Genomic DNA, 510,974 nt, shown 5'->3' with positions numbered 1-510,974 from the left:
CGTAGGTCTAGAAGGACTTCAGAAATCACCTAATCCAGCATCTTCATTTTCCAGATCAGAAAACAGAGGCCCAGTTAGATCCAGTAACTTGATAAAGGTTAGCACAACCTCTCCGTGTGCTCTGCCAACCTCTAGTGTGTGTATTGGAGAAAAGGGGGGTGGGTAGGGTAGGGCAGACAGCCTTTCAACAGGTCTGTCAATCTTTCAAAATGCAAGCCATACAAAAAATGTATACAGAGCATTTTCCTGGAAGATTTCGATCTACATGAATTTAACTTGCAGATTTAAATGAAGATTTTAAAACATTACAATTATAATAATTATCCAGCCCTCCAAAGTGTTCATTCAGAGTAGGAAGCGGGTGTGAGCACTTCAGAGATGGGCCTTCTGTCCTCTTGGAGGTGCTCAGGCCTATGCAGACCACTGCTAGCAACATGGAGTGGGGAGATTAGAGCCAAACACTGAGAGGGACACACTGTTGCATCTACGGTGTTTTCATTAACTTGCTGAGACTCAGCATCCTTGTTGCTTTCACGGGGTGACCCCTGAGAGCTGGAGTACAGACTTTTCAGCAGTTGTCCAGTCTGACGACAACTGTACACAAAACCAAGTCTGGCCAGCACCGAACACCTTTGGTTCCCCCAAAGCACTCCAAACCTCAAAGCCCAAAAGATAGTTTGATGAATGAGCCCATAGCCTTGGAGCACAAACAGGATGCTGTTACCATTCCAGAATGACGGCTCATTTAATGAGCACTTATTATGTATGGTGCTCATGACCTGTTATCTTGTTTTTTTCTCAATAAGAGCGATGAGCAGTAAGGGTAACTGCTCTCTTCTTCAGAGATAGGAAAAAAAGGTCAGCCATGGCCCAGTAACTTGGCCAAAGACACCTGGCCAGTTAGTGGCAGATCAGATTAAACTCCACTGTCTGACTCTAACTCCCTGCCTCCTGGGTTAGGACCCCAGCAGGAGGAGCTGCACTCACGCACCAGCATTCCAGATTTTAAGTTATTGTCAAAAGCAGCCCCCCACCCCCTGCACCCTTAATTCCAGTATTTGTTTGGAGGCCTGTTTTCCGAAACTTCACGTTTATTTGCCATGCATGCATAGGACTTCCTTCAATTTCCCTGCAAATTTCCACCAAATAAAACCATATGCACTTCCATAGCAACACTGCAACACAAACATGGTGTAATCTTTGTCTACTGCAGTACACAGCTCGGAAGGTTTAAAAAAAAGAAAACCCCAAAACCCAAACCCCCACCCCAAAACAAAAAACCGACATTGTATACAGTTGAACCGAGTCCCATGGTAACAAATACAAACATACACTTGGTTCTTCTCTTTAAAATTTTTCTGCTCTTTCCTCTTTAATAGTTTTAGAACAAACTGGGTTGGAACACTTGTGACTAAGCAGAGACCCCATCCAGGGATCCAGGAGCCTTCCGACTGGCGCGTGCCTCCTGCAGGACTAAGGCTACTGCTCTCCACGCCAGCGCCCGTCCCCGCCCGGGAGCTCCCGCCGGGGGCGCTGGAGACCCCGGGGCCGCGCTCCCGGCCTTGTGCAACATAGAGCGGCTAAGGCGACCGCGCCGGGGCGGGTCCCCGCGGGAGGTCGGTCGCGATCCGCTCCGCAGGACCGCAGGACCGCAGGACCGCAGGACCGCAGGACCGCAGGACCGCAGGACCGCAGGACCGCAGGACCGCAGGACCGCAGGACCGCAGGACCGCAGGACCGCAGGACCGCAGGACCGCGCGTGGCTGTGGGGGAAGAGGGGCTGCTGGCCCCTCCCGGCCCGCCTGCTACCGCGCGGGACTCGGGGTCGCGGGGCCGGCGCGCTCCCTCCGCACGCCCAGGCGCCGTGCCCGCCGCAGCCCCTCTCATTTTCCGCACCCGCCTAGCGGAGGGATTAGCCCCATTTTACCAACGAAGGCCTCCACCTTGCCTGAAGACAGCCACGGGCCCAAGTGACACGGCTGGAAAGGAAGAGTGGAGGGACTTGAATCCAGAACTGGTGTTTCTCCTACTCTACTTCGCGTGGCCCCTGGCTGCTAGGGTGCTGGGGAACCAATCTGTGGCCCCGTGCGACATGTGCGGTGACTCTGTCTCCTGGGTGCGCCCCCAGGGGACCGGCTGGGTTTGGAGGCATCGGCTGCCACGATGCAGGTAAAGGTGGGTTGGTCTGTCTGAGGTCCCTCTTTCCCTTTGGCTTCTCTCTCCTCCCCGGAGCCCAGGATTTTTAAGGGCTTCCTCTGTCCTGACACAGGCAGATGATGCCTCAGAAACGAAGACATTTCAATCAACTAGTAAGCTGGGGTTGTGCTGTGATTGATTGATGGCTCCTGTTCCTATAGGAAAGTCCAGCACTCACTAGTTGAAGGGGGAAGGAATTCACCGGGTAAAACGCCAATCTCAATGGACTTGTGCTGAGCTACCAGATGATCTACTGAGGTGGCAGCTAGGAGGCTGTGGGCCAACCCAAGTGGTGATAACAAGAAAACCTGCCACTTCTGGAATACTTTGTAGGTGGCCAGGTGCTCTGAGGAGCTCTTTGTAAGATTTCATACTCACAAATCCCAGGAGGCAGTATGATTATTCTGCTTTAAGCCATGACAGATCCAAGGTTTTCAGAGGCATCTGTCCTATCCAAGATTGTGCAGTGGACAGAGCGGGGTTCTGCCGAAGCTGCAGCCTCCAGGGCCTGTGACTTCCCCATAGAAGGGGGTGGGGACCACTCACGGGACACACGCAAATAAGAGGGCCCAGGGAGACCACATTATTCCTCAGACTCTCAGGAGACCTTGAACCAGCTTTAGGATATTGGAGAGTGGGAACTTCCCTGCTTCTTGTCCAGGTCCAAAGAGGGGATCCAAGGTTTCATTCAGGAAGGCTTTTTTAAAAAATCAATTGTTTTTTGTTTTCAGAACTAAGGTGGAAATGACCCTGCGAGGAAGGAAGAAGAGCACGGCCTGCCATGGCCACACAAATAGAACATATATGCTGGCCAAAGGTACATCAGTCCCCTACCCCTCCCTTCGGTGAGAGAAAGGCCCTTTCTGAACCGGAGGCCTATTAAAGCATTCCACTGGGGAATTCTCTGACCCTTCTGAAGGGACACTGTGAGAACCTTGTTCCTTAGAATGCAGTCACACAAAGGGTTTTGTGCAAATACCGAGCCGTGATTCTATAAATGCAAAGGAGCATTAGGGATGGTATGTGAACAAAAGCTGGACAGAGGATGCACGCCCAGATGCTGTCTTGGCCAGGTTGCAGTTTGAATGATCTAATGTTTTCTGGCTCCTTCTTGCTTTGCTTTTCCAATTTGGTTCGAATATTTGCATTACTGTATTATTTTCCCTGTACAATTGCTGTTGTCTGTACACAATTAGGTCATTTTCATAGTTGGGTGAGGAGACGCTTCAGACATGAGATGAGCTACAGCTGAGCTGGTTCTCTCGTGGGATGTGCGTTCAGACCCCCATCTTGCTGACTGCAAAGTCTCTACCTGCACCCAGGATCCGAAAGTTTTAATGTAGGTCATTCAACCGAGTGGAAAGAACCACAGCATCCCTGCGTAATGGTGGGTAAGCACATCTTGTTTCTATAACTTTTGGGTTGATTTGCTGATCTAATCATGCTGTTCCTTGGACCAAATCTAACCCTGGATCATAATGCTCCAGACAAAAGAAAGGGCTGTTTCCTGGCAGCCTGTGGCTTCTCTGGTCTGTGGAAGGTCTGCTGAAGTAGACCCTGAGCAAGGCAGAAGGAAAGGGAAGTACCAGGGTGAGAGGAAGGGCAAGCTGCCCCCAGAGGCAAACCCAGAAAAGCATGTGGATGTTCAAGCCAGTACAAGAGGCTGAACTTTGACCAAGGACTTTGAAGAGGGAGAGAAAGGGGATCCCAAAAGGATGGAGGCTTATTTTGCAGATGAAAGCTGACTTGGGCCATGTTCACAAAGGGCTCTGCAATCCCTCACCGGGTGAAATCTCACAGATACTCATGCCACTAATCCAGCTTTCTCAGCTCTCCGGAATTTGTGGCCCTTTGGGCAAAGCCAGTGCTACATTTTTTGTTTGTGCTGCCTTTAAAATCAGGTGGGGCCAAATAAATGGAAAGGACAGGCTGTGATTAAAGTCAGGGGGGAAGCCCCGTGACTCGTAAAGCGCTTTGTAATCAGACATGACCACACCTGGCTCATCGAGTGTTGCTCTGGCAGGCCCATCTCTCTGGCTCAACCTTCTCAGGGCTCCTGCTTCCTTCCTCTCCCCGTCCCTTAGATCGGAATCTACGACACCGACCTTTTTATCCAAATAATTCATTCATCATTTGTTTACTTGATATTTGATCACCTTCTGTGTCACATATGTTGTAGAAGCTGGGGTTACAAGCGACTAAGTGACTAAGGAGTCACTGCTCTCACAGAGTTCAGTCGAAAGAGGAGCGCCGACCACAAAGTGTGGTGGGCTCCACGTGAAGGGAAGCCCACTTCCGGCATTTAGCAGTGACTGAATCAGGAGGCAGCTAAGACTCAAAGAGATGGCTCTCATAGATGGCTGACGACAAGACTGGAACTAGAGAGACCATTCAGGACTCGAAGCCTGGCCTCCTGCCACCCCTTCTTTCCTGAGGCTATCTAGAGCCCCACAGTGGGTCTTTTTGGGTCTTTTTCATCCAGTTGCACAGAGTTCACACTTACCCTTCTCCCAAGACAACGCCATTCCCACCTCACTAAAACTCACATTTGTCACTATAGCCAGATAATGTGCCCTACCTCCGAGAGCTGATGTGCTGATAAACTGAGCTGATAGATACAAAAGGGCTTCGAGAAATGTCCTGCAATACGATTCTAAGCGCTAAAGCTACTATCAGAATAGCATTTAGTTCCACAGACAAATCAGCCAAGGATTAGCCACTAGTCAATACCAGCTTCTGTGGGAGTGAAGCCATTGAAGCTATCTTCAAGGAGATAGTATGGCTCCCTCCCTAAAGGAATTTATGACAAGCTGATGGTACAAAGGCAAAGAGAAAACAAAGTAGGTATTTATGGAGTTCTTGTCATATGGTTTTGCTTACGGTATCTCAAATAATCCTCACTATCTAGGATATCGGCATTATTTTCTTCCTGGACGGAACACCCTCCCCCAACCCCTGTCTGTTCAAGCACAATATAGCATAGTGGCTGAAAGCCCTGCATCAGGACTCAAACTGCTTGAATTCATATTCAGGCATAGCCAATTGCTTTCTGTATGATGGGGAACATTACTCAAATTCTCAATGTTTCAGTTGGCAAATTGAGATGCTAAGAAGAGTACCTATTTTATGCTTTCTTGGAAGGAGAATGTGACCATACATGTTAATACCTGCCACAGTGCTTGGTCCAGAGGAAGCATGAGATAAAAGTTAAGTATTATTATTATTATCCAGCTCCAACACCTTTTTATCTACAAAGCCTTCCCAGACCCCCCGTTAAAATTGGTCTCTTTTACACCTACATCCTCGCATCACTGTGGGCATGCCTCTCAGCATATTTTTATGTGTACCTGGTTATTAGTGTCTGATACAGAAAAACCAATAAAAATGTTGATGGTTGGATGAATGGATGTTAATGTCTCCCAGAACTGTATCACATATTCACAGAAGGCAGAATATTGTGTTTCTAGCTATATAGACAGAACATCTGGATATCCTAAATAAGATATAACAAATATACTTTTAAATGCATAACCAAACTCTCATGCAAATTAGGGAAATCCTCTTCACACACATGCATGTATGTGCACGGACTGGATTCAAAATGATAGACTGCCACTGGAGCCCTACTGCTTTGGAAAGTCTGTCTAACCCCCCAGCGACTTTGAGGCTTGGTTTTAGGGGCATTATGGGAGACAAGAGACTAGGCTTAGTGCCCTCAAAAGATGGAGAGTTGGAACAGAGAATTCTGCATAAAAGTGAGACTCACAAAAGGATACTTACTAAAGGAAAGAACAGACTAGGGAGGAAAAAAGCCTGCCTATCTACAATGAAGAGAAATGAAAAACTTTGTCTGTTTTAGCCTGGACTCATAAGATGTTAAAACACAGTCTTTCCTGGGGCACCTAGGTGGCTCAGTGGCTTAAGCCTCTGCCTTCGGCTCGGGTCATGGTCTCAGGGTCCTGGGATCGAGCCCCACATGGGGCTCTCTGCTTGGTGGGGAGCCTGCTTCCCCCTCTCTTTCTGTCTGCCTCTCTGCCTACTTGTGATCTCTCTCTGTCAAATAAGTAAATAAAATCTTTAAAAACAAAACAAAACACAGTTTTTCCCTCATACAAGTGTAGGATTTGAAATTTATACTATCTACATGGTCTGGGAAACTTCAGCTGTAAATTAGTTTAAATTGACCCCAGGGTGGTAGCACATGAGGGCACCTGGCAGAAGCAGATCTTTTGTGGAAGGGCATTCCACAGCTTCATAGGAATCTAACAGATAAAGTCCTACTGAACATAAGATCACAATTAAAATTATAACTGTGCTAAGAAACACACAAGCTACCCTGAGTAAAAGCCAGCAGAAACCACAATGAAGAGAATTAGACATTATACAACTGTTATCGTATACAAAATATTAACTGTTTAAAATGTCTAAAGCAATAGAAAGGGGGGGGAAAACACACGAAAAAAGAATAAACAGAATCTAAAAAGACCAGGCAGAATTGAGAAAAAAGCCAACTACTACTTCTGAAACTAAAAAGTATAATCATTAAAATTAGAAACAGGAAGTGGGTACAAGTAGAATAGATACAGATAAAGAGAGAATTAGAGAACTGAAAGATAAATCTGAAGACATTACTCAGGACACAGCAAAAAAGGGGAAGGCAAAGAAATGGGAAGCAAGATGTTAAAGAGGCCCCAAAGAAAAAAATAGAAATGTGATAAAGGCAGTATTTAGAGAAAAGGGCTAAAATATTTCCAGAATTAAGGGAAAGAAGTAGGCTTATTTAATCTTTGAATCTAAAGCATCTGGTAAGTGCCTGGTACATAGTCAATGCCTAATAAATGTTTGTTAAGTTGAACTGACACAGTGTTACAGTATTTGCTCACCGATTACTTCATATACCTATTTATTTAAAAAATTCACCAGAGACACAGTTGTGAACAAAATAGACAAAATCCCTGTCTTTACTGACCTTGTGTTCTGTATGAAGAAGGCAAATAATAAGCAAATGAACAAACTAATACTCAAGATCTTTTTGATTATAAGAAGTGATATGAAGGAGTCAAAGGGTTATTTAGTAGATATATTCCGACAAGGATTTCATCAAAGAAGTGAGACCTCAATGATAGGAAGTCAAGTGAAAGAACACATCCTAAGCAAAGTATATAGCAGGTACAAGGGCACTGAATGAGAAATAATGTGTTATTTTCAAGGAAGATGAAGAAGCCAGTGTGTCCAGAGTTCCATGAGTGACAAGGAGAGTGATATGAAAGTGATCTGAGAGATGGGCAGGAGAAATGAGATTTTTTTTTTCCGCTGAGAGCAGCAGGAAGTCACTGAAAGGTTTTAAGTGTAGGAAGCAGTGTGCTCTGTCACCTTGGCCACTGTGTGGTGTGGGAATGGATTGTAGTGGGGACAAGAATGGAAGCAAGGAGTCTCGCTGGTGGATTTCAGTTGTCCAAGCATAAGACAACAGAAACTCAGACAGGATGATGGCTGTGCTTATGGAGAAAAATGTTTGGATTTAACTTTTTTTTTCCCCCCCATGTAAAAGGTGAAGGAAAGAAAAGGAGGAATTGAGCATGATTCCTGTTTTTGGACTGAGCAACTAGGTGAAGGGTGGTGCCATTTTCCAAGATGGAGAAGAGCAGATGAATAACAGTTGAGTGGGGGTCGGGTAGGAACATGAAACAGGAGTTCTGTTTTGGGCATGTTAAACTTGAGAAGCTTATCACACATCTAAGTAGACAGCTGTATATAAGAATATGGAGGAGCTTAGGGAAATGAGCCCCAAGTGAAGGAAAGGTCCTATTTTGAGAAGTACGTTTCCTTTAAGATCTTCTTCGTGTAGGCTTGGATAGGAGTACACATAGGAGACTGACCACTTCCAGCTCCAGACCCTGTGGGAATAGTCAGTGTAGCTCTAGAGTTCAGGAGACTCTGCCTGTGCTGTGCCCAACCCTGCAGTGGAGTCTTACATGGAGTCTTCTAGCTCCATCTAAGCTCACTGCTTTTGGTAGTAGCTGTAGTTTTAAGCCAGTTTGCATTCTGAAAGATGCCAAAAGACTGAGTACAAAAACAGCATGGTGACAAACCTAAGCCGCTCTTGTGTGAGGAAGGGTGGAGAAGTCATCCTATAATCTGGCTCCCACCCACTCCCACCCACCAGCTCAGAGCATTGTATCTGAGAGATCCAAGGGAGTAAAGTCAAGAATATGACGCATCAGGAGGTACAAAGAAAAAGGAGATCCCAGCATGAGGTAATGACTGTAAAATGCCATAGCCCATTACATAAGCGAAAGTGAAACCTCTGAGGAACAAATAAACAAAGGGTATCATATTGATATAAAAATACAAGAAGCTCACTCTGTGGTTGCTGACACACATCACTGTGGAAACAAAACCATGTCCAAAGTGGCTATGGTTAAACTTGGAACCACATGACAGGAGCTTTAGGAAGTTCCAAAATCATCAAGAATAATTTGAACAAAGTAGCATTCTTCTCCAGGCTTATGATTTTGAGAGAAGGGACAAGCATTCCTTTGGAGAGGAGGGACAACAATTCAAGGTGTTAGAGTGACTCAAGGTTCACTTGAAGAAGGAAACTACTGCAGTCTTGGACAAGGGCCATCAGTTGACTGACATTAGTCAGGATTCACTCTCAAGGCCACGAGACTATAGAAGAATACATTCCTTCTCAGCAACCCCCCCCCCCCCGTATATGTGCATGTATGTATATGTATATATCCATCCTCACTGAGAAATCTTTTTTCATTGTTCAGGAAAACAAAGACTATCACTTTAATTCTGTACCTGATCATGTCCACTTTACCTTGGCCACTAGGAAACTCAGAACCAGATTAAGTACATAACACTGTAGGTAAGCATGTAGCCTGTGTGGCAACTTCACTGTTGGCTTCATCTTGCTTTTATACCCTTATTTTTCTTTCATTCACCATTTTCTGATTTAAAAACAAAAACAGTGTATTTGACCTACAATGTGTTTTGGAATAAAGTAGAATACAAATAAATAAACTTTCTGCCCAAACAAGGCAGCACAAAAAGCAGGCACCTGGTGGTATTATGCCATCTCCATGAGCCAAAGAGGTTCTAATTACTGTCTGTTAGACACTCACGTCAGAATCATTAACTTCATTAGATAGACAGGAATCTTGCTTCAGCCATAAACAAGATGACAAATTAATGTTCATGAACAAAAGAAGGAGGTATTCAAGGTAAGAAGGGTCAGAGCCAATAAAAACAACCAAAAGTGCAATTCTAATTCCTGTAGGGAGTGATTTCCACCCGGTCCAGGGTAAAGCTTCCAGGAGGAGCTCCTCGGGCCTGGCTGGGTGGTTCTCTTACAGAAACTTGGCTGTGTCCTGGGTATAGCTGGTCCCTCAGCTTCCACCTACTGGGCTCGATCACACTCTTGTCTAGACAAGTGGGTCAAAACCTTTGGAAAGGTTACTTTGGTTTCTGATGATTTCTTTGCATTTTATAGTTTTTATTCATTTTTTTGTTCTTTTTTAAATTGACAAAGTTATTCAACTTTTTTAAATTATAAAAGTAACACAAAGGCAATAAAAAAGTAATACCGAAGATATAAAATATAAAACCAAACTTCCTCTTTTTTACCTCCCATTCCATTGCTTCTCCCCATTCATCAAGAGTCAGTAACTGTTCAGTATGGATACTTCTCAATCTTTTCTATGCATACTGAGACATATATACATATACTCACAAAGTTTATGTATAGCTTTCTGTGTTTTCAAAGAATTTTTATTTACTTTTTTGTAACTTGCTTTTTGCACTTACTAAAATATTAAGGATTCTATTTCTATTACCTACATACAACCACATTTTTTATAATGGCTCCTGAAAGAATCATGAGTTAGCAGAACTATACCATAATATATTCAGCCTATTAAGGAACATTTAAGTTGTTTCTAATATTTTGATAGTACAAAGTAATGTCACAATGAACATTCTCATACTTGTATCCTTTTGCTGTTTTTCTTTCTAAAGAGAACTGCTGGATCAAGGTATGTATGGGTTAAATTTTGATAGGCCCTGCCAAATTGCCTTCCAGGAAGATTGACCAATTTGCACTTCTACCAACTATGAAAAAGTACCCTTTGTTCACTTTCTCATCAACAATGGAGAGTGCCAGTTTTTAAAATTTTGGCAGAACTGACAACAGCATGATACTTATTTTAATTTGTCTTTGGCCAGTAGTAAGGCTGACTGATCATCATTTTTAGTCCTTCCTTTTACTATGGCTACAATGAAAGACAAAATGGGAGGTGGGGTTTTGGTTTATTTCTTTTTAATAGAGATGACCATCAAAACAGTGATATTTTGAGCTACTGACCCTTATAAAGATGCACATGTGAATGTTACACATTTCCATGTTAGGAAAGTCAGTCATAATTGAACTCCTAAGGTCAAATTGTACCTGGATTCACTTAATGGCTTTGGTCCAAAGCATTAAAAGATGTCAGAACTGTATTCTGATAATGTTCCCTTGTACCACCATTATTATACTAACAGTTGTATGTAACAGAAACAACTCTGACCAAATTATGGAAAAAGAAACTTATCAGATAATTACCAGAAGTCCACTATTGAGTTAATTAATGGATGACTGGGCCCCCAGGAACAGCATGGTGGTCTCACAGCAGGCATGGTATGGCTGGAAGGTCACTTCCACACAGCAATTTTTTTTTAAGTTTCTTGACCTCTATGCTTAAAAGCTAATTCTCTCTCTCTCTCTCTTTTTTTTTTTTTTTTTTTTTTTTTTTTGAAAGATAGAGCACATGTGAGCAGGGGAAGGGGCAGAGGGAGAGAATCTCAAGCAGGGCTCAATGCTCAGCATGAAGCCTGACATGGGGCTTGATCTTATGACCCCAAGATCATGACCTGAGCAGACACCAAGAGTCAGATGCTTAACCAACTGAAGCACTCAGGCACCCCCAAGAGTCTAATTCTAGGGATAAAGCATTTTATTGGCTTAATTTGGGCCTCAAGGGAGGGCAGGTTCTTAATTACAAACCTAACTGAATCCAACAGGAAAGAGATCCTTCTTCAAAAGGAAACTGAAGGGGCGCCTGGGTGGCTCAGTGGGCTAAAGCCTCTGCCTTTGGCTTAGGTCATGATCCCAGAGTCCTGGGATTGAGCCCCACATTGGGCTCTCTGCTCCGAGGAAAGCCTGCTTCCCCCTCTCTCTCTCTGTCTGCCTCTGCCTACTTGTGATCTCTGTCAAATAAATAAATAAAATCTTAAAAAAAAAAAAAGACTCTCTCCCTCTGCCCCTTCCCTTCTCTCAAAAAAAAAAAAAAAAAAAAAAAAGGAAACTGAAGTCCAGTTAGGAAGTGAAGTGGATGCTCATTAGCTAAAAACCAAATAAACAAAACCATCCCCCACACTCAACTTTTCAATCATCATTTCTTCCCTTCACCTTGTAAACTTGCCCAGTCCCCACAGTCATACAGATAATCTTGACAGACAGCATGCTCCTCACATCCAAAAGGGGAGCCTATGGAGCAGAAAAATGGAGACTATCCTATTCATTACATTTTGTGCAATGCTTGTTCACGATCTTTCCACTTTCCCAGGCCTGGGATTAAAATATTTAGGTCTTAGAATAAGAACAATAATCCTGAGAGGTTTTTTTTTTCTTTTTTTCAGATTTTATTTGTCAGAAAGAGCAAACGAGCGAGGACAAGCAGGGCGAGCAGCAGGCAGAGGAAGAAGCAGGCTCCCCACTGAGCAAGGAGCCTGATGCAGAACTCAATCCCAGGACCCTGGGATCATGACCTGAGCCGAAGGCAGACACTTAACTGACTGAGCCATTCAGGCATCCCCCGAGAGGTTTTAATATTGGTCTTCACTTTCTTCCTTCTCCTTGGTTATCCTTAAATGCGCAGGAATTCTCTTTATTCATTTATTCATCCATACAATGACTATTTATAGAGAGCAAACTTCTGCTAGACATTGTTCTAGGTGCTGAGGGAGCAGCAATGAAATGTTAAGACAGGGTCTCTATCCTGGTAACAGATGAGGCTGCAAAGAGTAAGCAAGGTTGGAATTTGGATTTTGGACTTTATCTGAAAAGCAACAGAAAGTTACTCAAAGGTTTTGGGCAGGCAAGAAATATGATCAGATTATACTTTGGGTACACCATTCTAAATGCTGTGTAGACAGAGTGGATTCCAAGGGTCAAGAACAGAAGCCAAGACACCAGATAGAGGACCAATGAGGTAGTTAGAAAAGACAAGACAGTAGCCTAAACTGGTTTGGTGGTCACAGAGATACAGAGATACGCACAGAATAAAGAGATATTTAGGAGGTAGAACGAAGAGGATTAGGTGATTAAAGTATTATAGGAAAGAGACAAAGATAACTCTGTTTCTGGTATGCACAACTGGATGACTAGAGGTGACAGTGGGTGGCCCAGGAGGAGCTGGTTAGAGGCAGGTGGAGAAAAGGATAAATTAGCTGTGGGTCACACTGAGTACATGTGTGATTCTCATCTCAGGTTAGGTGCCTGGTCTCAAGTTCAACAGAGAGATTCAGAATATGGAGTTACCAGTGGGCATGAAGCCGAGGAGTTAGAAGACGCTGCCCAAGGAGAAGGTGTAAGTTGAACAGAGAGGGTCATCAACACTGAACTCATCGTTTAAATAAGAGACCATGGAATATTCTACCTCAAGAACTGTAACTTCTGTATTCTGTGGAGCCCCACATCAAGTCTTCTCTGTCGCAGTTCATTCTATAGACTGTAACAATGGCCAGCTCCCTCATTTGAGATTAATAAATGAGGCAACGGTCCTGGTAGATCCGCCATTTGCTTCAGCTTATAGAAAGATTCTCAATTAGTTCTGCTCTGTCCATCTTGTCTGGAGAAAGAGGTGTTCCTCAGTCATGCCAATATTCTCACACAAATTGTCCAGGTAGGTGCCCCACCTTAGTTCAAGGGCTTACAGATTTCCAGGTCCATTGGACCCCAGGCTCTACAGGCTATGGACTGGTGGTGGTGGGATGGTGGGGTCAACCCTGAGGAGAGCACAGCCCTGACTGAGCCCCTGCCTTCTACTCTATTCTTTGTCCTCATGGCAGATTTGAGGACGACATTCCCTCCACACAGTGTGGTCGCAGTTGCCCCTCTCCTGCCTTTCTCCCTCACTTCAGTGCTAGGTTATCCAGTCACTGGATATGAAAAACTGCACTTGCCACATCCTTTGGATCTTTGTTTCTGCTTCTATCTGAGGTATCAGAAAGAGAGAAAGAAAAGAAATACACAGGAAGCACATTAGCAGGCTGGGCTAGGATTGTGCTGCTCTTTCAGACGATGGTTCACCTACAGCTGATTCAGGGATCAAGCTGGAGTTCTCAATATTGCCAGAAGAGACCCAGAAGGCTGGGAATATGGGCGAAAGATGAGACACCTAAGCTGCTGAAAGCCACACAGAGGCTTGGTAAATACATGCACAATTTAAAAAATGTTTTAGCGAAAATATAGGTGTCTCCAGTTTAGCCCTCCCTGTTAATCTAAGGAATCGCTTGAGCCTTGTGGCCTAGTGCATGATCCCTGCTCTGACCGCGGCTGCCCACGAAGGGCCTCAGTGAATTCCTCTTGGAGCCTCCAGACCTCCTTGGCTGGCAACTTGTTCCTCTTGGGACAGTTTCGCCTGAGTTGAGCAGCCTGGACCCCAGCTGTGTGCCGGCCCTCTCTCCGGTAAGAGGAAACGCTTTCAGTTTAGTCCATTAACACAAACATTCAAAAGCAAACATTCAAAAGCCACAGATCATGTTCACATAAATAAAACAGGATTGAGGAAAGCTTCACCCCAAGAAACCAAAGGGGTATTTAAAAAACTGTCCCTGCCTTCCAAGTAGGCAGGCAGGCAGCAAAAGCCACAGCAATTCCACAGGCTTGTGTGCCTGGTAGAGCTGGGTGGCGGAGGCCACAGACCTTTGAAGAGGAAATGCCATCCCCGGGACAGGCAGGCAGCCAGGCCCTGAGTCCTGAAAGTACCAGAGAGAAGCAGAAAGCAGTGAAGAGGGGGAGTGCAGTGAGGCAGTGCAAAAGGGGAGGAGGAAACAGAGCAAATAAATGGGGAGATTCTTCCCAACTAGGGTCTCCACACCCAGACCAAAGAGTCACTAGACAGAGCAATCCACTGTGCCCCTTAGATGAAGCCCGGGCATGGAGAGTCCTGGGCGGCGGGCACAACCCAGGGTGACTAAGGCTTTGAGGAGGGGAGTGTGTCGTCGCTGAGGGGTGGAGAGGGGTGGTGGTGTCTGGGCTGAGAGATGCCTTTGCTTTGAATGCTTCAGAGGAAATTAACTTTACAAGGTGCCTCCCTGTCTCCCAGAGTTATTAAAAGAAAGGAGGGAGCAAAGAAGAAATGGAAAAACGGTAATATCTCAGGAAGGGCTATGTGAGCCTAACAGAAGGAAATGAGAAGAAGGTTAAGTGATGAATGTGCAACCTCCCCTCAGGGAGGAAAAACTCTGAATGTGACCTTGAGCAAATGGAAAAGAAACACAACAACCAACGTGGCAAAGGGCACAATGCACCTGTGCACATGCACATACACACATGCACACCCCAGCTTTGAATGACTAGAGATAAATGACTAATTAAATACCATAAAACCTTCAAGAGTCTGTTCCTACTCCTGTCACAAGAAGGGAACACTGAATCCTCAAGGAATGGCAGTTGGGGGAGGTGGTGTAAATCATGGGGTCACCAGAAGGGATAAATCTGGAAGGCTCTGCAAGTCTTAAGAGTGGGGCCAGTAGATGGATAGCTAGGCACTGATTACTCTTTTGTTGATGAAGAAGAAAACTTACTACATCGAAAAACTCTTAAAAAAACCCTGTAACAGGCGTGCCCTGTGGGTGGATCAGTGGGTTAAGGCCTCTGACTTTGGCTTGGGTCATGATCCCAGGGTCCTGGGATCAAGCCCCTCATCGGGCTCTCTGCTCAGCGGGGCGTCTGCTTCCTTCTCTCTCTGCCTACTTGTGATCTCTCTGTCAAATAAATAAATAAAATCTTAAAACAAAACCAAAACAAAACCCCGAAACAAGAAGGAAGCCAACTGAAGCCATCTATTTCACGGGGTAGGAAGCCAGGTGTTTTCCTGCATGTGAAAAAACTGGGACTTAAATTTTAAACCCCTCCTGCCTGACAGTAATCCTCAGATCAGATGAGGCTACCTTTGCCCAACTCTGGTAAGCCCTGCCAGTGTTTGAAAGCACAATCCTTAGAAGCCTGTGCCTGCTCAGACACATGCATCCAGTAACTTCTTAGATTTAAAAGTGTATTCAGGTAGAATGGCAAATCCCAGGTTGACAAAAAAAAAACAATACACTGGGAGAGAAACAACCCATCTATTGCTATTCTGTCTCTGCACTCCTAAGTCTTTTAGTCCCTCAAAGCCACTAGGATGGCAAGTCTAGAAGGACTTTGATGCCTCTAGAGGTGACACTCAAGGTGAATGGCCTCCTCATGACAGAGACACCCCATGGCTTCCAAAGAGCACTGTGTTTAGCCCACTGGTAAAGGAAACAGCTCTAGATGGTTTCTGCTGGCTCCTTCATCCAAGCTGATCCCTGAACCCTCAAAGTGCCACTCCTTCCAACATGGAAGCCGTAAGAGGGTTAGGAATTTTCTTCACCAAATTAACAGAGTATCCCGACTGCCATACTTCAGGATAGAAACTGACGAAAGTATACAAGGTCATGATGGGTAGCTGCATTCTTCATGGGCTAATTTTTATTTTCCAATTTTTCTTATTATTTTGTGTATCAATAGATTTAGGAACAATCATAGCCCCAGTATACTGAAAGTCTGTCGTGTGCCAGATGCTACATATGTATCTTATATAATTCTTACAACTCTGAAATGGGTACCATAATGTTTCCTTGGTTAATTGAGGCTCAAAGAGGCCATATAGCTTGTGAGAGGCTATACAACTAGTAAATCATAGAGTCATGGTTTGAACTCAGCTCTGTTTAACTCTCAAACCTGTTCCTTTTATCAGTATACTAGATAGGCTTCAGGGGCAAAGATAGTTTTGTTTCTGTAGCAGGCAGAAACTAGTAAGAAATTCCATCTTGAAATCTTTGACTAGTGTAACTCAATGTTCTGCCTCTGATATTGACCAGCAGGGACATTAGGTGACAAGGCTAGGACACTGTATTAAGAAAGTCAAATAATCCCCTACCTTTTTTTTTAAGATTTTTTTTTTTTAATTTGACAGAGAGAGAGAGATCACAAGTAGGCAGAGAGACAGGCAGAGAGAGAGGGGGAAGCAGGCTCCCCAATAAGCAGAGAGCCCGATGCGGGGCTCGATCCCAGGACCCTGAGACCATGACCTGAGCTGAAGGCAGAGGCTTAATCCACTGAGCCACCCAGGCGCTCCTCCTAAATACCTTTTTATCATTCATTAATCTATGTTAAATCCATTAATATTTTCAGTCTACATAAATCTCTTGGATCCTAGGTTCTATAAGTTTATCATTTTATTCATTTACTACATTTATATGTCTCCCGAAACTACTTTTGTTGTTTCAAGGGAAGCCCTCATACTCTAGTATTCCCAGATTTATTTGTTTATGCATTTATTTATTTTAAATATTTTGTTTATTTGAGAGAGAGAGGGAATGAGTGGGGAAAGGAGCAGAGAGAGAGAGAGCACAAGCAGGGGTGAGGAGCAAAGGGAGGAAGAAGCAGACTCCCCGCTGAGCAGGGAGTCACACATGGGACTCGATCAAGACCTGAGCTGAAGGCAGACACTTAACAAAAGCCACCCAGGCACCCTAGTATTCCCAGATTTAATAAAATTGCTGATAGAATCAAGATTAAAAAAAAAAAATCTCAACAGACCGGAATGAAAAGGAGTAGGAATAAATTACAAATCACTGAGGTTCCACCAGTCAGGCTATTGATTAAGGAATGATAGTTAAAAAAGAAGATGGACACTGTCATTCAGTGGTCTGCCATGGGATGTGGTAATCTCAGGCAGCCTGAAGAGAAACATGAAGTCCAGGACAAAGGGTGGGATAACTCTGGTTTAGTCTTTGCTGCCTATATAGTAAGTAATGTTCTAGACACACAGGTTTAATAACAATAAAGATGTTTGAGTATTAAATTAAAAAAGAATGAGAAAATGTCAGCATGATTCAAAACCACATTCCATGAAATTTAAGTGCATGTGTGCGCATGTGTATGTGTTGAGGGAGAAGCGGAGGGGGGCAGAGTAACTGACTTGAACATTCAAAGGTGGGGAGTGGATTCAGATGGAAGAATTGGAACCAAATGGAAAGAAACTGCAAGGGGCTGATTTTGTGCAGTGTAAGGAGAGTTTTCTTAAGGGAGAATTTTCTAACTCTCAGAACTGCCAAAATGGAATGTGCTACCTCAAATGGAGATAAGCTTCCCATCTGTGGGGGTAATCAGAGACTGAATGACCCTTTGTGAGAGATGCTGTGGAGGGAATTCTGACATTGGAGGTGGGTGAGGGTGTGGAAGTGGCTTCATGATCTTCAGGATCCCTCCCAGTTATCAGATTCCACACTTAAATATCTCTTCTCAACCTTCCTTCACCGTCTGAGCAATCCCTACATAAGCCATTAATCTCTCAAAGCTTCAATTTCCCCTTCAGTAAAAGCATTACATAAAACCTGTGAAATCACAGTTTGATGTGAAAGTACTGGTTATATTTTACTAGGATTCATCATAATAATTATATTTATGAAAATAAAAAATATTCATGAATCACCTAAAAATCACTTTGCTTACCTCCTCAGGCACCTTGGGAGGCCCTGGACTAACTGATCTCTATGATCCGTTTAGGCGTCGGATGCCACGATTCTATGGTTCTGGAGACTTGAACCACACATGTTGGAGGTGACCGTAGAGGAGAGCTGTTTGGAAAAGATGACAAAACCACTAACAGGTGGTGCTCATTTGAACTTTCTCACATTCTATCACTTGGGAAATTGTTACTGCTGCAGTTGGAATGAGGAAAGTAAGCATGCCAGAAGGACTGCAGAACGATAGGAAAATGTTACTAGGATCATCTCTCATCTCCACTTCCAGTTTGATTCTCAGGCTGCCTTCCCCTGTGGCACCATATATGGGTACGTATTCCCATGTAAGTTAGCCCAATGAGGAAGAGAGATGGAGTTCTAGCATTCCTAGTGAAAAGCCAGAGGCCCACCCTCGAATGGACTGACATGCCCATTCCTGAACCAATTACTTTGGCTGAGAGGGTGGAATGGGGAGAGGGGTATCAATCCCAGCCAAACCATACAGCTCTGAATGAGGACAAGTAGCTCTCAAAGGAAATGTGGAGCCTTAGATACAAGAACTAAGCAATGTTGGATAGTCCAAACTCTGGCCACCTAACATCATCCCACAGCTTCCAAACATCCAGGCCACATTCCTTTCCCAAAGGGAGATAATATAAGAGCTCATCCAGTTACTAAAGCTAGATCCAAGTCCAATATTTATGTCAATGTGCAAATCATGTCAAGTAACTCTTCATGGTTCAGTGATCTGTGGGCAAAGAGTGAGCTTAACCACACCCTATATATAATAGGAGAGAGAAAACAGAACTGCAATAAAAATTCCAAATTGCAGAGGGGAGAATGTGAAACATCCAGTGGCCATCAGTCCTCACACATATTACAATCTTTTTGGACAGAAATGGCAAAGACTCCCTCTCTTGCAGTGAAGTGAAGGTCTGGGGTTGTCTCAATTTCACTCTCCAAGTGGATCTCCCTTGTCCAACCTCTTTAGAGGACCATACAGCTTTAGAAGCCACTGCTGGTTGCTGTAACACTAGAATGTATGGCTGGTGGGGGATGGGCCTGGGTTAGGGGTTGGGCAACCATTTTTTTTTTTTAAAGAGACTTTTATTTTAGTTTGTTTTAAAGATTTTATTTATTTGTTTGACAGACAGCGATCACAAATCGCTGCGATCACAAATCCAGCGATCACAAGAGAGAGGAGGAAGCAGGCTCCCCACGGAGCAGAGAACCCGATGTGGGGCTCGATCCCAGGACCCTGGGATCATGACCTGAGCCAAAGGCAGAGGCTTTTACCCACTAAGCCACCCAGGCGCCCCTCAGTAACCGTTTTTGTCACTGAGGATTTCTCTGTGATATGAATCTCTCATGACTTTTTTTTTTTTTAAGATTTTATTTATTTAAGAGAGAGCAAGAGAGAGAGAATGAGTAGGGGAAGGAACAGAGGGAGAAGCAGACTCCCTATAGGGTAGGAAGCCCGATGTGGGCTTGATCCCAGGATCCTGGGATTGTGACCTGAGCTGAAAGCAGACGCTTAACCTACTGAGCCACCCAGGTGCCACCCTCATGACTTTAGTTGGCTCCCATCTGTGTGTTTTGGTTGAGATGTTTAATTTTATGTGTCAATTTGACTGGGCCCGGTAGTGTTCAGATATTTGGGCAAACATTATTCTAGATGTTTCTGTGAGGGTATTTTGGATGAGATTAACATTTAAATTAGAAGACTGAGTAAAGCAGATTGCTCTCCCAACATAGGTGGGTGACAGCCAATTAACAAGGCCTTAAAAGAACAAAAAGGCTGACCCTCCCTAGAGTAAGAATTTGTCTTCCTTGACCACCTTTGAACTAGGACATTCCTTCAGACTTGAACTGAAACATCACTCCCCTGCGTTTCTAGCTTGCTGTCTCACCTTGCATGCACATCTAGAATTGTCAGACTCCATAATCACATGAGCCAATTCCATATAATAAATCTATTTTGAACTGGAGGGTATTATGCGGAGTGAAATAAGTCAATCAGAGAAAGACAATTATCAGATGGTTTCACTCATACATGGAATATAAGAAACAGGGCAGAGGACTGTAGGGAAGGGAGGGGGAAACAGAATGGGAAGTCATCAGAGAGGGAGAAAAACCATGAGAGACTCTTAACTATGAAAACTGAGGGTTGCTGGAGGGGAGGTAGGTGGGGTAATTATGTGATGGGCATAAAGGACAGTACATGATGTGATGACCACTGGGCGTTATATGCAACTGATAAATTACTGAACACCACACCTGAAACTAATAATGTGCTATAAGTTGGCTAATGGAATTTAAATAAAAATATTTTTTAAAAGACAAGAAAAAAACAGAAATCTATTTCTCTTTCTATATGTACACCCTTTTAGTTCAGTTTAGAGAACCCTGATTAATACATTGGTCAATTCCATGGGTTAGTAGTAGAGATCTAGCTAATTACATTTAGAGTACAGGTTTGGGATGGTTATAATTAAGGGCTTCTCCTTCCATACTGGCTTCTGTCTGCAGGGGAATACAAAACAATGACCCAGAGAGGAGAGGAACAGCTACTATGCCAGAGGACTGCACACCAGCTGCATCTTTTTGAAAGGCATGGATGTCCCTTTGGACAGGTTGGGAGGGTATAATGAGAAGATTCTAGAAGAGGCTTGGGAGATCATACTTATTCCAGGTCCTAATCTTTCCCATCTTCCTTATTTTGCTTGAACTAACTTAGCTGTAGGAAGAAATGTGGCTTTTACATTCAGTCGAGGATCCAGACTATTGCCCTCAGTCTGCTTGGAACTACACAAGCAGAAAGCATTTCTATTTTATGTTTGCTTAGTTTTTAGAGGTGTTAGTTTCAAAGTAAATCTCTTTCTGGTGAGACTTACAAAGGCTTCAACTTATAATCAATCCATCTTACAGCCTGAATTTTTTGTCCAAGTCCTTTAATTTTGCAGCCCAGGGAGACATGAACTACAGGTCCCAATATACATTAGACAATGGAAAAACCAACTATTCCAGTATCACAAAGCAAAAACTGCTAATGGTCAACTATAGTAAAGACTCTCCCTTGTCCTCCAATACCCATTTAATTCTCCTCCTTAGAGGAGATCCACAACTTTTGGTCAATTGCATTGCCACCCAGCATCAAGACTTTCTTTGATTTCCTTGTAAGTAGGTGCGGCCATGTGGCCAAGTTCTATAAATGGAACGTCACAAAAGAGCTGTGCACAACTGCCATAAAATGCCCTTATAGGGAAAGTTAAGATTATTTTTCCTTTAGGGACGAATGTCATCCCTACGATCACTCTAGTCCAAGACATAGGCTCTCCTCACGATCCTGATTCAGCCAATTCCATAATCAAGGGTCTACAATTTGCCACACTTCACTTCCTGGCTTCAAATTCTGATATAGTTGACAGAAAATCCAACTTAAAATACTTGAATAAGGAAAAAGAAAAGGAATGTATTGGCTAGTACAACTGAACACTCCACAGGGGTAGATGGCTTGGCGTCGGGCTGGCTCTCCTTATAGTAGCAAAACAGGCTAGCCCACTTCCAGCCTTACATTTTTATAGCACAGTAGAGTCCATGCCTTCCCTGTTTTGTAGCTCCCTCAGATTGCACCAGCTCCGGCCACCTGCACAGTTGGAACCAAACGTGGTCACAGGAGTGGGATACTCTGATCTATTTAGGCTGCTGAAAACTTACCCAGGAGCTAGGGTTGGGCTTAATCCCATCCAAACCAGATGGCTGAGAACAAAGGCGAGCTGGCAGTTTCCCAGAGGAACTCAAGGTATGGTTACCAGAAAGAAGGGGGATGCATGTCAGAGAGCAAACAACAGATTTTTACTACACCTTTTACTATAACCTATACTTGCACCATCACTTGGCCTCAGCTTTCTAGACTCCTTACTACTCTCTGGAGAAAGACAAAATGGGACTGTAGGAGATTACAGATGATAATGAAGTACTTCTGGGTGGGCTACATTATAAGACTTTTTGATGTGTGATATACACTGAAATATATGCTTGCCCTCTCACTCCAAAGGGGCACCCAAGTTTGGGAGGAAAAAGAGAATCTGACTGCTCAGAAAGAAAACCAAGTCAAGCCTCACAACTGCTCCCCTTGCCACTTAGGAAGTGAGAAAAGAACCTCTGGATCGTGTTCTTCCTTTGACTGTCCACACACAGGTCAGCCATGGACAGTGGCTTCCTTCTTAAAGAGTCCCATGAATTCAGTCCTGGGGAGACCGGATGCCCGCTCTCAGCTGGCAATCTTCACCTCAAGTTTTCCATTTCCAATGCTTAGAAGTTTTGTTTGTGAGGGTCCAAATGTGGCAGAAACTATTTACAGGCTTCTAAGCTGCTCTAGCTGCAGAGGCCAAAGACATTGGCTGAACAACTGACCAACCTTTCCAGGGAGAGATCTGAAGCAGAGAAGGTGAAAAAAAAAACACCTTCCAATATGTCAGGAACATGGAAAAAGCTACTGTCTCTTCTATGTTGGTGGGGGCCTGAAAGCACAGCATCCTGGCATCTGGTTAACCAGCCACCGAAAACTTCAAAACACAGAGGCTGGACCCTATTGTTTTTCTTTAGGACCACAGGGCTCTGGGAAAACTAAGAAGTTATTGGGCTTTTGGGACTGTCTTCGTACTACAGACTTATACCATATGGACTTAAACTAGAATCAACTGTTCAAGGAGCCAAAAGAAATCATGATACCAAGATGTGGTTGTGTGACAGTCTCTTCTCAAAGTAAAAATAATGTTGAGTGTTTAGCAGAAACCTGGGAGGAGGGAAGTCTTTCTGAAGTTAAAAGCTAAACGACCATTTGATAGTCCCTGCATGACCCACCCCAGGGAGATAGAAAATTCCCCCTTTAAAAATCAAGTGGTTTGGGAGCCTGGGTGGCTCAGTGGGTTAAGCCGCTGCCTTCAGCTCAGGTCATGATCTCAGGGTCCTGGGATCGAGTCCCGCATCGGGCTCTCTGCTCAGCAGGGAGCCTGCTTCCCTCTCTCTCTTTCTCTGCCTGCCTGTCTACTTGTGATCTCTGTCAAAAAAAAAAAAAAAATCTTTAAAAATCAAGTGGTTTAATGCACTCCTCTCCTTGGTTATATAGTTTAGAGCATGAGAAATGGCTTTAGTTCTATGGAATTAAGAATGAAAACATCTCACATTTCCCTGTTTTTAAGGCCTTTCATTTGTCTGCTCTGGTCTTTTCATGGGTTTCCTCCCAGCGTCCCATTTCCGCTTCTGAAGCCATTCCCGATTCCCAGCAGGTCTGAAATGGTACCTCCTCCCATGGGGTTGTCCCAACTCCCCCCAGCCTGACCCCCCAAGTCTGTCTTGTCCAGAGGCAATGCTCAATAGCTCTCAGCTGGAGTCACCAGCATGTCCAGCACATGTCCCTCCTGCAACGTGACAATCACTAACCAGTTGTCTTTGCGCCCTTATGTCCTTTCCCAGTGGGCCCCTTCCCCAGGGAGTCCTGGAGAGCCAGGTGGCTGGAGATCTGCTGCAAGTGCTTCAAGCAGCGCTCAGACAGGCAATACACAATTAGTAATCACCAGTAAAACAGACCTGAGGCTAATACCCTGGAATCCACTGAAAGAAACTGGCATTAGCATTAACAGCTGCTTTCAAACAAACTGAAGTGATTGAAGTTTTTATGCCCAAACCAGCGAAATATGTGAGTATCATGGATGAAATACCAGAGAGGAACAAAACATACCAGGAGAAACCAGCCTGCTGTCCATCATCAAAGAGAAAAAGCTCCAAGCAAAGCAGTTTCACAAACTATAAAGAAGCTGGCCTTCTCCAAAAAATGTTAAAGTTGCTGGATGACCCAGACCAAGCCCACTTGGGAGGTTATATAGCCTAAGGTTAAGAATGTGACTTCTGAATCCCCCAATGGCCTGGGTCTGATTCCAGGCTCACCTCTTTATTTTGCATGTGACTGGCCTGTGGCTCAGTTTCTCTGCCCATATCCTACAAAAAGGCGACGATGGTACTGTACTCCATGGACTTCCGAACCCACATGTTAACATCTCTTGAGATCTTTAGTTGTGAAATAGCCTTTGGCCAGCCACAGCCATAATATAGCTGTCACTTCCTGTGCATATGTGGACTTGGTGGCTGTTCCTGGTGGCACGAGTGGACAACTGTAGCCTTTCAGTGTTTGGGTCTATTAATCACTGTCCTGATTGCAAGGAAGCTTTCGGAATGCCTTACCCAGTAATTTCACTTAGGTTTTTCTTTTTCTATGAGCACAGAGGGCTATAAAAACTTGTCTCAATCTCTATTACATCAAACTCCATGCTATTATTTCATATTTACCATCTCAAGTCAGGATGTGTCACACAATGAAGCTCTATTTTTTGTTCCTGGTGGTATACGAAATGACGTGTCTTACAAATTGATGGAGTGTTAGATTTGTTGAAATGAAATGACTAAGAGAGCGCTCTCTCTCTAAGTATAAACAGTCTAAACTGAGTTTCTGAAAAGCATTACGTCATTGATTTAACTGGCAGCAATTTTTTCTTTCTTAGTGTTACATAAAAGGCACATCTTATCATTAACGGTGTTTTAGGTTCAAAGAAACACAGGAGTACCTAGCTCACAGGAGTGTGAGGATTCAATGACTGATAGTTTTACTTACAGTGGTACCCAGATCAGGCTAAGTTCTAGGTTTTTTGCTGTCAATATTATCCTATCAGTCAGGGGTTTTGCTGTAGATCCAAAGAGATCAATCTATAAAAATTAAAACTTTTTTATAAAGTCTTTCAACCTAGAGAGGTTTCCTACTCCTCCCACCTCCTCTTAATGCCCAATCTTTGACGGATTACTTCAGGCCAGTAACTGTGCTTCTGCTCTCATGCAAGTGCCAACCACAGATTTGGCCTTCAAGGCTAGAATTTCACCAATGATTATTAGACAGGAAGAAAGATAATGCCAGGTATAAAGAGAAATCAAGAGAAGGAAAATATTCAAGCTCCAACATTTAGCATTTAGCAATTTGACCTAAGAACAACTTTAGCCTCTAGGCTTAGCTTTTTCATGATTTAAGGTAAATCCTGACAGTAAAGCTGCCAACATGATCATTTCCATTCCCCATCTAGCCACTGTTCGCAAGTGGCAGGTGGGCTCAAATTCTTAACTCTTGGTGAAGGTGAGGAATAGGAGAGGGGAAGTGAAGCTGGGGAAAGAAACACAGGCTGTCTCAGGAAGTGGGGAGGCGGGGGTGGGTTGGTTCCTCTCAGATAAGGAAGATGAAACAGGCATCAACTACCTAGGAGATTGCTGGACTCGCTCTGTTAGCCTAGAAGTACGAGTCGGATGTAGGACTGACTCAGAACTGTCCCATCAACATTTCAGCCTGGGTGGCCATCTGCCACCATGTGGTGCCAAAATACAGTTAGATGCTAGGAATTCCTGGACAGTTAGTTGTACCAACTCAGCCTGTCCTATCTTTCAGCCTGCAACAATGCAAACCCGTTTCATGTTACTGAATTTTTGTTTTGTACCCCAGTTACTGCCAGGCTTTACTGTCATGTCTACTTCACTGGACCACTGTGAGAAATCTTAACTGTTGCTTCAAGTACATAAAGTGCTTGGAATAGTGCTTGGTATTTTATAAGCTATTACTACATATTAGCTATTTACTCTTATTATTAGTATGACAGTAAACATATTTAATAACCAGTACGGCATTAGCATTAGACAATCAGGAGACACATCCAGTGTGAACATAACTACGACTTCTACATGCGGGGATCACAACTACTACCACTCAAGCCAAGTCTCACAGAATAGGTAGGGTACATTCATGGAGAGACAGTGAATGAAAAGGAAGGCACGGAAGGGGGAAGAAACCTAGAATGTCCCTGTAATAACTTTTATGTTGTTTCATGACTGAGGCAAAGGGTGAAAAAGGAAGAAAGGAGAGGAAGGTGGCGGGGGGGTTGGGGAGAGGGAAGGGAGAGCAAGACACAGAGAGAGACAAAGGGAGGGAGGTGGCCAAGTCATAATGGGTAAGGGTTTCAGTACTTTATTCAGCAAGAAAAGAAAACCGGCAATAGATTTGTGTGGTAGCTCATCAAAGGTTAAAGGATGCATTCGGTTATGAAGTTCAAGATGAGCGCAGTTGGCCACACTCCAGTATGGGAAACGTTTATGTTATAGTTCATTTTAAAGAACATACGTACACATATTTTAGATAGCTTTCACTGACCAAAGTTGAAAGAAAACACTTCGTAGCAAAGTAAGATCCACCCAAATTTATTTAAGGGCCAACTTTTATTTAAGCAGTACTCATTTTTGGGGAAAGATTTTACTAATTAATTTGCCAGAGAGAGAAAGAGAGGCAGACAGATGGACAGCACGCACAAGCAGGGGAGGTAGAGGGAGGGGGAGAAGCAGGCTCCCCACTGAGCAGGGAGTCCGATGTGGGGCTCAAACCCAGGACCCCAAGATCACAACGATTGAGCCACCTAGGTCCCCAGTAGTGTTTTTGTTTTGTTTTGTTTTGTTTTGTTTTAAAGAGAGAGCAGAGGAAAGGTAGAGAGAGAATTTTTTTTTTTTTAAAGATTTTATTTATTTATTTGATAGACAGAGATCACAAGCAGGCAGAGAGGGAGGAGGAAGCAGGCTTCCTGCTAAGCAGAGAGCCCGATGCGGGGCTCGATCCCAGGACCCTGGGATCATGACCTGAGCTGAAGGAAGAGGCTTTAACCCACAGAGCCACCCAGGTGCCCCTAGTGTTTGTTTTTTTAAAGTATTTTCCTCTAGTACAAATCTCATTTCAATATCAAAATTTCCAAAGTATTGATGAAACTAGAAGTTTCCAAATCTGTGATGGCAATGGACTGGTGCTATGTGCATGTGACAAAACCAGCAGCGACAAAATGTCAAACACAACGGAAAGTATTTTTTTAAAAAAGTCTATAATGGCAACTCAAATCAGCAATGGCATCAAGTAGGAATTAAAACCTCTAGTTAAAGCCAATGAGGATTTACAGGTTAGTTTTGAATTTTACTCCTTATTTTAAATCAGAAAAGTCTTACTACCCAAACTCAAAGAGGGTGCAATGAACATCTGTTAGTTTTGTATTCTCAGTAACGTCTTGCCTCTCCTGTTCCCTACCCTCTTCCTTTTTCTGATCATTTCCCCTTCCTGATCAGCTCAGGGACGGAATGTGATTGAATGGGCAAAATCAAGGTTCTTTCCCAAATTTTACATAACTTGCTGCCCTGCTTTGGTTATGATGACATAAGCTGACACTGTCAATGGCTGCCATCTACCATTCTCTCCTCACTGCCTCCTTCCCCAAAGAGAAAGTTGGCCTGAAAGAGAAAACCAACAAAGGGAAAACACTGATCAGAGCTAAGTATGAGAGATGGAAAGATGGCTTCCTAGGGTGTTTGGACCAAATCATGCCTGGACTTCCCTGTATATAAGCCCGAGTTGAGTTGCTGTTACTTGCAATAAAAGAACAACTGGTTAATAATAAAAATGTGTAATATCTACTTGAAAATAAATTTTAACCCAATAGTATAAATTAAATAAAAGCAAAGTAGGTATCTTTACTTAAACTTAACGACTAATATGAAATCAGGTATAACGCACTGTGTATGTCAACCATTTTAAACCAAATGTATAAAAGAAAATTGTTGGCATTAGAGTTATGTGTTTAACATTTCATTATACACTGTGAAACCTGAAACGCACTACTTGCTACAGGGAAACAAATTGGCTCAAGTAAACTTTGGAATCTTAAATATCTATTATGCTAACTCTCTTTAACTCCTATTTATAATATGAACAGGTGCAAGCTTTGTTTACTGTAATTTATGGCTATTAATCCCATATATAATAATTAGCAATTATGAAAGGCCTACCTTGCCTTTGAAATCATTGTTTGAAAAATAAAGAAGGCCAGGTGAAGCTTTCCTCCTTTTAAAATGTGATTCGTGAACAAAATGCAGGATGTTGAACTTAACATGGGTCAGGGAGCTTGTTTATTCATCCGAATTTGTCAAGAATCCAAATGGAAAGGGGCCTCAAAAAAAAGAAATTAAGTCTTACTACTACAGACTTCTAGGGCTCAGTGAATTATACCAACTTCACCCGCTCCAAGCCGTTATCATAGTTATTTACTAAAAACATGTTTATTATAAATCCCATGGGAATAAATACGTATATTAATCAGCTGAGCTGAGAGTTATATTTAAGGGAACTATGCTAAATTTCTTTCCTAAGAACAGTCCATAATTGAAAAATCTAATAGAATTCTAGACTACAGGGATGGCAAAGATGCACTGCATCACGCAGATGTCTTCCCCCTTTTGTTTTCCTCCTGGGCAGGGGGAAGCACAGGATAAATCCTTTGGTTGTCCAATTTTCAATTTAAATGCTAGAAGACATGGAACTCAATACTTTTCTTGGAAATGAGACTATGTCATAACAGATTTCACTATCAGGAAATTGCTCTCCATCCTGATATCCAGGTCATATGCCCCTGGCGTGTACTTTATCCCACTTTCCCACTAACAATTCTGTGACACATTTGATTCGATTCATTCAATTTCTTGCCTGTTTCAAGAAAACAAATTTTACTTTTAGATTAAAGAGGAATCCTTTGAAGTCCCATTTAGTTGTCTCCCCAGAAATACTGAAAAACCTAATTCTACACAAACCTTTCAATGTATGAGGAAGATTACTGAAGTTGTTTTAGAAGTGTAACTATTTCTCAAATTGCAAGACCTCGTTTTCTATGAATCACAGTTCCACTATTACTTTTATACTAAGGGTCTTTGTGGCATTATTGTCTTTGGATTTGCTTCTCCAGTTCTGACCCCCAAATTACAGGTATTTGTGCTCTACAAGTTTCTCTCATTATTAGTTCATATTTCTATTTTCTCCCAAGCCTCTTTAATTAATGCCTCTGGCTTCCTTTTGGTCTAAAACTTATTCCAATTATAAACTAAAAATGAATTCACCAATGTCCCATTTTATCATTGTTTTCTTAACCATTAAGTACACAGATGCAACACAGATGTAATAATCTTTTACTCTTTTATAGCCATATTGCAATTTCATAACTGTATAAATTCCAATAAAACTAGGAAACTTTAATTTCAGTATGTGAGATCATAATGTATACAGAGCGCCCATAAGGTATAAATTAAGCCATGTATATATATAAATGCACATATACATTCCAGTAACACTTTGAAGAGTTCCAATTGTTTCTTTCTTTAGTTACTGCTGGATGTTTCAAAACAGCATAAAACTGCTCATCATAACACTCCTGTGTGGTAATGAGGAGAGTGAAATGGGAATGGGATGAAAGGCACAGAATTCATAATAAGACAGCTCGTTGTGCAAACAAGGAGAGCCAAATTTGTGAGCACTGAGGGTTCAAACAATGAGAAGCCACTGATTTTGTGAACTGATTATAAGAATTAGCAGTTAATAGTATTTATTTATCCTTTACATGTGACACTATACTAGATGCTACCCAAGTTAAAAAGACCCACTCAGTCTCTCAAGAGGGTGAGTTACAAGTAAATCCCAAAGACAAGAATTGGCAACGATGGGTCAGTCCTCCTGTGGCTACATGGTGGGTCACATGGCTTCTATGTTTAGTGAGGTTCTACCAACGAGACTGCCAACTTTGTTGGCTGACACAGGTGATCCTTGGGTTTGGTCCTGCATCAAACTAACATACAAAAGAAGTTTTCAGCCTATGGACTCAAGCATATTAAAACCCTGGGCCAAACTAAAATAAGCACTATGCTGGTCAGGTGCTAGGAATAAGGGAGGGCCTTACAAGTCAATCCACCAGGCTAGAATATACACCTTTTTTGAAAAAAAAAAAAAAAAAAATTTTTTTTTTTTTTTAAAGATTTTATTTATTTATTTGACAGAGAGAGATCACAAGTAGACGGAGAGGAAGGCAGAGAGAGAGAGAGAGGGAAGCAGGCTTCTTGCTGAGCAGAGAGCCCGATGTGGGACTCGATCCCAGGACCCTGAGATCATGACCTGAGCCGAAGGCAGTGGCTTAACCCACTGAGCCACCCAGGCGCCCCTGAAAAAATTTTTAGATTGTTTAATTACTCTCAGAGAAAAAAAAAATCTCAACCACCCACTGACAGTATCCCAGCCATCCGAGCTAGTCAATGCATAGTCAGTCCTCTGCAACGGTCTGGGAATTTTCGCCTTCTTCCTCCAGAAGAAGTGCTCAATTTTGATTGCCAATGTTCTTGGGAGATTCACTTTTCACTGAAAAAAATAAGTAAACATACAGTCAAGTGTTTATACTGTTTCTGTTTAGCTTGTTCTGTTTTTCCTTCTTCTCTCCTCCCTTCTGATGCATACCAACAGCACTGCTCATGGGGACAGACAAACCATGTCATGTTCCAGGCAGCAGGAATATACAGATCTGGCCACAATAAAGAAAGGATGTCTGAGAGTAGCAATTATATTTTGTGAGGCAACATCCTTCCTGACTCTGTGGAAGACTTGGGAATGGTCACTTCACAGTGTGGTTATGATCCCATAATCGTACCACTGAAAAGATCACTATTATCACATAGGCTGGCCAAGTGTGCTTGGAATAAATTTTTCCATCATTTTTTTTAAAACTTAAAATTGAGGGTCAGTGTATGTTGAGTGAATGTGGGCTGAGAGAGGACTAGCTAATCGCCATCTCCTTCCTTTCATAGGAAAGATAACTTAGAGCAGAAATGGAGCTCCTTTAAAGGAGCTGTCCTGACTGGAGCAAGCAAGACTATGATTCACTTACTAAACTGAGAACTCCTTAAGAAGAGAGACTAGATCCTTCTTCCTTAAATCTAACTTCCCAGTGCTTGCTGAATCAAGACGAATGCAAGTCAACCAGAGTAACAGCTCTATCTCATTCCATAGAGCAGCTAAAAGGAAATAATATATTAAAACACTGAAAATTAACGTTAAAATACAGATTATTTTGCTATAAGCTTATAGCCATTTATTTCCATTTTGTAGATGAGGGAAACAAAGCTCTGAGGCAGAGAAAATGTTCAAGGGGCCACAGCTTAGTAAGAGCTGATGCTGGAATCATAAACCTAGATCTTGCCTCATATTCAACTGTCAAGTTCCTTGGGGGTTGTCGATGGTACCTAGATTTAAGATCATCCCAGCAACCGAAATGTCTACTAAATCCCTTTTTATGAGTAAAGCAGTGAACAGGTTCAATCCAAGATATAGTCCTGATCCTTATGAAATTTCAAACTCCAGTACAATCCTTCAAGTATCTCCATGATAATACAAGTCAGTTGTTTCTCCTCTAGCTTTCTTTGCAATTAATACACATTTTATTAGAGCACCTACTGCACTGTAAAGTTTACATGTGTGTTCTTGTGCCTGAGATCCATCCCCATCTCCCCACCCCAATATGCCACACACATTGAAAAAGAGGAAAAGAAAGGGGGTAAGGAAGAATGAGGGGAGGAGGGGGAGGTAGAACGGATGAAAGGATACACTGGCCCAACAAGAGATTGATGAGTAGCTCCTACATTATGTATTTTCACTAACTAAAGTCCTCAGTTTAGGGTTGGATTCCTTGTCAAAAGGCAGAGACATTTTCTATCCGAGTTATTTTAGAACAAGAGAGAAATACATTTTGCTGATATTTTTAAATCAGTGGAGCTTTGTACTACTGCAATTCGGGGGAAACCACTTCTCTTTCTTTCCTTCCTGAAGTGGCCTGTTTTCTTCTTTTATTGTATTCCATTCTTTGTTTCTTAAGACTGAAAAAGCAGCATGCTCTTATTTTTTGTTTTTAAGATTTTATTTATTATTTGACAGAGAGAGCACAAGTAGGCAGAGCAGCAGGCAGAGGGAGAAGGCGGCTCCCTGCTCAGGGAGCCAGATGTGGGGCTTGATCCCAGCACCCCAGGATCATGACCTGAGCTGAAGGCAGCCACCTAACTGACTGAACCACCCAGGCCCCCCCAGCATGCTCTTATTAAATCATTTAAACTCCTAGCTAACTTTGGCAAATAGGGAACTGCCAAGCAGGTAACGCCATTCTAAGCACTTCCCACTGGACTAACAGATGGGTGATCAGCACTCCACATTTCTAATCTAGTGGGCTACCTTCACTGCTCAATCTTTTACAGTCAACCTTTTATATTCCTTAAAAAGCGAAGAAACAACACCTGCCTATTGCCCATCAATACCGGCAGACTTTTGAAAAGCAATTACGGCAATCTACAACCATACCAAACATTGTAACAATGATCAAGTGTGAAAACTACTGAATGCCGGCCCAGAAACACATTTTTCCCAAACTAGAAGAGAGACACCTTGTGCTATGAACTCAAGATCAAAATCCCAACATTTTTGCCTCCGGAGAGAGAAGGAATTTCAAGGCTTTCCAAAGAAAATGCCTTGTTCTTATATAAGCCTCCTCCTGCATTAAGGGACCACCCTGCAGGATATCCAAAGTTATGAAAATGTTCAAAGAAACAGATAACTTGAAGTGCATTTCACACAAAGAAATGCACAGACAAAATTGTGTGCATTTCACATAAAGAAATGCATGTACAAAAGACCCGGCATTATTTTTAAAGTGTGTGTATTTATGATGTAACAACACTGGTATGGTCCTTAAGATCCTGTCAGACTGTCTAAGTTTTTGCCACAGCAGCTCTAAATGATCCTCTATCCTGAAAGAACTAGTCACTTGTCTTCCTGTAAATAAGTCAAATATCAGATACCCACCAAAAAATAGCAAATTTTACTTAATCAGGTTCCAAGTACACTACAAAAGTAGCCTTTTCATTCTGCTTCGTTACAGGAAGCCTTCCCTCAGTGTGCATTCCTAAACAAGGTGAAAGAGTCACTGTGTGTGCTCTGTTTACTTACACAGACATGTTCGCCCTGGCTAGTAATCCACATTACTAAACAACTTTCCCTGAAACCAACGTTTAGAGAGCTATGTGAATTATATGAAGGAAAAAGGAAGGTTTTACACAGCTTAAAAAAAGAAAAAAAAAGTGAAATTGGTCACTTATAACACATTTGGAATTGGAGAAAAAATCACATATTCTCAAATTGTGAAAAATATAAAGTCAAGAATTAATCTAAGGATTAAGAGGCCCATAACTGATTATTAGAAACTTCAACATTTGCTATCTAAAATTCTAGTTTCAAATTGTGATGCTGACAAAATTTTGGCTGCCTTGAAAAAAAAATTTCTCCTATTCACTTTTGCCAAGAAAAAACCCCATTATACACATGTGTAAGAGAACACCTTAAAACAAAGGTTACTGCTTAGTTCAGCCTATACTGCTGGTGTAACAATAAAACCTAAACCGTATGTTTTAAGTAATATCATTTAAAAAATAGATTCAAGCCAATCCAAGAATTCACTGGTCATCTGGAGACTGTTTTACAATGAAACTTGGCCTGTAACTATTATTCTTAGCTGCATAGTGGTATCTAATGGTTTTGAGTTGAGTCACCTCGCTGTCTTTTAAAAAGTAAATTCTGAATTTTATTAATCCTCTAGATTTTGCATTTAGAAACACAAGTAGCTCACTCTAACCAGCGGTGGCAAAGACGGATAAGTCATTTTAGATACTAAGCTTTTACATATACCATTTCCAGCTTTTTTTTTTTTTTAAGACTTTTATTTATTTATTTGACAGACAGAGATCATAAGTAGGCAGAGAGGCAGGCAGAGAGAGAGGAGGAAGCAGGATCCTCGCTGAGCAGAGAGCCCAATGGGGGCTCGATCCCTGGACCCTGGGATCATGACCTGAGCCGAAGGCAGAGGCTTTAACCCACTGAGCCACCCAGGCGCCCCACCATTTCTAGTTTTAATACTTCCAATTCCATTACTCGCCAAAGAGGGACAAGTATCTACTTTTAAAGAATCACTAAAATGATAAGAAATATAGCCAAAGAAACAAACATCAAGGAAAATAAAATCACTGCGTTTAAATAAGGAAAATAAAGGTCAAGTCAATGGCACTAGCTTATTCTAAACATAGTTCAAACTTTAAACCTGATGTTCTTTCAAAGATTATCTCTTTCTATAAGGTAAGATACTAAAAAATGTTTTATAACCCCTCATTTTAGGAATTTTAACTAGAGAGTAAATTTATCTGATATTGGACAGACTGTTACTTAAAGGTTATTAGCTTTAAAAAAAGACAAAAACCTGTAGTACTCCAAAAAGGCAAATAATGTCATTTTAGAGACAAACTTATTCATTTTAAACTGATATTATAAGCTATGTGCTCCCATCATTACAGAATCAGTAGCTCATTCATTTGGTTCTTTACATTAGCTATAGCTAGGTATAGAGCAAATTCAGGTAAGTGTGTAAATACAGTGGGAAAACAAATATATAAAGAAATAAAGACAGTCATGTAAGTGCTCAGGTTCACTAGAGTTACTCTAAGCATTATAGGAACAAATTTACATTTACCTTGGTGAAGAACTTCCATGTCATGACTGGATTCTTTTAATACCACATGTAATGTTGGATATTCAATAATCACTTTGTTCCTCAAATTGTCACGGAGACTTTTGTAAGGATCCAGTTCATAATACCTTACAATAAAAAGCAAAACAAAAATAAAAAACTTCCTTAATATTCAAAGTTACTAATAATGAAGATATATATATTTTATTAAAAATAAAAAATTTTTAAATGTTGGGGTGCCTGGGTGGCTCAGTGGGTTAAAGCCTCTGCCTTCGGCTCAGGTCATGATCCCAGGGTCCTGGGATTGAGCCCCACATCGGGCTCTCTGCTCAGCCGAGAGCCTGCTTCCTCCTCTCTCTCTCTCTCTGCCTGCCTCTCTGCCTACTTGTGATCTCTGTCTGTCAAATAATAAATAAAATCTTTAAAAATTTTTTTTTAAATGTTAATAACATTAATTTGTTATTTCCTTATAATATAGTAAGTTTAATACCTTTAAAAAAAATCAGATGCTATTACTATACAGGTTCTAAAGCTAAATCAAGAGCACATCAAATAATTTGATATTAGAAAAGCTTGAAAACAAGTCATTTTCAGATCAAGGAATAAAGTCTAACTTTTATACAATATCTATGGTTTAATGTGTCATGAATTCTTCTTGGATCAGGGAATGACGAGTTCAAAATTCAAATTCCTCAAATATATTTAGTTTGAGCCTTTGAAGAAAAACAAAAAACTATCTCATGATAATTTCCAGGAACATATGGTGTTAAAATAACTGGCTAGGAATACTTTTGTAAAAAGTTCATTCTAATTATAAATAAGAAATTTACATTGCCATACAATTAATTAGGCCTTCCTTTATTTTGAAATTAAAAAAAAAAAAAACAGGTTTGAGTTTCTGGATGAAGCTAAAGCACAAAATTTAAGGAATATGGAGTTTACCACTCAAGGTATCATGACATAGCTGTCAAATGTGTCATAGGTAATTAGATGCTAATGTTCCTTAAGGTATAAAACTCTCAAGTCACACCTTAAAAAAAAAAAAAAAAGAAATTTTTTGAGTTGATTAAAAATGCATTCCTCTAACATTCTCCCCCTTGCTTGCTTTTCTGGGGCCAGCAGAGAAAGGGGTGGAATTTCACTCACTAGGAGTTTCACTCACTAGCTCACTAGGAGTTGCACGTAGGAATATGTTGGCATATGAATATCATGTCACGTTAAAGAGGAAAAAGATGAGAACATTTCACCAATGTAGTCATAATTTTCCAACTTTTTTCTTCCATCTCCACCAATGACAGATGATATTCACATGCAGAACACAGATCCTAAGGGATACCCACCCTGACAGCTGTAATTCCATCCTTTTCCCTCCTGCTCAAGAAAGCATACTGGATACAAGTGATCAAGAATGAAGTTTTCACTGGAATACATGTGAATCTGCTGTAATTTTGTTAAGAGTAAATCATTTACAAACTTTGGTACTTCCTAATGAGTAATAGATTATTTGCAAGATTAACTTGCAGCTGACTGAGACATGCAATGCACTTATGAAGAACTCCTGGTGTAGATGTACAGAGATGTAAGTTTGTTCCGTGGAATACTTTTCAAATAAGGGCGGGGGTGGGGGGTGGGAAGTGCTTAACAAAATGCAAAGACAAAACCCGCTATGGAAACTGATTTTTTTTTCAGAAGTACAAGTAGGTGAAAAGAGAGGGAACTGTACTTGACTTACGTTTGCCTGACTAAATTCCCTACCCCTGGAATTCAATTCTTCATTTTAGAATCACAGAAAAATTTTTATGTTGAAAAAAACATGAAATGCAAAATACTCAGTTTTCCTAAACCAGCCACCCTAGTGCCCATAGGCCATGGAATGCATACATTTTTTTCCCTGTGTAATGTAACACAGATGTGCTTACAATACTTTAAAAGTGGTTCCAGCATTCAAGGATTAAATGCTTCACATCTTTTAAACATTATTTCCCTTTGAAATAAGCAGGGTCTTTTTTTAAAGTTAGCAGCAATTATACATAAGAGAAAAATGAGACTGAATTAGATATCAAAGTGTAAGATTAACTTTTAAAGTAGAATACAAAATGGATATAACCAAATTTTTCTTAAGAGAAAATAAGACTTGAATTCTCAGATAGGAAATTTTTAAGTAGTATATCTTATAAACACTTGCAGCAACTTATCTTCTGTGAATTTAAACTGAATCACAAGACTTCTATTAAGAAACATTTCACAAATAAGGGGATGTTTTCCACTTATTTCAGTTTTTGGTAATTTTCAGTGTAGACTTAACATTTTAGGTATTTCTTTTCATAATATTCAATCTTCATTAGGTTTCTCTGTACTTCCAAAGCTGCATTAAAAAAAAAAAAATTCTTCAAATGCCACATAACTGGAAGCCTAATATTCTTGCTGATACAGTATAAAATATGTTCCCAGCAGAGAAACATCTAGAGATACTTAAAAAGTAACATGTAGTTAAGTTATACATTACTTCAACCTCAAAGCTACAATGATTACTTATTTAGTTCCAAAAAATTTTGGACCCTGTTTTATGTCTGTAGCAGGTCCTTTTACTTTTCTTTCTACTTTAACAAAGCACTTAGGATGCAAACATTTATAAGAACTTACAATGAATTATTTTTAAAATACTTTATTCAAATACAATGAAAATCTGGTATGTTGTATGGTTTTCATTAGAACTGCTGAATTTTATTTAGTGTTTCCCCTAAAACGTTGCAAACTTCTAATCACAGTAATATTGGTATTGAGTGTGAGTAAGCTTCTAGACTTTGGCTTTCAAGTCTGTTAAAGAGGTTTGACTTCACTAGATAATCTTTTAGTTGAAATCCTGAATTTCTTCGCTTTTCCACTACTAGTGGTACTCTCAGTCTACCATTAAAATTTGCCCATAAATTTAAAAAGAAAATTATGTAAACTGTTTATAAAGAAAAGTTATCAAAACATATGGGTAACATTTTGTGACCTGTAGTTAAATAAAGCATCAACTTTTAGTGGCTGCTTGGGTTTGGGGCCTAATACCATGAGTTAAAGTCCTGGTGCCATCACTCATTGGTCTGTGATTCTGGACAAGTTACTTTACTTCTTTGATCCCTAGTTTCCACACATGAAACTGGAGAGAATGACAGTATCACTTCAGAGTTATTGCGGGGGTTAAATGATAAAACAGAGAAACTGTCAGCTCATTTACTTAAGCCATGAACAAAGTTTTACATTTGTATTTACCTAAAACAAAACACGTTCGGATAGAAACTTTAGTTCAGGTCATTGGACTTCTTCAGCGTAACAAAGAATGATACTTACTACGTAAGCACGGAAACACACATTTGCTTTTTTATGCATTTTACATTTTAAATAAAGAATTAAAACTTTCAAACTATTGTTTTAGATCACACTTACTTCCAGGAAGCTAAAAGAACTTTCAATGTTTCTATTTCTATTATCTTTAGGCAAGCTGTAGAGTCCAGCTTGCCACTGCCTAAAACATTTAAAGACCTTAGCTCTTTTTCAAGCCATTAAGTTACTGAATCCTAAGGGTCAGTTTTATCTGTTTGAAATTTTCTCAACTCTGGAGTTCCCATTAGTAGAATGGCTCTGCTACCATAAGACAAACTACTTCGGTTTGGAAGAATTAAGACACCAACATTTGTTTTTTGTTTTTTTTTTTTTTTTTTTACCCTAGGGATCCTCTCAGACATTTCCTCTTGTTATTTCACTTGTTCACCCTCACAGGCTGACTAGCTGACCTGCTCTAGGCAGCTTCACAGGGGCATTAGAAGGGCAGCATGGCTCAGTAGTCTAAACAGGTGTTACAGTGATTGACATTACATAAATAAAAGTTGTCTTGATAGTCAAGGGTATGTTTTTAATCTTGGCTCTGTTACTAACTTTCAAAGAAACTGCCCAAGTTCTCAACTTCTTCCTCTATTTTATTTGCAAATTAGGATTTTAAAAAAGTTTCTCCTAACTCAAAAGAGGACTGAATTTTAAAAGTCACAAACTACTTTATTTCCCATTACTGACACTCCTTAGATGATCTCGCTCTCCCCTCCTATAAAATATTGAAACTAAATATAAATATTCTCCAAATTTAATAATCTAATGTTAGTCCCTAGGCCACAGAACTTTTTCCACTAAAAAATAGTCACCGGATAAGGTGATCACCAAATTGACTCCAGGTTTAAAATTCTACAAGTTTTGATATATTTTTTAAAGATTTCATTTATGTGACTGAGAGAGAGAGGGAGAGCGCACATGTGTGCACAAGCAGGAAGAATGGCAGGCAGAGGGAGTGGGAGAAACAGGCTCCCTGCTGAGTAGTGGGGGTTGATCCAGGGACTCCAGGATCATGACCTGAGCCAAAGGCACACGATTAACTGACTGAGCCACCCAGGCACCCACCCTTGTAAGTTTTGATATTTATGTGATGTTTATAGCACTTAACTTACATCCTTAATCGTTGCATTTATTTCTCAATCTAGATTTCCGAGTTAAAAGTGCAACTAACTGATTCCAAATGTACAAGGTTGAATCTTTGGCTATTAAAAAAATTAAAATCTATCTATCCATATATATATGTATGTATATAAGCAAGCTCTATGCCCAGCACGGGGCTTGAACTCACAAACCCAAGATCAAGAGTCACATGTTCTACTGACTGAGCCAGCCAGGAGCCCCAAATTAACCTTAATATAAATCAGTTATTTGATAGTTAACTGTTTTTAAGGTATGGCTCCTCCAGGCCATACCAGTGAATTATGGTTTTTGAATCAACTGCAAACTCTTTTAGATCCACATTAATCAAATTCCTTGAAAATAATACAAACTTTAAAGTACTAAACTTATTTTAATAGAGCAGAAAGTGTACGGATTAAGGAAACAAACTGGTTTTCAAAATCCAAATGAAAAGGAAGAAAGAAACCAGATTGTTACAAAGACCCAGAATAGGAGAAGATACATAAATTAAAACTAAGTACAGGGGTCAGAGAGTTTGAATTCTTCTGTTTAAAAGAAAAAGGTATTATTTAAAATTTCTCCAAATAATACTCCTATGTCACAACTTTTGCAATTCACACAGTCCACGTCATATAGAAATGGATCCTGCCAAAGTTGAATTTTCTTCTTACCTAATTTTTCTTAGTTTTCATATATTTTTAAAAAATATTTTATTTACTTTTTCGACAGAGAGAGATCACAAGTAGGCAGAGAGGCAGGCAGAGAGACAGAGAGGAGGAAGCAGGCTCCCTGCCAAGGAGAGAGCCCGATGTGGGGCTCGATCCCAGGACCCTGGGATCATGACCTGAGCCGAAGGTAGAGGCTTTAACCCTCTGAGCCATCCAGCGGCCCCTTAGTTTTCATATTTGGAAAAAAAAAAAAAAAAGCCGACAGTAATTTGCTGCACTTTGTTTTGGGACTTCAATATATCTATGTAAATGAGGGCTACAAGTGTTTGATATGGGGCACTAGTCACGAGCTGGGTAGTGCAGACACATGTCTCCTCCTTCAGAAGGCTCAACAGTTCATACTGCAGCAACAAATGATTCTAGTCTATCCATGGTATGAAAGCTATGGGATGGGGTAAAAGAGTGGCCAATTACTTATTTTAAAATTTTAAAGAGGGACTTAAAAAGCTCTTATTTGTTCTAGATGCCATTTGTTCAGTCTTTTCTGATCCTTACTTGAAGCTTAATTACTTTTAAATCCAGGGACTTGGGCTCCAATCTTAAGATCCTTAGACCTTAAGGTCCTCTGTGACTCCTCAACGTTTGGTACTCCACTTTCTTCATTGGTATGATGATGGAAAAGTTATCTATTCAACAGCTAGCTTATAAAGATTACATAAGAGAATTTAACAGATGAAATGTTTCTAAAGCAGAAGTTGTCCAACTAGTATCGGTAGTAAGATTTTATACTCTGAAGATTTTTTTTATAATAAAGCACCTCTAGCAGAGAAATGACATACTAGAAAGGAATTATGTTCATGATCTATGACAAGATTAGTCAGTAGAAAAAGCATGATCTTATAGACAGACCCAAGTCCAAAACCTGACTTTGTAACTATAAATTGGTTTCTTCTGGGTAGGTCAATTTCTCAGATCTTAACCTTCCTATCTTGTGGAGATAGAGTACATACTTCATTATACTTAATGCATGTGGAAATGTAAACACTTATTCATTGATTAATTCCTCAAATATTTATTTAGTATCTACCACATAGAGGTGGTCTACTAGGTAATAAGTTCAGAGAAATAAATCCCACAGTTTACTGATGGTACTAGTCAAAGAAATAATTAATAAATTTCATTGGGACAAATGTCATGATAGAAATTCTAAAGCTAAGCAGACATTCAAAAAATATTCTCTTGTTCCTTACCAACCTGCACATATTCTTTCAGGCTGTGCTAAAAAAATGGGAGGTAGGTAGGGTTAGCAAACGAAGTACCTAGATAACTAGTACCTACTAACCCAGCTGTGCCAACTGGCTGAGCTTCAGCTTCTCTGCAGCTAAATTTATAGTTCTTATCATAAAACTGCTGTAAGCAGAATGTCATGCATAAAACCCACTGGATATGTCCCTCTCTGATAAAAATATTTAGTACCTCACTCTACGTATTTCCTTTATATGTATGGACACTCTTCAGATTGATTCTACATTTTCTAGTCTTCAAATGTTCTCTTGCTTCCTTTGTTCTAAGGTCTAGATCCAAAATATGGCCATAGTTTAACAGCATTTTGAGCACGTACTCATCTTGACCGTGGCTCTCTGAAAAACAATCAACAATCCCAAAAAGATATAACAAAGAACTGGGGTTGGGTTTCACATAATCGAAGAACATACATTATGTCCATTTGAGAACACATACCAGTGTACTGGGAGACAGGCAGGCCTAGGTTTGGATCTAGGTACCACCATGTGGTGGTTACGAACCTATAGGTAGGGCTCTCTATCACTTACAATGTGTAAAACTTATAAAGCCTGTATAATCTAACATAATCATAATGTACCCAAAATGCTTGCTGAAGCACCTAAAAAACAGTGGAGGCACTCAATATGAGATTGTTATTAATATTTATTATGTTGCATAAAGATACCCATGTGCCTCTCTTGGGGCGCCTGGGTGGCTCAGTGGGTTAAGCTTCTGCCTTCAGCCCAGGTCATGATCTCAGGGTCCAGGGATTGAGCCCCACACTGGGCTCTCTGCTTAGCAGGGAGCCTGCTTCCCCTTCTCTCTCTGCCTGCTGCTCTGCCTACTTGTGATCTCTCTCCCTTTGTCAAATAAATAAATAAAATCTTAAAAAAAAAAAAAAAAGAAAAAGATACCCATTTGCCTCTCAATTTAACCTTGATCTTAATTCACCCTTGCAGCAAACATTTTTTGGTGTGTTTGCGAAAACTTATTCAGGATCTTCATACTTTTTTGGTTATATATACCTTAAAATAGTTTTGGAAAATGATGATACTTTTGCACATATATATTTTAAAGATTTTATTTATTTATTTGAGGGAGAGAGAGAGTGCACATGCTAGTGAGGGGAGGAGTAGAAGAGGAGGGGAGGGAGAGGGAGAGGAAAAGAATCTCAAGCAGACCCTGCACTGGGCATGGAGCCCATCATGGGCCTTGATCTCACAACCCTGAGATCATGACCTGAGATAAAACCAAAGTCAGAGGCTTAATAGACTGGGCCACCCAGGTGCCCCATTTTTGTATATTTTTAAATAGGTTATATAAAATTTCATTTAAAAACTTTACTCACAAATTTAAATAGATGAAAAGAACACAATTTATCGTGGAGTGTAAATACTAATGATTTAAAATGAAAATGTTAATTCACTCTTAAATAAATTTACTCAAATCTAAATACCATAGTAATTCGATACCATATCATCCATTTAAAAGACAGATGGGAAAATTGGACAGCTGTGTATAGAAGAATGAAACTCGACCATTCTCTTACACTATACACAAAGATAAACTCGAAATGAATAAAAGACCTCAATGAGAGCCAGGAATCTATCAAAATCCTAGAGGAGAACATAGGCAGTAATCTCCTTGACATCGGCTACAGCAACTTCAAGACATGTCTCCAAAGGCAAAGTTTGGAAACAAAAGCAAAAATGAACTTTTGGGGCTTCATCAAGATCAAAAGCTTCTGCAGAGCAAAGGAAACAGTCAACAAAACAAAGAGGCAACCCAGGGAATGGGAGAAGATATTCGCAAATGATACTACAGACAAAGGGCCGATATCCAAGATCTATAAAGAACTCCTCAAACTCAACACACACAAAACAGATAATCACGTCAAAAAATGGGCAGAAGACATGAACAGACACTTCTCCAAAGAAGATATACAAATGGCTAACAGACACATGAAAAAATGTTCATCATCATAAGCCATCAGGAGATTCGAATCAAAACCACATTGAGATACCACCTTATACCAGTTAAAATGGCTAAAATCAACAAGACAGTAAACAACAAATGTTGGAGAGGATGTGGAGAAAGGGAAACCCTCTTACACTGATGGTGGGAATGCAAGTTGGTGCAGCCACTTTGGAACACAGCGTGGTGATTCCTCAAAAAATTAAAAATAGAGTTACTCTATGACCCTGCAATTGCACTACTGGGTATTTACCTCAAAGATACAGATGTAGTGAAAAGAAGGGCCATCTGTACCTGTGTTCACAGCAGCAATGGCCACAGTCACCAAACTGTGGAAAGAACCAAGATGCCCTTCAACAGATGAATGGATAAAGAAGATATGGTCCATATACACAATGGAGTATTATGTCTCCATCAGAAAGGATGAATACCCAACTTTTGCATCAACATGGGTGGGACTGGAAGAGTGAATAAGTCATTGAGTGAAATAAGTCAAGCAGAGAGAGTCAATTATCATGTGGTTTCACTTACTTGTGGCATAAGGAATAACGCGGAAGATAGGGGGAGATGCAGAGGAGAAGTGAGTTGGGGGAAATCGGAGGGGGAGACAAACCACGAGAGACTGTGGACTCTGAGAAATAAACTGAGGGTTTTGGTGGGGAGGAGGGTGGCCGGTTGGGTGAGCCTGGTGATGGGTATTATGGAGGGCATGTATTGCATAGAGCACTGGGTGTGGTGCATAAACAAAGAACTTTGGAACACTGGAAAAAATAAAATTTAAAAAATTAAAAAAAAAAAAAAAAAAAGATGAACATGCTCTTCTCTTTTTTTCCCCCAAGCTCTTCCTTAATAGTTAGAAAGTTTATATGGTTCCCTTTTCTCCTTGAACTTGTATTTCCACTCTAATTCTCCACAAAGAAATTTTACCCTGAATAATGTCTTTATGTTTGAAAATCTTTTACTGATTACCCATTTATACTTTTCTGTAACAAAAATGTGTATGTAAACTAAAAATTTAATTTTATTACCTATGACCTTAATACTTTAAATGTTAAAAATACTTCTGAATTGAATAATTTTAATTATTAGTATAAAATTGATTAAAACACAAACATACTACATTTTAAGTAATATTTTTACTGGAAATTATCTTATAGATGGGCAATTTTGGATGATGGCATCTTCTATTACTTGCAAGTTTGCTTACTATTGTTAAGTTCTCATTTATAGAACCAAATTCCAAAAAGAAAATAAGGAAATTAAATAATCCCACCTAGAGAGTATACTGCTGTCTTTACTAACCCTTCCTTCAGCACATTTACTTTCAAGGCATGTAACTAAAAGGCAACAACGGAGTCTGCAATTTTCCTAAGACAAGACATCTGAAAGTAATTAATGCTGTCCTTAGACATTCTGGAATCCCCTTAATGTTCTCTGATAATATATTTTATTCTGTACCAATATTCTCAAAATAATGTTAACTTCCAACACCTTGTTTTTTAATGGCATGAAGTTTGTTTTTTTTTTTAAGATTTTTTTTAATTTATTTGTTTGACAAAGATCACAAGTAGGCAGAGAGGCAGGCAGAGAGAGAGGAGGAAGCAGGCTCCCTGCCAAGCAGAGAGCCTGATGCGGGGCTCGATCCCAGGACCCCGGGATCCTGACCTGAGCCGAAGGCAGAGGCTTTAACCCACTGAATGGCAGGAAGTTTTAAAAAATCCTAACTTTTAACTGCATACTAAAAATTTCTTTTTTTTTTTTTTTAAAGCATGGGGGCAATTTGATTTTTTTTAATTTTTAAGTTTTTTTATAAACATATAATGCATTTTTAGCCCCAGGGGTACAGGTCTGTGAATTGCCAGGTTTACACACTTCACAGCACTCACCACAGCACACACACACCCACAATGTCCATAACCCCACCACGCTCTCCCGACCCCCCTCCCCCCAGCAACCCTCAGTTTGTTCTGCGAGATTAAGAGTCTCTTATGGTTTGTCTCCCTCCCGATCCCATCTTGTTTCATTTATTCATTTCCTGCCCCCCAAGCCCCCCACCTTGCATCTCCACTTCCTCATATCAGGGAGATCATATAGGATAGTTGTCTTTCTCCGACTGACTTATTTCGCTCAGCACAATACCCTCTAGTTCCATCCACGTCATCGCAAATGGCAAGATTTCATTTCTTTTGATGGCTGCATAGTGTATACTATAAATTTCTTACTTAGAATACTTCAAAGTATATTTTTCAATTATTTTCTGTAAGCCTGAAATAAGATAATTTTCCAGTTCCAATTCAATTAGGCAAAGCTTACAGACTAAGACGTAAAAATCTGATTTCAAAAAATCCACCTTAATATCAAACTACATATTTCTTTTCACATCTTCAAAAATTCAACTGAATAAATATCTGCCAAATACTTATACAGAAAACATGTCAGACACTGTATGGGAATCAAATGTCCTCAAGGAGTTTACCACCCTGGCCAGTGTTTCTCAAAGTTTGATCACACAGATAACTTAGAAAGCAGAGACTGTAAAAAATGCACGTTTCTGGGTCCTATGTGAAAATGATAAAACAGAGCCTCTAAGGGTAAGCTAGAAATCTATATTTCCAACAACCGTCCTAAATGATTATGATGGACACTGAAATCTGAGAAGCACTTTGTGAGAAAAGAATACAGGTTAAATGTTCAGTTGTAGAGATGTTTATGGTCAGGAGGAATAATTGGCCAGTGGGGTATGGGTTAGGTAAAAAGCAAGGAGGGATATGGCAGGGCTATGTGGAAAGGCAGGCAAGAGACCAGGCTCTTAGAATTAACTGAGGCTGGGAGGTGGTATCTTGAAGGCAGAGCTGAGAGTCAGGGAAATCAGAATCTGAACAAGTTATATGAACTGGAGGTCAGCTCCGCTCTAAGGTAGAAAGGTTGCTTGCTGGGCAGGGGATGGGAGTGTTATTGAAAACCAAAAGGAGGTCAGGTGGGTCTCACTTGAGGCCATTTCATAAACAAAATCAATTTCTCTAAAACAACATAGGAAAAAGCATCTTACTTCTTTAATTTCACTGTAAATGCTTTTTAAAATATTTCATGCTACAGATCCAAAGAAAGTAAAGTAACCTTAGTTTTTATTTAAAAAACATCCTCTCAGCATGGAAATAAAATCATCCAGGAGAAAGAGCTCATACTTTTGCTGGCTGATTTTCCCAAAAAAAAAAAAAAAAAAAAAAAAAAAAAAAAAAAGTGTTCCAAAAATTATTAACTACAACCAGAACAGTAGGAAACAGCTAATAAAATCTGTGCAACTACAACAGGGTAGTATCCCCAAGAAGAGTAATAATCTTCTGCATTGCTCATTAAGTCAAAGCCTATTAAACAATATTTTAATTTGGCTTGGGTTTAAAGTCCAAACACTTGACTTTATATGCCAATCTTTGCAAGCAGAGTGAAGGCAACTGGTGCGTGCTTCCATCAAAAAATGACAAGTCTGGAAGATCTATGCGAAATGCCCATGCCTTCCCTTGGGCACTTATTATGCCTTATATATAAAATACATAGCTATTGTGGCATTTATCATACATTTGCCTTCTCTCCTAGATTGTGAGCTCCTTGAGGGCTGGTCTTTTAGATGCCTGTGCAGGGCTTAACACTGAGCTGACACATGGAAGGGGCTCACTGACACTTTGGGTCACGTTCATTTATCAGAAAGCCCGTCTTTTGAGCAGGAACTGCTTTTTCTGAAGTAACTTGAAATTATACTGGGCAGTTGTTGTAATCTCTTTCTATTTTTCTCTCTCATTTTCCATATTGAGAATTGAAGCCCTTCACTGATTAAATGATATAGTCAAATAACCAATAAAAAATGCTTTAGAGGCGCCTGGGTGTCTCAGCTGGTTAAGCATCCAATTCTTGATTCTGCTCAGGTCTTGATCTCAGGGTTCTGAGTTCAACCCCCATGCTGGGTGTAGAGCCTACTTAAAAAAAAATCCTTTAGAGCAGAGATTGGCAAACAAAATCAGCAGGCCAAATTCAACCCACTGTCTGTCCGTTTTGTAAATAAAGTTGTACTGAAACGTTGTAAGTCATACCCATTCATTTATGTATTATCTATAGTTGCGTATGCGCTATAATAGCAGAGTTGACAATTGTGACTATATGGCCCACCATGCCATAGACATTTACTCTCTGGCCATTATAGAAAAAGTTGTCCCAATCCTGCTTTTGGGTATTAAAGTGGTATCAACATCTAGCAAATAGCAAGCATACATACATTTAAGTGAATCAGTATACTACTTGTTAAGAAATTCCTACTATGGGGAAGTCATTGACTTAGTACTGCAGGAAATATAACAATGAAGATGCCTAATGTAGTCACTGTTTTTCAAAAGGGAGTTTATTATTGAATAGCATAAATCTTATTGGGAGAAAAATAAGACATGATTGCAGGAAACTATGAGAAATACAACAGATTTTTTATGGCTCAAACGATAGGAAATCACATGCAGTTGGAGAGAAGGGACAGGCTCCACTACAAATACTAATAAACAATAGCCTACTCAGAAAAATGGAGAGGGAAGCAACCATGTAAGCCAGAGTAGTAAGGGAAAAGTGAAAGATGGCTCTAAGGTCTTATGTCTCACTACAAGAATGACAGTGCCAATAACAAGGAGTAAGTATCAGTATTTGCTGACTGCTTACTAGATGCCAGGAACATAATCAACCCATTTAATCTATATTTGTAACACACACACACACACACAATCAGGAAGAAACAGATGTGGTGTGATGAGCTCTAACTGGTTTAAGATCTAATGAGATGTGTTAATAAGATAGCTACAAACCAGGATTTGGAGTTTGGGAGAAAGGTTGAAAATACATCTGAGAGTCACTGTACAGAAATAATACTTGATAACACCCTAAATACACAAACTCCTCAAACCTCATATTCTCCCAATATCCAATTTATATCAAAAGAAAAAGAAACTAAACATGATTGGGTATCTGCCCCCACATGGTTAATGGTAAACGTGTTCAGAGTATAGCTAATATTGAACTTAGGGTACTTCTCACAAGTATAAGAAAGACAAAATGGCTGAAACAAGTTGTTATTTTAAAAAAAGTAATGTGTGGGGCACCTGGGTGGCTCAGTGGTTAAGCCTCTGCCTTCAGCTCAGGTCATGATCTCAGGGTCCTGGGATCGAGCCCCACATCGGGCTCTCTGCTCGGCAGGGAGCCTGCTTCCTCCTCTCTCTCTGCCTGCCTCTCTGCCTACTTGTGATCTCTCTCTATCAAATAAATAAAATCTTAAAAAAAAAAAAAAAGTAATGTGTAACATAGTCCACTGCTGATTACACGGAATTTTTTGTTTGAAACCGATTTCCTCCTTTTCGTAAGGAAGTAATCTTCAGGATTTAAACAATAATAAAAACCCTTATATTGAGTCAATTCTGCAAGATTTTGTCTGAATATTGCAACTCTTATTTTTAATAATTTTTAAAGTAAGATTTTATTTATTTGAGAAAGAGAGAGTGACCACAAGCAGGCTCCCTTATGAGCAGAGAGCCCAACGTGGGGCTGGATCCCAGGACCCTAAGATCATGACCTGAGCCAAAGGCAGACGCTTAAAAAAAATGAGCTACCCTGGTGCCCCTATCACAACTCTTAATACATGAGTAATAGGTATTTACTAAGAGTGATTTGCTATGTCCCAAGCACTGTACTAGCAGCTAACATCACAAAGTATTCTTCACAACAAGGCACTATTGCTTCTGTTTTGATCTCCACTTTCAGGTGGGGAAACAGGCTTAGTAACTTTTCAAGGTTTGTACCAAATTTATAACATTATTTTGACTTTACAGAAAATCCACTCTGATGTAGGCTCTTGCATAAAGACAAAAAAGTTATTTTGGAACATCTCATAATGTGGGCTAGGTTTGAGAAACAGTGATCTAATAAGCTTAGTATTTACAATGGTGAGGCTTTTGGTCTACAAAGTCTAGTCTGGAACCTCTCAAAGTAAAATCAGGTCTACTTCTATTCCGAAAGTATAATATTACTATTTCTTACTAGAATATGATATCATCTCACTCTGAAGGGATCCTAATAACAAATTAGTATAAAAAGGCCATTGCTTTTAAAAATAATGTTCCAGAAAACGATGCCTCTTCTACTTAAAACTCGATGTGCCCAGAAGACTCTCCAGGCTCACTGGCATCTCTCAAAAAACAAATCCATGCCAGGAACCTCAGTCAGTCACTACTGCTTCAGGTTTGTTTTGCCCCACTATAGGAGAACTATACCCCATTCATTCTTGAATAAACCCCAGTTTTTATTTATATGCCTCAAAGATAAAAGTGCTTAATTAATGGTTTTTGAGTAAATTTGGAAAGAACTATCCCATAATAGTTTAAACCATATCTTTATCAAAACTATGCCCTTACAGGGCACCTGGGTGATGCAGTCAGTTAAGTGACCAACTCTTGGTTTCAGCTCAGGTCTTGGATCTTGGGGTTGTGAGATCAAGCCCCACTCTGGATTCCGCACTCAGAGTGAAGTCTGCTTGGAATTCTCTCTCCCTCCGCCCCTCTCTCCCGTTCTTTCTCTCAAATAAATAAATCTTTAAAAAATAAATAAATAAATAAAAAGGACCTTACATAAACATCAAAGCAGCAAAGTAAACATGACAAGAAAATGTATCTCAACTTCTTTATGGGAAATAAATGATTCCATTAAAATACAGAAAACAGATTTTGAAAATTACAACTGAATGAACAGTATCAAACTTTGGAGTATTCTAAATTCTTCAGTCAGTAACAACTTAAGTGAGCAGCAACACAATGACTATCTCTTACAGGACCTGGCATTACCAACATAGGTTTTTCTGTTTCAAAACCACTCATTTACTACCTGAGAAGAGAGAGCTGGTTAGAAATGCTGTGGCAAAAGATAAAGGGTGGCCTGCGAACAAAAGCACCTCTCATGAATTCTCCTTCACTGAGAATGTAAGCTCTACAGAGGCAGGATGGTTCCCTTACTGCCATTACCCTAATGTCTAAAATGATAACCTGAACCAAAGTGGGTATCACTGTTTGCAAGTGAATGAATACATGAATTTATTTACGAAGCCATATTAGCTTTTATAAGAAAACACAAATTCAAACCCTGTGTATTCTGGAAAGAAAACTCCCAAACAGATCAGCAGCAAATTCCTTAGGGTTAGACATGCACTCTATAATCCCCTAAGCCTAAAAATAAAAGTCATGTATGGCAAAGCTAAAAACTGGGAAATATTTAAGACTGCTCTAGCGGATCAGGTACATCATGAAACAACTGTCATAAACCCTCCAAAAATGGAAAACACAACCAGTGGAAACTGGCAACATTAAATATTTGGTAAAAAGACTTTGCTCTGGAGTCACTGGAATGCTGTAAATCATAGGATACATTTAAAATCAACAGCCACAAGGAAACTACATGTTTCTGCCTTGTAAGTACTTTTTAGGAAATAATAAAATCCTTCCATTTTAGCATGCTTATCTTATATTAGAAGCCTAATATTTTAAAACCTATAATAATATTACTTAGATGTTCTCTGAATGTTTAATGATACATGTAATCAAGTTACAATCAAATATAAGTGCTCATCTTATCCTATCTATGAATGCATTATCTGAAAAACAGTGATTTAAACATCTTTAATTTAAAAAATCATTAAAAAAATCAAATGAAAATCTATTTCTAAAAGGATTCTCAGGTATCTAATTTCATTATTCATGATTAGAAAATACTTGAAAACTGGAAGTTTTATAGCAATTAGGATCACGGTATCATGAAGCGGACTTAACAATTCAAAAATAAATGATGCACCTTATCCCAATGTAGAATAAAAACTCCTTCACTGGATTTTCTTTGCCTTCTTCCTAATGACTTCCAATAGACTACTGAGTTCAAATAAACAACTCAAATGGGGAAATTTGGATAACAAGTTTTTGATATAGATAAGAGAAAGTCAAAATACTTTTCATGTTATTCAGATTGGCTCAGGTTTAGTATCAGAACAGCCTATTCTAGGTATTCCTTGAACAATATCACCTTTTACTTTATTAATCTATCATGCCTTTCCCGTTGGGAATTAAGGTTAACCCAAGGCCCAACTTTGGTCCCTTTTGTGACCTAAAGAAGGTATAAAAGAGAAAATTTTTGGGTTCCTAAAGAAGGTATAAAAGAGAAAATTAAGGATCTTAATGGAAAACAAAGCACAGAGAAACTGAGTGCCTACAATTAGGTCACTGGACCTCCAATTCAGTGCACTTTTTGACCTGGTTTCAGGTTCAGGTTTACACTCTCTGTTAAAAGAAACCTTTCCAATCTGACTGGTATCTTCCTGTGCTCTGGTCTCTCTGTATCCTAATTTCTAATGCAATTGTGTGAAATGATTTTCCCAACTGCTTCCCTCTGGATCATGTCATGCTGTAGGCATTTCTGTCAGCCACTCTCCTGGAAAACACTCGTCTGCTAGGAAATGCTGAAATCTCCATCTCAAAATCTCTAACCTCTTTGCCTCTTCAAACATTTATAGCACACATTTCCAAGTTAAAAGTGAAGGCTATCTGAGCCCAAACAGCCTGTCCTGTATTATAAACTTTAAAATACTAAGCATCCACCTTTTAACATGTATAGTTTTGGTTTCCTAGAATTTTGGAAAAAGAGAATACTATGTCAAAGAGTCATGGTTAGCTGTCTCAGTGAGCAGCGGATATCTTCACTGGCCACGTCCCAGTTTGCCTAGACTTAAAATGAAAATATAGCAAACTTTCTCTTTCTGGTAATGGAGGAAATAAAAATGGTAACAACAAAGAAAGAAAATTAAAAAAAAAAAAAAACCAAAAAACTATAATAAACTAAAACAAAACAAAAAAAGGAAAAAAGAAAAAAAAAAAAAAAACAAACCCAAACCTTTTGTTCTTACCAGTTGTACCAAAATGATAATGGGCTGTTTTCCTTAGTTTTGGTAAAGAAATTTAATTATTTGCCTAACAGATTAGGAAAACAAGGTGACCGTGGTCAAGATGATGCCCAACCTCATCAAAATATTTTTATTAAGTCTAGAAAGGCATGGACATTAGGGAGGGCATGTGCTATGGTGAGTGCTATGAATTGTGTAAGACTGATGAATCACAGACCTATACTCCTGAAACAAATAATACATATATGTTAATAATAAAAAAAGCAATATATTTCAAACACATACTTATTAAGAAAACCACTGCATTCATGCAGCATTAAAATAGTAGCCAATGTCTGCTATCTGTAATTATACACAACAAAGGAAATGATGAAGCTAATCAGCCACATGGGTAGCACTTTCACTGTCTCCCTTCCAACCATTCTGGAGCCATTTACCTGTTATCCCCCACACTGGCAGTCTAGGACAAGGAGCTGGCAAACACTCAGAGTGGTGCAGAAGTGTTAGAAGGTTGGACACATCAGCAGGTTGTCAGGAGAAGACTTGAGAGAAGATGAGATGAGACAACTATCCGAAAGTGATTTCATTTTTCATAAAAACTCTCACAGGTGTTCTCTTAACAGGCTTATGAGACTGAAGCCACAATATATTCATCAAGAGCGTACAACATAAATGCGAGTAACATTTACAAGAATTAACTAAATAAAATATAGCAAATGTTAAGAAAGGAACTGAATTTGAATGAGGTAACAGATAATAAAAGAAGGAAAAATTATTTAATGATTGATAGGAGGTAAATTCCAAGGGAGTGATGCAAATTGTTTTGTTTAAACATGAATTGTATGAAATTTACTTTAAGATTTTGCTAGGGAAAACTGAAAAAAATGTACCTTTTACATCAGTATTTCTCACTAATTACATAAATGTTTGATTGCCAATTTCAGAAATACTGATTTTGGTTAACATGGATATTATAAGTGGATAAACTATCTGTGCAGAACCCATAAAATTTTCCACCCCTCACTTAAGACCCCAAATATTTTGGGGGAAGGAGTAGAGTTAAAGCATGAATTGTATATAAATATACTGAATTAACAAGTCTAGGGAAAAAACTATGTGATAGAAAACTTGAACTTTTTTTTATCACTGAACCATGATCAATGATATGAAGTTGAGAGTATCTGAGATATATTGGTAAAAGTTGGTTAAGACTTGGTGTTTAAATCTGTTCTTAACTACAGGTCTTATCTTATGTGTAAACATTTTGTAAGAATCCATTTATCTGTAGTAGTAGTAATAAAAGCATGCACTTACCATGTGCGGAATGAAATACCTTAACCTCTCATGACAATCTTTTTTTTTTTTTTAAGACTTTATTTATCTGAGTGAGAAAGAGAGGGAACGAAGGAGTGCACAAGCAGGGGGAATGGCAGAGGGAGAAGGAGAAGCAGGCTCCCCGCTGAGAAAGGAGTCGGACTAGGGGCTCCCTCCTAGGACCCTGGGATCATGACCTGAGCCAAAGGCAGACGCTAATCAACTGAGCACCCAGGTGCTCCTCACGACAATCTTTTTTATTAAGATTTTATTTATTTATTTGACAGAGAGAGAGATCACAAGTAGGCAGAGAAGCAGGCAGAGAGAGAGGGGGAAGCAGGCTCCCCAATGAGCAGAGAACCTCATGCGGCGATCGATTCCAGGACCCCGAGATCATGACCTGAGCCAAAGGCAGAGGCATTACCCACTGAGCCACCCAGGCAACCCTCCTCACGACAATCTTATAATAATTATCATCCCCATTTTATTTTATTTATTTATTTATTTATTTTTAAAAAGATTTTATTTATTTATTTGACAGACAGAGATCACAAGTAGGCAGAGAGAGAGGGGAGGAAGCAGGCTCCCTGCTGAACAGAGAGCCCGATGTGGGGCTCGATCCCAGGACCCTGGGACCATGACCTGAGCAGAAGGCAGAGGCTTTAACCCACTGAGCCACCCAGGCGCCCCCATCCCCAGTTTAAAGGTGAGGAAACTAAGGTAAGTGAGGTTGTAAAATTTACTCAAGTTAACATAACTGGAGAAATCCCAGCTTTCCTTTCACAGCTTGGACTCTAAAACCTCTAAGCTAACTAACAAATCAAGTCATAGGTGAGACTAACCAGATACAGTCTGAACTGATTCTAGTAGTTTTGTTAAATGAACAATGAAAGAGCATCAAAGGTCATAAAAGATCAGTGTTTTGTAATTCAGTACAATGACAATGTTCCTGGCACTTAAGAAGACTTTGCAGAGACTCCCAGAGATCTTTGGTGTAGTCTATTTCACCACACCATTAATGCAGGAACAGCCCAGTCAAGTTAAGTTTCTCAAGTAATAGAGTTTGTTAGATCCCAGCTCTCTTTACATTTCTCGGCAGAGAATGCAATGTACGCTATGCTCAGTTAATCACGTGAAGTTTTGTATTTCCAAAGGCAACAACATGAACTCTGTTGTAGAGAATATTTCTTGAAGTAAGTTAAAATGGGTTTTAGGAATCTTTTACTTGTACATAATGCTATTTAAAAAGCGGGGGAGGCGCCTGGGTGGCTCAGTGGGTTAAAGCCTCTGCCTTTGGCACATGATCCCAGGGTTCTGGGATCGAGCCCCACATCAGGCTCTCTGCTCGGCAGGGAGCCTGCTTCCCTTCCTCTCTCTCTGCCTGCCTCTCTGCCTACTGTCTGTCAAATAAATAAATAAAATCTTAAAAAAAAAAAAAAAGACTTCATTTATTTATTTGACAGAAAGACAGTGAGAGGGAACACAAGCAGGGGGAGTGGGTAAGGGAGAAGCAGGCTTCCTGCTGAGCAGCGAGCCCAGTGGGGCTTGATCCCAGGACCATGACCTGAGCCAAAGGCAGACGCTTAACAACTGAGCCACCCAGGTGCCCTGTGCATAATGCTATTTTAAGATATTTTAACCAGAGTAATTTTTCAATTGAATTTATCCTATAAGTGTGATTATTTTAAAATTTTAATTTGAAAATCATAGTAGTAAAATAACCAGCTACTTAAGCTAATCAAGCTACTTAATTATATTACAGAATTAGAAAATATTTAAAGAAACAGGGAGGGAAGCAATTTTACCTTACTAAATTTTGCTGTGTATATTCAACCTTCATTAAAATTTGGACCCCAGTTTGAGAGCGAATGTAGGCTTTCAACCTGAAATAAAAATGTCATATTGAAGGAAGCAAAACTGATTTTTAATATATTTCAAGATAATATCTATGGAAGACCAAACATTTAATTAAGAGTAGCTAATAATACTTAAGATTCAACTATCCAACGCAGAAAAAAAGGTTAAAAATATTTTCTAACCAAGGATTTGAATTTTTAAAAAATTACCTTTCTTCTCTCTTAAATTAAAAAATATTTATTTCAGTAAATTAAGTTAAACTTGGTATTTATTTTTAAAAAATGCATCCAATTTAGTGACAGGTACTTTGTCTTACTGCCAAACACATGACCAATGATTATAGTTGGATTATCAGTATTAAGAAGAAAAGAAATTCAACCATTATACGTGTACCAAAGACACTACTTGATATGGGGCGTGGATTTGGTTCAGTCTGAGCACAACCTTTTATTAGAAGTAGAAGATGAGATTTAATTAGAATTGGATCAGACATTTTAGAATCCACCCGATCTAAAAGTTAAACACCAGGTTACTCTGGAACCAAACCAAGCATTCCTGTCCTAAGCAGGTACCATCTGGAGAAAAAAAAAGTTAAATGGGTTCCTGCTCAGGAAAACTAATTCACACTCTAATAATAGATTTGCTTTTTGAGTGCTGCCTACTGTGTGCTAGGCCCTGTACTAGAAACTTTATAATTCCGGGGTTTTTTTTTTTAAGCTTCAAATAACCTTATCTAGTGAATATTATCATTCTCATTTTACTGATGAAAAAAATTGAGGTCCAAAAGTTAAGTAACTTACTCCTTGATCACATAGTAAAAAAGAGACAGAGTGAGCTACTATAGCCCAGATATATAACTGAATCTTTCTACTGTTCTATGTTAACCATTTTTATCCATGCTATATTTCTGGACAGGAGGCAGAATGTATCTTAATTAGTTTTACGAAGACTTGGTTGAAACAGAACTCCCTGGTCTTTAACAATTATTCAGAAACTCTTAATTTTCCAAGTTTCTGATTCAACTTTAAATAAGTTTGATTCGAGAGTTAACAGTGCAGACTCTGATTCCAGAACACCTGGGTTTAAATCCCAGCTTCACTGCTTACTTGCTATATGAAGTCATTTAACCACTTTAAGGCTTAGTTTCCCCACCTGCAAAATGGGCATAATAGTAGTAATCTACCTTAAAGGGTTACTGTGAGGATTAAATTACTTAGTACATATTTATTATCTACTCCAATGAGTGTCTGGAAAACAGTAGATACTAAGTATTATGTACTGTTTTTATTGCTATCCAAAAACATCATCCATGACTGACAAAACCTTGAGTAAACACCAAGGAAATGGCACAGAAAGTAAACTGTACTGACATATCATATTCTAATAAAGTCACAGCTCTACATAATAAATGTGTACATAACCAGTACCTCAGCATTTTTAATAATTTCAGAAAATTACAAGACTTTTGAAGCATACCTTTGACGAATTACAGGATCAGATTTTTCAGGATCAATATAAGGTCTTAGGATTTCGTTAATAGTTTTATCATCTGGTACTCTTCCCAACAAAAACAAAAACAACAAAAAGAAAACATTATGTATAAGCTTCTACTAATGGTGTTAACTTGGAATTACTAAATCTTGTGGTGTTTTGTTTAAATGACTAAACACAGACCTTTTATTTTACTCTTGGCAAAATATAACATCCTTTTAAGCAAAAACTGCTTAGGAAAAAGGCTCAAAAAAACTTCTTGGACACACTTAAAAAGTCCTAAAAAGCAATATTTTGAGAAGCTCCCTATAAATCAATTATAAAAATATGAAGCCTCTTTTAACACACACCTGTGCTCACAGATGAGAAGAAAGAACTAAGGATGAAATATGTTTGAAAGATGTAGAAATATAAAATCCGAAAAAAGGTTGCAAATTTCAGTGCATGTTCAATTTCAAGTTTATTCATTCTAAATCATAAGACCAGGGTAAAAAATTGATACTACTTTTTCTGGAAACAAAGTATTTCAAGTTTTTCAACTTTTCAGTAAATATGCACATTGTTTAGAATTATAAATCTGTAGAAACAAAATTAAGACACTGCTTTGAATGAGTAACTTTTTCCTCAATTATTCATATTCATATATACTACTGTGCTATAATATCTCCATCCATAATATTTAAGTCCTTTCCCTGACTTTAGTCTGGTATAAACTTCAAAGGTAACAACTTAGTTATCCATTTTACTCCTGATATACATTTAAGTTAACAATTTATTGTAAATATAAAACCACAATAAGAACAAAGTTCTTAATAGTTGTAATACTATACCTTTTTTCTATGTACACAGCTTGACTCTGAGGAAACTGGAGCTTCACATGCCAACAAAACTGCTGTTTTCTAAATTAGAAGATAATCTTATGAGGATCAAGGTAGACAATAAATTTTCTTTTTCAGATAGTAATTCAAAAAGTATTCCTAACACTTAATGTATCTTTCAACTATTTTCTAAGGTTTTAGAGGCTGTTTTCAAACAATATACCTGTAAGGATTCTGAAGAGGAAAACAAAATTAAGTGCAGCAGTTTTGAATTACAAGGACTTTACACTCCTGAATTAGAAGGCAATTTCACACAGATCAGGGGATTTTGAGATCAGTGTGTTACTATTTTAAGTTTACAAATAAATTCCTCCCGACTAAAAACAACGAGCTGATGTCTTTGCCTAACTAGTTTGGAAATTAAGTGAATGAAGTGTTGTCTGGTTGCAACCAGCTGGCTGAAGATACACTTCCAAGCCATGAGTGCGTGCATTTAGTAGCAAAACAGTAGACAACAAGTTGGTTGCTAAGCAGAATGCACTCTCAGCTAGAGTCCTTTTGCTTTCAGGTCTAAACTTTGGTTTGATACACGATCAACAGTAATAATTCGCCAAATGACTAATTTTAGCATAATGACCATATGTTCTATTTAACACACCTAAATTTGGTGACACTATATACTATTCCTTCTTTAAAAATTTTAATGCTTCAAATATTCAATCCAACAGAGAAATTTAAATGTTTTCACCATATGATGGTTTTACATGTTTTCCTTACTTAGAGGAAATTTCTAACAACCCACTGGCAAGTTAATGGCCAACAGCGTGTCCAAGCAAATGACCAGCATCACTATAAATCTGTCCCTTAGCAGGATGGCTCCAAAATCTCAAAAAGTTTTCTTTTAATACAATCTAGTAGAGTATCTCTCACTAAACATTTATATGATTTAGTCAAATTTTTATCAGATACAGTAAGAATAAAAGCAAGTAAAAATCCTTCTTTTAGGGTAAGTCTATCACAGATCTGCTTATGGAAGTTTTCGTTAATAACAAGACAGTTTTTAGCATGAGCTAGAAAAAAAATATGCTTGATTATACTTATGTTGAAAGTGCCACTTATCATATAAGAAATAATCATGTTAAGTTTAGCATTTCTTTTTTTTCTGATAGAACAGAGTCATAAAGCACCCTTTATTAACTTAAAGACCAGATGTCTAAAATCTCAGAGGAAAAACCTCTAAAAGAAATCTGAATGCAAATATAACAGTTCCTGGTTTTAAATAAACAATTCTTCCAAAACAAAACACTCTGCAATGTTCGTTATCTGTGAAACAGGCATTGTATCATATCACCATCAAAAAGGCTCAGAGATTCCATATTTCCTTTCTCCCCCTATTTATTTATTCATCTGAGAGAGAGAGCGCACACATGTAGGGTGGGGGACCAGAGTGGTAGGGAAGAAGAAAGAACCTCAAGCAGATTCCGTGCTGACTGGAGTGTATGGAGCCCAACATAGGGTTCAATCTCACAACCCTGAGATCATGACCTGAGCCCAAACCAAGAGTCAGATACTCGACTGAGTCACCTAGGGCCCAATTTCACATTTCTTAGTTAAGATATAAACCAATTTTTAATCTAAATGTATAATATGGCTTCTTTCTAAATATATTTGTTTTTCCCATGTTATAGAGGAGAAATAAGATTATGAATTCATCATCTTATGGAATTGTAAATCATATTTAATTACTCCAATCATTGCTTGAGTAATTTCAAGAACCATTCCTCTTTCTTAACACTCAGTAGACACTAAATACCTTCAGAAAGTACTTAGCATTCCAAAAACAATGGAAGAAAAGCCCCTGGAAATCATTTTATTTGCTATAGTTAACTAGTTGTGATTGTAAAGAAGTCATTCACTACTATTTTATTATATATACATTGCTAAATTATGACTATTATAAAAATATTTCTATATATGGTCTCAGTTCAAACATGAACAAATTTGAGAAGTATGTATACTTTTAACAAATGACCTTGCAATTTTTTCATAAACAAGGAAAAAGTATATAAAGAACACTCAATGCACCCATACTCAAGATTAAACCAACTTGCATGTTGCCATATTTGTTTGAAATATTTTTTTCTTCTAAGGAATAAAAAGTTAATTGAACTGTTCCTTGATCAAATTCCCTTCCCATCCACCATCAGAGGTAGCTAATTTCCTGAGGTTGGGTGTATATTCTTGCCATTCATGGTTTTGTACTTTATGTATATACCCGTACACATATGTATAAACAATATAGATTTTGTGTAATATTAACATTTACTTCAAAGTTATCATATTCTAAATATCCTATGCCTTGCTTTTCATTTATATTATCCTTTAGATTTTAATACATACAGATTAGTTCATTAACTTAAACTGTTCTATAGTATTTCATTTTGTGAAAAATGCCAAAATCTATTTATCTATTCTCTACTGACAGATATTATGATTGCTTCCACTTTTTTATCATTTGATTTACCATATTAAATTACAGTAAAGAAAAAATAAAAGATTATCCCTAGGGATGAGTCTATCATTTACCTCTTCTGGTACACAAAATTAAATATTAGCTTCATTGAAAAACTGCCTTTATTTTTTAACTCTATGGTAGTGTAAAAATCATTTGCAAACAGTAGTTCAGAATACAAAATTTAAGTGAAAGAATGGACATAGGAGGTTGAAGGGTACTGTATAAAGATTCCTGAAATGGCTGAGTTAATTTATTTCTGAAGTAGTTGCCAGTTCTTTAGTGTTCCTGAAACTGATGTAGTTCTGCCATGGGCAATGAAATCTAAATCTCAAAAGAATTAGGGTTTTTTTAAGTTAAATTTTTAATTTTAATTCTAGTGTAGTTAACATACAGTGTTCTATCAGTGCTCATCATGATAAGCACTATCATCTGTTTCACCCTCCCCTACCTCCCCTCTGATGAGCATCAGTTTGTTCTTCAAAGAATTAAGTTCATTTCCCACTTTTCATAATTATATATAGTGATACATGTCCCAATTATAAAAATACATATACACCAAAATCACATTATTTTTGAGGGGGACTGTAATTTTATGTTTTATGTTTGCATTAGTAAAATCTCTAGAACACTGTAAAGGGCAATGGAACACTTTAGTGAGTATCTTTTATGCATGCACACACACACACATACATTTTTGTATTTTGGACTATTCTGTAAAGATGGATTCCAAGGAGCAGAATCACTGGACTAGAACAGGGTTTCTTAACCTAGGCAGTGCTGACATTTTGGACCACATACCCCTTTGTTATGGTGGTGGTGGTGGTGGTGGAGGTGGGAAAAGACAGGGGAGACAATTCCCCCTGCAGGATGTTTAGCAGCATCCCTCAAGATGCCACTAGCAACACCCACTGCTCCCGTATGACAACCAAAGATGCCTCCAATTCTTGCAGATGTCCTTTGGGAGGCAGAATCACCACTTACTGAGAACCACCAGGATAGAGCTTAAAACATTCACTATTACTCCTACTATATCAAGACTACTATCCCCTAATTTCAACAAAATGCCTTCAACTATAATCATGTCACTGTGTCCTTGCCATAATTACCAAATTCTCACGAATGGAAATACTGTAAACAAATATTCTAGGTAACTTATGTACCTCAAGGCACTATGTCTAGAGTTTGATAACAGACTAATGAAGAACAGTGGCAATTGTTAAACCTAATGTCCCCTTCTGGACCACCTGACAAGTAAGAGAACAGTGACCTCTCTCTGAGTCCCATGAAACTAAAACTACTCATGCATAGCAAAGCTTTTTCTCCTGCCCCCTCAATCATGCATTCTTAATGAGGGCAGCATCACCCCAAAGGGGGATAAAGTTTGTTCTTGTGAGTGCTAAAAAAAAATCTCAAATATTACCATGGCGTGTGGGCTTCCAAAGGGCCACTGTACATAAACAAGATTAATAAGAACACAGTATATCTATGGTATCAAATATCATGGAGGAACAATTAGACGGAAAACGTCTAAAAGGGCTCCTTGGGAGGCAATAATAATAATAATAAAGGCTGAGAAACATTTATAAGTATTAAAAGAGGAAAATAAATATTATACTTGATTTTAATAAGGTAATACAGGGCACTTACTTAACAGTTAATGCTTACTAGAAACTGTTAAGGCTCATTCTCTCCCACAGTTTAAAGAAAATAGTATGTGCGCAATGACACAAATTTACAGGGGATGCAAATTCTATACCCGTGCCTGTAATTATTCTTCTGACTCCATGACTTAAAATTGCTAATTTTCATATCTGGAGTGCTACCACAATTCCAAGGAAGAAGGGCAGAAAACAAAGGCACCAGATCCTTTTAAATGGCACTGATCTCTTGATACAGAAAGATTTTCAAGTTCATTTGTAACCAAAGAAATGGAAATGGAAATGAAATAGTTTTACCTGTCAGATTTACAAAGAGGTCGTTAAAATTAGAAATACTAGGGAAGAGTGGTGAAATGGACACTTTTCATTGTTGATAGAAATATAAATTGGTGTAAGCTTCCGGCAGTTTAGTTTCATAAAAGCTATAAATAAATATTCACAATAAAAAATACACATATTTTTGCCTCAACAGTTTTAGTACCAGGAATTTATTCCAAGGAAATAATTGGACAAGTAATGACATATGTTCATGCCTGCTGTTTCACTCTAGAAAAAAATAAAAAACAACCTAAATGGGTATCATCAGGGAACTGATTAAATAAATTATAGCAGATCTACATAATGAATGAAAAGATGAGGCAGAACTATATGCACTGAGGTAGAAAAATGTATGTGTTGAATGAGGACATATATGTTTAAAATACATATCCATAAATGTGTTTACAAGTATGAAGGACAGGCCCAAACTTTTAACTACGGTTATTTCTTGCCATAATGAAAGGACTTAATTCTTACTTTATACATCTCTATTTAATCTCTGACATAATGATTTGCTAATTTTTATAATCAGCAAAATAAAATGTTTCCACGGGAAAGTAGAGGATGATAGTCCTAGAAAGGACAGGACTAATTTGACCATTCTTTTTAAACCTAAAAATATTCCTTAGTGGAAGTGTTCTTTTAAGAGGTTTCCTTTTGGGCGCCTGGGTGGCTCAGTGGGTTAAGCCGCTGCCTTCGGCTCGGGTCGTGATCTCAGGGTCCTGGGATCGAGTCCCGCATCGGGCTCTCTGCTCAGCAGGGAGCCTGCTTCCTCCTCTCTCTCTCTGCCTGCCTCTCTGTCTACTTGTGATCTCTCTCTGTCAAATAAATAAATAAAAAAATCTTTGGAAAAAAAAAAAAAAGGTTTCCTTTTTATCTTAGAGATTATTACCCTACCAGAACTAGGGTTACTCATCTAATCATTTTGACAGCTTCAAAGCTATCTTCCTCAAGAAATAGTCCACAGGGGCGCCTGGGTGGCTCAGTGGGTTAAAGCCTCTGCCTTTGGCTCAGGTCATGATCCCAGGGTCCTGGGATCGAGCCCCACATCGGGCTCTCTGCTCAGCAGGGAGCCTGCTATCCCTCCTCTCTCTGCCTGCCTCTCTGCCTACTTGTGATCTTTGTCTGTCAAATAAAAATTTAAAAAAAAAAAAATTAAAAAAAAAAAAGAGAAGAAATATTCCACAGCTAAGAGTTACATACGAAGGCTGAATTCTTAGTACTAAGATTTCTAATAAAAAATTTAAATGAGCTTGAATATTTTTGTTTTTAAAAAAAAAAATTACCAATTTTCATTCCACTCTCTCACTGACTAACCAGTATTTACTCAAAGGCTCCCTAAGCATTAAGCATGCGAACAAAGGGGACGAGGCCATGGAAAGCTTCTGTTTAGGGCTTAAATCCACCACCAATCCTGGGCACCGTGTTTCCCTTCCATATGGCTATGAGAGAAATACAGTTTCCATATGAAAGCACCTTGTTCTTCATGGATGCTGTACAGAGGAAGAATACTCAACATACTGTATGGACCAGAGGTAGGAGAAGGCAAAGGTTAAGTGGACTCTGGGCTTAAGTCCTACTCTTAACAATTTGTAACTTGATGTGATCTTGAGCAAGAGATAAATTTCTGTGACTCAGGTTTCTCAGAATAAAGTGGGGGATAACAATAGTATTTATATCATAGGATTAAATGAGTAAATATATGTTGAGAGCTCAGAATATATAAAAAATGTTAGTTACTCTTTTTACCATTGTTGTAATTCCACATTCAATTCAGTGTTCTGAGTTACGAAGCTTAGCACAGAAATATTCACAGGTCCTTTGAGAATATTTTGCAACGAGTTCCTGACCAAATTCCACTTACCTTGAATTTAGTGTTTAGTGGCTAGAGATGAAACTGAACATTTGGATTCATATTAGATTGTTAAAAGCCCTGAATGTTCTGCTAAACCCTATGGATTTTATTTTGTGGTTAATGCACCAACAACAAAGCTTTTAAAAAAATGAAATGAAGGGGGGCGCCTGGGTGGCTCAGTGGGTTAAGCCTCTGCCTTTGGCTCAGGTCATGATCTCAGGGTCCTGGGATCGAGCCCCGCATGGGGATCACTGCTCAGCAGGGAGCCTGCTTCCTCCTCTCTCTCTGCCTGCCTCTCTGCCTACTTGTGATCTCTGTCAAATAAATTTAAATAAATAAATAAATAATGAAATGAAGGGCTTGGCGGGAGAATCATCATCCTACTACTTAACTCTCCTAGTAAATACTTCTATAGTATATTCAAGACATTAACTTTTCAGCCCTTATTTGTAATTATTAAGGGAAATGTTTCTCACTACTTTTGAGAAGCACAATAATAGGTCATGTCAGTTCAAACGTCTAAAATTTTTACTTCTGATTTTTAAATACAGGTGACTCCATGGGAGTAAGCTAAAGCTAGAATTTCCACATGTCTAATCTTCAGAATACTATATCACTAATTAAGTTAGTAAAGTCCATAGCTGATCAAACCTACCAGCAGAACCTTTTACCAGAGTACTAGCAAGGAGCAATAGTAATAACAATAGTTTATTAAGTGCTTTTAATATGTCCGACATTGTTCTAAAGGTTTTACCTGTATTACTTCATTTAATTCTTTTAACTCTGAGATGAATGCCATTATTTCATTTTACAGATGAGAACCCTAAGACAGAGAAAAGTCTCTCAAGGTCATTATTCAGTTGGAAAGTTGCAGATTTGAACCCAGACAGTACAATTATTCCAGAGTCTATGCTCTAATCAACTATACCATTATGAACTTATCAGAAGTGCAAGTTCAATAACAAACCATGTATCTTTACGTACTGTTAAATGCAGCTGAGTTATTTTTTATATATTTGCCTTCATATTTTGAAATCATTTATAACAGTTATAGTTTAACTGCCTCCTTGGCAGTCTCTTACCACCACCCTCGTTCCTAATCTATAACCATACTTTGAGGAATGGAACCCATTCCCTACCTCTAGGGATATGCACTTAATTGGTTGGCTTAAGAAAATCACTACCCATTTTCCTTGACACAGTGGCTCAGGATCAGGACTGGGCAGATGACCGAGGTGGCCTTATTGTGGTGAATTTCAGGCTTCCTGTTCAATAATGCTGGGAGAGAAGCACTCCTGGATCTTTACTACAACTCAAACTGTTACCAGGGCACCCTATGAGCATGAGGATTGAGCTTACACCACAGAAGATACAATGGAGAACCAGCAAAAAACTGAGTTATTGATGATGTAATTGAGTCATTTTATCTATTAACTCTGAAGTCCATTCTACCTCTGGACATTCGGTTATGATGGCCAATAATATACCCTTTAAAACTCAAACCGGTTTGAATTGGGTATTTTATTTCAAGCAACATCAAGCATCCTGATATAAGGAATTGAAGTTTTCTTCTTTCTAGGTTTCATCTTTCATTTTTCATTTTGAAGCAGTAGAAAAGGGATAGACTAAACTGTAAATTGTCAACTCTTATGAAATTTGGAAGCAGCACATTCTACCTGAAGGAATTTCAGGAAAAAACCATTTTGTTCCACCATCAGTTATAAAACTTTATCTGAATTTAAAGCAGAAAGAAAATCTACCAAATTTTGAAACCCTTCGAGGGAAAAACAAATGTGTAAAATATCTACATAATCCTTCACTCACAGACATTTTATCTTTTAGAATACATTTCAAGAGCAAATTTTAAAGTCTCAAGAATAAATATAACTATTCTTCATAAAAATAATCCATCTATTTTATTAGGATTGGTACTATAATAAGTGTTTTTGGAAGAGTGAATACAAAGGATCTGTGTAGTTACTTAGCATGGATTAAAATTACTGGAATTGGGGAGAATAAAAACCATAATTTTATATGTCTCACATCATTATGAAAATACTTTGAAAAGTTCCAGTTATATATTACATTTTGCTCTTTTAAAAATTAGTTTCACCACTACACAATAATAATAGGAAACAGGTTAAGTATGTGGTACTGGCTTTAGTAGACAGTATATTAAGAAAATGGATATAGCAGGTGAAGACTGAAATGAAAAAGTACATCTTGCTTCAAATAACTGATAAATACTTGAGCACTTAATAAAGTAGTTCTCAACTGGGAGTTGTACCAACCTGGGCGGTGGGGACATTTGGAAATGGCTGGGCAGTTCTGACTGTTCCAAGACTAGGAAGCACTTCAGGCATTTTAGTGGGGAGAGAACAGAAATGCTAACCTTCCTGTAATGCATGGGAAAGTCCCACACAACAAAAAAACAGTCCTGTTCAAAATGCCAATAGAGCCCTTACTAAGAAACACTAGAATGCAGAAAGGAGAGCACAAGTATACGCATACCAAAAACTGAATGCCAGCACTAAATGCAGCATGTGTTTCGTATTAACTGTGGAGAAAATATGTACTATAGGAACTGCAGCAAAAAGAAGTAACAGAGAAGATGAGCTATTGTGTCTTCACAGATGGTTAGAAAATAATGGATGAGGAAAACATTCTAGGATTAAGCATGGTGACCAGCCTGGGTATACTTGCTTGACTATATTAGGAAATATAGACTATTCAGTATGGATCCCTCATACCAAAAGGAACATTTTCTGCTCAAAGTATGACTATCTAAACTCCCTAACATGGCATATAAAGTCCTGCAAAGCCCAGGCCAAGTGGGACTCTCTCCAACCTCATCTCCTACCACTTGCCAACTCCCAACCTAGTTTCTAGATACACCAAACCACATACAGTGTCTTACCTTTACTACTTTATCCTGTTGCATCTGATAGTCTCCCACAAGACCAGCCTCAAACCTAGACTTAACTTCTTGATTTTGAGCAGGTGACTGTCACAATAAAAACACATTTTATAAAGACGAGTCAGACAGCCATGTGTCGAGTGACTGAGGTAAGGAGACACTGAGGTAGGGTGGGCACTCAGAAGCTCTTCAGTAATCCAGGGTGAGACAAGGTGGGCCCGCATGGGAGAATACAGCTGATAAATGCTATGGTGAAGGAAGGGGAAAGAACAGATGCCAGAGGCATATCATGAAGTAGTAGACCTGGGGACTGCGGAAGGACTTCCTTAACTGAACCTGGGTGGGGACTCCAAGAAGACCAAGGGTGTTTTCCATTTCCATGAATGCTGGCTAATTGCTGTTATGGAAAAGTACCACCTCTGTGATGCTATGTCAAAGAAACTTCCTCACCATTGCCTACACCGCCCCGTTAAGGAAATGCCTGTTTGGGGAACCATTAAGCTTCTACTTTTTCATACTGTTTTTTTCTAATTCCCTGCTGTTGCTCTGAAATCTTTCCACCAAACTAGATCACTGCAAAATCCACTTGTCCCTCTATTACCACAACTGTTAAACCCATCATTTCCTTTTCCTTTGCTCTTTTCTAAAGTCAATTTGCAGTAAAGTATACTATTCATAGGTCATCATGCAAGTAAAATACTGTGTTTTATGAAGGGTATCATCACATAACTGGTTAAGGAAAAAATGCTACTGACATTAATAAAGTGGTAGATGGGTATATTACTGCAATATAATTAGAATGCTGTAATTTTATCTGAAGGAAACAAAGTAATTTTGCGAATCTGTAAAAAAAAAAAAAAGGTTACTTCTTTACAAGAGAGACATCTAGTGGCTAGCTTCTAAAACAGGACAGGGGCTCAATTATTAATTCACACTGTTGTTAAATAACGGGCATACTTCTACCATCTTCACAGACTTAAAGACTCTCTTAGACATTCCGTATTAGTACATTCAGACCTGTTCCATTCTTCTTCCACTGTAAAAACATGCCATGATTTATGTTGTCCACTCCTGGCAAATTATTTAGATTCATACTACTCTTTTGCTATTACAAATAACACTGCACTCAATATCCTTGTACATATTCCATTTAAATGGTTGTATCTATCAAATAAATTTCTAGAAGTGGAATTGCTAAGTGAACAAGTAATTATCATGTCTTCCTGATCCATCTCTTTTCCCCTACTGCCTTATCTTTGTACTGGGGCCACTGTTTATTTTAAGTAAGACATTTCAGAAGAGATCATCTGAAAACCTTCTCAGTAGCATACATTAAGAAATCCTGGAGAAATAAACAGACTGAGCTCATAGGCAAGTAAGAGATATCTTCCGGAACCAAAAGGAAGCAGGAACTAAAGACCCTGAGGGAATGCTGAAATGACACCTGCTCTGGAAACCTTTGCCAATTTTGGTACCGAGAGGCTTGTACACAACTATGGGGTGACAGGAGACATGATCTTGGACCCACATATTTTGGAGACCTCAAACTGGGATCACACCATAAAACCAGTGAAAATGTAAAGCAGAAAAATCCTGACCACTAGCAAAGGAAACAACTAGGAAATATGTGGACCTTAGCCCGGGCTCTAGGAGAAAGGTAGAAATGGTAGAGGGAAAGACCTCAATTGAAAATGTGGAACTGCAGCTTCCTCAAATTGGTTGGGATTCAAATTATTCCTACTAATATAGTCTGAGAAACTTAAGACTAAGAAATTAAAAAGGATCCTGAATTGGAGCCATAGAGTATCTTGGCATAAGCAAATGCATGCCACCTTCTATGTCAACTTGCGTTCAAAGCTCTTTTTTAGAAGAAAAAAAACAAGAAAGCCAGCCACCATAACCAAAAGTCAGCAGAAACAGCACACAGCAGTAACAGACTTCTAATACTGGAATTATTTAAACAGATAATAAATGTTCTAAATTATTAAAGGGGAACTTAAACATGAGAAAAGAATACAGTTCGATCTAGAAGAGCAGAGAGATTTGGGAAACACACAGAACTTCTAGAAATGAAAAACAAAACTAAAACAAAAAACACTACATGAGCTAAAGATAAGATTAATTAGACACAGCTGAAGAGATAGTGACTTGAATGATGTAACTGAATAAATTACCCTGAAAGTAGCAAAAACCAACAAATGAGATATTAAAATAATGCCTTAGAATTCCCAGAACTGTAATACGCAGAAAGCACAAATGCCAAGGAAGATAAATAAATTAAAAAAAAAAAAAATCACATGAAGACCCATATCATACTGAAACTGCAGAACTCCAAAGACAAAAGTGAAGATCTGAAAAGCAACTGCAAGGGACAAAAAACAGAGTGTTCTTACGAGTGGCAAAAAAAAGTAAGAAGGGGGCGCCTGGGTGGCTCAGTGGGTTAGGCCGCTGCCTTCGGCTCAGGTCATGATCTCAGGGTCCTGGGATCAAGGCCCGCATCGGGCTCTCTGCTCAGCAGGGAGCCTGCTTCCCTCTCTCTCTCTCTGCCTGCCTCTCTGTCTACTTGTGATCTCTGTCAAATAAATAAATAAAATCTTAAAAAAAAAAAAAGTAAGAAGGGAATAAGTAACTGAACGGAAGTATTAAAATAAAATATCAAGATATTCAATATTCAGCTAAACTATCATTCAAAGGTAAGGGTAAGCTATATGATCTCATATATGGAATTTTAAATCAGGCAAAACTCATCACCAGGACATCACAGGATGTCCCTGGTGAGGAGAGGAACTAACAAGGAAAGACCTTTCCGGGGTGAAGGTAATATTCTATATATACTTATAGGAACAGTGTTACATAGATATAGGCATACCTCGGAGATAATCATGGGTTCAGTTTCAGACCACTGTAATGAAAGTAAATACTGCAACAAAGCCAGTGAAATGAATTTTTTGGTTTCCTAGTGCATAGTTATTTTTACATCATACTCAGTCTGTTAAGTGTACAGTATTATGTCTAAAAAAAAAAGGTACATATCTTAAATTTAAAAATACCTTATTGCTAAAAAAAAAAAAAAAAAGCGAACCATCATCTGAGATTTCAGTGAGTCGTCATCTTTTTGCTGGGGGAGGGCCTTGTCTCAGTATTGATGGCTGCTGACTGATCAGGGTGGCAACTTTAAAAAACAAGACAACAATCAAGTTTGCTGCATTGACTGACTCTTCCTTTCATAAATGATTTCTCTGTAGCAGATGATGCTGTTTGATAGCACTTTACCCACAGAACTTTCAATACTGAGGTCAGTCCTCTCAAATTCTACCACTGTTTTATCAACTAAGTTCAACATTCTAAATCCTCTGTTGTCATTTCAACAATCTTGAGAGCGCCTTCACCAGGAGTAGACTCTATCTCAAGATACCACTTTCTCCATTCATAAGAAGCATCTCCTTACGTGTGAAAGTTGTATTGACATCACAGCCATTAAGCCACCTCTTTAGGCTCCACTTCTACTTCTATCTAGTGCTCCTGCTGCTTCTACCACATCTGCAGTTACTGCCTCCACGAATGTCTTAAACCCATCAACGTCCTCCATGAGGGTTGGAATTACTTCTTCTAAACATACCTGTCAATGCTGATATATGGACTTTTTCTCATGAATCACAAATGTTCTTCATAGCAACTAGAATGGTGGGCTCCCTTCTGGAAGGTTTTCAATGGATTCTGCCCGGGTCCATCAGAGGAACCACACTATCTATGGAGGCTATAGACTTATGAATTGCATTTCTTAAATAGTGAGACTTGAAGGCCTAAGTGACCCCTGACCCATGAACTACAGAATGGACGCTGTGTTAGCAGAAATGAAAACAACATTCAACTTATTGTCAATGAGCAGCAATATTTTGAAAGTAATCTTTTTGTCTGAATAGTAGTTCTCAACAGTGGGCTTAATTCAGTAAACCATGTTATGAACAGATGTGCTGCTATCCAGGTTTTGTTGTTCCATTTATAGAGCATAAGCAGAGCATATTTAGCATGCTAGGATTTTGGAATGGTAAAGGAGCCTTGGCTTCAACTTAAACTCACTGGCTGCATTAGTCCCTAGTAAGAGAAGAGAGTCAGCCTCTCCCTGAAGCTTTGAAGCCAGGCATTGACCTCCTCCCTAGCTAGGAAAAGTCTAGACCGCATTTTCTTCCAATATAAGGCTGTTTTGTCTACACTGAAAATGTGTTGTGTAGTGAAATCACCTCTAATTATATTGGCTAGATCATCTGGATAACTTGCTGCAGCTTCTACATCAGCACTTGCTACTTTACCTTGCACTTTTATGTTACGGGGAGGGCCTTCTTCCTTAAACCTCACACACCAATCTCTGCTAGCTTCAGACTTTTCTTCTGCAGCATCCTCACCTCTCTCAGCCTTCATAGAACTGAAAAGATTCAGAGCCTTGATCTGGATGAGACTTTGGTTTACAGAAAGGTTGTCACTGGTCTGTCTTCTATCCAGACCATTTAAACTTTCTTCGTATTAGCAACAGGCTGTTTTGCTTTCTTACCATTCCTGTGTTCACTGGAGTAGAGTTCTAATTTCCTTTAAGAACTTTTCCTTTACATTCAGAACTTGGCTAAGTGTTTGGTACAACAGGCCTAGTTTTAGGCCTACCTTGGCTTTGACGTGCCTTCTTCACTAAGCTTAATCATTTCTAGCTTTTGCTTTAAAGTGAGAGACATGAGATTCTTTCTTACACTTGAACACTTAGGAGGTCACTATAGCATTATTAATTGGCCTAATTTCAATATTGTTGTACTTGGAATAAGAGGCATGAAGAGAGGGAGAAAGATGGGGAATGGCCAGTTGGTGGAACAGTCAGAATCCACACATTTATCAATTAAGTTCACTGTCTCAAATGGCTGCACTTCATGGCACCCTAAAACAATTACAATAGTGACATCAAAGATCACTGATCACAGATCACCATGATAAATAATAACAAAAAAGTTTGAAACACTGCGACAATTACCAAAATGTGACAGAGACATGAAGCAAGCAAAATGTTGGAAAAATGGCACCAAAAGACTTGCTTGATGGGACTGTCATAAACCTTCAACTTATAAAAAAACATAGTATCTGCAAAGCACAATAAAGTGAAGTGCAACAAAAAAAGGTATGTCTGTATATGCATTTGTCAAAACTCAACAAGGGTACTCTTAAGATTTGTGTATTTCACTGCATGCAAATTTTACAATAGGAAAAGTGAGCCTCCTATCTTTCAGATAAATGTTTAAAAACTCTCTTTTTCTTTCATTGAACATATCATGATGTCATTTCACAACAATTCTTCCACATCTAGTTTGTCTCTGGGTACCTAGAATTCCACCTTGGGAAGATACAATCAATTTAACTCAGTCCCATAGTACTGAACACTTGAGTTGTTGCATTTTTTACATTATTAAAAACAATGCCGGCATAGATATGTGTAATTCTGTAAAGTGTATGAATACATCTGTAGGCTAAATTATTTAAGTATGTGTATATAACATTTTGAAAAATATTATTAAACTGCCTTCTAAAATCACCACTAATGTATATTCTCAACAGTGGAAGAGCAAATTGGCCTGGCTAACCCATACCTTCATTAGATATTATCAACATACACCTACAGGCCATGTATTTATATGTACATATCGTTCTATGATATGTCAGGACCATCTATTCACTGAGATTTAAGAGATTCACAGTCATACTAGTCAAAAACTCCCGCCATAAAGGATGCCTGATTTACAATAAACCTCACGCTTCTAAGGTATGTATTGCACCTGCTATGTAACTATACTGATAGTTCTACAGAGGTAACCCAGACACAATGGAGCAGAGTCACATTTCATATGTATTTATGTGTGGTAATACCACACAAAGAATTCCTCACTCTGTTCAAAAATTACCATTGGAACATTTAATTTTAAACAAGTTCGATTTGAGTTTTTGACTATATTGTAACTCAAGCTGCTTAAACAAGCAAATGACCAATTTAATATTGAGGGAGTTACAGCAATCATCTTTGTACACAGGACCAAAATCTCATGTGAACAATAACAGTAAAATCCCCAAATATCAGAAATTGAAAGTTTTCTCAGTAACTTCTTTGCCAGCAAAACCTGCCTGAGCCAGTTCACAATCATTATTTACCCATCATAATGTAAACATTTACAGGTTTCACTGTAGACATAGTATCCTTTGATTATGTAATGCTGCTTCAGAACTCTTAGAGGTGAACATAATATAGTAAATTTACCATATCCCCAAGGATTTCAGATAAGAAAAGCAGACCTTGAATTATCATTGTATATTATTTACTAAGTGCCAGGTACTACTTTAGGTATAACTTCATTTAACCCTCTCAACATACTAAATTCAATCTTGCCCAAGGTCACCTAGTATGTACTTAATGGTAGAGGCAATATTCAAATTCAGGTTTATCTGAGTAAAAGCATTAATTGCTTTTGAAAGTTGAAAAAAAGTACTGAAAATGAACCTCTTAAAAATAGAATACTGGGGCATGGAAAGTGAAAATAATCCTTTGAAAAGATTTATTATCCCCCTCCTCCCCCCTTCTAGCGATCATCTTAAATAACACATTATCTAATAACACTAAATCATAAAATAACACTTAAAATCATTAAAACTTAGTCATTTTCATATGAATGGCTAAGAAAACAAAGGTATCCTAAAGAAGATACCTCTAAAGTTTTAAAGATTTTATTTATTTGACAGACTGAGATCATAAGTAGGCAGAGAGGCAGGCAGAGAGAGAGGAGGAAGCAGGCTCCCCTGCTGAGCAGAGAGCCCGATGCGGGGCTCAATCTCAGGACCCTGAGATCATGACCTGAGCTGAAGGCAGAGTCTTAACCCACTGAGCCACCCAGGCGCCCCAATACTTCTAAATTTTTAAAATTTTGTTCCATTTTTTCCCCTACAAGTGAAGACAGGATCTTATATATTTATCTGGCTACTTATACACCACCTTTGAGCAACAGAAATTTTTTGCAATCCTGATTCTACTATACATTAAGTTCAAGAAGTAGGTCTTTTGTATTAATCTAAATCACTGATTCTCAAGTAGGGGTGATTCTGTCTCTCCCCTCTGCCCCAAACTCCAGGAAACATCTGGTAATCTCTGGAGACATTTCCTGTTGCCACAAGAGAGGTGGCTGGGTAGAGGGTGTGTGTGTGTGTGTGTGTATGCGTGTGTGTGTTACCAACATCTAGTGGGCAGAGGACAGGAATGCTACTAAACACCCTAAAATGCACAAAATAGCTCCTCAAAACAAAGAATTCTCTGGGTCAAAAGGTCAGGAGGGCCAAGATGAGAAATCATGACCTAAATCACTAATGAAAATGCTGAACAAGAATGAACAAAATATTGGGACACACTAAGGAAATTTCCAAGCTGATTATCAATTAACTAACCAGCAATATTCTCAATATTCAGTATGGCTTTCACCCAACTGGGACCTCACCTTAATGTTTTATTCATCTAACATCTAAATACAGACATTTTAAATTCAGTTAATAGCAAAACCATTTTCATTTAAAAATAATAATGGGCAATTTCACAACAAACAAATGGAAAATTTAGTTACACAGATTTTGAATTATTTTTATTATTATTATTATTATTTTTTTTTTCACTGAACTGACCCCCAAAATGGTCCTACAAATGAAGGATCATCTTACCATAATGGATTGGATTAAGTCAAACTTTATACTCTGAAACATGTATTCAAATATTCCATATCTCAGTAGCAATTAAATAAAAAGCAAATAAAAAAATGTCATTTCAACCTTCCAAGTTAGCAACATTTTTTTTTTAAGATTTTATTTATTTATTTGACAGAGAGAGAGATCACAAGTAGGCAGAGAAGCAGGCAGAAGAAGAGAGAGGAGGAAGCAGGCTCCCTGCCGAGCAGAGAGCCCAATGTGGGACTCGATCCCAGGACCCCGAGATCATGACCTGAGCCAAAGGCAGAGGCTTTAACCCACTGAGCCACCCAAGCGCCCGCAACATTTTTTTAAAAGAGAAAACTCAGTGGTATTGAGACATTTAAATGGATATTCTCATACACTACAAATGGAAATGAAAACCAGTTTAGTCCCAGTTTATTATTATAAATCACAGTTTACAGATGAGGAAACTGAGGCAAAAAGAAGTTAGGTGGTTTAGCTTAGTATCGCGTAGCTAGGAGGAGGCTGATTACAAATTTGAATAAAAGTAGCCTGGCTACAGTTTCTGCTCTTAACTATTCCATCTTACTATCTCTAGGTTGTAGACACTTTTTACAACTATTTAAAATGCATCAAAAATGAATGTAAGACCAAATAAAGATAGGATAAAGGATAAAGAAACTAGTGAAAATATTCCCTATGTATGGAACAGAGTAAGATGAGCTATAAACAGGTACATCTTAAAAAAATATTCAAGAGCTCACCCTTTCCAATAATCAGATGTAGTCTCTATCGTCTCTGATCCAGTAAGTCTACTTTCTAGGGACTGATGGTACAGAAAAAGCCATGTAAACACACAAAACAATTCTTTAAGGAAGAATAATTTAATGTAATGTTTATCGTGGCATTATTGCTAACAATTAGAAACCAGAAAAAAGCTAAATGTTCACGAATATGGAAATAATTAAATAAATTTAAACATAGTAGCTATTGCTGGAATACACTACTTAGAAATAAGGCAGATCTGCATTAACAAGAAAAGAGCTCCTAGCTGTAGAAAAAAGTAATTCTTTAGTCATAAAAAATTAGCAATGTCTAACTTGAAAAGTCATGCAACTTTATATATTCTTATGCATTTAATACCATATTAATGGAAAAGTAGAAGAAAACATGGTTAGAAGGAAACATCAAGTAGTTATCAGTGGTCATCTCTACATAATGGAATTATAGGTGCTCTTTTTCCTTTAAACTTTTTAATGATGAGTATATATTATTTTTACAGTTGCTACATACACTGATTCCTTCCTACATTCCATTTAATGGTTAGGTAAATTATTACAATAAAGGTCACAACTTGGGGCGCTTCAGTGGCTCAGTCAGTTAAGCATCTGCCTCTGGCTCAGGTCATGATCCCCCGGTCCTGGGATTGAGCCCCACATTGGGCTCCCTGCTCAGTGGGGAGTCTGTTTCTCCTTCTCCCATTGCCCCTCCCCCTGCTTGTGTACTTTCTCTATCTCAAATACATAGCTTAAAAAAGTCACAACTCTATATAATAGCTATCATCATCTCCATTTTACAGATGTGAAAAAAGCAAAGAAACTGACTCTAAATCCTATTTTGAATTATGTTGCTAATCCCCTCATGTGAAAACACTAAAAAATTTTAAGAATACCAATTCCAAATAACTATAAATTCATGAGCAAAAGAGTCCCATTTGCTACTTTCAGAGATCTGAAAATAACCAACTATAAATTTGGGTTCTAAACTCAAGAAATACACTTAATATTTATTTTTGAAAAAAAAAAAAAAACAAAAAAAAAAAACAAAAACAGAAACAAAAACTTCCCACATACATTCATGTTTCTAGAGACCCCATAATTTTACATTTGAGGGTATACGCTTTTAAATACTAAGAACTGGGGCGCCTGGGTGGCTCAGTGGGCTAAAGCCTCTGTCTTCGGCTCAGGTCATGATTCCAGGGTCCTGGGATCGAGCCCCACATCGGGCTCTCTGCTCAACAGGGAGCCTGCTTCCTCCTCTCTCTCTGTCTGCTGCCTGCTGCTCTGCCTACTTGTGATCTTTGTCTGTCAAACAAATAAAATCTTTAAAAAAAAATTAAAAAATAAAAAAAAAATAAATACTAAGAACTAAGCTCTGATGACAATCTGAATGGCTTCCTTCATAACATAAGAATACATTTTGTATTTGAGAAGACATGAACTAGTTACCTTAAATTTCAAATACAGTATGTCAATTTCTAAATATGTTGGTTTGAAAATGCACACTGGAATTACCTCATATTTGATAAATGAAAAACATTATTTCTGGAAGCTACCCAGAAAAAAGGAAAACCACTTTTACAAATATTTGTCTTGAAACATATAAAATAAATGGATCTACAACTTCTAATATAACTTCTTTTGAAAAGGTGGAAAATTTATCAGAATAATGGTATTTCTGATGGTTTTGCCTTTTCAGTTTATGAAGCAATACAACTGGGAGGGAATCTTAGTTTACCTATTACAACCCCCACATCATACAGATGAGGCCCAGAGAAAGTAATCTGCTCAAGACCTTGCAGTTAGGGGCGCCTGGGTGGCTCAGTGTGTTAAGCCGCTGCCTTCAGCTCAGGTCATGATCTTAGGGTCCTGGGATCGAGTCCCACATCGGGCTCTCTGCTCAGCAGGGAGCCTGCTTCCCTCCCTCTTTCTGCCTGCCTCTCTGTCTACTTGTGATCTCTCTCTGTCAAATAAATAAAATCTTTAAAAAAAAAAAAAAAAAAAAAAAAAAGACCTTGCAGTTACTAAGAGGCTGAAGAAGGTAGAACCCACTCAGGATCTTTTACTTCTAAGTCCAGAATACTGATATTTCAAAGTATTACCTAGGGATGCCTAGGTGGCCCAGTGGGTTAAACCTCTGCCTTCTGCTCATGATCTCAGGGTCTTTGGATTAAGCCCCGCCTCAGACTCTTTGCTCTGTGGGGAGCCTGCTTCCCCTTCTCTCTCTGCCTGCCTCTCTGCCTACTGGTGATCTGTCAAATAAATTAAAGAAAAAAAAAACTTTAAAAAAAAGAAAAAAGAAAGTATTACCTAATAATTTAGCAGGCTACTTACAGTATTTTGGGATCCTGTCTCCTCTGTACTAATGGGACCTTTTAGATCCAGCACTTACAGAAAGCAGCAGGCTAATCTCTATTGTATTTATCTGTACTCACAGATTTACTATAGAGTAAATGTTTTCCAAGTCCCTCTTTCCCAACATTGGCTTTCAAATAAATCTTACTGGAATCCCAAAGGAGTTTGATAGAAAACGATAAAAAAACTAAACTCCTCCAGTCAAAATTGTACAGGGGTCCTGCCTTATTATTTTGTCCCTGTAACCTCTAAAATACTTCCATGGTATCTTAGGTCTCGGATATATACACATACAGTTACACATATATACACACACATACCATAGGCCCAAATTTTTATTAGTCACATGACATAAATTGGTGTAAGTTTTTAAATGCTTATTTTCAATTTGTGCAATTATCTTGGCATAGACCAATAACAAAAAGTTTACAGACTACATGTTAGGTAACAATGCTCTATAGGAAACCAAACCTTAAAAGATGTTCCTGATCAAATCCGAATACTCATATACTAAGAATGAAATTAGAAACTTACTTCTTATCAAAAAATGTTGAATTTTCTTTTCTCTTGGTGAATCCATTGGGTAGAAGCTTTAAGTTAATACCTTGTCTTCTGGCACGATTTTTCATAAAGTACATCTAATAACAAAAAATAAATAAATGGACAAATTAATTTTAAAATGCCTTAAATTTCAGAAGTGAGTAAAACAATGTTCAAAATATAATAGTGAAGATTCATTGGGTATGTATGTTTCACAAATTGTACTAAACAGCAATAACTCATTTAATCCTCACAGCATTATCAGACAGGTACTATTACTACCCCCAATCTAGTAACGAAAATTAATGAGATGCCAACATTATATAGCTATTCCTGAGAGAGAGAGCCTGTATTCAAACTCAGGTAAATCTAATTCTAGAGCCTCTGTTTTCAACCATACATTCTATGAGCCAGAAGGATTTAATGGGATTTTTAAAAATATTGGTCATTTGGCAATTCATAGGGGCTACCTTACAGTTCCTTTTCTTTTACTGAAGGGTTTATACCATCCATACTTGGCTCTATACATGCCTGCTTTGATTACCAGACAGGCAGTTTACTCAGGGGAGGAACCATGACATTGCTAGTACAAGGCCCAACTTAAAGTAGCCACCACCGTAGACTATACAAAACGGGGTATATGAATAATCTGGCTCTGACATGTGTTACTCCACTGACTGTCTGGGTTGGTTAAGCTGAACTAGTCAACTCCAGAGAGTAGTGAAGGAAGTAATATCATCAAGACTTCTTCCTTGACACTCAAAAGGCAAAGTATAAATGCAAGTTTTTGGTTAAGTGAATGGGAATCTAGAATTTGCAATGCAAAGAGCCAACTAAATCATAAGCCCAGGGAAAAGAAGAGTCAGTTATCATTTGTTAAGAAGAGAAATAATTTAAGAAATTACATCCAATTTTATAACTCATGTGACTTTGGTATCAGTAGTGGCAATGATTATAAGGATCAACCCTGCTACTGAAAACATGGAAGAATTACAGACAATGGGGGAAATAAATACATGTAATAAGATACATTTAAAAATCACCTTAGAAGCACTGAAAAGCTGAAAAAAAAAAAAGAAAAATACAAATATACAGGCCAATATTTAGTGAGAAGTGAAAGCTCAGAGAGGTAAGCAAAGCAATGAAGCCACCTTTTTAAAAAATTAATTATTTTTATTAACATATAATGTATTATTTGCCCCAGGGGTATAGGTTTGTGAATTATCAGGCTTATACACTTCACAGCACTCACCATATCACATACCCTCCCCAATGTCCATAACCCAACCATCCTCTCTACACACACCCCTCCCCGCAGCAACCCTCAGTTTGTTTTGTAAGATTAAGAGTCTCTTATGGTTTGTCTCCCTCCTAATCCCATCTTGTTTCATTTTTTTCCTTCCCTACACCCCAAATCCCCACTCTGCCTCGCGAATTCCTCATATCAGGGAGATCATATGATAATTGTCTTTCTCTGATTGACTACTTCGCTCAGCATAATACCCTCTAGTTCCATTCATGTCGTTGCAAATGGCAAGATTTCATTTCTTTTGATGGCTGCATAGTATTCCAGTGTGTGTGTGTGTGTGTACACACACACACCACATCTTCTTTATCCATTCATCTGTTGATGAACATCTAGGTTGTTTCCACAGTTTGGCTATTGTGAACATTGCTGCTATAAACATTCGGGTGCACGTGCCCCTTTGAATCACTATTTTGTATCTTAAGGGTAAATACCCAGTAGTGCAACTGCCGGGTTGTAGGGTAGTTCCATTTTCAACTTTTTAAGGAAACTTCATGCTGTTTTCCAGAGTGGCTGCACCAGCTTGCATTCCCACCAACCTTGTAGGAGCGTTCCCCTTTCTCCACATCCTCTCCAACATCTTTCATTTCCTGACTTAATTTTAGCTCTAAGGAACTTACCAAACTCAACACCCAAAGACATCCAATCAAGAAATGGGCAGAGGACATGAACAGACATTTCTGCAAAGAAGACATCCAGATGGCCAACAGACACATGAAAAAGTGCTCCACATCACTCAGCATCAGGGAAATACAAATCCAAACTACAATGAGATACTACCTCACACCAGTCAGAATGGTAATGAAGCCACTTTTGCAAATTCTAGCAAATACAGGCTTTCCCTTTCAACAGCCTTCTCCCCAAAAAGGTCAGAGTTAAGACCCTGTAATCTTCAACCCTCCTCAAATGAATCTCAGTAACAGAATATGCCTAATAATATTAAGTTAAGGGCGAACCAGAAATAAACCCTATCCCCAGAGCATGTGAGGAAACTTACATTGGAATGACTGGAATAGAGGGGAAAAAGGAAAAATAATCCATTAGAAGCTGTGGCCATGGGCCAGTTCTTGCTAACATTTGAAATGATTGGCCTTGCTTATGTAGTCAAGGGAATCTTAAACTTTCAACTTAGTTTAAGACAGATGCAGATTTGCAATATTCCTAGGTACCTGGCAGAATACAAGAAGGCCTGCGTTCTACTCTTCAAAAAGTTCTCACAATTTAAGAAAAAAAAGCAGTACTCAATAAATAAAAAATAAAGAAGCATGAATAATGCAAAGGTCAGTGAGCAAGAACCAAAGGAGAAAAGAGGTAGCTGATAATTCCCCATATATTCAGATACTAAAAGGATCATACACAGACTGTAGAATATCTCTGCAAAATTTAAAAACATTAGCAGTTTAAAATATGCGCAGTGAAGAGAAACTATAAAAATGGACTCAGCAGATTTTTCAAAGAACCAAATAAAACTAAAATGTTTGCAGAATACATTACAGAGACAAAAAAGATTTAAAAAAATCAAAGACATTAAAGGGTAGGTAAGATATGGGGAGAGGACTTAAGTCACATTTAATGGTAGTTATAGAAAAGATAAGGAATAAGGCAGACGTAATCTTTTAATAGAAATGTGCTAAAAATTTCCCAGAACTGACGGAAGATATGCCACAGATTCAAGAAATCTAACAATTATCAAGTTAAGATGAAAAGAAATTTGCATTTTTTGTATTATAGCACAAATACAGAATACCAAAGAGAAAAAAATGCAGCCAGATTAAAAGATTTCCAAGGCAGTTAAAAACTCTAGGTGACTGCAACAATAACAGAAGCCGTAAGACAATGGAACACTAATCCTAAACCAGAATTCCAGAGAAAAATCATTTCAAAAAAATGGCAAATAAATAGAAATTTAAAAAAACAACAAACAACAAAAATCCCAAAAACCCGACAAAGGAACCCAAGAAGGGCAAACCCTCTAATTTTCTTCTCTAAGGAATTCTAAAGGATGTACTTGAAGCAGGAAAAAAGTTGTCTCTCAGATGTAAGATCTAAGATGATGAGAGAAGGAATAAAGAGCAAAGAAAGTGGGATATATAAACTCAAGGGGTGCCTGGGTGGCCCAGTGCGTTAAGTGTCTAACTCTGGCTCAGGTCATGATCTTGGGGTCCTGGGATGGAGCCCAGTGTCGGCTCTACACTCAATAGGGAGTCAGCTTCTTCCTCTCTCTCTGCTCATCTCCCTGCTTGTGCTCTCTCTCTCTCTCTCAAACAAGGTCAAGAGGAATTTAAGGTAATTGCTAGTAAAATCTGCCTGCTACTTATCTTTACAGATAAATTTTGTTGGGATGTCGCTACACCCATTCGTTTATATACTGCTTGTGACGGCTTTCTCGATACAATAGCAGAGCTGGAGTAACAGAAACAATATGGCCTGGAAAAAATATTAACTATTTGACCCTTTACAGAAAAGTTTGCCAACTCCTATTATAAAGTCTTCTGAGTTGTTTAGGCACAGGGTTCAGGTACTACTTAACTTCAGATACTGGCAAATTAAGCATGCACGTTGTAGAGTCTAGCTTAACTAATGAAAGGATAGGAAAAGGGCCCATAAGTTCTAAACTGATAAAGAGAAAAATTTAAATGACTGAAAACAACAGCAACAACAATAGTCCAAAAGACAAGAAGAAGAAAAAAAACTGATACAAATAGCAAAAATAATGTGACACATTTAAAGTCAATTATACAGGTGATTTTATTAAAATGTAAATGAACTTAATGATTTAGTTAAAAGTTACAGACTATCAAATGGAAGAAGAACTGGAAAACAACTATAACCAGAACATAAGGACACAGAAAGGCCTTAAGGAAAAAAACAGACCATACAAATACCAAGCAAAGAACTTTATAAGTATTAGTCAAAGTACACAAAAATCTAGAGACAAAGAGGGTTACCTATAATGCCAAAGGATAATACACCAGGGAAAAGTACTTCCTGAGATATGCATTTAATAATTTAGCCTTAAAACATAGATAGCAAAACAACTGAACCATAAGGGGAAACAAATCAAACAGGCCTGTTTGAGTTTATCTACTGGGAAATGTTAACATACTTTTTTTTGGAAACTTATAGACAAAACAAACAAAAAAATCAGTAATTATAAAGAATTTGAACAACATAATTAATAAACCTGACCTATAAGGGGCATATAGAGTACTATATTCAGCAACTGCAGAATATTCTTTCTTTCAAGCAAATAAGGAACATTATAAAACTTGACCATAAACTGGACCACAAACACAAGCACTAATGTATTTTAAAGAAATGACCGTAAAGAGTATGCTGTCTTAAAAAAAAAAAAGAAGAAAAAAAAAAAAGAGTATGTTCTCTGACCATAGTGTAAGTAAGCTAAACATAAAAAAGATGTAACAAGTCAAGAGGACACATTAACAAAATAGAAAAAACATATAACAGCAACTGATCTAAGAAAAAAAGACACAAATAACCAATATCACAGATGAAATTACTACAACTCCTACAGAACTGTAAAGGAGAGGTTTATGAAGAACTTTATGCCAATGAAGGTGAATACTTAGGTCAAATGGACAAATTCCTAGAAAAATGTAATAGCTAGTAACACTAAATCAAGACACAGTAAACCCACAGAATCCCACAAATAGTAAAAACTATACCTCAGTGGCCCAAACTCTAGGTCCATACTGGTTCCTTAATAATTTTACCAAACTCCCAAGAAGGAAGTAATTCCAACATTAGTGAATGCGTCCAAGAATAAAATGGGAACACTGCCAAATAATTTTATGAAATTAGAATCATTTTGATATGGAAATCTGAGAACACTAAAAAGGAAATCTCACTCATGAAGAGAAATACAAAACGAGAGCATGGATAAGGTGAACACACACAAATAATTCAAAGGAATTCTGCAGAGTATAAAAAGCATATGATATGATAATAGCACACCATGCAAGTTTAGCTTAAATAGAAAATGATTAAGATTACTCATATATGGCACCTGGGTGGCTCAGTGGGTTAAGGCTCTGCCTTCGGCTCGGGTCATGATCTGAGGGTCCTGAGATCGAGTCCTGCATCAGGCTCTCTGGTCAGCAGGTAGCCTGCTTCCCTCCTCCTCTCTCTGCCTGCCTCTCTGCCTACGTGTGAGCTCTCTCTGTCAAATAAATAAATATATTTTTTTAAAAGATTACTCATACAGATTATAGATTAAGAGAACAAAAATAAAATAATCAAATACAGAAGAAGCATTTGATAAAATACAACCATCATTCATGTTAAAATCTGATAGCAAACTAGGACTAAAACCTCCATAATCTAGATGTCAAATTACACCTAGAAAAAATTTAAGAGCAAACATCATGGTGCAATCTTGGAAACTTTCCTTCTATAATCAGGAGTTATAAAACAAAGATGTACAGAGGCGTTAAGATAGCAGGCCTGAGGGGCGCTTGGGTGGCTCAAGTGGGTTAAAGCCTCTGCCTTTGGCTTAGGTCATGATCCCAGGGTCCTGGGATTGAGCCCCACATCGGGCTCTCTGCTCAGCAGGGAGCCTGTTTCCTCCTCTCTCTCTCTGCCTGCCTCTCTGCCTATTTGATCTCTGTCTGTCAAATAAATAAATAAAATTTAAATAAAATTTAAGAAAAAGATAGCAGGCCTGAGACTGTTAACATTAGGTGGTTTTGCTTGCAAGGTTGTTCCCTGGCTGGTGCAAGGAAATCTGAATGATTGGTAAATGGTTCCCTACACTAACTTTTTATAAAACAGTAAGTGTGGTTCACTGTGCCTGAATTGTTTATATAAACAACATGGTTTTATTTGCTTTCCTTCTGGGAGTCTGGAATTTGGCACCTGCTAGGCAGAGGGAAGGTGCTTCTGTGACCAGCCCCCAATAAAAACCTTGTGCAGTGAATTTCTAATGAGCTTGCCTAGCAGACTATACTTCACAAACTTTATCACAACTCACTGATGGAGGAATTAACTGCATACTGTGTGACTCCAAACGGAGAGGATTCTTGGAAGCTTACAACTGGATTCCTTCAGACTTCAGACTCTGTTCCTTTTCTTTTCTCTAACTTTGCTCTACATTCTTTCACTGTAATTAGTTTTAGCCATGAGTACAACTGTATATTGAATCATGTGAATCCATCTACCAAATCAAATCCAGGGAAGGACTTGGGACTTACAACATCAATATTTACTATCATCATTAGTATCTGACAATAAATGGGAAGTCCTAGCTATTCCAATAAGAAAAAGAGAACAGGACAGAAAGATAAAACAAACTGGGACAAATTGTTTATAGAGAAAATCTCAAGGAATCTATAGAAAAGGCACAAGTATAGATTTTAATTCTATAAAATGCAAATTATAATCCCATAAAATAACAACAAAAATATCATTCCTAAACACCAGCAAAGAGATTAAAAATAGAAAATACCACTTTAAAAAGCATGAAAAAATAAAGTGCCTAATAACAAATCTTTTTTTTTTAAATTTATCTATTAAATTTATTTATTTGAGAGAGGCAGGGAAAAGACAGCAGAGGGAGAAGGAGAAGCAGATTCCCTGCTGAGCACAGAGCCTGATGTGGGGCTAGATCCCAGGACCCCGAGATCATGACCTAAGCCAAAATCAAGAGTCAGACACTTAACCAACTGAGCCACCCAGGTGCCTCTAAAATGCCCAGGAATAAATCTTAACAAAAAATGTATAAGAGCTCTACAGAGAAAATTAGAAAGATATTAAATATATTAAATAAATGCAGAGATTTCAAGATTTAATGCTGTAAAGAAGTCCAATCACCCAAGTTACTCTGTAAAATAAATGCAACCCCAATTAAAATTCTCAGGTGGGGAAAGAGGAATGTAGAATCAATAGGTGATTCATCATATCTGTATAGAATTACAAAGAATCATACTCATAGCTAGAGTATAGCAATACTCCAGAAAATGAACAAAGTCAGAGGAACTATTCTGTGAGATAGAGAGTTGCAGTAAAAAACTACAGTTGAGAGTGTAGTATTGGCATGGACAGACAAGTAGGCCAACAGAATAGAAAAGATAGGCCAAATACTGACCCAAGCATATATGGATGGCAGTCCTGCAGAGCAGTAGGAAAGGATGAACTTTTCAATAAATGGTACTAAGAAACTGGATCATCCATACAGAAAATTAAATGGGATCTCCACTTCACATGACACACAAAAGTGGACTCCAGGTACTTTACAGACATATATCTGAGATGCAACAATATAAAACTTTTAGAAAATAACTATCAGAGAACAGCTTCATAACTTCAAAATGGGAAAGAGTTTCTTTATAAACATATAAAACTACTAACTATAAAGGGAACATGATAAATTTGACTACATTAAGGTTAAGAACCTCTGTTCATCAAAGATATTATAGAGTGAAAAACAAGCCACAGAATGGAAGAAGGTATCTATAACACCAACTACCGACAGGCATTCAAGAAATTACTTACAAACCAGTAAGAAAAAGAAAGCTGACCAATAAAAAACGATCAAGAGACTTGACCAGGCATTCTACAAAATGAAATCCAAATGGCCAATAATATGTTTGAAAGATGCTCAATCTCATTAGAAATTAGAGAACTGCAAATTAAAAATCCTGATAAAATTACAAAGCCATCAAATTGACAAAAACTTTAAAACTCTGGTCAAATCAAGTATTGGAGAGGACGTGACAGCAAGTACACACAATATTGTAAGTCTAAACTGGTATAACCACTTCAGAAAATGTTTTGGTTACATCTAGTAAAATTGAAGATGTGCATACCCCACAACAGAGTAATTCCATTCCCAGGTATAAACCCTAGGAAAAAACGTGTACATACACAAATCACAATTCATAAACAGAAGTGCTCATTGCAATACCTTTAAGATTTGTGTTGTTGTCATTATTACAGAATACCTGGAGTCCATGTTATAATAGAAAATTCAGAGTCCATCAACAGAATGGATAAATTAATGATGATATAGTCCTAAACTAGAAAACTATTCAGAAGACTGGATTAAGGAACAGCACAAGGCAGTGGCAGATAATTTTTGAGAAGTTGGTAATGTTCTAATTCTGGGTGGTAGTTACATGATGTTCACTTTATAATTACTCATTAAAAGTATATTTGTATTTTATGCTTTTTAAATATGTATGCAATTCTTTATGATAAAAACAAAAAATTTAAAAATTTATCTTTTAAGCAGAATTTTAATTATGCTTAATTAAACTTGAGAAAAACATGCTGATGCATGGTAATTTTTCTTTTAGATATGTGAAATGTCAAGTCTGTACCAGTAACAACAATAAAATAAGGTGTTTTAAAAGTGCTAAAATGCTGCAACTCCAAAATTAAAATGGTCTTTGAAAAAGGAACATAATTCTATGGCATGATTTAATAACACTATTAAAGAATTTTTAGAATAGCAGTTGCAAAGTATTTCAAATACATAAGCTTTAATTTGCATACTTAGCTTAAGGAATGCAAAAGGGATGAAAGAATATGAAAATGAGGTGTGTTAGAAGAGCAAGCCCTGTTAGTTCTTCCTTCAAAATCAGAATCTAAACACTTCCCAATAATTTAGCAGCATTATCCAAGCCACCATCAATTTTCACCTGAACAGCAAAAGCTTTGTAACTAGACTCCCTGCTTTCATTCTTCCACTCTTGCCCACTGAAGCTCATTTTTCAGACAGCAGCAAGCGTGACCTTTCAAAAGGCAAGTGTGCTCAAAAGTTTCCCATGGCTTCTATTTTCTACTTAGGATATATCAGGAGCCCTCAACAGTTTTTCTAACCCCATGTTCAACCTTCTCCTCCTTACTCACCTATGTTTCATGTCCTATGTCACCCTGTCCCCATTTTTAATCCTCAAACACACCAACCTCATTCCTAACTCAGTCTTACTTATGCTTTTGTCACTATCTGGAACAGTCTTCCTCCAAAGGTTCATATGGCTGCCTCTTTCTCATCATTCAGATCACTGCTTATATGTCATCTCTCAGAAAAGCTTCTCTGAACTACAGTATTGAAAATACTCATGATCTCCTCCCAATAAACACCATTTTCATAATCTTTTATCTCCTGTGCTTTATTTTCTACATGCAATTAACTCTATCTGAAATTATATTTGTTCCTCTACTCATCTCCTGTCTCTCCCCACCCAATACAAGCTCCATGAGGGTAAGAACTTTGTTTTGGTCACTGATGTAGTATCCCTAGTAACTGGAATAGCTCTGGATCACAACGCCACTTAACTACATTCATTAGGTGAAAAAAACGAAATCTAACTGATTAAGAGAATTCTAACTGGAAGAGATGAAAAGAAATACTTACATGTTTATTGCTTATTGGTCTTTTCAAGAAAGCATCTCTAGAAATGTGGTCTGCTGTTCTTGCCACATCTTCCAAAAACCGATAATCTATAAATTTTAAAATAGGAAAATAAACAAATGACATATGCCAATGGCCAGGAAACATCAATCTGCTATGCATAAGATGACTTACCACTTAGGAGATTCATTTCAGTAAACTGTTGTATGGAAATATATGCAGTCTTATCTCGAACTCCATTACAGGTCAGTTCCGCTTTGTGTTTCTTTACACAGGGCAAACTGAAGAGAAAATGAGGTGGTACTATTATACTCTGAGGTAGGAAGGGTACAAACAAAGGTAGTAAGGCAGGAAATTACACATATACCTGCAGGAATATCGCATACAACGTGGACACTTGTACTTCGCTTCTTCTGTACCACAAGTTTCACACCTACAAGAGTCCACAAGAAATTTAGTAAGTTATCAAATATTAATACTATTTATTGATTTATAAATTTTTAATGCTAATTCAATTACTCATCACAATTTATAGACATGTAGTCAGTGAATGAAGTATATGCAAGTTACTCTGATAAAAGTACTTGATAGCTGTCAAACACCCTTGGAACATTCTCCTCTTAGGAAACTGTCTCCTCCAAACGACCACTACATTTACAATGTTGTTAGCACTACATAATTCAAGAAAACATGTATTAAATTTAAAAAAAAATCTCACTTTTGACTTCTTTTTTCTACTGCGATCAGAGAATGGGATTATTCATTAATATTTTAATTTGTAATTCCTGGCAGTCTGCTAAAGATTGTGTGTGTGTGTGTGTGTGTGTGTGTGCACATGTATATAGTCCAATCCATGAATTTACATATCCTTAAACGCACACATACCACAAAAAGAATAGGAGACCAAGTCAAATTTACAAAGTATCAGCTGTACCTTTTTTTAAAAGATTTTATTTATTTATTTATTTGACAGGGAGAGAGAGAGAGAGAGACAGCGAGAGAGGGAAACACAAGGGGGGGAGTGAGTGAGGGAGAAGTAGGCCTTCCACAGAGCAGGGAGCTACCCAGGCGCCCCTCAGCTGTATCCTTTCTCCTCATCTCCATACCCAACCTAAAATGAGCATTAAAATAATCTAGAGGGGCGCCTGGGTGGCTCAGTGTGTTAAGCCTCTGCCTTCGGCTCAGGTCATGATCCCATGGTCCTGGGATCAAGCCCCCGCATCGGGCTCTCCGCTCAGCAGGGAGCCTGCTTCCCACCCCCACCTCCCGCCTGCCTTTCTGCCTACTAGTGATCTCTGTCAAATACATAAATAAAATCTTTAAAAATAATAATAATAATCTAGAATTGCAATTACCCATCATCTTTCTCCAATTACTCTTCTAGGATCTTGGGATACTGACAGCCAAACTACAGTCATTTCTATTTGGCCCATTGTGTCTAGTCAGTAATAGTCCCAAGAATCTGACCACTTTTATTTCCTATGCTGTCACATGGTCATACACTATAAGGAAATTATAAAGCAATAAATATTCATATTCATAACTACCCATTGAGAAAGTGGGCAGTTGGGTGAGTGCAAGTGCATTTTTCTTCCTAATTTTAACTTAATCCATGTTGTCATTGTTAGTTTTTCCTGTTTATCCTTTTTTAAAGAATATTGAGTCAAGACCATATTAAGTCAAACCAGAATCTGGTCCAAGGGTTTTCTGGTCTCCAGAATTTACACTTTCTTACTTGGCCATTGCCCACTGACCACTAACAGCCTGACATATTTTTACTGAATCTGTTGTCCTTTGACAAAACCCTGTCTTCCCAATTACCCCCTCCTTGCACTACCAACACGCAGGCTCCAGAGACCCATGTTTGCATTTATTTTTCATTAGTCCACACCTGCCTGCTAGATTTCCTTCAATCCAGACAATAGAGGACTCCACAGCTTTATTCCCCCAATGAATTTCTCCCTGTCCTACCTTGACATGGCCAGTTTCCGTTTTAAACCCACTGGGGGATTTATCTGAGGCTCTTCTTTCACCTTTGTATCATCCATCCCTTCTTCCTTTGGGAAATACTTCTCTTCTTCTATACAAACTTCATCCATCACTTCCTCCTTTTTAATGTTCTGAGCAACAAACACCTCTTCTTTTATCTCCAAGTTATCTTTCTTCTCTTCCTTCACATCTAGCCAGTCCATAACCTCCTCCTTCACCTTCACTTTCTCTTCTTTTACCTCTGCTTCATCCACTTTCTCTTCTTTTACCACAAAACTACTACCCATCTCCTGCTTCACCTCCAAAGTGCCTGGTTTCTCCTCTTTCACCTCAGGCCCATCCTCCAGCTCCTGCTTTACCCACGGGCCATCCAGCACCCCGTCTTCCATTTCCGACCAGTCCATAACTTCTTGTTTCACAACCGTTAGGTCCACACGCATCTCCTCTGTTTTTTGTCCACTTCCTTCTCTACCCTCTGTCTTCTCCATTCCTGCCAGTCCATTCCTCGCTTCTACACTGCCAGCATCCGGCCCTGCTGTGCCCCCGACTCCCTCCCTACCAGACTCGAGACTTAGCCGCGCCCCCTCAGCTCTACCAGGCAGACCTCCACTCAATGTCCCTTCATTTGCAACAGCAATATCCATCAGCTCACGACCAGTGGCCTCCGCTCGCACTGTGTCCTTCAGTGGCTTATAGACGCCAAAAGGGACGAATTCTACGCCGGTCCACCGACAGTCTCCCACGTGGGCAGCCGAAAATCGCAAGCAGCAAACGCCGGCCTGCAGCTTTCCTCCAAATCGTCGTAAAGCTACACTTCCGCCCCTTGCCACTTTACGACTGGTAGAGCCCTTTACGGCTCCGCGGCAATCCCGCCCAGAGACTCAGAGAACCGGCGTGAAGCCGCGCCCATTTGAGCCCACTTCCGGGGCGGGGATTCGTCAAACCCTTCCCCCCGGGGAGGCAGCTTCCGCCGGCTTTCCCCGCCCCCCCACCTGTGGTCCGCCACGCTCTTCTGTAGAATGGGGATGCGGGACGGAGTAAAGAGAAGCAAATCTCTGACAGTTTGGGAACGGTTGAGACCCACCCCGGGCTGTGTTAACGATCAATCTTGTATGAAAATGGAAGAAACCCTTGATGCCACGCTTCTGCAAACTTCATTCTTCACCCATGCACTAGAGACGATGGTGTTCGGTGTTGTGAAGATTAAATGGAGTCATGCATGGAAATAAGCCAGTAGTTACTGAAATAAAAATATATGGTGGCTATTACAGGGAATCCTGAGAGTTTTCAGATAAGAAAGAAGGAATTAACTTTTATTCTTTCAGTTCTGTCAGTAATATCCCACAACAGCCAGTTTCCCATTCCCAGCATCCTACAGGATTCTCTTAAGAGAGTATGTGTTTGTGTGTATATCCCTAAAGACTGGGGCAAAAGTTCAATCCCCAGGAATAGAAGATCTAAAAAAAAAAATACAAAAAAATGCAAAAAACAAAAACCACACTTTTATCTATTTCAGTCACTTTTCAAAATTATTATTATTACATACTGGGCATTAGGCCCTTTCACCTAATCTTCACATAATGTCTGCAAGGTATTTTTCTCACTGTTTAAGGAGAATTCATAGGAGATATATTTTTCTTGCTGCATAAAGGAGACTTCAATGAAATGGTGTCTCAGCTGTATGCTGCTTTGTATTATCTCCTCAGTGCAGGGCATTTAACTATTATCTCTTATTTGCAAGTTGGTCAAGGAATGGGAATTTTCAATGGATGAGCAGAGTGAGGAAGGAAGAAAATTTTGAAACCTAATTGGGGCACCAAGGATTAAGCAGAAAGGAGCACTGAAGTAAATTGGGAGAGTTTAGTACAATCTTCTTGTGGGGTATGAGAAAGAAGCTTTCAGAGGAATCATATAGATAGTCTCTTTTGGAGATACTTAGAAGTGCTAGCTGCCCATGGAGTCAAAGAAAGCCTGATTGAATATTCAGGCCAGATCACTTATTTACACTGGGGAATGGGCTAAATGATAGAAAGGATTCATGTGGTTTTTGCTAAAGACAAGATTTGTGAGATGGGAGCAACAAGAAGGAGTGTTGATCCCCAAGAGAATAAGACCATCTGTATTTCCATTTAAGAAAGGGAAAAGTTCTGGAACTACAGATCAGACACCAGAAGCATAAAGACTCTGTAAGATTTTAAAACTTTTGTCAATTCCCTACGTTTGTTCTTGTAATCTGTGTGTGGGTTTTTTTTTTTTTTTTTAAACAGTCACTGGAGGAAAAATCGTTAAACCACTAAGGCTCCTTGACGGCATCACAGCTAATCATTTACCTAAGTTAAATAATCCATCTGTGTGACTGTAGTTTTAATGGAGATACTAAAGGTTGTGGTGATATTGTTGAATGGTAGCTTTGAATTTAAAAAGAAGGCTCAGATGGTCCTGAAGGAGGGAACTTTGGGTTGTTGGCATGTAGAGCACAGCATTGTATGCAAGGATGGAGATAGGACAAGGACAATGAAAGGATGGCAGAAGTTATGTGGAGCTGTCACTGAATTCCTATCCAGTTCCTCAAACTCCTTTCTTCCCCTTTTCCTCATCAGTGGAGGAGAGAGACAACCCCGGCTCCTTCACTATAGGATTGTGCCTATCATTTCTGTCTCCTGCCTCTGCATCAGGCATCACCCTGCCACTCTCCTAACCACTTTGGGAACTGGCCCTTTGCCAAAATCATAGTTGAGTTCATTTTAATAGCCAGAAGCCTAGGAGTACTTTCTAGGAAAGCATTTTAGCTGTGACTGAAATGCCATGAAAAAGTATATCTTGGGGATGGTTAAATCATTTCAGCAGCTCAGCAGGTACTTTCTGTAGTCAACTGTCTGCTTGACTAGAGAATGACGATTAGAAGGGCCTTTCCTGACCCTCCATTAGGTAAGAAAACAAAGACCCAGAGAAAGAAAATGATTTGTTCAAGATTGAATGGCTCTTCAGTGGCAGCACTGAAACAGAAATTTAACATTCTGATCAAAGCCCTTTGTTTGCACTTGAGCTAGCTTAAGATAAAGGCCAGGATGTGGAATTTCAGCTGTGTCCGCAAAAGAAGCAGGAGCTAGGAACCAGAAAGCCTGGAAGTCTGAGTCTTATTGTATATGGCTATGTGCTGTGATGTGTTGCAGGTTTGGGCTATTCAGAAACAGATGCTGATAGGAGTTGTTAGGGATTAACACCTGTGAAGAGAAAGGGGAGGAAGCAGGATTGGCCAGAGAAAGCATTTAAATTGTGATGCAGGTCTGACAAACTTTGGCCAAGCTGACAGGTGACTCAGAGAAAGCATTTGTCTTTAGAGAGTCTCACTTCAGGCAGAACTGCCTCATACTTTTTATCTGGCCCCACTGGGTCATCTGATACAGAAAGGGCATGATCTTGGGCAAGAGAGCCTCTCTGCAGCTGGAGCTGAAAGATGAACTGTGCTCTTTGAGGCTAGGTAGCAAATCCTTCTTTGAAGATCTGGGTGGCACATCTCTATGGCGACCACGGTGTAAATGTGTGCCTCTGTACCCACATGGCCTCTTGTCACTGAATTGGCTTCATTCTACTTTCTCTGTAGGCAAGCTGTCTCTCTTTTCCAATGTACTTTGTTAAAAAAATACTGCCATTCCACAACTCTGAGGTTTCTGTATCCTCAGTGCTTATATAATCATGGAGACTCACTATTGTCTATTTCCAAATGTCTGGGGAAAAGAATCTGATTGGATCAGCCAAGTAAGGGAGGTAGGGAAAAGCACTGGGTTTAAATCTCCTTTGCCTATAGCTAGGTGACCACTTTGAGTCTCAGTGAATCTATCTGTAAAATGGAGGTAGTTATACCTATTTCACAGAGCTATTTTGATAATTAAGTGAGAAAATGTATGTGAAAGAGTTTTGCAAACAATAAAGCATTCCACAAATATAAGTATTATTTTCCTTATCCTACCAGTAATTTTGAGAGTCCTGCTCATGACACCTTGCCTAATTGTTTTCTCTTTCGGATCATGGAGGACAAAGTTGAGATAATCACATTTCTCAGTTCTTGGCACATTCTTCTCATGTGTGACAACCTTCTCCTTAATAGTTTTGCTATTTGTACATCTCAACTATCATTACCCTCTCCCTCACTCTTATACGTTTAATATGCCTCCCTTAAAAGGGGCACCTGGATGGCACAGTGGGTTAAAGCCTCTGCCTTGGCTCAGGTCATGATCCCAGGGTCCTTGGTTCGAGCCCTGCATTGGGCTCTCTGCTCAGCGGGAAGCCTGGTTCCCCCTCTCTCTCTGCCTGCTTGTGACCTCTCTGTCAAATAAATAAATAAAATCTTTTAAAAAAGTATATATATGTTTCTGTGAAATATGTAGAATTTTTATTGTGTGTATCATTTAACAGCTTCATTGAAGTATAATTCACATAAAATACACCTATAATAAACATGCAATTCAATAATTTAAATTTGAAATTTTATACAGTTGTGCAGCCATCACCAGAATCCAGTTTTAGAACATTTCCATCTACCCCCACCCGATACCCTTGTTCCCATTCACAGTCAATCCTTGTTCCTAACCCTAGTCCCAGGCAACCACTGATCTACTTTCCATTCTTATACATTTGCTCTTCCTGGAAATTTCATATGAAATAATACAATATGTGGTCTTTTGAGTCTGGCTTTTTTCGTTCAGCATAGTTTTTGAGGTTCATCCATGTTGTAGCATGTCTCAGTAGTTTATTCCTTTTTATTAGTGAATAATAATCTGTTGTATGGATATATCGCATTTTGGTCATTCATCAGTTGATGGCCATTTGGATTGTTTCCGGGTTTGGTATTATGCAAAATTCTGCTTCCACATTCCCATACAAGTCTTTGTGTGTATGTGTGTGTGTGTGTATATATATATGCACATACATATATATATACACTGTATATGTATGTGTGTGTATATATATATATGTGTATATTTTTTTTTCTCATTTCTCTTGTGTAGATACCTACGAGTGGAATTTCTAGATCACAAGGTAAGTTTACATTTAATTTTTAAGAAACAGTCAAACTGTTTTCCAAGTAGCTAAATCATTTTACATGCTCACTGGCCATGTATGAGGGTTCCAATTTTTCTACGTCCTTGCCAACAGTTGGTATTTATTGTCAGTCTTTTTGATTATGGGTGAGTAGTGGTATCTCACTATAAATTTAATTTGCATTTCTTTAATGACTAACCATGTTGAACATTTTTTCATGTGCTACTAGCCAGTTCTCTATCTGGATTAGTGAAATATTCAAGTCTTTTGCTTACTTTTAATTGAGTTGATTTTTATTATCACATTGTAGTTCTTCATATACTATGGATAGAAATCTTTTGTAGATAGCCATCAGGAAGTTCCTTAATGATCCCCACCTCCTGCTCTTCATGCCAGTGTATAAAACTTCCCCAAATTATCCAAGATTGGCCTCTGTTACTCCTAGTGTACAGTAAAAGTATACTATGTTACTCCTGAGATTAGGTTTGAAAAATGGCTGTGGTTTCGGTTTCAGGCAATTGCTCTCTTACTCTCTCTCCCAGATCACTTACTCTGAGGGAAGGAAGCTGCCATGTTCTGAGTTGCCCTACTGGTAGGGGTCATGTAACAGGGAGCTGAACTATTATAAGGCTGAACTGTGTTCCTCCAGAATTCATATGTTGAAATCCTAATCCCTGGTACCTCAAAATGTGGCTGTATTTGGAGATAGGGCCTTTAAAAGGTGATTAAGTTAAAATGGGCCATTCAGGTGGACCCTAATTCCGCCTGTCCAGTGTACCTCTAGAAGGGGAAATTTGGACACAAATAGAGATCAGGGATGTGTGCACACAGAAAAAAGACCATCTGAAGACATAGCAAGAAGGAGGCCATCTGCAAGTCAGAGAGAGAGGCCTCAGAAGAAACCAAACCTGCCAACACTTGATTTTGGACTTCTGGCCTGCAGAACTGTCAGAAAATAAGTTTCTGTTATTCAAGCCACACATTTGACCTATTTTCTTATAGCAGCCCTAGCAAACTAATACACTGGGCAAAAACCAGCAAGGAACTGAGGTCTGTCAACAGCCATGTGAGTGACCTTGGAAACAGATTCTCTAGTCCTAGTCAAGTCTTGACATGGCTGCAGCGCTGTCCAACAATTGCACTCAAATTCCTCGTATTCAAAAGTTGGGTAATATAAGAAATATTTATTGTATTAAACTGCTAAGTTTCAGGGTAGTTGTTACACAGCAATAGATAATTAATACCAAATCCTTGTATGGTTGGCATATACATTCTCCCATTATGTGGCTTGTTTTTAATTTTCCTAATTATGTCTTTTAAAGAGAAAAAGTTTTATATTTCAGTGAAGTCCAGTTCATGAATTTTTAAAATGAATTCTGCTTTTTTGTGTCACACTAATACATTTTTGGCTAGCCCAATGTCCCAAAGATTTTCTACTATATTTTCTAGAAGTTTTGTAATTTTAGCTCTTACATTTAGATCTATGATTCATGTTGAGTGTTTTTTAATTAGTTTAATTTATTTATTTGACAGAGAGAGAGAGAGAGATCACAACTAGGCAGAGAGGGAAGTGGGCTCCCTGCTGAGCAGAGAGGCCCATGGGGCTTGATCCTCCCTGCTGAGCAGAGAGGCCCATGAGCAGATCAAGCCCATGGGGCTTGATCCCAGGAGACCATGAGACCTGAGACCATGACCTGAGCTGAAGGCAGGGGCTTAACCCACTGAACCACCCAGGCACCCCCATGTTGAGTTTTTTCATAGTGCAAATTGATGATTTATTTTTCACATATGGATCTCTTCTTATCCAAGCACCATTGGTGGAAAAGATCATCCTTTCCCCTTGAATTGCCTTAATATGTTGTAAAAAATGAGGGGATCACAAATATAAGGGTTTATTTCTGGACATTCTGTTTCATTGATTTGTATGTCTGGCTTTGCACCAATACCACACTTTCTTGATGACTATAATTTTATAGTAAGTTCTCAAACTGGGTAATTAAGTCCTCCTCCTTTGGTCCTTTTTCAAAATTATGTTGGTCATCATAGCATAACAGACAGAGATGTTGAATCACTATGTTGTACACCTGAATCATATGTAACATTGTGTGTCAACTACACTCAAAATTCTTTTTTGAAAAATTGTGTTGGCTGTTCTAGGTCTTTTGCATGTCCATATAAATTTTAGGTTTAGTTTATCAATTTTTACGTAAGAGCTTGCTGAGATTTCAACAGGGATAAGGTGGAATATATAGATCAGTTGAAGAGAATTATCATCTTAATAATACTGTATCTTACAATCCATGGAAATGGAATGTCACTCATTTATTTAGATTGTCTTTAATTTCACTTAACAATTCTGTGTAATTTTCAGTGTATGAGTTTTGCATGTCTTTTGCCTAATGAATTCCTAGGTATTTTATTCTTTTTTTTATTTAGTTAAGTAAGCTCTACACCCAATGTTGGGCTTGAACCCATGACCCCAAGATCAAGAGTCCCATGCTCTACTGGGTATGGTGCAAAAACAATGAATACTGTTACACTGAAAAGAAATAAATAAAATAAAATAAAATCTTTATGGGGCGCCTGTGTGGCTCAGTGGGTTAAAGCCTCTGCCTTCAGCTCAGGTCATGATCCCAGGGTCCTGGGATCAAGCCCCACATTGGGCTCTCCGCTTGGCAGGGAGCCTGCTTCCTTCTCTCTCTGCCTGCCTTTCTGCCTATTTGTGATCTCTGTCTGTCAAATAAATAAATAAAATCTTAAAAAAAATATTTTAAAAAATAAGTAAAATAAAATAAAGGAAAAAAAAAAGAGTCCCATGCTCTACTGCCTGAGCTAGCCAAACACTCGAGTATTTTATTCTTTCTGATGAGATTTTGAAAAGAATTATTTAACTTAATTTTTGGATTTTCCATCACTAGCCTATAACCATGCAATTGATTTTTAAAATTGATTTTGTATCTTTCAACCTTACTAAATTCATTTTTATTATATATGTTATATATAGCTGGATTCAAATAGCTCATATTTTGTTTAGTAGATTTTATATTATGTTTATGAAGGATGTATGTCTACAGCTCTCTTTTCTTGTAATGTCAACAGGTTTTGTTATTAGGGTTCTTTATGCCTTTTAGAGGAGTTCCCTAACTAATTTCTACTTTGCTCATTTGTTGATAGTATCAAATGTTAGTCAACTCATCTACTAAGTTCATTTCAATCACTCTACTTTTCATAATCAGTTTCCCCAGCTTCTTTTTGTTTCATATTGCTAATATTCTCCCTTATCTCTTCGGAGATATTTCTTTACTCATTTGACATTTCTCGCTTTTTAAAAAAATCCATTAATTTTGTTCCACTAGTACAAATTGTCCAGTTTTCTAAGAAAGTTCTTTTAAAGAATTACACTTTTCAGATTGTAATTTTTTCCCCTGTGATCTCACATTCACTTGGGAGTATCAGCAACTTCAGCTACAATTCATACTTGAAAGGGAGGATCAAAGGCCTGAGACTTGGCTTACGATTCTTCTGATATTTTTTCTGAGGTGGCTGGTAAGGAAGAGAGTGGATGAGTCTTAGGGTAGAAAGCTTCTGATGTTCTAGTCGGGGCTCCACTAGAACCACTTGGACTTTTCATGAGGAGAATATGCCCCCTATGCCTGTACTTGCCATCCCTTTCAATAACTACTATATTCTGTGTTATCACCCAGACCCCAGGGTAGAAGCAAGAGAAGAGAACTGTTGCAAGCCAACCTGTATGTACAGTTATCAGCTTCCCTGATGTTATTCCACCTACATGGGCAGGGGTTGGGCTAGCCCTGCTGTTGGCCCTCGAGTTGGGGTAGGCTGTGATCCACCCAGGGTAATATGGGTAGACAAGGAGACAACTAGAGATACTATCCCTCCATTTTACCCCTTATTTCCATCAGGGTCCATCTACGACTCTAGGTCTTTCCTTTCCCCACCACAATGGGCCCCAACTCCCTTTCATCTTCTACAGTCTTCTCCAAATTTCTGAGGAGGCTCTAAGATCCATTAGCACCCTCTCATTTATATGACATCTTCAAGATTAGACTTGGAGACTCCAGGAAGTACTAGTGTTATTCATTGGCTATCTTTTTCAGGAATTGGATTCTCCAGATTTATTTTAAAAATAGGGATGATAGTAACTTTCTGAAATAATTTTGGAGGTGTCCTAAACATCCTTCCTACTAGGCTTCCCATGCTATCGCTCAAATTTTTCCAGGATGCAAGATGTTTTATTATATCTGCAAAGGTTTCATTATATTTGCAACTTTGAGGCAATGCAACAATTGACATATACTTGTCCATGAACTGTTGTATCAGCATCACCTGGTGTGCTCAATAAGATTTCTGGGTCTTTCTGTAGAGGTACTTAATCAAAATAGAGAAAGCTACTGGAACATCTTTTAACAAGTGTCTCTATGTGTACTTAAGATGTAAACGCAGGTTCACTGGGTGAAGGCATTACAATTACACAGCCCTAGATGGTAGCCACGATGGCTACTGAGCCCTTGGAATGTGGTTATCCAAATTGAGATGTGCTGTAAATATAAAATGTACACTGACTTTCAAAGATTCAGTATTTAGGGGCGCCTGGGTGGCTCAGTGGGTTAAGCCGCTGCCTTCGGCTCAGGTCATGATCCCAGGTCCTGGGTTCGAGCCCCACATCGGGCTTTCTGCTCAGCAGGGAGCCTGCTTCCTCCTCTCTCTCTGCCTGCCTCTCTGCCTACTTGTGATTTCTCTCTGTCAAATAAATAAATAAAATCTTTAAAAAAAAAAAGATTCAGTATTTAAAAAAAGAATAAAGTATCTCATTAATAACATTTTTATATTAATCACATGATGAAATGAAAATATTGTAGGTATATTATTTTATGTATAATACAGTATTAAAATTAATTTCACCTGTTTTGTTTTGTTTTATTTCTTTAAATGTGGCTACTGGAAAATCTTAAATTACGTGTGTGGCTTATATATTTATATTGGGCAGTGCTGCCCTAGGAGAGATTATTAGAATTCAAATGCCAATTGCTGAGATTTAGATAAGAGAAATATTCAAGAATCAGCTAAGTGTGGTAGTTCATTTGTTAATTTGGTCAATAAATACCTGTCTCCTCATTCTTCAATTTGTAGCCTGAGCATCTTTGCAAATCACAAGTCTGATAATGTCAACCAACTCCTTAAAACCCTTCAATGTCTAATTGTTGCTCTTAGGATAAAGAACTAAATCCTTATCATGGCCTTGCAAAGATCCCTCATAATGGCCCATATCTTCTCTTCAGCCTCATGTCTAATTATTCATCCTTCAGAAGGAAGTAGGCCCTGCTTTCCTACAGAAGCATTCCTTAGGCACTCCTCCTCTCCTCTACTCCAGCCTCGGTCAGAGTTTATGTCTATGTGTGTATTTCTTAAAAAGCACTGGTTTCAAGTTGTAATGATAAATTCACGATTACTATCTTTTGATTAACATCAGTTTCTCTCCTAGATAGAAAGCTCATTGAGCACAGGGACCTTGCCTTTTTTGCTCAATTTGAGTTGCCAACTCACAGCACAGTCTCTAGTCCACAATATGCAATAAAACATGAAGACATGGAGGCCTTGAGCACCTATTTACATCATACACTGTGCCATTCTGTGTAATTATAAGCATTAAAATCCATACTTTGCCTTCAGGGAGGTCACAGTGAGTGAAGGGAGACAGGCGTGTGAAGGACAATAACAACCTACTGAAGCAAGTGTAGAAGACAGAACGTGGGGGTGCCTGGGTAGCTCAGTCGTTGGGCATCTGCATTCAGCTCAGGTCATGATCCCAGTGTCCTGGGATCAAGCCCCACGTTGGGCTCCCTGCTTGGCGGGAAATCTGGTTCTCCCTCTCCTGCTCCTTCTGTTTTTGTTCCCTCTCACGCTGTGTCTCTCTCTATCAAATAAACAAATAAAATCTTTAAGAAAAAAAAGAAAAAAGAAAAACAGCAGAATATGCCCCCAAAGAGGAAGCAGCATGTATTCCTTTGTGGGAAAAGTTAGGGAAGTTTTCCTAAGGAGCTAACTTGAAGAAAGAGTAGGAGTTGGCCAGGAGAACAAGGCAGGAGAACTTTCCAGGCAAAGGAATGAAAACATACAGCATGTTCAGAGAACATGAGCTAAGTTAGGTATGGCTAGAGTATATGGACTCAGATGAGAAAAGGAGGTGAGCACGTTGACAAGGAATCAGAGGCCCGGCCACCAAGGCCTTATAGGCTTCACAGAAAAACTTGCATTTCTTTATCCTATAGGTGATCAGGAACCAGCTTCATTTCCTCAACTTGGTTCTGAGGTTGGGATACAGAGAAGAGACCATAGATTGGTTCTGGGTATGATAATTCTTTACCAGAGGAACATGACATAGTGTGATTTGGATGGGCCTATTATTACAACACAAGTAACTTGTTTCCAAAGAATGGGCTAGATCTATTATTGGCAAAAGCATTAATTGGATCAAACAAACAAATCATGATTCAGGAGGTTCAATCATAACTGATGAGCCTTTAGAAGGATCCAACAATTGGGTCATTACTATTAGAGGAATCCAGGACCTAATACAGAAGGCCCAACTATTTGCAGTAGGGAGGTATAAGAAATAAATTTCTGAAAAGATTTTAGAAGAAAAATTTCTGAAAACTATTCTAAAATATTTATTATCTTTTAACATCTGAGCCCTGAAGGCAGCAATAATATTGGTTATAAACTCAAACTAAATAAAGTCTGATTGTTTTGATTTCTCACTTCCAACTATTAAACTAAAAACTTGCTGGTATCTAGTAATTAATTTTTGTCCCAAGTTTTAAATTTTTTCATTATAGGAAGACTTGGAAAAAGATATATAGTATTTTTCTATGATATACTGAATTATGTAGGAAATATTTAGGAACAACTAAAAATTATGTTAACTGAATGTTTTATATAGTATCTCAGCATTTGTTTTGGTAGTTAACTGGCTTAACTCCTTTTATAAATTGAAACATTCAAGTGAGAAAAATTGAATGTACTATCAATGAAGTTCAAATAAAGTTTTTATATTCTAACAGCTGAGGGAGATCTTTATCCCTTCATGAAGAATGTCCATTTCACGAAACTGGATTTCCAGCGTTTCCTTCAAGAAATGAGAAGTTTTCTTGAATTTCAGCTCTAAATTTGTCCTAAACTAGATACCTTGTGAAATTAAATTATTATTTTTTAAAGATTTTATTTATTTATTTGACAGAGAGCGATCACAAGTAGACAGAGAGGCAGACAGAGAGAGAGAGAGAGAGAGAGGGAAGCAGGCTCCCTGCTGAGCAGAGAGCCCGATGTGGGACTCGATCCCAGGACTATTTTTAATGGACTGTTACTGAGATTACTTTGTCCTTGTGTACAGTCCTGAAATTCCACTGCTAGCTAGGCACAGCCAAGATGATAGCTCGATACCCCACTGGTTGCCCTTCTCTACAAAGGTGCCATTTTTCTAAATTAGCTTTGAGTTATACCAGGACTCTGAATCCAAAGCACACAGATTGCATAATTGTGTACCCGGGCTGAGGTGATAACGACTTAATCATGCCTTCAGAGCCAATTACTATGTAGGTCATGGTAGAAAAGTTGTGTTGGAATAGGGCAGAGCACATTACATTGAAGGCTTAGCTTACACTTATTTCTGAAACTATAAAAGCTGCTAGTCTTGTATGGGAGAACCAAACTTAACATTTTGGCCAGAAAATGAGGTCTGTCACAGTGCTTACTGCTGAACACCATGTTTCTACTGCTCAGGTCATTCCTGTGCCACTAGCAACAGTCCCTCTTTTTGTTTACTATAGTCATCAAACAAACAAAAACTGTTGTTTCCTACAGAAAGAATGACATTTATATTTCATTCCAGGTAAAGGGCAGGGATAGACTTAGGTTTCATGAAGCCCGACGCTCATACAAGTTAGGGTCCTCTTTATGGAAAATAACTAAAAATTACTTTTGCAAACTCTACAAACATAAATGCCCCCGTGAAGACATTTTGAAGGCCACTTCAGGGCCCTAAAGCTTAAATTTATTATCTCCAGTGGTAACTCTGCCTCTGTATAAAGCATATGTCATCTCTTCATGCTTCTTTCAAGTTCACCTAAAATATGAAGGATGGAAGGAAGGAAAGAAAAGTATAGGAAAGTATAAATAGGTGGATAAAACCAAAAAAATATTGCCAGTTTAAAATAATAGCAAATAGTAATATCCCGTAGAAGTCTAAATATGTGCTGAATTAAAATACTTGACAATAACATTCCAAAATGTCAGAGAGAGATGAGTGGGGTTGAAGTTTTGTAATATCCTTGAGTTGTCTGGAAGGTAGAAAAGTACTAATTTATGTGACCTCTACAAAGTCAAGGATACATATTATTGACTTTAAAGTAGCCACTAAAAGAAAATAAAAGTAATGTTTAACAAGCTAAAAGAGGGAAAATGGAATAAAAAGTATTTTACCAATCCAAAGGAAGAAAAAAGAAAAAGAGATGAGACAAATACAAAATGATAGTAAAATATCAGGTTTAAATGCAAATATAACAGTAACTACATTAACTAAACAGACTACATATTCTGAGTCTAAAATTGTCAAAGTAGGTTAAAAATAAACACATCTACAAGCATATGCCGAGTATAATAAATATGCCTAAACAGAAGGATGTAGAAAGGTTAAAAATAAAAAGACGAACAAAGGTGTACTATCTTGACACTAACAAGTTACAATACAAAATTGGTATGGTCCAAGTGTTTATGCCATGAAAACTGTTTCTCTTTTTACCCTGGAGGGCTAGTTATTAAACATGTAGTGGAACACCTCTGAAAAAAGCTGTGGTAAATTTGAATGCAACTGATTACAAGTATAAAGCAAAAATGTGAGATGTAAAAGAAACGGGAATGTCCGTAATCACAGTTCGAGATTTTTTAACACACCTACCTCATATAATTATAAGAAGCAGACCAAAAACACAAAAAATTTTGCCCAGTATAGATAAGGAAACAGAGAATTAGTGACTTAACCAAGTACCCCAAACCGATGATTGAGAGGGGAACTCAGTTCAAGTTTTACGCATATATTTAAAAAAAAATATAATTCATCCATCCATCCATCCATTCATTCATTCATTTGAGAGAAAGAGAGCACAAGCAGGGGGAGCAGCAGAGGCAGAGGGAGAAGCAGGCTCCCTGCTAAGCAGGGAGCCAGATTTGAGACTCCTTCCCAGGACCCCAAGATCATGATCTCGCCGAAGGCAGACGTTTAACCAACCGAGTCACACAGATATCCCAAGTTTTATGTATCTAAATCCAGTATTACTTCTGCAATGGTTTTATATTACAAAAAAACCTGGTGTTATTTACTTTTAATGACAACTATAATCCCCACATTAATATAAAAAATGGGGAGAAGAGGGAGGCACATTATCTAATTATATACTGTTACAGTTGTACCTTATTTCTAGAAAGCCTTTATATTTAATCTATGTTCTAAAAATATAAAATCTATTGTTACAAAACAAATTATGGGGCTGGCATTGCTATAAAACAGATGAGTAATTTTATTAAGGGATTTGCTACCACCTCCTTGGTGATAACTAGCATGGAGCTTATCTATTAAATCTTCAATGATGTTGTTGTTACTTCAACAAGAGCAGCAGGGAATGCTTACAAAGTGATTGATGGCTTTGTGCCAGGCAGTTTTATACTTCTCCAGGGTAATTTATTGAATCCATTCAACCACCAACTGAGATAATGTGATAGTTAATTTTATGTGTCAGTTTAACTGGCCATAGGTGTCCACATTAAAAATTATTTCTGGGTGTTTCTGTAATAGCATTTCTGGAGGAGATTAGTCTTTGAACCAGTGGACTCAGTAAAGTAAATTATCCCTCTCCCACAATGTACATGGGCATCACCCAATCCACTGAGGGCCTAAATCAAACAAAAGGCAAAGTAAGGAAGAATGTGCCTTTTTTGCTCTGTCTGCCTGCTTGAGTTGAGACCTCCCATCTTCACCGGCCCAGAGACTGGATTTTAATCCATTGGCTCCCCTGGTTCTCAGGTCTTTGGACTTACTTACATCACTGGCCTTTCTGGGTCTCTAGTTTACAGGTGGCAAATTGTGGCTATTCTCGGCTTCCATAATTGTGCAAGCCAATTCATCATAACGCTTCCATATAAAAACATAAAATAAAAAATGTATTTATATATCATGCATATATATCATAACAATATTATATGTGTATTATATATAAAATCTGTATTTCTACTTCTATCTATCTATATCTCCTACTGGTTCTGTTTCTCTAAGAGCCCTAACTCATAAAGATTTTTACTTTTATTATCCTCATTTTGCAGTGAAGAAACTGAGACAGTGAAGAATAATATACCCAAAGTCACACAGCTCATCTCCAGAGTACTCTTAATCACTATATATGCTATATTGTCTATGATTATGTTGATTAAAACTGTGCTTTAAATTTAATATTTCAAAAACAAAAAAAATAAAGTGAGATATTTCTATTATATATATGTATATACATACATATATATGTGTATATATATATTTAATTCTTAAATGATACCTAGAAAAACCATTTATGTCTCTGAAATAAATTTTTCTGGGGGGGTTGAAATAAAAGGTATGGCACATTCTGCTCCTTTTAAAAAGCATTTCTATGGTTCTCAAGCAGGAAATCAGACATATTTGTTATCACCCCATTAAAAAAATTGTGGTAAAATGTACAACATAACATTGGTCATTTAAATCCTTTTAAGTCTTAGTTCAGTTGTACTGAGTGCATTCACGTGTCGTGCAACCATTATTACCATCCATCTCTAGAACTCTGTCATCATCCCAAACAGAAACTCTGCACTCATTACAAAATTGTTCACCATTCCCATCTCTCCCAGCCTCTGATAACCTCTGTTCTATATCCTGTCTTTGAATTTGTCTATTCTTGGTACTTCAGATAAGTGGTAGGTACTTCAGATAACTTGCCCTTTTTCGTCTGCCTTATTTCACATAGCGTAATATTTTCAAGGTGATCAGTGTTGTAGCACATATCAGAATTTCATTCCTTTTTATGACCCAATAATTTTCCATTGTATGTACATACCACATTTTGTTAATCAATTCATCTGTGGATGCACATTTGGGTTGTTTCCAGTTTTGGGTTATTCTGAATAATATCTCCATGAACACTTGCATACAAACATCTCTTTGAGTCCCTTCTTTCAATTCTTTTGGGCATATACACAAGTTAGAATTACTGGGTCATATGATAATTCTATGTTTAACTTTTGAGAAACTGACAAACTATTTTCCACAATGACTACACCATTTTACATTCCCACCAGCAACATACAAAGGTTTCACTTTATCCACATCCTTACCAATGCTTGTTACTTTCATTTTGTTTTGTTTTGTTTTTCTTTTGGATAATGTCATCACAGTGAATGTCAAGTGGTATCTACCTATGGCATTGATTTGCATTTTCCAAATAACTAGAGATGTTGAGCATCTTTTCTTTTGTTGGCTATTTGTATATCTTCTTTGGAGAAATATCTGTTAAGTCCTTTGCCCATTTTTCAGTTGGATTTTTATTTTGAGTTATAGAAATTTAATTAATTGATTAATTAATTAAATTATGGTGCAAAATGGTGGTTTCTTAAAGCATGGGGACAGGATCTGTGGGCAGAAAGAGCTACGGAGGTGTTGGAGTTTAAAAAAATACATCCTGGGGTATTAATTCTTTATCAGATATATGATTTGCAAATATGTCCTCCCATTCTGTGGGATGTCTTTTCACTTTCTTGATAGTGTCCTTTGATGTACAGAAGTTCTTAATTTTGATGTAGTCCAATTTATCTTTTTCTTTTTTTGAACATGCTTTTAGTGTCATCTTCAAGAAATTATTGCTAAATCCAATGTCATGGAGACTTTCCTCTATGTTTTCTTCTAAGAGTTTTATCAGCTTAGCTCTTATATTTAGCACTTTGATCCATTTTGAGTTAAGTTTTATATGAGATACCAGATAAAGGTCCAACTTCATTATTTTGCTTGTGGATATCCATTTTTCCCAGCACCATTTGTTGAAAAAACTGTCCATTTCCTGTTAAATGGTATTGGCACCTTTTTTGAAAGTCAGTTGACCATATATGAGAGTTTATTCTGACCTCATTTTGTACAAGTAGGAAATAGACCCTATAATCCTCTTGTAGGTGTATAATAGATACTTTGTAATAATGTATATGTACAGAGGACAGAAGGACTATGCCAGAAAGCTACCCCATTGGTAATACAAGGATATGATAACAAAAGAAGAAAAATGAATACCACCAAAAAAGTTTTCAAGCATATTTTTATTATGGATAGGTAAGTGTGGTTTGCTGTGGCTAAAGATATGTTTATAATGGATGTACAAGCTTTTCTATATACCAAAAGGTATAATATTTTTCTTTTAATACTGAATAACATTTCTCTGACAAGGGAAGTCTGAGTGGGCTGAGCCTATTTTAAATGGCTAAAGACTTTTTCTTCCTGAATGTTGCTTTTAAGACTGGTAAATTGAAGTCTTTTAGGTCCAAACACAGTAAATTTAAGAAGAGTGAGATAAAAATCAATGAATACTACAAAACATGTAATTCCTATGAAGCAGAAATAATGGTTTTTATAATTTAAAACAGCAGCAATTTCAAAAGATTTGCTGAATTAAAACTTTACAAAATATATATATACATAGTATCATTCCAGATGATCATGGATTTTTTAAAAATAGTATATCACAACCCCAAACTCTATCCCAAACCTACTACGGGAAGTAGCTGGCCTGTAATATTTTTTACAACACTTTAAAAAATAAAAACGAAAGAAACCTCCTAATTCTCTTGTGCATAAGCACAGGTTACTGTGTGCTGGCTTTGATTCCATATCACAAAGAGAATTTTAAAATAGAACAAGGACTTCACATAAATAACGTTTTACTTGTTATTAAGCATGTAACCGAACAAATTAAAATAAAGTACTAACAACCAAAACATATCTTGATGTAACCAGTACATACACTCTTAAAGAATGACAAAGACGAAAAAAGAAATAAAATAGTCTATGAAAGCCACAAGCACCTTGTTTTAGGAAGAGCACCAAGCAACATAAAAAGGCAACACGTAAGAGGTAGTGTACCACTGGCTAAGATGTATATGCCCATTGGGGACCTGAATACAGCTTAGTGTTTGGGAAAATAAGACATGTTGGACTGTGGCTTGTGATTTTTAGACAGAAGCATCACACATGTGGAAGCATTAGCCAGTATTGCTCCATAGTGCTCTGCATCTCCAGCTGTCTAATGGGTACTTTGCTCTCAGTCAAAAAAATAGAGGCTACCCTGAAGAATTCCATGTTTATAAATTTTCAGTTCTAGGGAATTCTCTAAGAAAGCTCAGATCAATATAATTTTTTAAAGAATTAAATACTTTATCAATTATAGTCCTTTAAAAATGCCTTTTCTCCTTCTTCGGAGGAAATCTTTTCTTCCTGAGATTCTTTAAGATTTAGCCAATGCTTTATTCCATGCATTTCACAATGATAATATCTCTCTGTCTATATTTTTCCCTCTGCAACAATTACCTGGCCAACAGCACGAATTCTGAACTAATTCAGAAACCTTAGAGAAAGCATACAGAACTGCTTTCAATGTAGTACTTCCTTTCGGTTTTGAGACGAGGAAGTTTTTGTACTTCAATGACTGGAAGCTGATTAGGGTCCTGGGTGTGAAAAAGGAATTTTGCCTTATGCCAGCTGCCATCTTGAATCTGTAAAACAAGAACAAAATGCTTTGATATATAATCGTGTCATCAGAAGTCGTTCTCAGCAGACAATGCCCTTCACTCTCAGACAATGAAGATTTAGTTTAAGGATTAGAGATAATGAATAGGAAGTCCCTAGAACAAAGTAAATGCTGGCATAGAGTAAGTGTTTAATGCTAACACTCACTATGAATAATTGAAAACATGGGTTCATTCTTTTCTCCAAATGGCAATGTGTGTTCTGATTTTTCAGTCCCAGGGACTAAGGCTAGGCTTCTGCTTCTGTTGTCTGTAGATCACTGGACCAGGTATGAATTAAAAGGCTGTACTATTCCTAATATGAGTAAGACCCATCTGTTCTCTGTTCCTTTATTTGGGGCTGATTCTTTAGGATGGGCATTCTTGGAGGAAAAGCAATGAGCTGTCTTAACCTCTCTGTAATTTAGGCAAGAAATAACCAAAATTGCTTCAGTAGGAAATAAACTATAATTCTGTTGCATCACCTTTAAGGTTTCTTTTTTTCCAGTCTATGGTTACTGTTTATATAGTTTCTTTCCTCTCTTCTTTCTAGGTCTTTCTGTTTTTCTTATCACTCTATGTTCTTTTGTTTCTGACAAATTCTACTATGGAACAAAAACATACCATAAAATCTCTTATGATTAAGATTCAACAAGATAAAATAGAGAAACACAATTGGCTAGTTTTGTGAAGCTTTTTATTAAGGAGTTGATTCACTTACTTGTTTATAGAATTATCATGATATAAATTTTAAAATGTGAAGAAAACTCAGTGATTATTTAAGTTATAAATTTCATTTACTAGTCATCAGCTTGGTGTGTGTGTGTGTGTGTGTGTGTGTGTGTGTGTGTATGTAAGACACCATTAGATTAACTTATTAAGTCTTTTAAGCAATATTTATTGAATACTAAATACAAGTGGCACAGCTGAGTAAGATGTAATCCTCTATTTTCTAACAGTCCTTGGGAAATATGAAGATGAATAAATCAGCTCTGGCTTTTGAATACTAGCAGCTTACAAATCTAGTTGGAGAGGGGAAACATGAACATAGACATAACACAAGACAACATATGGTGAGTACAGTATAAATAATGTAGACAGTGAACGCTAAATTCCTCATTTCCAACTGAAGTACTCAGGGAAAGCCTCATGAATTCAGATTTCAGAATTTAAAATGGGCCTTCAAGTATGCCTAGTACTTCCACTTAGTTAGAGAGGTAGAGAAGGCATTTCAGAGAAAGATAATGACACGAGTAAAAACAAACATAACAAAAAACTGTTGGAAAAGTAGATGATTGCAAAAGTAAGCCTAGCATGGGGATGAAGAACAGATTTTGATAGAAATCCAGGTACCACCATTCTCTTTATATATAAAATTTGAAAAATAAACACTTACCTCACACAGTTGTGAGGATTAAATGAGATTTCAGTTAAGCAGTATAGTGTGGCATGGACTTTGGAGTTATACCCACCTAGGGTTTATTTCTTGCTCTCCACTAATTAGCTACATGACCTTGAGCAAGTTATTTAACCTTTCTGTTTCTTCATTTTCTTACCTATAAAATGAAACTTCTTTATAAAGTTGTTATAATTAAATAAAATAATGTATGTAATACAGGGTAACTGCTATATAATAAGGTCCCAGTGACTAATAGTAGGGATTATTGTTGATATTATTATTGTTATTATTATTAATAGATCAGTTTCACCATACTTTAGGGCTAACAGCCACTGAAAGCCCAAGCTAGAAAGGTTGGGGCCGGACTATTTTAAGCGCTAAACAAAGAGCGGATAAGTTTAGATTGTATCTCAGAGATAGTAGTGAGTCACTGAAAGTTTCCGGAAAAAATTATAAAATTCAAATGAGTTTGTTGATAATATTGATCTCTTTGCTTTTAGAGAATGAGCCGTATATCTCTGTTTGCCTCTCATTTCGAATACTCAAGCACTATTTGTCTGAAATTAAAATGTTGTGAAAAAATAGAGTTCCCTGGAAATGGTAAGAGATGTTAAATCATGGGCTTCATGGTGCACAAGAGCAGGAAACCAAGCTACTTGAAGTTATTAATGAAATGCATGTGATGTGGATGTTCTTTATAACAGGGTTGGGAAACTCTTCTGTAAAGTGCTAGATAATAAATGTCTTAGGTTTTGTGAGCCAAAGTCTCACATTTATTTAACTCTGTCATCCCTGTGTGACAACAGGGATAGATAGCCATAGATACTAAGTAAACAAATGAGTGTGCTATGTTCTAATAACATTTATTAACAAAAACAAGTGGTGGGCGGGGCACCTAGGTGGCTCTGTTGGTTAAAAGCCTCTGCCTTCGGCTCAGGTCATGATCCCAGGGTCCTGGGATCGAGCCCCACATCCAGCTATCTGCTAAGCAGGGAGCCTGCTTCGCCCTCTCTCTCTGCCTGCCTCTCTGCCTCCTTGTCATCTCTGTCAAATAAATAAATAAAATCTTAAAAAAAAAAAAAGTGGTGGGCTGGATTTGGTCTGTGAAATGTAGTTTGCTGACACCTGCTTTATACCAAAACATTTTAAAATTATAGATTTTTTAATAATATTAGTTGTTTAATTTTAAAAGAAAAATGGGCTATGATTAAAAAATGGATTGGTAGGGCCAGTCAATCTGCAATTCTGCCCGTATTTGGTTTCAGGTATAGGGACTGACAAAATGAAATACAACAGACTTGCCTCTATAACCTGTCTTCCATATATAATGAGAGGTAGAATTATAGTAGGGAAATATACGAAAAAAATCTATTTATTTATATGCTCTTTCTACCCGTGCAGGGGTAATATAGATATTTCATACGAGCAATAAGAATTAGGTTTATGTATTAACATCTGTTTTGCATATAAAAATCTATGGATGACCAGTGGGTGTGACAGAAGTAGACAAGATACGATACAAGCAAACGACTGATTCTGAAAAATGTAATGTTATTACAAAAAGGGCACCTTAAAACTCATTACCCTCTGGATCTTCAGTTTGCAATTAAAGTTTTATCCCCATTATTTTAATTTTATGGCTTTTTCAGTTTTATGTTAGCTATATTGAACAATTCTAAAAGTTGCCATCCCTTACCTTGCAGTCATCAGAAAGCACCTTAGGTTCAAGTAGAGTGTTTTCTTCAAAAACCTGGCCATTCCATCCCTTGAAGCCAATAGACAATCCCGAGCCATTTGGCTGAGCACTTGTCCACACTGGTGTGTTTAGACAGTGAATGGTGATGATATGGGTGGCTTCTGAGCTCAGTAAGTGAAGGAAGTTCATCTGGACTTTTCCAACTCCAAACTCCAACTAATGTCATAGAAATAATATACAAGTTATAAGATGTGGCAATTGAACAACTTATAATTTGGGGGAACCTGAGGAAAGTCCTTGAAATGAAGACCTGAGAAAGCCCTTTTCCTTGGCATTTAAGTGCCAGTCAACAGTATGCTGATAAATGCTTAACCACTGGCTCTTGCTGGGTGGTGTGGGGTGGGGGCGGTAATTGCTGATTTACAGCATTTTCCAGTTTCTATGGTGTAACCACTCCTACCATGGCTGACTTCAGGCAATCATGGTGGTATCACTGAACATGGAGTTGGAAAGGGGTGTTAACAATAGGGTCTCCTGAGTCTGTATGAGCTGGCTTCAGCATACCACGAGGCTACTAGACATGACCAAAAAAAGCGAGGTAATTTTCATGTTATCTAAAATGCATTAGTTATTTGTTGTTGATTAATTCTTTAATAATTTCTTCCACAAAAATCTGAAATTGCCTATAATTTACTTTGAAGATCTTTTTTTGAGTTTCCAAAGATAGGTTACAAGTTGTAATAATACCTTGTTGAGAAATTTTAATTATGAGAGCCTTTAAAGACAAGGATAGAATCTTATTCTTTGTGTTACCAGCCCCTAATGTAGTTCCAGCCATAGAATGGAGTCATCAATAAATGTTTATTGAAATGAATGAAGGCATGAACAAGTACTGATAATAAAGTCAACAATACAGGGCAAAATTGGAGCAAGGAGGTCTGATTAAAGATTTCCTAGGCTTGGAAAAGGAAGTAGATTTTTCTATAGCTTTTGACATTTCTATTATTTTATTTATTCTTCAAGCAGGTGTATAGTTATAACATAAGTGAATGAAAGTGATTTCAACAAGGAATTTATATTGATTCCAAACATAAAATTAGAAAAATATCAGTTATGAGGTATCAGAGGGGAAAAAAAAAAAAAGACAGGCACCAAAAAAGTAAAAGGAAAAGAGAAGAAAGGCAAAAGAAGGTCAATGAAGATGAAAACATGGAAGGATCATCATAAAGAACATTAGAATTTAAGTAGTTCAGGTTCCTTTATTTTACAGCTGAGAATCACAAACTTGTAAACTAATCTTTCTGAGCCTTAGTGTCTTTGTTGGTGAAGTGGAGTATGACACTGACATGGCAGGATTGTTGTAAGGGTTTAAGGGGCCAAATGTCACTTACCCAACACAGTGCCTGGCACAGAGTAGGATATTTGGTGGTTCAGAGCATCATTTGCCAGATTAGTAGAGGGGTAGAGGCTAGAACCCAGGTCCCTGATTCCAAGTCTACCATTCTTTCCACTACCTGCCCGGTCTTTCTTAGGTTGAGTTTATGGATAAGAGAGATGGGAGAGTTGATTCAGTGAAGGAAGGAATTGGAGTGCAACAACTTCACTGTTATTATCTCCTTTGTACACGCCTCCTGGTCCTCATCTGTCTTCTATGATAATCTGAATAAAAATCCTGGGCCAAATCCAGGGGAATGAGGATTTCATACAGATATTTTGGAAGTAAGACTATCATGCTGATCTTCATGAGAAGAACACTCATTCCCTAGGGATGGAAGACTCTTTCCTGCCTGTGGTTTGAGAATAATAATGGTGAATGCTACTGTGATGAACTCATGAAACACCCTTAATGAAGAGGGATATTTTATAAAAGGCCAGTGAAACAATAAACAGCTAGAGAGATTAATAGACTGCACATTTTAGCTGCTGCCTCTTTATGATGGACCAAATATATAAGGGGCAGGTCTATCAGTTCTTTGTTGATGAGAAGTAAGTCCTTGGTAATAATACCAAACTGGTTTAGCCAGAAAAAGAAAGAAATGCACTTTTGATTTCTTCAGGATTTTATAGGTAGAGCTAAGCTATAGGTTTCATAAATGCTTGTTATAATTCCAGTATCATACCAAACTAACTTTCATTCATGTTATTATACTTCAAAGGAGTTTTAAAAAATATTCAATGGATGTTTAAACATCCATTGAAGGGAGGTTCTTTGTGCCAAATCATCAAAAATAGCAAGCTTTGTGGCAAAATTCCTCTTCTAATGATGTGATTTTCAGAAAACCTTTAGGTAACTGGTTACTAATTACAAACATTGCAGCTGTTTGGGGGATTTTCTAAGGTATGTATATGCATAAGAACATATGTTGCACATTTTTTGTTTTAGAGAGAGCATGAATTGGGAGGGGCTGGGGGGGCAGGGAGGGGAAGAGGGAGAGAGAATCTCACGCAGACTCCTTGATATCACAACCTGGGCCCAAACCAAGAGTCAGCTGCTCAACTGACTGAGCCACCCAGGCGTGCCCTCCCACAATGTTTTTAAAAGGAAATAAAAAAAGCATAATCAGTAGAATAAGCCTTGACATGGCAATCATAAAATACACAACCAAAATATCAAGATTCTCCTAGAATTATTTTTTATTTTTATTTTATTTTAATTTTAAAAAAAATTTATTTATTCATTTATCTATCTATCTATCTAACAGAGAGAGAGAGAGAGATCATAAGTAGGCAGAGAGGGAGGCAGAGAGGAGAAAGCAGGCTCCCTGCTGAGCAGAGAGCCCGATGTGGGGCTCGATCCCAGGACCCTGAGATCATGACCTGAGCTTTAACCCAGTGAGCCACCCAGGTGCCCCTCTTAGAATTTTTTTTTAAAAACAAACAAAAAAATTTCTTTCTTATATATGGTAGAGAAGGATATCTTACTTCCATGATTTTATTTTATTATTTTATCTATTATTATGATTTCATAAAAATCATAATTATTTAAAGTGACATTTAAAAAAATCTTGCTCACTGATACTAGGCAAGTATAGGCATATATTCTATAATTCAATACATACCTTTGCTACAGAAACAGGAGATAAACATGTCTGACCACCAGCACTGAAATTGCAGAAAACCTCAATGGCATCTGAAGGGCATCCGAGATTTGGATCAATCCAATATTTTCCTATTAATTTATTATAAAACATAAAAATATTTAAATTACATACTAAAACATATTTGAACCATCATTACAAATTATCATACTTTAAACATATATTTTTACAGTTTTAACTGTAAAAAAACTTAGAAGATTATAAAGATATTTACATTCAGTCCATGAATGAAAGCAGCAAATGTTATGTAAAATTGATACCAAAAATAGTGTATTTTTCGTATACCTATCAATTTAAGGATTTCAACAAAAAAATGATATAATGGTTGAATTTATTGCTTCTTTCCACAGATGAGCTCATCATCTTAAAGGGAACTGTCTAAAGTTACATAGTTAATAGAAAAGTTGCAGTTGATGTATACTTGTACACTTCTGTTCTATGTCATTATAGAGTTTAAAAATAAATATACAGAAACAACATCAATCTCCCTGAGGTAAATAATATCTTCACAATAATTGGAATAAAAATAATAAAACATTCTTTGTTTCCACAGAAAGAAAATGTACAATTAAATGGTTATCACTTTTGGGCTTTCTTCATCAGATTTCTAAGCAAGAAAAACTGAAATCCCTACAGCCAGTGTAAGCCTACCAAACTTTGTCTTCACCAAATGCCCAGCAGAATCAAATGGAGTCTTAGTCAGCCTACAGGAAATACTCAGGCTGAAAAAGTGTTGATCTAGTATCTTAATTCTGGAATAACAAGCCCAGAATATTGAAGTAGCACCTTATTCTAAAAGCAAAGACTAAGAGTTTTTTAATGAGATAGAACTGCTTTTTTGCATTAAAAAGGCAAGACAGTCAAACAGTAGTTGGCAAATGTCATTTCTATCCTTGTCCATTCCATCCTTACCCTTAGAAATCCTTACTAATTAGAAAGATTCTTCTACCTCATGCTGGGCTTCCTCTCTGGCCCATTATTTTAGACTTCCAAAACATCCTCAACTCTTCTTTCCTCCAGTATTCTACTAATCCTTCAAAACGAATACTTGTTGAGTTGGTGGCTCCAAAAGTAGGGACTGTCCTCTCCTGCAGTGTTTTCAAATTTTGGTGGCATTAGAACCATCTGTTAAAACACAGATAGCTGGGCCTCATCCCCAGAGTTGCTGATTCATTAAGTTGGGGCTTGAAATACAGATTTGTATTTCAACAGAATCTCATTCTGCTCCAGGGACACTTGAAGAACCACTGATCTCTTGTGATATGGAAGAAAGGGGCAAAAGAAATCCGATCCTCTGGTCCCTTTTTGTCCCCTTCCCTTAGAATTTTGGACAATTTGTGAAGTTTATAGAAATGAGTACCAGATTTTTTTACCAGGATCTAATGTAGTCTTCCAATATTATCTAGTGGGTGTAAAAACATTATCTTCACTACTACCTCTTCTCTTCCAAGATAGTTTCCCCTTCTATTATAATAAATAATAAATTTATTTTATTAATAAAATAAGCTAATAAATTCCTTATAAAAAGTTTTCTATCAAGCATACTCCCGTTGTTTTATTGGGTAGAATTCTTTGAATTCAAGCATTATGTTGTACAATGGTGACCTGGTAGGGACTTTGTAATTGTTTTCAGGATATACTAAGCTATTAATAACGCACTATACCATAATATATCTTTTGCAGGCCTAATGTGCTAACCTAAAACTAGGTCTCCCCTGAGGACAGTGCTTCCCTTGCAGTCCTTTCAAGCTCTGCCCACAGCCTTATTAGCATCGTACTTGTAGTACAGAAGGTGTCTTTCTTGCTCTTCATTGCCACCCGTCCATTCTCTATTTTTTCCCTAAAACAACTCTTTGGTAAAATTAGTGTCATTACATTATGTCCTCCATTACCCTTCCCATTGCAGTCATTCCGCTTTCTTTCTTTTTTTTTTTTTTAGATTTTTATTTATTTATTTGCCACAGAGAGAGAGATCACAAATAGGCAGAGAGGCAGGCAGAGGGAGAGAGGAAGCAGACTCCCAGCTGAGCAGAGAGCCTGATGTGGGCTCGAATCCCAGGACCCTGAGACCAGGACCTGAGCCAAAGGCAGAGGTTTAACCTACTGAGCCACCCAGGTGCCCCAAGTCAGTCCACTTTCTTTGAAGATTTTAGGCATGGATGCCTATGACTTCAGAAAATCTATGTATAGCCAATTCTTGATGATTTTAAATTCTATGGCTAGCACTTCCCATACTCTGGCCTCTCAGTTCCCTGAACTCTTCTGCCAAAGTTCTCATATCCTTCCCCTGCTCTCCCGACTGCCCCATTCACTTCCCAGGCCATATCATGGCCTTTTTATCTATCACCTACAACTAGAGTTATGTCATATCTCACTCCTTCTCTTTTAAGCTCATTCACTCTGTGTCCTGAGTCTATCTAATAAACTCTTCCTTCCCATCAGAGGATATCCATTGATCTACCACTTTTTTCATCATCCCTCATTGTATTAATATCATATGTTCAATTCCCTTCCTACTCAAGTAAAAACCCCTGAGTCCTTTACTATAATTACTTCTTTGAAGACTTAATATCCCTGCCCTGCCTCACTTCAATGAACTTGTCTTATAAAGTCTAACCTTATAGAAGTCCAATTTGTGCCTGAGGCTGTGCCTGAATTTATACAGCTAAATGTGGCTGAAGAAAAAATCACTTTAAATTCAAATGTTCCAAAAGGTTTCCAGAAAATGCAGTAGTTTTCCCTCTGTCACGTCCCCCAGTTGATTATTTCAAAACCTTTTATTCTTCCCTCAACTTTATTATACCTATTCCTTCATTTTATTCTTGACCGATAACCTTTTCAATTTCACTGACCATCCAAAGCCATCTGAAAGGAACTTCTATAACTTCCCACTATTACATCTATTTACCTATTTGAACTTGCGCCCATATATTCTGCCTTCCTTGTTACAATTGTGAATACGCTGTGCTCCTATATAGGGCTTACCTTGTCTATTATACCTTCAGTTTCAAATTCTTCCTCTCTTATTTTTCTTTTAAGTCTAATTTCTGTTACTGTTTCTGTCAGTTCTCATTTTTGGTGTTTATCAAACCAGTATGCCTCATTACCATTGATTGTGTGCTGGGCACTGTGTTTGAGAAATAATTTGTAGAAGTATTTTGAGCCCTAGGATGATGATATATTTTATAGAAGACTTTTGTTTCCGTCAAAATGGGTGTGGTTCTATCCATCTGGAACCATCTTAGTCAAGTTCAAGCTTTAGATTCTGAGCTATCTTCATGATGTGAAGCTAGGCTACAATCTATATGAATGTCCTCTTTTCTTCCAGTTTATGTTTGCTCTTAGAATGGAGCCCTTTGAAAGCCTAAATCCACACACTCGGTGGACCACAGATGCTAACTTTTGACTCTTAGCCCCATAAAGCCACCAAAAGCCGTATTTAGTTTGTGAACACAAGTAGGGCAAGAGCAGCTCTAAGTGTGTTCATCTCTCCACTGTCTTCTTTGAAATGTTGACTTGAAATGTTCTCAGTATTCTGTTACCTATTTGATGCTTGTAACTTAAAAAAACAATTTAGCCAGCAACTTGAATTACCTGCTTCATCACTGGAAGTGGACACCCCTCTGGCTCTACAATTTTTCTTTTAAAATCTGATACCTACCATTCTTCTTTTTTATTTTTAAGATTTTATTTATTTATTTGGCAGACAGATCATAAGTAGGCAGAGAGGCAGGCGGGGGTAGAGGGGAAGGGTAGCAGGCTCCCTGCTGAGCAAAGAGCCCAATGCGGGACTCGATCCCAGGACTTGGGATCATGACCTCAGCTGAAGACAGAGCTCTAACCCACTGAGCCACCCAGGTGTCCCCCATTACCATTCCTCCTAAACTGCTCTTGTGAAGGTCATCATAAAACTTAATGCTACTAAATCCAGTAGCTTCTCTAAGTCTTAACTTTATCCAACAGGACCCCATCGAACTCTTCCCCCTCAGGCAAATATTTTCTTCACTCCACATGCATCTAGTTTTCTTCCTATCATGTATAGCTTCTTCTTAGCTTTCTTTGCTAGTTCCTCCTCATTTCCCTGATCTCTAAACATTGAAGAGCCCTAAGACATGCTGTTTAGACTTCTTCACTTTTCTTTTTCCACCTACTCTTTAGGGAGTCTTAAGCAGTCATAAGGCATTGGATGCTATTTATATGCAAGTGAATTCATAATTCTTACCCCTAGCCAGGATCTCTCTCTTAACAGCCTCCTACCTCCTGCATTCTTACTTGATACTTAACAGACATCTCAAATGAATTGTATCTGAAACTGAACTCCTGATCTTTTCTCTAAAACTTGCTTCTCCATCTCTACACAGGAACTCACACTTCCATCTGTTAGTCAAAATCCTTGTTAGAGTCATCCTCTATCCATCTATTTCTCTCTTAACCTATATCCAATTATCATCAAAAACTGCTGGCTCTTTGCAGTATAGACATTTTAATAATGTTTATTCTTCCAATTCATGAGCATGGAATGGTCTTCCATCTTTTTGTGTCTTCTTCGATTTCTTTCATTAATGTTCTGTAGTTTCTCAAGTACAGATCCTTTACCTCTTTGGTTAGGTTTATTCCTAGGTATCATATGATTCTTGGTGTTATAGTAAATGGAATCGATTCTCTAATTTCCCTTTCTGTGTTTTCATTGTTAGTGTATAAGAAAGCAACTGATTTCTATACATTGACTTTGTATCCTGCCACATTACTGAATTGCTGTATGAGTTCTAATAGTTTGGGGGTAGAGTCTTTGGGTTTTCCAAAGAAAGTATCATGTCATCTGCGAAGAGATAGAGTTTGACTTCTTCATTGCAATTTGGATACATTTTATTTCTCTTTGTTGTCTGATTGCTGTTGCTAGGACTTCTAATACTATGTTGAAAAAGAGTGGTGAGAGTGGGCATCCTTATCGTGTTCCTGATCTCAATGGGAAGGCTGTGAGCTTTTTCCCATTAAGGATGATATTTGCTGTGGGTTTTTCATAGATATATTTTATGAAGTTCAAGAATGTTCCCTCTATCCCTATACTTTGAAGCATTTTAATCAGGAACGGATGCTGGATTTTGTCAAATGCTTTTTCTGCATCAGTTGAGAGGACCATGTGGTTCTTCTCTCTTCTCTTACTGATTTGTTCTATCACGTTGATTTGCGAATGTTGAACCATCCTTGAAACCCAGGGATGAATCCCACCTGGTCATAGTGGATAATCTTTTTAATGTGCTGTTGGATCCTATTTGCTAGGATTCTGTTGAGAAACTTAGCATCCATATTCATCAGGGATATTGGTCTGAAATTCTCATTTTTGGTGGGGTCTTTGTCTGGTTTGGGAATCAGGGTAAGGTTGGCTTCATAAAAAGAGTCTGGAAGTTTTCCTTCTGCTCCAATATTTTGAAACAGCTTCAGGAGAATAGGTACTTTAAAATATAGCCAAAGACTTGCTCATTTCTTATAACTTCCTCTGCTACCAACTGTAGTTCAACCCATCATCATCTCTTACCTGGATTTTTTCAATGGCCTTCTCAGTGGCTTCTTTTACTCTTGTTTCCATCATTATTTGTACTATATTAGCCAGAGTAATATTTTAAAAATGTAAGTCGAATCATATCATTTCTTTGCCTGAAAAACTTCTAATGGCTTCCCACCTTATTCAAAACAAAAGCTGGAGTCTTCTGTGTAGTTCAGAAGATCCTATATAATCTGTGTTTGGGGTATCTTTCTGGCTTCATTTTCTACCACTTTCCCCTTATGCACTCTTTTTTAGTCACACTGGCCTTCTTGCGACTCCTAGAACACACTAAAGATACTCACTCTCAGGGCATTTGTTGGTGTTTTTTCTGCCCTGAAAGCTCTTTCCCTAGATTTCCTGTTGCTTGTCCTCTTTCCTGCTTTTGACATTTCTCAAATGTCATGTTCTCAGACATGCCTTATCTAACTGCTATATTTAAAATTACTCTCACTCTACTCTCTATCGTATCCCCCTTCCCTGCTGTTTTGTGTTTTTCTATAACATTTCCTGTCTCTTAGTGATGAAAATACTTTTGGGCATTAAAACCTTTCTGATACCTTGCAATCCATACCACTTAGCTATTTTTCTTACAAGGAAGGGAGACCTTGAATTAGATTTCAGTCATTTGTATGTCTTAAAATGTCTTTGTTCCTTTCAATTCTATAGAATCTGTTTTATGCCTTCAAATATGGGAAAGAATCAAACTTAGAATTACTATAGCCAACTGTAACTATAAATATTAGTTTAGTTTTTGTGGTAATCTAGAGCAATAAATATCTATAGAGGTTAAGCATTTTATTAATATAAATATTTTCTTTGCACTTCTAGTAGAAGTATGTGTTCTTGGGCAAGAACATATGAGAGAGTGTGTGTGTGTTATGTGGTATATATGTATGTAAGTTAAAGAAAATACGGACTACTATTCACCCTACAGAAGGATATAACATGATTTTTTTCCCCCAAATCAGCATATATGTTACTCTGTTGGGAACAGAATTTTTAGCAAAAAACTGTAACTACTAATATTGAATGTGCAGCTGACCTCAGACCCAATAGAAATTAAAATTAAATGATGTATTGTAGCAGACAGGGTTCCCTTACTTATCATTAGATAATTATAGCTGTTCTACTTGCTTTAAAACTTTTCCTTGATGCTTCTACTCTAAATTCATTTTTGCACCTCTGGTTAATGGATTTTGGGCTATCTGTGTAGGGACAAAAAAAATCCAAGAAAACCAAACCATCTTCCTACTCAGTGACTCTGCAATGATGCATTTAATTTCCGTTTTGTGTAAAAACCATAAATTCAGGAGGTGTGGTGGCAGGGGTTCTACCATATTTTTTTTCATGTTACCACTTCTGGTAGACCTCACATGTACTCCTGTTAACCCCAAAGGTCAGTCCTTCCTATTTTAATTTTTAAGATGAGTATGATATGTTCCAAGCACAAAGGGTAAGCAAGTGATATAGTTATTGTGGAGTAGGAAACATTGGGGATCAATAAGGCTGTGTAGAAGACATTGTTAATGAGCCCTCAGAAAAGGATACTCTGACTTCAGAATTATGTCCCTCTAAGAGTATTTGTTTTTTGAAAACACTAAAATGCGTTCTACAAGGTTTTTATCAAAATGATTATGATTCTAAATGAATACACTCTAAATCTCAAACGCACTGAAATGATGAAATAGGACATCAGAGTTTGAAAAAAAAAAAAAAAAGCCAAGAACTTACCATCTGATACTTTGTGTTCACAGTTAAGCAAATCTTTACAGATTCGTGCTGGGTTATCTCGGGTGCCAAGAGGGTTCTTGATGCTGTGCAGTAAATTGCTAAGGTAGTTCAGGGTTTTGAATATCTCTGCACTGTAGTCAATTAAAGTCACTTCGGTATTCTGGTAGCTCTGCCAAGTCATCAAAGGAATCAATCAGCAAAAAAGCATAGGGAAGCCATCACCAGTACGTATGTAACCCTCATGATCAACATGGACTAAGGCAGAAGAAAAATGTATCCTTGTTGTATGCAATGAGTTGGAAGAGGGGTGTAAAGAACGGTTTATATGTAAATACAGGCCTATGTGTATATTTTATTAATCTTGACCCTAAATAAGAGATTAAATTTACTCTAATGGCCTAGTTTGCAAGCTAACATAAAACTAAACAATTACTATGCCTGGTATAGTATAATGTTTTAAAGAAAATTATACACTGAATAGAGTTTAAATGAGAAAAATGAGTAACAATGATAGATCCTATTTTAAGAGGTGGCTAGGTTTCATTTAACTATTTTCTCCTACAGTATCTAATTCCTTATTAAAAAATTCCTTAAATGTATTACATTTTTGTTTTAAATGGTTTCCTTAAAAAACATCCCATGCATATATTTCTGTTTATTAAAAAAATGCCTACTTTGTTCAATCTGTTTTAAGTACAATCTTTGAGATAAAGCCACATTTTGGACTCAGAAAAAACTTTCTGTTTAATTTGTATATTGAGAGTGCCAATGTAAATAAAGCCAGATATATTACCTCCATCTGTAGGGCAGTATGTGATTCAATCAAGGCTTGAATAGCAGCATTGATATCCATTTGTTTCTGTGTAAAACAAAACCATTTGAGATTAGCAGTAACATCAACACTGAGTACTCTACAGTAAGGGCTGTAAATTCTGAAAGCAGTGCTATTAAAGTATACTAGACTTATTATCTGAAGGCCATTTGTAACTCTTACGGTTAGACAGATCTTGCAAATTTTGCCTGGATAGCTGAAAGGACAATATGCTGCCTTCATCCAAATCTCAAAAGTCTCCTAATTAAAACAGGACCAAAGTCTAGAGCCCTCAAATGAAAAACTATTTGTCACTGCTACATAAAAACACACACAAAAGTTACTCAAATGGCAGAAGAATAAAATATGACCCCCTCAGTTAATAAATTGTAAAGTGAAGAATAAATAACTGTAGTAATTTATAACAGTTACATTCTTGGAAGAAAAATATAATAAAATACTACTGTCCTGAGGTAGTCACCACATTCGTTTAATCTGATACTTTTGCGGTCTTAAAAACAATTTCTGAAGTTGGAAAATGCACCATTAGTCCCAAAAGAAATAATACAGCATGAAACCAATCTCCTCCTGTATTTAATAAAAGATATTTTTAGAGAAAGCCTCACCATAACCATTAGTAAAAGTCCTTTTTGTATTTTATTTTTTAAAAAGCTTGGAAACTAAGAAGCATGAGTTGGGAGAAAGTTCTGTGAGATGGCATTTTTGTCAACGAATCAAGCAATCTAATTTCTTTCAGAATAATTGTGTTGCTAAGATATCTTTTTACTTGGAGGGCAATACAATAAAAACTGTTTTCAACAGATCTCTCCTAACTCATGACTTGTAATTTGAAAAACTATTTAAAATGATGGGACAATCAGTAAAATGCACTCTTCCTTGCCTCAACATGTGGTTTTCATATTGGAAAATAATTGAATCATTCTGTATATATATATACTGGCAAACACCGTGATACATATTGAGGACAAAACAGTAAGCTCAAAGAAAACTGCCCTTGTGAAGCTGAAGTTTAAGAGAGACAAAGGCACTAGTCAAATCCTAAAACTACATAATTAACAAATTGTGATATGTGCTAATGAAAGAAAAAATGTGCTTGGACTCATTAAAGAGACTGGGGGTTTTAGTGAAATCTGAAGAAGAGTTTTGGAAGGAATAGGTCAGGAAGTTTTCTCTGAGATAGTGACATTTGATTTGAGATCTGAAGACTAAGAAAGAACTGTGAAGAGAGTGGGTGCAAGAGCTTTCCAGGCAGAGTAATAGCCTTGCACAAAAGCTATCAGATGGAGAAGCGTGGTCTATTCACAAAACAGAAAGGATCAGCCTTTCTGGTTCTGTGCAAAGTAATTCCAACCATCATGCCTGCGTGGATGAGCAGATTTGGGGCATGGGTCACATAAAAATATTGGCACTAAACATGGGCAACTGAATTAAATACTGAATAGTAGCCACCTTTATATTTTCCAGTTGGTTTGTGATTAAGACTTTGATCTTAGAAAAACTAGCGTAAGCAATTCTCAAACTCTTCAGTTCAAGACTTTTTGACCTTTTAAATATTATTAAGGGCCTTAAAGAACTTTTATTCAAATGAGTTATAACTTTTGGTTTTTATCACAGTAGAAATTCAAACACAAATTTTATTTTATTTTTAAAGATTTTATTTATTTATTTGACAGAGAGAGAGATCACAAGTAGGCAGAGAGGCAGACATAGAGAGAGAGGAGGAAGCAGGCTCCCCACTGAGGGGAGAGCCCAATGCGGGGCTCGATCCCAGGACTCTGGGATCATGACCTGAGCCGAAGGCAGAGGCTTTAACCCACTGAGCCACCCAGGCGCCCCGAAACACAAATTTTAAAACTATTTGTGTTAACTGCTTTATATGTTAATGTAAATATTTTAATGAAACATAACTGTATTTTCCAAAAACAAAAAAGTGTGAGAAGAATGGCACTGTTTTACACATTTGTACGTATCTTTAATGTCTGGATTGATAGAAGATAGCTAAACTGTCATATTTCTTTCAGTATTCGGTCTGTTATGATATGTTATTTTAGTTGAAATGTGTGAAGAAAATCTGGCCTTAAAGAGATACACAGTTGGAAATAGAATTCTTTTATTTTATTTTATGAAAATATTTTATTTTTTTTTTATTTGAGAGAGAGCATGCCCTGGCGAATAGGGGGAGGGGTCGAAGACGAGAGAGAGGAACTAGCAGATACCCAAGATGGCACATTCCACCACCCTGAGAAGAAATAGGATTCTTTTAGTAGCCTTTTCAGATAATTGTGGATATTCTTCTTTCATAGCAAAACTTGATAAATGATAGTTTCTTAAGGGTTAATTGAAATGTGAAATGTGAAATCAAATCTATGAACTTTTTGTGCTTTTTATATTAAAATCTATTGGTCTATCTTAAACTGTGGAAGAATCTTCTATGCATCCATGATTTTGTTAGCAACATGCATTGTTTATCTAAAAAATATTGATTTATGGAGTTATGCAGCTCTTCTAAATTTGGGCACATTTCATTTTTAATACCACACAACTGTATTTATTAACATCATCGCCAATCTCATAAGAGAAATATAAGTACTGGACAGCTATCGAACAGAGTTGTAGATACAAGTTTTCCCAAATTTTTATTTTATTTTTATTTTTATTTATTTATTTATTTTTTAAAGATTTTATTTATTTATTTGACAGACGGTGATCACAGAGAAGCAGGCAGAGAGAGAGGAGGAAGCAGGCTCCCTGCTGAGCAGAGAGCCCTATGCGGGGCTCGATCCCAGGAACCTGGGATCATGACCTGAGCTGAAGGCAGAGGCTTTAACCCACTGAGCCACCCAGGCGCCCCCCCAAATTTTTATTTTTGCTTGAAAGTTTAAGACTTATCATTGGGATCAACTTCTGTCAGTAGTTTTGTTGACATGACAGGTTCACTTAATTCATGTTTAAGGAAATATCTGCGAAATACTCATGTCTGTATAACACTGTTAGTCTGTCACATAAATATGGTGTTCTATGAAAAGAGCAGCTAGTTCAGTTTCTAACTGAAACAATTGCACAAATGCTTTTATTTCAGGCAAACACTATACTTCAGTATGCAGCAGAAGTGTTCTATATGTTCTTCTATTTCATCACACAGATTATTAAAATCTATATACTCAACACTAGAGTATTTAGGAGACAGAAAAAAAACAGCAGAGTAATGACCTCCCAGAATTTTCTCTCCTATAAAAGCAATGAGAAAACTGGAAAAAATGTCAGGATGAAGTTTTTCAGGATTATGGAAATTAACAAAATGCTTGCAGCAATGTGAGGAGCATTTATTTAAGAAAAATAGCTGAATCTTGGGAAGGGCAGTGAGCTTCATGTAATTTAGTTTGCCCTACTCCCATGTCTTCCTTTCTTTTTTCCTTTTTTCCCCATGTCCTCTTTTTCATTTCTGTAGTAGCTAAAAAACAACAGCACATAATTACAGGAAAAATAAGAAGTCACAGCCACAGGGGGAACAGGATGGAGTCGGGAGTTGCTTCAGAGTCATTTCCAGTGAATTACCATTATCTGACTTGTTTGGTGGTTCCCTGGAAGACACTACTTGCAAAGCTGTCTTTATTTTATCTGACTCACAGCTCATCCAATACAAAACACCTTTTCCCTGGGAGCATTTTTCAAAAACATTTAGAGGGAATTAACTTTGTGGCTGTCTGGAGTATTGGAAAACAGTTGGGCAAACAATAAGCTAACAAAAAGCTTACAAGAAAAAGGTAGGGAATAAGATGTCCACAGAGACTCTGAAAAGCTTTGACATATTTCTGGAAATCTAGAAGTCCATGTGCATATGTAGGGTTCTACACATGCTTAGAGTATATCTAGAAGGCCCTAAGTTCTCTCCTCTGGCTTTCAGTCTCTGAAATCAAGAAGTTAAAGCTAAGTTATAGTGTTCAATTGGCTGAACAATGAAGAGGTGCTCCAACATATACAGAGACATTTGGTAAAAACTGGGAGATTTACTGATTCTGCCATTTAAGGAAATCTCATTCCAATTGTTAGTTGGCCACTAAGGTAGTTGAGTAGACTTTAATGGTCACACATGTTGAAGAATACAGACGTTATAATATTCAGAAAAGTCACTAAACAAATAGCAACAAAAATAAACCTATTTTATTTCTAGAAATGCTACATTACATTATTTACAATGCACAATTTTCAACCACCACCACAACAAAGACATGCAAATAAACATTAAAGTATGGACCATAAGCAAGCAAAAATGCAGTCAATAGACAGAAACTGCTCCTGAGGGAGCCCAAATGTTGTATTTAGTAGACAAAGATGTTTACTACTTATTTTAGATATGTTCAAAAAACTAAAGGAAACTACTTCTATAGAACTAAAGGAAAATATGAAAAAAGACCTCTCACAAATAAAGAATATCAATTGAAAAAAAAAATAGAAATTATGGAAAAGAACCAAATAGAAATTCTGCAGTTGGAAGGTACAAACAATGAAATGAAAATTTACTAGAGAGGCTCAACAGTAGATTTCAGTAACAGAAGAATCAATGAACCTGAAGACAGGTATATTGAGATTTTCAAGTCAGAAAAGTATAAAGATAAAAGATGAAAAAAATAAACAGAGGCTCTGAAACTTAAGGAACACAAACAAGAATACTAACACACACATAATGAGAATCTCAGAAATGGAGAAGAGAGAAAAGGGGGCAGAAGGAACGTTTCAAGAAACAATGGCTGTAAGACAGTGATGAAAGAAATTAAACAAGAAGATACAAATAAAAGGAAAGATATTCCATCCTTGGATTAAAAGAATTAATATTGTTAAAATGTCCATACTACTCAACATAATCAACAGAGTCATGCAATCCCTTATCAAAATTCTAATGACACTTTTCACAGAAATTGAACAAACAATTCAAAAATTTTCATGGAATCACAAAAGACCTTGGCTAGCCAAAGCAATCTTGAGAAAGAAGAGCTGGAGGTATCAGGCTCCCTAATTTCAAACTTATTAAAATCTATAGTAATCAAAACAGTATAATATTGCCATTAAAGCTGCACAAAGAACAATGGAACAGAATAGAGAATCCAGAAATAAATCCATACATATGTGACCAATTGATTTACAACACAGGAGCCAAAAATATACAATGGGGAAGGGACAGTCTCTTCAATAAATGGTATTGGGAAAACAGGACAGCTGCACACAATAGGATGAAACTGGACAACTACCTTACCCATACGCAAACATTAACTCAAAATGGATAAAGACTTGAAGAAAACACAGGTGGTAAGCTTCTTGGTATCAGTTTCGGTGATAATTTCTTTTTGGATTTGACAACAAAAGCAAAGGTAATGAAGGCCAATATAAACAAGTGAGACTACATCAAACTGAAAAGCTTCTGCACAGCAAAAGAAACAATCAGCAAAATGAAAAGGTAACCTACTGAATGGGAGAAAATATTTGCAAATCATATAATCTGGAAAGGGGTTAATATCCAAAATATATAGAGAATTCATACAACTCAATGGTAAAAACAAAAAATAAAACAAAACAATTAAAAATTGGGCAGAAGATCTGAATTGACATTTTTTCCAAAGAAGACATACAAATGGCCAACAGGTTTATGAAAAGGTGCTTAACATCACTACTCATCAGGGAAATGCAAATCAAAACCACAATGAGCTATTACTTCACAACTGTTAGAATGGCTATTATCAAAAGAAGAAATAACAAGTGTTGGAGAAGATGTAGAGAAAAGGATGCTCTTGTACAGTGTTGTTGGAAATGTAAATTGGTATAGCCATTGTGAAAAACAACATAGAGATTCCTCAAAAAATTAATAGAATTACTAAATGACCCAGCTAGTCCAATTCTGGGTATGTATCTGAAGAATAAAAAAATGCTAATTTGAAGACATATGTGATTCCTATATTCACTGCAGCATTATTTACAATAGACAAGAAATGGAAGGAACCTAAACCACCTGAAACTAATACAGTGTTATCAATTATACCTCAATTAAAAAAAAAAAGGAATAGCTGAACATTTGATGAGAAACATTAACCTACAAATCCAAGAAGGTCAGTGAACTCCCCAGACACATCATAATCAAACTGTTGAAAGCAAAGGAAAACAGAGAATCTTGAGAGCAGAAAGAGAGAAGACTCATTAGACCTAAGAGATCTTCAATGAGATTCACAGCTAAATTTCCATAAAAAATCATAAAGGCAAGAAGGCAGTAGGATGACACAGAGTGCTGAAAGTAAAAGACTGTCAACCAAGAATTCTATATCCAACAAAACTATCCTTTGAAAATGAAGGAAAAATTAAGACATTCCTAGATAAACAAAAACTAAGAGAATTTATCATTAGCAAACCTTCCCTAGAAAGATAAAAAAGGGAATCCTGGCTCTTCCCACAGTTTGGCGATTGTGGCCTTTGCTGCTCTGAACACTGAGGTACATAAGAGCCAAGATGCCCTACATAGACGAATGGATAAAGAAGATACGGTCCATACATACAATGGAATATTACACCTCCATCAGAAAGGATGAATACCCAACTTTTGTATCAACATGGATGGGACTGGAGGAGATTATGCTGAGTGAAATAAGTCAAGCAGAGAAAGTCAATTATCATATGGTTTCACTTACTTGTGAAGCATAAGGAATAACATGGAGGACATTAGGAGAAAGAAAGGAAAAGTGAGTTGGGGAAAATTGGAGGGGGAGACGAAGCATGAGAAAATGTGGACTCTGAGAAACAAAATGAGGGTTTTGGAGGGGAAGGGGAATGGGTGAGCCTGGTGGTGGGTATTAAGGAGGGCATGTATTGCATGGAGCACTGTGTGTGGTGCATTAACAATGAATCCTGGAACACTGAAAAAATAAAATTAAATTAAAAAAAGAAAGATAATAAAGGGAATCCTTTAAACTGAAATTAAAGTCTATTAGGTAGAAACTTGAAACCAGATGAAGAAATAAAAAGCACTGCTAACCATAGCTATAAAGACAAATATAAAAGAGAATATAGATTCCAAATAGCCAAAATAATTCTTAAAAAAGAACAGAATTGAAGGCTCATACTTCAATTTCAAAATTTACTACATAGCTACAGTAATCAAAACAGTGTGGTACTATAATAAAAGTAGACATAGACCAATTGAGTAGAATATAGTCCAGAAGTAGACTCTCACACATATAGTCAAATGAGTTTTGACCAAGGTGTCAAACCCTTCAATTGGGGAAGAACAGTCTTCAACAAATAGTGCTGGGAAAATCTGATATCCACATGCAAAAAAACAAATGTAGACAGTTACCTCACATTACACACCAAAATAAACTCAAATAAATCACAGACTTAAATATAAGGACTAAACCTATAAACCTCTTAGATAAAAATAGTGGAAAAACTTCATTACATTGGCTTTGGTAATGGTTTCTTGGATATGACAGTAAAAGCAAGGCAAGAAAATACAGACAAATTAGACTACATCAGAACTAAAAGCTGTGCAAAGGACAGAACTGACAGAGTGAAAAGGCAACCCATGGAATGGGAGGAAATATTTATGTCATATATTGGATAAGGGATTACTATCCACAATATATAATGAACTCCTACAATCTAAGAACAACAAACAAGCAACCCAATTCAAAAATGGACAAAGGACTTGAATAGACATTTTCCCAAAGAAGCTATATAACTCAATGAACACATGAAAAGATGTTCAAACTCACTAATCATTAAGGAAATGCAAATCAATACCACAAGTAGATACCACTTCACACTCATTAGGATGGGTGTTATGAAAAACAAACAAACAAGCAAACAAACAAACTAGAATATAAAAAGTGTTGGCGGGGATGTGGAGAAATTGGAACCCTGTGCAGTGCTGGTGGGAATGTGTAAGTGTGCAGCTACTATAAAAAACAGTATAGGGGCACCTGGGTGGCTCAGTGGGTTAAGCCGCTGCCTTCGGCTCAGGTCATGATCTCAGAGTCCTGGGATCGAGTCCCGCATCGGGCTCTCTGCTCAGCAGGGTGCCTGCTTCCCTCTCTCTCTCTCTCTCTCTCTCTGCCTGCCTTTCCATCTACTTGTGATCTCTCTCTGTCAAATAAATAAATAAAATCTTAAAAAAAAAAAACAAAAAAAAAACAGTATAGCAGTGCCTCAAAAAATAAAACATAGACTCACTATATGCTCCAGCAATGCACTTCTGGGTATGTACCAAAATGAATTGAAAGGAAAGACTCAAACAGATATCTATACACCTACGTTCATAGCAGCATTATTCACAATATCCAAAAAATGGAAGCAACTCAAATGTCCACTTAGATATACCAGATGTGGTATATATAAATACAATGGAATATTATTCAGCCTTAACAAGTAAAGAAATTCTGACACACACTGCAATGTGTATGAATCTTGAAGACATTATGCTAAGTGAAATAAGCCAGTCATAAAAGGACAAATACTGTATGACTGTCACATACATGATGTTCCTGGAGTAGTCAAATTAATAGAGACAGAAAGTGGAATGGTAGTTGCCAGGTACTGGGGAAGGGAGGGATGGGAAATTACTGTTTAATGGGCACAAAGCTTCAGTTTTGAAAGAGCAAATAAGTTCTGGGGATGGATGGTGGAGATGGTTGCACAACATGTGAAGATACTTAATGCCACTGAACTGGATGCTTAAAATGGTTAAAATGATAAATTTATGTATATTTTACCAAAATTAATAACAATAATAAATAAGTAAATATGTTCATTATCCCTTACACTTAACTATCCCACTGCTGGGAATTAGTCCTATGGATATTCTGCAAAAAAGATAAGCAAAGGGACGGGGCATTGGTACTGTTTGTAATAGTAAAAGATGAGAAACAACTTTAACACCCATCAACAGAGGTCTTAGATGAATATTCTTAAGTAAAATGACTATTTTTAAAATTTTCTGTGAATGGGTGGCAGTGAAGAATACAATGACTTTTAGCAGATTAATAGTGTAGAGTATGTTACTTAATGCATAGTAAGGTACCAGCAATTTTAAATATCATCTCAATGAAAAAGGCTCCCCCCGCCAATAAGCATTAGAAAGAAATGTTGTAACAATTGGTCACTCATAAATTTTCTTGGCAATACACATATTTGTATAATTCCCAATGAAGTCCCAAAGCCTAGGTCATGCCTAGGTCATGCCTGGCACATAGTAGGCATTCAATGTTTTCTCAAGGATAGTCTTCCCCTGGACAGGCTCAGAGAGACTATTAAGAGGATTTGCTGGGGGAAGTCATTCAGCAACATCTAAGTGCCCACATCTGAGTGTAAAACTCTCATTAGTTGCAGTGAAGGAATGTAAAAGCAGAAGCTCCCTCCATGTGCTCTTGTTAGAGAAAACGTGTTCTCACATGTAAATCACTTAAAGTTTATAAAATATGCACATAAAATAGAATATAAAGAATAAGAAGTAATCAGGTTGTTGGCACTGAGAGGAATTAGAATTCATTATACCTTGGGGGAATGAAATCTTCATAATTCTCTCCCAACTTATTTGAATAAAATGTAGAGTTAGTCTGAGCACTCTAGTATTTTGAGTAGCAGTATAATTTTTAAAAGGTTTCTGAAGTCTTAAGATCACTGGATCTTAACTCAGGGGCACCTGGGTGGCTCGGTGGGTTAAAGCCTCTGCCTTCAGCTCAGGTCATGATCCCAGGGTCCTGGGAAAGAGCCCCACATCAGGCTCTCTGCTCTGTGGGGATCCTGCTTCCTCTTCTCTCTCTGCCTGCCTCTCTGCCTACTTCTGATATTTGTCTGTCCAATAAATAAGTAAAATCTTAAAAAAAAAAAAAAGAAAAAAAAAGATCACTGGATAGGGTAAACTTTATGGGATAAGAACTTATTTCAGGTCATGCCCCACTCCACAGTGGAAGTAACTTCTTGTCCTAGGGAACCAGGCCATCCCAGCAGCTGCAGCCTCTATATTCACCAATCCAGGTTTCACAGCTGACCCACTAATTGGAGGAAATCAGTTGAATACTCCTTATCTCATTTAATTTTTTTAATGATTACTGTTTCCACCCCCCACACCAACACACATATTCCTCTTGTTCTTCCCTCCTCCCCACCAATCATTTTTAGTTAACTTTAGCGTCCTGTTGAAGATTTGTTAGTTTCTAAATATTCTACCATGTGCATTGAAGTCTGGTCATTGCTGTGATAATAACCTCAAACTCAAAAACACCATCAATATATATTCCTTTTCCTGAAATACTTTTGAGCTATTCTTCTTTAGAAACTTGGGTACATCTTTACTTTCATAGGTCTTTAAAAAGAGGGGAGTTAAACTGGATTTGAGGTTTTTAAACTTATCTTGACCCATAGCAAGAAATATATTTTTACTTCATGATAAGATTCACACAACAATACATACATGGAACTGAATAGTTTTACAAAACCATATTTACTCTTACTAGGACTGATATACGAATTTTGCTTAATTTTTTTTGCCTTTTTTATTGAGATAAAACTCACATAACATAAAATCTACCATTTTAACCATTTTTAAAGCATACAATTCAGTTGCTTTTAGTAATTCACTATGTTGTGTAGCCATTACCACTACTTAATGTTGGAACATTTCCATCACCTCTAAAAGAAACCTTGTACCCATCATGCAGTCACTTCCCATATTTTTTCTATTCTATTTCATTTCATTTCATTTCAAAAGAATTCTGAATAAGACTCACTAAACTGTTCCAATCCATGAGTACGGAATGTTTTTCCATCTCTTTATCTCTTCCTCAATTCCTTTCATAAGTGTTCTTTAATTTCTAGAGCATAGATCCTTTACTTCTTTGGCTAGGTTTATTCCTGTGTATCTTATGGTTTTTGGAGTTGTTGTAAATGGAACTGATTCCTTAATTTCTCTTTCTTTTTTTTTTAAAGATTTTATTTATTTAATTGACAGAGAAAGAGAGAGAGCACAAGCAGGTGGAGAGGCAGAGGGAGAGGGAGAAGCAGGCTCCTCTCAAAGCAGGGGAAGCCCGAGATGGGATTCGATCCCAGGACTCTGGGATCATGACCTGAGCCAAAGGCAGTGGCTTAACCAACTGAGCCACCCAGGCATCCCTTAATTTCTTTCTTTAGTTACATTGTTCGTGTATAGAAATGCAACTGATTTCTGTGCATTGATTTCATATCCTGCCAAGTTGCTGAATTGCTGTATGAGTTCTACTAACTTGGGGGTGGAATCTTTTGGGTTTTCCACATGAAGTATCATGTCATCTCTGAAGAGAGAGAGTTTGACTTCTTCTTTGCCAGTTTGAATGCCTTTTATTTCTCTTTGTTTTCTGACTGCTGAGGCTAGGACTTCTAGCACTATGTTGAACAATAATGGTGAGAGTGGGCATACTTGTTGTGTTCCTGACCTTAAGGGAAAAGCTCTCAGTTTTTCCTCATTGAGAATAATATTTGCTGTGGGCTTTTCATAGATGGCTTTTATGATATTGAGGTATGTTCCCTCGATCCCTATAGTTTGGAGAGTTTTAATCAGGAAAAGATGCTGTATTTTGTCAAATGCTTTTTTTTTTTTTTAAGACTCAATAAACTGGTCTAAGGAATCACTAACTAATGAGTCACAAGTCAGTCTCAAATAATTGCTAAATAAATTACTAAGAGACTGTGTTTCTCTAAATCTATGATCCTATGATCCTATTCCCTTCTAGACATTATCTCCCTCCAAGTGAAATATTTTATCTTGGAGGATTCCCACTGAAATTTTCTAAGAGATGCAACTTGTTTTTTGGACTCATTTATTCATTCACTCAACAGACACTTATTAATGGCTTAAATGGAAGAGAAATTTAAAAAAATAGCTTCCACCTTTATAGAGTTTATAATTGCATAATGGAAAGATACTGGCATGAAAATAATTACCAATATGAAGGGGAAGTGATCAGTTCTACCTTGCAGTGTGATGAGAAGGAATTAAGAAGAATTTCAAAGAAGGTATGACCATAAGTTGCCTTAGGAAAAACATATAGGTATTTTTTCACTGACTTTTAGACTTCTGCTCTAGAAGTCTTCTTCTCAGGGTTACACTGCCACTTCCTACAATAGACTGTGCAAATCCCAGAAAGATATTATAAGGAACCAGCTTTCATACTGACCAAGAAGGAAGACAAAAGAAAAGAAGGAAATAAACTAAAATTTATTAAATTTATCTACAATGTGACAAGCACATATATTTTCTTATTTAATCCTCCTAATAATACCTTAGTATATATTCTTTTTTTTAAAGATTTTATTCATTCATTTGACACAGAGAGAGAGAGATCACAAGTAGGCAGAGCAGCAGGCAGAGAGCCTGAGGGAAGCAGGCTCCCTGCTGAGCAGATAGCCCAATGTGGGGCTCCATCCCAGGACCCCGAGATCATGACCCGAGCTGAAGGTAGAGACTTAACCCACTGAGTCACTCAGGCGCCCCAGTATATATTCTTATCCATATTTTGTTCAGGGCAAAAATCTCTCACGTTACTTCATTTTGGCTGTATAGGAACACATGCAAATATTTTCTAAGTGAGACAGGGCTACGGTGCCACAAAGTTTGGTATTTCAATGTGAAAAATTTCACTAAACATCTCTAATTTGTCAGTGGTCTTTTAGGACTTACATCAAAGTCATTATAAAATGAGAAGAAAACTGGTGAAGGTACTTGTAATCCATGCTTTGTGGAGAGCCGGGGGTGGCGAGGAAGACCACAGTAGAGAATAATTTAAGATTAAAGAAAGGCATTCCTGGGGCGCCTGGGTGGCTCAGTGGGTTAAAGCCTCTGCCTTCAGCTCAGTTCATGATCCCAGGGTCCTGGGACGAGCCCTGCATCGGGCTCTCTGCTTAGCAGGAAGCCTGCTTCCCTTCCTCTCTGCCTACTGTCTGTCAAATAAATAAATAACATCTTAAAAAAAAAAAAAGAAAAAAAAGAAAGGCATTCCTATTGATGTTCATGCCAGGGAAGGTTTCAGTCCCCCAGTCAGATGGCCAGAAATGGGCAGTAATTTTTAAAAATCATGGAGAATGAATCTCCTGTTTCCTAGGAGATAATCTTACTATAGCATCTTGCTTGAAAGTTATTCTTTGCCCTGATGAAAAGCTGAGAGAAATGAAGAGTTCCTGGCCTGTTCAGAATAGACCACAGTGATACGCCAACTAGAACTGTCAAAAGATCCAAACGACATCAGAGCAGCATGTGGAAATAAGTAAGGCTAGAAAGCACAGGACTAGGCATTGTTTGGGATAACGTAGGTGGACCTTTTTTAGCAGGAAATCTGAACAAGGATCACTGTATTTGACCAGGCTGCTGTAAGAGTGGGCATCGGTGAAGGTTGGGAATGGAGGAGACCTCTTGGAGGAAGCAGGAAGACAAATAGATTGTTGAGTAGGAGAGTGAATGCAGAGCATGTGGGAAACCAAACTTTTTAGAGTCCAGGAGATAACAGTTGATAAGGAGGCAACAGAAGCATTGCTTCAAAGATAGGGGTAGAGAGCTCTGGGTTGTCATAGATAACAAGCAAGTACAGAAGTCTGAGGGCTTCAGTAGCCACCAGTAACTGAGAAGAATTCATATAAAGCTAAGAAGTAGATTACTGGTTGGCAGAAAAAGAACATTTTAAAAAGGAGAGCCAGGGGACGCCTGGGTGGCTCAGTTGGTTAAGCAGCTGCCTTCGGCTCAGGTCATGATCCCAGCGTCCTGGGATCGAGTCGCACATTGGGTTCCTTGCTCGGCAGGGAACCTGCTTCTCCCTCTGTCTCTGCCTGCCTCTCTGCCTACTTGTGATCTCTCTCTCTCTTTCTCTCTGACAAATAAATAAATAAAATCTTTAAAAAAAAAAAAAAAAAGGAGAGCCAGAACTCAGAAGTAGGGAAAAATGGAAGGAGTTAGTATTTTATTGAGCACTTATGCCAGGCACTGTGCTGTGTGCTTTACATCTTATATAAAACTCATGGGACACCTGGGTATTTCAGTCAGTTAAGCATCCAACTCTTGATTTTAGCTCAGGTCATGATCCCATGGTCATGGAATTGAGCTCCGGGTCAGTGGGGAGTCTGCTTGGGATTCTCTGTCTTCCTCTGCCCCCACACCCACTCTTTCTCTCAAATAAATAAATCTTAAAAAAATAAAATAAAATAAAACTCAAATCCACCCAAGAAAGTAAGAGACCATCCCTATTTTGTAAACAACAAATCTGGGGTTTAGATTCTGTTTTTATAGTTGGGAAGACTCTATATCAGATTAGCAAAAAGACCAGAGGTAGGGAGGAGAAACACTTTTTAACAGGGAGTTAGAAGAAGCTTTAAAAAGCTTTAATATAATATACTAAGATAAAATAAACAAAACCAAGAAAACTTACCCTTGGGCCTGGTGCTCCAGGTGGACCCTATAACATGACAAATTAAAAAAGGATTTTTCAGTAGAGATCTCAAACCAGGCAAGGCATATAAGCATCAACAGTAAACAGATAGAAATGTAAATACACTCACTGGAGGTCCTGGTTGACCTCGTGGCCCTTGGGGACCCTAGAAGAAATGGAGACAAAGCACAATACACGTATCTTATGCTTTTGGTTTGATATAAACACGACAACTAAGATTCAACCTCTATCACTGCCTTTCATGTGAGGCAGGTCATAAGATTCAAAGTTGTTTTACTGTTTTGAAGTCATACCCTCTTCGTACTCAACTATCATACACATTCATGAACAAGCTGGATATTTACTTTCATGTTTTATTGATATTACTAGAAACTGAATTTATTCGTTTTAACAAACAATTAAAAATACAACATTTAAAAATGTTAATACTGTCTAAGTATGTTTTTCTTGTTATTCTTACCCTCCACCTTATCAGCAAAGATGAAACTTTAGTGTCCTTTTCCTTCAACATCCAACTATAATTTGGTTACCCAACACTGTTGAATTGACCTTCAAATCTCTCCAAAATACTACTTCTCCATCTTCACAGTGACTTAATTTAATGTTAATCATGTGTTATAGACTGAATGTTTGTGTCATCCCCATTAACATATTAAAGCCCCAATCTCCAATGTGATGGCATTTGGAGGTGGGGTCTTTGGGAGGTAAACAGATCATGTGGAGCCCTTATGAATGGTAATGACTTAGAGAAATGATCTCTTTACCATATTAGGATACAACAAGAAGGCAGCTATCTGCAAACTAGGAAGAAGACCCTCACTTGACATTGAACTTATCAACATCTTGATCTTAGACTTCAGAGCCTCTAGAACTAAGAGAAATAATATTTGCTGTTTAAGCCACCAGTCTATGGCAATTTGTTGTAGCAGCCCTAGCTAAGGCATCACATGTTGCTTGTACTCCTAATCTGAGGTCTTGAGTTTATTCTCTCTACTACGTTAATTATATTTATAAAATGGAACTCTCATCAGGTCATTATTTAGTTAATATTTTGCAATGGCTCTTTATTGTCTAGAAATTATAAACTTCCTAACAGTAACAGCTACTATTTACTGAGAACTTAACTACATGCTTAGTCGTGTGCTCATTTTCTGAGAACTATATGCTAAGTTGTGTGCTATATTTCAGTTAAGAGAATGGCAATCAGCAAATACAGGACAGAGCTAGGATAAAACTGAAGTCAACTGGATGAAAAAGTGTATGTTCTTAATCAATGTACATCCCTGCCTCCTCTTCAAGATCTGGGCCTCACCTCTGCTTATTCGCCCAAACACACCTACACTCCGTATATAACCAACTACTTGTGGATCTCTGAATCTTCAAAGTTCATTCACACATAGCTTTCTCTTGCATGTGCTATTTCCTTGACCAGGAATGCTCTTCCTTACCTTCTCTAACTGTTTAACTCTAATCCCTCTTCCAGAGTTAAAACTCTATACCCACCTTGCTCACCCCTCCCGCGCCATCTCTCTCCTGCTCAAGGAACCACTTCTGCATTCCCTAGTACATAACATGGTGGAAAATCCTTAGGAACCCTTAAGAGTGTCTTAGTCACCTTTGCACTTTCTGGAACAAGAATAGTGACTACTCTGTAGCAGGTGTGTGAAAATTGTATTGAATGAATGCATAATATTAAAATTAACTAGTATTAATTTAGAAATTAGAACAATTAAAATGTATATAATAAAATGTGAAAAGTTATGTTGACATTTTTCAAAATGAAACAACAGTAATCACTATTAAGAGAGGGTATTATGTTAAGAAAATAAGTCAGTCAGAGAAAGATAACTATCATATGATCTCACTGATATGAGGAATTTGAGAAACAAGACAGAGGATCATAGGGGAAGGGAGGGAAAAATGAAACAAGATGAAACCAGAGAGGAAGCCAAACCATAAGAGACTCTTAATCTCAGGGAACAAACTGAGGGTTGCTGGAGGGGAGGGGAGTAGGAGGGATGGGATAACTGGGTGATGGACATTGGGGAGGGTATGTACTATGGTGAGTACTGTGAATTGTGTAAGAGTGATGAATCACAAACCTGTATCCCTGAAACCAATAATACATTATATGTTAATAATAAAAAAAAAATAAAGTGGCTTGTGAAAAAAAAAAGAGAGAGAGAGAGAGAGAAAGAATGTCTGCTCAAGGGATACCTGGGTGGCTCAGTCAGTTAAACATCTGACTTTGGCTCAGGTCATGATCTCAGGGTCCCAGGATTGAGCCCCCCATCCAGGTCCCTGCTCAGCAGGGAGTTTGCTTGTCTTTCTCCCTCTGCCCCTCCTCCTGCTTGTGCTCTCTCTCTCTCTCTCTCAAATAAATAAATAAAATCTTAAAAAAAGAATGCTCCAAAAAAAAAAAAAGAATGCTCCAAATTTCACTTATTTGATGATCAACTGAATAGTAAGACGACATTGAGTCAAATTCAGATTATGGTTAAAAGATCACAAAACCCAATTTATCTTCAGATGACAAAACACAATTATTTAGATTTGAATAAAGTTGATGTTATGCTTGACTTATATTAAGTATTGCTGTAGCTATTGATTCTAAATATCCTGTGACAACTAGAGCAAACAACAGTAACTTAAAAATGATAGAGTACTCCAGTACCATGCCTGCTGGACATTTCTTGGTTTGCATGACTTATGATTACAATTTACAATAAAGAATGTATGAAACTTGTACCTCAGAAGCTGCATGATAAATTACAGAAATGTTATATTGGAGATAACCTTTAAATATATACAGGCTCAGAATGAATTTGGCTGTGTAAGTGTCTCCGTTCTGGAGCTACATTGTAAAAAAACAGTTGACATTTCACCCCACTTAGCATATTTTGATATTTGCAAAATCTCACTGGTGGTTCAGGACAAGACATATATTTTTGACTTCGAAAGAGGAATTTATCATAAAAGGAAGAAGCTAATTCTACTGCTGACTTTATTGATTTCTTTTCAGCTTGTTATCCAAAACAAGTCCAGTCATTATAAATGTGATCAAATGAAATACTTGTAACCAAACAAGACAGGGCAAAACAACTTTAAGAAAACAACTACATAGAATGATGCAATCAGCCAAGTAAAACAAAATATTATAACAATATAACATTTATTAGTTCTTTTTTATCCCTTTAGCTCACCAATAAGAAAAAGTGAGTAATTCTCTCTAGATACTATAGAAAAAAGTATTTAAAGCAGTTTATAATAGAAGCAGTTTATAATAAAACTATGATTGTCTGTGTTACTTTCCTAAAAGGAAACAAAATTAATGTGAATGCTTCTAGTGATAATTTGGCCATAGTCAAAGCACTACTATTGGAAATAGACACTCTTTTCATTTAATCCCAGAATTTACATTTGATCCTCCAAAGGTAACATATTTTTTCTTATTCTTTAAAAATACTGATAAGTGCACATCCTTGAACTTGAATATGTTAGACTTCGCTGTTATGTAAATGCAATCTTGACTTAGTTTCATAATCTTCATAGGCAGGCTTAGGTATACAGAGCTTCCTTATTCTCATTTATAAATTGAGAACCTAGCATTATAGGATGTTCAGCAGCATCCCCAGTCTCTACTCGCTAGATGCAACTAGCAACTCTCCCTTTTCCCCAGCTGTGACAACTAAATATGTCTCTACATATTGCCAAATGTCTTCTGTGGTATGTGTGTGGTTTGGGGGCAGGGGACGGCTTCTCGTTGAGAACCACTGATTTAGAGGGTTTAATTGGGAAGTTAGTAATATTAAATGAGATTTATTAGAAGTAATATGCTTAGAATGGAATCAGTGAATAATAAGGCACAGAGGATAACTACAAATTAAGAATCTACTCATGTGGAATCTGCCATATAAATGGCTGAGCTACTCTTAATGTAGATGAGAGGCATCTATCTGTCTATACCATCTTCTTATCCAAGTTGCTCCTAAAGCTTATTTTCTGAGAAGCACTATAATTAATAGAAAAGTGCAATAGTTACAGGAATTGGGAGACCTGGGCTGTGATCTTTTCTCTTACCTCATTAGCTGCATGTCCTTGAGTGAGTTGCTGCACATTTGGATCTCAGATATCTCAACTGTAAGAAGGTTTGGTGAAGATATATCCCTAAGATTCACTTTAAAATTGTGATTTTTCAAACATTTTATCAATTTTCTCCTTCATATGTTGTATTTGAAGAAAGAAGGTAGCCACATGCATACAAGTTGGGAATTTTAAATTTGAAGTTTGTATGAATGTAAGGAAGTATGTCCTTGAATTAAAAGAGTTTGATAATTATTTGAATGAATTATGCTATCTATGGATTTAAAAAAATCATATACATATATACTTTAAGTTCTTAATTTGATAATATTTAAGACATATTTTCCCATAACTTAGCTTTTCCTTATAAGGCATCTTCCTTACTTTCAAACTGGAGGCAAATAAGATAATTCTGCTAATCAAGAACTGTGAAGGCACATGGACTTAGAGGTACTATGTGAGAAAATGTCAATTGTATTCTTCAACATTTTATTGATTTTCATTAAATAATATGCTACAAAAATGAGACAACTAATCTAAAAATTTAAATGCTGAGATTATTCTCTATTTTTTCTACCTCTGTGGCTTTAAGCTATATGTTTCAAGTTGTGACATTTTGTCAAAACCCTTTTCAGATGATTGACACTAGGATATTATTTTTGTTATGAGTTAAAATTCTATTTTTTTACTAATTGTATCTATTATTTCTGGTGATCTTTTTTTTTTTTTTGCATTACTTACTTCATAAATTAATCATGTTCTGAAAGTGTTTGGTGTCTCATGGAAACCAGGAAATTTTTACAACTTTTAAAGATTAACATGATAGTTTTGAAGCAGGGGAAGAGGAGAGAGTTCTACATGCTATATGCTAGGAAGCCTTCCTAGGATGTCATAAAACTCTGGCTCAGTTTAGAATATATATACCAAAGGCAGGCAGATATGGAGCACATATAGAATAGAAAGGAAAAAGTCACTCTTTAATATACGGCAATACAGAAACAACTTTCTCAGTGGTGGAGAGGACCTATTTGGGACCAATACTAGAGTTTATAACCTTAAACTGTAGAACATAAAAGCTTCCTAGCCAGGAAACCCAAATTTATCCTAAAAGATATATATTTCATATACTGTATAATGAGCTGTAACTTTTTTTTTTAAGGCATTGAATGAGGATTTGGTCTTAGTATAAAATGGCATAGCTTTATAAATTCTTATGCCAGCTTCATGGAAGATTTAAAAATAAGATTTATAAAGCCTGCTTGATATATTCTTATATTTCTGATTTTTTTTATGAAGAGTGATGTATCATGTTTGTCTCAATATAATAGATCTTGGCTAATAAAAATTCATTCCAAAAATGTCCCATTTTGGGCATATGGGAGGCCCCATATTATTTGAGGTTGACCCCCTTGAGGATATATTTGGAAACATAATAATTAACTAGAAGTCTATAGGTGGTTAGTTAGTTAAACCATTCCCTTAAAGAAAACAAACTTGCAGAAAATACTGAAAAAAAAAATCCTAATGAGAATATCAGAAATGTTACTAAGCTTTTCCATAGGATGAAAGCAGAGTATGGTTTAAATTATACATTCTATAAAGTTAATGCAGATGATTTCTACGAATTAAAAGATTACTTTTTTGAAGTTCCTTAAGCCATAGTGGGATCAAAGAGAAAGAAGTGATAAAAAGATATTTAGTACCAGCTAATCAACAATAAAACCGAGGATAAACCAGTAAATTCTAATGTGCCAGTTAATCCTTTTTTCAACAGCTAATTTTATTGCCTATACTAAATACCACTCTGCTCCTCCCCCAACCTTGTGTACTAGGAGTTTGCACTTTATTTATGAAGGGAACTATGGTAATCTACAGAGCAAAAGACTAATAAGTATGTTAAGTCAGTAAATGCTACTCTACCAGCCATAACTGAAAATAGTTGTTGACTTTTAATTTTATGGAATAGTATTCATTTAGTTATTCTTTTCTCAAATATTACCTATTACATGGTAGATTCTTTTCTGGATACTGATAACCAGTGTATTAGACAAAGTTCCCTGATATCATGTAGTTTATATTCTAGCAGAGGAGACAGAAAAATAATTTTTAATACTGCTAACTACTACAAAGAAAACAAAACAGGATATTGTGAAAGAGAATGACCAGGAATAATGAGACTAAATGATGATGCAAGGCTTCTCTGAGATAGTATTTGAGCATAGACCTGAAGAATGAGATAAGAACTAGCCATGTGGAGAGCAGATGAAAGAATTTTCTAAGTAAAATGAAGGCAGTTTCAAAGAATAAAAAGGAAGTGTGCACAGTAGGAAGGGGAAAAGAGTTACATCATGAGTCTGGAGTGGAAAACTGGAGCTAATTCTTGTAGGGTACGGTAGATCAAAGTAAGGAATTGAGACTTTATTCTCAGTGCAAGAAGGAGTCATAGGAAGGTTTTCAAGAGGAGGGTGATATAATCTGGTTTATGATTTAATGGTATCACTCTAGTTGCTACAGAGAAGGAACTATAGTAGGGAAAAGTAGAAGGAACACAAAGAAGTCAGGAGACCAGGGGAGACATCAGGGCGATCTGGACAACACTGCCAGTGATGAAGAATGAGAGACGTACATGGATTCAGATTAAGAATCAGACTTGACATGATCTCGCCTCTACTTTAAAGAACTCTTCTTTATGTTCTGTACCTTTCTTTGTTCTTTTATGGGATGTTTACTTACTTTTCTTTTATTAGAATCATAAACTCTTAGAGCTGCAAGGGGCTTTAGATGTATAAATTCTAGTTCCCTACTCAGTAGAGGACTACCAGTCCAGTAACTCAGAAGGATAGTCATTAGGCTTCTACTGACAGGCATTCACTATCTTGCAAAACTATCTTGTTTTAAAATAGTCCCCTTATTGGGGACCCTGGATGGCACCATCTGTTGAGTGGCAGATTCTTTGTTTCAGCTCAGGTTGTGATATCAGAGTCCTGAGATCGAGCCCCGCTTGGAATGCTGCTCAGAGAGAGCTCTGCACCGAGCTCCACGCTTCACACTCAGCATGAAGTCTACTTGGGATTCTCCCTCTCCCACTGCCCCTCCTGTTTATGCTCTCTACCCCTCTCTCTAAAATAAGTAAATAAACCTTAAAAAAATAAAGCGGTTCCTTATTATATTGGCTTATTATTATATTGAGTTGAAATCAGCCTTAATGTTCCATCCATTTAGTTAATGGTATCTATTCTGTATAAATTATGTGCTAAGTTGTGTGACAGGCTGGAAATTAGGGAGTATTAAATATACTTCATACTCTTATGGAGCTCACTGTCTCTCAGGAAGTTAAGCACAGAAATGGAAAATTCAATTCAACAAATAAACAATTTAAAATATATCCTGGAGAGTCACTCATATTATACAGATTCTTCCTCTTCCTTTCAAATGTTTAAAGACAACTATCATGTCCCAACCCCTCAAATGTTTTCTAATTCATTCACCAGTAATTTCCTTTCCCCTTTCCACTCCTCCTGGGGCATATGACTTCACCGTGTGCAGTCATCCTTGCTTTCTGCTAGAGTAAGTCCCCGGAGAAAATATGAGGGCATGCTTCTGCAAATTAAAAACATCTGTTTTGGGGTGGGCACTGGCTGGTTCAGTCAGTAGAGCATGCATCTCTTGATCACGGGGTTGGGAGTTCAAGCCTCATGTTGGGTGTAGAGAGAACTTAAAAATAAAATCTTAAAAAAAAATCTATTTTGATCCCTCTGGGATTCTTAGACTATCTAAAATCACTCAATTTCCCTTCTTCAGCTAATTAACATAACTGCAACTTATTTATCCTGAGCCCCAAGAATACCCTACGGTGAAAAGAGAAAATGTCAGCTGTTAATATAATTTCATTACTTATTAAGCAAGATTTTACTGCGACCTTCAAGTTTATTCTTATTTGCTTTCTGTACTTGGTTTCACTCCATGCCTGCGCTCTGTTTAAGCTGGCGCTTTAGTAAGTTCAGCAGAATCTCTGCTGGAAAAGTGTCCCCTTTACAAAATATCTTCTTTAACTGGGGGAAATGGCATCCCAGAAAAGTAGGAAATAGTGCCAGCATCAGCCATATAGAGCCAGAACGTGCTATGTACCTTTTGTCCACCCTCCCACAATTGTTTCCAATTGGCTGCAAAGTTAACGATTTGCTTCTGCTTGGCACCTCTTGGGCACTGACTGGATGTAGTGGGTATAACCCCCCACCCCCCGCCAAGGCAACTTGGTGGTGCTCTCACTCCAGGACTGTTGTAGAAGGCTCACAAAACAAATGCCTGATGCTCGACAAGGCAAATACGCCATTTCACACAAGGCCTGGGAAGAATTTGATTGGCAGGCTCTTAAACATGTTTGGGGGGGGGTACTCAGGTCCCACGACAATGTACCACTTAGATTAGTTCTACTTCCTGAAAATTCTAATTTTATTTTTATTCCACAAGTATTAGAGACATAATCATGAAAAAACCCCAAACAAGGTCCTTGCTTGTATGGAACCTAGGTAGCCTAGTGACAAGTGATAACATAACCAGAAATTTAAACTTACAGTTTCACCTCTAATGCCTTTTTCACCTCTGGGTCCCTACAAGAAAACAAAAAATGTTATTTTAGTGCTACTGACAGTTACTTACCAAATGTAGTTGAGGCTATATACAGAAACACGGTAACCTCTGTTTTTGTTTTTTTCTATCTAGCAAGCCTTCTTTAGCAAATTTATATAAATTCTAGTTTCCTTTCCCTAAGGTAAGCAAAGCAAAACACAAACAAAAACAAGGTATTGATTTATCACCTTGTGCACAAAGTTAGACAGGGACAACAAGCACTCAGTGAAGCCGAAACAGCAGATCTGATAATCAGATACAGAGCTATTTAGAAGGGAATTTACCAGCTTAAATTCTTCTAATATTTGTTTACCTCAGCCTTTGAAAACCTTGTTTCTAGGGTGATGTCCTCCTTTTCTTTCATTTTCTCTTTCCTCCTTCTGAGCTACATCCCACAAACTTTGGTATGTTGTATACAAGAACATTCAGTTTTAATTATTTTCTAACTTTCCTTGAGATTTCCTCTTTGATCCATGGATTATTAAGAAGTACATGGTTAAATCTGCAAGTGTTTGGAGATTTTCTTTTTATCTCTCCAGTTTGCCAGCTTTTACTTTAATTCCATATGGCCAGAGAACATACCTTGTGTGACTTCAGTTCTTTTAGGTTTAGTAAACAATTTTTTATGATTCAAAATATGGTCTATTTCAGTGATTTTCCATGTACACTTGAAGAGAAAGTATAGTCTGTTATTAGATGGACCTATTCAAAAAATCTCTGTTAGTATTTTTGTTTTCATCCTTGTGGAAATTATATATGTATTTTTTATTTTAAAAACGAGATAGTATTATTTGTCTTTTCAGAGACCTGAATTTACACTTTCACAATATGTTATGAGTGTTTTCCACATCAATCCACATTCTTCCATACAATTATAATGTTTATTTAGTGCTTAATAAACAATAATATTTTTATTGAATTTCCTATTAGATTATTTCTAATTTTGGTCATGCTAACACTGCAACAAATATCCTTGTACTCTATAAAAATTGTCCTCCAGAAAGTTGATTTGAGTATGCATGCATACCTGCACAATATGGGGGTTTATGACTTCTGACACACACTATGTACTATCATTCTTTGTTAATCTTGCAGGCTAAAATTACGATCTCATTATTTCACCATTGATCAGTTCTTCTGTGTTTCCTGATTGTTCTAAACTCCTTTTAAACTGGGATATTAACTTTCAGAAACGAATTGTTAAGATACCTTTACAGAACTTGTTTTTAATGCCCTAGTCTACCTCCAGCCCGGTATTAACAATTTGGTATGTACGTTTGTTCATACCTTTTTTCCTAAGCAAATATTGACAGATATATTTATGTATGTATGGGGTGACTGGTTATATTTTATAAAACTGATATATACTCTTCTATGCATCAGATTTTTCACACTTAACAATACATTATGAACAGCCACAAGGCAGCTGAACTAGATATAACTGGTTGTTTTCAATAGTTGCATAGTATTCTATGAAATGGCTAGGCCACGGTTTACACAACCATTCTTCTACAAATGAACATGGGATTTCAAGTTTTGTTAATACATCCAGTACTGTGAAAAAAATTTTTGTAAACTTTCCTTAGTGTATACTGAGTGCTTAATTTCTATTGCACAAATTTCTCTAAGTGGAACTGATTGTTCAAAAGGTATATGCACTTATATTTTAACAAATATCTTTTTCCATGAAGGCTATAATTCACATTTCTTCTACTACTGTTCTCCCTAATCCCCTTCTGAGAGGTTAGATGTAATATCTTGTTATTACTTTAATTTGCATTTCTGTTACTCTAAGTTAGGAGAGCATCTTTCCAAAAAATTATTGGATTTATTCTTCAATTTTCTATTGAGTTTTCTATCTTTTTCATACCAAATTGTAAGAGCTCTTTACATATGAAGTCTTTATATATTTTTGCAATTGCTTTCCCCCAATTTATATTAATTTTGTTTATGGAATCTTTTCCCATTCAAAATTTAAAAAATTTGAAGTGAACACATATTCTGTTCTATTATATAGTTTTAGGATTTCCTTTCTTATATAAAAGGTCTTCTCAACCTTAAAGCTACACTTTAGCTTTCTAAGTTTTTTTAATAATTTAAAGTCTTTAAAAAAAAGTTAAAAAAAAAGTTGGGTGAAATATGGTTCCAATTTCTTACAACAACAGTGGGACTAAAAATAATTCCATCTCCGTTGTCAGTGGTATAAGAATAGGCATGTGGCTGATCAATGGACATGAGGAAAAATGCAATGGGAGATTTCTGGAAAAAAGCTTTATTTTTTCTCAAGATAGGGCTGTAGATCAGTTTTCACTTTGGATAATTGCATCTGGATTTAATTGCTGAGAAATTACAGTTATCTTATAGAAGCTTCATTATGAAGCTAACACTCTGGATGACAGAGTAGAGACATGGAAAGAACCTGGTCTTGGATAACATGATTGAGTCACTAAATTAACCAAATCTGAAGCCCTTCCTACCTCTGGGCTTCCCTTAATGTGATATAAATTTCCTTATTAAAACCAGTTTGATTCAGGGTTCCTATTAACTTAACAGCCACAATCATACTGATATATCATTTTTGTTACGATTAAATTCCTAATATTCTGAGATCTAATTCTGGACTCTAGCCTATTTACACTCATCTATTTGTTTATTCCTTTGTGCTACCATATAGTCTCATTTACAATGACTTAAAAGTAATGTTTCCTTATTTGGAAAAGCATATCTTTCATCCCCCACCACTATTTTTTTTCTCTCACAAAGTATCTGCCATTCTCAAGTGCTTATTCTTTCATAGTAGACTTAGAAGACTCTTTTTAGAATGGAAAAAATGGAACATGGAAAATATTTGATGGGCATGGTGAATATCATAAGGATCTTTAAGAACTAGCTATACATAAAAGTTATTTAATTGAGCCATTTCTTTATTATAGTTCCCTTGACTAATTAATATTTCACATTTTTTGACAGAGGAGAACAATTATTCAGTAATCACAAGTATGTGTTTCTTAGCTTGCTGAAGAACCACCCACCAAAATCAGAGAATTCTCCCACTTACAATCTCCTACTTAGACTATATAGCTTTGAATGGTAAAAGCTGAAAATCTAGAGAAATGTTGAGTTACACTTTTCATTTGTAAAATCAAAAATTCAACAGCTTTGGTGGGAAATTCTTTCCTAATTTATCAAAGAGAATATTGTTTATACCCAAAGCATTCCATTTTATATATTAAGACTCTGTGTCTCTCCATATAATGCTTTCAAAGGTTCTTTCTCTTGTATGTTTACACTACTATTAGTATTGTAAAACTCTCCCCTGACCACTCTGCCAACCATTGTCTTATTTTTCTGTTTTATTTCGTATTCAGATTTTTTTTTTTTTTTTTACAATTTTTTTTTTTTTTATTTGACAGAGAGGAATCACAAGTAGGCAGAGAGAGAGGAGGAAGCAGGCTCCCCACTGAGCAGACAGCCCGATGTGGGGCTTGAACCCAGGACCTGGGATCATGACCTGAGCCGAAGGCAGCGGCTTAACCCAGTGAGCCACCCAGGCGCCCCCATATTCAGATTTCTAAAGGCACTGGCCTCTACCGTCTCAGTGTCCTCTCCAGACACAGTTTGGATGGGGGCAGAAAGAGCTGAAGAAACATCACCTATGTAATTCACTAGCTGTACCACCTTGAATTAACTAGGTGAACCTTTGTGAACCTAATCTGTTTCCCCATGTCTTAAATAGAAATGATAATACCTATTTTAAAAGTCTGTATAGGAATTTGAGAAAAGTTATTAAATATTTATATTTACTTCCTTCCTTATTGCAGTTTGTACTTTATCTTCTACTATAATTTATTTTCTTAAAGATCACTGTTAACCACTCCTTACTTGAAACTCATTTAGCTGAACCTTGTGCTTTTCTGTTTTTCCTGGTATTCCCACAAACTATCTCTTTTCTTTATAGTGGGTGGGCACTTTCAAAGATTCGGATCTTGGCTGTCTGCACTTTTTTTGTTACACTTTCTCCTTCAGAAAACGGATTCTTTTTGTTGCTTTAGTGATCACCTCTATACTAATGGTGCTTAGCCCCTTCTCCCCTGCTCTAGGTCTACTTTCCTTTCTCAACTCCAGTTTTAGTGTTTATCTCACTATATACGCCTTCTTCAGTACACATATGGTCTCTAAACTCTTAGGAATCACCTTCTAGATGAAAATGTACATCTATTTTTGCCCTTGGCTTCTCAAATACCCAGAGTAATCCTTTTTGGATTGCTCTAGAAATAGGATTAAAGAGGGAAAAACAAGAATATGAAAAAGAAAAGGAAGACCTATATTGTAACAAACTTACAGTTCTACCTGTTGGGCCTATTATACCTTCTTTGCCAAAGGGGCCAGTGTTTCCCTGTTGAGGTAAAAGAAAATCAGTCAGTCTCACTGCCAGTATAATGCAGAAAAATTCTAGAAAATTTCTTGTGTAACAGTAACATAGTCCATGTCCACATAATTCCAATTTTTAGTAGAAAATCTAATAATATCAAAAGAAATCATAGTACTTTTGACTTGCCATATGTGACACAATTCTATATATTATTACAGATTCCTAATAGAAGAGTTATATCTGTGTAATTTCTAACAAACTTCTAAATCAGCAATACAATTTTTGTGTGGTGATAACTTTAACGATGCCATTTTACATGTGGGCTATTACATAAAAAATGCAAGTACTTTACATAAAAAAGACTACATAGAATGATGAACAAAATTTTGAATAACTTTCTTTACGGAGTCTGAAGGAGATGTCTGAGTGACTTGCAGCATGGAATTGAGAGAAGGCATGGGAAAGAAACAAAGAGCATCATATGTGACTAACTTCAGTTTCTCCATCTGTTAAATATGATTGTCTGTATCATAGGGCCATTTTGAGACTTAAATGTGAAAAATGATTTTGAAACTGTAAGCTGTTATTGATTATGAAGATAACCTTGAATAAGCTCAGTCTGGTCAATTCTTCCCAAACTATGTATGGAAGCTATCTTTTTTTTTTTTTTTTTAATTTACTTGACAGAGAGATCAGATGGCAGAGATCAGAGAGATCAGTAGGCAGAGAGGCAGGCAGAGAGAGAGAGGCGGAAGCAGGCTCCCTGCCGAGCAGAAAGCCCGATGCGGGGCTCGATCCCAGGACCCTGAGATCATGACCTGAGCTGAAAGCAGAGGCTTAACCCACTGAGCCACTCAGGCGCCCCGGAAGCTATCTTTTTTTTAATTGAAGTGTAACTTACTTACAATATCTTATTAGTTTCCAGTGTACATCACAATGACTCAAAATTTTTATATATTATAAAATGATCCCCACATTAAGTCTAGTTACTATCTGACAGCATACAATGCTATTACAATATTATTGACTACACTTCCTATTGTATAGATTACATCCTCAGGACTTACTTATTTTATAATTGGAAGTTTGTACCTCTTAATTCTCCTCACCCATTTTGCCCACCCCCCAACCCCTCCCCTCCTCTAGGAACCAATAGTTAGTTTCCTTATATCTATGTATCTGCTTCAATTTTGTTTTGTTGGCTTGTTTTATTTTTTAGATTCTACACGCAAGTAAGATCATGCTATATCTCCCTTTCTCTGTCTGACTTACTATTTCTTTATGAATACAAAATACTTATTGTACTTATTTTCCCTCAACCTCCACTCCCACTCCCATTTGCAGCAAATTTCAGTCTTTCTGGCTCATGCTTAACCTGAATTCTTAAATGTAAGTATCTAATAGGCTTTCTCTTTATCCAACTCCTGCCCTTGTACAGAAAATACTAGCAATTGAGATCATTATGTCATAAAGTCTATTCACAGATAGCTTAGAATCACTTTTAAATACAAAGACTGACTTTAAGTGGTAATTTGTAAATACGGTCCCCAAATTTCAAAGATCTACAACCAAATCAAGACATAGAACACTACATCAAAAACTAATGATGTACTGTATGGTGACTAACATAACACGATAAAAAAAAAGAGTTGATTCATAAACTAATCAAATTTAAGCCCTAGTTTGGTTTATCACTGAAAAAAAAAGGCAACAAAGCTTTAATTTAATGAAGTGGACCATGATCTGACTCTAAAATAGTGATTTGTTAAAAGAACGGAGAGGTATACATGAACTCTAGAAAATGGTAGACCAAACAGCAAAAAAAAGTGTCTATGCTTATCTAAATGTGTCTGAAAGACAAAGTGTTTTGATTTTATTTATTATTTATTTTATATTTTTACAGAGGGAGAGAGAGGTAGTGGGGAAGGGGCAGAGGAGGAGGGCGAGGGATAATCTTAAGCCAGCTCCATGTCCAGCACGGAGCATGAGGCAGGGCTCCATCTCACAATGCTAACAACATGACCTAAGCTGAAACCAAGAGTCAGACACTTAATCGACTAAGTCACCCAGGTGAGCCTGAGGTGTTATGATTTTAATGGTTGGTCCAGTTAACTACATAAAAACATCTTTGAAATGAAGAAAAATTAATCCAGATTTCCTACTTCAATTAATTTATTTAATCATCTAGTATTTATTGATTGTTGAGCAAGAACTAGTTACTAGGCCACTTAATATCCATTCTATATTCTAATTAAACAATTAGCAGGCAACCTTATAACATATTATTTGGCCAGTCAGCTGTGAATTCAGATTTTGCCTCTTTACTTACTAGCCAGGTATGGCCTTGAGCAAATTACCTTTCAGAGACTTAGTTTTCCCATCTGAAAAATGGGGATGATGGCATCTCTCACAGGATTTTTATCAGGATTAAATGAGAGAAGGGACACAGACTGAACACTGGTAGATAATAGTTTTTTTGCTAAGTTATTAACCTATCATGACTTTTCACTTGTCTTTATAATGACTCAGCAAGAGATAGCTGCAATTATAAATTAATATTCATGAGCAGTTGCCAGAACTTTATTATTGGTGAACTGATAAAATTTCTGGAGCTGCAAAGCAGGATAGGGCTCAGACCCTGGACTACAGAAACCCAGTGCCTAGTAAGATTCTGCTTAGGAAAGATATTAGGCAGGCAGCCAAATATCAAGAAAGGACTAATTAATTGAGAAAGCTTAATAAAACTACAATGAAGGGATTTAATTAGTAGGGAACTTAATATATGTAAGAACTTAAAAGCGATGTTTATTAGAGAGGAGGCGTTCCACATATAACTCACCTGTGGATAATCAAGAATTGGGCCTCATATAAAAGCACCAACTTTCCGCAGTTCTTCGGGAATCATAAAAATAACTAATAAATTTGCATCTGAAGAAATGTTGAGGCGGGTCTTTAAACAAACATTTCTCAGGGCAACATTGACCTTTGTGTTACTGAAAATAATTTATTGTAAGAGTTGGAGAAGATGTGTAGGATTTCAAAAATTTGTTCATTTAATATTTTGCACAAGACTGATTTTCAGCTGTAAAGTTCTTCGAGATTCTTTTCTCCTGCTTCTGGACCACTTTCCTTCTTCTCTTTGCTGTCTCCACCTTTGTCCCTATAGTCGCTATTACTCAAGGGGGTGCAACTGCTACAGTCAAACCACTGTTCGACATTTTATCACTTTTTTTTCCCCAGTTTTACAGATCATCTCATCAATCAGGAGACTGGTTAATGAAAGCAAAAACAAAACAAAAAGCAAAATAAAACAAAACAAAAAACCAAAAACCAGTAACTGCTGATGGCTTATCTATCCCTACTTATATTTGCTACACTTTGCAATTCTAGGTACTAAACAGCTAATGGAATTCTTCAGACACCAACATTCACAACTCTTTAAGCAGTTCCTCATCACTCTCCAGGGATAGCTACCCCTGAGCTGGGAAAACATAGCTATTGGGAAATATTTTTCAAAGTGTGGTGTGAGGAGTTCTGGTCCTAGACAAGCCTCCTCCAAGTGGTGCATGGGGGTGGTCTCTGCTCTCTGGTTGCATTAATGCTTATAACACGAAACTGCTTTACATTTTTGTTCCTAATGTGAGTTAATAAATACATTATCCAGTATCAACATTAATTCTGATATGTATTTTCTAAAGTAAGAACAGGGAAGATGGGTGGTCTCTAGGGTCTTTTGCTCAAATTAATATATGAACTGAAAAAGGCTGAGAACTTTTGCATGGGATCTAATGAGTTTCTATCTTTTTTCTTTTTTTTAAAGATTTTATTAATTTATTTGACAGACAGAGATCACAAGTAGGCAGAGAGGCAGGCAGAAAGAGAGAGGGGGAAAGCAGGCTCCTGCTGAGCAGAGAGCCTGATGCGGGGCTCGATCCCAGAAACCCTGGGATCACGACCTGAGCCGAAGGCAGAGGCTTTAACTCACTGAGCCACCCAGGCATCTCTGAGTTTCTATCTTTACAGTCATTTTATTAAGTTATTAATTTGGAGTATATTAATTTTAGAATTCTTAATGCTAATTCCTAAAATAAGCAAAGAATCACAATCTCCCGGCAAGTAGAATGACTTTATACTTACTCTCTGTCCAATCGGACCTTTAGGACCTGATATTCCAACAATGCCAGCATCTCCCTCGGGACCCTAAAAATAGAATAAAAATAAAAAGTCAAAATCTTTCATTCTATATGAACATTTTACAAGTGAAATAATCTTATAATAATCTATTGAGTTGGTTCTTAAAAAAAATGATGTACATGCTGAAGTACTATGGAGGAATTGTTCTGAACTATGCAAGTTACTTGGAAGTGCACCAAAATGAATTCAGAGAGGGAGAGAAGGATAGATAGTGTCATGATAAAGCAAGTCCAGTAAAAAGTTATGGTGGAACCTAGGTAAGAGGTATATGGGTTTTTACTCATTCTCTCAACTTTGCTGTATGTTTGAACATTTTCAAAATAAAATGCTTGGGAAAATGGAATGTGAGGGGACAGAGGTGAGTTATTCTTAAAATTGGTAGGAAAATATACACCTATGTAAAATTTTATATTAATACTTAATTTCAAAATTCAAATATATAACTCTATGAACGGAAATTTTGCAGATTAGGAAATAGGTTGTCAGAGATTCAAGTCAGAGACTAAATATTGGTATTTTGACATCTTTCTGATGAATAACAGAAAATGTGTAAACATACTCTGGGGCCTGGGAATCCTTGGAAACCTGTCAAACCTTGAACACCATGTTCTCCCTGCAATGTGAATGGACAGGATAATCATTATTATGCAATGATGGCCTGGCCTGTAAAATAATAATACTTAGTGAATTTCTGAGTTGGCACATACAGGTTGCCCTTTCAGACCAGGCTCTCCACACGGTCCTTGATCACCTTGTGCTCCTCTGTGACCTCTTTTACCTTGAATTCCAGGTTGACCAGGTAGCCCTTGTTCACCCTAAGGACAAAAAAAAAAAAAAAAAAAAGGAAAGGTGATCTTGACTTTAGAATCTATAAGCATACTGTGTTTTAAATGAAACCCCAATACAGGTCCATCCTTAAGCAAAAGTACAAGGCACTGGGGAAATCAAATTCTGCATGGTCATTCTCCCTACCAATATTTTTCACACAAGCAATTGTTTGATTATAATAAGCAAGAAGTGTAACAGTGGGGAAAGAAAATTTCAGGGATTGTGGCCATAAGTGTGGAAAAAATAGGGAAAGGGGAAGGATAGTGGGGCTAAAGAGAGAATAGTGAGAGGTGGTGCGTGTGTGTGTGTGGGGGTGTTTATATATCATGGAATTTGTATTTTATTTGAAACAGTATTATTTTGTTGTGTTTTCCTCACCATACAGAGATGATTCAGCTGATACCAGAAACAGAGCAGGGTCTCCTGAAGTGTGTGAGTCTTGGCTTTTACCATGGTTATCTTTTCAATCCTATCATTAAGAAATTTCTAGTACTTGTTTCCCAAGATTCCCTTTCATACATATTCCTATCATCTCCTAAAATGTCACTTTAAAGATATACTTAAGCACTGCTGTTTTATTTGTAAAAGTTAGGGGTTTTCTAAATTCATTTTTATTTTATTTTCAAAATGAAAGTTGCAATATCTTTCATACCATGTCTAAAAATAATAATCAGGAGGAGTTTAGAGTTAGGTTAATAAAAAATGAAGGTTGGTAGATTTTGATCAAAGATTCTTTAAGATTAGCAAATTATCCTTCACTGTCTGGAAACAAAGACACAGCTTTGAGACTTGACAAATATGGATCCTTCTTATTGTCAGGTCATACTTAAGAGATAGGAATTTTATTTCACTTTCTGGTTTTAGCACTGGTTCAGCTACATTGAATTTTAGTGGAAAGGGATGAGTCATTTCCAGTTTACCCATATGGGTCAGAATACCTGAACATTCTTTAGAACTGAAACTATGAAAATCAAATAAAGAGGTGATAATGATGAGGGTGCCAACATCTTAATCCCTGGCTTTTATAAAATTGCTTTAGACACTGGAGTCATCTCTTGGTTGTAGGGGTCAATTCTGCATTGTGATAGCTCTAAATCAGGTTTTGATTAGAAAGCCTTATTGAATGCACAATACTCCATTCAATGAATGTTAATGCAAGATTTAATGATGATCACTTTGACTCTAAGAAATAAGCTCTACTCCTATCAGATTTATGAACTGTTGGGTAGATTCAGATTCAGAGGAATGGGAAGTATTTCTAAGAAAGTATGTATCTGGAAGTAATAAGATTTCTCTTTTTAGGAGGAGACAGAGGATGACAGGAAAGAAGAAACAGAATGAGTCAAAGAGCATCTTTTAAAGCATTGCCAATACTGAATTAATGAGTTGTTCTGGCAATTATACACACCATGGTTATCACAGGAGAGGAGAATGTCCAGGCCACACACTTTCCTTTTTTTCCTAATGTCTTTTTACTATTGGTCAAATTTATTAAAAACCATTAACCTTACCATCCTGTGACCTAGCCAATGAACTCAGGGACAAGATGTTTGTCAATGGTGCTGCTCATCTATCAGAAGAAAATGTTATAGTACCTTTGGGCCCGGGACCCCTGGGCTTCCTGGGAGGCCTGATGACCCCTTGGCTCCTTGAGGACCTGGAGACCCAACCAGTCCTGTTCTTCCTGGGCTGCCTCTCATGCCCTAAGAAATAAGAAATGAAAATTGGGACATTTCCTAAAAATTCATCCAGAGGCTCAGTATATGTAGGAGGGGATGGTGTTCCAAAAGGCTGCTGTTGCCACACTGCCTGGGTTTGAGACCTATCCAGGGCTTCTTTCCCAAGTAAGTGAAATACTTAAGTAATGTTTTGACTCACCTAAAGTCTCTAATTATAGTTAATGTAATGGTCTGAGGTATTTAAAATGAAAATACTGAGGCAGTATAGTCTGTCAGTACCTTCTGACTTAAATAGCCTAGGTGCAAAGTATGTGTGTTGTGTTTTAACTTTCTGTATTATATTCTGGATATGCATGACAACTCTAATAACTGATTAATGTTTCCTTAAGAAAAATATTCTATGGCTATTAACTAGACCTACTGTGGTGATCATTTCTCAATACGCACATATATTGATTCATTATGCTGTATATCTGAAACTAATATAATATTTTATGTCCCTTATATATGTTTCAATTTAAAAAAAGATTAAGAAATTAAAAAAAAAAAAAGGTTTCTGAGCGGTTCACTTGTTAGCCCAGCATGGGAAATCACTTACTGATATGACTTACATCATGTCCTCAAAGTAAAATTGCTTAAGATTATTACCTTTTGGCAAGAACAACGGCCTGAAATGGTAAAGACATTGGAGCAGCTTCAATAGCCAATTAAAAAACAAGTCAAATGCTCTTCAGTGGTTTTCCTTGCCTCTTGATGAATCAACAGATGTTACCAATACTACTCTTGTTGATTTGGAGAGCCAACACTGTGTTGAAGTGACCGAAGAGCTAACCTACGTGAACAGTCTGCGGATTGACTATAGGTGAGAATATTTTCAAAGAATTTAAAACACTGAATCAGTAAAACCTCAAGTGGAATCTGCTAAAATGTGATAAAAACTAATAGCAATGCATTGGGAAAATATTTATTGAACAAATTTACAAAAGTTGTGAAAATGTAGTGTATTTAAAGCTATGGATGTTCACCGTATTATCCACCATCAGGTCCACTGAGGAAAATACTCATCTAGCATGTGTTATTGAACCAGTAGTGCCAATAGTGAATTCCACTGACTCTGGCAACCTTCATCCATTTTGTGAGATTTTTTGTGAAAATAGAAACTGAATATCCTAATTTTCTCTATCACACAGCAATCTGATGGCTCGGCAGGGATAAAGTTTTATTGAGATATTCTGAGAATGAGATTGAAATGTTTTTGAATGGGAAGACCCACCCTCAACCTCTATTATTGAATGATCAACGGGTTTAGGAATTAGATTTTGCTGCAATGCCTATAAGTGAAGCATATACTTTGGTAGTTGTTTCTTTTTCCTTCTTTTTTTTTAAGGGTGAGGGCAGAGGCAGAGGCAGAGGGAGAGCGAAAATCTTAAGCATGTTCCATGTTCAGCCCAACACAGAGCTTGGTCTTACAACCCTGAGATCATGGCTTAAGCCAAAATCAAGAGTTGGATGCTTAACTGACTGGAGTCACCCAGGTGACTCAAGTCATTTCTTTTTCTTTACTTTTTTTTTTTTTTAAGTAACCTCTATACCCAACACGGGGCTTGAACTTACAACCCCAAGATCAATAGTCACATACTTTACCAACTGAGCCAGCCAGGCACCCCATATGCCAGAGCCATTTTGAGGACAACTAATGTTTGAATCACAAGAACATCAAGCAATTTTATACATTTCCTGTGACGTCAAAAATTAAAACAATAAGTCAGATCTTCATTTCCCACACAAATTTGCAGTGGGTAGATTTTCTGAGCTCAACTCCTTTCGGTAGCATTTTTTAGCACTAGAGGCAAGACATTTCTGTACCTCAAAATTCATTTAACTGTGCAGCTGAGGAGTTCCCACCTAACAGTTCAACTGGAAATGCTAATATACAATGTAACGACATGCTAGAAGGCAAATAATCAAGAGAAGAATCTAACAGAATTTTACAAATTCCTTCTAAGCAACAAATATGCACAATTAAAATCATATGTTCATGAATTTGGCAGCACTTAGATATGTGAAAAGAATTTTCAAAGATAAAATTTGGAAAACATGCAAAATCTCATTATAGGTCACCATTAACAAATAAAAAGAAAATTTTGATGATAGGGAACTGTAATAAGCTAAATGTTATCTCTCCTCCCACAAATAATTCTATTTTTTCTCATAAGTAGACTTGTATTACAAAAAATTTTACTAAATTATTATATTTTCAATTTCATAAAGAAAAATTTTGTGAAAATCTATTTTTTTCTCATTATATAAGTTCTTAAATAGTACCTTAATTTTGCCTACTGCCCTGCAAAGCCCAAAATACAATATTTACAGAAAACATTTGTTGACCCCTATTTTAGGAGATGACTGCTACTTTTTAGTTGATTCCTGGGATACTAAACTGGGTTGTGCAATCATTCTTCTAGGCATACAGCAAATATTTGATTATGATATAGAATATTATTATGTGAAAGCAAGGTCATGGGAAGCCCTATGAGCAATACAAAAATAAATAAAATAAGGTTTTTGTTTTCAAGAAGCTTAAAATTAAGTTAAAAATTATAAAATGTAATATATAAATAGTTATAATAAAAACAAATATTTTAAAGATTTCCAGATGAGAAGAGAGATATAAAGCAAATAACAGAGGGGTCCTGAATAGGGGAAATTTTCTTTGGTGTTAATCAAAAAGGCATTACTGAGAAAGTAGATTAGAACAAGATCACAAGATAAAGATATTGTTGGGGCACCTAGATGACTCAGTCAGTTAAGAGGAATGCAAGTTGGTGCAGCCTCTTTGGAGAACAGTGTGGAGATTCCTCAAGAAATTAAAAATAGAACTTCCCTATGACCCTGCAATTGCACTACTGGGTATTTACCCCAAAGATACAGATGTAGTGAAAAGAAGGGCCATCTGTACCCCACTGTTTATAGCAGCAATGGCCACGGTCACCAAACTGTGGAAAGAACCAAGATGCCCTTCAACGGACGAATGGATAAGGAAGATGTGGTCCATACACACTATGGAGTATTATGCCTCCATCAGAAAGGATGAATACCCAACTTTTGTAGCAACATGGACGGGACTGTTAGAGATTATGCTGAGTGAAATAAGTCAAGCAGAGAGAGTCAATTATCATATGGTTTCACTTATTTGTGGAGCATAACAAATAGCATGGAGGACATGGGGAGTTAGGAGAAGGCAGCTGGGGGAAATTGGAAGGGGAGCTGAACAATGAGAGACAATGGACTCTGAAAAACAATCTGAAGGGTTTGAAGAGGTGGGGGGGTGGGAGGTTGGGGAACCAGGTGGTGGGTATTATAGAGGGCACGGATTGCATGGAGCACTGGGTGTGGTACAAAAACAATGAATACTGTTATGCTGAAAGTAAAGAAAAAAAAAGAAAAGAAAAAAAAAAAAAGAGTCCGATTCTTGATTTCGGCTCAGGTCATAATCTCATGGTTGTGAGATCAGGCCCTGCATTAGAATCCTGTGTCCAGCTCTATGCTGAGCATGGAGCCTACTTGGGGTCCTCTTTCCCTGTCCTCTTTCCCTCCCCCCACTCACATATGCTTTCTCTCAAAAAAATAAAAGATAAAGATATTGTCCTTAAAGATAAAGATATTGCCCTATCACAAATGTGATAGGAGAGGTGATTTGTCAAAAATAGAGTCTCTTTAAAAAAAAATGGGGTGCCTGGGTGGCTCAGTGGGTTAAAGCCTCTGCCTTCAGCTCAGTTCATGATCCTAGGGTCGTGGGATCCAGCCCCACATTGGGCTCTCGGCTCAGCAGGGAGCCTTCTTCCCCCCCCACCCCCCACCCCCCGCCTGCCTCTCTGCCTACTTGTGATCTCTGTCAAATAAATAAATAAAATCTTTTAAAAAAAAATAGAGTCATTTCTGTAGAAGGCCTGGTTGGGAGAATAAGATCTAAAGATAAAGCTGATTTTGAATATAATACTGAAGTATTATTCCTTTTTCCCCCAAGTTATTTCTTCCAAATTATATCATCACATACCTTTTCATTCTTTTACTTATGGTTAATAATTCAACATAGTTAAAGAATTACCTTTTCCAGGTAGATTTTCTTCATGATCACAAAGCTGACTAAAATAATGAATGAAAATGTATTTTATATTCCTAGGTGCCATGTACTATGCTGGGCACTCACAGGAAGACACCTACAGGATACCTACAGGATATAGGTTCATATTTCTTAACTTGATCTCTAAACATTTTTTTTGTCCCAATCTACATTGACTATTTTTATCTCTTACCATTTCTCTATGTTAGTGGCTCTCAATAAACATTAAGGACCAATTATGAGGACAAAATCCTCATTGGGAAAAGGTGAAAGGAAGGGGAGAAATAAAGACAGAAGTACAGTAGGGGAAAGAGCGAGAAGGGGGAAAGGTATGGAGAGAGAGAGAGACAGAATGAGAGGGAGGAAGCAGGGTTGGGCAGATAGAAAAGAGAATCCAAGTGCACTAATCTCTACTTCCTTCCCCTTGCCACATGAACTTGAGAACCCTGGATTCATGTAATTTATCGTATTTCTTTCCTCTTGCCACACAAATCCTGGATTCAGGACATGGTGTCATTTTAGAACTAATCAATGCAAATGAAAGCAAATTCAGTCATAGTCATCTGAGACTTTGGGATATAAAATTTTAAAAATGTTCAGTGAAGACATAGCTGTTATACCAATGGCCAGGTCTCTAAAAGGAATATGACTTTACAGAAAAGGCAAGTCTCAAAAATAGAATTCTGATAAACACTGTCCTCCCCATTAAAAACAAAAACAGGTGAGAAATCCAAAGAAACTGATGACTTGAAGAGACGGAAGGTATGTAAGCAAGGGAAAACAAAACAAAACATACATACTCAGATCAATATATAGACTGAGTTCCAGAGTTAAACTAGGTAGAAAGCAGATCAGTGTAAGGGTTTAAAAAAAAAAAAAAAGGTGGATTGTCTTGCAAGGCTGTGAATATCCTACCCTTGAATGTATTACAGAGGTAATAGATGCCACAGGGAGAGGATAACACATGACAGATTACCTGAGACAATTTTAGGATACTTCAACATTCCAGAATTCTAATAGAGTAGCACTTCACTTATAATTTTAGGCAATTTTTTAAAGACCTTATTCACCAACAGGAAAAAAATATATATCTTTCCAGTGATGCATGGACAACGGACATTCAGATCTTGCTGAATGCTCCAGAAATTCAATAGGTATTTTAGCTGAGAATAAAAGGACCCTAAGACCAGTCCTCAAGGTTAACTGAAAACTAGAAACTTTACTTGCAGTGCTATCACACATTTAACAGGGCACACTGAATATGTTCCAAGTCACTTACTGTTCATGTTGGTTTCTTAGAGAGAAATTTGAGGATAGTAGCAGAGTGTTCTGCACAAAGTTCCAAACAATGTCTCATACAAGTAGAGAACAAATATTTCTTATTGTGAACACAAAGATGGATGAGTAATTTTACTTTCAAGAGAAACAGATGCTAATGCCTAAGCATTCTTTCCAGTGTCTTCTAAATGATTTATTTAAAACCAATCAGCAAAGAGTAAGTCATTCTGAGAAAAATATTAAAAGAAATAAAATCATATTTAATTTGTTCAGAGATGCTGAAACCAATGAACAGTTACCCGAGTTTTAAAAAAAAAGTTGATAGTATGATAAGAGTACATGATGTCTCATGGCTAGAAACTTCCACTATCCTCAGATGGGGGTTAGATTCCCTGCTGAAAAAGTTTTTTTTTTAATTAAAATTAACTGACATATAGCATTATGTAATTTAAAAGCCTACTTAGTGCTACTTGGTACATTTGTGTTTACTTATTACAATATGATTATTGCAGTAATTTTGGCTAATACCTTTATTATATCACATGTTTATAGTTTCTTTTTTGTGCTGAGAATAGTTGAGATTCAGTCTGCTAGCAACCTTGAAATCTACAATATGATATCATTGACTATAATCACTATGTTGTGCATTAGATCTCCAGGATTTATTTATCTACTAGTTGTAAGTCTGTACTCTTAAACTGGTTTTCAACTCTGCAGGAAGTATCAGTTTTGTCTAAACTGAAATTGATGACTGCTTGGGTCAGTCAGTAATCAATAATATCAGCCACAACAAGAGTTACTTTTTACTGGGTGTCTTTTGTGTATCAGAAACCACAATGGTTAAAAAAGAAGAAAGAAAGAAAGAAAGAAAGAAAGAAAGAAAGGAAGAAAGAAAGAAAGAAAGAAAGAAAGAGAGAGAAAGAAGGAAAGAAAGAAAGGAAGGAAAAAAGAAAGAAGAAAGAAAGAAACTATAATGGTAATATGGTTGTATTGTTTTATTTAATTTGATGTCAGTGAAGGAAATAAGAGGAACTCTAATCTTTCACTTTGACTTCCCTGTGGGAGAAGGAAAGAAGGGTACATAAGCATGTACATGTTTATGTAGAAAACTGCCTTTTTTCTGGAATTGAATGGGAAGATCTGGGATGGAAAATGGAGTTATCTGCATACATTCAGAGGACAGAAAGAGAGAGATTTTGGAACAATGATGACTAGTTTATATATAATAGTGAAACATAAAGTGAATGTCACTCTGTTACTTCCTAGGCCCCTAATTTAGATGTTGTAATTTCATTAGAATTGAAACAAATATATTAAGGAATAAATAACAAATATACATTTTAAGTACAGGCAAAAATAGAAATCCATATTTTAAAGTAGATTAACAAAGGAAAACCATCTTTAAAATATGTTGAATGAAAAGACAAATATTTTTAATATTAATTTTATTGATGTCTCAACAGCAGAGTGATAAGTTTAAAATGACACTAAACTTCAAATTAATTGTTTTTCTTTAAAGTAGCACCTTGAAAATCACTAGAAAGTTTTTTCCTTTCCCTACTTCCAAGCATCCTCTGTGCTCATACAATTATGTTTATATAGTTATTTACTATGAGAGAAAATAACAATTAAAATTACTTTACTTACTGTAGTACAAAAAAATAAGTATGGTGCCGTAATTTTTTTTTTTTTTTGCATTATTAGGCAACATTAAGTACTGCATTTTTTGTTAAGCCAGCAAACCAATGAGTTATAAAAGTAATGCTTTGCTTCCTTTATTCCAAGCAACTAAAAACACTTCTGTTTAAGTAAGAATTTCTCATTTTATTTGGTTTACTAAATATATCCCCCTAGGAAAGAATTGGCTGTTAAAAAATGTGGGATAATAATTATTAGGTGATTATATGCAAGGCTATATTATATAAAAATAATGTAGCATTCCTAATATTTTCCTTCAGTGCCAGTCAAAAGTAATGTGGCCAAATGTTGGAAATAAGATTTATGAATGAGCTTTACACTAAAGTCAGGAGGTGACTTTAGTTTTGAACCTCTAAACATACTAAGGCTTATGGAACTTGGAGCAGGGTTGAGACAAGTCACAGGGCAGCAGAGACAAGTCAGGTCTGCTTGACTTATGTCTATTCCCAAGAGTGTACAAAACTAAGTCTTGTTCAGCCTTAATGAATACAGGCATTTCAACATTGTATTACCTCACAGAAATTATTATACATTTCCATTAGAACAACTGGTGGTTTATCAGTCTTGCAAAATGGACAGTGCAAATGTCACTCTAATATTGGGCAAAATTAATGTACCTTATCAAATCTCCTTTACTCAGAACTTCACCTATAATCATAGGACTGACAGGGACTAAAAAAGGATTATTTCATTATACTTTGGATCTTAGACATGTCCAGGCTCACGCTACTATGAAGAAATAAACGTCCCTCTTTCATTTCAAAAATAACAAATCTATACCCATACTCTCTTACTTGATCCTCGGATAATCCTGTGAACATGCCAGTTCTTTCCTAACTTCAGGTTTTTCCATTTTGGTTCCTTCACAGAGTGTGTTTGTTCCTCATTCTTTATAGACCTGGTTCAGTGTCACCTTCTCAAGGGAGAAACAGTCTCACTATACCCAAGTACGACCTCCTCCACAAGGCCTGCACGGTCTATTCCATCTATAATCTATCTCCCACATGCTCTATCTCACAACCCTATTTCTTTCTTCCACAAGCTGGAATTACCAGATTTCTTTATATACAGACTACTAACCAATTACTGGGCTGATTCATAGTACATCATGAATTCTTTTTTTTTTAGGTCAAAAATAGTCAAATGTCGGGACGCCTGGGTGGCTCAGTTGGTTAAGCATCTGCCTTCAGCTCAGGTCATGATCCCAGGATCCTGGGATCGAGTTCTGCATCGGGTTCCCTGCTCAGGCGGGGGGAGAGCCTGCTTCTCCCTCTGCCTGATGCTTCCCCTGCATGTGCTCTCTCTCTCTCTCTCTGACAAATAAATAAAGAAAATCTTTTTAAAAAAATGGCCAAATGTCAGACATTTCTTGCTGTTCCATGTATGTTTCATGGAGGCAGTTCTTTGTCTATCTTGTTTAGTGCTATATTTTCCAACTCCTAGCTCATTATAAGCACAGAACAAATATATGTTGAATGAATGAACGTTAGCTTAACCATGAGTATCTATTATTATGGGAAGATGATAATAGCAATAAGGGCATGTAGTCTGCTAAACATGTCACATACGAACCATATGAGGTAGGTGTTATTACATTCCTGTTAGAGATGAGAAGCCTAAGACGTTAAGTAGCTGGCACATCTTAATTTTATTTAGGACTCCAAAGTCACAGTTATTATGAAAAGACCATTCACTCTTCAAATATTTATTGAGCTTCTTCTTTTTTAGATTTTATTTATTTATTTGAGAGAGAGAGAGAGAGAGAGAGCATGAGTTGGGGGGAGGGAGAGGGATAAGCAGACTTCCCACTGAGCAAGGAGCCCAATGCGGGGCTTGATCCTAGGACCCCAGAATCATGACCCCGGAATCATGACCCCAGCCAAAGGCAGACGCTTAAGCTAAGCCACCCAGGCGCCCCTATTGAGCTTCTTCTATTGCCTGAGGCTGCTGAGTGTTATGGCTCCAAAGATAAATAAAACACAACCCCAAATCTACATGAGTTTGCCATCTTTTGTCGCAGGAAGACATGAAGATATGTAATCAGCAGCCATATGATCTGTGGTCTGATGAAAGCAGTGTATACAAGTTCAGAGCAGGGTTGCTTAACTCTGACTGGAGAGTTCAAGGAAGAGTGTCTGAAGGAGGTAACAGTTGAATTACATCCTGAAAGAGCAAGAAATTATTCATCCTAAAGTTAGAGAGAAAGATGGAAGAGCTTTCCAAGCAGAAGGCATAAATGACATGTACAAAGGGATGAAAGTAAGAAAAAATACGGAATTTGGGGGGACTATCTAAGTAATTAAGCATAGCTGAATGGGTATAGAATAGTGATTAAGAATGCAGGTTCTGAATCTAGATTGGCTGATTTTGAATTCTGGTTCTATTGTTTGTTGTCTATATGACCTCAGGCAAGTTGCTTAGTCTCTCCGAGTCTCACCTTCATTTTCTGTACCCTAGAGATAATAGCTATACCTACTTTGTGGGTTTTTTTTTTTTTTTTAATTGTTGGGTTTTTTTTGTGGGGATTAAATAGCTTCATACATATTCAGCACTTTGAATAATTCCTGGCACATAGTAAGCATTTAATAATTGTTAGCTGTCATTATGACTGAAATGCACAGGAAATGTGAGGATAAAGGTAGAATAGAAGACTGGAAACATAAAGAGAGGCCAGATCATGAAGATCAACATTACACAAAGAGTATGAACTTCATTGGATTCGGAGTCACTGAAGATTCAACTAGGAAAGTTACATCCTTCAGCAAATCTTTCATTTTGTTGCTAATAAGCAGCCAAACGGGCTGTGTTTTGTCTGTTCTGGAAGAGTTCCTAATGAGCAGTAAATGGGCCAAAACAAGTAGCAGGGGGGAGAGGGAGAAAGTAGTAATCAGGATAAGCCATAACTGGAAATCACCCTTTTAATAATCAAGAGTTGACAGGATCTGCTGAATGTAAATCTGGCAAAATCAAGTGTGTTTCTTTCTCCAAGATACCATGGGGAAAGAAATGTATCTTCTCAGAAACAGAAGTTTCTTTGGTGTGACTAGCTCACAGGCTAGAGAGTGCCACAGATGGGTGGCAGACCTGCTGGTGTCCCTAACAGAGGCTTCCATGGTGGTCTTGCTACTCTGTGCTTGGACTGTGAGTGGGATGATGAAATGTGTTTTTCCTTCTTATACTGGACACAATCCACAGTGGAAAACTCAAGACTTCCGATGTTCTTTCAGGATAAGCATCTCATTTCCTATAACACTTAAGCCTGTGTTCACCTGACAAAGTGCAAAGTCAAGATTGGAAAGGCTTGATTTGTCTTAAGTCAAGATGGTAGGTTTGTTTCTTTCCCTCTCTTCCAATAACCACTTTTATTAGTTATAGCAATAAAAAATAAGAAGACTAGTAAGCCTTCATTTTGGTGACAAATAGATTTATGATCTTTGCAGGGAAAAGTTGTTTTCCTTTTTCATAAATGATTGAGGCACTACAGAAGTCCAAAGCGATGAAAACAGCAATGGTAGACTCATTTACTGCAGATGTGCTAAGTTTACTTGTCTCAAAACACTCATTTATACAGAAGGAAATTCACATAGGCAACTGTGAGCCTCTCCAATACTGTCCTTCAGTTATAGTCACATGACTTTGAAAAAACACTGAAACTGTGGACTGAATATGCCAAGAATTCTTTAACTCCTTGGCCACATCAAAAAAAGAAAGAACATTGTTTAGGAAAATCAGGCAGTTGCATAATGCTAGAAATCCCAGAATAAATATTTTTCTTAGTGGAAAAATCCAGCAGTCTTTAAAGGTAAGCCAAGAAACACCACGGTGCCATGATTTAAAAAAATAAAGTAAAAACTAAAAAAAACACACACACACACAAAAAAAAAACAATGGAAAGATGTCCTTATCTGTTGTTGAAAATATTCCAGGGAATATGCTAGTATTTAGAGACTATGTTACTTTCTCTTAACTAGTTTTTCTATTGCTATAGTAAGTTTCAGAAATAATTAGAAATTACCAGTTAGCCATTGTTACCTAATGTCACTGACCAGACTAGGTCCTTATAAAGCATCACCACTTTAATTTCATATCGTATTTCTACAGGAAACAGAAACATTTGTAGAAAATATTTCCATATTCATAAATACCAATAGCATGTGTAAACTTTGGGGTTAAAAAGGGGATTCCTCAAGGGAAAGTTATATTTTGATGGATACAAAACACTTCAATATTTATGACATCCTGATATTCAAAGTATGCATGTGAAATTTTTCTAACTTATTCTTTGAAAATGCTAAAGGTAGGAGATGATGAATTATGATCTAATACCAAATTGCTTACCAATGGGAATAGCAGATACCATTCTTCATACTTCATGGCCCTGGTGATATACTGCAGCAATATTCAACATTATTGTAATTCATTTCAATTCCTTTCATCACAAAATTCCATGAGATTCTTATACTAGCCCTATATAAAGGGACATCTGCTCAGAATCTGTTTTTCAGAAATGACGGCCCAGTTAGAATAGCTTTGGAAATGGAACTAGAATGTACATGTTTTTTTTTTTTTTTAAAGATTTTTATTTTTATTTATTTGACAGAGAGATCACAAGCAGGCAGAAAGGCAGGCAGAGAGAGAGGAGGAAGCAGGCTCCCTGCCGAGCAGAGAGCCCGATGCGGGGCTCGATCCCAGGTCCCTGGGATCATGACCTGAGCCGAAGGCAGCGGCTTAACCCACTGAGCCACCCAGGCGCCCCTAGAATGTACATGTTTTATTGTCTGACTAATTCATACTCAGATGCTCCTTTCTCTTTATTATGTCTTTAGCCTCTCTGTCTCTACTAGGTCCACCTAAATTTTAAATGTGCTCAAGGTTCTCTCACTTCAAAATAACTTCTACTTTAATTTGTTTCATCTCTAGTTATTGTCCTACTTTCTCTTTCAGAGCCAAATTTCTCCACTGAATTGCCTGAATATCTGATTTCTTCACTGTCCATACTCCTCAAGCACTGCGATCCTATTTCTGCCCCTACTAATCAAATCAAATGGCTATTTGCTGAAGTTACCGATGACCTCCATTATTCTAAAATATAATGGCACAATTTTATCTTTTTGAGATTTTGGTACTAGTCAGGGTCCTTACTCACAAACACCAGAAACCAATTCTGGAAATTTTTAACGGAAAATTTTCTGAAAATGCACTGAATAGCTCCTAAAATCACAGATAAATCCAGAAAGCCAGGTTTGGAAAATACACAGAATTAAAGGAAGTTTAGGCAGCCAGAATTTGGATACTGTGGTATGTATCACAGTAGCTGCTGGACATGGACTCCTGTCACCCCTGGAAACTGAGTACTACTGATGTTACTGCCACTGCCACTAGAACCGAATCTCTATTGTCCCGGCTTCTGCATATCACAGACTCCCCAGCCAAAGGTCTTGGTGAACATAATGATTGGTTTGGCCTAGGTCATTGGCTTATGTCCTTGTTTCAAGGAGGAACCGGAAGATGAGAGTCTAGCATTTGACATCTGTAGAAAGGGGCCTCCTAATGGGCTTCCTCGTTGGCTCAGTGGGTTAAGCATCTGGCTTTTGATTTTGGCTCAGGTCATGATCTCAGCATTGTGGGATCAAGCCCTACATCGGGCTCTGTGTTCAGCAGGGAGCCTGCTCAAAGATTCTCTATCTCTCTTCCTCTTCCCCTGCCACTCTCACTAAAATAAATCTTTAAAAAGAAAAAGGAAAAAAAGTGGCCTCCCTCACCAAGATCAGAGAGTAAACACAAACATTTATAAAGCTAAAAATGAGGTAAGATGCTGAATAACCAAAAAAATAAAATTAAGAAAACACATGTGCCACACAATCTCTCAGGATTATTATAGTTGATGACTTACTCCTTGAAATATTTTTTGCTAAGTTTCCATGACATTATATTCTTTTTCTCCTATCTATTATGATCACTCCCTCTTGGTCACCTTTGTAGTCTCCTCTTCCACCTTTACCTGACTTCTAAATGATGGCATTCCCTACAGCTTGATACTGGACCTTCTTTCCACTGTTTACTTATATTCATGTTTTTCTTCATTTGTTCCCCAAATCTATTCACTGCTCCTTCTCTATCTTGCTATTTGTTCTGGGAATTTGACCTTTATGGACTGCATCACCTGGGTTCTCTTGTCCTCTCTTGACTTTCAGTTGAGGTTGGCCAATGGGATACACTTCACTAGGATATTAGAGGAGGGAGGCGTACTACATTTACTTCTCCCATTTCCTTCTGGCCTTGGTGTTCTGTCAGTGGCTGGGTTACTTTCAGCTCTAGCTCCTGTGAGGTGCCTCTCTTCCAATAGCTCCGGCTCTCAACTGGAGTCTCAACTTGACATTATTTCTTTCCTTTAACCTTTCAGGTCTAAGGGCAGTAAACACTTCCTACAGCTGACAGTCTCTGGATTCTCCCAACATCCCTTATTGACTGCCCCTGTCAACATTTTTGTAAATATTCTCTTCAATATACAGAAGTAGAGTATTTCGTCTATTTTTTAACATGACCAATTAAGTACATTTGTATATGCTGATGACTGTCACGTTTATATCTGACCTCCTCTCTGAGCTCTATGTCAGAATATTTAACTGCCTACTTAACATCTCTACCTGGATCTTATAACCTTGCCTATAAAATTTGGGTCTCTTTCAGTGTTTGCTTTTTTTAGTGATGGGTACTACGATGCATTGAGTTAGAAACTCGTACAAGTTAGAAATCTGGAAGTTATCCTTGACATCCCTCTCTTTCCCTTACCTCCCATAATCAAATATCAAATCTACCTCCTAAATACTACTAAATCCACCCACTTCTTTCCATTTCCACTCCACTAATCTAGTCCAAACCATGGACATGTGTAACCTGGAATAGTGCAATACATAGTCTAGTCTCCTGCATCTCTCTTGCTCCTTTCAATTCATTTTCCATAATGAAGCCAGAGGGAGTCCCCTAAAAATGTAAAATTGGATAAAGTCCCTCAATAGGGTCCTACAGTCTTCAGCTAATATTCAATATCCTTAATATGTCCTTCAACATGCACGATGATGTGGATCCTGTACACCTGAATGGTGTACAGCTTATTTGTTACATCTTGCTCATTGAATGAACTTTAGTCACAATTGCTCTTATTTTGGTTCTTCAAACATACTAGGCTCTTCCTAACTTCTTATATGCAGCTGTTTCTGCATAAAGTGTTCCTTTCTGGCTTTCTTCACCCACAATAATCATTCCTAATTTATTAACTCCTACTTATTGTTCAGTGTTACCTCTCCTTCCCTACCCCCTCATATCAAGCCACTTTACTGAGGTGTAATTAACATAAAGTAAATTGCAAAATACATAATTTGATAAGTCAGTGTAAGGGATTTAACATGTTTGTGTAATCACACAATCATCACAATCAAAATACTATATTATCATCACAATCAAGATCATCACAATCATCATCACAATCAAGATAACATATCTGCCCCCTCTCCCCAAAAGTCTTACCTTGTCCCTTTGTAAGCCCTCATTCTCATACCTCTCTATATGCACTCCATCCAGGATATTCCTGATTTGCTTTCTGTCACTACAGATTAGTTTGCAATTTCTAGAATTTTATATAAGTAGAATCATACAGTATGGGCTTGTTTTGGTTTTACTATTTTTTTTTCAAGTAGGCTCCACATCCAGCATGGAGCCCAGTGTGGGGCTTGAACTCATGATCCTCAGATCAAGACTTGAGCTAGGACTGAGTTGGATGCTCAAGCTACTGAGCAGCCAGGCACCCCTGTCTGGTTTTTTCCCCTCAGCTTATTTGAGATCCACTCATGTTGTAGCATTTATCAACAGCTTATTCTTTTTATTGCAAACTAATATTTCTTTGTACATATGGAGCATGTTTTTTCAGGCAGTCATCTTTTAATGAAGATTTGGGGTGTTTCTGTTTTGGAGCTATTACAAAGATAAATGCTATAAATATTCATGTGCAGGTTTTTGTGTGGACATATGTTTTCATTTCTCTTGGATAAGAGTAGAAAGACTGGGTCCTATGATAGGTATATGTTTAATGTTTTAAGATACTGCCCATGCCAAAATTGACATCCTAATAGTATTAAGTGTTCTGACCCATGAACATAGTATATATGCCACTTATTTAGGTCTACTTTAATTTTTGTCAGAAATGCTTTATAGTTTTTAGCATATAGGTATGCACTTTTTTGGGTCAAATTATCCCATTTTGGCACTATTGAAAGTACTGTATTTTAAATGTCACTTTTTGAATGTTCATTGTTAGTATATAAAAATACAATTCAAATTTGTATATTGATCTTATATCCTGCAACTTTGCTAAATTTACTTAAATTTTTTTGGAGATTCTTGAAGATTTTCTACATAGATGATCATGTTGTCTGTGAATAAATACAGTTTTATTTCTTCCATTTCAATCTGGGGGTTTTATTTCTTTTTATTACCCTGACTAGAACCTTATTGCATTGATTAGAATCTCCAGTACAGTGCTGAATGTGTATTTAAATATAAGAAGGTAATACAGATATCTTTACAGAAATGAGGCCTCAGAAGGTTTGTCTCACAAATACCTACACTGAAATAATAATAGAAACAAATTCAGGAGATTCTATAGAAGTTATTCAAAGTAATAGTGATCAAATAGCTTAATTAAGTTTACTCCTCAAAAAAAAAAAAGCAATGGAAATAAAAAGAAAGAGTAAATGCAAAAAAAAACAAAAGTCAGGGGCATCTGGATGGCACAGTCAGTTAAGCATCTGACTCTTGGTTTTGGCTCAAGTTGTGATTTCAGGGTTGTGAGATCAAGCACCTATGGGGCTCTGCGCTCAATGCAGAATCAGCTTGAGACTCTCTCTTCTTCTCTTTCTACCCCTCCTCTGGTGCTCACGCACACACTCTCTCTCTAATAAATAAATCTTTAAAAAAAAAAACCTAAAAGTCAAAATTCAAGGCAATATCAAAAAAATGATAAAGGCAAAATAATTTATAGAAACAAAAGGAAATGCGAGCACACTCAAGAACTTATTTTGTTAGAGAGAAGATACAGATAGTGATATATTTAACAAATCAATAAAGTTAAATACATAACACATTTGGTTTTAAGTTCAGTGAAACTGCTACAAGAACATCCACCAAAAAAGAAAGAGCGACTTTTCAACAATTCTAAACAATGTCAGTGATAAAACAGTCCTCCCTATTAGTGCTGCTATTATCATCCTTATTTAGTTGGGTTTGGCTAATGGGACATCCTTGCAGGGGACTGGGGGTTAGGGGAAGACTGAAATCTACAGCAGATTCAGGATCCCATGTAAGCTACCTTGTTATTTGAACCTTATGATTGAGCAATGATAATATCTAATAAGGATCATATTTGTATATATCTTATAAAATTATTAGCATATCCAGTGGGAATGAAGAAAGAAAAAAAAGAAGAAAACAAAAACAAAAAAGACAGTATTAGACAAGGAAATACAGAATCAAGATGGCAAATATTCTTAGTGGAGAAAGTTTTATATGCATCCTTTAAGATCTGCAGCACAAGGGTGTTTACCATTGCTGTACTGTCCAACATAACACTGAAGGTCCCTGCCAAAGTAGGTGGAAGGAAAAAGAAGTGAGTGTAAGGAAAGAGATCAATCTGCCATTATTTGAAAATGATATCTACCTCAAAAACCCAATAGAATCATAAAAGGAAATTATTAGAAATTTTCTAAAAATCTAATTGTATAGAATATATTCTGAATCAGTAACATTTAACCTAGTAATAACTGGGGGTGCCTGTGTGGGACAGGCAGTTAAGCATCTGATTCTTGGTCTTGGCTCAGTTGTGATCTCAGGGTGATGAGACTGAGCCCTATGACAGGCTCCATGCTCAGCGCAGAGTGTGATTGGATTCTCTCTCCCTCCCTCTGCCTCTCCATACCATTCTCTCTCTCTCCCCCTCTCTAAAATAGATACATACATCTTTAAAAAAGAATTGTATAAATAAAAAAATAAAATAGTAACAGCTTACTAGAAAGTAAAGGAATACACAAGACCTTTATTAAGAGACAATATTGCATATTGATAAAAGCAAAGAGATAGGCTGCTTTTGTGGCTATGAGACAATGAAAGTGACAATCTCTCAGTACCTCAGTATGTGTGTAGGTATGTATTTTTTTAAAAAATTGAGGTATAATTGACCTCAGTTTCTTCATGTATAAAATAAGGATCATAATTGTATATATCTTAAAAGATTATAACAATTGAGTCAATATAGTCCAACACTTATCATGGTGCCTGGCACATACTTAGCATTATACGAATTTTTGCCATTATTATTTTGGAGCTCTTCTATTAGAGCACAATAAAAATGATAACAATAAATATCTCATCTCCTTTATTGGACAACTATAATGATATGAATTTTCTCACAATATATCTATAAATTCAAGGCAAACCTAATGACAGTTCAAGTTTATGTTAGGTTTTTAAAGAGATTCAACAAATCTAATCCCAAATGTGCATGTGGCAGAAGTATAAAGAAGGGGGACTTGATCCATTAAATATAAGGACACATTACAAAGCTATAGAATAAGAACAGTGTGATAATCCAAACAGGCCAGACAACAACCAACTTTTTCTGTAAAAGAGCCAGAGAATAAACATTTTAGAGTTTGCGAGGCCATTGGTCTTCTTTGCAACTACTCAACTGTGCTTTGTAGTGCAAAAGCAGCTATATGTAAACAAATGACTGTGGCTGTGTGCCAACAAAATTAATTTTTGGGTACTGAAATTTAAGTTTCATGTATTTTCACGTGTGACAAAACCTTCTTCTTTTTACTTTTTTCTACCATTAAAAATTTAAAAAACTGGCTTAGCTCATGGGCCATACAAATATAGATCCATTTGGTTCATCAGGTATAGGTTTCTGATAACCAAGAGTGGACCTCTGATATAGACCATGTATAAATGAGAACTTAAATAGAATTGGTTGGATGTTTTCTGTTTGTTTTTGAGATCGAGTGTCTGCCCTTCTCCACCCCACCCCAAGCTGTAGCAGATTCCTTTACCCTCTAGCTTTTGGTTAGTGATATACGAAGGGGATGTAGATGGGAGAGAGCCCACTCCTAGTGCAAGCAGAAAGGGAATATATTGTCATTAGGAATTTTTAAAACAACAATAACACCTTTTTCATCATTGTATACTGGCAATTCTAAACAACGTCAGTGATAAAACAGTCTTCCCCATTAGTGTTGCTATTATCACCCTTCTTTAGTTGGGTTTGGCTAATCCAAACCTAGGATATTTCGGACATCCTGGCAGGGGACTGGGGGTCAGGGGAAGACTGAAGTTTATAGCAGATTCAGGATGCTATGTAAGCCACCTTGTTATTTGTACATTATGGCTGAACAACGATAGTAACCAATAGTAACAGAGGAATCTGTGGCTGGTAGAGATGCTGTATGGACCCTCTGGTAACCCTCTGTAACAGAATCACAGCTTTTATCCATAAGATTTTGAAGATAAGCCATGCCTTTCTTTGTCACTTGTAATTTCCCATCTAGAATGCAGTTCTGCACTTGCTCTGGTTAAAACTGAAAAACCAACCTTAAGACATCAAATGAGCACGTGTCCTGAATTACCCACTATGAACTAGGGGATATTTGATCAACTGAATTATAAAATTGGATGTGCAGCAGCAGCATTCTCCTCCTAAATGAAAAGGGGATATATTACGACTGGGTACTACCAGGTCCAGAGAGAGCAAACAAAATATGTAAGCAGCCAACTAAGATTTCCATGATACCTGCTCAACTGCTTTACCTCTGTTCCTTCAGCCTAGAGAACACCCTTTACCAGTATGGTGGAAGGAAAGCTCAGATCTGATTTGTAGATAGATCAGCATTGAATGTCACCACCCACTAGAAGTGAATGGCTGCTGCATTAAAGCCTGAAAGATATCAGTAAAGGGAAATCCTCCCAGTGGGCAAAATGTGGGGCAAGCCACATATATGGGCAATCCCTATATCCATGTCTGGTTATTTGCAACCAAACAGCCCTGGTTGATACTCTAGAATCCTAACTGCCTTTTGGAATAGCCCTGAGTGTGCAAATAGCCTCAAAATCTGGCTTTAAGTGCCCTACATTCTTGTCTGTTCCATGTAGAATCAGTGACTTGACATCATGCTTAATCCTTCACCCAGACAGCCAATAAAAACAGCATGGTAGATTCTAGCAATAAGGCTTAGAGTGGCCTCAAATGAAATCAGTATCTGATTTATGCTGATTATTTCCTGTATTGGCCTTCTCTTAGTCATTATGTTATGGTCCTTTAAGCATGATATCACTATTGAAGAAGGGTGTGGAGTTGTTAGAAAATGTCTCTTTTTTTGGCTAGAACCTAGCAGCAGGTAACAGTCACTTGCCACATTGCTGTTTTCATGCCTAGAAAACAATTCATATTTTAGAAACCTAAATCAATGTTTTCATTCCATGGAATTTTCAGTCCTCTCAGGGAAAATTCAGGTGTCACATAATTGCCAGAAAAAAAAAGTTGTCACATAAACCATTAAGTAAACAAATATAAAACATAATTGATAACTTTGACCTGTCATTAATGTCTGATGATTACCTAATATACTGAATTATCTGAAATTCTTATTAAACACATCCTGGTGTCTATTATCCATATCAGGAATGAGTATTTGAATTAATAGTATTAGCCAGATAAGAAATGATTCCCTCTTCCCAGTAATTAAATAAATCTCTTTCCTATTAGTAGTATTTACAGCTCATTTTTTATACCATCCATCCACATATGTACCACCTCCATGATCAAACTTGTGTTCAGCAGCAAGAAATATGATATGTTTTGAAATCTGGTTTTCTTTGTTTTCAACCCTCAAAATCTTACCTAAAGTAGTAAGGTAAGATTTACTATAACATTTCCCCGTAAAACTTAATCCACAAAAAGGCTCTCAGGCCAATTCAATATGCTCTATTATTTTAAAAATCCCCAACCTCATTAAAAAAAATTTTTATTTATTTGTTTGACAGAGAGAGAGTGAAAGCACAAGTAGGAAGAATGCAGGCAGAGGGAGAGGGAGAAGCAGGCTCCCCACAGAGGAGAGGGTCCCTTCAGGGCTGGATCCCAGGACCTATGGCCGATGCTTAAACGACTGAGCCACTCAGGAGCCCTTGCCCCCTGAACCTCATTTTAAGACTAGTATATGGTAAGTCTGGAGAGCAGCATGAGAATAAGGGTCCAGGGCATAAACACCCTTAAAGACTGAGATCTCAAATGAAAGAAAATCCTGTTTCAACCAGACTGTTGTTAATGGCAGACAGAAGTCTATAAAATATTTATTTTAATTAAAAACATCAGATTGCTATCAAAGTTTTCTAGGTCTTAACCTGTTGCTCTGATGTTCTGACATACTGCCTCCCAAACAAATAGAAACCATGTTTAAACTCCTTTTCAGATAGAATCTGAAAATTCTTTTTCACCTTTTCAGATGGAATCTGGCTGTATTACTTCTGAGATAATGAAATTGTCTAGCTCATAGTTTCTTAGTTAATTAATTGACTAAGTAATTAACTATTTTAAAGGGAGACGTGTCATCATAGTGAAAGAAGAATATTAGTTTGGGTTTGGGCTTAGGTTTAGTATCATGCTACATTTAAATAAACAAGTAGGATTGATTTAGTATTTAACAGAAGAAAAATAGGTCCATAGAAAACCACATCCAAATAGCAGAAATGTAAGAGTAAATATTACAGGGTTCTTGAAAGTACATGGTTTATTATTCTAATATTTCAAGTGAAAACACCAAGTTAGATAAAAAAAAATCTGGATTATGAGGACATTAGGGAAGGAAAGAGGAGAAATGGCTAAATGAAGACAAAATGTGATTTTTAAATTTCTGATCAAATAAATTAGATAAAGATTTGCATAAAAATCAGGGAGAAGCTATATTATTGCATCACCACTTGATAAACACAGAAAATAGTCACACAATTTTTATAAAATACGGAGGCTGTAAAGTAAAGGGAAAATGAATTTTGGCAGAATTTCCACTGAGTTACTGCCAACCCTTAAATGTGCCAAAGGTGGCTCAAGATATTTGATGAACCCAAGACACAGCCACGTTGTGTAGTCGCTAAAATTTTGCTTCATTATGGTTCTTATTTACAAGCTTTTATATGTGCAAAAATGTCATGTATTATTTATTCATTTATTTAATTCATTTGACATAGAGAGAGAACACAAGTAGGCAGAGAGGCAGGCAGAGAGAGAGAGGAGGAAGCAGGCTCCCCGCTGAGCAAAGAGCCCGATGCGGAACTCGATCCCAGGACCCTGAGATCATGACCTGAGCCGAAGACAGAGGCTTAACCCACAGAGCCACCCAGGCACCCTCATGTATTATTTATAATAAGAGTCGTTGGATATAAAATATCCAAGAGAATATACTCACACATTCCCTGAAGATCATAAACACAATTCCAAAACAACTTTGTCGTTGGCTACAACAAGCTTTGTTGTTGGCCAGTGGTTGGCTAATCTGAACCAATATCAAAACTAAGAAAGCCAAAATATATATGGTCGACCCAAGAGATGTGTATAAATAAGGAAAAGTAAAAAGAGATTCATTCTACTCACAGGAAGTCCCTGTTTTCCTGGTAGCCCAACTTTTCCAGAGTTTCCTGAAATGCCATCGGCTCCATGGTATCCTTGCATGCCTTTTGGCCCAGGTAGGCCAGGAAGACCCTTGGTAATAAAAAATTACATGGATTATAGAGAGATGCTATACAAATGTTTAAATGACAAATACCTTTATATTTGGGAGAGGGATGTTTACATTTTTAATACCCTGACCTAGGATAAATTTTCCTGTTTCCTGAATTCCCTTTTGTATTCAACAGATCAGTTACCTGTCTTTAAATCCCTAAAGAGAAATGCCAAGTTTATGAAAAATTACTGTATAAGCTTTTCAGTTTCAGTGTAATTCTCTCATATTTTTCATTGTCCTGGTCTCTTCTCTATCCAGCTATGGAGAAAAGTAAGTTATATGTACCAGTCAATTTATGATACAACAGTATTTTACCATTTGCAAAACTTCATGTCCTGTTACTTTCTCAAGAAGTGTACGTATTATGGTTCTTTCTGTTGCTACTCTGAACGACATAATTATATGACTGCATAAAGGTCTGAACATTTTGTTTCTACTCTTGGGCAAGTGGATTTTATCTGTAAGAATCTCTGATCTGTATGTGCTTTTAATTTATGTTCATTTTCTTTTCTTTTTTTGAACCAACAGAGGCCACCCAAAGTAGGCATCCAGCCCTTGGCTATGGAAGACCAGCAGGAAGTAAGTCTTTGCTAATAAGCCAGTCAACACATAATTTGGTTGGCCAGAGGAAACTGATGGCTAAGGTAAAATTAATCTTTGTTCTGTGATGAAATGATCTGAAGCATTTTCTTCTAAGACTTTCTGTTCTGTTTGCCAGGAAACTGAAAGGATGCGTCCTTCAAGTACAATCCAGCTCATGCTTTTTATTCATGCTTGAGGATCTCTGACCTTTGTCACTAATCATTTAGTCATATTTCAAGTTCCCTGTTCTCAGTCATGATCAGAGAGCAGGATGAGTCCACAGAGAGAGCTCCATAACACCGGAAAATAGCATCCTTCAACTGCAGAGACTTATACTTAATAGCAAGCCTGGTTTTGAGCTAACAGTCATATTTTTTCCCTCTGTGTTCCAGCTTGGGCTTAAATTTTTTTTGAAGACAAGCTGATTTATCCAACACTTGTCATAATTGGCCCCAAACTTTTCTGCTTGCTGAAGCTGCCAATTCTATTTAGAAAAACAAAGATGAAAAGGGCCTGCTACTTACAGGAATCCCAGGTTTCCCAGAAGGACCAGGAGCTCCTTTTTTCCCCCTAGGACCCTAAAAATGTGAAGCACAATTGTCACTTAATTTTAATAAACTTCACTAAGCTGAAGGCATAGAAAAGAACCTTGAGCCTGGGATGCTGCAGCCAGGACTGCCAGGGGCTAGCTGTACACCACTGAGATTGCCTGGGAGCCATTTTCTTTATCTGAAAACAAGATAATTTGACCAGATAATCTATGAATTTCCACCTAGCTCCAAATCCTAGGATTTAAGAATTTAAATCTTGGCTCTAAAAGGGAACTGAATATTATCCAATAAATGTTCATGTTTTCAGATAGGGCCTTTGTCTTCCCATTGAATGTGGCTAAGTGGTTTACTAATTTCATAAACATTTATTGACTATTTTGTATGTGCTGGGGATGCAAAGGCAAAGTTACTGATCCCAAGACACTCACAATGTCGTAAGAGACATGAACCAATAGCCTCAAATGTGCTTATCTGGAAGCAGAAAGAAAAACATACTTGTGAATCAAAGAAAAGATATTTATTTCCCACGGAACTCTTTGTTTTTCCATGTGTGAGATGTTTTAAATCATAATTGATTCAGCAGTAACTGGTCTGCCAGGATAGTTAGGAACTTTTGCCCTTTGAGAATCATGCCATTATTCTGATGATATCCTAAAATTATTTTAAAAAGAAAAATGTGGAAAAGAGTGACCTAGTTCACAAATAAGAAAAAGAAGCATATTGTCATTACCAGACACATTTCTCAGAAGTCACTGAAAGTTCTCACAAACAGAACAATTCCACCAAAATGGGATGTTAAGTTATTCAAATTTAAAGGTAAATCATGCCAAAGATTCAAGTTGACAACAATAACAAAGTAAATAATTTCATAACATATTACATCCTCTGAAAATGATCTTAACATTTCAAGAAGAAATAGTACATGCAGTCATAGGAAAAAAAGGACATTTTCTGTAAGAAATAAAAATCCAACTTTGTAGGAATTTGATAATGGGGAGATATATTCAATAAGAGTTCTACCTCCAGCTTGGAAAACTAATTTACTTGCATTAAAAATTCACTAATGTGAAGTCCTTCCAAGGGTAAGGAAACCAAGAAAATAAACAGTAGATCTGACTTAGCTGAAGATGATGCAATTCCTAGAATTATTTGATCTCTAAAATATAATATATCTTTTAGAACAAAATAAGGAAGTAAAATAAATAAGATTTTAAATATTGAAAAAATTGTTATTTCAGTTATCTCTAATAGCACTTATTAAATATTATATGAACTGTGATAATATTCAGATATATTAACAAGAGTGTTTTTTCCTTTACAGTATTTGTTTTTAGGCAAAGTGATAGATCTGTTCTAGATTTTAGGTTTTCAAAATAGACTATTCCTTAGTTTATGAATTTCAAAATAGTCCTCTGAAACTCATGGTGGAGTAACAATTTGAGGATATAATATTTTGGGAAGAATATATTTTTAAAAGCAAAAGCCTGATTTTTAAATATTTAAAGTCTATATTTGATTATCAAAAACCAAGTTGACAAAGAATTCAAGTCATACATTTTGCCATAAAGAACAGACTTAGAATTATAATAGTGTAAGAGAAAATTTTTCCTATTTAAGGGGATATAAAGATCTTCAAATTGGAGAAATGTAAGAAGAGAAGTAGAGAAGCAAGATTGTTTGGCTCTGATGGGAGTCTCTGAGACGGGCCCTTCACACCTCACTCTGTCCTCATGTCCTGGGGTGGGTAGAAGGAATGATACCCTCAGAGAAGTGTGGGGATTTGAGCACGGAGACAATGGCTAGGGAGACTAAAGTCTTCATTTTGAAGTCCACATAAACTGCACTGAGTGTCAGCAATAGAGTAGAAATTTCTGCATGAGATGTGTAGGCCAGTGGGCTTGAGAAAGTCTGAGTTCCCTAAGCACCTAGCATGGTATAGGAATTAGCAGAATGTATTTCCACAGGGCCAAGAATAGAACATATAGCCGTTAAGGGCCTATGTAAGGAGACTTTGTACCTTTTCTATACTCAGAAAATAGCTATACATGTCAGCATGGGTTGAAGAGCTTCTTCTGCAAGGAAGGGTCAAGGTAGATGTCAGCATGGTGGGATGATGGCAACTGGGGACCTACATGGATGATGAGCATTTCAGTGTATACTAGGGTGGACAGATGACCAAAGACCACACTCACCTTCCATTCCTCTTCCCCACCACTACTACCCAGAATGTAACTATAAACTTGAAAAGGGAGTGAATAGGGAAAACTCTAAATCAAATGTAGGATATTTGTGTGGCTAGAGTTAAAGGCACTCATTGATTAGATTTCCACCAATTAGGTTTCCTTTTTTTTTTTTTTTTTTTTTGTCTCCAACCCATTAGGTTTCTACCACCAGGCAGGCTGGGCACTCAGGACAGATGTTAAGTTCTATTATAAAGAACACAAAAAACAAAGTTATATTTTTAGTATACCTGATTTTATGCCTTATGGTTCAGACATACTACACATATAAGTAAAGGTTTTACTTCAAATGTTTGTATAACAAAATAAAAACAAAGAGATTCACATATCATCACAGACTGATTACATTTTTGGATCATGATTATGTTAGGGATTATTTCAGAAAAGTTAAATGTTGTGTACTGAAATCTACATGTATGGGTCTATTATTATGAAAATCAGAATGTTTTTCAGACTTGAATGGGCAACAGGAAGCAGCTCCCTACAGAATAACATGAAAGGGAAAGTATGACTATAAAAATTATTTTTAAACTATATTTTGCTACTTGTAATAGGACACTTGTGGCAAAATCTGTCTATTCAAGACAAAAAGTATTTAGCAAATAAAACTATAGTCTGCTGTTTTGAGATGTTCGATTCAGGAAAGAGTTCTTTATTACAATTATTATGATCATACTCAAAGGAAGTAGGCCAGCTAGAAAAAACATAATCTTACAATTGAGATTGTAAATGCATAAAGATCAACAAAGTGTAGAACATTGATATTTTTTAAAAAATTGTACATTAAAAAAATCTCAAAGTGGAATTGTTGACTTATAAATAAATTAAGAGCCAAACATTACTAAACATTAATTCTATACTGGTCTATTTCCATAGGAAATTATAGATTTGGGCCAAACACAAAGAAAATATTTTGTCATATATGGTGCTGATACATGACTGAGTTGCTATCTTACGAAGGAAAAAAGTCACTCTTTAACCAATACCCAGAATTCAAACATAGTATTCTAATGATACTTTTAAGCTTAACTTATTCATATTACTTTATTTAAATATTAAGTACCCCATAAATGAACAAACAGACTTTTCTGTTCTCATAATAGGAAAGGCAAATGAACTTTACATGTATTCTTTAGAGTAAGCATAAAATTGTGCTTTCTCTTTTGTTTGGCTAGTTTTGAAAAACAGAATGGCCCATTTGAAATTGGATCCAGTTAAAACAGCTTTCCTTTCATGGAGATTGTACCAGTTTATAGGCTCCTAGAGAAGGTAGTCTAATTCTCTTGATAAAAGACATTTTAAAATGTGTCATTATAGTCCAACCCTTGTTTGTTTTTTATTTAAGTGAAACTGAAAAACAGTTACCTTGATACATTGTTAGTTCTAACTTTGTTAGAGAGGATAGGTTTACAATCAATACACACAGATTTAGAGTTTGACAATAATTACTCTTTCTCTCTTCTTTTTTCTTAACCAAGAAATTTCAATTCACTGAATCTGGAATTTTGTTTTGGAAGAAAAATAAGATTTTGGCTTGAGTCTTAGTCTTTGAAAGCCATTATACGACAGTTCACTATATTTGAATTTAAAAAGTCTTTGAAAATGTAGTGGTTGTGCAATTGGCTTTGGCTTGCTCTTTTTCTTTATAGTTGCCCACTGTCTCATGCATGAGAGTCCAATGAATAAGTTAGTTGGTTAAGATTAATCATATTTTCCTTAATTTATAAAAGATTTCAAAGTAATTGAAGGCTTTTGTATAACATTGGGAGTCAGGAAATTTCTAGCATTGGTTCTGTTAACTAATTCTGCGATCTTAGGTAACTCAATCTCTCTGAGACTTAAATTTCTTCATCTGAAAAAGAGAGGGTGGTTCAGATGATTTTAAAGGGCCATTTGCAACCCTAAAAAACAAATTTGAAGCTTTGCAAAAACAAGATGACAACAATTGGACAAAATCCACCTGGCCGGTAAAGGTGTCCCTAGTGAGTAATACATGGTCAATGATTATTCTTGTAGCAATAATAACTATTTTAAATTTTAAGAGGGTTTTTAATGTAACTTGAACTGTATGGCAGCATTGCCCAAAGCAGGATAGAACTAATTCCCTTGAATTATACAGAATTTAAACTATGTTTCCTCAGCATTTTTTGGCCCTAATACCCAGGGAGATTTGACCATGTCAGCTGGAAATGTAGTTGTCTAAGAAGAATATTTGAATTGCATTGGCATAATTTTAATAGATACTAACAAATATTTCAAAAATTTCTTCTTCCTAACATATGTCAAAAAAGAAAAAAAAATATTGAGAATATGAAAGTACTAATTGTAAGAGATTAAAAATTTTAGGCTCAAACTTGGGAGAGCATTTGTATCCTTGGGCACTTAATGCAAATATAAGGAAGTCAAATGAAAGCAGTAGTAGTGTTCTAGGCTTTTCCACTATTTTTTCCAATTTGGGTATTAAAAATTCCAATTAAATGGGACAATTACCTTCTTTCTCCGCATTTTTTCTTGTTAAGGGTTGCCTTCAGTTGGATGTTTTTATTTTTTATTTATTAGTTCTTATTTATTAAGGAAGCTCACAGGAAGTCAAGACTATTCAAAATGGCTTTAGGTGAGTGAGCACCTATGTAATATCAGATTCAACCCAATTTTACTACTTATTTCCACAAGTAGGAAACACAAAGTATGGATGAAGACTTAATAAATTAGGAGAAATGTGGTCTCAAATTGATTGCTTTTTATCCATTCTCACCTGATTTATTACTAAAATACAGTATGTTTTCTCAAGAAATTAAAATCAATAGCAAGTGAAATCAGAATGCCATGAAAAAAAAGGTAGCAATGAACTGATGGTACAAATTACAAAGCAAATTATAAGGCAACAACCTTCAGTAAGATTGAGGCAACATTTAACAGTACACAGGAAAAGACATGTCTAAATGCAATAGTTAATACATTTGTAGTTTATTTGATAACAGATAATTGGCTTGTCATATGGAAAAAAAAATTTTACACCAATTGTGAATCTGTGTCCCATAGTCAAACTATTTCTATCCTTAACCTTATTACAACTAAATAGGTTTGACTGATAAGTTTTCACTTTTCAATGCTGGTTTTAAGGATTATTGATATTTTTGCTTGAAACCCCAAGGAGCGACCATTTGTTTTGGAAAACTTTAGGCAATTTTCACAAAGCCAGAAAAGGCTGCTGATAAAGGGAAACTGGGATTGCAGTCAAAACACATGAAATAACCAATAATCCTGTTTTGGCACAATTATTGACCAACACTCTCATTAGGGGCCTACAGTGATCCTTGCTCTGGAAGGGTGAATGTTCATTTAAATTACAAATGTCTGTGCCTTCTCAAACCAACAGTAAGTTTCAAGTTGTCTTAAATAATTTCAACTTACTTCAGATCCTCTCTCTCCTTTTAGTCCTCGTTCACCCTGGTCACCTGGCTCACCCTTTAACAGGAAACCAAACAGAAATCACATACGAAGCAGGGACAAAACGAGATATATAAACATTAATTTTTTGTCAATGCCAGAATTACAAAGAGTATTTTCAAAACATACTGGGGGCCCTTGTTGTCCAGCAGCACCTCTTGGTCCCAGTAAACCCACATGACCCTAGGAATAGAAAAGATTATATTATTAGAGTAAATAGAGACATGTAACTTAGAGAATAGGGTAGTATCACTTAAAATGGTAGCAAAATGTTACAAAATGCAATTTAAATATAAGAAATCATTATTTTCTCTCAGAAATGTTATAGAACATAATGTCCAATAGATATTATGATAACTGAGAAAGAATGGAAAGTGTAGTTTTGTTTTGCACATAGGTTAATGTAGTGGGGTGAATGAAGATTCTATGTCCTAATACCCATAACCTGTGAATATGATCTCATTTGGAAAAAGGGTCTTTGCAGGTATCATTGAGTTAATGATCTTAAAAAGATATTATCCTGAATTGTCTATGACAAGTACCCTCAAAAGAGAGAGAGAGACAGTAAAGGAGAGGGCCTCGTGAAGACAAGAGGCAGACACTGGAGTGTCTGGGGCCACCAGGAGACCTGTCAACCACCAGAAGCCAGAAGAGGAAAGGAAGGATTCTCCTCTAGGGCCTGTGGGAGGGAGCATGGTCTGCTACTCTTCAATTTCAGGTTCCTGGTATTTGGAACTGTGAGAGAATAAATTTCTATTTTTTTAAACCACCCAGTTTATAGTAATTTTGGTCAGTAAATTCATACGGTATAGAAAGTTTGTGAACAAATTTCTTTCTTCAACCTATTCTCACTGTGGAAGTAAACTATGGTCTCTATTTTTACAAACTAAGTTCATACCACTTCAGTAGATCTATTGAATTGAAAACTGGGAGTTGTTACTGTATCTAATGCCAAGGCACATCAGGTGACTTTGATATTCAGCAACCTATCATTACCCTAGTCCTCCTAAGAAGGAATGCTAACCTACCACATTTCCCTTTTCAAGTGTGTAAATAGAAACTAGCAACAACCCAAGGGCATGTCAGAATATGCATGAAGAATTCTGCATGTAATCTCTTTTATCCCCTTCCCTACTGTCCACTTTGCTTCAGAATTCTTTCTTCCTACTCTCTGTACAGAAAGAATGCCACAGGCTCATCTCCTTTTTCTGGACTAGGAGAATTAAGGATTGTCTACATAGGCTAACAATATTTATCTTATAGAAAGATCAGTTGAAGCCTTCTTTGTTTGCATTATTTGAGGCCAATGTTTATGGTTTTAAGATCCAATTTCCTTAAAAAAAAAATCCAACTTCCTGTTCTAAAAAAAAAAAAAGGAATCCTCTTTAAGAGGATGAACAGTGGCAAGAGAGAAAGGTTAGTTTGGAAAGGTTTCTATAGAACATGGACATAACTAAAGAGAATACCATTACCACACATGGCCTTACCAGTAAAACATGAGCAGAGTCAGCAATAACAGAATCAGGTCAGTCAAGAGGAAGTTTGGTACAAATAAATATAATGATTATAGGTCATTTATAAAGCAGAACTCAGGAGAGAAGCTATTGGTGAAAAGCTGGAGTTACAGAGTGCAGTGAGGCTGAGCATATGAGCAAACTGTGAAACTCAAAACCATCAATGTCCAATTGAATTTTCTACCATTTTTGTCTATAGTTTACAGGGACTCTTTTAGGATGATCATCGAATAGCCAATTGCTTCCTTTGGTTTTGTGAAGTCTGGATACAAATCTTACTAAAAACAAATATCCTTTCTAGGAGTTTCACTATAAATCCTCTGGTTCTTTCTATCACAATAAAAATTGACAAAGACCATTTTTCTGCAGGGTTAAAAATTAAATATGCTATAGTAAATATTATAAAGTCATGTAGACAAGGTTATGGGAAATGACTGACTTGCCTAATGATATTAGTGGTGGGATGAGCTAAATGGCCAAGGGGAGGTAGATGGTCAATTTTACAAGGGAAGTGATGAATCTTGAAGGATGAATGTTCCAGGCAGTAAAGTAGAAAGAAGACATTCTGGCAGAGGAAATAGCATGGGGGATTAAATGGAGATTCATCTGACAGAACATGTTAAGAGGAGAATGGATTTGAAAGGGCTTTAACTAGGGATAGGGAGCCTAGTTAGGAAGTTACTAAAGTAATTCAGGCAAAAATGAGGAAACTAAACTAACATAGGGCAAAGTGGCTAGATTCCAGAGCTATCTGATGTCAAAAGAAGTGGTCAAATGAACTTGATAGATGAGAGGAGAGAGAACGGAATGAGAGGAGGGAAAGGATGAGAAAGACAGAGACAGAAAGAAACACAGTGGGAGCAACAGACACACACAGAAACAGATACACAGAGAGAACATCAGAGAGAGACAAAGACCAGGACAGACAGAGAAAGAGACAGAGAGAAACAATTCCTTACTGGGTTGACCACTGTACTGCATGATGGTAGCATTTACTGAATTGGGGACATAGAAAGAAGAGGATCAATTTGGGGAGGATGATGAAACTGTTGTATAGAACATACTGACATAGAGGTGCCTGTGATGATATCCAATAGCAATGTGGATATGCATGTCTGATGGTAATGAGTGATAGCCAACTGAAGTTTTAAATATTGCTATCTTATTGTGTGCAAAGATGCTAAGGACTTTGCCAAACCAAAGTGAAATGGAGTCTGACCTGGAGCATAATTTATTCAATGTATTTCTAGGACTTCATCTCATACAGGCTTAGTCTGAGTTAATCTTAGGTATGTTTCTGCACATAGCTTTAAAAAACTTATTCCCACTATGTACTCTGGTTTTCTCAAGACTCAGATGAATTTATCTTGACCAATGGAATGTATAGCTTTCTGGATGACAGCTATAATTTACTATATGTTTTTATACTGGTTAAATGTTCTTATTCTGTATGACTTCTACATGTTATGTCCACAGACATAGGGACTGTGCCTAGGGTGTCCAGTATTAAATTCATGGCACCTAGTTCTGCTCTTGGCCCATAGCAGATATTCAAATACGTGATGAGTGACCAGGGATTTTATTATGCACGACGCTTAAGATCTGGCATGTATAATGATGCCTAATTAGTATTTATTGATGACAATGAGCAAGACACATGATTTTTATAATTCTCAGTTTCTTGAAAAGGAAAAAAGAACAAAGGATGGTGAAAAAGATCTTTAAAAATTTCTTTAATTGTTCGTAGACAAATGGAAACATAATCTGTATTATCCATTCCATTTTTTTAAAGATTTATTGGTTCGAGAGAGAGAGAGAGAGAGAGAAAGAGCGAGCACATGCCTGTTCACTGGTGGGGAAAGATACAAGGGGAGGGACTCTTCAAGCAGACTCCCTGCTGAGAGCAGAGCCCAATGCGGGGCTCCATCTCGTGACCCTGAGATCATGACCTGAGGGGGAACCAAGAGTGCGATGTTTACCTGGCTGAGCCACCCAGGTGCCCCCATTCCATTTTTTTTATCCAATAGGATAATCATGAGTTCACATAATTGTAAGAATATTTGTGAATATAAAAATGTTTTTTAAAAAGTTGGTGATTATACAGCCATAAAAAGCAATGAAGTATTAATATATTCTACAACATTGATGAACTTTGAAAATATTATGTTAAATGAAATGGAGCCAGACACAAAAAGCTGTATATTGTATGATTCCATTTATATGAAATAATTAGGATAGACAAATCAATAGAGATATAAAGCAGAGTAATAGTTGCCAAAGTGGAAGAAGTAGAGTGACTGCCTAATGGGTACGGTGTTTCCTTTTTGGGGTGATGAAAATGTTCTAAAACTATGTAGTGTGTGATGGTTGTACAGTATTGAGAATGAATTAAAAGTTTCTGAATTGTACACTTTAAAATGGTTAAAATAGAGGTGCCTGGGTGGCTCAGTCTGTTAACCGTCTGCCTTCAGCTCAGGACATGATCTCAGGGTCCTGGGATCAAGCCTCATGTCACTGGGCTCCCTGCTCAGCAGGGAGTCTGCTTCACCCCTTCCCTCTGCCCCTCCCTCCTGCTCCTGCTCTCTCTCTCAAATAAATAAAATCTTAAAAAAATAAAATAAAATGGTTAAAATGGCAAATTTTATATTATGTGTATTTTAGCACAACAAAAAAGCTTGGTGACAATGCTAACCATCATTTTACTTGAGTTAAAGGATAGTATATACATTTTAAGATTACAGAAAAGCAAATATTTAAAAATTTCACCTGAGGCTACAACAGAATCATCTAACTAAATGAAGCATATTTCCCTTGTATGATCAAACTTGTGCTTGGGAAAGCTTGGCAGGGGACAAGTACGGATATTTCATGGCTTTCAGATGTCTAAGCAATAAAATTACTGTGGCTGTTTGGCTCAAGATGGCTTGTTTAGAATAAAAACAGCAACAAATGATGAAATGACCTCTAAAACCTAAGGACATAGGGTAGAATAAGACAGAAAGGAGGATGTGGATCAAACTAATTCATGAAATAGCCACAGCTGAAAACTTCAGGAGTATTTGTGGAAGGAGGAACAGATTCCACAGTAGCCCTAGAAGAAGTTCTCTGATGAAGGATTTCTGAATAAGGTGTGACTATCCAGAGTAAGACAGGCAGGGTTTTCCTTCTGCTAGCCAGGTGAAGAGATTGTTTTCTTCTTCCAAAAGAATTTACCTGTTCGTTTGGCAGTAAATTTGCTGTTAGCTGCCAAATGTTTTGTAGTTGGTAGAGGCCAAAGGAAGATAGCTCAAGAACCTGATTTTCCTGAGAATGTGTCAAGTTATGCACAGCAAAAACTAAGGATATTTAAGATGCTTCTCAAATTATTTTGGAAGCAGTGGGTTGGCTTTTCAACCCAAAGAAAACCCATTTTCAAGTAAATACACTGGATTCCTTGGATTAATAAACACTTATAGATACAGATGTTACATAAATTTGAAAGAGAATATATGTATAATGTTCTAAAAATGTTTCTCTAAAAATAGAAGAAATGCAAGATGGTCACCACAACAATTTCACAAACATTTAGAGCTACCTTCAACATTTGCTTCAAAGAGAATTTTAGGAACTGAAAATTGATTTTTCAGATTTCAAGTTTGAGAAAATCAATTTATTGATGATAATTATCTACCTACTGGCTTGTTCATTGAATCCGGCTATTTAAATCTTCATTTCAGATATGATTACTGAAATTTTATATATATATAATTTTATATATATATTTATATAAAATATATGTATTTTATATAAATTTTTAATATAAAATAATATGAAATTTTATATGAGCATATTGGCTCAAATAGCCCATCACTTCATTATTAAAAATGAACGATGGTTATATACATATTATAAACAATTATGTACAAAGCTCAAAACAAAACATTGTAGAAGAAAGAGAGAAGTCATACTCAAATTGGAGAGCCAAGAGATCTGCACTTAACAATAATTAGCAAAATATCAGTAACAGAAGATGGTAAAATATTTCTGTTGAGTGATTTTTATAAATAATAAATATTACAGGACTACAGAATAGGAAAATATTCCTGTTAGAGTGAGTTGTGAAAAAAAAGGAGTTTGAACTAGAATATAAAAGATAGATAGGATTTATGTAAATAAAGATTAGATAATACTGTGAGTAGGCACAGAATGCTGCGAGCAAAGGAACGACATAGAAACTATAGGAAGAGAGCTAACAGATGACTATTTTGTTTAGCTGTTGACACTGTAAACAGGAAGAAAAATGAGATGAGGCAAGAATACACAACATCTTAAACACAAATGTGCTAATAAAAAATGACACAAAATAAATTCTACACTTAGCCTAATATAATTTTGGCTGATGAAGTTGGTCTCATAAAATACTTCTAAGAATGAAAGAGGACAAGAATTGACAGAAGGCTTGAGAATATGACATTCATTCTCCCATTTGACAACTCCATTAAATTCCTGCTGTACACCAGGAACATTATGTTCTAGAAATTTGGGATATGATGAAGAAGCCAGAAAAGAGTATTATTTTCATGGATCTTACTTTTTGTTAGGGAAAAATAGGCAATGCACAGACAAACAAAACCTACACAAATGTATAAAAAAAGAGGTAAGAAAATATAGATAGCATTAAATACGTTATAAAGTGAGGGCTAGAAAGGACAGAGAAGGTCTTTCAGGACGTAACATTTCAGCTGAGATAGGAATGATGAGAAAAAAACAGCAATAGGAGAAGATGAAGATGATTTTAAAAAGAAGGAACAGAAAGTACAAAAAGCTAGGCTTGTTCTAGGATCAAAACCACAAGATGTTACTAATAACTCAGTGATGCTTATTTTTTTTTGAAACTGAGAAAGATCACAGAGAACACTAATTCGATTTAGAAGCAGGGAATGAAATTTGCTGTATTTACCTTATAGCCCTCTCCTCCAGGCTCTCCTCTCTCTCCTGGTTCCCCAACAGGACCCTACAGAGACCACATGCAAAAATAATCAATTTCACAGCTGGATCCAAGTATTTGTGAATGCAGATAATACAGTTAGCGCAGAATTTTTTTTCCAAAAATATGAAACCGGATATATAATTATTTGCTTAGTTCTACTAAATAATTTCAAAAGATTGAATTTCAATAATACCAAGAATATCATAAGCATGGAATTATTTAAAGAGAATCTCATAATGATTCTGCAAGGAAAAATATTAAAGAAATGAAGTCCACTTAAACAATATAAATTTTCAGATGGATAGGCATATTTTTTGAAATACAGTTGACATACAATATTATATTATTTTTCAAGCATACAACATAGTGATTCAACATTTATACACATTATGAAGTGATCACCAGAATATCACCATATGTCACCATCTGTCACCATATGTAGTTATTATAATATTATTGATCTTGTGCACTATGTTGTACTTTACATTACATTCCCATGACTTATTTATTTTATAACTAGAAGTTTGTAACTCTTAATCCCCTTCACCTATTTAGCCACCTCTCTGCACTGTCCTCTCTGGACAGTTTGTTCTGTGATTTATGAGTCTGTTTCTGTTTCTGTTTTGTTTTTTAGACTCCAAATATAAGTAAAATCATACAGTATTTTTTTCCAACTTATTTCACTTAGCATAATGCCCTCTAGGTGCACCGATATTGTCACAAATGGCAAGATTTCACTCCTTTTTATGGCTGAGTTATATCACATTGTGTGTGTGTGTGTGTGTGTGTGTGTGTGTGTGTGTACACATACTACATCTTCTTTATCCATTCATCTATCAGTAAACATTTAGGCTGTTTCCGTATCTTGGCTATTGTTAAGTAACGCTGCAATGAACATATAGGTGCATGTATCTTTTCAATGTTTTTCATTTCCTTCAGATAAATACCTGTAACTCAAATAGCTGGGTCATACATTATTTCTATTTTTAATTTCTTAAGGAATCTCCATACTGTTTTAAATAGTGACTATACCTATTTACATTACATTCCCACCAACAGTTCATGAGGGTTATTTTTTTCCCCACACACTTGCCAACATTTTTTCTTTCTTTCTTCTTTTTTTTGGGGGGGGGGATACTAGTCATTCTGACAGCTGTGAGATAAAATCTCATTGTGATTCTGATTTGGATTTCCCTGATTAGTGATGTTGAGCATCTTTTCATGTGTCAATTGGTCTTCTATATGTCTTCTTTGGAAAAATACTTATTCAGTTCCTCTATCCATTTTTTAAAAATCAGATTGTTTTATTTGTGTTGAATTATATGAGTTCTTTGTGTATTTTGGATAGTAGTCCTTTATCAGATATATCATTTATAAATATCTTCTCCCATTTATAAGGCTGCCTTTTTGTTTTTTGATGGTTTTCTTTACTGTGAAAAAGCTTTTTAGTTTGATATAATACCAATTGTTTATTTTTGCTTTTATTGCCTTTGCCTGAGGAGACAGACCCCAAAAAATATTCCTAAGACTGATGTGCAAGAGTTTACTCCTGTTTTCTCTTGGAATTCTTATGACTTCTGGTCTTACATTTAGGCCTTTAATTCATTTTGAGTTTATTTTTGTACATAGTGGAAAAAGGTGGTCCAGTTTCACTCTTTCACATGTATTGTCCAGTTTTCCCAACATTATTTATTGAAAAGACTATCCTTTCCCCACTGTATATTCTTGCCTCTTTTGTCATAGATTAATTGATCATAGAAGTGTGTGTTTATTTCTGAGCTCTCTATTCTGTTTCATTGATATATGTATGTATTTTTGTGCCAGTATCATACTGTTTCGATAACCACAGCCAGTACCATACTATTTTGATAACCACAGCCTTGAATCAGGCAGCATGATACCTACAGCTTTGTTCTTCTTTCTCAAGATAGTTTTGGCTATTTAGGGTCTTGTCATTCCATACAAGTTTTAGGGTCATTTGTTCTAGTTCTATGAAAAACCCTGTTGGAATTTTGCTAGGAATTGTATTGACTCTATAGGCTGCTTTGGATAGTATGAACATCTTAACAATATTAATTCTTCCAACCCATGAACATGGTATATATTTCCACTTGTTTTTGTCATCTCTAGTTCTTTCATCAATGTCTTACAGTTTTCAGAATACAGGTCTTTCACCTCTTTGGTTAAATTTATTTCTAGAGATTTTATTATTTTTGACTCAGTTGTAAATGGGATTGTTTTTTTTTTTGGGGGGGGGATTGTTTTCTTAATTTCTCCTTCTGATAGTTTGTTATTACTATATGAAAATGCACAGATTTCTGCATATTAATTTTGTATCCTGAAACTTTATTCAATTAATTTAGGAGTTGTAATAGCTTTTTGGTGAAATATTTATTTTCCATTTATAATATAATGTCATCTGCAAATATTGACAGTTTTACTTTTGTCCTACCAATGTGGATATTTTTTCTTTCTCTTTCTTCTTTGATTGCTATGGCTAGGATTTCTAGTACTATATTGAATAGAAGTGGTGAGAATAGGCATCTTTCTATTATTCCTGATGTAGAGGAAAAGCTTCAGCTTTCACCACTGAGTATGATGTTAGTTGTGAGTTTGTCTTATATGCCCTTTCTTACATTGAGGTATTTATTGAGAGTTTTCATCATAAGTGGATATTGAATTTTGTTAAATGCGTTTCTGCATCTGTTGAAAGGAACATACGATTTTTATCCTCCATTTTTTTTTTTAAAGATTTTATTTATTTATTTGGCAGAAAGAGAGAGAGAGCACAAGGAGGGGAAGCAGCAGAGGGAAAGGGAGAAGCAGGCTTTCTGCTGAGGAGGGATCCTAAGTGGGTCTTGATCCCAGGACTCTGGGATCATGACCTGAGCTGAAGGCAGACGCTTAACTAACTGAGCCACTCAGACACCGTATCTTGCATTTTGTTAATGTGTGTATCAAGTTGATTTGAAGTACTGAATCATCCTTGCATCCCTGGAACAAATCTTACTTGATTGTGGTATAAGATCTTCTTAATGTATTGCTGAATTCTGTTTGCTAATATTTTGTCAAGGATTTTTGCATTATGTTCTTGCATCTATGTTCCATGTTCATCTATGATATTGGCCTGTAATTTTCTTCCTTCCTTCATTTCCTTTTTTTTTTTTTGTACTGCCTTTTATCTGGTCTTGGTATCAGGATAATGCTAGCTTCACAGAATGAATTTGAAAGCATTCCTTCCTCTAATTTTTTTTTTTTTTTTTGAGTAGCTTGAGAAGTATAAGTATTAATGCTTCTTTATATATTTGGTAGAATTCACCTGTGAAGCTGTCTGGTTTTGGACTTTGGTTTATTGGAAGTTTTTTTGATTACTGAGTCATTCTCATTACGAGTAGTGGGCCTGTTCAAATTTCTATTCCTTCCTGATTCAGTCTTGGAAGATTATACATGTTTAGGAATTTATCCATTTCTTCTAGATTGCCTATTTTATTGACATATAACTGTATGTAGTAGACTGGGGGATACTGTTTTTATTTTCATTTTTCTTCAGGTATTTTTTGATTTCCTCTTTAATTCTTCATTGATCCCTCATTTGATTAGTAGCATGTTGTTTAGCTTCCATGTGCTTGTGTTTTTTTTCCAGTTTTTTTCCTTGGTATTTACTTCTAGTTTCATAGTAATGTAATCAGAAAAGAGGCTTGATATGATTTCATCTATCTTAAATTTATTGACTTGCTTTATGACCCAGCATGTGATCTAACCTAGAGAATGTTCCATGTGCACTTCAGAAGAATGAGTATTCTGCTGTTTTTGAATGGAATGTTCTGTATATATTCATTAGGTCTCTCTGGTCTAATGTGTTGTTTATGGCTATTGTTCCTTACTGATTTTCTATATGAATTATCCATCCATAGATATAAGTTAGGGTTAAAGTGCCCTACTATTATTGTATTACTGTTGATTTTTCCCTTTATGTCTGTTAATAGTTGTTTTATAAATTTAGGTGCTCCTAAGATGACTGCATAGAGATCTACAATTGTTATATCTTCTAGTTGAATTGATCCTTTTATCATTATGTAATGTCCTTCCTTATATCATGTTACAATCTTTGTTTCAAAGTCTATTTTATCTGGTATAAGTATGCTACCCAGGTTTTTTTCATTTCCATTTGAATGGAATATTTTCTTTTCCATCCTTTCATTTTCAATCCATGTGTGTCTTTAGGTATGAAGTGAGTCTCTTGTAGGCAGCACATAGATGGGTCTTGTTTTTCTTATCCATTCAGTTACCCTATACCTTTTGATTGGAGCCTTTAGTCCACTTACATTTAAAGTAATTACTGAAAGATATGTACTTACTGCCATTTTGTTAATTGTTTTCTGGTTGTATCTGTAGTTCTTTTCTATTCTTCTCTTGTTCTCTTCCCTTGTGATTTGATGCTCTTCTTTAGTGGTATGTTTGAATTCTCTTCTCTCTCTTATTTTTTTGGTGAATCTATCATAGGTTTTTGTTTTGTAGTTTCTATGAGTTTCATATTTAACACCTAATATAGTACCTAGCAGTCTATTTTAAGTTGATAGTCACATAACTTCAAGAACATTAAAAACACTTAAGTTCAAGAATAAGAACAAAAAAGTCCTACATTTTTATTTTCCTCCTCCCACATTTTGTGTATTTGATGTTATAATTTACATATTTTATTTTATATATCCCTTAGGTAATTACTATAGATACAGTTGTTTTTACTATCTTTTTTGTGGGCAGGGAATCAGAGGGAGATGGGGAGAGAAAGAATATTAAGCATGCTCCATACCTAACATGGAGACCAACACAGGGCTCAATCTCATGACCCTGAGATCATGACCTGAGCCAAAATTTAAAAAAAATCAGACATTAACTAACTGTGGCACCCAGGTGCCCTGTTTTTACTACTTTTGTCTTTTAACATTCCTACCAGCTTTATAAATGGTTGAACAACTCTCTTTACTATGTTTGCTTTTTCTTTCATAATTTTTAGATCTCTAGTTATGGTGTTTTCTTTTCCACTTAAAGAAGTCCCTTTAACCTTTCTCATAAGTCCAGTTTAAAGGTGATGGATTCCTTTAACTTTCATTTGCCTGTGAAACTCCTTATCTCTTTAATTATGAATGATAATCTTGCCAGGGAGTGTATTTTTGGCCATAGGTTTTTTTCCTTTCAGTGCTTCTCTGCTCCTTTCTGGCCTGCAAAGTTTCTGCTGAAAAATGACCTGATGGTCCTATGGGTGTTAATGTAACCAGTTGCTTTACTCCTACTGTTTTAAGATTCTCTCTTTATATTTAATTTTGACATCTTATTTTCTGTTGGTGTGGACCTCTTTGGATTCATCTTTTTTGGAGCTCTCTGTGCACCCTGCAGCTAGATGTTTGTTTCTTTCCCCAGGCTTGGAAAATTTTCATCTATTATTTCTTCCTTTTGTCTTGTTACATTCTTTATTTTAAGGTCTATTTAAAAGACTTATGTTGATTTTGTATGCTTGATATATTCCCAGAGGTTCCTTAAACTATTCTTTTTTTTTTTTTTCCAACTTTTTTCTTTTTGCTATTCAGTTTGGATGACTTCTACTACCTTGTCCTCCAGAATGCTGATCTGTCTGTATCCTTTAATCTGTCATTGTTCCATCTAGTGTATTTTTTTCATCTCAATTATTGTATTCTTCCATTCTGTTTATTTTTTTATTTTTTTATTTTCTAATGTCTTAGTTGAAGTTCTCACTGTTCATCTATTCTTCTGTCAAGTTTGGTGAGCATCTTTATGACCACTACTTTGAACTCCTTATCAGGCAGATTTGTTATCTCTGTTTCATTTGGTTCTTTTTCTGATTTGTCTTGTTCTTTTGCTCAGAACATACTCCTCTGTCTCCTTGTTAGGACAGACTTACTTTGTTTGTTTCTATGTATTAGGTAGATCAGCTATGTCTCATGGTCTTGACGGAGTGATCTCATGTATAAGTTGTCTATTGGGCCCGAGAAGCACACTCTCCCTGCTCACCAGAGCTGGGTACTCCAGAGGTGCTCTGTGTAGGCTTTCTGTGCCCTCCTATTGTGGCTTGGCCACAACTGTTGCTGGCATGTTGGTAAGTGGGGCTGACCCCTGGCCCAGATGGCTGCAATGACTGGCCACATTGTTGTGGGTGGGGTAGCCCCTGGTGTGGCTGGTTGTAAGGTCAGACCACAACTGTTATAGGCATATTTTTAGATGGGCCTTGCCCCTGTCCCAGTCAGGAGCCACTCTGGAAGGGTGCAGATTCAGGCTGAAGCCACTTGTTTGATGTATTAGGACAAGAACTACTTTGGAGAATTCCAGGCCTGGACAAGGATACCTGCTGGGTGTGGCAGGATGGGAGCTGCTTTGGGAGACACTGTTTAATGATCTTTTTAAAAGTATTTAATAGCTGGGGCACCTGGGTGGATCAGTTGGTTGAGTGTTGGTTAGTGGTTGGTTAGTGAGAGTAATCCCCATGTGGAGCTGTGCGCTCAGTGTAGATACTGCTTGAGATTCTCTCTCCCTCTCCTGTTGCCCCTCTCCCTGCTCTCTCTCTCTAAATAAATAAAATCTTTTAAAAAAGTATCCAATAGCTAATCTTACTTTATCATTCTTTATCAGAAATTCTATTATTTATTCCTTAATCTGTGAACTTCTAAACTTTTTTAAAGATTTATTTATTTTTTGACAGAAAAACAGAGAGAGAGAGAGAGCATGTGTGAGAGGGTGGGGGGTGGTGAAGGGGTAGAGGGAGAGGGAGAGAAAGAGAAGTAGACTCCCCACTGAGCGGGAAGTCTGACATGGGGCTTGATTTCATGACCCTGAGATAATGGCCTGAGCCAAAATTCTAGAGTCAGACACTTAACTGATGGAGCCACCCAGTTACCCCTGAACTTCTAAATTTTTACAATATAAATTAACCTAATAAAAAATGTATTTATTTATTTTAATCCTTATGGTAGTGGCAAAACTAATAAACTTACACTTTTAACTTTTGCCATACATTCCTAAAATAAAATCTTTGATATGATAAACTGTTCAAATTTTTAGTCTAAAAAACACTTGAAAAAGCACTTTTTGTATATGAGGAAAGAAACTTGAAATGTTTGGCAAAGCCATAAAATTAATAATGGACCACTAATTGATAAATTTTAACTTATTCCTATGTGAATAAGGATATTTGACATAATGTAAAGACAGTAATCTCTGGCTCTGCATTAGTGATTTAGAATATTCTTGGTTTAGGTTCACATCTGTCTTATGTCCACTAGATACAATGATGCATTTTATGTAGACTTTTAATATATTTGTTATATTTCAGTGACATTCTTTGACCCTGGTATACCTGAATCTGGGGAAAACAAGCACTGTTATATACCATTTGCCCATATTTTTCCATTTGCTTTAAGTTTTTATATTATTTCCATACTTTCCCCCTGAGGGCTTTAGCGAGACTAGAGCCTATTTGATAAAAAACTTATATATTCTTATAGGTAATATGAGACTCTGTATGAGATAGCTTGATTTAATCAAAATAATTCTAAAATCTTTCTTATTTCTAAAACAAAATATAACTTTCAATCATCTCCAAATAGCCAAATCAAAATATCAGAAATGACTACATAATGTGATCCTTCTGCTTTAGGATTTTTTAAAATCTTATCTGTGGAAAATGGAAAATTTAACCAATTATATTTATTTTTTAAATATATTTTTTAAAAGATTTTATTTATTTACTTGAGAGAGAGTGAGAGAGAGGGGAGAATGTCAGAGGGAGAAGCAGACTACCCGCTGAGCAAGGAGCCTGATGGGAGACTTGATCCTTGGACTCCAGGATCATGACCTGAGTTGAAGGCAGTCACTTAACCAACTGAGTCACCTAGGTGCCCTAACCAATTATATTTATTTCTATAAACTGATCATTTTTATTTTACCTACTTAATTTACATATGTCCTCTAAGATTTTTTTTAGTCAAACATGAATATAGAAGTGGTTATTTTGATAATCAAAACTACAATAGCTACTTTTCAAAATGGTGTCTAGTTATCTTGTAAAATGCTGAATCAGAAGATTATAGATCAGGGATCTTTAAAGAATATTTATTCTAATAACTAGTTAGACAATTTTAAAACAAATCATTTGATAACTGCATGTAAATTACTCTAAAAATGTACACAGATCAGATTTTTTTGACACTTAGAAATAAATCTAAATTTGATGATTGAGGAAATATCTGCCCCAAAATGTATAGGGTATACAGCATTTTTATAATCTCTGCAAAACATTATAATATATTTCATGTGGAAAGTTAGATTTGGAAAGTCACAGTAGTAAAGACTATATATTATGCTAAGGATCTTGACCTCAATGTAAATTGATTTTTCATTTAGATTATACAGCTACAAACAGTGTATGCCTATAAAATCATGTTACGAAACTAACAAAATAAAACCTCTTGAAAAGATGTGATTGGTGCTGTGAATCTATTATCTTCACTGTATTTTATCTTTTTTTTTTTCTAAGATTTTATTTATTTATTTGACAGACACGAGTAGGCAGAGAGGCAGGCAGAGAGAGAGGAGGAAGCAGGCTCCCCGCCAAGCAGAAAGCCCGATGCGGGGCTCGATCCCAGGACCCTGGGATCATGACCTGAGCCGAAGGCAGAGGCCTCAACCCACTGAGCCACCCAGGCACCCCCACTGTATTTTATCTTGAAACATCAAAATAATTTTAGAAAAAGACCTACTGGTTCACCTCGAGGCCCAGGTGGTCCCAATACTGTGCTATCTTCTCCTGGATAACCCTGTAATGAAGATAATGATTTATAAACAAAACCAAATTAATAAAATCACCTTTGAAATATGCAGGCTATCATTGTCTAATATGTTATGAAATATAAAATCTTTATCTATTTAAATGGAAATCTTTTACCTACAAAACTTAGCATAGGCTATTTTATACAGTTGTGATTCCTATAGGTCCTAAGAAGAGTCAATCTGCTTTAATTACATAAAAAGCAGTTTAGGAATTTGCTCAAAGTTTCAGATTTCCAATGATATTGTAAGTCAACAGGAGTACTATTGTAGTTATTCTTAATCCATAAAAAATTTAAGTATACATGTACTAGTTAGTCATTTAATCTGTAGTCTCACAGTTTCTTTTGATAAGTAATTAATTTTACTTCACCAAGCTTTACAGATTGCAAAGTGCTTTAACATATATTATTTCATGAATATCTTGAAACAACCAACTGAAGAAATTTAATGATGTCTACATTTTTGTCCTTTATTATTTATCTTCTAGAATTTGCAAAACTTCCCAGGTTGAAAAGTGTTTCTTTTATTCCTTGAAAATGTTTCCATGCATATTTTCAGAAAGAACACAAAAGTTTAATATTTAATTCTAGGATTGAAAACTCAATATATACACATACCTTTTCTCCTTTAGGTCCTGGCAAGCCAGAAAGTCCTGGTTGACCCTGATGGCCCTAACAAAAGGAAAAGTAAGCAGACATTCTCCACATCATTTGTGCATGTTCTACCTAACACCACCAAGGCCATGCTATTAGATATTGCAATATTCTGAAAGAAAAACAAGATTCACTTTCTAGGGGGCTGAGGCCTAAATATATTAGAAAGGTTTATCAGTGAGATTTCATTTTAATTGGCATAATCGGGATGACATCTTTATATAACCATTTTCATGTAATACACACATTTTAATTTCCAATTAGAAATGATTACCCTATATCCTGGAATTCCTGGTTCTCCATCAGGTCCCATCAATCCTAAAGGCCCCTAAAAAACAAAGTAAATATTAGAGAGAAAACAAGCAACTGTTTCAACCATTAAACTTACACTCTTATTATTTGTTTGTTTATTGATTTATTTATTTAGTACTCCTACTACTTAAAATTTAGATTTTTTGAGGTATAATATTTTATTTAGTATGAAATGGGAAAACAAAAAATAGCATTCTTTTATTTTTCTTCTGAACCACAAAATTCCCACTAAAAAAATGTCCCTGTAGTTTACTTCTGGTATGAATATTCTTAATCATATTAAGAAAAATATTTTCAGTTATTAGAATCCAGTAGGTTTCTAGTAAGTTCTTGGAAATGTAGTTTGTACCTGTCAAGGTTTATGGTAGATGTGCATCATTGAATATTAGAATATAGCCTGATAGTTTTTGGTATTATTGGTATGGGATCAAGGAAAACATATTCATTGATAGTTTCAGATGCTTTGATGAACAAAGTTTCAGCTCTGGTCAAACTTGTTAAAATAGAAGTGAGTGACAACTTATGTGCAATAATCATCCCATTATTGTTTTCTTTATCAATATTTTGCAGATGAGGATACTATATAAATTAAAGACTAATTAGTAAATGCCATAAAATACTGAAAATGTGACTCAGACAACTGAAAAGAACAAAAATAATAATCCTAAAAATGTCTTATGCTTCATACTATTAAAAAGTTTCCACACCAACTCTCCTATTTGTGTTTGAAACTAAATAGGAGATGAGAAAATTAAGGAACAGAATAGGGATATCCCTAACCAAATATCAGACGACCAGAAGTTCTAAATATGATTATTTAACCAAAGAACCATGAGAACCACCTAGCATTAAAGTGGATATAAAGTAAAAATATTAAAGTAAATGGATATCTTAAACAGCATCTATAAGATGATATAATGGAAAAAAGGACTGCATTATAAATCATAAAGTCCATAAGAAATGAACAAAAAACCTAATGAGATAGAGGTAATAACAGAATGAAGGAAATAACAAAACTTTATTAAAGCATATGTAAGAAGATATAAGTAAATGGAAAGACATATAGTGCTTCTCTACTGAAAGATTCAATATTAAAGGAACTTGAAGAGCTGAGTTTAAAGTTCACATGGAAGAGAGAATTATAGGAAGAGCCAAACTTTTTAGAAAAATGAATTACGGAGTACTTGCCCTGAGAGATCTCAAAAAATACTGTAATAGTATAGTAATTTAAATGGTGTGCTATTGGACCTAAGAACAGACTAACAGATGGACAGAGGAAAACAGAGAGAATGAAAACAGGCCAATAAATATTTGAGAGTTTAGTTTATGGTAAGGGTAGTATTTCAGAAAAGGGGGACATAGATTGTTCACTAAATGATTTTGAGACAACTGGATATCAAGTTGGAAAAGAGAAAATCAGTTCTTTACAACTTATTTCATAGCAAAGAAATAAACTTCATGTAGGTTAGGGGTTAAAAATAAAGCCATAAAAGTATTTAAAAAAGGATATGGAAGAGTATTTTTATGTAATTTAGGTAGGAAAGGGATTTCTTATGAAGAAATAAAACCTCAACTGTAAGGTAAAAAACTGACAAATTTGATTATGTAATTAACCTTCTGTCCAGCAAAAGATATCACAAACAATATTAAAAGATAAATGACAGAAAGGGAAATATATTTGTAATATATCTCATAATACATTTAACAAAATATATTATCTAAAATACATAAGGCATTATTGCAGGTCAATAAGAAAAAAACAACCTGATATAAATCATGTAAAGTGCACATGAAAAGGCAATTTCTAGAAAAAAAAATACAAATTACTTAAGTGCAATTAGGGAAATGTAAATAGAAAGAAAATGAGGCACACTTTTTCATTTATCAGACTGTCAAACATCAAAAGGATTAACAGGAAGTACCGGTGGTGGGAAGAGTGACTTTGACAGAACCTCTGGGAAGGTTAAATATGTGTCAACATTTAAAAAGTGAATATTCTTTTTAGACAAAATCCAAAGTAGGAGCCTACTTTGATGGCAAGACTCCAGATTAATTCTGATGTTCATTAAAAATTAATCACATTATATAAAGTTTTTAAATATATAAGCCAAAAACAGAGAAATACTAGTGATTTAAATAAAAGGAAGTAAGAAAGACTTCAAGTAGTATGATGAATATATAAAATGAGCCTGAGACAAACTTTCTCAGAACTTTGTTCGGAGACAACAGATGGATTATGCAATGCTCTCAAGAAGGCCGTGGTAAAAGTCTAGCATTTGTGAAATTTAATGGAGAGTAGGAAATATATATGCATTTTGTATACAAACTTACGAAACAGTAAAAACACTAAACACTAAATCACAAATATTCTGTATCTCTTCAGCTAGGACTTTCTGAACAGGTCCAAATATATTAGCACTACAATTTTGCTATTATAGGTTCAGAAGTACCATGCTACCCTTGTTTCCAACACCATATAAAATGCATGTGAAAGATTAAATATTAGATGTTATAGATATTGATCACAACTGGTTAAAAAAAAATCTCCAGATAAGCATTTGGAGCTCAAGCTAATAAAGAAAACTCATTTTTAAATAAACCTACTTTTCAAAGCAATTTGCCAATCCTGACAGTGAAGTTTTATACAGATATTAAATTCTGATTTTTAACTGTAAAGCATATAAACTTTCTTACTTAGGTTAGGAGTTATAATCTGATATTTTTAAAACTCCATTTCATATTTTATTTCCATTTTGAGTTTTTTTCCCTTTCCCTTTCCCGTGTCCAGAAACCACTAAGCCATTTAAGTACTGTGGAATGCTTACAATTCTCTGCAGCCCATGGAGGTAGATTATTTTCAATGGAACTATTGCTTTCTCTGTAAAATTAATCAAGGGATGAAACTTTAAGGACATGGATACATTTCTTTTCCATCCACAGTGAACTTAGGTCTGGAAACAAATCAGATACTAACCACAGCACCTCTAGTTCCTCTGGCACCCTTAGGACCACTTTCCCCCATTTGTCCAGGAGCACCTCTGCTTCCAATTTCTCCTGTCGGCCCTATTTGTCCTTTATCACCCTGTGGATGTCATTAGTAAGAGATAAAAGTGAGAAAAAACAAATTTTTACTTAGATGAATTAAGTATATCATATACCTGGAATGACACCAGACGACATTCCGTAAGCAAAATTCTGTAAAGAGTAACTTTGTTTTAACTTAATAGTAGTAGAGACCATCACTGACAATAACAAACCATCACTACCTAGGTTATCCTAAAGATATAACTTAAAGTAATTTAAGAGAAAGAACATTTAAAAAACAATTTTGGTAAATATGAATCACATCTTCTTTATCCATTCATCTATTGAAGGACATCTTGGCTCTTTCCACTGTTTGGCGATTATCATATGGTTTTACTTACTTGTGGAGAATAAGGAATAACATGGAGGACATTAGGGGAAAGAAAGGAAAAGCAAATTGGGGGAAATTGGAGTGGGAGGTGAACCATGTGAGACTGTGGACTCTGAGAAACAACCGAGCGTTTTGGTGGGGAGGAGGGTAGGGTTTTGGGTGAGCCTGGTGGTGGGTAATGAGGGGGGCACGTATTGCATGGAACACTGAACAAATAAAAAAATAAAATAAAATAAAATAAAAACAATTTTGGTTAAACACCCAGGGGAGATCTGGTGTTCATGCTGAATTACAAAATAAGTTTTTTATCTTGAAATTTGTTATGTATGAATGTTCTCATGCATGCATGTATTTCTTGTTATCATGAGGAAACACAGGCCCTATGATAAGCCTGTTTCTATAGACAACTTTGATGCCACAAAGATCTCTTTAATGCGAAGTTTCCAGTGTACAGTTCTATATATTCAGAATCATCATTCACTGGTTTGGAGTCTGTCTTTAAAATCCATAATTTTTTTAATCAATAATATTTTTTATATAATTTTGCATCCTTTTAAAAATTAGTTAGTTGCTTTCTGTTTTCCATTAAGCTGACTGATCATTCTCTACCACCAAAATACAGCTGCTTTGAAGCAACTTTAAGTACTATAATTCGTTTTCTGAAAGTGGGAACCAACCTGTTCTATTATTGATATTCAAGTAGATAAAAAGAAAAATTAGACTGTGATCACAGTCAGGAAGTTTTTGGTAGTCATAATAATTCCCAGGGGTGCAGGTTATTGTAAGGACTTACACTGTCCTACTCCTAATGTTCATTTTAGATATAACATTATGTATGATGAAAAGAGTCTTCAAATATTGGGGTTATTTTCATAGGCAAGAATAGTTACTAAGTATATAAAAGATGAATCACTGAATTCTACTCCTGAAACTAGTATCACACTATGTTAATTAACTAGATTTAAATAAAAACTGGAAACACTTAAAAAAAAAAGAATGGCTACTAAAATTTACCTCATGCATTTTTTCTTTACCTTTTATCCTCACTTATACTGTCCCTACCTTATGACAAAGATTGAGTATATATTAGCAGAAATGATGAAATTAGACTTTGGGATAGATATGGTGTGATTTGAAGCTAAGTATAGTAATATATTTAGAACTATTGTGGTAGAATTAAGAAAATCATTTCTGTCTCACCAATAGTTGAATAAATTATTGACCCCATACAGAGATAATTTTTTCATTTTAACATTCTAGTATCTTATAAATATATCATCTTTTAGTAAAATATAAAAGAAACAAACCACATTCTTGATTCGTGTTTCTTACTCAATATATGGGAAAGCTAAAATCAATCATTACCACAAATGGTATAGTGTTTTCCTTTTCTCTTTTCCTGCCCATAGTCTTCTAAATTTTTGGCAAACAGGAGAAGGAAAAGCAAAGATCTTTATAGAAACTACAAAGTAGGAAATTTGTCTTTAAATAATTAAGGTGAGGGGTACTCCTAAGTAGAGTTAAATATTAATTTATACAAACATGCCTTTTAAGATCAATATATAGTTCTTTATTACTTTATATCTAGTGCAAATAAAAACATCACAGCATCCTATGGAACTTGGGGCACATCAGAAGAAAGATGTGCCAGAAAAAGATGTAAAAAAAAAAAAAAGATGTTAAAAAAAAATAAAAAGATGTTAAAAAAAATTACCTTTTTCCCGGGACGACCTCTTTGTCCTGGAATTCCCACAATTCCTTCAGGTCCCTGGATATTCAACATAAAAAAGAAAATAAACTGTTAAGGAAAGGACTAGATAGGAGTGTTTAAATACTTACATCACATAATCACTGAATCGAACACTATGTAAAAATGAGGATTGTTTTCAACAATAAATATTGTGCTTGTGCATTTATTTTTAAAGATTTTATTTATTTGTTTTAGAGAGAGCATGCATGCACGAGCCGGGGGAGGGCAAGAGAGCTAGGGAAAGAATCTCAAGCAGATTCTGCACCAAATGCCTAGCCCCACGTGGGTTCCATCTCTTAACCCTGGGATCATGCCCTGAGCCAAAACCTAGAGTCTGAGGCTCAACCAAATGAGACACCCAGGCGCCGTGTGTAATTATTTAAAAATAGGTCACAATGATTTAGAGGTCTAGCTGTTACTAGTGAGTAAAATTTACATATACAAACCAGCCAAGATAGATAAAATTAAACTGTTCCTTATTATAGGAAGAAAATTACTTGGTTTCAGTGTAACTATTTTAATTGGTGAGACTATAATTAAAGTAAACCCCGGGCATCCATTTTAGCAGTTCTATGAGCTGCTGTGGGTTCAATATCTTATTGAATATACAGGATTATAAAATATATCTAAAAATGGTCAAGAAGACTCTCAAAATATTATTGGAGTAGGTTAGGAGATTTTCTTTGATCTGTGGAAAAAAGGAGAGAGGGAAATACATGGAGAAAAAGGACGTAGTCACATTAAACTGTTTAAAACAATATTTTCATTTCAATCAGTATTTTATTTAGACAAACACAGAAGTTTTTAACATATATTTTTTAAAGTAAAAATTGGCTAAAATACTTTAGATGTCATGTGAATTTGCAGGTCAACAATAATTAGGCTTAAATGAGATCCACAGTAAACCAGAGGATGCAAGTTCTAAAATGGCTAATAATTAATCATGGCACTCCTTGCATTAGCTGGAAATGAAAATGGAAATCTCAAATTTGTGTCCCAAAGCTTGGCAAACTGCAAAAATGATGTAGACAAGAAATAAATTGTGGTTTACCACTGTGCTATGTAGGCTCTTGATAAATATTTGTTAAACGAATAAACAGATACCTAAGGAAATGACTCATGCCCTCTACTCCTGAGCAAATGCTCTTCTAGCCTCATGAAGTCACTGAATTTAGAAGCCAAAATGGTTAAGTTCTATTGCTGTAGTTCTAGCTGCATCCAGAGGTTGAAATGATAGTTGCACTAACCCGCGATTTCTTTGTGGTTAATGTGGAGTTTTAAAAGGAGGCAGATTAACTTTCATTAGAGATTAATGGTGTGAACTTTTAAAAGTCAGACTGCTCGTTTCATATTCTGGCTCTGTCACCTTACTGCAATACGACCATAAGTAGATTATTTAACTTCTAAAGGCTCCAGTTTCCCATTAGATAAAAGAGGTAAAATAATACCTTTCAGAAGGTTACTAATATTAAATGAGATAATGCATGTACTGCTTATTAGAAAGAATTGGACTTACACTGAAGAGCTTAACTCAGTTATCACTACTACTGTTGCTTTTTTCAGGCGTATTATGTAATATTCAAATATATATAAAAATATTAGAAGGTACAATACCCTTGTACCCAGCACCTACTTGAAGAAAAAGAAGCAATATACATATGTACATATTTGAAGTCCCTTTACACATACCTTTCCAAATATGTCACCCTCTCTCTTTACTCAAGTGCAAGCATTGCCCTCAATTTGTTTATCATTCCCATGCATTTCTTTATACTTTCACTCCATTTGCAACATATGGTTATTTTGCATCTTTTCAAACTTTAAATAAGCGTACTTTATGTATTCTTTTGAAACTTTGTAAACACACATTTTGTTTTTGAAATCAATCGGTCTTTAATCCATTCATTCTCTGGTTTTAATTCTACAGGATTCCATTTTAATACACATTTTGTTTTTGGAATCAATCGGTCTTTAACCCATTCATTTTCTGGTTTTAATTCTATAGGATTCCATTTTCTTACCAAATCATAACTTATTTAAACCCTTCCCTACTGATGAATTTTTGGTGTGGGTTTTTTTTCTTTTATGGATAATGCAATAAATACCTTGTGCATCTCTCTATGTGCCATGTCAAAGTTTTGTTCTGTTTTTTAGGGTATAACTCTTTTTTTTTTAGAAGATTTTATTTATTTATTTGACAGAGAGAGATCACAAGTAGACAGAGAGGCAGGCAGAGAGAGAGAGAGAGGGAAGCAGGCTCCCTGCTGAGCAGAGAGCCCGATGCGGGACTCGATCCCAGGACACTGAGATCATGACCTGAGCAGAAGGCAGCGGCTTAACCCACTGAGCCACCCAGGCGCCCTAGGGTATAACTCTTGAAGTTAAGTTGCTGAGTTATAGAATATACACATCTTCAAGTAGACAAGATATTGTCAAATTGTTCTCCAAAGTAGTTTTGCCAATTTACATTTCCACAGCAATGTTTGAGTCTAATTACTCCAAATCTTCTGTAATGCTTGGTACTGTCAGACTTAAAATATATCCATCTCACTGTGGAAAATGATAAATTGTCTGTGTCTTCAATTTGAATATTTCTGATTACTAAGGAGGAATGATTATCTATTCATACCGTTATCTGACATCTATATGTGAATCTCTGGCTCTTATCTTCTGCCCAATATTCTCCTGAGCTATTCTTACTGAGTTGTACATAAAAGTTTTTATACATACTCCTGATACTTGTATTTTGCTCATTCTATGTAATACAGATCTCTTCTCTCAGCCTGTAGCTTACTTTCTCATTTTGTTGAACATAACTTTTGATTAATACAAACTTGCAGTTTTAATGTAGTCATATTCATCAATACTTTCTTATTTCTTTCAGTGTTCAGGAGATCCTTCTCCTCTCCCTTCAGGAGATCATGAAATAATCTCATAAATGTTCTCATATTTAACATTTTGATGTTCATAGTTAGGTCTTCAATTGGAATTTCATTCTTTTGTGTGTTTGCACACTGGTGTGAAGGAGCTGTTTTATTTTGTTTTCCATTTGGATAACCAATTGTACCAGTACCGTTTATTGAATATTTCATCCTTTCCTCAGTGATCTTCCATCATTATATAATCAATTTCTCAAACTTCAAGATTCAAAATATACTGAGATCTGAGTCTAGGTTATCTTCTATTTCCACTGGTCTCCTCTTTGTCTTCCTGTGAATGAGTGTGACACTGACTAAATTACTCTAGCTTTAATAGTAAGTTATGATATCAGGTAGGGCAAGTTCTCCGTTCCACACACCACTGTTCTCCCACCTCCTGCAACTTGTTCTTGAAAACTGTTTTGATATCAGTCCTTTGTTCTTCCACATTCCTTTTAAAATCACTTTTCATCAATCAAATCCTACAAAAAATTCTTATGGGATTTTGACTAAAACCATATTGGATTTATAGACTAAAAGGGGAGAGTTGATAATTTTTTGATATTGAGTATACCTATCTATGAATATAAAATATCTCTCCATTTATTTAGGTTTTGGTTAATAAAAATTTTTTTCAAGAAAACTTTGCAAATCTTTTGTTAGATTTTTTAAAAATTTAATTTTTTTTCAGTGTTCCAAAATTCATTGCTTATGCACCACACCCAGTGCTCCATGCAATATGTGCTCTCCATAATACCCACCACTAGGTTCACCCAACCCCGTACCCTCATCCCCTCCAAAACCCTCAGTCTTTTGTTAAATTTATTCCTAGGGGCTTAATTTGGTTGTTGGTTGTATTATAAATAGTATTTTTATTTATTTATTTATTTATTTATTTATTTATTTATTTATTTATTTTTGTAATTTTATTTTTCAGTGTTTCAAGATTCATTGTTTATGCACCACACCTAGTGCTCCATGCAATACATGCCCTCCTTAATACCCACCACCAGGCTCAACCAACCCCCGACTCCCTCCCCTCCAAAACCCTCAGTTTGTTTCTCAGAGGCCACAGTCTCTCCTGGTTCGTCTCCCCTTCCGATTTCCCCCAATTCCCTTTCTCTTTCCTTCTTCTAATGTCCTCCATGTTATTCCTTATGTTCTGCAAATAGTGAAATCATATGATAATTGACTCTCTCTGCTTGACTTATTTCACTCAGCATCATCTCTTCCAGTCCTGTCCATGTTGATACAAAAGTTGGGTATTCATCCTTTCTGAAGGGGGCATAATACTCCATTTTATATATGGACCATATCTTCTTTATCCATTTGTTTGTTGAAGGGCATCTTGGCTCTTTCCATAGTTTGGCAATTATGGACATTGGGGTACAGATGACCCTTCTTTTTACTACCTCTGTATCTTTGGGGTAAATACCCAGCAGTGCAATTGCAGGGTCATAGGGTAGCTCTATTTTTTAATTTCTTAAGGAATCTCCATACTATTTTCCAATAATAGTATTTTTTAAAGTTTTCTAACTGTTGCTGGGGAAGAGGAATGGAATCTATATCTGTGTATATTCTTATATTTAACATCTTGCTAAAATCTCACTAATTCTAACAATTTATCTGTAGATTATTTCTCTTATTTTACTATACTGGCTGGGTCTCTCAGTAAATGTTGAATAGAAATACTGAACAGTGGTGATCTTTGCTCATATCTTTGAAGTTTCACCATTTCATATGATAGTCAAGATGGATATTAAATTTTTATTAAACTTTTTGTTTCATCTATTGAGATTATATTTTTTCTTTCTTTAATTTGTAGTTATGTGACTAAAAGTTACAATTCTTAAAAATGTTAGGCCTTTGTTGCAATACTTGTATGAGAGGGAATTCATAAGTCCTATTATTATATCAACATTCCATAACTGCACTGAACTCAAATACCCAGGTGTCAGCTGATACTACTGTGTGGCAATGCTATCTGCCAACGAACAAAGCAGTTTAAACATCATTGTGTTTATATATTTAAATATTAATAACAATTTGTAGATAATGTAAAAATGTGACAAATTTAAGTCTCACAAATATGTATAATTGGGAAATTTATTACTCTGCAAGATGGCTTGCACATTCTTCAAACTTCCATTCTCACCTCATTTTCAAGTTAATTACCTTGCCTCGTACTGCACTGAGACCAGTAGCAATCAAGAAAGAGAAATCTCTTCCCAACACCCAATGTACCGACATACCTCCTTGTGTATGCACATCTTGTTTCACTTCTCTGATGAAGGAAGAAGTTTCCCTGTTTCTCACCTGAGGCCAGCTCCTCACTTGGATCTAAACCCCATGTCCTCTTCAAGGCCTTCTCCTACACTTTCACTATCAATTTTTTGCTCTCAACTGACTCACTTCCAACAGCAATTAAATATGCTGGATAGCACTCATTTGAGAAAAATCCTTCCTTGACCTCATGTCCCTCCCTCCCTTTCTATTCACTCACTCAATTTCTCAGGTACTCTTCTAGTTCTGTTTTTGCTTCCACATCATAGCAAAGCTTTTTGAAAGATTTGTTTATGCTCGTTGTCACTATTTCCTTACTTCTCTTTCCGTCTTCCTTTGGGCTTTTGTTCTTACCACAACTCTGAAATTGCCTCCTTTTGGACAACTGACCTTCAAATAGCCACATTTAATAATCCAGTGGCTCATTTTATCTGAAACTATTTTCCATTCTTACAACTTTTTAAAACTTTTGTTTACATGGCAGCATGCTTCTCAAATTTTCTACTAATTTATAATATCTCTTTGTCTCCTGATAGACTAATGATTCCTAAAGTTACGTCACCTCTCCTGACAGCACCAATGACCTGATTTTCCCACCTACTGACATCTTTTTGAATTTCTAATAGGCATCTCAAACTTTATGTGTCCCAAACTGAACCCTGAATTCCCTCCTCAAACCCCTAAACTTTGTCTCTCCTTGTCTTCCCCATCTCTGTGGTAATGGGGCAGTATTTTGAAAATTATTAAAATTCCTTTTCTATTTTGCTTTTTTGAATATATAGACTTTACCCTATTTAGCTTAAGGGGTTCATTTGCCAAAGGGCTGAAAGTATTAAGAAAAAATTTTTCTGTTTTCATTGTTTGCAACTTTAAAATTCCCAAGTTGAGCCTAGAGTACCCAGCACACAGGCTGTTCTATATTATAGAGAAGATACACTTTCCAATAGAACTCTAAGGCCTTCACTAGATTATAGAAGGATGAGGATATGACATAGGGGAAACACAGAGAAGGCCAGTTTTTTTTTTTTTTTCCCTTTCCCTATTGATTTCAGGAATATGCATGAAGGCAAAGAGAGAGGAAGAGACATAGATGTTTAGATTTTCCTCTTCCTGAGTTTTGGCAGAGTGAAACCCTTGTTCCCTACTACCTCTTCAGAACGCAGGAAAGGTACCTTCTCTTTAGATTTCACTTGGTTTATGGCCATGCCAATTTGGATGCTCAGGAAAATAAAAATGAGGAATATTTGCTAAATTTTCCCAAGCTACTCCTTGATTCCTATATGATGTAGACAGGAACTAGAAACACCTGGGGAGCTTGTGTATGTGTATGTGTGTGTGTGTGTGTGTGTGTGTGTGTGTGTGAATAGTCATTACTCTAGAACAGTCATTACTCTAGAAAGACGGGGCTCTGCTATAAGGGCTGAAAGGCAGATTTCCTGGGCTAGAACTGAATGAGAATCCAGAAGACCTGAGAGGGATCTGCAGATTGGTGGAAGTTCAGAGGGAACACCCCCTCCCCCAAAAGAAATGAGAACTACTAGCTACAGATGTCATCATCACAGGCCAGCAGGGTAGGCGGTAAGCAAATTGACAAGGGATGTTACCATATCCCTATCATTATGAGTAACATCTGCATCTAGAACCAAGACCTCTTCACCCTTACCATCAGCAGACATTCAAACTCTCTAATGGGAAGGAATAAAAGAGGGAGGTCGAGAACTGATAAATTTGAGAAAAAGTATCGTAAGAGTCTGAGTCTTATCTACAGAGACTACTAATTTATAGGAATAAATTGTTTAAGCTTTCAGCTGAATTGGATTTAAAAATTTATTTTCCATGGCCGCCTAGGTGGCTCAGTCAGTTAAGCATCTGACTTTGGCTCAGGTCATGAACCCAGAGTCCTGGGATGGAGCCCTGTGTCAGACTCCCTGGTCAGCAGGGGAGTCTGCTTCTCTCTCTCTCCCTTTGCTTCTCCCCCTGCTCATGCTCTCTCTCCCTTGCTCACTCTCAAATAAATAAATAAAATCTTAAAAAAAATTATTTTCCCCCCAACCCCTCAACAACTCCTCACTAATCAGTAACTTAGAGCTTGTGAGGAAAACCGGATGAACCAAAAATAGTATCACGTATTTGCACCTGTTTAAGTACCAATTTGTAGCCCCATACTATGCTTAATAGTATGATTACCAATTCAGTTTCTCCAGCTAAAAATCAGGATTTATTCTTTATAATTTTTTTCCTCTTTCTCAACATCTAAAACAATGAGCAAATCCAGTTGACTCTATCTCCAAAATATGTCTTGAATGGGATCACTATTCATTATCTCTATTGCCCTCTTACATTCCAAACCACCACACCAGTTTTCATTTACATTACTGCCACAGCCTTCTAAATTCACTTTTATCCTCAGATCTGTTTCTTCAAAATACCCCAAATTATCACTAACAATGTTAATCAAACACATCTCCCTGTTTAAAACCTTTCAAGTGGCTGTCCACTGAAATCAGAATCATCTCCAAACCTCTTATCATGGTCTGCAATCCTCCACATAATCTGGCACCTTCTATTTCTCTGGCATCATGTTTTCCAGTTGCTTACTACATTCTAGCTACTTGGCCACATTTCCCCCTTTCTAATAGTGCATCTAATAAATGCCCTTTCTGCCATAGGGCATTTGTGTTAGATGTTCCTTCTGCCTAGAAAGCTTTTTCTTAGATATTCACACTACTGACTTCTTACCTTCAGGCATCTGGCTCAGTGTAACCCTAGGTAGCCCTTTTGTGACCACCTTAATTTAAAATAGCCTATATATACCTAATCACTCTTCATCCCATTACCATGTTTTATTTTTTTCACAGCACTTATCACTATCAGAAATTACCATTCTTGTGTACATTGCCTTCCCACACTACAGTGTATGTTCCAAGACAGCAGGGAACTTGTCTGTTTTGTTTATTGCTACAACATTAGTACCCAGAACAGTGCCTGGCATATAACTGACACTTAATACATACTTAATTACTTAATAAACAAAAGAATGATAGAATGCATGCCCATTCTATCATTTTTATTTAGCCTTAATCAGACAGTAACCTAGTCTAGTTGGTGTCCATTTGTAAAGAAATAACATCTTAAAAAGCATGTATTAAAGTTCATAAACCAAAGTTTATGAATAAAAGATGTAGAGTAGTGAGATATTTTTATGCTACTAAAACTTTTAGTTTCTAAGAAATGTAGCATATGGATCTACTTGAAACATTTTGCACAGTAAACTTTTGTATACTTGAAGAACATATTATGTGTGAAAAAGGGGGTTGACTGTATTCTATATTGTATTTTCTTCTGACATTATAATCAGAAAGATTTCCCCTGGTTCTTTTGTCCACATTCTTTTTTCTTTTATTTTTCTTTTCTTTTATTTATTTATTTTTTTTATTTGACAGAGAGATCACAAGCAGGCAGAGAGGCAGGCAGAGAGAGAGGAGGAAGCAGGCTCCCCAAGAGAGCAGAGAGCCCGACGCGAGGCTCGATCCCAGGACTCCGAGATCATGACCTGAGCCGAAGGCAGCGGCTTAACCCACTGAGCCACCCAGGCGCCCCCACATTCTTTTTTCTTTTCAAAGACAGGTTTTCTCTTTTTGCAGGGATTGGGGACAGGTGGAAGAAAACTTGGTGGAAGAAAACTTCCACTGATATTAGGCTGGTTTATTTTAGTGCTTGTTCTGAAATGCATAAGAAATATCTTGCTCTAAAATGTTGGCTATTAAAAGTTAACAGACCCGGGCGCCTGGGTGGCTCAGTTGGTTGAGCGACTGCCTTCAGCTCAGGTCATGATCCTGGAGTCCCGGGATCGAGTCCCACATCGGGCTCCCGGCTCCACGGGGAGTCTGCTTCTCCCTCTGACCTTCTCCTCGCTCATGCTCTCTCTCACTGTCTCTCTCTTCTCTCAAATATATAAATAAAATGTTTAAAAAAAAAAGTTAACAGACCCATTGCAACCCATTTGTGTATTCACAAGCTTATAGGGCAGACTGGAAAAATAGCAACAATTTTTAAATGTGCATGTTTTAATAGATTTCTTCAACAATTATAAAAATAAGACTCCTTTTATATAAATGTCATGTTGACAAAGAATAGTTGGCTTGATGTCGAGCCTACTCATAAAATAGAAGGAGTTGGGATTCCAGTCTATTACTTTAAATATGTGGGAATAGCTGTGCTGTCTTCAAAATAACATACCACATCTATTTTTTAAACAACTTTGAGATATAGTTCATATTCCATATTATGAGCCCATTTAAAGTGTACAATTTAATGATTTTTAGTATATAGGCACAGAATTGTGCAACCATTACCACAATCAATTTTACAATATTTTCATTGCCCCAAAAGAAATCCTGTGCCCATAAGTAGTAATTTCCCATTTTCTCCCAACCACTGCACTGCCCCCCAACCTCCAGCCCTGGGCAACCACTAACCTACTTTCTTTCCGGATTTGCCTTATTTGGGATATGCCATACAATATGTGGTCTCTTTTGACTGGCTGCTTTCACTAAGCATAACGTTTTCAAGGCTCACCAAAGTCATAGCATGTATGAGTATATCATTTCTTTGCATTGCCAAGTAATAGTCCATTGCATGGACATACTACATTTATTAATATACATTTACTAATTCATCAGTTGATTATCATTGTGGTTATTTCCATTTTTTGGCTATCATAAAAAATGCTGCTATAAACATTTATGTACAAGTTTTTGTCTGAACCCTGTTTTCACTTCTATTGGTTCTATACCTAGGAATAGAGCTGGTGGGTCATATAGTAACTCCATGTTTAACATGTTGAGAAACTGCCAAATTGATTTACCAAGTGGCCACATCATTTTAATCCCATCAACAATGTGTATTTACATCCTCATCAACACTTGGTATTTTCTGTTTTTTTGAAAAATTTAAAAATTTTTTTATTATAACCATCCTAGTCAAGTGAAGTGGTATCTCATTGTGGTTTTATTTGCATTCTTCCAAAGGTTAATCATGTTAATCATCTTCTCAATTGTTTATTGGGTAACTATATATCTTCTTTGGAAAAACATCTGTTTAAATGTTTTGCTAATTTTTCAATTGGTTTATCTTTATACTATTGTGTTGGAAGATTTCTTTATATATTCTGGATACAAGTCCATTATTATATATGATTTGCAAAGATTTTTCTCCCCTTCCACAGGTGTCTTTTCACTGTCTTAATGGTGTTTTATGAAGTATGGAACTTTTAATTTTAATGGAGTCCAATTTATTTTTTTCTTTTGTTATTTGTACTTTGGTGTTATCCAAGAAAACTTTGCATAAATCAAGGTCATGAAGATTTACTTCTATGTTTTCTTTCAAGACATTTATAGTTTTAGCTCTTAAATTTCAGTGTAAGACCGATTTTGAGTTAATTTTTGTGTGTAGTATAAGGAAGGGTCCAACTTTATTCTTTTGTATTTCTACATGTTCTAGTACCTTTTGTTGAAAAGACCATTCTCTCCCTCTTTGAATTATCTTTGTACATAACATGCTCTTGCAATTCAAATTTACTTTGTTCTATTTTTGTCCCCCCCGGGGGTTTATTGTATCCTTTGAGATAGCCAATAACATTAGATATACTAAACAAAGTTTACAAGTTATACAGTGATTCCTATATAACTATATAACATATAATCCCATATATCATATAACATAACAGACTATGTTCCTCTTCGGCTTGAAACCTTTCAATGCCTTTTTACTATACTTTGAATAAAACCCAAACTTCTTACATGATTTAAATAATCCTTCATGATCTGCTTCCCATTTATTTCTTCAATCTCATCTCAAACAACTTTTGACTATTTATTATTCTGCAACTGTGATTAGCTTCCTTTAAGTTTTCCAGAAATACCTAGACCATTCTCATTTCCACAGCTTGGCCCTTGTTTTTCCATCTACCTTGAATAATCTCCCAAAGTTCTTTGGAGGGCTGGTTTTTTTTTCATTCCTCCGGTTTCAACTTAATCCTCCCTGATGCAGAGAGGTCTTCCCTCAATGCCCTGTTGGAAGCAGGTTTCTCTTCCCTTAACCAGCTATTCTTTTTCATCACCCTATTTATGAACATCATTGCATTTATCACTACTTGCAATGATCTCATCTAAGGTCAGTGCTCATAATATTATAAAATCTGAGATCAGGAATATTGCTCATCTTGTTCCCCTTGATCCCCACTGCTTAGCAGACTTCTTGGTTCATAGAAAGTACTCCAAAACTTTGTTGAATTATTGAATGGACAAATACATTTTACAGAGTCACCATTTGTAAGGCTAATACAAATTTAGGAACATCCAAGCTAATCTACCCGCCCCCACCCTTTTTTCTTTTAAAGCTATAGAGCCTTTTCTTCCAAAGAAAGCCTGTACAGAAGGCAATATATTAGATATATATACAAAGATTATTTTTTCTGACTCACCTAATAATAGAAAACACTCCTGCCCATTCAGCATCCCTTCCTGACACAGCCATCCTGGGAGGTTCTGCATAGCTCCCTTTATGTGTAATGTGTAAACTGAGAAACCAAAGAATGACTCACCCAACAATGTACAGCTCTTTAGTAGTAGAGCAGGGATAGTGGTAGAACAATTCTTGCATAATGGTCAGTGCAGAGTTCTTTCTATTTCTGTGTTGGCTTATGACACAACAGTTCAGAACAAACAAGCCTAAGACCAGAGTCATAAAAATCATTCAGAAAATAAAGATTTAAATAAGTCTTTTACTCCCTAATGCCACTGACCTCAAATTTCCAAAGTTACTATTTTTCAGGGTTTCCTGGGAAATTACCCCAGAAATAAGAGTCATGTATATCTTTATCATTCTTTTTTAACTATTGATAAGTCCTCGCATCTCTCTGACTTTGCTTTTAAAGATTCTACTGAGAAAGCTTCTAAGCCTTACTTGGTTTCATGTTTTCTTAAGACAGTCCCCTATTAACAATGATCATATTGTTCTATACAAATGGGAAAAATCACACTTCAATAAATCCAACCAAGTTTTGTCCTAACAGAACAAAAGAAGACAATTTCATTTTTATATATTCAACTTTTAACTCCCATAGTTTCACATCTGTTTAGATGTTAGACACTACAGTGATAGATTTTTTTTTTTTAAGAAATGGATGACAGACCATAAGTCAGGCAGATGTTTCTTCTCAGATGTTTCCAAATTCTTTTCCTCTACAGTGTTATACATTTAGACAAGTGAACACTTTAGCACGTAATTCAAGCATAAAATATACATACTAAAATTCTGTTCAAAGAGGTCTACATTTTAGATTTGGGAATTTGTTACTGATGCTTCCCGTGCTTTGTTTTTCAATCTAGTTCTCATTTTCCAATCTTCTAGAAAGAAAAACATTTCTTTCCTTGAAAAACAAGTTTTATTTCTTTTTCTCATTCTCTTTCTTGTTAATTTTTTAAGAATAGGTAGCATCTTAGTGACATTGCTTAAGGAAGAATTTGTTAAAGTGAAAAATAAATCCAACATCAGGCTGTATGATTAAGCAACAGTTCCTTGGATCATAAAATTCTTTTGAAAAAATGTACCATGGTATTTTTATTGAGTTTATGAGCTGAAAGGCATTTAAAATTCCAAGGAGAACAACAAAAAGAATAAAAAAGAAACACACATGTGTTGTTACTAAAAAAAGGCACCAAAGATGTGTATGAGGCAAGATTGTTCCTGGGAAAAATTATGAAGCAGATGAAATCTGTGTTTATCATTTTTCCATGTCTTGTTTTGAGCCCCTTTTTTCATCTCTGTTCTGCCCATCACCAGCTGTCATGCTGCATCATCCCCTCCTGGGACTTGTGTCTATTATCCTATGGCATGGCTAGGCCCTTCTTTTTCTTAGTTTTGTTCTCCCCACCAACATTTAGTGTTCTGCTGGGGAAATAGACTCAGTGATTGAAAAAAATCCATGCCAAAGTATTAATAATTGTTAATGGTTAATGATTTTCTCATACAAAAATGAATTTGACAAGAATTCTCAGAAATATAATCACACTTCTTCAGCATTTGTTACTTGGCTTCTCTGTGAGTCCAGTCATGGTGAGTCCTCTAAAAAAGATGGAAAATATCAAGAACTCCAAAAAGGTGAAATGTAAGCCCAAGCCTGGTTACCTCATGTGGTGTGGCTTAGAGGAACAGAAGTCATAATAAAAGAACTAGACAGAGCCACCTCTGCCATCTGCTATATTCTTAGCTTTCTCTGAGCCTGTTTTGTTGTTGTTGTTGTTGTTTTGTTTTCAGTTATAAAGTAGGGAAAATAAAGCATCACTAGATTATTGGAAGGATCCTATGAGAAAATATAAGTGAAATTCTATTGGTCAGGTTGGACCAATAGTTTGAAGATAATTTGGGGGGGGTGATTGATTCTCTAATGCTTTGTATTTGCTGCAGGGGAACACCTATCATAGTTTTCCAGGACTGAGAGGGCAAGACAGAGGAGAAATGGGCACTTAACCACTTATGTAAAACCAGAGGGAAAAAAGACTCAATTTGCCAATTGCTGAAAAACAGGCAACGTTTCTGGTTCACTTTCGAACTTTAACTGTCATGTTGAAGTACACTGGTACAGTTTTTTATTATTTTGGGGAAGAGGTGAGATGGCATTATTTTTAATTATTGCTAAAGGAATCAAAATTATTGGTAAATGATGTGAATGCTAAGACAGCCAATTTGTGATTCATTTATGGTATTTGTTCTATTCCAGATAGAGCTTCTTCTCAGTTCTTGGAAATGTAATTGAGATTACTGGGGGCAGGAACTATCTTTGAAAGGCTAAGTAAGACTCCCATGATCTCATATTTAAAAGATGTGAGGAAGATGAACAGTAAAATAAAAAAGTAAACTATCCAGAGAGGCCATATCCGGAATATAACAAATATCATAAACTAAAGATTTAAGTAAGAGACAAGATGTTCTCATTATTTATTTACATCTTATATTTGCTCTGTGGTTAGATAATCTGTCCAATGTGACATTTAGAATTTCCTTGAAGTAATACTACAATTTGAGATCAGATATTGGTAGCTTAAATTAGCCTGCAAAGGATTTTTTTTTTAAAGATTTTATTTATTTATTTGACAGAGAGAGATCACAAGTAGACGGAGAGGCAGGCAGAGAGAGAGAGAGAGAGGGAAGCAGGCACCCTGCTGAGCAGAGAGCCCGATGCGGGACTCGATCCCAGGACCCTGAGATCATGACCTGAGCCGAAGGCAGCGGCTTAATCCACTGAGCCACCCAGGTGCCCCCTGCAAAGGATTTCTTATGTCATTCTAGAGTTAGGATATTACTCTATAGGAATAATGTCAGCTATATGAATAAAAATCAGAAATAGTCAAAGTAAGTTTGAGATAACACAAAATGTTCCCCTTCAAATACTTTATGACAGAAGTTCCATAGCTGAGGTGACATCATCAGGATAGTGACATAAGTCGTTCCTGAATTCAGCCATCCTCAGAAGACCAACTAGCAAATATCCACATAAAAGACCACCGTTGTGAAAATCCCAGAACCTGTGGGTGAGGATGAAGCAGTTCCCTAGATCACAGAGATACAGCAGACCACAGTAAAAAGGTAAGAGTAAAGATTTCATTTTGATTGCATTGTCCTTTCCCCAGAACAGCAGAGCACTGCATCAGGTGGCTCCCTTGGCTTACAGTTTCTCCAGCGAGGAAAAGAAAACCAAAAGTGGACATTCACCTTCCCCAGTATTATGGAATGCGTTCAGGGTAGCCTACTAAGGTCTTACTTCACAGGGTTCACTGGGGAAGCCTGGGGGCTTGACCACTAAGGATCAGAGAGAGACAGAGAATGGAGGCAAGGATTATAGCAACCTGTACCAGACCTTGGTGGACTGCATTTCTCCTTGCAGTAGCACCTGAGCAAGATCTCAGGCAGCGATTCTGCACTTCCACAGAGCTGAGTTGGTCTCTCTGGTTGGGAGTTTGTCTGAGGGTTCTGCACGATTTGGGTCCCCAGCCAAAGGGTCATACCTGCTGTGGAGCCCATTATATGGCCCTGAGTTGCAACCTTGCCCAACAGCTAACCACATACTTCCATCCCACTATGCCTAGTCATAGAACCTGGACAGTTATGGAGTCCATGTTATAACTCTACTCAGGCAGGCAGTCAAGCCAGCAGTCCTGCCAAAATGTTGGGAATGACCACAGAACCTGAACAGCAGTCATGGGAAGCCTTGGAACCCAGCTTAAAGTACTGCCCAGCTGTGAAGCCCAACCAGCAGGTCTACCCAGCAGCAAAATCTATCTTGTGGCCCTGTACAATTACTAAACACAGCTTGCAACCTTGTATAGGCAAGAAACCCAGCAAGTGGCCTTGTCCAACTACAAAGCATAGCATTCAGCCCCACCTAATAAAAGCTGAGACAGTAAATCCACCCAACCATGGAACATATAGCCTCCAGCCCCAGCTAATACTGAGATACAGCTGAAGAACCTACTTAATCAGAAAGCCTGGAAAGTGACCTTACCCAACAGAGGGGCACAGCCTGTGGCCCAAGTAATCCTGAAGCATAGCCTGTGACTCTATACAAACTTGGGGCACAACCTGTGGGTCTGCCCAACTGTGAAGCCATGCTTGTGGTCTCTGAACATGGAGTTCAGCCAATAGCACTACTGAGTTAGGGTGCACAACATGAGACTTTGCCTGACTACAGAGTCCAATCAGAGATATTGCCTTGCTAGGGAATATAACTTGAGACTCACCCTACCAGCTCCCCTACCCAACCAGGGTGCATATTCTCTGGCCTCACTTGAAAATGATGCCCAGTCAGTGGGCTCACTCAGTTGCAGAAAACAGCCAGTGACAACCTTTTTCCAACCTCAGATCATGGGTAGGGCCCTTGCCCAACTGGAGACCTCAACAGTAGTAAGCTAGGCCTGTCCACAAATGCTACCAGTTAACCAGTCAGCTAAATATTACTAGTTAACCAATCAGCTAAGCAGACTGGTGAAGGTCTATCCTTGCCAAAATAAACCTCTAATGTCTGGAAAAGGGACTGCTTATTCAAAAGTGCAAATACCAGTGCAAGGATACAAGGACCATAAGGAATCAAGTAAAGATGACAATGCCAAAGGAAACTAATAAAACTTCAATAACTGGTACCAGAATAATGGAATTCTATGGACTTTCTGACAAAGAATTCAAAATAATCATCTTAAAGAAGTTCAATGAAGTATAAGAACACACAAATAGACAAATAAAATAATAAAAACAATGCATGAACAAAATGAGAAATCTAACAAATAAATAGAAACCATAAAAATAAAGAAAACAAAAATTCTAGAGATGAACAATACAATGACTGAACTGAAGAATTCAATAGAGACAGAACTTTAGTAGTAGACTCAACCAAGCAGTAGAATCAGTGAACCCAAAGACAAGTCATTTGAAATTACCCAGAAGAGTTAATAGGGGAAGAAAAAAAAAAAGAAGAAGAAGAACAAAATAAAGGGAAAAAAGTCTATGGTGCATATGAGACAGCATCAAGTGAAATATGTGCATACGAATAATGCTAGAAGGAGAAGAAGAAGAGCAAAAAGTCTATTTGAAGATATAATGGCTGAAAATGTCCCAAACCTGGGGAGAGAAATGGACATCCAGATTCTTGGGGACCAAAGGATCCCAAATAAGCTGGATCCAAAAAGAGTAACTATGAAACACATCATAATTAAATTATAAAAAAATCAAAGACAAAGGGAGAATTTTGGAAGCAGCAAAAGAAAAGCAACTTCTCACACAAAAGCGAGACCCTGTAAGACTATAAGTACATGTATTAGCAGAAACCGCAGGCCAGGGGCACCTGGGTGGCTCAGTGGGTTAAAGCCTCTGCCTTTGACTCAGGTCATGATCTCAAGGTCCTGGGATTGAGCCTCACATCGGGCTCTCTGCTCAGCGGGGAGCCTGCTTCCTCCTCTCTCTCTGCCTGCCTCTCTGCCTGCTTGTGATCTCTCTCTCTCAAGTAAATGAATAAATAAAATCTTAAAAAAAAAAAAAAAAAGAAACTGCAGGCCAGGAGAAAGTAGAATAATTTCTTCAAAATATTCAAAGAAAAAAAGTTAATCAAGGATACTATACCCAGCAAAGCTGTCTTTTAGAAATGAAGAAGTGATAAAGACTTTCCTCAAAGAACAAAAGCTGAAGAGTTCACCATTACCTGTCTTACAAGAAATGTTAAAGGGCATTTTTCAGTCTCAAAGAAAAGAATGTAATTAATGTCATAAAAACATGAATGTATAAAACTCACCAACAGATGTAAATATATATTCAAAGCCAGATTCTTTAATATTGTAATGATTGTGTTATAAATCACTTATAACTCTAATTAAAAAGTTAAAAAACAAATGCATTAAAAATAACAATAACTAAAATAATTTGTTATTGTATCATAATATAAAAAGATGTACATTGTAACATTAATAACCTGAAATATGAGGAAGGGAGAAGAAGTAAAAGTATAGAGTTTCTGTACAGTATTGAAGTTGTTATCTGCTTTAAATAAGATGTTAAAACATATTTTATGTTAGCCACAAAGAATGTAGTAGATACACAACATTTTAATAAAGGATTAAGTCATACTGCTACAATAAGTCATAAAGACATATAAGTCATAAAATCACAAAGACAACAAGAGAGAAAACAAGGAGACACGATCTATAAAACAGTCAGTAAACAATTAAGAAAGCAGAGATAGTTACACTAATATGAGACAAAAAAGACTTTAAGCTAAATATAATCATAAGACAAAGAAGGTCATCATATCATAGTAATCAATAATATGTAATTATAAATATTAATCAATAATATATAATAATTATAAATATTTGTGCACCAAACTTTGGAGCTCTTAAATGCTGAAGCAAATAAAGGAAGAAATTAATAGCCGTTCAATAATAGTTGGGGACTTTAATACTATACTCTCTAAAATGGTTATATCATCCAGGCAGAGAATCAATAAGGCAACAATGGATTTGAACAACACAATAAACCAAATGTACATAGCAGACATATACAGAACATTCCATGAAACAGCAGCAGAATACACATTCTTTTTAAGTCTTCATGAAACATTTCAAACAACAGATCATATTTAAGGCTACAGTATAAGTCTCAACAAGCTGAGGAAAACAGAAATTACATCAAGTGTCTTTTCTAACCACATGGTATCAAACTAGAAATCAACAACAGGAAGAGAGCTGGACAATTCACAAATATGTAGAAGTTTAAAAACACAGTCCTCAACAAACAATGGATCAAAGAAGAAGTAAAAAGGGAAATTTAAAAAATCTTCAAACTAACAATTGTAAATATTTATGCCCCTAACTTGGGGGTACTCAAATATATAAATCAATTAATAACAAATATGAAGAAACTCATTGATAATAATACAATAATAGTAAGGGACTTTAACACCCCACTTACAGCAATGGACAGATCATCTAAGCAGAAAATCAACAAGGAAACAATGTCTTTGAATGATACACTGGACCAGATGGACTTAACAGATATATTCAGAACATTTCCTCCTAAAGCAGCAGAATACACATTCTTTTCGAATGCACATGGGACATTCTCCAGATCATATATGGTGTCACAAATCAGGCCTCAATCAGTACAAAAAGACTGATCATATCATGCATATTTTCAGACCACAATGCTATGAAAACTTGATGTCAACCACAAGAAAAAACTTGGAAATACCACAAATATATGGAAGTTAAATTTAACCAGGAAGTTAAAGAAGAAATTTTTAAAAAATACATGGAAGCAAATGAAAATGAAAACACAACAGTCTAAAACCTTTGGGATGCAGCAAAAGCGGTCATAAGAGGGAAGTATTTAGCAACACAGGCTTACCTCAAGAGCAAGAAAAGTCTCAAATACAAAACCTAACCAAACTTACACACAAAGGAGCTAGAAAAGTAACAGCAAATAAAGCCTATAGCCAGCATAAGAGAAATAATAAAGATTAGGGCAGAAACAAATGATATAGAAACAACCAAAAATCCCCAGTAGAACAGATCAATAAAAGTAGGAGCTGGTTCTTTGAAAGAATTAATAAAATTGATAAACCCCTAGCTAGACTTACCAAAAAGAAAAAAGAAAGGACCCAAATAAAATCACAAGTGAAAGAGGAGAGATTACAACCAATACCACAGAAATACAGTTAGAAGAGAATATTATGAAAAATTATATGCCAACAAATTGGGCATTGTGGAAGAAATGGACCAGCTCCTAGAAACATACAAACTACAAGAACTGAAATGGAAAGAAATAGAAAATTTGAATAGACCCATGACTAGCAAAGAAATTGAATCAGTAATCAAAAATCTTGCAATAAACAAAACTCCAGGGCCAGGTGCCTTCCCAGGGGAATTCTACAGAACATTTAAAGAAGAATTAATACCTATTCTTCTGAAACAGTTACAAAAAGTAGAAATAGAAGGAAAACTTCCAAATTCATTCTACGAGGCCAACATTGCCTTGATTTCCAAAGCAGACAAAGACCCCACTAAAAAGAATTAGAGGCCAATATTCCTGATGAACATGGATGTAAACAAGATACTAGCAAATTGAATCCAACAGTACATTAAAAGAATTATTCACCACAATCAAGTGGGATTTATTCCTGGGCTGCAAGCATGGTTCAATATTCACAAATCAATCACTGAGATACACCACATTAATTAAAAAAGAAAAAAAGATAAGAACCAGATGATCTTCTCAATAGATGCAGAAAAAGCATGTGACAACATACAGCATGTATTATTTTTTTTAAAGATTTCATCTATTTATCTGACAGACTGAGATCACAAGCAGGCAGAGAGGCAGGCAGAGAGAGAGGAGGAAGCAGGCTCCCCGCTGAGCAGAGAGCCCGACACAGGGCTCGATCCCAGGACTCTGGGATCATGATCTGAGCTGAAGGCAGAGACCTCAACCCAGTGAGCCACCCAGGCACCCCTACCATATGTATTCTTGATAAAAACCTTCAACAAATTAGGGATAGAGAGAACATACCTTAACACCATAAAGGCCTATATGTAGGATCCACAGCTAGTATCATCCTCAATGGGGAAAAAACAAGGATTTTCCTCTAAGGTCAGGAACAAGATAAGGGATGTCCACTCTCACCATTGTTACTCAACACGGTACTAAAAGTCCTAGCCTCAGCAATCAGACAACAAAAAGAAATAAAAGGCATCCAAAGTGACAAGGAAGAATTCAAACTTTCACTATTTGCAGATGACATGATACTGTATGTAGAAAACCTGAAAGACTCCACAAAAAAAATGCTAGAACTGATACATGAATTCAACAAAGTTGCATGTTACAAAATCAATGTACATAAATCAGTTGCATTTCTACACACTAATAATGAAGCAGCAGAAAGAGATGAAGGAATCAATCCAATTTACAATTGTACCAGAACCCGTAAGATACCTAGGAATAAACTTATCCAAAGATGTAAAAGATCTGTACTCTGAAAACTATAGCATACTTATAAAAGAAATTGAAGAAGACACAAAGAAATGGTAAAACATTCCATGTTCATGGACTGAAAGGAGAAATGTTTTTTAAATGTCTATACCACCCAAAGTGATCTACACATTCCATGCAATCCCATCAAAATACCACCAGCATTTTTAACAGAGCTAAAACAAACAATCCTAAAATTTGTATGGAACCACAGAAGACCCCAAATAGCCAAAGCATATTGAGAAAGAAAAGAAAAACAATTCCAGACTTTAAGTTATATTACAAAGCTGTACTCATCAAGACAGTATGGTATTGGCACAAAAACAGACACATAGACGAATGGAACAGAATAGAAAACCCAGAAATGGACCCACAACTCCATGGTCAACAAAGCAAGAAAGAATGTCCAATGGGAAAAAGACAGTCTCCTCAACAAATGGTATTGGGAAAACTGGACAGCCACATGCAGAAGAATGAAAATGTACCACTTCCTAACACCATACACAAAAATAAATTCAAAATGTATGAAAGACCTAAATGTGAGACAGGAGACAATCAAAATCCTAGAACAAAGCAGCAACCTCTTTGACATTGGCTGTAGCAACTTTTGCTAGACACATCACCAGAGGCAAGGGAAACAAAAGCAAAAATGAACTACTGGGACTTTTTCAAAATAAAAAATTTCTGTATGATGAAGGAAACAATCAACAAAACTAAAAAACAAACTAAGGAATGGGAGAAAGAATTTGAAAATGACATATCTGATAAAGGGTTAGTATCCAAAATATACAAAGAACTTATAAAACTCAACACCCTAATAACAAATAATCCAGTTAAAAAATGGGTAGAAGACATGAATAGACATTTTTTCAAAGACAAAAACATGGCCAACCAACACATGAAAACATGCTTAACATCACTCATCATCAGGGAAATGCAAATCAAAACTATAATGATATATCACCCCACACCTATCAGAATGGCTAAAATTAACAACACAAAAAATAACAAGTGTTGGCAAGAATGTAGGGAATGGGGAACCCTCATACACTGTTGATGGGAATGCAAACTGGTGCAGTCACTCTGGAAAACGGTATGGAGATTCCTCAAAAAGTTAAAAATGAAGTATCCTTTGACCCAGCAATTGCACTGCTAGGTATTTACCCAGAGAATACAGAAATACTGATTTGAAGGAACACATGCATTCCGATGTTTATAGAAGTATTATCAACAATAACCAAATTATGGTAAGATCCCAAATGTCCAACAACTGAATGGGTAAAGAAGAGGTATACATACATATGTATATATATGTATATAATATAACAGAATATATATATAATATTCCATTATATATATATATATATACTCCATTATATATATACTCCATTTTATATATGTATAAAATGGAGTATTACTCAGCCATTAAAAAGAATGAAATCTTGTTATTTGCAATGACATGGATAGAACTAGAAATTATTATGTTAACTGAAATAAGTCAGTCAGAGAAAGACAAATACCATATGATTTCACTCACATGTAGAATTTAAGATACAAAACAGATGAACGTAGGAGAAGGAGGGGAAAAGAGAGGGAGGCAAGCCTTAAGAACTCTTAACTACAGAGAACAGAGAGTTGATGGAGGGGAGGTGGACAGGGAATGGGCTAAATTAGTGATGATGATTAAGGAGGGCACTTGTGAGAAGCACTGGGTGTTGCATGTAAGTGATGAATCACTAAATTCTACTCCTGAAACCCATTTACACTGTATGTTAACTAAATAGAATTTAAATAATAACTTGAAACAAAAATGGAAACATAACATAGCAAAAATTTATGGAATGCAGTAAAAGCAGTTCTAAGAGCGTTTACATGCCTACTCTATAAAAGGAGAAAGATCATAAATAAATTACGTAAGTTTATACCTCAAAGAAGTAGAAGTTCTCAAAGTTAGCAGAAGAAAAAAAATGATGAAAATCAGAGCAAAAGTAAATAAAATAGAAAACAGAAAAACTAGAGAAGAGGTTAACAAAGTAGTTGGTTGCTTGAAATGATAAACCCGACAAACACCAAGACAGAAAGACCTCAAATACAGTTAGAAAAGAAAGGGAAGACATTATAAATTATAACACAGCAAAACAAAGGATTATAAAAGCCTATTAATATATAATTATTTGTCAACCAATTGGACAACTTAGAATATATCTATTCCTAGAAGAGTACTGCTTACCAAGACTGGATTATGCAGAAACAGAAAACCTGAACAGACCAATAATGAATGAGACCGAATAAGTAATAAAACCTCTCAACAAAGAAAAACCTAGTTTTTGCTGATGAATTCTGCCAAACACTTAAAGAAGCAGTAATGGTAATATTTCTCAAACTCATCCAAAATTTTGAAAAGGAGGAATATACTCAAGCTCAGGTCAGCATTATCCTGATACAAAAGCCAGATAAGGATATTGTAAGAAAGCAACAGACCAAAGCCCTGATGAATATGGATGCAAAAATTCTCAACCAAATGCTAGCAAACTAAATTCAACATCAAATTAAAAGGGCCATACACGGCGTTCAAGTGGGATTTATTCCCGGGACGCAGGAATGGTTCATCTGCAAATCAATCAATGTGATAAACCCCATTCACAGAATGAAAGATAAAACCATATGATCATCTCAATAGATGCAGAAAGAGTATTTGACAAACTTCAGTAATTTTCATAATAAATACTCTCAACAAAGGTATAGAGGGAACATACCTCAATGTAATAAAGATTATACATGACAAACCCTCAGCTAATGTCGCATTTAATAGTGAAAGGTTGAAAGGATTTCCTCTAAGATCAGGAGCAAGAGACTCTGACCACTTCTGTTCACAGCAGTACTGGAAATCCGACCCACAGCAATTATGCAAGAAAAAGAAATAAAAGGCACCCAAATAAGAAAGGAAGAAGTAAAACTGTCTCTGAAGATGGCATTATCTTCATATATAGAAAACCCTAAAGACTCGACCAAAAAAACCCTGTTAAAATTAATAAATGCTTGGGACGCCTGGGTGGCTCAGTTGGTTGAGCAGCTGCCTTCGGCTCAGGTCATGATCCCAGCGTCCTGGGATCGAGTCCCACATCGGGCTCCTTGCTTGGCGGGGAGCCTGCTTCTCCCTCTGCCTCTGCCTGCCATTCTGTCTGCCTGTGCTCGCTCACTCTCCTCTCTCTCTGACAAATAAATAAAATCTTTAAAAAAAAAAAATTAATAAATGCTTTCAGTAAAATGGCAGGATACAAAAATCACCTAGAAAACCCAGTCATGTTGCCATAAGCTAAGAATGAATTATCTGAAAAAGAAATAAAGAAAATATTCCCATTTATAACAGCATTAAAAACAATACAATATTTAGAGATAAATACAACCAAGGAGATGAAATATCTAGAGACTGAAAACAGTCTAGAGACTGTAAGATATTGATGAAAGAAATTGAAGAAGACACATAAACAGAGAGCTGTCTCATATTCATAGGGGGGAATAATTAATATTGTTAACATGTCCCTATTACCCCAAACCATCTACAGATTTAGTGTAATTCCTACCAAGATTCCAATGGCATGTTTTATAGGAATAGAAAAAAAATCCTAAAATTCACATGAAACCAGAAAATACTCCAAATAACCAAAACAATCTTGAGAAAAATTAAAACTGGAGGTATCACACCTCTTAGTTCCAGATTGTATTAATACAAGACTATACTAATAGAAACAGTGTGGTACTGGCATTAAAACAGACATAAAGACTAATGGAAAAGAACTGAGAGCCCAGAGAAAATGCATGCATATATGGTCAATTTATATTTGAAAAAGAATGGTATATATATGGTTTATATATACAATGGAATATTCAGCCACAAAAAGAAGGAAATCCTGACATTTGCAACAATGTGGATGGACCTGGAAGTCATTATGTTATGTGAAATAAGTCAGAGGAAAAAAAAATTCTGTATGACTGCACATATGTGTGTTATCTAAAAAAAAAAACACCCCTGAAATCATAGGAACAGAGAATAGACTGATGGTCATTGCTAGAAGTGGAGAGATGGGGGAAATGGTGAATGGACACAAAGTTCCAGTTATAAATAACTCACAGAGATATAATGTACAATGTGGTGACTATACTTAACAATACTGTATTGTATATTTGAAAGTTGCTAAGAGGGTAAGTCTTAAAAATTTTCTCCACACTACAAAAAGGTAAGTAACTAAGTAAAGTGATGGATGTGTAACTAACCCTATTTGGTAATCATATATGTATACATACGTGTGTGTGTGCGCGCGCACGCGCTCATGTGTATAAAATTGTCACATTATACATCTTAAATTTATGTAATGATACTTGTCAATTATATCTCAAAGTGGGAGGGGGAAAAAACTTCCAAAGACTTGTGTCCATGTGACACATGGAAAAAATATCTTTCTTCCCTGGATGTTAGGTAGGCTGATTATCAGTCCCTGGTTTGGCCCTCTCTCAAGCCACAGTTACACACTTTCAATTACCCAACAAACATCTAAGAGAATCAGAATGTGTGTGTGTGTGTGTGTGTGTGTGTGTGTGTGTACACATAGAGGACCGAGTTCACGGAGTACTCAAAAATGAACTCAGCAGTACTCACCGGAGGGCCCATTAGACCTGTCCTACCCAAGGGTCCTGAAGCCCCTGGTAAGCCTGTCTCTCCTTTTTCTCCATCTTCTCCAGGAAGACCCCTTCCTCCTGGGTTCCCCTGAAACCCAGTAAAAATTTTTAAGAAAAGGAAAGCAGTAAAATAAGTATACCACACAATAAACAGATTTTTGTTTGTAACATAAAATCATTTAATTATGTAATATTTTGAAGATTTCACAAGAAATATCTACATACACACAATGAGAAAAGTATGATTTACCTTTAAGCCATCTTTCCCTTGGAGACCTTCTTCTCCGGGAGCTCCTGGTTCACCCTATTTTTTAGCAAAAACAGTAAGATTTATTATTTTGCTAAATTGCTCGCCTTAACTTACTCTTTGCTCCTGGTATCTATAGAAAGTATCAGGTTTCTGCACATTTACTCCTACTTCTACTTTATTTATAAGGAATATTTGGCAGTATAATAAGCTTGATATAATTTGCTTGGAATAGCTCTGAAGATGATTTAAAGAATCAATATTGTAAATTCAAATATAAGATAGGCCCAGAATTTTAACTTTCAGGTTATTAAGAGAAACACATAAACAAATTTATATAGCTAGACCTGTGTTTCCTGAGTTCAAGGACTAGAAATACTGTATCTCTTAAAGTTGTAGTACCTTGCTATCCTCAATTAAATGGATTAATATGACTTAATTCAGTTAAAACCATACTTTTAGGGTCTGTATTTTCTCACTTACAAGGGAACAGTTAAGGCCCTGGTACATCAAAAAGCTGTCCTCCAGATATAGAACTTAACAGAAAAATACAGCCATTGTCTTTGAAGATATTAAAGTAATATTGACACTCTTGTTACCTAAAATATTTAAAAGTGAGTTAATTAGTGCATCTTCACAGTTTGTTGCTCCCACCATTGACACTTCCACTACCCCAACCTCACACTGCCAACCCCCCTGCAAATAAAGGGAAAATGAAAAAGAAACTGGATATAAAACAGGTCTCCCAACTTTGCCTTTTAGTATGCAAATGTATCTTAAGATTATCTTGGGCATGGTTATCTTGGGAAAAAGCTTACCACAGCTCAAATTACAAGCTGTCTATATTAGAATAGCTTCTGTAAACTCTCTAATTATACTTATTTACAATTATTTCCTTGAATCTTGTTAACTTTTCGTGACTTTAGATTTTTGTTGTTGTTTTTTCAAACACAAATTAGGTTGTAATCATTTGTTTGCTTTGTTAGGTCAGGAAATATCCTGAGAGTTGATTACTGGTATTTGTGAATTTCTTCCTAATGTGAATAGGAGTGACAATCACAGCTACTCTGCACATGTGTAAAGCATTCCACAGAGAACACTCCACACTGAGAAAAGGATTCATGAGCTTAGGACTCCAAATACTACTAAATGACCATGTGAACAGGGTCTGGTATTCAGCTTTTAAAACTAAGAAATAAAGACAAACGTTTTCTATTAGGCACCAGAAAGTTTTATTATGCATTTTTGAAGCTTTATTTATGCTATGTTTCAAGTCTCTGAACCACTCAGGCCAGTGCATTAAAATGGTTCTCAGGGTACCTGGGTGGCTCAGTTGGTTAGGCAATTGCCATTGGCTCAGGTCATGATCCTAGAGTCCCATATCGGGCTTCCTGCTCCGCGGGGACTCTGCTTCTCCCTCTGACCTCTCCCCGTTCAGGCTCACTCTCTCTCTCTCAAATAAATAAATAAATAAAATCTTTTTAAAAAATAAAATAAAATAAAATGGTTCCCAGCAGACATTTACCCGTAACCCTGGTTCTCCAGCAACTCCAGCATTGCCTGCATGTCCAACATTTCCCTAAAGAAACAAAGGGAAAGATTAAAATCATTTTCTACTAAAACAGTATATCTAATAATTATGGAAGGTGTATCATAAGGATAGGGCTTTCAAAACACTTCCCATTTTTTTCTTTTCCCCAGATTAATTTATCACCCCATTAGCTTTAATTAATATATTACCCCATTAGCTAAAGAAGATGTGGTATATATACACAATGGAATACTATGCAGCCATCAAAAGAAATGAAATCTTGCCATTTGCGACGACGTGGATGGAACTAGAGGGTATCATGCTTAGCGAAATAAGTCAATCGGAGAAAGACAACTATCATATGATCTCCCTGATATGAGGGAGAGGAGATGCAACATGGGGGGTTGAGGGGGTAGGAGAAGAGTAAATGAAACAAGATGGGATTGGGAGGGAGACAAACCATAAGTGACTCTTAATCTCACAAAACAAACTGAGGGTTGATGGGGGGAGGGGGTTGGGAGAGGGGGTGGGGTTATGGATATTGGGGAGGGTATGTGCTATGGTGAGTGTTGTGAAGTGTGTAAACCTGGCGATTCGCAGACCTGTACCCCTGGGGATAAAAATATATGTTTATAAAGCTGTAAAAAAAAAAAAAAAAAAAGAAAAAAGAAAGGATGAATACCCAAGTTTTGTAGCAACATGGACGGGACTGGAAGAGATTATGCTGAGTGAAATAAGTCAAGCAGAGAGAGTCAATTATCATATGGTTTCACTTATTTGTGGAGCGTAACAAATAGCATGGAGGACAAGGGGAGATGGAGAGGAGAAGGGAGTTGAGGGAAATTGGAAGGGGAGGTGCACCATGAGAGACTATGGACTCTGAAAAACGATCTGAGAATTTTGAAGGGGTGGGGGGTGGGAGGTTGGGGGCACCAGGTGGTGGGTATTGTAGAGGGCACGGATTGCATGGAGCACTGGGTGTGGTGCAAAAATAATGAATATTGTTATGCTGAAAAAAAATAAAAAAAAATTAAATTCAATATATTACCCCATTAGCTTTATCATTTTTATTTCCTTTCTCTTATACAAACATACACATGGAGTCAGTGTAAAGATAGATACATAGCTATAGATATACATATTTATTTTCTGACTCATTTGAAAACACTTCCCATTTTTATCTGCTATCCTCACTTGTTTTCAAGATGATTGATATTTGCCAAAATGTGGCAAACAGGGGATTCAGTGATAAAAATTGTGAGACCTTTTCACTATTTAGGAAGGTTACCTTTGCACCTGGTTCACCTTGCAGACCAGATTCACCCTCAATACCTGAAGGTCCCTAGAAGAGAATGATTTGACACATCATTTGTTATACATTCCTTCACCGATTGCAAAGGCAATAACAACCTCGCAAGAAGATCATAGTAATTTTTCGCCCAAGGGTGAGATATATGTCCAGGAAAATATTTTTGCTTCCACTTTATAAACTTGATGGCATAAGACCAGATAATGTTGGGACATTTTAACACTTCAAATGCCAAAATAACATCTCCTGAAGTCAGGACTTTTAAGAACAATTTCTTCTATTCTTCCTGTCATCCTTCAATCCTTGGTCAAAGACAAACACTTTCCATTTCCTCTTCTAATTTCCTACCCTCATACTCTTACTATTCTCAGTGTTTTTTTTTTACCTTTCACCCTTATCCAATTCTGTTGAGCCCTCTGGAGCACACTTTCTTTAAAAATTTCATTTTTCATTTTATGATGAAAGATTTAAGATACAAGATGATATGAATATATTCACATTATGAAAAATGCATATGGCAGCTTTTCCACTTCCTTTTGTGGGTAGGTCCAGTTGTGGAGAATTTGGTTCTTTATATCTTGAAAACATACAACTTCTTGCAACCTCTGGCTCTCTCTAGGCCTGGCGCTCCTACAACTGCTGTTGTATTTTTTTTTTGTTTGTTTGTTTCAGAGATATTTATCTTGTTTTTGAGCGCACTAAGGGTATCCTTTCCCTCTTCCTTTCCTCATTCCTCGTTCTTCTTTCTCTTGACTGTACCTACGTATGTATGTATATATATATATAACTATAAAAACACATGTATTCTGTAATTCCCATGTTTTTGGAGTAGAGGGGTAGCTGAAAGTATTAACTCACAACACACTCTTGACAAAAAGCTTCCTGTTGTCCTTCTATCTTTCAGAGATTCCTTAGTAGTTCTGACTCGTGGGTGATATTCCTCCTTATAACTATGAGAGTTTAAAATATCTTTTATGTAATAGTATTTTAGATAAGAGGAAGTTCAGTTTTCCATTTTTGACTCAGCTTCTGCAATACATATTCACCTCGCTTTTTTTCTAAAATAAAAGCTATACATGCAAAACAGTACCGATGGGAATTATAATGAAAAGCCCAGTCCCATTCCTCAGAGGCAACAACTTTATTTATTTTTTTATTTTTATTTTTTTTAAAGATTTTACTTATTTGTTAGAGAGAGAGAGAGAACACAAGTAAGGGGGAGAGACAGAGGGAGAAGCAGACTCCCTGCTGAGCAGGGAGCCTGCCCTGGGGCCCTATCGCAGGACCCTGGGATCATGACCTGACCTGAAGGCAGATGCTTAACCAGCTGAACCATCCAGGTGCCCCAGAGGCACCTAACTACTTTATAAAACAATTTTTGTTTTCCTAGTGGTTATTTCTATAACTCAAAAATTATACCTCTACTTCTCAACGTATCACCTTGCTAAAGGTTAATTTCCTTATTCTCCCTCCATTTTACCATCATTTCACAATATTTTAATAGTCACATTATTTAAATTCTTCTGTGGGTTAGTTTTGTGACTTCTTTGCTGTTACAAGAGATAGTATAGTACAGTACTTAAGAGGAAAAATTATGAACTGAGATGGCCTGGGTTTCTGCTCTGCCTCAGAAATGATAGAATTTAATATCCTACTTTAAGATTAATATTCTGTCTTGAGAGAGAATCCCAGCTCTCTTAGAATTTCTTCCATATTAAAATTGCTTTCAATGTCACAGATTTTCTTTGGTTCCTAATTTCTCCCAACCTGTCAGCTCTTCCTGGCTTCTTTTATTCCTTTCTTAAACTAACTCTAATTGTTGATCTTCTGAACTCAGCTGTTCCTTTTCTTATACCAATCTTGGATTAGCATTTTAAATTATCTCCATTTCTATTTCCAGCTGAATACTGCTAGAAAAAAAATTACACACTAGCGCAAAGTGGCATCATCACCTGTTGAGAGGCATAGTGGCTAAGACAAAGGATTGTGGAGAGAGAATCCCTGAACTGAAATGTAGGCTGTACCACTATTACTAGCTATCACTCTTCAGCAAGTGAGTTACTTAACCATTTCATGCCTTTGTTTCCTCATCTGTAAAATGAAAATAATAGCTGCATCTATCTCATAGGGAATTGTAAGAATCCATTAATACAGCAAAACACATAAATAGTGCTAGGCACATAGAAAGTGCCTCATAATTGTGGGCTATTGGCATCATTATTATCAATATAATGCGAATTCATTGCCTCCTACTAAAAGCTTGACTTTTAGTAAGGTGTATCTGCTCTTCTGCTTGTCTATAGTCATTCCCTCCCCTATTATCTTCAACCATTGTTCTAAACCAGTGAATTTTCCTCGACTGACCTACTCAACCTCTACTCCTTATCACAACAGAATTTTTGTCTCTTACTCAGTTTAAAAAAAAAAACACCTTCTAGTTATTAGGTATGACTCTTCTCAGCTTTCTTTAGTCTCAGAGGATGTGGCACAGAATAGGTTATCAGCATCAGCTTTTGCGTCAGTTGTGGATTCAAAAGCCAGTCTCTCTTACTTCTTAACCATTTACCTTGGGCAGATTAACAGATGAGACCCCCATCTCCCTAATATTCCTCTTTGGTCTCATGAAAGGTATTGTCATCCATCCTGTTGCACAGCCTAGAAAACCGGGAATAATTTTTGACTTCCCTTTCCACTTTACATCACATATTCTATACGTATGAAGGTTCTGCAGAATTTATATAAAAAACATTTCTCAAATCCATCCACTTCTCTCCCTTTCTGTCCCTGCTACTTTCATTCAGAAGTCCATCATTTTTTGCCTGGTTGAATGCAATGGTCCTTTAGTAGGTATTCATGGTTTCACTCCTGTCCTTTCAAATACATTCTCTATGTAGCTGTTAGAGCTATCTTATCGTCCAAAAATTAAATCTGACTTTTTCACTGTCCTGTTTATCATATCTTACAATGACTTAATATGGCCCATAAGATTAAAAAAAAATGAAGCTTCTTAACAGAGTACACAAAGCTTTTCATACTTTTTCTATACTTTCGTCTACTACCACACCTTGCTTTGACTTTCAAAGAATCCATATTGTCTCATGTTTGTATGTTCTTGCTTATACTATTCCTTTTTCTGGAATTTCCTTATCTTTATTACTCTTTTCATATGGCTAACTCCTACTCATTCCTTAAAACTCATCTGGTCACCATCCCACATTCCCCACAAGTTTTCTTTTTCCTTGTATCCAGGTGATGTTAAATGCTCATTGCCATGTTCCTATGCTGACCTGGAACTATCTGCATCACTGGGTCTAATACATTGCAATGTAATAATCTTTTATATGACTATCTTCTGGAATAGATTAGAAACTCCTACAGGAGTCAGGGACCATATATCAGCCTTCCTTGTATCACCTACCAGTGGCTACAGAGTGCACAGCAAGAAACATGGCATCATCATGGAATTAAAAATAGGCCAACAAACCTGGACCACAGAGGGGAGAAGAGCTTTACTGGCAGGTGGCCTAATGGTCTGCATAAGTCAGATAATGTGGAACATTATTTATCATGTTAAAAGGTTGGCATTTTACTAAAGGTCATGAGAGCCACGGAAAAATTCCAAGGAGAGGAACGATATGACAAAGAGAAACTGGCAGCAATTAGCTAAGGAATGATGGAAGTTGCTGGAGACCTGCAGTAAGAGCAGACTAGAGCACTGGCAATAGGGATGAAAAAGAAAGGGTAAAACAGAGACACCATGGGGGCTCATTCAGAGGGAAATGATGGCTGACTGGAGAAAATAAGTAGGAAGAGGAGTCTAGGAAGACTCAGTTTTGGGCTGTTGGGCACAAGGAGTATCTTTCAGTGAGATGGGAATAAAAAGAGAAAGAACACCGGGAAAGTGATGGTTTTGGTTTAGATATTTTGAATTTAAGATGTATGTGGGTTATGTAGGTGCATATGTAAAATACAACAAGGAATCAGTAACTGCAGCTGAAGAGACAGGCATGAGTTAGAGCCATCAAGATGAGAGCTCTAAGAATAATATTGGTAATTAGAGTCATTGTGATATTATGACTGCTAGGCTGAGAAAGAAAGACAGCTTCACATCAAGAGTGAGAAAGGCTAATGAGAAGGTGAAGAGCAGAATCAAAAGACAGCAGTTTCACAAAAGTCAAAAGAGGAAAGAATTTAAGTCTAATTTATTTAGAGCTAAAGTAAACAAACAACAGAAATGAAGGAACTGGATTTTATAATTATAATGAGTATAGTTTATTATTCCAAAAAATGTCCTAAATAGGGTCATTTTTTTTTGGAAGATTTATTTATTTGAGAGAGAGTGTGTGAGTGGAGGGAGGTGGAGAGAGATAATCTTCAAGCTGACTCCCTGCTGAGCACAGAGCCTGATTGAGGGGTTCAATCCTAGGACCCAGAGATCATGACCTGAGTGGAAATCAAGAGTTGGACACGTAACAAACTGAGCCACCCAGGCAGCCCAGGGGTCACTTCTTAATATTCTTCTATAAAGGAGATATAACATCTTAGAATGAAGGGTTATCAAATTAACTCAGAGAGTGAAGGGTAAGTTTTATTCACTTTTTGTTGTCATTTCAATGGGCTGTTATGAGAACTTTATGTGGATGGGCAGTAACCTCCTTGACAGGCTATAGCAACTATGCAAATATGTCTACTGAGGCAAGGGAAACAGAAGCAAAAATAAACTACTGGGACTTCATCAAAATAAAAAGCTTCTGCACAGTAAAGGGAACAATCAACAAAACTAAAAGGCAACCTAAGGAAAGGGTGAAGATATTTGCAAATGACATATCTGATAAAGGGTTAGTATCCAAAATATATACAGAATTTACAAAACTTAACACCCCAAAACCAAACAACCCAGTTTAAAAAATGGGCAGAAGACATGAATAGACATTTTTCCAAGGAAGACATACAGATGGTCCACACACATGAAAAGATGCTCAACATCACTTATCAGGGAAATACAAATCAAAACTACAATGACACATCACTTCACACCAGTCAGAATGGCAAATTAATAACACAAGAAACAACAGATGTTGGTGAGGATACAGAGAAAGTAGAACCCTCATATACTGTTGGTGGGAATGCAAACTGATACAGTCACTCTGGAAGACAGCATGGAGTTTCCTCAAAAAGTTAAAAACAGAACTACCCTACCATCCAGCATTTGCACTGCTAGGTATTTACCCAAAGAATAAAGAAAAACTAATTCAAAGGGATACGTGCACTCCAAAGTTTATAGCACCAATATCAACAAATAGCCAAATTATGAAAAGAGCCCAAATGTCCATCGAGTGGTGAATGGGTAAAGAAGATATGGTGTATATACAGTGGAACATTTCTCAGCCATCCAAATGAATGAAATCTTGCCACTTGCAACGATGTAGATGGAACTAGAGAGTATTACGCTAAGCAAAATAAGTCAGAGAAAGACACCATATGATTTCACTTATATGTGCAATTTAAGAAACAAAACAAATGTTCACAGGAGAAAATAAGGAGAGGAAAACCAAAAAACAGAGTTTTAACTATAGAAAACAAACTGATGGTTACCTGAGGGGAGGTGGGTGAGGGAATGGGTTAAATAGGTGATGGGATTCAGGAGTGCATTTGTGGTGATGAGTACTGGGTGTTGTATGTAAGTGCTAAAGCACTAAATTGTACACCAGAGACTAATTTTTTTTTTTTAAGATTTTATTTATTTGACATACAGAGATCACAAGTAGGCAGAGAGGCAGGCAGAGAGAGAAGAGGAAGCAGGCTCCCCGCTGAGCAGACAGCCTGATGCGGGGCTCGATCCCAGGACTGGGCTCATGGAAGGCAGAGACTTTAACCCTTCATTTCTGAGCCACCCGGGGCCCCCACCAGAGACTAATCTTATACTGTATATCAACTAACTGGAATTTAAATAAAAACTTAAAAAAGATAACTTCATGTGTATAAAATTATATTCATAAAACAGTCATCCCTATTTTTTAATGGAATTTTAGGCTATATTTTCTGAATATGAAACATAACACTACAGAATTATTCTTTAAATATATACCTAATGTATCAACTTTACCTTGAGGACTCTTATAAAAAGTACTGGGAACTGATGAAACAACAAAGAAGAGCCACAAAAAAAAAATTACCTCAGCACCCATTTCTCCAGGAGGTCCAGCATCACCTTGCAATCCTCGTGGTCCCTACATTAAAATAAAATTTAAGACCTGAGAATCAAAGTTTACTCTGTATTTTGATTAACATATGCATCAAAATATGGGATTTTTAATATATAATATGTAATAGAACACATTTATCAACTTTTTGTATAAACAAAATTATAACTTTATAGTTGATTCATCTGCTGTGTGTGTGTGTGTGTGTGTGTGTGAATAGAAGGCTATGTTTGAATTCAAGAGAAAAGAAAGGACAGTACCCTTCATACTTTCATTCTCTAATTCACTCATCCATTCAATAAACATTTATTAAGCACCTAAGTTACTATTATATTTCATACTATATATTATATATATTATATCATACTAAGAGCTCTCAAAATTTATCTTATTTGATGGATATGACAATTATATTTCTACTGGATATTTGTGGCAAAAATGTGACAAAATAGCATTTTTAAAGAAGCAAATACATGGTCTCCAACGAAATAAAAATACGTTAGAGTTGCATGATGTCATACTTTATCATGGTAGTGAATCCAGTTCAACAATTTCTCTGTTTCACATGAACAGATATAACAACGTTTACTCATATGAAATAATCACTGAGGTGCAATTAAAAATCCATGTTTGGACCTTTATTGGAATCCCGGTTACTGTAATACTGAATAGTGTAACTTTAAGTAAACAAACACTGAGTATTTAGTTTATTGCATAAACATTAAGTTTCTAAACCAAACAGATCTTCTTAGTGTGTAGAAGCCACTTAACTGGCTAGAACTACTATTTTACCATTAACATCTATGTAGTTTTTCATTTAATTTTTTTTATATATTGTTAAAGATAAACTTTTCCCCCTAAATATGATCACTGTAGAATACCTGGAAACTCATAAAGTGAAAATGATCCAAAATAGCCACTTGAACCAATTAACATTTGCTGCAGTTCTTTAAATCTTTGAGCTTAAGAAAAATTGGGATGAGAAAAATTCATAATTTGTATATAGTTAAATCTGTTAGTCTTTGAAGACTTTTTCCATCACATTTTAAAACATCTATTTCCATGTAATTATTTTAAATTTATTTAAATTTTAAAAATTATTTTAAAATCTACCAATCCTAATTCTCCTTTTATGGCAGGTTAAAAATATTAAGCTATTTTGCTGGCTCATTTTTATAAGTTATCCTTATAATAATTAAATCCCCACCTGATTTATATGGGTAATGGGATTTTTGAATGGGACTGTGTTAACGCTAACAAATACATTAATTTTAAAAATATAGTTTTCTAGTTAGATAATAACTTGACATTCTACCTGTTTTTATGTCTCCTAATGAATTTTTGAAGTTTTCTTTCTGTGTCCCATCGACTTCCCATTAAGTTTATCCTTAATTATTATTTTGTTTCTATCTAGAGTGAGATATTTTTCCATTACATTTTGTTACTTGTATATTATATGTATATCAGAAAACTGATTTTTAAAAATGTCTATTTTAGGTGTTACCATTATATTACTGTATCTCAGAAATTGAAAAATACAGAATTAACTCTTTGGGTTTTATAAGTTTTGGGGGATTTATTTAAATTTTCTCTAAATAATAATGCTTTTCTTTCCTTATATGTTCATTTTTGTGTCATACACCACTACACTAGCTAAAATTTTTCAAATAATGTTAGACAATATAGTGACAGTTGGCAATGTTATATTGTGGTTCCTATGCTTCTCGTGTTTCCGGATTTCCTAGTAGGTTGGGTGCAGATACAAGATAAGCTACTTTATTTTATTACACAACTATGTTTGACATTACCAGAATGTTTTGTTTCAATTAACAAACTTTATTTCTTAGAGAAGTTTTAGATTTACAGAAAAATTGAACAAAACGTACAGAGTTCCCATATACTACCCTTGTCAAGTTTTCCCTATTATTATTAACAATCTTGCATTAGTGTGGTACATTTGTTACAACTGATTAATTGATATTGTGCACCATTACCACTTAAAGTACTATTACTACTTAAAGTCCATAGTTTACATTAGGGTTCACTCTGTGTGAACACAGACACAGTTGTGTGAGTTTTGAGAAATGCATAATATCATGTATCCATCACTACAGCACCATATAAAATAGTTTCACGTCTCCCAAATTTCCATTCTCTACCTATTCATTCCTGGTCCTCTACCCCCAACACCTGGCAACCACTGTTCTTTTTTACTGTCTCTATAGTTTTGCCTTTTCCAGAATGTCATGTAGTTGGAATCATAGGGTATTTAGACTTTTCAGACTGACTTTTTTCACTTATCAGGATGCACTTCCTCTGTCTTTTTGTGGCTTAATAGCTCTTTTTATTGATGAGTAATATTTCATTATATGGATGTACTACACTTTTTTTAATTATTTACCTTCTGAGGACATATCAGTTGCTTCTACTCTGGGCAACTATGAATAAAGCTGCTATAAACATTCATGTGCAGGTTCTCGTGTAGGCATTAAGTTTTCCACTCATTTTGGTAAATACCAAGGGCATGATTACTGGATCCTAATGGTAAGAATGTGTTCAGCTTTGTAAACAACTGCCAAATTGTGTTACAAAGTTGCTGTACCATTTACATTCTGTATTACTACCAACAATGAATGAGAACTCCTATTATTCTCACTGGAATTTTGCTAACATTTGGTATTGTCAGTGCTTTTAGTCATTCATACAAGTGTGTAATGGTGTTATTGTTGTTTTAATTTGCAATTCTCTCTAATGACATATGATGATAAACATATTTCCTTATGCTTCTTTGCCATCTGTAGGTCTTTGATGTATTGTCCGTTCAGATCTGTTGCTCATTTTTTAAATGGATTGTTTGTTTTCTTACTGTTAACTTTTAAGAATTCTTTCTATATGTTGCATACAAATCCTTTATTAGAAGAAAAGCATTTTGCAAATGTCTTTGCAAATGTCTTTCAATCTCTTAACATGTCTTTCACAGAAGTTTTTAATTTTAATGAAATCCAACTTATCAATTTTCCATTCATGAATCATGCTTTTGAGGATGTATATAAAAAAGTCATTATCAAATCCAGGGTCATTGGTAAAGAAGTTTCAGCTATACATTTTAAGTTAGGTTTATAATCCATTTTGAGTTAATTTTTTTCAAAGGTACAAAGTGTCTAGATCCTTGTTTTTTGGATTTGCTTTTGTTTTTACATGAATACCTAGTTGTTTTAGAACTAGCTGTTGAAAAGTGTTGCCTTGGCAACTTTGTCAAAGATCAGCTGACTATATTTGTAGACTTCTATTTCTGGGCTCACCATTCTGTTCAAATTATCTATTTGTCTATTCCTATTACATTGTCTTGAATACTATAGTGTTATATTAAGTTCTTCAAGTTGGATAATGTCAGTCCTCTGACTTTGTCCTTCTTCAATATTTGTTGGCTCTTCTGGGTCTTTTGCCTTTCCATAAGAACTTTAGAATTTTGTTATCAATATCCACAAAGTAACTTGCTAGTATTTTGACTGGAATTGCATTGGATCTATAGTTCTGACACCCTAACAATATTTACTCTTCCTATCCATTAACACGAAATATCTCTCCATTTATTTAGATCTTCTTTTATTTCTTTAATCAGTTTTGTAGTTTTCCTCACATATATTATGTGTACATTTTGTTAGATTCATACCTATTTCTTTTTTAATTTTTTCTTTTTAAAAGATTTTATTTATTTATTTATTTGTCAGAGAGAGAGAGAAAGAGTGCACAAGTAGGCAGAGTGGCAGGCAGAGGCGGAGAGAGAAGCAGGCTTCCTGCTGAGCAAAGAGCCCGATGCGGGACTCGATCCTAGGATGCTGGGATCGTGACCTGAGCCGAAGGCAGCCGCTTAACCAACTGAGCCACCCAGGTGTCTCTCTTTTTTAATTTTTGATGCTAATGTAAATGCTGTTGTGTTTTAAATTTCAAATTCCAATTGCTTATTGCTGGTATATAGGAAATCAACTGACTTTTGTCTATCTGTCTTGTGTCCTGATCCTGCAACCTTGTTGTAATTGCTTATTAGTTCCAGGAGTGGGTTTTTATTGGCCAATTGTTTGGGGATTTCCACATAGTGAAAATACCTACTATCTTTGCTACCGTTTTCTATTTGTTGCTCATTTCCTTTGTTTTTTTTCTTTCTTTGTCTTCTGCTCTTTTTTAACTGTGAATTTTAATTGATTCCATTTTCTCTTATTTTATCATATCATTTACACTTCTTTTAAAAGAATTTTAGTGGTTTCTATAGAGTTTGCAATGTACCTTTATAGTTAATCCAAGTTAAATCACTGTATTTATCCATAAGGTATGAGATTAAATATACTGCTGTGATTATTTTGCACAAACTACCTATTCTAGTAATTAAGAAAAAAAAGATTTGATATTACTTTTATGTATTCCTTCTAAAGTTCTTCCTTTCTTCTCTCCTAGATTCTCATCTATATCACTTTCTTCCTCTCTGAAGAATTTCATTTAACATTTTTTACAAGGCTGGTCTACTAGTGACAAATTCTGTCAGTTTTTGCTTGTTTGGGAAAGTTTATTTCTACTTCACTTTTAAATTCCCAGTCTGAAATTTCAAAATCTCTGCTATATCTAAGTCTGTTCCTGATGCTTGCTTTGTCTCTTCAGACTGTTTTTCCCCTTTTAGCATGCCCTGTAATTTTTTTGTTGAAATTCAAACATGGTATATAAGGTAAAAGGGTCTGAGGTAAATAGGCCTTCAGTAGTATAAGGTTGTAAGTTACCTGTTTGGGAACAAGGCCATGTTTACTGTTTTCTGCACTATGGTGTCAGAAGCTAAATTTCCTGCTAGTGTCATTGTTTTTGTCTTGTCTGTTGTCTTTAGGCTTTCCCAGAGATGTCTTAAATAGGGTTTGGGTCTGCAGTTCTTTTAGCTGTAATCCCCAGTTGTTATACAGGAGCCCTATTCATCTGATGGTAAGTTTCAAGAGGGGTAGAATCACTCTATAGTTTCATAATTAGGTCTCAGTCTTTTAGTGAGCCTGAGTGGGGGTATTTTCTTTCCCCCATGTCTGAGACCAGAAGCATCTAGGGTTGGGGAATTGCTCTTCTCCCAAGTTCAGTAACTTTTTGCTTTGGCAAAACCCCAAATCAGTTGGTCTCAGATAAACCGATTTCCCTTGAGGGCAAGCTTTGTTAAGGAGAACAGAGTGTTCTGAGTATATTTCAAAATGGTTACTTTTCCCATCCCACTGCTAGAAGAAAAAACATGTATGTCCCTGAACTTTACAGAGAGAACCTAGCAGGTCCTCTAGTGGTAAAACTCAGAGACATGTGGGGTCTTGCCTTGGACAGGGTTCCCTTTTGGTTTTTTAATATTTATGATAATCTAAATTGTGTCTTAAGCAATTTGTCAACTTTATATTGACAAATATAATTATAGTTAAATGTGTTCCTACCATTCAGCTATGGCCTTCTGCTTGTGGTAAGATGTGGTTCTCTACATCTTCCTGTCTCCCCAGTTTTCAGGCAACAGTTGGTTCTCTGACCTCAGTGATCTAAAAAGAGTTGTTGATTTTCAGTTTGCTCAGCTTTTTCTTTGTTGTAAGAAGGGGGATGCTTCCAAGGAGCTTCCAAGCTCCTTACAATTCAGACCAGAAACTATTTTACTACAATTTTTTAACAAATCAAAAATAGTTGAATTTTATTGAGTATGTGTTTTTAGCATTTTTCCACTATATCTGTAATATGTTATATTATGGATTTCTTAATATTAAGTAATTTTTGTCTTTTTGTAACTCTTCTTACACTTCATTTTTCTTTCATTTCATTCACTTAATTCTTTATACATGTATTTTAATTTTACTTGATTTTTTTGGTATTTATCTTTAGTTTTTTCTGCGGGTGCTATTTTTGTCTGATTTTAGTACTGTCAAAATTCTAATGAGACACTGATCTTTTATCTTTTGCTTCTAGAACTGTTGCCATTTTTTGTATCTTCATAAGTAATTCACATTTTATCACATACTTTTAATTAATCTGAGAATCCTGCTGATCTTTCAAGGTAAGTGGAAGTGACTTCTAATATTCAACTGAGGAAGTGTACCTAGAAAATAATTTTTAAACTGGAGGGTAGAGCGTAAAGCAAATTTATCAAGAATTGATTTTTTAGAAACTACAGCATTCCCCTCATATTCCTTTTTATTTTTTTTTTAAAGATTTTATTTATTTATTTGACAGAGAGAAATCACAAGTAGGCAGAGAGGCAGGCAGAGAGAGAGGAGGAAGCAGGCTCCCCGCTGAGCAGAAAGCCCGATGCGGGGCTCGAACCCAGGACCTGGGATCATGACCTGAGCCGAAGGCAGCGGCTTAACCCACTGAGCCACCCAGGCGCCCCCTCATATTCCTTTTTAAAGGCAGTGTTCAATGTTTAAAGATACCAAAAATATTTATTTGGATCAGCCAAAAACTTAGGAATCACTTTACATAGAGAAATCAATCTCCTGTTGATTTTATATCTCCTTTTGAATCTTTTATATCTATCCACTTCTTTTCTCTGCTAATCAAAAACATTCTACCATCTCTTAATTGGATCACAACAGAAAGCAGGGCTTATCCACTCTTAGTCCCTTCCAATTTGAATGATCTCTACAAAAAAATAATATGATCATAAAACTAGTCCTATCTCTTTAATGACATCCTTTTGTTTTTATGATAAAAATACAAATCCTTGGGATTAGGGCCCACAAAACTACATGTGTTGTCCCTGCTTCCTTTTCCAACCTCATCTTACACTTACGTCCCACCTGACTCTCTGTGCCATTGCCGTGCTAGCCTTCTTTTAGATCTTCAAATAAATATGTGGAACTTTCTCTCAGTTCATGACTTCTCTCTGAAATAACTTCTCCCCATCTTTGCCTAAGTAATTATTATTCATCCTTCATATCCTAGCTCAAATGCTTCTCCTCTGGAAGACTTTCCTAAGCATAGTTTCTCTGTTATACATTCTTTTAGAATTGAATTCCTATACTTCACAGCATTTATCTCGGTTTGTAATTTTCCATTTATCTCCATGAAAATTCAATTAGTATATATTTCTATCATTAGACTGAAACCTCCATACTTACCAGTACATTCCAATGCAGATACTTAATAAATATTTGTTGATTGAATGAATGAATGGCCAACTATCTAAATCCCAGTATTTGCATTGCTATGAGCAAACTAATTTTAAAAATTGGGGAGAAAGAGACAACTCTAATAGATGCTGACTATAGAAAAGATGTAGTCCTCTCTATTTTATTATTCTCAAAGTATAAATATGTTTCAGCATCACTTCTGTGTCCTTCATTTTACCAATTTACTTCTTTTCTTTTCTCTAATTTAACCAGACAGCTCAAATATATGAAACAAAGCCCATGATATCCATTACGAACTGATTTATATTTTACCAGGCCCACTGACCCCAGTGACTTGAATGTTAATTTTTAGGTGCTGTGAAACTATTTAGTTGTTTATGCCTACAGTAACAAATCTTTTCTTATTTAAAGCCTGATATTGTCTTTGCTGCTGACCTAGATCTTTTGACATATTTTACTGAAATGTGTTCCTTACTAAGATTAAGTTAACTTCCATTGCATTTCACTTCATCTAATATTACTGGCTAAGCAATTATGCTTTTTGTATATAACCTTTTGTCAATTCAGTTTAACAACCTGAACACTAAGTAGGTCCAAGATGCTATGCATTACACCAGACAGGATTGCAAAGATGAGAGAAATGGTCTCTAACTTCAAAGAGCTAGAAATTTTTTCAAAGAGATATTTAAGTAAATAATGCTAAATAAAGTTGCATTATTTTTGGTCAAATAAGTATTAGGATTGGGATGGCAAGAGATATAAAACAGGGAGAGAACCAAAAGGAGTTCAGTTTAATAAAATCAATACCATATCTAAAATTCTTCATTTGGAAAGAATTAGATATACAGTCAAATCTTTACTTATTGCTTGGAAAGTTTATACCATAGGTTAAATATGTAAAGGAGGAAATGAATACCATTTGGTAAGAATACCTCTTTGTTACATTTTCCACTTGCTACTAGCTAAATGAATTATGCAAAGGCCACCTGTAAACCTTTGGGTCAATTAATAGATAAGATCAACCCACTAGAGTTTGAAAGACTATATTGTATTATAAATCTTACAAGCATGTTATAGCATATTACATCTGATACCATTAACCAGAAGAATGATTTCATAGGCAATAAAGAATAAGTTGTGAGAAAGTTGGTGTGACAAAAATATTTCCTTTTCATAATCATTTTCCATGGAAATTTTATAATTGAATCACATTTATGAAATCATGATGTAAGTTTTTCATTATTGATATGCCAGAATTTCTATGTTTGTATATTTAGACCCATCAGATGTAGAGTTTGGCTCCTTTGCGAGGTATTTTATTACAGAGTTGGCCTCAAAAATATGATTCTGTGTGTCTGTGACAGTATAATATAGTCATTTAAGAACAGCAAGCCATTCACAAAGAAAATTTCTGCAAGCCAATAAAACAGAGCTATCATTGTTGAAAATAGAAATAGGTAAAATCTTAGCAGTTCCAGAAAAACAGGACCAAATCTGACTATATGAGACCCAGAAGGTACTAAAAACTATATTTCCAACAAAATATTTTCTGTATAATTAGGTGTCCATGATAAATGCTGCTTTCAAAAATGTACCAGCCACAGCACAAGGGGGCAATAATAGAAAAGTAAATGTATATTATGAGAAAAACACAATTAGAAATGTATAAAGATAAACTTACTGGTTCTCCTTCAAGTCCTCTTTCTCCTGTACTCCCAGGGGGTCCTTGTAAACCCTGAATAAACAAAGGCAAAATCTGAAGAAAAAGTGATGCTTGAAAATATTTTACTTTTCTTATTTCAGCTTTCCTTTACAATCCTCCCACCTAATTTTTCTGTCTACCTCTATTCTCTCTTTTCTTTTTGTGGTAAAATAGACATAACATAAAATACACCATTTTAACAGAGTTTAAATGTGTAGTTTTGTGGCATTAAGTACCTTTGCATTATTGCACTACTATCATCACTATTCATTTTCAAAACTTTTCATCTTCCCAGACTGAAATTCCATACCCATTAAATAACACCCTTTCCCCCTCCCTGGTTCCCCTGGCAACCACCATTCTGCATTCTCCCTCTAATTTGACTACTCCAGGTGCCCTGAATAAGTAGAGTTATGCTACATTTGTTCTTTTGTGCCTGGCTTATTTCACTTGGCATGATGTCTTCAAGTTTCACCAATATTGGAGAGGAGGAAGATGTCAGTAGAATAGGAGGATCCCAGACTCCCCTTGACCCCAAATACAACAAGGTCACTATCAAATCATCCTAAATACCCCAGAAATTGACCTGAATACTGACAGAACAAATTCCACAACTAAAGGGAGAGAAGAAGCCACACTGAAGGTAGGAAATGCAGAGACATGGTTTAGGGGGGAAGCAAGTCCTGACTGCTGTGAAAGGGAAGGAACTATGGTTGTGGAGAAGGGTGAGACAGAGGAGTACACAGGAGACTGCACAAAGAGAATGATTCCCTATAGCTATTGGCTTGGAAAATTAGAAGGGCTGAATTTTGTGAGTTCTTGCAACCAGTGGGGCTCAAATCCTAGTTTTAAAGTCTAGCAGGCTTGGCTGGGATAGAGCCTAAAAGGCACTGTGCTACTCTTGGACAGAAGGCAGGCAAACAACCTGGGAGCATACAACATGGAAGCAACAATCTGAAGAGTGCTTGGGGCACACAGTGGGGGAGATTATACACTCTTCATAGAGCAGATCCCTGAGAGGCAGTATTCAAGGACACCTCTAGGGGAACAAAGAAGCTAGCCAACACCATTTCCCTCCCCTGCCCCCAGTATAAATACAGCGTCATCTGCGGGAAGCAGTGCAACGCTGGCACTTGCTGCCTAAGGATGTGTTTGCACTAAACCCCCCACACAGCATTCTGGTGGAACTGACTGCCTTTCTCAGTCACACTTGCCTCAGTTCCAGCACGACAGCACATATCTCTGTTCATACCACATCTCCCAACCAGAGAGTTTGGCAAAGCCTCAGTTCTGGTCTCATTTCACAAGCAGACCAGAGCATACCTAGTTAAAACTCACCATATTTAGGCAAAGAACCAAACACTGTCCACATTAGACAAAAGGGGCCTCTGCAGATGGCTGGCCTGAAGGATAGAGCAGCCAAAGCACAATAGCAGAGGACATACAGCACACACTGGAGAAACTCCCTGAAGTGCCAGGCCCGGGTACGACATGACTTCTTTTTCATAAGGCCATTACTTTCAGAAACAGATGACATAACTGGCTTTTCTAACACAGAGAAGAAGGCAGAGATTTAGACAAAATGAGAAGACAAAGGAATTTATCCCAGATGAAAGAACAAGATAAAGTCATGGCATGAGATCTAAGCAAAACATATATAAATAACATTCCTGATGGAGAACTTAAAACAATGATCATAAGGATACTCACTGGACTTGAGAAAAGAATGGAAGAAATCAGTGAGACCCTTATCACAGAGATAAAGTTAAAAAAAATGAATCAGAGATGAAGAGTGCAATAAATGAGATTAGAAACATACTTGATGCAATGAATATCACTTTGGAAGAAGCAGAGGAACAAGTTAATGCCCTAGAAGACAAAATAATGGAAAGCAATGAAGTTGAACAAAAGAGAGAAAGAATTATGCAAAACAAGAATACAGTTATGGAACTCAGTGACTCCATCAAATAAATAACATTTGTATTACAGGAGTCCCAGAAGAAGAAGAGAGAGAAAAGGGGGCAGAAAATTTATTTGGAGAAATAATAGCTGAAAACTTCCCTAATCTGGGGTAGGAAACAGACATCCAGATCTAGGAGGCACAGAGAACCCCCATCAAAATCAACAAAAGCAGGCCCACACCAAGACATATTGTAATTAAATTTGCAAAATTTAGTAATAAATAAAAAAATCTTAAAAGGAGCAAGACAGAAGACATCTAATTTAAATTACAAGGGAAAATCCATAAGGCCAGCAGGAGATTTCTCAACAGAAATTTGGCAAGCAGGAAGAAAGAGGCATGATGTATTCAAAGTGTTGAATGGGAAAAATCTGAAGCCAAGAATACTCTACCTAGCAAGGCTATCATTCAGCATAGAAGGAGAGATAAAGAGTATTCTAAACAAATGAAAATGAAAGGAATTCATGACCACTAACCCAGCCCTGCGAGAACTATTTAAAGGCACTCTGAGTGAAAGTGAAAAACCAAAAGTCACAATATAAAGACAGGAAACACAAAATCAGTAAAAATGAATATTTCTGTAAAAAATTAGTCAAGGAACTCACAAAAAAGGATACAAAATATAACAACATATACCTAAAACATGGGGAGGACAGAAGAAAAAAGGGGTTCAAACTTAAATTACCATCAACTTAATACAGACTTCTATATGCAGAAGAGGTTATTTATAAACCTAATGGTAATCATATATCAAAAACCAATAAGATTCATGCAAATAACAAAAATAAAGAAATTCAAATATATCACTATCAATATATCAGCAAATGATGACAGAGAGGAAAGCAAGAGAGGATCAGAGAAAATCTCCAGAAACAATTACAAGACAAGTAATAAAATGACAATAATTATGTATTTACCAATAATTGCCTTGAATGTAAGTAGACTAAAGAATCAAAGACAGAGTGTCAGAATGGATTAAAAAAAAAAAACAACCAAAACAAAAAACAAAAACCTACAGAGACTCATTTTAGACCTGAAGACATCTGCAGATTAAAAGTGAGGGAATAAAGAAATATTTATCATGCAAAAGGATGTTAAAAAAAGCCAAAGTAATAATACTCGGACACTACATGAACAAGTTAGACTTTAGAGCAAAGACTGTACCAAGAAACAAGGAAGGACACTATATAATCATAAAGGGGATAATCCAACAAGAAGATATAACAATTTTAAATATTTATGCACCTAAAGTGGGAGCACCTAAATATTTAAAAAGATAACAAAGATAAAGGAATTAATTAATAATAACACAATAACAGTAAGAGACTTTTAACACCCCACTTACATCAATAGACAGATGATCTAAACAGAAAATCAACAAGCGAACAATGGCTTTGAATGACACACTAGACCAGATGGATTTAACAGATATATTCAGAACATTCCATTCTAAAACAGCAGAATACACATTCTTTTCAAGTGCACATGGAACATTCTCCAGAATAGATCATGTATTAGGTCACAAAACAGGTTTCCACAAATACGAGAAAGATTCAAGTTATACCATGCACCTTTTCTGACCACAACACTATGAGACTAGAAGTCAATTACAAGAAGAAATCCGGAAAGATCAAATACATGGAGGTTAAAAAACATGCTACCAAACAATGAATGGGTCAGCCAGGGAATACAAGAAGAAATGAAAAAGTACATGGAAACAAATAAAAATGAAAACAGAATGGTCCAAAACCTTTGGGATGCAGTAAAAGCAGTCTTAAGAGGGTAGTGTTTAGCAATACAGGCCTACCTCAGGAAGGAAGAAACATCTCAAAAGAACACCCTAACCTTATACCTAAAGGAGTTAGAAAAAGAACTCCAAAGCCTAAAGCCAGCAGAAAGAAAGCAATAATAACGATCAGAGTAGAAATAAATGATATAGGAACTAAAAAGACAATAGAACAGATTGATGGAAACAGGAGCTGGTTCTTTGAAAAAAAAAAAAATCAGTAAAACTGAAAAATCCCTAGCCAAATTTATCAAGAAGAAAAGAGAAAGGGCCCAAATAAATAAAATCACAAATGAGAAAGGAGAAATAACAACCAATACGACAGAAATACAAATAATTTATAAAAGAATATTATATAAACAATATACCAGAAAATTGGACAATCTAAAAAATGGATAAATTCATAGAAACAAATAAGCTATCAAAACTGAAACAGGAAGATACAGAAAACTTGAACAGACCAGTAACCAGCAAAGAAATTGAATCAATAACCAAAAAGTCCCCCAAAGGTTTCACTTACTTGTGGAGCATAAGGAATAACATGGAGGACATTAGGAAAAGGAAAGGAAAAGTAAATTGGGGTAAAACAAAGGGGGAGATGAAGCTTGATAGACTGTGGACTCTGAGAAACAAATAGGGTTTTGGAGGGAAGGGTGGTGGGGGGATGGGTAAGCCTGGTGGTGGGTATTAAGAAGGGCATGTATTGCATGGAGCACTGGGTGTGATGCATAAACAATGAATTTTGGAGCACTGAAAAAAATAAAATAAAGATGTTAAAAAAAAAAATCCCCCCAAAACTAACATCCAGGACCAGGTAGCTTCACAGCTGAACTCCACCAAACACTTAAAGAAGAGTTAATACCTATTCTTCTCAAACTATTCCAAAAAACAGATAAGGAATGAAAATCTCCAAATTTATTCTGTGAGGCCAGCATTACTCTGATACCAAAACCAGATAAAAACACTGTAAAAAAAGGAACTTTAGACCAATATTTCTGCTGAACATAGATGCAAAAATCCTCAACATAACACTAGCAAATCAAAACCAACAATACATTTTAAAAATCATTCACCACCATCAAGTGGGATTTATTCCCAGGTTGCAAGGGTGGTTCAATATTCATAAATCAGTCAACGTGATACATCACTTTAATAAAAGAAAGGATAAGAACCAGATGATCAATGCAATAGATGCAAAAAAAGCATTTGACAAGTACAACATCCATTCATGATAAAAAACCTAACAAAGTAGGTTTAGAGGGAACATACCTCAACACGATAAAGGCCATATATAAAAAATCCACAGATAATATCCTAATGGGGAGAAACTAAGAGCCTTTTTCCTATGGTCAGGAACAAGACAGGGATGTCCTTTCTCATCACTTCTATTCAACACAGTACTGGACTCCTAATCATAGCAGTCAGCCACCACAAAGAAATAAAAGGCATCTAAATTGACAAGGAGTAAGTAAAATTTTCACTATTTGCAGATGACATGATACTATATATAGAAAACACAAAAGATTTTCACCAAGAAACTGCTAGAACTGACAAATAAGTTCAGTAAAGTCACAGGACACAAAAATCAACATACAGAAATCTGTTGTATTTCTATACCCCAATAATGAGGCAGCAGAAAGAGAAATTAAGAAATCAATCCTATTTACAACTATAGCAAAAACATAAGATACCTAGGAATAAACCTAACCAAAGAGGTGAAGGACCTGTACTCTGAAAACTGTAAAAGATTGGTGAAAGAAATTGAAGACGACAAAAAGCAATGGAAAGACATTCCATGCTCATGGATTGGAAGAACAAATACTGTTAAAATGTGAATACTATACCAAAGCAAGCTACACATTTAATGCAATCACATCAAAATACCAACAGCATACTTCACAGGGCTAGAACCAATAATCCTAAAATTTGTATGGCACACAAAATAGACCAGATACCCAAAGCAATCTTGAAAAAGAAAAGCAAAGCTGGAGGCATCACAATTCTGGACCCTCAAATTATATTACAAAGCTGTAGTAATCAAAGCAGTATGGTACTGGCACAAAAATAACCACATGGAACATGGAACATGGAACATGGAACATGGAATCAACAGAACAGAATGGAAAACCCAGAAATGAACCCACAAGTATATGGTCAATTAATCTGCAACAAAACAGGAAAGAATGTCTGATGGGAAAAAGTCTCCTTAATAAATGGAATTGGGAAAACTAGATAGCAACCAAAAGAATGAAATGACCACTTTCTTACACCGTATATAAAAATAAATTGATTAAGGACTGAAATGTGAGACATAGAACCATAAACATCCCAGAAAAGCACAGATGCAGTAACAGTCCACTTCTTTGACATGGACTGTAGTTACATCTTTCTAGATATGTCTCCTGAGGCAAAGGAAACAAAAGCAAATATAAACTATTGGGACTTCTTCAAAATAAGAAGTTTCTGCACAGCAAAGAAAACAATCAACAAAGCTAAGAGGCAACCTAAGGAATGGGAGAAGATATTTGCAAATGACATATCTGATAAAGGATTAGTATCCAAAATATGTAAAGAACTTATAAAATATATAAAGAACTTACAAAACTCAACACCCCAAATAATTCAGTTAAAAAATGGGCAGAAGACATGAATCGATTTTTTTAACTTTTTACTTTTTTATTAACATAAAATGTATTATTAGCCCCAGGGGTACAGGTCTGTGAATCGCCAGGTTTACACACTTCACAGCACTCACCATAGCACATACCCTCTCCAATGTCCATAACTCCACCACCCTCGCCCTACCCGCCCCCCCTGAACCCTCAGTTTGTTCTGTGAGATTAAGAGTCTTTTATGGTTTGTCTCCCTCCCAATCTCATCTTGTTTCATTTAATGAATCAATATTTTTCAAAGAAGACATACAGATGGTCAACAAATACATGAAAAGATGCTCAACATCACTTATCATCAGGGAAACGCAAATCAAAACTACCATGAGGTATCACCTCACTCTCATGACAGAATGGCTAAAATTGAACATAAGAAACAAGGTCCTGATGAGGATGTGGAGAAAGAGGAACCCTCTCGCAGTGTTGGTGGGGGTGCAAACTGGTGCAGCCACTGTGAAAAGGGTATATGCTATGGTGAGCACTGTGAACTGCATAAGACTGATGAATCACAGACATGTACCCAGGAAACAAATAATACATTACATGTTAATTTAAAAAAAACAGTATGGAGGTTCCTCAAAAAGTAAAAAATAGAACTATCCTTTGATCCAGCAGTCACACTACTAGGTATTTACCCAAAGAATATAAAAATATTAATTCAAAAATATTAATTCAAATGTTTATAACAGCATTACCTATAATAGCCAAGATATGGAATCAGGCCAAGTATCCATCCATTGATGAATGGATAAAGAAAATGTGGCACGCGCGCGCGCACACACACACACATACATACATACCCATACATATTTGTGTGTGTGCATATATATATAATATATAAATTATATACATTTATATATTTATTTCATTCTTCAAAAAGAATGAAATCTTGACATTTGCAATGACATGGATGGAGCTAGAGAGTATTATGCTAAGTGAAATAAATAACTCAGAGAAAGACAGATACCATAGGATTTCACTCATATGTGGAATCTTAGAAACAAAACAAGCAAGCAAAGTGGGGGAAAAAAAAGAGAGAGAGGCAAATCAAGAAAGAGATTCTAAACTATAGAGAACAAATTGGGGGTTACCAGAAGGGAGATGGGAGAGGTATGGGTTAAATAGGTGATGGGGATTAAGGAGTGCACTTGTGATGGGCACCTGGTAATGTATGGAAGTGTTGAATCACTAAATTTTACACCTGAAACTAACATTATACTGTATGTTAATTAAGGGAATTGAAATAAAAAATTTTTAAAAAGCTTTCTTCATTTTTAAAGTTCAATAATATTCCGTTGTATGTAGATACTATATTTTGTATATCCTTTCATCCATCAGTGGACACTTGGGTTTTCTACCTTTTGGCTATTGTGAATACTGCGCCTGTAAACACTATAAAGGTGTTAGTTTCTAAGTCCCTGCTTTCAATTCTTTGGGTTATAAATCTAAAGTGGAATTGATGAATTACATAGTAATACTATGTTTAACTGTTTGAGGAACCACCAAACTGTTTTCCATAGTAACCTCACCATTTTACATTCCTGTCAGCAATGTACAAGAGCTCCAGTTTTTCAACATCTTTGCCAATGTTAGTTACTTTCTGTGTGTATATGTGTTTTATTTTGTTTTGTTTTTCTTTAATAACAGCTGTCCTAATTGTCCATTCTAACCATTGTCCTAATGGTAAGAAGTGGTATCTCATTGTAGTTTCAATTTGTATTTCTCTAGTGTCTAGTGAGTGATACTGAGCATCTTTTCATGTGCTTATTGGCCATTTGTATATTCTTTGCAGAAATGTCTATTCGAGTCCTTTTGCTATCTTTTTTTTCATCAAGTTGTCTTTGTTGTTGTTGAGTTGTAGGAGTTCCTTATAGCTATCTCTTTTCCCTATTTAATTCTGGCTCATACACAGAGACAATGATCCAGAATTGTTTTAAGTTGAGAATTTTTATACCTTTAATATTGATTAAAAATGGTTTTTTTCTCCAAAAATAATAATCTTGTGATGTGTTAGTAAGTATAACTTACGTCCTTAAAACCTGTAAGGCACAGGAGTCTCGGAAACAAGCTGACCAGAAATGACTAAAACTCTCTAATATCCTTTATTTTCCCCTATTTTTACACCATGCCATCCATGGTACCATTAAATTGAGTCTTAGAAGTGTGTGTGGGGGGGGATATTCTAAAATGGTATATAAAACTAAATCAAATTCCAAATTCTCTTTGATTCTCCCATTTAAAGATTTACTGAGAATGTACCATGTGCCAGACACTGATGACTCTTAATGATATAGAAAATACTGCCCTTCTCGATTTGCTATTTGTCTGTTCTACATTATAGACCTTGAGAAGGCTGGCAAATATACAGTGGTCAAAAATCACCATTTTATATTAAAACTAAAAGCTAAGAAAAATATGATATTAAATTGGAAGTAAAGATATTAAATATTTCTAGCAACACAAAACTTTCTAAGTTATAGCCATTAATGCTATATTTTTCTGGTTAAGGAAAGGATGATATGTAAAATCGCAAACTCCCACCTGACTAAGGCCTTGTTTGAAATGCCATCCATTCACTCCAGGCTCCAATATTAAGAGAAAGGATCAATATAAGTGTTCCCTTTGTGCCTGATAAACCAACTGAAACATACAGCAAAAATTCAGAACTGTGAATGTCTGCTTGATTTGTTTTGTAAACTACTTGTACACAATGTCAAGCTTGATACATACTTTTAATGATGTTAATGGTGTATAAAAGCTGTTTGCAAAGTTATGAAATTATCTAAATGGTTCTATTTATTTTTATTAGAGACAAAGAAGTAAAGCACAAGTTGGTACAAAATAAAAATCCCCTTTAAGGCTTTTCAGATAGTATTGAAAATATATTCTTCATAGTGGAACTTCTTGCTCTATGACTTCAACCCAGCAATTATGATAATGATGCCTGGGAGAATAATGATTATTGTGGTTACTATGTAGTAAGAACCTATGCCAAGCACATAATGATCATCATTTGACTTAACTATAAAAGTTATCTCATTATATTTTTATTTTTTAAAAGATTTACTTGTTTATTTGAAAGAGTGAGAGTGTGGACATGTGGGGGGTACATGTGGGGTGGGGGTGGGGGGCAGAAGGTGAGGGAAAGAAAAGTCCAAGCAGACTCTGTGCTGAGCATAGATTCCAACACAGGGTTTGATTTCATGACCCTGAGGTCATACCTGAGCCAAAACCAAGATTTGGATGCTTAACCAACTGTACCACCCATGCTCCCCAAAAGTTACCTCATTTTAAAGACAGGAAAAGTGAGGCTCAGAGAGGTTAAATAATTTGCATAAAGTCAAAACAGCTATAAGTGGTAGAGCCAGTATTTGACTTCCAATGTCTGAGTCCAGTGTCATGCCCTTCCACTATACTATACTGTGTTCTACTGATTTCAACAAGAAATCAAACATTCAATGCCTCTCCCATTTACAGTAAATATATGGATAATCTTCAAAGCCTTTTTATGGGAATAAGCAAGGGAGCCTGTGTTTTTTCATTGTAGGATTATGAAAACTGTGTGCCTTGTTATCTAAAAAGGAAGAAAGAATAGAGTTAATACTATATGCTTTTTATATTGTAAAGATTATGAAATAAATGTTTCTTAAGTATTCTGAGCTACTCCAGAGAAAACTACTTAAAGAAGAACAGTTAAGAGTTTCCACTTCCAATATTAGCCAAGTAGCTCCTATCAAAACCGTTTATATAGGGATAACTATAAATCCAGGACAAAATATTTTTAAAAATCTGAAAACAATGAAGAAAGACCACAAATAGGTAAAACTTAGAATGGAGAGGTCTACATGTAGAAGAAAGGAATGGCACTAAGTAAGTATCTGATTTTTTATTTTAAATGTGGCTTTTAGCCAGAAAGTAAGCTATGTAGGATTATTAAGAAAAAGGAGGATAGAAACAGTCTTACTGGCATGGAGAACTAGAGGGTAGAATGTGGAGTGACCACAGCTGCTGGGAAGTGAAGGAAGAGAAAGCAAGAGAGGAGGAAGCTCAAATTCTGTATGTAAACTCTGCTTAAATCTCTTGCTGACATTTCAAGTATGTGTTGATATGGTAGACAACCAGCATCCTAGCAAGGCCTAAAAGAACAGAGATTTTAGCAGTCATTTACCACAGAGGAGAGAGAATTTGGAGTTTGAAAGCAGCAAAGTTAATAATCTGCCAAATCAAAAAACAAAATGAATCAAAAAATACTCTTTTTGAAGATCACTCAAAATGTTCCAGAAAATATGGGCACGTGGGTGGCCCAGTCAGTTAAGTATCTGACTCTTTTTTTTTTTTAAAGATTTTATTTATTTATTTGACAGAGAGAGATCACAAGTAGACGGAGAGGAAGGCAGAGAGAGAGAGGGAAGCAGGCTTCCCGCTGAGCAGAGAGCCCGATGTGGGACTCGATCCCAGGACCCTGAGATCATGACCTGAGCCAAAGGCAGCGGCTTAACCCACTGAGCCACCCAGGTGCCCCAAGTATCTGACTCTTGATATCAACTTAGGTCTTGATCTCAGGATCTTGAGTTCAAGCCACCGGCTGCTCCATGCTGGGTGTAGAGGTCCCTTAAGAAAAAAAGAGTCACTACAGCAAAAACTGATGATATACTATATGTTGGCTAATTAAAAATAATTTAAAAATGTCCAAGATATAATTTAAAATTACTGGACAGGAAAATTTCCCCATATTCAAAAGAAAAGGCAATTAATGGAGACCAAACTAAGATTACCCAGATGTTAGAATTACCCCATAAAGATTTTAAAGTAGCTATTATATATATGCTCAGTAATGTAAATAAAAAATACACTTAGGATGAATAGACAAATAAGAAATCCCAGAAGAACATCATCTATAAAAATGGAAATTATGGAACTGAAAATTAAATATCTGAAATAAAACTTAAAAATTCCACATTTCAATGAACGGGCTTAAAAAGTGAGTAAAAATAGAGTTAGGTTATCTAATTTAAAAAAAAAGAAAATGGGAAAAAGATTAAAATAGGAATGAATAAAGGCTCAGGGACCTGAGGGATGATATCAAAATGTTGAATATATATTTAATTGGAATCCAAGAAGGAAAGGAAGGAGAAGACAGAGTAGGAAAAAAATTTAAATAAAAGTTGAAAAATTTCCAAATTTAGTGAAAACAGAAACTTACACACAAAAGAAGGTCAACAAATTTCAAGCTGAATAAATGCAAAGAAAATCCATTTAGGTACATCAGAGTCAAACTACTAAAAGTCAAAAGTAAAGAAGAATCTTGAAAGCAGCCAGAAAAAAATGATACATTACATGCAGGGGGAATAATGATACCAATAAATATGGACTTCTAACTGGAAATAACTGAGGCCAAAAGAAAATGACATGTCATCTTTATAGTGCTGAATGCAAACAAATAAAAGAAAACCCTGTTAGCCCAGAATTCTATAACCAGTGGAAAAATATGATTTTGCTCATATGCGGAAACAAAGCAAACAAGCAAAGGGGGAAAAGTCAGGGGGCAAACCAAGAAACAGGCTCTTTTTTTTTTTTTTTAAGATTTTATTTATTTGAGAGAGAGAAAATGAGAGAGAGAGAGCATGAGAGGAGGGAGGGTCAGAGGGAGAAGCAGACTCCCTGTGAGCAGGTATCCCAATCCAGAAACTGGATCCAGGATCATGACCTGAGCTGAAGAGAGTTGCTTAACCAACTGAGCCACCCAGCCATCCAGAAACAGGCTCTTAACTATAGAGAACAAAGTGATGGTTACCAGAGGGGAGGTGGGGGGTGATGAGTTAAATAGGTGAGGGTGATTAAGGAGTGCATTTGTGATGAGCACAGAGTGATGGATGTAAGTGTTAAGTTACTATATTGTACACCTGAAACTAATATAACACTATATGTTAACTAACCAGAATTAAAAACTGAAGAATTCATGGAAAATAAATAAATGAAAGTGAAATAAAGATGCTTTCACAAATACTAAGAAAATTCATGACTAGCAAAACTTAACTCTAAGGAATCTAAAAGAAGTTCTATAGGCTTCAAGGAAATGATACCATTTGGAAATGCAGATTACAGAAAAGAGTGGAGAATATCAGAAAAAGTAAATACAAGGATAATTAAAAAAAAAAACCCACTACTTTCCCCCAAATACCCTAAAACACATATTTCATTTACAGTAAACGAAAAATATTTTATTTATATTAAAGCAAAATTTTAACTTTTTAAAATGGCTTTATAACACACATAGATATAATACACAAAAACAATTACAGCCTAAACAACAGGATGTTGGTGGTGAATGGGTCTATATGGTTGCAAGTTTCTTACAATTATTTTAAGTATTACTATATTAACTCTAAGTAGACTTTGGAAAGTTAGGATGTATACTGTAATCCCTAAACCAGCAGCTGGCAAACTACAGCCTGGGGGTCAAATCTGAACCAGCACTTATTTTTACAGAAAATGTTTACTCTGTCCTGACCTAGAATAACCACTTGAAAATAATAGTTCAAAGAAGTATAACTAAAAAGCCATTATCTAAATTAAAATGTGGTGCTCAATGGCAGAAGAAGACACTGAACAACAACAGCACCACTACAAGGGAAGAACAATCATAAAGTGGTTGATCAAAGTACAACCAAATTGATAATTGCATTAAATGGATACAGAGCAAACACTAACTAAAAGGTAGAGATTTTCAGAATGAATAAAAAAAGAAAGGCCCAATTATAAGACACTCACTTTAAATACCAAAACGCAGATGGGTTGCAAGTAAATGAATGGAAAAGATAAGCCATACAAATCGCAAGCATAAGTAGGCTGGAGAGGCTTATTAACCAAATAAAGCCAATTTAAAAACAAACAGTATTATCAGGAATGAAAAGTATTACCAGAGATATGGAGGAATATTATGTAAAAATAAAAAGGGTCAGTTCATCAGGAAGACATAATAATCATACACATGAACTCTAAAAATAGTGTTTCAGAATATATAAAGCAAAATTTGACAAATTTAGAGAAAAAAACATAGAAAAACAAAATCATAGTGGAGATTCAACACCCCTAACTCATCTACTGAAAGAATATCTAGATTTCTAAAAAATCGTTAATAGTTATAGTTTTTATAAGATTTAGAAATCTAAAAAGAGCTACCCAGGTTTTATCACCTTAATAACACCATGGATCATGGCCTTTCCTCTTAAGTCAGATCTACACGTGGATGGAAGACAAGTATAGGAAACAGAGTTGACCCATAGACAAATGCAATTTTGCTGGTTACCTTGACACGCTATGTGTTAGCATTTTTTATTTCATAACTGGCTTTAGAACTATAATTTAGAGATGTCTCTTTATTTTATAGACAAGGAAAATATAGAGAGCTATATAATAGAGCTAACCCATTTAATCAAACTCAATAGCTATTAGGAGCATGTACTGGAGGAAAGGTCAATCAGACCTTCAATATATCTTTCTATTATACAGCACTGCCTGCTAGTCAACAGTTGCATAAATGACTAGAGACAATGTGGAGGATCAAACCAATCTTCAGGGCTGTCCCAATTTCTTGGACTGATTGATCCTAGCTTCTGTAAAAAAAAGTCTATTTCAGTTCAGTCAAGAAGAAGGGGACAATGTAGGTAGAGGGCCATGTAAACCTCAAAAACTACTATCAACTTATGATTTAATGTACGACCCATGTCATCCACTAACGTAAATTTACTCAATTTCCTGCCTTAAGCCATGGTTACAAAATGGTTCTAATGTCTTTTATTTGATTGAGGAAGTCAAACATCACATTTCACATTTATCTAAGCATATCTAATAGGCTGCAAATGAAAGTAAAATTTTTTTTAATTTTTTAAAATTTTTATTAACATATAATGTATTATTAGCCCCAGGGGTACAGGTCTGTGAATCGCCAGGTTTACACACTTCACAGCACTCACCACAGCACATACCTTCCTGAAAGTAAAATTCTAAGGAATGTCAACAATATATAAAATGAGTAAGTAATTTTACTTCTCTAGGCCTCCTTTCTCTACAGTAAAGAATGACCATGATGAGCTTCGAATTTTTCTACTCATTGCCACGTATTTTAACAGTGCAGCAAAGTGGAAAGAATATACAGAAACACCATTTGCATTGATATAACAGAAACCCAGATGATGAATATTAATACTCAAAGAATTTTTGGGGGGAATGACTTTAATGGATAACACTGTCACAGACAAATTCTTTTCCCTGGATGTAGTCATTTTTCTCCTTCAGGTCTCTGGTATTTTAGATCTGACCACTGTCAAATATAATGCCATTATGGGAAACAACAGGCAGGGGGCAGCAGATTTCAAAGAGGAACAAGTAAACAGTGACCTTAGACACAACTATAATAGCAGAAAAAAACATTTTTCTTACCTTTTTCTGACTCTTCAGTTGCCGTCTATTTAAATTATTATTTATTTTTATAACTTTAAATTGTATATATAGATATGTATATGATAAAGCCAGATGTCATTACAAATTATAATTATAAAAATTATGATTCTAAATAAAAATACACGAGATGTACAAAAGCTCATACAATTAAACTTATGTATTCAAAATTTTATATACATGTACTAACATATGTGTGTATACATATGCATATGTGTATCTTTTTGTGTGTTTTTTTTTTTTTAAGTATGTCTTCCCTTCATTAGGGGAGACATACTTAAAAAAAAAAAAGAAAAAGATACATATCTGCATATCTTTTTTAGCTGATAATCTCCTGCTTGTTTCTACACTATGGCCATAAAAAAGAACTTGTTGCCACTCAGGGGAAAAATTGTATACTTCTGATAAGATGTTTTGATAGTAGGAAAATATCTAGCATTGTGTAATATTCAAAATTCTTAGAGCAGTGGCATGGAAAAGCATGGTGACACACACAGAGCCACATTCCAAGGGTCCAAAAACACTCCAACAGAATTAAAATGAAAGTAGGCAAGAAATTCCTTGTTATGTTAGCTTTATTCATATTCCATTATATTTATATGGTATCACACCATTTAATTTTAAGATGGATTTTATAGAAAAACTAATTATACCAGGGTGGAGGATAACAGTTATCACCATCAGCTTATAAACAGGTAGCACAAGGGCCTAAAATGATTAAGCAACTTGCACAAATAACCCATCCACCTAAAGACTGAAGGAGGAAAAGAACTAGTACTCTTTCAGTCTAATGTACTGATAACAACAATAGTTGTGCCAGAGAATAAAATGGAAAAAATTTATTCTAACTTAATTATTCTTTATTACTTACTGGTTTCCCTTGAACTCCTCTCTCTCCAGGGTTTCCAGTCTTACCCTACATAAGGAAGAAAATGTATGAGTCCCCTAGCTCCTTCACCAAATATTAACCATACACCAAGAAAAACAGGGAAGATTTTATCTATTTATCTTTAATGTAAAATGTTTTATTACTTACGGTAAGACCATAGGGCCCTCTTTTTCCTTGATCTCCTTTTTCACCCTAACAAAGTATCAGTATCAGAGGAGTTAATATGAATATGAATTATGGTTTTACACGTGCTAGCATATACTCACAAGAAAATAGGATATCAAGTATATAATTCAAGATTCAAAAGAAAGTATTTGTCCGTGTAGAGTAAAAATTTTATGTATGTTTCATACTTTTACTAAGAGAAAATTTAGAACTACATTTTTGTAAGAAAATACAACAGTTTTAAATCAGGTAGAATACATATGGGCTCAAAAAAACGTAATGCATATGAAATGAAAAAATCAGTATTTACCTTGGCACCTTGTATACCTTGTTCCCCTAAGAGACCATCTGGTCCTCTTGGTCCCTAGGGATGGAAAAAGTTCTATTGTTGATCTGAAATGTTATTATTATTATTTTTTTACTGTTACACATCCTTACAAATGAACTAACTGTGTTCTTTTTGACAAATTCCTTCTGCTTGCTTCTATACCATGACCACAGAAAAGGATACAGCTAGATACAGGGATGAACCTATTTGTATGGGATAATCAAGCTTGTGCTTTCAAGATCTACTGCCAAATAATTAATCAGGTGGCCATAAAAACAGCTGATTCAGTTGTTGAGGTGATTATAATATAGGTTTGTCATTAGAATAATTTATTCACCTTATTAAGCTTAAAGAATGGTAGGGTGAATTATATAAATGATGATGATACAGGTTGAGACAAAGCATTTTTTTAATTTTTTTTTTAAAGATCTTATTTATTTATTTGACAGACAGAGATCACAAGTAGGCAGAGAGGCAGAGAGAGAGAGAGAGGAGGAAGCAGGTTCCCTGCCGAGCAGAGAGCCTGATGCGGGGCTCGATCCCAGAACTCTGGGATCATGACCTGAGCTGAAGGCAGAGGCTTTAACCCACTGAGCTACCCAGGCGCCCTGAGACAAGGCATTTTCAGGGCTAAAAGGATTCAAAGGACGAAGAGAACTTTCACATGTCTGTATAAGGAATAAAGGTATCTTTTTGACAGTTGGAGATCATGCTCTAAAAGGAACTCTGGACAGAGGGATAGGATAAGAAAAGGGTACAGAGGCAGGAAAGAAGATACCCAAGAAAGAAGAAAGTAGTTTGTTTAGCTGGTTTATTGACTATAAGTAGTATTTCTCAATATTTCTAACTAAGTATTTTCTATACTAAGAAATAATTGTGGAAAGCCTGGGACTTAAAAGGTCAAAGACTGGAGTTTATATTTAAATCAATAGGTAATGAGAAGGAACTGAAGACTTCTTTTTTTCTTTAAGATTTTATTTGTTTGAGAGAGAGAGCGGGTGCCTGTGCACTCAAGCAGTGGGGAGGGGCAGAGGGAAAGGGAGAAGTAGACTCCCCGCTGAGCATGGAGCCAGACTCAGGGATCTGGGCCTCTGGGATGATGACCTGAGCCGAAGGCAGATGCTTGACCAACTGAGTCACCCAGGTGCCCCAAGAAGGCACTGAAGATTTCTATACAGAATAGTGATACAAATTTCCCAGCACAACAGGCTCCTTCTCTTTTCTCCCACCTGAGGTCAGCTTGGTTTAGCTTTATATTCTTAAAAAGCTGCTTACTGTAATAGGACTCTCTTCCTGGGTGCTCTTAGGATACTGCATTCCCTGATCCTCTTAGGCACATTCAGGGCATTAGAGAGAAGGTTCACACTCCATGAGATCTGTAGCTCTACCGGTCATACTAAAGTTAAAACCATAGCTCTAGCCCTTCAGTCACAGTTTGTATTGAAGGTACTCCACGACCTGGACTTACCTTCTTTGCCCTATTTTCCCATGAAAGACTATCAAGCTGAGTTTCAGTCTTATTGTGTAGAATGTTGACTGTCAAGTTGAGGAATATGGATTCAATTTAGTAGGTAAGAGAGTGCTATTCATTTAATAAACATTTGCTGAGTGCCTATTGTAAGCCAGGCATTGCTTCAGGCACAGAAGATGCAGTGGGGAGAAGAGACACATCCCTGAACTCATAAGCAATCAAATAAATACCTAAAACTATAAAATGACAGTGAGTAGTCAAATGTAATGAAGTAAATAAAGGAGCTTAAGTAGAGAGAATTCAAGATGGGGAACCCTATTTTAGACAGGGTAGTCTGAGAAGCCTCTCTAAAATGGCATATAGGCAAGATCATCCAGACAGAAGAAACAGAATCTACAAAGGTCCTGAAGTGGGCACATGCTTGGAATGGTTAACAGTTAAGTAACTGAAGAGGAAAACAGGAACAATTATTAAAGGATGACTTTGAAGTTTTAAGTGCAAAGATCCCTCAGGACCTCATTCTAAACATAATCTTCACCTTAAAAATTCAGCAGCCTATATTGATTCTCTTTCTCTGTCACCTTCTAAGCCCATTCTCCTCTTTCTGACCTGTAAGAAAACACTTTTCAAAATTTTTTGGAGTTATAACAGAAGGTGGCTGAAGGAGTGTGAAAAGGAATGAGTGTTGTCCAGTGACAGATGGCAGCTACTCTTGTGATGAGCGTAGCATAACCTACAAAGTTGTTAAATCACTATGTTATACACCTGAAACTAATGTAACATTGTGTTACATTATTATTAGTATTACAACTATACTTAAAAAAATGGGAATAGGTGATCAACATTCTTAAACACGGCAGAAAACAAGTGAGATCTAGACTGAAAATGTGTCCACAGGGAATTAGGCACTTAACCCTTTTGCAACCTGAAATCTCTAGGTTGCTTAGATATTTTATGATAATAATTAGTAGAGTGATGACAGCATTAATAGCAAACAAACTGGAAGTGTAGGTTTGCTTGGGTGGAGAGGGAGAATGAAGCGAACACAATGAATGTGATTCTAGATAATCAACCACAATGAGGCAGATATCTCCAAGGCTAGTGCTAGAGAGTACAAAGTCATTCTGTCTAGGTTTTGTTTTTTTTTTTTAATTTTAAAATTTCTTTTAGATTTTATTTATTTATTTGACAGAGAGAGAGAGAGCAAGCGTGAAAGAGCACAAACGGGATGCTGTAGGCAGAGGGAGAGAGAGAAGCAGGGTCCCCGCTGAACACAGAGCCCGATGCAGGGCTTTATCCCAGAACCCTGGGAACATGACCTGAGCCAAAGGGAGACACTTAACTGACTGAGCCACCCAGGTGCCCACACTCTGTATAGGTTTAAATGGTAGCATCGAGGGGTGCCTGGGTGGCTCAGTGGGTTAAAGCCTCTGCCTTCAGCTCAGGTCATGATCCCAGGGTCCTGGGATCAAGCCCTGAATCAGACTCCTTGCTCAGCGGGGAGCCTGCTTCCATCTCTCTCTGCCTGCCTCTCTGCCTACTTGTCATCTCCCTGTCAAATAAATAAATAAAATCTTAAAAAAAAAAAAAAAGATTGTTTGGTCTAAAGATGGCAAGTCTCTTTTCTTTTCCTTTTTTTTTTTTTTAAGATTTTATTTACTTATTTGAGAGAGAGGCAGTGAGAGAGAGCATGAGCAAGGAGAAGGTCAGAGGGAGAAGCAGACTCCCCGTGGAGCTGGGAGCCCGATGCAGGACTCGATCCTGGGACTCCGGGATCATGACCTGAGCCGAAAGCAGTCGTCCAACCAACTGAGCCACCCAGGCATCCCAAGTCTCTCTTCTTATATAAAATCAGATTAAGTGGCTTCCCGGATATATACATAGAAAAGATTGCATCTAGGTCAGGAGGAAGATCTCAAAATCAACTGCCAGTTTCTGCTTCTGAATATAAATCACCTAATGTCAAGGCTGAACTAGTGCAAACTCTGCTTTTTTCCGCTTTTTTAATATGAAGAAATGGAAGCCTGCAGATATAAGCTGCCTGATTCATATGATGTCTAAATGTATAAAGACTTTAAATAGTTATGCTTTATTAAGTTTATAATATTTTTTCAAATGTTAGAAAGAAGAAAAGGTTAATCCTGTTAACAAGTGAATTTAGATTGAAAAGAGGACCTGAAGTTTAGAAGATGTTTATAAAATGAATATGAAACATTTATAATTAAAGTGCTGATTGGCATTATAACTGAAAGGAGCTCCCTCCTTTGCTCTAAGTATAGTAATTGCATTAATTAAAGGCAATAAAACCTAAGGTTGCTGGTTAAGAGGTTAAGGCTGAAAGAACTCTAAGGAAGCTTAAAGCTCTCTATGTTTCAGTTAAGGCTAAACAAGCTCTAAGGGAGACCAACAGCATTAAAACAGGCATCTAATTGGGCATTAAGTTATTTTTTTAATATCTGCTTTAGAATATCTGATTATCAGGGCACTTGGGTAGCTCAGTCAGTTAAGTCTCTGATTTTTTTTTTTTTTTTAAGATTTTATTTATTTACTTGACAGAGATCACAAGTAGGCAGAGAGGCAGGCAGAGAGAGAGAGGAGAAAGCAGGCTCCCCGCGGAGCAGAGAGCCTGATGTGGGGCTCGATCCCAGGACCCTGGGATCATGACCTGAAGGCAGAGGCTTTAACCCACTGAGCCACCCAGGTGCCCCAAGTCTCTGATTCTTGATTTCGGCTCAGGTCATGATCTCAGTCAGAGTTGTGAGACTGAGATCTGTGTTGGCTTCCATGCTGGGTGTGCAGCCTGCTTCAGATTCTCTTTCCTTCTCCTTCTGCCCCTTCCCCCAACTCATGCACATGTGAACTCAATGAATAAAATAAAATAAATTAAATATCCAATTATCTATAAAGCTCTTGGAGAATGTATGCTAGCTAAATAAAAAATCTGATCTTTTCCTCATCATCCGTAAGAAAAGTTCAAGTTTGCTACAATAAGTGGCTATTAGTAGGTTCTAAAAACTGGAATAAAGTCTGGTACCTCAACTATATAAATTAAGCATGTTTCATAAAATAACAAGTACTTGAATTATAGGTAATAATCCTAAAGAATTAACAAAATTCCTGAACAGTCACATAATCCTAGAAGTATCAGATGATAGGAGACAAAACCACTACAGTATATAAATGCTACAATTTAAAAAAAAATTATCATTAACTAACACTAATAAAAACTGCATACTAGCTTATGTAGGAAGCTTTTATGAAAATTACAAGTCCATCTCTATAATGCTTGTAATCAGTTTTAAAGAACTGAAGCATCTATGAAAAAGCAACAACCCTTATTCACAGAACAAATGTCCTTCTAACTTGGATTCCATATGTTTATATTTCCTTTTAACCACATCCATCTTTGCTTGACCCTTCTGTTAATTTTAAATTACTCAAATGCCTAACTAATTATGTCTAGCAGTCTGTTCTGGCTCTTGGTTGATATAGCTGGGACAAAACTTTCCCTTAGACAAAAACTAGTATCTGTGATTTTGTGGAAAAAAAATCATTTCATTCTACTCTTGTTATAAACTTTTTCAGGAGAAGAAACCACACAAAAAGCTCTTCTCTGATACTTGGTGTGCTCCAAGTGGTACTCGCATTGAATCTAAATGCAATGGCTGGCTTCCCAATATGGTATGCATTTCTTCGAAGAAGTCACAATTTAGAATTTTTATGGTCATATCCAGTTTCCATCTTGCATAGAAAAATCTTAAAACATTTCTAATACAGTTATTTCCATCTTTTTTTCTCATTTAAATATTAAGTAGCATAGAATAAAAAATTACTCAGTTGTATGCCTCTATTCCTCCCTTCCAGAGAAAGGGTACAAAATCTGAAGTTGTTTAATGGTCGAAGGCAAATCCATGGCAAGAAAAGAGATGTTAACTTTGCTCAGTAGGTCATCTCTCCTGTCAGGGCAGCTGGAGATAGGACACAGAAGCACATACTGGAGAGACACCAAAGGATGAGTTACCTAGCCCCAGTGAGTTAAATGTGCACATGAGGGACAGCAACTAAAGTTGTGCCGATTCCTACTGACCCCAAAATGCTAAGCCACTATCTTACTGGTACTGCAGTAGAGAATCTGCTAGCCTATATTTTCTATATGGTGGATGTGATTGTATATATCATATTGATTAGCTGTGGCATATTAAATTGTGTTATTACACTTAAATGACTGTTCTTCAGCCAAACTTGGCAGGTAAAAAAAAAAGCTTAGAGTATGTAGGATAAATAATAATACTTTAAATTCATGTCACTCTCCCACCTAGGAATCTCAAACCATAGGAATAATACTTTCAGCCAATCCTGCTCTTTTTCAGCTACATAAGAAGTAGGATTATACAACCTTAACAAAGCAGGTGAGACAAATATTCAATATATTAAGTTGTTTAAGTTGTTTCCTGAAATGGCAGACTTTGTTGTTAGCCTCAGCTTTTTTTGTCCTCTGGAAAAGTACCAATGCTGTACAATATTTTAAAAGCCACTGGGCTGTAACTAATTGAATAGTAAAACCCATGTGGTCCAGATCTGAAAGATCGTTACCCTTAACTCCTCCATGTTATGAGGAGAATGCTTGACAAATTATAAGAAACCAGTAAATGTTAGACAGTTGGATGACAGAGAGATGGGCACGCAGACCCCTATGAGCGTGTCCTGTTACTGATGATGTTCACATGGCCATGTGATAGCAATGTTAGTCACAGGCAAAACAGTAATAAGCACTAGTTCCATAATGATAATTCTCGGTGTGATCTCCAGGTCAATGTGCGTAGGGCACAGCTTCCTCTCCAGTGTACTGTGACACAGTTGTGTGCCATGAAGGGTTTACAGATGTGCTGGGAAGATCAAACCCCTCAGCCTCTGGGGTGAGCGGGAAGAGCTGGAGCACAGAAACTTCCAGCCAGATACCTTTCCATTTATCTCTGTGGGTTAGAATGTAGTTTTTTTTTGTCTTTTTTTTTTTTTTTTTGATTGAAAAACACTGGGGAAGATGGACCTAGCATATTGATATCACATCTGTAGTGGAGAACAGATTGATAAGAAGAAGATAGGAGAAACAGGAAGACATTATGTGACATCTGGGATGGAACTTTCTAATAATAATTCTTAAATATTCTGGTCTTCAGTTCTTTTTGTATTCTCAATGTTCAGAAATTGCCTGAAATATTCTCCTGCAAAGGAAGTGTTTTTGTACTAAACAAAGCCTTTATTTCTAAATAAGATTTCTTTGTTTAGAAAGTACTGAATGAACTTTAGGTAACTGTGAAAAGCCAATTTAGGAGAGAATCAGTAAAATGTATTTGGAGGATAAGAGGAAAACAAACCATTGAAAAGATAACAGTTGAGGACAAAGTGGCAAATCAGAAAAGGATAATGATCTATTTGACTAATGAATGGGTAAAGAAGATGTGGTGTGTATATACAATGGAATATTTCTCAGCCATAAAAAAGAATGAAATCTTGCTATTTGCAACAAGATAGATGGAACTAGAGCATATTATGCCAAGTGAAATTAGTCAGAGAAAGACAAATACCGTATGATCTCACCTCCATGTGGAATTTGAGAAACAAGACAGATGAACATAGGGGAAGGGAAGGAAAAATAAAAGAAGATAAAAACAGAGAAGGAGGCAAACCACAAGAGACTCTTAACTATAGAGAACAAACAGGTTGCTGGAGGGGAAGGGTTGTAGAGGGATGGGTTAACTGGGTGATGGGCATTAAGGAGGGCACTTGATGGAAAGAACACTGGATGTTATATATAATTGATGAATCGCTAAATTTTACTCCTAAAACTAATATTACACTTTGTTAGTGTTATGTTAACAAACTTGAATTTAAAGAACATCTTGGAAGGAAAAAAAAGGCGGGGGGAAGAAAAGGGTAACAATTACCCAGGATCATGGGGAGTTTAGAAAACCATGGAGCCAATGAACTTTCTGTATGACTTAGGAGAAAACACAAATGGTTCAGGAGAGTTCTTGCTTAGGTACATGGCTTCTATAAGACCTCAATTACTTAATTAACAAAAGGCAAAACATAGCAAAAGGTATTTCCGCTTTTTTTCAACTGTCATAAAACTGGTTGAACTTTCTCACTTTGACTAATACCAAGTTGAATAAACACACTGGAGCTGAGGAAGTACTGAATGCTGGCAAGGTATAGACTGCTAAATGACAGTGTGGGTACAGATCATCTACTGTCTTTTTATATTATTATTTTAAATTTCACTTGGGCTAAAATAGAAATGGCCATCAGGATTATTCGTAGATTGTAAATCTATAACCCAGTGAGGAAAAGAGTTTTTCAGAAAAGAAATAATAATAAAGACAAATTTCCTCTCTTTCCTCAATCTTCATTTAAAACACAGGACATGAAACTAAAGTTATTATTTCAAACTGGGCATTCTTAACACTTTTCTCCCATTTGCCGCTGGAAAATGAAGTTTTTGTTTTGTTTTTAACTTTTGTTAGTTGGACACCATGTTCTTAGAATTTTCTAAATGTTTTTTTAACTAGCTCTAAAAATCAAAGTAAAGCCAAGGGAGAAAGGAGAATTCTTACAACCCACATATTCAGATTTATCAAGGAAAAAAAAAATGAAAAACCTCCTTCGTATTCTGTATGGTGTCAAATAAGCACAGGACTGGGAAATAGACACACTAAGATTTGAATGCTGGTTTTGTCATTTCTCTCTGTGTGCCTATAGGCTGTATAGTGAAACTCTCTGAGTTCTGTTTTCCTCAGCTATAATATCTGAGATGATACATCTTCTTCAGGTAGTTCTAAGTATTAAGTAAGAAAACAGATGTAAAGTTGCCTGACATGTAATGGACACACAGTAAATTGTGGCTCTTATTTCTTCAAAGGAAAAAAAAGGATTTAATGTTTACAAAACTCGAAGATTGAAAGATTTCTAATTTAATTCTTATACATAATCACCAAACAATGATGATTATATCACTTCTGATTTATAATTAACAGTCATCCTGCATTTGTCTTCATTCCATTTCCTATTGCTCTTTTTTGTCCTGATGTTACTATTCCTTGCTCTGTAAGTCTTTTGGGAGTAGAAAAACAGTTTATTTAAACATCTTCACACTTACAATTCTCCCAAAGAATGGAACTGGAAATTGAGAATGTGAAAGAAGAGTTCTATATGAATTAGTAAAATTTATAAAACATAAAATGGAAAAGTATGGTTTTATGTGTACAAATGATAACAAGTCACACTTTAATTAATGCAGGTAGTTTGTTCATCTACTATAACGAAAACAAGGAAAAAGCCAACAATATCTAAGCACAATCTGGAAGACATAGAGCTATTTTTATCGAGCACATCACTATTTATGAAGTTTTTTTTTTTAATTTAGGTTAATGTATTAGATTACTTCTTGCATTAGATAACTTACTCTTTGTCCTTTAGGACCTTGACTCCCAGGTGGTCCTCTTGCCCCCACATGACCCTACTCATTGAAAATTTAAAAATCAGTAACAGAAGTCACAGAAATGTTAGCAAAATAGCAAAAACTTTTTTTATGTCACGTAATTCTCCTTGGGAATTCTTAAAATAAAATTGATTAATCTCCTTTAAAATTTGCTTTATTTATGAAATAAATGCCATACTTCCCTCCCCCATTATTCTGCTATTCTTCCCCCCGCATTCCAACTAGTTTTCCGGAGGAACCAACCCATGGAGTGACAGTGAAAAGAGAAAAATAAATAACCATTCAGCCAGTCTGACTAGTTTAATCAGCTTGGTCCATCAAAAAAGCAATGGCTGTTGCTGCAAGATTTCTTTCTCATTATTCTAGACATTAATGACAATTATAAGAGTAATAGAGTTTTTTTCCCATTACAATGAAAATGTCACAAATAACACCAAATATGTCACAAATAGATGTAATGAAGACTAAGTTATCTACTTATTACTAAGTCAATTACATGAATTTTTTAGACTTGATAGTTTTTCATAAAGACTTAATTAGAAAATAAAATTTATTTATTTATATGACATTAGGTAGATAAAAACAGTGAACTCTTACAGGATCGAAGATTTATTTATTATCTAACGTGAGTAAAAAGATTGGCAATCATACCAATCTACAGTTTGGCAACTGTACCAATCTTAGTCTTCCTAATTTTAGAAGTTAATAACATGCCTATCAAAGTACTGGAAAACCAAGACTTTCTTCAAAACAACAGCTTCACAAAACAGTATAAACCATTTCTGATAATAGTTCTATTTAGGGGATTATTAAAGCTTATCTTTTTCATATTTAAGTTGATAATAATGGCCAAATTTTGATAAGCAAATTTATTTCTTGGAGTCAAGATTTGATTACCTTTCTCTATATAATAAATGGAGTATTTTCAAAACTCAAGTTTTGGTCAATAAAGATATATTTTTTTCTGACTTTTATCTGGTCGTTTGAGAATACTTCCAAATTTCTAAGAAAAATATTGTAACTTATTTATGTTTTGTTTATCCACGCGCACATGTATATTTGATTACTGACTCTGTTTTCTTATATGTGGTTATTCAAAAGAAAGTTTAAATTTCTTTTTGTTTTAGGCTACACAATTGTACTGATTATTAAAAGTAAATAATATAGCAAGTAGCAGTGAGGAAGTTTAAGATACCATGAAATATTCTAGAGTGTTTTACATTGACTGAAGAGAGAAGTAGCCTCCATCAGTTTATACATTACTTATTTTGCCTAAGAATGGGAAGATTTTTTTTAATAAATAAATCATAGATTTAAATTTAAATAGACATTGAAGAAGGGAATATAAAGATTTTACTCACTGGTAATCCCAGGGGACCAATGGGTCCTGGATCCCCAGGAGGACCTGGATATCCCTATAATTTGAGTAAATATGAAAGACATAAAGTTTCTATCATATCTGATTATTTCCATTGAAGACAAACCAGTAAAATATAAATAGTAGTAAAAGTGATCATGTAAATAAGATCTCCCTTTCCTATCCAAGATATAAAAGGTAATGGGAAACGTACTACAGTTAGAAATGACATGATTATACAGAAGCTGTATATCCTTTTATTAGTAATTCTGCCTAGAAAAGAAATTTGCTAACCAGAATCACATACTATAACCTATTGAGAAGAGAATATTCATCTTATCTTTCTGTAGGTTTTGTTATGTTATGAATAGATGGATACTATATTATATAGATTATGAAGCCTTTTCATTGTCAGAGGCCAGAGAATTCTATAATTAAGGAATGTGAATGTGTATAAATACTCTAGAGCTTGTTAAATTTTAGAAGGAACACACCCTTTACAGCATAATTCAGAGAATTACAGCATAATTCAGAGAATCTCTTAGTAGATAATAATTCCTGATATTGATTAACCTAATTGGGTATATTAAATTTCTTAGTTTACAGCAAATGGACATAGCTAAAAAAAAAAATCTTATAGAGTTTTGCTGATACAACAGAAGTTAAAACTAAAGAATAACTTACGTAAAATAAATTTGTAGACAGTCTTATGTGCCACCAAATCTATTACAATATATTTTCTGAAGCAAGATTCTTTCATTGATATTTTTTGTTCTCATTCCTATCATGTTTCGAAACTATTTAATAAACTAAAAAATACAATCTATATATAATAGTTGTTAGCTATTACTACCTTAAAGATGCAAGATAGTAAGATGAATTCTGGATTCTGATGTTTCACATATCAAAAATTACATCAGGACCACAAACGCATCTGGTCATTTGAGAATACTTCCAAATTTCTAAGAAAAATATTGTAACTTATTTATGTTTTGTTTACCCATGCTCACATGTACACTTGTGAGAGTGACAGTAATGATATGTGCTATAGAAACTATAAGCTATAAAAGAAAAGTAGACCCCTAATCATATTCTTTTTTCATTCATTTCACTAATTTATGGTGGCTTAATTCTTCTCTTAAAGCTATAGAGTCATTTGACCAAGTCATCTGATTTTTCATGCTTTGCAGTGGCAATCAGCATTTGAAAGGTAAATTGTTCAAAGGAAAGGAAAATTCAAATGGAAATATACTGTAAAATAAACACTTTTCACTTATTTAAATTTCACTCAAGGTAATTCCACTTCTGGAATTATGATGTTCTTTGGAAACATATATTTCAAATCAATGACTCTTACCATAACACCCTTTTCTCCCTGGGGACCTAGTGGACCTGGACTTCCCCGTTCTCCCTTTTAAAACAAAGAAAAAAGAAAAACATTGAGGCAAATTAATCAGTCATGACTGAGATAAGCCTTGACAGGAAAATTGTCAGACTCATATCTTACATGCACATCTCATCCTAACTGCCAATACTTTTTAATTTACCAATTGTATATTTTTACCTTAAAGTTGCTATACTTCTAATATAATAAAAATCCTCAAAATATATTTCAAGAAATAAAATACTAAAAATATTTTTATAGTAGAAATGCTTATCATTTTGAGGAATATAAAATAGGAGGAGGATAGTAAAAGTATCAAAACATATTTTAAGAATTAACTAATTCCTATAACCATTGAACAAAATTTTATTTCTGTAATCTGTCTACCACAAATATAATTATGATAATCAAATATGCCATAGCACATTAAAAGAATTAAACTGATTCACATTAAAATTCCTAGGATTAGTATAGAGCATTTGACCTTGCACAGAAAAAACAAAGTCAGAATAAAAAAAATTACAAATCTAATTTTTTAAAATGAGCTCATTTTATACTTGTTAAATTGTTAATAAAAAATCAATAAGTACATAATAAGCACTTTCAATGTACTGAGAGTTGAAGAGCTATAACAGAAATTTGGCTTAGAGTCTACTCTCAAGTATTTGGAGACATGATGTTAACAAAGGTCAATCAATTAGAGGACAATTAAATTGTAAATTGTGTGGTGCTTATCCTAAGTCCAGGAAGGAAAGAAATCAGGAATGATCAGAGGAATCTGAGAAGACTTTATGGAAGAGATGAGACTTTGAGTCCTACAGTCTGGCTTTGAATAAATAGAGGGAAACAGAGAGAATACTCAAGCTAAAAAAACAAAACAGTAAGAACAGGAATAAGAGCAAGTATGTAATATATGAGAGGAGAGAGAGAAAGGTTTATATTGGAGACTATTAGAAAATGTGTTAGATGAACTGATTAAGCCAAAATTATGTAGTACTTTGACAGCAAAGTAGAGGACCCAAAGTAATTGAGTCAACAGTAGGGAGACAATGATGGTTTTTCAAAATGTTTCAGATAACCCATCAAAATTAGTCCTCTGCTTGTAGTATGTAGGATAGATGAGAGGATAGAAATATGACAGGATAAATTTAACATAAACTGATAAGAGTATGTTGGGGGCAGGGTGGGCTTTGGATTGACTATTAGAAAAGATAAATTACATAGAAAAAAACTCTAAGCCCTGCTAAAAGATTGGGCATAGAGAATGGAGGAAAAAGGAAAGCAAAAATGGGTTTCACTTTATTTATTCCAGAAGACTGGAAGAACTGAAATAGGTATAAAGCACACTAATGGACATGAAATTATTGGGAAGAGACCAGTTTAAACCTGGGGAAAAAAGTGATAAATTTTAGACATGTAGACTTTGACTTAAACTAAACATTTCGGATAGCAATAACTGGAATATTTTCTAATTTACTCCTAGTCCTGGCTCTACTTACTCACAGAGTAGCCTTATGTAGTAATTGCAAAAGACTATCATGCTTACAATTTATATCGAGCACAACAGGTTTTAGTCAAAGACCCAAAGTTTTGGTTTATAACCTACTAGTCCATTATAAGATTCCATTAAAAAAATTTAAAATGCCCTTGGTTTCAAGTAAAGAATTACTTTTTATTTTTTAAAAAGACTTTCCTAAATTTGAAACTCAACATGGACAATCACTCCCAAGGTAATGATTTCTAGGTCATCTTTAAGCAAATTACAATTTCCATTACAATAGCCGGGAATATGCACGAATAATTGCACACTGGATTCCAAGTGAAAAGCAAGAGATTGTGACTGAGACTTGGATCAGGTAAAGTGATAATTGAATTCCTTTCAAAACTGCTTCCTTTAGGGAGCTTGCTCTGATAAAGTTGATTTAAATATGATCTAGTCATAAATCTAGACCATCAGTTTCATCTTTTCTCCTCAGACCACATCATCACAACGCAAAGAGTAGTCTGCCCTTTATAAATTAGAAACATATATCCCATTAGCTATATTTCAATATATTTAAGATGTTCAAGACAGGTGGTATATTTTAAGTTATGAGTGATTTCTAATCAACATAAAATGCCATATGAATGTCTCCTGTTTGAGTTTAGCCTGGAATTCTTATCATTAGAAAAAAATTGAAAGGCATTACCTTTTCACCAATGCTTCCAGTAGTCCCAACTTCTCCAGGTAAACCAACAGGTCCCTTTTAGGAAAAAAATATAACAGAAAATACACTTTTTACAACATTGCTATTACAGCATTTTGGTTTTAAGTCACTTTAACCCATGTTTCTTTTTAACTCATCCTAAATTTTATCTTAGAGTAAAATTCTTCCTAGTATAGATGTCCAGCCTATGACTTCACATCAAAAAGTAATCTATTCATTCAATCAACAAATATATATGAATGTCTAATATGGGGCAGGCCCTGAGCTGGGAGGCACTTAGTTTCATATCCAAACACAGTCCTTGACCTTGTGGAATTTGTAATCCAGGGGATGTTATAAAGAACTGTAGTTTTCACAGCTTCTAGATGTGGATATATCAGCTCACGAAGTCATTTCTGTGACTTCTTTGAAAATTCCCAATATTAGCACACATCCATTCATTAATCCATTGTCATTCAAGAAATATTTGGTGCCTGCTCTGTGCTGGTACTACATTGCTTTGCTGAGATTTTGTTAGCAAGCAGACCCAGGCTCTCACGAGGCAAAAAGTCTGATACAGAGACTAAAACCAACTAAATTAAAAAGTAATAATTACAAATCTTCACATTGGCTTATAAAGGAAACAACTGTGATAACGAGGTAGAGACTGAAAGAGAAGAGAGGGTAAAGCTCAGGTCTGACATCTAATCTGAAAGCTGAAGAATAAGAATAGGCCAGTTGGCCAAGAGAAGAAAGGAGAAAGAGTGTTCTAGATGAGTAAACAGCTTGAGTAAAGAGTGAATTTAGTGCACTGAAAGGAATGAAAGAATGCAGTCAGTAACACTGTTTCAAAGTGAACAAGGCTCAGTGTTCATCTACCTTGTCTTTATGGATTCTACTTCAAACAATATAGCAAACAAAATAACATAGACCAAGCTGTACAACAACAACATAATCTTTCTCCTGTCTTCAGTTATGAAGCCCTTTTCTACTATTATTTAAAGATGTATGAAGCATTTTTTCAATAGCTATACTTTGTTTAGATTATTGTATGATAATATAAATTAGCATATAGAAGGCACCTAAATCATGAAAAAAAATGATTTGCTATGTTGAAGCTAACTGAAGTTAAAGCATGGGGTATGATTTTATCTACATATCAATCTTTCCCTCACTCCCCTACCTACCTCTCTGCCTACCTACCTACTTATTTATCTACTCGTCATGGATATACCATGTATGGTAAGCACTTCCTGTGTGTCTTATTTAATCCTTACAAGAGCCATATGTGGTAGTATTATCCTGCTGCACTTACAGATAAGGCAGGTGAGTTAAATAGCTTGCTGAGGTGGATGCGTTTAAGTAGTGTGGTTGAGTTTAAGTGGCTATTGAGCACTTAAAATGTAGCAGATCAAAACTGACATGTGCAGTAAATGTAAAAGACATCAGATTTTGAAGACTTACTACAAAAAGAATGAAAAAATTAAATCACTGTTTAAATTGATTACATTTTAAAATGAATGTTTTGGTACTATTGCTTGGTTTAAATAAAATGTTAGTAAAATCAATTTCATCTGCATTTTTTTACCTTTGTAAATATAGCTGTTGAAAAATGTTAAATGACATTTGTGACTGGCCTTGTATCTCTATTGGACAGCACAAATCTATATTCTCAAAAACTATTCTAATGTTAATGGTTATATCCATTAGAAGTGATCTAATATATTTCTATGATTACTGATTTTAAGAGCATTAACACTTTCACTCTGAGACAATGATCAATAGTCAGTTAATCAAATCTGAGAAGAACAATGAAATATAAATATTTGTGAGACAGTAAACAAAATATTAGAAACTGAACACAGACTAATATTGATTCAGGGGAAAAACCCTTTTCCTAACACATATAATCTAGGTGAGTGAATGGAGTAGGCCCAATTGACTTATCCCAGTATTGACTATGGGTACCAGATCAATGTCACCTACAGAGAACTATTTTGCTTAGACCATAGCAGTTGCTTACTAATTAACGGAAACTGAATTAGGTACTAAGATTTAAAAATCCAGAGATTTTATATATGAAGATTAATAAGATTCCTAGTTTTAGATGACCTAGCAAGCACAGACAAGCATTTTCAAAGGCAAATCTGGATGGATCTAAGCAACAGTTACTACTTAGATGCATTCTTTCGTTCGCCACAGTCCATACCAATTGCTCTTAACTCTTATTACTATATACTACCTGCTTCCAATAGGGCATTTGAGTTTGTCAGTACTGATGTCAAGTATTAGGAGGTGCAGTCTACCAAATTTGGAAGAAATAAGTTCTCACTGGAAAATGGGCAGTTCACAGGCTTATATCTTTGTCCACAGGGAATCGTTAATAAAACTTATATTAGGAGAGCATAAATAATGTATTAAGACTCTGATTCCTCCCAACAGTTTTCTTTAGTTTCTTCTATCTGTTTTCAAGTTATACACTTACGGAGAAAATTCTAAATTAGTGTTGTAGGAATGATGTACATTTTCCCAAAGGTGAAATGTATAAAATTTCATTCATAATTATTTCATTAGTTATTATCTACCAGGTATAAGACACTATACTAGTCAATTTAGAAATAACTAATAACTAAAATACAAAGAAGATAGCAAAAATATTACATGAAGATAAAGTACTATAGAATATCAGATAAAGTTAAGTCAGCAAACTGTGACCCCAAAAGCTGGCTACCTCTTTTTCTAAGTTTCACTGAGACATAGCAATGTCTACTTGTTTAGTAATTCTCTATGTCTGCTTTTGCCCTACAAAGGCAGAGCTTAGTAGATGTGAGAGAGTCTGTAGGGCCCACAGAGCCCAAACCATTTCTCTTGGGTATTTAAGAGAACTACAAAGCTACAAAACTACAAAACTACAAACCACTGAAGCTGTAGCCTTCATTTATAAGAACTATCAGAAATTTATACTTTTTTGACCAAGAATTTTCATTTAAAAAGTTTCAAAACACTGATTCTATATCTAACACACACTAAGGAAAATGACAAAGCCTAGAGCCAAAACACACTGTGTGTTAAGAGCTAGACAACTCTACAATAATTGAAAATATTTCATTTTTTATAAAATAGGATATGTAATAGCCTATTTATAGATTTTGTTAGCTAAAGCAGAAATTCAGAAGGCAAAAAGCCTTGCATATAATAAATCACTTGTTAGAACTAAAAAGAAGTATTATTTTTTTCAAAAAGTCAGTAAAACTCTAAAATACACTAGTTCTATTTTTTTAAGTAACCACATCCTCCTTATTCACTAAAGACTAATATAAAATTAGAATATTTCCTAGTTGAAACTAAAATGTTTAAAAAAACTTTTACATAAAGTTCATAGACTTGACAATTCTGCCTTAACTGTGGTTTAGAACTTGTTTATATTGTTTCTAATTTTCTTTTTGGTACAGAAACAACTGCAGGTATAAGATAAAATAAAATAATTCAGAGCCCACATCTCTTTAAACTCACTTGAAAATGGGACATTAGAAGGCTAATTCTCGAGGATGTAGCTCAGTTTTATCTTAGAAACATATTAATTTCAATGTTTGCACTTATTAGTGTTACTGAGTTTATCCACTTTTAAAAAATTTTTAGAAGTTATCTTACTATAATAAAAGCAATATTTGGTTATACTATATGAAATTGCTGATATTTGACTTTTTTTTAAACCTTAAACATTGGTAATTTTACATGATTCAATCTAGTATAAAACTTATAGGGTAGGAGAAACAGAAGACTGGCCATGATGAGAAAGTGACAACTTTAATCACTACATCAGAAAATCTATTTCCATTCTATTATTTACTTCTCCTCCTTAAGATCTTATACATTCACACGTTTGTTGAAGATAGTGAAAATACAGACTTCTTGTCAGTCTAGACAGATACGGGAAAGATGGAGAAAAGTGGAAATACAGTGCAGGTAATCGATCTGTGTAAGACAGAGGAATGTGTTTTTAGATAAGACAGATATGAGATGTATATTGGACATTCTGGTAGGAATATTCGCAACACAATTGAGTACACAGGTCTAGAGCTAAGGAAAGATAACTGTGAATTATCAACAAAAAGAGTAACTGAGTAGATGCATCACTGAAGAGAGTATGTAGGCTGAGAAAAGGAAGGACCAAGAACAACAACATTTAGCAGGCAGGATGGAAAATGGAAACTTACAGAATTGACTATATAAAGAAAGTGTACTGTCAAAAGGAGGATATTGTCAGGGTAGTTGGGTGGCTCAGTCAGTTAAGCATCTGACTCTTGATGTCAGCTCAGGTCATGATCTCAGGGTTGGGAGATCTAGCTCTGCATTGGCCTTACATTCAGTGCATTGTCTGGTTGTCCCTCTCCTTCTGTTCCTCCCCATTCTTGAACACGCTCTCTCTCTCAAATGAATATATAAAGTCTTAAAAAAAAAAAAAACCTAAAGGAGGATATTGTCTATTTATTTTTGTCAATAATGGTTTTTTTTTAGACTTTTTCATTTAGGGGTAATTTTATGACTTGACAAACATGAATGGGCCTTTTCTGTTTATTTCAAAATACATCATTGTTCCTAAAAGGCTAACCATTGTATCATTTCACCCCGATTTTCAAATGAAACCTATAAGCTTAGGATATATTTGACAGTGTGATGTGGACTAAGCAACTTCAGCTCATTGTGCCTCCTCCTTTACCATTCAGGAAGATGTAACCTCAATTTCATTAGTCTGCATGTTTTATAAAGCAAGGATAATGTCTTATCTGATACTATATCCCTTATACCTGGCATACTTCTTGGAATACAGAACATAATTACAAATACATGTTGAATGAATGAGTCAACAAATTAGATGGAGCAGTAGCGGTGGAAACAGATGAGCTGCCCACATCACCAGCAGAGATGCATAACCAGAGAGGCCTAGATCCAAAGACTAACTAAAGTGAGAGTATAAAGGCATGTCCATTTTTGCCTAATACGGGATTACTCTGTTGGGCTAATTATATGCTCCAGATCTCCCCTAAATGATTGTTTGGCTCTCATTTCCTCCAGTGGGAGGACGGAGAAACTGAGCAAAGCCCAGGATTTAATAGAGTGATCAAACTCCAGGAGAGGTTAAATGTCTAACCAAGACAACTCTGTTAGAACAAGGCCAGGGCCTTCTTTGGAAAAAAAAAAAATGGGACCCTGACACTTGTCATGAGGATACCTAGATAGAGGTCCCTGAAGATTCTGAAGCACCAGACTCTATGAGCTTACAAATGTGGTCTACCTCTCATTAATGCTAGCACTTTCCCCCTCTAAGAAAACATGTGCCCCAATTAGGATTTTTCCATACATCCTCTTTTGGCCATTATGTCAAGAACTAGGGTTAACTTACAGCTTGATATGTCTGATATAGGAGGAAGAGACTATATCCCAAAGAAATGAAAGATCTAGCCAATATATACTGGTAGGAATTGGGGCAGTGGGAACCTGATTTGAGAGGTACTTAATCAAGGGAGACATAACATAATCTAAAATACATAAATATAATATAAATTAGATATGTGAGTTTATTAATTTGGGAGCACATATCAAAGATATAGGACTTAAAATCCTAGGGTGCCTGGGTGGCTCAGTGGGTTAAAGCCTCTGCCTTCGGCTCAGGTCATGATCCCAGTGTCCTGGGATTGAGCCCCACATTGGACTCTCTGCTTGGCGGGGAGCCTGCTTCCTCCTCTCTCTCTGCCTGCCTCTCTGCCTACTTGTGATCGCTCTGTCAAATAAATAAATAAAATCTTAAAAAAAAAAAAAAAAAGACTTAAAATCCTGTCAAGGACCTCAAGAGATTGTGTAAGCTCCTTTAGTGGGTTTAAGCTGTGAGATAAGTAGCTCTGCCACGTGGTCCATATGACCAGGAAGACCCTATACGTTTTAGAAACATCACAGGTGGGAAAAGAAGATATGTAGAGCTAACAGCAAGCCTTGGTAGGAAGGATGCAAAAGTCTTCTTAGATTTTGTAGCAAGGCCATGCCATTTGCAGAAGAGAATTATATGTGTTTTGAAAATCAAATTCTAGTGTGCTTCTAGGCTCTAAACTGAGCACCTAATCATGGACACCAGATGACCATACATCATCAGCTGAGTTGTGTCAGACACAAGGTGAGCAGTTCCAGTGCAATCTGGCATGGAACATGAGCAGGACAGAGGTATAGGCAAACTGAATGAACAAGTAGTCTAGACCCCCAACCAGGACCTCTTTTTTTAGCAGATACCTCTGGCTGTCTGGGAGATGTCTTATGACCAGCTGCTTGAGAACAGATGTCCAAACTTGGTTTATGGACTGGTAGGCTTAGTACTATGGACTTACTATTTGTGTCCTCTCAAAATTCCTACGTTAAATATCCAATGGAATGGTCTTTGGAGGTAGGGCTTTGGGGAGGTAATTAGGTGATGAGAATGAAGATAAGGTGATTAATTCCATGATGGGATTAATGTCCCGATAAGAAGAGGAAGAGAGCTAGCCCTTTCTCTATCTACAGTGAAAAGATAGCCATCAGCATATCAGGAAGTGGGCCCTTATCAACCACTATCAATAACATGTTTGTTGTTTAAGCCACCCAGACTGTAGTGTTTCATTATAGCAGACTGAACTAAGACACTTACTATGTAGTTGCAAACTGAAAATGGATGGAAGCCGTACTGTAAGTTCACTCAGGAGTGTCTTAAAAGGCAGTGGATAGGGAACATTTCTAATGAGCAGAATTTCTGACACTGTGCCAGACTGACTACTTTCTGGGAAGGAGAAGTGGCTTCAAGTTAGAATATGCACAGACTAGCAGATATCTGTGAGTAACCCAGCTGGTTGGTTAGTCACCTGAAAGGAAGAAGATTGTAAGATTGGGAACAAGGCTTCAAATGAGGCACGTAGCATACATAGGTACCTTAGACACAAAGTGCAAAGATTTTGCATCAAATGTTAATGCCTAACAAAGAAGGCCAAACCTGGAAGAGTGCCTGGAAGGATACAGAATAATTCAGAAAGTTGACATCAGCAAGTCTTGGTCATTAGTCATCTCAGTGTTGGATACTGGGCGTATGAATAAAATGAGCATGGTGGGAGGGATGAAGGTGTGTATGGGTCTGACATCATGGGTTCCTATTAACAAGGCTGAATTAATTACTGCTGCTACTGAATATTCATACTGCCAACAACAGAGAACAATACTGTTCCCAAGATATGATGCCATTCTTTGAGGAGAACAACCAGCCCCTTGGGGGCAAATTCACACTGGAAAGGCCAAAGAATTATTGTAACAGAAATAACAAACTCTGGGAATCGGTTTCTTTCTTCTCCTCAGCCCTCAACTAGCAGCAGTATCTGATAGCTTACAAAGTGCCTAATCTGTCTTACAAGATCCCAAAAACATTGTGTCAGACCATGGTACCCATTTTATAGCAAATAAGTTGTGACAGTGGGCCTATCATGGGATTTAGTAGTTATATCATATGATAACAAGAAGCTTCCAGCCTGCTGGAACACTGGATTAGCCTGCTAAAGGAGCAGTTAAAGTGCCAGCTAGGAGGGGATATATGTATATTTTTTACGATTTTATTTATTCATTTGAGAGAGAGAATGCACAGCAGGAGGAGCAGCAGAGGGAAAAGGAGAAGCAGGCTCCCTGCTGAGCAGGGATTCCCAATGCAGGGCTGGATCCCAGGACCGTGAGATCATGACCTGAGCGGAAGGTGGTTGCTTAACCAACTGAGCCACCCAGGTACCACCTGGAGGTGATACTGTTTAAGGATAAAGCACTACCCTATAGGATAAAAAAAGTATATACACCAAATCAAAGACCATTATATGGTACTAGATCTCCAACAGGAAATAGTCATTGGTCCTGGAACCAAGGGGAGGAAGCAGAATTAATACTATTTACTACCACCCCCAACAACTCTGTGGAGGACCCTGTGCTTTCCATCCCCACAAAATGTAAGCTCTGCCAGAATAGAGGTTTTGGTCCCCAAAGAGGATGTATTTTCATTAGGTGGCACAGTAAGAGTTCCACCATTGATCTATAACCTATGGTTGCCCTTTGAATACTTCAAGTTCTCTGTATCTGGGCACCAGAAATCAAGGAAGAGTCACTATTGTGCCATAGTTCATTCACCCTGATCATCAGAGGCAGAAGATTGATATCATTTGTGGTCCTAAAGCTAGCTGCATTGTTAGGGGCTATACTTTGTACTACTAAGTCCTTTTCTAATTTTTCCCTCAGGAGGAGAATCTACCAGAAACCTAGAGCAATCCCTTGAAAGGATATGAAGTCAACCCAAGTAACACAAGGAGTAAATGGTTGTGAACATCAAGATGGGCCATCAAGATACATCACCAAGGAAGAATATGTTGCCTAAGCTGTTGTCAGCTTCATGTCTTCACCTTCAGAGGGCCTTCCTGACCAATGCATACCCTAAGGTGACCCATATACTATGAGTGCTTGAGTTGGAGTATAAAAAGCCCAGCCATTCAGCCCAGCATGGCGAGTTTATAAAGGATTCAGAGCTTCCTGTATAGATGGTTGAGATTTAAGTAGGGCCTCTATCAATTTGACTTCTCTATCTATTTAACCCTATTTCCTCTTCCTCTTTCTTCAGGCATTACTTTCTAATAAATATCCTGCAGCAAAATGCTATCTCAATCAGTCTACTTCTGGAATATCCCACTTGTGGTCTCAGTTCCTCCCTAAATGGGAGTCTCAATCTACAGAGGGCCTTGGAATTATGACAAAGTATCAGTGAGTCCATACATAGATACTGAGACTACACGAAATACAGAAAAGCAGGACTGCAACTTGTTGGTCTGTAAAAATGATCCTCATTTGTGAAAAGACAGGATTATCACTAAGAGTAGTCTGAATTAGTAAAGGGAGATTCCTTTTTCATATATTCCCTTTTGACAAGATATAACTGTCATACTTAGTGTAGCTACTAAGGTACATATTGTCAACCTACTTTTAATGCCTGGGTAATGACTATTATCATTGTTAGGATGAACTGAACGCTTTATCCTTTTTACTAAAAGGGAGGAAATTGTTCCTTACATATATATGGTTTCTGGGGATTGGCTTGCATGTCCAAAGTGTAAGAAAATAGCATCTGGAATGTATCCCAAATGCAACTCAAGGGAGACTCTCTGATATAGCAATTGGAGTGAAATTTCATTCCTCACCCTTTGTACTAAGTGATAAATCTTTTCTTGATATATCAAGGATGAAATTTTCAAGCTCACCAAAGACTAAAGACACTTTGGCAGCAAAAAAATATAGCTTATTATAATTTGTTTTCCAGAATGTTTGACTTACTTTACAAAAAATCCTTTAACCCTACTTCTCTTTCAAGTAAGGTACACTTATATTGTATACAAACACTAACACTATACCAATACCTGGTGCCCAAGAATTTAAATAAACCAAATGAGGAAGCCATGTAGCATAGTGATTATGATAAATCATACCTGTTACTAAATACAGATAAAAACTCCCTTGATTTTTTTTTCCTGGAATAATGTGTAAGTGAACAAAAACAGTGATTACTCATCTGTGTTCTCTACTGTCTTTGAAAGCAAGAATGTGCCTAATTAGCCTTATTAGAGTTTCTGAAAACTGAAGATAAGCTAGCTATCTATAAGCACTGGTGATGGTGACATACTAAAGGAAAGCCAATTATTTAGAAAGCCTGCATTCATTAACACTTTAAAACGTATAGGCATGCCCCAAAATTAATTAATTAATTCTTTTCATCAACAAACATTTGAGAATATAATACATGCCAGATATTAATTAATAATGCAGAAAATTTATACTGTGAGTTAAATTTAAAATACAGACAAGCAGGGCGCCTGGGCGGCTCAGTGGGTTAAGCCGCTGCCTTCGGCTCAGGTCATGATCTCAGGGTCCTGGGATCGAGTCCCGCATCGGGCTCTCTGCTCAGCAGGAAGCCTGCTTCCCTCTCTCTCTCTGCCTGCCTCTCTGTATACTTGTGATCTCTCTCTGTCAAATAAATAAATAAAATCTTTAAAAAAAAAATACAGACAAGCATTTCATTATTTTAGAGGCTCCTGATTGGACAATAGTTTATTGTGGCAACAGTTCCTCCACTTCAGACTGTTGGCATTTGGATATACAGGTTTTCTAAGATCTGTAACTCCATGGTCTGCTCAGTATCCAAACAAGGATTTCAGTTTCTGACATTTCCCTGACAACTACTTGACTCTTACTTCCTTGGATCATACATGTAGTCATGAAATAAAAGTTAAGAATGAAGTTTTGCCTTAGGAAGGTCTGGCAATAATTAAAAGAATATGCCTGGAATGTCTACTCAACAGATGCTTTTACTCACACTTATATTATGAGAAGCTTGAGAATAGAAAGGCAACTGGTGCTATCCTCCCTGCACTAAATTGCCTGGCATCTGTTGTTCACATTATTCTGCTCTTCTGAATGAGCCTCATGACAATAAATCAAAGGTGATAAAGTGAGTATCAACACAGGGCTACCCCAATCTTGGTTGAACTTCTTAAATTACTGATTAAAAAAATTAAAAAATAAAAATTTCTTATGAGAGATAAGAGTAATTCTCCTGCTGTGACACTTGTGTTGCAAAACATTTGAACTGTAAGTTCTTCTTAAAGTTCTAATAAATTAGCAGGCTCATTTACAGCAAAGAATATGTGCTTAGAATTATAGCATATTTTTTGCCACATATGAAGCATTAAATTAGTTCTGCATTCTTTCATGCAGATCTTGTATGTCTTGAGTTTGTGTGTGTGTGTGTGTGTGTGTGTATTCTATCTGAAAACAAAACTACTAGTCAGAAAATCTGTTGTCTGATGACTCCCATCAAACCCTTCTTCCATCAAAATCTCTGTACCTAAAAATGAAGAAAATAAAATTGTTGTATTGGTAGATTACTAAAGAGTTGAGTTCTAGTTTAGATCTTCATTCATGAAACAAGTCATGGAACCAGTTTGGGTCTCATCCTTCTAATTCTACAAAACAAAGAGGATGGACCAGATCATCTTTCTCATACATCATAGTACTGAAATTCTATAATCTCTCTCAAAGTTTCCAGTACTAAAATTCTATAATTTAACCACAGGAAGATGAAAAGCACCCAGGTATTTAGAGATGCTTAAAATCTTTTGAACAGGTGGCAAAGAGATGTAATTTTCTTTAATTGGAATACTTTTATTTCGGAATGAGGAAGGTGCATCTACTATCTGGGATCTTCATTACCACTATGGAAACAATTTACTGATAAACCTCTACAGGAGGCAGACTTTGTGACCTCTCTTAGATCTTCCTTTATTATTTTCTTTAAACTCATTGTTTATTACTTTTTTAAAAAAAGCTTCTAACTTATAAACTCTTCGAGAGTGGCCTGTGTTCTGCTCGTCTTGATGTTCATCTCAGCTAATCTCATCGCCTAGCACCTTACTTGGCACAGAGCAGATGCTCATAAAATATCTATAGAATGAGCATAGCATAACTTGGATGCTAGATTCTTTTTTTTTTTTTTTAATTTCAGTATAGTTAACATATAGTGTTACATTAGTTTCAGGTATATAATAGAGTGATTCAACAATTCCATACATTACTCAGTGCTCATCACAAGTGTACTCTTAATCCCCTTCACTGACTTCACCCACACCCTCACCCATTTCCTCTCCGATAAACATTTGTTTGTTCTCTATAGCTAAAAGTCTGATTTTTTACTTTCCCTTTTTTTCTTTGTTTTGTTTCTTAAATTCCACATATGACTGAAATCTTAATAATACTTGTCCTTCTCTGACCTATTTCACTTAGCATTATACCTTCTGGATCCAATCATGTTATTGTAGATGAGAAGATTTCATTCTTTTTATGGCTGAATAATATTCCATTATGTATATACCACTTCTTTATCCACTCATCTATCCATAGACATGTGAGTGGCTTCCATAATTTGGCTATTGTAGATAATGCTTCAATAAATATAGGGTGCATATATCTTTTTAAATTAGTATTTTTGTATCCTTTGGATAAATGCCTAGTAGTACAATTACTGGATAGCATGGTAATTCTATTTCTAATTTTGGAGGAATATCCATACTGTTTTCCACAGTGGCTGCACCAGACTCCATTTCCACCAAAAATGCATGAAGTTCTTTTTTCTCCCATCCTTGCCAACACCTGTTGTTTCTTGTATTTTTTATTTTAGCCATTCTGACAGGTGAGGTGGTATCTCACTATAGTTTTGATTTGCATTTCCCTGAAGATTGATGTTGAGCAGTTTTTCATGTGTCTGTTGGCCATGTATGTGTTTTTTTTGAGAAATGTCTTCATGACTTCTGCCCATTTTTAAGTTGGATTTTTTGTTTTGTTTTGTTTTAGTGTTGATTTCTATAAGTTCTTTATATATTTTTGATACTAACATTTCATCATATCTTATTTGGATATATCTTCTCCCAGTCAGAGGCTGTTGTTTAGATTTGTTGATTGTTTCCTTAGCTGTGCAGAGCTTTTAATTTTGATGTAGCCTCAAGAGTTTATTTCTGCTTTTCCATTGCCTCAGAGATACATCTCTGGATGGCTAATATCAGAGAAATTACTGCTTATGTTCTCTTTTAGGATTTTAATGGTTTCAGTTTTCACATTTAGGTCTTTAATCCATTTTGATTTTATTTTTGTGTATGGTATAAGAAAGTGGTCCAGTTTCATCCTCTTGCAAGTAACTGTCCAGTTTTCTCAACACCATTTGTTGAAGAGACCATCTTTTACCTGTCACATATTCTTGCCTCCTTTGTCAAAGATTATTGGTCATATAAACATGGGTTTATTTCTGGGTTTTCTATTCTCTTCCATTGATTTATGTGTCTGTTTTTGTGCCAGTATCACACTGCTTTGATGACTACAGCTTTGTAGTATATTTGGAAATCTGGGATTGTGACACCTCAAATTTTGTTTTTCTTTTCAAGATTGCTTTGATTATTCAGGGTCTTTTGTGGTTCTTGAGAAATTTTAGGATTATCTATTCTAGTTCTGTGAAAAATGCTGGTAGTATTTTGATAAGGATTGCATTAAATCTGTAGATTGCTTTGGACAGTATAGACATTTTAACAATATTTGGTCTTTTAATCCACCAGCATGGAATAACTTTCCATTTGTAAGTGTTGTCTTCAATTACTTTTATTAATGTTTTATAGTTTTCAGGTACAGGTTTTTCACCTCATTGGTTAAAAATTTAACAGGTAATCCTAGGGATTTTATTATTTTTGGTGCTATTTGTAAATGGGATTTTTTTTCTTAATTTCTCTTTCTGCTACATCATTAAGAGTACAGAAGTGTAACAGAGTTCTATACATTGATTTTGTATCATTCAACATTACTGAATTCATTTATCGGTCCTATTAGTTTTTTGGTGGAATCTTTAGAGTTTTCTATAAATATACTGTCATGTCTTCTATAAATAGTGAAAGTTTTACTTCTTCCTTGCTGATTTGGATGCCTTTTATTTCTTTTTGTCTTCTGCTTGCTATGGGTACAACTTCTAGTACTGTGTTGAATAAAAGTGGTAAGAGTGGACATCCTTGTCTTGTCCCTGACCTTAGGAAAAAAGCTCTCAGCTTTTCCTCTTTGAGTACGAGGTTCCTTGTGATATTTTCATATATGGCCTTTATTATGTTTAAGTATGTTCCCTCTAAACCTAATTTGTTGAAAGTTTCTATCATGAATGGTTGTTGTACTTTGTCAAATGCTTGTTCTGCATCCTACTGAAATGATCATACGATTTTTTTATCCTTTCTCTTGTTAAGGTGATGTATCACACTGATTGATTTGTGAATATTGAACAAACTTTGCATCTTGGGAATAAATCCCACTTGATTGTGGTAATTTTTTAAATGTATTGTTGGATTCAATTGGCTAATATTTTGTTGAGAATTTTTACATCTATGTTCATCAAAGATATTGGCCTTATTTCTCTTTTTTGTAGTGTCTTTATCTGTTTTTTTTTTTTTTTTTTTTTTTTTTTTTTTTTTTTTTTTTTTTTTTTTGTAGGGTAATGCTGGCCTTAGAGAATGAATTTTGAAGCTTTCCTTCCTTTTCTATTTTTTGGTATAATTTGAGAAGAATGAGTATTAACTCTTCTTTAAATATCTGATAGAATTCACCAGTGAAATCTATCAAATTCACATTTAGTAGAAGCCATCTCGTCCTAGACTTTTGTTTGTTGGGAATGTTTTAATTACCTATTCAATTTCATTGCTGGTAACTTGTCTGTTCAAATTTATTATTTCTTCTTGCTTCAGTTTTGGTAGGTTATTTGTGTCTAATAATTTATCCATTTTTCTAGGTTGTTCAATTTGTTGGCTTATAATTTTACATAATATTCTCTTATAATTACTTGTATTTCTATGATGTTATTTCTCCTCTTCCATTTCCAATTTTATTTGACTCCTCTCTCTCTTTTTTGTGAGTCTCATTAAAGGTTTATCAGTTTTGTTGATCTTTTCAAAGAACCAGCTCCTGTTTTCACTGACCTGTTCTATTGTTTCTTAGTTTCTATATCATTTATTTCTCCCCCCTTCACTTACCAACTCTTTTTTTTAATGTTCAGTTAGCCAACATATAGTACATCATTAGTTTTTGATGTACTGTTCAATGATTTATTAGTTGCATATAACACCTAGCACTCATCACAACATGTGCCCTTCTTAATATCCATCACATGGTTACCCCATCCTCACACCCTTTCTCCCTTCTGTAACCCCTATATGAACCACATCTTTATCCATTCATCTGTTGAAGGATATCTTCGCTTCTTCCACAGTTTGGTTATTGTGGACCATATTGTGGACAATATTGTGGTTATCTATGAACACTGGGGTGCATGTGCCCCTTCTTTTCACTACATCTGTATCTTTGGGGTATATACTTAGAAGTGCAATGCTGGGTCATAAGGTAGCTCTATTTTTAATGTCTTCAGGAACCTCCATGCTATTTTCCACAGTGGCTATACCAGCTTGCATTCCCACCAACAGTGTAAGAGGATTCCCCTTTCTCCACAACCTTGCCAACATTTGTTGTTTCCTGTCTTGTTAATTTTTGCCATTCTAACTGGTGTTAAGGTGGTATCTCATTGTGGTTTTGATTTGTATTTCCTGGAGGGCTAGGGATGTTGAACATTTTTTCATTTGTCTCCTAACCATTTGTATGTCTTCTTTGGAAAATTGTCTGTCCATATCTTCTGCCCATTTCTTGACTGGATTATCTGTTTTCTGAGTGTTGAGTTTGATAAGTTCTTTATAGATCTTGGATACCAGCCCTTTATCTGAAATCTCATTTGCAAACATCTCCCATCCATGGGTTGTCTCTTAGTTTTGTTGACTATTTCCTTTGCTGTGCAAAAGCTTTTTATCTTGAAGAAGTCCCAAAAATTCATTTTCACTTTTGTTTCCCTTACCTTTAGGGACTTGCCTTGAAAGAAGTTGCTGTGGCTGATTTGAAGAGGTAACTTCCAAATTCTCCTCTAGGATTTTGATGGATTCCTGTTGTTCACCCGTTTTGAGTTTATCTTTGTGTATGGTGTAAGGGAATGGTCCATTTTCATTCTTCTGCATGTGGCTGTCCAGTTTTCCCAGCACAATTTATTGAAGAGACTGTCTTTCTTCCACTGGATGTTCTTTCCTGCTTTATCGAAGATTAGCTGACCATAGAGTGGAGGACCTTTCTGGAGTCTCTGTTCTTCCACTGATATATGTATATCACTTATTTCTGCTCTAATCTTTATTATTTCCTTCCTTCTACTGGTTTGGGGTTTTGATTGTTCTTCTTTTTCTAGCTCCTTTATGTGGAAGGTTAGGTTGTTTGATATATTTCTTACTCCTTCAGGTGGGCCTGCATTGTTATAAATTCCCCTTTCAGAATTGCTTTAGTTGCATCCCAAAGATTTTAGATCACTGTGTTTCATTTTCATTAGTCTCCATACAGTTTTTGATTTCCTCTTGATTAGTTGTTTACCCATTCATTGTTTAATAGCATATTGTTTACCTTCTATGTATTTGTGTTATTTCCAGACTTTTTCTTGTGGCTAATTTTTAGTTTTATAACATTAGTACATAACATTGTTTCAGAAAAAATACATGCTATGAGTCAATATTTCTGAATTTGTTGAGACTTGTTTTGTGGCTAAATATATTATGTATTCTGGAAAATGTTCCATGTGCACATGTAAAGAATATATATTCTGCTGTTTTAAGGTGGAATACTCTGAATACATCTATCAGATCCATCTGGTCCAACGTGTCATTCGAAGCCACTGTTTCCTTATTGAGTTTCTGTTTGGATGATCTTTCCACTGATGTAAGTGGGGTGTAAAAGTTATCTATTATTATTGCATTACAATCATTTACTTTATGTTTCTTATTAGCTGCTTTATGTGTTTGGATGCTCCCATGTTGGGTGCATAAATATTTACAGTTGTTCTATCTTCTTGTTGGCTTATCCCCTTTATAATTATTTGGTGTCCTTGTTTGTCTCTTGCTACAGCCTCTGTTTACATTCTATTTTGTCCATTATAAGAACTGCCACCTAGGCTTTCTTTACACTTCCATTTGCATGATAAATCCTTTTCCATTCCTTCACTTTCAGTATGGATGTATCTTTAGGTTTGAAATGAGTCTGTGGTAGGCAGCACAGAGATGGGTCTTGCTTTTTATCCATTCCATCACTTTGTGTCCTTTGTTTGGAGAATTTAGTCCATTTATATTCAAAGTAATTATTGACAGGTAAGTACTTACTGCCATTTTGTTACTTGTTTTATAGGTCTTTTTGTAGTTCTTAATTCCTTTCTTGTCTTGCTCTCTTTTCTCACTGTTTCCTGGCTTTCTTTAGTGATATATTTGTATTCCATCCCCTTTATTTTTGGCATATCTATTACTGGTTTGTGATTTGTTGTCACCATTAGGTTTATATTTAACATCTTATGCACACAGTAGTCTATCGCTCATTCTTTACTCCCCCCACCACACATTTTAAATATAAGGTATCATACATTATATCCCTTAATTTGTGAGTCCCTTGACTGATTTTTATAAATACACTTAATTTTCCTGCTTTTGTGCTGCCTACTTTTCCTACTCCTACTAATGGTCTTTCCTTTCCACTCAGAGTCCCCTTTAATATTTCTTATAGGACTGGTTTAGTGGTCATGAATTTCTTTAACTTGTTTCTCTGAGAAGCCCTTTATTGCTCCTATTCTGAATGATAGCCTTCCTGCACAGAGAATTCTTAGTTACAGGCCTTTTTTCTTTCAGTACCTTGAATATATCATGCCACTCTCTTCTGACCTGTAAAGCTTCTGCTGAGAAGTCAGCTGATAGCCTTATGGGTTTTTCTTGTATGTAACTGTTTCTTTTTCTCTTGCTGCTTTTAAAATTCTTTTATCACCATTTTTGCCATTCTAATTATGGTGTGTCTTAGTGTGAACCTCCTTGGGTTGATTTCATTGGGGACTTTCACTACCTTCTGGATCTGGATTGCTATTTCCTTCCCCAGATTTTGGAAGTTTTTAGCTATTGTTTCTTCAAATAAATTTTCTACCCCCCCTTCTCCCTCTGGGATCCCTATAATGCAAATGTTATTACACTTGATGGTGTTTCTGAGTTTCCTAAGTCTAATTGTCTTTATTATTACTATTTTTTCCTCTCTCTTGTTCAGTTTGATTGCTTTCCATTACTCTGTTCTCCAGGTTGCTGACCCCTTCTTCTTCTTCCTCTAGTCTATTATTTATCCATATAGCATACTTTAATTTCAATTTTTGAGTCCTTCATCTTTGATAGTTTTTTTTTTTTAATATTTCCTATCTCTTTGTGGAGGATCTCACAACCTCTAAGGTCCTCTAACCTTTTCTCAAATCCAGTGAATATCCTTATGACCATACTTTAAATTTTCTATTGGGTAAATTATTTATCTCCATTTTTTATTTTTTAGCTCTTTTGCTGTGATTTTTGTTTTTTCTTTCATTTGGGATATATTCTTATTTCTTCCCATTTTGTCTAACTCTGTGTGTCTGTTTCTCTGTGTTAGGTAGGTCAACTACATCTTCTTTTCTTTAAAGTAGTGGCCTTATGAAGTAGAGGTCTTGTAATAGCTTATAGTGCCATGTTCCTTGTTCACCAGAACTTAACCCTTCAGAGGTTTTCTCTTCTGTGTGTTGCATGTGCCCTACTGTTTGAGCTGTTTGTCTTCAGTCTAGTCATCTGCAGTGGTTCTCTTTGCCTGCTGTGGGCAGTGTCTTTTTCCCTGTGTTATTAGTGCACCAGTCTGGGGCCTCCTTGGGCTTATACTGAGTCAGACCACGTGTTTGTCAGTGATGCAGCAGCACTGAACTGGAAGGTGATTTCCCTGTGTTGTCCCCTGAAGAGTTTTCTTTGGTGGTTGAGGTCTGCAGTCAGACCAAATGTCTGCTTCCAGCCCACTGTTAGGGCTGCAACTGAACTGGAAATATCATTATCTTCCCCTCTCCTTGGAGCAGCAAGTCACCTTGGAGTGGTTTTGGATCCTACTGGGGCTGCTTGCATACTGCCATGCTTGTGGTACCCCTTTGGAGGGCCTCCAGCCAGGACATATAGGAAAGGCAAGTCTACAGAAGAGTACAGGGGCAAGGCTTGCACTGCCAGCAAGATCCATGCTGGTCCACTGTGGGAGGAGACACGCAGTAACCTGGGAAAACTCCTGCTAGCTGGATTGGGTTGGAAGGGGTGTTTCAGCAGAAGCACATGGAGGTAGGGCACGCTGTTAACAAGCTAGTTAGAGAGTGTTTCACCGTGCTGATTCCTGCAGGTGTCCTTGTATCTAGGCTAGGAGGCATGGGAAGGAAATGGTGCCTATCAGCTTATTGTTCTTGGAAAGTCTTCCAAAGGTCCCTGCTCTATAGCACAAGCTCTGAGATTAGTAAATAAATCTCCTTCCTCTAAACCCCAGCATTTTTTTCAAACTGCTGACTCTGTGCTATATCTCCATGGCCTGTTTGCTGTGTTCCCCAACGGGGAGACTGCTGATTTCTAACATTCCATGTATAAAATCTCACTGGTTGTTAAGTCCCTCTGGTTTTCTTTCTTTCTTTTTTTAAGATTTATTTATTTATTTGACAGAGAGAGAGTGAGCACAAGTAGGCAGAACAACAGGTAGAGGGAGAGGGAGAAGCAGGATCTCCACTGAGCTGGGAGCCCGATACAGGGCTTGATCCCAGGACCCTAGGATCATGACCTGAGCTGAAGGCAGCCGCTTAAATGACTGAGCCACCCAGGGGCCCCTCCCTCTGGTTTTCCTTAAGAAATTAAAAATAGAGCTACCTTATGCCTCTGCAATTCCCTCTGGTTTTCAAATCCAAATGTTACAGGGATGTCTTCCCTTTGCAGGTCCTCCATGCCTTGGGTTCCTGGTGTAAGGATCTGTTCTTCTCCCTTCTCTGTGCCTGCTGTGTCCCTCCCTCCTGCAAGACAGTCCAAAGGGTCTCTTTGGCTACCAACTGCATCTCTGTCTTTCCTACCCTCTTCAAAGTGGCCTCTTCTTTACATGTGGCTGTGTAGAGTCTGCTCTACCTATCTTTGGGTCATTTTCTGGGTTTGATGTTGGTGTTATCTAGTTATATCCATGGGGTGAGGTGAGCTTAAGATCCTCTTATTCCACCATTTTCCCCAGGAATTTCAGATGCTGGATTCTTTTTTTTTTTTTTTTTTTTTTTTTTAAAGATTTTATTTATTTATTTATTTGTCAGAGAGAGAGAGGGAGAGAGAGCGAGCACAGGCAGACAGAGTGGCGGGCAGAGGCAGAGGGAGAAGCAGGCTCCCTGCTGAGCAAGGAGCCCGACGTGGGACTCGATCCCAGGACGCTGGGATCATGACCTGAGCCGAAGGCAGCTGCTTAACCAACTGAGCCACCCAGGCATCCCTCAGATGCTGGATTCTTAATTAAAAGACTGAAACTTGGAAGTCCACATAGTTTACTTATATATAAAAATGTGATGATCTTTACTTTTCTATTTAAATTATTAAAAAATAAGGAAGGAAAAGTGGAGATCAGAGAGGAAGAAGGATGACCTCAAGAGACTTTCTTTTTTATGAAATAACAAATCTTTTTTAATTTGTCTGTGAACTGGTTGGACAATGGTTCTTTGCAAGACCATTTGATTGACACCTATGATATTTTTAGAGCACAGGTGTAGGAGAACATTTTTAAGATATGCTGCAAAACAAACAAACAAACAAACAAACAAAAAACAGACCTGAAAAGCTCTGCTGAAAAGTGAAGATATCATTTGCCACAATGAAATTGTACTTGGGTCACATTTGTCATGTCTTTCTTGCACCATTTATTCCTGCTAGTTCTGAGTATCTATCCTATTTCATTTTGACCTCATTAAGTGATTGGCTTATTCTTGCCTCATTCTGTATATGGTATAATGTTGCTTACTAACTCTCTAGTATTAACTCTTACAGACCTTGGTTTTGGTTTCATTACATTGTAGAATATGCTGGGTAAATTAGTAATTTCACCAGAACCCTACAAGTAGAAAACTCTTTTTCTGCAGAAAAAAGGTCCTTGAACATTTACTGTGCTAATGATAAATATAATAGCATTGTGCTGAAAACACTGAAGCTTAATGATGGCCTCACTGCCTGTTTGAGAAGGTGAAGCAATTTTACAAAACTCACATATGAGTTCTTAGATTCCTCATAACTCCTGACTTTCTCCAAAAAGGCTAGCAAGGTGGCTATGTCTACCACCATGCTGGTCATATGATATTCCCCATTACTCAACTCAGGGCATCAAAAATAAAAGATACTTAGGGATAAACTGAACCGAGAATGTAAAAGACCTGCATCCTGAAAACTAAAGACATTGATGAAAGAAACTGAAAAAGACACAAATAAAATATCCTATGTTCATGGATTGGAAGATTTAATATTGTTAAAATGTCCACATTACCTAAAGCAATCTGCAGATTCAATGAAATTCCTGTCAAGATTCCAATGGCATTTTTTACAGAAATAGAAAAAATAATCCTAAAATCTGTATAGAACTTCAGAAGACCCCAAACAGCCAAAGAAATCTTGAGAAAGAACAAAGGTGGAAGTAGCACACTTCCTTGATTTCAAATTATATTACAAAGCTGTGATAATAACAGTATGGTATTGGAATAAAAAGTCACACAGGTCAATGGATCAGAATAGAGAGCCTAGAAATAAACCCATGCATATACAGTTATTAGTTTATGACACAGAAGCCTAAGTATACTCAATAGGGAAAGGACAGTCTCTTCAATAACTGGTGTTTGGAAAACTGGATAGCCACAGGCAAAGAATGAAACTGAACCCTTCTCTTATATCATACACAAAAATCAACTCAAAATGGATTAAAGATTAAATATAAGACATGAAACCATAAAACCCCTAAAAGAAAACACATAGGGAGGATAGCCCCTTGACATTGTTCCTGGCAATATTCTTTTCACAGCAAAAGCAAAAATAAACAAATAGGACCATATCAAACTAAAAAGTTTCTTCATAGCAAAGGTAAGCATCAACAAAATGAAAAGCAGAATGGGAGAACCATACATCTGATAAGGGGTTATTATCCAGAGTATATAAGGAGTTCATACAAATCAACAGTAATAAATAAATAAGCAAACAACCCAATTTTAAAATGGGCAAAGGGGTGCTTGGGTGGCTTAGCTCATTAAACATCCAACTCTTGATTTTGGCTCAGGTCATGATCTCAGGGTCGTGGTATTGAGTCCCACGTTGGGTTCTGTGCTCAGTGCAGAGTCTGCTTGTCCCTCTCCCTCTGCTCGTCCCCCCTCTCTATCTCTAAAATAAATAAAATCGTTAAAAATATAAAAAATAAGTTAAAAAAATAATAAAATGGGCAAAGAATTTGAATAGACATTTTCCCAAAGAAGATATAAAAATAACCTTCTGGTACATAAAGGTGCTCAGCAGCACTAGCCGTCAGGCAAATGGAAATCTCAACCACGATGAGATATCACCTCCCACCGAATGGCTACTATGAAAAAGACAAAAGATAACAAATGTTAGCAAGGATATAAAGAAAGGGGAACCCTTTTATGCCATTGGTGGGAATAGAAACTTATACAGTGCTATGGAAAATAGTACAGAGATTCTTCAGGAAATTGAAAATACAACTACCATATGACCTAGCAATTCTACTTCCCAGTATATATCCAAAGGAAATGAACTATTATCTTGAAGAGATATCTGTACTCCCATGTTCATAAAGGCATTATGTACAATAAGCAGTGTATAGAAACAAACTGTCTGTCAGTGTATGAATGGATAAAGAAAATGTGATATATAGCACAGCTATGAGATGAATAAAGCCTGAGAACTTAATGTATATCACTGTGATTACAGTTGGAAACAATGTTTTGTAAAATTGACATTTCCTAAGAAAGTAGAACTTAAATGTTTTCACATACATATAAAAGGTGAATATGTAAAGTGATGGATGTGTTAAGTAACTCTATGGGGGATTTCTTTCGCAATGTACATGTATATTAAACCATCACATTTTACACTTTAAATATCTTAACAATGTTATTTGTTGATTACACCTCAATATAGCTGAAAAAATGAACTGATATAATAGAACATTTTATTACTGGAGATTGTAAATGATCTTTGATAATATAAAGAATTAGAAGACCTCAAGAAAAAGAAAGAGAAAATGCTGAGAGGAGGGATCTGAATGGGTTTGGGAGGAGAGGTGATGAGTACAGATTTGAATCCAATTTGTCTAAGGATTAAGGATTAAGATATGCTGCAAGGAATTTTTAACTTTAAAGGAAACTACAGATCAGAGAAAGCTTTTGGATTTATCTTCCTTTATTGTTTATTTCTTAAATATAAGTTACACTTCACATTTAGGCTTTGCTCCACCAACTCTGGTGTTTAAAGAACTTAATCTAAACCAGGAAAGTCATGTAAATAAATAAGAACAATAAATTATGATAGATGTATAAGGTATTGAGGATAAAGCAAACAAGGTTTAGAGGAGGTGAAACTTGAGCTGACTTGTAGAAGAAAAACAGTAGGTATTTGCGAACCAGAAAAGACAGGAAGGACATTACAAGTAAGTAAGGAGAGCCAGGTGAGTTGTGACCACTCATGCCTTACCTCCCTCCAGCCACTCTGAACTGTTTATAATATAGTTTTGCAAACACCGCAGATATTTCATGCCTCCATATGTTTTATTCTCATGCTGCTGTTCCCATTGAAATGTCCTTCCTTATTCAGACTGTCTCACAAGAATATGTCATACTTTCAGACTTTGCTCAAGCACACAAAAGTGTGTGCTCTTAAGATGCAGCCAGTAGCAAATAAATTAGAAAAATTACCTTTCTTCTTAATTTATTTCATGTAAATTTCATCTAAAACTCATGTAAATGAAATTAATTTATTCCATCATGTAAAACATATACTATTGCCAATGTAAAATGTATTAGGCATGTGTTCATTGCCGTGAGAAGCAGTTTTCTATATAGATAATTCACATAAAAAAGTAATTGTGATATAAAGCAAAATAAGCTAAGGACCATGATAACGTAGATAAAGCACTGAAAGGTTTAACAAAGAAAGGTACTGAATCTAACTTTGGGTGGGGATACCAGAAAAGATTTCATGATAGAGCAGATGATTTGAGAGGGGTGTTGAGAGTTGATGTTAGGCAGACAATGGAAGTGGGAAAATGAAGGCCTTTAGAGGTGACAGAAACAATCTGAACAAAGGCAAAAATAAGAGGGTTCCTTTTAAGGAACACTGAATGCCCAGTTTGGTCTAGTAAACTGGGAAGTGTGAAAAATAACAACTATAAGGATAGATGAAGGATATATTGTAGGAGGTCTTAACAATGAGGTTGAAAAATTCTTGTGATCTATATTCTTAAGGCTTCTACAGACTCACTTCCCCCTTAAAACCTATTATGTCCCACCCCCAGAGCATTTTTGGAGGAGCTTATATCATCTAGGTCTTTCCAGAGTTCAGTGACGAAATTGATTTTATTGCTAATGATGTAATCAACACAGCAAAGGAACATAGATTTTGACAGAGAATTTTTTCAAAACTCATTAATCAGAAAAACAAAAACAAAAACAAAAAACCACAACCCTCACAAAACCGAGCGTGTAAGACTACTATCTCAGCAGCTATGATCTTTCCATCTGGAACTGAAGATACAGAAAGGTTATAAAGTTATAAAAAGTTTTCTATAAGACACAAAGTTGGCTGTGTTTATGGTTAAAATAAAATCATGATTTCACTTAATTATTTTTGCTATGGTCGAAAGAAGAGTATTAAACATGTATCTTTTTGAACAAAAATGCTGTGATGTTCCCTCTCAGGCTGTTTTGTTGAATTGATGAAAAAAAAGAGATGTTTCATAAACAAAAGATAGAATGCAAATGTGAAATATCTCAACCTAATGGGAAATACAAGTCTAATGACATTCCTTAGAACTTTTCCCAAAGTAATGAAAGAAAAACTCACTAAAACTTAATATATGGAAATCCTTTGACTCAGAACAGAACTTCAAAAATACATGTATAATGTTCAAAAAAATGTTGCCAATGAACTTGGGCACATAAAAAGCAGATTTCTTTGTTCCTGGGAAATACTTCCTGATAAGATTCTTAAGTGTTTCTTGAGGAGAACAGAAAAAGATGAATTACACTAGAGTACTTTGGATGTACATATGGTCTACATATAAATGCAAATTCATTCACTATGTTAGCACTTAGTACACAAAATCAGTGCATGGTAGCAACACAACACATCTGCTAGTTTAATCTGCTTTTTGATTTGAAGAAATCACATTCACATTTAGTGCTTTTTTATCAATAATAAAAGAGTAATGAAGCAGAAATGCATATGGCAGATTCATTTAATAAAGACTGGTATATCCCAAATAAAGTATAACTTTCTGTGAAAGTAAAGGCAAACTAGAGTCTGTAAGCCAAATTCTGCCTGTTATTTCTTTCTTTCTTTCTTTCTTTCTTTCTTTCTTTCTTTCTTTCTTTCTTTCTTTCTTTCTTTCTTTCTTTTTTTCTTTCTTTCTTTCTTTCTTTCTTTCTTTTTTACTGTTTTTTAAAATATTTATTTATTTGAGAGAGAGAGAGAGAGAGAGAGAGCACATGGGGATGGGGGTGGAAAGGTAGAGGGAGTGGGGAGAAGAAGACTCCCTGCTGAGCAGGAAACCCAACTAGCACTGATCCCAGGGTCCTGGGATCATGACCTGAGTCGAAGGCAAACACTTAACTGACTGAGCCAGTAGGTGCCCCTTTTCCACTATTTTTGTAAATAAAATTTTATTGGGAACACAGCCAGAGTCATTCATTTCCATATTGTCTAGGAGAGTTTTTGTAATGCAACTGCAGAGGGAGTTGTGTAGTTGTAATAGAGATGATATGGTCTGAAAGTCTAAAATATGTAATATCTGGCCTTTTACAGAAAAGTTTGCATTGTTAATGTAGACCTTATGCATTTTTTTTAAAAGATCAGAACCATAAAATTTTTTCACTAGCCTTTCTCAGATTCAAAACTGCCTTTGGCTTCTGTCAGAGCCGCAGTGCCTACAGGTAGCCCAGGGCAACCCCTTTACCCTGGTTCCTACCCTTATTTCTATCAGTTCCGTCCATTCTTTGACACGAATAAGAAATGTATTCTCTATCTTATAAATTCTGAACATAAACACATTATTAGAAGTCTATATTTATTGAAGTGTAATATCTAAATAAAATAAAATAGTGCACTCCTAATAAATGAAAAGAATATATTTTTAAAAAAGATTTTATTTATTTGATACACAGAGAGAGATAGCACAAGCAGGGGGAAGGGAATAGCAGACTCCCTGCTGAGTGGGGACTCCCCCAATGCCTGGGTGAATCGTAGGACCCCAGGATCATGACCTGAGCCCAAGGCAGATGCTTAACTGACTGAACCACCTAGGTCCCCCCCTAGATAGTGCAGCTTTTATGCAAACATAGCTTCAAGGGAAGTCCTTTAGCACTCCCTCCCAACCAAAGTGCTGCCCCACACCCCTTCTATATAGAAATTTAGAGCTGCCATTTCCTCAAAAACTGTGATTACCACATTGTAGTTATATCTAATTGAGAAAACAGTAACATGTTTTTAGCCAAATAAAGCCAGGGGTTTGTTATCAACATATATATCCTTATGATAGGCATGAAAACAATTTTTACTATTTTTTTTTTTTTAAAGACTATCTTCTAGGGTGCCTGGATCACTCTGTGTTCAACTCAGATCATGATCCCAGGGTCCTGGGATGGAGCCCCACATCAGACTCTCTGCTCAGTGGGGGAATCTGTTTCTCTGCCTGCCTGCCATTCTCCCTGCTTGTGCTATCTCTGCCAAATAAATAAATAAAATACTTTAAAAATTATTATTTTTTAAATCAATTCTAAAATACATAAAGTGATCAAGTTTATGTTTCCTTAGTCAGAATGCTAACAGCCCCCCAGGCAGTAGCAAGGCTAAATGCTTACATGTGAAAAGGACTAATGTTATTATTTGTGTTTGGAAGCACAAACTTCCATTTTCATCTCTCTTCTATTTTATTACTTTGAAGCAGTGTATTGCTATTTCATTTGGGTAATCTGGAAACTTCATTAGAGTAAGAAGGATTCTCTTGTTTATTACTCTTTAATATGATGTATATGATAAATATCTTGTTCCCTATGTTACTCCATAAATGTTGGATCTTGTCCCAGAATATTTTACTTTTTACCTGTCACTAAAGGTATATTTAGTAAGGACTCTCTCTCTCTCTTTCTCTCTCTCTCTCTATATATATATACTTAATATAAAGTATATAAACCTTTATATTTCTAAGATATGATGGGCTTTCAAGAACTTCTGTGTTTTTAGCTTATAGCACAGTATTCTGTGTATCATTAATTTTCCCCACAGATAGAAATTTTGACTTTTACTTTTATTTTATTATCATGTGAATTTTTTTCATTTTTGTTAGTTTCCCCTTTAATAACCACTTAATGTGCTTTAATCTTGGTCTACCTCTAGGACACTGGCGTTTGCGACATGAGCAAATTTCTATAATCTTCATTTTCCCATACACTTCAACTTTCATAGCTCCAGAAAAAAGTTCTGTAGGAACACATTTAATAGAGTATTTGTTATTTTCCTACTAATTTATTTTTCTTTTTACAAAGAGATGTCATAAATGTCGATAAAATGGTGTATTTTATAGCCCAAAGGATTCAGAAATCCTTCCAGCTTTATAAACATTTAAACTTTTCCTAGAAATTTGCTGACTCCATTCTCTTAGAAAAATCTCCTGTATTTGTGATTAAAAAACTATTGATCTCAGGAGGGCTGGACGGCTCAGTCAGTTAAGTGTCGAACTTCTGATTTCAGCTCAGATCATGATCTCAGGGCTGTGAGGTCAAGTCCCACGTCAGGTTCTGCACTCAGCATGAAGTCTGTTTGGGATTCTCTCTCTCTTCCTCTGTCTCAATCTGCCGCACACACACCCCACTCTACATTCTCTCTAAAATAAATAAATAAATCTTTAAAAAAAACACTACTGGCATCTCATTTATGAAGTAATAGCTCACTTCAGAGTTACCTGCACCTGGTTTTCAGAGAATGCTAGGTTTTGAACTGTCTTTAACTCACTTATCTTCAATTTGCCTAGAATTGTAATGTCATACACCTTCTCTGTTCATATCCACTAGTATGTTCATACACTTTGTGTGTATTCCTTTTTGATTTCACTGATTTATATTTTCTAATTTTCTTTTTTTTTTTTTTAAAGATTTTATTCATCCACTTGACAGACAGAGATCACAAGTAGGCAGAGAGGCAGAGAGAGAGAGGAGGAAGCAGGCTCCCAACTGAGCAGAGAGCCCGATGCGGAGCTCGATCCCAGGACCCTGGGATCATGACCTGAGCCGAAGGCAGAGGCTTTAACCCACTGAGCCACCCAGGTGCCCCTCTTTCTAATTTTCTACAGCTTAGTGGACTTAATACTACTGTGAAATTAATTTGCTGTGGCTTCTTAATCCAGTAAGTGTTGCTATTTACACAGTTCAAAGATGATAAATGTCAAATATATGATCCTGAAACATAATAATTTCGGTATATCTATGTTTTTGAGACTCTTCCTCAAAGGATAAAGTGGTATTTGGGACCCCATAATTTCTAACTTTATATAGTAACAACAGGACCATATGTATTCATTAGAAAAACAATTGGGAATCTTCCTCTCATTATTAAGAGGAAGCAGCGTGCTAAATTTCTTAACTTCTCTGAAATATGTTTTCTTTTGTACAAAAGAGAAGTGATTTTTATTTCCTAGAGCCTGTGTGAGGATTAAATGATATAATATATACAAAGTATCTGAAATGTCACAGATTTTCAATAAACAGTACGTATTTTTATTATATTCAGGTAAATATCCTTTTCATGATTGTATGTATGGTAGATATAAATTTTGTGTAACTTTCCATTCTGAGAAAAATTACCTTTCCCTGCCATGTAGGAGACATACAACAGCTTTGTAGCTGTCCCACAGGTATGCTATGTGCAGCTTGGGAACAGGAAGGGATAGATGACATTTTTAAGATAAAGCACTGAGACTACAGAGACCCTATAAGGTCAGTTTGATAGAGTTTTACTTTCTTCTGAGACTTTTCCTCAAGAAAATATGAGTCACTTTTTACGATTTAGGTAAGTCCATCTAAAGTAGCATACTCCTTTTAATGAAAGAAGAAATGGAAGTTACTAAATAAACTTGTATGAAATTTGATAATAATTTTACGGTAATACCAGAGAGCAACAAAACTCATCACTGTATTAAATGAAGTTTTTCGATGAGCACTTCTTAAATATTTTCTTCCAGATCTTTCAAAATCTTTCCTGATTCCACTGTAAATATATTAAATTATGTTTTAATAATTCTCAGAAATTAATAACACTTGACAATATTTTAAAATTTAGTTGCCAGCTTGACCTAAGATATTATGAAGTAAAATTTTATTTTGCTCATTTCTGAATCTATTGATTCCCAAGTTTCCATTTAAAAAACAAGACAACTAGAGTAGGATGGGAAGACAGCAGAGTTAGAGGATCCTAAACTCATCTCTTCCATGTATACAATTAGGTAGCACTCATATTGTAAATAACCTGGAAAATGACCCGAAGACTGGCAGATCAAACTCCACAACTAAAGGTAAAGAAGAGGCCACATCAGAGAGGGTACAAAAGGCAACAGTGTCCCCAACAATGGGGAACAAAAAACTGGCAGTCCATGGAGTAGGGGAGGGAGCTGTTGGCATGGGGGGGTGGTAGTGAAAAGACTGTCACACAAGGGAGCCTGCATGGAGAAGATGAATCCCCATAAACTTTGGCTTTGAAAGTGAGAGGGACCAAATTTTATGAGTTCTTATAACCAGCCGGTTTTAAAACCTGGAATTTTAAAAATTGGTGGGTTCAGCTTTGGGAGAGCCCAGAGGGTAAGGGGAAACTAAATCCCATCCTTAAAGAGATCACAGGACAAACAGCCCCCACAGGTACAGCACTGAAGCAGCAGTTTGAAAGATGCCTTGCAACATGTAAGCAGGAGAGTAGTTAACGCATTTTGGAGAGCATCTAAGGACAGGGATCACAGGAAGACCATCTAGAAACAAAGGAGCTGGCAGGCACTGTCTCCATCCCCCACTCTCCACCCCCAGCATAAACACACAACCACCTGTGGGAATCAGCACAGTGCCAAAATTTACTACCTAATAGCTTACACCAAGCCCCATCCCTTCAGCAGGTGGGGCTTCAGCGGATCTGCCCTTTTCAGTCACCCTTGCCCAAGTATCCCAGCAGCAGTTCTCTTCCCCTAGAAGACCAGCACAAACCTTGCCAACACCATGTCTCCTGACCAGTGTACTTTGTGGATTAATCCAGGTCAGTCCCAGTCCCAGCAACTGCAGCAGCAGGTCTCATTTTGCAAGCAGACTGGCGGACACCATGCTAAAACTGTGTGCCCCACACCAGCCTGGTTGGTCCCAGCAGCGGCAGCAACTCCCTGCAATACACTCACAAGCCTGTCCAAAGTAGTGCTACAAAGCCTGGCAGCATGCAAATAGCTCCCTCAGGGGCCAGGACCACTTCAAAGTGACTACTGCCCTGAGGTGAAGGAAAGATAATCACACGCCAGACCAGATCAATTTAACAGATAGAGTCAGAACATTCCATCCTAAAACAACAGAATACACATTCTTTTCAAGATCACACAGAGAACATTTTCCAGAATAGATCATATATTAGGCCATAAAACAAGTCTCAACAAATTCAAAAAGATTGAAGTCATACCATGCATCTTTTCTGACCCCAATGCTATGAAACTAGAACTTCTTTCTAGCAAAAGTCTGGAAAGAGCCTAAATATATGGAGCTTAAAGAATATGCTCAAAGAATGAGTCAACCAAAAAACTGGAGAAATCAAAAATTACATGGAGAAAAATGAAAATGAAAACACAATGGTCCAAAATCTTTGAGATACTCTAAAAGCTGTTCTAAGAGGGAAGTTTATACAGGCCTACTCAAGGAGCAAAAAGCATCTCAAATAAACAACCTAAACTTACACCTAAAGAGCCACAAAAAGAACAAACCAAACCCTAAACCAGCAGAAGGTAGGAAATAATAAAGCTCAGAGCAGAAATAAATGATACAGGAACTAAAAAAAAACCAATAAAACAGATCAATGAAAACAAGAGCTGGTTCTTTGAAAAGATTAAAAAAATTGATAAAACTTTAATCAGACTCATACACACACAAAAGAGAGAGAAAGAGAGGAGTCAAATAAAATCAGAATGAAAGAGAAGAAATAATAAGCAACACCACAGAAATATGAAGGATTGTAACAGAACATTATGAAAAATTATATGCCAACAAATTGGACAACCTGGAAGAGATGGAAAAATTCATAGAAACATATGACCTACCAAAACTGAAGCAGAAATAGCAAATTTGAACAGACTGATTATCAGCAATTAAATTGAATTAGTAATCAAAACACTTCCAACAAACAAAAGTCTAGTACCAGATGGCTTCACAGATGAATTTCATTAAACATTTAAGCAAAGCTAATACCTGTTCTCGAATTTCTCCAAAGAATAGAAGAGGAAAGAAAACTTCAAATTCATTCTATGAGACCAGCATCCCTGATACCAAAAGCATATAAAGACACTACCAAAAAAGAGAACTATAGGCCAATAACTCTGAGGAACATAGATGCAAAAATCCTCAGCAAAATCTTAGGCAAACTGAACCCAACAATACATTATAAAAATCATTCACCACTATCAAGTAGGATTTATTCCCAGGTTGCAATGGTCATTCAGTATTCACAAATCAATCAATGTGATACATCACATCAATAAGAGAAAAGAGCAGAAGCATATGATCATTTCAGTCGATGCAGAAAAAACATTTGACAAAGTACAAGATCCATTCATGATAAAAACCTTTAACAAAGTAGGTTTAGAGGGACAATACCTCAACATAATAAGGCCTTATATGAACAACCCACAGCTAACATCAAACTTGATGAGGAAAAACTGAGAGCTTTTTTTCCCTAAGGTCAGGAATAAGACAAGGATGTTCACTCTTACCATTGTTGTTCAATGTATTATTGGAAGTCCCAGCCATAGAAATCAGACAAAAAAGGAACAAAAGACATCCAAATTGGTAAGGAAGAAATAAAACTTTCACTATTTGGAAATGACATTATACTATATATATAGAAAACCAGAATGACTCCACCAAAAAATTAGTAGAACTGATAAATGAATTTGGTAAGTTTGCAGGACACAAAATCAACATACAGAAATTCACTGCATTTCTATACACTAATAATGAAGCAGCAAAAGGAAAAATTAAGAAGGAATCTCATTTACAATTGTACCAAAAATAATAAAATAGCTAGGAATAAACTTAATCGAAGAGGTGAAAGATCTGTACTCTAAGAACTATGAAACACTGGTGAAAAAATTGAAGACAACACAAACAAATGGAAAGATGTTCCATGTTCATGGACTGGAAGAACAAATATTGTTAAAATGTCTATACTAAGCAAAAGCAATCATTTAAAACAACCCCTATCAAAATACCAACAGTATTTTTCACAGAACTAAACCAAACAATCCTAAAATTTGTATGAATCCACAAAAGACTCCAAAGAGCCAAAGCAGTCTTAAGAAACAAAAATGGAACTGGAGAGATCACAATTCTGGACTTCAAGTTGTCTTACAAATCTGTAGTAATCAAAACAGCATGGTACAGTAGCATAATAACTAGCATAATAACAGACACATAGATCAATAGGACAGACTAAAAAACCCAGAAATAAACCTATAATTATGTAGTCAATTAATCTTTGACAAAGGAGGCAAGAACATGTAATATGAAAAAGACAGTCCCTTCAACAAATGGTGTTGAGAAAACTGGACAGGTACTTGAAAAAGAATGAAACTGAACAACTTTCTTTCACCATACACAAAAACAAACTCAAAATGGATTAAAGACCTAAATGTGAGGCCTGAAAACATAAAAATCTTAGAAGAGAACACAGGCAGTAATTTCTCAGATATCAGCAGTAGAGAATTTTTTCTAGAAATGTCTTCTGAGGCAAGGGTAACAAAAGCAAACATAAACTGTTGGGCTACATAAATACAAAAAGCTTCTGCACAGCAAAGGAAATAATCAACAAATCTAAACAACAACCTACTGAATGGAAGAAGATATTTGCAAATGACATATCCAATAAAGGGTTAGTATCCAAAAATATATAATTATACAACTCAACACCAAAACCCCAAATAGTCAAATTTTAAAATGGGTAGAAGTCATGAACAGACATTTCTCCAAAGAAGACAACCAGATGGCCAAAAGACACATAAAAAGATGCTCAACAGCACTCACCATCAGAGAAATGCAAATTAAAACTAGAAAGAGATATTACCTCACACCTGTCAGAATGGTTAAATTCAAAACACAAGAAACAACAAGTGTTGGTGAGGATGTGGAGAGAAAGGAATCTTCATGCACTGCTGGTGAGATTGCAATCTAGTACAGCTACTGTGGAAGACAGTATGGAGGTTCCTCAAAAAAGTAAAGATAGAACTATCCTACAATCCAGTGATCACACTGCTAGGTATTTCCAAAGAATGCAAAAACACTAACTCAAAAGGATATATGCACCCTATGTTTACTGCCCCATCAATTACAACAGCCAAATTATGGAAGCTGCCCTCATGTCTACTGATAGATGAATGTATAAAGAAGACGTGGTATATATCTACAATGGAATATTACTCAGCCATAAAAAAGAATGAAATCTTATCATTTGCAACAACATGGATGGAGTTAGAGAGTATCATGCTAGCGAAATAAGTCAGTCAGACAAAGGCTAAAACCATATGACTTCATTCATATGTGCAACTTAAGAACAAAAAATGAACAAAGGGGAAAAAAAGAGAGACAAACCAGAGACAGACTCAACAATAGAGAACAATCAAAGGCTACCGAGGGGAGGTCAGTGGGAGATGGGTGAAATAAGTGAAAGGGATTAGGAGTACACTTATCTTGATGAGCACTGAGTAATACATGAACTGTTGAATCACTATATTATATACCTGACACTAACATAACACTGTTAACAACACAGATAAAATAAAATATAAAATAAAAAGAGAGAACAAGATAATAGGCCAACTTATAGAAAATAAAGATAGGATAAGTGATTTTTGATGTAGCTAAAAGAAGCTTGGAACAGGAAATAGAAAATTCAGATATGAAACCCACATCCACTGCTTACTAACTGTATGAATTTGAACACTTCAATAAATTTCAATTTCCTCACTCCCTAAATGTCAATAAGCTTTATCTTACTAGGGTTGTTTCAAGATTAAATGAGATAATCTCCAATAAATAGATTTCCTTCCTTTCATTTCCTCCTCTGACTCCACACCTCTATTTGCTCTTGAAGGAACTGGTTATAAACCAACTTAGAATCAGCCATTGGAAGCTCTATGATTCTAAAGTTTTGTAATGAGAAGTGGAATACCTGATTTTGAGGACTATCCATGGCCTTTCCTCTTCCTCTTCCTTTCTGCTCCTCGGTCATTTACTATACACTAGCACACCAGAGGGCAGGCAGAAAAACAGAGAGGACACAGTAGATGGCTTATGAAATTATGCTAAATTGATAAATTAAGGTATAAATGATGTAAAATCAAGTAGTTGAGTTCTACTTTAGGAGGTAAATCAATATGCCAGACTATAGGACACTCTTAATAATATCTTCAAGTAGAAAAGTTGCAACTGAAACTTCATGTAGTCACTATATGAAAAAGTATTCCAAATTTTATATTCAAAGTAACAAACCAGAAAAGAATCCTGGGGGTCACTGCCAATCGTTTTCCAAAGACATCCCAGGTTTTCTATTTTTGTTTTTGTTTTGTTTTGTTTGTTTTTCTACAGGAAAAGGCCTACATGGTTTTGATTATCTCAGGAATAAAGGAAATAGAAGTTATTATCCCCTTCATGAAGAAGGTTGTGGAACTGTTGCCTCTAAAATATTTAGTCTAGTTCTGTTTGCTATAACAGCAGGAGGACATAATCAAACTGGAGGAGAGCCAGAAAAAAGAAGCCAAATTGGCAGGTGAGAGGAAGACTAAAAACATTTAAATTCTTAGAAAAGCTTCCTAGATTCTTAGAATTAGAATTATCCTTAGACATCATATATACTAATTCCTTATGCTTCCCGAATATGCCTCATCAATCATAAATAGTTAATCAAAGGCCTACTATATGCTAGGGACTGATGAGCATCCTTCCCTTTTTTTTGCAGCCTATGTGCAAATTATCTCCTCAAATATATCTCATATGCATCCACTTCTCTTATATCCACTGCCATCGCCCTGGCCCAAGTCAACTTTCTTTCTCATTTAGGCTACCACAATAGCATTCTAACTGGTTACCCTCTTCTACTCTGCTCCTCTTAACCATGTTCCAACTTACCAATTCACTGCCACCAGCATGACTGTGAAACACAAATTAAATCCTGTCATTGGCTTACATAGGATACTTCAATGATTTTCCATCTAATTCAGAATCAAGTCCAAAGCAATAAACATGGCCCCAAAAGAATTGGCTCCTGCCTCCTTTACTAATAGCCCCTCACTTTCCTTTTCCCTTGGCTCACCAAGGTCTATCCACACTGGCTTTCTTTCAGTTCCTAAGATAGCCAAATGCTTTTCCATATAACAATAACCACCACTACCACCATTATAGCTAACATGTCTCGAGTTTTTAACTATATGATTGGCTCTGTGATAAGTGTTTTAAGGACATTACCATGTCTAATCCTCACAAGAAACTCCATGAAATAATAATTATTTTTATCCTTTTACTGTTGAGAAATATTTATTTAGAAGATATTTAGAGAAATATTCAGAGAAATTAAGTAATTTCTCTGAAGCAAGGTAAGTCCAAAGGTATTAAGTCTGCTATATTGCATATTCTAGGAATGCTCTTTCTCCCTACTCTTCCCTAGGCAGATCATACCATGCCTTATGGTTATAACTCGTATGTCATTTCCTCAAAACAGACCTCTCATTTTCTGATCTAAATTTGGAACCTCTGTCACAGTCCTTTAAACTTTTCCTTTATAGAATATATCACAGCTTATAACTATGTATTTCTTTATGCAGTGATTTATTTAAAATTTGTCAAACCTCCAACAAACTATACATTTTATGAAGGATCATATGAATATAATATAATTTCTGCTGAATAAATGATTGAAGAAAATCATCCAAACCTTCTAAGAATGAGGTGTTGAATCACTCCATGGGAGAGTCTGAGTGTTAGAAATTCTACTAAAATATTTTTGCCTACAAAGAAAGCTGTTCCCTTACAATGTCTATCTACGATCCTAGTTCTGATCTCTTGATCTATACTAAAAAAATTAAATTCTTTTCTCTTGTATATCTCTTCAAATATTTCAGCCTAGAGAGTTAAAGACAAAGAGGACTGGCTATTAAGGTGAGATAATTCCAGATTTGTTCATAAAAAAAATAGTATGCTAGAGTGCAGAAGATGAGGGGCATCATTTGGAATTACAGACTTCTTAGGGCACATTTACAGAAATTATTTACTTGCCTGCAGAAAATGAATGTAAAAAGTATATAGACATGAAATATAGATTGGGCCACTGTGCTGGGCATGTTGTATCACAAACTGGGTTCTAATTTGTATAGATCTAGAAAGACACAAAACTGGAGGAGGTCCGGTAAAGGCAATTAAAAGATATACAAAAAGATTGGGAAAAGTAAAAACTAGCTATGCAAATACAACTAATCTTAAATATTCTCAAATTATAAGGCTGATGTCAGGAAGTGTGATCATACCTTCCAAATCTCTTATGAGTTTTGTTTTAAGAGAACTCTAGATTAGATGAACTAAATATCTAAGATTTTGAAATTAATAACATGAAATAAAAATATAATAATAAAATAATAGTAAATAAAATATTCTTTAGGCATTTTTTATATTTTAAATTAACTCAATATAGTCACTGAAGTTTTTTTAATTCTCCCATCCTGAATGAGAAAGATGGAACCTCAAGGATGAAAAGCCCCTCTTGTTTGATAATATATTTGATGCCTGAAATCTCTCTACAACTTGTAGTCCAAGTGGCTGCTAGTTAACAGTAAACATCCTCAGCTATATTAAATGACTTGATGGTGGGGGATCCTTAAATCATCACATACACTTTAAATATCTTATAACTTTGTCAGTTATACCTCAATAAAGGTGGGGTATGATGCTTTGGATTTTGAGATTTAGATTTTGAGTTTAGAACTTAGGTTTAAAATCTCAATTCCAGAATTTTCTGTGTAACTTTGAACAGGTTACTTACTGTGCTTCAATTTCCTCATTTCAAAAACTGGAATAACAAAATGTGTCTTTGAAAATTGTTTGAGAATTAAATGCAATGCCACAGTATTAAACATCACTTTGTATTATACCTGGCACATAACAAATAAATGCTCAATAAATGTTCATTTCCCTCTAATAACAGAAATCCACTATCTGCCAACACAGTCCATTTCCACCTTAGACACTGGGCTCTTATACTGTGTGGAACCAGTCCAATATTGCTAAGTAAATAACACTTAGAAGTTTAACATATGAGGTTATGTTAAGAAAAAATGCTCTTGGGGTGCCTGGGAGGCACAGTCGGTTAAGTGTCCCACTCTTGGTTTCAGCTCAGGGTCTGATCTCAGAATTGTGAGATCAAGCCTCACACCAGGCTCTGGGTTCAGCACTAAATCGGCTTCAGATTCTCTTTCCCATTCTTTCTGTCCCTCCCGCTCATGCCTTGCTCATTCTCATTCAAATAAATAAATAAATCTTAAAAAAAAAAAGAGAGAGAGAGAGAGAAAAGAAAAGAAGATTGATATTTTAACTTTGGCTATTAATTCTAGTTTGTATATATTTCTCAGCAGTTTGTCACTCAGAAATGGCAGAATTTAATCTCTTTGAATGATCTCAGAATAATATGAGTTACAATTATATTTGAGAAGAATTCTTAAATAATCTAATTGATGTAAATGTTCCACTGGAATTACTCTTCTCAGTAAAAACAACAAAAAATTCTCCTTCTAGTTATTAAGGATTAATTGATATGAAAATGGTCTTTTAAGGCTAAGTGGATTCTCTCCTTACTTTTATTAAGAATTAATGACAAAAAATAAGAATATCAGAAATGTATTGCTGTTTTATCACAAGACCAGGAAAAACAATTCTTTGATTACTTAATTTTGCAAACAATTTTTAAGAAAAGTTTATTTTTATTTAAGTCATAAGATAGGTTAGAAGGAATAGAATTTGTAGATTTAACCTATTAAATGGTACCACTTGCTTTGTGATAACCCAGCACACTTTGTAAATAAATTCACTTGCCTTGCATCAATGGAATTCACCACTTTATATATGCTATATGGGTTCATTTGTTAGAAAATATTTTAGGTGGTTTTCCCCAGCACAGAAAATAAAATTACTTCTAACATATCTGACTCAACTACAACACAAAGCCTCCTACTTGCACAGAAATGTAAACTTAAACAAGTCAAACTTTTTTTGAGGAAAGAAATTATAATATGTTTTCTAATACTTCACCTCTTAGCTTGATCTTTCAAATCTAAAGAAAAATATTTTCAAGCTCACTAACTATTTCATGGCTTGGTAAGTTATAGCTTTTTAACAATGAAAAGTCTTAAGATCAAATTTAGAATGAAATTGTCAGAACTAAAATTAAAGACCAAATATTAGAAAAAAGAATGCTCCTGGTATTACAAATATAATTTATATTAGACAAAAATATCAGTAACTCTATTTCCCTTCATTTCTCCCATACAGTAGATTTGTCACATCACAAGGAACTTTAAATTTGTAGGAGCTAAGAATTTTTTATTGTGAATTTTATTAAGCACAGATGATAGTTAACATGACTCCTAAAGAGGCTTACAGATGATAAAAATAAAAGAGCATAAAATAAGCTTACTGTTTCACCAATCTTTCCAATGTTTCCTTGATCTCCTACTTCTCCCTGTTAATAAATAATATAAAACTGTAAAAATGATTATTTTCAAACAAGATCACTCATGATATTGTTTCCATTTTCATTTACTGTAATTAGTCAAATTAAAAAAAAAAACAGGGCAAAGAAAACCTCAGTTATCCAAAACTCTGTTACAGTATTTCTGTGGAACATAGTCTTTCTGCTATTTTCTTAAGTGACACTCTTCTATTTATGACTTTTAATCACTTTTAAAACACTTTTGCAAGTAAAATTTTTAAAACAAAATATTTATTGAGGTGTACTCTGTAAAAAGCAGAGTGGTAGGTGTTGTGGAAGGTATTAAGAAGAATAAAAACAAAATAAAGGCTTTGTCCACAGAATGCTGTTTCAGGAGAAAAGATCTCATAACACTGAACAGAGCAGAATACCCACCACAATTAAGAGGCGAGGGAATTCAGAGGAGCATGTGTGCTGTGGGCTGGTACAGCTAGAGATGGCTTCACTGGGGAGGTAATGTATGTGCATAACCTTGACCACCATCACTAGTCCAGATCTCTCTGAAAACTCAAAGTTTTTCAAAACTTGTTTGGTAGCAAACTTGGCCTAACCTGATTTTATTTGACAGCAATGCTTTATCTGACCTGAGTGAGGCTATTTATAGTCTTGTTTATTTTAATTAACCTGAACACCCTTATATTTCACCACAGAAATATTAATATTTCTAATTATGGTGGGCTGTCCCATACCCTGCTGGCAGTGTTAAGTAAAATGTAATATATTCACCATATTATCTTTTGAAAATCCAAACATCAATGATTTCAAGTAATGGATTATGAAACTATATTTGAGTTGGGCTCTGAAGAATAGGTGATATTTCACTAGTGATGAGAAAGGTCCATTTTTGTTGAGGGACGGCATGAGGGAAGGCCGAACAAAGGTGTAGATTAATGAAAGGTAGAAGATTAAGTTCAGGGTACCACGCAGAGTTAATCTGACAAGAATATATGTTTTATTTATAGAAATAGGAAATTAAACCATAAATCGCCATTTAAGAATTAGTAATTATATTGCAGAATAGAGTAGTAAAATGTTAAGCTGAACAATATTAGAGTCACTAAAAACATATAGATAGCTACTGAGCGTTTGAAATTGGCTAGTGTGAACTGAAATGTGACATAAGTATAAAATCCCCACTAGATTTCCAAGACTTTGTAGCAAAAAGAATATAAAATATCTCATTAATAATTTTAATATTGATCACATGTTGAAATGATAATATTTTCTTATTTGGGGTTAAATAAAATAAACTACTAAAATTGATTTCTGTCTTTTTTCACTTCTTTATTGTGGCTCAAATCTGTGATTCATATTATATACTTTATTGGCTAGAGCTGATTTTAAGCACTGAAACCTAATACTCATATGACTAATCAATTTGAAATGAACTTTCAAAGACTACACAAAGACTAATAATTTTCATTTCAATTTCTGTAGGCACTTAGATATACAGTAAAGAATGAAGCATTGTAGTAGTTTATAAATCCTAGTTTTTGACAATTCACTAGTTTTTTTTTTTTTTAGAAAATCTGGGGTCAGAATGATATATAGATTATTAATTTTCTTGTATTTCCCCCTCCTTTCCCAACACTCCTTTCAAATTCCAAGGGAGATGGACTGTTTTGAAGTTTATAGTCTTAGGGGAGGTTTAGGTTAACAGGCAGAAAGCAGAAGTTGCTTGCAGATTACCTGCATTCCTGCTTTAGTTTTCAGAGAGCTGAAGGTAGGAGGTGAGTTGGTCTTTGAGGGCAACAAGAGAGAGAGGAATATTTCCCCAGGCCTAGGAAGAGAAGAGAGATCCTAGGGTTCTGTAAAAGGTGGTATGACCCTTAACCAACTCCCAAGTGCTCCCCCCAGGAATGCCAGGTTCCCCCAAGGGAACGCCAGTTCTAGTGAATAGCTATGTGATACACCAAGACTAAAATTTCAGGGACAAATATGAGGAGCTGAACAGTAAAGAACGCTTCATCTTCTGAGGAACAAATCTAAAAGCTCGGGTGATTCTAGAAAGGAGGCAGGAGGGGCACCTGGGTGGCTCAGTGGCTTAAGCCTCTGCCTTCGGCCCGGGTCATGATCTCAGGGATCTCAGGGTCCTTGGATCGAGCCCTGCATCGGGCTCTCTGCTCAGCAGGGAGCCTGCTTCCCCCTCTCTCTCTGCCTGCCTCCCTGCCTACTTGTAATCTCTCTCTCTCTCAAATAAATAAATTTAAAAAAAAAATTAAAAAAAAATTAAAAAAAAAAAAAAAAGGAGGCAGGATGTCACTACGACTGAGATCCAGTTTCTGGCAAGTTTGACTGGATGGTAGCTCACAGGTGGGTTTGTTTAGAGCTATCTGGCAGTACAGTGATTAATCTCAGTCAAGCAGAATTAAGCTTTCTGTTTATAAATACTGTGTTTCCATTTTTGTGTATAACTTGAGAGTCAGCTACACATATTCCCCGGGGATAACTGCAGCCACAGAGAGACAGGCTGACACATCAGAAAATAGTTTAGTTCGTCTTCCTTTGTTAATTGACCTCAAAAAATATTGTTCATCTGTTTCCTAGATTCTAGGATCACAGAAATAGTTTACTATAAATGATGACTTCTAACTTTAAGAAATTGAGCTATAATGCTATAAAATTTTTCAATTTTTCCTAAAGTTTTTGTATAAATTTGTATAAATTTTGTATAAATTTGTATAAATCACCAATTCTTATAAGCTAGTTTCCTTTAGACCTTAGTGTTGCCCCTATAAAACCAGTGCATTACCTTATATTTGTTGGTGTTTAAAAGTCACACAAAACTTGGAAACAAGGCAAAAAAGTACGTGCTGCATTCTTTCGATGACATAAAGTGGTGAAGATCACCTAGTGATTTTCTAGGGAATGTACTTAGAATCACTATATAATTGCTTAAAAGACCCAGACTTGGTAGGGAAAAGAAAAATATATATCTCTCTATATATAGATATAGAGATATAGATAGATGGTGAACTTACAATATTAACTTGTAGAATTCTGTCCAGTGAAATGGACAGCACCCAGAATTGTGGTTTATTTTATATCTCACCACAAATTTAGCAATTCTTTATTAAACTGCATATCTATCCAAATAAAGATATATATATAAACACAGTCACATTATAGATATTTACAAACACACATATATAGATGTAGATATAGATATAAAGATATATATGTAGATGTAGATATAAAGATATATAACTTTTCAAATGTTATTTGAGTCAGTTTTAACATATCACTGGTTCCCTATTAATAAGTTGACAAAATCTTAGATGTTCATTTTATATTTTTATGAAAGCCATAATTTTATCTTTTTGAAAACTACACTTTATGACTCCTAATAAGTCAGCTACTTTACCTTTAAGCCTTCTGGTCCTGGTTCACCTGCAAAACCCTTTTGACCTGGTTTTCCCTAGAAGAGAACAAGAAAAAAAAAAAGAGGTATGTTTAATGATTTTCATTTTTGGAAATTTCCAAACATTTACGAAATTCAGACCATTCTATGAGATAAAACACTTGATAAATGTATTTCAGCATACCCATTAGTATTCATTCTACAGTCTTTAACTGTCTACTATGTGCCCTACACAGTTCTAGAGGTTGGGGATTGAGGAATGCACTAATCATACCTGCCTTCATAGAACTTACATTCTAATGAGGATACCATTTAATAAAATAAGTAAAATATGTAGCATGTTAGGTAGTGGTAAATGTGAAGGCCATAGAATTAAGCAAGGAAGGGAGATATAAACTGTTTCAGGAGTTCTGTTGAAATTTTTTATAAAATTGCCAAGGAAGACCTCACTGAAAATAATAGCATATCTCTTTGCTGATAGGATTGATCCATTACAAAGACTGAAATTAAGATGCAGATGAGGGGTGCCTGGGTGGCTCGGTGGGTTAAAGCCTCTGCCTTTGGCTCAGGTCATGGTCCCAGGGTCCTGGGATCGAGCCCCACATCGGGCTCTCTGCTCAGCGGGGAGCCTGCTTCCTCCTTTCTCTCTCTGCCTGCCTCTCTGCCTACTTGTGATCTCTGTCTGTAAAATAAATAAATAAAATCTTTAAAAAAAAATGCAGATGAAAGTGAGAAATAGCTGAGTCAATGTTTTTCAGTAGACAAAAGGATAAGATATACAGTAAACAAGTGGAAGTTTGACCTATCTAGAAAAATGGCCGGTTTATTCACAATAACAGGAGGGAAGGCCAAGTAAATGGTATAGATAGGTAGATAGAAGCAATAGTAGAAACTTGCAGAAGTTCTCTGAAAACTTCAATTTTCTCAGGGAACTGGGATGCAAAGTAATGGGCTAAGAATGAAAATCAGAGAGAAACAAGTGGAGTTAAGAAGAGAGAAAGTATAAAATAATAATTAGGAAATTAAAAGTAAAGGAGTATGGAGGGGCGCCTGGGGAGTTAAGCATCTGCCTTCAGTTCAGGTCATGATCTCAGGGTCCTATGATGGAGCCTCGGATCAGGCTCCCTGCTCAGCAAGGAGTCTGCTTCTCCCTCTGTCCCTCCCAAACTTATGCACATGCTCTCTCAAATAAATAAAAAAAAATCTTTTTAAAAAAGTGAATGACTATGGTACTAAATCAGAATGCAATCAAAGGGATAATTTAGTGTTTTAAGCATGATGCAGAGGGATGTGAGGTCTCTGAGGAAAATAGGAATAATGGAAAGGCAATCGGATCAATGGATTAAAATTCCTACTGGGACTATTGGATTGGTTACAAGATAGAATGCACTAGAAAGAAAGGAGATTATGTTTGGGGGTAAGAAGTCTGAAACTGAAAAGAAGGAGAAGCTACTATTACTGGCAATGACAAGGTAAAGGTTATGACTCCAACAGTACTAAAGAGTAGAGAATACGATCACTGAAGGAGAGGAAATCAAAATCCCAGATACTTGGTAGATCAGTCCATAGTATGTGATTCCTATTATCAAACAACTGATATCTAATATACAAAATTATATTAAGAAGATCACTATGCCTCAATCAATGTATGTGACAAATTCAATCTGAGAGAAAAAAAAGTATGTGGGGTGGCAATTGCTAAATAGAATACTAATTTATAATACCTATCACGTATTATAGATTTGGATTTTATTATTTCTATCCATTAACAAATACTCCTATTTTTTTTTCTTAAACAAAACAAAACAATCCTCCAGCTTTTATTGTATTTTGACTACATATAAAAACTTTGGGAACTTAAAAATTATATTTAGTACTTCTATCAAAAAAATTGTTCTAATTTTTACCTCTGCCTTGCTTGGAATTGTCTAGCACAAAGTAAAACAAAGGACCAAAAATCATCCTATTATTGCTGAATATCAATTGCTCTCTAATCAGAGATAGGTGAAGAAATGTAATGAAGAGTCTAAATTATTAGATTTGTCTATGATATTTACAGAATTTTAAAATAATACACTTAATTCACATTGTTTTATAAAAAGCCTTAGTGTGAATATTTCTTTTATCTCAAATAATGTAATACTCAAGCATTACAGTATATTAATAAATAGTTATACATTATATCACATTATGAAAGGAATCTCACTGGAATCTGTATCAGCACATTTAAACTCTATTTGAAGTCAAGGAGTTCAGGGCATCAGTGCTGAAGTCATCACTTTCAGTCTTGTTTAAGTTCTGCCATATTAGGTTTATCCTGAGCAGGTTATGTTTGAGAATGTAATAGTGAGGCCTTATTTTAATATTTAAAAAATGTGGACAATATCCTGCAGGGTTGTTTTCAGGATTAGAAATGATTCATGTGACATACTTCGAGGAATACTAGGTTTAAATTTATCTTCAAACAACAGTAGAACAATAGTAATACCTATTAAGACTGAGTGATAAGAGGCAACTGTGGTTTTCCTGTTTTCTAGAGAACTAAGTTTTAAATGAGGTCAATTATCCTGGGCTCAAATTAATAATAATCTTTCTGTTACATAACTCACTTCACATAAAAATGAAATAAAAATTCTCCTTTTTCTTTCAGTGGGATAGTGTAGTATATGTACTAGTGAGGTAAAGGTCAAAGGAAAGATTTATTGTCTCCTTAAATGTAAAAATGTTTGAAGAATCTGCATGTTATGATGTTCTCTAGAAAAAGAATGAGATGTATTCCATGTGAGTCTAATGATCCCTCTTAAAATAAATGGGATACACACACCTTAATTATTTCATAATAATGTATTCTTTGGTCATGCATGCCCAAATTCTTAAAGAGCTAATTTTCAGAACTTGAAAATAGGTAATTCATGTATTACCACACAATATTATCTGAAGAGAAAGTTGAAAGAAAATACATCTTCTTTAGGTTCCATAATTTTACTGGCATGCTTGGAAAACAGAAGTTCCCAGAATATCACTAGAATGGCTACAGTATTTCACTTTCTATTACTTTTTGAGAAACTTTATAATTAGCACAAATTACTAAGACCATAAAACTACTGAAGGAACAAGCAGATATACTGTAGGCATATCATTTAAAATATTGCTGGGAAATTCCAGTTATAGGCTTATATTATTTAGAGGGATTGTATGGTTATAGTGTTTTTTGTCCTTTATTACAACTTAAAACTTGGTGCTATTAAAAGACATTCACATAACAGTTATTTTAAGAGAAGCACTTTTTCAAAAGTATTTGTATGATACCTACTCTTGGCCCCAGTTCTCCAAAGGGTCCAATTGGTCCTTCTTCTCCCTTAAAAAAAAAAAATCAGAACATATCATGGCCTGAAATAAGTATTTTAAAAAGTAAACCCTGGGGCGCCTGGGTGGCTCAGTGGGTTAAGCCGCTGCCTTCGGCTCAGGTCATGATCTCAGGGTCCTGGGATCGAGCCCCGCATCGGGCTCTCTGCTCAGCGGGGAGCCTGCTTCCTCCTCTCTCTCTGCCTGCCTCTCTGCCTGCTTGTGATCTCTCTCTGTCAAATAAATAAATAAAATCTTTAAAAAAAAAAAAGGTAAACCCTTATTCTATTTATTCTGAAATCTGAAACTGAGATGTGATGAAAATAATGCTGTGACTTTCTTGTATTTCATTTTCTTAAAGATTTTATTTATTTGAGAGAGAGAAAAAAAGAGAGAGACCAAGCAAGAGTGGGGATATGGGGGGAAGGGGCAGAGGGAGAGAAAGACTCCCCGCTGAATGGGGAGTTGGAAGTGGGGCTGGATCCCAGGACCCTGATATCATAAGTTGAACCCAAGTCAGATGTTTAACCCACCAACCCACCCAGGCACCCCAACTTTCTTGTATTTTACTCTGTCATCCCATAACGTTTTAATATTTGGAGTGACAACTCCACATCCACTCTAAAGGGCACTATTTGTTTTGAAATTGGTAGATCATAAAAGTTATACATAGAAAGTTGAGAATTAATAAGAGTGAAAGTAATTAGGATATCTATCACAAAATCAGGATATTTGTAACGGGCTTAATATCTAAAATATATGAAGGACTTAAACAACTCAACACCAAAAGCCCAAATAATCCAATTAAAAATGAGGACCTGAATAGATATTTTTCCAAAAATGACATACAGATGGCCAACAGACATGAAAATATGCTCAGTATCCCTAGTCATGAGGAAAATGCGCATCGAAAACCTAACAAAGATTAGGAATCATAAATTAAGGATTACCTTTACTGTCTTGGGCTCAATATCTCTCCCATACAGAGAGAAAATCAATTAAGTTCTTAATAGATGAAAATCAATATACATTGGTATATTAAAAAGCTATTGGTACAGGACATGTTTGTTCTTGGCATATTTTAATACTTTATTCATTCAATACATATGGTTTTGAGTCGTAGTTCTGTTTTCAACAATACACAACAGTATATTGGATCCTACTGAATGGAGTTAATATCTAGAGCTACTACTTGACTAACTTATAGGTCCAGTATTCTTGGGGTGAAGCCAGTTATAATGTCGTAAAAATGTAAAAATCTTGTTCATTCTTCTAAGGATAAAAAAAAATGTATGAGTGGATAGAGAATAGAGAAACATAAAAAAAAGAACTTTTATATATTATTCTCTAAGAAAATTAAAAAGTAATAAATGTTTTTATTACATGTATTGACATATTTTCTAAAACATACTGACTTTTCACCTTTAAATAAAAAGTTGATGTTACCATATCTGAACAGCATCCATAGACCTATTTAGTATCATGTATTCTATTTCATTTATTTGATCAGTAAACATTTTTGCTCAATTCACAATTCAATTAAAATAAAATTTACTAGATCACAAATATAAAACAGATACAAATAGTAACTATATTCTAGTACATATGAGTGAGATTCTAGCTCATATTCTTCAGATATTCCATGGAGATCAGTGACATAAATTACTTAATGAGTTCACAACCCTGAAAACGTTCCAAATCCCACTCCATAACTGCCAATATAAAGTGGTTAGTAACTTGAAATCCTCGGTGGCAAGAACTGTCCACATTAAAACAATGTTTTTCTTTAAACAAAAAGTAAAAAAGGGAAAATTGGAACTGAAGCAATTGTTGTCTGGATATTTATTCCTTCCATACCTGAAGTCCTTTGAGACCAGGAGGTCCAGGAGGTCCCCTATTTCCGAGGAGTCCCTATAAAAGCAAAGTAAGCACAAATAAAAAAAACTTCAGCTCAACTAATATTTTTCAATCAGCATGAATCTGAGATGATAATACAATTTGGTACCATTCTTTTCCCATTATTAAGTTATCAAAATGAAGTCAGAGGGTAGGTGAGCAGAAAACTATAGGGCATCCAAAAAACTGGGAGAGGTAGGATAAACTTATTTTTTTAAGCATGCTGGTGTTCAAATAATGTGCTCAGTATGTTACTCTTCAACCAGACACTCAGAAAAAGTAGTTCTAAATTTCAAGCAATGAGTACAATTGTTAATTTGATAATAGTACAATAAATATATAATAGAGTATCCACAAAGTCTAAAAACAGACAGAGGAGATATGCACTATTTTAATATCTATTAAGAGACTAGCAGAATCCAGGGCCCATTATTCTCACTACATGTTCCTCAACTTATTTCCCTTCTTAATACAAGCTGGTAAAAAGAGGATAATCTGCAGAAGAAAGTAACAATCTGAATGTGATTAGGAATTTCACAATTAAAAAACTTTTGTTAATCAAAATCAAAATCAATGTTGTTAAAAATCAAATGCTCTCTGAATAAAAATTCATTGTCATTTAAAAATATCTATTTCAGAAAACACCCTACATTATCTATTTAAAATGGTGACATTTAAAAAAATTTTTTTTATTTCTTTTCAGCGTAACAGTATTGTTTTTGCACCACACCCTGTGCTCCATGCAATCCGTGCCCTCCCTAAGACCTACCACCTGGCTCCCCCAACCTCCCACCCCCCACCCCTTCAAAACCCTCAAGATTGTTTTTCAGAGTCCATAGTCTCTCATGGTTCACCTCCCCTTCCAATTTCCTTCAACTCCCTTCTCCTCTCCATCTCCCCTTGTCCTCCATGCTATTTGTTATGCTCCACAAATAAGTGAAACCACATGATAATTGACTCTCTCTGCTTGACTTATTTCACTCAGCATAATCTCTTCCAGTCCCGTCCATGTTGCTACAAAAGTTGGGTATTCATCCTTTCTGATGGAGGCATAATACTCCATAGTATATACGGACCACTTCTTCCTTATCCATTCGTCCGTTGAAGGGCATCTTGGTTCTTTCCACAGTTTGGCGACCGTGGCCATTGCTGCTATACACACTGGGGTACAGATGGCCCTTCTTTTCACTACATCTGTATCTTTGGGGTAATACCCTGTAGTGCAATTGCAGGGTCATAGGAAAGCTCTATTGTTAATTTCTTGAAGAATCTCCACACTGTTCTCCAAAGTGGCTACACCAACTTGCATTCCCACCAACAGTGTAAGAGGGTTCCCCTTTCTCCACATCCTCTCCAACACATGTTGTTTCCTGTCTTGCTAATTTTGGCCATTCTAACTGGTGTAAGGTGGTATCTCGATGTGGTTTTAATTTGAATCTCCCTGATGGCTAGTGATGATGAACATTTTTTCATGTGTCTGATAGCCATTTGTATGTCTTCATTGGAGAAGTGTCTGTTCATATCTTCTGCCCATTTTTTTATATGATTGTCTGTTTTGTGTGTGTTGAGTTTGAGGAGTTCTTTATAGATCTTGGATATCAATCTTTTGTCTGTACTGTCATTTGCAAATATCTTCTCCCATTCCATGGGTTGCCTCTTTGTTTTGTTGACTGTTTCCTTTGCTGTGCAGATGGTCTTCCATCTTTTTGTGTCTTCTTCAATTTCTTTCATGAATGTTCTGTAGTTCCTCAAGTACAGATCCTTTACCTCTTTGGTTAGGTTTATTCCCAGGTATCTTATGGTTCTTGGTGCTATAGTAAATGGAACTGATTCTCTAATTTCCCTTTCTGTGTTTTCATTGTTACTGTATAAGAAAGCCACTGATTTCTGTACATTGACTTTGTATCCTGCCACGTTACTGAATTGCTGTATGAGTTCTAGTAGTTTGGGGGTGGAGTCTTTTGGGTTTTCCATATAAAGAATCATGTCATCTGTGAAGAGAGAGAGTTTGACTTCTTCATTGCCAATTTGGATACATTTTATTTCTCTTTGTTGTCTGATTGCTGTTGCTAGGACTTCTAGTACTATGTTGAACAACAGTGGCAAGAATGGACATCCTTGTCGTGTTCCTGATCTCAATGGGAAGGCTGCAAGCTTTTTCCCATTGAGGATGATATTTGCTGTGGGTCTTTCACAGATAGATTTGATGAAGTTCAGGAATGTTCCCTCTATCCCTATACTTTGAAGCGTTTTAATCAGGAACAGATGCTGGATTTTGTCAAATGCTTTATCTGCATCAATTGAGAGGACCATGTGGTTCTTCTCTCTTCTCTTATTAATTTGTTCTATCACATTGATTGATTTGCGAATGTTGAACCATCCTTGTAGCCCAGGGATGAATCCCACCCGGTCATGGTGGATAATCTTTTTAATGTGCTGTTGGTTCCTGGTTGCTAGGATCTTGTTGAGAATCTTAGCATCCATATTCATCAAGGATATTGGTCTGAAATTCTCCTTTTTGGTAGGGTCTTTGTCTAGTTTGGGGATCAGGGTAAAGCTGGCTTCATAGAAAGAGTCTGGAAGTTTTTCTTCTGCTTCAATTTTTTGAAACAGCTTCAGGAGAATAGGTGTTATTACTTCTTTGAAAGTTTGGTAGAATTCCCCAGGGAATCCATCAGGTCCTGGGCTCTTTTGGGAGGTTTTTGATCACTGCTTCAATCTCGTTACTAGGTATCGGTCTATTCAGGTTGTCAATTTCTTCCTGGTTCAATTTTGGGAGTTTATAGTTTTCCAGGAATGCATCCATTTCATCTAGGTTGCTTAGCTTATTGGCATATAACTATTGATAATAACTTCTGATGATTGTTTCTACTTCCTTGGTGATCTCTCCCTTTTCATTCATAATTTTATTAATTTGGGCTTTCTCTCTTTTCTTTTGGATTAGTGTGGCCAATGGTTTATCGATCTTATTGATTCTTTCAAAAAACCAGCTTCTAGTTTCATTGATACATTTCTACCTCATTGATCTCTGCTCCAATCTTGATTATTTCCCTTCTTATGTGTGGAGTTGGTTTGATTTGTTGTTGATTCTCCAGTTCTTTAAGGTGTAGAGACAGCTGGTGTATTCTGGATTTTTCAATTTTTTTGAGGGAGGCTTGGATGGCTATGTATTTCCCTCTTAGGACCGCCTTTACTGTATCCCATAGGTTTTGGACCGAAGTGTCTTCATTCTCATTGGTTTCCATGAATTGTTTCAGTTCTTCTTTGATCTCCTGGTTGATCCAAGCATTCTTAAACAAGGTGGTCTTTAGCTTCCAGGTGTTTGAGTTCCTTCCGAACTTTTCCTTGTGATTGAGCTCCAGTTTCAAGGCATTGTGATCTGAGAATATGCAGGGAATAATCTCAGTCTTTTGGTATCGGTTGAGTCCTGATTTGTGACCCAGTATGTGTCTATTCTTGAGAAGGTTCCATGTGCACTTGAGAAGAATGAGTATTCTGTTGTTTTAGGGTGGAATGTTCTGTATATATCTATGAGGTCCATCTGGCCCAATGTGTCATTCAATGCTCTTATTTCTTTATTGATTTTCTGCTTCAATGATCTATTTCTGAGAGAGGCATATTAAGATCTCCTACTATTAATGTATTCATATCAATATGACTCTTTATCTTGATTAATAGTTTTCTTATGTAATTGGCTGCTCCCATATTGGGGGTATAGATATTTACAATTGTTAGATCATCTTGGTGGATAGTCCTTTTAATAATTATGTAGTGTCCTTCTGTATCTCTGACTACAGTCTTTAGTTTAAAATCTAATTTATCTGATATGAGACTCGCTACCCCAGTCTTCTTTTGAGACCCATTGGCATGAAAGATGTTTCTCCATCCCTTCACTTTCAGTCTGGGTGTATCTTTAGGTTCAAAATGGGTCTCTTGTAGACAACATATGGATGGGTCCTGTCGTTTTATCCAATCTGCAACTCTGTGTCATTTTATGGGCGCATTTAGGCCATTCACATTGAGAGTGATTATTGATAGATATGTTTTTATTGACATCGTGTTACCTTTGAAGTCTTTCTTTCTGTAGATTGTCTCTATATTTCTGTTCAATGCTATTCTTAGGATTTTTCCTCTTTTATAGAACCCCCTTAATATTTCCTGCAGTGTCGGCTTGGTGTTTGCATAGTATTTTAAGCCTTGCCAGTTTTGGAAACTCTTACTCTCTCCATCCATAAAATGGTGACATTTTTCTTATTCAGTTCTATTTCCCTAACTATGCAATATGTCTACAAAGCTTTAAGTAGATCTCTTCTAAAAACTACCTTTTGCATTATTGTTTTTAGTGATTCTAAAACCATTAAAAGATTTTATCTAATTTTTTAAGATTTTTATTTATTTATTTATTTGACAGAGAGAGAGAGATCACAAGCAGGCAGAGAGGCAGGCAGAGAGAGGGGAGGAAGCAGGCTCCCCGCAGAGCAGAGAGCCTGATGCGGGGCTCGATCCCAGGACCCTGAGATCATGACCTGAGCCGAAGGCAGCGGCTTAACCACTGAGCCACCCAGGCGCCCCTAATTTTTAAGTGTAGTAAATAACTATGCTAATAGTGACTCTATCCAGGTCGGTTTAATCTTTAGTTCTGAAATGCAGCAGAGTGATAAACTGCACAAGAATCTTGTCTTCATATTATACCGTGTTTTATCATTGCTATGTTCTAATATCATCAAAAAAATGAAAAGCTTTTGGTCAGTTTGTATATGTGCTGCCAAAGCAAGCACTCTTGGTCAGTTTAACAGTCTATAATACATTAGCACAAGCTTATGTATAGAGCACCATTTAAGAAACTATATGACTTTAGGCAATAACATTTTTGTGCAGCTATCTTATTTTTTTATTGGAAGAGATGGATTAGATTATTGAAATGGGTGTATGTTGTTTGATGCAAGTCCAGTTACATTCTCAAAAGACTCCTAATTTTTTTTCTGGTTTTATCTTATTTTTCCTTCCATTTCCCTTATGTTTGTCTGTTTACTTTTTATTTTTTTACAATTTAGGTCTTATTTATTTGTTTGTTTGTTTGTTATGTTAGTCACCATACAGTACATCATTAGTTTTTGATGTAGTGTTCCATGATTCATTGCTTGCATATAACACCCAGTGCTCCCTGCAATACGTGCCCTCCTTAATACCCATCACTGGACTAACCCTTCTCTCTGAAACCCTCAGTTTGTTTCTTGGAGTCCATACTCTCTCATGGTTTGTGTCCCCCTCTGACTTCCCCTTCATTTTTCCCTTCCTTCTCCTAATGTCTTCCATGCTATTCCTTATGTTCCACAAATAAGTGAAATCATATCATAATTGACTTACTTTGCTTGACTTATTTCATTTAGCATAATCTCCTCCAGTTCCATCTATGTTAATGCAAAAGTCAGGTATTCATCCTTTCTGATGGCTGAGTAATATTCCATTGTATATATGGACCATATCTTTTTTTAAATTTTTTATTAACATAAAATGTATTATTAGCCCCAGGGGTACAGGTCTGTGAGTTGCCAGGTTTACACACTTCACAGCACTCACCATAGCACATACCTTCCCCAGTTGGACCAAATCTTTGACCATTCATCTGTTGAAGACCATCTTGGCTCTTTCCACAGTTTGGCTATTATGGACATTGCTGATATAAGCATTGGGGAGCATGTGGCCCTTTTTTTCACTACATCTGTATCTTTGGGGTAGTAGTGCCGTGGGTCATAAGGTAGCTCTATTTTTAGCTTTTTGAGGAACCTCCACACTTTCCAAAGTGGCTGTACCAACTTGCATTCCCACCAACAGTGTAAGATGGTTCCCCTTTATCCACAACCTCTCCAACATTTGTTGTTTCTTGCCCTGTCAATTTTTGCCATTCTAACTGGTATAAGGTGGTATCTCAATGTGGTTTTGATTTGAATATCCCTGATGGCTAATGATGATGAACATTTTTCCATGTGTCTGTTAGCCATTTCTAGGTCTTTGGAGAAGTGTCTGTTCATGTCTTCTGCCCTTTTTTCTTGACGTGATTATTTTTGGGTGTTGAGTTTAAGAAGTTCTTTATAGCATCCTAATTTTACTTAGGAAAACACTTTCTCCTCACTCAGCCCACATGATTGAGGGGAGGTGAGTCCACCCCTGACTAAATTCGAGGGTTGACATGTGACATGTGTAAGTCAGTCAGCATATTCTACACCCTAGAAATAGTGATTGGTTCAGTAATGAGCCAGAAACCCAACTCAGTCTAACTAAAGGAAATTTTAGACTACAGTGGAACAGCTGGAAGTAGCATTAAGGATGGTATAAACCTAAAGAGTGGGAAACCATGAAGTAGAGAGAGCCTGGGAATGTAATCCATAAATTAACAAATGAAAAGAGCAGGAGTAATTGGATTCTAATGATATTGTTTGTGGTCCTGTATTTAGTTGTTTGAATTCCTAAACTTTTCTCATATTTATATAATCACATTTAAATTGGTTTTCATTACTTACAACTGAAAGAATTCTGTAAAAGGATTCTAACTGGTAAAAGGATTTCTAACTCTTTAATATCCAAAATACTCTTCTAGATTTCTAAGTGATACATTTTAAATATTTAGACTCACTTAAGGTATGGGATCAGCATGTTGTGATATTTCCATTCTATCACAAGACACCTAATGCTTAATTATTTAATTCATTGTTCATTCATTTTTTTTTAAATCCAACATTTATTAATTTTCCACTCTGCATTAGGTCCAATAAACAGCACAACATTAGGCCCTGAGTATACAAAGACAAAACACAGTTCCTATTTCCAATGAATTCATAATTTCCTAAGGATGATGACGCTTTAAAATAAAAATTAGTAAATAAGAGTTGTGATAGAAAAAAAAAAGTTGTGATAGAAGTAGAAGCAGAAGCAAAGTATAATGGGAACTTACATGAAAGAACAAAATCTTTTCTGGGAGGGTCAGAATTTTTATCATGAGAGTGTAAACACAGATGGTAAAAGTATAGCAAAAACAAGAGAGTGGTTATCTATAAATGCAAGATGGAAAGAGGCAGACATGATTAGTGAGGGATACTCAAGAAGCTTGTAATGGTTCATTTCTTAATATAGTTTGTTTTATTATCATTGTTTAAATTGTGTGCATGTTTCATATTTGTCATGTTAAATACACAAATTCTTTTTTTGTTTTTTTTTTTTAAATTTGACATATATAGAATCTGAAGTCGAGTCTGGGCTCGAATTCCAGGTCTGAAGATTCCTAGGGCTATAGCCCGAGTTTCCTTATCTGTAGAATCATGTTACCATCATCATCATAAAGTTATTGCAAGAAAGAAAAAGGTACCTTGAATATAACAGGGACTCAATAAATATTAGTTTTCTTTTCCTTATGGTGTTTCTAACAGTCCTTTAACTGATATTGCACTTATCTATCCTATATATTCACCACATTCATATTTATAATTTGCTATTGTTATTCTTCCAAAAATATGTTTCATCATCTCATCCCTCTCAAAATCTTCCATAGAGTAAAAGAGTAGAGTTTTTGTATATAACCGGAGTTAAGTTGTAATCAGCTTAAAATAGATTGCTATAATTAAAAGAGGTTTTATGTAAGTTCCACTTTAACCACGAAGAAAGTATCTATAAAAGATACACAAAAGACAACAAGAAAGGAATCAAAGCATATCATAATAAAAATTCAACAAAACACTGCTGAAGACAGGAAGAGAAAACCGGAATAAAGAAGCTATAGACATAAAACAATTGCAATTAACAAAATGACACTAGTAAGTCTTTCCTTATTTCTAATCACTTTAAATGTAAATGGATTAAAGGGTTCAATCAAAAGACAGAGTGGCTGAATGGATTTTAAAAAGATAAAACTATATGATATCTACAACAGACACAATTTGGATTTAATGATATATGTCAGATGAAAGTGAAACATGAAAAAAGACATCCCATGCAAATGATAACCAAAAGAAAGCAGGTGTGGCTATACTTACATCAAACAAAACAGACCAAGTAAAAAAACGTTATAAGAGACAAAGAAAGACATTAACTAATGACAAATGGGTCAACTTGCCAGAAAGACATAACAGTTATAAATAAATAAGCACCCAATATAAGATACATGAAACAATTATTGACTGAAGTGAAGGAAGAAAGAGAGAGAAACACAATAAATGCAAGAGATTCCAATGCCCTATTTTCAATGACTGATAGAACAACCAGATAGAAGGTTAACAAAGGAACAGAAGACGTGAACAACACTAAAATCAAATGGACCTAATAAACATATAAAGATCATTCCACTCAAAATAGCAGAATACACTTTCTTTTTAAGCACATATAGAACATTTGCCAGTACAGATTACATAGATCATATTTTAGGTGACAAAACAAGTCTTAACAAATTTAATAAAATTAAAATTGAAATTATACCTACTATCCTTTCTAACCTTAGTGGAATGAAACTAGAAATCAATAGCAGAGGAAAACTGAAAAAGTCACAAATAAAGGGAAATTAAACAACATACTCCTGAAGAACCAATAGGTTAAAGATGAAATCAAAAGAGAAATTAGAAAATATCTTGGGACAAATGAGAATGAGAACACAATATTCCTCAATTTGTGGAATAAAATAAAAATAAAAATAGTACTAAGAGGGAATTTTAAAATGGTAAACAACTACATTAAAAAAAGAAGAAAGATCTCAAGTAAGCTACCTAACTCTATACCTCAGGAAACCAGAAAAAGAACAAAGTAAACCCAAAGTTAAGAGGTAGAAGGAAGTAATAAAAATTAGAGCAGAAATAAGTGAATAGAGGATAGGAAAACAGTAGAAAAAAAAATCAACAAAACTAAAAAAAAAATCAACAAAATTGACAAACCTTCAGCTAGACTAACAAAAAGACAAGACCTAAATAAAATAAAAAATGAAAGAGGACCTTAAGATACTAATATGAACAACTGCATACCAACATTTTGGTTAACTTAGAAGACAAAAGATAGAAGATAAAATTCCTAGAAACACATACCTTAACAAAACTGAATCATGAAGAAATATAAAATCTAACAGATCTCTAATGAGGAAATTGAATCAATAATAAAAAACCTCCCAAACAGGAAAAGCACAGAACCCAATGACTTTACTGGGGAATTCTACCACACATATTTTAAAAAGAATTAATTTAAATCCTTTTCAAACTCTTTAAAAAAGCTGAAGAGAAGGGAACACATTCAAACTCATTTTACGAAGCCAGCATTACCCTGATACCAAAGCCAGACAAAGACACTACAAGAAAAGAAAATTACCTGCCAAATTTTCCAGTGAATATTGGTGTAAAATCCTCAAAAAAATGCTAGCAAAATGAATCCGACAGCACATTAAAGAATCATATACCATAACCAAATGGGATTCATCCCTGGGATATAAGAATTGTTTATATATGAAAATCAATCAATGTGATCCGTCACACTAACAGAATAAAAGATAAAAATAACATAGTCATGTCAATAGATGCAGAAAAAGCATTTGACAAAATTTAATACCCTTTCATGGTAAAACACTCCACAAACCAAAAATAGGAGGGGATTACCTCAACTTAATAAAGGTCCACAGTTGATATTATACTCAAGAGTGGAAAACTGAAAGCTTTTCTCTAAGATTAGAAGCAAGGAAGAATGCTTATTCCTACCACTTCCATCCAACACAGTATTAGAAGTCCTAGATAGGGCAATTAATCAAGAAAAAAAAAAACGTACCCAAGAAGGAAAGGAAAAAGTAAAATTTCTGTTCACAGTTGACATCATCTTGTATGTAGAAGATCCTAAAGATGTTACCAACATATTGTTAGAACTAATAAATGAATTCAACAAAGTTGTAGAATATGAATTCAACATACAAAAACTAGCTGCATTTGTATACACTGACAAAAAAACAAATTGAAAAGGAAATTAAGATAAAAATCCCATTTATGATAGCATCACAAATAATAAAATACTTAGGAATAAACTTAACCAAGGAAGTGAAAGACTTATACACTGAAAATTACAAAACACTGCTGACAGAAATTAAAGATGACACAATTAGTGTAAAGATATATCATGTTCTTGGACTAGAAGACTTAATACTGTTAAAACATTCATACTACCAAAAGCAATCTACAGATTCAATGCAATCCCTGGCAAGAACTAAATGGCAAATATAGGAAAAATAATTCTATTATTCATATGGACATTCATATGTCCTCCACAAAGGACCCTGAAGAGCCAAAAGAATCTTAAGAAAAAAGATTGCTGGAGGTCTCACATCTCTTGACTTCAAAATATACTAAAATGTTATTAATAAAAGTTTGATACCAACATAAAAACAGATATAAGGGCCAATAAAACAGAACAGAATACTCAGAAATAAAATCACACACACATGATCAGTCTTTGACAAGAATGCTGAGTCTATACAGTGGGAAAAAGATAGCCTCTTCCACAAGTGGTGATAGGAAAGCTGGATATGCAAAATCTGACCCTTCTCTTACACCATACCTGTGAATCAACTCAAAATGGGTTAAAGAATTAAATAAAAGACCTGAAACTATAGGCAGAAAGCTCTACTACATTGGTCTTAGAATGTTTTTTTAGACTTCACACAAAAGACAACAAAAGCAAAAATAGCCTGGTAAATACTTCTGCACAGAAAGAAAACCATCAACATAGTGAAGAGGCAGTTTACAGAATAGGAGAAAATACATGTTAACCATAAATCTGGTAAGTGTTTAATATCTAAAATATATAAGGAACTCCTACAACCCAACAGCAAAAACCAAATAATCCAATTTAAATAATGGCCAAAGGACTTTAAGAGAAATTTGTCCAAATAAAACATACAAATGACCAAGTATATGTAAAAATGTTCATCACTAATCATGAGGAAAATGCAGATCAAAGCCACAAAGAGATATCACCTCATACCTGTTAGGATGACTACTGTAAACAAACAAAAAGAAAATAAATGTTGAAAGGATGTAGAAAAACTGGAACTCTTATGCACTGTTGATGGGAATGTAAAACAGTGCAGCCACTATGGAAAACTGTGTGGAGATCCTCCAAAAATTAAAAACAGAACTACCATATGATCTAGCCATCCCACTTCTGGGGATTTATCTAAAAGAAATGAAAGCAGGAGCTCAAAGAAGTAACTGCATTCCCATGTTCAAGGCAGCATTACGCAATAACCTATAGGTGGAAACAACCTAAACATACATTGATGGATGAATGGATAAAGAAAATGCAGATATTTAGACTATTGGGCAAAGGACTGTTATTTAGCCTTAAAAAAGAAGGAAATTCTAATATGTGCTACATCATGAACCCTGAAGACCTTATACCAAGGGAAATAAACCAGTCACAGGAGTACAAATAATGTATAATTATATATATATATATGAGGTATCTAAAATAGTCACCGTCATAGAAGCAGAAAGTAGGATGATGGCTGCCAGACGTTGGGGGAGTTGGAAATACAGGGTTGCTATTCAATGGGTACAGACTTTCAGACATGCAAGATAAAAATGGTCTAGAGATTCACTGTAGTTAATACATATAGTTAATATTATTGTATTATACACTTAAAAATTTGTTAAGAGAATAGATTTTGTTATGTGTTTTTATCACTACAACAAAACAAGATCTTCTATGAGCTTATTGGCTTATTAGTATTTAAACTTCTCAGCTTTATATTTAAGATATGTCACAATCTGACTCCTAACTTTTTTTTAAGACGAGTGGGTTTCCTTTTGCCCTCCATCCCTGTGTTCATTTTTGTACCTGTTATATAAAAACTTTCATTCCTTGACTCTGCCTGGCCAAATTCAACCCATCCAACTCAAGATCCTAATTTTTTTTTCTAAGTTTCTCAGAAAAATGGTCATTTTAGTCATTCTTTCCCCTTCCTTTGAGCTCCTTATTGCTTGCTTATGTGCTGCCTAGTTGTGCTTTTTTAACTTTTCACATGTGGAAATCTCACGCTTTCAGAAAATTACAAATTCCTAGCAGACAGAAGACCATGTTTTAATCTTGTTTTCAAGTAATTGTTTAACACAGTACATTGTTCATTATACAAACTTGTAAGTATTTCTTAGCTGACTAAATGATGTCTGGAGAATAAAATGATAATATCAGAAACCTTGATTTAGCATATTAAATATGAGTCTTCAGGGTGGGGTGAAGGTGATCTTAGAAAACTATTTAGAGTTATGCATTTTCCTCTTACCATGTTAGCTCCCCTCTATACAGATGATCACATGACATATTTTAATATTTCAGTGTGAAGGTTATTTTCATACATTGTGTAACATAACTTCACAAATAGGCTTTCTCTAAAACCTTATCAGAGATGTTATACAATGAAAATAACAGCCTATTTTTATTTTTTGGCTAATTCCATAGCCAAAGTAACAACACATAAACAGCAATAAATAAATTATTCCTCTGTTTACTAGAGAACAGAGAATATATTTATTGGATACTCACTTCCTACAGTAAGCAGCAAAGGATGTGGTTTTTCTAATGTTGTGGGATGCTTGAAAGCAGATGACCAAATTGGGTAGCTCTTAAAAAAGGCTCGCTAAACTATGTTTTGTATCTATATACACACATACATATACACACATTTTCGCAATCAGTAGAATCATAATCAACAAAAGTTTCCAAACTTAGTTTGAGGTTTTTTTAGTCAACTGGCAGAAAATGAAGAGAAAATAAAAGGTTTCTTTAGAGCTGTGCCAAATTCCTCTGGAAAGAACTCAATTTGTCTACAAATAGGGTAACCATATATTTCACATAGAGTACACAGAATTGTCTTGATGACCACCTTGAATAGCCTCAATGGAGCTTTAGTAATTTATATTGTCCTTACTTTCCAAACAAGATATGTATATTAAAATAAAGGAAGTTTTAAGATGCTTCCATGATACAGTATATACTACTAACGAAATACATCATGCTAATAGGGTCAGTATGTTTGACCCTTTCTTTCCCTTCTGTTTCTAGAAACAATTTCAATAAAAATAGGAAACACCAAGAAGAAAAACATAACCAGACCCCTCTTAAACTATAAGACAAATTCACATCCCTCTTCCTTTAAAATTTTCTGGTCCTTTTCATCTTTTCTGAAATATTACTTAAAATTTAGTGATATATAAACAATCAATTAGTCTAACAACATTGTTGCTGATGGGACTTCAAGTTCATGTTTACTGAATAAATTTAGATAAAGAATCCACAAAGTGATTATTACTCACTGGAAATTCAACCACTGTTTTTCATTAAAATGTCTGGTTTTCAGGGTTTTTGTCCCACTCTTAAACAACATAATTCTAAGACTAAAATAAGGAATGAGAAGGGATTTTTGAAGATCACTGTTGTAATATTAATCAAGAGGGCAGTTGGATTTTTTCAGTTCTCTGACATTTTTCTTGACAAAACTTGAAGCGAAACAAAATTTCCAAACTGAAAAGAATTTAGAAAACTACCTGGTTCTTCACCTACTATGATATACATTCTTGAAAACATTAAATTTAATTATTATTTCTTTTAAAGTAATTTTCAATTTCCTAGAGCAGAATCGGTTTCCTTAATTATTATCTAGGCTCTCATAACATCTCACCAACTCTTTTGTATAGCATTTCTTACATTTTGTAGTTTTTTGTTTTGTTTTGTTCTTAGATCTTTTGCTAAACTGTTACCTCATCCAGGGGAGAAACCACAATTTAGAAATCTTTATAATCTCACATTTACTGCTTGGCTGAACACATAAAAGAAACACAATATATATTAAATGAAATACTAAATGAATGGGTGAATGGTGTTTATATATCCATCAAGTTCAACTATGTAGCAGGTGAAGCGTTAAACGTTACAGAAGTTATCAGCTCTATACTACAGTTCTCTCTCAACAGCCCCTCACGCTACTATTCCTACTTTCAAGCTTGGTTTACTGCTATTTATTGATTATTTCCACCTTGATGTCCAACAGTACTTCAAACTAAATATACCCAGAATGAAATCTCTTATATTCCCCATCCTCCAAACCTGCTCCTCCCAAGTTCCCTATTTAAGTCAGTGACATCAGTAACCCAAGTTGCAGTCTCAGTAAAAGAGACTTCCCTGTCTTTGGCTTCCCTTTCCCCCATCATCTTTGTTTAATAAATTACCAAGTTGTATTGCTTCTATTTCCACAATAGCTTTTAAATACAGTTATTCAATCAATCATCTATTCAGCCAATATCTACTGCGTTCCTATTCTATGCTATGGATATTATTATGGTTATTGTGATGTTTATAAAATCAATTAGTCTCTTCTCCAAAAAGCTCATAGTCTAATAGAGGGATAAGCAAATCAGCAGTTACAATATAAGAAGGTAGCTGCTTGATAGATTTTTTTTTTCAGGAATATAGAAAAAGGATATCTTGATCAGACTTGTAAGATACAGGGAAAGTTTCCTGGACAATGTAGTATGTGATGTGTAAGTGTTAGCTAGATGAAGCAGGGCACAAGAAGGGAGAGAGATAACCAGACAAAAAGGACAGCACACTGGAAGCTTTGAGATTTGAACAAGAATGGCATGGTTTGGTACTCTAAACAGCTGGAGTAGTGCTTTTGGAAGAGTGCTGGTAGATGCGACTATAGATAATAGAGTTAAAGAGAGAGGGTAGGTCATAAAGAGCTTGTGTAAAAAGTGAAAAAATAAAAGCCTTAACCTGGAAGTTGTGGAGATCACTGAAGGATAGAAGGATAAGAGTGACATGATAAGAGCTGTACTTTACAAACGTTATTCCATCAGCAGCTTGGAAGCAGATTTGAAGAAATACCAGACTAGAGGCTAGAAGAACAAATGAAGGATTATTACTAATGCTGGTGAAAAATAAAAATGGCCTAAACTACAACATTAACAGGGAGAATGGTTTTAAGGGCAAAGGAGAAATTTTGATTCAAGGGAGAGATCAGTATAAAGGTGATAATTTATGCCACGAGGTTATTCAGAAGTTAAAGGAGAAGTTTTGATGCAAAACATGTGTGGAACTTGAATACCGAGGAAGAAGAGGAGTATTTCTTCTATGGAGACAGAAAAGAAGGGAGAAAACACTGTTGTATACATGGAAAGTTTGTAGGTGGCCAATAGGGTTATCAGATAAAATACAGGATGCCCAGTTAAGTTTGAACATCATATAAACAATGAATAACTTTCAGTGTATGTTCTACATACTGTACTTCCATCCTCTCATAAGTTTCCTTTTCCTGAATTCCATAAATCTCCCTTGTCTGTATGCAAAGTCCTACGCATGTGTCATGTCAGCTCATGGGCTACCTTCTCTGCAAAGCATAATCTGAATTCCCTATCCCATTACTTGCACAGTATTACATATTATATATTACTCATATGGTCATTATAAAGGTTTCCTTGCATATCTTTCTCTAGATTATAAGTTTTTTTGAAAGTAGGGATCAACAATTTTCATCTTTGTAGATGGTTGAGCATCTAGTACAATGGCTGTTATACAAAAGGTAGTCAATAAATATTTGCTGCCTGAATGTTCTATTTCAGATCTTTATAATTCTTTTCTTTTTCTAGTTTATCTCCTTGCCTTAAGTTTCCCTCTAATTTAAACCATCCTCCGAGCTGAAAGGTATTATTTTTATAAATGTAAATCACCTAGGACACTTTACTACTTAAATATCTTCGATAATTTCATGATGCCCTTGGGTAAAGTGGGAACACTTTAGCATCGTAGTGAATATTTTCCATGGTTTCATCCCAAAGCTAAGTGGTTAAGAACTCAGACTTTGAAATCATATCTGGGTTAGAATTCTGCCTAAGTCACTTGATAGTTATATGATGGTGAGACAAAAATTTAACCATCTAAAGTGAGGATAATACTTACCTCATAATGCTGTTGTGAAGATTAAGTGAGATGTACATAAGACATTTACTGTAGTGTTATAGTACTTAACACTATAGCACACTAACAAATAGTTATTAATATCCTTTCCAGCTTCATCTCCTCTCAGTTTCTCTATACTCACACTCACCTTCCACAGCAGCAATACTGTACTTCATAACCTGTCCATTCTCTGAACTTCAGGCTTTTTCATCCTTTCATGTCTTTATTAACAATACATTGTTTACAATGTTCATTCTACGTGAGTCTGCATGGTAAACCTGGATATTTAAATTTTTGTTATGGAGAGATAATCCAAGATGATGGCATAAAAAGACCCTGAAGTCACCTCCTCCCGAGGACACACCAAATTTACAACTCCATATAGGACAATTCTGGAGAAGAACTGAAGGCTCATTAAACAGCCTTCTATACAACAAAAGATAAAGGACCACACACAGAAGGGCAGGACAGATAAAGGCAAGGTAACAATGGGAATGCCACTCCCAATGTGGTAACCTGTAGTAGGGAGAGATACCACTCACATGCAGATTTGCCACAATGAGGCAAAGAGAAAGAGCAGTGGTTTAAAGGGAAACTAGACTGTAAGTAAAGGAAATCCATTTAGTAACCCTAGAATGACTGTCAAATGGGCAGAAAACTGTTGAACTCTCACCAAAATCAAAAGAGCTGGTGAGCACCATTTTTTACATTATCCTTCCATCTTGATGGTGCAGTAAAGAATAGGGTATAGGTATGCTAGCTGATCTGGTGAGGCCATCCCAGTTCACCCTGGTTTCTGGGCCCATACCAGCTCCAGCTGTCCTTAAAAGGTAGCACTGCACAGCATGCTGAAGGCCGCCATACCTGTGACACAGTTCCAGCTGTGCTATTACTACAGTCTTGGCATGGTATGCTTTGGAATTCGGCAGCCTTTGTCTGATCCTGCCATCCCACCCAAGGGACCTTAGTAATGTGCCTGGGAACCCCTAGCCTGTGCCTACATTAGCTCCAGCCATCCTATCAAGTCAGCCCCAGCATGGCATGCTATGGGACTGTATAACCTGCACCAGATACCACCCCACCAACGTGGTACTGGCACAGCACATCCTGGGCCTCCCCCACTAGCCTGTGCCTACTCCATCTGTCCAAACAAAGCAGCCTCCTGCACAAGGTTCCCAGAAACCCTCCTGGCCTCTGGCCACTCAAGCTCTAGTGTCCTGTTAAGATGGCCACAGTGCAACAACTCCAAAGACCCTCTTAACCCATGCTTGCCAAAGCTGCCAAGCACATCTAGTGTATAAAGGGGATTTTTCTACACAAGGTCACTCCTTCAAGACCTTCAAGAGATGCAGCTGTTCTACCTAATTTAGAGAAACAAATAGAGAAAGTTAAAAAAAAAAAAAAAAGAGGAAACAGAGGAGTATGTCCCAAACAAAAGAACAAGGTCAAAAACTAGGAAATAAGTCCTAATGAAATGAAGATAAGTAATTTATCTGATAAAGAGTTCAAAGTAATAGTCATAAAGATACTCATCAATCTTGGAAAAGTAGAGAAACACAGTGAAAACTTCAACAGAGATTAAAAATATAAGAAAGAACAAATCAGCGCTGAAGAATGCAATAACTGAAATAAAAATATACTGAGGAGAATCAATAGCAAATTAGTTGATACAGAAGAATGAATCAACAAACTGAATGAAAACAATAGTGGAAATGCCCAATCAGAACAACAAAAAGAGAAAAAATCTTTTAGAAATGAGAACAAGGGACCCATGAGACAACATCAAGCATACTAATATTCACATTAGGAGAAGAGAAAGAGAAAGGGACAGAAAACTTATTTGAAGAAATAACGGCTGAAAACTTCCTTAACATAGGGAAAGAAACAGACATCCAAGTCCAGAAAGCAATAAGAGTCCTCAACAAAATGAACCCAAAGATATCTAAACCAAACATATTTTAATTAAAAATATTATAGTCAAAATGGCAAAAGTTAAAGATAGAATCTTAAAGGCAGTAAGAGAGGGCACCTGGGTGGCTTAATTGGTTAAGCATTCAACTCTTGACTTCAGCTCAGGTCATAGTCTCAGAGTCGTGAGATCAAGCCCCGTATTTCTCTCTCTTCCCCTCCCTCTGCCCCTACTACCCCCAGCTCACACACATTCCCTCTGTCTAAATAAATAAAGGCACCAAGATAAAAAATAAATAATCACAAACAAGGGAAACGCTTTAAGACTGTCAGGCTAATTCTTCAGCAGAAACTCTGGTGGTCTGAAAGGAGTAGCAGGATATATTGAAAGTGCCGAAAGGGGAAAATTTACAACTGAGAATATTCTACCCAGTAAGGTTATCACTCAGAATTGGAGGACAGATGAAGAGTTTCCTAGACAAGGAAACAAAAGAAGTTCATCAGCACTAAACTGGCCTTACAAGAAATGTTAAAAAGTCTTGAAAAAGGAAAGTTCCTATTTAGAAATAAGAAAATATATGAAAGAAAAAATCCCACTGGTAAAGGCAAATATATGCGATAAAGGAGGAAATCAGCCACATGAAAAGTTAGCTTGAAACCTTTAAAGACAAAAAATAGTAAAATCAACTAAAAATACAGTAAGTGGTTAAGGAGTATACAAAAAAAAAAGATGTAAAATATGATATAAAAAAATATAACACTGGTGGACAGAAGAGATGTAATGTTATTAGAATGCATTTGAACTTAAGCAATGATCAGCTTAAAACAGACTGCTATATATAAGGTCAATACATGCTAACTTCACAGTAATCAAAAACCAAAATCCTACAATATATATACAAAAAAATCAAGAGAACAGAATCCAAACAAAATACTAAAGTAAAACATCAAAACACAAAGATAAGAGACCAAAGAAGAAAGGAACAGAGAAGAAGTAAAAAAACAACCAGAAAACAATGAACAAAATGGCAATAAGTATATACCTATCAATAATTACTTTAAATGTAAATGGACTAAACATTCCAATCAAAAGCTATAGGGTGACTGAAGAGATAAGAAAAACAAGACTCATCCAAATGCCGCCAACAAGAGACTCACTTCAGGTCTACAGATACATATAGACTGAAAGTAAAAAATTGGAAAGAGGGGTGCCTGGGTGGCTCAGTGGGTTAAGCCACTGCCTTTGGCTCAGGTCATGATCTCAGGGTCCTGGGATCGAGTCCCGCATCGGGCTCTCTGCTCAGTGGGGAGCCTGCTTCCCCCTCCCTCTCTGCCTGCCTCTCTGCCTACGTGTGATCCTTCTCTCTCTGTCAAATAAGTAAATAAAATCTCTTTAAAAAAAAAATTGGAAAGAGATATTCCACACAAATGCAAATGAAAAAAAAAAGGTGGAGTAGTAATACCTATAAATGACAAAATGGATTTTAAAACAAAGACTGTAAGAACAATAAAAGAATGGCATTACATAGTGATAAAGGAATAAATCCAAGAAGAGGACATAACATTGATAAATATTTATGCACCCAACATCTAGAAAGCACCTAAATTGAGGAAGCAAATGTTAACAGACAAAAGTGGAAAAATTAACAGTAAAGTAATAATAGCAGGAGACTTCAATATCCCACTTACATCAATGAATAGATTATCCAGACAGAAATTAATAAAGAAACACTGGCCTTAAATGACACATTAGACCAAATAGACTTAATAGATATCCATATGGAATATTTCATCTAAAAACTGTGGAATACACATTCTTTTCAAGTGCATGTGGGCTACTATCTATTACAGGTAACTTATAAGGCAACAAAATAAGTTTCAATACATTCAAGATGACTGAATTATGTCAAACCTCTTTTCTGACCACAGCATGAAACTAGAAATCAATTACAAGAAAAAAATTAGAAAAAACACAAGCACACAGAAACTAAGCAGCACACTACTAGACAACCAATGGGTCAACAAGGAAATCAAAGAGGAAATTAAAAAATACCTCGAGACAAATGAAAATAGAAACATGACTTTCCAAAAATCTATGGCACAAAAGCAGTTCTGAGAGGGAAGTCCACAGCAATACAGGCCTACCTCAAGAAACAGGAAAAATCCCAAATAAACGAACTATTTCTACACTTAATGGAACTAGAAAATAAGCAGAAAAAGCCCAAAGTTAAGAGAAGAAATAATAAAGATGAGAGTGGAAAGAAATGAAATAGAGACTAAAAAAAGACAATTAAAAAAATCAATGAAACTAAAAGCTGGTTCTTTGAAAAGATTTGAAAATATTGACAAACCTCTAGTGACACTCATTAAGAAAAAGGAGAGCCCAAATAAAGTACGAATGAAAGAGAAAACGTAGGCAGTACGCTTTTTGACATCAGTCTTAGCAATATGTTTTTGGCAAGGCAACAAAAGCTAAAATAAAAAATTGAATTACATCAAACTAAAATGGTTTTGCACAGTAAAGAAGACCATTAACAACAAAAAAAGCAACCTACTGAATGAGAGAAAATACTTGCAAATCACATATCTGATAAAGAACTTACATAATTTTTTAAAGATTCTATTTATTTATTTGAAAGAGAGAGAGAGAGGAGAGAGAGAGAAAGTGAGAGCGCATGCCAGGGGAGGGACAGAGGGTGAGGGAGAAGGAAATTCTCACTGAGCAGGGAGTCCATCACTGGGCTCCATCCCAGGACCCTGGGACCCTGAGGTCATGACCTGAGCTGAAAGCAGATGTTTAACTGACTCAGCCATCCAGGTGCCCCTACACAATTTTTTTTTTTTTAAAGATTTTATTTATTTACTTGACAGAGAGATCACAAGCAGGCAGAGAGGCAGGCAGAGAGAGAGGAGAAAGCAGGCTCCCCGCTGAGCAGAGAGCCCGATGCGGGGCTCGATCCCAGGACTCTGAGATCATGACCCGAGCCGAAGGCAGTGGCTTAACCCACTGAGCCACCCAGGCGCCCCTCCCCTACACAATTTAATATCAAAAGCAAATAAATAGGGGCACCTGGGTGGCTCAGTCAGTTAAGCAACATCAGGTCATGATCATGTCATGATCTTGGAGTCCTGGGATCAAGTTCCTCATTCAGCTCCCTGCTCAGCAGGGAGTCTGCTTCTCTCTCTGACCCTCTCCCCTCTCAGGCTCTCTCTCTTACTCTCTCTCAAATAAATAAATTAAATATTTTAATAAATAAATAAATAAATAGCAAATTAAAAACCTTGTTAAAAAATGGGCAGAGAACTTGAATAAATAAGTTCCCAAAGAAGACATACAGGTGTCAACAGGCATATGATAAAATGTGCAGTATCACTAATTACCAGGAAAATGCAAGTCAAAACCATAATGAGATATCAACTCACACTCCCAGATTGGCTATTATCAAAAAGACAAAAAGTAAGTGTCAGCAATGATTAGAGAAAAGGGATTCTCGTACATTGTTGATAAGTATGTAAACTGGTACAGTCACTATGGAAAATAGTATAGAAGTTCCTAAAAAAAATTAAAATAGAACAATCATGTGATCCAAAAATTCCACTTCTGGGTATTTATCTAAACAAAATGAAAACACCAATTCAGAGATATTATACATCCCTATGTTCATTGCAGCATTATCTGAATAGCCAAATATGGAAGTAACCTAAGTGTCCATTGATAGATGAGTGGATAAAAAAGATGAGCTAGAGATATACAACAAAATATCACTCTACCACAAAAAAAGGATGAAATCTTGCCATTTGTGACAAAACAGATAGACCTAGAGGGTATTATACTAAATGAAATAAGTCAGACAAAGACAAATGTCATATAATTTCATTTACCAGAGAATCTGGAAAACAAAAATGAACAAATAAAATAAAACAGAAACAGACTCATAGATGCAGGAAACAGTTGATTACCACAGAGGACAGGGGTCAGGGCAGGGAGACAAAATAGATGAAGGACTTAAGAGTTAGTTACAAACTTCTAGTTAGAAAATAGTTAAGTTATGGAGAGATCATGTACAGAATAGAGAATAAAGTCAATATTTCAGTAACTCTATATGGTGACAGATAGTAACTACACTTATTGTGGCAATCATTTCATAATATATTAAGTTGTCAAATCATTATGATGTACACAGGAAATTAACAGGGTATGTCATAATTATACTTCTATAAATAAAATATAAAAAGAAAGAAATTTTGCTAATTCCTAGTAATATATACACAAAAACAGTAAAGGAAGTTAAAAATGCTTAGGGTTCTTCAGGTATTTTGTGCTATGTATAAATTCCAGGACACTGCAGACTTTCTTGTATTTTAATCAGAGGATTTTTTTATGGACCCAAAGGGTTTCAGTAGCCAGAAAACTCTCATCCATATATCATAGGTTATGGCCTTTCGTTTTTTTTCACCTCTTCCAAGAATTCCTTCTTCAGTGATTTATGTTTTTTTGAAAATATTATCCCCCTAATCTATGTCTATACCAAACAAAGAAAATCATTTTCAATGACCTGAACTCAAGATGTTGGAGAAGATACTCTAACTAAACAAAGGGTGCTGAAAGAACAACTAAACATGCAAGCAACTTCCTGATTATCTTGAAATAAGCTCTACAATTTATTAAATGCACCTGAGACAGCTCAAAAATATCCAGACATCTTCTGATATTCCTAAAGTCTTTTTTCTTCAACCATTCATTGAAACATGAGATTAGAAAACTCTAAATATAATACTTTTTTCCTTCTTTCCTTCCTTCCTTCCTTCCTTCCTTTTCTTTCTTTCTTCCTCGATTTTCTTTTACCTTTGATCCTTCAGGGCCATTTTGTCCAGGAATCCCAATATCTCCTGGAAAACCCTAGGGAAGATAAAAACATAGAGAATTTACTCAATAGCCATTACTATATGTCTGTTAAACATATGAAAATTTCCTTTGCCATTTTCTCATCCCCAGTTAAAGTACTTTATACCGCTCAAAAACTCAGTATTAAAGGTGAATTATTAGGCAGTTGTTTAACTGTGGAATACAAAACTGACAAAATGTACTAAAACAGAATTTACTCCAAGAGTTATTCACAATTTTTGGACCCAAAGAAAATTCTCCAATCCAGTCTAAGAGTACCAAAGTCTTATTCCAAAACCAACCACAACATGGAAAAAAGGCAAAAAGTTTCATAATAGGTCCTTCCAATGACCTATGGGACACATGGCCACCCAAGGATTAGGGGAATATAATTTGTTAGATTTACTGTTTACTAACCGAATGTTAACTTGTACATTTTTGTTAGGCAGAAATACAAATAACTTCCATCTGGTGAAAAAAATAACCATAAAGGTTATGGGTTAATATACAGGATATTAGTCAGTTTTGTATCTAATTTAGTTATCTTAACATCCCCATATTTAATAGTCAATACTTAGCTCTTCAAATGCTACTCAAACTCATCTTAACATCCTACCGATTTCATCATTAATTAATGAATTCAAAAAATTTTTTCACCCATATTTACTTTATATTTGCCTGAAAATCACAATTTTATCTTTTTGGAAATTATATTTTGGCAGTCTAAAATAATTGGCTCAAGAAATAGAATGGAGCTGTAGCGTTAAATAAAACTTGTGCCGGGGAAAGTTCTGGAATGTTGCTCTAAAATGGTTAGATCAATCAATGTTCTTGCTGAAATAATAAATTAGAATGTGATTTATCATAATCAGTTTCAATAATGAGAATAAGCTAATAAGTGCAGTTTTACTTCTATTGATTTTATCACAGATAAACCTATTTTAGTATTTTCTGCTGACTTGGGCAAAGGAACAGAAGGTAAGACGAGTACAAGAATCAGAATCTTTTTTTAGTATTTTATTTATTTGAGAGAGAGAGAAGGAGCAGGGGCAGAGGGAGAAAGAGACTCCCCACTGAGCAGGAGCCCACAGCGGGGCTCCATTCCAGAACCCTGAGATCATGACCTGAGCCAAAGTTAGATACTTAACTGACTGAGCCACCCAGGTGCTCCAAGAATCAGCATGTTAAAAGGTAAAAATTACAAGTAAATATGAATGTGAGCTAGAAAAGGTAGCTCAGTGAAGAAGTAAATATTATGGCAGTAAAAATGCCCACAAGTTACATGGAACTGCAAGGTTGATTCTGGAATACTCATACTGGAAAGAAAAACAAATCAAAAGAAAGTGATACTAACTCATCCAGTCCAGATTAGGAGAGAAAGGACTTGACTCTGATTTAAAATTTGTATTCTATGGAGAAAAATATTATTTAGGGACATTTCTGGCAAGAGAGAAGACAGTGATAACAGAAAAACTGGTCACAGCATCAGATTTAAGTTTGGCAACAGAATATTTTTTTTAAATATTTTATTTATTTATTTGACAGAGAGAGATCACAAGTAGGCAGAGAAGCAGGCAGAGATAGGAGGAAGCAGGCTCCCTGCTGAGCAGAGAGCCCCGACGTGGGACTTGATCCTGAGACCCTGAGAACATGACCTGAGCTGAAGGCAGAGGCTTTAACCCACTGAGCCACCCAGGCGCCCCGGCAACAGAATATTTTTAACACAGACTTGTTGATTGCTTTTCTAATTAAAGAAAAAATCAGGTTCACCTATGCCTTCTCTGCCTAAATAATCTTCCCTCATCTTTCTTTAACTAAAAACTTATTTTTTAAATAGAAAATTGAATAATATTTTTTCCAAGTTTTCATTTAAATACCAGCTAGTTCACATACAGTACAATATTAGTTTTAGGTATAGAATTTAGTGATTCATCACTTACATACAAGATCTAGTGCTCATCACAAGTGTCCTCCTTAATACTTATCACCTATTTAACCCATTCTCTTGCCCACCTCCCCTCCAGTAAACAACAGTTTGTTCTCTACAGTCAAATTATGGAAGAAGCCCAAATAGTCACTGACTAATGAATGGATAAAGAAGATGTGGTATATATATATATATAGATATATATATATATATATACATACATTGCAATGACATGGATGGAGCTAGAAAGTAATATGCTAAGTGAAATAAGATGACCAGAGAAAGAAATACCATATGATTTCACTCATATATAGAATTAAAGAAAGAAAAATGAACATAAGGGGGGAAAAAGACAAACCAAGAAAACTGAGTGATATTTTGCTTCTTTGATCCCCAAACCATGGGTTAGGTCTCTTCTAGGACCTCACACCATCTTAGAGTCCTAAAAGGTCACTTAATATTGTGTTATGGCTTATATTATTTTCCTCATCAAACTGTAAACTCCTTGAAGGCAGTTTTAGGTCTTATGAACTATAATATTTCCAGCAACTAATATGATGCCTGGCACATAGTAAGTGCTGAAAAAGTTATTTTGTTGTTGTCATTGTTGAGTGACTGACTTGTTTCTTTCAGGAAAAAAAAAATAAAAAAGACAACAAGTCTTTTTTTTTACTTTTGGTCCCTGGGTACTGGGTTACAACCACTGGTTGAGAGCATCCTCATGGATAAATTATTAGTTACTGTCCATCCTCTAGATGAGCCTGAAACACCTTGTCATTCTAGAAAGCAAAAAGACTACAAAAGATTTAAACTCTGGAGTTATGTTAAAAGAACCAAGGGGGCTTGAAGAGGATCCCAGTGAGCATCTGCATGGATGGAACAATATGAATTTCAGTAAGGATAAGAATTGCAATGGATTGAAACATATCAAATATGTTTAAATTCATGAGTTTGTAATGATTCAACAATTAAAGAACTGCCTGTGTATACAGAATGAAAGGAAGTCAACTCCTTGTTTTGAAAACTGGTAAAGAAAGGTGAGGAATCAAGCATTTATTCTACTTTCCCCATATATACTGTGCTGCTACTAATGAAAAAGTAGATGAGGGAATGTATGCAACCAACAAAAATCAGTCACCTAAATCTAATACATCTGGGCAGTTATCAACTGTTATTAACATCATAAAAAAAGAAATAACTAGACATTATGTGCTTCCTGATGAAAGAATACAGTATCAACTATAGTCTTACCAAAAACAAACAAACAAACAAACAAAACTCAATATGGTCAGGTCTCTGTATGTGACTACCCAGGTCACATGACTGGGGATCTTTAACAGCTAAATTGTGAGGGAGAAAGGGTGAATGGAAAGAGAGCTTGTAGACTGAAAGACATAATAACAAAACAAGTCTACATTATAGTTTTAAAAGACGCACACTTGAATGACAAACCATAAAAGAAAAAAGCACTGCCAACTTTTGGGAGGAGAGAATGGTTCCTTCTTAAACATTAAAATAATAGTAAAGGAATATTAAAAAAAACCTGACATGCTAAAGACCAGGAGAATAGGGGATGACAGATGTCAATAATTTGGAAACTTTTTATTTCTTTTTGTTGTCTGATTGCTGTGGCTGGGATTTCTATGCTATATCAAATAAAAATGGTGAGAATAGACATCCCTGAGTTGTTTCTGACCATAGAGGAAAAGCACTTACCTGTCAGAATGACTAAAATTAACAACACAAGAAACAACAGGTGTTGGCAATAATGGAGAGAAAAAGGAAATTTCTTGCACTATGTGGAGACTGAGCAGAAGGCAGCGGCTTAACCCACTGAGCCATCCAGGTGCCCTAAGGAATTCTTTTTAACTCTCAAATTTAACATTCAAAATTTAAATCAATGGCAGGACATGGCTGTCCTTGCCAAATAGCAACATTTCAAAGAACTTACAGGCTGAAAGACAAAAAGTACATCAAAGTATAATTTCCGTTAAAAAATTATGTTCATAGTAGCAATGGCCACAGTCGCCAAACTGTGGAAAGAACCAAGAGGCCCTTCAACAGACAAATGGATAAGGAAGATATGGTCCATATACACTATGGAGTATTATGCCTCCATCAGAAAGGATGAATACCCAACTTTTTATCAGTCAACATGGATGGGACTGGAAGAGATTGTGCTGAGCGAAATTAGTCAAGCAGAGAGAGTCAATTATCATATGGTTTCACTTACTTATGGAGCATAAGGAATAACACAGAGGACACTGGGAGATGGAAAGGAAAAGTGAGTTGGGGGAAATTGGAGGAGGAGACAAACCATAAGAGAACTGTGGACTCTGGGAAAGAAACTGAGGGGTTTGGAGGGGTGGGAGAGGGGGGTTGGGTGAGCCTGGTAGTGGGTATTGTGGAGGGCAAGTACTGCATGGAGCACTGGGTATGGTGCATAAACAATGAATTCTGGAACACTGAAAAGAAATAAAATGAAAAAGAAAAGAAAAAAAATTATGTTGGCATGAAACTATACAAGAAAAAAATTACAAATAAAAATCTGATAAAGATGTTTTCATTCATTTTAACTTGAAATAATTTGGAAAATTTTGAAAAGTAAAAATGGTTTCTCCCACAATGTGTTTCATTATCTCAGTTAAGTCATCACATCACAATAGAAAATAAACATCTCAGTGAGAAGAAGAAAGAGCAGCCTCACTTCTGGTGCCTTTATTTTCAGCTCAGATACAAGTGACATATAACATATTAATTTCAGCTATAAAACACATTCATTCAAATATGTATTTATTGTGAAATGCTTACCACAATGTCTAGTTAACATTTTATCACTACAAATGGTTACAATTCTTTTTATATATTATGATGAGAACTTCTAAGATCTACCCCCTTAATAACTTTTGGCAGTATTTAGAAGTTTGGAAACTACAGTGTCCTAATAAAGTCCATGATGCTCTATGACGTACATTGAGCACTTTAGTATTTCTTTGTTAAGAGCTATAAAGTCTCTGTTTTCTACTAAAATATATAGTCCTTCCAGTAAAAAAAAAAAAAAAAAGGTTAAAAATGGTAAATGGATAAACAATCTATGAATAAATAAATCCAATCGTTAAGCTAATTATGGTATATCAGAAAATGAAACCTGACTGAGGCAACCTGGATGAATACTGAATGTGTTCTATATTCTTGGCTCCTTTGTCATAGATTAATTGACTGCATATGGATGGATTTATTTCTGGGCTTTCTATTGTGTTCCATTGACCTATGTGTCTTTTTTTTTTTTAAGATTTTATTTACTTATTTCAGAGAGATAGAAAGAAAGAGAGAGAGAGAATGAGAGGGGAGAAGGTCAGAGGGAGAAGCAGACTCCCCACGAAGCTGGGAGCCCAATGCGGGACTCAATCCTGGGACACCAGGATCATGACCTGAGCCGAAGGCAGTCACTTAACCAACTGAGCCACCCAGGTGTCCCTATATGTCTGTTTTTAGTGCAAATGCCATACTGTTTTGATTACTATAGCTTTGTAATATACTTTGAAATCAGGAGTGTGATGCCTCCCTCCAGCTTTGATCTTCTTTCTTGAGATTGCTTTGGCATTTCGAGTTCACCTGTGGTTCCATATATGTTTTAGGACTATTTGTTCTATTTCTGTGAAAAATGTTATTAGAATTTTGATAGAATTTGCACTGATCTGTAGATAGACACATTTGGGTAGTACTGACATTTTTAACAATATTAATTCTTCTAATCCATGAACATGGAATATCTTTCCATTTTATGTGTGTTTTCTTCAATTTCTTTCATCAGTGTCTTAAAGCTTTCAGTATAGATGTCATTCACCTCCTCAGTCAATTTATTCCTAGAGATTTTATTCTTTTTGATGCAATTATTAAGTGGGATTGTTTTCTTAATTTTCTCTTTCAGATAGCTCATTATTAGTGAATAGAAACATACTTTTTGTAGGTTGATTTTACATGCCTTTTTAATAGAAATAGTCTAATCAATTTCTATCGAGAAGCAGAAAACAGAAGTGGCTTTAAAAATAGTAAATGAAAATGTGTCTTCTATTTTCAGACTTCTCACATGGGTTTACAGGACTGATAAGAGTGACTCAGCATTCTCTCCAGTAATGCCAATGTTTTATTACTCCCTAATCACTAAAGGCCGGAGACAAATTCAAATTTTTAAGGCAAAACCTGGGAACCAAAGTACTAGCAGACTCCATTAGTTTCCTGGGAAATCACAAGGATAAAATGTGGTCATTCTTATTTTGGCAGTAGTTAGAGGTTTGGAAGCTAGCGTGTCCTATTAGAGTAAGTACATGATACTCTATGGCATATATCGAGCACTTTAGTATTTCTTCGATAAGTGTTACAAAGTCTGTTTTCTACTGAAAAAATAGTCCTTCCAGTTAAAAAGTGGTTAAAAATGATAAATGGGTTTTTGGCAGCTTCCAAGATGGAGGAGTAGGACACCTTAATTTCATCTGGTCCCAGGAATTCAGCTAGATAGCTATCAAACCATTCTGAACACCTGTGAACTCAACCAGAGACTGAAGAAAATAGCTGCAACTCTATGAACAGAAAAGCTACCACTTTCTGCAAGGTAGGAGGTGCAAAGAAGTGAATCTGAGGTGATATATGGGAAGACAGACCACGGGGGAAGGGAGCCTCTGTCAGCCGGCTACTGGAAAGTGATAAAGCATCAGAACCCCAAATCAGAACTTCTAGAAGTCTGCTCTGGTGAGGGACATTGGTCTGGTGGCTAAGTTGGGGGCAGAACCCTTGCTAGGACAGTGGGGTCTCAGGACCCCGGAGTCACAGAAGACTGGGCGTACCTGAGTGTGGCAAAGCTCCCAGGGAAGCCAGCAGCAGAGTGAGCCACGGAGTGGGCTCTCAGCTCAGGATTGTGATAAACAGTGATCGATGGCACAGTCAGGGGGCCACTGTTCTTCAAGCAGGGACCCAAGAAGCAGCAAATCCAGGGAGATGCCCCTTCCTCCCTGGGGAGGTGCAGCATGGGAACCTGCTGTAGGAATCTGCTGAGTTTGGAGTATCCAATGGGGCCACTTGCCTGAGATACAAAGGCTCGGTCCTAGGCTGGGTGAGCACACAGTGCAGATAGAAACTCAGGAGACGAGAGTGATTGACTGTTTTTCTCTGGGTGCTCTCTAAGGAGTGGGATCCCAAGCTCTGGGCTCCAGGGCTGCAGATGGGGAGGCCACCATTTTCATTCTATCCTCTAAAGCTTCACAGAAAGCCTTTAGGGAACAAAAGCCACATAGAGCAAACCGGGGTTAATTACTTAGGCTGGCCCCTGGCAAGAGTGGTCCAATTCCTCATAGGGCAAAGACTTTTGGGAATTAACCCAGCAGGCTCCTTCCCCAGAAGATCAGAAAGAACATCCAGCCTAGACCAAGTTTACCGATCAATGAGAACTACAAATATTCTAGGGGAATACAGCACACAGAATTCATGGCTTTTTTCCATGATTCTTTAGTCTTTCAACTTTAATATTTTAATTGTATCTTTTTCTTTTTAAAAATTTTCTTTCTTCCTTTTCAATCAACTTATCAACTCCTTTTTTAAAAATTTTTAATTTTCATTTTTACAGTCACATTCTATCCCTTCATTATATTTAACCATATTTTTGTATATATGTAAGTTTTTCTTTCTTTAAAATTTTGGGATACAGTTTCCTCTAACAGACCAAAATACTCCCAAAATCTAGCATATGGCTCTGTTCTATTCACCAGCCTGATCATATTATCTCTCTCTCTTTTTTTTCTTCTTCCTCTTCTTTTTTTTTCTTTTTTTTTTAGTCTTTTTAAAGTTTTTTTTTTAATTTTCATCTTTACAGTTACATTGTACCCTCTCAATGCATTTAATTTTATTTATATATATATATATATATATATATATATATATATATATGTGTTTCTTTCTTTACAATTCTGAGATGTTGTTTCCTCTAACAAACTGACCACTCTCAGGAGATAGTGTATTGCTTTGTTCTGTTCAAAACTGGAGGCATCACGATTCCTGATTTCAAGCTGTATCACAAAGCTGTATGGTACTGAGCCCCCAAACAAACACATATATCAATGAAACAGAACAGAGAACCCAGAAATAAAATGCTACTGTTATAGACAGTAGCATCATTTAGGCCATTTAACTCTTTTGAAAATTTTCTATTTTTCATTGACTTTTATATTGATTTTGCTTTAAATATACAAGAACACAATACAGTTGGCTTAAATTTATCTTAAGTAGTTTATAAGTCTGAACAAAGTAGAAATGAATTTATCTCTTATAAAAACAGTCCTATTAAAACAGGATAAAACTAATAAATCATTCAAGCTGGGGCAACACATAAGTTATGGACTAAAGGGCAAAGTTATTCAAAGCCTAGTTTGGTGCATGGATATAGTACATTCAATAAAGATTTGACAGCTTCAATTGATGAGCAAATTAAAAATAAACTATTTACACGATTATATTCTCAGTTGTATAGTTTCAAAGTTATTCTTTGTTAAAACAAACAAATAAACAAACAAACAAAACACTGCCCCCAAAACCCAAGTAGCATAGCTTCTATAGACAGGATTATAACATACACAAATGAGAAAGAATGCAGTCAGAGGGAGAGAGGTTCTGTAAGGGGAGAATTCCATTTAAGACATGGATCCAGAAAACAATTGCAAGATTTTATTTTTTAGCATTTATGGAAGTACATGCCAGGTCAGTAATATGGTGAGTCCAAGTTAGAAAGCAATAAAAAAAAAAAAAAAAGATGAAAATGACCATTTCAGAGTGAGAATAATCCATGTAAAAGTTAATGCCAAAAAAAAAAAAATTTGACAAGGCAGAAGTAATAAATTCACTTTCCCAGGAAACTATAGAAACGAAACTTAAGCACAGGGCAGCATACAACTGCAAATTAAGGAACTGTTCTGTCTTCTGGGAAAACCACAAACAGAAAATATGAGCCTCCAGAAAAATAAAGGCAAAATAAGGAATTCATCTAGGTATCTGGCTTTCTTTCACTCTCTTTTGCCGTTTTAGAACTAAAAACCATCAAAAGCAAATTTTTTCATTATGATATTGAAAATCTTTGCAATCTTTGCAAATGATTACTGCTATTCATGTATTTTCCCTTTTGCAATTCTATATTTTTGAGTAATAAATTTAGCACAGCTGAATTCCATTAATATGTAGCATCCTAAAAACTCAACAGAGAAAATCCAGAGACAATAAAGACAATGAAAATTCCTTATAACACAACATACACTCTCTAAATGATTTGTTTAGTAGGGCTTTGTTTAAATAATATTATCAGTACACTTGAAGTCACACTACAGAATCAGTTGCAAAGGCCATTTTTATCTTACTGAAATCAACGCAAAGCTATACTAAAGTTTTAATCTTAAACTATGTTGACCATTATTTGACCCTTAGATTTGGATAACCTATAGTGACAAAAAGCAGATCAGTGTTAGACTAGGGAAGGGAGGAACATGAGAGAGAGAAAGGAAGAATTACAATGGTGAACAAAGAAATTTTGGGATTTTTTAAAAAGATTTTATTTATTTGTGAGCAAGAGAGGGCTCATGAGCAGGGGGAGAGGGAAAGGGGAGTGAGAGGGAGAGACTCTCACCGTGCTGAGCATGGAGCCAACACAGGGCTCAATCTCAGGACCCTGAGATCATGACCTGAGCCAAAACCAAGAGTTTGACGCTTAACCAACTGAATCACCCAGGTGCCCCAGAAATTCTGGAATTTGATGGATGTGTTCACTATCTTGATTTTGATGATGATTCCATGAATTATACCTATGTTAAAAATGATCAAATTGTACAATTTGTACATATGTAGTTTGTTATGTCAATTACACCACAATAAAAGTATAAAACAAAAGGTAATTGGTACTGGGTATACCCAGTCCTCATACCATACAATGTATATTCTGAAGACTATCTCAGATTCTCCCTTTTTCAGTGTGTGTAAGTTTGTAGCCAGGAATAGGAAGTTAGATGATTTAAAAGTTGATTTGTATTTTTATGAGGGACTAGCATATATCAATTGCCCAGTTTTGTTTTAAATGCACAGCTATGGGCATGGGCCACTCTACCTTGTTTCCTATTCTCTCTTTTCTCCAAATGGAATGAATATTGTGGTTATTTTGTTTTCTTTCTAAAATCATACTGATTATCTGAGATCAGACCTATATACAGGCCTCACTGAAAAGAATGCACTTTACTCCAAGAATCTGGACTTGGAGCTAAAAGCAGTAAGTGATCAATAGATTGGGTTATCTCCCTTTGGAGAAGGGAGAGTCTATTTTCAGCTGTGCAGGTGAACATTTACTATGTTACTAGAGGCATTTAAAAAACTATGTAAGTGTGGTTTGGGCAGGGGGTTCCTTGGTGGCTCAGTTGGTTAAGCATCCAACTCTTGGTTTTGGCTCAGGTCAAGATCTCAGGGCCGTGAGACTAAGCCCTGCATTGGGCTCCATGCTGGGCATGAAGCCTGCTTGTCATTCTCCCTCTCAAACTGTCTCCCCCTCTATTCTTTAATTTAAAAAAGAAAAAAAACTGTATAAGTGGGAGAATGGTATATGTAGATACTAGGCACCAAAAATGTAAAATGTAGAGAGCATCTTCTTTTTGTCTGCTCACCATCTCTGAAAAACTACTCTTCAATTTCCAGTCTATGTGCTTCTGGTCCTAATCCCAATTTCCAGGGGTAAGTAAATGACCTAAATCTTGCCAATTACAGTATTCCAACCTCATTATTACTGTGACTGATTTAAAGATAATCATGTAATCCAAGCCAGATTGGCTGAAATCCACGTTAGAACTTTTGCTAGAGCTATAAGGAAAGAAGAATGCTTTCTTTCTGCTAAGATTGCTAACTCTGAGAGCAATATAAGCCTAGAATTGCCAAAGGCCATCTTTTCCACAGTGTGTTGTGAATGAAGCCAACAGACATAAGTAAGACTAAGAGATGGACAGTGTCTTGATTATAGTCATCAAACTTCTATATTCAGTCAAAACTCTAGGCACATGCACTGCTGGACTTCCTGATTATATTAGGCCATGCTGAGTTTTGCTTAAAACCACTTGAGGTAGCCTTTGTTATTTTTAATGGAAACAGACTTGACTAAAACACTGAATTATATGTAGTTTTTTAAGTCCACCTAGCTTCCTCATGTATGTGTGCTGGAGTACCCTTGCCCTCTGTTTGCATTTGACAAGCCACTACTATTTCTTCAAGTCTTTGCTCAAGCAACCAAACTTCTTGGAAGTCTTCTTTAACTCCTTGCTTCAGGTTCCCTATTCATATAATTTGTTACCAACTCAAATATAACATAATCTGTGAGGCCTTTCACAGTTCCCCTTAGCCAGAATCAGTAGCTTTTTCCTTTACATTCATACAGAACTCTGTTAATATGGCTATTTAGTACTAATGACTCTATATTGTAATTAAGGTTTTTTCCTTTTTTCCAATAAAATGTGACCTCATAGAGGAAAATGAAGGTATCTTACCCATCTTTATACCACTAACATTTAACTTAACATGCGGCTGGTATACAATTCTCCATAGTCACTTGCATTTCTGCACATAATACAAATGGGTTACCAACTATCCATTGTTCCAGTCTATCTTTTCAGGGATTTTCACCATAGCAAAATGGCCATAGTGTCTCCCTTTGCAGCAAAAGGCAGGAGTGCTTACTGTCCATGTAATAATTTCTTTCTGGAACAAAGTATTTTTTTTTCTTTTATAACTGACCATTATAAAATATTCAGTTTCTCTAAGTTCAAAGTTCCTCTTAGGTAATACAACTACTGCATATGCAAATGTTATCTAGCTCTCTCACATCACCCTATGAGAAGTAAGCCTCCATGAATCAGAGCAAAAATGCTGATATTCTGGAAACTGTTATTGTTAAGAATAATAAACTGTCCTTTGTCTCTGTCTGAGGAGTCTTGCATCTTCCTTTTTTTTTAAGATTTTATTTATTTATTTGACAGAGATCACAAGGAGGCAGAGAGAGAGAAGGGAAAGCAGGCTCCCCGCTGAGCAGAGAGCCTAATGCAGGGCTCAATCCCAGGACCCTAAGATCACGACCTGAGCCGAAGGAAGAGGCTTAACCCACTGAGCCACCCAGGCGCCCCTTGCATTTTCTGATAGAAATCTGTGAAACTATCAGGCTAACTTGCAGGCTTGGGATCCTTCACAGTCTCTGACAATTCTGGTGATGAGAATGGGATACTGGTGGAGTCATAGCTTTTTGGAAGAGGAAGTATGAAGGCCTCACCACATGATTAATGATATTTGAGGAAAGGCCATGCGAATAGGCAGTAAACATGTTAACCAAACTGTATGGTCAACCAGGCAATAACTGGTCCTCTTCTTTATTGTCTGCTAAAAAGAGGAATTGAAGGAGATGGCTATAGACCAAGTACCAGGAACAGAAAGTATCTTCAAAGACAGTTGTCTTAGTTGTTAACTTTCCTCTGGGTGGGAAGATTTCTTCATTAATCTAGTGAGCAACCTCAGATCTACTTCAATGTAAAAACAGTACTCAGTACTATTAGTAATGGCAACTAATAGTACTAAGGTTCCTCCTGGGTAGCCAGAAGATTCTGTCCTCTTTTAAACAACAGTTATGAAAACTCCCACCTACACTATGAAAAGACAGAAATTTGTGACCACTATGGGCAGAAACCAGGCAAATCAATAAAACTTTGGCTGGTTCATTTGGGAGATCGGGGGCAGGTTCCATATTTTTCACAATAAAGAACTGTAATATTAGGCTTCACTATCTAGCTACTGAACACTCTGTCTTGGTATCACTTGGAGTCAAAGGCCTTGTGCAATTTGGCACCAACCTAGTTTTATAACCTTATCTACCACTCTATACCAACACAAAGAATCTGCATTAGGCAGTCAGTTTCATTCACTGTTCTATAAATCCACTATGCATATTACCTGGATGGCGAGGCTCAGGACCCTGAGATCATGACCTGAGCCAAAAACAAGAGTTGGACGCTTAACCAACTGAATCACCCAGGTGCCCCAGAAATTCTGGGATTTGATGGAGGTGTTCACTATCTTGATTTTGGTGATGGTTTCATGAATTATACCTATGTTAAAAATGATCAAATTGCATAATTTAAACATATGTAGTTTGTTATATGTCAATTAGACATATGATTTGCTCTGCCTGGAATGCATTCCCCTTTTCCTGCCATTTATTCATCAACAATGTAATTCAAGATCCATCTTTTCCATGAACCTTCCCTAATCCTTCCATCTCAGTTCTTTCTTGCTTAATCTCTCTCTACTAACACTGAACTATAATAACTATTTCTTACATGATGCCTTTGCTATTATCTAACAGTATATGTTTATATCCTCTTTTTCCAAAATAGACTATAAATTGTCCCAAATTAGAGACAATATATTGTTTTTGTATATATCCTATAGTGTTTACTAGGCATAGCTCTTACAAAGTAGGAACTCAAGAAATGATTTGTTATTGACAGATTTGATCATATTTTCTTTCAGCACCAGTTTTTTTTTTAAGATTTTATTTATTTATTTGTCAGAGAGAGAGAGGGAGAGAGAGCGAGCACAGGCAGACAGAGTGGCAGACAGAGGCAGAGGGAGAAGCAGGCTCCCTGCTGAGCAAGGAGCCCGACGTGGGACTCGATCCCAGGACGCTGGGATCATGACCTGAGCCGAAGGCAGCTGCTTAACCAACTGAGCCACCCAGGCGTCCCTCAGCACCAGTTTTTGAGTAACAACTAAAAACATCAAATTACTCAACCAATCCCAAGTGATACTTCTTTGTTAAGAAGTAACTGGTTTAAGTAAAGGGGATCCATCTGGACTAAGATCTACTCAACTGGCCGCAGGCGGCCTTATTCAAGTTAAGTCCACTGAGGTGCTAAAATGGACATTTAGAAGTATACCTTTGCTTGATATGGGCAGACTCTACAAATGAACTTTGGTATTTGTCTCTAGTGAAGACCACCCTAGTGGAAAAAGAGGACCCACAGCTTGGCCACTCCTGGGATCTCTCTGATTAGTAGTCTCAGCTCATTTTGTAGTAAACAACTGGCCTCACTTACCGAGAACGTCATCCAATATTCAACTATTTGGCAACCTCACTAGTCCACTGAGGTTAACAGCTGAATCAACAAACATTCTAACTATCCTGCTACCAAATCTGAAGGTGGTTTGCTGCCAGAACTGGGAGGAAACATGGGTTTAGTTCTCAAAACCGATACTACTATGGTTAAAGAAATACGGAAGATTCCTGTACAGCATTTTCCATATGTTTTTGTTAAAAGCAGACAAAGAACTAGCATGGAAAAAAAAAATTAATCTTGCATTTTAAGGTACATGATGTCTTATCTTGGGAGATCTCTAATATTTATAATTCTGGAAAGAGCTAAGTGCACAGATATGTTTACTTCTCTGGTACAGCCATTTAACTTGCCTACAATAAGTAAAACATTATGAAGTAAGGAGAAAAAAAACTTTGAAGTGGTTTGAAGTGACATTTGGTCAGATGATCTTTAATGATGAAAAGTCTCTTCAAAGCAATGGCAAAAAACTTAGCATTTACAACAAAAACTTCAGAGTGCTTTGCTTTCATTGACTTTGAAGATCTGAGATTCTGAACTAGAAGGTACTAGAAAGAAATATTGGCCAGTCCCATCTTATTGGTAGTACAGATGACAACACAGATGGTGTGATTAATTTGAGGAGCACCAAGTTTAAATCACCCATGAATCTTTTCCTGCTCCCTAAATGACACCCTAAATTCTACAATTCAAGACTCAATGCATTAGTTCCAGGTTTCTGTTTCATGTTAAAATGTGAATATCCTTGAAAGGGGATTCTATTGAAGTTAGCTGTTCTATTAACCACTTACTGCCTGGAGTAAAATATATTTATCAGATCTTTAGAAACAAGCTTTGATGAGAAGGGTAAATTATGGAAAGGAAAAGAGACACTGGTTGTTTAAGATAGACAAGAACTCATGCTCCAAAGGAAAAGAACAGAGGAAGATCAGTGCCCATAGCAATTGAGTTATTTGCTATTTTATAATTTTTTCTGAGACTAAACTGATTCTAGACTTTCAAAGAATTAGCTGATTTTTAATTTTTTTATTCTATCAAACCTAATTAATTTTGATGTCTGAAAAAAATACAAATAGAGACAGTGGAGGCTTTGACATAATCGGAACTGAATACTGATTTCTTGAATATAAGTTCTTTGCAGTCAAAACCAAATCTCATTGACCTCGGCATTTTTAAATTTTTTATCTTTTTTAGTGATGAATATATAATGGTTATCTCAAAAAAGATCTGTTGAAAAGAAATAATTAGAACTGGATTCTCTAAAGAAGAACTTAAATGGAAGAGATATTTCTATAATTAGGTAGACCTCTGGGTTCTAAGGATCAGACAGTCACTCACATCTACATGACTACCAATCATATCATGTAGAGAGTATGTCAGAGATCCTGCCAGCATTAAAAAATCTAAAATATCTATGTGTGATGGTCTCTATCAGAACATTGTTTAATTCACCAGAATACCACCTACAGAAGTCAGTTGGATTGTGGAGACTGACTGTAGACTATCATAGCCCCAGTTGCAGCTGCTATGTTAGACACAGCAGATTACTAAGTCCTTCTATATTTGGTATGTAATCACTGATTTGGCAAGCACACTCTTTTCCTTTATAATTAAAAGAAGATTTTAAAATAGTCTGCATTCATGTGGGGCCCTTCAAATTTGGAAGTATCAGCAGTTCATCTTCACAGAAACAAATACATATTTGTAAGAGTTTACCTTTTCTTCCTTTAAAGCTCCAACTAGCACCACTATCTAGAAAATTATTTTGATCCACAGGCATGGAACCCAACAGAAGATAGCATTTGAATAAGATACCCTCTCTAGATCAAAGCTATAAGAGTGGGCTCCTGATATGATTCACTGGCCTTCACCCATTCTGCACCAATAGAGGTAGCCAGCCTTATAATACAGTCAAACTGCCTTCGAAAATCATAATTGAAGTGCCAACTTAAAAGAAACAATATGAAGGGAGTACCACCCTTTGGGAAATAGTGTATTTTTTTTTTTACGTCACAGACCTGTATATGGCACTTTTGTCTCTAATAGGAAGGATGCATGATTCTGGAAACCAAAGAATAGAACTGGATGTGGTCCTATTTACCATCACTCCCAATGATGCACTATATTTTGTACTTTCTCTCCCCACATCCTTGGACTCTTCAGGGTTAGATATCCTATTACCCAAGGGGTCTCTCTCTTGACAGGAGACCCAGCAAACATCCCAATAAACTTAACTAAACTTAGTGCTGTCAACAGGGCACTTCGGACTTTTTATGATAAGCTCTGAGCAAACAAAAAGGGAAGTCACCATATTGGCAGGGTTAATTGACCCTGAAAAACAAAAACAGGCAAGACTTCTTTACACAAAAAGGGCAGAAAGGGATACACATGGAATTCAGGTGATACACTGAACATCTCTTAGAACTCCTATCAAGAGTTCATATTCTGAGTAATGAAGGTCAAGGTCATACCACTCGGTAAGCTACCAAGACCCACTGAGGTGACAGCTGAAGGTGAATGGAATTTAAAATAGGTAGTGAAGGAGGGAATGATGAGTAACAACTGTGATCCCAAGAGCAATTAGATCAGTAGCAGCCATAGTACATGCCATTTACATAGATCAATTAGATCAGAAGTAAATGAAGATATAGGAAAACCTAAACAACATAATAAAGAAGAGCCAGTCACTACATACTGTATATTAAACTCCACATTTAATAATAAAAATATACCTCCTTGTCAAGTGTATATTGAAATGTATAATGAAATGTCAGGGGTATATTGAATCACAAAAAATGGTCACAAAAAAGAGAAAAGATTGAGAAGGTCCAAAAAATAGAATCTTCTGATAACAATACAATAAAAGTAAGAATTATTACAAAACCATAACAACAGGCTCTCCCCCCCTGGAAATTCTAAAATTTCTTTTTAAATAACTCTTGTGTGATAAGAGAAATAACTGAAATTACAAAGTATCTAAAAGACAATGGTAATAAAAATACTGCATAACAGAATCCTTGAAATACATTTAAAGTAGTAGGCAGAGAGAAAATAATAGTTCTTAATAGTTTTGGAATGAAAATAAAACAACAAAAATAAATAAAATTAATTAAAATTAAATTCCTAACTAAAAAAAAAAAAAGAATAGTCAAGAAATAATAAAGACAAAAGGAGAAACTAATTTGTAGAGAAAAAAACAGAAAAACAATAAATAAAATTTTCAAAAATCTGAGAAAAAAGTAACTGGACAAATGGAATCACATAACCAAAACAAACAAACCAAGAAAAAAAGGATAAATACATACACAAATATTAAAAAAAAATTCATGGCACATGGGAAACAATCATTAAAATAAAAATTTAAAAACCACGAGACTATTTTGTGGATTTATATGGAAGTAAATTTGAAAACTAGGTGAAACAGATAATTTCCTAAAGACAATTTAACCAATCTAACCCCATTAGAGATAGCTTAAAAAGGTTAATTTCTGCAGAAGCTGTAAAAAAATTCATCAAGGAACTACCCATAAAAAAGCATCAATTCCAGATGGTTTCACAGAGAAACTCCATCAAAGCCTCATAGATAAGATAGTCCCAATGTTCCATAATTACTTTGTAGCACTAAAAATTAAGAAGACTTTATAATTATTTTCATGAAATAAGTATAACACTAAAACCTAAACTTGACAAAGAAGTACAAAAAAGACTGAATATTATAGATCAAGACCACTTATAAATACGGATGCAAAAGTACAAATAAATATTAGTACATATTGGTAAATATTGATATAGCCATTATAGAAAACAGTATGAAGTTTCCTTAAAAAAATTAAAAAAAGAACTACCATATGATCAAGCAATTCCACTTTTGGGTATTTATCTAAAGAAATAGAACACACTAACTTAAAAAGATGTATTCACCCCTATGTTCTTTGCAATATTAATTCACAATAGGCAAGGTAAGGAAACAAAATTCCAAAAGTGGATTATCTAAAAATAATCCATTTGATGGGTGAATGGAAAAGAAGTGATATGAAGGAGAGAAGATGGTGGCAGAGGAAGAGGACCCTAGGTACACCCTGTTCTGCTAATACAACTAGGTAACTATTAAATCCTCCTAAATAGCTCCAAAATTGATCGGAAGACTGGCAGAACAAATTCTACAACTAAAGGTAGAGAAGAGGCCACATCAAAGAAGTAGTAGAAAGTGCAGAGATGTGGGGTACCTGGGTGGCTCAGTGAGTTAAACCTCTGCCTTTGGCTCAGGTCATGATCTCAGAGTCCTGAGATCGAGTCCCGCATCAGGCTCTGTTCAGCAGGGAGCCTGCATCCCCCTCTCTCTGCCTGCTGCCTGCCTACTTGTGATCTCTCTCTCTGTCAAATAAATAAATAAAATATTTAAAAAAAAAAAAGAAAAAAGAAAGTGAAGATGTGCTTGGGGAAAGAAAGGATTATGGCTGATGTGCTGGGGAAGGAGCTGCAGTTGTAGAGGAGGGTGAATGATAGACTAGAACACAGGTCAGTATGTGGGGAAAAGGAATCCCCATAATAATAGCTTGGAAATGGAGAGGGGCTGAATTTTTTGAGTTCTTGCAACCAGCAGGACTTAAAACCTCAATTTTTAGGTGGGTATGGCTGAGATAGACCCCACAGTGCACTGCCCTGATTGTGGAGAGAAGGCAGGCAATCTGTTGACATACAGCATGGAAACAGCAATCTGAAAAGTGTTTGGTCACATAGTAGGGAGGTTATTCATTCATCTTGGAGTACGTCTCGAAGAGGCAGCATTCATGGAAAGACCCCTCTGGGAACAAATGAACAGACTAAAGCCATGTCCCTGCCCTGCACCTCAGTATAAGCACAGGGTGCCCTGCAGAAACCAGCACAGCCCAATACTCCCTATCTAATATGCTTATACCAAGGCCTATCACCCTGTGCTCCAGTGGAACTGGCCCTCCCAGTCATGGTTGCCTCAGTTGCAATGGGTCTCTCCCCTTTAAGATCAACCCAAAGCCCTGCTCGCGTTGGATCTCCTAATGTGAAGGTTTGCAGAACATCAGTTCCAGTGGCAGTGGCAACAGGTCTCATTTCATAAACCGATCAGAGCATACTTAGTTAGAACGTGCCACATTCAGGCCAGGGACCAAATACCACTCACAACAGGCAAAGAGAGCCTCTGCAGATGACTGGGTTGATGGATAAAGGAGCCAGAACAAAGCAGCAAAGCACACATACTCTGGAGACACTCTCAAAATTGCCAGACCCTGAAGACCAAGGGATGCTAGAGAACAGGGCAATATAGGACCTCCTCTTCATAAGGCCATTACCCTCAAAAACAGCAGACATAGGTGACTTTCCTAACACAGAGAAACAGGCACAGAAACTTAGAAAAATTGAGAGGACAGATATATTTATCCCAAATGAAAGAAGAGGACAAGGTTATAGCCAGAGATTTAAGTGAAACAGACATAAGTGACATGCCTGATATAGAATTTAAACTAACGATCATAAGGATACTCCCTGGACTTGAGAAAAGAGTGAAAGACATGAGTGAGACTCTTAACACAGAGATAAGGAATAGTGTAGTGGAGATAAAGGGCTCAATAAATAAAATGAGAAACATGCTTGATGGAATTAACAACAGCCTGGAAGAAGCAGAGGAACAAACTAATGACCTAAAAGACAGAGTAATGGCAAGTAATCAAGTTGAACAAAAGAGAGAAAAAGGAATTATGCAAAAGGAGAATAGAGTTAGGGAGCTCAATGACTCCCTTAAACATAATAGTAATAACATTCATATTATAGGAGTCTCAGAAGAAGAAGAGAGAGAGACAAGGGAGCAGAAAATTTATTTGAAGAAATAATAGCTGAAAATTTCCCTTATCTGGGGAAGGAAACATATCCAGATCCAGGAGGCACAGAGAAGCCCCAACAAATTCAACAAAACAGATCCACACCAAGACATTGTAATCAAACTGGCAAAATATAGTGATAAAGAAAAAAATTTTAAAGTATCAAGACAAAAGAAGACTAATGTACAAGGGAAACCCCTAAGGCTAGCAGGGTTTTTTTCTACCTTTGAAACAATGTGACATTTGTGTAGGAATAGACAACCATTCAAGTGGAATAGAAAACAAAATCCAGACATAGACCAAAGAAACATGAAAATTTAGTATTTATAGAGGTGACATTTAAAAATGATTAAAGTAAAGACCAATTACTTAACAAATAGTTCTGGGACAACTGATAACCCATTTAGGAAAAATAAAAACAAACAAACAAACAAAAAACTCCCAAGTGATCTGCTCAAATTACTCAGGCTGTATTAATCCCAAAACTATGTTAATTTTTCAGATATCAACTTAAGTCTTTTATCACCCAGTAATTAACAAATGCTATCACAGAAGTATAAAACTAGGTGTCATCATTTGGCTCCTAATAGAATTACTTTTACTGAATTATACTTTGAACCGTTATGAGATCAGTCTTAAAGATGGAAATCACACAATACCATGCTGCCCTTCTTTTGAACTATTAAAGTGTTTTTTATACAGAGGAGAAGAGAGTCATATAGTTGAACATGTTTTACTGTTTTGGCCAGTAGGAAGTTCAGACCAAAATTTACAATACAACTAAAAAAAAAAAAAAAAATACAGGGCTTTGCGGCTATATTTTGAGAAAAGACGGCTTTTCAATCTCAGCTGAGTTCTTTATTTTTTTAAAAGATTATATCTTTATTTATTTATCTGTCAGAGAGAGAGAGAGAGCACAAGCAGGGGGAGTGGCAGGGAAAGGGAGAAGCAGGCTCCCCACTGAGCAGGGAGCCTGATGTAGGACTCGATCCCAGTACTCTGGGACCATTACCTGAGCCAAAGGCAGACACTTAAACAACTGAGCCACCCAGGCATCCCCTCAGCTGAGTTCTTAATACCACTCAGAAATTATTTTATAAGTCTTTACTCACTCCCCCACTTACTTCTCACAGATCTCCTCAAGCACCCTCTTTCCGTATGTCCACAGTCCTCTAACTCTTGGGTGTGTCTCCTACATTTAGAGAAAACAAAATCTACTCTATTTCACCTCTTTTAACTTCTTTCTCCCTTTGAAACAAATCTCTATACTTGTGCTATGAAAAACTCACTTATTTCTTTTTTTCAAATTATTTGTATTAACATACAATGTATTATTTGCCCCAGGGGTATGGGTCTGTGAATCATCAGGCTTACACATTTCACAGCACTCACCATAGCACACACCCTCCCAATGTCCATAACATGTCTGTAACCCAACCACCCTATTCCCTACCTCCCCACCCCCCAGCATCCCTCAGTTTGTTTTGTGAGTACACAACCCATTTATTCTTGATCTTTCTTGCTTTTTAGAGAAATGTGGATTTCCCCCCAGGAGTTACTTTAGGTCCAACACCTGAAGTTTTTAAAGTGGTTTGTTCTCATCCAGTTCTAAATATTTTCTAATTTCTATTGTGATTTTTTTTCCTTTTCTGTATGTTTTTACATTACCAAAGTTTATTTTACAGCTCTTATATTGTTAATTTAAAGCTTAATTGCACTGTAGTTAGGAAATGTATCCTTCTGCGGGTGAGTGTCCAGGTGTGATATTTTCAAAGCTTGTTGCATATACTCTCACTAAATGATTTCATCTGTTACAATTGTTTCATCTAATAGCTCTATGTGGATGATTACAAACGTTTATCTCTAGTCCTATTCTCTTCCGAGTTTCAGGTCTGTAGTTTTCTATACACTTACAGACTAATTTCTTGTACGTCCAACAGACACTGCAGTCCTAACAAATTCAAAACCAAAGCATTATACTCTACCCACCCCTCTGAGTATCTTCTTCCTTCTCCCTTTTTATTTTCTTTTTAGAATGGTGATCCCACATTCTACCTAACTCTTCAAGCAAGAAACATTAAAATTGTCTCTTATTCCCATCTTACACAAACTAAATGAACTGGAGTGGTTCAAGTGCTGTGAATTATATATCCTAATAATTTCTTGAAGCTGTCCTTTCTTCTCAATTGTAACAGACCTTCATCATTTATAGCCTGCCCTTGCATTATCCTCTTAAATAGTGTTCAGTTAGCTTTGTCACCTCTCCCTCTCTCCTTCTCTTTTACCATTTCACTCTTGCTACCACACATGTGTTGAAAACACAAGTCTGATCATTTCATTCCCTTGCTTAAAAATCTTAGATCACTGCCTAAATAAAGTCTCAATTTAACACAACATACAAAACTCCTTATCTGAGAAAATTTATCTACTGTGCAAGTAGAAACTTTTCAGGCTTGACATAATATTAAACATACTATTGTAAATTCTTGGGCCTGCAACTCGATCGAAAGTCTAATGTTGAGAAGGACTCGGATACAAGTGTTGCCTCATATACAGCTGCCTACACATTATACTTTTATGATTAAAAAAACCCATAAGGATCTTTAGACTAGACCCGTTTTCCAAAACGAATTACACGAGTACAGCTTACATCTTTGGCCCAATGAAAACATTTAATGTAGGTAAGCAGAAGGAATGGGCACAGCCTGACAAGGCCGGAGCTCAGGACCTTGTACTAGCAGTGCAGAAATCAAACACAAGGAGACAATGCTTCGAAAGATGATTGCAAATCATAAAAGCTCAGAGGTAAGAGAGAAGAAAGAAACATCTTTGGAAGACCAAGTAATATTTTAAAACATGGCCCATGCATGCTTTAACCTGGCTTTAGGAAAAAGAAGAAAATGATCCCAACCATACAGATAATTAGGAGGTGACACCATCCTCCCTAGCAGGTATCCTATCTGTACTAAAGTTACAACAGAACAACCCATGTTCATGATAATAATCCTTAAAGACAATAAAAGGTAAATTAGGTTCTGTATCCTTAGTATGTGAAGACAGGTAAAAAGAATTCATTCCAGGAAGGTTTTCATGAAATAATATTAAAAGCATACAGGCCCACAGAAGATATAAACTTATATTAATGTGTTAATTACTATTTTAATTATCTGTTAATAATTGCTTAAATTACTCAAAACAATATCCTCCTTCCCAGAATGCTGACTTTGATACATTGCCATATTTTATCTCCTACTATGTCCTTATTAATAAAATTAGGTACAATGTTGTTTTTTAGATTTTTGAACTACCAATATCCAATGTGTTTTTATTTTATTTTTTAAAAAGATTTTATTTATTTATTTGACAGAAAGAGCTCACAAGTAGATGGAGAGGCAGGCAGAGAGAGAGAGGAGGAAGCAGGCTCCCTGCTGAGCAGAGAGCCCGATGCGGGACTCGATCCCAGGACCCTGAGATCATGACCTGAGCCAAAGGCAGCAGCTTAACCCACTGAGCCACCCAGGCGCCCCCCAATGTGTTTTTAAATGAGACAATAAGAAAGAATAGGTATTTGCTGAAGAAATCAGGGAATCCTGAAAGAGAGATGAAGCGTAAGAAGCAGATTGTATGGTTTACAAGAGAAGGAGAAAGCATCAGTACAGTGCTATTTCTAGGAATTCTGCCTGCTGCTTTGACACTGTTTATTGTTCTGATTTATTTATTCTGAAACCAAATTCATTTTCTCAACTTTACTGCTGTACCTATGATTCTAAATTAGATGTGTATGTATATTTACATGTGTATGTACATATATTTTTTGGCTTATATTTCTGAACTAGAGTGAGCTTCAGAAGTTTTATTTCCATGTGGTACATATCTTTGACTCAGAAAATTATTTTTTAAAAACTCAAATCTTTCACATTAGAAGCTTGCGTTCTATGTGAACTTGCAGGAAAAAAAAGAAATTCTCTATCAGGTACTCAGCCAAAGTCAAATTTCAAAGAATAAACAAGCAAATTTGACATATATACTATAGACCTAATTGTATTTATTCTAGAATATGAGATCCAAATGATATATGCATACAGCAAACATTGGAAGCATTTTGTATTAAAAATTCAGTGGAGTTTATCCTGAAATTTGATTTCATGCCCCAAGTATGTGTTATTAAGAGTTGTGCCAGGATGAGGAGTCAAGATGGCGGAGAAGTAGCAGGCTGAGACTACTTCGGGTAGCGGGAGATCAGCTAAATAGCTTACCTAAAGATTGCAAACACCTACAAATCCAACGGGAGATTGAAGAGAAGAAGAACAGCAATTCTAGAAACAGAAAATCAACCACTATCTGAAAGGTAGGACTGGCGGAAAAGTGAATCCAAAGCGACGGGAAGATAGACCGCGGGGGGAGGGGCCGGCGAGCGGCGGAGCAACGGAGCAAAATCAGGACTTTTAAAAGTCTGTTCCGCTGAGGGACATCGCTCCAGAGGCTTCACCGGGGTGAAGCCAAAGCGGGGTCAGCACGGCCTCAGGTCCCGCAGGGTCGCAGAAGGATCGGGGGTGTCTGAGTGTCGCAGAGCTTACAGGTATTAGAACAGGGAAGCTGGCTACAGAGACAAAGCCGAGGAGTGACTCTCAGCTCGGGGTTGCCTTGAACCGGTCGCAGGCTCAGTCAGCTCGGAGCGCGGCCAGAGGCCAGGGTGACGGGAGTCATTGGGCGCTGTTCTCTGAGGGCGCACTGAGGAGTGGGGCCCTGGGCTCTCAGCTCCTCCAGGCCGGAGACCGGGAGGCCGCCATCTTCATTCCTGTCCTCCGGAACTCTATGGAAAGCGCTCAGGGAACAAAAGCTCCCGAAAGCAAACCCGAGCGGATTACTCAGCGCGGCCCCTGTTAAGGGCGGTGCAACTCCGCCTGGGGCAAAGACGCTTGAGAATCACTACAACAGGCCCCTCCCCCAGAAGATCAACGGGAAACCCAGCCAGGACCAAGTTCACCTACCGAGGAATGCAGTTTCAATACCAAGGAGAGCGGCGGAATTCCAGAGGAGAAGAAAGCAAAGCACGGAACTCATGGCTTTCTCCCCATGATTTTTTAGCCTTGCAGTTAATTTAACTTTTTTTTCTTTTTCAATTTTTTTTCTTTTTCTCTTCTTCTGCTAAATTTTTTTAACTTTTACCGTTTTCTTTTTTAATGTTTTTTAAATAGTTTATCTAATATATATATATTTTTTTCCTCTTTTTATATTTTTTCTTTATCGGCTTTCTTTTTTTAAATAGTTTCTTTTTTTTTTTTCTTTTTGAACCCTTTTTTATCCCCTTTCTCCCCCCTCACAATTTGGGATCTCTTCTGATTTGGCTAAAGCATATTTTCCTGGGGTTGTTGCCACCCTTTTAGTATTTTACTTGCTCCTTCATAAGCTCTTATCTGGACAAAATGACAAGGTGGAAAAATTGACAACAAAAAAAGGAACAAGAGGCAGTACCAAAGGCTAGGGACCTAATCAATACAGACATTGGTAATACGTCAGATATAGAGTTCAGAATGACGATTCTCAAGGTTCTAGCCGGGCTTGAAAAAGGCATGGAAGATATTAGAGAAATCCTCTCGGGAGATATAAAAGCCCTTTCTGGAGAAATAAAAGAACTAAAATCTAACCAAGTTGAAATCAAAAAAGCTATTGATGAGGTGCAATCAAAAATGGAGGCTCTCACTGCTAGGATAAATGAGGCAGAAGAAAGAATTAGCGATATAGAAGACCAAATGAGAGAGAATAAAGAAGCTGAGCAAAAGAGGGACAAACAGCTATGGGAAAACAAGGGGAGAATTCGAGAGATAAGTGACACCATAAGACAAAACAACATTAGAATAATTGGGATTCCAGAAGAAGAAGAAAGAGAGAGGGGAGCAGAAGGTATATTGGAGAGAATTATTGGAGAGAATTTCCCCAATATGGCAAAGGGAACAAGCATCAAAATCCAGGAGGTTCAGAGAACCCCCTCAAAATCAATAAGAATAGGTCCACACCCCGTCACCTAATAGTAAAATTTACAAGTCTTAGTGACAAAGAGAAAATCCTGAAAGCAGCCCGGGAAAAGAAGTCTGTAACGTACAATGGTAAAAATATTAGATTGGCAGCAGACTTATCCACAGAGACCTGGCAGGCCAGAAAGAGCTGGCATGATATATTCAGAGCACTAAACGAGAAAAACATGCAGCCAAGAATACTATAACCAGCTAGGCTATCATTGAAAATAGAAGGAGAGATTAAAAGCTTCCAGGACAAACAAAAACTGAAAGAATTTGCAAATACCAAACCAGCTCTACAGGAAATATTGAAAGCGGTCCTCTAAGCAAAGAGAGACCCTAAAAGTAGTAGATCAGAAAGAAAAAGAGACAATATACAATAACAGTCACCTTACAGGCAATACAATGGAACTAAATTCATATCTCTCAATACTTACCCTGAATGTTAATGGGCTAAATGCCCCAATCAAAAGACACAGGGTATCAGAATGGATCAAAAAACAAAACCCATCTATATGTTGCCTACAAGAAACTCATTTTAAACCCGAAGACACCTCCAGGTTTAAAGTGAGGGGGTGGAAAAGAATTTACCATGCTAATGGACATCAGAAGAAAGCAGGAGTGGCAATCCTTATATCAGATCAATTAGATTTTAAGCCAAAGACTATAATAAGAGATGAGGAAGGACACTATATCATACTCAAAGGAACTGTCCAACAAGAAGATCTAACAATTTTAAATATCTATGCCCCTAACGTGGGAGCAGCCAACTATATAAACCAATTAATAACAAAATCAAAGAAACACATAGACAAGAATACAATAATAGTAGGGGATTTTAACACTCCCCTCACTGAAATGGACAGATCATCCAAGCAAAAGATCAACAAGGAAATCAAGGCCTTAAATGGCACACTGGACCAGATGGACATCACAGATATATTCAGAACATTTCATCCCAAAGCAACAGAATACACATTCTTCTCTAGTGCACATGGAACATTCTCCAGAATAGATCACATTCTTGGTCCTAAATCAGGTCTCAACCGGTATCAAAAGATTGGGATCATTCCCTGCATATTTTCAGACCACAATGCTCTAAAGCTAGAACTCAATCACAAGAGGAAATTTGGAAAGAACCCAAATACATGGAGACTAAACAGCATCCTTCTAAAGAATGAATGGGTCAACCAGGAAATTAAAGAAGAATTGAAAAAATTTATGGAAACAAATGATAATGAAAACACAACGGTTCAGAATCTGTGGGACACAACAAAGGCAGTCCTGAGAGGAAAATATATAGCGGTACAAGCCTATCTCAAGAAACAAGAAAGGTCTCAGGTACACAACCTAACCCTACACCTAAAGGAGCTGGAGAAAGAACAAGAAAGAAACCTTAAACCCAGCAGGAGAAGAGAAATCATAAAAATCAGAGCAGAAATCAATGAAATAGAAACCAAAAAAACAACAGAACAAATCAACGAAACTAGGAGCTGGTTCTTTGAAAGAATTAATAAGATTGATAAACCCCTGGCCAGACTTATCAAAAAGAAAAGAGAAAGGACCCAAATAAATAAAATCATGAATGAAAGAGGAGAGATCACAATGAACACCAAAGAAATACAGACAATTATAAGAACATACTATGAGCAACTCTATGCCAACAAATTTGACAATCTGGAAGAAATGGATGCATTCCTAGAGACATATAAACTACCACAACTGAACCAGGAAGAAATAGGAAGCCTGAACAGACTCATAACCAGTAAGGAGATTGAAACAGTCATCAAAAATCTCCAAATAAACAAAAGCCCAGGGCCAGATGGCTTCCCGGGGGAATTCTACCAAACATTTAAAGAAGAACTAATTCCTATTCTCCTGAAACTGTTCCAAAAAATAGAAATGGAGGGAAAACTTCCAAACTCATTTTATGAGGCCAGCATCACCTTGATCCCAAAACCAGACAAGGATCCCAACAAAAAAGAGAACTACAGACCAATATCCTTGATGAACACAGATGCAAAAATTCTCGCCAAAATACTAGCCAATAGGATCCAACAGTACATTAAAAGGATTATTCACCACGACCAAGTGGGATTTATTCCAGGGCTGCAAGGTTGGTTCAACATCCGCAAATCAATCAATGTGATACAACACATTAATAAAAGAAAGAACAAGAACCATATGATACTCTCCATAGATGCTGAAAAAGCATTTGACAAAGTACAGCATACCTTCCTGATCAAAACTCTTCAAAGTGTAGGGATAGACGGCACATACCTCAATATTATCAAAGCCATCTATGAAAAACCCACCGCAAATATCATTCTCAATGGAGAAAAACTGAAAGCTTTTCCGCTAAGGTCAGGAACACGGCAGGGATGTCCGTTATCACCACTGCTATTCAACATAGTACTAGAAGTCCTAGCCACAGCAATCAGACAACAAAAGGAAATTAAAGGCATCCAAATCGGCAAAGAAGAAGTCAAACTATCACTCTTTGCAGATGATATGATACTATATGTGGAAAACCCAAAAGACTCCACTCCAAAACTGCTAGAACTTGTACAGGAATCCAGTAAAGTGTCAGGATATAAAATCAATGCACAGAAATCAGTTGCATTTCTCTACACCAACAACAAGACAGAAGAAAGAGAAATTAAGGAGTCCATCCCATTTACAATTGCACCCAAAACTATAAGATACCTAGGAATAAACCTAACCGAAGAGACTAAGAATCTATACTCAGAAAACTATAAAGTACTCATGAAAGAAATTGAGGAAGACACAAAGAAATGGAAAAATGTTCCATGCTCCTGGATTGGAAGAATAAATATTGTGAAAATGTCTATGCTACCTAAAGCAATCTACACATTTAATGCAATTCCTATCAAAGTACCATCCATTTTTTTCAAAGAAATGGAACAAATAATCCTAAAATTTACATGGAACCAGAAAAGACCTCGAATAGCCAAAGGAAAATTGAAAAAGAAAGCCAAAGTTGGTGGCATCACAATTCCGGACTTCAAGCTCTATTACAAAGCTGTCATCATCAAGGCAGCATGGTACTGGCACAAAAACAGACACATAGATCAATGGAACAGAACAGAGAGCCCAGAAATGGACCCTCAACTCTATGGTCAACTCATCTTCGACAAAGCAGGAAAGAATGTCCAATGGAACAAAGACAGCCTCTTCAATAAATGGTGTTGGGAAAATTGGACAGCCACATGCAGAAAAATGAAATTGGATCATTTCCTTACACCACACACGAAAATAGACTCAAAATGGATGAAGGATCTCAATGTGAGAAAGGAATCCATCCAAATCCTCGAGGAGAACACAGGCAGCAACCTCTTCGACCTCAGCCGCAGCAACATCTTCCTAGGAACATCACCAAAGGCAAGGGAAGCAAGGGCAAAAATGAACTATTGGGATTTTATCAAGATCAAAAACTTTTGCACAGCAAAGGAAACAGTTAACAAAACCAAAAGACAACTGACAGAATGGGAGAAGATATTTGCAAATGACATATCAGATAAAGGGCTAGTGTCCAAAATCTATAAAGAACTTAGCAAACTCAACACCCAAAGAACAAATAATCCAATCAAGAAATGGGCAGAGGACATGAACAGACATTTCTGCAAAGAAGACATCCAGATGGCCAACAGACACATGAAAAAGTGCTCCATATCACTCGGCATCAGGGAAATACAAATCAAAACCACCATGAGATATCACCTCACACCAGTCAGAATGGCTAAAATTAACAAGTCAGGAAATGACAGATGCTGGCGAGGATGCAGAGAAAGGGGAACCCTCCTACACTGTTGGTGGGAATGCAAGCTGGTGCAACCACTCTGGAAAACAGCATGGAGGTTCCTCAAAATGTTGAAAATAGAACTACCCTATGACCCTGCAATTGCACTGCTGGGTATTTACCCTAAAGATACAAACGTAGTGATCCGAAGGGGCACGTGCACCCGAATGTTTATAGCAGCAATGTCTACAATAGCCAAACTATGGAAAGAACCTAGATGTCCATCAACAGACGAATGGATAAAGAAGATGTGGTATATATACACAATGGAATACTATGCAGCCATCAAAAGAAATGAAATCTTGCCATTTGCGACGACGTGGATGGAACTAGAGGGTATCTTGCTTAGCGAAATAAGTCAATCGGAGAAAGACAACTATCATATGATCTCCCTGATATGAGGGAGAGGAGATGCAACATGGGGGGTTGAGGGGGTAGGAGAAGAGTAAATGAAACAAGATGGGATTGGGAGGGAGACAAACCATAAGTGACTCTTAATCTCACAAAACAAACTGAGGGTTGATGGGGGGAGGGGGTTGGGAGAGGGGGGTGGGGTTATGGATATTGGGGAGGGTGTGTGCTATGGTGAGTGCTGTGAAGTGTGTAAACCTGGCGATTCGCAGACCTGTACCCCTGGGGATAAAAATATATGTTTATAAAGCTGTAAAAAAAAAAAAAAGAAAAGAAAGGATGAATACCCAAGTTTTGTAGCAACATGGACGGGACTGGAAGAGATTATGCTGAGTGAAATAAGTCAAGCAGAGAGAGTCAATTATCATATGGTTTCACTTATTTGTGGAGCATAACAAATAGCATGGAGGACAAGGGGAGATGGAGAGGAGAAGGGAGTTGAGGGAAATTGGAAGGGGAGGTGAACCATGAGAGACTATGGACTCTGAAAAATGATCTGAGAATTTTGAAGGGGTGGGGGGTGGGAGGTTGGGGGCACCAGGTGGTGGGTATTGTAGAGGGCACGGATTGCATGGAGCACTGGGTGTGGTGCAAAAAGAATGAATACTGTTATGCTGAAAAAAAAAAAAAGAGTTGTGCCAGGGGCGCCTGGGTGGCTCAGTGGGTTGAAGCCTCTGCCTTTGGCTCAGGTCATGGTCTCAGGGTCCAGGGATCGAGCCCCACATCAGGCTCTTTGCTGGGCAGGGAGCCTGCTTCCCTTCCTCCCTCTCTGCCTGCCTCTCTGCCGACTTGTGATCTCTGTCTGTCAAATAAATAAATAAAATCTTTAAAAAAAAAAAAAAAAAAAGAGTTGTTCCGAACAAATTAAGTCAGCTGTGACCTAATCAGGACTACAATGTGGCTAATACATTTCTGTTGTCTTGGGATCACTGTCACATACCTTTTGATACAGGAGAAAAAAGATTTTAGTTCAAACTATTTACAAAGATGTGAACTTTAACAAGAATCTTTCTTAAGCCTGTTATATAAAAACATGTTTTACAATCAAGTTTAATTTTTATGACTTTTGTTTTAAATTTATTATTTTCCCACCAACATTTTACCTCTGGTCCTGGAGGTCCACATGGTCCTTGGCGTCCTGGGTCACCGATCTGGCCCTAAGATGGGGGTGGGGATCAAAGTAGAAGTATGAATCTGTTATATACAATTTAAAACAGACATATGGTAAGCAAACAGAACTCAATGTATTATGCCACATAAAATTTTAATGACTTTTCAGCAAACAACACTCAATATATTATGTCAAACAAAGTTGTAACAACCATTCAGAAAGACTTAATTTGGGGTAGCTGGGTGGCTCAGTGGGTTAAGCCTCTGCCTTTGGCTCAGGTCATGATCTCAGGGTTCTGGGATCGAGCCCCGCATTGGGCTCTCTGCTCAGCAGGGAGCCTGCTTCCTCCTCTCTCTCTGCCTGCCTCTCTGCCTACTTGTGATCTCTATCTGTCAAATAAATAAATAAAATCTTTTAAAAAAAAAAAAGACTTAATTTTTAACCATCATCACTGTGGAAAACTTATTTAAATAAAAGGTGTATGGATGTAATATATATTTACTTCTAAGTGCTGGAGATACAAACAAACTGAGTTAAGTGTTCAAATAAAAAAAAAAAATAGTGTGTGAATGTGTAGGTTATCCAGAGATAAGGAGCTCAACTTAACAAGGTAGGGGACTCTAGATAAGGACTTGGTTTCATAAACAACCAGAGTCCGGGACAGTCCCTAAAAATTCCTCTCTCCTTTGATACTACAAGGGCCTGATTTAGTAATTAAGAATCATCTGGATTTGGGGTGCCTGGGTGGCTCAGTGGGTTGGGCCGCTGCCTTCGGCTTAGGTCATGATCTCGGGGTCCTGGGATCGAGTCCCGCGTCGGGCTCTCTGCTCAGCGGGGAGCTTGCTTCCCTTCCTCTCTCTCTCTGCCTGCCTCTCTGCCTACTTGTGATCTCTCTCTGTCAAATAAAAAAAAAAAAAAAATCTTAAAAAAAAAAAAAAAAAAAGAATCATCTGGATTTAAATCCCTGCTGCTTAATCTCTCTTAGGCTCAGTTTTCTTAACAATAAAATAGGAATAAAAATGCTAACAGGTACTAACATTGTTACAGGGTAATTGAGGATTAAAAGAGACAATATATTGGGGCACCTGAGTGGCTCAGTGGGTTAAGCCTCTGCCTTCGGCCCTGGTCATGATCCCAGGATTGTGGGATCGAGCCCCATATCGGGCTCCCTGCTCAGTGGGAAGCCTGCTTCCTCCTCTCTCTCTGCCTGCATCTCTGCCTACTTGTGATCTGTCTGTCAAATAAATAAATAAAATCTTAAAAAAAAAAAAAAGAGACAATATATTTAAGGTGCTAGGTTTAGCACAGTGCCTGGCAATAAATGTTAACCAAATTTATAACCATTAACCTTTCCCTTTATATCCTCTGTCCTCTCCTGGGTGCCTATAATTCCTAGATTATTTAGATCATTATTATATTAAAAATTTGAGGATTTGTTGTCAATATTTCTGAAGCCGTCTTCTGACATCTGGATTAACCAGGCAAAGTCAGGGCTGGAGAGCAAGTTCAGAGGAGAGAAAAGTGGTTATAAAGCTTAAAACTAGAGATGAAAGGAGGCAGTAGTTTAATACCTTTGTTTTTACCAGAAAAGCTGCTGAATTCATTATTTCTGCCATATTAAATTTCTATGTGAGTTTCAAATTTGACCTAATAGTTCTCAGATTACATAAAATTACAAGAAATAATATGTGCTTATCCACATTTCAAGAAGTAAAGCACAGTTTTCCATAAGCACTAACGCCATTCTCATACAGCGCTTAAGTATCTGGATATAAAACAATGCACAATCAAATCTAGAGAAAAGTAATGAAGTATTACATAAAACTTGACTTAAATGCTCCTATATAAAGTCAAAATTCATCATAATCAGTACCTAGGGGAGCCTTGAATTATTAAAATGGCAAGTACCTCTCTTAGAGAGATAAAGATGGGGCTCTCACTGGAGACCTCTGGTGGCAAAAAACAAATGAGGCTAAATTCACAAGCTTTGAGGAAAAAAACAGCATCCTCTAGGCGTTTGTTTCTGGAAAAGTTAATTGACAACCAGATATCTATAAACACAAATTTTGAAAAATTTCATTCTTCAGAATAAATCTTCATTTTAAAAAACTTTAACTGGAAGTTTCCTTGAATGTCAAGTCTCCTTTAAAAAAACTCAGTTTTCAAGTAAGTTTTAGACAATGGAATAAGGATCGAGTAAACCTCTCTAATTGACAACTTCTAGTTAAAAATATGGAAAGGCATAATAATTGTCTTTGTTTTCTTTGTTTTAAGGAAATAATATTAATTAACAACTTCTGATTGGTAATGGTCTCTGGTTTTTAGATGCTTCCAGAGCCAAAGATTCCCTAATTCCAAAATGTAGAAAGCCTTCCAAATCGGGACATTCTTTCTTTTACCTTATAGGTATTCTTTCATGTTACAATTTAGATTCATTTGGGGGTAAAAAAAATCATTAATGCCAGCATCTTAGAAAACAGAAAGCCAAAAGTAGGAGATATAAAATAAGAGAGACATCTTTATGACTTTGATATTCTTTTCATGATAATAAACAAATGATTTAGAGAGGCACTAACTTGTATAATTTCTTTTTAATATAACAGATTCAGTGCAAGCAATTTTTCATTAAACAGGTGTCTCCTTCCAAAACTAGGGAAGGTTTCTTGGTCAAACCTCTATAATTTTTTTCTATTAGTAAGATACAAACAAGTGAGGGACTACAGACTCTTCACAAATACTAATTCATATATCTCTATCCTGTCTACAGTCTGATGTATATATTTTCCAAAGATTTGACAAAACAAACAAAAGATGGTAAACTATTTCCTACCAAAGTAATCCCTGCTGACATTAAAAATGTGTTTGTTATTAGAAAAACAAAGAAAGGTACAAAATGAGCAAGTAAAAGCCTCACTCTTATCATCTTAATGCTCCCTGCATCACAGCCCTAAAAAAAAAATATTAGAGTTGGTTCTGGTGATTTATTTCAAGAAAAAAAAAGAATATTAAGGGTTTTAAGACAATGTGTTAAAGGCGAAACAGGCTCTCTACCTTTTCTTTAGCTTAGACTAGAGAATTACTGGTAAACATTGTCACTGAGAGAGAAAACCAAAGAGTCACAGATTTACAAGGAACTTTAAATATGATGTAGTGAGACTCTCAGTTTAAACAAGTAACTGGATGTCACAGTGGTTAAATACTCAAGGTCATAGCAAGTCAGTGTCAGGGCTGGGACTAAAATCTAATCCTGCTTCTCAGAGAAGTATATCCCCTCTGCCCCACAATAAACATGTTATCAATACAAACTGTATCAAAAAGTAAGGGAGACATTAAAAAGATTCACTTTGTATGAGCATGATATTTGACTTAAGTTTTATCCAGTAATTAATTGTAAAGCATTACAGAATAATATTGATATGATTTATCACTCAGTATTGGCCTTAGAAAATGTGTTGTACCTGCTCCTTTTATTATTATTGTTGAAAGTCAGAAAACCCTCACATTATGAACAATTAGGATGTAAGAAGTTTAGAGTCTTACTTTGCCAGCCACTGAAGATATTTTAAGTTCCTGTTATGTGATTAGACTCATCCTTGAAAAACAGAAGCTTTTTGTTAGCTTCATGACCTATTTTCATGCCTTTTATTTATACAGTTTGGAATTTCTGAGATTCAACTGCAGAGCCCAAGTCTGGGTACATGACTGACCAGGTTTACTCCAAGTCCAGGGCAAAAAACTAGTTAAGAGCAAAGCTCACCACCAGCATGTCACTTGACAAAAAGACACTGAAAATTTTCCTTTGGAATAAATACTTTCTGAGAGATGTATATGAAATGCCATCAATGTTAGAAGTTATACTGAATGAGGTATGAAAAGTGCTACGTCTTAATGCTGCTTCCTCTGACCAAAAGTATACACGCCTGAGATAGGAGGATAGAGTTAGAGGAAACACAATGATTTACTCAGGGAACAACTCTTTTTAAAATGTAGATTTTAATGTTATATTAATAAATTATAATTTCCATCTATTTTTCAATCTACAATTACCTGCACCTTCATAGAGTTGTAATCAATATTAGAAATCCCAGAGCAATCTTAAAATATTAAATCCTAAAACAGTATGGCACAGTGGCTGAGTATGTGAGCTCTGACATATGATTACCTAGATTTTCCCAGATGGCCAACAACTAATTATGGAAACATGGACAAATTATTTAACTCTTTGTCTCAGTTTCTCCAATCTGTAAAATAAGAACAATAATAGTACCAACTTCATATGATTTTTGTAAAGACTAAATTAGAAGTATAGACTTAGAATAGTGACTGGTACTTTGTAAACACTCAGTACATCTTAGCTTTAATAATTATCATGACTTTTAATGTAGAGAGACATACTTAACTCATGTTTTAACCATTATTTAAATGATTTTAATTACTCGGTAATATCAGTTTGAGTTAGGTTTCATGTTAACTACAATATAAGGTACTCTTTTTTTTTTTTTTTCAATTAACAGATGCCCAAAGGTTAAAAAAAGACAAAGAATTAGTATATTTGTGCCCACGGGGTGTGACATGCTATCTTTTCTTCACAATATTTCTTTAATGAAATATATTGGAATGAAAGATATTTGGAAAAAATAAAACATTATTTAAGGTGCTTTGTATTTTCGGTCTTAAATATCTATCGTTTACTTCATAATAGTATTATTATGAGTAACAATAGTTATGAATAATATTATTCATAACAGATCAAACAAAATCTTTAGGGCCCACAGAAGTTTGGTTTTGGCCTGGGATGAGGGGGAGGGCAGGAAGAACAAGGTCCAATACTCTACAGAATGTGAGCTGAAAAGCTGAAAACTTGAAGGATTAGCTGTACCCTCAAACTGAGGAGAAAAAAATGCCAGATTGGTAACCCTAGCTCCTACTTACATTCCACTAATACCAACAAGTGTCAAGACTCATGCCATGATATACACTTTGTTAATGGGAAAAAGCAAAGGAAAAGTTCAAACCTACTGAAGGTCCTGGCTTTCCTCTCATCCCTGGGGGTCCTGGAACACCAACAGCACCCTACAGAACAGAATAATAGAAGATGAAAGTTATTATACCACAAGAGACAGCTATGCCTCTGTATACAAACTGCTTAAAAAATTCATGGAGTGAATCCAAAAACTGAGAAAACCATTTCGAACAAAACGTGTAAAACCACATTGACACCGCATCCTAACTAAGTACATGGTTAAAATAATAATTACTCCTTTTTTTCTTTTTAAGAATTTATACTTTTTCACTGAAGTTTTCATATTTATATAAACTTAATGGTAAAAAAAAAAGAGTTACCTTGTCTCCAGGATACCCTAATTCTCCTGGCTCCCCTGTAATGCCTTGTTCACCCTAGAGGGCACATTTAATACAAAGACACTTAAGCAACACAAACATGACAATATTATAAGACAGTAAATATTTATTATAGAAGAATAATTTCTATTTTTCCTACTTCTGATAAAAATTGTTAGGTTCCATATATAAAAACAAGATATTTTATAAGTATTGACTAACAAGAAAAAAATATGATAAGAAATTATCTCTATGATAATGCAAATATTTAAATCACCTTATCACCTTTGATTCCAGGTAGGCCCTTATTCCCGGAAAGACCCTAAAAAAAAAAAAGTGATATTTTGTGGCATCATAGAGAAATTAAAGGAAAATATCCATTATGCAAATAGAGACATACCATTGGGCCAGGATTTCCAGAAGGTCCAACTGGTCCAATAGGGCCAATACTGCCCTGAAAAGCAATTAGACAGAAAGGCATCATTAAGCATCCACTAGGATTAGAAAGAGAATATGGTAAAATTAATTAATTAACCCAGAACAGTTCATCTCACTCAGCTCCCACATGCGTCTTGTTCTTCCACAACTTCTTCTCTCCACGTTTAGAAATCATACCAATGTTTGAAACTTTAGCGAGGTCATCCTACTCCCTAAAGCCTATTCATACCCGTGTAGTCCATAAGGATCCTCCCTTTCCTCTAGTCTGTATGATGCTTAACTCTCCTTGACATTCATCTTGAAATACTTCTCTAACTAGATAATATCTTGAAGAGCAGGGAAATATTTTAGTGCCACATTCCCAGGAGGTAGTTAATAAATACTTCATTTGATCATCTTCTATTTTAACTCCATCCATTTATTCAGGAATTATTCATTGGGCACTTACTATGTTCCAGGCATTTCAGTGATTTTATTTCACGATCTGAAATTTGCAGAATGATAAAGTTTACCATAATTTCAGGGATAAACTGAGAACTGAACAAAAGACTCTACTCTTCTGGGCTTCTGTCATTCATTCATCATTTAACATTTGTTGAACATAACATCGACGTAGACACTGTAGTTGTGTGGAGGAAATAAAGATGAAAAAGACACAGTCACCAACATTGAGGTTCTCAGTTTAAAGCTCCAACGCAAGATTCCTCAAAAATATAACAAACTATCATCTCCTGTAAGCAAGTGATTTAAAAAAACTCCTCAAATATAAAATAGAAGACAAAGGACAGGGGCTCCTGGGTGGCTCAGTGGCTTAAAGCCTCTGCCTTCAGCTCAGGTCATGATCCCACGGTCCTGGGATCGAGCCCCGCATCGGGATCTCTGCTCAGTGGGGAACCTGCTTCCTCCTCTCTCTCTGCCTGCCTCTCTGCCTACTTGTGATCTCTGCCTCTCAAATAAATAAATAAAATCTTAAAAAAAAAAAAAAGAAGAAGAAGACAAAGGCCAAGAGCCAATAAGGGTATTTCAAAGTAAAATTTGGAAAAAAAAAAAAAAGGTTTGGGGATCACTTATAATTTTTGTGTCGATGACACGTTCATTTTCCTTCCTTCTCTTGCTACCTCTCTGTGCCTAGCTTCTGTTATCATCCTTCATCTTCACAGAACAAATTGCCTTACACCTCCCTTTTATGGTTTTCAAACATTAAGGAAATTCTAAATGTGTATTTGTGGCAATGCTAGAAATGTTGCCCCTTTTACCAAATTTCTTAGGAAAGCATCCTAGGCCCTCACTGCTAGGTTTGCACCAACCCTTCCCGTCTTGACTACTTCCATTTGTCGCTACTCCTCCTTTATTTCTACCTTGTCCAAATCCCACATTCTAGCCACAGTGGACGGTTTTCCATTCTCTGAACATGGTCTCTCTTTATTACATGCTCCAAGCCTTTGAAGATATAGTTAGCAATACTGAAATGGCTTTCTGCTGCACTAGTGAGTATACTGTACCATACTTTTCTCCTTGTGTTCCTAGTCTGCACATTCTGTGAACGTAGAAGCATGTTTATTGATTTTTACTTCCCAGACCCAACATAGTACTTTGCACATAATAGTTTTGAACTAAAGTATGGAATGAACACTGAAGGACCTGTCAGAATAGCCAAACCCAAAAAGACAAGAAATGACAAGCGCTGGTGGGGATGTGGAGAAAAAGAAACCCTTGTTCCACCTTGGTGGAAATGCAAATTGGTGGAGGCACTGTGGAAACCAATATGGACATTCTTCAGAAAATTTCATATGACCCAGTAATTCCACTACTGGCATTTACCCAAAGAAAAGAAAAACACTAATTCAAAAAGATACATGGATCCTGTGTTTACTGCAGTATTTCTTACAAAAGCCAAGATATGGAAGCAACTCGAATGTCCACCCATAGACAAATAGATGAAGAAGATGTGGTGTACACACACACACACACACACACACAGGAATATTACTCAGCCATAAAAAAGACTGATATCTTGCCACTTGTAACAACATGGATGGACATAGAGGTGAAAATGTTAAGTAAAATAAAGAGAGAAAGACAAACCGTAAGATTTCACTCATATGTGCAATTTAAAAAACAAAATAAATGAACAAAAAAAAAGACAAACAAAAAGAGAACTGGTGGTTGCTAAAGTGAGATGGCTGAAATAGAAAAACAGAATTAAGAGTGGACTTACTGTAATGAACGCTGATTAATGTACAGAGTTACTGAATGGTTATACGGTATACTTGTAACTAATATAACACCATATGTTAAATACACTTTAGTAAAAAACAATTTTTTTAACAGTGATTTCAAGAGCTCCATCTCCCAACATAACAGAGCATTGCTAACAGACTGCATTCATATTACACAAATTTCAGAATGGAAAATATGACATCTTTTGCATGAGTCCTAAAGTCTGTGAAATATAATGGAGATAAATTATTTCCAACATGTTTAATCCTGAAATATATGAGAAAGGGAAAGAGTAATACTTTCCAACTTAATAGACAGATATACAATATTCATATGTCACTGACAAATTCTGTCAGTAGGAAACAACTGTTCTTATAATTACAGTGGCTGGTTTATTCAAAGTTCCTGGCTTTAAAAATAAGGAGAGTTTTAAAAAATACAAAAAACGTTTCTGTTTGGAAATTATGCAGCAATAATCTATGAAGTATGGGGGGAAATCTTATAAACAAATAAACAAACATTTCTTTGTCATCCTGTTGGTTTTTCCTATGGGCAATAACATTAACTGCATTTCAGTAAACATATCACTGTGCATAGACTAATATTTTCAGATGAATGTACTTTGTATGCACAATCTACTGTTTTACTTTTTAGTGACTCTAAAAAAATTATCACAAAATAGTAAGTGTTGAGAAATATTAAAGATATAAAAAATTATAGTAAAGATAAAAAAGATTTAGTATTATAGGGAACTAAAAAGTAAAATAATACGGGTATAGAAAGCTCCAAGAAATAGCAAACATTTTGTGGTATGTTACAAATGGTATGGAAAATCCTAGTCCTGAAAAACTAGCTTTCTCAAAGCAACCCGCAATAGGCTAAGAGCAGTTTTTAGTTCCACAAGGATAACCTGAAAGCCTTCAGCACTCTCTGCTTACCATACTCCTCTTCCATGAGAAGACAGAGCAGACAGGAGAAATACTTCCATGCATGGCAGCTTAGCTGAGGGTGTCTGGGATACAGCACCAAAGGCAGAAAAGCCTCCCACACATCCAGAAATAATAAAGAACTCTCGAGTCAAAATGAGTTAAAGAAACAGAGACCCAAGAATAGGTTCTTCATATAAAATGAGCAGCCGCTAGCCAATTAGAGCTCATGAGTGAGCACACTGTAGAGAAGACTTGGGGCTCCTCTTCAGGCTTTGCAACCGCACCCACCCACCCTCACAGGTGATAATCACTATCACTAATTAAGAAAGCAAATGACAATCAGCTGCAAGGAAAAAAATCATTTAGAGGAAGCTATGTCATCTCTTCTCAGAAACTATGCTTCCTATAAGGGAACAAGCAGATGTGTACTTGCTGATAAACTGGGCAAGCAGACAAAGTGTTAGCTATGAAATATAAAGGTTCTATATAAACCTTTTCCCAGTTATCTTCAAATCTTCCCCTCCTTCCATTCCACTCCCATCCCCCACACTTCCTAGGCTACAGTCCCACTACTCCTCTTTCCATTGCCCAAACCACACTTTTTTTTTTTTTTTTTTTACCTCTTCTGTGCACTTAGAGAGGCATTCTTCTGCCTCAAGAGTCCTTTTCCTGACTACTCCACTCCATTCATGTATAATCTTCAAGATATGGTTAAAACACATCTCTTTTATGAAGCCTCCTCTCTCAGGATGACATAAATTGCTCTTTTCTCAGTGGTTTTTAGTCCATGAGAACAGTGATCACATCATATGATATATTGATTTTTCCTTCTATGCCCTGGATTATAATGTTGCCCAAAACAGAAATCTTGTTTGTATTTTTAGGCCTAGCTCTAGTTCAGCATTTGATACACAGTAGGTGCTCACATTGTTTTGATTTAAAAATTTAGTAAATGTAAAATGGAGGTTGAAATACCTGTTCTATCAATTTGAGGAACAAATGAGATAGGAGTGTGAAAGTACTTTGGATAGTATAAAGTACTATCTGTATCAATGTAGAGATGAGGATTACAAAGATGACTGTTAGTATCATTTGGCATTTTCTTCTCTCTTTAGAATCTCTTCTTTCTTTTTAGAATCTCTTCCCAGCAACCAAAGGGTATATTGAGATAGAGAAAGGACAACAAACAACAACAACAAAAACCCAGTTATTTTTGCCAGCACTATTATGTGTTGGAACTGCGCAAAGTCCTGGAGTAGAAAATGAGTAAGGGTTAACTATTAGAGAAATACAGGTAAAGTATTTCAGGTAGACAAACAAGTGAAAGTGCAAAGGCCTTTTGGTAGGAGGTTGCATGACATCTGAGAACAGTTTGCTAGTGCACAAAGTATGTCTCAAGATGCCCATGACAACCACAACAGTCTAGACATGCTAAGTCTTTTGGTCTTAAACTTGAGCATAATGGCAGAAGCTGCTGAGTTAACCAACTGATAGGTGAAATGAAGAACACATAAAGACTGAACTCCCTTCTCCAGCTTCCTTTCCTCCCCATTGGTAAAACCATGGACTACCACCTACAGTTTAATCCTACTCTAAGTTCTGAGCAAAAAAAAAAAAAAAAAATGGTCCTTTGGCTTCCATCTTCACACAGAGCTTCTTGTGAAGCCTAAAGAAATCTCATGAGTTAAATGGCACACATTATAAGGTAATATGAGTTTTAAGGAGGTGGTATAGCACACAGGTAGAATTATGGCCTCTGGTTTGATTGCCTGCTTCAAATTTGGGCCTAATACTCATAAAGTGAGTGGTCTTGGCTTGTTCTGAGAATTAAATGACCTAGCACTGACTAGCACATGGAAAATGCTAAATAAAAGTGAGCTGTTTTGGGGTGTCTGGGTGGCTCAGTAGGTTAAGCATCTGACTCTTAGTTTGGGCTCAGGTCATGATCTTAGGGTTCTGAGATCAAGCCCCACATTGAGCCTAGCAGCTCAGCAGGGAGTCTGCTTGAGCTTCTCTTCCTCTGTCCCTTCCCCATGCTCTCTCTCTCTCTCTCCCTAAAAAATAAGTAAATCTTTTTTTTAAGTGAGTTGTTATTGCTCATTTTATTATTAGTATACTACTATTATCACGTAAAAGAAAAGTTAAATGTGTAAGACTCACTCAGGTGCTCTGACTCTTAATTCTATACTCTTGCCAGCCCCAAATGGCAAGTTAAAACTTGTTATACTGATTTTAACCATAGTTCCAATAATTGAACTCCTGATGTATTCTGTTGGTCAAGTTGTCACCTTCTGCCTTGGGGCGGTTAAGGTGGGGGAAAAACATTAAATTTAGACTCAAAAGACCTGTGTTCAAGTTCAAGCTACAAATAATTGTGGCTGTAATTTATGACATAAAACTCTGGAGTCTTAATTACCTATTTCATATGTTAGAAGCAAGCTCTAAATTGATTTTTTTTAATTTTTTATTTATTTATTTGACAGAGAGAGATCTCAAGTAGGCAGAGAGGCAGGCAGAGAGAGAGGGGGAAGCAGGCTCCCTGCTGAGCAGAAAGCCCGATGCGGGGCTCGATCCCAGGACCCTGGGATCACGACCCGAGCCGAAAGCAGAGGCTTTAACCCACTGAGCCACCCAGGCGACCCTCTAAATTGATTTTTAAGGAAAATCTTACCTCTGCCCATGGTCACTTACCTATTTTTATACAGATATATATAGTTTCCTTCTAAGATTCTACTTTCATTAGGCTCCTTACATTTCATAAAAGTATGAATCTTGCCTTTAGTTCTGCTGTTAAAGCACATGGTTCTAAATTTATAGAAAATATCTGCAACTTACATCCCTGTCATGAACCATAAGCTTGACTGAGAGAAATATATTTATGGAGATATGGCAGAAGTAGCAGTCTGTTTGCTTCAAGGAACAGTCTAAAATTTATCAGGTAACTATGTAACTGGAGTACATTATTTTGGTCTCCACAGAATTGCTTTACTAAATTGTACTTTGCCTACACCAAAACTCCAGTGAAACTCAGAGTTAAATTCACTGAATAAAAATGATTTAGTGAGCAAATAATTCAGTCACTTATATTTTTAGTATAATAAATTAGGTATTAAAATGTTTAGCATCAGGGCACCTGGATACCTCAGTGAGCTTGGCATCTGCCTTCAGCTCAGGTCATGATCTCGAAGTCCTAGGATTGAGCCCCAGGTTGTCAGGCTCCCCGCTCAGTGGGGAGTGTGCTACTCCCTTCTTCCTCTCCCTCTGCCCTTCCCCACTGCTCAAGCACACTCTATTTCAAATAAATTTTTAAAAAATCTTTAAAAAATGTTTAGCAGCATTAATGAAGTGCAACTACTACTGATTGTTCAGGATGTTTCCCAACTATTTATTCAATTTTATTCAGAAATAAAATCTACAGTTACCATGTGCTATAATATGGTATGGTATGGTATTCAGACCTATCTGTATCTATCCAGGCCTGATGCTATGAAAGAAAATTCAAAGGAGAGAAGTGGCTGTTCTATGTCACACTTTTGAAGAAACAGAGTCCTAGGTATCTATTAATGAGACAGACATAAATAAATCTGTAGAAATTTGTCATTTTAGATTACCATAAAGTTTAATTTTTGATTCATATTCCTGGTCTAATTTGTATATCTGGTGGGAAAATACATTTGAGCAAGTCTGATATCCAACAATGACACTAAAGCATCTCATTTTTCTAAAGATTTTAAAATGCAGCTAACAAATATAAACACAATATTTTATAAGAATGATAATACTTGATACTCACTCTAAGCCCAGGAAATCCCGGAGGACCAATGCTACCTACAAGTCCCTATGTAAAAGAAAGTACAAGGGTGGTTAAATACAATTGCAAACTACTATGGGCATTTTCTAAAGACACAGACAAACATTTCTAGAAAAAAAATATGTCAAATTTTATCCCCATGCATCTTCCTAAGAAGCATAAATCTCTGGTGGTAGTGTAAGTTCTCCCAAAATGCCCTTGGCCCCATGCTTTTGGATGCCAGGATATAGACTGTTCTATGACTTTTATGTATCTAATAAAGGAAGTAAATCCTGTAAGTAGTCAGCATTATAGACATAACCAACCGGTCACGATCCCGGGGTTAGGATCGAGCCCGGCGTCTGGCTTCTTGCTTGCCAGGGAGCCTGCTTCACCCTCTCCCTCTGCCTGTCGCTCCCTCTGCTTGTGCTCTTTCTGTCAAATGAATAAGTGAAAGCTTAAAATAAATAAGTAAAAATAAAAGCTAAAGTTCTGGGGGGCATTTGGGGTGGTGCAGTCGGTTTAACAGCCGACTCTTGGTTTCGGCTCAGGACGTGGTCTCTGGGTCGTGAGATCAGGCCCCGAGTCAGGCTTCACGTTCAGCCTGACGTCTGCTTGAGATTCTGTCTCTCCCTCTGCCCCTCCTGCTCGTGCTCTGTCTCTCTCTCTCTCTAAAATAAAATAAATAAATCTTAAAAAAAAAAAAAAAAAAAAAAAAAAAAAAACCTAACCCCGGGATCGTGACCTGAGCCGAAGGCAGACGCCCAACCGGCTAGTCATATGAATTATGTAAAAAGATAAGTTGTCAGCATATAGAGTTTGAAGAGCATTTTCAGATGGTTTAAAACACTACCCACTCTTGAAGTATAATATTTAAATTCTTTAAACTTCAGTTTTTTTATTTAAAGAATAGAAACAATGACATTTGGGGGTGCCTGAGTGGCTCAGTCAGTTAAAGTATCCAACTTTTGGTCTCAACTCAGGTCCTGATCTCAGGGTCTTGAGTTCAAGCCCCATGATGGGCTCCACAGTAGGCATGAAGCCTACTTAAAAAAATAAAGGAATAATAACATTTGTTCTCACTATTATAAGATCACAATGAAAACTGTCATAATGTATAAAAGGTTTTGAAAAATTTCTCACAAATATAATAAATTACCAACACCATTAATTATGTATATAATAAATGAAATTTTAAATTATCAATATTAATTTTTCCAGTTGATTTGTGGTCTTGTGAACCCATCATTATAGTCTTTATGATAATTTCTAATTTAGTCCAAGGCAGTGTTAAATAGTGAAAAGTACCCCTCCCTTTTTTTGTATCTGAAGTTGTTTTGAAAATAAGGTACAGTAAAATATAGAGAGAATTATAAGCCAATAAACTATCCAGTTTATCCTTGTATTTTAAAGATATTAAAGCCTGAAAATGCTCTTCAAGAAGCATTACATTTAAATAAAGAGCAGATTTCAAAAAGAAATATCTTGGGGGCGCCTCGGTGGCTCAGTGGGTTAAAGCCTCTGCCTTCGGCCCAGGTCATGATCCCAGGGTCCTGGGATCCAGCCCCACATCGGGCTGTCTGCTTCGCAGGGAACCTGCTTCATCTTCTCTCTCTCTCTCTGCCTGCCTCTCTGCCTACTTGTGATCTCTGTCTGTCAAATAAATAAATAAAATCTTTAAAAAAAAAGAGAGAGAAAAAAGAAATATCTTAAATATGATAGAAGCCCAACCCTAACAAACTTCATGTATATTTAACTGACAAAAATTTAAATAAGATGGCTTCACAGTAGTTACACAAGTACATAAATGGTATTAAAAGAAAAAATAAATAATGCTTTCTTACCCTTGAAATGAAAAGCTCCGCAGAATCAAAGGCAAGAAAACTATGGTAAACATTCTATTTAAAACACCATTCAGGTTTTTAACAATTTATTTGGAATCAGTTCTATTCTTATCTGCCAAGACTTATAACAAATAAAACTTTGGCTAAATTAACTGAATAACTGATAAAGTCATAATTTAGAAAACTAAATAAAAAATAGATGATTTTCAAACACTTTAAGTATAAATGCGAGTATTTCACCTGTATCTAAGTATAAGAACTATTCCTAATTTAGGCTAAAAGGATTTAGTGATTAACTCTAATTTACCTTAAAATCTTATTAAAAGAATGTGTGCATGGAATAGATTGGAGGGATTTGATAGATGCTCTTTGAGAGGAAAAAAAAAATTGAAGATTTTTCTACCTAACGTCAAAAAAACCAACAATCTATCATCATTGTTTGATAATATAATTAAACTAATTATAGAATAGTAACTTTCTTTTTTTTTTTAATATTTTATTTATTTATTTGATAGAGATCACAAGTAGTCAGAGAGGCAGGCAGAGAGAGAGAGAGAGGAGGAAGCAGGCTTCCTGCTGAGCAGAGAGCCCGATGCGGGGCTCAATCCCAGGACCCTGAGACCATGACCTGAGCCGAAGGCAGAGGCCTTAACCCACTGAGCCACCCAGGCGCCCCTAGAATAGTAACTTTCTAAACTGCAAATAATAGCTGAATAATCCTAAAGGAGAAGATTTCTCTAGAAATCAATACCCAAAAGCCAGGTAGATCAATGACAGGCTTGAGACAAAAAGGGCAATCACTGCGAGCACAATATTTACATGAGGCTTGTTAGTACCTTCATGTACATGAAAGGCTCACCCCAAAAATATTCAAGTCAGTATCATGATCATGTACTTCTAATATTTTACTTAAGCAGGTACATTTAACATGGTCACAATGATTCGTTTTAATGATTCTCTCCCAAGAAAGAATATATTCATAACATTTTTGTCTTTACAAATAGGAATGTGCACAGAGGTATCAAAACTGTCTGGCCAACAGCACTTATTTGAATGTCACGAGGATGGCAAGTGCAGCTGCTGTGGTGTCTGAGTGATGTCAGATCACAAGGCTGGACCATAACAATATACTCACAGGACTGCCATCAGGGCCAGCAGGGCCTCTGTCTCCAAAGTCACCTGGAAAACCCTGGCCCAGGGAAAAATGAAGAAATGCTGTTAAAACCAAGAATTCATTTTTGTCCATTCATCTGTTGAAGGGCATCTCAGCTCTTTCCACAGTTTGGCTATTGTGGACATTGCTGCTATGAACATTGGGGTGCATGTGCCCCTTCTTTTCACTATACCTGTATCTTTGGAGTAAATACCCAGTAGTGCAGTTGCAGGGTCATAGGGTAGCTCTATTTTTAATGTCTTCAGGAACCTCTATACTGTTTTCCAGAGTGGCTGTACCAGCTTGCATTCCCACCATCAGTGTAAGAGGCTTCCCCTTTCTCCACATCCTCGCCAACACTTGTTCTTTCCTGTCTTGTTTATTTTTGCCATTCTAACTGGTGTTACAGTGGTATCTCATGGTTTTGATTTGTATTTCCCTGATGGCTAGTGATGTGTTACATATATACAATGGGATATTACTCAGCCATCAGAAAGGATGAATACCCACCATTTGCATATACATGGATGGAACTGGAGGGGATTATGCTAAGTGAAATAAGTCAAGCAGAGAAAGACAATTATCATATGATTTCACTGATATGTAGAATATAAGGAATAGTGTAGAGGACCACAGGGGAAGGGAGGGAAAACTGAATGGGAAGAAATCAGAGAGGGAGACAAACCATGAGACTCTGGACTCTGGGAAACACACTAACGGTTACAGAAGGGAGGTGTGGGGATGGGGTAACCGAGTGATGGGTATTGGGATGGGCGTGTGCTGTGATGGACACTGGGTGCAACTAATGAATGCTGAACACTACATCAAAAACTAGTGATTACTATGTGCTGGCTAACTGAACATAATGAAACATATTCATTTTTGCTGTGTTCTCTGATAAGGAATTTACTAATAGGAAATATTTATTTCCTAATCTCTAAATTATGATACAGCAAAAACTTGTATTTGTTTTGTGTAATACTTCATTGATTTTGTTTAGTACAATATTTCCATGTTTTACAAAAATTATTTTACATGCCATATAATATATACAGAAAGTGAAGCTGAAGAAAATATACATTTGTTTGGCACTATATAAAGAACCACTGAATGAGAGAAAACATAACAAAGATTTCTGCCTGACCAATCCATTAGTTATCTCCATGATTTCTTGCCATTCTTAGACCCACATCACAAAGAATGAAATGGCTAATACTATTTAAGTGTGTACTTAGCACACTTACCATGTGCTAATGGCTTTAAACACTTTATTATATACATACTACTTCATTTTATCTTCATAACAAGTTGAATCAATGAATATTAATACCCCCACTTTGCAGTTGAGAAAACTGAAGCACAGAGAGCTTAAGTCACTTGCACTCACTAGCCACACACAAGTGGGACTGAGATTTGAATGGAGGAAGTCTGAATGCAGAATTAATGTTCTTTCTCCTCTTCTACATTGAATATTTTAGCTAATCATTTCAAGATAAGATAAACATGTAACAAACATCATTTAAGTACTATGTTATTGGGGAAAGCCATAATGTACATAAATCCTACAACCATAAAATGCAATGCCACTGAAAATCAAGGTTTTCAGTGAAAATCTACTGAAGATTCCACACCATAAACTATGAAGGATAGTAAGTAACACACTTTCTTATTATACATTCTTCTGTAAAACAACTCAAATTACTCAGTAACTATTACTTTATACACTAAAATTCTTCTCTGAATATTTGCCACTATATTTATCAACTTTAAAGCACACTTTTAAAAAGCTACTTTGCAGAATGGTTTATAAGATTTATTATTAACATTTTAATAATATTCTTTTTAAAAATTTTTGTAAGACTAACAAATAAAAGTATATTATTAGAGTCTTATAATCTATTTAGGCAAACCAGTTATTAAATACATATTTAATAGATCACCAAAAATCACCAGTTCACTAGTACAAACGTGAATGGGCAAAATTTTAAAAAGATAGTTTAGCAATGGAAAAAAAAGTATGATGTATCTAAGGCATAGTTAACTCATACTAGAAGCAGTTTTTCTTATTCTGTAATCAGAGGAAATGCAAAAACCATCTGTGTAGCCAAACATATTGTAGCCATACCCCCTTCAGAGTCAGTTGAAGTTCAGGCAGGCGTTTTGCTTTCATTGTCCTTGGAAGTCTAATTCTGTTGTCAACAAGTTCACATATCTGCAATACATCATACTGTTCGGTATGAGCTAATAAGGGTCTTTCAAAGTATTTATGATGTACAGGTAATGGAACAAGTGGAGGAAAAATTCTGTAAGAGACCTGAAACATAGGAGATGATTGATTTTTTAGATAGATCATAAATAGGTTTTTCAGAAAGTTCAGTGAAATAATAAAGATGGGGGTACATATTGCATGATTCCATTAATGTGAAATGTCCAGAACAGGCAAATCCAGAGACACAGAAAACAGACTAGTGGCTGCCTAGGGCTGGTGCTGCAAGGAGAATGGGGCGGTGAGTGCTAATGGGTACAGGACTTTTTTTCTGGGTGAAGAAAATGTTCTAAAATTCGTGTGACAGCTACACAACTCTGTCAATATAATAAAATATACACTAAATTATACATTTTTAAAGGGTGAATTTTATGATATGTGAATTAGATCTCAACAGTTTTTCTTAGAAAATGAAGACACAATCAGTCTGAATAAGGAGCAGAGAGGGACTACTACAAACATCCTTGGGGACTCACTCAGGATGGCCTAGAGGTGCTATTTGGGACTGAGTAGCCCCATCCTCAACCAGTAGGAGGAGCTGCTTTCCAGTTCAGCTTTCCATAAAAACTAGGGATTTTTTCCCCCCTAGGAAGGGAAAGAGGAGAGAACTATGATGAATGCTTCACTTAACGACAAAACCTGAACTAGCATAATAAATAATAAAATACTTATTAATTTCAACATCCTATTCTTCTGGTAGTTCAACATTATAATAAATATTAGCTGTTCAACTTGATTTTGCCCCAAAACAATGTAGTTAAACTGAGTAATATCTACTTTTAAATTTTTTATGTATTATTTCTCCTCTCACTTTACTACCTATTAAACATTTCATTTCATTCAATTCTCTAGTCTAGACAGATAATTTGTTTTATTATTTTTTTATCCTTTCTATATGTTGACTACTTTGTCATCAATTTCTTTTTTTTTAACTTTTTTTTTTAAGATTTTATTTATTTGACAGAGATCGCAAGTAGGCAGAGAAGCAGGCAGAGAGAGAGGAGGAAGCAGGCTCCCCACTGAGCAAAGAGCCCGATGCGGGGCTTGATTCCAGGACCCTGGGATCATGACCTGAGCCGAAGGCAGAGGCTCTAACCCACTGAGCCACCCAGACATCCCTGTCATCAATTTCTGATATAAATCCTCCTAAATCTAGACATATTTTCCTGTTTAATAAAACATAGCACAGTTCATGACACAAAAAACAAACAAACAAAACCCATTATATTTGGCTATTTACTGAACATATATTTCTTCTAAAAAACATCATGCCAATGTTTTATGGTTTTGAATATGTCATGTGTTTGCTATTTACCAGTTGTTATTTAATTTCTAGTAATTACATGCATAATTTTTTTTAATGCAGGAGAGTTTCTGTATTCCTTTAATTAGAAGCCTAAAGGTTCACAGCCACCAATCTCCATTGTCACAAACCAATCTTAAAATATTGGTTGTGAAACATGGAACAATAGTGATAAAACACTTTGCCTTTGAACTTAGTATACAAAAGATAGCTTCTACAGTTTCTTTCTCCACTTGAAAGAATTTGTTATAAAATAAAATACCAAATTTTCTCTCACATTTACCTAGTGGAAAATTATAACCATTGATTTAAATCAAATTGCACTTTCCTAGGAATACTTTTACACTGCCAAAGGATTTAATAAGCATTTTCCAGAATTATCATCCATAAGGAAGCTTGAGTTTTTTGCCTTTCTTGCCCCATTTGCCAACTGCATCAATGTAGTAACTGTCTACTAATGGGCAAAGCAGAGTTGCACTGTTTCTTCTATGTTGTGCATAATTCTCTCATTTTAATCGCTTTGATGGGTCATAACATTTTATCTTATGAAGAATATGACATTCAGGGATTTCATTCAATCTCTTCAAGTCATGTATAAGGTTCTTGTTCATTTCTACCGTTGGATCAGTATAGTGGACAGACTTTAAGGTGACCTCCTGCTATTCTTGCTTTTGTGTGCTACCCAGCTGTGAGTATGAGTGGGACTATGATTTGCTTATTCTAAAAAACAGAATATAGCACGGGTGATGGGATGTCCCTAATATGATTTTGTCATACTATATAAGACTTCATCTCCCATATGACAGGGAATTGTGTGATATCTAGGAACTGTGGACAACCCATAGGGCCTAAGGTGATCTATAGCCAAGAACCAGAGAAAAGCCCAGGGCATTCAGTTCTACACCCTTGAAGAAATGATGTCTTCGTACAACCTGAATGAAGCTAGAAGTGAACTCTTTCCAAGCCAAGCTCCAGATGATCGTGCAGCCACCTGACACTTACTTTGACTGCAGCCTTGAGACCCTGAGCAGAAGACCCTGTAAAGTAGTACCTAGATTCCCAACCCAGGAGAACTGTGAGAAAATAAGTGGGTACTGTTGTAAGCCACTAAGTTTGTGGTATTTGTTACGCAGTGATAGAAAACTAATAAAATTGGTAATTAAATCTTTGAGTAGAGATTGTGTAAAGTCCTATTTGCAAATTTTACCAAGTGGTAATGTTTAATAAAAAGCTACTTGCACTATTTCTAGATTTTTAAAATTTAAATAGATCACCTCTCTGAAGACTTTCTATGGCTTTTTATTTTCTGTGGCAACTTATAATTACTATCAATATTAGTTAAATTAAAATGTTATATTTACTTTAGATTTTAAAAATTTAATCTAATATCTACATTTTAAAAGTTTCATCATTCTAGCATTTCATATTCATCTAATTGCTAATGCAAAATTCATGCTTCATGAATATAACTATAAGTTATAAAATGCAAATTTAGGAGTAATATAAATTGCTTAATAATGCAAAATATTTCAGTCTCTAGGTGCAGCTATTACAAAGACTACACTAATTCTATTAACTCTGAAACCATAAATCGTAACAAAAAGAGAAGGAAGAGAACAGAAATCTGCATTATCAGGAAACAGTACTTCTTTATACAGGATTCTATTGCATTCATACTGAAAGAAGAATTAGATAAGTTAATTAATTAATCTTTGCTCTTACCTAAGTGCTGCTACTTCCTGCCCAAATTCTCACCACCATATTGAACAATTTCTGTCTCTAATTTTGGCAGTTGTACCACCTACAAAGCTTCATGGCATTCAGACATTAGATTAAAGGCCACAGATATGGAGAATTTCTCTGAGGTCTGAAGACATTAAATTGTGATAGTCAGCCTCAAAGGTGGACTCCCATGATTTTCACTTACCAGCATTAATGCTTTTGTGTAGTCCCCTCCCATTTTCAATCATGGCTGGCCTACGTGACCAACAGAATATCCAAATACAGTGGGACTTCAGAGGTTAGATCATAAAGGCACAACACCTCTACCTTGCTCTCATGCACCACTTCATTCTAGTCCTGAAGACATTCTAATTGCCACATAAAGAAGTCCCTAGGGAGAAGAAATGAGGTATTCTAGAAACTAGCACCAAATTGGCTGGCTGGCAAGTGAGCTCCCTTAAGAGCAGATCTTCCAACTCCAGTCAAGGCTTCAGATGATAGTAGTCTTGACCAAAATCTTCACTATAACCTCATGGGAAATGCTATGCTAGACCCACCCAAATAAAGCATCCCCAAATTCCCAACTCACAAAAACTCTGAAAAACGATATCTACTTATTGTTGTTTTAAGCCACTAACTTGGAGTTACTTGTTATATAGCAATAGATAATACAGAGCAATAAGAGTGGTTGTCTAGCATTACAGGTCATATTATATCAATGCTAACTGCTGGATCCTGAGTGACAGGGGCACTCATGTGTTTTGTTTTGTTTTATTTTTTAATACATTTACTTTTGTGATGTACAGGGTCCTCAAAAATATAGTGTCCAGATCAAGTTTCTCTTTTGCTTGGGTCTAACAATGGTACTATTACTCAAAAATGATAATTATCAAACACTAAGAACTATTCTAGACTTAGTATGCCTGAATATATGCATGGTATTAATATTTTAGAGGACAGATACTAAACTTGGTAGTTACATCTAAACATCTTGAAACATTGGAAAACTTACTGCGTAGAGAGTCTAGTAAAATGATTTTCCTAGTTCTACAAAGAAATTAGAAAAATACTGCATATAAAATAATTAGGAAAGTATGAGGACCAAAATAACCATAAAATACTAATGACTACATTTATGGAATTTTAAAAAATAAAAACAATGCAAAATTTTTCTGTTAAAGGCCACAGTTAACTATGAACATATTTTGTTCTTTTCAGAGAACAATGGTTTTGAAACAACATATTCAATCTAAAGTAGAGACAAATAAGAATTATCATAAAAGATATATATACTAAATAAGCATTATCAACAAATATAGGATTTCAACTTTTTCTAAGACTAAGTAATGAAAAGAGAAGATCAGACTAACTTGTCTAGGATTAGAAACACTGTAATAAAACCTGGTAGTTGCTTCTATACCTTTTACACGTGAATATATATTACCACGAAATTGTGATATTTTTAAATCCTTCAAAAATAAAGTACAATTATTATAGGAAAAGGCTAGAATGTCAAGTACTCTGTGAACATTCATTAGTCTCTTCCCCTTTCTTTTCCTCACAGGTAGGGCAATTCGATCCATACTTCAAGGGTCAACTATTTTCCTGTTGGTTGAAACTAATTTTAAACTTAGGAATTTAAGGACTTCTAGCCCAATTCTTAGAGACTTAGCATCAAGTCAGGCTGACTGTTTACCTAGTTACAAACTGGGCCTCAGTTCTCAGATTCAAATTCCTGCTTTGGGGATGCCTGGGTGGCTCAGTGGGTTAAAACCTCTGCCTTCGGCTCAGGTCATGATCCCAGAGTCTTGGAATCAAGCCCTACGTGGGGCTCTCTGCTCAGCAGGGAGCCTGCTTCCCTTCCTCTCTTTCTGCCTACTTGTGATCTCTGTCTGCCAAATAAATAAATAAGATCTTTAAAAAAGGAAAACAACAACAACAAACAAATTCCTGCTTTGTTCTTAAAGACTGGTTACCATTTTATACTGTATTATGGGGATTGCAATCTGCCTTATTCTTGTATCCACGAAACAGTTTTGGTATACATACATGTTCTATCCCTTGATCATAAGGGCTCCAACCTTATTCTTGCCATTTTCCCACGCAGGGAACACAGTCCCTGAACTCAAGCCAAGTTTTATGGCCATATTTGCACTCACATTCCTGACTTTGATAACCTACAAGTCTCTGAATTTTCTCTTATGTTATCTGCCCTGAAAGTAACTGCCTGCTTGAATTTCCACCTGTTAGGGTTATATCTCTATGAAATCATTCTCTGCCAGGACTTCCCCCAAATTATCAGCTGTAGTTCGTTGGGTGTCTCTCTTCTCTATCTATCCCAACCTGGAAGGAGGTTTAATTCAAAGTCCTGGCCTCTTCCATGTGTCTTGTCAAGATATAGGTAAGCGAAATATAGTCACTACAGACTACAATCAGTAAGTAAACATGAGAAAATACATTTTTTTCTGAACGAGACAGAATACTTAAAAATTAATAACATTTTTTTCAGAATGCTCTAGCAACAGTAGTACTTTCCCTATAATCAAATTAACTACGACCTTTTCTTCGAACAAAGAAAACACTCTCTAAATTCTTGATAAAATGTGTGTATCTGAGACACTATTGTGTAACATGTATTTAAGACTGACTTGGGCTAAGGATAGAAACTAATAACAGATGGCTAACAGAAGGATTTTATAGTCTGAAATTCTAACACTGGAGTTAGAAGCCAAAATACAGTTTACTTTAAATAGACTCTTCTAACAGAAAGATGTATGAGAAAAAAAGAGGAGACACTGCTTTCTATAGTTAGAAAAGTAAACATCTCTGAAGTCCAGGTGCCTTAAGGATGTTATTTTGTCTGTATTCCAAGACTATGATATTTTTATTTGCATCGGAAGAAAACAGAGTATACTTCTTTGTCAAACTTTAATGTAATATGATTTGATTATTTATAATCTACTCCCATCAGGTCTGAAAAACTCCTTCAAAAACTCTCTATTTTGACAACGGTTTTCTAGGCGTTGTTGAGAGTAAATTCCAGCTCCCATTTCATGTTTATCTTTAATCCCGACAAGTCAGTTCTGGCACAAATATTTTAGATCTGTGGAGTCATACCAATTTGCATAACCAACTGAGTACAAAAAAAGGAATACTGATTAAATCAATCCGGGAACCATCTAAAATGCTTTTTTTTTCTTTAAGCAACTATAGAACTTCCTGACTGTGGCACTCCAGAATAAAGTTTGAAATCTTTGCATTAAAAAAAAAAAAAGCTGCTTACAATTAGGTAATACATATCAAATCTGATGTTAACAAATATATATGAAACCTCTCCCTGCCTTCTCTCTCTCTCCTTTTTTTAATAGCATTCTTCTTTTCTATTATAAATCAGTGGATGACATATGCTTTTAAAGAATCTGGCTCATCAGTTATGTTCCAAGAGGTTTTTCAATAAAGACAGTAGAGTATATAAAATAGAATGGTAGTTCTATGGTATTTAAAAGAGTCCTGGCCAATAAAGATTGTCTACCACCTTGTTTTTATCAGTTCCTCAGAAAGAACTTGAGATAAATTCAAACTATATCCAGAGACAGCAAAAAGCATGAATGAATAACACTTAGACCCTCATGGCTACCCTCTAATATTAACTGACAGTAAGAAATTTGATCCAATTGTAATATGTAGGGAGTGAAAGAGGGGAGGAAAGAAAGAGGTAAGAACTATAATATCTCAATACCCAAAAGCACGAGTACACAAATATTGACTAATATATAACTTATTACACGAGGTCTTTAAAAATAATTGTAATGATTATTAGTAAATGCCTTATCTTACATCTTGAAATAAAATAGCTTATAGTTGAGAGAAGAAAAAAACTTCTCAAATGTCAACAACATAAGGCCAAAGAACATAAAAATTTGTTAATATAACTACTTTTATATACTCTGATCCTAAAAAAAACCAAGTTTCCAACAAAACCAATTTTCCTACTTTTCCGGTTTGAAAAAATAAAAACACATTGTGTTATGAATATCAAATCAATCAATAAACACTGAATAAATACAATATCTTATTTTGGGGAAAAGTCTCCTGGGAAGTAAGATTTAAAATGAAATAATTTTAACCCAAACATTAAATTTAAAAATAGCAGTATGAGGCTAAATACTGACTAACTCTTAACCAACCAAAATAATATGCTATTCTGAAATGTTTCCATTTTCAAAAGAGTTCATACAATACTTACACTATTTAAGAGAAGATATCCCTTTCTTGTAAGTCTATCATTTTATTTAAAAAAATAAAAAAATCACTAAGGAAGTTGGTTCACAACAACTTAATTCCATGCTTAGTGTTTATTCACAAAAATAAGTGATGATCTGGCCAGCAGTAGGAATGTATGATTGATAGCAACAATCTTCAGAGCCTAAGCTTAGTAATGTTATTAACTCACTGAACAATTTTGGACAGGATTTTTACTACTCCTCTATCTTTCTGTACTATATGGACATAGTATATGATGTCTATACCGAAGGAAGAGACGTATATATTAATATTTTGGTAAACTTCATATCAAACACAGCTTTAGTACACAGGTTAAAAACCAACTCAATAGGGCAAAGAGACTCATCTTGATTAATATTTAGAAAGGCTTGAACTTGGATTTTGGGGGTTTTTCTATGTCTATTTTGACTGTCAAAATGTTTCAGGGACGCCTGGGTGGCTCAGTTGGTTAAGTGGCTGCCTTCGGCTCAGGTCATGATCCCAGCGTCCTGGGATCGAGTCCCACATCGGGCTCCTTGCTCGGCAGGGAGCCTGCTTCTCCCTCTGCCTCTGCCTGCCTCTCAGCCTACTTGTGATCTCTCTCTCTCTCTGACAAATAAATAAATTAAATATTTAAAAAAAAATGTTTCATATCATACATAATACAGAAAGTGAAGTACTTTACCAGCTTCTGTCCTTAATTTCAGAGACTTGACAAAAAAAAAAAACACATGTAAAGTATTACATAAAACTTAAGGAGTTACCTAAAAAGAATTACTAGTTTTCTATAAATTACATTATAAGAACTTCAAACTAAATCATAGTCTATGTTCTCAAGACTGCATACTTCTACCTACCTAAAATTTGAGGAAATGAGCTAATTTAACATACATAAAGAATAATCAGATTAATTACAGGGGAGTGATGATTGTAAGAAAGTACATCTGATGACTTTCATACTAATGATAGTAAATGAAGTAACATGGGATCTACATAGCAGCAGCCTAATAAAGCATGAACCCACACTTCTAAATGACTTTGAAGTTAGCTGAAAATTGAAGTAACTGGGGCACCTGGGTGGCTCAGTGGGTTAAAGCCTCTGCCTTCAGGTCGGGTCATGATCCCAGGGTCCTGGGATCAAGCCCCACATCAGGCTCTCCGCTCAGCAGGGAGCCTGCTTCTCCCCTCCCCTCTCTCTGCCTGCCTCTCTGCCTACCTGTGATCTCTGTCCGTCAAATAAATAAATAAATAATCTTAAAAAAAAAAGAAAATCAAAATTTATTAAAAAAAAAGAAAGAAAATTGGAAGTAACTGTCTTTGACATATGCAGAGCCAAAAGTTTCTTAGATACAAGTACTTTTAGATTTCAGTATTTCCTCGGTTTCTGTTATATTCTTTCAGATATATAGGTTTCCTTCCTCTTTATGGTAGACTGGCATGCCTTAGTTCTGGCTCTGTATTTGAATATCTATGTCATACATAATAACAAATACTAAACATAATTGAATAAGTTGCCCCCCAAAATGGTCAAATTTGTATTCCACACACCTAATACTTTCTCTATCAGAGAGTGTGTATCTCATCAAAGATATTTTCCTTTTACTGTTATTAAAACGGTAAATAGTAATCATTCTTCTCATGGAATTTTAATCATCTAAATTGAAATACAAGTGTCCCAGAATATATAATATCCCATGCTAGCACTTTTGCCCTTAATGCCAAAGCTATTTGAAGATGATTTTACTTATAATTAACAGAACACAGAGGAGCATTTATACATAAGATACTATTCTAAGAACAGTGTCTGAGGTCAGCCTTGGCTTTTTGACTTGTGGCTGTAACCGTATCTAACTTTAAGTACTGTGATTTCCATATAAACATGCCAAATCATTTTGTGGTTAAAAACAAAAGTACATATAGCATACATGACATAGTACAGTACCAGACAGATTTTCTACTATAAACACTATTTAGGAAAATGAGATACATATGTTTTTCAAATATAATTTTCCTAAGGATCTAAATCTGTGAGAAGGGCATATGTTTTTAAAGCAATAAAACTTTACGAATTTTGTAATGTAAAGAACAGTGTAATCAACCCAGTAATCATTCATTCATTATTTTTCTACAGTTTTCTTGAACTCCTCTTTTGAATTCAATAGCATCTGTTGGATAATTTTATAATTCTCTGGGGAGTAAAAAAACCAGATGTTATCTATAAATTTCCATGGATAATTGGAGTTCATGATGGAGCAGGAAACTGGAAATTACCTATACATTTCCAAGATAAAGTTAATATCTACATAAAACAGCCATATTAATATGGCTACATAAGTGATAGCTGTGTAGCTATATAAGTGATGTACCACGGGAGCTTTGGGAAAATACTCATTTTTTCAACAATGCCTAAGATTCCACCATTGCAGATTACTTATTTTTGTCTTAAACTACGCTTAAAATATAATTACTAATGGGTAACGTAATAGTTGAAGCATTAGAAATAATTTATATAATACCATAAGTAACTTTATTCATTCTTTTACTCACATCATACTTTGAAAGGAGGAGGACTGGAGGAAAAAAGACGAAGAATGGAGAATATAAAAATAAAGAAGATAAATTTCGCCTATTGTCAATTTTGAGACAACCCATATCTGCATATTTAGATTAGATATTTGTATATGGTAATAAGAGAGGCATTTTTGTTGGGGTGTGTGTATGAGGGCTTAAACAAAAGGAAGTAGCATAACATTTTGCAGTATAAGAGAGTGTAATTAAATGAGATGGCATACAAAATATTTATCAGAGTACTTAAGAATTAAAAATGCAGATGGTGATGGTGGCAGTTTCTGTGGCTAGAAATGCTCGAAGATTAGCTTTAAAGTTGAATATAAATGTAAGAAAACAAAACGGTTGGCTTATTTTTAATTTCTTGACAGTTTGGTAAGTTTATATTAGTAAACTGAATTTTTTTTTTTTTAGATTTTACTTATTTTTATTTAACAGACAGAGGTCACAAGTAGGCAGAGAAAGAGGAGGCAGGGTCCCTGCTGAGGAGAGAGCCCAATGCGGGGCTGGATCCCAGGACCCTAGGACCATGACCTGAGCTGAAGGCAGTGGCTTTAACCCACTGAGCCACCCAGGTGCCCCAGTAAACTGGAATTTTTAAAGTGAAACTTAGAAATAATTGTATCATATTTTGGCCAAACGTCATGAAAACATTAATCATGCTCTTGTAAGCTGTGTGAGTAGCAGAGAGCACAAATACTGAGAGAGTTAAAAAAGACTCCTGAACTTATACTCAGAGGAGCCGAGATCAATTCTTGATTTTACCACCATTTTCTATGGGATTCTGAACAAGTCTCTAAACATCACTGAGCCTCATTCTCCCCCACCTATATAATGGTGACATTCATACCTACTCTAATCTACCTTCAAGAAATCCTGCAAAGCACAAGCATAAAATGCTTTAAAAGGATATGAATATTCTGGTGAGGTTTGTAACCTATTATAATTATCATCAAGGTTTTACTTACATACACCAAAATTTTAGAAAAGCTGATATGAAAAACTCAATTTCCTTCCTCATAGACTAGAAAACCGTGTGAGCACAAAAAGCGTTATCCTAATAAAGACCTGTGGATCGCTGTCAAAACAACACAAGTGACAAGGAGGTGGCTAGGGTTATGTGAGGAGGACATGAGGATGCTTCCCTGAACCACAGTTTTCTCATTTGCTGAATGATGGGGGTATTGGATGATGTCAAAATTTCCTCTCATAGAGTAAATGAAACAAGATGGGATTGGGAGGGAGACAAACCATAAGTGACCCTTAATCTCACAAAACAAACTGAGGGTTGATCGGGGGAGGGGGGTTGGGTGAGGGGGGCGTTATGGACATTGGGGAGGGTATGGCTATGGTGAGTGCTGTGAAGTGTGTAAACCTGGCGATTCACAGACCTGTACCCCTGGGGATAAAAATATATGTTTATAAAAAATAAAATAAAATAAAAATTTGAGAAAAAAAATTTCCTCTCATCTCTGAAATTATTATTTTATCTGGCAAAATTCACTTCCCTTCATCTTCTTAAACCTGAAAATAGAAGAAGCTGTAGGGAACTAGTCTCTGAGCTAATACCTGAAGCAGGAATTTTGAAAACGTGTAAAACAGGAGGGTGAATAGTGCTATCATTAGTGTTTTAAACTGTTTAGGTATTTTCTGTGACATTTTAGTTCTTTGTCATAGGGATAAAGGTCCTTTCTACTGGTCTATTAAATGGGTTAGGAACATTAAATTTCATTATTTTTTAATCTAAAATTTCCTTCAAAATCTCAGGTATTAATTGATAGACAAGTTAGCAAAAATTAAATTCTGTTGAATGAGATAGTTGTGGACAACAAGGACAACTACAATTATATTTGTATAGGTGAGAAATATGCACATAATTAGATTTTATTTCTCTGAACTGAACCTCAGAAAACAAAGTTGAATTACCTGTCTTCCCTTAAGACCCCTCTTTCCCCGGAGCCCAGGAACACCCTAGAATATATAAAAGTAAAAAAATCAACATTTGTTGAATAAATGAATGAATTAGATGTTACAGACATTTTTTTCCTTCTCAAACATCAATTAATGAAGTATGATGGAGAAAAATGAATTGTTCTTTAAACTAGTATGACATTCATAAAAGCTTCAATATATTAATTTAACTAAAGTGTCTCCTTTTCTTCATAACAGCAACCTGATTTTTTTCTGGAATGCATCCTATCTGTACTTCTAAATGGGATCCTGACATTTCTCTGGTGATAGTTATTTGTCCAGAGGTAGGCACACAACCAAAGTTGACACAACCAGATAAACAGGAAGGTCTTACTTTTCCAAAATCTAAGGGACAATCACCTCATCTGTCTCCCTATCTCTCTGGCTGGGCATAAACGAAAGCACGTTTAGCCCTCACACTGGCAATTCTGCAACTGTATGGGAAACCTGCCTTTGTCAAGCCAACATTAGGCAAGGCAAGGCGGAGAGATGGTATCACTGTGCTCAAGATCATAATGTGCCTAGATCCCGCCTAACCTATAGATTTCTGGTCCTACAGGAAGCAGTGGGGCATAATATTTAAACTCTCAAGCTTTGGAGCTGAACATCTGTGTTGAAAACCTGGCTCTGCTCTTATTACATGTATATAGTCTTAGACACGTCTTTCTCTCTGTATGCCTCATCTTTTTTCCATCTGTAGTGAGAATAATAATAATAGTACCTATCTCACTGGGTTTTGGGAACGTTAAAGGAGTTAATTCATATAAAATATTTGCACAGTGCATGCATATATATAACAATTCAGTAAACTGTTTGCTATTATCATTGCCATCATTATTAAAAATTTCCTCATTTTAAAGCCAGTTTGAGTTGGGGTTTTCTGTTACTTATGGTCCAAAATATCTCAGTGATAGAATCACACTGAGACTTAGAATCACTTGGAAGCCTTAAAGACTAAGAAATCTGCCAGATCTATATAGCTTGGGATTGACAGTATATACAGATAAGTTAGAAGATACCATTAGTTGAAGTAATCCAACCACTTTCAATTGAACAGCGTTTGATAAATACTTATCTAATGTCTTATCAGAAGAGTATGTATGGGTAAGCAATAGGACTCATTTCATTAAGACTTTATACATCTTTACATAATATAGCAAACCTTTTTTCAAAAAATAAGGTAATTAATTTTTATAAATCTAGTAGCTCTACTAAATCTCAGCAGGAAACCTAAGGATATTACAGACAAAATTATATAAGCACTTTGCCATATATTTACACAGACGTATATTACTGACTCCCAGGAAGGAATTTTTCTATTTTTTTCCAGGAGTGATTAGCATTATACTCTCTTTGTTCTTCTCTACTCTTCTTCTCTCTTCTCTATGCTTCTTATCTCTTCTCTGCATGTATACATTTTATAACATAATAAAAACACCCAGTTAGCTATATTATTCACAGTTTTAATCAAAATTTTGAAGTAGCCAAATTATATTAGGACATGTTATCCATGACAGCCAAAATATCACAAAATGGTCTTACATTTATGATTTGAGACAGGTCTTACTATTTTCACTTAGACTGGTCAAAACTAATGATCATGATTACAGGCATGTATCTAATGATAGTCAGTGATGGGATCCTTAAATCCAAGATGATAACATTTCCAAGGACATATAATTTTGCTTTATTTATTACATCATTTACTAGAAATGAGGTCAGGAAAGTACTATATCATGAGCAGCAGAGTAATAACTGTAAACTGCATATATTCCTTTTGTCAATGAGAAGCAGTTCAATTCTTTGCTTGACAGATTGGGAACATGATCTGTAAGTCTGCTGTATCACATGGCAATTAAGTAGCTTAGTTGTGGGATCCCACTGAAGATATTTCTGCAAGTGAAAGAAATGACTTGTATATTCAACAAGGGAAAATCTTCACCTCATCTCACCAAAGAAGACTGGACATTTTGATTGTCACTAGAGCACATTTAAACTTTGAATATTTCTTCTCTGGCAGGAAATTCACAAGTGATTACAAGAAAAATGTGATATAATTCACTCACACTATGCATTTGAAAAATTCACCCAGCAAAGAATAATCTGGTTTACTTTTACTTGCAAAAACCAGTTTCCAGAAATGAAAATTCTGGTTTGAACAGCATACCTACAATAATAGTGTTGAATGCTAAATTCTGAATATGACTATTTTCAAACCTAATATTGTTTGATTCTATTTTTTTCATTGAATACTGGCAGTAAGATGAAGGAATACAAATAGAAACCAATGAATTGCATACAACACTGAAAATCAGACATGATGAAGTTGGAATGCCAGAACTCTGTACCTAGTTTGATTAACTGTTTTAAGATAACAACCATTCTGCAAAGATCCTGTCTTCACTCAAAAGTACCTTTCTCATACCTACACTTATGAACTACCTTCCATTATTAAATTAAACAAAAAATATATCCTCTGTGGGTGTGTTATACTATAAAATTTAAGACCTGTCAAGAGTTTATGCTCAAAGATTAATGAATTATAAAATATAATTTTGTTATTTTAATATTTCAATTTGTGTTTTTTTTAAATTAAATTTAAAATAGCTAACTGTATACATTTGTATCATCTTACTTCCTTAAAATAAAATTCAGTAAAATTCCATGGAGTTTAATTATATTTCTGGTAGGTGATTTTTCTTAAAGCTGGCTTGCTTTACTCCATAAGATTACCTGTCTAATACTATCATTAGCATATCACTTTAGAAATAATATTTGAAGGAAATGGACTTACTCTTTCTCCTTCAGGTCCTAGTTGTCCTACTTCTCCAGGAGAGCCAATGAAACCCTTAAAGTAAGCAAATAATCTTTATATTATTTCATTTGAATACATACTCTGCAAGTAATTCCAAGTAGAGATAATAAATTTTTTCATAATAATATGAAACTTTAAGGCTTAACAGAATAAATAACTTCTCCTTGCTTTATCACCTTCCTTCCAGAAATTACAGATCAATCTTTTCATTAAAAAAAAAAGTAGGGGGACGCCTGGGTGGCTCAGTTGGTTGAGCAGCTGCCTTCGGCCCAGGTCATGGTCCCGGCGTCCTGGGATCGAGTCCCACATCAGACTCCTTGCTTGGCAGGGAGCCTGCTTCTCCCTTCTGCCTCTGCCTGCCATTCTGTCTGCCTGTGCTCGCTCTCTCTCCCTCTCTCGCTCTGACAAATAAATAAATAAAATCTTAAAAAAAAAAAAAAGTAGGGACCATAACTTAAGACAGTGACCCATGAAAATCAAGACCAAATCCTTTTCTTTGTTGAATTTTACAGTGGGAAGAAAATATATAATTAACTAAGATATAAGGCAGAATGGAAGTATCAAAAGATACTTAATACAGAGGAAAAGGAAATTCATTCCAATGTGACAGGAGGTAAAGGCAATAAAAAAAAGACTTAATAAGAGACTGGCACTTGAGATAGGCATATAGAGTAGGTAAAGTCCTGAAAAGCAAAGGATGGAAAAAGGAAACTCCAGGGGTGCCTGGGTGGCTCAGTCAGCTCAGGTCAGGATCCCAGAGTCCTGGGATCGAGGCCCGCATTTCAGCCTGCTTCTCCCTCTCCCACTCCCCCTGCTTGTGTTCCCTCTCTTGCTGTGTCTCTCTGTCAAATAAGTAAATAAAATCTTTTTAAAAAGAGAGAGAGAGAGAAGAAAGGAAACTCCAAGCAGAACAATTATAGGAAGTGGAAACAGAGAACTTCACGAAGTGTTTGTAAACGGTAATAAGTGGTAACAGATAACATTATACCCGTAAATGCTTTGGAGAAGAGCAAAGATGCATTGTATCCTAAAGAAGATTCCAACTGGCCTGACAACAGGGGATAAATAACAATGCAACTGTACTTTATGTTAGGATAAAGTTACATCTCTGTGGCAAATAATAATATCTTCATCAATTTAAAAGAAAGTGTATGATAGTTTGGACACTACGTTAAGGAGACCTTTAAATTTCAAGATAAGAATTTTAGACTTTATGTTTTAGACAACTGAAAGCTCCTGCCTTGAGGGAATGTGGTAGTGCCTTGAGGTTAATTTGTCTTTCTCAAATATTAATCTATTGACAGGATATAGAATACATCTGAGACAAGAAACAATGAACGTAGGAAAACCTGTTAGAAGGTTCTTTTGATGGTCCAAATTTGAAGTAATACGAGCCTAGATCACTGATTCTAAAACATTACTTAAGTGCCCACTATGTAGAATACCATTAAAAAAAGAAGAAGAAAGAAATTGCGCTATTTGCAATGATATGGATAGAACTAGAGGGTGTTATGCTAAGTAAAATAAGTCAGAGAAAGATAATTTTCATATGATTTCACTCATATGTGTAATTTAAGGAAAAAAACAGGATCATAAGGGAAGGGAGGAAAAAATAAGATGTAATCAGAGAAGGAGAAAAAACATGAGACTCCTAATCATAGGAAATAAACAGGGTTGCTGGAGGAAAGGTGGATGGGGATAGGGTAACTGGATGATGGACATTAAGGAGGCCATTTGATGTAATGAGCATGGGGCATTAAATAAGCTGATGAATCACTGGACTCTACCTCCAAAACTAATAATACACTAAATGTTAATTAATTGAATTTAAATTTAAAAAAGAAAGAAAAATAAAAATAAAGAAAATCCATTCACATGTGTAAAAGAAAAACTGTGAGCAAATCCAGAGAAAATTACTAAAACAGTGTTGGTCCAGGATATCCCAATTAGAACTGTCAATGCAACACTGCCAAGCACGTTCAACTGACTTACACATCATCAGAATAGATGTTTTTTGTTTTGTTTTGTTTTTTAAGTAGGCTCCACACCCACTGCAGAGCCCAGTATGGGGCTTGAACTCATGACCTTGAAATCAAGACAGAAAGTAGAATGGTTGCCTTAAGTTGGGAGGAACTAAGAATGAGGAGTTACTTTTTAAAGGGTATGGAGTTTCAGTATGGGAAGATAGAAAGTTCTGGAAGTGAATGGTGGTGATAGCTGTACAACAATGTGAATGTACTTCATGCCTCCTGCTATGGACTGAATTAATATGTTGAACTGTAGTCTCCAGTGTGTCAGTATTCGAGGTGGGCCCTTTGGGAAGTAGTCAGGTCATGAGGGTAGAGCCTCCATGAATGGGATTAGAGGTGACTGCTATTTCAGCTATGTGAGGATACAGTAGAAAGGCAACTGTCTATAGCCCATGAAGTGAGCCATCATCAGATACAGGATCTGCTGGTGCCTTGATCTTGAACTTCTCAGACTCCAGAACTTTGAGACACAAAATTTGTCATTTAAACCATCCAGTCTATAGTATTTCTATACTGCAGCCCAGACTAAGACCATTAAACTGTATTCTTAAAAATGGATAAAATGGAAATTTTTATGTTATGTAGATTTTACATTTTTTTTCTTACTGACTTACACATCATCAGAATATCTCAGGAATCATTTCTGTTTTGCCTGGAATAAGAACCTTGGGAGGGATTTAATCTCTGAGTGAAAGCTAGTTGGGTGTTGCCTTGGTGAGAGCAGCACTTTTCTTTGACAAAGAAAAATACCTTTAAAATTCCCTACATTCCAGAGTTTGTACGAACAAGCAAAAATTTTTTAAAAAGAGAAAACTAGTTTCCTTCTACTTAAATAGTAAGTAAAGCATTATAATTTGTTTGCTTAAAAGCCAAGCATGTGGAGGATTTGAAAAGTTTCTTATAAAATGAAGCATCCAAAAACATTCCTGATATCAAAACATTTAGGATTATGATGACAAGCTCTATGTATTTTCAGAATCACCAGCTACAGTTAGCCTCAAGTTTAAAAAGCCTTAACTTTTGTTTTGTTTGTTTTGTATATGTTTTGTATAACATATACAACTGAATTTTTGCTTATAAATAAAAAGAATAGACAGCCTAACTGGCACACACTTATTGCTGCACTAATCAGCTGAGACCTCAGAAGAAAGACCTCTACTCAACATAGCCTGACTAGGGTGCAAAGACATTTTACAATTAAAGATTTTAATGAGTGATCACACAGGTGTTTCATAAAGGTTTCTTAATAATTATTATGCTCATGCTAACAGAAATAAAATGCCAGCAGCACCCACTATGAAATCACATGGGGTTGTGGTCATTCTCAGGCACTACCCCTAAACTAGAGTTTAATGTGTAATGAAACAAGAACAATAAAAAAATAATAACATATATGCTTTTTAATTTTAGACTGAAGGTTGTATATCCAGTTAGATGCAATTTTGTGTCATCAGTAGGGCCACTAAAAAGTCAGAAGAGGCTTTACACACTTCTACTTTTTGAAGCACTGAGCAATAATTACACAAAGAAATGCCAAAAGAGGGTTACAAAATATACATTTAACATAAAAGTAATATCAGAGGACCTAGGTGGTTCGGTCAGTTAAGCATTTACCTATGGCTCAGGTCATGATCCCAGGGTCCTGGGATCAAGCCCCACATCCAGCTCCGTACTCAGTGAAAAGTCTGCTTCTACTTCTCCTTTTGCACCCCCCAACCTCACTCATGCTTGCGCTTTCTCTTTCTGCCTCAAATAAATACAATCTTTAAAAAAATGCACATAGAAGTAATATCATAACACCAAAAAATGGAATCAAATAATGCTGTCAGTCAAAAGATCATTTACCAACATGATTTATAAAAATATTAATTTATAGTGGTAGCATATGGGACACAAATCAAATGAAAAACATCTTATAATCCTGTCAGTGTGTTTTTGTAATTTTTGTCTTTTTAATCAAATGTGGATTTGAAGTTAATGTTAAAAGTCTACATTTGTGGGGCACCTGGGTGGCTCAGTGTGTTAAGCCTCTGCCTTCAGCTCAGGTCATGATCTCAGGGTGCTGGGATCGAGCCCCGCATTGGGCTCTCTGCTGAGCGGGGAGCCTACTTCCCCCTCTCTCTCTCTGTCTGCCTCTCTGCCTACTTGTGATCTCTCTCTCTGTCAAAAAAAAAAAAAACCAACAAAAAACAAAAACTTAAAAAAAAAAAAAGTCCACATTTGAGACCCTCTGTGAATGTGAAGACTATAGAAATGGCCTTCCTGAATCCCCCTGTATTCCCAAAGGAAAATTAAAGAATTAAATCAATTGAATCAATCAGAAAATAAATTATATTTGTTATTTTTTAACTGCTTTTATGAAGATGGCTGTCAAAATCTAAAAACCCATCCTAAAAATAGTTAAAACCCAGACAACAGTTTCTATACAAGTGAGGAAAAAAGCAACAAAAGGATACATAATACAGTACATAAGGATGTGTAATATAATGGTATAAAGAAGAACTTAGAAAAGTTCTGGGAATCACTGAAGCAAGATGAGAAAATACAGTAAAGGAAAACTGCATGGTACCAAATAACATGTCTTGGAGTTCCAAGTTCATGCACAGAAAATACTCCAAAATTCCAATAAAATGATTAAAGTCTTCATAGAAAATGGATTGTCTATGCTAGACACTATGGTTTAAGAATGTTAATCTCTGGCAGTTATTGTAACTACCTTAAAGGTAAGTTTCGCTACCACTATCTAATAAGATTTTTTAAATGAAGGGAAAAAAGCAGGCCTAACTCCAAAGCCCAGGTTCTTGACCACTATTCTCTACTTCACAGATCCAAGTCGATATGTGCTTTTGGTACACTTTCTAATAAAAAAAAATACGTGACTTTTTCCCACTATATTCCTACTTAATAGAAGGGTAGAGAGTATAGGATAGCGGAAAGAGTACATAGCTAGAGGTAAGAAGATTTTGGTTCTAGGTGTTGGGTATTAGAGAGGGCACAGATTGCATAGAGCACTGGGTGCAGTGCAAAAACAATGAATACCGTTACGCTGAAAAGAAATTTAAAAATAATAATAATAATAAAAAGTTAAAAAAGAAAAATAAAACAAAAAATAAAACACTAAAGAATACAAAAAAAAAACCACATTGAGATACCACCTTACAAAATAACAAGACAGTAAATAATGTGTGTTGGAGAGGATATGGAGAAAGGGGAATCCTCTTACACTGTTGGTGGGAATGCAAGTTGGTACAGCCACTTTGGAAAACAGTGTGGAGATTCCTTAAGAAATTAAAAATAGAGCTTCCCTATGACCCTACAATTACACTACTGGGTATTTACCCCAAAGATACAGATGTAGTGAAAAGAAGGGCCATCTCTACCCCAATGTTCATAGCAGCAATGGCCACAATCACCAATCTGTGGAAAGAACCAAGATGCCCTTCAACGGACGAATGGATAAGGAAGATGTGGTCCATATACACTATGGAGTATTACGCCTCCATCAGAAAGGATGAATACCCAACTTTTGTATCAACACAGGTGGGACTGGAAGAGATTATGCTGAGTGAAATAAGTCAAGCAGAGAGAGTCAATTATCATATGGTTTCACTTATTTGTGGAGCATAAGAAATAACATGGAGGACATGGGGAGATGGAGAAGAAAAGGCAGTTGGGGGAAATTGGAAGGGGAGATGAACCATGAGCGACTATGGACTCTGAAAAAAAATCTGAGGGTTTTGAAGGGGCAGGGGGTGAGAGGTTGGGTGAGCCTGGTGGTGGGTATTATGGAGGGGACGTATTGCATGGAACACTGGGTGTGGTACATAAACAATGAATTCTGGTACACTGAAAAGAAATTAAAAAAAAATAAAGATTATTTAAAAAAAAAAAAAGAAGAAGAAGAAGATTTTGGTTCTTTGGCCAGATAGGACTTTGCCAACTAGTGTAAATTCCTTAGCTTGCTATTTTCTCATCTGTAAAATTATTTCACAGGATTGATAGCAAAATAAAAAAAGAAAATACATATGAAAGTATTACTTAGAAATTTTTAAAATTTAAAGCATCATTATAGCACATACTGTTTAAATACTTTATGCTTTATTTGAAAAAGGTATTTCATTTTTTATTTATCTGTATTTTTTAAGAGAGAGAGGGATGGGGCAGAGGGAGAGGAAGAGAAAGAATTTTCAGCAGGCTCCACACCCAGCATGGAGCTCAACACGAGGCTCCATCTCACCACCCTGAGATCATGACCTGAGCTGAAATCAAGAATCAGATACTTAACCAACTGAGCCTCCCTAGGCGCCCCTCAAAAAAGGATTTTAGATAATATAAGGCATAGATGTAGATTCTGGAAGATAACTTGCTATTAAAAGTAGAGCATTTTAAAAACAAAAATTCCAGTTTACTTTCTCTAATTTTTCCTAGACCAGCTTTGATTTTAATTTGTAGCACACTACATAAGATATCACAGGAATTTTTTTTCACTCCCTTAATAATTAAAAGTGACTAAACTCTTTAGTGGTTTAAAGTGCAATGGTATATTCTTGATATGATAAGCTTACTTCCTTCTTTGCAGATAAAATCTTTTTTACTCCATATAGTTTTTATATCATATTATCTCAGCCTTGAAATTACTATGATTTTTTTGCCTCATGTTTTTTATCATGATTTCTTATGTCTATATACGTTCATACATAAATTATACTACCAATGTTGATAGAGTCCATTCTAACATAACAGACATTAAGCTAGCAGCCAGAAAGTATTAGAAAAGAATGAGGAAAAACCTACTGCTATAAGACTGCTTTCTGTGACTGTTAACAGTGAAAGTATCTATTAAACAAATATATTTCTTTTCAGGCTAAACTGGCATTACATTCAAACTTCCTATGGAAGTATGAAAATGATATCTATTTTACATACTTCATTTGACTTTTATGCAAACATGCTTACAAGATGATAAAAATGCTTACTTACTCGTACACCTTTAGGGCCTGGGTTACCTTCTGGTCCAGCTAAACCCTAGTGTGAACAAAAGACATCATTATCATACTACAGTATTCTGAAAGCACTGTTGATAAAATAGGCATATAAAGAGGTGTCATTGTCACAAGTATAAAATTCAAAGCTAAGTATAATTAAGATTATATATGTCCAAGGAATTTTTAGAATTTCAGAATCAAAAGAGGTATTATATGTAATCTATGCAAAAATGTGTTTTAGATATCTAAGCAAAGTAAATTAACACACATTATAAGATACAAAAAATAAATCTTAATCCATTTCTCATTGGAAAACCATGTTCTTTGAAAACACTTCTAACTAACTCATATAAAATATATTCCCATAATTTAAAAAAATCAACACACTTTTAATTTCAGATCAATGTCCATATGCTTGAGTATTTATATATGCTTCAGACAACACAAATTATCACTTGGTGGTAAGATTATAATGCACATTACTCTTCAAGAATTTTTAAAGGGCTAAAATATGGAATTTTGTTACTTTTTTTGGCATTTTCATTTCCCTCATCCTTGAGAATTAAAAAGATATTATAACTATAGTTTTCTAGTATACTAAATGAGTAATTAATTTCAAGAGTAAGTCTTCAATTCACGAAAACCTCAGAAATAAAATTTGTTCTATTATTAGTCTATAAGAAATAGATAAAGTTATAAATGAGAGGAGAATAAATATGAAATGTTTAGAATGAATTTCCAAAACTGTATAGAAAGACTTGAATTCATTTCACATAAAAGTATTCGGTAGTGGTATACATAGCACTGCCAAACTGTGTCTCACATTTTTATAACTCTGCTATTAAAAAATAATGCTTGTTATACAGTCTTAACTTCTACCATTACTTCATTACAGTGAGTGGCAGTATTGGAAAATCAGTAGCGGGATCATTTTAAAATCTTATGAGACCCTTGGGCATTTTAATTTTGAAGTTTCCACTGTATCACATCACACATGTTTAAAAACCCCACTCCCATTTTAACCAAAACTTTCTACAGTAACATTTTTTAAGGATTTTTATAATTTTAATTTTGAAATTATTTGCCATGAGTAATTCATTTTTTAATAGAAATAAAATTATTATTTAAACATTAACCTTAAAAATCAGAGCATACAATGCATTAATGAAAAGGAACATAAAAGAAGAAGTATAAATTTAGTTACCTCACCTGCCTGCCAGGGTAACCACGTACACCAATATTACCAGTGAATCCTGGAATTCCCTGAAATAAAAAATGAAATAAATAAAACAATACAACAAAACCAAAAGAAGCCCAAGGAAACAAATTTGACACAACTATAATACACAAATTTATAAAGAAATTTTTCCCTACAAAAGTACTAAGGGGACTGCACATTGTTTCTCTGACTGTTTTCACCTATTTCAAATAGAAATGAGCCAAAATTATTAAATAAAAAAATTAAAACTGTCCAATTAGGGGCTCTAAATGAGACACTGACTATATTAATAATGGTAAAATCTAGGATGGGAAAATCCAGCACTACATAAAGAAGATATTTATTCTAGAAAAAGAGTGGGTACAATTCTTAATAAGCATTATCTTTTTATATTGAATTCCTTCTTATTTCAATCATCTTGCAACTCTCCTTAAATGTCTAAGCATGACCCTCAGAAGATTAAAAGGGGCAGGGAACCTCAGAACCAATCTCTTCTTCCTTCCTAAAGTAAACTCATTCTGATTAAGAAACGGATATTGAGGGGCGCCTGGGTGGCTCAGTGGGTTAAAGCCTCTGCCTTCAGCTCAGGCCCTGATCCCAGGGTCCTGGGATCGAGCCCCGCATCGAGCCCCGCATCGAGCCCCGCATCGGGCTCTCAGCCCAGCGGGGAGCCTGCTTCTCTCTCTCTCTCTGCCTGCCTCTCTGCCTACTTGTGATCTCTCTCTGTCAAATAAATAAATAAAATCTTAAAAAAAAAAAAAAGAAACGGATATTGAGTGGTAAGTACCTTTATCATGACACAGATCTATCTAAAAATTCAAACTAACTTTGGGGGGTAAAGTCATTTTAAGTTGACAAATTTGTATTTTTAATTTTAAAATTAAAAATTTTAATTTTTGCTGAAGAACGGAGACTCAAAGGCATAAGAAAGGAAACTTGCTATACAACTGGGGGGTCAAGTGAGAAGAAATACTTCCACTTTGTTTTTACTTTCCTTCATTGAAAAATTATTCATTCATTCATTAGTGTATCCAGAGTTTAGGTCTATTAAATAATCATTGAACCAAGGAAATGCCAAAAGAATGTATGCTGAACTGCCTTTACTTAAACTTAGATGGTGACAGCAAAGGTAAATTTCATGGATTACTTATTTATTATGTAAAATTCATTTCCTTCTTATTGTTTGTGAGAGATAAAAGACACTAGCCCTTTTCCCTTTTGCTCTGAAACACACAGAGAGTGCTACCTTCAGTTTAAGTACAGAAATACTATTAAATTCCTAAAAATTTGGAAAATCTATAGAAAGAACAGACAAAGGAAAAGCAATTGGAGGATCATAGATGAACATTTTTGCCCTCCCATTTTATTAGACATGTAGGCTCCTAATATATCTTTATCTCCACTTTTCTCAGACTCTCTCTCAATTTTGTTTTCTTATCTTTCCCTCCTCTCCCACTTCCTCCAACAATGAACATTTACTGAGTCCTTTTTATGTGCTACTCACTATGATAAGCACATTACATTAACTTTATGTCTATGAGACAGATACTATTTTCTCTATTCTACATTTGAAGAAAGTAAGATACAGAGAAGTTATGAAACTTGCCCGAGATGCCACAGCGAGTAAGTAGCAGAGCCCGGATATGAACTCAGAACTCAGACAATCTGACGAAAGTTGTCATGTCATGCACAGACACATACATACACATATATGTACCCTATATACATATAGACATTTATCTATATATATATATATATATATATATATATATATATGTAGATGAGTGTGTGTGTGTGTATATACATATATGTATATATATATATATATATATATATGACAATGGATAATTTAACAGAATGTAAATAAAACAGTGGCTTTCTGAGAAGTACAGAACAAAATTCTTATCTACATATGGAGAGATTTATCCTATGAATTTCAGAAACCATGTTTCTATACTAAATATTAACTTATTAAAATAATGTATAATATATAATATTATATTCCCATAATATTCATTTAGCTCCTGTCATATGCCAGGCACTATTTCAAGTATTTTATAAGTATTATCTTATTTAAATCTGTCTAAACCCTATAAGGTAGGTATCGTTATCCCTATTTTACAGATTAAAACATGAGACATATAGTGTCTATCACCAGCAGAAAGTCACTCAGCTAGTATGTGGGAAGCCAGGATTTGAATCAGCAGGTCTAATTCCAGAGAAGACCATCCAAGGCTTCTTCTCTAGTGTGGTTCTGAAGTGAACGTAACTTCCAATAGTACTCTAGGGAAAGCCCTCTAATTATGAGATTTGCTCCAATCTATTTACAATAGCTTCCTTTATGCCTCATCCAATTCTAAAATACATAGGACTATATCCAGACATTCACAAAACCTTGTATTTGGGTATGCCAATAGAAAGCAGTGAAACCAATTAAAAGGGCTGTTTTTGTTCTGTAGGTCACTGTCTGGCTAAGGCCAACCACCACACCTTTCATTCTTCTCCTAGGCAAATTAGATTAATTGAGCTCTATTAAAAAGCAATCTGTTTTAAGACATAAAGGAAATCTCATTTTGAATGGATTTTCATGGAGAGTATTAGGGTAACATGTAGAGATCTAACACATTCCAGCTGTGAAGAGAAATACAAAAAGAATTCCAGGGGATGGCTAAATTCTGCTCTCCTGGAATGGCAGTAAACAAAGTAAACAAGTAAGCCTTCAGCAGTCTTCTATGGCATAAACATGTCTAAGCCAACCACACCCTAAAATCACTGTGACAACCACGGAAGCTCAAAAGAAACTCAAAGCAAACACTACAACTTAAAATTCACTATGCACTTCAAAATGGTTAAAAACGAAAAAGTTGGCCCACTTAAATCTATAGATTGGAGCAATTTAGACACAAAGATCTATCTCTAGACCCTGGAGAAATTAGGAATAGGAAACCTGCCCCAATCCCACTTCTAACACCAAGCATTAAAAGCACACACTCTGAGACAATCAGACTTCACTGAGAATCCCAGCACTGCTACCATGTAGAATTAGTAAAGTGGAATAATAATATAATATAATATATCACTTTACTTGCCATTTCTAGTAATTAATAATCTTGAGAAATTGTGCCTCAGGACTGAACAGAATGTACTGTCCCACTTAACATGAATGAAAGAGAAAATTAACTTTATTTCATTTATATCTTTCCTCGGGGACATTCTATCACATTTCTTTCTGGAGCTCTCTTTAGGGCTTCCTGAGGCTCTTTGATCAATCTCCAATAATGGTGTCCATCACCCTAGTTAGTTCCTTATCTCTTACCCTTTTCACTGCTTTATTTATACTGACCTAGTACACATTACATTGAAAACAAGAGATATGGCTTTATTTTTTTTTCTATGACATATATTATTTTCTGATGGGAGAGAGAAAGAATAACATGATTAAAAATTAAATAGTTCCCAAACTATTCTGACTTTTAAATATGTGTGTATGTGTATAATGGACAATAACATATGTGCTATTCTAATTTGGATTTTTATTAAAATTTATTTACATTCCCTTATGCAAAAGTTAGGAAATTAACAGTTATGAGTAGGCTTTTGTAAATAGGCAAACTCCTGAAACTGTATAAAAAATCAAACGTGTGGGGCACCTGGGTGACTTAGTAAGTATCTGCCTGGTTAAGCATCTGCCTTCCACTCAGGTCATGATGCCGGGGTCCTGAGATAAAGCCCAACATCGGGCTCCCTGCTTAGTGGGAAATCTACTTCTCCCTCTCCCTCTACCCCTCCCTCCCACTCATGTGTGTGCATGCACTTTCTCTCTGTCTCTCTCAAATAAAATCTTTAAAAAAAAGTCAAATGTGTGAAAGAAAAAATGAAACAAAAAATAAAAATAAATCAAATGTGTGTGTGTGTGTGTGTGCATGCATGTGTGTGAAAATGTGTGTTTTCTTGGGAAAGAGCTCATAGCCTTTATAACATTCTTAAAGGGGTTTGTGAACCTCAAACGTTTAAGAACTGCTGTTCTGGAACATGTTATGCAGATAGTTAAAGTCAGTCAAGGATCTGGGAAAAAAACAAAAACAAACCTATAACATGAGCAACTGAAAAAGTCTGTCCTGCACTAAACAGAGTAAAAATCATTGAGAAGAAGATCTTAATAAGTAGGGGAAAATAATCTCTCAGTGGAGTTCACCAATGTGTGTCATTTTTATTGGAGAAGATACAAGTTTTATAAATGAAGTACTTACTGGTTCACCTTGGCGTCCGGGGAGCCCTGGATAGCCTTTGAGTCCCTGCAAGGTTAAAGGTGAAGACATGCTATGAACCGTAAGCTCATACAAGCCTAAAACTAAACAAAGGTTCTAAGTGCTTTTTTATCCCAACTTTTGGTTTCCTCATCAATGGCTTTTTATAATTTATTTCTTATTTATTTTTTTATTATGAGTAATTGAACTATTTGTTACTATCAACAAAAATGGCAGCATAGTATTAAATAGAGAATTAAAACAGCATCTTCTATATAAAGCTGGTATCCAGCAATGGATCTATTAAATCTTATCGAAGCTTTTTAAAGGTTGATTTTAGTTTATTATTTATCTATTATTTATTTTTGGAGAAGCGGGTAGGGTAGGAGGGAGAGGGAGAGAGAGAATCTTAAGCAGTCTCCATGCCCAGCATAGAGACCAACACCAGGCTCTATCAAGTCATCTTTACTTTATTAACGCTGAAGCAAAATGCCCTCGGAAGTAATCTATTGGTAATTACTGAAAAACTGGACCATAATCTGGCAGTTTCTCTAATCCAAAACATTGTTATCACACTCCATACATGACCTAAGAAAAATCAAAGAGGTTGCTCATAGATCCTATGAAAAAAGGGGTTTTATAGGGCTAAAAAATTAGTATCAAAAATTTTTTCCATATACTAGAACTCAAATCAAATCTTTAATCTCATTACTAATGCCCAAAGATATAATATAGATAATATCCTTTTTCTTCTAGAAAGGTCTTTGAGCAAGATGAAAGAAGTGGAACAAAAGAACAGGAGGAAAGAAATAAAGGAACACTTAGGAGTCAAATTGGTATAGCTCTAATCAACAATCAGTAAACCAATCTATGGTTTACTAGGTTTAGACATATTTAAAAAAAAAATAAAGAAAAAGTTCTTTTCTGTGGAGCCTCATAGAACTTCTGGGTCTTTTGTGGCTCAGTCGGTTAAGCATCTGACTCTTGATTTTAGCTCAGGTCATGATCTCAGGGTCTTGAGATGGAGCCATGCATAGGCCTCTGCATTCAGATGGGAGACTGCTTTTCTTCCTCTTCCCTCTCCCTCAAGCAAGAGTATGTGTATGCACATGTGTGTGTACTTTCTTTCTCTCAAATAAATAAATAAATCTAGCAAAATACAGAGAGTACCTCATAGGATTTTAAGAAAATTCTAACTAAAAAACTGAAATAATTTGAGCTCACAAATACAAAAACTTGAAATTAATGTACTGCCAACTGATGATAAGTTTTTAGAATTACAGGATATAGAATAATGGAGTTAAAGAGTCATTCAGGATTAATCACTGAGGGCTTTATCAACTTGTATTAATGAATTAAAGAAGAAAGTAACGCTATGGCTAGACAATAAGGAAATTATAAGAGGTGTCTATTTGAAAAATAAGAAAGTGATTTAAGCAGCTTCTGAGATAGTAAACTTAAAGTAACAATAAAATGCTTAAGTAAACAGATCTCTTGGGAACCAGAGAAAAGACAGGAGAAACTAAGAAAACAAGGCTAGAAACTAATTTTTTTTGTTACCTCTCTATTGTATGTAAGCGTATTAGTCACAATGAGGTAACAAAAGGAAAAAAACAAGAGGGCAGAGGAAAAGGACTGTCCTGTGGGAGCTTGGACCTTTTGTGTTTAGACTATTAGAAAGAGAACAGAGAAGTGGTCATGAGAAAGAAGGAGGGGAAAAAAGACGGGGGAAAGGGAAGAAAGGAACTTCATTGAGCTACTATGTGCCAGATGATGTACCAGCCATTTCCAAATACTTCCATCGATTCAATGGCAATCCTACAAAGGAGTTATTTCCCCCATCTTTACAGATAAGAAAACAGTTCTAAGAATTAAACAATTTGACCAAAGTGATACAGGTAGCAAGGTAGAATCATGTCAGTTTGACATTTATCAAGAATTGAATATTTTGTCTTTCTACTTATTCTAGATGCATGTAGTTTTCAAATATAGACTCATTCTCATCGATAAACACAAACATTAATTATAGATCACCAAGACAAATCAATCAAAAGAATTATATATCTCATAAACATGGTGTTATCAAAATCACTCATTTACCAACAGCATCTAATAGACCCAATGTTTTGACTCAATTTTGCTCTGAGTTTATACTTTTTTTGAGACAGCTAAATATCACCCTAATTACAAAGCACGAGACATACTGTTCTCAGTTGTTCAAGTGTTACGTGAGATTCCACAAGTAAAAATATTATCAGAGCTAAGTTTCTTCACTTTTTATAATAGAACATAAGAAATGTCTTCAGCATTAAGGCAGTGGTGGTGGCTCCCTAGGGTGGTATAGCAGCTCTAGGAAGGTGGGGGCTAAGAAGCTCTTGAGTAGTGTCAGGAAGAAGATGAAGAACAAGGAGCCAGGGTAAGAGGCACATAGATATAGAAAGTTCTGTCATAAGCCTATTTCCTTTTCCTTTTTTTTAAAAGTATGCATTTATTTATTTACTTATTTATGTTTATTTCTGTGAATACTTGAGTCTAACCACATGCTTCCCTTTCTTTGGCTACCAGCTGTTTTTCTGACCAGAGTTTCTTCTCTCATCTAGCCCATGATGAAACAGAATGCAGTGGAGGTACAACTTCTTTTAATGGTCGACTAGACATGTTAAACATGGTATCTTCTGTATGTACAATTTCCTTTGAAGGGTTTGTCCCATATCCAGAGACTTTAATAAGGGGGCAGCAATAGTCATGATCTTTTCTTCATGATCTCATTCCTACTCCATCTCAGCCACAGAACCCAACACGTGATCTAAAGAAGACCAATATGAAGTCTGACCAGTAGCCAATGAAGTCACTTGGAGTAAAGAGCTTTGCCTGAATGGGAACAAGTCAGGTGAGTCAAATCCTTTTTTTAATTAGGTTAAACTATTTTTTAAGAAGAAAAGAAAGAAAAATTCAGGTACTTAGCAGTAGGGGAGGGTGCTGAATTTCCTTTTATTGTTAGCATTCTGTGGTTACTCGGGTCTATAAGAAAGTCAGTACTTTTTCTTTTTTTCTTTAATTTAGCTTTCACTGAATGAAAAACAAAGGCATATTCCTGAGTTACTGTGGGCTTAGAGGCATAGGAAGAATTTAAATAAGATTGATGTATATATCAGAGAAAAAACAGATTCAGGCATATGATATAAAATAAAGATAGAGACTCTGAGATGTGTAGAATGGAAGAGAATGGGTCAGGTGGAAACTTTTATAGTACAGTGAAAGATAATTATAAATCAGATTTTAGAGGTAGAGTAAGAGATGGTATATAAGCTCCTTCAGAGTTTTAATTGAAGTTCTTAATTTTATTCAATGTGGTATCCTCAGTGTTTAGAACAGTTCCTGGCTCACAGGAAGTGCCCATTAATTAATTTATGATAAGACTTGGATGTATGAATGAACTGATAGAAAGACTTGAATGGATTTGAGTTACTTGAGTAGATAAGAGATTCTAGTTCTTTTTTTTTTTTCTTTAAAGATTTACTTATTTATTTGTTTGAGACAGAGAAAGACAGAGAGGCTGCGGGGGTGGGCAGAGAATCTCAAGGAGACTGCCTGCTGAGCACGGAGCCTGATGCAGAGCTCCATCTCGTGACCCTGAGATCATGACCCAACCCCAGGTCAAGAGTTGAACACTCAACCGACTGAGCTACCAAGGCAACCCAAAAACAGATTCTAAGTATCTTATATTACATCTCAATTCTCTCAATGTTAAAATGAAAGGTAAATAAGTAGGACAAAGAATGTCTTTGCTACTTTTTAATGTGATATTATTATATCTTTAATACACTGGAATTATTACCACTATCGTAGAAAGGCCTCCATTTATTTCCTGTATCTATGACTATACTCCTTATTTATTTTCCACTTTAACACCAGTCTGTAAAGTTTTTGAAAGCAAAGGGAATAAGTTCCTGGGAAAAATGCCTACATTTAAATTTTGGCATAGCTACAGTCTAGGGACCTAACATTTTATTTTTAAAAATCAGTTTATAGTATAGTCTTTTGGAAATATTATTTGGGTCACTGTTTTCTATACTCACATAGGAAGAATTAAAAAAAGTCCAGTAAATAACAACATACAATTTTTATCGGATGAATATATTGAAAAAAAAACTGATGTGAACATATTCCTTAAGGTATGCCAATAAGAAAATTTACAAACTCTGTTTTTAGCAGTTTAAATAATAAATTCAATAGACATAGTAGAATCAAAATCAGAAATATTAAGAGATGGGAAAGAAACAAATTTCAAGTTATTTATATATCTGAACTTGGCCCAAGTAAAAAATTTTGGATACATAAATAAAATGTTTATCCATAAAGAAAATAGTGGTACCATTTATACGCAGGCCATCCTCATTTGGCATGGTACTAGAGGACCATAAAACTGATCATCCAAACTGAAACCATGCAAAGCAATATTAATTATGGGAAAAACTACAAATGTTCTGTGACTTTTAAAAATTTTTGTCAAAATGTTAAAAATTCTGCCAGTTACAATTGTGTAGGGAAATGAAAAACAAAGTTAAATTAATATTTAGAGTACAGTGTAATTTAAAACATTAAAAACATTGAGAAAGTATCATTTCTTTAAAAAAATTACAAATAGTAGTTTGAATAGAACTGGCCTTCTTGTATAAATTAACATACTGAGCAAGCATATTTTGTAAGCTTTGGCAAATTGTCAAACTCCTTTCCAAGTCTGGATAGACTTTGAACATTTTATCCTTTGTACTGTCAATGTCATGAAATAGTTCCAAAAGTTCTTCTACTGTGGAGCTTTTTTTGCTGGTGTTACCTCTGGGACATCTGTCATATTCATCACAACACTTTCCTCATTTATGTCAAAAAGTTATCCTTCACTATGTTCCTCTGGCTACATCATGTAGAGTCTCTCAAATAACAGCCATGTTCCAGAATCAACTATTACATCTATAATTCCATTTGTTCAACGCTAATTTTAAAGTCCTCTGTTATCAGTACTCCTTTATTTTGCTGTACTCTCATCTTTGATGGTCAACTACACCTTTTGATTATCTATTTGTGTAAAATATCACATAGGTTTCTCACTGAGAGACAAGGAAGCAACACACTATACGCTTTGCTGTCTGTGCATCAACCAACAGATGTGTGTGAACAATCACCAGCAGACTGAATGAAATGATGTGACTGGTGGTTAATCTTGATGCATATCTGTTATTTATGTAGTTTTTGTAGTTTATTTTGTTTTGTAGGCTGAGGAGACCATAGCAAATTTTGTACTTTTTGCAATTAATCACAGTTAACAGTTGTTATAAGCGAAATTTGAAACACATTGCTGGGAGACTGGTGTTACTTAATTAAACATGGTAACTGAAATCTGTATACATGGGAACCATGCAAAGTGAGGAATGCCTGTATATATGTGTGTGTGTGTGTGTGTGTGTGTGTGTGTGTGTGTGTGTGTGTATTTACTAGAAGGAACAGACTTATACTTACTCAGATAAGGATTTTTTCCCATGTATGAGGAAGTTTTCCCTATGGTAAAAGACAGCTTCAGTATTGTTGCCCTACCATTCTATCTTGGCTCTCCTTCTATAGACTTCAGGTTTCAGAAAAGTAGAAGCATCCCTTTCTGGAAGCCACAAAAATGCCAAATAAACTGGATAGTAGATAATTTGCCTCTGGCACTCCCTTTCTTAAAACCCTCCAGTAGCTCTCTGTTACCTGATAAATAAATAGATATGAGTGATACATGATACAATCCTCTATAAGTTGGCCCCTGAATACCCCTCAAGCCTTATCTCCTGACACCTCCTGCTTCACACTTTATAACCAGACACTAGGAACTGCTTCTTGCCTGTGAGCCTTTCTTTAACACTGACACCTGTGTGTTAGATGGCATACACAGGTCTACTAAGGACAGTAACATCAGGATAACTGCTGCTCATCCTCGATATGCAGGTCAGATGTTGCCTCCTTCCCTGGTCCCTAAACTCTCCCACCTCCTGCCCTTGGAGTTTAGGTAACCCTCAACTATGTCCTATAATAACCTTTTCATATCTTCACTTTTGCCCTTGCAATGGCATAATTCACTTTTGTAATTTACTTTAGTGTGCTTTCTTTTTTAGACAGTACACTGTCTAAAAAAGTGTTACCTTATACCTTATTTACATAAGGTTTCCTGAATGAATTACAAGGCAAAAAGATATGACTAAAACAACTGTAGCATTCCAGAGTTAGTGACAGATTTTATCTCTAGAAGGAAACTGCTCTTTCATTTGAGACCATTTCCCTGGAACTTTTGCTTCTGTCTAGTGTCAAGAAGCTAAGGAAAGGTGGGCTAACCTTGTATATAATCATGTGAAAGGCAACATCACTTAGAGATTAGTAAACAGGTTAACTAGTTCTACTCAGCCTACTTAAAATGGGTGAAATCCTGAAAAGAGGACCCAGGGAAAATAAGATAGGAAAGAAGGGGCATTGATTTGAAAAGCAGACACTAAGGAAGAAGATGACCACTAGGACTGGGTGGAAGGGCACAATCAATTAAACTTAGGAGCAGCAATGTTCAGTCACTAAGAATACATGTCAGACACTAGGCTGAGATATCACAGTGAATAAAATATAGTCTTTGCATATAAGGACTAAGTCACTAAGTCACTCATACATTTTTATATTTTTATATATTTACATATATTTATACATTTTAACCATTGTTACTTTGCTATTGAAATCACTATTAAATTTCATTTCTCTGTAATATAACAGTATTAGGTTAGGTAATTCCGACCTTCCAATGAAACTTGTCAAACACTACAGGACTCAGTGTAACAATACCTTGAGGAATACTAACCATGTTTTGGCCAAAATAACCAGAGGAAACTATGGCAAAATTGAAAAACAGTGATAAGATGACCATAAAAAAAGAAACCCTAAGCAAGAAATCAGAATGAGATGAAAATCAAGAACTATGAGAATGTAAGCCCTTCTTGGGGGAAGGCAATACATTTCCTTAAGTCCTAAGAATAAGAAGTTTAAATTTTTAAAAAAACAAATAAATAGGAGGATCCCACATAAATGGAGAACTTGAGGGGATTCAAATTATAGGATGAATATCACACAGACCTCTCTATTCTACCTGCCTCTCCTTCTTGGAACATACTTCCCTCATGCACACAGCAGACTTGTGCCAACTTTTGCCCCAAACTCCTCACAATACTGACCCACTAACCTCCTTTAATCAGCACTCGGTTTTTACTCTGGCCCCATCAACCCTAGTAACAGTCCTTCTCAATTATTTCTCATGGAGAAAAAGAGTATGATAAACTAATTCTCAAAATGGTGCTCCATGACAGATAACAGCTTTTTCTGAGGACACAGAATTTTTTTTTCAGATGTCTGGAAACTGAAATACTTTTAGCCAAATGAATTTATCCTTGATGTTAAAATGTCAATTATAAAAGCCAGACAGAGGAAAATATCTTTGGACACAGGAAAGTTTCCAGAGTCCCACAAATTACACCACTCTGTCAACCACTGGCTTGCCTGTTGGGGAGCTCAGTAGGGCACCTACTGTAGGTACCTCGCACCAGTAGTCCTGGCTCTCCATGTCCCCTCTGTATCCCCCCATCAGTGGGAACGGGGGATTACAGAGAAGATGGCCACAGTGGTGCCTGCAGAGCCCTTATGCAGCAGCATTTGAATTCGACTTTCAGTACTACACTTGGATTGGAAACCAAACCCAAATAATGTGCAGTTTGCAGATTTTTACCAGGATAGTGGGCAAGTGAGAAAAGAATCTATAGAGATAACTCTGTAGAAACAATAGAACTCTCCTTATTTCTCTTTCCAGGCACCCAATTTATGCCAATCCGGACTTTTTATTGTTGTTCTCATGGACATTCAGTATTTTAGCTCCTTAGCACTATCCTTGCTTTAAATAGATTATGAAAAGCTGTATAGTTTTTGAGTGACTAATAAATCCCAATGCATGCCCCTTGATACTTTCACTGTTCTTTTCCTTTCCAACTTCTTAAAGATATTTACTGTGTACCTCATATGTAATGGAATTTTTTTAAATAATTGAAATAATTCATTAAAATTAAGAATTCACACTGATTTGTAATTATTGCTAAAACCATAGTAGTTAGTATTTATGATATTCAGAAAAATACTGCCAAACATTATTCATAAAAATCTGTATTAAAATGTGTTATATTTCACAACTGCCATGAGTTGTATGTCTGTATGCTAAGATGTGCTTAACTGCTCCCATCTGGTTTATCCTCTTGATCATAGAAAAACTGCTCCAATTGAAATCATTGTTAATGCTCTTACAATTTTAAATAGCAGATTCCAATGTTAATATAGCAAATGATTGGCTATATTAAAAAACAATTTAAAACTCCATCTGGAGTCCAAGCTCAGAATTATGATTCTTGTCCTCCCTCCAGCACAGCATGCACTCTGGATCCAACTTATCTGCCTTTGGCACAAATTTAGACACTTAGTGGGAAGTAAAAACATACTTCAGTTCCTAGGAAAATAAGAGGACATGAAGGTGGCTAAATTGAGGCAGTGTAACCAGTCAATCTGGGGAAACACAGTGCTTGTTAAGATGTTAATACTGGTTTAAAAAAAAAAAAAGTCGGGAGGAGAGAGATTAAAAAAAAAAGGAAAAGAAAGAAGCAAAATAAACTCTCTGAAGAGTGAAAAAAAAATTGCTACTGATTTATTCCCTTATTTCTCTCAATATTACTTGTGCTTTCTGAATGTTTTCAACATCAACCTTCTGTTTATTTACCTCAGAAGTTTTCACAAGCTCTCACTGTGTTCCACACGACTTTTTGCAGCCATTTTCAAGACTGCTTGAATACAGCTTATATTAAAAGAATTTTAGTATTTCCAGAAAGTTCCAGCAAAAAGGAATAATGAAGTCATTATTATCTGTCATCCAAAACTATATCTGTTCTCTTGGCTCTCATGAAAAACAAGACTTTACTTCCTCTTGCATACATGTCTGGGACAGTGAGAAGTACTGAAATACACATCTAAGAAATATTAACTTAACAAACTAATTAGTGGGGTAGCAGTATTTGGAGTTAGTAAGAGAAGTCATATGCTAAACAGGCGTGGATTTGAGTCCTAACTCAGTCAATTAATAATTCTGTGGCCTTGGGTAAGTGATTTATACTAAACATTCTGTTTATCTCAATAAAGTTGGTTTTTTGGGGGTTTTTTTGGTTTTTTTTTTTTTTAAAGATTTTATGTCTTTAGTTATTTGAGAGAGAGAGAGAGAGAACATGGATGTGTGTGCACAAATGAGTCAGGGAAAGGGCAGAGGGAAAGAGAGAGAGAGATACTCAAGTAGACTTCATGCTGAGCACAGAGCCTGAGCAGGGGCTCCATCTCATGACCCTGAGATCATGACCTGAGTTGAAACCAAGAGTCGGACACTAAACCGACTGAGCCACCCAGGTGGCCCACAATGAGTTGTTTTTAAGATGCAAGGAAACAAGGCTCAGGAGAGCAACTGGAATACTGTACATAATAAAACAGCTACTATTGATATTAGCATAATAAATGTAATAATACTTCAGAAAATAGTTTAATAGATAAAAAGATGGAATAGACTCCATATTAATCAAAACCCAAGTACTTATTTATCTCTCATAATATGTAAAGAATAGTTAAAAGCTCAGAGGATTCAGTAGCAGTAAATTTCTTCTCTAAATCCTGCCATAATTTTGAGTGACCATGAGCAATTCTCTTAACCTCTCTGGGCTTATCTTAGATTTCTCACTTACAAAATGAATAACTTGAGTTCTTGTCCTGATGTTCAGAATTCACCTGTCACTAACACTATGGATAGAAATGCAAGGATAAAAGAAACAGGAGCCCCAGGTTACAGCTAACATGAGCCATTATTCTAGGCTCTCCTAGCATGGATCCTGTTTGCAGAGAAGTAAACTATAATGAATTAGGTAGTTCAGAACATGAGCCAAAATCAGTTAATTCCTTAAAACAGCTCATGATTTACCTGAACATTTTACCTAATAATTAGTCTTGCCCTTTCCCCTTCTGTAAAAACCACAGTAAGAGCCTATCAAGCTCATTTTGAATGTACTTCTTCTGTGTATTCATTTTATTTATTTTTTTTAAAGATTTTTATTTATTTATTTGACAGAGAGAGATCACAAGTAGGCAGAGAGGCAGGCAGAGAGAGAGGAAGGGAAGCAGGCTCCCTGCTGAGCAGAGAGCCCGATGCGGGGCTCGATCCTAGGACCCTGGGACCGTGACCTGAGCCGAAGGCAGAGGCTTAACCCACTGAGCCACCCAGGTGCCCCCTGTGTATTCATTTTAAAACAAGACATACACACAGTGTGATAGAAATTCATCCCAAGACTGCTATGTGGAGAAATAATTTGGTTTAGATTGACTCCTTATGTCCTTTCCCCAAGAATATTTATTTTTTTAAATCTTTATATGATTTCTATTAATAGCCACACTCTATTTAGAAAGAGGAAAAATCCTCAGAAAAACTACAAAATCATTTCAAATGTTTCAGCATTGTTCCAAACTACTATCAAATCATAGTAAACCATGAATACTTCATTTAACAGAAAGTAATTTTGTTTCTAAATATTTTCAATTTAGGGCACCTGGGTGACTCAGTCAGTTAAGCAGCTGCCTTCTGCTCAAGTCATGATCTTGGGGTCCTGGCATGGAGCCCCCACATTGGGCTCTCTGCTCAGTGAGGAGTCTGCTTCTCCCTCTCCCTCTGTGCTCTTTCACTCTCATTCTCACTCTCTTACTCTTGCTCTATCTCAAGTGAATAAATAAAATCTTCAAATAAATATTTTCAATTTTATCTCTAGAGAAAACTGAGCTACAGCTGCTATTTGATCACTGGTTCCTATACAATCAATTTTAACAACAACAACAAAAAGGCAGATTTTAAGTTTAAGAAATCATTAAGAGGAAAAGAAGTCTGTGAAAGATAATTTATAACCCGGTTTGTTTAAAATAATGCTGTATTTCACTTTACTAAACTTACACAGACCAAAAAGCATATATTAGTCTTAAGATAATCTGCTTTAATGGTTAAAATTAGATTTTTCCAGTTTATCTCTATAGACACTTCTTTATATATTTTTCTACACAACAACCATTCAACCTTTACGTAGAGTTCCTTTTTCTGGACTGCTAATTTCATGAACCACTGGCATCATTTAGCTTTGGAAAGTAATGATTAGTTTTTCTGTCATCTGCAGTATCAATCTTCAGGATGAAATAACTGTATATTTAAAAGCAAATAAAATAGTTAAGATAATTTCCATGAGATTGTCTCTGATGCTATTCATCCAAACAGTTGCTTTAGAGGTATACTTAGTGGTCAGGGGTATACTAAGTAGCATTAATCAAACAGATTCATAACTATCTATATCAAGACCACTTTTGTTAGAAATGATCACTCTCCAGTTTTCTGACTCCACAGGAGCAACCAACAACCTCAAAGAAGTTGATGTCTATGATGAAGATTAATCTGAAGGCCATAAAAATAATGATAGTGGAAACAACATGAGATCAAAATCTTTCTCAACATTTTAACATTCAGCGCTTCAGCAGGAGTTATGAAGGAAAACAGACAAGGTCAGATTTCTAAAACCAGATAAAGAGCTGATGGCTAACAGTTATTAGGGCTTTGTTTAACACTTTTTGTCTGACACTCTTTGTCTGACACTGTATTGCATGGATTATCTCATTTCTTGTTCCCAAAACCTCCCTATGAAACGGGTAGTATTATTTCCACATTTTACAAATGAGGCAATTGAAGGGTAGAGAGATTAAGCACCCTACCCAAATCAATGGGACTTAAAAAAATGGCAGATGGGATTTGAACCAAGTAACCAGAGCCTAAATAACACTTTCAACCTAAATCTCCCAAGAGGAAAGGAATATGACACACTAAGACATCAACACAGCTCATTATTATTTGTATTTAGATAGCCATACCAAGTCAAATATTGCCCTCAATATTTTGGGGCCCTTAATACTTTGAAAGATATTTTTGATCTTCCTTTTCCCCTGTAGAAAATGAACAACTCAGTTTTTGGGAAAAACAAAATAAGCTGAATATATAGAGGAGAAACAGGAAATTGCACAACATATTTTCTTCGAAATAATTCTAGCAATTGTGTTAATATTTCTTTTTACCTCAGAAAAAGCTTAGTCATATACATACCACTACTGTTTTTTACCAGTCATCCCCAATTCTCACTTCTTTCCTACTCTTCAGGTCGCACATTCTCATGTATATCATGGCAGAGAGGATTATTTCCTAAGAAAATAAACTAAGGGTATATTTTAGGGTAAATTATTTTAGGGTAAATTTAAAAAGGGTATACCTATAACCAGGTATATCTCACTTCACATATAAAAGTTGAAGAGTGACTTCAGAGTTTCAGAAGTGGGTTACTGCCCTAATATTAGAAAAGGAAGAAGAAAAGAAAAGCTTCAACATTCTATCAGTGACTTTAACTTCTTTCCCCACATGAATTTTGTCCCCATCATTAACTGAAGGGTTTTGTTTTTCAAGGGTTTTGTGGGCTCCACTTTCATGGATGAGGACAGCATCTTAATTTCTTTCGCTGAAAAAAGTAATTTAAAACAATGACTCCAGGCACAACTTCAAAATGAGATTTTAAACAGTTTAAGAGCTTCTAGACCCAGATGACATCCAATTATGTCAAAGTAAAACTATGTGCAAGGGGTCTTACCTTATCACCTTGCATTCCAGGGGGCCCCATTAATCCAGAAAGGCCTTGATTCCCCTAAGAACAAAACACAAACGGAAGTTTAATGTTATGAAAAGGACGTGAAATTAGAATTCCCTTGCTACAGGATTTCATCTTGGACATCAAAACCTTACTGCATTCATTTCTGATCTTCCCAGTCCGCCTCAAGTTCCACCTCTTTTCTGAGTCCTTTTGAGACTTTTTCTGAGGCTCCTGGTATTTCTCTCTTCCCACGCTGAGTGCCACTGCACTTCCCCGCGTCCATACTCCTGCTCCTTTTTCCCTGATGCTCTTTTCTCTAGGAATGAACCCCCCCCCCCAAATTCCTATAGTTCCAAGGTTTACTGTGTTTAAAAAAAAAAAAGTTTACCGGGTGGGATTATGGACACTGGGGCGGGTATGTGCTATGATGAGTGCTGTGAAGTGTGTAAACCTGGTGATTCACAGACCTGTACCCCTGGGGATAAAAATATATTATATGTTTATAAAAATAAAAAAAATAAAAAAAAAAAAGTTTACCTAAAAATCCTGCAAGCACTTCGTGCGGCAGCTGCGGAGGACTGGCTGCCTCCTAGCAGGACTCCCACTAGGAACTGGGTTGTGGGGAGCGAGGGCTCGGCTCACGAGGCACACCAGAGAAAGGGACACTTCCGCTTCCGGCTACACTGGTATGGGCCGCTGCACCTCTGGGGAGTAAATGCTGTGAAAATTTTGGGGGAGGACGCGTGTTTGGCTCCAGCAGATGGGACTTCACCTATTAGGGCGGTCCATCTTCCTGATCCTGCAGATTTGATGAGGGCCTCTGAGCCCATCTTAGGATAGGAGGAAGAAAGTGTACTCATGTGAGGGGGAAGGAGTGTCTGGCGGGTAGAAGTGACGGTGGGAAATACAGAGGAGGCTGTGTAAACTGACAAAGAGAAAACACCACAAAGGAATGGGAAGATAATCTTGAGGCACTTTGCTGCAAGTGGTTTTTCTTTACTTCCCTTCCCCTCCGTCTTTCTGCTGCAACAAATATATTGTGTATTGAAAAAAAAACAATGTTGTGGAAGAAAAAAGGGTACTTAGGTAATAATCCTAAATAAACTCCTAAGTGACTGTATTGTGTTTAACGTTTACTGCACTATGTACTTTAATATGTCATCAAATTAAATAATCAGAACAGAAAAGAATGTTTCTGATGATGAACAATCTAATACCTTTCCATTTGTACTAACTTCATTTTAATACTTCTTGACATTTTACTAAGATGGCTTCCATTTGTGATGGGATGACCATTTTATACAGAATTTTTTTTTTTTTTACATTCATTACTCTGATGGGGGGAGAGAAAGCTGCACTAGGAAACAGGTTATTGGAGGCTTATCTCCTTCCACTAGGTCTAATCATGGGTGGATCACTTAGATTTCCTTTTAAAGTCCTCCACCAGGAAAATGAGAATAATATCTCACTTGACTTATAGGAAAGGAAAAAAGAAAAGCACCATTTAGTGGTTATTTTTGTGTGCCACTGAGATCCCAAAATGGCTTAACACTTAAACATGCTCTATGAGAGACATTCTTTAATACATGTTCCATGCTGGAGGACTAGACCCTGCACTTCTTTTGTGTTATCACTGACAATATATTTATTGTAAAAATGGCTAAGTGATTAAAAATAAAATATAACTGTTTCCCAAACCCCTCAACTCTCACCAATATGATGTTCATATTTTATTTGTATTCATAATGTATGTGTATAACTGATATCTTGCCTCCTCAGTTTGAACCTAATCTTAAATGTAAATACAATGTCCAAGAAATGTTTTTAAATTTTACTATTCTAAAAATACATCTCTCAATTTTAAGAGTTGGATTTCACTTAAAGCTCAATGGCAATATATTATTAAATCCTGTATCTTACTACCTTACTCCTATATAGTATGAACCATAATTAGTATATGACTAACAAAAAGGGAAAAAAGACTGACATACTTCCAAGCCTCAATTCCAATGCTGAACCATCCTATATTTCATACAGATACTGTACACATACCAAACCACCCTATATCTTATACAGGAAAGTCACAAGTGAATATAAAACCAAGCATTTGATATAAATGTGAAGGCTTAATTTGGGGGTTTAAAGAAGTCACCAAAACAGAATAGGCTTTAATTTTTAAATTTTAAGTAAGAAATCAAATGTTCTATATTTAGATTTTTAAAAGATGGCATTTTGTTTCTCAGATTACAGGATATTTTTCCCCACCATAACTAAGGGACCAATGAAAATAAATTTCTAATAAATTTCCATTCTCTTTCTAAATTATTTATATTCAGTGAACTCAGTTCCATCACAGGAATAAAATTCTCAAGATTCTAGATTAAAAATTTTTTGAGGATTTACTTTTTGATGTAATACCTGTAAAGTTCATTAAGATGATTTTTTTTTTAAGTTTACAAGAGTTTCTGTAAGCCAATTAAAAGATCAGATTTCAGTGGTGCCTGGGTGGCTCAGTGGGTTAAAGCCTCTGCCTTCAGCTCAGGTCATGATCTCAGGGTTCTGGGATGGAGCCCCACATAGGGCTCTCTGCTCAGCCCGGAGCTTGCTTCCCCCTCTCTCTCTGCCTGCTTCTTTGCTTACTTGTGATATCTCTCTCTGTCAAATAAATAAATAAAAATATTAAAAAAAAAAACAAAAAAGATCAGATTTCAACCCAGGAACCACCAAAATTACTCAGGGATTCTAAAAGTTTGTGAATGTATACCATACAAAGAAAAACATCCTATAATTGTATCACACTTGTCCAAATAGAGATTCCCAGATGTATTCCTAAAGACTCCAATTTTATTCAGACTCACTAGAAAACAGTATCCTCGTCTTAACAAAGATTTTGTTGCTAGCTTTATTCAAAATGTTAGTTTCTTTTTACCTAAATGTGAATGTGTATGTTTTATCGCATTACAATAAAGTGAAATGCATACTAGACTAAAAGTCAAACAAATACATCATTAACTTAACCACTTACTATCAATGAGTCATTTAAATTCTAAGAATTCTGGGGCGCCTGGGTGGCTCAGTGGGTTGGGCCGCTGCCTTCGGCTCGGGTCATGATCTCAGGGACCTGGGATCGAGTCCCGCATCGGGCTCTCTGCTCGACAGGGAGCCTGCTTCCCTCTCTCTCTCTCTCTCTCTCTCCGCCTGCCTGCCTCTCTGTCTGCTTGTGATCTCTCTCTGTCAAAATAAATAATAAATAAAATTTAAAAAAAAAAATAAATAAATTCTAAGAATTCTGTTTTCCTAACTGGAAAACAAGATAATAATGAGTGCTTCTCTCAATTATTCAGGACTTGGAAAGGATAACGTACATGGAACTAGTCTAAAAAAGGCACAAACAGCATTAGAATTTATGTATTATTGTGTGTATGCCTTTTAAAAGCAAATTTTTGAGATTAGGGTCACATAAGCTCTAATGTTTCACCCCACCCATCCCTAAAGGGCAGGTAGCACAACGGTAGGCCACAGTAGACACTCAATAAAATAATGTGAATATTTTAATTAATATATTAAGCTGATGATATAATTTATTTTTCAAATATTTCTTCCTTCATTCAAGTTCTCTACCTTCTCTGTCTGATACATTCTTTAGTTTTCTATCTCCTCCATCTGATATCAAGTAAAATCTACATTTTAAAAAGATAAAAATGAATTTTTAGTGCATGAAATATATTACCATGATTTTATTCCTTGGGCAACTAATTACCTTTTCTCCAGGTACAGCTTGACCAGGGGAAAATCCTGGATCTCCTTTGGGGCCCTAGGTAAAATAATTATAAAACACTTTGTGAAGCATAAATTATACACAGTATAACACATTTCTTCAATTGAATGCATTATAAAATGACATATATATTATATGGTATTAAAATTATTTTAAATTGAGATGGGCATGCATTATTTGCTTTTTTATTGTACATTTTTATTAGTCTCATTTTAAATCCTGAGAAGACTGTCAGACATGGATGATTTTAAAAATCTAATAGTTATGCTACCATTGAAACATCTTTCCTTAAGGGACCTATATAAAGGCTCCATTAACATCCACTTTTGTGACATATTCAGTTATAACCTCTACTTTAGCATTGGAAAACTAGTCACTTTTAGTAAAAAAATCTGCTTATAATTCTTAAAATGTTATGATACCATTCCAAGTTTAAATATTTTCCAAAATCTTGCAACGTACATACATTACTTTTGTAATAAAAAATAAATCAGAAATACCTCTAATTGCCAAAATATATATAAAAATAGATACTTTTCCTACTTTGGGAATCTTATATTTTACATTTCAAGAGAAATATGACATTAGGTTTCAACAAAATTTTTTTGCACAATATTAATCTTTCTTACTATGCTTACTGGCAAAGGATCTCTTTTTCTATTTCCCATCTCATAAAATTAAGAGGCCACAATTCAGACTCTATAATTCTAATTATGATTTCATTACCATTCTCAACTAGTAATAATTTCCATTCCTAGAGAGTTCTAAATGCTATTTTCATTCTATGAGAAATAGTCATGAGTTCTTCTACAAATTCAGGGATGCTTTCAAATACCACTCAAACTGAAGAGAAGAAGGAAGACCAAAAGGAAAGTCTTTCCTGTTCTCCATTTTATGAGTCTTCCCATTTCACAAATTAGAAATAAATCCTCACTGGCTAAATGGCCTATATTCTTGAATCAAAGAAAATTTTTAAGGAAAGGTTGTTTTCCAGGTTGACCTCTCCCTTTCCATAGCTATCACAACTTCTATTATTAAGCCTACAATTTTAGGCCATTGATTACAAAATTATGGAACCTGAGAAAGAGCTTTAATGATATCTCAATATTTAAGAACTCAATCCATTCTCCAGAAAAAAAGTTAATATAGTTAGAATTTATAAGAGATATTACAGCTTATCTAGTAAAACACATTTTATAGACAGAGGAGCAATGAAGTTCAGAAATGTTAAATGACTTGATTAAAGTTGCTTAGAAAAGTACTGGAAAACTGGGCTTAATTTTTTTTCTCATGTCACAATGTCTATTAAATAAAAATCATACTTATTGGTTTTAATTTACAGTCTTTTATTATAAAACCTGGCCAACTGATTTGAGGCAATATGTACAAAGAATTTTTAAAGAACTTAAGAAATGATAGCCCTTGAGAATTTTAAATATAATAAAATTCTTACATTTAAACTTTAAATATAATAAAATTTTTACTTATAAATATCACATTAAAAATTCTTATTTTTAGGTTCTTTCCAAATTTCCTATTATCTGTCTACTTTCTCTTATCAACTAATTTAACATTTCATCCTCATTAGAAAAAAAACTCTGAGAACATGGATAAAAGTAATCAATTGATCAATAAAAATCATATTTAAAGAAAGCTTTTTCTTATTCATAAGGCTTACATATCTAGGCAACATATTTAAAGAAATACATGCTAAATCTCTTTTATTCCCACACAAATGTGCTTGAGTTTATTGATCAACTTGTTCTACAACCAATTCTAGTCTTCATGAAGGGAATGCTCTTAACTTGGCCAGTCGTGGGTTGGGATCCTCCTTAGTATAAAATGCATGAGCAGAGATTATTGAACATACCAATTTTACCTAATGTCAAAGAAGTAGGGTATATTTCTCTGCATTAAAAAAGACCCCAAAATTTCTTGCTTTCTTCCTCATTTTGTTTTAATTCTATGACTCCCAACACACTTTTAGTCATACTTGATTGGCTTTTCAAATCCCTTTTCAAATCAAAAAATAAATATAATTGACTTTGACTTTCAATACGGACTTCTACACGACTTTTGTTAAAGGAGCTATATATCCTTTTGAGTGTAAGAGGAAAAGGAAATTGCCTATTCTTTATTACTCAAAGAATTCTCAAAGTCCCACCTATTCTACTATTCTGCTATATAGTCTATATATGGATGATTTTATAAATAATTTTTCGGCACAGTTCTTTCAGACTATTATTGGGTCTCTGAGGGCCCTCTGTCTAGTGAGGAAAACTTCTTAAGTACTAGACCCATTAACATGTTAGAACAGATTTATCAGATTAGAGACCATTCAATATAATGGAAAGAACACTGGGACTTAGAGTGAAAACACTGAACAAATCATTTAAGCTCTCTGAATTTGAGATTCCTCTTCTATAAAATGGAAATAAGAATAATAATATCTGCCTAGTTTAGCTTGTAAGATATAGGTAAAATTCTCTATAGAGTATATATATGTAAGTATTAAAAATATCAAGACCAGAGACAATCATTAAAATCTATTTTACAATTATTGCCATCTTAAAAAGCAGAGAATACAATTTGTGAATAAATCATTGATGAAACAGCAAAATTTAAATAAAAAGAATTTGGAATTAAGAATTCAAATATGGATGAGCTAAATTAGGAGAGTCGCATAAAAGAAACACTAAATGACATGATCTTGAGGTAACATCACTTGAATATTCCTCACTTTAACATTACAAATAACTATATGACCTCCATAATACTTGAAGCATAAAATTTGAAGCATTACATTCTCTAAGCAATACTTCCTATCTTTTTAGCTCACTCTCTAAGCAGCCACAATTATTTGACCTACTGCAACTGCTAATATGTGATCCCACCATATTTTCAGTGTCTCATCCCCATGTGGCCTAACTTCCATCCTTAAGCAGCATAAATACCAAGGTCTGACATTATAATCACTTCCTTGCATACATAAGTGGCACCACTTTTTCTTTCTCCCTCTGTCTTACAAGCTTATCTAGAAATTCTTAAATCTAAACTCACCACCTCTTCTGTCCCATCCCCTAGTAGCTAAATGTGACTAAGAAAATAATCATGCTGACAAACCTCACTTTAAATTCATGACTTTTTACATTAATTGGTTTTGTTTTCTTTTGTTTTTGATATGTCTAATAATTATCTTAGTCAATTCACTTTTCCATTTTCATAGATAATTATTTCATAACTCTTGCTCTCCACTCTAAGTGGGTGATCTTGTTTTTAACATTTACAACTTGTCTCAACCAAATCCACTACCCACATAAATCTGTTCCAAAAATACTCTGCCTTCATTACCAAACCCACTATTCTCTCTCAATTATTTTCTCTCATAACTGATCCATTGTCTTCCCTATATTATTTTAATTTTTATTTCTTCCCAGGATAATTGATATCACCAAGTAAACACACTGTAATTCCTCCAATCTTAAAAAACAACTTTCTTTGAGCTACATCTCCCTTCTCTGCTCCATTACACTATTTTGAGAGCAAAACTCCTGTACTAATGAGAGACTTCTTCCATTCTCTCTTGGACTTAACCTACTCAGGCTATTGTCCTTACCCTACCTCATTGTCATTCTTTCTCCATCTCCTTTGCTAGTTCCTCTTCTTCGTCCTAATATACTAAACTCTGGGATACTCTCAAAGATTTGGTCCTTGGAAAATTCTCTGTCTGTATACATCCATAGGTCAAAATACATAAAACAATTATTTGAATGTATAGGAGAACAATCAAAAAGCAGGACACACTGGAGGGGATTCAAGAAAAGAACCGCACTTGGTACAGTACACATTTATACAACTTTTCTTCCTCTTCTTCTTCTTTTGGAGATTTTATTTATTTACTTATTTGAGAGAGAGAGAATGAGAACAAGTGAGCATGAGAAGGGGAAGGTCAGATGGAGAAGGAGACCCCTTGCTAAGGAGGGAGCCTGATGTGGGACTTGATCCTGGGACTCCAGGATCCCAGGACTCCAGGATCATGACCTGAGCTGAAGGCAGTCACTCAACCAACTGAACTACCTCACAACTTTTCTTCTAAGGACCCTCCACAGTCTGCATGGAATGACTAGAATTCAAGCAGAAAACCGTAGATGTTTTGGCTAATAGTGTCAGAGGACAGAGTGTGAGACTACCTGAATAACTGTAAGTTGAGATGGGAAATCCTAGAGAAAAAAGAAAAGAACAGATGAAAAGAAATGAAAAAAGAAAGAGGACAGCTTCCCCCCAAAATCTAGATAAAGACTCTCTTCAATTCTTGGCTCATCCTAAATGTGGTTGCATGAGATGGATTCTGGAGTTCATCAGAAAGCAACAACCAGAAGGCTAAAATAATTGAATATAAATTTTAGCTGCTGGCTGCAGGGGAAATAATTTGGGATTTGAGTCACATCACTTTAAGGGACATGGTAAATGCCTTGGTAATCACCTTTCCATTGAAATTCAGGAAGGGCTATACTTGAGAAGCAAGCATTATATGCTTGGACTAACACTAACACTATAAGCAAAACTAAAACAAATCTGTCCCTTAAAAAAGTTGCCAAAACCTATACAAGTTTAAGATGATGAGCCAGTTATTTGTTATTTAATTAATAATTTAAATAATTGTTATAAATAATTGTTTATAAATTATTACAAACAATTATTTATAATAATTTAAGCAATTATTATAAACAATTATTTAAATAATTGTTTAAATTATTAACTAAAATAAATAATTTAAGTTATTTAATTGTAGAACAAAAAAAATCAGCCATTATCAAAGGATTTCAGAGAAAGCTAACAGAATCTAAAGTTCTTCCACATATTAAACATAATACGCAGTACATAATCAAATGTTTCTAGGCATACAAAGAAAAGCAAGATCTGACCTGCATGAAAGAGAAAAGTGGTCAATACAAACAGACCTCAAAAGGATCCATATATTGGAATTAACAGCAGAGGATTTTAAATTGACTATAATAAATATATTTAAGATGTAAGGTAAATGATCATCATAATTAGTGAACACAGATATATCAGCAGACAAGTGAAAACTACACAAAAAAGAACAGTAGAATCCTAGAACTGATAATATAGTATCTGAAATGAAAAATTTTCTGGATGAGATTAACAATATATTATAGAAGGCAGAAATTAAGTTTAGTAAACTTAAGGAGAGATCCATAGAAATTAACTAATCTGAAGTAAAGAAGAAAAAAATGAAAAAATGAACAAAGTTCTAGTGACCTGTGAGACAACATGAAGTAGTCTAACATACATGGAGTCCCAGAAGGAAAAGAGAGAAAGAATGGGACAGAAAGATTACTTGAAAAAGTAATAGCCAAAAATATCCCAGATTCATTAAAGACCAAAAACTTACAGATCCAAGACATTCAGTGAATTCCAAACAAGAGATATCTAAGAGAAACCACCCCTATGTACATTGTCATCAAACTGCTAAAAGCCAGACAAAGAGAAATACCTCAAGAGCAGACTACGAATAATGACACATTACACAAAAGGGAATAACAAGGTGACTAATGATTAACTTTTTATCAGAAACAGTGCAGATTACAAGACAAGAACCACAAGTATCTTTATTTTTTTTTAAAGATTTTATTTATTTGACAGAGAAAGATCACAAGTAGGCAGAGAGGCAGGCAGAGAGAGAGAGGAAGAAGCAGGCTCCCTGCCAAGCAGAGAGCCCAACACCGAATTCGATCCCAGGACCCCGAGATCATGACCTGAGCTGAAAGCAGAGGTTCAACCCACTGAGCCACCCAGGCGCCCCAAAAATATCTTTAAAGAACTGGAACAAAGACACTCTCAACCAAGATTTCTATATTCTATAAAAATATACTTCAAAGAACATAGATAAAACAAATTTCAGGTAAATAAAAACCAAGATAATTCAACACCAGCACAATTGTTCCCCAAGAAATATTGAAGGAACTTCTTTTAGCTAAAGGGAAATGATACCAACTAGAAATTACATCCATAGGAAGAAATGAAAAGCCCTGGAAATGAAAATAAATGAAGAAATATTAAATGACTCCCTTGTTTGTTTCTTCTCTTAATTTCTTTAAAGACTGATCACTTAATACAAAAATTACTACATTGTACTTTAGGGTTTATAATGATATAGATGTAAAATAAATGACAATAAAACACAAAGGATTATATAAATATAATCATAATGTCATAAGGGTCTTATATTTTAAATGAACTGTTACCATATTAACTCTAGTAAACTAGAATGCGTTAAGGATAGATATTGTAATTTCTAAAGCAACTATTAAAATCAATCAGTCAGAGATACAGCTGAAATGTCAATAGAGAAATTATATGGAATACTATGGAATATTTTATTAACCCAAAAGAAGGCAAAAAAGGAGGAATGAAGACCATAAAACATCTGAGATAAATGGAAAAGAAATGACAATGTAGGTGAGACCAAATCATATCAATAATTACACAAATATAAATGGACTTAACATTCCAATTAAAATCAGAGATTATCAGACCAAATAAACAAGCAAAATCTAATATGTATTGTCTATAAGAAATATATTTTAAATATAGAAAGGTAAAGGAAAAGAAAAATATATACCAGTCAAACAATAATCATAAAAAAGCTGGTGTAAAGGTACCACCAGAGATAAGGAGAGATACTTGATAATGATAGAAAGGATCAGTTCATTAAAAAGACACAACAATCCTTAAACATGTATGCACAACACAGAGCTGCAAAGTAAATGAACCTAACATTGACTAAATCTTTCCTAAACACTAAACAGAGAAACAGACAAATCCAAATAATAGTTGACTGTTTTAACACACCTCTCTCAGTAATTAATGGAATAACTATATTTAAAAAAAAAAAAAAACAGTAATGATAGAGAAAATTTGACCATCATCAACCACCTTAGTCTAATTGGTATTTATTGGACACTATAACCAAAAACTACAAAATACACAATATTTTAAACTTTGCAGCAAGGAAGAGAGTGGCATGATATATTCAAAGTGCTAAAAAAAAAAAAAAAAATCTGCAGCCAAGAATACTCCATCCAGCACAGATATCATTCAGAATAGAAGGAGATATAAAGAGCTTCATAGATGAACAAGACCTAAAGGAGTTCATGACCACTAAACCAGCCCTACAAGAAATGTCGAAGGGGATTATTTTGGTGGAAAGGAAAGACCATAAATAAGAGTATGAAAATAAGTATGTCTATAAAAATCAGTCAAGGGATTAAAAAAATAAAAAGATGTGATGTATGACACCATATATCTAAAATGTGGTGGGGAGAGGAGTAAAGAATGAGTTCAAACAAAGTGACCATTAATTTAATATAGACTGCTATATGCATAAAATGTTATACAAAAATCTAATGATAACCACAAATCAAAACCCAGTAATAGATATGCAAAGAATAAGGTGAAAGGAAACCAAATATATCCGGAAAGAAAATGAGCAAACCATGAAAGAGAGCAAGATAAGAAAGGATCAAAGAAAAATCACAAAGACAACCACTAAAAAGGTAACAAAACAGCAGTATTTGATATATTTGATACAAATCTATCAATAACTACTGGGAATGGAGTAAATGCTCCAACCAAAAGACAGCAGAGTAACAGAGTGGATAAAAAAAGACCATCTATGTACTATCTACAGGAGACTCCTTCAGCCCTAAAGACACCAGCAAACTGAAAGTGAGAGGATGATAGTCAATTTATCATGCAAATGCATGTGATAAAAAGAAGCTGGAGTAGCACTACTTACATCAGACAAAACAGACTTTAAAACAAAGATTGTAACAAGAGATAAAGAAGGACACTAATCACAAAGGAATCAATCCAACAAGAAGATATAACAATTGTAAATATTTATACACCCAACATGGGAGCACCCAAATACGTAAAACAGTTAACAATAACATGAAGAAACTAATCAATAGTAATACAATAATAGTAGGGCACTGTAACACTTACATCAATGGACAGATCATCCAAAGATAAAATCAACAAGGAAAGAGTAACTTTGAATGACACACAAGATCACATGGATTTAACAGATATATCCAGACTATTCCACCCTAAAATGGTAGAACACACATTCTTTTCAAGTGCACAAGGAACACTCTCCAGAATAGATCACATACTAGATCACAAAAGAAGTCTCAACAAATTCAGAAAGATCAGTCATACATATTTTCTGACTACAATGTTATGAAACCAGAAATCACTGTAAGAAAAAATATGGAAAGAGCACAAATACATGGAGATTAAATAACATGCTACTAAACAATTAATAGGTTAACCAAGAAATTAAAGGAAAAAATAAACTTACATGGAAGTAAATGAAAATGAAAATATACAGGTCCAAAATATTTGAGATGTAGCAAAAGTGGTTCTAAGAGGAAAGTTTATAGCAATATAGACTACCTCAAGAAACAAGGAAAATCTCAATTAACAAGCTAAACTTACACCTCACAGAGCTAGGAAAAAAACAAAACAAAACAAAACCAGCAAAAGGAAGGAAATAAAGATTAGAGCAGATATAAATGATACAGAAACTAAAATAATAATAATGATAATAATAATAATAATAGAACAGATCAATAAAACCAGGAGCTTGTTCTTTGAAAAGATCAACAAAACTGATAAACCTCTAGCCAGACTTGAAGGAAGGAAGGAAGGAAGGAAGGAAGGAAGGAAGGAAAGAAGGGCTCAAAATCACAAATGAGAGAGAAATAACAGCCAACATTGATGTGGGAAACAGAGACAGAAGAAAATCATTAAAATTCCTTACCTACTGAAAAGCCCTTGAAACAGAGTGGCTCTCCCCTGGGGACTCAACTGCCCTCACCTTGAGGTTTTGCTAAGGACAATCCTAGCCTGACCGACCCCCTACTCCAACAGGTCCAACCAGGATCCTGTAAGTCTACTTTAACAATTCCTTTAGGAAACTTTATCTCTAAACGGCCAAGATAGTGTTGACAATCATTCCCAAGCATATGGCCCAATGATATACATCTAAAGGGTCTCAGGAGAAGGTTTTATTACTGGTAATGAATAACCTTTTCCCCAGACAATAGTTAGCCCCTCAAGGTCCTAGAAACCTTGCTTCCAAAATTCTTTAGAGACACATCATCCATAATCCCCTTTGTCCTCACCCACCACTGAGTCCACCCCTACTTTGCCTTTAAAAACTCTGACTGTAATCTGGTTCCGGGTCCAAGTCCCTACCCCGCTGTGCTGTGTTGGGTATACTTGGGCCCAAGCTTAAGCTTGTTAAATAAACCCTCATGTGATTGCATCGGTGTTGGCTCCTTGGTGATCTCTTGGACGTGAAAACTTGTGCATAACAAACATCACAGAAATACAAACAATTGTAAGAGAATATTATGAAAAATTATAGGTGGATGATTGGACAACCTAAAAGAAATGGGTAAATTCCTGGGAACATATAACCAACCAAAACTTCCCAAAGCAGAAATAAAAAATTTGAACAGACCGATTACCAGTAATGAAATTGAATCAGTAATCAAAAAAATCCCAACAAACAGAAGTCCAGGACAGATGGTTTCACAGGTGACTTCTACCAAGCATTTAAAGAAGAATTAATATCTATCATTCTCAAACTATTCCAAAAAATAGAAGGGTAAGAGAAACTTCCAAATTCATTCTATGAGCCCAACATTGCTCTGATACCAAAACTAGGTAAAGATACCACCAAAGGAGAGAGGGAGAGAGAACTACATGCCAGTATCTCTGATGAACATAGATGCAAAAATCCTCAACAAAATATTTGCAAATGCAGCGTTGGTGGTATAGTGGTGAGCATAGCTGCCTTCCAACAATACATTTTAAAAATTACCACAATGAAGTGGGATTTATCTCCAAGATGCAAGGTAGTTTAATATTTGCAAACCAATCAACATGATGTATCACATTAACAAGAGAAAGAAGAGGCTATGATTATTTCAATAGATGAGAAAAAGCATTTGATAAAACATAACATCCTTTCATGATAAAAGCTCTCAACAAAGTAGGTTGTGAAGGGAACATACCTTAACATAATAAAGGTATGTATGAAAAACCCACAGCAAACATCATACTCAATGGGGAAAAACTGAGAGCTTTTCCCCTAAGATCAGGAACAAGACAAGGACGTCCGCTCTCTTCACTTTTATTCAACATAGTATTGGAAGTCTTAGCCAGAGTGAACAAACAACAAAAATAAAGAAAAGATATCAATTGGTAAGGAAGAAGTAAAACTTCCACTATTTACAGATGACAGGATGCTATGCATAGAAACTCTGAAGACTCCACCAAAAAACTACTAGAACCAACAGTTTAGTAAAGTTGCTGGACACAAAACTGATGCACAGAAGTATGTTGCATTTCTATACACTAATACTGAAGCAGCAGAAAGAGAAATTAAGGAATCAGTCCAATTTACAATTGCAACAATAATAATAAAATACTTAGGAATAAACTTAACCAAAGAAGTGAAAGACCTATAATCTGAAAACTATAAAACACTGAGGAAAGAAATTGAAGATGACACAAACAAATGGAAAGACATTCCATACTCATGGATTGGAAGAACAAATATTGTTAAAAATGTCTATATTACCCAAAGCAATCTACAGATTTAACGCAATCGCTATCAAAACACCAACACTATTTTTCTCAGAACTAAAACAAACAATCCTAAAATTTGTATGAAAATTTGTATGAAAACACAAAAGACCCTGAAAAACCAAAGCAATCTTGAAAAAGAAAAACAAAGCTAGAGTTACCACAATTCCAGACCTCAAGTTATATTACAAATCTGTAGTAATCAAAATAGTATGGTACTGACACAAAAATAGACAGATGGATCAATAGAACAGAAAAGAAATTCCAGAAATAAACTCACAATTATATGGTCAAATGATCTTCAACAAATCAGGAAAGAATATCCAGTGGGAAAAAGATAGACTCTTCATCAAATGGTGCTGGGAAAACTGGACAGCTACGTCCAGAATGAAACTGGACCACTTTCTTACACTATACACAAAAATAAATTCATAATGGATTAAAGAGCTAGATATGAGACCTGAAACGAGAAAAATCCTAGAAAAGAGCACATGCAATCATTTCTCTGACATTGACCATAGCAGTATTTTTCTAGATATGTTTCCCAAGGCAAGGGAAACAAAAGCAAAAATACACTATTGAGGCTACATCAAAAGAAAAACCTCTGTACAGCAAAGGAAACAATTAGCAAAACTAACCAACAACATATTGAATGGGAGAAGATATTTACAAATGACATAACTGAAAAAGGGTTAGTATCCAAAATATATAAAGAACTTAAAAACTCAACACTCAGAAACCAAATCATCCAACTAAAAAGTGGGCAGAAGACATGGACAGACATTTCTCCAAAGAAGACATACAGATGGCTGACAGACACATGAAAAGATGTTCATCATCACTGACGATCAGGAAAACAAAAATCAAAACTATAATTACCTCTTGTCTGTCAAAACAGCTAAAATTGAAAACACAAGAAATTAAGTGTTAGTGAGGATGTGGAGAAAAAAGAACCCTCGTGCGAATTGGTGGAACTAGAAACTGGTTGGGAATGTAAACTGGTGCAGCCACTCTAGAAAACCATATGGAGGCTATTCAAAAAGCTAAAAATAGAACTACTCTATGATCCAGTAATTGCACTATAAGGTGTTTACACCCAAAATACATAAACAGTAATTCAAAAAGATACAGGCACCCTGGTGTTTATTGCAGCATTATTTACAAAAGTCAAATTATGGAAGCAGCCCAAGTCCACTGATAGATGAACAGACAAAGAAGATGTGGAGTGTGGGGGTATGTGTGTGGATGTATATATACTATTTGTAATGGAATATTATTCAGTCAAAAAAAAGAATGAAATCTTGCCACTTGTGACAATATGGATGAAGGTAGAATATAATGCCAAGCAAAATAAGTCAGTCAGAGAAAGACAAATACCATATGACCCCACTCATGTGCAATTTAAGAATCAAAAAAAAAAAAAAAAAAAAAAGAGCAACAGAAAAGAATAAAAAAAAAGAAAAGATTATGCTGAAAAAATTAAAAAAATTAAAAAAAAAAAAGAAAAGAATAAACAAAAATCAGAATCTCAACTATAGAGAACAAACTGGTGGTTACTGGTGGGAGGTGGGTAGGGGGAATGGATAAAATAGGTGATGGGGATTAAAGAGTACACTTCTCATGATGCGCACTGAATAATATATAGAATTGTTGAACCATTATATTGTACGCTGAAATTAACAACACTGTTTGTTAAGTATACTGCCCCTTGTCCCTGCCTGCCTTTCTTCTGACAATCCTTCATTAATGTCAGCAAAAAAGACCATCAGCATGTTGATATTAACCTAACAGGCAGACAGATATATGACCAAAGTCCTGATTGGCATGACTCAGCACACCTTGATTGCTTAAGATAGTTCTGCAAAAGAGCTCATAAAAACCCCTAAACTTAGAAACTCTGAGGGCAACCCTCTGAGGTCCCCTCTTTCTCTGGGAACTTTGTACTACTGCTCAATAAACTTCTCTTTGCTGCTCATCAATCTTAGTCTGGTCTACCTCTTCATTCTTCAAAGTGAGATGACCAAGAACCACGAGCACTTAAGGCAGAGAAATCCTGCCAACACAAGGGCCTACATCATCCGGCTCTGGCTATCTCTCAGACCTATCTTCCAGGATTTATTTCCATCAGTTTATCCTTAAAGACTCTCAAGCAGCCGCCTGCCTCAAGGCTTTTGGATTGACTGGGTTATTTTTGCTGTTCTTCAACCCTTTCCTCATCAGGATTGCAAAAATGGTTATTTTAAATTCTAACATGCTTTCCTCATTTCCTAGCTTTTTCTATAGAGAGAAAATACCTTTCATCAGCTATTTGGTTGTCCTGAGCTTAAGTTCTATTAAAAAAAAGCAAGATAATTTTATAAGAAAACTTTTTTCCTTCCCCTTATTTTTCTTCTATTTATCATTTTTCAAAATAATGATATTGTAGTATAATAAAAATATATATTTTGTCTTTATTCTAGCTTCTGACACAGAGCTCCTAAAACCCTTGGAATTTCCTGAGTTCCACAAGTGTCTTTTGTTATTCATAACAATCCCCTCTGGCCACATCTGAGTTTATGCTAATGAGGTGACTCAGTGTGGTACCCATAGATAGCTTCAGGATGAGGGCTAGTCACCAGAAAGGCAAACAAGGGGCTAGAGGGTGGGAATTTAGGCGGAGTGGGGGGAGGGGAGGGTGAGAGATTGAAATACACAAACTTTTGAACAAAGCGATTCCAAGAGCTTCCAGGTTGGTGAACACATTAATATGCCCGGAAGGTGGCACACCTGGAGAGGGCGCCGAAGTTCTAAGCCCCTACCTTCCATATCCTGCCCTATATGCTCTTTTCCTAGCTATTCCTGAGTTGTATTCTTTATAATAGACTGAGAAATCTGTTTTCCTGAGTTTATGAGCGTTCTAGTGCAGTATTAAGCCTGGGGGGGTGGGGGGTTGTGAGAACCCCTGAATTTGTAGTCAGTCAGACAGAAACATGAGCAGCCTGGACAACTCCTCTGTGGCTGTTGTCTCAAGTATACAGAGTGGAGTCTGACACTAACTCAGTGTTGAATATCCAGTGGGTGTGAGAGGATTTGATCATTTCAGAGATGTAATTCCTTAGCATCCTCTAAAGGTGACCAGAGAAGATTTGTCTGTATTGAGCATCATGATAACTCATGGATTTAGACATATTTGATGGGATTCAATCCACTGCAGTTATTATCCTTAATGAAGTCCATATCACATCACTCTTTGGCTAGAAGTCTTTCAGATCAGCTCCAGAATCCTTCTGACATGACCCTAATAATCTTTGGTACCCAGAAAGTAGCACTTTTAGTAGAGTTAAGTCATATTTTAACTGAAATCACAGGCATAGAATCAAAGGAAAGGATCATATTCTTTTGTCTGGTCCTTTATAAGATGGCCCCTTTGTTGATCAGAATAACAGAAGCACCTCAGTCTTCAACATTTTAACATACACTTTAACACTTTCAAAATGCTGGATTGAACATTTTTCATAGCAATTTGATTCAGCAAAAATTCTTAGAATGGGTCAACATCTATGCTCAATACATTTATTTATTCACATGTAAAGAAAATGGGACTTCTAGTTTAGAAGCCATGGGGACACTGGGTCAAAATCAGGAATAGAAACAGCACTAAGATTATTCTTTGGGATTCAATATTAACTATTATTAATAACATTTAACTTAATATTACTAATGGGACATTGTTATTACAGTTTATTAAGGTTAGATGATTCATATAACTGGATTAAACTTGGATTTTTTTGTTTTATTGGCAAACTTTTTTTTAAATCTAATTTAATTTTAAAGTTTTTTGGTTTTCTTTTTTTTTTTGACAGAGATCACAAATAGGCAGAGAGGCAGGCAGAGAGAGAGGGGGAAGCAGGCTCCCTGCTGAGCAGAGATCCCTATGCTGACTGGATCCCAGGACCCTGGGACCATGACCTGAGCCCAAGGCAGAGGCTTTAACCCACTGAGCCACCCAGGTGCCCCTAATCTAATTTTTAAAATGCTTTTTGAGTATAGTTGACACACAATGTTACATTAGTTTCAGATGTACGGTATAATGATTCAACATCTTTTTACATCATGCCACACTTACCACAAGTGTAACTACCATCTGTCACCATACAATGTTATTATAACATCACTGACTATATTCCTTATGCCGTGCCTTTTATTCACATGACCTATTCATTCCATTACAGGTAGCCTGTATCTCCAGTTCCCCTGCACTGATTTTGCCCATTCCTCTTCCCCGTGGCAACCATCAGTTTGTTCTCTGTATTTACTTGTCTGATTCTGCTTTTTGTTTATTCATTTTTTTGTTTTTTATTTCTTTTAGGCTCCACATGTGGGTGAAATCATATGATATTTGTCTTTCTCAATAACTGGATTAAATTTGAAGGAACTATTGCACTTGACTAAAGTAATATAAACTGTGAATGTTTATGGCAAGGTTTTAAGTTTCCTTTAAGAAGTGTTTTTGGGAGGGGTGCCTGGGTGGCTCAGTAGTTTAAGCCTCTGCCTTCAGCTCAGGTCATGGTCTCGGGGTCCTGAGATCAGGCCCCACATCAGGCTCCCTACTCAGCGGGGGGCCTGCTTCCCCCCTCTCTCTCTGCCTGCCTCTCTACCTACTTGTGATCTCTCTCTCTTTCTCTCTCTCTGTCAAATAAATAAATAAAATCTTAAAAAAAAAAAAAAGAAGTGTTTTTGGAAAGAAACTATCTTGACTACAAATAGATTGCCTGGCCTAGAATTATAAGTATATGGTAGGCTAAAGATATAGACTCTGCATTGATTACTCAGGTTTAAAGATCTACTGCATATCTAATCATGTGTTTAATTAATAGTAATAAAAATATTCATCACCCTGCAAATAAAGTTCATTAAACAGATAAATATGATAAACTGTGAACCCAGATGGCATTTTGCCAGCAAGAAAAAAAAAGCTATTCTCTCTGGTATATAAGAAATGGAATTAAACTTTCTTCTCTTTCTCCTTCTCCTTTTGTAACAACTTATTTACGCAAAAACACTCTCCAACAAATGATTTGAAGGGAGAGAATGTGAAACTTAATCAATCTCAAAACAGCCTATTCCCAAAGTTTTTATAAAATCCCTAGTGTAGTTGCTTTTATTTTTTTATTCCTTTATTTTAGTCAAGTGTATTTTATACACAGTGAAATGCTCTGATTTTAAGTGTTATCGTTTGATGAGTTTTGACAAATGAATATACCATACATCATACTCTTGTCAATATATAAAATATTGACATCACCCTAGTAAGTTTCTAAAGGGCCCTCCTCTGTCACCCTCCATGCCCACAAGAAAATACTATTGTGATCTTTTCCATTATAGGTTTGTTTTCCATGTTCTGGATGTTCATATACAATGTATTCTCATGCATTTTGTTTGCTTCTTTCCTTCAGCCCAATGTTTCTGAGACTCATTCATGTTGCTACATGTCAGTATTTAGCTCCTTTTTACTGCTGAGTAAGATTGTATGGATAAACTAAAAACCTATTGTTAGAAACAGGTTCATTATAGTTTTTGACTTTATTTGTAAATAATGCTGCTATGAAATTCCAGTTAAGTCTCTTCAGATACTACTTCCTTTTTCTTGGGTAAATACTTAGGAATATAATTTCTGAGTCATAGGGTAGGTTATGTTCAACTTTATAAGAAACTGCCAAACTATATCCTCGGTCCTTGTACCACTTTATACTCCCTCTAGCAGTGTGTACGGGTTGCAGACGCTCTAACTCCTTGCCAACATTTAGTGTTTATAGTCTTTTTAATTTTAGCCATTCTGGTGGGTGTGGAGTGGTAATTAATTGTGACCGTATTTGCATTTCCCTTGTGACTAATAATGTCAAGCAGTTTATTGACCATTTTGGAATTCATTTCTTGTAATTTTTCTTAGAAGTTCACTATTTCTACCATTAGTCTCCTGATTTCAGTTAATGAGCCCAATAGTTTTTATTTTGAATCATGTTAGTGTTACTAATGTTGAAAAAAATTGCTATGTAGCCACTAAAATTTTGTGTGGCACTTCATTCTGTTATTTAACAATTTAACAACATAGTTCCCAAATGCTAGAGATCAGTTTCACTCTTAATGCAGTTAATCTTTATATGTTATTATCAGTATCCACAGAATAAGCTGGAATGTTGGAATAGACATGTTTTGTTACTATTGCTAAATGAATTCCTAAAGTCTTTAAATTCTGTTAGGTTACCCCAACCCCACCCTTCCTCCTTTAGGTTGTGTTTTATAAATTAATTATTCGCTATTGTGCGAGACAACATGGTGTTAGGAAGAGAGTAAGACAGATTCACTTCTGAATATAACTCTACCAGTTATAAATTGTGTTACCTTGGTTAAGTACTAAGCTCGCTATGGATGTTTTCTTCTGTGCAAAGTAAAGTACTAATTTGAATAGTACTTTTAATTGAAATGAACCTGAATGAGATGCCAGACATAAAATAATTGTCAGAGATTAGAAGCTTAAGAAGTACTAGCTCTCCTTCTCTTATGATACCTGTGCCTTGTTACTAATGTGAATTCAGCTTTTTGGTTCAGTTTTACATTTATTGAGTCCCCAACACATGCTGGGCACTGGGCTAGACACAAATGCAAAAATGAGTAAATTCTGGACCCTGCATTTAAACAATGAAGGTTTTATTAAGACCAACACATAGTGAGAACTCATTTTGTCTGAAAAGAGATGAGAACTACCAAGATCAGTTTACATTTCCTGTCTTTTATGAAAAATACCAATTTTATTGTAAAAGCAAAACAAAATAAAATGATTAGTTTTTGCATCAGTCTAGAATATTTTAGCAAAATAACCTTTATTCCCATGAATTTTAAAATAGCCTTATAAATAAAACCTATTTATATACTGTCTTAAGGTATTTTCATTCATAAGAATCATAAGACTCTTTTTGTTTTATTTGCCAAATAAGAAGTGTGGTATTTTTAGCTAGTCACATTTCTAATTTGCCTAGTTGCTTCATAAGTAGCTCCTTCAAGAAAAGAAAAATAACATTTTCTTAAGTGTCAACCATATTATACCAGATGTTTTATGTGCTTTAAATCATTTAACTTATATAAGGTACCTTTTGGTTCTAATGACTTTTATAAAGCCCATTAATCCAAATACGTTTGTATAGAAATTCCATTATGTGTTGCATTTCCTATTTCAGTTAAACCTTTCTAAACTGCAATTGCCTTTGGCTCAGGTCATCATCCCAGGGTCCTGGGATCAAGTCCCACATCAGGCTCTCTGCTCATCAGAGAGCTTGCTTCTCCCTCTCCCTCTGCCTGCCACTATGCCTACTTGTGATCTCTCTCTCTTCTCTCCTTCTCAAATAAATAAATAAATAAAGTCTTTAAAAAAAAAGGCAACAAAACTTGAGATTCAAATTTTTATCTATCCTAGATCATTTTACCAAAAACACATTCATACCAGTCAATACTAAAAAATACACTGTTTTTAATCTTGAGAAAATAATAATTTTTTAATGCAGAGTTTTTCATTTTCTCAAATATGTTTCTTCTCTAAATACACACATTTTATTTTTTTATTTTTTAAGATTTTATTTATTTTTTCAAGAAAGAAAAAGTAAGAGCATAAGCAGAGGGGCAGAGGGAGAAGTAGAGCAGACTCCCCACAGAGCAGGGAGCCTGATGCGAGGCTTGATCCAAGGACCCTGAGATCATGACCCGAGCTGAAGGCAGATGCTTAACTGATTGAGCCACTCAGGCACCTCTAAATATACACAGTTTAAAACTTTAATTAAATCAAATACTTTTCACTATCTCTATCTTTATTTCCTTCCCTTATTCTCCATATTACTCATTTGTTTGTTTTGAGTACCTGATTATTACTGACTGAGATAGGGAAAGGTGGGGGGGTGGAGAATAAAGCCATGTGGAAATTCCCCTCACAAGTTCTCTCTCTTCCTTCATATTTGTATGGATGAGGTGGTGAGTAGGACTATAAGCTCCCTGGAACTTCAGCCCCATGAAGGAATGTGAGCTGGGCCCTTGTAGCTACTTGAAACTTTTACTAGTCTAAATATCTTCGAAGTCCCCAAATAAAGCTTAAAGGGCTAGGAAATCACAAATTTAAAAACAAACTTCTCATTTATTTAGAAGTTGTCTGTCTTAGAGCCTGGGTAGCTCAGTCAGTTAAGTGTCTGCCTTTGGCTCAGGTCATGACCTAGGGATCTAAGTATCAAGCTCCAGAGTGGGCTCTCTGCTCAGAAGGGAGTATGCTTCTCCCTCTCCCTCTCTAATTATTCTCTTGCTCTCTCTCTCTCTCAAATAAATAAATAAAATATTAAAAAAAAATAAGTTCTCTGTCTTTTCTCTCATTGTTACACATCTAGTTGACAGAATTACAACAACAGCAAGAAAAAACAACTTGTTCTGTACAAGGAAACTGCCATAAGACTAATAGCAAATTTTTCAGCAGAAGCTTTGCAGACCAGAAGAAAGAGGCATAATATATCCAAACTTCTCAAAGGGGAAAAAAAAACAACCAAGAATACTCTGCTGGTAAGATTATCATTCAGGATTGAAGGAGAGATAGTTTTACAGACAAACAAAAGCTAAAGGAGTTCATCACTACTAAACTGGCCTTATAAAAAATGTTAAAAGGACTTCTTTAAGCTGAAAAGAAAGAGAATTAATTGATAACAAGAAAACAAATGAAAGTATAAATCTCACTGGTAAATATATAGAAAGGTAGTGGATTATAAAACTTCTATGCAGGTTAAAAGACAAAAGTAATAAAAATAACTATAATAGTGAGTTAAGGGACACATGATATAAAATGTGACATCAAAAATAAGATGTAGGGGGGAGTAAAAATGTAGACTTTTAGAATTTGACCAAATTTCAGTTGCTATCAACTTCAAATAGACTGTTTTATATATGAACATGTATATGATATTACATGTGAGCCTTATGTTAAGCAAAAAGCAAAATCCGATATAGATATACAAAAGACAGTAAGAATGGAATCTAAGCACAATACTAAATAAAGTCATAAAAACACAAGGGAAGAGAGCAAGAGAAGAAGAAAGGAACAGAGAGGAGCTACAAAAACAGTCAGAAAACAATTAACAACAGGCAACACGTACATACCTATCAGTAATTACTTTAAATGTAAATGGACTAAATACTCTAATCAAAAAACACAGAATAGCTAAATGGACAAATAAACAAGACCTATCTATATGCTGCCTACAAGAGACTCACTTCAGATATAAAAAACCCAAAATCTAGAGGCAAAGGGATGGAAAAAATTGTTCCATGCAGATGGAAACCAGAAGAAGGCTGGGGGAGCTGTACTTACATCAGACAAAATAGACTAAAACAAAGACTATAATAAAAAACAAAGATGGGCATTACATAACGATTAAGGGGTCAATCCAACAAAAGGATATATATTTGTAAATCTTTATGTACCCAACATAGGAGCATTCATATATATCCATTTACATCAATGGATAGATCATCCATATGAAAAATCAATATGGAAACACTGGCCTTGCCTTCAGTGACACATTAGACCATATAGACTAAACAGATATAAACAAAACAGTCTATCCAAAAGCAGCAGGACATATATTTTTCTCAGTGCACATGGAAAAGTCTCTAGCATAGATCATATATGTTAGGTCACTAATCAGGTCTCAATAAGTTTAAGACTGAAATAATACCAAGTATCTTTTCTGATCACAGTGATATGAAACTAAAAATCAATTAGAAGATGAAAACTGAAAAAAAAAAACAAGTATATGGAGATTAAACAATGTGCTACTGAATAACCAATGTGTCAATGAAGAAATCAAAAGAGAAATTAAAAAAATACCATAAAAATGGAAATACAACTTACCAAAATCTTTGGATGTAGCAAAATCGGTTCTAAGAGGAAAGTTTATAGTGATAAAAGCTTACCCCAAAAAGCAAGAAAAATCTCAAACAATCTAACTATATACTTCAAGGAACTAAGAAAAAAAAAAAAAAGACCAATGAACTAAGAGCTGGTTCTTTGAAAAGATAAACAAAATTGACAAAACTTTAGATAGACTCAAACAACAGAGGATTCAAATAAATAAAATAAAAAGATTTACAACGGATACCACAGAAATACAAAGGATTATAAAGACTACTATGAACAATTATATACAAAGAAGTTGGCCAGCCAAGAAGAAATGGATAAATTCCTAGAAACATACAATTTTTTAAGACAGAATAATGAAGAAATAAAAATTTGAGTAGGGTGATTACTAGTAAGGAGATTAAAGTGGTAATCAAAAACCTCCCAACAAACAAGATTCTAGGTCTTACACCTTCCTTGGTGAATTCTACCAAATATTTAAAGAAGAGCTAATGCCAATGCTTCTCAAACTCTTCCAAAAAACAGAAGATGAGAGAATGCTTCCTAACTCATTTTACAAGGATACCACAAAAAAAGAAAACTACAGACTGATATCCCTGATAAACACAGATGCAAAATCCTCAACAAAATAGTAGTGAACTAAATTCAACAATAGATTAAGAGGATCATCAAGTGATATTTATTCCAAGGATACAAGGATGGTTCAACATCTACAAATCAATCAAAATGATAACCACATTAACAAAATGAAGGATAAAAATTATCTCAATAGATACAGAGAAAGCATTTGACAAATGGATTCAAAATCCATTTATGATAAAACCTCTCAACAAAGTGGATATAGAGGGGATGTACCTTATATAGAGGACATATAAGACAAGCCCACAGCTAACATCATACTAAATGGTAAAAAGCTAAAAGCCTTTTCTTTAAGATCAGGAACAAGGTAAGGATGCTCACTCCTACTACTTTTATTCAACAGAGTATTAGAAGTCCTAGCCATTGTAATTAGGCAAGAAAAAGAAAGAAAATACATCCAAATTGGAAGGGAAGAAGTAAAACTGTCATTATTTGAAGATGACATGATAGAATTAATAAATTCAGTAAAGTTACAGGGTAAAAAATCAACATACAAAAATCTATTGCATTTCTATAAACTAACAACTATCAGAGAAATTTTAAAAATCCCATTTATAATTGCATCAAAAAGAAGGAAATCTAGGAATAAATTTAACCAAGAAGGTAAAAAACTTGTATGCTGAAAACTGTAAGACATTAACAAAAGAAACTGAAGACACAAATAATTGTAAGATATTCTATGCTAATGGAGTAGAAGAATTAGTATTAAAATATCCATATTACCCAAAGCAATTTATAGACTCAATGCAATCTCTATCAAAACTCTAATGGCACATTTCACAAAGATAGAAAAAATAATCCTCCAATGTGTATGGAACCACAAAAGACCATGAATAGCCAAAGCAATCTTGAGAAGAACAACAAAGCTGGAGGCTTCATGCTCCCTGATTTCAAACTATATTACAAAGCTATAAAAATGAAAACAATATGGTACTGACATAAAAAGACTCACACAGATCAATGGAACAGAATAAAGAGCCCAGAAATAAACCCATATATATGGCCAATTAACTTACAACAAAAGAGGCAAGAATATACAACAGGGAAAGGACAGTTTCTTTAATAAATGGTGTTGGGAAAACTGGATGTTATATGCAAAAGAATGAAATTAGACTATTATACTATACATAAAAATAAGCTCAAAATGAGTTAAAGACTTTAAGACCTGAAACCATAAAACTTCTAGTACAAAACATAGCCAGTAAGCTTCTTGACATCATTCTTGGCAATGATTTTTTTTTAGATCTTACTCCAAAAGTAAAGGCAACAAAAGCAAAAATAAACAAGTGGTAATACAGCAAACTGAAAAGCTTCAGAAAAGAAAATTATCATAAAAGTGAAAAGGCATTACCGAATTGGAGAAAATATTTGCAAACTATGTATCCAAACTCATACAAGTCAACATCAAAACAAAACAACTGATTAAGAAATAGGCAGAGGGTCTGAATAGGCACTTTTTCCAAGAAATACAAATGGCAAACATGAAAAAGTGCTCAATATCACGAGTCATCAGAGAAATGCAAATCAAGACCACAATGACTTGTCACTTCACACCTGCTGGAATGGTTATTATCAAAAAGACAAGAAATAACTAGTGTTGGTGAAGACTGGTAAAGGTGTGGAGAACAGGGAACCCACATGTACTGCTGGAAGAAACGTAAATTGGTACAACCACAAATGGAAAACAGTATGGAGTTTCGTCAAAAAATTAAAAATAACTTTTAGTTATAAGATAAATAAGTTAAGGAGATGAAAAATACAGCATAGGGAATATAGCCAATCATGTAAAATAGAAAGAGAATAGAACTAATGATCCAACAATTCTAATTCTGGGTATTTTATCACAAAAAGACAAAAACACTAATTTATCAAGATATATGCACCCTTGTGTTTACTGCATCATTATTTACAACAGCCAAGATATGAAAAGAACCTAAGCGTCCATCAATGATTGAAAGGAAAAAGAAGATGTGGTGTAAACACACGTGCACACACACACACACACACACACACACAATGCATACATAATGGACTACTACTCAGCCATGAAAAAATGAAATCTTGCCATTTGTGACAACATGGATGGACCTTAAGGGTATTAGGCTAAGTAAAATAAGCCAGACAGAGAAATACAAATATTGCATGATCTCACTTATATGTGGAATCTAAAAAACAAAACAGATGAACAAATAAAACAAAATTTATGTATTCAGAGAACAGAGTAGTGGTTGCAGGGGCAGAGGGGGAGTACACACTTCTAGTTGTGAAATAAATAGGGGATATGATGTGTGGCATGGTGATCACAGTTAATAGTACTGCTTACATATTTGAAGGTTGTCAGAAGAATGGATCATGAACATTTTCATCACAAGAAAAAAATTTTTTTGTAACTTTTAACGGTGATGGATGGTAGCTGGACTTACAGTGGTGATCATTTGCAGTATGTACAAGTGTCAAATCATTATGTTATATACTTGAAACTAGTCTAATATTTATGTCAACTATATCTCGATTAAAAAAAATTAAGGGCCTTCTTTAATAATGTCAGGAAAATAATGTGATACTCACTAGTCTTCACTCACCTTTGGACCTGGTAATCCAGGTAACCCAGGATTTCCATGTGGCCCTGGTATACCCTGCAAATAGTAAAGAGGTCAGATCGCTCTTAGAACAGATCCAGATACAAATAATAGGCAATAAACAATGTTTATTGCAACATTCAAATATTCCACAGCATAATTTCATTAAAATGAATGGGACCTTTTCCCCCCCCCCCACAAAGTTCTTTATGTTTTCCTAGATGTTGGATATTTCACTCTTGGACAAGAGAGCTACACTAATTACAGAGGACTGTATTTTCCATCTTTTGATTCAAAATCCTGCCTTGAGATGCTTACCTCCCTTATTTTTCACCCCTATCTCCAGCCATATTGCATAGTGCTACTTCTAAAAGCTGTGCAGAGTAAGAAGCCTAAAAATAAGAAAGTGCAAATGTTTAATCTTCTGCTAACATGTGTTAACCCTTTCTGCACTTGGGTTTTTGTTTATGCCATTATGTATGCCTATAAGACTTAGTTCATTTCATTTTGCCCCCCTACAGCTGCCCGAATCATTCTTCAAGTGTCAGCTAAGATCCCACCTCATTTTTAAGTCCTAGCTACACTGTGATAAAGTGATTTCTCTTTCCTACTAACTTCCATATAAACTGCTGCCTGGAAAATTCATTTGCAATTAATTGTATATGCTTTAAGATATTTCTTACACTGTTTAATCTGTTCTTTAAGTATTTTATTGCTATTTTAATTATCTTATGACATGTGCCATTTAGTTCTAGGATTTTTTTGAAAAGGGACTGTTTTTCATATTACCAGTATAGCACTTGGAACATATTAGATACTCAATAAATATTTGTCAATAATTGCTTCTATTTACCAACTATGCATAGATAACTGTGCTAATGCTTTATATTTCCTATTACCTATTTACAGAAGAAGAAACTTAAGCTCATGGGACCAGCAAGCAGAGGAACTAAGATTCACCTCCAGAAAGCCTTTCAGGTGACCCTATATTCATCTGGGTTTGGTACCCACTCCTGGGCTCTTCAGCCATACTTCTAGGTTAACGTATCACATATAGTTAATAATTACTTATTTTTCGGCCTTTTCAATTCTGAATTGATAGAGCATTGTGTTTCAGAAAGGAGAGAGACATCAGGAATGGCAATACGGAGGTATATCTAGCAAAATCAAAACTAAGGAAAAAACATGAGATGTTATGACACATGCCATTTGTAACCTTCAAAAAGTAAATTTCAATAAAATAGGTGGAAAGATTATGGAGATTTACAAGTGAGTTTTTGGTGGAGATGTAGGGCAATGGCATAAACTATTATTTTACAAAGCTCAATAGCACAATGGTGAGCTAGGAGCATAACTTTAGGAAAAATTAATGTCAATGAAAGTTTGAGGTTTTTATTTAAGAATAATTTGTTAGTTGTTGCCAAATGAGACAAAATCTAGGGAGAAAAAAAATTAAAAGTTGCAAGTTTTAAGATAAGTAATGGAATGAGGATAAAATTAGGCACACAAATGGGATAATTGGTCTTGAGAAGAGGAATACTGTTCCTTCCTTAAAGAAAGGATTAGAAAAAATTTTAAAAAAGATAAAAATTAAAGAAGGAAACTGCTGCATCATGAGAATAGTTGGAGCCTCAGACATTGAAGGTCATGCTGTGGGGAACAGCCTCCATGGTGGAAAGGGAATGGAATTAGGGCAGAAAGAGATCCAGTTCCTCAGAAGAGTAGGACCCAAACAGAGAGTGAGGAGGATAGAAGTGGTGCACCAGCTACGGGAGGGGGAGTGGGCGCGTTCATGAGAGACTCTGAGGGGAACATGATAGGTCATCAAGTAGAGAGAAATAAACCAAATTCCAAACAAAACTACCACCAGTAGTGTTCATTTAAGGCCTCATACAGACAAGAGTTTGTTGTGAATATGGACGACTCACAGTAATAGTTCAGGATGATTTTTCATTATATTGTTTATATGACAGATAAAAATCAGGATAGAAAGAAAGTGGATTGTCCATGGCATACGCATTTGTCTTTGTAACAGTCGTAATTCCTTTTCTGGCTCTTAGAAGAATTCCTGTTAGTAAAAGTCCAGGTTGATTTTTTTCAGTTTCAAAAGAAATGAATTTTAACACAGCAGTAAATCTTTTTTGGACCTGTGTAATGTGAGAAACTACTGCTGATCCTTAAGGCAGCTTTTTCCTCAGGACGATTATTTTTCTAGTCCGTAGTTCCAGCATTTTCCACTATGTAATCCAGGAACGTACTATTTTAAGGCAGCCCACTCCTCTTCATTTCCCAAAGCAAATGAACCCCACCTTGAACTATCAACTACCGATGAGATCACTTTATAACAAAGAATAATGTTACAAGTAGCACTAGATGAGCCACTAATCTACAAATTTGATAATCCTTCTTGGGCATGTTCACAGAGAACGCTTTGGCTGGGTGTTTACTCTCAAATAAACAAGCTGCACATGTTCCCGAGTTTCTCTTGAATTGGCAAAGGTAGGGCTATGTTTGAAGATCCAGGCAGGTTTCCAAAGGAAGTACATACTGTACAATACTAGGAAGAACATATTGCAAAGTTACTAATTCTAACAGCAAGTGGGACATGGAGCCCATTTACTTACCCGTGGACCTCTCTTTCCTGAGGGACCTGGGATACCTGCTGGACCCGGTGGACCCTTGGAAAACAATTGCCGAGATGTTAGACACTGTAATAGACACATCTTTTCTCAAAAGTCTCATTAAGATTCCCATACTAGGGCTTTTTTTTCAGTCCCCAGTTCCCAGCTGATGATGATTTTAAAGTAACATGAATCCCCTCACCCTAATCAGCAGGGGTGAGAGTTGAAACTCAAGTGTCCTCTTTAATCTGGCCAGAAATGGCAGCAGGAAGTCTGTGACTTATGGTTACAGCCACTGTATCTGGTTTTTACAGGGACCATAACTAGTAGTTTTGTGGGTAATTTTTACCTAACTTTACTTTTACTACTGAAGGCGGAATTCAATTTAGGGTTTGGAGACCGACAAATACAGGTTTTTCCAAACACATTTCAAAAGACTTGCCCTGAAAAATTAAAGCACTGACCATATTATGTTCTTTTAAAAAACTTATAGCAAGAATCTGTGTAATTTGTTAAATTATTATAATGAGATCCTTCTAATATATTCAGTAATAAATCTGCCTTTCACCAAATACAGCATACCCGGAGGTCAGTAATAGACTTAAATAGTTTGCAAAACAAAGTAGGAAAGCAAAAATTGATCCATTTTAAAGTGTTGTGAGTTCTTTAAATATTACTTATAAAATATATCAAATAAGAAATAGGAAATTACTACTTTACTTCCTCATGTAATGCTTTCTATCATCTTTTTTACTTTAACAATCAACTGGGGCAGAATGAATGTTCATTTGGGATATGGTTAACACATGCATTCATTCATTCATCTTTCATTCACTTGTTACTGAGCACTCTGCTGACATGGAATTATTCTTCATGTCTTTAGGCCATATACATCTTCCATTTTAGAAATATTCATTCAACATAGCCTTCAAAATAGTATGAACATTGAAATTAAACATACCAAAGTTAAAGTACTAGCCTTCTCATTAACAAGTAGCATGACCCAATGAGCCTTATTTTTATCAGGCATTTTTTCTTATTTCTCATTCTTGATATTAACTACTCTTTGAACTTTTCTTCTTTTATTTATATCACAGTCATTTTGAAGTTTTATAATGTTCTTTATATGTTTCGAACTGTCCATTTTCCTTTAATTGTATTTTTTCCTCTCTTATCCCCTAACTTGATAAAAACCTTTCATGTATTTCCTAATACTGAGAGATAAGTCCTATTTCTATTCAACCTCAGACTGAGGGCATACTCCTTCCTAACCTGTTCAAATATTTTAAGAGCTATTATTATACTACTAGCATTCATCAAAAATTGACTTCCACTTATTTTTTTTTAATTGGAATTCTTTTCACAGTTCTGGTTCTGTTGTTATAATCAGAAATTAAAGGCTACTTATTTAAAGTCCCCCCCAAAATAAGAAAAATGAAAAATTAAATGCAAAATTAAAACAGAATGTCTAGTTTGGTTTATTGCCTTATCACACAACATTACAACAAAAGAAAACACGATTCCATTCACACTGAAAAGGAAACAACATTAGCTACTGGGGAAGAAAGAAAGTATTTTATGTCATGATTGAAATATTTACATTGTTTAATAAGCACTAAATAAAAATCAATTTTAGCTTTCTTCACAAGTTTGCATTTTCAAATCTTTGAGAGCAGATTATTAAGAGGGATTTCTAGAAAACAGGAAAACAAACTGATTTGACATGTCATGACTGATTGAGGAGAATAAGTTATTTTCTATAAATAAAGTTAAATACTAAAAATGGCACTTTAACCTTGAGATTATTAGTTATTAAGAGAAATTCAATGACAAGAACAGTGGTTTTACAATTGTCCTGTCTAGATTCAAATCATGCCTCAGCATTTACTGGCTGAACTACCTTGGACAAGTCAGTTACTCTTTCTAAGCCTTAGTTTCCTCATCTTTAAAATACAGATGATAAAAATCTACCTTTCAAAGTTCCTGCGAACATTAAAAATACTATAGGTATAAAATACTTATAACCATTGCTGATATATAGTAGTTAACCAGTAAACTCTAAGGTAATGAAGTTTTTAAAGGTGTATATGGGCACAACAAGCACTCAATTCATGTTAGTTATAATTACTAGGATAATTATTATATTACTAGTATATAAATATATACACTAAGGCAAATATATTCACTAAAACAAAACTTTTAAAACATAGTAATGCCTGGTCAATTAATCTTGGAAATCCTGTATCTAAATTTCCTTTTTTAATTGCTTCAGTCACTCATTCATTCACTCATTTGATAGACATTAGCAAGCATCAAGCCCTCCTGCAGCTTAAGACTGGATAAAAAGACACACGTTAACAGATAAGCATATAATTATACATTTTACTTAGTGATATGAAGGAAAAGAACAAGCAAGCAACAGAGAGATTAACAGGGTGCACCTAATTTATTTGTTGTATCAGAGAAGACTTTCCTGAGGAGGTGCTAAGTTAGACTGAAAAGACGAAAAAGAGAAAAGAGGAGGAAGTAAAATTCCAGAAAATTGGAAGAAAATGAACAAAGCAAATGGAACAAAAAGCACAGTCTTATTGAGGAATTAAAAGAAAATTCAGTGAGCGTAAGGAAAAGGGGGACAAAATGAGGCCGCAGAGGTAAGAACAAGCCAGATCACATATAGCTGCATAGGTTACAATAAGAAGTCTTTCATTTATTCTAAGTGCTTTATTCTTCTGACACTGAAGAATTTAAGCAACTAAATGATGTGATGTGATTCGTGTTTTTAAAAAGATCACTAGAGAATGTCCATAAAATATGGCAGAATGAGAACATTTTTAAAACTATCCTCCCTCTCTCAAAACCCACTGAAAACAACAAAAAAACACCAGAAGAAAAAACACCATCTCCAACGAAACAACGAAAGGACCACAACCACAAACCACAAAATATGATGATTATCTTCCAAATACTGAGAAAGTCTGTGGTAAGGAAAGATGTTGAGAGATGACCAAAAACAGAAAACCTCCTCAGACCTCAAATCTTGGACAGGCTGCAGATATCTAAATGCATGTCAATCCTGAAAGTTCATTCCAGAAGTCCTTTGATTAACAGTGGAGAGGTTGAAAGGGAATGAGAAAGCTGCAATCGATGTGATTAATGACCCAGTGAAGACCCAGCTCTAAATACCCAAGAGTAAGGAAGGTAGATTTGAAGAGGAAAAACCCACCATTTTTATGATCTGCGACCAAACCTCCTAACCCCAGGAGACTGTTGGTGGTGAGAAGGGATAAAACACAGGAGCATAAATCATCATATTGGTTCTTAGAGAGCCTGTGAAATAAAGGGCTTCATAACAAATTGTACATGAAAATAAGAGGAGATATGTTTCTGGATAGAGGACAAAATAAATATGATCAAATGGTGTTTAAAGGCAGCAACTTAAATCTGACACTGTACCACTCCACCTTACTCCCCTTTGCCTTTCCCTGCACTATTCTAAAACAAATAATGGCCCAATTAGAGCTCTCTTTATTTTAAAAATGGCTAATAACCAGAAAGAAACCAGCAGGCGACCTATACATACATATAAGGAGAGGGAGAAGTATGAGGACAGAAACATAAATTGAATGTAGATGAAAATTATTTATCAGAGGAGGAATTATTCTACACAACAGAGAAAAAGTTCAGACATAAAGATGCAAAGAATTTCAAGATGCCATTTTTCTAAAAAAAGCTCAAAGAAGAGTTATAAGAAATACAAGTAACAATGAAGGCAATGAAATGCGAACCAGAAGAGTTTAAGAAAGACGTGAAAAGAGAAAAAAAAATTATAGATGAAAACCATGTCAGATACAATAAAATCTGATTAAATACAATTGAAAAATCAATAGAGGAATGTGAGTGCAGGATAATCAAAATCACACAAAATGAAATAGAGAAAAGCAATCACATAGACATGTTTGTAAAAAAGATAATAATATCTATCATCACAAAGGACATCTAACATATACGTATATTGGGGTGCCTGAAGAAGAACATGGAAAAATGGGAAAGAAAAAATATTTGAGGATATAAGGGAAGATGTTTGTACAATGAAATAAAAATAATCTTCATATCAGAGGAATAGCAGAAAAACCTGAAACAGACCTAAATAGGTTTAATGAACCTCAGAGATGATGAAAGGACTACACAGGTGAATGGCAGAAAAAATCATCACCTACAGATGGGAAAAATCAGGCTGGCCTCAGCATAATAGTAGAGTAGTAATAACATCTACTTCAAGAAGTGGGGCCACAACCCCCACAAAAGTTCATCATCTAATTACTATTCACACTTTCTTCAGCTTTTTAAAAACCTACCTTTAGTCTTCTACCCTACACTTAAGTCGGACTCATGAAGTTCAGCAGTGACTTTCTCATCAGAAGAACTAATGCATTTCCTCCACTGTTGTTCAGTCCTCATACTTTTTTACTTGTTGTAGCTTTTGGCACCTCTGATCAATTTCTTCTCAAAACTCTCTTCTTGGGCTTTTGCCACGGTACACTATACCCTATATATAGTACACTACACTCTTCTCTCCCATCTGACTGTTCATTCACATTTCTGCTTTTTTTCTGCCATAATCCCAAAGCAAACATTTCCCATGATCCCCATGATTTGGCTCCTGACACTATGCCAAACTCCTTTCCTATACTTCAACTATATTGATAGGAAGACCCCCAAATTTATATCCCTATCTTAATCTCTCTTTTCCACTTTAGTTTCTTAACTTTTCCAACAGCTAACTGAATTTTCCTTAAAGATTTTTATTTATTTATTTGACAGAGAGGGATCATAAGTAGGCAGAGGGAGAGAGAGATGGGGAAGCAGGCTCCCTGCTGTGCAGGAGCCCAATGCGGGGCTCGATCCCAGGACCCCGAGATCATGACCTGAGCCGAAGGCAGAGGCTTAAACCACTGAGCCACCCAGGTGCCCCATGAATTTTCAACAGGATCTTCAATGTTCTAACTTAGTTTCCTCTCCTAAAATAGACTTCCTCTCCTAATTACTGATTTTAGTGATGGTATTACCATTCTCTCAATCCAAAGACTTAAAACTTCAGACATCTTTTATTCTCTTCCTTTCTGTTTCGCCCCAGCTCCAATTAATTTCCTAGTTCTACCAAACCTTTCTTCAAAATATTTTTTTTCTTCAAAATATTTCTTAAATCCTACCTTTCCACTTCAATTTCATTGCTGTCATCCTAGATACCGTCCTAGTCTTGTAACATCAAGATGACAGCCGGAACTTCTTGTCTGTGTTGGGCGCTACAAACATACTGACTTCCCTATTAGTATCTCTGTTTAGAAACCTACAAAATTCCTCATGAGGACAAGATCAAGTTAGAACCATCAGTTTGACAGTTAAAATTCCCCATAACCTGACAACATCTAACTTGGGTCTTATATGTGTCCAACATTATTTGCTCTAACATCATGAAAGAGTTTGAGCTTTAGAGGTAAAAAATCTGAACCCAAACTCTGGCTCTGCCATTTATTAGCAATGTGGTTATGAGTAAGTAAACTAACTTTTCTGGGCTTCAGTTTCTTCAAATAAAAAATGAGGATAATAATACCAACCTCACCAAGATATTTTAAGATAAGATAATGAATGTAAAGGGCATGGTAGAGCATCTGCCACAAAGTAAAAACTCAATAAACAATTGCTGTTATGCCACTTTTCCTATATAAAAAATAGACCAGTTCCTTTCCCCTGTCAAAATCTATCCGTTCTTTGAGGCCTAAGTTATAACTAACTTTGTCCACAAGAACCTGTTCTGAACAGCTCAGCCTCAAGTGATCTTTCATAGGAATCTCCTCAGAAAATATTTCCCTTATAAACATTTGTACCCTCTAACTTAGTTTGTAAGCTCTTTCTGAAGAGTGATTCTGTTATACATACACTGTGTTCCTGCTTTGCTTAGGAGAAACTACATAAATACCCGTTAAATATTATTGCTTCATCTACCAATGCTGAAATGACTATTTGGGGATTTATAGAAGAGCTTAATGCTCATCTCATTACACTGACTCTTTCTGAAGAAAGTAAATGGTTTCCATACCTATTTGTTTAATATGACCCACCCAATAGCTCAGTTTTATTACTAAGATGTTAATAACATTGCTATAGCTGAAAAGAGTTTATTTCTCTATAATAATGTATTCTTTAGATTTTACTTTAAAACCGTTAAACAGTCAATCTAATAAGAATTTTTCTGGGATGTCTGGGTGGCACAGTCAGTTAAGCTGCTGCCTTCAGCTTAGATCATGATCCCAGAGTTCTGGGATCGAGTCCCACATTGGGCCCCTTGCTCAGTGGGGAGCCAGCTTCTCCCTCTGCCTGCTCTGCCTGCCATTCCCCGTGCTTCTGCTCAATCTCTCTCTGACAAATAAATAAATAAAATCTTTTAAAAAAATTGTTTAATACCTATCAATACACTTCAAGTAAGAACCACAAAGGAAACATAAGCTAAGCAAGTGACATAATCTTCTCCCATTCAGTGGCTTCTGGAATCAAACCAATGACTCAAATTCTATTTTCATCAAAGAAAGAAATATTTTAAGATATATTTCAGTCAGCTTGTAATTAGAAAATTATTTTCTAAACACATATAGGTTCCTTACTTAAGATATACAAATATAAAAAGCAAAAACATGTTTCTAATGTGATTTTAAATAGATTTAAATAGGTTTTAAATGACTTGGAAATTTTTCAAATGTTCCTCTGTAATTGTACCTACACAACAAAAGAATTTCAGAGCTGAAAACATCTGTCTATTATCCCATAGTTTTGTTTATATATCATTAAATAAGTGATTTGGCTGAGTTTTTTTCCATTGAATAGACAGATGGGCTGTTAGCCTTTTTTTTGTACTAGGTAGCTGGAGATTTTATTAATTCATAAATGTAAATGAACCATATCATTAAATATTTAATGAAATATGTTATTCTTAATAGGTACTATTTCATTTAGAATGATAATGCAAGGGTTTCCTTTTTTCTAGTCAGTGAATCACTACAAAATTATCTCTATCTAAAATAAATTTTTATAATCTATTTTAATCCACTTGATATTATTTTGTTGAAAGATGTGTTTAATGATTATGAATTAATTTAATTGATATGTTTAATGTATCTTTCTTTGGTATACTACAACTTCTTCATATTCTCTTAACATGACTATGTATTAAGTCTATGGTTTTTCTATAAAGAATGCTGACCTATATTTAGCAGTTGAATTCCCAATTGAATTTCAGCTGGACAAGAAAAACATATAGCTTACTCATCACTTTGCCAGAATTAAGTAACCTTTCAGTCTGCCAATAAAAACAATGACAACAATAATACATTTGAACCAGTGTTGCATTCTGGTTGGATGCATTATAGTTAACAACAAATTCACTCACTATAGCCAGGATACATTTCTGAAACTGATCTGTTCTGTACTGCTCAGTCTAGAGATTTCTTTTTGATAAGCTAATACATTATGACAGATTTAAAAAAACAACAACTTACAGGAGGTCCAGTGTCCCCTTTTGGCCCTCTTAGTGTCTCCATTTCGAGCATTGCATTAAGATCCTCATAATAATAGTAATAATCATAAAGGTCAGTCTCATAGCTACTTGCGATGGAGTAGGTAGCATCAGGATCAAATTCACCTTCTTTCCTCAGGTCAAGGTGATTGTCCACAGCTGGTTCATCTGTCACTCTGTATAAGGTTGTGTTTAAAATCTGTTGTAATTCCATGAGTTCATTAGTGTGTAGATTTGCTGTGATAGCCTTCTTGAGATCAGTAATTGTTTCTTGTTTCATATGTGGAAGAACAGATGATATCTTTTTAAATGGTGACAAACCAGTTACTCTATCATTATGTTGTGTGACATTGTCAAACACATTTGGGAGAGAACTAAATTTCTCCATGCTATTTGTTCTTGCCTTATTGAGATGACGGGTCACTGACAGGCTTACATTTGTCTGAGTATGCTCCTCAGTGATCATTTCTTTGGCCTGAATTCCATGGTTTACAAGATTCACAGCAGAGACATTGCTTGAATGAAGAGACTTTGACTGAGCCTTTGATATCTGGTGTCCTTGTTGTTTATGGACTGTTGCAGGTTCATTATTTATGATATTTGGGATGCTTTTGCCTCTGGTAAATGTGTCTTCTGACACCACTTTTTCACCAAATTGTCTGGGCAAAGGAGAGTTTTCCAGTATCTCAGCTGATACAATGGTTGTATGAAGAAGGTTTATCTCAGGGCGACAACGCTGGCTCACATATCTGCAATAATCTGCAGATGCTTCTGCTGAAGGAATAATGTCCAACTGACATACTACTCCTTCAAAATGGACAGAATTATTATTCATACTTCCTAAGGTAAACACACTGTTAGGATCAAAAGTCTGAACTTCCAAAAGAGTCTCTCTACTAAAATATTTCTTTCCACACTCAACATACATTGAGACAACTTGGTTTCTAACAGTAATGGCAAATGAGTGCCATCGCTCATTGTGAACACTGTAGTTGAAAAATACAGACTGCTTTCCACCAAGGTATACTACTAATTTTTTAGGTAATAATTGCACTCCTAATTGCAGTCTATTTTTATGTCTAATGCTGAAGAGAAATGCATTGTTTACTCTATGGGACTGCAACCCAATTAATATTGTAAATGGCTGTTCTAAGTTGACTGGTAGAACTTTCAAAAGAGGTGACTCAATGTAAGTATCATTAGTTAAAATGACACCTGATTCTGTTAAATGGACCCCCTGAGGTAATGGTGTAGATGATGATGGTACAGCAGTCACTGATGATAGGTGTCTTACATCTTTGCCTCCAAGGCCTAGTTGATGAAGAATGTCTATGCCTAGGAATTAAAAAGAGAGAGAGAAAGAGAAAGAATCTTACTCTTAGGCATTCATGTCTTTATATAAATGTTTGAATATGAGAGCATATTCCTTGTCTGTATCAAGAGCAACCCCTAAAATAAGCATGCTCTATCAATTTCCAGGTAATGAGATATGGAGAGGAAGAGTAAAATGTTATACTCAGTAATTTGACACACACACATACATACACATGCAGCCATGGGTGTGTGTGTGTGTATATGCATATGCACACACATCAATATTCCTAAACCCCAAATTTAATAAATGTTCTCTCATTTTTCCTGATCAATTAGGAATCTTATTTGTTACTCCAACGAATATTATTTAACTTGGAACTTAAAATTGAATGACTTCTATGTTAAATAGAAACAAATTTATACAAACAAAAAAAATTTATAACTTGGAAATCATTTTATAAATTAAGTTCACATAATCTTTTAAACTATATTTTTTCAGGCTACATTCCCTTACAGTCTTTTGGGAATTTACAAGTCACATAAAAGTTTTCCCTATGCCTAATACCGTAAGTCTGCTACACATAGAATATTCAGTCACCTTGGATTCTACCATGTGAAGGCATAGCAAGAAGTTGGCATTCTGCAAACTATAAGAGGCTCTCACCAGAAACAGACCATTTTAGCACCCAATCTTGGACTTCTGGCCTCCAGAACGAGTGCATCTTGTCTGGATCGTGGTTGATACATTCAGTTATACATCCCTTCAACCACCTCTCCACAAAATGACTAAGAGGAGGAACACCCAACAGAGGAAAAATTCAGAGACTGTGCCCTCTGCCACAGAGCTATTGAATATGGACATAAACAGTATGTCAGAAAGGGAATTCAGGGTAACAATTATCTAGGCAATGGCTAGGTTGGAGAAGACCATTAGTGACAACATAGAATCTCTAAGGGCAGAAATGAGCCAATCTGGCAGAAGTTAAAAATGCTATCAATGAGATCCAATGTAATCTAAATACTCTAATAGCTAGGGTGACCAAGGCAGAAGATAGAACTAGTGATCTAGAAGACAAAATGATAGAAAAGAAGGATCAGGAGGAGGCCTGAAACAAACAGCTTAGAAGCCATGAAAACAGAATTAGGGAAATGAATGACGCCATGAAACATTCCAATGTCAGAATTATTGGGATCCCTGAGGGGTAGAGAAAGAGAGAAGACTAGAAGATATAGTTGAACAAATTCTGGATGAAAATTTCCTTAATCTGAGGAATGGAACAAGTGTTTGTGTCCTAGAGGCAGAAAGGATACGCCACAAGATCAACAAGTCTAAAAAGACATGCAGACACTTAATTGTGAAAATCACAAATCAAAATTTCATACAAGAGCTCCTGAGGACAGCTGGGGGAAGAGATTCCTTACATACAGAGCAGGACCATCAGAATAAGGTCAGACCTGTCCAAAGAAACCTGGCAAACCAGAAAGGGCTGGCAAGACATATTCCGGGCACTAAATGAGAAGAACATGCAGCCAAGAATACTTTATCCAGCAAGCCTGACATTCAAAATGGATGTTGAGATAAAGAGCTTCCAAGACCAGCAAGGTTTAAAAGGGTGTGTGACTACCAAGCCAGCACTACAAGAAATATTAAGGGGGCGGGGGTGTTCTATAAAAGAAGAAAGAACTCAAGAGTGACACAGAACAGAAATTTACAGAGACAATCTATAGAAACAAAGGACTTCACAGACAAGATGATGTCAATAAAAACTTATCTTTCAATAATCACTCTCAACGTGAATGGCCTAAATGCTCCCATAAAATGGCACAGCATTGCCGACTGGATAAAATTACAGGACCCATCCATATGATATCTATAAGAGACACACTTGGAACCTAAAGATACATCCAGACTGAAAGTAAAGGGATGGAGAACTATCTTTCATGTCAATGGGCCTCAAAAGAAAGCTGGGGTAGTGACTCTCCTATCAGATAAATTAGTTTTAAGCTAAAGACTATAGTCAGAAATACAAAAAGATACTACATCATTCTTAAAGGGTCTGTCCACCAAGAAGATCTAACAATTGTAAATATTTATGCCATATGGGAGCAGCCAACTACATAAGCCAACTGTTAATCAAAATAGTCATATTGATATGAATACATTAATTGTAGGGAATCTCAACATGTCACTCTCAGTAATAGACGGATCATCCAAGCAGAAAATCAATAAAGAAATAAGAAATTTGAGTTACACATTGACCAAATGGACCTTATAGATATATACAGAACATTCCACCCTAAAACAACAGAATATTCATTCTTCTCAAGCGCATATAGAACTTTCTCCAGAACAGACCACATACTGGGTTACAAATCAGGGCTCAACTAATACCAAAAGACTGAGATTATTCCCTGCATATTCTCAGACCACAATGCTTTGAAACTGGAACTCAACCACAAGAAAAAGTTTGGAAGGAATTCAAACACCTGGAAGCTAAAGACCATCCTACTCAAGAATGTCTGGATCAACTTGGAAATCAAAGAACTTAAACTATTCATGGAAACCATTGAGAATGAAGACACATTGGTCCACAGGAGGAAATACATAGCCATCCAAGCCTCACTCAAAAAATCTGAAAAATCTCAAATATACCAACTCTCTTTATACCTTAAAGAACTGGAAAATCAACAGCAAATTAAGCGAACCCCACACACAGGAAGGGAATTAATCAAGATTAGAGCAGACATCAATGAGTTGGAAAGTAGAGATACAGTAGAACACATCAACAAAACTAGAAGCTGGTTCTTTGAAAGAATCAATAAGATAGATAAAGCACTGGCCAAACTAATCCAAAAGGAAAGAAAGAGGACCCAAATTAATAAAATTATGAATGAAAGGGGAGAGATCACGAATAACCCCAAGGAAATGGAAACAATTATCAGAAATTATTATCAACAGTTATATGCCAGTAAGTTAAGCAATCTAGAAGAAATGGATGCATTCCTGGAAGCCTATAAACTTCCAAGACTGAAACAGGAAGAAACTGACAACCTGAGTAGACAAATATCTAGTAATGAGATTGAAGCATTGATCAAAAACCTCCCAAAAAACAAGAGCCCAGGATTTGATGGATTCCCTGGGGAATTCTACCAAACATTCAAAGAAGAAATAATACCTATTCTTCTGAAGCTGTTTCAAAAAATAGAAACAGAAGGAAAACTTCCAGAATCTTTCTATGAAGCCAGCATTACTCTGATCCCCGATCAGGCAAAGACCCCATCAAAAAGGAGAATTTCAGGGACACCTGGGTGGCTCAGTGGGTTAAAGCCTCTGCTTTTGGCTTGGGTCATGATCCCAGGGTCCTGGGATCAAGCCCCACATCAGGCTCTCTGCTCAGCAGGGAGCCTGCTTCCTCCTCTCTCTCTGTCTGCCCGCCTCTCTGCCTACTTGTGTTCTCTACCTGTCAAATAAATAAATAAAATCTTAAAAAAAAAAAAGGAGAATTTCAGACCAATATCGTTGATGAATATGGATGCCAAGATTCTCAACAAGATCCTAGCTAATAGGATCCAACAGTACATTAAAAAGACTATCCACCATAACTAGGTGGGATTTATGCCTGGGATGCAGGGGTGGTTCAACATTCGCAAGTCAATCAATGTGATAGGACACATCAGTAAGAGAAGAGAGAAGAGCCACATGGTCCTCTCAATTGATGCAGAAAAAGCATTTGACAAAATACAGCATCTGTTTCTGATTAAAACTCTTCAAAGAATAGGGATAGAGGGAACATTCCTCAACTTCATAAAATTTGTCTATGAAAAACCCACAGCAAATATCATCCTCAATAGGGAAAAGCTGACAGCCTTCCCTCTGAGATCAGGAACATGACAAGAATGTCCACTCTTGCCACTGTTGTTCAACATAGTACTAGAAGTCCTAGCAACAGCAATCAGAAAACAAAAAGAAATAAAATGTATTCAAATTGGCAAAGAAGAAATCAAACTCTTTCTCTTCACAGATGACAGGATATTTTATATGGAAAACCCAAAAGACTCTACCCCCAAACTACTAGAATTCATACAGCAGTTCAGTGATGTGGCAGGATACGATATCAATGCACAGAAATCAGTTGCTTTCTTACACATGAACAATGAAAATATAGAAAGAGGGAAACTAGAGAATCAATTCCATTTACTATAGCACCAAGAATCATAAGATACCTGGGAATAAACCTAACCAAAGAGATGAAGGATCTCTACTCAAGGAACTACAGAACACTCATGAAAGAAATTGAAGAAGACACAAAAAGATGGAAAAGCTTTCCATGCTCATGAACTAGAAGAAGAAACATTGTTAAAATGCCTATATTGTCCAGAGCAATCTATACTTTCAGTGCCATCCCGATCAAAATTCCACCGGCATTTTTCAAAGAGCTGGAACAAACAATCTTTAAAGTTGTATAGAACTATAAAAGACCCCAAATTGCTAAGGAAATGTTGAAAAAGAAAAACAAAACTAGGAGCATTAAGTTGCCTGATTTCAAGGTTTACTACAAAGCTGTGATCTCTAAGACAGCATGGTACTGGCACAAAAACAGACACATAGACCAGTGGAACAGAGTAGAGAGTCCAGATATGGACCCATAACTCTATGGTCAAATAATCTTCAACAAAGCAGGAAAAAACACTTAGTGGAAAAAAGAGAGTCTCTTCAATAAGTGGTGCTGGGAAAATTGGACAGCTATGTATAGAAGAATGAAACTCGACCATTCTCTTATACCATACACACAGATAAACTTGAAATGGATAAAAGACCTCAACGTGAGGCAGGAATCTATCAAAATCCTAGAGGAGAACTTGGCAGTAACCCCTTCAACATCGGCCATAGCACTTCTTTCAAGACATGTCTCCAAAAGCAAAGGAAACAAAAGTGAAAATGAACTTTTGGGACTTCATCAAGATAAAAAGTTTCTGCACAGCAAAGGAAACAGTCAAAAAAGTCAAGAGGCAACCTACGGAATGGGAGAAGATATTCGCAAATGACACTACAAAGGGCTGATATCCAAGATCTATAAAGAACTCCTCAAACTCAACACTCAAAAAACAGATAATCACGTCAAAAAATGGAGAGAAGACATGAGCAGACACTTCTCCAAAGAAGACATACAAATGGCTAACAGACATGTGAAAAAATGTTCACTATCATTAGCCATCAGGAAGATTCAAATCAAATCCATTCGGAGATACCACCTTACACCAGTTAGAAAGGCTAAAATTAATAAGACAGGAAACAAGTGTTGGAGAGGATGTGGAGAAAGGGGAACCCTCTTACATTGATGGTGGGAATGCAAGGTAGTGCAGCCACTTTGGAAAATCGTGTGGAGATTCCTTAAGAAATTAAAAATAAAGCTACCCTATGATCCTGCAATTGCACTACTGGGTATTTACCCCAAAAATACAGATGTAGTGAAAAGAAGAGCCATATGTGCCCCAGTGTTCATAGCAGCAATGACCACAGTTGTCAAACTGTGGAAAGAACTAAGATGCCCTTCAACAGACGAATGGATAAAGAAGATATGGTCCATATATACAATGGAATATTACACTTCTTTCAGAAAGAATGAATACCCAACTTTTGTATCAACATGGACAGGACTGGAAGAGATTATGATGAGTGAAATAAGTCAAGCGGAGAGAGTCAATTATATGGTTTCACTTACTTTTGGAGCATAAGGAATAACATGGAGGACATTAGAAGAAGGAAAGAAAAAGTGAGTTGGGGGAAATCGGAGGGGGAGATGAAACATGAGAGACTGTGGATTCTGAGAAACAAACTTAGGGTTTTAGAAGGGAGTGGGGTGCGGGGATGGGTGAGCCTGGTGGTGGGTATTAAGGAGGGCACGTATTGCATGGAGCACTGCATATGGTGCATAAACAATGAATCTTGAAACACTGAAAAAATAAAATTAAATTTAAAAAAAAGACTATACAGTCATCTTGATATCTCCTAGACAGGAGAACTTCAATTCCTATTGATGATCACATACTGCTTCTTTCTAGAAACAAGTTTCTTTTGCTTCCATTATTTTCTCAGGCCTCCACAATAATTTTTATCCAAACAATTTTTTACTCTTTTTCAGTATTTGTTATATAATATAGATTTTATGTAATATAAATTTTATATGATTATTGTCTTTCCAAGTTTATTTTTATTGCAATGTTACTAATAGTGTACTGCTTATCTCCCTTATCCAATTATAAACTCTTGGAAGACAGATTCTGTGTCTGATTCATTATTGAATATCTACTATTCTTGCCGTGCAAATAGTTCTACAATTTCTAAATTAATGAATTTTCCCCACCAGGATTTTATCAGATGCCACATTTATCTCTAGAGTCTTATAAAATTAAATATAATTTGTAAAGAATGATGAATCATTTCTTAGAGATAAAGAACAGTTTAGTCAGCCATATGATTGCTATGATTTGGGGGGCTATAAACCTCCCACCTGTATCTTTGAACATATATAACCATCTCCAACAGGAAATGCCAAAGAATATTAATTCATAACTGTGATAGGCAAGAAAAAAATAAAAGTTTTGAACATTAACCAAGAAAATTGTGAAACATCTTGGTTTTTCTTTTATAAGACATTAATAGATAATTGATAATTCATGTTTATTACAAATAGCAAACATAATGACAAATATAACTCATGCATAATCTAGCAATACAATTAAAATATTTTCTCAGCAGAGAGCTCTACAAAATACTCAAGTGTTTTTATTTTAAATTTAGAACAACTGTCTTTTTTTTTTTTTAGATTTTATTTATTTATTTGACAGAGAGAGAGAGAGAGATCACAAGTAGGCAGAGAGGTGGGCAGAGAGAGAGGGGAAGCAGGCTCCCTGCTGAGCAGAGAGCATGATGCAGGGTTCGATCCCAGGACCCTGAGATCATGACCTGGGCCGAAGGCAGAGGCTTAACCCACCGAGCCACCGATTTTATTTATAAAGTAGCTGTAGTTTTATAATAGTTTTAAGTGTTATAAATGTTTATATCTAAGACACAGTATGACAGCGTCTCTCATTCTTTTCCACCAAAACATTACTAACAGTGGTTTAGAATTACATATGTCTCCAGGGATTTGGGGGAGTATTTTAAAAAGGCCCCATAAAAACACAAAAAATATCTTGACTTCTCATTTTTATAATTATAATTTAAGAAAAACTTTAATTTTACTCTGTAATATGGCTATTTTTTAATATAAAATATAAATTACCAGCGTAATCAGTTAACTATCCCATTCCCAATCTTCGCTGAAAATTTATACCCCTGAAACATATATCTGCTTAGTCTGTAACTTTGGGTACTCTTGCTCAATAATATCTGCCTCTGGGGGTGTGCGTATCTCAATCTGAGAAGTAAACTATGTTAGAAACACTGCTCCTATGAAAATCACAATGCTTACTGTGCATATAAACACATATTGCATGAAAATTATCATTCTAAGATTCCAGATAGGTTATCTTTACACAAAGGAAGTGCCACATTTATGTGGTATGATAACAAGGGCTGCTCCTTGCCCAGCAAAAACTTCTCCTTGCATTTAACAAAAACCCCTGCTCTCTCATACCACAAATTTCTCACACTATTAACAGAGATATTACTGGAAAGAGTATTATTTTTAAACTTCATTTTATATATGTGTGTGTGTGTTTAATATTTCATATATATTTTCCTTTAATTCTATTTTATTTGAGTTTTTATAACAAATAGCTAAGTTAAAAAAAATCTTTAAAAATTTGCTCTTCAGTAAGTGTCTTGTTATTGAACCATCCTTGCATTCCTCAAATAAAATCTACTTGATGGTTATATATTATTCTTTTGATATCTTTCTGGGTTCATATGTAAAACGATCACATAAATATTTATAAGTTAAAACTGGTCTACGTTTTTTCTCTTATTGTACTGTCTTTTTCAGATTATAATATGGATTCATTATTTTCTATTCCCTAATTTAGATAGAAGTTATTAGGTTAAGTTTTAAAAACATAAAGTACAAATTAGACACCATTCTCTAATCACAATGCGAACAAGTTAGATTTTAATAACAAGATCAGAAAACAAACAAACAAAACCCTTTAACTGGAAAATGTAAAGGTTTTCTTCTAAATCATTTGGGTTAATGGGAAAACACCAATAAAAATTACATGGTTTTTAGAAAGCAGCAAAAATGAAAATACTGCAGATCAAAATCTATGGGAGAAGGCTTTAGAATTACCTTTTAGAAAGATTTATATTTTTATTCTGTTTAATATCTTTAATATTATAAATGTACACAATGTCCCTAGTCCTCTTCATTTAGACATATCTATTATTTCTTTCCTATGAATACTGTTTCCTTTTTCTTTTTCTCTCTTCTCCCCTTTCCCTTACCATCTAATACTAGACAATAGAATTAGCTTTTTTAGCATTCGCCTTTTTATTATTAAATATCCTGGTAGTATTTTTATTTGCTTTATCACCTTTGGATAATATTAATTCCCAGCTTCAACATATAAGCCAATCAGCAAACTTAATGTACTTCCTGTCTTTTATCCTTCTTCCCCTCCCTTTGTCAATGATTGTACCATTCCTACATTAATTCATATGGTAACTTATATTGTATGGTAACTTATATCATATGGTAACTTATATTCTGCTCCCACATTTTCTTCTGGTAAGTAGAGGCAGTCTTTTGCAGTCATTTTCTCAGTTATTTCTTTTTTGATGAAGTTTATCCTCTATTAGTCTCCTTAAGAAGCACTCATAGAAAAATTTCCTGGATGTTTGACTTTTTAGAATTGTTTATTGGTAGCCTTGTATCTTAAATTTCATTGGATATAAAATTCTTTGCTGTTACTTTCTTTCCTTGAATATCTTATAGATACAATTCTACTATGTATATGTGTGGAATGTTAGGATAGAAAAATCTGAAGACAGCCAATTTTAGTTCTCCCCCAAAAGTGACTCAATTTTTTTTTTCCAACATGCCCCTAAGAGATGTTCTTTATCTTTGAAGTGAAGTGCAGATTTTATTAGAATATGTCTTTATGGGATGCCTGGGTGGCTCAGTGGGTTAAGCCTCTGTCTTCAGCCCAGATCATGATTTCAGGGTCCTGGGATCAAGCCCCGCATTGAGCTCTCTGCTCAGGAGGGATCCTGCTTCCCCCTATCTCTCTGCCTGCTGCTCTGCTACTTGTGATCTCTCTCTTTCTGTCAAACAAATAAATAAAATCTTTAAAAAAAAAAAAAAGAATTTGTCTTTATATTTACCATTGTGGGTAAATGTTTCCAGGCATATAGGATGTCCATTTGTTGTACAGATCCAAGTTGTGTTATTATTGTTACTTCAGCAAAGTTTTCAAGAATTATATCCTTGAATATTTGTTCTATTTTATACTTTTGGTTTTCTTCTTCAAAAATTCCTATTATAAGCATGTTTACTCTCCACTGCTATCTTCTATGTCTATCATTTCTCTGCAATCATTCAAAATATGTTATCTTCAGTTCTGTTTGATTTTCTCATTTCTAATTTTACCATGTTTTCTGTAATGTCTAATCTCTCTTTGTGCTCCTTCCAATCTCATCTTGATTTATAAAAAGGGTTTTTTCCTATGATATGTTTTCTGAGTTCTACAAGCTTGCAATTCATATCCTTTTAACATAGTGCCATATCTTCCTTCTCTTGAGTTGTTATATTTCTGTTTTATGATCTTCCTTCATAGAGGTGTTTTTTTTTATGTGTGCATTTTCATTTTGCTGCTTTCCCCTATATTTTCCTTACTGTACCTTTCTATTTATGCTGTGCCAGTTGCTTTTAGTTACTTACAATTTCATGGCCCAACAATTTATAGAAGGATGCTGAGGGAGAAGAGAGAGGCCATGCCTTCCAAATTTCAAAACCCAAAGGCTTTTTCAGCATTACCAGTGTTCCTTCTCAAATGGCTTTTTGATACAGCCTCACCTTCTCTAACTCCACTCTAATCTAGGAGACCTTCTATAGCCAGCCCAGCTAGCCACACGTTACTCTCCTTCCCCGGTATCCACTCTCATCGGTATATGCTTCAGAATGAATCCTTCACCTTAGGAAGCAGATTTGTGCATGTTCTGAAACCTGTCCCCACTGAGCCATTTAGCTATTATCTGTGCTTCCTTCTTGTACTTGCTCCCAGTCAGCTTCTGTCTTCCCCAGATCCTGTAGCACATGTTTTGTACAACCATTCAAGGTTAAGGACTTCAGGGTATGCGCCTCATCTTTAAGAAGTGTGTGGTTATGCTGGCATGTATATGCTTTTCTCAGGATATTTTAAGAGTTTGCAGGTTTCATCAGTCCCCTACTTTTGCTGAAAATGCAGTTTTCAAGGTTATTTATTATTTCATTCATCTCTTTTTTCATGTGATATCCAGAAATAGAAGTGGGAAGATAATATCTCATGGTTTCATGTTTATACTTAATGTCTATACCTATTTCACAGATGAAGAATCTGAGATCCAGAGAGATTACATAACCCGGTCAAGGTCATACAGCTAATAGTAGAAATGGATATGACTCCAATCATATAGTTTCAAAGTCTATACTCTTTGCCCCCCACACTGCCTCACAGCCATTCTCTTCTCCACATCACCTCACATATCCCTTGGCAAGCCTCATTAATTAATCATAGCAGTTATTTCTTCCCACAGAATCTTGTATTTGGGAAATACTGTCTAGGTAGCCACCAGAGTTGGTATCTGAGTGGATATCTAAATATCTAAACTTTCAAATCTTAGTGTGAATATGTTTAGCAAGTGCTTTGAGCAGATATTGATAGAACAGTGAACTCTAAAGAATTAAAGGCACAGATGAGAGGGAGTGGGAAGAACAGAAGAAAGAAAGTCTTCTATCAGAGAACACACTCTTTATTGTTAATTTAGGTCTGACACTGGATATCACCAAACTGCAATTTAGAGGTTAAATTTAGATAATTGGTGATGTGGGAAACAAAGGCAGAGGAGAAATTGTTAAATTTCCTTACTACCTACAGCCCATCGACAAGTCCTTGAAACAGGCACAGTGACTTTCCTCTAGGGACTCAACTGCCTCAATGTTAATACTTTGTTAAGCCTAAAAGGCAACCTTAGCCCAGTCCCCAGGATCCTGTAAGTCTACTTTAACATATAAAAATTCCTTTAGAAATTTCCTTTATCTCTAAACCCCTCAAGATATGTGTTGACTATCATCGCCCAAGCATATGGCCCACTGATACACATCTGAAAGGTCTCATGACTAATGTTTTATTAGGTGGTAATAAATTACTTTTTCCCAACAATAGCTAACCTCAAGGTCCTGGAAACCTTGCTCCCAAAATTCCTTACAGATTTATGCTATCTCTAACACCCTCCCAACTTGAAAGTATATAGTGGGCCACTCCTTATGATTCCAGGGCAGCTCTTTCTGCCCAAGAGTCCTGTCCCCACGCATTCATAAAACCACCTTTTTGCACCAAGGATGTCTTAAGAGTTCTTTCTTGGTTGTCAGCCTTGAACCCTTATATCTTTTCTTACATCAATTGGTACCAATGAATACAGCAAGAAAAAACTAAGTTGTTTATAGTAAGTTACTTGTTTCATGAAGGACCCTAACCACAAAATCGATCTAGTTTGTGTCACTTTGGAAATCAGTTACTATTTAAAGAATACTAATTATCAACTAGGCACTTGAGGGCTTTGAATTCTTTTTCATTAAGAAATTTTTTTCCTTTAGAAATTTTTTTCTATAATTTTTTTAGTATATTTGGCATACAATGTTACATGAATTTCAAGTGTACAACCCAGTTATTCAACAAATCTGTATGTTATGCTATGCTCACCATAAGTGTAGCTCGCATCTGTCTCCATAGGATGCTATTACAATATCATTGACTATGTTCCCTGTACTGTACCTTTTATCCCCATGACTTCATTCCATAACTGGAAGCCTATACCTCCCTCTCCCTTACATCCATTTTGCCCATCCCCCCACGCTCCTTCCCTCTGGCAACCATCAGTTTGTTCTCTGTATTTATAACTCTGATTCTGCTTTTTGATTGATTATTCATTTGTTTTGTTTTTCAGATTCACATGTGAGTGAAATCATACGGTATTTGTCTTTCTCAGTCTGATTTATTTCACCTGTCCTTTGTATTTTTTAAAAGAATTAAAAATAATAGCAGCATTCATTAATTCTATGTACCAAGCACTATTCTCACAACTTTATTAAGCCACATAATGCTCACAATAACCCTATGAGGTAAGTACTACAGCTAACTCTATCTGACAGTCATAAAAACTAAGTCAAAGACAGACAACTTTCCCAAGGTCACCCAAGGAGGAAATGTAGAGGCAGAATCTGAAAGCAGGCAGACTCAATCTCTCAGCATGGCAACTTTTTAAGAATGCATATATCACCTAACAGCAGAACTGATTTTATCTCTTTTACCCATTTGCTTCTTAAACAGAGAATAAATCACTGTTTCACCAAGGCAACCGGGCTTTGCACTTTTTACTGTAAACACCAAGCCTAATGACTTCACCCAAAACATGATTTCAATAACCACATATGCTGACTCACAAACCTCTCTTCAGGACTTGTATATCCAATTGCCTACTGAATTTATGCAGTAGAGATTAGATGTCCTGCAAGCACTTCTAACTCAATATATTTTCCCACACATTTGTTCCTCTTACTTTAATGCCTCTCTTAGTGAAGAACCCCACTACCAAACCACCAGCCAGAGTAATATTTTTATAGTGTCAATTATATCATGCCAATGTCCTGAACAAAATCCTCCCATGGATTCCTGTTACAGAAAAATGCAATCCAAACTTTTTATATGGTGTATGAATCTATGTCATCAGCTCCCTTCTTACCTCTCTTGTCTCATCTCTTTTCATTTCTTCCCACCTTACTCTGTACCAGCCACACTGGTCTTTCCTTATTCCTTAAAACCACTAAACTCATTCTGAATTCGTGGCGTTTACATTTATTGTTCTTTTTGCTTAGAATGCTCTAAACCTTTAGTTCATTCAGATCAAGGCTCAAATGTAACCTTTTCAGAGAGGCCTTCCCTGACAACAATACCTAAAATATAAAATCGTCCTCCTCCTTGCCCCAGTGACTCTCCAACATCTTACTATACTTTATTTCTTTTTCCTCACAGCGCAGAAAATGTAGGGGGAGTTGTGTATAAGTATATTTTGTATCATACATATCACATCATATACATGTGTGTGTATATACACACACACTTGCCTATTACCTTGCCCCCCCAGTTGAAATGTAAGTCCATGAGGGTAGCACTTCATGTTTTACTGTTATATTCCAACATTTAGAATAACGACTAATACGAAGTAGGTCCAAAGTATTGCTTGAATGAATGAATTAATCAATCCAGCCATCTAACCCAAAAACCTGATAATCACCTTTAATACTTCCTTTCCACCCATTCTCCATGGCTATTCAGTCACCAAGTCTCACACAAACCTTAGTTAATCTCCCTTTATCCTTAGATTATTATCTTAGTCTCCTAATAGATTTCTCTGCCTCTTTTCAGACACCCTCATCCAATCTGTCATCCACACTGCTGCTGGAGAAACCTTTCTTTCTTTGTATAGAACAAAATGAACCTTTAGTTCATGACACCGCTTCCTATAATACATCAGTGGTTCTCAAAGCTTTCAGTGCAAAATTGAAACTTCTTATTTCAGCCCTCAGGCCCTTAGTGATCTAACTCCTGCCTGCATTCCCAGTCTCATATCTCATGCCTTCCTAATGAGCTTTCCCCCTTTTTAATTTATGCTAAACATCAAAGGTGATCAAGCCCAAAAGATCAGAACAGGAAGATTTAGAATGTAGGAAAAAAGGATTACTCTCAGCAAAAGAATATACCAGAAATAAAAGAGAACCATCAAACAAGGAATGAAATATCCATGTTCTTTCAGCCTTATGGGTATCCTGTTTTAAAAAAATCTTTTTACCATTTTTCCATCCCCTCTCTTTCTTTAAAGGATTATGACTTCATTTTAAAGTAATTTTTATGTTAAGATATTCCATGAAACTGTGTACGTCCATGACACAGCTGATGAGATTGAGCAGATGCGCATATTTAAGATTATCCTTGTAATTGTGAGTGGTGTGGTGGCCTTATTGCAAACTGTCAAATTATGCAAGTAAATCATCGGAACCCCCCCATCTTGATCTCACTTTCAGCAGCCCTTCTTTCCTACCCTTTCCACTATGGCACCCAAAGTCCTCATGCTACTTGTGTAGTAAAAAATTAAACCCTGTCCAAAGAGCAGTCATACATTTGTCCTCAGCTCCTAGGAGGCACTCGGTAAGCCCTTGAGTATCTTGCCTGATAAAAATATCTTTGTTTATCTGAGGGTTGTAGACAACACCAGGTAGTCCAACAATGTGATTTATGGTAAGGGTCCTGTGGTAACTGTTCAACCTCAAGAAGGACTGGAGACGGAGGTCAGCTACATGGGCAGTCCATCCTGTCTACATGACAGAGCCCCACTAAAGACTCTGCACAGGCCTAGGTTTCACTGGTTGGCAATATTCTGTGCACACCATCACATATCATTGCTGGGAGAGTTGGCACTGACTCCACTGGAGAGGACAACCGCAAGTTCTGTATGTGGGACTTCCCTAGACCCTAACCCATGTGTCTCTTCTGTGGGTTGATTTTAATCCATATTCTTTTGCTGTAATAAACTATAACTGTGAGTATAACAGATTTCACTGGGTTCCATAAATCCTTCTAACACATCGTTGAGACTGAAGGCTGTCTTGGAGACCCTCAAACTTGCAGTTGTGTAAGAAGTAAGCTTGGTCTTGCTGACTGCCCCCTAGTTTACACTAGCTCTTACACATTTTTCCTTCACTGTATCTACTCACTCCATGGCATTCTCCACTCTCATTTTTTTTCTTCCACTTTTCTTAAATTTCTTGCCATATCAAAATGTATCTATTAAAAAAAAAAAAATCCCATTCTTTCAGAGCCCTGCTAAGTATACCCCTTCATGCCAAATTTACTCATCTTGTAAGACTCAGTTTGAGTGTTACCTCCTCTCTCTGTAAGCCTTCAGTGTAATTTTTTTGTTTGTTGTTGTTTTGCTATGCACTGAAGACAAACAGATCATACTCCATTTGCTAATAAAATCAGTCTTCAAAGGCTACAGGGTTGATGCTGAGGTGTAGGCACAGACACTCCAACCTTGATTGCCTTTCATGTGAAACTTATATAATAAGCACCATTGATTCTATCATCATTAGTTAGAAGAAAAGAAAGAGGGCCAGAGGGAAGAAGAGAGGAAAATGGAAAGAGATAGAAAGTAGGAAGCGGTAGAAAGAATAGGAAAGGGGGGAGAAAAAGGAGAAATTGAGTCTCAGTAGATGATAAAATTATGACTCATACCCTAGTATTTGACTTTAAATCCAGTGACTAGATAATTAACTCTATGGTGAAATGTACTATATACCTAAAGAAATAGAGATGGGAGAGCTAATGATTATACTTGCTTTATAAGTTTTGTAAGCAATTCTTTTCACAAGAGAGCCAAAGAAAACAAAACATTGTCAATATTCAACAATATTCTATCATAAATTGGAGGAACAATAGAAATACTGTGTGTGCCCTCAAAAATGTAAGGATTCTTACATTTCTTAGTAAGTGGCAGTTTAAAAGAACTAAAAGTTATCAACTTTTAGATAAAAGGTAAAGAGTAATATCACTTAACAAGTATAATAAATTAGAATGCTAACTCATTAAATAACTAATATAGCACTTAATTTAATAAATTCTCACTGTTTAAAATTTTCATATATCTGAGTCAGCCAAATATCCAAGCTATATTCTTTCTAGTTTGTAGAAATGAAAAAATTAAATCATTTTTAAAAATAAAATCACAAAGGGGTGCCTGGGTGGCTCAGTCGGTTAAGCATCTGCCTTCAGCTCAGGTCATGATCCTGGAGTCCTGGGAAGGAGTCTTGTATCAGGCTCTCCACTCAGCAGAGAGTCTGCTTCTCCCTCTGACTCCCCCCCTTCTTGTGCTCTCTCTCACTCTCTCTCAGATAAGTAAATAAAATCTCTTTTAAATAAATAAGTAAATAAAATCACAAAGTTATAAATAAGAAAAACCGTATAAGCCTTAATATACTTTACTTTGCCCATTTACCCAAATTGACTAAATGAACCAGATAAATTGTCCAATATCTACTCTCTACTGTTCTATACAGCCTCAGCCAAACAGTGCTAGAATCAATACTCGAATACAAGCTGACTTGCTTCCAGCTCACACAGTTAAGGAACTAAAGGAAGTTGCTTAAATTCAGCTATTTCAGTTTTTCAACATTATGAGTACATGGGAAAAGAGAAGGATCCTGAGTGTTCTTTTTAAAAAAATTATTGTGTCTTCATTATATAAGAGGGAAGCACTAAACACTTGACATGTATTACCTCATTTTACCCACACAACAACCCTATGTAGTAAGAACTATTGTTATCTTCACTTTAGAGTTGCTGCAAATGAAGCTCAGAGTATTTAAGGGCCTTGCCCCAGATCACACAGCTAGTAAGCACCGGCACCTGGCTTCGGGCTCTAGAACACCTGTGCTTTATTTAGCACCACTATCATACTGGGTATGTGTGATTTTAAAGTATCCTACTGTGAATAACACATCTATTATGGATAAATAGATAAAAGCAAACTTATGCATAAAATGAGAAATGAAGTTTTAACCTATGTGTAAAGATTTGGGTTAAGTGTCCATAAGGGGTTTTGGCAGAAAATACTTAGAGTAACTGCAGCTAGAATGAGCTGATTCTTTGTTAACAATAAACACATTTTGGATTCATGTCCATAGGAAATACTCTTTTTGGAAATAGCACTCTACACACAGCGATTGCTATAGATGTGGCTTTCACACGCAGGGACCATGAACCTGAGAATATTGTGCATGTTGAGGATTCGCTACACAGCTGGCATGGTGTACATTAGCCTGAAGAGGGAGTGCAGCTCGGTCCATCTCTGGAGGCAGCCCACCCACCCAGACTGAGCAATAAGGAAAGCAGATTTTATCAGATAGGAAAAGGGATCTATCTTGGTCAAGTCCTCAGAAAAGTCAGCCTTAAATAAATTTTTCCTTGAAACAGAATCATGTATTCAATAGGTTATACTTGGTTGTAAAACAAATGCAAAACTTAGAAGTTTTTATTTATTTATCTGAGAGAGCAAGAGCTTGTGCACATGAGTCTGGAGAGGGGCAGAGGAAGAGGGAGAAGCAGACTCCCCACTGAGCAGGGAATTCCAGGTGGGACTTGATTCCAGGACCCCGGGATAATGACCTGAGCCGAAGGCAGATGCCCAATGACTGAGCCACCCAGGCATCCCGAAAATCAAAGAGCTTTTAAAAAGAGTTTTCTTTTTGTTAAGAACTCACAAGAAAATGTTACAGTTACAGGAAAACTAAAGATTGTGATGTTCACTCTGAAATAAAGGAGCATATTTTGTATTCTATAAATGAAATCTTAAGACTGAAAGATATTATTTCCTTCATTGGTTCTGAATTTAAAAAAAAAATCTATTCAAAAATACTCAGTTTTCCTTATATCCTTCTTTGCCTGGGTTTTTAATATCTTGATAATGCTACCTTTTGAAATTATTAAACTCATGACACCAGCAGATGACAACTGTGAAGCCAGAAGATGTGTAGTGGAAAGAGGTTTGTTGTGAGAGATGGGCAGGCCTGGATTCGAGTCCCAGCTGTACAAGCCTGAGCAAACCCCCTTCTGTGAGCCTCAGTTTCTTCACCTATAATCCCTATCCTGCAGGCTCATTATGAATATTAGAATAATAGATGTAAAGGGCTAGGCAAGGACAATCCACAAAATATATATGTAATTAATAATGATGGGTTCTCTTCTTTTTGCTCTTCTCTGTGGTCCAAGAGGCTCAATTTTAAAGAATTTGTAGACTTTGCAATCAATATACCTGCGTTCAAATCTTGGTTCTTCCATTTATTTAACTGTAACCCTAGGGTAGTAACTTATTCTTCTTAATCTTGGTGTCACCAAGATTATCTATCATGGGCATAATCATAAAAATCCTGTGATGAAGTAGTGGTAAATATATATTCAGTACACATGGGGCTGGCACACATTAAGTTCTCAGAAAGTATAAGTAATAACAGTGTACTAACAGTGTACTAACAGTGAACTAAAAGATAGTTTCTCTCCTCTTCATGGCTAATCAAAGCAAAATAAAGTAGCAGAAATGACTTGGTCAAGAATAGAATTTCATGAAGTTATATGTGACATGTGACCTAATGTAACCATTTCCCCATAAAACAGAAAATGCCTTCCAAGATATCTTTTAATTCACCTATGTGCTACTTGACAGTATACTTCTCTGTCTACTTGTCAGTTTGGTCAGTCAGATAGAGCACCACCCCTTCCTCTGCACACCCTCCCTCTACCTATGTATATTTCATTTACTTCACTCTTTCTTACTGTTGTTTAGTTGATTGGCCAAATTGACAAGTGGCTTGTGGAACTGGTCCCTGAACTGAAATGATGGTTTTGTCAGAATGAATAATTTGGCAGCCCTGGTGATGTGAAACAGAGGAATAATAATAATAATAATAATAATAATAATAAATAAAATAGGGCCATGGTGATACCCTCTGTAGATCCAGCAGAGTTCCCAGGTTTTTCTCTTTGACTTTGGCTTTTTATTTTTAACCTTTGACAAAGGCACTTGTTTTTACACTTTGAGGCCAGAGACATTGTCTTATTTTTATTTCCATTGCTGGCAACTAGGACATTATATGGCAAATAGAAGATACCTTTTAAAATGCTGTTTAATAATTATATTAATCTGAACGTACATAGATTCCTGAAAAGCTATCACCATATTACTAGAGCAACTGGCCAGCAGGCAAAAACAAAACACTGAACTATTCTCTAAACCTCTCTATTTGAGTTAAATAAAGTCCCAAACCCACTGGTAGGCAAATTGCATTTTGTTTCTTAATGACATAAATCTAGATGGAACATTTAGTATATGCTTGTGTTGTTTCAAGAAGTGCAAAGGTAACTCAGTCACAGTTTGCCACCCCCAAGAACTCCCACTTCAAATGAAATCACAAGCAAAGCCTTTTCACTATACAAAACTTCCCTTTTATAGAGAGTTCGCTTAAAAATGTAAGTAATTTCTTAAAGGTCATATTTCCCCCCAAAATTGGTTTCTTCACCCTTACATTCTCATTGTACTGGGTAGAAGTTTTTATTGTTTAATGTTGAATTTAAGCTTCCGATGATTTTGAAAACATATACTTTTGCTGTTTGGAAGGAGAATTTTTATATAACCAAAGAAGTAACAAGGTAACTTTCTTACCTTGTTCTTGTGCATGAACAGCACCCGCTGCCACACATAGCACAATAAAATGGAGAAGCAGTTTCCTAAAAAAAAAAAAGGAAAATTTTAGTGGATATTTACAACCTATAAATCATAAAAAATCCCAAATGAACTCCAGTACAAGATTAAGAAATGAGCTATCATTTTTCAAAAGATTTTTTTATTTATCTGAGAGAGAGAACATGAGTTGGTAGGTCAGAAGGAGAAGCAGCTCCACCCCAAGACCCTGGGATCATGATCTGAGCCAAAGGCAGACACTTAACCAACTGAGCTGCTCAGGCATCCCAAGAAATAAGCTATCATTTTAATTTACACAGTATTTTAATACTCATAATGATTAAAAGCAAGGGCTCTGAATTTAAGTTCCAGCTTTGTCACTTAGTGTATGACTTGAGAACACTTTTTATCACCCCTGTGTTTCCTCATCTGTTCAATCTATCTCATAAACTTTTTCAAAGATTAACTGAAAAATTTCATGTAAGGCACACAAACCAGTACCTGGCACAAAGGAAGCACTCAACAAACATGACTCATATAAATGATATTATGATGATGATGACTACATATTACATCAAAGCATCATACATGCAATTTTATACAAAGTAATATAAGTTTACACAAAGTAACAGAACTTATAGTCACTTAACTATAGCGGTTATAAATCATGGAACCAGTGATTTTTTTTAAATGCATGTTTATATGGAAAAGCCATTTGATTATCATATGAAAGCCATTTGAATATCACTTGTACTAGATTCCTGATGTTTGGGTTCTGAAAATAACAATGGCCTGTATATATCAACATCGATATTGATGTTGATTTTGATTTGCAATAATTGTGAGCATGATACTCAATCATTGCATATCAAAATGTTCATTCATACTGATTAGCTGACTACAAATATTTCATGATTTTGTTTTAGTATAGCCAAACTTTTGATAGATTTTATTGAGTAGCCTTCATAATTGGTTATATCTACCTCTCAAGTAAAAACCATAGAGATAATTTCAAAAAGTAATGCTAAGCTTGCTGAAAACAATAGCTGATCACCTAATTCTGTTTTTTATTTGTTTTTTATTCTAACTCAGGGACTTCCTAAATGACATTTCTGTAAAATGCAGTTCTGTAAGGAGTGATTACAAAGCCCTCTGAAAAATATTTTTTCTTTTTATTAAGTTCCTGGTGTGCTGACAGTAATTGGTACATTCCCTGTTTATTACCAACGATAAATATGTTTTTATCTTTTCAACTAGTATAAGGAGCATGTTAATATAACAATGATAATCTTTTACAAAATGAGCCAACAATATGTAATTATACTCTTCTCGGTACAATGGAACTATCACTTATATTAAAATGGCCTTAGCCATATTTTAGTGGGTGAAAAATGTATACTCTATGGTCATACTCAGTACAGAGCACAACTTTTATAAGACAAAGATTTGTTAGAATACTTAAAAATGTTATCAATTCTATAATCTAACCAACTGAACAATTACAGAAATTTCAACTGATCTGGGCAAGCGAATAGCTGACCCATATGTGTTAATAAAGCATATAAAAGATTCCTATGTGTGGTGTCATCCATTTAAAACAATAGTTCTCAAATGTTAGTTTGCTAAAAGAATTACCTGAGATGCTTGTGAAAAATGTAGATTCTGGGCTTGCCTCAGAGATTATGATCCATAAATTCGGAGTGAATCCTCAGTTTGTATATGTCTTTAACTAGGTGATTCTAACAAGGATTGTGCATATATCAAACTCTGAGAAACAGCAATTTAGAACACTTACTAATTACAGTTACATTGTACTTAAAATACACAAATATTATTTTGCTCAAATCACAGACATCTAATTACATGAGATAAGATTATTTGACCCTTGGAGGGGATTGCTGTTTTTTGTTTGTTTTTGTTTTTATCTTTTTCTCTTGCTCTAGATCAGTGGTTTCAAACTTCACCATGCAGCAGAATCACCTGGAGGACTCATTAAAGATCACTGGGCTCCACCCTGAGAGACTCACCAGGTCTGGGGTGAGGTTTGAGGACTTGCATGGACAGCAAGTCCCCAGGCAATGCTGATGCAGTGAATCTGGGGTTGACGCTATGAGGACCACAGGAACAGATGACGCTCAAGGGATGATGAAGGGCCTACATGTTTTGAATCTGGTTTTTACCTTCCACTGCACAGTGGAATCACCTGGGGAGTCTTAGAAACTACTAATACTTGGATTTTCCCTCTCCACCCGTTCCCCCAGAGATTCTGATTTTAATTTGTCTGTGGTACAGGGATTCTTAAACACTCTCCCCGGTGATTCTACTGTGCAAGTTGAGGACCTCTGTGTGAGATTAAAATGATAACTCAAGGTTCTCCAAGATGGATCCCAAAGTGATCTAGAGTTTGAGTAAAAAGAGGCTCTCTTCCTTTCAACTTTATATTTTCAACAAATAACTGGCAGGATATATACACCAGTGAGACTAAAAAATAGCTCAGGATTGCAGTCACTGAAGGAGAGTCCAGCAGATTATGCTGTTTTAGCAGTAAATGGGATGCGAAAGGAATCATGTCTCATCTGCCCAAGGTAATCTGGCTCACTCAGAGTTTAGAAATAACCCAACAGGCACTCCTCTATTCAGAGGAAGCTAACTAATCAAGAGTACAACAACCAGCAGTATTCATTTAGCAATTCAGCCAACTCATAGACTTCCCCCAATGACCTCAGGGGAGAAAAATAAAAAATAAAGTTCTTTCTAGACATGTTAACAAGTCCATTCCTGGTGTAAGGCAGGAAAACCTGAACACATCAAACATCACCCCTTAGCCAGGTGATCTTAGGGGATTATGACAAATCAGTTGAGCCATACCTTATGTAAGTGTACCTAAGTATTAAAACCGATGACTAATAGAGAAGTAGAGATTGATGACTGGAAAAAGACTTTTTCCTCTTTTTCTAATTACGTCCCAAACTAACGGCCACCTAAGGAAGAACATATGGATATCCATATCCACAGCAATATGGATTCCATTACACCTACCTCCCCTCCCCTGAAGCTACAGCCGTATCATATTATACTGCATTTCCTGGAGAGAGCTTATAAGTGTCTTAAAAGCCATTCTTATCTCCACCTGTCAGAATCTTAAATATTACCAAAGCCTAATTTGAATAACATCTGCTCCATGAAGTTTCCATCATCTCTAAAGATGCCTGGATCTTTCCCTCCTCTCTGTACTCTAATGCTTTAATTTTAACTTTATTATATCCCATATATGTTGTACCTTTTAGGATTAATTAGTAAGTAAATACCTGAACAAGAAATAGGTCTTCACCTTTTATCTATTGCTTACATGAAATTGACAATTAATAAACATTTTAAACCAAGGGAGCCACCCAGGCATCCCTTTAAAAAAAAAAAAAAAAAGATTTTATTTATTTGTCAGAGAGAGAGAACACAACCGGGGGGCAGGGAGTAGGCTCCCCACTGAGCAAGGAGCCTCATGTGCAACTCGATTCCAGGACCCTAGCTAGGAAAAGGAGTACTGCTACTCCTTTCCATTTAAAAAAAACGTTTATTAAACAGTCGGTTGAGTGTCTGCTAAAAGGAGTAACAGTAACATCGCCCAATGACTGAGGAATTCAATTTTCCCGTATGGATCTAATTCTTTTAACACTTGGGAAAAGTGAAGTAAAATAAATAAGAGTACTTTCATTTGGCTGTCCAAAGAGAGAAAGAAGAACATTTAAAAATATCTGCTACAATAGGCTAAGTGGAAAGGCTTCTTTTTTTTTTTCATTGTGACTGTTTTTCTCATTTCTGAAGTGGGAACACAAAGAAGACATCATGCTTAATTGACATACTCAATTAAAGAGCCAAACTCCATCATTGTATGAAATGGATGTCTAATGAATCCAAGCTTTCTGGAAAATGTCTAGTTGGGCTGGACCTGTTTATTTCTTTGGTTTTGCCCCCCTCCCATGATATCACATTTACTATGCATTCACTTAATGAAGAAAAAGTGTCACATTTCCACATTAGCAGTAGACGGAGTTCTCAAGGGCATCAGCTGTACCAGAAATGCATTTAATGCTAAGACAGGCAGGAGTCGTTGAATAAATTAAAATAAAAACTACATCAGGTCGGAGAGAAAACAGTGTGGTAAATAAGAAAGTAAAACTAGACTGAGAGTCAAAAGACTAAACCTGGTTCTATTTCTCACTTACTGTGTGACGTTGGGCAATTCACTTCAATGTTCTGAGTCTCGGCTGACTCATCTATCATGGGATAAGATACTATAAATTTGATATTTTGCATTCTAAATATAAAACCCTAGAATTCTGTTAGTATACTAGCATTAAAAGACAAAGATCAAATTATTTAGCAAGATGTTCCATAAATCACTATATATAATAGACATGATGTTTAACCACAAATCTGGAAAGGTCTTCCTGAAGTTCTGGCCAATACTCTTTTAATTACGTAATGTAAAATTGTCTACTAAGTTTGCTCATTTGTTCACATATTTACTTTCACAAAAAGTCTAATTGGTATTTAAATATGACTATTTTTCAAATATTCAAAGCATGTCTGCTTTTGGTCACTTTTCTGTATGTCTGAACTGTATGTCACTAACAGAATCTAACAGAAGTACATAGATTCAGACATTTCACAAAATCAGACCAGATCTAAAAGAAATCAACAATATGGTAACAGTCAATAAAAGTTCAAAAACATAACCCATGATATTAATATGTGAAGATCTCTAGGAAAATATGAAATATTTCTGTGTGTCTGGTCTGCTAGCCACATTTTCAGTATGACAGAAGCCACAATCAAAACATAACCAGACATGTGAGAGGTGAAGGCCTGGAGGGGATCAGACAGGAAATAGATATCCAAAGACAAAATATTTAAGGAACTAATATCCATCCCAGGCATCTTCCCTAAATAATTCTCAGAGCTATTCAACTTTCTCTTTATTTGAAGGGTTTAAGTTATTTTAAGAGAATCCCAGGCATCTTTTTGTTTAGGGCCCCCGGAGACTCTCACGTCTTGTGTCTCTGGGCTACTGAAGCTCGTTCTAACATAGATTCAAGTTACAATTTTAAGAAGGACTTGTGAAATCTTGTGACTAGGGAATTTTTTGTGTGTATGAGTTGCTTATTTTAATTTAAACCATTTGGGAAAGGCAAAATAATCTGAAAACCATACATGTGATATCTATCAATAATTTCAACAATTACCATTATACTACATTTACAAGCCAAAAACTCCTTTAAGTTATGACAACTTTACAGATTTTGCTCTTTACTAGATGCAAAGATCCAGAAATAGTAACATTTTTGTCCTTTGTTGACCAAATAACTGAAGATCAGTTCTCATCCCAGCAGTGGGGTTAAAGTTGAATGATTCAGGGAGTGAAGTGTTGTCACTAACTTGTATACAATGAATTTCTGAGATTACCAATTCAGCTCAGTAGGTACTTGTATAAGTAACACAGTGTGAAAGATACTAGAATTTTTGGTTAAATTTCAAGTAAACAGGCAATTCATGAAGTACAAGGGAAATAACTGCTTAAGAATGTCAAGTAATCAAAATGCCTAGAATCCAGTCAGTAACAGGGAAGAAAAATAACTCAGCTAGTCCATCCTCATAATACCCCAGTGTTAAAATGATTGCTGCCTACCCTCACAAAGTTCCTTGCCCACACTCCTGTTAACTAAAGTTTTTTAAATGAATGAGTCAATATTCAGTTAGCAAGACTATCAGGTGGTCTTGAGTTTCAATAAACATATAACTTCTCTAGCATCTTCGACATGCTCACTGATCCCAAGATCAAGAAGTCAGGTCATCCTAACCTCCTTTTATTTAGCTGAGAAAGTAATCCGGTTTAAAGACCTTTCAGAATCCGGTCTCTGGTCTCCAGATCCAGCTCCAGTCACTCCTCATCTAGAAAGCGTGGTCTACAACCAACTTTTCACTTCTTCCAGGCCCTCAAATGAACTGTGCTATCTGGCCTCTCAGCCTTTTACTGCTGTCTGGAAAGTTACATGCCTTTTCCAATTAGGTCTCAGTGAGGATTTCATTTCCTCTGGTCAGCCTTTCTTTCCAGGATTCCTCTTCCGTATATACCCCACCTACCCAGAACTTCTAGGTGTCCTCCTCTCTCATTTTTGTATACCTGGTTGTTCATTTTCTGTTTCCTATACTAACCTGAGCACACTGGGAAGGCAGCAGTTGTGTTTCTGTCTTGCTCCACCGTTGTATCCTCTCTGCTTAGAGCCATGCTGGGCACATAGTTGGGGCTCAGAAAACATTTGTTGAATAAATGAGTGAATGATTGAATGAATGACTGTCCGAATAACGTTAGCCTTTTAGGAGGATGAAAATGAAATGGTCTTTACCTCACTTCTTGCTCAGAGTTACAAATTCTAAAATAACTCATAGTTGCAACGCATGGCATGGAAACTAGCTATTTTAATTTCCATAATAAAATTTATATTTTTCTCCTGCCACTTCACAGATTACCAAGCAGAATGTCTAAGCAACACTCAAAGCTACTTTCATAAATTACAATCCCTCTCATTGAGACATCAGCTTATTTTATACATCTACTTGAAAACAAACATAACTAAGCAACTTTAAAGAACGGAGTTTTATGCCAACTAGGAAATAGATGTTTATATCCAAAACTACCCCCCAACCCCAACACACCTTGGTTATAGAAACCCTTTAATTACAATAATAGCCTTCCTGGGGGACTTTCTGATACTGTTAAATCATTGTATCTAACACTGACTTCTGGTTTTAACTTCCTTTTATTACTACCACAAATTCACATTAGTTAACTCACTTAAAAGCTAGCCCCATGAAATAAAATGTTTTTAAGGATCCAGTTTTAAAACTGCAAATGTTTTTGGGTGAGTAATCAGAATTATGATTTTTTTAAAAAAACTGCTCCTGTTTTTACAAAAAACGTCACCACAAAAGGATGGCGGGAAATTAAAACCTCAAGGATTTCATTAGAAACTCTAAGGTTTAATTCAGTGGACTGACATTATCATCAGCTCATCAGCTGCTTCTACCAAGTCCCCTCCCTATAGGGTTGGTAGTGGTTTTTTATTTTTTTAAGTTTTTTTTTTTTTAAGATTTTATTTATTTATTTGACAGAGAGAACACAAGAAGGGGTGGGGGGGCGGGGAGCAAAGGTAAAGGCAGAGAGATAAGCAGATTCCCAGTGGAGCAGGGAGCCCAGTGCCCAGCTGGATCCCAAGACCCTGAGATCACGACCTGAGCCAAAGGCAGAGGCTTAACCAACTGAGCCACCCAGGCACCCGATAATTCTTTATGGAAATTGGATTTTTTTGAGAAACAATTTTGTCAAATCAGTCAGTAACTACTCTTTCCCCTACTTGGCATGTGTACGGTTGGAGCTATGAGGGGGTGCAATCTGATGTAACCTTGAATTACCCTTAATTCTCTGCAGCCCATCCCCACTGCCAACTGTAGTGGAGCAAACTTGACGACTTCACGTCAAAGGAGGCTGCAGGTTTCCTCAGGGAGAGACCTTCTAGACCAGTGCCTTCAACCCCAATTCTCTCAGCAAAGGTTCCTTTCCCGTTCCACGTAGTCTTCTTTTTCCTCAGTTCCTTCGTGTAATCCATTCTGTTTGGTTTCTCAGCCTCCCTCCCCCCAATCATCTGGACCCAATTTACAAACCCCAAACTGCCCAAAAATTTACGCAGGGCCTTTTCTGGGAGCGTCTGGAAGGGAAGTGTAAGCAAAACAAGACAGAGGCCAGGAGCAGAGAAGATCTGCTTTAATCCGAGAAGCTGGTTACCACTACCAACCCCGCGGATGGCTGGGCAACGGCGCAGGCCTTGCTCGGTGGCCAAGGGAAAGCCCTCTGGGTAGGAGCTGGCCGGGAAGGCAACAAGCGCACAGGAATGAATGAGGAGGTTACGGGCCGGCCAAGAGGTGGCCGACCTCACGCAGCTTCTCCTGTTGGCTGGACCTCCGGGGACCCGACGCTCATGCCACCATTCCACCGACTCGGATCAGCGGAAACATGAGTGGGGTCCCGCAGGATCGGCTGCGCAGGGAGCCCGGCTTTCCGACCGGGTCCACGCTGAGGGGCTTTTATTGAGAAATGTGGCGGGAAACCTGCCTGGGAAGCCGGTGCGACCCGCGGGAGTCGCGCTGGGGAAATTAACCGGCATTGGGTGAGCTCTTCCGGGATCCGGGTCTCCCCGGTCGCCGGCCCCTGGCCCCAAGCACGGGATTGCGAGCTTTCCTCCGCACTGACTAATCGGGCTTCGGGCGCGTGGGGAGGAGCGTCCTCCTCAGCCGGGAAGCCCAGCTGTCCGAACTCACAGGGGTCAGAGCAGACAGCGCGCGAGCCCCCAGCCTGCATGCTGCTGGGAAGCACATGTGCACACAAACAGTGCCACAAGGCGGTCTCTCCCGCGCCCCGCCTCCCTCCGCCTGCCCTCAGCGGGCACCGGTAGGTCTACCCCTTACCGTCACCAATTCTCCCAAGGGACAGCTTCGGGGCAGAAAATGACCCGAGCCGCTTTTGGTTCCTCCGGCTCCAGGGGCCAGAAGCAAACTTCCAAAACCCACTGACCTCTTCCAGGGGGAGCAGGGCAGCCAGCCAAGGCACGCACTCCCCTCCACGCTGTTTTCCCAGTGAGGGAGGGAGCAGGAGCAGGTACAGCGCCCAAAGAGGAGGTGGGGTGCCAGTCCGGGCCTGCGCGAACACGCTGCAGGAGGAGCAGCCCCGCCCCCGCGTCCAGCCCCTTCCCCAGTGACAGGCCAAGGAAGCAAGACGCTGCCTCGGCCCCAGCTGGGCAGCACGTGTGTTGGCCTCCTAACGACAAGAGCCGATTGCCTCCGAGGCTAGCCGCGCCCCATGCCCGAGATTTTGCGGGTACCCTCTCCTCCAGTCCAGCAACCGCGGCCCACGTCTGTGCCCCGCGGTCCAGGCTCCGCGCACACAGCCCAGAGGACCGCCGGCGCCCGGGCAGTCCCCAAGCTGGACGCCCGGAGAAGAACCGCGGGATAGCAGAACCTCAGCCAGGGCCCTGAGAAAGGAGAAGGAAAGGAAGGCGCGAGGGCGGCGGGAGCCGGAGCTCCAGCCGGCGTCCGATCTGAGCTCCGGGAGTCGCGGGAACCACGGCCGCCGGCACCGGGACGCGAGCCAGCGAGCTTTCCCTCCCCAGCCGCAGGACCTCTTTAGCATGAACTTTCTGAGAGATCCGCTGGCAGGAGGCTTCCTTTCAAACACGGTATTTTACAAATTGAGGAGACAAGAGGAGGATGTCACGGCTGCTCGCCGGCTCCCAACTTCGAAAAGTGCCAAGGAGCGGGGGAGCACAGATCTCCAACCCGCCCAGAGGGTCTGGAGGATGGGGAGAGGGGTGGGTCTAACCTTAGCCTCCGGGCGAGTGGGCTACTTACGTTTTTGCCGTGTGGGAGACCTTTCCACGCCTTGTCCTGTGGGCTCTTAAATGCATTTGTATGCATTTGTCCCTGCAGCGAAGCGCTAACGGAAAACAGAAGGCAACTCCGAACTGCTAAGGGTGCAGGTTCTGGCCATGAAAAAGGAAGAAGAAGAAAAAAAAATCACATGAAAACGATGCTCCAAAACCGCAACAACAACAACAAAAAGGGAGGAGAGAAATAGGAAGGGGAAAGAAATAGCACCCAAAGGATAGATCAATCAGCTAGACTTAGCTCCCTAGCTCGGTAACGGACGAGCCCGGGGGGAGCGCTCCCCTGGGAGGGCGGGCGAGGAGCAAGACCTCACTGGCAGGCGGCGGGGCGCCGGCAGCAGCTGGAACTCCGCCGCGAGCGCAGCCCTCGAGTTCACTTGCGGTTCAAAGGCGACTCTGTGACTCCAGTGGAGTCCTCTGCTTTGGGGCTGGGAGGAGAGAAGGGCTGGGGGAGGGAAGGAGATGAAGGGGGTGTGTGTGTGGGGGGGGGGGAGTCCTTGGAAACACCCCGCGCCTGAACATTTGTCAGACAAGCACACACACCCACTTCGGAAATCTGGTCCGTGAGAGGGGGCCGGTGGCAACTGCAGGCGCTCAGCGTTGACTGCCGCCGGCTGCTTCCCCTGGAAGAAGAGGAGCCCAGCAAATCCGGCCGGTGTTAAATTTCACCGCTCACTGACTTGCAATGACATCACCAAACAGAGTGCACACCTCCCCCTCCGCCCCGCAACCTACCCCCAACCCGCGCGGGGCTCCCGCGCCCGGGTCCATGAAGCCCCCGGCCCGCCGCGCCTGGGGAGCGCCTGCAGCCGCCCCGGCGACGCCCGCATACTCTCGCTTCCCACGCCACCCTCCTCGCTGTCCCCGAAGTTCGTAGGTGACTAGTATCTTTCCTTCGTCCCTTTTTCGGCAGTCCCCAGTGTGATGTTTTCCTCTTACATGTCCCCTATCCCGTCTTCTCTGTTCTCCTCACGCATGCCCCTCTGAAATCCTACTCGGCGCAGCCCTTCATTCTCCACCTTCGTGCATTCTTTGCAGTAATGCTCGTGGGCTAAGTCATATTATAAACAGACTGCGACGGTTCTCATTGCTACCTTTCCTTCCCTTCACTCTTGCCTTTCAGTCTGCCCCATGTACTACTTTTCTGCTAATTTTTCTATCCTGCAATCCACTTATCTGCTTTCTGCCCTTTCCTAGCTTATAAACATGGATTCATGATCTGCATTTATGCATCTAGAACATGCTAACAGACCATGGTCTTTCCGATTTGAATACCTTCTCCAATTTTTGTAACTTTTTTTTTTTTTTTTACATAAGCCTCCATACCCGCACAGCCTTTTCACAGCCTGTCCACCTTCCAAGTTTTGGGGAGTTAAAAAAAAGTTAACCATCTGATTTTACCTTTTTATTAATAAGACTGGAAATTCCAGGAGGCTAGGGATCTGTTATCTTGCTCACTGCTGTATTTTCAGCACCTAAAATACTACTTAGCATGTTTATTTAACCAGTGACTGTTGTACACCATTGAATATCATTTCTCTAACAAGTTTTCCTGGCCTTTTCTGTGAGCTATCTCTAGCTAATGATCCCCCTACATGCTGAAAAGCATCCCAGAGTATGCACATATTATAAAAGTTAAAGCAACCGTGTTGATGAAGAGAAATGATTGATGCAAACTTTGGAATTTTAGGAATCATTTCCCAAAAAACTGAGGGATTTTTCCCTCTCCAGGAATATAGAATTTAATTCCTCTTCCTTTCCCTCAATTTTTCAACTATTTATTTTGAAATAATTTTGAAATAAATGTACATATAAGTTCCAAAAATAGTAAATTCCTTTCTACCCTTCACTTACTTCCTCTAATACTGATATCTTAAATAACAGCAATATGATGATCAAAACCAGGAAATTAACACTGATACAATACCATTAACTAATCTATAGCTCTTATTCAAATTTTGTCAGTTTTCCAAAATATCCTTTGTCTAGTATTCAATTCAGGATCTTATACTGTGTTTAGTTAATTAATTAACAGAGAGATTCAACTGTTATATCTCCTGAGTTTCCTCCCATCTGTGGAAGTTCCTGTCTTTTGTCTTTCATGATTTGGAACCTTTTGAAGAGCAACTCGTTCCTCATTTGGTAGAAGGCCTCTCAATCTGGATTTGTGTGATGTGTTCTCATGATTAGGTTCAGGTTATGTATTTTTGACATAAATACTACTGAAGTGATATCTCTTTCTCAGGGCATCATATTGGGTATATATAATGTCGAAATATCTTATTACTAGTACTGTTATCTTTGATCATTTAATCAAGGTGCTACCTGCCAGATCTAACTACTGTAAAACCCTTCCCACCCCTTGATTTTTGTAACAAACAGCCACAGCTTTTTGGAATTCTTCTAGAAATCCGGGGCTGAGGGGAGATAGCCATTCTTTAAGTCTTAAACTACAGTTTTTCTATTTTTGGATTACCAGTCAACTAAAGA

The 510,974-nt window shown here is 36.3% G+C and overlaps 2 protein-coding genes across 6 annotated transcripts; both read right to left on the bottom strand.

Annotated features, from left to right (window-relative positions):
• Nucleotides 1-30,120: 30,120 nt before the first annotated feature.
• ZNHIT6 (zinc finger HIT-type containing 6) lies at nt 30,121-90,504 on the bottom strand. 2 transcript variants are annotated; one of them, XM_047724382.1, is made up of 10 exons: nt 89,669-90,504; nt 88,065-88,130; nt 87,872-87,978; nt 87,701-87,786; nt 78,012-78,115; nt 57,377-57,445; nt 56,532-56,612; nt 55,004-55,081; nt 34,512-34,636; nt 30,121-30,313 (listed from the first exon to the last, which is right to left on the bottom strand). In XM_047724382.1, the coding sequence occupies exons 1-10, from the start codon at nt 90,328-90,330 to the stop codon at nt 30,273-30,275; spliced, it is 1,419 nt and encodes a 472-aa protein (XP_047580338.1). In that variant the 5' UTR covers nt 90,331-90,504; the 3' UTR covers nt 30,121-30,272. The 2 variants fall into 2 exon arrangements, 1 of the variants encoding a protein (XP_047580338.1); XR_007126465.1 differs by lacking the exon at nt 30,121-30,313 and adding an exon at nt 41,141-41,304.
• Nucleotides 90,505-107,120: 16,616 nt separating this feature from the next.
• COL24A1 (collagen type XXIV alpha 1 chain) lies at nt 107,121-509,220 on the bottom strand. 4 transcript variants are annotated; one of them, XM_047727942.1, is made up of 61 exons: nt 509,028-509,220; nt 508,450-508,580; nt 498,973-499,037; nt 478,177-479,528; nt 470,630-470,683; nt 468,009-468,062; nt 444,162-444,215; nt 440,402-440,455; nt 427,605-427,649; nt 423,345-423,398; nt 422,131-422,175; nt 415,100-415,153; nt 412,261-412,305; nt 398,195-398,248; nt 395,219-395,263; nt 388,239-388,292; nt 388,116-388,160; nt 387,842-387,895; nt 387,518-387,571; nt 382,491-382,544; nt 351,155-351,208; nt 328,396-328,449; nt 326,507-326,551; nt 323,197-323,250; nt 319,758-319,802; nt 281,038-281,091; nt 278,822-278,875; nt 277,469-277,522; nt 276,072-276,125; nt 267,121-267,174; nt 266,793-266,837; nt 266,628-266,672; nt 250,861-250,914; nt 242,029-242,082; nt 235,832-235,885; nt 234,538-234,591; nt 233,016-233,069; nt 232,746-232,853; nt 207,282-207,335; nt 205,127-205,234; nt 202,115-202,168; nt 201,805-201,858; nt 201,118-201,174; nt 192,317-192,370; nt 185,993-186,046; nt 185,828-185,881; nt 180,147-180,200; nt 178,911-179,018; nt 157,039-157,146; nt 155,323-155,430; nt 155,175-155,228; nt 154,559-154,621; nt 150,392-150,445; nt 145,995-146,030; nt 137,447-137,482; nt 137,317-137,343; nt 122,852-122,917; nt 122,059-122,227; nt 114,744-114,853; nt 111,685-111,900; nt 107,121-108,577 (listed from the first exon to the last, which is right to left on the bottom strand). In XM_047727942.1, exons 2-61 carry the CDS (start codon nt 508,503-508,505, stop codon nt 108,431-108,433), a joined length of 5,127 nt encoding a protein of 1,708 aa, XP_047583898.1. In that variant the 5' UTR covers nt 508,506-508,580; nt 509,028-509,220; the 3' UTR covers nt 107,121-108,430. The 4 variants fall into 4 exon arrangements, with proteins under 4 accessions (XP_047583898.1, XP_047583901.1, XP_047583899.1 ...); XM_047727945.1 differs by having other exon boundaries at nt 509,032-509,220; XM_047727943.1 differs by lacking the exon at nt 509,028-509,220 and adding an exon at nt 508,799-508,886.
• Between the last annotated feature and the right edge of the window lie 1,754 nt (nt 509,221-510,974).

The sequence above is a fragment of the Lutra lutra genome, chromosome 4 (genome assembly GCF_902655055.1).
Source record: "Lutra lutra chromosome 4, mLutLut1.2, whole genome shotgun sequence".
NCBI classification, from domain to species: Eukaryota; Metazoa; Chordata; class Mammalia; order Carnivora; family Mustelidae; genus Lutra; species Lutra lutra.
The sequence above is the reverse complement of the archived record's forward strand: the minus strand, read 5'-3'. Positions and strand labels throughout refer to the sequence as shown.

Excerpts from the sequence above, each read along its gene's own strand:
- ZNHIT6 (XM_047724382.1), bottom strand. The coding sequence starts at position 90,330 with ATGGATATTGCTGTTGCAAATGAAGGGACATTGAGTGGAGGTCTGCCT. Across the intron at positions 57,446-78,011 it reads TCAACATTTTTTGATAAGAA|AAAACAGCAGTTTTGTTGGC; the intron begins GTAAGTTTCTAA and ends CTTCTAATTTAG. Across the intron at positions 55,082-56,531 it reads GATCCTGTAATTCGTCAAAG|GTTGAAAGCCTACATTCGCT; the intron begins GTATGCTTCAAA and ends TTTTTATTTCAG.
- COL24A1 (XM_047727942.1), bottom strand. The coding sequence starts at position 508,505 with ATGCATTTAAGAGCCCACAGGACAAGGCGTGGAAAGGTCTCCCACACG. Across the intron at positions 266,838-267,120 it reads AAGGTATACAAGGTGCCAAG|GGTGAAAAAGGAGATCAAGG; the intron begins GTAAATACTGAT and ends ATACTTTGTTAG. Across the intron at positions 111,901-114,743 it reads CTCCTGTTTCTGTAGCAAAG|TTGGAGTTTGGAGTTGGAAA; the intron begins GTATGTATTGAA and ends CTATGACATTAG.